General features: G+C 37.8%; 3 protein-coding genes, 2 long non-coding RNA genes and 1 other non-coding gene across 8 annotated transcripts; 3 read left to right on the forward strand and 3 right to left on the reverse strand.

Moving 5' to 3' along the window:
- Positions 1-38,819: 38,819 nt before the first annotated feature.
- Positions 38,820-38,925, forward strand: LOC116635351. Its single transcript, XR_004300140.1, has one exon. It is a non-coding gene; the product is annotated as a U6 spliceosomal RNA (small nuclear RNA).
- A 1,972-nt stretch (positions 38,926-40,897) lies between these two features.
- On the reverse strand, positions 40,898-191,538 carry LOC116634910. The gene is made up of 3 exons (XR_004300076.1): positions 191,502-191,538; positions 187,417-187,511; positions 40,898-41,699 (listed from the first exon to the last, which is right to left on the reverse strand). It is a non-coding gene; the product is annotated as an uncharacterized LOC116634910 (long non-coding RNA).
- GPR149 (G protein-coupled receptor 149) lies at positions 114,834-181,330 on the forward strand. The gene is made up of 4 exons (XM_032408404.1): positions 114,834-118,591; positions 119,526-119,718; positions 124,652-125,109; positions 179,845-181,330. The coding sequence occupies exons 1-4, from the start codon at positions 117,575-117,577 to the stop codon at positions 180,415-180,417; spliced, it is 2,241 nt and encodes a 746-aa protein (XP_032264295.1). The 5' UTR covers positions 114,834-117,574; the 3' UTR covers positions 180,418-181,330.
- Positions 191,539-191,571: 33 nt separating the features above from the next.
- On the reverse strand, positions 191,572-194,183 carry LOC116634912. The gene is made up of 3 exons (XR_004300077.1): positions 194,046-194,183; positions 192,893-192,985; positions 191,572-191,609 (listed from the first exon to the last, which is right to left on the reverse strand). It is a non-coding gene; the product is annotated as an uncharacterized LOC116634912 (long non-coding RNA).
- A 73-nt stretch (positions 194,184-194,256) lies between these two features.
- On the forward strand, positions 194,257-242,621 carry DHX36 (DEAH-box helicase 36). The gene is made up of 25 exons (XM_032408405.1): positions 194,257-194,594; positions 202,170-202,294; positions 203,034-203,265; positions 206,395-206,433; positions 207,779-207,949; positions 209,927-210,006; positions 210,717-210,791; positions 210,938-211,104; positions 212,522-212,603; positions 216,333-216,473; positions 216,733-216,835; positions 217,204-217,291; positions 220,390-220,445; positions 222,153-222,217; positions 222,901-223,044; positions 225,209-225,326; positions 225,958-226,056; positions 233,677-233,850; positions 234,013-234,099; positions 235,075-235,158; positions 237,494-237,593; positions 237,687-237,777; positions 239,329-239,449; positions 240,288-240,440; positions 240,845-242,621. Exons 1-25 carry the CDS (start codon positions 194,334-194,336, stop codon positions 241,028-241,030), a joined length of 3,042 nt encoding a protein of 1,013 aa, XP_032264296.1. The 5' UTR covers positions 194,257-194,333; the 3' UTR covers positions 241,031-242,621.
- A 7,849-nt stretch (positions 242,622-250,470) lies between these two features.
- Positions 250,471-368,856, reverse strand: ARHGEF26 (Rho guanine nucleotide exchange factor 26). 3 transcript variants are annotated; one of them, XM_032408408.1, is made up of 16 exons: positions 368,599-368,856; positions 367,043-368,174; positions 365,630-365,669; positions 362,010-362,155; positions 341,310-341,366; positions 337,898-338,058; positions 329,018-329,155; positions 303,603-303,755; positions 299,994-300,123; positions 296,081-296,155; positions 287,626-287,715; positions 281,143-281,297; positions 263,897-264,106; positions 252,869-252,936; positions 251,228-251,332; positions 250,471-250,637 (listed from the first exon to the last, which is right to left on the reverse strand). In XM_032408408.1, exons 2-16 carry the CDS (start codon positions 368,120-368,122, stop codon positions 250,495-250,497), a joined length of 2,751 nt encoding a protein of 916 aa, XP_032264299.1. In that variant the 5' UTR covers positions 368,123-368,174; positions 368,599-368,856; the 3' UTR covers positions 250,471-250,494. The 3 variants fall into 3 exon arrangements, with proteins under 3 accessions (XP_032264299.1, XP_032264298.1, XP_032264300.1); XM_032408407.1 differs by having other exon boundaries at positions 368,385-368,856; XM_032408409.1 differs by lacking the exon at positions 329,018-329,155 and having other exon boundaries at positions 367,043-368,854.
- Positions 368,857-576,716: the final 207,860 nt, after the last annotated feature.

The raw sequence follows: 576,716 nt of genomic DNA on the forward strand, positions 1-576,716 counted from the left end.
ATAAAACCAGGAGCTGGTTCTTTGAAAAGATTAACAAAATTGATAAACCTTTAGCCAGGCTCATAAAAACAAAAAAAGGAGGGAGAGAGGGACAGAGAGTGTGTGAGAAAGAGAGGACTCAAATAAATAAAATCAGAAATGAAAGAGAAGAAGTAACACTGGACACCACAGAAATACAAAGGATTAAAAAAGAATACTATGAAAAATTATATGCCAACAAATTGGACAACCTAGAAAAAATGGATAAATTCCTAGAAACATATAACCTCCCAAAAATGAATCAGGAAGAAATAAAAAAATTTGAACAGACTGATTACCAGCAATGAAATTGAATCAGTAAATCAAAAACTCCAAACAAAAGTCCAGGACTAGATGGCTTCACAGGAGAATTTTACCAAACATTTAAAGAAGAATTAATACCCATTCTTCTACAAAGTTATTGTATGAGGTCAGCATTATTACCCTGATACCAAAACCAGATAAAGACACTACAACAAGAGAACCACAGGCCAATATCTCTGATGAACATGGATGCAAAAATCCTCAACAAAGTATTAGCAAATCGAATCCAATAATACATTTAAAAAAATCATTCACCACGATCAAGTGGGATTTATTCCTTGGATACAATATTTGCATCCAATATTTGCTGTCCAATAGTTGCAAAGCAACCAGTGTGATACATCACATCAGTAAGAGAAAGGATAAAAACAATATGATCATTTCAATAGATGCAGAAAAAGCATTTGACAAAGTACAACATCCATTCATGCTAAAAACCCTCAACAAAGTAGGTTCAGAGGGAACATATCTCAACATAATAAAGGCCATATATTGAAAGCCATAAAAATCCTAGAAGAGAGCATAGCAATTTCTCTGACATTAGCCATAGCAACTTTTTCTAGATATGTCTCCTAAGGCAAGGAAAAGAAAAGCAAAACTAAACTATGGGATTACATCAAAATAAAAATCTTCTGCATAGCCAAGGAAACAATCAACAAAACAAAAGGACAACCTACTGAATGGGAGAACATATGTGCAAGTCATATATCTAAGGGGTTAGTATCCAAAATACATAGAGAATTTATACAACTGAACACCAAAAAGCCCAAATATTTCAATTAAAAATGGGTGGAAGATATGAACAGTCATTTCTTCACAGAAGACATGCAGATGGCCAACAGACACATGAAAAGATGCTCAACATGACTCCTCATCAGGGAAATGCAAATTAAAACCACAATGAGATATCACCTCACACCTGTAAGAATGGCTAAAATCAAAAACAAGAAACAGCAAGTGTTAGTGAGGATGTGGAGAAAAAGGAACCCTTGTGCACTGTTGGTGGGAATGCAAACTGGTGCAGCCACTGTAGAAAACAATATGGAGGTTCCTCAAAATATTAAAAATAGAATTACTATATGGTCCAACAATTTTATTACTGGGTATTTACCCAAAGAATACAAAAACACAAGTTCAAAAAGATATGTGCAGCATTATTTATAATAGCCAAGATATGGAAGCAACCAAGGGTCCATCGCTAGATGAATGGATAAAGAAAGGGTGATATATACACAGTGGAATATTACTTAGCCATAAAAAATGAAATCTTGTCATTTGTAACATAGATGGATCTAGAGGGTATAATGCTAAGTGAAATAAGTACAATCACAGAAAGACAAATACCAGATGATCTCATTCATTAGTGGAATTTAAGAAACAAAACAAATGAACAGAGAATAAAAGAGACAAACAAACAAAAAACCAGACTCTTAAATATAGAGAACAAACTGGTAGTTACCAGAGGAGATGTGAGTGGGAGAATGGGTAAAGTAGGTGAAGGTGATTAAGAGTATGCTTATCGTTATGAACACTGGGTAATTTATAAAGTTGTTGAATTTCTATGTTGTACACCTGAAATTAATATAACACTGTACACTAATTATACTGGAATTTAAAAAAAATAATGACATTATAAGGTGTCCCATTTTTATATAAATTCCAATATACAGTGCCACTGTCCAAATGATATCCCCTCTACATATGTAGATTAAAATACTTGAGACTTTTAAATGGTCTTAGATATCCCAGTGGGAATTATGTCAACTCCATTTCAAATAACTCCCCTTTTACTCTTTATCTCAGAACCCAGTTTATTTTTCATCATGACACCCATAACTACCTGACAGTATAGTATATATTTACTTATTTCTTTACTGTCAATCTCCCTCTCTATAATGTAAGCTTATTGAGGGCAGGGACTTTACTTTATTCACTGCTGTATGCCTCCATCAATAATAGTATCCAATGCATATTTATTTCTCAATAAATATATGCTAATCAACAAATGAACAAATATTAATTGTACAGAAATCACTAGGTTTCTTTACTCCAAATTCACTACCCTACTATGGTGGTTTACCGGTCTAAGCATTCTAAAACCCAGAATATTTATAAACATTTAGACACTGAATTAAATGTATGTCTTCTTTTGCTTTTTGGAGCATTCTCTGTGGTGGTGTGAAAAGAAAGCTCTCAGTATAAAAATAAAATTATCTCTGGGCATTTCACACAAAGGAAAGGAGGATGTAAAATAGCAGGAGAAAATAAAAACCTAGTCAATTGGTTAAGAAATTTTACTAATGAAATTTTTGTTTTTAAATATAAATCAGTTTTGATATTTTCCTTGCGCTTACCTTTGTCTCCATGTTGCTCTTCAACAAACTCTTAAAAGGATCCAGGTATACCATTTTAGAGTTTATCTTCTCTTCTTTGGCCTTCTCCATGCATAATATTAAGTATCTAAAATGTCTACATTTATTGTTTAATCTATTCTCTTAAAACCATCAGTCATTAGCAGTCATCAAAAGACTACTGTGTGTGTCATCACAGGTGTTGGCTTGTGGCAAAACAGTTTGTACCAGAAGCTCCCCACCATCCTGCAATGGCTGCCAGCTAAAGGGGACACAATTTGTCTGCTTGCCATCACAACTTCTTGTCTTAGAACCTCAAAGATCATGCCAGAAATCTGCGGTGAGATATGCAATTACTCTGATAGGACTTCTCTGACATTCTTCTTTTCTTCCTCTTGCCTTAAGACAACAGCTTGTATCACCTTATCTAGATCACCTTCCATATCACACCCCCACATAATAGTTATATATTTCTTCAAGATTACTGTGAGAGAGTTTTCCTTCTACCCATGATAGATGGTATTAAGTACCCACAAAGAGAAAAAATATTATTATTTTTATCTAGTCTCATCTATAAATTTTTACAGAATAGTTTCTTAAAAGAATTGAGATTTCAACCTTGGTTAAAATTTATTAGCTCCTATTTTTTAGCACTTAATGCATTTCAAAAAAGTTCATTTACTCATTAACTCAATATATATTTTTATGAATAATGTGTAGATTCTGGGGGTATAAAATGCCCAAGACCAAGATGGTTTGGAAGAAGTTAAGTTGACAGCCTGAAGACCAGTAAGAACAAAAATAAGTAGTCCATGAAAGAAATTCCAAGAGCCTGAGCTAAGGCAGAGATAGTCAGAACAAGGAAGATTTAAGCAGGAAAGTGACTTACACATGGGTTGGATAGGTGATAGAGATGATGTAGTTGAGCATGACTCCAGAGTTTCCAGGTAGGTAAGTGGTAGTTCTTTTCACTAAGATGAGAAGGGGAATGCAATAGAAGGTGCTCTATCCCTTTTCACTCCACAGACATCCTGGGATATCTTATCCACAATCATAGATTCACTTATCATCAACATGCTATTGATTTCAAAACCTGAATCTCTTGCCCATATTTGTATTTAAGGCTTTAGATACATATGTGGCTGCTAATGGGATAGCTCCATTTAGATACTCCACAGGAGTCTCAAACTCAACCTTTCCAAATAAACTCACCATCTTCTCCCAAAGGTACTCATCCTCCTGCATGCTGATCTTAAGGAATCCCTTTATCATTGAATAAGTAACTAAAAATCTATTATTTCTTCTTCCCACTCATGTTCTACTTTCACTTCATCATCAAATCATGTTAATTCCATCTACTATATCTTTTCAGTGCTTCCATTTTTCTCCATACTTTGTCTACCTTAGTTTACCTAAATCATGTTCTAATTTAGGATTATGCAACAACCTAATATCCCGTCCTTCCGGTATTGCCCTATTTCATTTGACATGCTATCCAGTCTTGCCAAGTTCATTCAAAATTATGTTTTTAAAATATGACTTTCCCTATTTAAACCTTTTATACAGCTCTCAATTGCTTTCAGGCTAAATTTGATCTCTTTAACATGATCTACTGATTTCTATAAGAGGTGGCCCTAGCCTTGTCTCTCAGCACTGCTCTTTTCCTAACTAAGCCACCTCCATTCATACATTGCCATTAGAACCCTCTGCATGGCAACCACAATGAATTACCCCTAACATCCCATATACTTTAAATGTTAAGTTAGATAAGAACTAAAAATTGTCTATGAATTTGGCAATTTATATTACCCAGAGCAATTTTAGATAATTAATGGAGGCAGAAAGCAAAATACAGTGGTTTCAGGTATCAGGCATCAGGAGTAATAAGAAGTGGTAACAGAAGAAGTAGGAACAACTCATCAAGTTATCAAGTATCAATTGAATTGACCAGGTACCAGTTACCAGCATATGACAAAATAAATGGGTGTATGACACCAAACCGATCCTTGAAATTTAGGTAAGAGTAAGCTAGAAGAAACTGTTAAGGGTATCCCAATCCAAATATGGCCAAATAGTATCACAAAAACAAAGTGCTGTAAGAAAAACTTCTGTTGACAAAGGAAGACAATTTCAAGAATCTTGTAATACTAGCACATAAAATAGGAGGATAGAAAATAATAAGAGATGAGACCCATAAATAGGAAAGAATCAGACCATAGAGGGTTTTGTTTATCATGTCATGTCCTTAGATCTGATTTTTTTAGCAGATAAAATGCCACTGAAAGTTTAAACAGGAAAATAAATTTCATTTCTGATTGATCATTCTATCTGCAGGATGGAGGTGAGCTTTCAGGGGAGTAAGAACTGGAGACAGGGAAGAAGACTAGCTATGACGGACAACAGAGAGACACTGACAGAGGAGAGACAGAATCAAGACTTTGATTAAATCCCTGAAACCACCTGGTGACCTAGATAGGCAGGCATTGTTATGCCACTTTTATAGGTCAGGAGGAAGAAAAGGAGAGATCAAGGTGATACAACTGGTTTCTAGCAAACCTGGAAACATAACACACATTCTTCATTTAGAGTCTAGTGTAATTGGAGCTGGAAACCTTGAAAAATCAATTAGAATAGTTTATAGTTTATATGATAATTAAGCCCATCAGGTGGTTGAGGTATCAGTATGAACTTGTGTTTAATAGATAAATACAGAAAGAATTATAGAAGTATGTATGCATGGGTTGGTATACATACATATATTTCCAAGCTTGTCCACTGAGAGGGCCTAGGAGCAAGGACATACACCTATCATCCTGATCTTGGTTTCTAAATACCATTCTCTAAAAAAGAAACCAGGGCTCTTTAAATGTGATTGGTAAAAAAAAAAGTGATTGGTACCAAGACTGAGGCAGGAAAGAACACAGAATGAGCCTGAAGTATCTTGTGGTTCCAGGAAGTAAAGAAGTGTGCTCAAAAAAGAATGAGGCAGGGGCACCTGGGTGGCTCAGTTGGTTAAGCGACTGCCTTCGGCTCAGGTCATGATCCTGGAGTCCCAGGATCGAGTCCCGCATCGGGCTCCCTGCTCAGCGGGGAGTCTGCTTCTCCCTCTGACCCTCCCCCTGCTCGTGCTCTCTCTCTATCTCATTCTCTCTCTCTCAAATAAATAAATAAAAAATCTTAAAAAAAAAAAAAAAAGAATGAGGGCAGATCAAAAGGACACAGGAGTTAACCTGAAGGAGCTCCCAATGGCCAAAGCTGCAATAACAGAAGAAATTAAATAAATAAATAAATAAATAAATAAATAAATAAATAATGATACTGGATTATAACTCATGGAATAAAATAAATATCCATGAGTCCATAGTGATAAATATAAGTAATTGAATAAATAAATAAATCTGGGGCAGGGCCACCTCTTCCCTACAGAAGAATTCTAATTAATAAATATAGAAGGAATGAGGGAAATACAAAGTCACCATGAAGCCGATACCACAGCAACCATTGTTTCAAACAACGCTTACCAACGGATACTAAAATTAGTGGATAAAAATTTCAGAAAAAACAGGATATTTGCATAGTTTCAGAGTGTTCTCTCGTATAAGATATTTATTAATTATAAAAGGAAAAAGTAACTACAGTGGAGAAAGTTAGTAGACATCACCTTAACTAAGTAATCAAAGTCAACATCACCAATAACAAGACAGTGACATTGAACACTTTCTTTTGGTAAAGATTTTATTTATTTATTTGAGGTGGGGAGGAGCAGAGGGAGAGGGAGAAGCAGACTTCCCGCTGAGCAGGGAGCCTGACTTGGGGCTCCATCCCAGGACCCTGAGATCATGACCTGAACCGAAGGCAGACGCTTAACCAACTGAGCCACCCAGGCGCCCCGACATTATGTACTCCTTGATGTGATTCACTGAGAAGGACATATCATCATTTTGGTGGTATTCTTGCCAAAGATACATCAATCTAACTATGAATAAACATTATATGAACCCTCATTGAAGGATATCCTACAAAAAGCTGACCAGTCCTCCTCTATAATGTCAAGATTATGAAAGACAAGGAAACACAAAAGAACTGCCACAGATTGGAGGAAACTGAGGAAACCCAACAACTAAATGCAATGTAGGAAGCAGGACTGGATTATGAAACAGGGAAGGAATGTTGTGGGGGAAACTGATGCATAACTAAAGTCTGGAGTTTACTTAGTAGTAATCAGCATTTTTAACTTACTGGTTTCAATCAATGTGCTATGGTCATGTGACATGTTAACGTGGGTGAGGAAATAAAGGAGCTTTGTGATTATTTTAAAGTTAAAATATTTTTTAAAAAGGGATGGCAGAAATATGTTTCTCAAAAAATTTCCAGACAACACTGAACTGTATCCAATAAACATAAATCATTTTTTTAAAAAAATCGTCAATGTATCAAGTTAGTTTTTGTTTTTGTTTTTCTCTGTTCATCTTTCTCTGCACCAGAGTCCAAATTCATCTAAATAGGAGGCAGCCTGGTGGTTCATGCATAGTTTAAATTAGCTTTGTGAGGCCATAAGAATTCTGAGAAGGCACACCAGAGCCCCTGGAATGGAGACAGGAGCTTTTAGAGATTAGGCTTCTTTATAGACAGGGATCTGGACTCAAAAGACAAACAAGTACATTTTAAAACCATTGAAAAAGTCAAATGACCAAAGACTTTTGCATTTGAAGGCCTATGTTTGAATATCAGTTCTTCCACTTATAGATGTGTAAACTGACCCACTTGGGGCCTCTGGTCTCTTATTGGTTAAATGGAGACACCGCACTCAAATACTGACTTCCTAGGATTGTTGTAAAGATTTTGTTTATATTTACTGTAAAATCACACTCTGTTCATACCAATTAGATGTTACTCATAAATGATGTAAAGGTCATATTTAAAATGCTCTTTGGGGGGCGCCTGGGTGGCTCAGTCGTTAAGCATCTGCCTTCAGCTCAGGTCATGATCCCAGGGTCCTGGGATCGAGCCCCACATCGGGCTCCCTGCTCAGCGGGAAGCCTGCTTCTCCCTCTCCCACTCCCCCTGCTTGTGTTCCCTCTCTAGCTGTGTCTCTCTCTGTCAAATAAATAAATAAAATCTTTTAAAAAATAAAATAAAATGCTCTTTGGGATGCCTGGGTGGCTCAGTCGGTTAAGTATCTGCCTTCGGCTCAGGTCATGATCTCAGGGTGCTGGGATCGAGTCCCACATCGGCTCCCTGCTCAGTGGGGAGTCTGCTTCTCCCTCTCCCACTCCCCGCCTGCTTCTTCTGTTCTCCCTCTCTGACAAATGAATAAATAAAATCTTGAAAAAAATAAAATGCTCTTTGAAATATAGATCTGAATGAAATATAGTCCTTTTTTAATTTTATTATTGTTGCTGTTTCTCCCTGCAGTTAAATGAACATTTGGGAAAGCAGAAATGCTGCTAGCTTTTCTGACTTGCACAGAGTACATGGTCATATTTCTATTTGGCAGCTAATGAAAACAACTGCTGGGATTTAGAAGCCTCCTACTTAAAAGGACTATGATAGATTGTTAAAACCAAATTTAAATGTTGTTAATAAGTGTCTGAAGAGAAATGTAAGGTGGTAATTAATTGCAGAGAGTCTCTGGAACTATGACATATTCACATTTATCATCACCACATTCCTGAAATAACAGGATGATGCTGATAGATTAGCCTCATTACCCATATAAACTCCAAGACATCTCTTAGAGAGTCTCCCATTAAGGAGGTTTGGTCCAATTCCCTTTCCCAAAATTACTATTGACCTATTGACAATTGACCAAGTAATAGAGATAACTTAGTGAATGCTATGTCTTTGCTTTGTTTTAAAAAGAAAACCACTACTTTATTTTCACCTAACACAAACATCAAAACACTTTTCTCCCCAGGCACATAAGTAACGAAGTGTAACATTTAGTTTTGGACTCACCTTCCAAAAAATCTCCTGCTTATACTCTCACCACTCATTCTAGTCTTCATTGCGGGTTATCTCTCTTCAACCCATCTCATAAATGTTATTTTCCAAAGAATTTCAGATCCTCTTCCCCTCAAATCCTACACATTGTCTAATGAGTAGACCTGTCCATAAACTGCCTCTACTTCCTATGGACACTATCATCTTTGCTTGAATTATTATAATAGCTTCCTAACTAGTTGCTATACTTGCAGTTTCTCTGTAATCCATTCTCTGCATGGCAGCCAAAAGTGATCTTTTTACAATACTAATCTATTCATGTTAATCCCCTGATTAGGCCCTAAGAGTTTCCCACTGCCCTCAAGATTAAGCACCAACTCTTAGTTGTCACCTTCATGATCTAACTCCTCTTAATCTATTAAGCTCTCCACTTCCAGATCTTAACCACTCCATCTGCTACCAATACATCCTACAGTCACGTGTATTTTTCTTTTCTCTTCTATTTCTCCTGAACTGGAAAGCTGTATCGCATTTATAGTCCCTAACACTGTTCTAGGCACATAAGTGTTCAATAAGTCATTGTTAAATGAACGAATGAGTGAGTGAAAATGTCCATCATTACTAACAAGGCAAGTCACTGCAAAAATTAACAACTTAAATCCAAATATACAAAAATAAATAATTGGGCAATGTAATTTTACAACAATAATAAAGAAAGGGAAATAAACATTAAAATGATCATCCTAGGGGTGCATGGCTGGCTCAGTGGGTAGAGTATACAGCTCTTGAACTCTGGGTCACGAGTTCAAGCCCCACATTAGGTATAGAACTTACTTACAAAAATAAAAATTAAAACAAATAGATAAATAAAATAGGTTTATTTTTTTTTTTTAGCCTCATTACCCATACAAACTTTTTGGAATACTTTTTTTAAAATAGGTTTAAAAATATAAAAAACAGCAATATATTCTTATTATCAATCTATTACTAAGAGAATGTGCAATTTCATTCTCTGTAAAACAAGCTTAAATGGTTTTAGGACAACTTAACTTATTTTGGCACCTAAAATATAAAATGTGTGTTACTGACATTTATAAAACTGCATAGTTGAAGAAACCCACTGCCTATTCAGTTTTATAGAGGAAAAAAGTTTTTTGCTTGCTTCATAAGAAATTTGAAGAAGTTACTGGCTCAAGAGATGAAAAACAGCCTCTTGCTGGAATACTAAGTACTTCCTGCACTATTGTACAGCATTTCTATAGAAATATGAGCAGATCCCATCAGCATTTCATGAATGTATATGGACATGTGAGAGTTTTCATTTGTTTCCCAGGAAAGTTTCTCATTACAAAAAGGCTACTGCCTAAGTTAACTGCCCTCTATTTTCTTCTTCAGACACAGGCAGCTGCCATCAAAATTCTTATCCAATGACCCTCTGATTTTAACTCATTCTAAACTAATGACTTCATTTTTGATATCATAACAAGAGATAAAAAAGGTAAGAAAATTGGGCAATTCAATATGTAGTTGTAGCCCTAGTAGGAATATGGAGTGGAAAATTTTGTTCCTACTACAACTATCCATTCTTTATTTCTTGATAAGCACTCATATCCAGGTCACTGAAGACATAAATCACATTCATAATTTCTCAATCATTATCACTTTAAATTTTAATCGGTAAATGCATGGGGTCCTATTCTTCCTGTGTGAATTATTTAAATGCACAGCCTACAACCTTAAACAATATGATGTTGTATAAATTGGACATAGGACATAGACAGAAACAGGTCAACCATAAAGTAAGAAGTCATTGAATTGACAAGTCCCCTCTTAAAACAGTCCTAGTCCCTATGTATGTACTTGAAGATTTAGAGGCTACTTCTGTTACAAACTGGTTTGCTAAAAGTATCCCAAAAAGTTCTATAGTCTAACCACCTCTCTGGTGTTATAACTGCTAGTCTTGAACTCTTTCCCTAGGCAAACTCCTGACACAATATGAAGTATAATCAGGCAACATTTCTGCATGTAATAAGCCAATCTTGCTACTATATTTGAATTTCTAATAACTGAAATGTAATTAATTTCAATGGAAAATTATTTGTATGTGAACAAAGAACACATGGTTCATCACCACAGCTACTCTAGTTATACCACAGTCTATCATGTTGTGTTTATTCTAGGCAAAGCACTTAAGAAGAAATTAACAAAAAGAGAAATCTCACTAAAGTGATAAAGAGGGGCACCTGGGTGGCTCAGGCGGTTAAGCGTCTGCCTTCAGCTCAGGCCCTGATCCTGGGGTCCTGGGATTGAGCCCCACATCCCTGTGAGCCTGCTCCTCCCTCTCCCTCTGCCCCTTCCTACCCCCCTCCGCTCCTGTGTGCTCTCTCTCTCTGCTTTCTCTCTCTCTCTCAAATAAATAAAAAAATCTTTAAAAAGAAAAGAAAAAAAGAAACAGAAAGAAGAAAGAAAGAAAGAAAGAAAGAAAAGAAAGGAAGGAAGAAAGAAAAAGTGATGAAGAGTATAAAAAGTTGTAATATAAGGAACTTTTAACTACTTGAATGTAAGTTCCATGAAGTCATGGTTTTATTTTTCACTGTAATGTACTCAACATGTAAAACATGGCTTGCACATAATAAGTGCTCAATAAATACATGTTGAATAAATTAACAAATGAATATGAATGAAGAGCTGGAAAAGATATACTTAACAAAACTACAAAAACTATCTTCAAAGATTTAAAAGCTATGAAGTGAAAAAGAAAATATTAGACATATCTTGCAGAACTTCAGACAGCAAAACTAGAAGCAACAGGTAAGAATTACAAAATAATTTCTAATAAATAAAGTTAGAATGATCTACCAAGAAAACCAGAAGTTTCTTTTTTTGACTAGGAGAGTTTAGATTATGTGACCTTTACTGTCCTGTCCAAATTTAACTCCATAAATACAAAAAAAAAAAATTTGTTTTCCAGTATTTTTTCAGCTGATTGCTAAACCTGCTGGTATAATTTTGTAAAGATGGCAATACTTGTGTAATTTTTTTATCTGTCACTTACAGATTACAAACTGTATATATTTGTTATGAGAGAAGTCCATCTAATAATATATATAGTATTCAAAATATTTGACCATTTTACCCAAATAGTAAGGGTTCCAATAATAATATAAATCACATATCAAGGGCTTGGTGATATATTTTCTCCAAATTAAAAAATATATACTACAGATTCAATGCAATTCTTATCAAAATTCCAATGACATTTTGCACAAAACTAGAACAAACAACCTTAAATTTGTATGGAACCACAAAAACCACCAAATATCCAAAGCAATCTTGGGCAAGAAGAACAAAGCTGGAGGCATCACACTTCCTGACTTCAAACTGTTAGTAAGCTATAGTAATCAAAACTGTATAGTATTGGCATAAAAATAGACACATAGATCAATGAAACAGAATTGAGAATCCAGATATAAACCTATACATAAATGGTCAATTAATATATGACAAAGGATGTAAGAATGCACAGTGGGAGAAAGGTAGTCTCTTCAATAAATGGTGTGGGGAAAATTGGACAGCCACATGCAACAAAACAAAACTAGATCTCTATCTTCCATCATACACAAAAATCAACTCAAAATGGATTAAAGGCTTGAAAATAAGACCTGAAACCATAAAATTCCTGGAAGAAAACATAGGGGTAAGCTTCTAGGCATCAGTCTTGGCAATGATATTTTTGGATTTGACACCAAAAGCAAAGGCAACAAAAGCAAAAATAAACAGATAGGACTATAAGAACTAAGAAGCTTCTGTGCAGCAAATAAAATCATCAACAAAATGAAAAAATCAATCTACCGAATAGGAGAAACTATTTGCAAATCATATAACTGATAAGGGGTTAATATCCAAAATACGTAAAGACATAAATACATACCACTCAACAGCAGAAAACAGAAACAAAAACAAAGCAGGCCATCTGATTAAAAAAATGGGCAAAGAAACTGAATAGATATTTTTCCAAAGAAAACATACAAATGGCCCACAGGTATAAAAAGGTACTCAACATCATTAACCACCAGGGAAATGCATATCAAAACCACAGTGAGGTATCACCTCATACCTGTTAGAATGGCTATTATCAAAAAGACAAGAAGCAATGATTGTTGTCAAAGATGTGGAGAAAAGGGGACCCTTGTGCACTGTTGGTGGGAATGTAAATTGGTGCAGCAACTATGGAAAATAGTATGGACTCTACTCAAAAAACTAAGAATAGAACTGCCATATGATACAGTATTTCCACTTCTGGGTATGTACTCAAAGGAAATGAAATCACTATCTCTAAATGAAATCACTACCACTATGTGCATCTCCATGTTGACTACATCATTATTTACAATAGCCATGATTAACTCATAGATACAGAGAAGAAATTGGTGGTTGCCAGAGGTAGGGGATGGTAAATGGTCAGGATGGGTGAAGGAGGTCAAAAGGTACAAACTTCCAGTTACAGGATAAATAAGTTCTGGGGATATAATGTACAGCATTGTGATTATAGTTAACACTACTGTACTGTAATTTGAAAAGTTGCTAAGAGAGTAGATCTTAAATGTTCTCATCACACACAAAAAAATTATAACTATGTGAGATGGTGGATGTTAACTAAACTTATTGTGGCAATTGTTTTGCAATATATACATATATCAAATCATTATGATGTACACCTTAAACTAATACAATGTTACATGTCAATTATATCTCAAGAAATCTGGGAGGTTGGGATATATAAATAGTTCTCTATTTGATGGGGAGGGCACACTATCAAAGCTAGAACTTATAAAGTCAAATAATGTGACATTTAATTACAAAAAAAAATTAAAACTGCATGGCAAAAAAACACATAAACAAAATTGAAAGAAAAACAACACATAGAATACATATTACAAAGCTTTGATATACTGAATTTATAATGCACTCCTACAAAGCAATATAGGAGGAACAATCTAGGGGCGCCTCGGTGGCTCAGTTGGTTAAGCATCCAACTCTTGATTTCATAGTCTCAGGGTTGCGGGATGGAGCCCCTGGGTGTGGAGTCTGCTTGAGATTCTCTCTCTCCCTCTCCCTCTGCCCCTCCCACCTCTAAAAAAAAAAAAACAGGAAAAATCTAATAGAAAATTGGGCAAATACAAATAGGCAAATTATGGATGATAAACGAATGAAAACTCCAAAAGATATTCAGGTTCTAATAATAAAGAAGTACAAATGAAAACAAAAGGGTGTCTGAGTGGTCCAGTCAGTTAAGCATCCGACTCTTGATTTCAGCTCAGGTCATGAGCTCAGAGTCCTGAGACTGTGGGGCTCTGCGCTGAGCACAGAGTCTGCTCGAAAGAGGGCATGTTCTCTCTCTTCCTAAGATAAATAAATCTTAAAAAAAAGACAAAAGGAGACTTTTTACCCTCACAATAGCAAAATGATATAAGCGATGTATGGGGTTTGATCAAAGAGGAAGAACCTCTATGAGAGTTATAAGGAATTTGTTACAAGGTGTTGGGTTTGATGTGATTGTGCAAGGTGGTTATAAACAGGTTAAGTAAGTTGCTGCTGAACCTGTTGCTGGGTCTGCGGTCAGCAGGGTTGGCAGTCAGAAAGAAAGAAGGACATGACAGCAAGGAAAAACTGGAATCTTGAAACTAGTAGGAACCCATGGATGGCTCTCTCTAGAACTGCAGAACCTCTGTCTCTCACTGCTTCCAAATCTCTAACTTTAATGATGGGGTGACAGCAGAAGCATTAGCACATTTCCTCAAGAAGCTAAACATGCACCTGGCACTTGGCCCAGGAATCTCAGAACAGGAGCTGGGGGTGGTGGTTAAGGGCAGGGCAGCCACCCTGCCTCAACAAGGTGAGGCAGCAGAGCCCTGGCAACGGGCATGCACAGCAACAGCCTCTGTCTAGAACAGAGCTGCTGCTTACTCTCCTCTTCCAAAGGGCAAGTAGATTTTCCTGTGGTCAAAAGAACCCACACTATGCATGGAAGGGATTCTGGAAATCATGATATCTCACTCAGCTGATACACTGCAAAGCCACCACAAATAACTATAATAATGATAATGATAAACATGTAGAGTGCTTTCTATGTGTCAAGCACAGGTTTAATTCTGGACAATTCTTTGAAGTAATTCCAGTGTTATCCTTGAAACTTTCAGATACAGAAAGTGAAGCACAGAAAGATCAATGTCTGAACCACGGCAGTCTGACTTCAGAGCTGTACTATTTACAACTACTCTATTATTATTAACCAGATTTGATGAGGGTGTGGTCACATTTGCATTTAATAGCGCCAGAAGCACTATTTATTTCCAGCAGGCACAAGGTGAAAATTAGACCTGAGAGCCACTGAGGTTTTTTCAACATCAAAGCAAAACAAAAACAAAAACAAAACAAACAACAAAACACACAATTTACATTGTGATGGATCACAGTTTCTTTTACAATTAAAATTTAAAAATTCATTTCCTACAACAAATCTATATCTAAAGATTTTAAAAGAGCACTACAATATTTTACAAGCTTTGGATATTCCTATCCTTTGTGATTGGAAAGCTGCATTTCTAGATGATTAGGAAAAAAAAAAAACACCTTTGTAGTTAAGCATTGAATATCCCACGATGAAATAACCAAAATCAGAATGAATCTGCTCTATAAGCATAGCAAGATAGAGAGAGATCTTGTATTAATTTAAATTCCATAAGGTCTTCCCAGTACCTGTTTTGTCTTGGAACAATGTTTTCATTTCACCCAGTTCCCTTGACCTAGGAGGCATTTGGAAATGTATGAAGTGTTTTCTTTGTCACAGTGTCCCTGCGGGGCACTTAATAGTCAGGAACTAGACTGATATATTCTTAAATGGCACAGATTAGTCCCCACAACACAAAAGAGTCCTGTCCAAAATGCCAATCACACCCCCAAGAGAAACCCCTAACCATTTCCTACTTGTCTAACTAAGAAGGACAATTCCAACTGCTCTACATTAAATCCACAAGGTTTCAATACTATTTTAGCTTAATATTTCAACTAAGATCAGTCTGTGAAATTATTTCTACTTCTACAATATATTAGTCAGCAAACAAAATTTTATATGACCTTTCTGGAGAAAAAAAACTTCTCTGTATTCCCAAATACAAAGTGAGCCTACATGCCTTTTGATGAATCAATTTCATATGTATAAATTTATCATAAGGAAAAACTAAACAAGTGCGTACAAAAAATGAAGCTGCACGAATTCATTGTAACATTGTTTATGAGAGCAAGTAGGTGGACACCTTTATATCCATTAACAAAATATCAGTTAAATCAATGATGGCATGATTGAGACATCATTATTTCATGTAGCACTAAGAAAGAAACAAAAAACTGCCAATTAAACTAACAATGACTTATCTCTTACAATTTTTATCCAAAGGGTTTCTTTAGATTTATGTAGGCATAAATTTCTATCATATATATATATATATATATATATATATATATACTCCTGAGCACACTTAAAAAGGATAAGAAAGTAAAGTAAGTAGGCTACAGTATTCTTTCAATTATCTTCATGATTGGTTTAACTCCTCTGAATCACTTTTCAACTCAGCATGATAGATGACTCTGTTTTTCCATCCAATACACCCTCTGTGCCACCATGAGCATGGGTGACGCAGCATGTCCTAGAAGATTGCCCTTCTGTCTTAAGAATTATCTTCCTAGACACTAACACCCATTTTGCAAGTTTTGATGTGGGTGCTTTTTTGATCTTGTAAGAAGACAATAAAAGGTTTCAGCCAACAACCAGGACACATGTCTCTTCCTTATTTGATCCTTAAGTTGTTTGCTGACTGAATCACTAATGGCTTGCAGCTGTCTAAGCATGACAGCAGGAACCAAGTTTGTGCATAGGCAGACAGTTAACTGTGTCACAAAACCTGCTTGGCTTGGCTTACTGCAATGACAAAATGCCATCAATTATAACACACATCTCTATTTCAGGAGTGGTAAAATGTAAACAAAAGTGCTACTTGTAATCAATGAAATGTAGCTTTGGTACCATCCTTTTATGGATAGGAAAGTAGGATGCTTAAATCTCTTATTGCCCATAAATCACATTGCCAGTAAGTCAACAAGCTAGGGCTTAAACCTAGGTCTCATAAAATACTGTGTTTCAGATCAGTAGATGTAACATTACGCTTTACTTCTTTTAATGTCAAGAATTCTTATAAGCTAGATTTGTGTGAATTATTCTTCTCTATCCCCCACTCCCAACCATGCCTTTGCTCCCTATCTTTCTACTAAAATTTAATGCCTCTTCAATAGACATATTTACTTTATATTTAGTACTTCTTTCTGCTGACTGAGAGAAGATATACAATCATGTACAAATAAGATTAGTGCTTTTAACTGGAATCACTATGTTAGCTTTAATGTATTGACTCTTGAGTTTTCTATGAGGTCCCTAAAGAAATTTTCTTTTAGTATCCTCCTCATCTCTAGCTATTTTCTACATGGCTATGGATGCCAAATGCACATCCTACACATAACTATAACAACCCTACAGCTATATACCTTTTTTTTGTTTCCAATTTTTTATGTATTTCATATGATCTTATAATTCTTTCCTAATTTAGTCTGTGCTATAATATTTCTCATATCTTGACTCATAAAAGGCTTACTGGTAACAACTACTATTGCTATGTTACAGGGGTACTTAATAATTTTAACCAGATAAGTTATCTATAATTTATGAGCTTCAAAAAAAACCCAGAATTATAAGAATCAGATTACTTCTATAATTGTCCAAGTAACCAAAAGAGGATATCATATATTATAGTAATTTTTAATCACTTGGCTTTCAATTTATTGCATATTTTCTCTTAGATAGATATAGATAGATAGATAGATAGATAGATAGATAGATAGATAGATGATAGACAGATAGATATTTTTTTTTTCACCACTAATGAATGCTCCCTTTTCCCTTTCCCCTGGAGTTGCTTAACAACTTATAACCTTAACAGGTTATAACAAAGCTTGTCACAACAGAAATCTGGGGTAAAGAAAGCTTACCAGGGTTTTTATTCATATTGAAGAAAAATATAAAGAAAAAGATGAAGAAGGTATTTATCTCAAATCCAGGTTTGGTCATATCTGTCTTATGCAGCAGAGAGATCTTTTCTAATTTACTGATGTAGTCCTGCTGAAATGGCATTTCTGCATTCATTTGCTAGCTAACTTCAGTTATCCAGATGGTTCCCCAGTCTTAAATTGTTTATTGGCTGCTTGCCTATTTTCCTATAGGTTATTTTCATCATTCTGAATGCATAGTTGGATTATTGGTGTGTCTCATGTAGCTTTTATTCTTCCCCTCTCAATGAAATGCTAATATGTTGAAAGCTGTGCCTGCTGTTAAATCTCAGAGTCTTATGTTTTGACAAAAGCCCCGGAGCCGCATAGTTTATAGAGAATGACTCTTATACACACACAGATATCTGACATGCTTGCCTTGACATTTATGTGCCAACAGATGGGGCTTCCCATTTAACAGTAAGGCGGAAAACCCCCAAGTCACATTGAGTGGTTTGCTTCTCTGCATAAAACACAAGAGTAAAGAAGAACACACTTCAATCATTCAGCAAGCACATCATAGATCTTTTATGCTGTCAACTGTATTGGTGTCCTTGAAACACAGAGAGCACCTCCTCATTTCTTCTGAGAATTTGTGCATTTACTGAAAGCTGTATGTAAAATTAAAGAACAGCCTTCCTGTCAAAGGCATAGATCTGGAACTCAAATAATGTGATTTCATCCTGTCCTAGCCTAACTTGAGGAGAGGGGCATTTATTCCAATATTAGGTTATTGTTTTCTGTTTCTTTTAATTTAGTATCTAAAACATCAATGCCCTCAACTTCTTTAGTCATCTTTTTGATAGGTGTATGTCACAAATCCCCTACCACATTTCTCTACCCCTAACCTTAGAGAAAGAGAATAACTTTAAAAAAAAAAATCTTTTAAACCTGCAGTTTGGTAACATTACCCATTTGTGATCTTCAGGCTGCAGGGAACCTTCAATAGTACATAGATATCTTGAAGAAATTGTTTATTACGGGTTGTTTCTTGTCTGTCACCTCTGAAGTCCAATCTATTCAGTATCCAATCCCCACTATTCCACTGCAATTGTTCTTACCAATCTAGCCATTACCTCTGATATATCCAATTCAATGGATAGTTTGCAGTTCTTATCTTTTTTTCTTTTTTTAAAGATTTTATTTATTTATTTGACAGAGACACAGCTAGAGAGGGAACACAAGCTGGGGGAGTGGGAGAGGAAGAAGCAAGCTTCCTGCGGAGCAGGGAGCCCGATGCAGGGCTCAATCCCAGGACCCTGGGATCATGACCTGAGCCGAAGGCAGACGCTTAACGACTGAGCCACCCAGGTGCCCCTGCAATTCTTAGCTTTTAACTCTATGAAATCACGTTTTCATTATAGTCTTCCTATCTCTTTAGTGACTCCTTTAAAGCCTGCTTTGCAAACTTCTATTCCTTTGCCCAACTCCTAAATGCTGGAGTCATCCAGGCTTCCTTCTCAGCACTCTTTTCTTCATACCCTCCCTCTCTTCTTTGGCCATTTCTTCCCCACGTTTGGGGACCCAAAACACCACCAAAATACTGATCATAATGTCACCTATATCTTCAGAAGCTAATCTTTTACCTCAAATTTTCTTTTGACTGTCAAATCCATGTTCCCAACTTCCTAAAAAACACCTCCACTGAATGTATCACTGGTATCTCAAACTCGGCATTTTCAATCTGAACTTGTCATCACTCCTATTAATTTGCTCTATTTCTTTGTTCCCTGTTTCAGAATATAGCTCATCATTTATCCAGTTGCCCAAGCAAGAAATCTGAACATCATCCTTATCTCCTTTCTTGCCATGATCCCCTACAACCAATTAGTCACTGAGTCCTAACTTTACTATTCTCTTAATACTTCTCAGACCTGCTCTCAAAGTTCCATTTCTATAGCTCAGTGTATGAGTTCAGCCATTGTGAGTTCTTGATGGAATCTCTACACAATGTCCTAGCTCCCTCTCCATCAGTCCTTCACATTTCTCCAGAGTGATATCCAAACGCACAAATTAGATCATACCATTCCACTGCTTAGATCTTTAATGGCTACCATTCAACTTCAGGAGGAAAGAAATATAATATCATACGGGATCTTTCAGTAGTGAAATCTTGTCTTTTGTGCAGTTGTATCACTCTACATACCTTCAATACCACATACACCATTTGTGGCCGAGCTCAAGCGCACTCTGAGCCCTCATGCTGAATTAGATACTCCCCAAGGCTGCAATCACACCTTAGGCAAGTATCTATAGAGGAGTCATTATATGTTATAATTATTTTTCTCTCTTCATTCTCAGTCCCTTAAAAGGAATAAATTTATTTCATTTCTGGACTCCACAACATCTGGTACATAATAAGAATTCAACAAGTCTTTGCTGAGTGTATGTCTGATTATAATTGTTTGTGAAAATACAAAAATTTTGTTTCTTCTTAGTATATTTAATACCTATTCTTTATTGAAAAACATGGCTTAAGGAAACACCTTCTGTTGCTAATTCAAATGAATTCAGAAGTTTGAATAATCACAATGGAAGAATAATAAAAAGGTCAAAGTGAAAATCAAAAGAAAGGTCGAATGATACCATAAACCAAAATTATGAATTACACAGTCTTTGAGAATAATTTTTTAATTCTAAAGATGCTATTAAATAGGTTTAATTGGCTTATACCTAGAGGGGATATTTGATTTTATATTTGAATTTAAAATGTTAAGAAAATAAGATCTGCTATGGTCAAGGCAAGAAAAGGGACAAATGTCACCTATTCCACCCAACAACCATTTTACAGCCTTCTAGATTTGCAAAAATCACTGTGAATTTTCAAAGACTTATATATAACAAAATTTGCCTCCAAATTTTGGATGGTCCAGTCAGACAAAGACAGAGCAAGAAATTCAATATACCTGAATTTCAATAGCATTAGTAATTTCTATTTCACTTTCCACAAACATCAACAAATAGAAAGGTCTGAAACTGTGACTCCCAGCTAAGGTCATGTATCATCTAAGTTGTACTTAAAATAAACCCGAGGGATGCCATAACATTTTTCTAAAAAATCTAAACTAGAAATTCACTTTCATGTTAAAAATGGATATCACCTTTTAGATTTTGTGTTGAGGATTGCCAAATCCAACAGTGATTTGGGAATATAACAGGCAGGAAACCTAGAGACTCACATTGAAAATACTGTATGAAATAATGAGACCTATTTGTAAATGAGAGGAATTTCATTGTTTGATTTCTTACAAATCACACTATATATTGATTTTAATGTTCTAGATGAGATATGAATAACCAAAACAACCACAAAATTTATAATTATGAATATACTTTAGTGATAGCTATTAATATAAATGCTTTGATATACAGAATAGCTCTAAGCTATTTCCACAGAGAAAAAGATCAGTATAGCACTAAAGAGTAAATTATACATTTCTTCCTTCTTAAATATGTGGATAAGAAATAAGATTCCTGGGGCACCTGGGTGGCTCAGTCGTTAAGCGTCTGCCTTCGGCTCAGGTCGTGATCCCAGAGTCCTGGGATCGAGCCCCGCATCGGGCTCCCTGCTTGGCGGGAAGCCTGCTTCTCCCTCTCCCACTCGCCCTGCTTGTGTTCCCCTCTCTCGCTGTGTCTCTCTCTGTCAAATAAATAAATAAAATCTTTAAAAAAAAAAAAAGAAATAAGATTCCTAATTAATTTATTCCTTGTAGATTAGAAAATAAAAACCAATGTATTAAACATTTTAATATGTTAGAAGAAATTAAAGATGCACTAAGTAATTATCACAGAAAAATCATGCACCTAAAAATGTATGATGGAAAATTAGAGAAATGGCTAAAGTCTCTTGAAGTAGGTTAACATATCCTGGAATTGACAGAGAAGACCGAAAATTAATTCACTATACAAATAGAGTGACAGATAAATAGAAAAGGAAACTACTTTTAGTTACAATGAAATAAGGAATCAAATGAGAAAAAATGTTATTGGAAGCAAGGAAAGTTTCTGGAGAGTAACTGAAATATATATTGCCTTATATAAAGTACATGCCTTTGAACACAGAAATTCACATCTAGGACTTGATCCTAATTAAATTTGGGGTAAAATATGCAAATGTGTTTGAAGAAGGATATTTACCATTTATAATGATGGAAACTGAAACCATACTTAGTTCCATCAATAGATGATTTATGCAACAAATTATAGTATATACACATAATGGAATGTTAATCTGTCATTAAAAGTTACTTCAAAGTGTATATTTATTTAAAATACATTTTCTACAATCAGTATGACTTAGACTTAACTCTTTATAAAGAGATAATCAATTTTTTAAAAATGTACCATGAAAGAAACAGGCCAAGGTTAAATTGGATTAATTAAGTAGGTAGAACCACATGAAATAAAAGCGAATAACAGATTTAGAGCTCAATAACATCTTAGATGTAATTAATGAATATAAATAACATAAGCTGTGCTGTAGTAGTAGAAGTAGTAATAGCCTACAAATCTGGTGAGTGATAAAAACATGATTCAAACCTAGGCAGCTCGGTTTTGGAGACTATATACTGAACTGCTTCCTATACATGCTGCTCCTCTGCAAATAGATATTCAATCAGTTTAGTAGGAAACAAAACCATGCACCTAAAATCATACAACTAGGGAAGAATTGAGAATTACTGGGGTGCCTGGGTGGCTCAGTCAGTTAGGTGTCCTACTCTTGGCTTCGGCTCAGGTCATGATCTCAGGGTTGGGAGACTGGGTCCCGAATCAGGCTTCACTGGGCATGAAGCCTGCTTAAGATTAAGATTCTCTCTCTCTCCCTCTGCCCCTCTCCCACTCTCTTTCTCTCAAAAAAAAAAAAGAATTGAGAATTATCAAGAGAAAAAAAGCTACTACATGAGTATACAGATGAGTATATAGGAAGTAGGCTTGGAAATTAAAGTAATAGTAGATTTAAGAAGTTGAAAGCAACTTTTGTAATTTATGAAAACACAGAAACTGAGAGTGATACAGGCCATATAGAGTCTAGTGGTAAACAAACAAACAAAACGAAACAAGCAAAAACAAAACAACAACAACAAAAAAACCTTATATCCCATGTAGGGATCTCTTCCCTAGGAATATTTGCGGTCAGCCAGCCCTCTCTCCTGGGTATTTTTGGTGAGTCAGTCCTATTTCCCATACTCTTCCAATTCTAGCTGTAGAGTTCTAATCTTTACAAGTTTCTTAAATTGAACAAAATCCCCTTTTCCAACTTCTACACATTAAACCCAGGAGTGTCTTAAAAGGAAACAAATGTTCTATCTCTTCTATATAATGGTACATAGTCATTGAAAATAACTATCTTGGGCATTTCATTTTAGCTTTTTCTTCTCACAAAATATCTTTAAGTTTCTTTCATAAATACACCTGTTCAATGAGTATATTCTGTCCTCTGGGCACTAAAGAAACAAAGACAAATAAGGAAGTTACTGTTCTTCAGTAACTTACACTCCAGAGTAGGAAAACATTGTATGAAAGAGTGACTAAAGATGCTCTTTGCTGCTAGGTCAGAACAGAGTATAGTGGGAGTATAAAAGATAGAGTAACTAGCCCTGACTCAGAGGGAACCAAAAAAGTTTCACTGTGAAGGTGAAATTTTAGCTGATGCTTAATTAATGAGCTTTTCTAGCAGACATGACACCAAGCACAGAGACTTCACCATGAAAGAGTTTGATTTGTTTACAGAACAGAAACTATTGTGCCTGGTGAATAGGTTGAAGTGATAGAAAAAAGCCAGATCATTGGGTCTTTTGGGCTGGAGCAAGGAATTTGCATCTTAGTCTATGAAGGGTCTGCGTGGGAAAAGGTGGTTTTCTGATGAAAATTTTTAAATGAGCGCTCTGCGGGAATGAATGGAAGTAGAGCAGGCAGTTAGAGGATAATGCAGTCATGCAGCTAGAAAGGACTGCAGCTTAGTCTAGGTTGGGGGCAAATGAAGTCTAAGAGAAGTAACTAAATTCAAAAACTGTTCTAGAGGTAAAATTGACAGGACTTGCCAATGCATAAGGAAAGAAAGTAAAAAATCAAGAATCATAAGAATTTGGCTTGAGCAATGGTGGTTATCTTTTACTGAGATGGGAAAAATGAGGGTGGTACAAGTTTAGAGAATAAAATCAAGACCCTGGTATTGAATATGCCTCTGTGTCTGTGTGTGTGTGTGTTTGTGTGTGTGTGTGTGTGTATGATGTCTATCAGACATCCAAGTGTGTGTGTGTGATGTCTGTCAGACATCCAATTGTGGGTGTCAGGCATTAGAATTCTCAGGGAAAAGTTCTTGGATAAAGATATGAATTAGAGAGTATTGGAAGCATCAAACCAGAAAGTATCATCTAGGGAACGGAAAAAGACCAAAGACAAAGCTCTGCTTCCTACAGTCTTTAGAAATCAATTAGAGAGGAGGCATTAGCCAAAGTGCGTGAGAAGAAATGGATGTTAAGTATGAAGAAAACTGAAAGTGTGAAGTGCCACAAAAGACAAGAAAGGAGAGTGTTTCGAGAAGGTGGAAATAATTGTGTCCAATACCACAAAGAAATAGAGAAATGGCTATTGGGTCCGTTAGGATGGGAGTTACTAGTAATCTTGACCAACTGGGGTAGAGTCAGGGAGTAAGGCAGACTCATGCCCATTTAAAATAGGTGGACCAGACAATGGAAATAAAGTGATGGAGACAGTGTGGATACCTCTGTGGGGAAATTTTGTAAATTCTTTCCTGAAACTAGAAATCTATTTTCTTTATAATCTCTTAATCTACTACATTATATAGACTATCTTGGGGAAAAAAGATGCTAAGTTTAATGTATTGCCTGGCACATACTTGCACTGGATATTCTTTGCCCTTTCATATCAGTCCTGCAGCCTTCTCTATCCTGCTCTGTGCTCTGGCTTCAGCCAGGGTCTATTACATTCAGCTTTCTACATGGATTTAGCAGATGGGAGACACCAATAGAAGGAGAGAGGGTAGAAGGGGGCAGAGAAGTCAGGGTATTTATTCTCTGCATTTTGCCTGGTGGTCCAAGGTTTGGCAGTAGTTTTTCTCTTCTACCTAAGGTCTCAGCACCTGTTGAGACCTTGTACATATGGTCACTCACTGGCTTCCAGTAACAGCTACCTTTCCTTGTCCTTTCAAGCATAAGGAGGATAATGGCTTCCTGCTATTTGCCAGCCTGTCCTTGGGTATTTCACTCTTCTTGATTGATTCCTGCAGCCCTACCTACACTTTGTAAACAGCCCCTCCACTCAAGTTTTTTCAATTGCCCTTTGGAATGTGCTCTTTCCCACTGGCATCCTGACTGATATAGCCTCAAAAAGGGTTTGTTGAAAGTATGTGGACTATATTTTTCTTAGAGAACACGTGCTTTATGATCATTGTCAAATATTTCAGCCTTTTCTGGAATAAGGCAGGGCAGTCAGGAATAATGGGAAAAGCAGAGAAGAAAGAAAGGGAGGGAAAGAGAGGAAGACCAGTTACCTTCCTAGCCATTAGAAGTTTTCACTCTGTCTTCAACTGAGTGAGCTATCTCAATTTTCTCCAAGTCAATCCTATTTTGGCACAAAAGCCAGCGTTTCAGGATGCAATCTTCAACATGTTAAACACATCTCTCTTTCTGGGATTTCAGATCCCTTTATTTTAAATAGAGTTAGATATATAATAGTGTGTTATATTCAGATAACGCATTAAAGAATAAAATTTCCTTGGGTCTCTAGGTTGATAATACAATATCTCAGCCCCCTGAGCCCGATGTATAATGCCAGGTATTTGCTTCCTGACAAGAGGTTTTATATCAAGACAAGTTCAGGGAAAATTTCCCTGACTGATTTAAATTCTGATGCTATAGCCACTGATCTCAGTCACAAAGATTTTGGGGGACATAATTTTTTCCTCAAGTTGTTGAATTAATTAAAAGGATACATGGACTCTTTGGGGTATTTCCTTTCAGTGAGAAACCATGCTTTGTAGATAAAAATATTTAATTTTTGTCAAGGAAATAGAAAGTGCATATTTTCTTTTGCATTTTATTTATCTTTTGTATTGAGTTATAACGTTTAATCTAAGTTTCTAGGGGAAAAAATCTATACTGAAAAAGCCTAAAATATATTAAAGTCCTTCTATGGTGGACATGTCACTTTTGCCAGTCACATCTAGTTTCCCCTTAACCTATGTTTCCTTTTCCAATCTCAACATAAAAGAAATGCAGTTTAACAACACTAGATTTTTTTTCCCCCAAAAAATACCCTTACATGAGCAACTCTTTAAAGGTACTATCCTAATTATCATAAAGCACCACAAAGCTTTGTGTCCATAGCCTAGGAAACTAATTTCTAAAAGAAACTTTCAATGAATGGGTTGGGGAAATAATCTCATCTATTATCTAGCTAGATATTGTTATCTAGCATTCAGTACGATGTTCCTTTGGAGTAAGCTTTCATCAGAGATGTTCTCAGCCAGTACCAGAAATAGAGCATTTTCATTTGGAGGCTCCAAAATTGGATTTAGTACTTTAGAAATAGATATAGACAGATGCATTTGCCAGCACATTGGTTTTCCAAATAAATTCTGAAGAAGCTTTCAGGCCTCGTACCCTATTATCCAACTTTTATTTAGACTTTGGGGGATATTTGGGAGAGCAGCAGCAATGTGGGGGCTAAAAACAAAAGAGGCATAGGAATTTTGCTTTGGTCATGATTAGGCTGCCAGCATTCTGGCCATGGGTTGTATGAATTGCTGAAGAGACTTATCAGGAATAAAACAAAAGGTAAGTTGGTTTTACCAGTAAGAGTTTTTCTTCTGGAGCTCCAGAAATAAGTGACTATACGGGCTTATCTAATTTTCCTACGAAGTGTTTCACAAATGCCTTAAATTTGTGTTTTTAATAAAAAGAAAACTACAAATGAGTAACATTTTTCATCACCTCCTCCACCCCAATTGCTTCCACAATTAATGATTACTGTTTGTCTTAGTTCATTCAGGCTGTTGTAGCAAAATACCCCAGACCAGATAGCTTTTAAACAACAGAAATTTATTTCTCACAGTTCTGGATGCTGGAAGTCCAAGACCAGAGTGTCAGCATGGTAACCTCTTCTGGGTTGTAGAATGCCAAACTTTGTAAAATCACGTAATAGAAGGGACCAGAGAGTTCTGTGGGGGACTCTATTATAAAAACACTAATCCCTTTGTGAGGCTCCACCTTCATGACCTACTCCCTTCCCAAAGACCCCACCTACTAATACCACCTCCCTTAGGGGTTAGGATTTCAACATATGAATTCTGTGTGTGTTGAGAGAGGGGGACACAAACATTCAGACCATAGCACTTGTTATTCTATGACAGTGGATTAGAAAGTGTATGTTGAACACATAGGGAAAGGAATGAATGAGAGACTAAGAAGGAAAAATCATTAACAGTTCACAATTAATAGTATTTAAATTACTCTACAAATATTTATGTATTTTTCTCTTCCACAGCCTCTCCTTCAAATGGTTGCCATGTAAACTGTGAGTTTTAGAAGACTGAAGCCCTTGAGATTCAGTGTTTACTGGTTAAGACTGTGCATTTTAGTCATTTGATTAAGGATAGTGCTAAACTCACTCAAATAGCCACTGGCAATTGTCCTTGGAGTCACTGTCCTTATAGTCACTAGTTAGAGAAGCCCGCAAATGTAAGCCTTGAAAAATTAGTAGGAGTAGACAATTCCTCAGCGATTATGGTGCAATAGTTACAATACTTTTTTTCTATATTTGAATGAAAGGATCATGATAAGTCAAGGATAAAATTTGAGTTTTGCACAGTTATCAAAACATGTTTGTGTGTTTGTGTGTACATACATATAAAAACAGAAAAAAAAAATCATTCCAGAAGTTTGGAATCAAAAGGAAGAGCTATAATGGGACAACACCATAAGGTTAAAATAAATTCTATTTTTTAATGTCTTGACAAATGAGGCTTTGGGCCTTATTTTATTCATTAACTGAGATTTAAAATGTGAATTATCTTTAATTCCACTACTATACTAATTTACAAGGGACAAATTCCTAAGTTATGTTATTTTCCTCCTTTACTTTGTGTAGACAGCCTCTGTCCAAGTTCTACTGCTTTGCAGATGGAGCATTCTCCAAAGCTACCAACCTTTCCTGCACAACCCACAGGCCTCTGCCTGAGTTGAAACTTTTATCACAGAATCAAGTATTCTTAGAATCTCAAGGACAAGAAATGGCATCTAAATCAACCCAGGGTAGAAATTCCTTGTAGATTAGAGCATCCCTGACTGACAGCCACCTTGTCTCAGCAGAAACAATTGTAACTAAAGGAATGAAAGAGCAAGATCTAGTTTATGTGTGGCCTGCTGGGATGACTATGAAATAATCACTTGATTATTTGTCAATGAAATATAAACCAATGCCCATTTACATAGACTTTTGTGTAAAAACTCTTTATAACCTCTAAAATACTATAAAATGTGCTATTATAATTCTTTATTATTTCACAGGTCAACCTATTCCATTTATATTTATCTCTGGTTATAAGTTTTCTTTTCTCCTTAAAAAGGGCCAAAGGTGTTTCCCTAAGGCTCCCCGTTGAACAACACAGACGAGTCTACTGGTGATGTTGTCCCTGAATGTCATGAGGAATAAATGGATAGTCATGTCAGTAAGGTCAGGCATAACTACAACATCAGTTACAATAAGAACACTGTCTATTAGATACTTACAAGCTGCTCAATTATTTCAAAATCTTGATGGAACATTATACCCTTTTACCAATACATATCTCTTAGTTTCTGAGTTCTTCCAGCCAAGGTCTACACCTTTAAGATTAAGTACACAAATCTGAGGTATGGAATAATAAAACTTCTGCTTTGAAAGGAACCCAGGGGCCACTGGGTGGCTCAGTCAGTTGAGTGTCTGACTCTTGATCTAAGCTCAGGTCTTGATCTCAGGGTGGTAAGTTCAGACCCCATGTTGGGCTCCATGCTAGGTGTGGAGCCTACTTAAAAATAAAAATTAAAATAACAAATAAATAAAAAGAGCCCAGGAAGCTAAATCTTGGACTGCTCTGTTGAGGGCTGCTCAAGCTCTCCAATATTCTATTTTTCATAATATTAGGACCCACATATGGTAGACACTTCTTTATGATCTCATATTCTTTATTGGCTGCAATAAACCAGTTTGGTAGACTTTTATTAGCAGACTGGTGGTAATTTTCTTACACCAAACTTCAAATCCTGGCACTCCAATTAGTAGCTTGTATACACACCTTCCTCCATAAGGCCTTCCCCATTCTACATCTCTATGTTCACCTCTCCCTGCACTCCCACACCAGGATTTTCATCTCTGTTACAGCACGGGCATTCTGTCTTACACTGTGGTAAGCCATTCTCTTGCCTGTCTTTCCTAATGAGTCATAAACTCCTTAGATGGCTGATAATGTGATAAATGGATGAGGTAAAGAATGAAGGAATCATTTTAATAAATGACAATAGAAAGAATACTCTGTTTTTCCCTCTGCTGTGTAATATTTTTAATATTGTCTGTGTTCTCTAATAGGATAATATTTCTTAGATTTCAAGAAATCTAAATTTATTATCAGTTAAAATTTTAATATATTTCAGAACAAGTTGAAAAGTTGAAAAGTGAGCATTGTTTCCAGAAATGGCCTATTGTTGAAGAGATATATCTTAGTGCCACAGTTATCAGTCAGAAGTTATAAAAACTCATAGGATAAATAAAATTAATATTCCCTGACTAATTTAAAGATTCAGAGAAAAAGATCATGTTTATAATCAAATAAATATGGGATATTATGTTTATAAATATGTTTGTATATAGTTTATAATAAAATAAAGATGGATAATAGGAAATTTCATATTTTTAAAATACAAAACATAAAAATATTGCAACTATGACAATCCCTTCAGACTAAGCTTCCAGCCCCTGGGGATCTTTGTTCATTCTGTGTTTTTAGGAGAACTTTGGTAGAAAACTGTAGTCTATAAAGGGAATGAAAACAGTTGTAAGAGCAAATGGATGACAAGTAACATGTACATCTAAGTAGGCTGATACACTATGTAATTACACAAAAGATTATCTTACTTGCCTTTCTTGTCAGTTTGTTGTCCTCCTGAATTTAAACCTGGGATTGATTTATTCCATAGACATGTTTTCCCTCACTATGATGCAGGCACTGACCAGGCAGTGGAAGTATGAAGACAAATGTGACACGGCTGCTTGCCTCAAGGAGCTTTCTGATGAGTACGTGGTAATGGACATTCATCCAGTGGCACAGGGGTTATGATACAATGAGGCCCAAGAAAGAGGCAATCAGAATAGTCTTCTGGAAGCAAATATCTATGCATTATACTTTGGGATTTTAAAATTGAGCAAATTAAAGAAAACATGAATTCTAAGGTAAGCCCCAGAGAAATCTTTTCTGAATTCCTAACATGTTCTGTGTATAAATATTCAACAGTTAATCTGTTGCAGATAGGATTCTGTAAATAAATTCAGACATGACCTTCATTTGCTTTGTGCTTGGCTAGAGTAACAAAGCTCCTATAACTACTGAGAGCCCCTGGTTTCATTATAACAACAATATGGAAAAGCCACAGACCACTGAAAAAAGATTTTGAATACGTTAATACTTCTTTTGAAGCCATGGCAACCATGAAACAGTTGTAGAAATAAAAAGTTTTGAATGCTTGACATATTTTTAAAAAGATTTTAGTGTTCTAGATTTGCACAATACTTAATATTATATAAGACATTATGAATCTGAAGTGGCCAAAGGCCCCTTTGTCCAGGATTCCCTGAATAATTTCAAGTTGAATAGGAATTTTTCAGTGCTTTGTCATTTTGAAAGTATTTACAATACTTTGCAAAAAACCATTAGCCATTCAGACATTGAGTAATGTCATGGGATTTTGTAGATTTTATTCCATACCTTAATATGAGCCAGGAGTAAGACAAATCACTACATTAGTGAATAGATTTTTATTTCACTGAAAATAATATCTGGATTTTTCAGACTTTAATTTTTACAGACCATGGCCAATGGCCTCAAAACAGCCCCTGGGTTACTGAATAACATTTCACTAACCTATTTAGAAGCATCAGTATTATGTTTTCATGATTGAAACTAAAAAAATGAAATAAATTTCCTTTTTGTACAACTTTTCTCCAGGATTTAATACCACAGTGTTTAATATTAGTTCAGTGACCTTTCTTGTTATATTTATTCACAACTGAAGGAGGGTAAGAGTGAATTCTTAGACTAAAAAGACAGAATTCATTTATCTTTAAGAAAAGAAAAACATATATTTGTCTTTATGTTTTCTTGTCACGAACAGCCAAAATGTGTGCATGTCATTTAACTCCATAATGAAATTATATATTGCTCAGACCACTCTGTACAAAGATTTTATTATTATTAATGATTTTGACATCACAAAGATTAATTTATTATTACTGAAAATCAATTGCTTAAAATAAGTTTTGAAAATGACTCAGTTGAAAGATAATTAAGTTGCATCTAAACAAAATGTTTCAGCACCAGTGAAGCATGAATCATAATTTTTAAGTAAAAATGTATGGTTTTACATTTTTCACATACTCTTTAATAAGATTTACATTAGAAATGAATGAGTGCAAGTTCCATCTCTATACCCAGCACTGACAAACACTGAGAAATTTAGATTTTTATGTCATCATGTTCATAGGAACTTTCCAAACCTTAACTGCAGCATCACCGTCAAACCTAGGCTTTTGCATCTGCTGATTTCCTTGGAAGCACAAGCCATTAGGGACATTGTTTTCAATAGACTGGTCAAACCATATCCACATATATGTTATTGCTCATGAACTAAATCTATCACAAAGCTTGAAAACAGAATCAATTCCAGATGGATGCCCTCCTGAATAGAGCCTCCTAAATCATGAATTCCTGGTACAGAGGATCAATGTTGCCTTCTTTGTTGAATCCTCAGTGCCTGGCACATAGTTTTGATGAATAGATGTTTGTAGAATAAAACTTCACGTACCATTGGTTAGCTACATCAACATGAAATACGAAGAATATCCCAAGTTCTAAACTTAAGGTAACTGCTGCCAATTGTCTGTCCTTCCTCTGAGTTTCTACAGCACTTGTCTACAAAGCACAGATGGAACTGCACTGCCTTAAATGAGATACTTTCTTCTTTCTTTTCTTCCCTTTCTTTTTAAATTTGATATATGCCATTCTTTAAACAGGATGTAAACACCCAGAGAGCAAGAACCCTGTCATATGTCTATTTCCAAACAATCTTGTAAAGCAAAAAGTTCAAGAAAAATTCAGATAAAAAATAACGTTCTATTTTCTTCATGAAATAGACTTACTCTTTTATGATCTTCATAGCTTTATCAATCTATTTGACAACTTACAATAAGGGCAATCTGTTAACTAAATGTACTGAATCCACATGTATTTTAAGATAAGATTAATCAAGTTCTGATCATTTTAAAGATACTTGGCATAGAAAGAGCATTTTCAAGAGCAAATTCTTATAACATAGTGACCTAAATAGAGTTCCCTCCCTCTCCCCATCCATTCTCTACTTTAAGCTATTTCTCTTTCCTGGCCAAATGCCTCCTGGAATCTATAGGTTTGGAGACTTTGAACTCATTCTGGCATAAGGAACTAGTGTGGGACTCTATCCAAGTGTCAGGCCAAGGACAAAGAATGGGAAGCAACAGGAACTGGCAAGATCTTGTCACTTAGAGTTTCCAAGGCAAAGTTGCCATCAGCATCTTATGAATGTGGAGAGTGTTCCTGACCCTGGAAAGACCAATAAAGAATGAATGGGAGAACAAAATTTTTCCTGCAGTTGAGGTTTGGAGAGCACAGGAACATAACAATCAAAGTGGATTTGCCAGATGCCTCAATAGGCAACTGACAGGCTGCCTGCCTCTATGACAGAAGGCCACAGAGATAGAAACCCCTCTTCCACATCCCACCACCACTGGAACTCCCACAGTTTCAAATACCGCACAGCCAGACCTGAGCTGTAATGAGCCAACAAGGAAAAATCACATCTACAAGAGGCCATCAGCCAAAAGAATCACAGAACAAATTTCCAATGAAACAGAATGGCTGTAGGAGAAAATGTAGCCTTGAATTAAAAAATAATAAGAACAACACTAACAGAAATTTCAGAATGTGACCCACTTCTCAATACCTCTACCACAGCTACAATATTTCATGCCACCACCCTCTCTTGTCAGTGTTATTACAGTACCTCCTATTGCTCTCCTTATTGTCTCTTCACACAGAAGACAGATTTTTCTATCAAAAAAAGCAAGTCAAAGAGGAGGTACTGTGGAAGATTTTGGCAGCGAGGACTTGGTTTATGAATCTCCCAAGACCTTTCATAAAAACAGACAGCAACTAGGAGAGCAAAAGCAAAGAGCCATGGATAACATCAATAACAAAACTAGGTGATAAGACATCCCCACAAATAAGGAGGTGATAAAAGCCACTAAAATCCATGTGGTATCATGGTGTATGGGAGGAAGTAGAGAGAAGGCACTTAGGCTTTAGCTAGCCCTGAGCATGGGAGAGCCCTAAAATCATGAATAAGTACCCTCTGGAAAGCACAGTGGACCAATCTAAAAGTCACAAGGAAACTTTCAATTCACAGTGAGTGAAGACTATTATGGACTATACTATAATCTGGGCTAGAGCAGTCTGGGTCTTATAAACTCCCGACACTAACAAATCAAAACTAACTTTCAAGCCAAAGCCCTACACTATAGAAAAATTGCTTTTAATTCTATATAAATTGAACAAGACAGGAAAATATGGACAAAGAAAGAGATGATCCATGTAACATTGGAGGAGGGAAAAAAAAGGAAGTAGATTGCAACTTTCTCAACCCAGAAAAAAAAAAAAAGGAAAAAGAAAGAAGAGCTTAACAAAAAATATAAATCACAAGCATAAAGGAATAAACCAAACAAATCAGGCATTACACTAAACGTGAACACTAAAATCTATCATTAATCAGACTGGGTTAAAACAATAACAACAAAAAAGCCATTAAGAGAGAAAATCCTAAGAGTTCTCATCACTGGGAGAATTTTTTTCTTTTCTTTTTATTGTATTTTTATGAGATAGATAATGGATGTCAACTAAACTGTGGTAATCATTTCACAATATATGATACATAATATATGTGGTAATCATTTCACAAACCATCATGTGATACACCTTAAACATATACTGGGATGTATATCAGTTATTTCTCAATAGAAAAAAAAAAGGCTATTTGTTGCTTCAAAGAAATACATTTATAATAAAGTTATGGTAGAAAATAACAAGTTAGAAAAAGAAAAAAAAAAATACCAGGCAAAGGCAAACAAAACTGAAGTCAGAAAAGCATATCAAGGAGTGAAATTTAAAGTTAAAAGCAATAAATAGGATACAAATAGATACTATATCAAAATAGAAGTTCTTCTACAACTTATGAAGAAAATACAATAATTATAAATATATACAAAACAATTAAGTAATTAATTATATAAAGCAAAACCATTCAAAATGGAATAAGAATTTGATACGTACCCTATTAAAATAAAAGCCTACAATAGGTTTATTTCAGAATGAGACAGATCTAGACAACAAAAAATATACAGCATATATTTACCAAATTGATGATTTGTCTGGCTATAAAGAAAACCTTGCTGTCAGAATAAAATCCAGTTAAGTTAGAAACAGAGTTTTTTTTTTTAATTGATTTATTCATTTTAGGGTGGGGAAAGGGCAGAGGGAGAGGGAGAGAGAAACTCCAAGCAGACTCCGCGCTGAGCACAGAGCCCGATTTGGGGCTGGATCTCACAACCCTGAGATCAGGACCTGAGCTGAAAACCAAGAGTTGGAGGCTTGACTGACTGCACCACCCAGCTGCCCCAGAAACAAAGTTTAAAAAAATAAAACCCTCAAGTACTCAGATATTAGGAAACGCTCTCCTTGAGAGCAGTTGCATCAAAGAAGATATAAATGTGAAACAATAAACTATATAGGAAGCAATGAAAACTGCCCCAGCTGCCCCAGAAACAAAGTTTAAAAAAATAAAACCCTCAAGTACTCAGATATTAGGAAACGCTCTCCTTGAGAGCAGTTGCATCAAAGAAGATATAAATGTGAAACAATAAACTATATAGGAAGCAATGAAAAGAGAACACTTTATAGCAGATAAAGTAGTATGCAAACTTTACTAGAATGTAAGCACCTTTATGGCAAGAATTTTGAGTTTATGTGTTCCTAAATCAGTGAACACAGTAAGTGTTCAATAAATATTTACTGAATACATTCCAAAACTAATGAGGCACAACAAAAACATTATTCAGATGAAAACTAGAATATTTGGTACTCACCATCAAAATTATAAAAAGAATAACAAATAGAAAAACATAAAATGAAATTAATAAGAGGAATCCCCAAGTTAATTTTTAATGAAAACAATAAATCCAAAGCTGGTTCTTTGAAAATATGAAGATTAGTGATTAATCTAATCAAAATAAACAGAAGAGGGGTGCCTGAGTGGCTCAGTTGGTTGAGTGTCGACTCTTGGTTTCAGCTCAGGTCATGATCTCTCATCATGAGATCCGTCCCATGGCGGGCTCTGTATTCAGCAGGGAGTCTGCTTAGGATTCTCTCTCTCCCTGTCCCTTTGCCCCTCCCCCTGCTCATGTTCTCGCTCTCTCTCTAAAATATATAAATAAATCTTAGAAAAAAAGAGGTAAACACACAAATGAGAATGGAACCATAGACAAAGGAAAATGAAAATAATTATCAGAAAATATTATATGTAACTCTATAATTTTATAGACCTCTCAAGAAGGATGATAAATTTATAAACCTCTCAAGAAGGATGATCTCCTAGCAAAAGAGAAAACTATTAAATTTGGCCTCAAGAAGAAATTGAAAATTTGAGTAAATACATTACACTAAAGAAACTACAAAGGTAAAAAAAAAAAAAAAAAACACTTGTATTATTAGAAATGCAATTGTATGAGGGGACTCAAAAGAGCATAGTTGTAATCATTGATTTGAAAAAATATATAACATTTTTGTGTTTGTATCTAAGTAGGCATCCCTCCATAAAACAGTCACAACTGCCAAGAAGAGAAACTTTCCCAGTATCTAGAAAAGTGGCCAATGGGCATACCCTAATACCTAACAACTCTTTAGAGAGGCTTTCCCACAAGAGCTTAAACAGCCATGATCAGGAATATCAACTTGTAATGGTGAAGATCTGAAGATAATCTAAATGTCCATGGGAGGGGGATAGATGAACATATTGTGATGCATTCAAACAAATGACTTTATGCAGCAGTTAAAATGGTTACAGCTCAAAAATATGTTGAGTGAAGAAAGCAAGTTGTAGAAAATTATTGGTATATGAAACCAGTTATGTAACTTTTTTAAATAAACAAGACAATGACTATGCATCTGTTTCAGACACATATGTCTGTAATGAAAGCATGGAAATGTGGACTGGATACATGGTAAGAATGGATTGCCTGCAGACAGAAGCAGTAGCACACACCCTAGAAAGGGAAAGATGGGAACCTCAACTTTAATTTTCACCATTTAAAATGAGATCTAAAATAAATACAACAAACTGTCAATATGCTTTAAAATTCTGGAAATATGCACAATTTTGTATAACTCTTAGTCAAAGTTTTAAATTTATATTGCCTCTCAAGAGCTCTTTTCTGCATTCCTTTTCTCCTGTATGTTCCTAGTTTCCTGAGAGACACCCAGTAATGTCTCTTTCCCCATACCAATTCTCCAAAAGCAAACCAATAGCTGCTGTTGGTATTTAGTGTAATTTAAAGCAGCTTATTACTCTCAGAGATATCTAACTATTAAATCTATATCTGTATGTTCTTTCCAAAAATTAAAATATCAGAACAGGTAGTTGCATCTTTGTAATTGTAGTGATGTTTTTCTGGGAAACGGTTTTCCCTGGGCTCCTGGAATCACATCTGCTAGGCAACCTTTTATATGCCTGTGTGTAATTCAAGTCCAGCTCAATGAAAGCAATTAACTTGAGCATTGTTTTATTATTACATTAATGCAAAAGACTTGCATAGGGACATTCTAGTATTCACAATACTGCAAATAATTGCATAAACACACTTCTCAGTTCCCTAGATGGATAGGGTGACCAAACACATGACAAATCTGTTTTACTTAGAGAGACAATAGTTTGCTAGTGAATATGTGTTTAGAGAAATATAGGTAAGGGACATGGTTGAGTTTGGAATTAGGCACTTGATACTCTCAAGGATGCTGTTTCTTCTCAAGGCTTCTTCTTCAAAGAGACCAGAAGGCTATTTCTCTATAATGTACAAGCTGCAGAGCAGGATACAGCTTTTTGGCCGTGCACATACAGGCAGATTGCCACTGGCTGGAACAGAAAGCTCAATAACTTGCCCATTAGCATTGGATTTAGACTTTTACTTCAGCTTGTTTTAAATAATTTTTAACATAATCCAAGATTCCTTTAATGAGTACAAACAACATACACTTTCTAATAAGTCTGGTAAATGTATTTAGATTTCTGTACCACTTAATATCAGGTAGTACACAACTTATTATATTAAATAACTAAAAGCTTGGTTTACTAGTTTTATTAGTTTTTTTTCTTAATTGGCCTATTATACCAACTTATAAAATCTGAACATTTCTTATAAGAATTAGAAACTTCTGTTTCTATTATACTGAAGTCAGATAAATGACTCATGAAAATGTTAGAATCATACTGATAATTTAAGTATATATACATATATATATATATATATACACAAGTATATATGCTTAATTTAAGTATATATATACACTTTATATATATAAACACATATATACACACACACACACACACACACACACACACATATATATATATATATATACACACACACACACAAATCAAATCTTTGATTACCTAAATTTAATTTTTGTTTTTGGTAATACTGCATTTAAATATATAATATGCCCATGCATTATTGGTTCTTAAATACCAATATCCATGCTTCATAGTAGAAAAATTGCTGGGACACCTGGGTGGCTCATTCGGTTAAGTGACTGCCTTCCACTCAGGTCATGATCCCAGGGTCCTGGGATCAAGCCCCACATCAGGCTCCCTGCTCAGTGGAGCCTGTTTCTCCCTCTGCCTGCCGCTCCCCCGCCTTGGGCTCGCTCTCTCTCTTTCTCTGACAAATAAATAAATAAATAAATAAATAAAATCTTTAAAAAAAAAGAAAAATTGCTTAAATAGTTCGGGAATAAAATTATATTATATACTCAGGGTCATTTGTATTAATATATGTGACTTTTTGGTTCGGAAATATACTTTTACAGGCTCAACTTTCAAAAATATTTTATATTCTGTGTTTAATATCAGGAAGCTTTAATTTTACAATATGTTAACACAAAAGACTTGATAGCTCTGCGAAAACTTTTGTAATACAGAGAAATTATACTAGTCACTCGCATTACAGTTAAAAAATTCAAATAGATACATTTATTACTATAATCAGTTACTACAGAATCATTGTTATTTGATATATAGTGGAAATAAAATATGAAATATTCCTCTGAAGGCAAAAGTATACAATCACATTTCCATAAGAGTGAGGAAGCAAAATAAAGCATTTACCTCTGAACTCTCCATATATTCCAAAGAATTTGCAAACTTTATGACTAAATCTAAAAGGGAATACTTATGAAATAAATTTATCTGAATATCCAATGTACTCCCAAAAATGTAACTCTTACTTAGACTAAAACTCTGATGGAATTCAGTAAAGGCATTTCTGTAGTTATTCAGAAAGATGAATGGCTACTAAATGAAACATTAATGACAATGGGCACTCTGGCTCTGAATAAACGTGATAATCCTTTTCCCTTAAAAAAAAAACAACGGAATTCTTCAAAAGCACAGTATGTTAGTGCTCACTTCAGTAGCACATATACTACAATAGGAACAATACAGAGAAGATTAGCATGGCCCTGTGCAAGGATGACATGTAAATTCTGAATGTAGTCCATATTTTTTAAGATATGGAAGCAACCCAAATGTCCATCAGTAGATGAATGGATAAAGAAGATGTGTACATATACATATATATATATATATATATACACACACATACATATATATATACACACACAGACGTACATATACATATATTTATATGTATATGTTTATATTATATATATATAATATATATATAATATATATATATTATATATATATATTTACTGGAATATTACTCAGCCACAAAAAGGATGAGATCTTGCCCTTTGTGACAACATGGATGGACCTAGAGGGTATTATGTTAAGTGAAATAAGTCAAATAGTTGAAAGACAAATACCATATGATTTCACTTACATGTGGAATCTAAAAAACAAATGAATAGACAAACAAAAAGCAGAACCAGCCTATAAATTCAGAGAACAAATTGATGGTTACTGGAGGGGAGAGGGGCAGCGGTATGGGCAGTATGGGTGAGGGCGAGTGGGAGATGCAGGCTTCTAATTGAGGAATAAATGGGCTACCAGAATGGAGGGTATAAAATAAGGAATGTAGTCAATGGCATTGTAATAGTATTGTATGGTGACAGATGGTGACTTGCACTTGTGGCAAGCATAGTACAAAGCATAGAGATGTTGAATCACTATGTTGTAAACCAGAAACTGGTGTGGCACGGTGTGTCAACTATGCTCAAAAAAAAAAAAAAGGACAGTGTATCATCAAAATTTAGATATGCTATAAATAAAAATTTGCCTTGTTCCCATAAAGATTTTAAAACAAATAGTTCTAAAATTCTTTAGAATAAATAAATATTTATTTATTTATTCATCAGAGAGAGAGAGAGAAGCAGGGGAAGCAGCAGGCAGAGGAAGAAGCAGGCTTCCCGCCGAGCAGGGAGCCGATGAGGGGCTCGATCCCAGGACCCTGGGATCATGACCTGAGCCGAAGGCAGACGCTTAACCGACTGAGCCACCCAGGTGCCCCTAGAATAAACATTTTAAAAGACTGATATCTTGACCTTGGTGGAGAGGGCATGGCCATGTCTCACAATGGCAGAGAAGTCACTGTGGTACTGTGTCAAAGCCTTCCAGAAATCTGCTGTCTAGGGTGTCAGAGAAAGCTAGTCACAGGGAGACATCAGCCCAGAGGCATTCTGTTACAGTATCAGCAGGAGAAGCTGCTGGCAGCTGAGCTCTGCTGACCACTGGCGCCGCAGGAGGTAAAAGATGGAGAAGCTGCAAGTGCCGCAGGAACCTGCTGAGTGAGCATACACTGGAACCAGGAAGCAAAGCCCTTTTCTCCTCCAAGCTCTCTCCATCATCTACTTGCAAAGCCTCGAAGCTTGGTGACAATGGAAAAGTACTTAGGGGCCCAAATCCATTTTCACGGAGTAATACAAAAGAGTGAACTTGGCTTTTTCTTCTGAGTGATTTTTCTGTCCTCTGCATGCAGTATTCAATGCTACAATGCTTGGTTATATCAAATCAGTCAAAGGAGAAAGATCATGAAGAATTTCATGAGAAAGGTTTCTAAGGGCAAGGTCTGGAAGTGGCATGTATTATTTCTATTTACGTGTCTTTGACAAGAACTCAGTCAGTCATATGCTCACACCTAACTGCCAAGACAGGATAGCAAATGTAGTTAAGCTGGTGCCCAGGAAGAAGAAACGTTTTTTGTTTTTTTGTGTTTTTTTGTTTGTTTTGTTTTTTTAAATTTATTTGAGAGAGAGAGTGAGAGAGATTGAGAGAATGAGTGTTGTGGGTGGGGGGGAGAGGCAGAGGGAGAAGCAGACTGCCTGTGGAGCCCTGATGTGGGACTGGATCCCAGGAGTCAAAAGCAGACGCTTAACTGACTGAGCCACCCAGGCGCCCGAAGAAATGGTTTTGGTGACTCGTTAGTCTCTGTCATAGATTATTTCTCTTAATTTATTATTTTATTTTTCCTGAAGGCAATGCATCTTACTGCTGGTCACCATTACCCCTCGCCTGGATGATAGTAATGTATGTATGTAATAACCTCAGATGTCAGCTGGGGCCCCTCCAGTCCACTAAAATCTGATGATGATGGTAATGTGTGTACATATAATTTGAGATGTCAGCTAAGATTCCTCTGCCCATTGAGTTCCAGATAAGATTTGCCCCAGTTTCATGCCCCCAGAGAGGTCTGCAAATTCCCAGAGTTCCTATATTCTTATAGACTTCTCCATGCCTAACTTCTGCTTTCATATACACTGCTGCCATTCCTCACTGCTCTGATCCAGATATGAAATCCAAATCTTTCATCGATTTCCACTCAAAACTACTTGCTTAACCACCACACTTGTGGGTATGGAAGACTTTACAGAGGAGGTTTAAATGATAGCGGGAGGAATAATTTCAAACTACATACTAGGCAGCCTCTCCTTTAGTACCGACTTCTGGGAAATTTCTGAGGCTCTTCACCTCATCTGGTTTACTTCTTCACATCACCTCGAGGCTCCCTTTCTCCCCAGAGTCTCTTTACCCCTCAAGAGGAAAACAGATCCCTTTTGCTTTGTCATACAGAACAATTTAACCATTTTTATTCGTTGTTTCTTAAGTTCCTACTGACACCAGTGTTCTTGGGAGCCTTATTTTCCATCCCCGAGGACTCTAAATGTACTTTAAGAGAAATCCATGTGCTGGTTGTTAAAGCCAAAATTTTCACATTATTTCATACAAAGTCAAATGACTTGATACCGACTGTGCTAAGTGAGTTCTACCAGATCAGCGTTCCCAACGTGCGTTCCACGGTGTACGAGTCCTGTGAGATCATCTGTAGACAAAAATAAATAAATAAGTAAGCGAGATCTATGATCAAGTAATTTTAAGGATCCTTGCATACTACATTCCTCTTCTTGGAAATTCACGATGCATATTAAGCATAATGAAAGCTGGGAAAAGTCATGTATCTGTTTAGCTGTGATAGTAAGTAGCTAACTTATTTGATGACATAACCTTTTTTTTTTCCCCACAAAATGCCCTCTAATGTACAGAATGTACAGAATGTAGAAAGTCCCTTCTAGCTATAATGTTCTGAAACACTGTAATTCTTAAGCACCTATATGACTAATGACAAAACATCCATAAAAGAAAGAAAGAAAGAAAAAAAACCCATCAGAGCAACAGCCTGGCCAGAATGGGAGCTGTCGCACACTTTCTCACTGTAAGAGCCCTCTTGGGTGACCACTGCCTCCACCCAGAGTTTTAAGCCATCTGGTTATTCTAAGAGAGTGAGGCAGAGCCTCTCAAAGATTAATCAGAAATGAACAGGAAAAAGAAAAAGCAAATTTCCCAGCTGGTGCTGAAAGCTCCGTTTCTACACTTTCACCTTCAACAAGGCTACTTGAGTCAGGGCTTTGTCTGTCTGCCTGACAAACATCCCCTCCCTCTTTCCTCTTTGTATTCATCCACTCTAGGATCCCTGTGTTCTCTTGAGATAAGCTGCTTCTGCTCCCTGCACTCCTCCCCAGTCCCCCACCCTCCCCCCATATTTAACCTTTCACTAATCTTGGTCTTAACTCTTGATCTTTTTGGCCAAAAGGACACTTGGTTGTAATGTAACCAAATTTTATAGCAAGTCAGCAGTCTAGACAGTAGATGACTTTTATTGCCCCTTCTAACCTCGACACTATGAAGTAGTTAGACCTTTGCTCTGGTAGAACACACTGACTACCAAATTTTTAAAAATATATCTTAAATGAGAAATATTGTTGGGTAGCACAATTCACTTGAATATTGTCACCAAGGCACAGGCCCACATTTTTATCAGATTGAAAGTGTCTTGAAAAACACATAGTGTGATATAAATACAGTAAATCACTAGTATTTCCTGTCACTTTCTTGAAGAAGTATTTATTTCTACTGTTTGAGTACTTCAGACTCTGAAATAAATGTACTGAAGTCTCCTTCTCCTTTCAGATAAATTAACTTTTTTTTTTAAAAAGGTAGAAGTCTTTATATTTACTGACTACAAGTTCTTTGCCTGATACATGTGTTTCAAGTATTATCACCCAGTTTAATGGCTTACCTTTCATTTTCTTAATGGAGGCTTTTAAATAGCAGAGTTTTAAAATTTTAAGTTCAATTTATCCATTTTCTTCCAGAATATTTATATTTTTAGCTTTTATGTTTAAGTCTATAATCCATCTCAAAAGAAAGTTCGTGTAGGATATAAGGTAGAGATCAAGGTTAATTATTTCTCATATATTTATCTGGTTGTTACAGCACCATTTGTTGAAAAAAATTTCCTTTCTCCAATGAAATTCTTACTGCCTTCATTAAAAATCTATTGACCATAAATGGTGGATCTATTTCTGACTCTTAAAGACTTTAATTAAATGCCTCAGTTTCTATGTTCTCTCCCTTGGCCTACTAACAAAACTTTAATGTTGTAAATTTTAACTTAATCTAGTCTTTTAATCTAGTAATTAATCCATGCTCAAATTCATATTAGAAGTTTATAAAAAGCATTTTAAGCTAGTCAAAAATATATTTGTAAGGCATAAAAACTGATTAATAAATCCAGCGTTGATGATATAAAATTTATACACTGCCACCTCAACATCTTTTAAATCCTGTAACTATCTTCTTTTCCTTTCCAAATCTCTAAAGTTCTTGTTCCCATACTTTTTCTTTTTCTCCCTAATATTTTTATTATTCTTAATGTCTTCCCACACAATGGTTATCTTATTCCTATATTAAAGGTAACTAGATTTTTCTTTTGTTGAATGAATCTTTATAAAAGAGGCCTCCTCTGGCCCACATCATCTTTTTCTTTTGGCTAAGCCCCTTGAGTGTCTTCATCAGGTACTCACTATACAAACTTTCCATATTAGTACATGCCCAGAACATAGAAGGGGTTTGGATAAATATTTTAAATGAATGAGTAAATGAATAGACATATAAATGAAATAAATCTGGGTTATATTCTCAACTTCCCCTAAATTCCCTAACATTAATAATTCAATAATTGTTTTTCAACCTAACCCTTGCTGAACATTTTCACTGCACTTGGTATCTCTGACTCCTTCCTCCTTCATATTTTTGTCTTTTTTTTTTTTTTTAAGATTTTATTTATTTATTTGACAGAGACACAGTGAGAGAGGGAACACAAGCAGGGGGAGTGGGAGAGGGAGAAGCAGGCTTCCCGCTGAGCAGGGAGCCCGATGCGGGGCTCGATCCCAGGACCCTGAGATCATGACCTGAGCCGAAGGCAGACGCGTAACGACTGAGCCACCCAGGCACCCCCAGCATATCTTTGTCTTGTATTTGTTTTAATCTCTTCTTTCTTTTCACATTATGTTTCCATCATATTATCCTGTTCCTTATCTTCCTCCCACTCACTTATATTGACCTAGTTCTTTTACTCTACACACATTTCTTAAGAGTTCATCCAATTTCCAGTTTAAATGGGTTTTATGGATCAGATTTGCTACTACCTCATAGAGTGCCAGTGTGAATGCAAAAAAAAGCAGACTTTCTGGGCACACACAGCTCTGTACATGCACAGATTGTGACTATAAGCCACTTTTGTACAAATTTGAAAGATCTGCACCTTCCTTGGACTCAGCCAGGTACACTATACACAGAAGTCCTGTGAATGGGTCCCACATTTCCAGCCAAAATACCACACCTGGATTATCTATAAAGTGTTCATATGAATACTCCTAGGTCATGTGGGATTTGACAGGTCAAAAAATCAAAATTAGTCCTTTCATCCAAATTTCCTATTCTTTCTAACTTCAAGATTTCATTAGTTTATCAATGACCAAGCCATTCTGACACATAGTTAACTTTTTTTTTTTTAAAGATTTTATTTATTTATTTGACAGAGAGAGAAAGTAGGAACACAAGCAGGGGGAGTGGGAGAAGGAGAAGCAGACTCCCCGCTGAGCAGGGAGCCCGATGTGGGGCTCCATCCCAGGACCCCAGGATCATGACCTGAGCAGAAGGCAGATGCTTAACGACTGAGCCACCCAGGCACCCCCACATACTTAACTTTATAATTTGTCTGTTTATTTTCTTTCAGAGACTACCACACTAAAACAAGATTCTACAATCTGATCATTTCACTATTCCAGTGGTCTCATGTTGGAGGTGTTTATCTTTCAGTCTATTTGATGACTTTTCATTGCACTCAGAATAAAATCCACTGAAAGCCCATAAGACTTGATTTGATTGCACTCACTTCCCTTCCCCAACCTTCATATTAGAATTAGCATCCTTGATATCTCATAAACCTGCATTTTCCCTTGACAGTTTATCATCATTTTAATTAAACAAACATTTGTAAAGTCATGTTTTATGTTTGTCTCCTTCAGACTCACATTCATCTAAGGATGTAAGGAGTTTATCAACTTATTCAATCTTTATTCCCAGAATCTAGTATAATACCTACCACATAATAGGCAATGTGTATTTGTGAGAGAATAAATGTAAGTATCAAAAGAGTATCATTTTAAAAATGGAAATGGTCTGGTTAAATATAGCCTATATTGAAAAAGCCAGGAATAATAGAGTTCAAACTCTGCCATGTAAACTGAAGATGAAGTAACCATTAATCATTCCCACAATTTTCAGAGGTCTTGATTCCTCCAAGAACACCATTAGTCATTGCTCCTGGAGCAGACCTTGTATGTATCTCAATATTTCACAAGGAGAATAGTCCCTAGTACTCACCATTTAACATTAACGTTTTAACTAGTCCATCTCACTTTATTAATGAGAGCGAGCACACTGACACAAACAGCTGGAAGAGTTGCTTAAAAATGAAGCATAATTTTTATTCATTTGTTTAGTATTTTAAAGGGAGAAATGGCAGAAAAGTAAATGGAAATACACATGAATAAAAAGTATAATAGTTTGTGCTTACCAATGGAAAAGGAAATGAGCACTGATTTATTTATTTCTCCCTAGGAATGTGAAACAGAAATGCCAGAGCTAAAACTCCCCTAGCCCACCTAGTCAGATGGTCCTCCACCACAGAACTTTTTGTATCCAACTTCTCTACTTACTGAATAAGGACATAATGACATACTTGTGCCTCATTTTGCTCATTTTAAGAGTGGGATAATACTAATATTTACCTGCTTATATATAATGAGATAGTGCACTTAAGATATTTATGACAGTGTTTAGCATATAGCAATGAATAAATAGCTTCTCATTATTATTAATATATAATATTTGTGCATGGAGATTTGATAAATTTCTTTGGCATTAAATTTCAGTGCCGGTCACCAGTTCTATCAGTTCTTTTTTTCAGTTAAACCTAAAAGTTTTTATCTACAATTCAAACTCATCTCAAACTATTTACAAAGCTATCATTTAGTCCCATTCACACCAGTCACAGCCCTTTTGTTTGCTGAGAAGATCTTGGCTCAATAGGCTGTCCAATTAACTGGCCTTTAGCCCTAGCCCACATTTTGCATCTTGGTTTTACAGGGTGCTATTTTAAGCCCTCCACTTTTGCAACCACCTCTCTGCTACTCATCACTCAGAGATGGCCAGCTTATACACATAATCACGACAAAAATACTTCTACTCTTCCACTCTTTTTGTATACAATGAAATTAATCCATATCCCAAGTCACTATGGGATGTAAATTCTATATTGAACATCCTATACCACAGTCATTTCCATCTTTGCTTCTTTGCCATTTTTCCCAACATCATGGACATCTGGCCAGTATCTAACAGAATTAAGGATTTTTTTCCCTTTGTTAAGAGAACCTCTGAAGCAGACTCCAGCACAGGAAGAGCCAAGTACCAAGAATATCTAGAAGAAATGATATCTGTCTCTCCAGACATTTATGTATTGCTCATCCATCCCATAAATCACAGCCCCACCCACTCTGGAGAATGTTTTTTGGTCCTATCTGACCAAAAGGACTGGCAACAACTCATGGAAGCTGTGTAGCCCTGCAGCACTTAAGCCAAAAGGCAGATGGGCAGAGCTGACTATCCCTAGAGTAGAAAGCCAGAACCAGGCACGAAACGTTCTTGTGTTATGCACATACAGGAGGGTTAATCCTTACCCAAGGCTCAGGGTAGCTCCTGGCCCCTCCCAACCAGAGAGCCTGTTAGGGAAACAGAGTAGCCTGAAGTGGTCCCTTTTCATCCCATGCAAGCAAGGGACCTGAGACATAGCCCCAGCCATTATGGATACTGTCTTTCAACCCCACCTGACCAGAAGGGTTGGGGACAACTCCTGGAAGCTGTGTAGTCCAGTGGCACTCAAGCCAAGAGGCAGGCAGGCAGAGCCAATAGCTTACAGAACAAAGCCAGTGGTCCTGTTTGGTCAGAGAATTTGGGGTTTGGGTCAGCTTGAGTTAAGATAATAAACAAGGAGCTTTAATGGCTTTAGAGCTGCTTTCCCGAAGCAGGGAATCTAATCTGTAGCCCCAGTCATCCTTGAAGACAGCCTTCAGCTTGTCCTACCAGGGAACCTAACCAGAGCACACAGGAAGCTACATAGCCCGTTCAACAGTCACATGTACAGTGGCACTTGAACAGAAAGCATGGGCCATGGCTTCCCCCATCTGCAGAGCAAAACCAGGGAATTCAGTGTACACTGGCCTGATATGGGTCCCCAAACTAGGGGCTATACCAACACTGGGCCCTGTCTTGCTGCCTTGTCAGGGGAAGAAAGCTAATTTGTAGCCTCATCTACTACTGAATGTAGTACCTAGTCCTGACCATCTAGTAAGCCTTACCAGAGAATCCAGGCAATCATGGAGCCCATCCTACAGTTTAACATGGGTAGAGAACCAAACCAGCAGTCCTATCCAACTATTCTAAGCCAGTGGCATATACTCCTATCCCCATCTTCAGAGCTCAAACAGTTGTCTCACCCAAAAATAGAGTATAAGATCAGGCTCCACCCACCTGCTCAAGGATATTGCCAGCAGACCACACCCAGAAACCCAAAATGAGCTGACTAGTAAAAAACTGTCTTTGCCAAAGAAAAACTGTAAAGTCTGAAAGAAGAGCCTGATTACTCAAATGCACAGATAACGACATATGAAAAGGAGGATCACAAAAAATCAGGTAAATATGACACCACCAAAGGAAACAAATAAAGCTCCAATAACAGACCCTAAAGAAATGGAGATCTATGAACTATGAACAAAGATTTCAGAATAATCTTAAGGAAGTTTACCGAACTACAGAAAAACACAGACAACTAAATGAAATTCAGAAAACAATGAATAAACAAAACAAGAAGTTCAACGAGGAAACAGCAACCATAAAGGAAAAAAAAAAAAAAAAACGACAACCAGGAATCCTTGCATTTAAAGATACAATAACTGAACTGAAGAACTCAATAGAGAGTTCAAAAGTAGACTCAACTGAAGAAGGAATACTGGAGGATAAAACATTGGAAATTAGAGTTGCAAAAAAGAATAAAAAATGAGAAAGATTAAAGAAAGTTTATGGGAATTACAGAACACAATGAAAAGAAACAATATGCACTTTATGGGATTTCCAGAAAAAGAGAAAGAGACAGAAAGTATATTTAAAGCAATAATGGCTGTAAACTTCCCAAACCTGCAGAGAGAAATGGACATCCAGATCCATGAGGCCCAAAGGAGCCCAAACAGGTTGAATCTGAATAGGGCTATACTGAGACACATTATAATTAAATTGCCAAAAGTCGAAGACAAACAATTACATGAGCAGCAAAGAAAAAAGACAAGTTACATACATCTTAAGCGAACCCCATAAGACTATCAGTGTATTTCTCAACAGAAACTTTTGAAGTCAGGAGAGAATGGGACAACATATTCAAAATATTAAAAGAAAATAACTGTCAACTGAGTAGTAATTACATAGAAGTCCTATAGTAATTAAGAAGAATACAATGAAGAAATCAAAGCATACTAACACCAAAAGACATCAAAACAGACACACACAAAAAAACAGCAGGATAAGAAACAAGGAACAACAGATCTATAGACCAGAAGAATGACAATAATAAGTCCTTACCTATCAGTAATCACTTTAAATGTAAACAGATTAATTCTCCAATTAAAAGACACAGAATGGCTGAAAGGATAAAAAACAAGACCCAACAATATGCTGCCTACAAGAGACTCACTTCGGCCTTATAGACATAGATAGGACTGAGAGTGCAGGGATGGAAAAGGACATTTCAAGCAAAGGATAACAACAACAACAACAAAAAGCAGGAGTAGCTATATTTATATCAGATAAAATAGACTTTAAACAAAACACAGTAAAAGGAAACAAAAAGGTCAATTATATAATGATAAAGGGTCAATACATTAAAAAGATAAAACCCAAAATTGGAGCACCTAAATATTTAACTAATAAAGCTAAAAAAAAAAATAAATAGTAATACGATAGTTGAGAACTTTAATACCCAGCTCTCAACAATGACTAGATCATTCAGACAGAGCATCAATAAGGACACAGAGGATTTGGACAACACTATAGACCAAATGGACCTAACAGACATATACAGAACATTGTACCCAACAGCAGAATACACATTATTCTCAAGTGCACATGGGCCATTTTCTAGAACAGATCTTATGTTAGGCCACAAGACAAGTCTTAGCAAGTTCAAGAAGACTAAAATCATACCAAGTATCTCCTCTGACCACAATGGCCTGAAATAGAAATTAATAACAAGACAAAAACTGGAAAATTCATGAACATGTGAAAATTAAGCAACACTCTCCTGAACAACCAATGGATCAAAGAAAAAATTAAAGGGAAAATAAAAAGGAAAGTTTTTTAAGACATATAAAAATAGAAACACATCATTCCAGAACTTGTAGGATACAGCAAAAGCAGTTCTAATAGGAAAGTTCATAACCATAAACACCTACATTAAGAAGCCAGAAAGATCCCAAATAGACAACCTAACTCTATGCCTTAAGGAACTAGAAAAAGAAGAACAAATTGAATCTTAAGTTAGCAGAAAAAAGGAAATAATAAAGATTAGAGCAAAAATAAATTAGAGAACAGAAAAACAATAGAGAGGACTAACCAAACTAAGAGTTGGTTCTTTGAAAAGACAAACAAAATTGACAAATATTTAGCTAGACTAACCAAGGGGAAAAAAGCACCCAAATCAAGAAAATTATAAATGAAAAAGGAGATATTATAACCGATGCCACAGAAATTCAAGAGATCATTAAGAAGCTATTATAACCAACTATACACCACAAACTGCTCAAACTAGAAGGAATGGAAAGATTCTTACAAATATACAACTTACCAAGATTGAATAAAAAAAAATAGAAAGTCTGAATAGACCAATTACTACTAAAGAGACTGAACCAGTAATCAAAAATCTCCTGATAAAGAAAAACCCAGGACAAGAGGGCTTCACTGGTGAATTTTACCGAATATTCAGAGAAAAATTAACACCAATCCTTCTCATTCTCTTCCAAAAAATCAAAAAGGAGAAAATACTCCCAAACTCATTTTACAAAGCCAGAATTTTCCTGATACCAAAGACAAAAAAGTATATTACTAGAAAAGAAAGTTACAGGTCAATATCCCTGATTAATATGGATGCAAAAATTCTCAATAAAATACTATCAAACTAAATCCTGCATCACATTAAAAGGATCATTTCAACATAATCAAGTGGGATTTATCCCTGGGATGCAAAGATGGCTCAACATATGCAAATCAATTACTGTGATATACATTAATAGAATGAAAGAAAAGAATCATGATCTCAATAGATGTAGAAAAAACATTTGACAAAATTCAACATCTGTCCCTGACAAAAACTCTTAACAAATTAGGCATAGAAGAAACATATCTCAACATAATAAAGGCTATATATAACAAGCCCATAGTTAACATTATACCCAATGGTAAAAGATTGAAAACCTTTCCTCTAAGATCAGGAATATGACAAGAGTGCCTATTCATATTCAACAAAGGAATAGAAGTCTTAACTAGAGCAATCAGGCAAGAAAAAAAAAGATATCAGAATTGGGAAGGAAGAAGTGAAAGTGTCTCTTTATATAGATGATAAGATTTTATATATAGAAAATCCTAAAGACTCATCCAAAAACTGTTAGTTCTAATTGATATATTCAGTAAATTTGCAAGATACAAATTAAGCATACAAAAAATCTATAGTATTTCTATACACTACTAATGTATTTTCCAAAAAAGAAATAAATTGATCCCATTTACAACAGCATCAAAAACAATAAAATATTTAGAAATAAATTTAACTAAGGAGGTGAAAGACCTCTACTGTGAGAACTACAAGACAACAAGACACAATTTTATCTGCTACTGATGGGTCCTTTGAGTCTTCTGGCCTACGAGGACTTCTAGTCCTACAGAGGCCTACAGAATCTGGGGAGAAGGCAGAAACAATTCTTATTATTCTTATTATCCACAGTATTTTTTTTCTTTTTTAGAGTTACTGAATCTGAAATTTTAGATTAACTGGCAATCATGCCAGGTAATCCACACTTTATTTTTTTCTCAGTTTTGTTAAGAAACAGTTGACATGTATTACTCTATAAGTTTAAGGTGTTAGAGCATGATGGTTTGATTTACATGTATTATGAAATGATTATCACAATAGGTTCAGCTAACAACCATCTTCTCATACAGATACAATAAAAAGAAAAGACACAAAAAAAGAAAAAAGAAGAAAAAATAATTGTTCTCCTCGTGATGAGAATTCAGAAGATTTACTGTCTTAACAACTTCCCTATATATCATACAGCAGCATTATCTTTACTCATCATGTTGTACATTATATCCCCAGTACTTTTATCTTATACCTGGAAATTTGCATCTTTTGAAATACAATTTCCCCTCCCCCCACCTTCCATCTAACCACAGCATGATCTCTTTTTCTAGGAGTTTTTTGTTGTTGTTGTTTTATGTTTTCTTTTTTATCATACATTATTTGTCTTTGTCAGACTTATTTCATTTAGCATAATGCTTTCAAGGTCCATCGATGTTGTCACAAATGGTAGGATAGCCTCATTTTTTATGGCTTAATAACATTCTAGTGTGTGTGTGTGTGTGTGTGTGTGTATCACAACTTCTTTATTCATTCAGCCATCAATGAACACTTAGGTTGTTTCGATGTCTTGGTTACTGTAAATAATGCTGCAATGAACGTGGGGAGTGCAGATATCTTTTTGAAGTAGTGCTTTCACTTCCTTTGAATATATACAATGGAATATTACTCACCCATAAAAAAGAATGAGCTCTTGCCATTTGTGACAACACTGATGGACCTAGAGGGTATTATACAAGTGAAATAGGTCAGTCATAGAAAGATAAATACCAGGAATCTAAAAACCAAATCAAAACAAACCAAAAACAAAAAAACAAAAAAAAAAACCCAAGAGGCTCATAAATACAGAGAGCAAACTGGTAGTTGCCAAAAGGGAGAGGATGAGACCATGGGCAAAATAGGTGAAGGAATTAAGAGGTACAAATTTCTGATTATAAAATAAATAAGTGATGGAGATGAAAATTAAAGCATAGGGAATATAGTCAATAATGTTATAATAACATTGTACGGTGACAGATGGTAACTACACTTGTGGTGAGTATTGTGTAATGTATAGAACTGTCCAATCACTATGCTGTGCATCTGAAACTAATATAACATTGTATATCAACTATACTTAAATAATAAAAACAATTTTTTAAAGAATTAAACCAAAACAATAAAGGGAACAAAGGATATATTTTCCTACTTTCTTATATTAATCTTTGAAAAAGACTTATGGCAATTATTGTCACTTATCAACCAATTCTCTTCAAATTAAATAGAGCTAAATCCTTATATAATTTTAATTTAAAAACAAATATACGTTTAAAAAAATGTTTTCTTCTGGACTTCCTAATCTCTTTATAGTCCTCTTTTTAATTTCTATAAAGTAAGACCTGCATATAACTTGGAGTCAAACAATTTCATAAGGCCTGTGGGCAGGGGCTGGGGATTGTCTTTCCCTGTTTCTTGCCCCACATAAGCAAGTATTTTCAACTCTCTGTGATAATTCTACTGCTAAATATCAAGCATATTTTTGTCTTTCTATTTTAGATATTTTTTCTATTGATTTATAAATAATTTTGAAGAAAGGTTCTACCTAACATAGTAACTAGAATATAACTTTTCTATTAGAAACTTTTCACAAATATTTATTTCCAACTTAGCATAGAGATGGAACTATATAAAGTAGAAATTAAAATATAATCCTAATTTAGGAAGCCAGGCAGAAAGAGGACATTAACTTTCTCACAGAAGGATTTTCAACCCTGGAGTGATAATTCTTTTTGGAGTCTTGAAAGATGGGCATTTGCTTCAAGAACCAGGTTCCATAAAGCTGTAAGATTTACTAATGTGTCCTTAAGAACTAACATGCAGAGTGCCAGCTGGCTGGGAAATGTGACTCCTGGTGTTTTGCTGGAAAACAAAAGCAAAAATAACTAAAAATATAACCTATTATTAAACAATACTTTGAATATATCTGATTCAAAATGCTTATGAAATTCAAGGTTTGTGTGTGAGTAGGAAGACTGTAGAAGGTGATGAGTCATTTCAAAGTTGGCAATTCTTCCTCATTGACAACAGAATGAAAGCCATCCAAAACTGTCAGGCAGCTGCCCTGCCTTGACATCCATAATATGAATGGCCTGCAGGCAGAAGAGATGAGTGATGATGAAGATGACAAGCACTGATATCATAATGCTTGTAAGGTAGAAAAGCCAGCCAAGAAGCTATCACTTAAACACAGCCATCAGATGGCAGATTTTGATAAAAATGATTTTGATCATTTTTAAAGTTTTTAAAATTTTTTTAGGTAGGAGGATGTTTTGCCTCTTAAATTTTTAAGAAATAGTTATAACTCCTATCACTATTGGCATCTAAAACCATTTTTCAACTTATTAATTAAAAAATGCACAATGCCATAAGTGATAACAGTAGTGACATTAAACAAGGACTATGGAAACATTTTTCCCAGAGTAAATACACAAACCATCTTAAGCCTCTGTGCTTTGCATATTTAGTTTTGTCTACCTAGGGTCCTCCTCCTCCTCCCCCAACACCTCCCTATTTTGTCACTGGCCAGTGAAGTGCATTTAAGAACCAGGCTCCAATAGTCTCCCCTCCTTTGGGTTTGCTAGAAGCTAATTCTCTGTCCAGCTGGCAGAAACTGTTCTACACCTTCTTTAGGCCTGTAGCATGCATGCTGTCCAAAAACTTGCCTGTGTTTCCATTCCCCAGCTGTCCTTGTTCACCGTTGTCCCAAGATCATTGTCCTAGTCTTAAAAAGCTCTTCCCACATCTTTGTGAATTTCTCTGAAAACCTCTTGATTGCAGCTGGACAGGACCTAACCCAGACACCTGATATAGGAGGCTCAGTGGGATATTCCTATTATACTCTGAGCTGAGAGAACCACCAAAGGCTATGTTATCCACCTCACTACAGGAGCTACTTAGAAGTGTCTAGTTCAAAGTCTATGTCCTAACACCAACCAGGACTCTACTCTCAGCACAAGACATTTTAAGGAGATATCTGAGAGAGAGAAGCTGTCCTTTTGGGTAATGCAGGGTTTTTTAAATGATTATTCCCATCATCTCACCCCCACCATCCCACAGTAGTAGAAATGGAGGGGGCTCCTTTCCCTTTCCAAAGCAAAGGAAGAGGAGTCCAGGAGCATTATTAATAATATAATTAGAAATATAGTGTACAATTTTATTTTCTTAATTTGGGTTCTCCTAGAAAGAAAACCTTAGGATAAGAATTCAAATGCAGAAGTCATTTACTTGAGAAGTGCAGGAAGTACTGGTAAGGAAGAGGGGAAAAAAGAAAGAAAGGGAGGGTAACAGGAGGTTAATTCTCCCAGGGAAATTCAGAGTCAGAGTCAAACACATGCCTAGAAGTTTTCCCTGAGGGGCAAAGGAACTGGAGTATGTATACCCCAACTCTAGTCAGGAATTTGTTGAAGGCTACTTGGGGAAGGGGTGATGGTGTTATTACTGACACTCTGAGCCTTCCTCAGGAGACACGGAGATTGCAAAGGGGACTCCGAGGCAAGAGAAAAGGCCCTCGGGTGGTTGATTATAGTCCTACTAAAGGTGTTAACCCAGTAACCAAACAGGAGTCCAAGTCTCCTATATTCTAGCAGTGCCTCACCTACACCAATTAAGTACTTTTAACTTTTCCATATCCATTGATTTCTTTTATTTCATTTAACCTCCTTCTACATATGGATTAACATTTCAGTCAAAGAGGAAACTGAATCATAGACTCATGAGTTTTTGAAGGAGTCAGAGCTAGTGGCAGTTTAACTTAATATCCAAGACTTCTAACTCTCAAATCAGTTCTCTTTACAACTGTGAACTTCTTGGGCTCTTCCTTGACTTTTTTTTTTTTAATTTAATTTAATTTTATTTTATTGTTATGTTAGTCACCATAAAATACATCATTAGTTTTTGATGTAGTGATCCATGATTCATTGTTTTCATATAACACCCAGTGCTCCATGCAGTATGTGTTCCATGCAGTAACACCCATCACTGGGCTAACCCATCCTCCCATCCCCCTCCCCTCTAAAACCCTCAGTTCGTTTCTCGGAGTCCATAGTCTCTCATGATTCATCTCCCCCTCCGATTTCCACCCCTTCATTTTTCCCTTCCTTCTCTTAATGTCCTCCATGCTATTCCTTATGTTCCACAAATAAGTGAAACCATATGATAATTGACTTTCTCTGCTAGACTTATTTCACTTAGCATAATCTCCTCCAGTCCCATCCATGCTGATGTAAAAGTTGGGTATTCATCCTTTCTGATGGCTGAGTAATATTCCATGGTATATATGGACTACATCTTCTTTATCCATTCACCTGTTGAAGGGCATCTCGGCTCTTTCCACAGTTTGGTCATTGTGGACATTGCTGCTATGAACATTGGGGTGCATATGGCCCTTCCTTTCACTACATCTCTGTCTTTGGGGTAAATACCTAGTAGTGAAATTGCTGGGTCATAGAGTAGCTCTATTTTTAATTTTTTGAGGCACCTCCACACTGTTTTCCAAAGTGGCTGTACCAACTTGCATTCCCACCAACAGTGTAAGAGGGTTCCCCTTTCTCCACAACCTCTCCAACATTTGTTGTTTCTTGCCTTGTCAATTTTTGCCATTCTAATTGGTATAAGGTGGTATTTCAGTGTGGTTTTGATTTGAATTTCCCTGATGGCTAATGATGATAAACATTTTTTCATGTGTCTGTTAGCCATTTGTATGTCTTCTTTGGAGAAGTGTCTGTTTTTGTCTTCTGCCCATTTTTTGACGTGATTACTTGTTTTTTGGGTGTTGAGTTTGAGAAGTTCTTTATAGATCTTGGAAATCAGCGCTTTGTCTGTAGTGTCATTTGCAAATATCTTCTCCCATTCTGTGGGTTGCCTCTTTGTTTTGTTGACTGTTTCCTTTGCTGTGCAGAAGCCTCTTATCTTGAAGAAGTCCCAAAAGTTCATTTTTGCTTTTGTTTCACTAGGCTTTGGAGATGTATCTTGAAAGAAGTTGCTGTGGCCGATGTTGAAGAGGTTCTCCTCTAGGATTTTAAAGGATTCCTGTCTCACATTGAGGTCTTTCATCCATTTTGAGTTTATCTTTGTGTATGGTGTTAGAGAATGGTCGAATTTCATTCTTCTGTATATAGCTGTCCAATTTTCCCAGCACCATTTATTGAAGAGACTGTCTTTTCTCCATTGCATATTTTTTCCTGCTTTGTTGAAGATTATTTGACCATAGAGTTGAGGGTCCATATCTGGGCTCTCTATTCTGTTCCATTGGTCTATATGTCTGCTTTTGTGCCAGTACTATGCTGTCTTGGTGATCACAGCTTTGTAATATAACTTGAAATCAGGCAACGTGATGCCCCCAGCTTTGTTTTTCTTTTTCAACATTTCCTTGGCGATTTGGGGTCTTTTCTGATTCCATACAAATTTTAGGATTGTTTGTTCCAGCACTTTGAAAAATGTCATTGGCATTTTGATCGGGATGGTGTTGAAGGTATAGATTGCTCTGGAAAGCATAGACATTTTAACAATGTTTATTGATCCATGAGCATGGAATGTTTTTCCATCTTTTTGTGTCTTCTTCAACTTCTTTCATGAGTGTTCTGTAGTTCCTAGAGTATAGATCCTTTACCTCTTTGGTTAGGTTTATTCCGCGGTATCTTACGGTTTTTGGTGCTATTGTAAATGGAATCGTTTCTCTAATTTCTCTTTCTACAGTTGCATTGTTAGAGTATAAGAAAGTAACTGATTTCTGTGCATTGATTTTGTATCCTGCCACATTACTGAATTGCTGTATGAGTTCTAGTAATTTGGGGGTGGGGTCTTTTGGATTCTCCACATAAAGTATCATGTCATCTGCGAAAAGAGAGCGTTTGACTTCTTCTTTGTCAGTTTGAATACCTTTTATTTCTTTTTGTTATCTGATTGCTGTTGCTAGGACTTCTAGTACTATGTTGAACAATAGTGGTGAGAGTGGGCATCCTTGACGTGTTCCTGATCTTGAGGGAAAGGCTCTCAGCTTTTTGTTTCTCCCTGGCCTACTCTTTTTCCTTCTTTTCAATGATATTCACTGTGGGTTTTTCATAGATGGATTTTATGAACTCGAGGAATGTTCCCTCTATCCCTATACTCTGACGAGTTTTAATCAGGAAAGGATGCTGTATTTTGTCAAATGCTTTTCCTGCATCAATTGAGAGGACCATATGGTTCTTCTCTCTCCTCTTATTAATGTGTTCTATCACACTGATTGATTTGTGAATGTTGAACCACCCTTGCATCCTGGGGATAAACCCCACTTGGTCATGGTGGATGATCCTTTTAATGTACTGTTGGATCCTATTAGCTAGGATTTTCTTGAGAATTTTAGAATCCATATTCATCAGGGATATTGGTCTGAAATTCTCCTTTTTGATGGGGTCTTTGCCTGGTTTGGGGATTAAGGTAATGCTGGTCTCATAGAATGAGTCTGGAAGCTTTCCTTCTGTTTCTATGTTTTGAAACAGCTTCAGGAGAATAGGTATTATTTCTTCTTTGAATGTTTGGTAGAATTCCTCAGGGAATCCATCAGGCCCTGGACTCTTGTTTTTTGGGAGGTTTTTGATCACTGCTTCAATCTCATTACTGGTTATTGGCCTATTCAGGTTGTCAATTCCTTCCTGTTTCAGTTTTGGCAGTTTATAGGTTTCCAGGAAGGCATCCATTTCTTCCAGGTTGCTTAATTTATTGGCATATAGTTGTTGATAATAATTTCTAATAATTGTTTCTATTTCCTTGGTGTTAGTTGTGATTTCTCCCCTTTCATTCATAATTTTATTAATTTGGGTCCTTTCTCTTTTCTTTTGGATAAGTCTGGCCAGTGGTTTCTCGATCTTATTAATTCTTTCAAAGAACCAGCTTTTAGTTTTGTTGATCTGATCTACTGTGATTCTGGTTTCTAATTCATTGATCTCTGCTCTAATCTTAATTATTTCTCTTCTAATGCATGGCTTAGGCATCATTTGTTGCTTTTTCTCTAGTTCTTTAAGGTGTAAAGTTAGTTGGTGAATTCGGGATTTTTCTATTTTTTTGAGTGATGGCTATGTATTTGAGTAGATGGCTATGTATTTTCCCCCTTAGGACTGTCTTTGCAGTATCCCACAGGTTTTGGACTGATGTGTTTTCGTTCTCATTGGTTTCCATGAATTGTTTAAGTTCTTCTTTGATTTCCCGGTTGACCCAAACATTCTTGAGCAGAGTGGTCTTTAGCTTCCAAGTGTTTGAATTTCTGCCAAATTTTTTCTTGTGAGTGAGTTCCAGTTTTAAAGCATTGTGGTCTGAGAATATGCAGGGAATAATCTCAGTCTTTTGGTATCGGTTGAGACCTGATTTGTGACCCAGTATGTGGTCTATTCTGGAGAAAGTTCCATGTGCGCTTGAGAAGAATGAGTATTCTGTTGTTTTAGGGTGGAATGTTCTGTATATATCTATGAGGTCCATCTGGTCCAGTGTGTCACTCAAAGCTCTTGTTTCTTTGTTGATTTTCTGTTTAGATGATCTGTCTATTGCTGAGAGTGGAGTATTGAGGTCTCCTACAATTAATGTATTATTATCAATATGACTCGTTATTTTGGTTAACAGTTGGCTTATGTAGTTGACTGCTCCCATGTTGGGGGCGTAGATATTTACAATTGTTAGATCTTCTTGTTGGATAGACCCTTTAAGAATGATATAGTGTCCTTCTGTGTCTCTAACTACAGTCTTTAGCTTAAAATCTAATTTGTCTGATATAAGAATTGCTACCCCAGCTTTCTTTTGAGGGCCGTTGGCATGGAAGATGGATCTCCATCCCTTCACTTTCAGTCTGGATGTATCTTTAGGTTCAAAATGAGTCTCTTGTAGGCAGCATATGGATGGGTCCTGTCTTTTTATCTGATCTGCACCCCTGTGACATTTTATGGGAGCATTTAGGCCATTCACGTTGAGAGTGATTATTGAAAGATATGAATTTATTGTTGCCTGTGAAGTCCTTGTTTCTATAGATTGTCTCTGTAAATTTCTGTTGTATATCACTCTTGGGGGTCTTTCTTCTTTTATAGAACTCCCCTTAATATTTCTTGGAGGGCCAGCTTAGTGGTCACATATTCTTTCAGTTTCTGCCAGTCGTGGAAGCTCTGCATCTCTCCATCCATTCTAAATGACAGCCTTGCCGGATAAAGTATTCTTGGCTGCATGTTCTTCTCATTTAGTACCCTGAATATGTTTTGCCAGCCCTTTCTCGCTTGCCAGGTCTCTGTGGATAGGTCTGACGTTATTCTGATGTTCCTCCCTCTGTATGTAAGGAATCTCTTCCCCCTAACTGCCCTTAAGATGGTTTCCTTGGTTCTAAGATTTGCGAGTTTTACTATTACATGCCGGGGTTTGGCCTGTTTTCCTTGATCTTGGGAGGGGTCCTCTCTGCCTCTAGGACACAAAAGTTTGTTTAGTTCCCCAGATTAGGGAAGTTCTCAGCTACAATTTGCTCAAATATATCTTCTAGTCCTCTCTCTCTCTCCACCCCCTCAAGGATCCCAGTAATTCTGACATTAGAACGTTTCATGGTGTCACTTATTTCTCTGATTCTGTTTTCATGGATTTTGAGTTTTTTCTCCCTGACCTCCTCTTTTTCCTTCTTTTCTATCAATTGGTCTTCTAGATCACTAATTCATTCTTCTGCCCCACTTACTCTAGCTGTTAGATTATCTAGATTAGATTGGATCTTATTGATAGCATTTTTAAGTTGTGCAGTTCAGCTTTCATTTCTGCCCTTAGAGACTCTATGTTGCCATTAATTGATTTCTCCATTCTAGCTATTGTCTTCACAACTACTACCCTGAATTTCATTTCCGACATCTTGGTTATATCTGTATCCATTTGTAAATCTGTGGCAGAAGTCACAGTCTCTGAGTCTGTCCTATTTTGGGGGTTCCTCCTCCTAGTCATTCTGTTGAGGGATGGTTGAGGGAATGTACAGGGTCCAATTATTGACCACAAAGCAAGATGCACCTGTTTTATAGGAACCTTAGGGTTGTTGGCCTCTTGTTCTCCCAGCCTGTCTCCTGGGGGAGGGGCCTGCCGCACCATTACTCAGGCAACCCTGTTTGGGCAGAGTTGTCCTGCCCCCTGTAGGGGGGCATGGGCTCAGTGAAAACCGGTTTTGGGGGGCTTTTGTTCTCTGGCGGCTTTCCCTGGTGGTTTTCCGCTTCTCTTCCGAGAGTTAGAGCAGAAGAGATTGTTTCCAACCCTCTGCCTCAGAGCAGAGAGATCACAGTCTGTTCTTCAGTGAGCTCTCCAGGCCACACTATCTCCGTTTCTGTCTGTGGTGCTATAAACTGCAGAGTCCTGGGTTGTGCACCCCTCAGCAGGGCTCCCAGTATTCGCTTCCAGGTTGGGGCACAGAGGCATGTCTCTACCCTTTGTGCTCCTAAAACTGCCAGCCATCCCCAGTTCGCAAGCATGGCCCTGCCACTCTGGGTTTCAGGCTGGGGGCTGCCCTAAAGTCCTCTCCCCACTGCTACCAGTTTGCAAGTCTGTGCCCTGTCCCCAGCATGGGAGGCTATCCCTCACCAGTGGTGTAGGATCCCCATGGGTCCCTCCTCCTTCCATTTACCTTCTGAAATTTCCCAGCAGAATCACGGCTCCCTGCTTCATACCTCGAAACCAACTGCCTGTGAAATTCTGTTTGTAGAGGTCCAGATATATCTTCTTACATCTCAGGCTGACTTCATGGGTGTTCAGAGTGGTCTGTTAGATATCCAGCTCAATTCAGGGACTGGTTGGAAGAGGGTCCCTTACTCCTCCGCCAACTTCTGCCCCCTTCCTTGACTTTTAATCTTTAAAATTCTTCAGAGCCCATGGACATGCTGACAACATTAACATCAATATATTGCTATTGTCTTGGATACGATGATACTGATTCTTTTGTCAAACTGATGTTCCATTGATGATATCTCTACTAAAACAAGACACCCATACAACCTCAGACATGTTAGGATGAACTGAAGGATCCACCTACTCAGATGAGTTGTGTACTAAGTTTCTTCAAAGTATGCAGTACCAACAGTATGCATTACATTTTCAGAGTGGGTTTTAGAGCCCTTGTTGGAAATTTAAAAGGTAATAAACTTTTTTTATTTTCTATATTCCCAGATTTTCCAATAGTGGGAAGAAATGCCATTGTGAAATGGATGGAAAAACACTGCCTATATTAAGAGCCATGTAAAAGTGAGCATGTAGGTGAGCTTCCTCTTGACCAGGCATTTTCCTATATTCCTGAAAAGGGGAATTCAGGGATGTGGAAAATGGAGGGAGAGGCCCAGAATATAACCCTGCTGTAGTCAGTAAAAGTTTCTCTTATGAGTAAAAGTTTTTCTTTGCAAAGAGCCAGCATAGAAGCTTTGAATGAATGGTTTCTTCATTCCCTCCCCTTCTAGTATCTTGGTTTTTATTTTTTATTTTTAGCTTTTTGGAGTTTTTCACCTTAGGAGTACCAAGGGCTCACATTGGCTTTCTGCCTGTAAACATTTGATTTCTTTTTGGTATTCCACTTAAACCAATATAATAATGACTGAGAGTTGTTTAGTAAGAATAGAACTCAAGAGAATGATTCATGGATGGCTATGTATTTTCAAGAGCTTCAATCATTATGCATCTGAAGGAAAGACAACAAGTACCACAGAGAGCTATGAGGCACATATATTAATGTACAAAGATTCTGCTTAATTTCTAGAAAGGAAATAAGACAATTTTTGGAAAGTGGTTATTACATCTATCAGAGATTTTCTTAAAACATTAGAACATAATCTCTCTCCATAAGAATGGGAGGAATGTGAGTTTTCCTATCCTTCAAAGTTGAAGCTGTTTTTTGTGGTTTGATTCAGAATAGTCTCCTAACCAAGACTGACTGGAGAGTGGCATCTCACCATGATGGCTACAGAGCATGAGTTTTTGGGGAACAACATGGTAAATCATTTATCCAACAAATACTGTTGAGAGGCACAAGGGACATAATGGTAAAAATTTCATAGTCTTTGACTTCTTGGAGCTGAGTTCAAATGTGGAAGGCAATTAACTGAATAGGCAAGTATAATGTAAAATAAGTACAAATTAGGGTGCTGTGGCAATATGGGAGGCACAGTCAACCCAGTCTTTGGGATTCAGGGCAGGTTAACAGTTGGCATTAGGGGACATGGAGAAGGGAAAAGTATATATTAGGCAAAAACACTGCTGCAGAGGCAAAGGAAAGTACAGCACCTTTGGGGAACTGGAGCTAGTTCCGTTGAACTGCATGGCAGTTGCTCATGAGGGCTGTAAACTGGTAACAAATGGGGCTGGAAAGGGAAAGGCCTTATAAGTCATGTTACAGAGCTGGAAATTTATCTAAATATAATAATTAATTAAGAAGGTTTAAAAAAGAAAGTATTATAATCTTGTGCACTTTTAAACAATTGTTCTGGCTGTACCATGGAGACTATTCTTAGAAAATGTAAGACCTGTAAGGCAGGAAAATCCATAAGGGTCCTCTAGCAATAATTCAGACAAAAGGCAGTGGCGGCCTGAACTATAGTAGTGAATGTAAGTATAGTGACAAATAGATTTGAGAGATATTTAAGAAGTGGACTTTGTAGGCCCTGGTGATTGTTTAGATGCCAGTAGAAAGAACAAGGAATAATCAGAACTTCTGGCTTGGGCAACTGAATAGGTCCTGCACCACTTACCAAAGATTGAAAACTGAGGGAAAGATGCAGTTGTTATGGGTATTAGCCACTCCCCAGAAATCGGTATTTTCATAGTAACATTTATAATTGTTTTAAATTACCTCACGGTCCTTTACTCTGCCACCAATTACAAATAATATACATTTTACAGGTGAAAAATTCAAGACTTAAAGAATTTAAATGACTTGCCCATGATCATATACATCTTAAGGGCAACATCAGGACTGGAGCAAGATCTTATGTTTCTAACACCATTGCTTATTGTACTCTGCCTCCCCCTTCCCTGGAAGCTGCAATAACTCTTAAGAACCACAGGGATACTATCTTTAGCAGTATTATCAGTGATTACTAAATGATGTTCTGATGACCTGAAAGAGATGATATTGCCTTCCAAGCTATTCAATCCACTCATCCAGCAAGGCAATTTCAGTCTCCCAGAGCTTTATGTCTTTACGGGATCTTATTTTTAAAAAGAACAAAGACTTGAAATAGTCTTCCTACCTTTCCCTTAAAAGTGTTCCACAACGATATGTTAGAAAGAGATACTTGTTTCAAAAGGAATAAACATTCAGAAGTACATCCTCATTAGATAATAAAATCATCATATTCTTATGATATTTACATGGCAAAAATATCATGGAGTCTATTTTCTGACTATAGGTAGATTATTTACCATGGCTGTTTTAATGTATTATTTTATTTTCTAAACTATTTCCCCTGTCTTATTGTCTTGGCTTCATAGAGGTTTTCTGAGACCAGTATCTACTAACAAAAGCTGCTCTGTTGCTACAAATAAAATAAAATGCAATTTTCTGAAGTTTTCAAAAAACTACTACTAATAAGTAATGAAAAGAATCTTCTCAACCTTAATTTTCTTCCATACATGTTTATTAAAATTTGGGACCTGCTACAAATTATCTATACCAAAATCTAGTGTAAGAAGATTCTGGAAAGATGTGACAGCAACAAGCCATGAATCGCAACATAAAAACAGACAGAAGAACCATACTAAATAAGCCATGGAAAATATTAGGTGACAGACTACCCTCATGAACCTCAAAATACAAAGCAGATGAAGACAAACTATAGCCACAGGCTTGATGGCATTAGCACTTGAGCAAGAGAAAGCAGAGGAAAGAAGCAGGGAATCTGATGGATCTAAGAATAAGAAAACCCCAAAAGAGCCAACAGCTAATTACTGGAAAGCACATCAAGCTGATTTAGAAACAAGAGTTAAAATCAGGAGAGGTTTTGCTCCATTCAATATTGGATGAATAAAAGGATTCCATGAGGGGAACTAAAAGGATTGAGAAGTTTAGACCCTAGAGCTTGGGTACTCTTGAAACCAACTTGCCATGGTTCTTTTTTAGGAGAGAGTCCACACTGAGGAGAAACTGCTGGAAGTAGTATCAAAATTAAGCAGGGTACGTGAAGCAGAGATGAAGGAAATAGAAGGTCTAGGTAAAAGTGGGGAAGGGGAAGAGAGCCAGGAAATCTCAGAAAGTAAGTTGCCATCTTTTGGAAAACTATGCAAAAACAAGAGATAAGAGAGAGCACTGTAAAAGGAGAAAAGCTACTTGAGCAAAGACGCCTTTAAAAATTGCAGGGAGACAAATTTCACATTAAAATGTGAATGATGAGACTGAAAAGCTTGTCCAACCATACAGTAAAGCTGTCAAAACTTGTAAGGTCATGTCAAAAGGACTCAGGGGCCCACTTGATCATTGAGCATTGAACATCTTCTAATATCACAGAAAAAGACATTAGCTGACATTACATGACTTCTGATGAAGGAATACGCCAGGACCTAGAGTCTTGCTAAAGGGATCCCAGTTACCATTTTACAAGGACAGAGGTGGGTGATGATGTTGACCATGAAAAGGAAATCAGCCAAATCCAGACAGTGGGAAACTCTACTAGTCAAATGTCCTGAGTTTTTCACTACATATGATGTAAGTGGGAGTTGGGGGGACATAAAATGAAAAAAATTGCAAATTAAAAGAGACTTTAAAAACATTTCAAGTAAAATTTTTAAAGAGGCAAGACTAAGCTACACTTTTTAGGAATTCACACTTGGGTAAGAAAACCATAAAGAAAAGAAGGAAATAGTTACTCTCAGAGTTGGGATAAATGTTTTCAAAGTCTCTTTTAATTTGCAGTTTTTTCATTTTATGTCCCCCCAACTCCCATTTACATTGTATGTAGTGAAAGACTCAGGACATTTGACTAGTAAAGTTGTGATCACTTTTGAGGGACTGCATACATGGAGGAACTTTTGGGGAAGCTGACAAAGTTCTGTTCCTTGACTTGCTCCTGATTACATGCTGCTCGCCTTAAATATATCAATAAACTATCCATCTGTTTGTGAAGAGTTTCTATATCTGTGTTTTACTTTTAAATAAAATGGTCTTGTAAAAATCCAGCATAACATGTTACTGATGTAGGAGAAAATAACAGATTTTGTTATTTAAATAACTTTTATAATGAAACCATGATTCATATGACCCACAGAGATCAGTGATTCAAATTTTGAGATAATTCATTATCTGACATTTGAGAACCATATTAATGAGCAAGCTTCCCCCACTGGTGATATCTTGCTTTGTGTTGACATCCCTACAACCTGGCATGTAGTAAATAGTCAATAATATTCACTGAAATAATTATGGCTGCTTTTCAAATTGCACATTTGGTTTTGAATTTTAAATCATCTTGAAATAGACACTTGTTCATTTGCCAGCCTCCATAAGACAACACAACTATGGTATCAGAAATCTAGCTCATTCTTTGTAATCTCACCATTAATCTGGGGACAATTCTAACATTTGAGAAATAAGTATTAATATTGTTTTCTTACATGAAAATTTTCATAAAAAAACATTAATTCATTTTAATATTTTAATCCCTTTAAAAATATAAATAAGTAGGTAAAGGAATGGTAGGTAGCACTATATAAATATAATGCCCATGATCCTGGACATTTAAAAATAATTTTTTTAGTTGGAGAATTGGGAGTACAATAGGAGTAATCTTCCAATTATCACCAGAAAAAAAGCACATCAAGATTTTATAAAGTAGGAAAAAATGATAACCAATATGAAACTTGTAAGAAAAATAATGTGTACATATGGTTAGTTTGTTGTTAAAACCTTAGAATCTGTGTCAGGTATAGATTTATTTTTAATTATGACCTGAGATCATCCTAGTAACTTTCATCATGGTTATTGAACTATTTTCTACACTTTTGTCTCTACTTTGTTCTTTCTCTTTAGAACTCTGATTTCATTTTTAAAAGTGCAAAATCTATCTTTACTTCCTGAATATGACACTTACATTTAGATCTTTTTTAAAGGAGAGCTATTTTGAGCTGTTGCATTTACTTTTCAAAATCATTACCTTTGTCATGGACAGAGTGACTTCAGAATAGCCAAAGTCTCTAAAAAGTAATTGTCCCTGAGTTTTTTTCCTTGGGAATTCAAAGCCATTTTTATCCTATGCCCTAGATAAAATATCTCCCTGATCAATTCTATTTTGCTGTTTCTGGCATTATTTGTTTCTGAGATTTGACAAATTTATATCATCCCTTCTAGAAACAGCTTGGCAAATTCCAAAAATAAAAAAAAATATATCTTAAAGTTTAGGTTTATAATCACAAGCTTTTCTAGTCCTAAGTGCTAATTTTGCCAGGCAAGATTTTTTTCATACCCTTATGTTTGTGACCCCAAAATATCACCCCAGCAGAACTCAGTAAATAGTGATCAGTTCAGAATAGGCAATAAATTTACTAAATTTGTAATTATTGGCATTAAAATTAAAGCTATTAATTTTACTCACCCACAAAAGCTTTAGGTAAATCTGGAACTTAGGAACGCACAAATGATATGTGTAGATAATATATTTACTTTGTTTTATTACTTGGCATCATATAAACACAGGTGATGGAAGGGAGTTAATTCTGTACAGCATTAGAACATATTCAATGGAAAAAATAACTCAGAAGTTCTAGTTTTCCCAATACAAATGTACAGAGCAATCAGAGAGGCAGAAGTCTATAGCCAACATTCACTTAAGGAGAGGATTTAGTACAATGGCACCCCTAACAATGACAGAGAAAGAGCATTTTTGAGTTCTCAATAAGACCCAGGGCTGCTTACTGGGGCCCTGCAAAATGTCTGACCAAAGAGGTAAAGAACGCTAAAAGCAATCCCATGCTCTACTTGCCAAGCCCCACACCCTTGCTTGGGACTGCTTACCCCAGTATGTATTCTGATAGATAAGTCATGCCTCCAAGCGACAGCATCCTCAGAGGGGGATCTTTTCCTACTGCCACAAAGGTAATGTACCTCTGCCCTAGAACCACTGAATTAAAATATATAGCAGTGGGGTTCTAGAGGGGAGGGGGGTGGGGGGGATGGGTTAGCCTGGGGATGGGTATTAAAGAGGGCACGTACTGAATGGAGCACTGGGTGTTATATGCAAACAATGAATTATGGAACACTACATCAAAAACAAATGATGTAATGTATGGTGATTAACATAACATAATAAAATTAAGAAAATTTAAAAAAATATATAGCAGTGGGCCCCCATCACTTTTTTTTAATTTAAATTCAATTAGCCAACATATAGTACATCTTTAGTTTCAGATGTAGAGTTCAGTAATTCATCAGTGACATATAACACCCAGTACTCATCACATCATGTGCCCTCCTTAATGCACATCACCCAGTTACCCCATGCCCTCCTTAATACCCATCACTCAGTTACCCCATCTCCCCACCCATCTCCCCTCCAGCAAACCTGTTTGTTTCCTATAATCAAGAGTCTCTCATGGTTTGTCTCTCTCTCTGATTTCTTGAGTCTCTTCAATAGCTCAGCTAGTAGAGCAGAGGACTGTAGGTGACTCCCCCAACACTTTTTATTTTTAAAATCTTCTGATAGGGGCACCTGGGTGTCTCAGTCACTTAAGCGACTGACTGTTGATGTCAGTTCAGGTCATGATCTCAGGGTCATGAGATCAAGCCCCATATTGGGCTCCATGCTCAGCAAGGAGTCTGCTTGAATTTCTCTCCTTCTCCCTCTGCCCCTCCTCCCTCTCCCTCTCTCTCTCTCTCAAATAAATAAATAAACATTAAATAAACTTTTTAAAAATCTCCTAATGATTCCTAAGGACTTCCCATAGCTAAGAGAAATTTTAGAAATAGCACTACTTCTTATATCACATCTTTTCAATACATTGGAATTAGTGCAGGGTGGAAACATGAATGAATGAATGAATATGTTCAGCTGAACCAGAAGTCTTGTATAAAGTGCTTTATCTTCATAATACATAGGTTAAATCTAGGCAGCAGAAAATCAACCCAATGACAGTTTAAAAATTTAGTCACTCTACAACATGCTAGATATATATATTATTAAACAGATAAGTTGATTTTCCCTCCATGGATTACATAACAAATTGGTCATTCTGACATTGTATAGGAACAACTTTAATCACAACTTACAGAAATTATAACACTGAGAATAATATAATGTAAGAGAGGAAAAGGAAGACACATAAATTTTGAATACTCTTAAGCAGAAGGACTTGGGGGAACATTTTATTTACATCGTCTCAAAACAGATTGCTGGCTCGAGGAAGATAGACAAGAAGGAAAAAAAAGAAAAAAATTAAGGCTCAGCTAATTTAATAAAACTATGGCAAAATTAAGTAAGATAAGAGCATGAACGCATTTCTCCAGGGAACCATCAACAATGACCATAGTTAGGCTTGTGAATAAGCATATCCTACAAATGGTGGTAAAACAAGAGTCCTGAACAAGGTAATAGCATGGAAAAATCAACAGTTTATAGTCAGACACTTTTTTTAAACTCCAGCTCCATCAGGTATACCTGTATTACATTAATCTTGTTAATTTCCTTCTTCAAGCTTCAGTTTACTCAACTATATGTCATAGGATTATGTGTGAAAGACACACAAAAAGTGCCTAATAGTACAGAGTACAGAACAAACACAAAGTAAATACTAAGGCTAAGCAATTGTCTTACTAATTTTCAAGATTGCTACTCCATAACAGCATCAGTCTCAGGAATACTGAGAGGAAAGACAACTTCCTCTCTTCAGGAAAATCAGAGGCAGAGAAGACAATGCATGGAGGATTAGGCATGGAATCTTCGGAAGCAGACAGTCAAGAAAAGAGGGCTTGATTTCAATGTCAAAATTTCAGTTGTAAGCTTACAAACCTCCCTAAAATATTCACTTGCTTCTCACTCCTTTAAACTATAATTTCTGTTAGTGTATTTAAGAACATTTTTTTCATTCTCTCTCAAATCTACCTCCTCTCTCTCTAGTTTATTTACTGCAGCGTCCCTCACTCTACAAATGCATCCACCTTGTGGAAACCTCCTATCCACTGACTTTACCACTGATCATAAACTCCTTTATGTTCTCACTTCTCTCTTTATCCAGCTGCGTATTGGGAATCCATCTCTGGTATCACTCTTTTATATAGGTCATTCATTTTCCTTGCTCCTCTCTCCCTTCACCCTACTCTTTTGGAAAATCCTAATTCTGTTTAATTCAACTCATGACTCCCTCTGCAGTGCTGGGAGTAAAGAGTTGGGTACTGTTCTGTTCTGTGCAGTTGAACAGAGCAGGTTAAAGATACACAATCGTGGTCTCCCTTGAAGTCTGAAAATACAAGTGGGCATTCAGCACTGCCCTGCAATCTAACTACATTCTCTTAGTAAATTAACTTTCTTCTTCTCTTGGAAAACTAATTCACACTTCCTTCCTATACTCAAATTTCCATTATCTCCTCCCTCCTTTCCCACTCTCTCTTGATGACCTTGACATCGGTATCACTCAGAAAATTAGAAGCAATAGCACAAAATCCTCTCCAGTGCCAAATATGCTCAACTCCCTACTTCTGTATCCATATACTCTGCCTTCCCTCCTGTTGCAATAGTATTCTTAACCATGTATGTCCATGTATGCATGTGTTTGTGTGCCTGTGCATGCGTGTGTGCACACATACATGCCATGAGACCCTTTAGCAGTCTGGTGAAGCCTATGGATTCTTTTCAGAGTAATGTTCTCAAATGCATAAAACACAATGCTTAGGAATACAAAGGAAACCAATTATATTAAAATTCAACTATCAAAATGTTAAAAAAACCTATGGTACCGTAATACATGTGTTTCCTTATTAATGCATTATACAAGATGATCTAGCAGGTACTCTAATAACTACCATATCTTAATATAGCGAGGAGAAAAATATTTAAGATATTTCCAACAGTTTTGTGATTTGAAAATATCTATATTGGCAGCCAACTCTGACTTGTTGATTCATTATTAAAGGAAACATTAAATTTCAGTTAGAGATCAATAAAAATAAAGATGTAGTTTTTTTGCCCATCTGAGCTCACAAACTTTCTGAATTCTTAACTGTGGGCTTCTTGGAAATCAGTGGATACCACATTTTAAATCCCAGACAAAGCCAAGTATTCCACTTATACAAAAATTGACCATATATTGGGTGAAAAGCAAATTTCGAGGAATTAAAATCTGACCTTAGTAAAGCTAAACCATAGAAATCAATAATAAAAAGATAACTCCCAAATATCTATATATTTGGAAATTAAGAAATACTAAATAACTCATGTGTCAAATAATGAATTAAAGTAAAACTTAGAAGAGTTTTAAATCTAAATTAAAATAAAATTATAACAAAAGATGAAATATCCAAATTTTTGTGATGTAGATAAAGAAATGTTACAGGACATTTATAGCCTTTAAATTTAAATGCATAAATCAGAAAGGAAGGGTTGAAAATTAATGAACCAAGTATCCACCTCAAGAAGTAAGAAAAAGAAAAACAAAATAAACTCAAAGAAAATGGAAGAATGGTAAGTGCAGAAATTAATGAAATAAACAAATATACATTTAGAGGGAATCAACAAAGCCACAGACTGATTCTTTGAAAAGATTAACCCATTGGTAAAACTCTTGGAAGAATAATCAAGAAAAACAAGAGACAACACATACCACCCAAGGAACATCACTATAGATCCTACAAACATTGAAAATATATATGAGCATGTTATAAGCAACGTTACACTGATAAAATATTGAAAATTTAAGTGGTATGAACACAATTCTAATAAAGAACATTTACAATATGAACAAAGAAGATATAAAAATGTGAATAGTCTTGTGATTATTAAGGAAATTAAGTCCATGATTAAAAACCTCTTAAAGAAAACTCCAGGCCAAGATGGCTTCCCTGGTGAATTTTTCCAAGCATTTAAGGAAGAGTTGTCCTCAATCTTACAAAAACCCTTAGAATATAAAGGGAAAAGTGAAAACTGTTTATCTTGTTTTGCTACCATAATCTTCATACCAAAATCTGACAAGGAAAGCACAAGGAAAGAAAATTAAGTCCAACCCCACCCATGCACATAGACACAAAAATCCTAAACAAGACGTTAGCTAATCATATCCAATAAATACAAAATAAATAAAATATAATAATCAAGATGATAATAATCAAGGTTGCTTTAATGCTTAAAAAATAATAATTCACCACATTAACAAAATGAAGAGGAAAAAAATGTGATCTCAGTAGATGCAGGAAAAAAGTTTCATAATATTTCACATCTATTTTAATAATTTAAAAATAGCAACTAGGAGTTTCTTTAATATGATTTTAAAAATGGACAACAAAAATATCTACAAAATAAAATTTATTTAAGTTAATGAATGTAAGATATTCATAAAAGACCTTTTTTTTTTTTCAGGATACCAGCAACAACAATGTAAAAATAACCTGTACAAAATAATATCACTCAAAATAGCATCAACAAATACCAAATAGGCACCTTTGTTCCCATTTTCCAGGTGAGGGGAAGCCTAAAGCACCCAAGGAGAAATGAGTAGGAGCAGACGGAGGTGGAGTAGGGATGGCATTTAAGGCAGGGGTGCAAGGGAGGTTGGAGCTCTTTGATAAGAAAGTGCCACAGACTGTTGAACCAAAATGAGGAAGGACAGCAGGTACTGCAAAGATGGTGGCAGCTACGGCAGCGCTTCTATCGACATTTTATGTTACATTTCAAACACTGGAAATAAAAATGGGTTCAAGTTTAGGAAATCAATTTGCAGGATCAGAATTATACACAGCTGCATGTTCTACAAAATCTCCCAGATCAGAAGAAGCATTTTTTAAAATAAATGTCAGGTTTATTTAGCTACAACATAGATACGGTAAAATTGATTCCTTCCTTTGTATATGAGTTTTGACAAACATATTCAGTCATGTAACCAAGACTACAACCAAGATAGAGACTATGGCTGTCACCCTCAAATTTCTCTTGTGCCACTTTCTGGTCAATCTCCTCTAGCCTTTGGCAAGGATTGGTATGTTTCATAGTTTTGTCTTTTACAGTGTCACATGCCTCTTTGCTTCCAGAAATATCTTTTAAAAGAATATAGGTACTGGGGCGCCTTAGTGGCTCAGTTGTTGAAGCGTCCAACTCTTGATTTCAGCTCACTTCATGATCTCAGGGTTGTGAGATCGAGCCTGGAGCCCATGCTGGGCCTGGAGCCTGCTTAAGATTCTCTCTCTCTCTCCCACCACCTCTGCCCCTCCTTCCACCCTCCCAGCTCCCACAAGTGCACGCATGGGCTCTCTCTATAAATTAAAAAAATATTTTTTTAAAGAATATAGCATTTAGGAGGACACGTGATGTGATGAGTACTGGGTGTTATACGCAACTAATGAATCATTGAACACTACATCAAAAACTAATGATGTACTATAGGTTAGCTAATTGAATTAAAAAAAAGAATATAGGTATTTCTAAAACACTCTGAAATTTTCTCACTACAACAGCATTTTACTATAGAAATTTCTGATAACTTCATATTCTAAGCAAAATTTTAAGTAAAAATCCTATGCACAGTATAGTCATGTGTATTAAAACAGACAAAACATTAAATACAGATGAAAATACAGTAGTCCCCCCCCTTATCTGTGGAGAATATGTTCCAAGACCCCCAGCAGATGCCTGAAACTGCAGATAGTACCAAAATATATATACTATGTTTTTTCCTATGCACACATACCTGACAAAGTTTAATTTATAAATTAGGCATAATGAGAGATGAACAGCAGTAACTACTGATAAAAACAGAACAATTATAACAGTATACTGTAATTAAAATTATGTGAATTCTCTCTCAAAATATCTTATAGTTCTGTACTCATGCTTCTTGTGATGACGTGAGCTGATAAAATGCCGATGTGATGAGATAAAGAGAGGTGAATGATGCAGGCAGTGTGATGTGGCGGTAGGTTACTACTGAACTTCTGACTATTCAATTCATCAGAAGGAGGATCATCCGCTTCCAGACCGTGACTGATTGCTGGTAACTGAAACTGCAGAAAACAAAACTACAGGTAAGTGGGGACTACTGTATATGAAAATAAGTTTAAGAGCATTTATATAGTCTCTTCTATGTGTCAGATACTTTTCCTAAATACGTGAACACGTATTAAACCATTTCATCCCCAACTACTTTTTAAGAAGATTTATTTATTTATTTTAGAGAGAGAGAGTGAGCAAGGGGTGGGGGAGGAGCAGAGGAAGAAGGAGAGAGAAAACCCCAAGCAGACTCCCGCTGAGCACGGAGCCTGAGGCAGGGCTCAACCTCAGGACACTGAGATCATGACTTGAGCCAAAATCAAGAGTCGGTTGCTTAACTGACTGAAATACCCAGGTGCCCCCATCCCCAACTATTATAAGTATTTTTACACATAATAACTCATTTAATCCAACAACACTATAAGGAAGCTATTGTAATCCAAATTTTATGGATGAAGAAATTAGGCCTCAGACAAAGAAATTTGCCTAGGCAAATTTACCAAATGGCTGGTAAGGGGCAGAACTGCTCGCTTGGCAGACAAGTTGGTTCTATAGCTAGTTTCTAAAAACAAACAAACAAAAAAAAGACAAAACAGAAAAAACAAAAACTGAAGAAAAGAGAATATAAAGTTCAACTAAAATAGATTGGGTCATAACACCCCAGAGTTTGAGGATGACCTAGTCATGCATCTCCGCATATACACTAGCAAATTAGATTAATCAAATCAGCACACTGTATAGGGAAAGGAACTTGCAGCCATCACATCAAATTTCCTCATTTTATCACTGGAGAAACTGAGGTCCAGAGACAAACAAAAATTTGTCCAGTATTAGTAGGCTAATTTATAGTTTACTTGGCAGTCAAATACAGGCATTCTCTACTACACTCTTTCAAAATATCCTTAATCACTTTGAAGTAGATACTCCATGCTAGTTGCCTGTCATGTACAGAGCCCTTTTCTGAAAACCCTCAAGGGTCTTCATTCTCACAAAAACCTTCTGAACGAAGTTAGATGAAATGTATTACACATAGATGATTATGGCTTATTCCACATGGCCTTGCTAGTCCAGGATCTTTGCATGACCAAAGGGGCCTGTGAGGTGTTTATTACGAGAGCTGAGCCCTATAAGGTTACTCTCTACTGAAGACTAACTGGAATATCTCGGAGAGGGGGACTTTAAATGAGAGAAACGGGTGCCTGGGTGGCTCAGTCGGTTAAGCGGCTGCCTTCGGCTCAGGTCATGATCCTGGGGTCCTGGGATCGAGCCCCACGTCTGGCTCCCTGCTCAGCGGAGAGCCTGCTTCTCCCTCTCCCTCTGCCTGCCATTCTGCCTACTTGTGCTCTCTCTCTCTGTCAAATAAATAAATAAAATCTTTAAAAAAAAAATAAAATAAATGAGAGAAACAGACATAGTTGACAGGTACAAATGCAGAGGGAAACAGAAAAAGCAGAAGTTTGGAGGCACTAGATTCTCTTGAGTAAACCAAGGACTTGAGATCCAAATAAAAACTGGTATCACAATAAAATGAAATAGGAATATGGAAGCAACATTGAAGGAACCAAGTCACTAGTCCTAGACTGCCCTACAGTCAACATAGTGACTTTTATAATACTAGGCCAGGGTGCTTAAAGTGCAGACCCAGTCTAGCAGCATCAGAATCACTTGAGAACTGGTTAGAAGTGCATCAGGGCCCACACAGATTTACTCAATCCAAAATGGGGTGGGGTCCAGCAAACTGTGTTTTTAATAAGCACCCCAGATGATTCTGATGTATCATAAAGTTCAAGAACCACAGCACTAGGTCAGCGACTATACCCTGAATGGTAGTCTGAATGACATTCCATTTCCTTACTTCCCTAAATCCTTTAAAACAAAATCCTGTGTCCTGCAGTCACCCTGCAGTTTTTGTTCCTTGCAGCAATCTAATTAACACTCAGCTTCAAGTGTTGGAGAACTGTATATAATTAATTTTAATGAATTGTATGAGCTTTAATTATTCAAATTATGCTACTCTTTTGCATATTAATTTCTTCTTTCATTCATTAATTCAGTAAATATTTATTGATTGCTTGCCATGCGGTAGACAGTACACAGCAGTGAATATACAAAAATTCCTGCCTTCATAGAACTTAGACTATGGGGAGAAGAAACAGAAAATAAACAGATAAATAAACCAAACAGATCAGATAAGCTATGGAAAAAATGAAGCAGTGATAAGGAAAACTGATAAGGAGTTTAGAGCAGGTTTTGTGATTTTAAAAAGGGTGGACAGAAGTTAGTAGGAAGGGATAAATGCAGGGGGGGAATCGGAGGGGGAGATGAACCATGAGAGACTATGGACTCTGAGAAACAAACTGAGGGTTCTAGAGGGGAGGGGGGTGGGGAGATGGGTTAGCCTGGTGATGGGTATTAAAGAGGGCATGTATTGAATGGAGCACTGGGTGTTATATGCAAGCAATGAATCACGGAACACTACAAAAAAAAAAAAAAGAAATGTTACGGTTTTGTAATTTAAAAAAAATAAAAAATAAAAAAAAATAAACAGGGTGGACAGGAGGACATCTCTAAGGTGACATTTGAGCAAACACCTGAAGGCTATATGGGAGTAAGCCTTGTGGGTAATTGAGGGAAGGCAGATTTTAGAGGCTTGTAGGAACAGCAAGGAGGCCAGCATGGCTGGAGCTAAAGGAGTGATGAGAGGCGCAGCAGACAGAAAACCAGAGAGACTAACAGGAGGCTGGATGGTTTAAGAGTTTATAAGAGATTGTAAAGATTTGGGGGTCATTCATTAGTTTTATAAGGCATGGATATTTTATTTCTCTAGTCACATAAACTTTGGGGTTCTTTATTTGATAGGAATAAACTGCCTCGCTTGTTAACCAACATGCGAAGTATGTTGGTGCCATTTGGGAAGGCCAGATTGACCTACTAGCTTTACGATCATAATTCCTAGCTGGCTCCGGAGAGAGTAATACCAACAGAGGGGTCTAAACCACTCTAAAAGGGAGAATCAAAAAATAAATCTCTTCTGGTGGTCTGGAGATAGATGAATTCTGTGCAGCATTTTGAATAAAGTGACCTTTTCTGAGGTGAAAATGACTCCACGGGGGAAACAATTCTCTTTGGGATAGTTCATCTTTAGGTTGGGAGGATGCATGTGGTACTTTGTGAAACCTTTTGTTGCCAAGCACATAGAAAGTTACATGAAAATGTTCAGCTTCACATAGCTGTAAGACCTAAATCCATTTGAACAGATGTACCTGGAGACAGGAGTGATTGTAAATAGCACATTCCTTCATTGTACATCTTCTGTATGTTGGGGGGTCAGCATTGAACACAACAGACCGCAGTTCTAGCCACATGGAGCTCACACTACAGGATAAGGAGGCAGAAAACAACACATAAACCGTAAGCAGGCAAATTTCAGGTAATCACAAGTGGTATGAAAAGGGAAGCAGGGCAAAGAGTGACTTGTAGAGGTTGTGGATTTCTACTTTAGATTAACTGGTCAGGGAAGCCCTTTCTGAAGAGATGACATTTAAATTAAAGCCTGAAGGGTGAAAAGCCAGCCTTGTAAAGGCTGGGGGCCAAGAACAATTGGAATGGTTTATGATCCACAATAATCCTTAACATTTATATTGTGATCTGTGGCTCTCGCTTGTTTCACCTACACTGTTTTGATTTTTTTATCCTCACAATATTACTGTAGACAATGTACAGTTGATATTATTTGCCCTATTTTGCAGATGAGAAACTAGGTTTCAGAGAGGTCTAAGGGCTTGCCAAAGGCAGGATCAGTTGATGGGCCTTGGCAGGCATTCCTTCCCGACCCAGTTTGTTGCTACTGTGATTCCAAAGAAAATGAATATTCTCAAGTTGAGTGACACCAATGTCACATAGAGGACAGAAAACAAGAACAAAATTACATTTAGGTGTCAGTTATTTGTAAAAGATAAAATATAAGTAATTTTTTAACTATAGTTTTTAATTGCTCCTTATTTTTCATTTAAGAGTTTTAGTTTTGGTCATCTAGGTTTGAGGGGTGATAGTGTTCTCTTAAACTGCCTGAATTTGGGGGTGCCTGGGTGGCTCAGTCAGTTAAGCATCTGCCTTCAGCTCAGGTCATAATCCCAGGGTCCTGGGATCAAGACCCATATCGGGCTCCCTGCTCAGTGGGGAGTCTGCTTCTCCCTCTCCCTCTAGGTGTGCTGTCTCTCTCTCTCACTCTCTCTTAAATGAATAAATAAAATCTTTTAAAAAAATAAACTGCCTTAATTTGCATTTCCTCCTAATTTAAACAATAGATACTTGAATATTATATACTGGATGCTGAAGGATTTAATAAGATTTAAAAAAACAAAGATATAACCTAAACAAATTTCTGCTACATTTTGACCTTACATATTCCTTACATGCATGGATTTTCAGAATAAATCCATGTACAATTTCCAAATGTAAGGTTACCAGGGCAAGAATATATTTGACCAAAGGAGACCTTAAAGTTAAAAAGTTTTGAAAAATATAAACTATCATACTCTATTACTGATATTTGTATTAAGATCTATGCAATGGTAAGCTTTTCTTCAATTCCTAGAGGCCTGAATCACAGGGAAGACTATATTTTTCCAAGGATTCTTTTGTTCCCTGGCATTCTGACATCAACAGTGTAAATAACAAGAAGATTTTTTTCTAGCTATTCTAGAAATGTGTAGTTCTCTTTGTCATTTTACAATGATAAATTTCAGGGAATAAATTTAAGAAATATTCTTGTCATCTTTTCGTGGGATGAGAAAGCCTTTCTTTGTCTCATGGATTTTAGAGGACTACAATTGTAAGTTCAGCTTCTACGCACCACAATTAAGTGAGAAGTATTTCTAACATTTACTGAAACATAATATTTTGAAATCACAGGATAAAATGTGATCTCATTTAACGTTAAAGCTGATTTTACCACAGTGCTCTCTATCAGTACATAATAAGAGCCTGTTTGAAAGTTACAGCACATGGCAGGAAGACAGAGGGATAAAGACAAACACTGGTAGTATTAAAGTCAAACAGCAGATGCAAGTTGTGGCAACAGCAGTATTACAGTAAGAGAGACTCTGTGCCAGCAGTGGCAGCACACCAGGTGCCAGGCTACGCACTCTACTTACTCTACCTTATGGGATCCTAACAACAATTCTATCACATAGGGACTTACAGAATCACTGCATCAGTTTTACATATGAAGAAACTGACTTGCAAAGATGAAGCGACTTGCCCAAGATCACATATTTATCGACTCGTAGAGCCAGATGCCATGCAGGGGAGCCTGGATCTGAAGCTGTCCCCTATTGTCATTGTATAGTAATTCTGTTAAGCATATATGGCTTATTTATATACTAGTGCAGCACTGGTATCCTACAAAATACTAGTGAAAGTAAATGGTATTTCTTATTAAAAAGATCCCATGGTCAAATGATCTTAAGAAACCCTGCATATTAAAATCTCTTCTTGCAGATTTACAATGCACATTATCAGATGGAGGCCCAAAGGATTCCTGCAGCAAATAATTCTGTTTAACCAGCATTTTCCAAATGTGTGTGAGAGTATGTATGAGTGTGTGTGTGTGTGTGTGTGCATGCGTGTGCATTGTAACATTTCATGAATTTCTAGTGGAATATAGTTTGGGAAACACAACACTCTTAGATTTTTTTTTTTTTTTTTGCCAATATTCCAGTACTTCAGATAGACTCAGGATAGGTATTAAAATCCAATTCAAAACTTGCCATTAAAAAAAAAAAACTATGGAAAATTTCCAATAGTTTTTCACCTATACCTATTGTCCCTACATCACCCATGTCCCATTTACCAGCATGCCAGACATATGAATGTATAATACTCTATAGGATGTCTGCAAAATTGGAAAACACAGGACAAACTTATTGTTAAACAATGTTAGTTTGATTTTCACATATATTTTGTTGTCAGATGTATACTTCTGAAATTAAAGATATGAGTCTAATTGTTCATCTAGTATTTACAGACTTTTGAATTCCCTATATTACTATTGTGTATCAGATTACGCTAAACTGAGAATTACTGTTAATCAAGAAAACATGGAAAATTAGCTTTATCAAAGCAAAACTTGCTCCAGTATGTAAAATGAGTTATTGTTTGTATTAGACATCTACCCATTGTGGGAAGTAGTCAAAAAAATGTTGACCTTCCTTGTTAGGCATGATATGGATATATGTACATCCTTCAACATCCCATACCTAACTTCAGAGCACATCTTTGTGCCCCACTCCCTTCCTCTCCCATGCATCCACTCTGCATCTGCCAGGAGTATCTTCATAGAATATCACATTAATTATAAACTTTCAGGCTCTGTGTTACCAAATCAACATCTCTCAAAGTGAACTCCACAGAGTATAAGCTCCTCAAAATGCACTTGCTATTTTAACAAAGAAAAAGATTCCATTCAAGAAAGAATTATCCTGGATTAAACAAAATTAAACTGGTTCCTTTACTGTAAAATTTGTGAATTATGAATCTATAAAAGGAGGACATATTGTGCAGAGTTTCTGGAATTTGCCTGACCATGAAGACCAGTTATCAAAGAGCATCTCATAGTCCCAGAATTTTTTAGAAGTCATTTGAAGAACTGCTGACCTGAAATAAGAGAAGCAAGTTCTCTGGGGCACCTGGGTGGCTCAGTCGTTAAGTGTCTGCCTTTGGCTCAGGGCATGGTCCCAGGGTCCTGGGATCGAGTCCCACATTGGGCTCCTTGCTCCACGGGAAGCCTGCTTCTCCCTCTCCCACTTCCCTTGCTTGTGTTCCCTCTCTCGCTGTCTCTCTCTCTCTCTCTGTCAAATAAATAAATAAAATCTTAAAAAAAAAAAAAAAAAAGCAAGTTCTTGGGCCTGGTTTCAAGGTCATTATTATTTGGCTGCATCCTATTCTGTTCAACGTTATTTCCCAACACTCTCCTTAATAAATCCTTCATTAAACTTCTCTCTTTACTCTATCCCAAATGTGCTACACTTACTACTGCTTTATTCATTCACTAAATATTTATTGAACATCTATTATATATTATGCACTATGAAACACAATCCCTGCCTTCCAGTGAGGGAGACAGACAAACAGGCAGGACTTGTGCATAAAAATGAGGGCTTTGCTGTTGGTGGCAATGTAAACTGGTACAGCCACTCTGGAAAACAGTATGAGGTTCCTCAAAAAGTTAAAAATAGAACCACCCTACGATCTGGCAATTGTTACTACTAGGTATTTATCCAAATGACACAAAAGTGCTGATTTGGAGGGGCACATGCACCCCAATGTTTATAGCAGCACTATCAACAATAGCCAAATTTTGGAAAGAGCCCAAATGTCCATCAACTGATGAAAGGATGAAGAAGAAGATGTGATATATATACACAAAGTGGAATATTACTCAGAAGCCATCAAAAAGAATGAAATCTTGCCATTTGCAACAACATGGATGGAACTATAGTGTATTATGCTAAGCAAAATAAGTCAGTCAGAGAAAGATAAATATATAATTTCACTCATATGTGAAATTTAAGAAACAAAACAGATACACATGGAGGGAAGGAAAAATAAAATAAGATGAAAACAGAGAGGGAAGCAAACCATAAGAGACTCTATAGTTAAGAGAACAAACTGAGGGTTGCTGGAGGTGAGAGGGTTAGGGGGATGGGCTAAATGGGTGATTAAAGAGGGCACTTGCTGGGATGAGCAATGGGTATTATATGTAAGTGATGAATTACTAAATTCTACTCCTGAAACCAATACTACACTATATGTTAACTAACTTGAATTTAAATTTTTTTTAAAAATGAGTGCTCTGATGGGGGGGAATACTGGATTCAAAAGCAAGCACAGGCAAACATCTAGCCCAGCCTTGAGAAAGCTTCTCAGAAGACGTATCATCAGAAATGAAGAAAGATGAGTGAGTGAGCAAGGTGGGGATAACAGGAAACATTGTAGGCAAAAAGCATATGCAGAGAAATGAGAAAGACCATGTAGGATTGGGTACCATCATACGGCAGTAATGTACTCTAAGGGGGTGGAGTGCAGAGCAATAGGTTGGACACACAGGCTGAAGGTAAATTTTGCTAGTCCCAGCATACCTTCCTAAAGAATTTAGAATTTATCCTATTGTATGGACAAAAGATTGGCAAAACCTTTTCTGTAAAGTATAAGAGTAAAAATTTTAGGTTTTGTGGGCCTTATGTTCTCTCAACTATTTAATGCCACCATTGTAGTATAAACGCAGTCATAGACAATAGGTAAACAAATGGATGAGCCTGTGTTCCAATAAAACTTTATTAAAAAGCAGATGGTTGGCTAGATTTGGTCGATGGGCTATAGTCTGCCTCACCCCCACCCCTCTATACTGAACCTTTTTTCTCAAAGTTTCATGTGAGGTCCAGCAGCAGCAGCAGCAAGAAACTTGTTAAAAATGCAGAATCTCAGACTCCACTGCACACCTACTGAATCATTTAATTGTATGTGCCCGTTCAAGTTTGAGAAGCACATCTGGTAAACACTGAATGGTTTTAAGCATAAAATGATACAATCAGCTTTGTTCCAGCTGCAATGTGAATCTTTGGTTTGGTCAATGTGAATATTCTCCATCCAATATTTTCCATATCTGCAAACCCTCAATATTGTTCAAGCCCCAGCGTGAATCTATCCCACCTATAAAACCATTTGCACCCAACCTGATATCTTAGAGCACAAAAACATGTTTTATCACTTCATTGTTTCTGTGAATTTTCATAGGTCATAATCGGCTCAAGAATAAGAACTATATCCATACATCTGTATTTCCCACAAAACCTAACAATAAAATTCATGGAGTAAAAAATGTATTCCAAAAGAATGTGCTAGTTTAGTAATTGGTGTTGATAATTTAGACTAGGGCTACAGAGTTGTTAACTGTGGCACTGGTATTGCCTTGGGGGGCATGGTTTCATATTCCACAGAAACCAGCTATCATTGGGCTGGGAGATTCTCTAAAAAGTATACCTCTAAGCCATGAGTACTCTTAGATGCAAGAAGCCTAGGTCAGAGGAACTGTATGATTCAGAACAAACTCATCAGAAGTTTTGGCAGGGGAAATCAACTCTGAACAAGAGCATCACTTGTGGATATTTCTTTAACTCTTAAAAGTCTGATCTTCAGAAATATCCATCAGAACTTTGTTTCACCATAGCAAGAGGCCTGTGCAATTCCAAATCAAGGCCCTAAAGTGTGGCTGTGTTCACTTGAGGCATTTATGGAATTTGTTATAATCTTGTAACCATCAGTCGAAGGTATCCAGGATTCCAGTGTTATCTCATTTTCTCCTGGTTGGTGAAGGGGTGTTGGTGGCTAAGTTGACCCTGAAACCCTCATTCACACAACCTTGGGTCTCTCTACATAAAAATGAACAATGAACTTTTAGTTCTTCAGGAAAATCTCTACACTGGAACACTCAAACTTAGGGCACTTGCTAACCTCCCTATTTCTGGACAGGTAAGATTACCCTCTGGGATAATTTACCAGAACCAAGGTTCTGGGGGCCAGGACTAGGGATGGAGTAGAATAATGCTGGTCCATGGGCTGTAGAACATAGAACCCAAGAGGACAAACTAAAAGAGAGATTATCTAAAGGTAAAACCAGAATCAGAATGACTCCTCTGTCCAGTACAAAAAATCCAGATAGTTACAGAAGAATGTGGAACCATATAGCAGAGCAAACACATGACTAAGGGAAAGTGGAAGGCAGAGCCAGGAATGATTCCCAGAGGTATGAGAATATAACTACAAGACTTTATGGAGTGCCAGAAACCTTTTTTTGTGAAAGAGAAACTGTTACAAACAAGCAGCCTTTTGGAACAATAGGAGTTTGGTCTAAGTTGAATGTAGTTCATCTACTTCTATAGATCAGAAGGTGGAGAAGAGGATAAATGTCACTCTACTTAACCCCATAGTTTCCTCTATATAATGAATATCACAATATTTTTAAAAACTTTTCATGAATGGTTTTGGGAAGATTTAGATTCATTAACTTTTAAAAGGAAACAGCTTTAAAATCCCTTTTCTGGCCCACTAAGACTTTCCTCAGGCTCATCTAGAATGAGGATTGGCCAATAGAAAAATCCCATCAGAACTGAGATCTGGCAGCCACAGTTCAATTTAATGACTAAATATTATCAGGTTTTCTTCAAAGAAATGCCATTAGGGAGGCATTAGAAAAGCAATGGTTTAGCATTTCAGAAACTGTCTATGAAGATGGTACCATAAATTATAGTAATGAAATAAAAATTAACTTCGAGCACTTACAATATACTAAACCTCAGCACTCCATACAGATGATATCATTGTTTTCTCACAGAACCCTTTTAAGTGACAATGTACTCCCCATTTTATAGATGAGGAAACTGAGGTACCAAGCGACAGGTTCACACAGAGCCAATCTGACCCCCTGCTTTTAGCCAACACATAGAGTGGCACCCCACCATGCTGTGTACTCAACAGCCTATAGAATCCTGTCTTCTTAAGTGATCATTTGTTCAATGTAAAAGAACATCATCAACAGTACAAAACGTTATTTGAGACATTCCCATTTTATGAATAGTTTCACTGAAATAAAATACTTTTAGTTAAATTTACAAACTTTCCAAATATCAATGAGCTTTTTTCTCACAAAATCAGCCTTAGTTCTGAAATTTATAAGGTGGTTTGTTTTTGTGTTTATAATGCAGATAGGCCTAAATGTTTCTCTAAATATAACATATTTTCATCAATTATCTTTAGATATCTTCCTGGAAAAAAGAAGCTAAAAGAGTCTAATAATACTGAATTTAATTAGAATGCAATGATTTACAGAACATTTCAGCATTTTATCCCACAGTTTCTATGTGAATGTTTAAGACTGGAATATGACAAACTTCAATGAAAAATAAAAATGAATGTACTGAAAATACAGCAACTAAATGATATAGACATGGTAAATATTAACTAAAGAAGCTCATTTTGAACAAAATGAAAATGTTTTATTCCCTATAGAAATCTATAGGGAAAATGGTTGAGAAAATATTTTATTTATTATTTATTTATTTTTTAAGATTTTATTTATTTGACAGAGACAGACAGCGCGAGAGGGAACACAAGCAGGGGGAGTGGGAGAGGGAGAAGCAGGCTTCCCGCTGAGCAGGGAGCCTGATGTGGGGCTCCATCCCAGGACCCTGGGATCATGACCTGAGCTGAAGGCAGACACTTAACCAACTGAGCCACCCAGGCACCCCAAGAAAATATATTATTTATTAAAGAAAGTGACTATTTTTAAAATTTATTTTTTTAGACGGGGGTGGGGTGGGCAAGAAGAAGAGAGAGAATCAAGCCAGCTCCATGCCCAACATGGAGCCTGACACAGGGTTCAATCTCACAACCCTGAATTCATGATCTGAGCCAAAATCAAGAGTCTGATGCTTAACCAACTGAGCCACCCAGGCATCCCAGAAAATGACTGTTTTTTAGCAGTATATATAAGTTTACTTAAGCTATCCTTAAGAAACATAGAAACTACAAAATTCTGTGTACCTATTCTGATTTACAGATCTTGCTTGGAATGAAAAAAATAAACCTACTTTATTTATTTTTTTTTTTTTAAGATTTTATTTATTTATTTAACAGAGAGAGAGATAGCGAGAGCAGGAACACAAGCAGAGGAATGGGAGAGGGAGAAGCAGGCTTCCCGCGGAGCAGGGAGCCCGATGCGGGGCTCGATCCCAGGACCTGGGATCATGACCTGAGCCGAAGGCAGACGCTTAACGACTGAGCCACCCAGGCGCCCCCAAAAAATAAACCTACTTTAAAACAGCTCATTTTCTTATTCCTTTCAAATCACTCTCCTTAATTGTATAATTCATCTTTTACAAACTGTTTTACTTCCATAAACACTGGATGTAAGAGAAATATGGATTACTTAATACTCTTACTATAAGTATGTATACAAAGTCCTTGGAATATTTTGAGCTTTCAAGATGAATAACTAAGTTATTGAGTATAAACTATGTCATTGGTATTTGTTCTTTTACACACATGATTAAAAACTGTGTGATACATATTGCTATCTCCATTTTATAGATGAGAAAGCCAAGTGATTTACTCAAGGTCACACAGCTAGTAAATAAAACTCAAATTACCATTTGATTATCCTTCTTCATATCCCAAATATACCTACATTCTTATTGACATCAAGAAGAAATCTTATATCAAATAGATCTACAAGAATCTAGAGTAAAATGAGAATAAAGTCAGGAGAAATGGTAATGATTATAATGATGTTGATGCTATTTAAAAGGTTATTATATCCCAGTCATGAGGTTAAGCATTTTATATGCATCATTTCATTTAATCTTAAGAATATTATATGAAATAAGTAGTTTGACTATCTCCATTTTATAAATAACAGACAAAAATGTTAAGAAACTTGTCTCACTCCAAAATTAAATATCTTAATCTCCCCAGAATCATGAAAATGTACAGGAAATGTACAGGAAGATTTGTCATGAAATGTACAGGAAGATTTGTCAAATTAATTTTATATAGTATATTATAAACCTATTAAATGTATGGTTATGAAGCCTAATAATGGAAAATGCTTGTGATAGAGTTGGAAGTAGAATATACATATCTAAATATACTACATTATTATAACTATATGAAAACAGACTTAATGAAGGACTAGAAGTAGAAACATATATTGTTGGAAGAATTCTAAAATGATCTCCAATGACCCATGCCCTTGGTGAAACTATGAATATGACAGAATTTCACTCTTATGATTGTATTATGTTATACGACAAAGGGATTTTTGTAAATGTAATTGAGGTTCCTGATCAGTTGAATTCATCAAAAGGAATATTATTCGAATTCATTATAATCAGATGAGCTCTTAAAAGCGGGTCTAGAGACAGAAGAGATTCTCCTGATGGCCTGGAAAAAGCAAACATCTGTTTGTGAACTGCCTGTGGAAGCCATGTGGCAAGAGCTGTGGGCAGCCTCCAGTAGCTGAGAATGGTTTCTGGATAACAGCTAGTAAGAAAACGGGAATCTTCATCACAGAGCCACAGGGAACTGAATTCTGACAGCAACCCTAAAGAGCTTGGAAGAGGACCTTGATCCCAAAATTAGAATTGCAGCCTGGGACAAAACCTTGATTATAGCTTTCTGAGACATGAACAGAGAGCAGCTAAATTGTCCCCAGACCCAAAACTGTACAGTTTTCTTCATCTGTAAATGGGGTTTAAAATAGTGTCCAACTCATAGTGTTGTAAGGATTAATTAGTTGATTGATGTGAATTGCTTGAAATAATGGGTTTGAATTATATATTGTCATATAGCAACATACACCCAAACTTAGTAGCTTAAAACAACTACTATTTATCATCTCACAGTTTCCAGGTGAGGAATCCATATGTAGTTATCTAGATCCTTTAGCTCAGGGTCTGTTTAAAGGCTGCAATCAAAGTGTTGGCCAGAGCTGGAGTAAAGGCTTGACTAGGGAAGAATCAGCTGTCAAGTTCGTTCATGTGGTTATTGGCAAGATTCAGTTCCTCTCAGATTGTTGAACTGAAGAACTTAGTTCATTCTGGCTGTTGGCTGGAGGCTACCCATAGTTCCTTGTCACATGAGCCTTTCCACAGAGCAACTCACAACATGGCAGCTTGCTTCATCAGAGAGAAGAAGCAACAGAGTGTGAACACAATGGAAGTCACATTCTCTTTGTAACCTAATCTCAGAAGTGACAGCCAAATACATTTGCTGTATGTTCTATTCATTAGAAGGATGTTAAAAAGTCCAACCCATAGTTAAAGGGGGGATTACACAGGACATGAATGCCAGCAGGCAGGAAACATTAAAAGGCATCTTGGAAGGCTGATGCCTGAAATAGTAGTTCTCAATAAATGGTAACTATTATTGGTATCATTACGTGCTTTTTAAGAATAAGCTAAACACAAAAATAATAATTGCAAGATAGCCTTAATGAATGTTTATTGAGTACTGTATGATAGACACTATTTTAAAAAGTAAGATACAAAGATAAAAGGGGCATGGACACTTATTTTTCACGGAGCTCACAGTCTAATGGGGGAGAAAAACTTCCATTTAATTTGATGGAAATAGGTATAAGATTCAGTGGGGTTACAAACAAAAGCGTAAATGGTCATCTTAAGGAATGAAGTGATGCTTGACTTAAGTCTTGAACAATAAGTAGGTGTTGACAAAATTGGGAAAGAGCATTCTAAGCAAGACAGATATGGATAAAGACAGGAAGGGGCAAAAGAGTATGGCACATTTGGGGAAATACTGGTTGCCAATATGACTGGAGAGTACCAATAAGTAAGTCTACAAGGAAAACATAGATTTCCAGATGACAATTCTTTCCAGATGAAAGAATTATGGTTTAGCTTTGAATGTGAAATATGAAGACTCAGAGGTGGGATGTCTAAGCATAGAAGCTGAGGAGGCACTCACATACAGGTTTCTAGTTGAAGAGGGATATATCTGAGCTGGAGAGGTAGACTTCAGTATCATCAGAAAGTAGGTGTTAATTGAAATCCTATGAATAGATTAAGTCACCTGGAGAAAGTTTATAGCATAATTAAAGAGTAAGCCTAAGAGGAACCTTAGGAAATCAATATTTAAGATGGAGGATAAGAGCACAAGAAAGAAAAAGAGTAGTCAGAGGGGTAGAGAACAATCAGGAAAGCATGATGTCTTAGCAGTTAAGAAAGTAAACATAGTCAAGTAATGGAAAGTGGTCAACAATGTCAAATGACACAGAGGGGTCAAATAAGAGTGACCAAGTAAAATGTGGATGGTCAAAAGAAATCCACTCAGTTGGCAAGAAGAAAAAGGTTTAATTAGAAAAGGTTTAATAAGAAAAAGGTAAAGAATTATCAATTCTTACACCCATCAACCCTCTATGATCACTTTTTTAAAAGACTTATTTATTTATTTTAGAGAGAGAGAGAGAGCCCTCGAGTGGGGGAGGGGAGAGGGAAAGGAAGAAGAAGCAGACTTCCTGCTGAGCATGGAGCCCAACGCAAAGCTCTATCTCACGACCCTGAGATCATGACCTGAGCCAAAATCAAGAGTCAGATGCTTAACCTACTGAGCCACCCAAGTGCCCCTATGATCACTATTTTTACCCTTAGTTTCCAAATGTATGCACTGAACTAGTAACTTGCCAAATATCACACAGCTAGTGGGTGGTGGAGCCAACACTTAATTCCACAGTTTACAGATCCCAAAGCCTGTTTTTGAACTCTAAACATAAAGTTTGGGTAAAGCTATTACAGTGGTGATGATGGCTCTCAAAATGATAGGTCTACATCCACACCCTTGGAACCTGTGAATATTGCCTTATTTGGAAAAAGCATCTTTGCAGATGTACTTAAGAATCTCAAAATGAGAACATTCTGGATTATCCAGTAGGCCTCAAATCCAATGACAACTGTTCTTAAAAGAAACACAAAGAGGAGAGAGACACAGGGAGTAGAGGCATCCATGAGAAGACAGAGGCAGAAGTTGGAGTGACTCAGTGACAAGACAAGGGATGACTAGGGACACCAGCATCCGGAAGAGACAAGGAAAGATGCTCTCCTAGAACCTTTAGCAGGGACCACAGCCCAGCCTACATTTTGATTTCATAGTTCTAGCCTCCCGAACTATGAGAATAAATTTCTGTTGTTTTAAACCACCAAGTTTGTGGCAATTTGTTATCGCAGCCTTAGGAAACTAATGTAGTTGGTATCTTAGCTTGGGCTGCTATAAAAAATACCAAAAACTTCGTTGGCTTATCCAAGAAGAGAAACTTACTTTCTGACAGTTCTGAAGGGTGGAAGTCTAAGATCATGGTGCCAGCATGGTCAGATTCTTGTGAGAGTCCTTTCTGAGGCAGTAGACAGCAAACTTCACCTTGTATCCTCACAGAAACAGTGTATCCTAGCAGAAACAGTGACGAGCTCCTTGAGGACTGTTTTACAAGGGCACTAATTCCATCAATCCAGCCTCTAATCTCATGATCTTATCACTTCCCAAGGCCCTACATCCTAATACTATCACACTTGGAGTAGGATTTTGACATATGTATTTTGTGAAGACATAAACATTCAGTTCAAAACAGTTGGTAATGGTGCTTTTTGTTTGGTTTTTGCTTTTGTGTTGTTTTGTTTTGGCCACATTTTAGAAGAAAGAATCATTCCCAGGAAAAAAGAATTCCACTAATCAAATGAACCATTTTAAAATAAAAACTTGATTATTGCTGTTTAAAAGACCATTACTATGCACATTCTTTAGAGAATCAAAGGTGCTTTTATCATTTGAACTCAATATCTATATCACTGGTGTAGCAAAACGTCCTAATAAATCATCAAAACATCAAAACAATAAGCTTTCAAATTAAAGCTTTTGATTATAATAACAAATGCTTCCAGAAAAGCAGAATATTTTTAAAAATATTTTAGTACTTTATAGGAATAATCAACTGTGTCTTCTTAAATCAGATTTAATCAAAATTTTTCCAGAAAAATTATTTTATTCAACAATATTGAGATATTCCAGCATCATGCAAAACTGACTTAGTTTGACTATTAGAAAGTATGTTGGTGATCTAAATTAAGAAGTAGTAAGTGGTGGTCCTCAACCAAAACTTTCCCAATGACTCAAACTCAAGATTTCTAGCATTTAATTTTTCAAGTTTATCACAACTTCTTTTTTCTGTGTCAATATATTTTCATTGGTTGGGCACCAAAGATACATTATCTTCTCCAAAGGTATTTTAAGAGTACCTCATTAGTACTCTTTTCACCAGATTCATAAAAGATAAATGATTTTACATTGTGTATGTGGCTTCATTCTCTTTTGCTATTTGACATTACGACAGATCTTGATTTTAAATACTATAATGCACTCAACATAATTATGCCCTATTTTATAGTTTGCTACATTATATTTGAAAAGTACATTATTCATTGTAGTCTGAAAACTTTTCATGGGATAAATGTGAATGTATTTATTTGGTTAACAATGCTTCAAGCAAAGTAAAGATAATATTAAAATTGATGTTTCCTCTGACTGCTAGAACACACACATTATGGCAAACATAAATGAAATTACTTATTCTGAAGTCATTACACTAATTTTATTAGTACATTATATTAATATACTATAGTATATTTGTATATTATGTTAATATACTATATTTATTAGTATATATACTAATTTTATTTAGTCATGTTATACTAATATCCAACAAGTATGAGACAAATATCAGAAGTCAGATTTTATTTTATTGCAACATAAAGTAAAAAGGAATAGGAGATGGGGTTAGTGCATGAAAAATAAGTACATTTTTACCCTCTTAAGGCAATTTCAAGACAGTGTAGTGTTAATGGAAAGACTATGAACCTTTTATTCAAGCAACTATGATTTTCAGTTTCTGTTCCATCACTAACTAGCTGAGTGATACAGCATTTGGTAATTAACTTCTGTGAGACTTTATTCTTATCTGCATAATGGGAGATTCCCTACCTTCTGGGCCACTGTGAAAATTAAATGCAGTAAATGAGTAAGGTATTAATAGTGACTGACAGTAAATAATCACTACATGATTGATATTGTTATTGTTGTTGTTGAATATACCTTTAAGATTTGAAGTGTTAAAAGGGGCAAAAGCACAATTTGTCAATCTTCCTAGATACGATATCATTTCGTTTCTTAACATCTCTTTTCAGATTCTTCTACCATCTCTTTGTAAATTCACCTCACTGCTTATATGTTCTACCACAGAGAATCACAACTTTGAGATATCTTATATAACTGACTGTATCATTATCATGTGGCTTCTTAATGTTTATTTATTTATTTATTTATTTTTATTTTGATGTAGTGTTCCATGATTCATTGTCTGCGGCTTCTTAATGTTTTTAGGCAACCAAGCTCACTAAGGAAACATGGAGTCCATAATGAATGAAGAATAACATACTTAGGAAATGCTTCCATAGATGTTTTCCTTTTACTTGATGTGAGGTAATGATAAGTTTTCTATACCTCCTTGTGTACAGTAAAGTATGCAAACATTGGAATACAATTCAAAGTCTCATTAGCAGAGTCAGATGTAGCACCTCTCCTTTAAAACAGATAAATAAGTAAGAGGTTTTAAGTTTGGGAGATTTCCTTCTTTTTTCTATAGTAAAAATTATTCTTGGGATGCCTGGGTGGCTCAGTTGGTTAAGTGTCCAACTCTTGGTTTTGGCTCATGATCTCAAGGTCGTGGGATGGAGCCCTGCATTGGGCTCTGCACTCAATGTGGAGTCTGCTTCAAATCCTCTCTCCCTCTCCCTCCTGCTCACTTTCTCTCTCTCTCTCTCAAATACATTTAAAAAATCTTAAATATATATATATTCTTTAAAAAAAAACTAATTACAGGCTTTGGTACAAGGTAGTATCTTTCTTCTCTCACAAAAAATAACTGGCAAACTCATATAATATCATCTTTTCAGGTGCACTATCTATTGTCATATTATAATGTTGACAAATATTCAAATTCCTCCATAAGAATAAGAGAGAATAGAAATCTACCTAGGCTGGGGTTCTGAGAGGCCAGCTTAAATGAGGAATAAGGTGGGGCCAAGCCCACCCTGTGTAGCAAGGAGCCTAGGCAGAGGTGGAGGCAAGGTTCCAGGGAGGAGGGCAGCTCAAGAGCCAAATAAAATACCCACAGAGATAACCAATCCCAAAGGACCAAGGCAGAGAAATGAAAAAAAAAAAAAAAAAAAAGGTTTCAGGGTACTAGGTCTGTAGATAGAGCTAAATATATAAAGAGGACAGATAAAAAGATGAGCATGATATATAGACCCAATAGGTAAAAACAGGGACTTTTTTTTCCAGTTATCTGTGGTCTTATCCGTTCACATGAATGGAGCCATTAAAGATGTCAAATCAGTCCAAAGAGTACAACCAGGAATGACCATCACTCCCTCAAAAGCTCACTTCCCAAATGGTGGTTTAAAAGGGGGCCTTCAGTTCTATCTTCACCAAATATTCTTTGAGCACTTGTATGGCAGGATCATCTATTAAGTGACTTTCATTAGTCACTTCAAGTTGACAATAAAATTTTCCTTTACTAAAAATAATAGTAGGGGCGCCTGGGTGGCTCAGTCGTTAAGCATCTGCCTTCAGCTCAGGTCATGGTCCAGGGGTCCTGGGATCGAGCCCCACATGGGGCTCCCTGCTCAGCGGGAAGCCTGCTTCTCCCTCTCCCACTCCCCCTGCTGGTGTTCCCTCTCTCGCTGTGTGTCTCTCTCTGTCAAAAAAATAAATAAAATCTTTAAAAAAATAAAAAATAAAAATAATAGTAATATTATTCATTGCTATATCTGGAGCAGAAAACATATAAATAAGCCTATAATATTACTTCTTATCCATATACCAATATGCTAGGAAACATCAAAGACTACTAGAGTGTGTGAAAAGGACTCAAGGGCCAACTTTAAGAGGTCACTAGCCGAAGAAGAAAAATTTGAGTATCAATAAAGAAAATTATAATTGACAGAAAAAATTAAAAATTTTTTATCCATAAGTTTATAATAATATATTTTTTTAAGATTTTATTTTTTATTTTTTTTAAGATTTTATTTATTTGACAGAGAGAGACACAGCGAGAGAAGGAACACAAGCAGGGGGAGTGGGAGAGGGAGAAGCAGGCTTCCTGCGGAGCAGGGAGCCTGATGAGGGACTCGATCCCAGGACCCTGGGACCATGACCTGAGCCGAAGGCAGATGCTTAACGACTGAGCCACCCGGGCGCCCCATAATAATATTTTAAATATAATAACAACTGGCCACCTTTAGAGGATCATAGGATACTAATTCATTATTTTGAAAATTGGTAAACAAAGGGAAAGAATCCAGAATTTTTTCTGCTGTTTTAAAACATACTATACCCCAGGATAATACAATAGTTGATGAGGGATTTTCTGTTTATAATTATCACAGCTAATAAATGAAGATGAACCGACAGATTTTTGTAACCTCTAGTGAATTAATGGATCTGAGAAGTGAGCATCAGTGCTAATGGCATTACAAAAGAGACACATCCCAATACTATGCATCTCCTGGTGGAAATACACATCAGCTATGCAGTATTTAAAAAAAAAAAAGGTGAACCTGAATCTTACCAAACCTCTAAATCTAACTACCAATTCACAGAGGACAGAAAAACTTATTTGACAGCATATGAAGCAATCTGATATACAAATTTTAGACTATGAAGAAGATCTACAAGACAAAAGATGTGTTTCTTCAACAAATAGACTTCAAGAACAGAAAAAAAGATTGAGGGAATATCTACGGATTAAGAGATATTTAAGAGGCATAGCAACTAACCTAAATGCATAGATCTTATTTGGATCCTGATCAAACAATCTGTTAAAAAGAAAGTAAAAATGGGGGGTGGGGAGAGAAAGTATTAGGCAATTGGAAAAATATAAATCCAATCTATGTACTCGATATGATAAAATTTCTTGTTAATATTTTTTATTTTAGATGTGATAATAGTATTGGGATTATGTTTTAAAAGCAGTCTTTAGGGGCACTTGGGTGGTGCAGTCGGTTGGGCATCCGACTCTTGGTTTTGGCTTGGGTCGTGATCTCAGAGTTGTGATCTCAGGGTCATGAGATCAAGCCCCAATTTGGGGTCCGCACTCAGCTGAGTCTCCTTGAGATTCTCTCCCTCTCCCTGTGCTCCTCCCACCTGTGCTCTCTCTCACTCTTTCTCTCTCTAAAATAAATAAATAAATCTCTTTTTTTAAAAGCAGTCTTTATTCTTGAGAGTTACATACTGAAATATTTACAGTTTTGCAAATCAGAGTTGTCCAATAAATAGTGGTTATTACTATTATTTGACCAAGGAAGCTTCCAAAATTAGTACTACAAAAAGGACAAAGCAGAATCTTCTTGGAAATGTGACAAATTGAGATTATACCAGAAGCATAATCACTGCATACAATAGAGAAGTAATTCCCCCCAAAAGGAAAAATTGGGGTATTTCACCATAGGTAGGAGAACAATGCTGGGTAGCAAAAAAACAAACATCTACCATACGGAGAAAATAGGAAACTTTTGTGTTAAGCCTAGTACGTGACTATATAAAATAAGATTCAGATAGAGTAATATTGCCTTTTATAAATTTCAGTTACATCCTAAATCACAACTAAATTTCTACCCATGCCTTAGCAAAGCATTAACCAGACACTCACGTACTTTGCCTTTTTATCCCCTGTATGCATGTGTGTATGATTTGGTTAACAGTGTAAAATTTACCCCAAAAGGAACATTGAATCAGGTAGTATCCTTTTAGCTTTGACAGTAAGCTTGTGTATATGGATTATTTATGTGTTGACAAAAATGAACATGTTGAGCTAACATTTTGATCTAATATGATCCATGTATTCAAGAAGAGAGAAATGTATCATTGTGTCACAAATTAACTCAAGTATTAATTTATTTAATGATCCTGAAGTATGGGAACCTAGATTTAGACTGACTCTGTGGCAGCTTAATAGCAAGAAACCAATGAATGAAGAAGATTTTCAAAATAATGGTCTTTATAATGGCCACCGTGTTCTTGGCTTATTTTCTTGAGATTATTATAGTCAAAAGTGTCACTTGGCTTCACATCTTGGTAAAGGGCTTTCTTCACTCTCATTATTCTTGAGGTATAATTCAGAGAAGAATGATAACCTATCTTTCTATACGGTTTTTATTATTACTCAACAATACAGAGGTTGCAACAAAGATCTAGTATAGTTACCTCTCAAGTGTTGAAAAACTATAGGGAATAAGTCCCCTTTAGAAGTAGTTGAAACGTTTATAATGATGAAACAAAATAATTTAAAAAATTTTTATATGCATCTGAATCACTCTGAGAACTTGTAATAGATGTAGATGCCTGTGCCCCACCCCCAAGAGATTCTGATATGTTGTGTTTGGGTGTGGGGCAACTTGTGAATTATTATAAGGTTCTCTGGTTGATTCTGATACACATAAAAGTTGGAAAATCACTTGAATAAAATATAAATCAACATGTGAAAAAACCCTAAATTTATACTCAAAGACAGAGTATATGTAATCATGATTAATTTTAGTCAGATCTCACAATTTAGAGTTTCAAGGTGAGCTCTTAAAAATATACATCATTGGGGCGCCTGGGTGGCTCAGTCATTAAGCGTCTGCCTTCGGCTCAGGTCATGATCCCAGGGTCCTGGGATCGAGCCCCGCATCGGGCTCCCTGTTAGCGGGAAGCCTGTTTCTCCCTCTCCCACTCCCCCTGCCTTGTGTTCCCTCTCTCACTGTGTCTCTCTCTGTCAAATAAATAAATAAAATCTTAAAAAAAATATATATATATACATCATTATCTTCTTTCTAATGTCAATTTGAGAATGTGTCAATTTCTCACAATTTATATAAACTGAATAAAATTTCACTGCCAAGATGAACCATGAGAGATGATGGACTCTGAAAAACAAACTGAGGGTTCTAGAGGGGAGAGGGTGGGAGGATGGGTTAGCCTGGTGATGGGTATTAAAGAGGGCACATTCTGCATGGAGCACTGGGTGTTATACGCAAATAATGAATCATGGAACACTGTATCAAAAACTAATGATGTAATGTATGGTGATTAACATAACATAATAATAAAAAAAAATTAAAAAAAAACTTCACTGCCAAAGTTACAGGATAATGTTTTGAATGGTATGCTTAATATCATAAATACATCCCATTAATGAAAGACCACAATTTACTCTGCTGTGCACATACAAAACGTATCTGACTATAATGAAGAAAAACAAAACTTAAATATTTTAAATTATGTTCATACAATGACTTACAACATTCTGTTCTGGAAAACATGTTCACTTTTTTTAGATGGTTAAGATCTCAAAAGCTCTCAGTTTCTTTCAGAAGGCAGTCTGTATTAGAAAACATCACTACAGGGGCACCTGGCTGGCTCAGTCAGAGGAGTGTGATGTGTTTGAGCCCCATGTTGGGTGTACAGATTACTAAAAATACATAAACTTTAAAAAAAGAAAAAAGAAAAGACCACCACAGTGATAATTACATTGGCAAGGATCAAGTGTAAGTTTCTATTTACTCAAAGCCTCATTAAAGAATTGTCCAAAAGGTATAGGAGAAACTTGGAGTAAATTAGTTTATAAATGCAACCCATTAATTCAGCAGATATTTATCAGACTCTTCCTTTCTCCAAGCACTGTTCTAAATCCTTGATATACAATGATGAATAACACACAATACTGTCCCCACTTATTACACAGTGGAGAAGGGAAGACTTCTGTCTAAATAATCACTGTATGGCATATGAATACTATGACAGAGGTACAGATCCAATGCTGTACAAGATGGAAAAGAGGTGCTAAGATTCTCCTGGAGGTCAGGAAGGAACCAAGAAAGTTGGCTAGAATATGGAATAAGTAGTAGAAATACAGTGGACTATAAAAGAGTCAATGGATTTCACACTTCAAACAATTCGAACCTACACATATTTTTAGAAAGATTATTCTGGCAGCAATGAGAAAATGAATTGGAATGGGTAAGACTGAAAACAGGAACCCAGGAAGAAAGCTATTTTAAGAGGGGAGAATTAGACCACAGACAAGTGAACGGAGAGGGAAGCTGGACATGAGGATATTTAGAAAGTAGAATTCAGGAAACTTTGTGAGTGATCAGAAAGGAGATTATGGAGTAAGAGAAGTAATTAGGCCAGTAGTTCTTAAAGCAGGGTACTTGGAACAGAAGCAAAGGCATCTCCTAGGAACTTTGTAGAAATATAAATTCTTTGACCTCACTCCAGACCTTCTAAATCAGAAACTCTGGATATGGGGCCCAGCAATCCGTGTTTAACAAGCCCTCTAGGGGATTCCAATGCATGCTAAAGTTTGAAAAGCACTTGAAGCTATTGGTTCCCAAATACAGCTGCATATTGGAATTGCCTGGGAAGCTTAGAAAAAGAAAATTCCCACCCCAGAGATTTTGGTTTGATTGGGCCAGACTCTCACCCACATATACCAGGATTTTTAAAAGTTTCCCCCCAGGTGACTTCAATGAGTGCCCAGTTATGGTAGACTCTTGGTTCTGGTTGGGGAGGCTGAGTGGATAGTGCTGATACTCACCAAGGAAAGGGGGAAGGTTTAAATGAAAATCTGATGCCATTTTCCCAGGCTGTTGTCTGTTGAATCTCAAAATAAGCACACCAGACCTTTATCTAACTAGCTTTTCTGTAGTTTACTGTAGGCAAACAGACCAGCATATCAAATCTTCACAAGTTCTCATAGCACCCTCTTCATTCTCTGAATCTTTTCTTAAACTAATTTCCAGAAGCTCTAATGTCCTTCTGTTCTCCTCCCCTTTTTATTACAAAAAATGGAATTCATCAGTGTTCCCTCTTCATTTAGTCTACATCCTTAATGTAGTGGTTAAGCACACAGGCTACCTGGGTTCAAATCCTAATTTCACCACTTACTAGCTCTGTGGCCTTATGCAATTTACTTAACTTCTCTGTGCCTGTTTCTTCATCTTTAAGTGGGAATAACCATAGAACCTACCTCTTAGGGTTGACTGAAGATTGAATGAATTACCAATTGTAAAGTTCTTTGAATAGTGCCTGGCACGGTGCTGTGTGTTTGTTAAGTATAAATTTTAAAAATTGGTATGGAATATTTGGTGTGAACCATGAGGCATTCAAGGGCTCCCTAGAAGGAGGGAGGTAATTTGCATCAGGTGAGCCTCACCTGGGCCTCCAGGAGACACATACAACATTATAACCCCTGTAACTAGAATGCCAAGTCCTTGAAGGCATGCATCATGATTACTCATTTTTGTATCCCCACTTCCTAGCACAATGTCTGGCCCACAGTAATTGCTCAATAAATATTTGTTGAATAAATAAACTAATGATGGATTATTCATTTCATTCATTGATTTTTACTCTATATAGAAAATAAGATCTCAAATGATATCTTCTAAGAACAATAAACAGTTTTGAGATGGTGGTTTAAGCCAAAGCATCCCTAGCTGGAGGCAGAAGATAAATAGGACTGACTACATTACACATCTTACCTCATTCAGATCTAGCCAGAAAATGAGGTGGGTCTGGGCCTGCAGAAAAATTTATTAGAGATGCTGGGAGGGGCAGAGGCAGGGAAATGAAGTTGGATGGACACTAGGAGTGGAAGAAGAAGAAAAAAAGACTTAGAGCACCAGACATTCATTTCTGAAGCAGTTCCCATTGGCCTAGCAGAAGAACTGGGAAATTTCAGAATCTTAAAAATGCTGCCAAAGAAATTAAAGCATTATTTAATTCTTGATGGACTTAGAATCAGGGCCAGCTCTACCGTTAGCTAGCTCCTGACCTTGGATGAGTCACTTGCCTCTCTGAGCCTCAGTTTCCAACTCTCCAAAATAAGGCATTGACTAATGATCCAAAAGGTCCTTTGCAGCTCTATAGTTCTTTGATTGTAACAGTAGATTGAGAATTTAAGCTCTTCCAAGGAAAAATAAAATACTTTTCTTTTTAATTCATGAAGCTATTACAGAGACCCTATACCTCTTTTCAGGGTATAATAATACTGTATACTCTTGAAATCCATTCATTCTGTCTTTTAGGCTTTTATTTATAATGATATGGACTGACACCCAGTTTAGGATAATTACCAAAAAATAGAGCTTAATGCACCAGACCAAATTTATTTTTAACTTTGAGTCACCCATCACAACTCTGTAATAGCAAAATGCTATGAAAATCCTAACAGTCTCTAAAGAGTCTTTGTAAAAACTAGCTTGAAAATATCATGATACCAGTTTAGTTCTTGAACAATTTATTGGTAAAACTTAAAAGGCTGTACCCATCATCTGGGTTATAGTTGCTCTCTAGACTTACAAAAAAACAATTCAACCACTAACTCTGGATAGGTAAGAAGAATGAGTCATGATTCTATGACTTTTATGCTTAGATGCAAATTGCACATAGCACATCTAGGGATTTGTGTCAAACTCAGGTTTAAATGGTGGAAACTGATTTATCTATTTACTTGGATTACAAAGTCTCAGTGCTTCTAGGCAATCAATCTTTTTGCAGAAAGACATCAGTTAGTTGAGACTTTTACCAAAAACCTACTATGCCCGCAATGTGCTATTCTGATTATTCTTAAATAAAATCAGGTTGGCAAAAAAGTTCACCATACTAGGGATCTTGATAGCTTCAGAGCAGTACTTCATTAGATTCTAAAGCACTCAAGCCATACCTCCAAAGCACAGACAAACCTCCAGAGTCTCCTTCCGAAATTACTCACAACCCAGCTACTACTGGGGCTATAAAACATACAGCCTAAGAACCAAAGAGTTAAGGAAGAAACCAGTTCTTTATTCTGCTAACTTCACAAGGAATATTTTCCATGTTATCAAGATCTCTAAAGCCCCATAAAATATCATGTTCCTGTCAACATCGACTTCAGATAAACACTCCAAACATGAAAGCAGTTCCTGGCAACTGAAAGTCAGTTCTTTCTTTGACACATAGCCAGGGCATGCCATTCCCAATGCAACATTCATCATGTTGAGTATTTCTAAGCTTCCAAAAGGTTCATGCCATGTATTAATTTATCAATAGTTTTGCCCAATATGTGCATGACAAGTCTTTTGTGTAAGAGTGAGACATTTAGCTAGTAAGTAAATCTAGCTGAACACACAGCATCTCAAACTCTACAAATTTTGTTGAAATCGATTTGTAATCACAGAAACATTGTTCTTTATTTAAAATGTTCTCTGAATGTGAAATGTTCATGATGGTGACTAACATGCAGAGAATCATTAGCTTCCCAAAAAAGAGATCATTCTTGACCAGAAAAAGAAAAAAAATCTATGAGGGAAATTATATGCCATAGTAATTTCTTGTACACACTGAAAATTTTGAAATGTAGCTACACATGTAAAAGGCAAAAGATAATGAACGCTGGTAAATATGTTAAATCAGCTATATTGCAGTAGGAGTAAAGACGATCACAATGTGGGTGAAATTGCTTAGTAAACTATAAATCATTTTACAAATAAAAATATTTAAAGTAATGTAAAGTACTAAGATGCATCATCTTTAAGGATGCTAGAGTGTAATAAAAGATACAAAGTCCATTTCTGTAATCCTTCTGAGTTCTAATTATATTTTGCCTCTATGCCATTTCTGTTTCCACAAGTTCCTAAAAGGAAATTCTGTGTTTGGAAGAATTACATGAGAAACAAGAAGAGAGAAACAGAAACAGAGACTGAGCAAGGGGGAGGGAAGGAGAGAGAAAAATTCTAAACTAAAGAGCTAGATTTATATTATTGCATGTATTTAATTGTGGATAAGTGGAACTATAAAAAGAATATTTTATAGTCTCATAGCATGCTTGTTGTCTTTTCAATAAACTAATGGGAGTTGTACATTGGTTATTGGCTATGTTAACAGTAGAGTAAAACTCTCTTCTGGGGCTATGTTTTAGAGGCAAATGTGTTTTATTGGTTTTATTAATCAAATACTAACTAGACTGCAATTTACTATTTTAATGTGTGTCCCAAAATCTTCTAGGATTAGTTTAAATTTGCTATAACTTCAACATTTCAATATCAAAAGCTTGTATTTTTATTTCTAAAAATTCACTACTTTCCTTGAAGAGATCCAAGAAATGGGTCCTAGAATCACAGATATTCAGAATTGGAATAGGCTTTCTAACCTTCAGTTGGAATTATGAATTATCTCTAAAATGTCCCAGGCCAGTAAGGACCCAGGTGCTCTTTGGACACTTCCCATGATAGGGAATCTCACTTCTTTGGGAGATCTTCATTTCAGTTGCAAAGAGTTCTGATGGGTTCCTTTTAAAATTCATATATTCACTTTATATCTGCCTCTAATTTCCACACTGTGGTCCTGATTTCCTCAGACGGAAAATCAAAGAATAAATCTAATCTCACTTCCATATGAAAACCCTATAAAATGTTCAGTGATGGCTATCATAAGTAAAGCATTTGGAAGAGACTCTAGCATGTAATATCCACTCAATAAATGCAAGGTATTATCACTTTTACCATCAAAACCCCCAAAATGTTTCTTGCTCAGACTTTTCCATACCCAGTTTCTTCAAGAGCCTCTTACTTGGACTATTTTAAAGACTCCTCTCAAACTCAACTTCAAGCCATGTTCAGGACACCCAAATTTTTTTCAGAGGTTGAGAACCTGACCTAAAATGATAAGGTGCTATGACTCTACCTTCATCTTTATTTCTTCACCATTGTTTGTTTGTTTATAAAGGCAGTTTAGTTCGACTCAATAAAACAAATACTTAGTGCTTACTCTATGTGTGACATAATACAATCTGAAATCTTCCTAGCAGGTGATTCTGAAAGAAGAGAAAATCATAATGCAGGGGTTTTTTTCTCTTTTGTAATTATTATTTATATAACTGTTTACCCATTATCAATACATATTAAAATCCATTTTTATTTACTTTTATTTATTTTTAAGATTTTATTTATTTGTCAGACAAAGGGAGGGAGAGAGAGAAAGAGAGAGAGAGAGAGAAAGTGTGCAAGCAGGGGGAGCTGCTGGCAGGGGGAGAAGCAGGCTCCCCACTGAGCAAGGAGCCCGATGCAGGACTTGGTCCCAGGAACTGAAGGCAGACACTTAACCGACTGAGCCACCTAGGCGTCCCTAAAATCCATTTTTATACTTAAGATTAATCAGTTCTCTCACCAACTGAGAGTATTCATTGGCTTTATTCGAGAAACTTGACTATAATATTTACATTAATATTATTATAAATATTTTAAAATGCAAATGTTGGGTTTTTTAATTGGCCAAATCCCATTATAACCAAACTCTATAAAAAGAAAGAAGAAAGAAAGAAAGAAAGAAAGAAAGAAAAATAGAAAGGAAGACATCAGGCTTCAATCTAACAATCCTCTAAGGAGATTCTAGGAATCAGAATCTTTAAGACAATAAAATTTTAGTATAAAGAGAGAATTGGAGGAGTACTGTGAAGTATTTTAAAGAATTTTTACTATTGAACATGAGTGCAACATAGGCTCTCTGCTTTCACCTGAAGCAAATGAATTCTTGAGTTCTATATGTTTAACTTGGGTTTCATTATCATTATTATCTTCAAATTTTACTTTAAAGTATTTATTAGGGGGATTTCCAAAGATAATAGTGAAAAGGTTTTTCTACTCAACTCTCCCCTATAAAACTAACCACCCCTCCGCCAAAAAGGGAGAATGAAAAATAGAGAATAAAACTCCATCTTTAATGAAGGTGTCCAAATCAGTAAATTTTGTATTGAAGGTGTTGGGAAGAGGACAAGGCAAACACATGTTTCCATTACTAAATTAATTAAATGAGGAGGCCATTAGATGGCGGTGGCTCTAAAGTAATCATGGCCCACATAAGCAAACCAAAATCTAAACCTGTAAATAGCTCTAGGCTTGGAAATGGAAACCTAAGGACAACCAATTACAAACAGCCAACTAGGCTTTAAGATATAGTCAATGGATCATTTCCTTTCTTTGCTTCCACACCTTCTCTGTATAAGTAGCTACCCTAGCTCCTCTCAGTGAAGCACTCTTAACCACTTCTGTTTTGGGGCTGCCCAACTCAAATCAATTTTTGCTAAAATAAAACTTTTAAAACTTTAAAAAAATTTATTATGCCTCAGTTTATCTTTTAACACTATAATTCAGAGCAGTTATACAAGTCTATGAAGTGCTGTATCTTAAAATAGAGAATATATCTTCTTTTTAAGTGCCCAAGGATCTTTCATAAAAATGAACTAAATATTATACAACCAAGAAAACCTAAATTCATTCTAAATTAATAAATAATGTGGGTCATTTTCTCTCATCCAATATAATACTACTAGAAGTATGTACAAAATATTTTTAAAAATCCATCCGGAAATTAAAATGAAAACTCTTTCAAATAATTTTGGATCTAAATGAAAAACAGCCCAAATTGCATATAATTTGTAAAATGATGATAATGAAAGTAATATGAATCCCTACATTCTCCTTTATCTCCTCTCCTGTGTTGCTCATTCTATGCAAATCTGCTGCCCATTCTATTAGGAGGCATTGAAGAAGACTCTAGTATTCACCACAGCCAGGGCAAAGCCCAAGGAAACAATCAAAACCCCAAACAGAAAGCTATTCATTTTCAAGCAGCAGATAAATCTTATTGAGATTAGTGGGACTTGTCATTGAAATTAGAATAAGAGTTTAATTTGGTAGTCATTCAATGAAATAAACATATCCACAAGGTTGGAAATGAAGGAACAAGATTAATTTGAGCTCAAAAGAGAAAATGCTACTTTACTCCAGAATTATTCTTCCATAGACAGCAAAATATTCACAATTGGAAAAAACATCTGGTTCCAGCACATACAAATACTTCTGTTCTCACTCCAAATCAGAACCTATGAGATTTAGCTATAACAAAGTATAGATTTTAAAAAATAATTTTATATATGTATATTTTTAAGCATTCACATTGCTAACCAAAAGCAAATGGAATTAACCAATTATTCAATCCAAGAAGTTAAAAAATACAAATAAAGTGATTTTTTTAAATTAATGAGTAAAAGAAGAAAAACAGTAAATTAGTAAATAAATCCAGAAGCTGGTTCTTTAAGTAAAGCAATAAAATAGATTACCTACTACAATCTAATCAAGAAAATAAAGTGCCAAAATAAAAAATATTCAAAATGAAGCTTAGAAGGAGAGAAATAGTCAAGATACGGGAAAGTCATAAAAATCATTGGAGAATGATTTGCTCAACTCATGCAAATATATTTGAAAACCCAAATGAAATAAATTCTTTTTCTTTTTGTCTTTTATTTCTATACCCCAATCCCACTTCCCTTACTCTTTAGGGATCCAATCTGTTTATTATTTACAATACGGTACTGTTAGCCATTTCAAAGAGATATATCTGAACTTTCATGTTCATTGAAGCAACATTCACAACAGCCAAGATGTGGAAACAACCTAAATGTGCCTTGGTAGATGAATAAAGAAAATGTGATCTAGGGCGTCTGGATGGCTCAGTCAGTTAATTGTCTGACTTTGGGTCAGATCAAGATGTCAGGGCCTTGGGATGAGCCCTGCAGCTGGCTCCTGGCTCAGCAGGGAGTCTGCTTGTCCCTCTGCCCCTCCCCTGCCGCCCCCCCCCCGCCCCCGCTCCTGCTTTCTCTTTCTCTCTCCCTCACATAGGTAAATAAAATCTTTTTTTAAAAAAATGTGATCTATACATATAAGGGGATATTATTCAGCCTTAAAAAAAGAAGGAAATTTACCAATATGTGACAATATGAATGAATCTTAAGGACATTATGCTACGTGAAATCAGCCAGTTACAGATGAAGCTACTACTTTTAATAGACATTAATCATCTTTTGTTTTTCTTTGGTTTTAGCAATTATAAAAATATTCTTTCCTTTTGTAATCTCTCTACAAACCTTGTCCAATGTATTTGTTTTTTTAGCAGAAATACTTAGTTCTTAATTTTAATGTAAAAAGCTTCATCTAAGTTTTCCCCTTTTGATTTGTATGTGTTCAATTTTAATTAGTAAGACCTTCACTGCTCTGGATTACAAAAGATCTTAATAGTTTGCCTTTTACATTTAACTCTTTCATTTATCCCAAGTCACCTTTAAATGTGGTACATGGTCAGGATCCATTTTTATTTTTCTCCATAAAATAAGCCATCACCTACTCTATAGCTCATCCTTCATGGGGACATGTTTGTAATATATGTTGTCAGATATGCACAGGCCCATCTCTGAACTCCCTGTTCTGTTGCATTGGTAGTTCATGTGTTCTTGTACTAATATCACGCCACCTTTAGAGCAATGGCTTCATTATTGTATGTATTATTTCTCTTTTATAACACTGACTTGCCTATTCATGGACCTCTATTCTTACAAATAAATTTTAAGTTATTTATTGAGTTCTTTAAAAAATTCCACTAGAATTTTGATTGGAAATGCATTGTACAGATAAATTTAGAAAGAATTTATATCGTTGTGATACTCGGTCACTTTACCCAGAATCGTGGGATATCTCCTCATTTATTTAAATCATCTTCTTTAGCCTTCTGTTAAAGTTTTAAAGTTTTTCCTAAGTAGAGCTTGAGTTTTATGGTTAAATTAATTCCTCAGACACTTCATGATTTTTAGTGCTTCAAGGGCTGAAATTATGAAAATAAGTATTTTATTACATTTTCTAGTTGGTCAGTGCTACTATTGATTTTTAAAAATTGATCTTTTGCCCAACAGATGAATTTTCTTTTTAGTTGTAATAATTTGTCTGTAAGTTCTTTTGCTTCCTAGGTTTATGATCATATCATTTACACATAATACTGATTTTCTTTCTTAACTTCCATCCCTTCCAAACTCTTGTTTGTATTCCTTTCCTCATAACATTGGTTAGGACCCCCAGAAATATGTTCAACAGTAATGTAATAGTGAGCATACTTGTTCTGTTCTTATTGGGAGACAATTAACCAGGCATATTTCATGTTTCCGATGTCTTACAAGTAGAGAACTAACTGCCTTTCTATATTCTCTTTTCAATGATGTTTGTATCTAAAGTAAAAGTCAGGTTTGCTTACAGCCTTGGAAGAAAAAATAGCGTCTCCCTCCAGAGTGAAGGGCAGGCATAGTTACTGACAGTGATAAACTATTTGTATTTCCTAAGCTAGTTCAGGGTTTCTCCCCTGTAACACAATCTCTATTGTGTGTGCAGGTGGTCATTTGGCCTTCTACATGTTACTCTGTGGAAAGTTGGACTTGGGAAGCTAACACAAGAAAATATTGATATTCTACTGCTATTGCTATAATAAAACTCTTTATTTCTGATCCAGGAATCCCCTGTATTTTGTCATGAAACTGTATTAAGCTAACTTATTAGCTTGCAAGTAGGGTAAAATCTACAAGTATTTGTTTATAATAGCCCCAAACTGACAACAACACTAACGTCCATGTCTGGTGTAATTGATAAATTATGGGATAAATATGGAGTATTATACAAAAGAAAAAGAACCACTATATTAAAAAACATGGATAAATCTCACAAACACGATGTTGAGCAAATGCAGCTAGATACACAAGATTGCATACTTTATCTTTCCAAGGAAAACTAGTTTATGATTATAGATTAAAAGTCAGGACATTGGTGACTCTTGGGGTAGGGGAGAGTAGCAACTGGAAGGGACACAAGGGGGCTTCTGACATTTTGGTAATGTATTTCTTCACCTAGGTGCTATTTATACAGATGAGCTTACTTTGTGAAAATTTATTGATTTGTACATTTATTATTTGCACACTTTTCATATGCATGCTATACTCCAATGGAATTTATTAAAAAATATTATTTCATTGGAAAGAAATCAACAGAAAATAATCTGTGAATAGAAAATTAGAGACATAATTCATATGGAAAATTATTATATCTGTATATTAAAAGTGTTATATGGAATCAGTTGGGAAAAGATAGATTATATGAAATTGTGTTGGAGCAACTGATTGGATACCCGTGAAATAAAAACCAAGCATAGTCCTTTTCTAAATCCTTGTACCAAATATATTCAATAAGTAAAAATATAAATGTAAAAAGTGCTTCCATAGTAGTACAAAAAAATGACAAAATTTATTTTATGCTTTTGATATGAAGTATTTTGTGTGACACAAATGAAAATATTAATAATTTGCCTTAAAAGTAAAAACTTCTTTAAAAAAACGTAAATAGATTAACAAGTACCCTTAAGAGACTATTTCTTAGATCCTGCTTCTCCCCACTCATGAAGTCTTTGATTACCTCTAAGTTGTTCAGTGACAAAATTTATTTTGAACAAAAGGGGAGTATGACAATGTTGAACTTTATTTGAGCCTTTTGCTCCAAGAAAACAGTAATGGTTAAGAGACTCCCACCCTTTATGTTCTGAAATAACTAAATACAAAAGGCCACCATGTTCTGGCATTTTTCCAGATAAGACCACCTCCAACTTTATCAGTAGTTCCTTTGTTTACTTGCCTCTATACAACCTAGGCTCTCTTCTTTGAATTGTTTCTCATTAATGAATGCTCTCCCAAGCTCAGTAGCCTAAATAAATAATCTTTTTAAAAAATAAAAATTAATCATCAAGATCAAAATGTAATTGACAAATTCAGAACAAATATCTGAACATATAAACTTTTTATTTCCTTCATACACAACAGGCACTTATAAATCCATATTTTTTAACCTAGTAGATTGACCCCCCCAAAATTTTTTTTTCATAATGCTCGGTATTGGTGAGAATGTGAGAAAAACAGGCAGTCTTAATAATATTTGGATTTATGCTACTGTTATTGGTGTAACTTCTTGGTAGGCACATAGTCAAATCTGTCAAAATTTAAAGTGACTTTGGCCTAGAAATTCCAGTGTTATGAATTTACTTTGCATATGTACTTATAAAAGATGCTTTGATATATGTACAAGGATGTTCATTCAATATTATTTTTAGAGCAAAACAATCAGAAAAAGAATTTACATGTTCTTTAATAAGGAACTAATTAATTATAGCTCATATAATCAAATACAAAACAGCTATGTATAGGAATGAAATGCTGGTATGACATGATCTCCAAGGTGGTTTGACCCATGACAAAAAAAAAGATGTAAGTATGATTACATATGTGTATAGATTCCATTTATGTGTACACATGAAACTGCTAATAGGAATTAACTTCTGAATAGTGAGAGCATAGTTTTCTTTTGTTTTATTTTGGGTTTTTCTGTCATCACTTTACAGTTATATCTAACCCATTTTCAAGCCTGACCTTGCTAGACTGGCCATATTCCTCCAATCCCAATACCTACCACCACCAGTACCACAATGTCTTGGCCCAGATACCTCAGGTCTACTATAAACCCCACCCCACCCCCAACACACACTCCTTTCCTCTTCTCTTTCATTGCACATTTGAATTTGAGCATCAAATGGGAAATGGTATAATGTGCACAGTGACTTTGTGGTTCTGATTATGTATCAGACATGGAAGGAAAGGAAGGAGATAAATGCTTCATCACAACTGTTTCCCCTTCATTGTCTACCAGAGAACCCAGAGCTGATGATGTTTTGAAGATAACTTTCAGTTATGAAGATTAACATACCAGAAACTCATCAGTATTTATTCTAAGCTCTTATGATGCTTTTCATCTGAACTTTTAAAGTTCTTCAGGATAGGTATTATTATCCTGTCTATGAAGATAGAGGAGCTGAGCCATAGACGAGATTAAGTGGCTTGTTGAAGGATTCAAGGCAAGCCTGATGAGAGTTAGAAATCACATCCAGGTTGTTGGATGTGACCAACAGTGACCAGAGAATCAGTATCACTTTTCACCTCTTTAGGACTATTATTTCTAAGCCCATACCATGTCTCTCTTTCATTCAAGGTTTTATATGTTCTTTATAAATAAATAAACTTTCTATTCAAATACACCCAAAACATAGCTCAGAGACACCTCTGTCCTTGTGAGTAAATAACAAAAGAGGAAAAGAAGGAAGGTCGATTTTTACCTTAGTCACTGAATTATAGCATCATCTTGAATACATGATTTTGCTTGCATGCTCTAACTTCTCAGCTGTAGAGTTTGAATAAAACTTCACTACTCCTTAGGGAAGTAAGGGCTACTGAGATAATTTCTTTAAAACCCTTGGAGCTCTAGGATACTAAATAAAAAGAAACAACAGGCAGCCATCTGCATCATCCTATTTACTGAGTTAGGACCTCAGAAAAGTGTGTTGCCTCAGACATTCTCTTCTCCAGCAATCCCTCTGATCTACTGAAGCTCCCAGGATGTTTGCAAAGGCAAGAAATCTAGAGAATAGGGCAGGAAAATAAAGCACATACAGTCCTGCCTCTATAAGCCAGGGTTCTGTCTCTGGATTACCTGGATTCAAAAACTAACCCCCTTTCACTTACCAGCAGTGTGACTTTAGGTGGTTTATTTATTCTCAGTGCCTCAGTTCCTTTCTTGGTCTGGAAAATGGGGCTAAAACTAATACATCATAGAATTGTGAAATTAATTAATACATGTAAATAACTTTGAAGAATGTCTAGCACATTATAAGAACTAAATAAATGTTAGCCATCGTTATTATTGTTATTGATATTATTACTAATTACATATAATTTACATATAAATATAATGTATAATTCATTATATAATGTAATATATATTATTATATATCTTAGAATACATAAGATATGGATGTGCTCTCACAAATGACCCAAACATTTCACCAATTTGAGATTACTTTGCATTAAAATGCTCCTCTTTCAGATAAACCAAGGATTAACAATTTTTTTTCTGTAAAGGGCCAAATAATACTTATTTTTGGTTTTGTGGATTGCACAGTCTCTGTCACAATTACTCAGGGTTCAACTCTGTTGTTGTAGCTTAAGAGTAACCATAAAAAGACTTAAATGAATGGGTGTTGCTACGTTCCCTTAAAACTACTTATAAAGACAGACCATAGTTTGCTAACCACTAAAATAAACCAAGAAATCTTTCAAAGTCATTCACTTTACTTAATGAAGTAACCTAGGACCTCAATAAGGAAAGTACTCTTCCTGCCCGAAGATATGAGATAAAACATATTTCCCATTTCCATGCCATAGATACCATCTCAAGGCAAGACAATGACACTCCTATAGGGCGGAGTGCCCAGGTGAGAAAGTAAAGCCACAGCACTGGGGCACAGCGGAGCCAATCCTAGGGAAACAAGTGGCATTCATTTCACAAAGGACTGGAAAGAGCAACTGTCTTTGAGAACATGACCAATGAAGTTTAGGTACTTAAAGCAAACCTTGAGCATTTATAGATGTAGAGACTGAAAAGTTCATCTGAAAATACTAAAAAAAGCTTTACTTAAGGAAGGTGTGTGTCCCCGCACACACTGGTGTGGAACAGGAATAATGGTGGGGAGAGGAAGGGGTTGTCACATAATAATTGAGGATCTGCATAACATTGACTAATTCAAGATGAAAAGAAATCTGAACCAGACCAGAACCAAGAACTAATCTCATAGCTACTTATGAGTTTTCATCAGCTCCCTAGTGATAAGAAACTAAAAATTAATATCAGATTCCTTTGTATATCACTTAGAGTTATAGTACTTAGCTCAGGATATTATTCCATCCTTGAGATACTAAATGTTGAAATAATTTCTTTGAAACCTTGTAGCTCAAATGGACCTTGGGAAAATAAGGTACAGGGGCCCCCTGCATTACTCCCTGCATTACCAATTTAAGGCTTGTTCAATTTGTTGTGCAGGAAGACCTTCTAATCCTAAGCATTAAATATTTATTGTATTGAATCTCTTGGAATGAAAGGTTAATCAGAGGGGAATTTAAGGAAGAAGATAATATGAAAAATGACTGGATCATAAGCTTCACAAGGGCAGAAAGCATAACACACACTATCTGGCCTTTAGACATCAAATAGATGTTAAATGAATGAATGAAAGTTTATAGTTACCATTATGTTAAGGGTAGCCAGATATTATTTGTATATATTTTTTAAGATTTATCTATTTATTTTAGAGAGAGAGTGTGCATGAATGAGTGGGGGGAGGGCAGAGGGAAAGAATTTCAAGCAGACTCCTCACTGAGTACAGAGCCCAAGGCAGGGCTGGGGCCGGGGGCCCAAATGTCCCTGCTCCTTCTCATGACACGTGAGATCACGACCTGAGCCAAAACCGAGAGTTCGACGCTTAACCAACTGAGCCAGCCAGGTGCCCCAGTATTTATATTTTTATTCTACAGAATGGGTTGTTATTCTCAATCTATTCAACAGCTTCACACAGTATTACATAAAAACTCTCCTCCAAATATTATCTTTATTATATGGCTAGCGGACCTTACATAACTATCATAGTCAAGGTCCTTGCCCAAAATGAGTAAACACTGAGTAAGAAGCAACCCTTAATAACAAACCTTATTTCTTTCTGTAGCTAATCTACATTAGCATATTACATATAGTAACTTTCATCATTCATATACTAACATACATTAACATACACACATACATACATACTACCAAATTTTGTCTCATCCAGGGAATAGGTTTCAAAAAATCATGCAATTTTCCATTTGAGAGACCTTTGAAACAATCCTCACAAATATTAAGGGGAATTTTTGGGTTGACAGTGTATTGAGCAGGTTTCTAAAGATTAGATTCATGAAGTTAGTCTCTGACTTAGAGCCACATTAAACTATGCCCTTACTTATAATTCTTAGATAATATTAAGTATAGTAGGTTTCTGACAAGACATTGAAAAAGAAGAAAATAAATCATAGCATTTGGGCTCTCCTATGATGCCAAATTGCTAGTCACATTTCTGGAAAACCATCAGCTAAAGCAGAATATGCATGTTTTTATAGAATTATATATACATATACACATAATAATATATATTATAAATTTATATATTTATTATATTTATAAAATTCAGATTTTATTTATATATTATATATGTGTATGCATATATATTGGATACTCTATGAGATCTTTCATTTGAGTTTTGATGATAAGTTAGTAAGAGTTTAAAGCTGGGCCGGTCTTCTAAAATGTTTTGCCTGCATAACACTGTATTTCTAGAAACAAAAATATATTATACCTTCATGATTAACTTTATTTATGATACTTTTTTAATTATCATAAAACAAAACTAAATGTTTCTATTTGGTCCCGTGGTTACTTTTTTATTCCTAAAACCCCATATAGTGAAGGATGTTACTCTGCCATATTCAACTAGAATTTGTTATGCTGTTTTCTACTCTGTCAGGATTTTCAGATACAAATAATGTGGACATTTAGAGAAATGAATTGCCTTCAGTGCTTTGCAAACGTATAATTACATCAAGGACTTCATAAACTAAAAGCCTAATGAAATTATTGCCATGTAATTCTCTGTAGGTTGTTTTATAGGCTGTAATGCTATATTCGGTATATGTTTCAAAGTAATCAAAGCAGTAATGGGACTACAATAAATAAGTCTTCACTTCAACTGTTCTGGTATAATCATAATTTCTATTTAAATCAATATAAATGTACATTATTTAGTAATTTAAAGACAGAATTTAATTTACATTTAATTACATTATTAAGTATTTTAAAGACATAAGACTTTATTGTAAGTGAGACAGAGGAAGGAGTTTCACTCACAGTAACTGAGTAAATTTTTTTAAGGCACAAAGGAGCCTCTTAGAACTCTTTCTTTCTGGTCTACTAAAAGTTATACTGGTTATTTGGGCACCTGGGCGGCTCAGTTGGTTAAGTGACTGCCTTCGGCTCAGGTCATGATCCTGGAGTCCCGGGATCGAGTCCCACATCAGGCTCCCTGCTCAGCAGGGAGTCTGCTTCTCCCTCTGACCCTCCTCCCTCTCATGTTCTCTGTCTCTCATTCTCTCTCTCACAAATAAATAAAATCTTAAAAAAAAAATTTTAAAAGTTATACTGGTTATTTGAAAGTACTGAGTGACTTTTTAATTTTTTTTAAGCTCAATAGAATATTGTAAAGAAAATGAGATTATGGGGGGCGCCTGGGTGGCTCAGTCGTTAGGCGGCTGCCTTCGGCTCAGGTCATGATCCCAGAGTCCTGGGATCGAGTCCCACATCAGGCTCCCTGCTCAGCAGGAAGCCTGCTTCTCCCTCTCCCACTCCCCCTGCTTGTGTTCCTGCTCTCGCTGTCTCTGTCAAATAAATAAATAAAATCTTTAAAAAATAAAAAAAATAAAAATAAAAATAAATTAAAATAAATTAAAAAAAAGAAAAAAAGAAAATGAGATTATGGCTAAGGGGAGGGCTTACAACTTTCAAGAAAGTCATATATATAATATATATGTATTATATGTATAGATGCATAACATATGCATATATAATATATATGTATTATAAAATATAATGCTTGGCAAAAGGTTGTTTATAAATTAACATTTTGAAAAATGAAACATTTCAAACATTCTGTTGTATATATATACAATGGAATATTATGCAGCCTTCAAAAAATGAAAACTTGCCATTTGCAACTACGTGGATGGAACTAGAGGGTATTATGCTAAGCAAAATAACTCAATCAGAGAAAGACAATTATCATATGATCTCACTTGATATGAGGAATTTGAAAAACAAGACAGGATCATAGGGGAAGGGAGAGAAAAATGAAACAAGATGAAACTAGAGAGGGAGGTAAACCATAGGAGACTCTTAATCTCAGGAAACAAACTGAGGGTTGCTGGAGTGGAGGGGGGTGGGAGGGATGGGGTGGCTGGGCGATGGACATTGGGGAGGGTATGTACAATGGTGAACGCTGTGAATTGTGTGAGACTGATGAATCACAGACCATACCCCTGAAACAAATAATGTATTATATGTTAATTTAAAAAAAGAAAAAAAAAAAGCAACTCTATGATAATCAACATCCACTGGAAGTGTTCCCAAGCATGAGGTGCTAAAAGGGATAATTAGAAAATGTATGTCTGTTGTAATTTAGAATGCAGAGCCAGATTATGATTTCTAAATCTGGTTCCACCACTTACTGTGTGGGGGGCAATAGTATACCTAAACATATTAGGATGAGCTAGGTTACCACCCAGTAAAACTTAGCCCCCCAAATCAGCTTACACAATAACTTTTACTTCTCACTCCTACAAAGCTTATATTGGTTCACTCAGATCTCCAGGGCAGCCATGATCCTTCAGTTGGCCCAAATTCAAGGCTGCTCAACTGATCCTTCAGTTGGCCCAATTAACTATTCAAATACCATCTTCACATTGGTAAGGGCCTCCATCCCATCATAGCAGGGGCAGAGAAAGCATGGTAAATCCAGGCATCAGGTCTTACAGGCTTCCCTCTTTTATTTTATGACAATATTGATTATTGTGAAGTAGGCAGAAAAGAAAATTAAGATAAAGTTAACCTGATTTTAAAACTGTATCTAATTTTAGAACTTGAAAGGGCCTAAAAATACTCCCATCAACCCCCCTTATTTTACAGATGTGGAAACAGACACAGAAACAGAAGAGAAAGTACAATAATTTTTGCCTGAGATTACAGAGCCAGCAATGGCAGGGTCTGAAGTTCACATTCAGAAATCCTTCCTAGCTCCCTACTGACTGCAATTCTACCACCAACCTTTGGAAGTGTGCTAACATTCTTGCCTCTTCTGTCATATCCTAGAAACCAGGGCAACAAAGTGGTTAGGTGTCTCTTTTCCAAATTTATATTGAATGGGAAACCCCAAACTGATGGTAATAATAGAGGAAATGTCTCCAGGCCTCAAATGATATTGCAACAGCTATTATCAATTTCTACTAATTGTATTTTAACAGTGTCATATTTATTGTCCAATTCAACTGAAAATCCAGGATTAAATAACATATTGAAAAGAATTTTTTTTTGCTTATAGGAGGAAAGAATAGGTCTCAGAAAAGACACAGAAGAGCATACCACAGAACTTCGAAAATGATTTTAAAAAGAAAGTCCCGTTTATCATTTTGTGCTTTCCGAAGCAACATTATTTTAACATGAATTTATCCCCAGACTCTTCTAACCCACACTGCACTGCAAGGTCTATTACTATCAGTAGGGAGAACTGGAGTGCTGAGCTAGCTGGAACAGGTGGGTTTGGTTTCCATTTGCTGAGCAAAGGGGAAATAAAACAACATGTCAAGATAAGCAAATTGCCTACTGTGTTTACTGATGGGTCTGGCTGGCAATGACTAATACAATCACTTTCCACATGAGCAGATTCAGGTTTAAAATGTAGCTTTAGTTACCTCTAAAATGAAAGGAATGATCAGGGTTCTATTACCACTTCCATTCACTTAGATCATTACCGTATCGATTTTCTCCTTTCCCTTCCCTGCTTTCCTTCAGACCCCAGCACTGTATGGGGAAAGGCACACTCAGCTCATGAGGCTGAGTTGAGGAGGAATGCTACCCTAAAGCATCCTGGGAAATGCCAGAATTGAGACAGGGACCATGGGAACAAGCCCCAAGTGAAAAACATTATGCACTTGGGACGCTTTCTGTTGGTTGTTATTGTTACAGTTTCTTTTACAGAGCAAAACTGGGATGCGCTCCATATACAAGCTGGATTTGAAACAGAGGACCCAGGCTCCTAAAAGCACGGAGGAGCTGTTTGAGTAGTCTGCCAATATCAACCAATCAGGATGAGTCTCCTCCAACCAATCAGGAAGAGGCCCTTATTTTTATTTTTTATTTTTTTCCTTTCCCTCATTAGTATATTGGTCTGGGTGGGAACTTGAGAGGTAACTTTCTCTAAGCTGGGCCTCTCCTACGTTGGGGAGGCTAGACTTAACTATTCTCTGTTGGTGGTGTGTCACCCCTCTGCTCCAGGCCCGAATAAAGCCTTGCCTGTGCCTTTTTTTGCGGGGGGTCTGGCCTTGTTTCTGTTGTCCGGCTCAAATATCTGACTCCGGTAACAGAACAACTGTTGTCTGTTACTTCTTTGCTAAGTATCTCATCTTGCAAAACTGACAATTTTTTAATGAGTTCAGAGATTCAGTTATTGTACGCAACACCCCAAATACTCTGGTTAAAAATGTTTTTGTGGGGTAAGCTCCCTATAGACCCTACATAATGTCATCTGACTTTAACAACTAGGAAACATTATTTATTCAAGTGGCAGCTTGCTCACTGGACGACATTGATAGGAAATAGTTACATGCCTAAAGCTAGTATGGCTCTGCTAAAAGATTCTGCAAAATTTTGTTTAGTGTAATGATGAAGACCATTATGACATTCTTATTAAGTACACTATATATTTAAAAAATAAACCTGGTACATCCTATTCTTTCAAAACTGGCACTGAGACTATTCTTCCTCTAAAGCCTTGTGAATCAGAGAGGTCTAGATAAGAATAAAAGCAATCTCTTAGTGGAGTAGCTTAGACCTCTCAAAGATGATATTTGTCATTCACATCAAGTCTGAGCAAGTATCTGGGCTAGTTTTATATGTCAAAACCACAAAGGAAGGCTTAGCAGGGACATTATTTCTTGCTTTGCATGAGGCAGGCTGAGAAGATGTACATCATTTTGCTCATACACTGAACTCCCCTCCCTTTTTGTTCCTGCTTCTCTCCTGCTTGGAGTTGACTCCTCCTTCCTGCAGCTCCGAGGATCACAGGCTGATTGAAGAACACAGCGGTTCGAGGGGGAGCTGTGCTCAGTCTCTCTCTCTCTCTCTCTCTGTGTGTGTGTGTCTCTCTCTCCTTTTTGCTTGTGTGTGTCTCTCTCTGAACCCGCAAAGCTGAAACCTACCTGATAATCTTTCCGCCTTTGAATCCAGCTCTGGAACCAAATGCATCGCTTTACTGCTCTTAAAAAGTGAATAGAGTTTGATTACCTCAAGCTACAAGAAGGACATAAAAGGAGCCAGACATCATTGTTTTTCAATCTACCTGAGGAGCTTTTTGCTTTTATGCCAGAAACTTAATGGTTTCAGGAGGAAGTTTTTGGTTTGTTTTTAACTGGAATGTTGAAAAGTTTCTTATTGATGCTTAAATGGAACCCAATTTTTAAATATGGGTTGAGTCAGATCTAAAGGAGACATGCCTGATCATTTTCTGCTGGACTGACGGGGGAACATCTAGAGGGAAACTTGGTGGGAGAGAATGAGATCCGATTTGCAACTAACAATCATGCTTTATTTTGAGAATATTTACAGACTCACTGAAAGGGAAATTAAATATTAACCAAAGACAATGTCTGGATTTTCCAGTAACTTATCAACAAATGACTCTAGCGTGTGGAAAGAAAATAATAATTCGACGAACCTTTTAAATTCGCCAAGAACTTCAAATATCTATCTTTTTTGCCTGACATGCTTAATGACTCTTGCAGCCCTGGTGGGCAGCATTTATTCATTAGTTTCCCTGCTGAAAATGCAGAACAGAACCGTTGTGTCCATGCTTGTGGCTTCCTGGTCTGGGGATGATCTCATGAGTGTCCTGTCGGTGACCATCTTCATGTTTTTGCAGTGGCCAAACGAGGACCCTGATTACTTTCAGTCTCTGTGTACCACCTCTGCCTTACTGTATTTATGCCAGGGCCTCTCAAGCAATTTGAAGGCGACTCTCCTAGTCTCCTACAACTTTTACTCGATGCACAGGGCTGTGGGGAGCCAGGCAGCCTCCAGAAGATCCCGCCAGGTGCTCGGCGTGGTGCTGACGGTGTGGGCAGCCAGTCTGCTGCTCTCCGCGCTCCCGCTGTGCGGCTGGGGCACCTTCGTGCGCACGCCTTGGGGTTGTCTGGCTGACTGCTCCAGCTCCTACGTGCTGCTCCTCTTCGTTGTGTACACTTTGGCTTTCGGACTCCTCGCCGGCCTCTCGGTTCCTCTCACTCACCAGTTATTGTGTTCGGAGGAGCCGCCGAGACTCCACGCCAACTACCAGGAAATTTCCCGCGGAGCTTCCACTCCTGGGACCCCTCCAAGCAGGGGGAGAGTGCTTTCCTTGTCCCCAGATGATGCTTCCGGCCCTGCGCTTCGGTGTTCTGGGGGATGCTCTCTGAGCTCCGACACTGTATTTGGACCGGGTCCACCAGTGAGGGCACGGCCCGAGCAGACGCCGGAACACGAGGCTGCCGCTGTGGTTGGAGCCCGCAGGCGTGAGAACCGGGGGACTCTCTATGGCACCAGGAGCTTCACCGTGAGCGTAGCGCAGAAGCGTTTCTCTTTGATCCTAGCGCTGACAAAAGTCATCCTTTGGCTGCCCATGATGGTAAAAGTGCAGTTGCTCAAGCGCGCGGGTGTGTGTACCAGACAGTGTGAATGCGTGTTGGGACTAGCGTCCCTGGTTGGGAGAGTCCCCAAGAGACGCGCAGTTAAGTCCGCTTCCAACTGTGGCTCGCTCGGTTTTAGAGACGCACTTGGGAGGAAGGTAGCTCACGGGTAGAGCTGGTTGGCTGCGAAGCCTTTGCTACTAAGTGCTTCTCGTTTCAAAATTGGGGAGGGGCGCAGGGAGCGCTTTTGGGCGCGGGAGACAGTATTCCTAGATCTATCGTGGCCAAGGGTGTTCTTGTCTCTTGTAGCAATATCTGGGAATATTCAGAAAAGAAGGGAGGTAGTAAAAGGGTTTCCTAACCACCCCCCCAATCCTCTGTCATCCCTTTCTCTCCACTCCATTTCTGCTGAGTAAGGACTCCGCCTATCCTCAGCAGGGAGAGAGATTGGAGAGGCACGATCAGAAGTAGAAAGAGAAGAGAGGGGGCCAAATAGGCTTTTTGTTCAAGCCTTCAAGTGGGAGGCCAGTTTTGACTTGGGAAGGTGGCGCCCTGCTGTGACAAGCAGACTGGGGGCAGGGGCCGGGGGTCCAGGGATGTGACAAAGGCCATCTGGAGTACCAGGTGCAGGTTTCCAGTTTGCCTGCCTGTTTTCCTGGTAGCATCCCCAGCATTTTAAATTGTGCTTCCAAAAGAGACCTGAGGTGGCAGGGGGCACAGACCAGGCACCCAGGAGTGGAAACCACCCTGTGGTCTAAATCATCAGGGCTCATCCCAAGGGATCTCAGTGGTGCACCACCAAAACAGGGCTTCTGGCTCTCAGGCAGGAAGGGAGCCTGGAGAAGGTGGGGTGGGGCCGCATGCTTGGGGGAAAGCCTTCACAAAGTGGACAATTTTATCCTGGGATAGGTCTGAAGCTCTTTGCCTTTGCAGATCCACATGATGGTTCAGCACGTGGTGGGGTTTCAGAGCCCTCCCTTCGAGACACTCAGCTTTCTACTAACCCTGCTGGCCACCACTGTAACCCCAGTGTTTGTCTTGTCCAAACGCTGGACCCACTTGCCCTGTGGGTGCATCATCAACTGTAAGCAGAACGCATATACGGTGGCATCTGATGGGGAAAAACGTAAGTCCTTGACAGTGTGGAGGTTGGGAGCAATAAGCATACAAACACAGAAAAGTGGTCTGTTGAGAAGTTGTCTGAGTAGGGAATGACGAATCCAAGGACAAATATAAATGGTAAATAAAGGGAAGAAATTATAATGTGAAACAATTCTTAGCACAGTGTTGGGGTAAGTTTTAAAGGAGGCAGGTTTAAAACAACTCTGTGAAGTGCTTGTACATTGAATAATTATTTTAGGGAAGAAAGGGATAGACAGAATTTATTCAACACAGCATGAAGTCAAAAAGGCCCTTAGATGCTTAGATATCCACCTTAGTTCTTAGCCCAGAGTAGAACATAAATTCCCTTCCCAAGTCTACATAAGAAGCCTGCATCTGAAAAGAGATTAACTCTTTGAAGAGTTAAAACACATTATATCAAAGCCCATTATTATTATTTTTTTATTATGTTATGTTAATCACCATACATTACATCATTAGTTTTTTATGTAGTGTTCCATGATTCATTGTTTGCGAGCCCATTATTATTTAATGGAGCAGAATTTTTATTATTTCCCTTCTTGTATACTTCCAGAGTTTTGGAAAGTTTTCAAAGTAGAGTGCCTGAAAACAGTTCAAAAACAAATTTTAAGGGGGGCCTGGCTGGCTTAGTTGGTAGAGCATGTGACTCTTGATCTCAGGGTCTTGAATTTGAGCTCCACATGGGGTGTAGAGATTACTTAAAAATAAAATCTTAAAAAAAAAAAAGACAAGAGGAAAACAAATTTTAAGTGCATGCCTGTACTTTCAGAAAACACAAAAAACTCTCGTTTCAGGAAGGGAAAAGGTGGAGAATTTGTCCATCTATGTTTATGTATGAATATAGCCATCCTAGTTACATTAAACAGACAACAATAACAACAAAAAACTATATTCTAAAGAGTATACCTAGAATGGGAGTGGGGTCAATTATAAAACTCTCTAGAGTGTGATTGTTCCCATACTGAGACAGGAAAAGTTGAGGAATGACCTTTGTATTTTGACTCTGCCAGGAAGAAAAAGGATATTAGTTTGTCATTCCAGAGAAAAGATAGGATGTTCTACCATTTAATGTCTAAAAATGCATTAGTGTATGCTGAATTAACTGTTTCATTAATTGTCCTTTGCTCAGAATAAGCAAGTATATTACTCTTCAATAGAGAAAAAAAGGTAAACAAAATAGTTCATCTCAGACTATTTCAGAAGTATAGAAACTGGAGAATATGAAAGTATATTCTGCAATCAATTCTACAACAGGGTTATTTTATAAACATCAATTAATCATGAACTCGTCATTTTCCATGTATTGATGACATTTAAAATGTAGTATGTCTAGGTATTTTTCAAATGATCAGGAGAGTTCTTTAGTTTTAAGGATGCCATAAAGTTTTATTGTTAAAATTCATCTATGTCTTTAAAATAAAATAACCATGGAACTTATATAACAATTATGTGCTTCTGGAGATTTAATATCTAGAACAACAGTGACACAGAAAATTAATAATAAATCCTTTGAGCCACATAGAACATATATAAAAATCATTAACAAGCCTGGAAGTTCTAACATTCTATCAAATGTTAACATTTTGCCACTGAATTAGTGAGCCAGAATTGTCTTATAGTATTTAAGACTGTGAGAGAGACAATGAAAGTCCAGTGTCAGAGAAAATGAAAAGTCTTAGTGAAGTGACATAGGGCAGTCATTTTTAAGAAGTAAAGGATACCTATTATCAGAGCTGAAAACAAAGCAATGCAACAGACCTATCACTGCAAATGGTCTAGGAAGTATTTTATCTTGTACTGCACAAGATGGAAGAGCCTACGGCAGGCTGACAGAATCAATAATTACATTAATATCTCACGTTTGAAGTTAAAATCACACCTTTCAAGATCAAAATAATATTTTTCCTCTAAAATTACCATCGCTCTTATTTGTATTTAAAATTTCAGGGAAGAAATTCCCTGAAAAACATAGGTTTATAAAAAGAGGCATGGCTTCAAAAATCAAACATTGTGAGCAATGTTTAAGTGTTTAAAATGCCTGTAGTCCAAATGGCTCCATTCTCTTTTATGATCCCAGGTTCTGCCATAGGGAAATTCTGAGAATAAGAATGATATATTTTCACTGTCTGAGAGAGAACACATCCTATATTTTCCTATTGCTAGGATGACACGAGAACAGAATTTCAAAATCCCAAAAATGTTCATCCTCAGGTAGGCAAGTGCCTTGATTCTTTGGGAATATGGCTTCAGTTTTACATTTAGGCTTTTTCTCTTTAACAAACTAAGATTCCCCCTTTTACATTCTTTGCAAGGGAACTCCAGAAACAAGGAAGCTTCCTAACTCATATCTGCCATAGGTTCATTTTGCAGATGTAAATATAATTCTACATCTCAGCCTTAGTGAATGGAAATGGAGAGACATGCAATCAAAAAATGCATGTCAGTAATGGGAAATAAATTGCAGATTAATAATTCTCTCCTGTTTCCAACATTAACCTGTATTACTAGTGTCTCAAAACAAAAGTATTTAAAATAAATGATTTCAACACAGAGGTCTCAGGTGGAAGACATATGGGAAGGATATGGTTTTCACACTTATTTTGTTTGCATGAGATGATGTTTTCTTTTTTAATTAAACAGTTAAAATATTTTCAATAAAATCAGATACTGTTTTTATTTTAAATAAAATCAAAGTATCTGCTAAGTGACGTATTACTCTGAAGAATTATTTATTTTTATAAGCTGATATAATTACTTATGTTTAAAATTGCAATTAGCAAGATGTGGTTAAAAGCAAAAGACTAAAGCTAATTCATGTTTCATCCACGGTTTAGCTTTTCAGAACAAATACATTACATTTATTTATTTATTTATTTTTGCAAGTATAGTATAGACTTCAAAAGATCCTGACTGTATTCTGACAGTCTTTAAGTTTCTGGTAAGTTATTAGTCAAACATTGTCAATTGTTACATTGTTATAACCTATTATCTCCATTAGTTACCATTTTCTAATCAGTAAACCAATTTCACATACAGGTTAGCAACTCGAATTCTGGAATCAGTTGGCTTTTAAGTTCAAATTTCTTTACCAGTTAAGTAATCTTAAGTAGGTTTCCTCTACCAGCCTCAGTTTTCTCAACTGTAAAATAGAATCAATACGCCTTTTATTATGTAGGGTTGTTGCTAGGTTAAATGACATGACCTATGTGCATAACTTAGCCCTGGAGTCCTCCTCTTCTCCATGATGTCCAACACAATTGCACTTCCTTCTCAGAGCCTACCTCAGACTACCTCTTGCACTTCATTACATGGAGGCAGATTCTCCATTGATAGTCTACACACTCCTTCAAAAACATTACTCACTTTTGCTTTACATATTTCATAATCATAATACACAGCTAATTAAATACATTGTCACAGACCTCAATTTTATTGTGTTATATGATAAAATTGGGATTTATGAGTTTTTGTTTGCTTACTGTCCTTGAATTGACAATTTGCCACTTTTTTAGTTCCTTTAGCTTTCACACCACTGAAGTAAGTTAAAAATCCCAACTTAATTTTACTGGACTACATTACTAGAAAAAGTAAATAGAACTATACATAAAAGTGTATAGAATATTAACATATGTTTCTACTTTTCCAATTTCTTTGGACAGAAATTCTTGTTTGTGTTCTGGCTCAAACAATGACTATTTTGGCTCAAATAATGAATGATACCTATAAATTCTATTTTCAGTCAGCAGAATTGCTTTGTAAATCTTCAGTTCTGGGAAAATTTCAGTAATAGAATCAGCATGTGAATGGCACTAGGATATATTGTAAAATGAATCAAATTTTATCTGTTGTTCCCATAGAAATTTTATAACTTTTCATAGATTTTTCCACCAAGGATAGCTAAATGTCTGGTATATGACATACAGCTATCCGAGAAGAAAAATACTTTGAAATGAGCCATGTTTTGAAAGATGAAAACCAAAACATTAAATCGCATTTTGTCTATCACCTTGATGTAACTTCATTCTTAATATATAAAATAATCTAGTATTTAATGACATTCACACATAAAAATTATATCATTTTCTTTCACATTCTCACTTGTTATTCTACTAAGACTTTGTATCATATCTACCAACTAGTAGTACTATATTAGCATTACAGTAGCATTGCATTTCGCTTGGCTTAAACCATAAAAAGTTTTATGCATTCCTGCTAAATTCATCTTGTAATTAATCAGGTTTAGAGACATGCTATAAAGTGCTTTAGATCACAGAAATATAAATCTATTCACTATTTTTTACAATTCATTCCAAATTTATTTGTATCAGAAATGAATATGTTATTTTAAGAAGTTTGAAAACTATTGCAACATTTTCTAATTATTAATGTATGCATTTATAAACATAAATGTCAGGAGTGGCATACATCAAAATATTTAACACAGTCATAACTGTTGGTGATATTGTCAGCTGTCAGCTGAATAACTTATATAATATTAAAACCTTCTTAATAACTTCTAGCAAAATAAAATTTATAAACAATATCTTTTATCCCCAAATAAAGAAATGTACAGATAACTGGTAGACTGAAAAAGCTAAAACTAAAATGAATATATGTGAGAATTTTTGAATTTATGGTTAAATTTTTGTTCATTAAACTGCTTAAAAGACTGCAGGGTTCTTGGAATTGTATGTATTTTAAGCCCCTCATTGTACAAGTGAGAAAAGTTAGGCCCAGAGTGATAAAACACCTTGAATTGATAAGGTATAATTGCTTTGCATAATTGACAGGAAATGAAGATAGTTTTTAAATTCTTAGTAATCAGTTTGACTGCACTTTCCTATTTTTATTCACCATATATATCCAATTGTTGTTTATATCTACTTTCCTAACCATGGAACTTTGTTTTTACTTAGCCAAGAGGAGAGGCTTTGAATTCAGTCTATCATTCCAACGGAGTTATGGGATTTATAAAATAGCACGTGAAGATTACTATGATGATGATGAAAATTCTACATCCTATCACAATCTCATGAATTCTGAATATAAAACTACAAAGGACTCTCAGAGAGACACTTGTAATATCTTCAATTCCATAAAGGTGGAAATCAGCACCGCACCCTCTCGGGACAGTTCCATACTGAAAGGGATCAACAAATACACGAATACTGATACTACAGAGGCCAAGCAGGAGTGCCACAGTGAAAAGGGCGTTGATCCACTGCTTTCTGAAAGAACAGGAGATGATATTACCTATGAAGAAACCGCCTTTTTGGAAGGGCCAGAAAGAAGACTTTCTCATGAGGAGAGTCAGAAACCAGACCTTTCAGACTGGGAATGGTGTAGAAGTAAATCAGAAAGAACCCCTCGTCAGGTACAGTAAAGGTTGTTCTTTCTGTGAAATTAAAAGTGAGACCAAATATGATAGGCATGAAAAAAATGATCAGATGTTTATTTCATTCAGTCAAGTCCAAGGTTAATTTCACTTGCTTTGATTTATTTCCATAATATTAAATTTTATTTCAAGGTGTTCTTTGAGGGACTTTAAAATTTTTTAAATTATACATTTTCATTCAAAATCTGTGTTTTGGGATTGACAGAGTTAAACAGGTTCTTTGAAAAGGCTGCAGCTTTCTAATTTAACGTCAAGTAATCTAAATTCAGACTAGACTCTCAGAAATTGTTTCAAATTAGTTAACTTGTAAGTTTTATTTTTCCCTCTCCCACCCAAAAAGTATTATCCCACACGTGCCCAAGGGAAGTTTTCTTTATAAAGGCAAATATTTATACAACTAGTGGTGGGGAGGGTAGTCCTGCTGCAACTATACTAGACAGCTTGCCTATTAATCTTGCTAGAACTAGTCCCTCCAGTACTCAGCAGGGACAAAAAAGAGTTATTCCAGAATATACCCAAGTGAGCCTTTGTAAACTCTGCTAAATGTCCTATCCTTTTTAAGGATAGAAGAATGGCTTTATGTTTTATAACACTGAAAGAATTTGCACCTTAATTTTGTCCCATTTTCTCCTAGGTTCCAGCCTGCCTAGAATGATGAGGGATACTTCTTATTTTGTTGAAACTGTAGTGTAATATTGATGTGAGATTGTTCTTTACTCCAAACTCTCATATCTGGCAATTAAAATTGCCCTTGCTTCCCACACTACTGATTTACTAGGGAGAGGAGCCTTTTTCTGCAAGATTCAATGGAAATCAAAGTCCACTTGTCAAAACGAAAACATAATTCCAAAAATATGTGCAAGGAATAATGCATTCATTAATCAAAACATGACCACATATCACCAAATATGAATATGGGCAGAATACTTTGAGACCTCCTTTATTCTCAGTGATAATTAAAGCTACTAGTCTTACTCTAATATCACCATTTAAAAAGTAAGTTGGATAGGGGCGCCTGGGTGGCTCAGTCAGTTAAGTGTCTGCCTTTGGCTCAGGTCATGATCTGAGGGTCCTGGGATTGAGCCCCACCCAAAATGGTACCCCAGCTAAGAGGAAAATCCCTACAGTTTCATCATCAATTTATTCCTGAATAATCTAAACCTCCTGGTTTTCTTGCACTTAAAAATTGTTAGGTAATATTCATGACAAAATGGTGTGTGTGTGTGTGTGTGTGTGTGTGTGTGTGTTTATGTATATATGCATCCCGATAACTTGCAACTACCTTGGTGTGCTATTTCTCTGTCCCATCCCCATGCTTACCTCTTAGGGATTACACCTATCCTGAATATTGCTCATGCTTTTTAATTGCTTTATCACAAGTGAGTGCATTTCTAACACAATATATTATTTAGTTTTGCTTATTTTGAACTTTCTAAAGATGGTGTCATACTGTACCTAATCTTCTGGGACTTGCTTTTTTCCCCACTCGACATTTTTTTAATGTATTTTGTCAAAACATTGGAAATTATCATCTAAAATACCACAACTTATAGCTCTCATTTAAAAGTTTGATTATAGTTTGGAGAGTATAATCAATTAACTACCCTAGAAACTTATGAAAGGATCAGACACTTCATACTGTATTATGAGCATAATCTATATATAGATTTTATAAATCAAAAAAGAAAATGATATATAGAAGGCACAAAATTTTGATCAATCCAAATCAAATACCAATCAATACCTTTCAACTACAAGGATTTGCTTAAGTATTAATATTTTAATATCTGTGAAGAACAAATAGTTCAGGAAATTGATCTAAAATGGTGCTTGTGAAAAAATGATTAGTAAAAAAATAGAGAACATTCGGGAAAGATAAAATTTCTATTTTCAGAGACTAACTGAAATTAAATGAAATACTATTATAAATTTTCAAACAGCAGTAAGAAATCCTTAAATTATAGGCTGGTGTTATTGATATGACTTGCCTTTAGCAAAACTGCCTCCAAACTTGAAGGTTAACACGTAACCCAAATACATTTAGGGTTGAAAAGCTTATGAAAACTCTTCCATGACCAAAGATAGGTTTTCATCTGTAACCTATCCTTCACCAGCAGATATTTCATGGGAGTAGATGGTGACTTAGAAAGCACTTTCATTTCATCCTTTTCTCCCAAGTACCTTTTTTGCTCTGAAAGCAATGTTAACTTATGTATCCTAAAGTGATACATTAAACTGCAGTGGACACTACGGTAAGTTTATAAAAATACTACCTCTTCTGATTTTCTATGGTTGTACTGTCAAATATTTAGGCTCTATCTATCAGTTCATATTTAATTGCCCTACAATTTATAGTGTGTATTCTTTGTTCTTAGGGTTAAAAAAAAGCAGGTTTGATTTAAAATAAATATAGTGAGCCTTATTTTGACAATACACGTTGCTTAATTTTTTATTAGAGTTTATGTTAGTAAACAAATTCTCAGTGTATTTTGTTGGAAATCCTGGAAGAAGTGAAAGCATCAGATCAAGGTTAAGGTGTAAAAAAGATGGTCATAGAATGGCTTCAGTAGTTTTAAATGTGATCCAATAAAATTTATCAGAGTTGCAAGTGGTTGTAAGACTGAAGTTTAGTGTTAAACTTAACCACACAATTACTTCATTTTGGATCCCTAGTAGGTAGAATCCTAAGAAGTTCACTTTTAAAATATTCATAAAAAATAGAAATGTCAGAGCTCTTCAGTTACAAAGTTTTAATATGGTAGCCGTAAGTGTGACTGTCCCTCAAATGAAATAAGGATTTTCCAGAACCTAAAAGTTTTGTCATCTATGAATAAAGAAAATTGGACTTATAAAATAATTTGGTGGCTTGTGGGTGATCACTCTAATTTTCTCTTCTAATATAAAGCCCATCAATGAATTCCATTTTCTTTTCTTTTAATGTGTTGTCTTAAAGCTCTAGAAACTCATTTGATATAATAAATCAGAAACAAAGATATGCTGTAACTATGCCACTTAATCCTTTTTATAATCCTATCATCAAAGCATCTGAAAGCTGAAAGGTCCTCCACCATGCCAGTAGAATACAGAAAAACAGAGTCTGAAACAATCCTTCTCAAATGAGAGACCAAGCAGGGGAAAGTGATGACATTTGAATTAGCTACACAAACCACTTAGCATAAGGATGAATAAATAAACAAGAACTAACTTTAAAGTCACCTGAGCATCAAAGAAATTTTATTCTCATTTTAAGAAAAATGTTTTAACTATTTAAAAATAGTTTTACAAAGCAAAGTTGTGTTTGCTAACAGAGTGAAGCAGCAACATTGGTTTCTATAACTTTTAAATATTATTATTTCTTTAAATAATTTTCATTAAAAGCTGTGGAAACCAAGTCAAACTAGATTATTTTGGGTTCTTTACATTAGAGCTTCTCAAATTTTAGTGTACAAATAAGTCAAATGGAGATCTTGTTAAAAGGTAGATTGTGACTGAGTAAATCTGAGGTGGGCTCCAAGATTCTGCATTTCTGACAAACTTCTAGCTGACTCTGATGAAAATGAAAAGTCCCATCCCAGACCTATAGAGTCAAAATCCCCAGTTGGTTCAAAAGCACATTAAAATTTAAGAAGTACTGCATTAGCATCTAATCCCTGGGAGATAAATACCAGTTTAAAGGGCAGGGCAAATTAATTCCTTCCATTTAATATATGCCTCGTAAAATAAAATAAGACTAGAAGAAAATACTCCAATACAATAGTCTCCCCTTATCTGTGGGGGATATGTTCCAAGACCCCCAGTGGATGCCTGAAACTGCAGATAGCACAGAACCCTACATATACTATGCTTTTTCCCCCATACAAACATACCTAGATACAGTCTAATTTATAAATGAGGCACAGTAAAAGATTAATAATAATAACTACAATGACAGTAATATACTGTAATAAAAGTTATGTGAATGTGGTCACGCTCTCAGTTTCAAAATATCTCATTGTACTATACTCCCTCTTATTGTGATGATGTGAGATGATAAAATGTTATATGATGAGATGAAGTGAGGTGAGTGACATAGGCAGTGTGATGCAGCATTAGGCTACCACTGACCTTCTGATGCTATCTCAGGAGAATTATCTGCTTCTAGACCGTCGTTGACTGTGGGTAACTGAAACCACAGAAAAGTGATACCTGGATAAGTGAGGGAGCTACCTGTACATATTATCTCTTACCCCTCCTAAAAACAGTGCCTCTTCTCTTTTCATTTTTAAAAAAGTAGACTATTAAAAATTAAATCAGGCATAAAATATTAGTGTTTCCTGTGACATTGTTAACTTAATAACTGTAAATGCTTAAACTTATTCTCTGAGTAATTTTTGACATTTTAACTGAAGTGACCATAGGAGAAAAATTCACTTATCACCTTCTATTTGTAGCCTGAAGGCAGTCATTCTAACACAAATGACTGTCTGGAGTATACATATTTTATATTTAGCTATATCTATTTGTTAGAGTGGTTAGTTCATTACTCACTGTTACACTGCTTTCTTTTTTAATAAACATTTATAATTTCTATTGTTTTGTGATTATAAAGTAATATAATTATTGTAGAAAATTTAGAAATTGTTGATACGCAAAGAAAAAACACCCAATTCCAACTACCCAAAGTTAACCACTATTTACATTTTATCACCTAAAACTTCAGGCTCTTTCCCATGCATATATTCTTATTTTTGACAAAAACAGGATCACATTGCATATACTCTTTTGGAATCCGCTTTTCTTTGTATAACAGTGTAATTTCCACCTGCTTTAAATTGTTCAAGCACTTTTTGAGATTATCTGGTACAGTTTAGAATGGCTGTTTGGAGTGCAGCTGAAAACTCATCCATAAATGTAAATTTGTTCTCAAGTACTTAAAGTCTTTATAGTTGAAGCTAAGGGGGTTTCCTTGTAAACTACTTCAAATATTCCATAACAAATTTGTAATCCTCACAGCATGTATCACTTGCTTAAATGAAGTAAAACTGAGCTGTTTAATTGTTGACTTTCTACAAATTCAAGGGGATTACCATTGGATCAAAGCTTATGTGGAATTTTATAATTCACATTTTAAGCTAAGAATTTTAACATTCTCAAAAACACCTCGTGGTTTAAGGAGACCTTAAAAGGCTATGTACTGGAACTTCCCATTTATGGCTTGAATCTCTTCTACAACCTCCTATTGAGTGGTTATCCCTTACTTGAACTCAAATGCCTGGAAATTCACTACACTTTTCAAACTTTTTATTGTGAACTAATTTTAGACTTACAAAACAGTTTCAAAAATGGTACAGAGAGTTTTAATGTATCCTTCATTCAGCTTCCACGAATGTTAACATGTTATATGACAATAATGTAATTATCAGGAAATTAATAATTGAGTTATAGACCTTATTTCAATTTTGCCAGTTGTCCTGCTTATGTTCTCTTTTTGGTCCAGAATCTAATCCCGGATCCCATATTGCATCTGTTGCTATTACTCCTCAGTCTCTTCCAATCTATAGCAGTTCTTCAGTCTTGTCTTCTATGACTTTGGCACTTTTGAACTGGCTAGTTTGTTTTGTTTCTGGAATATCCTTCAATCATGTTATGTTTTCTATTGATTCAATTCAAGTTATGCATTTTTGGCAAGAATACTATAGAAGTGATGCTTGCCCTTCCCAGCTCATCAGATCAAGAGGTACATGATGTTGATATGTCTTATGATGGTGATTTCGTAAAGGTGATGTGTTCCAGATTTCTCCATGTAAAGTTACTATTTTTTCCTTTGTAATTTGTAAGTATCTTATGGGGAGACATTATGAAACTATGCAAATATTCTGTTTCATGTCATACTTTTGCCCACTAATTTCAGCTTTAATTGATGAATCTTGCTTGCAACGATTATATGAAGGTAATTTTCTATTTCTATCATTTCTTCTATATTTATTATTGGAATTCTCCTGTAAGAAAAAGCTATTTCTTTTCCTTCACTTGCTTATTTATTTATATCAGTATGGGCTCAAAGATTTTGTTTTAATCTGTAAGTTATAAACCATACTATTATTCTTTATTTTGTTACTCCAGTTGTCATAAATTTGGCCATTGGAAGCTCTTTCAGGGTGATGCCTATATCCATCCAGTGGCTATCCTCATCTTTTTTAGCACTTCCTTATCTTCTAGCAGCACAAGATATTCTAGCCTCATCTTGTATTATTCCTGACCCATCCTTAGACTCAACCATTTTCCCAAAGAGTTCTGGTTCCTTTTATTGGAAAATGGTATTTAGAAACCAATATCGGGTGCTAGGTATACTCATTGCTACTGGAGTGTCTTGCTTTTAGACCTTATCATTAGACAGATCTAGGAAATGGATATATGTATACTCATGTACACATCTATATTTCTGTAACAGTTTCTCTGTATCAATAATTTAATACCATGAGTTTGCACTAATACCTCCAAGTCCAATCAAATACCATTGGATTCATTCATGCCTTTCCCTTTTCTTATTTGTTACTTATTTTTCTGGCAGTGAGACAATTGGCTCTCACTCTCCATAAATGTATTTACTTATTTGCTCAATCCTGGTATACATATAAAGTAGTTTTAGAATTGTGAACCTACACTCTTGTGGGGAAAAAAAAAGTATTGACTAGAGTATAATACTTGGGTATAGTTCTTTTCATCTTTAAACTTTTGGTTTATAGTTAAAATACGATCTTCCCCATTTACTTAGGTTAGTTATTTTCATTTTCATTCCCTTCATTTTATATTACATTTTGAGTTCCTCCCACTTTCTTTTTGATTTTGGTTATTTATGTTTGGGTATGTTAAACATTGCCATGATTATAAGAGTCAGAACTACATAAAATATATGCTTTCCTCCCTCTTCCTTCTTCCCTGTTCCCATTTTCCCCATTCTTTCCACCCTGTACCTACCTATCCCTTGTGTGTAATCAATCTCATAGTTTCTGGTTTAACGACCTTGTATTTCTTTTGCAAAATGAGCAGATACATGCATACCTTCTTATATGTCCTTCTTCCTTACATATACTCTTTTGCACTTTACTTTTTCCACTAAACAGTATATCATAGAAGTCACTCCCTATCAGTTCATAGAGATATTTTATTTTTTATAGCTGCAAAATTATACATAGTGTGGATACACCATAGTTAATTCAATCACTCTCTTATATGGGCCTTACAATGTTTCTAGTATTTTACAATTAAAAAATATTGCAGTAAATGTTACACATATGTATTTTCATATTGCTGGAGGTGTATCTTCAGAATAAATTCCTAGAATTAGGATTTTTGTGTCAAAGATAAGTGTAGTTCTGTTAGGAATTGCCAAATTCTCTCCCAGAAGAGTCATACCAATTTGCACTCCCATTAGCAATATGTAACAGAGGACTCTTTTCCTCACAACCTCAGTAACAGTATATTATGGTGTTTTTAAATTTTTGTCAGCCTGAGAGGAGACAATCTCAGAATTGTTTTAAATTATATTTATGTAATTATAAATGAGTTTGAATAGTTTCATATGTTTAAGAGCCCTTTTTGTCTTTTTACTTTTTGTGAATTGTCTGTTCTTATCTTTTCCTCATTTTTCTATCAGGTTTTTGTCCCTTTATCCTTTGATTTTTAAGAGTTCTTTATATAGGGGCGCCTGGGTGGCTCAGTTGGTTAAGTGACTGCCTTCGGCTCAGGTCATGATCCTGGAGTCCCGGGATCGAGCCCCGCATTGGGCTCCCCGCTCAGCGGGGAGTCTGCTTCTCCCTCTGACCCTCCCCCCTCTCATGTGCTCTCTCTCTCTCTATCTCTCATTCTTTCTCTTTCAAATAAATAAATAAAAAATCTTAAAAAAAAAAGAATGCTTTAAAAAAAAAAAGAGTTCTTTATATATTAGGTATATTAGTCCTTTGTCTGTGATGTATATTACAAAGATATTTTCCCAGTCTGTCAGTTATCTTCTGTTTATGGTGGTTTTTTTTTTTAAGAATGCATACTTTTAAAATTTGTTTACAGTAAAAATCATCAGTCTTTTATTTAATTGGCTCTGGATTTTGAGTCATCATTAGAAAACCAGTTCAAAATGGAATTCACCCATGTTTTCTTCTAGTACTTGTATGATTTCAGTTTTTACATTTGGATCCCAGATCCATTTGGAATTTATTTTTGTATTTGGTGTAAGGTATGAATATAATTGTCTTTTTTCTAAATGGTTACCCATCATTTAATAAAAAGTATAATTTATTTAAAAGTCCATCATTACTCACAGTGTTTTGAGATATCATTTTTATCTTATACTACATTTCCATACCTACTTGGGTCAATTTCTGGGTCTTCTATTCTATTCCACTATCTATTCATGCACTAGTATCTCACTGTTTAAATTGGAAAGGCTATTATAGTGAGTTTTAATGTCTGGTGGGGCTGGTTCCTCTCCCCCACCCCCAGTATTTTTTTCTTTTTCAGTATTTTTCATGCTATTCTTGAACTGCTTCATATCTAATTCACTTTCAACTCCATAAAAAAGCTTTATCAAGGTGTGTTAAATTTATAAATTAGTTCAGAGAGAACTGACATCTTTATAATGTTTTGTTGTCCTATCCAAGAACAGGGGATGTCTTTCCATTTCTTCTAGTCTACTCTTGTTATCTTTCTCCTGAAAGATTTTAAAGCTGTCTTCCTACAAGTTTTATACCTTTTCATTAAGTTTATTCCAAAATACTCAATCTTCTTTGTTTTCATTGTAAATGAGGTTCTTCTACCATTATGTTCTCTAACTGGTTCTTGTTTGTGTATTTTAAGGATATTGATTTCTGCTTGTTAATATTATTCTGCTACATTATCGAATTATTTTATTGTTTAAATAAAATCATTGATTATCTAGGGTTTTCTAGGTATACTATCATATCATCATCAAATAGAGATAGTTTTACTTTTTTATCAATTGTTATACCTGTTTTTAATTTCTCTTGTCTGGTTGCATTGGCTAATACCTCTAGAACAATTTTGAATAGTGGAAGAGACAGGGCATCCTTGCTTTATCCTTTATCTTAGTGAAAGGTTTCTGATGCTTTCTCATTAAAGAAGATATTGGCTCTCACTACTTTGTAAAGCAGGTAATTTAATATTTTGATGATGATAATATTATGATAACTAATATTTACTGAGCACTTGCTACGTACCACACACAGTTGTAAGCACTTTACATATAATTGCTCATTTAGTATTCACAAAGTCTATCTGGTAGATATTATCCAATGTTACAGACAGAAAAACTGAAGCACAGAAAAGTCTATTGGGGCCTAGGAGCAAACTCAGGCTCTGACTCCAGGGATAGTCCACATATGCACTATCATAACTGCTTCAGAGAGATAATTTTCATAGTTAGCAAATCATTTCTTACACTAACTCCTATCCATTCTCCTCACACAGGCAGATCAGTATCACCTAGGGAACCTTTAAAAATGTCCCACCCACAGAAATTCTGATTTAATTGGTATGCAGCAAGATTTGGGTAATGTTTTTAAAAACTCTCTGTGTGTAGATATTTACAAAATATATCATCAACAAAGGACTTGCATTTAGAGTATGTATTTTATAAAGAACACCAATAAATGAACATGAAAATGACAGAAAACCCAATAGTATATGACCAGAGATTTAAAGTCATACTTCACATAAGAGGAAATAAAAATAACCATACACATATATAAAGGTATATCACATCATTAATAATCTGGAAATCTCAATTAAAATAGCAATGAGACACCACTGCACACCCACAAGAATAGCCAAAATTAAGCCATCTAACAATGCCAAGAGTTGATGAGAAACAGTCTGGGAACATCTACAAAAGTTAAATATATACATGCCTCATACCCCAGCAATTCCACTCTTGGGCATACACCCTAGAATTGCACGGTTCAATACAATAGCCACTTCTCACATATATCTACTTAAATTTGAATTAATTAGGGGCACCTGGGTGGCTCAGTCAGTTAGGTGTCCAACTTGTATTTCAGCTCAGGTCACATTCTCATGGGTCGTGAGACAGAGCCCTGTGTAGGGCTCCACACTCAGCAGGGAATCTGCTTGGGATTCTCTCTCCCTCTCCCGCTGTCCCTTCTCTCTCTCTCTCAAATAAACATATCTTTTTAAAAAATTAATTAATTTTTTATTTAAAATTCAGTTCCTCAGTTGCACTATTCAGTTCTAGGGCTTAATATCCAAATATGACTAGCGGTTACTGTACTGGACAACAAAAATATAAAGCATTTCTATCACTGCAGTTCTATTGGACAGTGCTACCCTAGAACATGTTTATGTTTCTTTTTTTTTTCTTTAAAGATTTTATTTATTTATTTGTCAGAGAGAGAGAGCGAGACAGAACACAAGCAGGGGGAGAGGCAGGCAGAGGGAGAAGCAGGCTCCCCGCCGAGCAAGGAGCCCGATGTGGGACTCGATCCCAGGACCCTGGGATCATGACCTGAGCTGAAGGCAGCCGCTTAACCGACTGAGCCACCCAGGCGTCCCCACGTTTATGTTTCTGGAAGCTCTTTTTGTAATAGCCCCAACGCTTAGGGATAGACCAAAAGTCCATCAACATTAGAATGGATAAATTGTTGAATATGTTTACAACAGAATACCATGTGCAAAAGTGTATTTTACATGAAGCCAAATAAGCTTGCCTGATCTCTCCCAAGGCTGGGAGGGGCTTTAGCAATCATATGGACATAGGTTTTTGTAAAATTAACAAAAACAATATTTGTGTATTCCTTTTCTTAAAGAAGACAGGTAAGCCCCTCAATATCTGGTTCAACCCCTAACCAAAAAAACAATGAAATTTAAAAAACTAAAGCTACACAAAATGTGAATGAGTTTTGCAAATATATGAAAGAAACATAACAAAAGGAGCATATACTCTATGATTGTATTTAATGAAGTGTAAAAACAGACACAACTAAATTAAATGATTTAGGGATACATTCAAAAATGGTAAAACCATAAAGAAGAATTGGGAGGTAATTATCACAGAAGTCTAAGTAGTGTTTGTTTTTAGAAAGAAAGTACACAAGAAAGTACACATGTAGTCCCCTGGGGTGCTGGAAATCATCTTAGGGAGTGATTATATTCTCTTACACTGCATAGTTATCCTTAATACTGTCTTGGATGTGCGTTATGTTTTATAATTTTAAATTAGTTTAAAATAGTTTGCCCAGATGATTTCTCATGAGCATCCATTGCCCTAGGCCTCTCACCATGTCCTGCTTCTATCTCTTGGGACCATCTAGAACCATTCTCTTACCTCTGCCACTTGCTGTTAAGTTAATGGAATATGGTTATCCAATTCTTCATATTGCTGTCTTTTCTCATCCATGCTAACTAAATGTTGTTACTTACAACAACCTTTCTCATCATTAATTCACTTACAGAGCCCATAGTCCTTTAATTATGCAAAACCCAGAATCAGAATATTCAAGGTGTCTTTTCTCCTTTATGCTATGACTTATACATTTGACCCATGAACAATGCAGGGATTAAGAGAGCCAAAGCCCACCCAGAGTTGGAAATCCACATATAACTTTTGAGTCCCCAAGAATTTAACTAACAGTCTACTATTGAGCAGAAACCTTACCAATACCATAAACAGTCCATTAACACATATTTTGTGTATGTATTATACACTATATTCTTATAGTAGAGTAAGAAAGAGAAAAGAAAATATTATTGAGAAAATCATAAGGAAGAGAAAATACATTTACAGTGCTGTACTGTATTTTTTTTTAAATCTGCATATAAGTAGACCTGTGTGATTCAAACCCATATTGTTCAAGGGTCAACTGTACTTCTCTTAATGCATCTTAAGATCACATTCACTTATTAAGAAGTCATATTGCACTGCTGGTGTATTTAATATCAGCTAACACCCTTAATGCTCTTTTTTGCTCATGCTGCTGCTTAGCCATTTTGTACATTTGTAGTCTACTGTTTGGACTCAATTATATCTTATCTCTGTTCAATTTCATCTTGTTCCATTTAGCCCACTCTTCCATTACTTTTGGTAGCTTTTTGTAGTGCTATCATAAAATGCCTTGAGGGGATTCTAAGACCTGAATTCTATACTATCATTCCCAAATTTGAATCACCCATGGATTTAATAAGTCACCCTTCATATTTTTATTTAAACTGTTGATTAAAAATGTGGAGTGAGACAGGGCCAAACAGAGAGGTCTGCTGCACACTACCAGAAACAAGTCCCATTGTTCATTTTGGTTTATTTAGAAACACCTTTAGTGTTTAGGTTTTGGAGCCTGACAGATCTTTTTCTGGATGTGTTCTTTCCCATTTTACATGGCTAAATCCTGCTTGTCCTTCAGGTCTCCATTTAAATACCTTATACTCTGGGAAGTTTTTCCTAGGTTTCCAGTTAGACATTCATAATATACCCTCTACTTATTAAACACTCATTTATTTAACTTTTCTATGTTGGGAATTAACTTCACAATGACAGAGTGGATATTTCTTTTGTTAATTGCTTTATCTATCATCGGCACAAAGCATAGTGTCTGGAAACTAGTATGCATGCAATGATTAGCTGCTAAATGAATGAAAAGCAAGAAAGCAAGAAAGCAAGCAAGGAAGGAAGGAAGGAGGAAGGAAAAAAGAAAGAATAACAATATCAAATATGGTGTGTTTATTATGTGTTATACACTGAACTAAATATTTGATGTACATTATCTTATCTAATCTTCACAACAGCAGTTTCACTATTTCCCTATATTATAGATGAGGATACAGGGGTACAGAGGTAGAGGCAACATTGAACTCTGGCCTGCCTGTTTCTAAAGCCCATGCTCCATATGCAACGTTCCATAAGAGACTAGTCACTACTAGAGTGAAAATACATTATAATCCATGATTAAAACAAAGGGTATTACATATCATTTTATTTAGAATAAGGTTTGTTTCAAAATGAATGGTTGTCAGCGAAAGCAACTATGTTTCAAGCTGAAGTGTGGAGGTGACTGAGTTATCTTCCTGCTCTCTAGTAAAGAGAACTCAGTGTGTCAGATAACAAGGACTTCTTACTAATAGTGCCACAAAGATACCTCAGGCCATGCCTTCAAATACTTCTAAAACTCTTACCTGGGCAAATGGACCATCTATCTTTTTTGGGACAGAGGAAAGCGGCCAACAACTCTGAAAACACTTATGGGAATTTTGACTCTAACATGGAGTTCAGTTGCAGGAGGGATTTGGGTTCAAGATAGGATCCAGGGTGATGAGAAAGGAGTCTAAGACTAGTCTAAGGATAAAGGTGATATTTATTATACTAAATGACTTTGTCATTTTTAAAACATTTGTGGGAATCTTAAAATAGATACTACTCTTTATTGTAAATTCCACAGTCTTCATAGTTGCAACTGACAAATAGATGTAGTTCTATTATGAACATTGGCTATTATTCTCAAACATTAATAAGATGAAAGTGAAACAAGAAAGACATATGTTCTCTTTTGCAGTCAATGACATGTGACTTTTATTGAATCAGTTTTCAATTTTCCGTGCTCTTCACAACATAATAGCTATATGCAAGATACACTTTAATTTTAATTGCCATTACTTTCTTAAGTCCAGACAATTCATAAATAAAAAAAATAAAGCACTAATTTGTTGCATTTGCTGACTTCTACAGTATAAATACTCCCCCACCATGGCTGATTTCAAGCCACCAATGTAACATCATTGAATGCAGAATTAGGAAGAAATGTGCAGCAGCACATTATATAGTATTTCCAATATATATATATAATAGGTGAAAATAATTTTAAGAGCATATATAATAACAAAATGTAATAAAGTAAATGGGAAATGGTGAATTTTGAGTACTCGTTATCTTTCTAATATAATTTAGTTTAAGTTTATATAATTTACTTTTTAACAACTGGCTCTCAAGATTGCTGACATTTTTATGGGTCAGTATAAGCCAGTTTCAGTATTCCACTGGCATACATTATTCAACATAAAACACATGCAATAACACCCAGTGTCTGATCACATGAGCCATAGTGTCCAAGCCATCTGTCCTGCGCTCCTCCTTCCCTGCCTGCCTTTTTTTTTTATGTTTCACTCTATCTCTTCTTAGAATCTGATTCTTTCTCTGTTTTACCATTTATGAGGCACCTCACTCCAGAACTGATTTAGGCATTTGGTCTTCTTAGCTTGACTCTCAATTTTTCCCGAACAATAGGGATTGAATTTGCATCCATTTCAAATGCAATGTCTACATCATAAACACTTACTTCCCTCCCCCCTCACTATTCCCAATGGACATACAAAACAGTGGGAAATATGCAAACACCCCAGTTACATGGCTAACATTGTAAGCTTAAAACTCAAGGCTGTATCTTCTGGTTCAATGTTTAATGATCTTTTTAGAAACTATATTCCTTGAAATAAGAAGGAACTGACAGAAGAAATCATTCTCTCTCTCCCTCTCTCTCTCTTAAACTTGTCTCCTTCCCTACTGCAGACTGGTAGAAAGATTGATGAAGACTTAAAGGGTTAAAAAGACAAAGGGAAGAGAGAAAGAATCTCTATCCCCTACAAAGTCCTTACGTATATAATAAAAATCTGATCTTAATATTTATATTCCTAAAAATATTTTACTAGTGTTAAGCTTTCTTTGAAATTGTGTTTATAGAATCATATTTTATCCACCTTCAGACATAATTTAGATTTTAAACCATGTGAATATGACATCTTAACAAATTACATAATGGTCAATTTAGATGGATAGCTCCTACACTGAGCTGCAACAAGTTTTAGATTTAGGGAGCCTTTCAAGCAAAAGAGGAGTAATAAAATCAACCTATTATAGACAGAAACTTTTTTAAGCACCCATTATAGTTAAAAGTCACACACACACACACACACACACTATATATATATATAGAGAGAGAGAGAGAATATATAATTAAGAATGCTGTTTTTTTTCTAAAGATTTTATTTATTTATTTGAGAGAGAGAGAGAAAGAGCACAAGCAGAGGGAGCGGTAGGCAGAGAGAGAAGCAGACTCCCCACTGAGCAGGGAGCCCAATGTGGGACTCGATCCCAGGACCCTGGGATCATGACCTGAGCCAAAGGCAGACGCTTAACTGACTGAGCCACTTAGGCACCCAAGAATACTGTTTCTTTAGCTATATCTTGAAAATATAAATTCCTAAATACAGAAACCAATAACATGTGATCTCTACTATTCCTTGAGAATTATTTAACTGCTTAACTTTATCTCTTAGTGTCTAAGTTAATTCACTTATAAAATAGCAATAGTTATATTGATCCCATACTAAACAAAGATTCCCAAATAAGAAATGGAGGTTAATATGTAGAAAAAATTTAATTTAATTTATAAGTTGAAACTCATCTGGGCAACATTAAAAAAACAAAACAAAACAAAACTTGCTTGGAATGAAATCTTCCAGTGAGACTCTTACAAAATCCTAACCACTTTAGTACTATTTAGATTTAGGTTCAAAACTAGACACACATTAGCACCTTTATAATTCTTGATAGCTGCTGCCCCTATCTGAGCCCAAGGAATCAGGGAAAGTACAAATAGTCAAGAAACGTACCACTTTCATATATTAAATAAATATTCTGAATCCTCTGGCTGTGTTTTCCTATCAAGAAATTACTTTTACAGGATTTCCCACATCTGGGTTTTTTTGGCTGTTAAGGTTTGGAAAACATTACCTTTAACTGACAGAGTATATGACTTTTTTAGGCATTGATGGTTTTAGTCTTGGTCTAGAAATTATTGAACAACCTGATTTAAAAGATATTTTCCCAAATCTACCTCCTTACCTTTCTGTTCACATCCTAAGAATAAGAATACCTCTTAAGGGTATTATTTACTTGCTTTTTAAGGTCAGAATCTTCAGGCCTATTTAACTTCCTATTAGGTGAGTATCCCTGCACTCACTTTTCCTTCTAAAATATTCCAATTTTAAAAATTTCTTCCTCATTATAGTTTTTCATATATAAGAATTATAGACTTGCTGGATCTAAAACAATATATTTCAGACTTGTGATCTATAAGAAAGCAATTACTCTTCTTACAAAGCAAGAAGGGAGGACTCAACTTGAATGATTACTGGTAGACAGAATCTAATCATTGGGGAGTTGGAATGCTAGTCAGAAGACAATTATCATAAAGCCTCTGACAGCTGACTGGTTAATGCTAGTCAATGATCTTCTGCACATCTATATAATTGGAATGTTTATAATACTTAGATTTGGGCTTAAGCTTTATAGTACCCAAGACTTTTTCCCCATTGTACTGCACTGCCCAGTAATGTAGCCACCAGCCACATATAGCTAGACTTAAATTAAAATTAAAATTAAATAAAATTTAAAAATTATTTCCTCAGTATCCCTGACCACATTTCAAATGGTTGAAATGTGGCTAGTGGCATGTGGCTAGTGGCTACTTCATTGTAGTGTGAAGTCATAGAACATTTCTATCATTGCAGAAAGTTCTGTTGGATGGAGCTGCTCTATAGCATCTATGTTCTAAAGCTTCTTTAAATAGCTGAAGTGCATTTTTTTTCTTTGCATCCATTACTGCCAAAATCAGGTTATTATCAAGAAGAAATCAGAGACACTCAGGACTCAAATTCCATCCTACCCACTCCCAATCCAAGATTAGTGCCAACCCAAACCCAGGAGGCTTTAGTCTGCACTAAAACATCTATAAAACATTTGCTTTTCTATATGATGATCCCAGCAGACCCACTGTTTCCCCTGTTAGAAGGGAAGACTCAATGGAGATAAGGGCATTTCCAGAAATGATTTGGACCATTTCCCAGGTGACTTCAGTAAGTTTGGATGCACTCTACCCCTACCATAAGTGATTCTTTTTCCCTCTGTGCCTTTTTAAATACATCTCTCTCTCTCCCCTGTCTTTAAGTATATGTTTTTGTAATTATGTATTTGCCATCTTTACAATTGAATCTTTGTGTCTCCCAGAGTCTTGTATGGTGCCTGATGTGAACTTAGTACTCCATAATGATGAATAAAAGAATACATGATCTGGGGCTCAACCACTCTCTCCCAGATTCTCCTACAGGCCTTTCTGGGGAAAGGGGCAATGGCTATGTTTTCTGAATGTCGCTTCCAAGGTGCCAGAAAGTCATTCTTAAGTGAATCCTCAGGCAAATGCATAGTTGGAGACCCAAGTATTTAGAAACCCAGAAAATTTGAGAAATAAGAGCTTGTAGTGTGGTGGAAAATTGGGGAGAGACAGAGACAGAAAGAAGTTGTTTGAATTCTGATACACTCAGGAAAAACAAAAGGAAAATTGGACTCCAAATTAGTACTTTCCCCACAAATTACAATTCATAAGAATACATGTATTTTGGAATATTCCTCTTTACTCAGCAATTCACAATTATTTTGTGCCACAGTTCATTTTCATAGATGAGAAAAACTAAATGTAAATGTACTTCCAATGTAAGGTAACAGAGAATCATTGGGATTTTCCAAATAATTTATTAAGTGAAACATGATTTTTCAAAACCATCTGAAAAACCAGTGGTATTTTTTTAATGCACTTTATTAGAAACTATCTATAGCTCACATTTCAGCATCCTTTCCTCCAACTCAAAGTGGGCAAAAAATTATTATTTCTTTATTTTAAATACTTCTGCACACCCTGAAGCAAGTTACAAAAATCAGTGGTCCTCCACAAAAACAATACTTAGGCTTATTTTTTTTTCACATTTGTCTTTTCCTTTGCTTCATTCTTCTAGAATCATACCATGGGGGTTCACAGGATGTGTACTGTTTAATAATAGAAAACAGCACTGGTAGAATGAAAAATGTTTCCAGGTTGTTTTTTTCTTCTCAGTGTAGATTTTTCTGCACTCAGGAGAGCTTGCTTGATGTGATAATAATAATGTACTCTCTAATAAGAAACCCTGGTTCTTTAGATGTGGTCTTATTTATTTTCCACCATTCCCATGAGGTAGGAGAAGGTATAGTTTTTTGAAGTTTAATAAGACATCCAGAGATGGCAGATGATTGAACTAGGAAAATAACTTAGGCTCACTGACTCCTACTCTACCAAAATTAAAAGAGATGTGAGATCGGACCTATGCTTGGGTCCAGTCAGGTTTGAGTCACTGCATCTCAACCTTTAGGTAGTGTGGGGAGAATGTGAGGGTACCTGACTGTGCCTACATCATTCAATCAACAAACATTCATTCATTGAGCCCAGGGCTTAGGTACTAATATAATATTCAAAGGTAATAGGATAACTTGCTCTCAAGTTATTCAGAGACCAGGAAGGGCGGGAGGGTACAGATAATGACAACATTTCAAGAAAATTGATGACTGCAGTTTGTGCAAAAGTGCTACAGACACAGCTAATTCTGCCAAAGGGAGAGCGGAAATCATCACAACTTTCACTGTGAGCCGTGAAAGGAGTAAGAGTCCATCCTGCAGAAAGGGGTGGAAGGAAGAGAGCACATTCCAATACACAGAGGCATGAAAAGTCCAGGAACTTTCCACATTACATTTTGGTATAAAATTTTGGTTCAAAAATTGCAGTGATAAGTATTGTTTACATATCTATTCAGTTACACATTTTAAAATTTAACATGTGGTTAGCATAATCCTGAGATTCTCCTGGATATTTCTTTTAAAGGAGAAAAATACACTTCAGCTCCTTCTTCCGAAAGAGAAAAACTAAATTTATCCCAGATGATTAGGAGGGAAATACACAGATTATTATAATATTTTAAAAATATTGACTCTTATTCAGACATCCCCAACTTTATTAATTAGAAATGCCCTTGCAAGAAAAACTATAAATTAATGTTTTTTAAATAACCAAATCTTAGTGTCAGCTTCATGAGGATTAAATTGGCAGTGGCCATGTTTCTTTTTTGTCCCTAGTCCTGTATTTTCTTCAGCAACATCTTCCACAGGGATATCTTGCCCATATAGAATGCACAGACTCTCTAAGGCAAGTCCCCGTTGGAATCAAAGAGTGAGGGGTGTTCTCTACTGTGGAATGATGCACATTGCCTTAAGGAATTGGTTTATACCATAAAAGGCTCCCTGTGTAGTCAGAGAGATGAGTACAGGCTCCACTGGAACTCTAATATCTTAAAACATCTGTACAAATAGCACTTTCCTGTGACCATGGAGTTGCACCATGAGACAGCACCATCCTCCTCCCACAGGAGAGTATTCCTTTGAGGTCAGATCTGAATCATTTTGGTGGGAATTTGTCATGCTGAACCTATACTGTTACAAACAAAAATGGACTGGTATTCTTGGGTCTTCAGAAATGACATCTAGCTCTTTGTAGTTGTGTAGGTTGCAACTGTGGGTCTCGACTCAGAGCCATGTGCCTCAAAGCTGGCACTTTCTAGTTCTGATCCATAACTATTGTTCAACCTTTTTTGGACCCTCAGTCCCCTCAACTGAAAAGGGAGATAAAAATACTCACCTCACAAGGTATTGAGGTGAAACAAGCTAAAAGTATGAAGCATCTTTCAAATATTAGGTGTTTGTTGTTAATTAAATATGTATGTATTCATGAATTCATTCAACTAATATTTGTTATGAGCCATTAGTCATTCTGCTTATCTGAACCAGAGTCAGAAAGTTACAGAAATTTGTTACAGTTATTGCCTTGGAGATGCATAGGAGGTCTTCAGATTTATGCCTGTCTCTCAACCAGTTCATAAAGGGAGAATCTATACGTAGAATTTATGGTAAACAGACAGACAAAACAGGAGCTCCCCCCCCAAATCACACAGCTGGTAAACAGCCTAGTCAAGACTCTACCCAGAGTGTCAGACTCTAGGACTCACTTTTATCTCTCTTCTTGCCCTACTCACTCCCCCTACTATCTGTGAGAAGACCAGGCAGTAATTCACAAAGAGGACACTGTTTGGTTTATTGAAATTTTTACAGAGAATTTCCTGCCTATGTAAGAGTTCCTCTTCTGAGTTTTAAGGTTCCTAGTACTCAGCACCATTATAAAAAACATGAATGCCTACTCTGGATTTTCCATCTCCAAAGGATCCCCAAAGTGAGGGTACAAAAACCAAGTGAAATAACCTTTAAATTCATCATTCTTTCCCTGTCATATAGCAGACATACTGCAAGTTTCTTTCCAGCAAATAACTTCCCTACCTAACAACATCTTAACACCAAGGCCCCAGGCACAGAATGACCCATATATAACCCATAGCTCAGATACGTACTACACACTCACATCCTTTAAGAAATAGTATTTCTCAAAACACAAGCATGCACATGACCACACTCACAAAACAAATAATATGCATTCAAAACTGTAGTCTATTTACATGCCCATTTGGGGGAAGGTCATAGAAGAAGTTGGTAGGAGAGAAGGTGAAAAAGAGTCAGCAATGGCTTATATATCACCCTTTGCTGCCTATGAGAAGCAGTAAAAACTATTCCATAGTTATTCTATAGCCAAAAAGAGTCATCATCCTGATGATGGAGCTCCAATCATAGACCCTACATGACACAGAGTCATCATACATAAAGGCACATGAGAACCTTCGATAACTTTCTTGCTGCTGGGCAGAATTTGGACTCTAGCTCTGGTTCTGTGACTGATTACGTGACATTGAGCAGCCTCTTTGCCTTTGTTTTCTCATCTGAAGAATGAGAAATTTGAGGAAGAACTCAAGACTGGAACTAGGTAACCTCAGGTCTTTTCCAGCCCTAAAATGCTATGGTCTATAATTCTTTCATATATTGCACAGTCCCCAGATTTCACTTTAAAAAGGTTCTCTCTCTAGAGTAGTAGGGTTTTCCCTATTCCACTTATATAAGCCCAACTTTTGGACTTCCACGGCAACTCTGTAATTGCCTCAATTGGTATTTCTTTCTTTTTTTTTTAAAAGATTTTATTTATTTATTTGAGAGACAGAGAAAGTGGGAGACAGCACAAGTGGATGGGGAGGGGCAGAGGGAGAGGAAGAAGGGCAGAGGGAGAGGGAGGGGCAGAGACATAGGACTCCATCACAGGACCCAGGGATCATGACCTGAACCATAGGCAGATGCTTAACCGACTGAGCGCCACACAGGCACCCCTTCGGTTGGTATTTCTTACTGAAGTTGTTTATATCTACTATAAAGCTATGCACCTTCAGGCAGTATTGATGAGGCAAACGGAATTTGGTTTTGAATAATTCTTTTCTTTTTTTAATGTTGGAGGTGTTCCTAATTGTGTTATATAATTAGAGCCTGGAAATGTTTCCACAGGAGAAAATGGCTATGCCTTTGCTTTACTAGTAATAGTTATTTATAACTTTACTTCTTTCAAGTTGTTTACTAGAAATAAAATCACACTGAGGCTTTAGGGAAGTGCCTGGAGCTTTTTAATCTTCAAGAATTTCTAAACCTCCTTTGAATTTTCAGCCCTCTGAGTGCAGAAGGACATGGTTTCAATCAAGTACCTTGCAATGTAACTTTATTTCCTCCTCAAAGGTCAAAGTCTGACTGTAGTACCTCTGTTTCTCAAGCATATGCCTATGGAATATAGGATTCTGAGTACTGGGGAATTTGCCATATAAGCATAAATCAGAACTCTGCCATGGGAAGCCCTCAAATGACTTGACAAGAGTTTTCAAGAGTCCACATATTATTATATCAATGAGCATTTTTTTTTAACCTACTTCAGTGTGCCCAGTACTGTGCTCCATATTCACTGCCAGGGACTGAAGCAAAATAACTGCAAATACTGCTTCTTTTCAAGGAAAGAAATCTGTATAGAAGCAGGTGCTTGCAGCTTCAGCCAAATCCTACTTGCGTTGTCGCCTATCTTGGGATAACCCATGAGTTAGAGGAAGCAGAAATGATAGTGTGCAGTCCAAGATGGTTTAAATGTGGCCTGCTCAGTGGAATTTCTCAGCCCCATGCCTGTTTTCTGAGCTTCCACCTTCCCCAGTTCTCTCACAGCTGGGTCAACTCATTTCATCTTCTGCAAATCCAGCCTCACTATTTATTTTCAGAGCAATGTGGGTTTTAGTAGGCTATAAATGCCTCCATTCATCCAGGCTTATTATAGTATCCCTTTTCCTGCAGGCTGGCCCCAGACACAGGGCCTGGGCACTGTGTCCTGAGTTGCCCTTGCTACATTTTAAACTAGAGCCATTTTCTACTTTTTCCAGATCTTGACACACCCATTTCAGCCCTAATCCTACCTCCCAATTCCAGGTCACACAGAAGACAGAGCAACTCGCCAAAAGCCAATTCCCTGAAGGAGTTACTTTCTGAATAACTAATTCACTGAAATTAATAAATTTATCAATATATCAATAATTTGTTTTAAGTTATGAATTTGGAGATATTCTTATTCAGACTACATTCAAGAATATGTTTTACTTAAATACGATCAAGAATATATTCTTCTTGAATACATTAAATTCTACTTATGAAACTATTCTTCAAGAATATACTCATAAGAAAACTTAATGACCCATATGACCCTCAGCATTTAATGAGTTGAACATTGTTTAAAATACAGCTAGAGTAAAATTTATTAATTGAATATATTCAAGAGGACTATTTCTCAGGATCAGCACTTGATAACTGATAAATTTGATGAAATCATCACTTGATAAATTGATCTTTTAGTAATTGACTTCCTGCAAAATGATCTTTGGCAAAGGGATATGGAGCTTCCTGGGTGCTGTGTCTGTGCTTCCATAGACAGACCTCCTCTTCCAATGATCAACCTTCCTGGATTTCAGAGTATCTTCTACACCACCTACCCCTGGCTAAGCTCTGCTACATATGGCCCCTGGTGTTGACTGCAGAATGTCACTTCTTGAAGTAGCTGGGTCTTACTCATGCCTGAAATGCCACTGCTGACTATCTTATCTTACCCAAATAAAGCCATGTAGTAGAGACTCAACTCTTCCTACTCTTATTCAGCCTTATTGACAGATCTCAAAATAAAAAAGGGCCAGAGGCCTGTCTTCTTTTTCTTTCTAATACCCAGTTTTTAAATGTTTCCTTATCTCTCATAATAGCAGAGTTACAAGAAAACTTGAAAACCCGCAGGGAAATATGTTAACTCCCTATGTTGAAAAAATCTTACTAGCTTTTAGGAGAATAACTTCCATTGGAAGATTTCTTATTGTTTAGAGTATAATAGAAGTAGTTGGGCAGCAAAATGGGCAATTTTAACATCAATTTGACTCATTTAGGTTGAGAATAATATTTCTCTCTTGTAAAGACAAATGCATACTCTTAATAAGTTTGTGCTAGGAAGTAATCACATCTTTTAAAAGAAGTATAACTAATGGAACTCAAATAAAAACTTAAAAAATAAAAATAGTCACTCTCTTACCAAAAAAAAAAAAGTGTATATCACCAAATTCAATTTTCAATGCTATGATTTAACATATGACTTCACTGCTTTAGCATAAATAAACCTCAAGTCATTACCTTTATTTCTCCAGTTAGATATTAGTAAGTTGTTAGGTTAATTCCACACCATATATCTTAAAGTCTGTTTTATCTTGCAGCTCCCCACTCCCACCACCACCAAATATAATGATTTTATATTCAATATCTTAAAGCAATAGACATTTCTGGTATATTAGGGAACATTTTAAAATAGTTATTGGTTATAAGAAAAACTAAACCCTAAGTATTTGGAGACCAACAGAACTGAATTAACTTGAAAATATAGCAATTCAAACAGTAAAACCTTATTTTGTTGGCACTCAAGAATAATGCTAGCTGGAAAAGCTCAATTTCTCAAGTCTAAATGATATAACGACTGAAAAGTCATGTGAAAAGCAAGTACATGATGAGCAACATGAACACATCAATTTTTTCAGATTATTTTCTGTTAGATCATGGCAATGTGAATGAAACAGATAAGCTCAAATGAATAGCCACAGGTATCGAAGTCCAGGGAATGCACCTTGATTCTGTAGTAACCTTCTCCCAATGGCTTCCATGTTGTATTGAATATGTATTAACCCATTAAAAAAAATCTCACTTGTATCAGTCATGATATCACACTCAGCTGCCTTTTAGAGATTTTATTTAGAGCAATGGTCCTTAAACCTGACTATGCATTAGAATCACCCAATGATGCTCAGTCCCCAACTAGACTAATTAAATCAAAATTTCTGAGAGTGGAATCCTGGTATTTGTATTTTAAAAGTTTTCCTGAAGAGAGTCTGATGAATACCTAGACTTGGAAACTACTGGTTTAGAGCATAGTATCAGCTGGACCCCCAAAATACAACAACAGTAGGAATTTTCTTCCAACTTTTCCTGCCCCAGAGCTTAGTCATTGGCTTTAATGTTCCTACTTTAAAATCCTGTATCTGATATTGACTTAGCTCAGAAGATGTTGGATTTGGGTTTGCTTGAGACTTATTTGGACACACAGCCTAATAGCAGGTGGTTAAGCTAATGGACTTAAAAAAAGTCTATATGAATAATCTAGCCCTTAAATGCTTTTATAGAATTGGATATTGACAGTTTGGATTTAATTTACTTAGGCACAACAATTTTGAGCTTGAAATAATGAATTTATTATTAGTTAAGAATATTAAATTTGACAACTGTTAATTTCTTTTTTTTTTTAAGTGCTTTTTTTTTTTTTTTTTAAAGATTTTATTTATTTGAGAGAGAGAGAATGAGAGAGAAAGAACACATGAGAGGGGATAGGGTCAGAGGGCGAAGCAGACTCCCTGCCAAGCAGGGAGCCCGATGCGGGACTCGATCCTGGGACTCCAGGATCATGACCTGAGCCGAAGGCAGTCGCTTAACCAACTGAGCCACCCAGGCGCCCCGACAACTGTTAATTTCTGAAAGAAGGATAGGAAAAAGAGAAATTGATCTGGGGAGGCAGTAGAAGGATATTTGCAGAATAAAAGAGCCTATTTGCTGAATCACATGATGAAAGAGTGATCTCTATTTTTCTCAGCCATAGTAGGATTCTCATCAGTATAAATGTTTATTTCTATTTTTAATCTTTAATGAGCTATTATCTCCACATTTTAGTTAAAGTTCACAGAGAATCACAAAGTGCCTCAAGAAGATTCAGCAAATAGTTTTGTCTCCATTCTTTGAACAAACCTGATAATAATGAAGACAGCTATCTAGATAATAAAATCACTACATTTATGAGTTATCTTGTTATTCATGCTTTAATATTTTCATATTGTGAGAGAAGCACTATGTTCATGTTTGATCTCTTAACAGTAAACTGAACATGGCATATTGTATGTACATACTGGGGTGAGAGGTAGAGGAGAGCACAATAATTAAGACAAAGAGTGTATCATAATAATCTCTAAATTTTTTTTCATGTAAAGGGGAGTTTTAATGAACCCTTAGATGAAATAATATTGTTTTTGTTTTATTAACATACAGTGTTATATTAGTTTCAGGTGTACAATACGATTAAACAATTCTATACATTTCTCAGTGCTCATCAATCTACTCTCTGTTTCACCCATCCTCCCGCCCACGTCCCCTCTGGCAACTATCAGTTTGTTCTCTGTGTTTAAGAGTATGTTTTCTCGTTTGTCTCTTTTTTTCTTGGCTTGCTCATTTGTTTCTTAAATTCAACATACGAGTGAAATCATATAGTATCTTTCTCTGACTGACTTATTTCACTTAGCATTATGCTAGGTCCACTTAGCATATGCTAGGTCTATTATCCTTAGATTCATCCATGTTGTTGCAAATGGGAAGATTTCACTCATTTTTATGGCTGAGTAATATTCCATTGTGTGTGTTTGTGTGTGTATGTATCTACTTTATCTATTCATCTGTGGATGGTCAATTGGGTTGTTTCCATATCTTGGCTACTGTAAATAACGTTCCAAAAACATAGAGGTGCACATATCTTTTCAATATATGGTTTTATTAATATCAACATTAATTGTATTAATATTAATGTTGTTTTATTTCTATAAATCACATAAATAATTTAATGTAATCACATAAATATAGGAATAAATAGTATAGAAGTAGTTCCCTTGGAAAAAGGACAACTTTCCTGTTGACTTAATTTAATTTTGTCTTGTTCCTTATTTGCATTAAATGACTATGACAACAGAGGGGTTCTGGGGGGAATGGGCATCATTCAAATAGTAGAAAAATCTTTCCACCAAACAATAATTTTGCAATTAATTACTTGGGTTTCTGCAGTACAATTAAATGCATGCAGTTAATTCTCTGGAAGTAGACTGCCTGAATAAAAGTTCAGTTTCCTAGGAATTGCACACCATTGATGCTTACAGGTTTCACCAATAGTAAAACACACACACTTTATTAGAGGTGTTAGTAAAAAAGAACTAACTAGAGCGGGGGCGGAAATTGGAGGGAAAGACGAACCATGCGAGACTATGGACTCTGAGAAACAAACTGAGGGTTCTAGAGGGGAGGGGGCTGGGGGGATGGGTTAGCCTGGTGTTGGGTATTAAAGAGGGCATGTACTGAATGGAGCACTGGGTGTTATACGCAAATAATGAATCATGGAACACTATATCAAAAACTAATGATGTAACGTATGGTGATTAACATGACATAATAAAATAAAATTTAAAAAAAAAAAGAACTAACTGGGGGGCCTGGGTGGCCCAGTGGGTTAAGCAGTTAAGCATCTGCCTTTGGCTCAGGTCATGATCTCCAGGTCCTAGGATCCAGCCCTGCATTGGGCTTCCTGCTCAGCAGGGAGTCTGCTCCTCTCTCTCTCTCTCTCTCTCTCCCCCTCTGTCCCTTCCCACCACTGGTTCTCTCTCTCTCAAAAAAATAAATAAAATCTTTTTAAAAAAGAACTAACTAATGTAAACTATATACCCAAACAAAAACATTTATATTCATTTACCACTTATGCCTAATCTTTATTTTCTAATAGAAGAGGGTTGAGGGGTGTTTTGTTTTTTGCCACTTTGTTGTTATTGTTGATTTTGTTGTTGTTGGTCGATGGGGATAGTAAACTGTGGTAGTAAAATTTAGCTTTTAGTAAAAACTAAACAGAACACACACACACACACACCAGGATTGATTTTGTGTTTAAATCTTATACTTTTTAGGACGCCTGGGTGGTTCAGTTGTTAAGCGTCTGCCTTCAACTCAGGTCATGATCCCAGGGTCCTGGGATCGAGTCCCACATCGGGCTCCCTCCTCGGGGGGAAGCCTGCTTCTCTCCCACTCCCGCTGCTTGTGTTCCTGCTCTCGCTATCTCTGTCTCTGTCAAATAAATAAATAAAATCTTTAAAAAATAATCTTATACTTTTAAAAGTGTAAACAGTGCTATAAATAGCAGCACAAAAGGAAGAACAAGTTGGAGGTCTTGCACTTTCTGATTTCAAAACTTACTATAAAGACACAGTATTCAAGACAGTTTGGTACTGACATAATGATAGACATATAGATAAATGAAACAGAAATAAGAGTCCAGGAAAAAAAGTTACATTAATGGGCAACTGATTTTTGACAAGGCCAAACAATTCAATAGGTAAAGGATATAGACTTTTCAAAATATGGTGCTCACAATTAGGTATCAATATGCAAAAAATAAGAAGAAATTAGACCTTACTTGAGATCATACATAAAAGTTAACTCAAAATAGCTCAAAGGTATAAACACAAGAACTCAAGCCACAAAACTTGTAGAAGAGGGGCGCCTGGGTGGCTCAGTCGGTTAAGCGTCTGCCTTCAGCTCAGGTCATGATCTCAGGGTCCTGGGATCGAGTCCCGCATCAGGCTCTCTGCTCTGCGGAGAGCCTGTTTCTCCCTCTCCCCCTGCTCTTCTCTCTCTCTCTCTCTCTCTGTCAAATAAATAAATAAAATCTTAAAAAAAAAAAAACTTGTAGAAGAAAATGTGAGTTAGGCAAAGAGTTCTTAGATATGACACCAAAACAGAATTCATAAAAGAATAAATTGCTAAACTTGAACATCAAACTAAATAACTTTAATTTATAAAAGTAGGTAAGTAAATAACTTTTATGCTTCAAAAGATACCATTAAAAAAATTAATAAATAAGCCACAGACTGGGAAAAATATTTGCAAATCATACATCTGATAAAGGATTTGAATCCATAATATGTAAAGAATATTTACAAACAATTATGAGAAGAAAAAACAACCCAATTTTTAAAATGAGAATAATATTTGAACAGATAGTTAACCAAAGAAGATACAGAATGGTTAATAAGCACATGAAAAAGATCCTCAACATCATCAGAGAAACACAAGTTAAAACCATAAGGAGATACCACAACACACCCACTAGAACAACTACAATCAAAAAGATACACAGTAGTAAGTGTTGACAAGGATATAAAGAAACCTCAACATTCATACACTGCTAGTGGGAATGTAAAATTGTATGCACACTTTGGAAAAGAGTTTGGTGGTCTCCAAAAAAGTTAAACATAAACTTATACAGCACAGCAATTCCACTCCTAAGATTATACGCAAGAGATGAAAACATGTGTTCATACAAAGCCATGTATATGAATGTTTACAGCAGCACTATTCATAATAGCCAAAAACTACAAGCAATCCAAATGTCCACTGAGCACAGGATGGATAAAAGACATGGTATACCCACACAGTGGGATTCTATTCAGCAATAAAAAAGAGTGAACTACCAATACATACTACCACATGGAAAAACGTCAGAAACATTATGCAAAGGGAGAGAAGCCAGACTCAAAAGACTACGTATTGTAAAATTCCATATGGAATGTCCGTAAGATTTAAATTTATATAGACACAAAGCAGAGTAATGGTTTCCAGGGGCTGGAAGCCAGAACAGGGATTAACTAACTATAAATGGGCATGAGGAAGCTTTTTTCCAGGGGGATAATGGAAATGTTCTAAAACTGGATTGTGGCGATGGTTGCACAACTATATAAACTGACTAGAAATCATTGCACTCTACGTTTACAGTGAGTGAATTTAGCAGTATGTACATTATACCTTAATAAAACTGTTTGTAAAAAAAAAAAAACAATTGCAGAGCACAGCATGAACATGTTCTAGACTAGAGCATACTGCTCATACTGGCCTACAGATATGTTTTATAAATTTAAAACCAAAATATTCTTTACCTAAAATCTCTTTTAATACTTTTAATCTTGTTCAAGGGTCCTATTATCAAATATTAATTAAGTAATGATCCAACCTATTTTCTTCCCACTTACCTTAAAGTATGTTCCACTGCCAATTCACATCTTTTTACTTTTTTTCTTTTTTTCAAAGGACAGAGCACTAGAAAGAGAGAGGGAACACAAGCAGGGGGAGCGGCAGGCAGAGGGAGAGGCAGAAGCAGGCTCCCCGCTGAGCAGGGAGTCCCCGGGGCTCAATCCCAGGGTCCTGGAATCATGACCTGAGCAGAGCACAGACGCTTAACCGACTGAGCCACCCAGGCGCCCCAGATCTTTTTACTTTCTAAATACCTGTCACAATTTAGTACCCCTATCTACCCTATGTGTTTTACTGATTGTTATCTTCAATATGTATTTTTTTTTTAATTCAGGACTACCAATGTTTGGAGCTTACAATAATAATGTTTCTTGAAATGTATACTCTTCTGAATACATACCTATTTCTTGCTTGTAACTCTCAAAATAACCCTATAAAACAGGCATTATTGTTATCCCTATATTATGTTAAAGGAAATTGAGGCAAGGAGAAATTGCCCAAGGTCACCTATGTCTAAGATGGTAGAGCCAAAATATGATTTCTAAGCCCAACCTTTTAACCATTGAGCTGAACAGCTTCTCAGAAGCACTGCAAGAGAGTTTTGCATATTATCTTCCATTTTTATTACAATAGCCTTCTTGCCTTGTGTATTTTTAGATATAGTTCCTTAAAACAGGAATGCCCTGTTCAATATACTGCTCCTTCCCTCCAGCTTTCCTAAGACAAACCATGAAATATGTGCACACATTATATGAATTTGCTACCCATTTCTCCAAAATAACACTTGTTTGGTGTTAGTAATTGGGAAAAGTTATTAAAAACATATACAAACAATCTCAATGAACACATACATACACAACATAGACATACACATACTTAAACACTGTTTATTTTACTTCCTGATAGAACTCTGAATTTTTATCCCAATAACTAATCTCTTTATACACATGGCTTCATCCTGACCTGCATAATATATTTAAGGAGGAGCAATTTGAATAGACAGAATTGATTTATAAAAGCACAAAGCTACTATAGATGAATTTTTAGAAGCTTTGTAGCAGAGGAAATGAATCTCTAAGAAAATTGAAAATCACTATACCACATCTGTGTAAACAATGAGAATACCATTACGGGTTTTGTGAGCAATGCTTCTTCCAGCAACTAAAGGTTGAATTAAGGAGTAAACAATAAAAACAGGAAGGTTTTTATACTTTCCATAATCAGAGATATGAATATACACAAAATTCATAACTCATCTTTTACAATTTTTGTTTGGATTGCCTGCCACTATATGAGCAAATATAATTTGATTCATATTAGCTTTCAGATTAAGATCTGTTCAGCATTTTAAAAATTAACATTCTGGCACATCTAGTCCTCTGGTGAAAATAATGTCCTAGTTTCAAGTTGATAAAATAGCCTAAAGGTATTTTGTACAGGAATTTATACAGATTTAATACTGACAAAGATGTCCTGGGGTGAGCTTTGATGATGGCATTGAATAGAATTCAATGGGGAGGAAAAAAAAACTTTTAAAAAGATGAAAGTCATTTGAAAAAATACAATATTTACACAATGTCATATTTTGGCATGGAACTATTGAGGACAAATGTTCTCAAATCATTTAAGGTTTTTTCGAGGTAATGTTTCCTACTTAACACAAGAAAAATTGCATATTAACAGAGATAGTGTACCCTTACTAGGAAAAGGAAAGGAAGCAAGCAATATTAAAAAGTGACTCTTGGATGAATATTTGGATTAAAATTTCATACTGAATATTTCCTAAGGAGCATAGGATATTAGAATTTCTAGAAATAAACCTCTATCCAAAGCTGCTCTGCAGCTAGTTCTAACTATTCATCTTCAAACTGTATCACATCATGTAGACTTGGAAGGCTAGCCAGGGAGAACAAGGCTATTAAGTGGCTCTGTAATAACATTCTGTTAGAAAGGATGGGTGGGTTGTTGGAAGTGCCAGTAAGTTTGCTTGGCTCATTCCAAGAGTTTGAGGATTAAAACCTGCATCTCCAATGATGTTATCACAAAAGAAAGAGACCAGACCAACAGTCAACTGCTTTTCAATCTTTTCCTACTTCCTAAGATTTGCCAAGTTTCTTTTATTAAATCATGCCCCTGAGGTATATACACTAATTCAAACAAATTTGACATGTCTGTGTTCCTCTCCTTTGATATTTGACCAGACCTGGTTTGAGTCAGGAAAACCCTCTATTTCGGAGTATTGTGAAGGACTAGAGTCCTTGCCCCCAACACTTGCCATTTGGGGACTCTTGGAGAATGTTAAGACTTGTGTGAGCCACTTTAGATATGCAGTCAAGCTCTCAGAGAGTTCATATTTTTTTTGGAGGGGGGGCATAATTTTTTAAAACTGATCAGGTAAAAACTCTAATTAGGATATTTTCTGTAGTAGGTTCCCCCCCCCACTGTTCTATTAAACATAAATATTAAAATTGCTTCCTCTCTTTACTTTTCATTCATTCATTTGATAAATATTTACTTAGGGCCTACTAAGTGCCAGGCATTGTTTTAGGCACTGAGAAGGTAGCAATGAATAGACATCTACCTCTTTTCATGGCATATTATTGTTACTTAAAATCCCACACATCATACTGGTGCGGAAGAGTTAAAGTATAGATGCCTGAAAAAAGGAGTCCTGAGGGAAGCAGGAAAGGATATGGAATTGTGGAACCAAGCTATGTATCTTCTCTTTAGGCCTTTGGTATACAAGAAGGTGGAAGGCAGGATGAACTGTATCTCTTGTTCGCATATCTATTCCTAAAACATAAAGTGACCATATTTCCCTTGAACAGCAACAATAACAAAAAAATCTGATTACCACTTCTGACAAAAATAAACATGCATGGCAAGAAAGGCTTTTTCAAACTAAAACTGTCAGATAAAACCCAGCTATTTGATCAAAGCATTTGGCAATCAGTGTTGAAGGCTCATGGGCTTCTTTTAAAATTTTCTAGGGTCTTTTCACTGTGGCTTTCATCAGCCACTGTCCTTGTATTGGGCCCTGAGAGGAGAGAGCATATATGTGCATCTTTGCATTGATTCCATTTGTGATGGCTTGATTCTCCATCTTGTATTCCCTCCCTCTCCAGGCATCAATGAACTTTTCCGTCCTTAGCCTACCTGACATCTCAGTAACATGTGACACTGTTGTATCTCTCTTCTACTCTTCCCTTGGTTTCCATTACATTTTACATTTCTGATTATTCTCCTACCACTTTGGCTCACTCCCTGGACTCCTTTATTGTCTCCCCTATCTCTGCCCATTCCTTAAATGTTCATGTTCCTCAGGATCCTCTTCTCATTTCACACACTCTCCTGATTCAATTTCATCTCAAATATATACTCAAACATATACCCAAATACATATTCCAGGTCAAATCTCTCCTGAGCCCTATGCCCCAATACCTAACCTCCTGCTGAACTTCTCTAGTTGGACACACCACAGGCACCTCAATCTTAGCTTTCTAACACTGAACTCCTGATCTTCTCCTGATCCCCCAATCCCATTCCTCCAAACTTGCTTCTCTTCTGTGTTCCCTCTCTCTGGAAATAGCACCATCACTCATCCACTTGCCCAAGTCAGATACTTGGTCAACATCCCTGACTCCCTTTTTCTGTCACAACTCATATCAAATCAGTCACCAAATCCTATATCCTAAATATGTCTTGCTATTCCCATGTCTCATCATAGCCACTGTCTTTCTCAATTAAAATCACCATTCTCTCATCAAAAACTAATGATGTAATGTATGGTGATTAACATAACAATAAAAAAATTTTTAAAAATCACCATTCTCTCTTAATGGCCTCTTTACTGGTCCTCCTGCCTCTAGGTTTGAACCCTTCCAATCTATTTTACTGACTATAGTTTAGAATAAATTTGCAAAAATGCAATTTTTATCATATCAGACCCCTGTTTAGAACACTTTGGTGGCTTCTTTTTCACTCAAATCAGGGATGAAAATCCTTAATGTGGCCTAAGTGGTTGGTTCTTGTGGCTTCATTTCTCCTCAACCTCCCCTTGAAATCTTTGCTCCAGTCTTCTAGGTATTAACAATTTTACTTCCTTAATGATGCCATGCTTTTTTTCCCCACCAGAACTTTGAACCCTCTATTCAAGTCCCTCTTAGAGGATTCTTCAAAGATTATCCAGTACTGTGTATTATTAAGTGATCTCATGTCTAATGCTTCTCCAGTGGAATTTCTCTAAATAAGCCTGATATTCCTGCTGTGATTTCTTAATACTGACTGACCCTTGAGACAGGCATTCATACAGGTTATGTGGGACTTGAATATTATCTTTTGGAGGACACATCTTTTTTTTTAAAAAGTTACAAATCATGAATATAAAATTAGGTATGAAAATGAATATATATTTAGAGAAAGAAAAGACATCACAACAAATGTACTGATGCCTTAGAGACTGAGGTGTCTTTCTTTTGAGATCTCTTTAGGCCACTTCCCAGATACACTCACCTAGAAATGCTTTCTGATTGCAGCTTGGCTTCCTCACCCCTCCAGAACCCTACAGCTTCCAACAGTAATAAGCATTCAGGTTAGCCCATGCTTGTGGATGGCTCTGGAATTTTAGCTTCATGATAAATCTGTGTCTTCCTGTCTCCTGTTTTAATATTTTTAAGTAGTCTTTAGGTGTTCCACTTAGTACAAATTCCCATTTGACTTTTTTAGTTATAATTGGGAAATCAGAGAATATATGCATGTAACAAGATATTTCTTAATGCCCTTTTCTTTTTTTTTTTTAAGATTTTGTTTATTTATTTGATAGCGTGAGAGAGAGAGAGAGAGAGAGCACAAGCAGGGGGAGTGGCAGGCAGAGGGAGAGGGAGAAGCAGGCTCCCTGCTGAGCAAGGAGCCCGATGCAGGACTCGATCCCAGAACCCTGGCATCACGACCTGAGCCGAAGGCAGCCACTTAACCAAATGAGCCACCCAGGTGCCCCCTTAATGTCCTTTTCTTAATGTCTGTAAATTAACCAGGGAAATTATTTACTCTGTGTGACATCACAGCTCTCTATTTATTTTCTAGTATCTTCTTAAATCAATGGTTCCCAAATCTGGTTCTATATAAGCATCATCTGGAGAATCCTTTGCAAATATAAATTCTTGGTTCCAGTTCTAAACCTACTCAATTAGAATCTCCCATGGAGAGACCCAAAAATCTGTACTTTTAACAAGTTCTGCTGGTGATTCTTATGTGGTCAGTTCAGCACCAATCTCTGAGTGGCATTTGAGAACAGCTGGTCCCAAATAACTGAATAAGCCAGATTGTAGGCCTGATTCATTAAAGTGCAAATAGTCTCAATCCATGGATTTAATTTTCTTCAAACACTTTTAGGATATAAAGAATCATTGGATCTAAGAATCTGGATGGCCTATTGCAGATTCCTAGAACTGCCACATTAAGACAACCAACTTGTTCTGAAACATTAGTAATTACTGATAGACTGATAGGGAAGAGGAAGAAAAACACTATTTACTGCCCCAAATTAAAAAAAAAAAAAAAAAGACTGGAGCATCACCAGTTTTCATCCTGTGAAGTTAAAACATGTATTTGTGCATATGGTTGTCCCATCCACTACACAAATAACTAATGTGAATTAAAACCAAAATCCAGAAAAAATTAAATGTAATATCACAGTAATTCTATCAATTAAAAAACACTATCTTGCATGTTACAAACATGGCAATCTTATTAGGACAAAGACTTTTACCTATTCCTGATATTGTTATATATATGTATATTACCCTCTCCCCAGCAACAAGAAAGACTAGCCAGATATACTATTCTTACTTTCACTGGACTTATTTCCTCTGAAGGCAAGGGGTTAATTTCCAGAGTGTGCATATGGGTGATGTTCCATGAATAAATGCATCATTAACATTCTCCTTTTTGGAGACCCAATGATATCACTAAGGTTTCAGTTAATTTTTTCTAAAGAACCTTTGTAATAATGTTTTTAAAAAGAATTGCTTTAGTATTTGCTGTGTGGGATGGGAAGATTTTGGAGACCTTGCCTTCTAAATCAGTCTTAGAAAACAATTTCCATATGTCATGTTCTATTGCTTTGTAAGTAGTGAGAAGAAAGAAAATTTAAGTGAGAAGAAAGAATAGAGCAGTCTTTTTATACTCCTTTGAGCTTAAGATTTGAAATTTTATTTTGTATTTCTTCAAAACAGCAATGATTTGCATTAGGTTTTCTCTTAAGAATGACTTTATTGTTTTTATAAAAATAACATGCTCACTATTTTTCAAATTCAAGCAAGTACAGAAAAGAAGAGAGAGGCAATTAACTTATAATTGTACTACCCAGAAAGAACCATAGCTCTCTAGGCAAATATACAAAGAGAAGTATGATGGATGGATGGATGGATGGATGGATGGATGGATGGATGGAAGGATGGATGGATGGAAGGATGGATGGATGGAGGGATGGATGGAGGGGAGGAAGGAAGGAAGGAAGGAAGGTCATTTTATATCCCCAGTCCCTGGAATAGTGTCTGGATCATATTAGGTACTTAATAAAAAATATAGTGAATGCATGGATTATATAACTTTTTCTAGAGCTACACTGGCCAGATTAGAATCTCATTTCTACCATTTAGTATCTGTTTGACCTTAAAATAATTACGGAGGGGCACCTGGGTGACTCAGTTGGTTGAGCGTCCAACTCTTAATTTTGGCACAGGTCATGATCTCAGGGTTGTGAGATCAAGCCCCAAGTTGGTCTCTGCTATGCATGGAGTCTGCTTGAGATTCTCTCTCTCCCTCTGCTCCTCCCCCGCTTGCACAAGCACAAGCTCTCTCTCCCTCTCTCTAAAGCAAATAAATATTTTTAAAAAAGAAAAAGGTACTGAACATCTCTGCACTTCAGTCAACTCATCTATAAAGTCAGGACAATAACAATACTAACCTTCGCCAAGGACATTAAATAAAACTGCACTGTGTGTGTGTGTGTGTGTGTGTGTGTGTATGCATACACACACACACAGTGAGAAAACATACAATGTCTAGTAGAATTTGATGCCACTGCCTTGATTCACGTTAAACTGCCAGCAGTTTTATCATTGCTTTTGCACCATCAGTGAACATGTCAAAACAGTGAAAATGTCAAACAAAGCTTTAGTATTAGTATTACAATGAAAAATGCTTTGACTATATAGAATCCCTCACTTTGAGAACCTCTGCTTCAAACCACCTCTTGGCAAAATGGAGTCTATAGCCAGAATTCTCAGGATATTTTCAAGTCGTTTTCTTCCTGTACAGCTGCGTATAGAAGTGTGTCATCATTTGTTTCTTTTTGTGATCACTACCTTCAGAAGCTTACACATGAGGCTGAGTCTTTTATTTGGTTGCTGCTTGAATCTGTGGCTCTTCTTTTTTTCTTCATTTTATTATTAGATGAGATTCTGTGATTGGACTACATGCATTCTACCACCTTTATCCATAAGTATATTTGGGTTTTTAAATTAATTAAAAACCATTGTTTTTGTTTGTTTGTTTGTTTTGTTTTACTATTAAGCTTGAGATTTCTCTTCCATTGAATAGGACTTTGCATCAGTCAGGATTTAGTCAGGGGAGCAGAAGCACTATGAATTTTATGGAGTAAGAGACTTATTTAGAGTTGTGGGAAAAGCTGGGGAAGTAAAGGTCTGGAAGAGAAGCTGGAGAGTCAGAGATGGAGTCACCAATCAGTCATAGTTTGAGAAGCCAAGTATGTCTAGCCACCAATGTAGGAACATGAAGGGGGAATCTGTGTAGAGGTCTATGAAAAACTCTTGCCTATAAATAAACCATGACCTCAATGAGTCCACAACCAAGCACCTGGGGGTGAATCTGTGGCCACTGTTGGTCAACAATGCCAGTAGTCAGGAAGAAAAGCTAGATGTGGAACAGGAGAGGGAAATGACAAGCTGACACCTGCTAGGCACCTCTTCTGCTCGTCTCTGTATCTGCCTGTCAAAAGAGCTCCAGATGGTTATGGCCACTGCCTTGTTTCTACCTTCCAAATACTGAGCAAGTTCCTATCTTAGCCAATTCTAACCTGGAAACATACAAGGAAGGGGATTTTGGAAAATGTAATTCTCAGCTTACTACACTCACAGAGCACAAACCACCGGGGTCTAATGGTATGTATTGTGTTTTGTAAGGTGTAAATATTAGCCTTACCAAATGATCTTCCACATAAGAAATATAAAAACTTTCTATAGAATTTTCCTCTATTTTGCAAAAAAATAATATTGCAAAAATTAGAAGAAAATCCCTTTAATTTAGGTAACTCATAATATCCATACAGGCTATATAGAGTTGAATGATTCTTTTTTCAAAAGGATTAAAATTCTTGAAATTATAGTCACCTGGAAGTCATCCTTAATTCGCTGTAACCTAGGGACTGTTTGGTGCATATTCTTCAGATATAATTTCAATTATAAAAATAAGCTATAAAGTATTATTTTTATCATCAGAAAAAAACTGAAAGTTATTATACACACACATATAATACACACACACACAAACCCATATATTTATGTACATATAAACACACACACTCACATATGCAAAATTCTATGTGGTCTCTTACTATATTTCCTGTTCAGTAAATGTCTCCCATGATTGGAGATTTAAATCAGAACTATATAAGCATTGTTAAACCCTCCTTACAGGTTTCTTTCTAAACATTGGTTTATAAACTGCTTCACTTTCTTTCTTGTTATTTTATCTTCCTACAACAGACATTTCTATTGTACAGAGTGCACTGTGGCCTAAATTTCATATATTCTGAAAGCAAAGAAAATGTTCCATCAGCAACAGTGCTTGATTAATTTAAAAAGAGGGTCTTTTAGGGGTCTTGGATCTATAATTTCTTTTGGCAAATTTTTAAAGTAAATTTTGTGATCTTAATTTCTTTCAGAAGAGCATCCCTAATTAGGTATTTTTCAAGGAACAAAAGTGCTTTCTTTGAGGCTAACTTTGCCAAAATAGAGTCACAGAATATATAGAGAGTAGAGGACCACAAGGGAAGGGAGGGAAAACTGAATGGGAAGAAATCAGAGAGGGAGACAAACCATGAGAGACTCTGGACTCTGGGAAACAAACTGAGGGTTACAGAAGGGAGGGGTTGGGAGGATGGGGTGACCAGTGATGGGTATTAGGGAGGGCACATTTTGGGATGAGCACTGAGTGTTACACGCAACTAAACTACATCAAAAATTTATGATGTACTGTATGTTGACTAACTGAATATAATGAAAAATAAAAAAAGAAAAGAAAAGAATACTGAAATGAAAAGAGACAAGAGATACTTTGGTGTTCATCTGCCCAATTACCCCTTTATACAGATAATGAAATAAAGGCCTACAGTGAGTACACTATTTGTCTAGGGTCACACAGCTATTTATTTAGTGGCAGAACAACTGCTGTATTTCATGGTGTCCTGAATATCAGTCAGATGCTCTTTAAAAAAAAAAAACCTTTATTGAGGGATATTTTACATACCATATCATTCTTCCATTTCAGGTATATAATTGAATGATCTCTAGTAAATTTACCAAGTTGTGCAATCACCATAAATCGTTTTAGAATATTTTCATCACATCAGTTAGATTTCACATGCCCATTTACCCACAATCTATCACCATTCCCTGTGCCAGGATACCACTAATCTATGTCTACACAGATTTGTTTTTTGTTTATTTGTTTGATCTTTTTACTGTATTATGCTGTCTGATAAAAGCATTTTTGTCTTTTATACTTTTATGAATACCATCAACATGGATTTTAACACCTTTTCTAGAGTATAGTAATCTCACAAAAAACACTATTTATCCTTTGAAACTGTCTTTAAAATGAAAACATGTATCTTCTTTCTTGACCTAATTCTGGTCAATGAGGTGTAAGAAAATTTTTTCATGAAACCATTTTTAGTAGGATATTTCTAACTGACACAGCACCCAATTGAACGAATGCATATTAGTAAGATAACTATTTTATTTCTTAAGATTCATTTATTCCTGATAAAATTTTATTTCTTTTCTAAATAGAATCGTGTGCTTCCTTTCAAGCTACAGTTTATTCTTTAAACAGGAAGAATTGGAAACATGGAAATAAATTTGGACATATCAAATCTGAGTTGAAATGCCATCATTAGAGATGAGAGATTTTAGTTTGTTGGACCAGTGAATAGAAAAACCTATCCACTAATCTCAATAGCAACAACACATTTAAATTCAAAATTCTCACACGATTTCTTGTAGCCTGTGATGGTTGTGCTCATGGGCTCAGATAAAGCCAAAAAGTATAAACTGAAAATACGAGAATACCAATTTCCATAAATAAAAAATAAAATAATTTAAATGCAATGATATATTCATTTCAGAACCTTACATTATGGCTATACGATTAATGTAAAATGAAGACTGATGATGAAACGTGATCATTTTAAGTGCCCTTTGAATAAGGCATTAGAATATTTTAAAAGTATTCAAAAAGACAAAATTTTGTTTTTCTTTCTGTTCATCTATAAAGTTGGCTTTTGGGGGGTTTCTGTTATTCCTTTAACTGAAATTGAATTTTCTCCTCTAATTCTTTAAATTGCTAACATGATAACAAAATCTATTTACTCATGAAATCATGTAGTTTTAGAATTGTAAGGAGCCTTTTATATATTTTTCAAAATTTTTTATTTAAATTCAATTAATTAACATATATTATTGGTCTCAGAGGTAGAGGTCAGTGATTCATCAGTCTTATATAACACCCAGTGCTCCTTACATCACCTGCCCTCCTTAATGTCCATCACCCCACCCCCCATCCCTCTCCCCTCCAGCAATCCTCAGTTTGTTTCAAATGATTAAGAATCTCTTATGGTTTGTCTCGCTCTCTGATTTTGTCTTGCTTCATTGTAAGGAGCCTTACAGATTGTATGTCCTTTGCTACTCAAAAAGTATAGTCCATGGACCAGCAGCCTCAGCATCATCTAAGAGCTTTTACTAAGTGCAGAATTCAGAACACCACAGACCTACTGAATCTGAATCTGAACTTGCACAGAAGTTTTTAACTTTGATGAAGTCTAATTTATCAATTTTCCTTTTATGCATCATGTTTTTGGTATCAAGTCTAAGAACTCTTTTCTTAGCCTTAGATCTCAAAGATTTTCTCCTATGTTTTTAGTAAAAGTTTTACAGTTTTACATTTAAGACTGTGATCCATTTTGAGGTAATTTTTGAATAAAATATTTAACTTAGTTCTAGGTTTTTTGTTTGCTTATAGATGTCCAATTGCTCTAACACCATTTGTTGAAAAGGCTATCTTTCCTCTATTGAATTGTTTTTGCACATTTGTCTAAAAGCAGTTGGGCATATTTGTGTGGGTCTTCTATTCTAGGTTCTGTCATTATCTCTCCACCAACAGCATAGTCTTGATTAACATAGCTATATTGAAGTTAGGTAGACTGATTACTCCCATTATATTCATTTTTTCAAAATAAGTTTACTAGTATTCTAGTTCATTTGCCTTTTCATACAAATTTTTGAATAATCATGTCTATATCTGCAAAAAAAATCTTGATGGGATTTTAATAGGAATTACATTAAACCTATATATCAATTTAGAAAGAACTCACATCTTTACTATATGGAGTCTTCTAGTCCACATACATGTCTCTCCATTTATTTACATCTTTGGTTTCCTTCATGTAGATTTTAGCTTATACGTCCTATACAGGTCTTGTTACACTAACACCTAAGTATTTCACTTTTCTGAGCAATTGTAAATGGTACTGTATTTTTTTATTTTGATGTCCATATGTTCATTGCTACTATATAGAAATACAATGTTTAACTTGCAGGTAAACTTGATTAGTTCATTTGTTAGTTCTAGGAATTTTTGTATTTGAAAATTTCTACATAGGCCAATCATGTCACCTGCAGTTTTAGTTCTTCCTTTCTGATCTACTTTTGATTTCCTTTTCTTGACTATTGCACTGACTAGAAGTTCCAGCAATATTTTTTTTTTTTTAAGATTTTGTTTATTTATTTGACAGAGAGAGAGAGAACACAAGCAGTGGGAGCTGTAGGCAGAGGGAGAGGGAGGTAAGGCTTCCCGCTGAGCTGAGCAGGGAGCCTGATGTGGGGCTTCATCCCAGGACCCTGAGATCATGACCTGAGCCGAAGGCAGATGCTTAACCTATTGAACCAGTCAGGTGCCCCACAGCAATATGTTGAAAAGGAGTGGTAAGAACTGACATCCTAACCTTGTTCCTGATCTTAAGGGAAAGCAATCTCTCACCATTAAGTATAACGTTAGTTGGAGGGTTTTTAGAGATGCTTTTATTTATCAAATTGAGACATTTACTCTCTATTGCTACTTTTATCATGAATGGATGTTGAATTTTGTCAAGTCGTTTTTCTGTATCAATTGATATAATCATGTGATTTTTCTTCTTTAGCCTATTAATATGGTAGATCACATCAGCTTATTTCTGAATATTGAAATTAGCATTGCAGTTCTAGAATAAACCCCACTTAATCATGGAATACAATTCTTTTAATTGACTGACTGCTGAATTCCCTTTGCTAATGTTTGTTAAGGATATTTGCATCTAGGGGCGCTTGGGTGGCTCAGTCGGTTAAGTGTCTGCCTTCGGCTCAGGTCATGATCCCAGGGTCCTGGGATTGAGCCCCATGTCGGGCTCCCTGCTCAGCTCAGCGGGAAGCCTGCTTCTCCCTCTCCCTCTGCCTGCCACTCTCCCTGCTTGTGTTCTCTCTTTCTCTCTCTCTCTAATAAATAAATATTTTTTTTAAAAAAGGATATTTGCATCTATATTAAGTAATATAGATCTGTAGTGTTTCTGTTTGTTTGTTTTTTAAAGATTTTATTTATTTATTTGACAGAGAGAGAGAGATAGCGAGAGCATGAACACAAGCAGGGGGAGTGGGAGAGGGAGAAGCAGGCTTCCTGCCAAGCAGGGAGCCCGATGTGGGACTCGATCCCAGGAACCTGGGATCGTGACCTGAGCCGAAGGCAGACGCTTAACGACTGAGCCACCCAGGCGCCCTGTAGTGTTTTTTTTTTTGCCTTTATTTTTGTTTGTACTGTCTGTCTAGTTTTAGTAACAAGGCAAAACTACCTTCATTTGAGAAGTGTTGCATCTTTTATTTTCAGGAAGAGATTGTGTAGAATTTATATTAATTCTCCTTTATATGTTTGGCAGATTTCTCCAGTGAAACCATCTGGGCCTGGTGATTTCTTTTTGAGAATTTTAAAATTATGAGTTCAATTACCCTAATAGTTATAGGGCTATTCAAATTATTTATTTCATATTGGGTGTATTGTTAATAGTTCGTGTTTTATAAGGAATTGGTCCATTTCTTCTAAGTTGTCAAATTTAAATGTGTAAAGTTCTTTGTAGTATTCTGTTATCTTCTGCACAGACTGTGGTGATATCCCATTTCATTCCCAATATTGGTAATTTCTGTCTTCTTTTTTTCTTTGTCACTGTTGCTAGAGGTTTGCCAATTTTATTAATCTGTTAAAAAAAAAAAAAAAAACAGTTCTTTGCTTCACTGTTTTTCTCTATTGTTTTGTTTTCAATTCCATTGATTTCCGTTCTCATCCCGAGGATTTCTTCCCTTATTCTTGCTCGGATTTTATTTTGCTCTTATTTTTCTAGATTATTGAGGCAGGAGCTTACATTATTGACTTGAGACTATTCCTCTTTTCTAATGTGTGCACTTAGTGCCTTAAATTTCCCTTTCAGCATTGCTTTAGATGCATCTCACAAATTTTGATATGTTGTATTTTAATTTTCATTCAGTTCAACGTATTTTTTTTTCCCTTAAGACTTTCTGACTCATGGATTATTTAGAAGTGTCTTTACTTTTCAGAGGTTTGGAGATTTTCCTGTTATCTATTATTTATTTCTATCTTGAATCCACTGTGGCTAGAGAACACATTTTGTATAATTTTAATTCTTTTAAATTTATTGAGATTTATTTTATGTCCCAGATATGATCTATCTTGGTATATGTTCCATGGAAATAATCTGTATTCTGCTCTTGTTGGATGGTTTTCTATAAATAAAAGTATTTCTTTCTATAAAATTTTCTGTAAATGTTGATTCGATCATGTTAGTTGATGGTATTTTCCTATATCCTTGCTGAATTTCTGTTTAACTGTTCTAATAATTATTAAGGGTAGTAATGTCTCTAGTTGTAATTGTGAACTTGACTTTCTCTACTTTCAGTTCTATCAGTTTGCTTTACGTATTTTGCAACTCTGTTGTTTGGTGTATACACAGGATTGCTGTATCTTCTTGGTAGACTGATCTTCTTATCATTACTAAAATAATCCTCCCTGTCTCTTGTAATATTCTTTGCTCTGAAGTCTATTTTATCTGATATTAATATAGCCAGTTCTGCTTCCCTTTGATTGATATTTGCATGCTATATCTTTTTCAATCTTTCAACTTTCAGCCTGCCTATAACATTATATTCGGAGTGAGTTTCTCGTAGACAGTATGTAGTTGTCATGTTTTTAATCCATTCTGGTAATCTCTGGCTTTTATTTAGCATATTTAGACCATTAGGATAAAATACTGCAGAGGAATATACCACCTGCTTAGGAGATGAAGACTGCAAAAGTAGCATTACATTATGTACATCCTCCTAAGCTCTCTTTCTCAATTACTGGTACTAGATCCTAGCACTAGAAATTTCAAAGACATCGTGGATTTCTCCTCTCTTACTCACTTCCTAATAATACCTAATGGCTAATACTTATGGACCACTTTGTGTGAAACACTCAGTGAATCATTTTACATCCATTAACTCACTTATTCTTTAAATTTTAGAAATGAGAAACTGAGACTTAGAGAGTAAGGATTATAGCAATAGTGACTCAACTGAGTTCTACAGCAGGTGTATGTGATTCAACAGCAATGTTTTATCATGACCCTCTCCAGTCTCAAATTTTGCCTTTGCAACTCCCCTAGAGTCCATCCCACATTTCTCATTTCTATTACCAGTTTTGATACTCAGATTCCCTTTCCTTTTGCACACAATGATTTTAAAAACCTGCTAAAGTGTTTCCCTGACACCATGGTCCCCTTCCTCCAATCCATCTCCCCCATTATCTTCTTAGACTTTAAGTGGGATAGTGGAAAACATGTGGAATCTGAGCTAAGATCACAGTTCAAAACTTAACTTTGTTTGTAACCTAAGCAAGTTGGTTTACCTCTCCATACCTTAATCTGCTTATCTGTAAAATGGAAATAATTTTATCTCCCTTATAGATTATTGTATTAAATTAGATTTCACATGTAAAGTGCCAAGTGCACTGCCTGCACATAGAAGACTTCCATATATCTTAATTTCTTTCCTTTCCATAAATGTGAAAACAAAAATCATTTCACCCTTGCCTATGGAATATAATAAAAACTCATTACCCTGGTGTACAGGGTTCTTCGCCCCAGGCCCACCTCTATTTCTAGTCTCATTTCCTTGTACTATGTCATTCCCCCCAAATTCCATTTGCCTTTGCTCTTACTATTCCCTCGTTCTGGAATACATTTTTCTTATTTTCTGCCTACTGAAATTATCTTTTAGGACCCTATTTAGAAACCATTTTCTCAAGTATCTTCTCAAATTACTCCTTTCACTTCCTGGCATGAATGAATTAATCCCACCTCCCCTTGTTCCCACAGGACATAGTGGGTTCTAACAGGATTAGGAGAATGAGGTATTATTCATATTTTATCACAAACATCATGCCTTGAAGTAGCAGAATGGCTAAGAGCAGAGGGTTTGAGACAGATAATCCTGGATTTGGATTTGACTATGCCTTTACCTACTTATATGCTCATGACTCAATTATGTTATCTATAAAATTGGGATAATGAGTATCTCTATTTTATGAGGTTGATATGAAAATCAAGTAAGAAAATATATGTAAAGTGCTTAGTAAGAAGTCTGATATATGGCTTGTGTTTAGTAGAATCAGTAAATATTTGTTATGATGAATATTAATCCTAAATTTGTTACTCAGTTGTGAAACTTTTCATCATTTAAAAAAAAGCTTAATTTGCAGTTTGAAGATTTGTGAGGATTTAATGGGACATGTGTTAAAACACCTAGCACTTTCTATGATACATGGTGCTCTTTATAAAGGCCCTTATTTTCTTGCCCTTACTCTCTTTTCCTTGAGTAATTCATGTGTCCTCCTTATTCTAGTGTACCAAACATTTAAATAAAGGTGGCAAGATGACACAAGGAATATTTTAGATGTTGAATATATGAAAATATTGCAGTCTCACAGTTTTAAATAAGATTCCAAAAATATTATTAAAACTACAGTTTATTGTTTTTCTCACAAAGTTCTCATTCTCCCTGCTATTTTTGTTTGTTTTTAGTGTCTTTCTCTCTTCTCCCCTAAACCATCTTAGATGGTCTCTTTGACTTAATTTCTCAATGTCTGTACTTTTAGATGCCTAAAAGTCACCTAAATAAACTAAAGATCATCTATATGATTTTAATTTAGATTAAAATTGTCAGTCACTTGGGTTATTCATGAGTTAGTGATAGAATTCTAGCTTCCAGGGCGGAAAACCCATGATCTACTCCTGGATAAAGCAGATTTATTTTAAAGTTACAACATGGTACATTGGAAAAGAGCACTTAACTGGGCATTGAGACACCTGTCCTACTACTATTACTTGCGTGACCCCAGGAAAGTGGCTTCACCTCTCCCGCTGTCAATTCTCCCTTTATAAAATGAGAAATCAGAACTCTGTGGTTTCTGGTTAAGTGCTATGATTTTACATGTTATAATATGTCTTTCCTAAGTTGAATGATTCAGATAACACAATACCTCACCTTGTTAGGAGAGAAATTTGGAGCAACTCTTTTATATTATAATTTCACCCTGAATTCACCTAGAGGCTTATAGTGAGGAAATAAAAAGTTCAATATGCCCAAGGTCAGTAAGTCTGAATCAATTATCAGAGCGGATTATTTGTGCTAATGTGTTTACATGGCATGCTCTCTCCTCCTGAAGCATTTGTGAGGTTTAGAGACTGCTTTTCATTTTCAAATAAAAAAGCTCCCAGCCACCTACGCTCAGGAGTACAGCAATAATGGATTATCATTATTCCTGACAGCATATGCTAATTCACAGACTTTTAAATGGAAAGAAAGCAGAGACTATGAAATGACTAGTTTTATGCTCTCTGAATCTTACCATTTTTTTTTATCATGCGGTAAAAGTTCACATACAATTCGGTCCCATAGTATTCTATTTCATTTTTATAAAAAGGGTATGTTCTAATATCACCTTCTGATGCATTTGTAATTATCATCATTTATTGTATAGGGCTGTTAAATATAAAAAATTAATATTAAATAGCAATACTTTTGAAAGACGATCTTATTTTTTCTGCTTTAGGAAATTAAAATATGGAATCTAAAAAATCTACAAGGTCAATGTTGCATATTCATTCATTTATGCACACATTTATTCATTCAACAAGTATTTTTTGAGGGCCTACCATGTGTCAGGCGCTGGTGTAGATGGTAGAGAAAATAAAGACCCACAAGAAAATGTTCCTTTCCCTGGAGATTACATTCTATGTGGATTTGACAAAAATGCCATGCAGTTCCAGTCTCCAGAAGAAAATGGGCAGTTGCAGAGCTTTGCAAATGTTTCATTATGTGTTTGCACAAAACACTGTATTAATTTCCTAGGGCTGCTGTAACAAATTACTGCAAACTTAAGATAGTTTAAAACAACAGAAATCTATTGTCCCGTATTTCTGGAAGACAGAAGTTCAAAGTCAAGGTGTCAGCAGGGCTATCCTTTCTTGGTTTACAATAGAATAACTCTAAGTGCCGTCTCCTTCTTCACATGGCCATCTTCCATCTATGTGAGTCTGTATCCAAATTTCTCTTTTCTTAAAAGGATACCAGTCACTGGATTAGGGCCCACCCATATCCACTATGACCTCATATGAGTTTATGTTTGAAAAGACCCTATTTCCAAATAACATCATATTCATAAGGTACAGGTAGATACAAATTTTGGAGGGGACACACTAGTCAACCCAGTACAAAGATGAAGATAAATTAAATCAATAATAACGGGGGTTTTTTTGGTTTTATCTTCTCACAATTAATATTAATTTTCACTTAAGATTTAATGCCTTTTACTTTTAGTCTCATTTTGTAATTATTCTTCAACTTTTTGAATGGCTTTCAAATCTGTGGATTACATTGTAGTTTGTAACTCAAATTACATAATATTTTTTTTCTGAAGTGGGATTCTTTATTGGAACTTAATGTTTACATTGACAGATTGTTGGACTCAAATGTTTATAATAGTTTTTGCAGTAAAATTAGTGAGGAGAATCTGACTCATTACAGACCCTGGTCACTTTATTTTGTCTGCTTAGGACCAGATGATCCTTTTCCTTTCTGATAATTTAAAATATTTATTTTTCTTGTCAAAAGTGCCATTTGCTACTCCTTAAAAAATTCGAACAGAAAATAAACTATACCCCAATTGGGACTCTTATTCTAAACAATCAAACTATAAGGGCAAAATTTTGAGACAGTACCCTGCACCTACCTTGTTTCCTCACTTCTAACCTAAAAATAGCACAAACCCAAAATGCACTGTTGATTCACAAACCCCAAATGCAGCACAAACTCCAAAGTGACTACCAAACTGAACTCTGAGGATCATCATAGGCAACACACGCTTAGTACCCTACCCCACACCCTGGATGCCCTTCTAGTAATATTTTGCACTCTGCCTCCTCTATTACCTGATAAAACTTCCACAAGCAAAATCATCATCATCATTGAACAATTTAGATATATAAAACATAAACGTTGAAGTTCTCCCCCATCCACTTTCAGAGGAAATAATTGTTTGGAATGTAGCCTTTCAGATCTTTTCTGTGCCTAGAATATATATGTGTGCTGTGTGTCTATATATCTTTTATTCCTACACATTTATAATTTGCTGAGTCGTGTTCTGGGAGATCTTTTTCTACAAGAAAACTGGATCATACTTTACATATTGTTTTGTAACTTGCTATTATCACTCAAAGTGTATCGAAATTATTTTACCCAGGCAGAATTTATAGCTTTACTTCATTCTTTCAAGACAGTTTTCCAGTACATTTAGGTTATTTCTATTTGGGGACTTACAACAGTGCTGAAATAAACAATAGTATGTGTTGATATTTGGTGGTGGAACTGACTCACAGAAATAGGATTGCTGGTAAGTATATGTAGTTTTATTTTATAATCAAATATAATCAAAATGTACTCTAAAGATGGTATCTATCATTTTATTTCTTCATTTCTCTCTCTCTCTTTGTGGAGGGCAATCTGAGATGCTAAAAATGACCCAACTGTTTTTACTTACATATTTTTGATTATTGGTGAAATTGAATATGTTTCCACGTGTTTATTCTCCACTTGTAGTTCTTCATTTATATATTTATTTATGTATGTATTTATTTATTTAAAGATTTTATTTATTTATTTGGCAGAGAGAGCACAAGCAGGGGGAGTGGCAGGCAGAGGAAGAGGGAGAAGCAGGCTCCCCGCTGAGCAGGGAGCCTGATGCGGGGCTGGATCCCAGGACCCTGGGATCATGACCAGAGCCGAAGGCAGATGCTTAACCAACTGAGCCACCCAGGCGCCCCATGTAGTTCTCCCTCTAATTGCTTTGCCCACTTCCCTTTTTCTCCAGGGATGTTTATCTCATTGATTTGGAGAAACTCTCTATATTATAACTATTAAACTTTGCCCTATGTATTCTGCAACTATTTTCTCCTGGGATGCCATTTGTTTTTTACCTTTGCTTTCAGCATATATTTCTACATAGACATTTTCAATTTTTCTGCAATCAAATCTGTCCCTCTTTTAACATTTCTGATTTTCATTCCAGATTTGTAAAGGTCTTTTTCACACAGCATTTTAAAACCATTATTAAGACTCAAGAAATTATTTTTGCATATAACATGAAAAGGAATCTAATTTAACTTTGTAATGGAAAGCCATTTGATTCCTTTCTTATTTTGAAATGACATCTTTGTGATATACTATATTTTGTTTCTTGACTGCTTAATTTATTATGTCTTTCTATTAACAACCTGTATTAATTACTGTAGCATCATACTATGTTTATAAATCTACCTTATTAGTCTGTTTCCAAAATTTCTTGGTTATACATAAGCATTTATTCTTGCAGATAAATCTTAGGAGGAACTTTTCATGTTCTAAAATAAAATTCCATTGGTATTCTATTAAGTTTATTAAAATTGTATTAAATCAATAAAATAAAATAAAATTGCCAGGTTTACAATAGCGTTTTTCCATGTGGAGACACTGTTTCTTTTGTCTCCTATTTATTCAGGGTTTCTTTTATTATAGTGTTTTTTTCATATTGTTCTTACATATTTCTATAATTTTGTTACTATTTTGAGTGGGACCTTTTTAAAATATATTTTTTAATTGGTTACTGCTATTGATGTCTTAACATTTACCTATAATTTAGCAACCCTGCAAAACTCCCAAATTAGTCCTTTTTTAGAGTCCCTTTAGAATTTCTAAGTAGACAACATTTTCACATGAAAATGATAATTTTATTTCTTCCTGCTCAATATTTCTTTTTTTTTTTTAAGATTTTATTTATTTGACAGAGACACAGCGAGAGAGGGAACACAAGCAGGGGGAGTGGGAGAGGGAGAAGCAGGCTTCCCAGGGCAGGGAGCTTGATGTGGGGCTCGATCCCAGGACCCTGGGATCATGACCCGAGTGGAAGGCAGACGCTTAACGACTGAGCCACCCAGGTGTCCCCTGCTCAATATTTCTTGATATTGTCTAGCTAGGACCTCTAGAACAATGCTAAATAATAGCACTGATATCAAGCATTTCTTTTCATCTATAAAAATTGAATCTTGCCCAGGTCTCCTTTTCCTTCACTCTACCTAGGTTAAGTGCTTTTATTCCATATTCTTAAAATTCTCCAGCCTGGATCTATTGTAGCACGAGTCACATGGAAATGCAATTGTTTATGAGGTTGGTATTTGTGTATTCTATGAACTCAAGATATGACAGCCTCTTCATTCCATTGCTATAGACCTACCAGCTGACCCAGTCCTAATACATAATAGTGGTTCAGTTGGTCTGTTCTCTTGCTTCTCATCTCTCTCCATTTTAGTCTGCCCTCCATATCCTAAAAGAGGTGGAAATTCTGTTGATTTTACACAAATTGTTAGATGTCTCCCTGAATCTCTATCCCTTTACCTCTCCCTTCATTCACGCTCTCGTTTTCCCGCACCTGGAGGAATGTTTCTTTAACTTAAATAATAGGTCTCTCTGAAAGGAAAAAAAAAATCTATGAATCTTACTGTCAAATCAAATTTTTATGATTTTGCTTAAAGATATACAAACAATATTTGGTAAAACTCCTTACATTTATAGTTTCTTATACAAATCTAAAACCAAAACAAATTTATACATTAAATACTTTCATAACCAGTAACATTAAAATTGTTAAATTGGCTTAAAGTGACAGTACCATTTTGCTGAAATTAACATGTCAATTTTGAATAGTGCAAAGATGTACGCTCAGATCTGCTTCCATATAATCTGTTTCTGTGTTTTTACTTCTGTGACTGTCAAATGGAGACTATCCCTTTGAATAAGAATGTTACACAGTGTAATTTTTTTAAAAGATTTATTTATTTATTTGAGAGAGAGAGACAGCACAGACCCAGGTGCGTGCGAGAGTGGGGAGGAGAAGAGGGAGGAAATCTTTAAGCAGACACCCTGCTGAGCATGGAGCCCAACGTGGGACTCTAGGGCTTGATCTCACAACCCATGAGATCATGACCTGAGCCAAAACTGAGTCTGACATTTAACCGACTGAGCCACCCAGATGTCCCTCACAGTGTAATTTGGTAACTCAAGACTTTGTGTATTATTTCAGAATAACTGATTTCATACTTAGCTAAACTCTGGCACTATGCAATTCTCAAATGCCAATTTTAATGAGATGTCATTTGATAACTCAGTAAAGCTTGTTTGTACATTTAAGTAAAGTTAGCATGAGAGAGTTATTGAAATCTGCATTATGAGGATGTATAATATCAGATGCAAAAAATTCTTTATCACATTTTTTTTTAAGATTTTATTTATGTATTTGACAGAGAGAGACATAGCGAGAGCAGGAACACAAGCAGGGGGAGTGGGAGAGGGAGAAGCAGGCTCCCCACCGAGTAGGGAGCCCGATGAGGGGCTCGATCCCAGGGTCCTGGGATCATGACCTGAGCTAAAGACAGATGCTTAACGACTGAGCCACCCAGGTGCCCTATCATATTTGCTTTTATATTAGCTCCTCACCAGTGATGCGAGTTGGTACAGATAAAGACATGGTTATACTGTTGATGCTCTAGTGAAGGTTCTTTTAAGACAGACAAGCCAATACTGCTGAGTACTGTCTGATAACTCAGTTTTCTCATCCATTTTTTTCTTTTTTAAACTAGTATACGCCATCGGACTTTGTTTACACAGTATACTATGTCAAAGAGAAAATAATTTTTTAAGTACTGAGATGGGTTGTTTTTTCTTCTTGCAATAAAGTATAATGTAAGGAAGTCCAGCTTTTACATTACTAGTTCTCAGAATGAAGGAGGTTGTGTTTATAATTCACATTATTAAATGACAAATTTTCTGACTAAATATTTCAGTCCAATTTTATTTAAAAAAACAGAAATTTCTGTCTTTGATAAAATTTTTCTCAAGACGGGAAGTTTTTAATTTGGCTCTTCCACTCATGACTTACCACTCAGAAAGCAACGCTTTTAAAACTGTAAATCTTTTCTTAATTCTTAAGATCAGTTTCAAATGCCACCCCTGTATGAAATCTCTTTACCAAAAGTGGTCATTCCTGGACTCCGTAGAGCTTGCTTTCCTATCTCTACTAAAATAGTTGGAACTAAAATTTTATTTTCTTTCTTACATGCTTTTGTCACCCAATTATATCTGTGAGGTCTTTGAATGTAGACATAGTACACTTGTATACCCAATGCAAGTTCAGAATCTTGCACAAACAGTACTCACCCCTTATCCATGGGGGATATATTCCAAGACTCCCAATGGATGTCTGAAACTATTGTTAGTACCAAACCCAATACATACTATGTTTTTTCTATACAAACATACCTATGATAAAGTTTAATTTATAAATGAGGCACAGTAAGGGATGAACAGAAATAACTAATAATAAAATGGAACAATTATAATAGTATATAAAAGTTATGTGAATGTGTTCTGTCTCTCTCAAAACATCTTACTGTACTATATTCATTCCCTTCTTCTTGTGATGATAAAATGCCTACATGATGAGATGAAGTGAGGTGAAGGACATAAGCACTGTGATACAGTGTTAGGTTACTACTGACCTTCTAACCATAAGGCAGAAGGAGGATCCTGCTTTTAGACCAAAGTTGATTGCGGGTAAATGAAATTGTGAAAAGTGAAAATGTGGATAGGGAGGACTACTGTAATACTCAGCAAATGTTTAATGAATGGATAAATAAAAAATAAATGAAGGCCATTTCCCCTTTGCCAAAAAGTTGCTACCACTCAAACAATGCTTTGGTACAATAATGAACCTAAGTATTGTTCCTCTGTTTCTCCTGCTTCAGTCACACATGTGAAGTTGGTGAAGTTTTTTGCTTCAGCAGAAGAGTAAACTGAATTTTATAGTGTAAGTTTTCAAAGTTTTCAGCCCTTTAGGGTAAAAGGCCCTAAAGTTAGGTTCCCAGGACCCTTTACGGATAAAGAGGATTCAAGACTTCTCTGTAGCGAATAACTAGAAAAGACTGGTAACATGTCTTACACACCCTAGACTATATTTTTCATTGTCCGTAAATTCAAAGAATTGGGCATGAAGGCACCCGAATGAATCTCATGATAAATCCTCCCTTAAAATTTTCTCTTAGGAGAAGAGAATCCAAATTGTAGTCCTAGGCTTCCTCCAGCCACACTTAGGTCCAGATACAAAATGCCCAAGGCAAATAGGGTGACCAGCTATCCTGGTTTTTCTGGAACTGAGAGGTTTCCTGAGATGCAAGAATTTCAGTGCTAAAGCTGGCATAGTTATAGGCAAACAGGAAGGTTGATCATCCTAAATTGGCAAAATACCATGAGCCCTCATGCCAATTCCCCTGTAAAGACACATTTAAGGCAATCCAGTTAGTAACTCAGCTTTTTAGGTAATCGGCACACGTATAAAAAGTGTCTGTTAACCATTTTCCTTCCCCTTCTTTTTCTGGACTACAGTATTTCTTTAGTTAGGGATTGCAGACCTTATAATGCAACAGAATCACTTGGAGGGCTTGCTCAAATAGATTGCCCCAAAGTTTCTAATTCAGTAGGTCGAGGATAGGGCTCAAAAATCTGCATTTCTTACAAGTTATCAAATAATGCTGATGACACTAGTCTGGGGACCTAGCTTTGAGAGCATTGCTCCAGAAGTTTGGTATCTTCTGAGACTAACATGTAATCAAAAAAGAAAACAAGTCAACTGGAAGTATGAAGATATGAATCAGTAATATAAAATACAGGCTATAATAAGATTTAGTCTGTTTTCTTTCATTTCTTAAGCGCTTATCAGTGGTGAGTACAGATTTTAAAAAATCTTAACATACGAAGTTTTAAATAAAATATAAAAGGTTCTAACCTTCAAGAAAGTTTTTGCAGAGATGTGGGGGAGTTCTCTATTATTGGATTTACTTTAATGACTGTGATTTCTCCGTGGAAAAGTAAGCACAGTGTAGCACCGTTCTGGCGACATTTGGTTCCTCTTCTGAATGCTCAAACCTCACAGCTGAAATATACTTTATACTTAATCTGAATCATAGTTTCACAATTCATTCTCTGTGACATACTAAAAAGTGCATTTTGATAACACAGTCTGCATTTCTTTCAACCTATGCAAACTTTTTAATGTAACAAAACTATAAAAGCAATTCCAGATTATAAATATGCATTCGATTTTATGCCCATATTCTGCCTTTGGAAGCATCTACTGCTGCCCCCATCAGTACACAAAATTTGCCTTAAACTATGGGAATATGTCCTCTTTCTTCAAAAAAAGGTTCCTGATTGTCCTCATTTAGATGTTATATTTGACCTGGGAGAAACTGAGCTATAGTGCTTTGATGGCAGAATTTAAATCCCATTGATAAAGGTTTCTAGGGAAATGGGTCTGAAATAGAAAAAACTCTACCATATTGATGAGTAAAGTGAATTTCTAAATGCCTAATTTCAGAAACTAGTTTTCAATAATAACAATTTTGTTTTCGTCCCCAGCGTTCTGGTGGTGCCCTTTCCATTCCCTTGTGTGCATTCCAGGGGACGGTGTCTCTCCAAGCACCTACGGGGAAAACCCTATCTCTTTCTACCTATGAGGTAAGTGCAGAAGGACAAAAAATAACCCCAGCCTCTAAGAAAATAGAAGTCTATCGATCCAAAAGCGTTGGCCATGAACCGAACTCAGAAGATTCTCCCTCTACATTTGCGGACACCAGTGTGAAAATACACTTGGAAGTTCTTGAAATTTGTGATAATGAAGAAGCCTTGGACACTGTGTCAATCATTAGCAACATCAGCCAGTCCTCTACACAGGTCAGATCTCCATCCCTACGCTACTCACGGAAAGAAAACAGATTTGTTTCTTGTGATTTAGGGGAAACAGCCTCATACTCTCTCTTTTTACCCACGAGTAATCCCGATGGTGATATCAACATCTCCATTCCGGACACTGTTGAAGCACACAGGCAGAACAGTAAAAGGCAGCATCAAGAAAAGGATGGCTACCAGGAGGAAATCCAGTTGTTAAACAAAGCTTATAGAAAAAGAGAGGAAGAAAGCAAGGGTAACTAGTGATCATTTGGTCTAATAAGGCAAGAATGGGTCTGCAAGTTCAAACTGCTAAACTAACAATTTGGTTCTGAGGCTATTTGATTTCCTTACTTGTTGGTTTACATAAGCATTACAGATTTAGTAGTTAACTGTTTTTAGGGCAAGCAGCTGGAACTAGCATAAACACTTAAGTGCTTTTGATGTATTACCTGTAGATCACACACTGTGGTAATTAAAAGATTCGTTTCTTATCTGATTCCTAAAGCTGTTTTCTAGATTAAATATCAGCCTCATTTACTAATGTTTTTGCCTGTTGGTCACCCTCATAAATTCAATGAATATTTTGTTCACATCTCATGTTTCAACACATAACGCTGGCCTTTATCCTAAGGGGAAGAAGATATTTTGGGAATGGAAGAAATGTAGAAAAACTCTGAGTTGTATTTAAAGAGACTTGCCTACATGTGCCTAGCAAGACAAGCTTATTACGGTTACTGCTTTAGCTTTACATCCATGTCTAGGAAATATATTTTCATGTAAAATGGCAAACTAGCTAGCTTCCGACTTTGAAACATGCATGCCCATAGTCTGTAAATAGTTGTTTCCTTCATTTCTGTAAAGTACAAATTGCTTACTAAATGTTCTTCTTCCTTTCTCTCTTAAATGTAAGTATTCTCCTTTCATCTTTTCATTATGTCAAGACTTCCCTTGAGACAAAATATTGTGTTACAAGTGAATTAGTAATCCATAACTCAAACATTATTGGAAATGTTTTAAATGTACACATTATCATTTCTAGAATTGTTTTATTTGAATGGAAATTGGGGAAAAGCACTTCCAGATTAAGTTCTGTGAGGTATGTTCAATTAGATAACAAAGTTTTGGGTAAAGCAGAGGAAAATCCACTAAGTAAAAAAATAAAAGTATGTTTCTAAAGCTGCAGATTTGGCAAACTTTTTTTCTTTTTTTTTTAAGATTTTATTTATTTACTTGACAGAGAGAGAGAGAGAGTAGGAACACAAGCAGAGGGAGGGGGAGAGGGAGAAGCAGACTCCCTGATGAGCAGGGAGCCTGATGCGGGACTTGATCCCAGGACCCTGGGATCATGACCTGAGCCAAAGGCAGATGCTTAATGACTGAGCCACCCAGGTGCCCCTTGGCAAGCTTTCTTAGGCATTCTTGAAGTATAGAAAATTTTAGTAAAAATATTGTTCTAATTTTAGGTGCTTATTAGTTTTTTTGTCATAGGCATGTATAGCTCAAGCAAATTCAATATATTTTATTAAATGAGTGTAAGGTATACATTTCAACACTAATTTTAAAATGTGTTACATTGCAAAAATGCAGGAATCACCTTGTCAGAGTATCAGTAATGTATATTTCAAAAATTATAAAGTGATTTTACTTCAAAATGCTTTATTCTGATCTTTCTTTAAACATACATTAAATGTATTACTTAAATGTTTATTTTCCAAAGTTATTGAGTTGACATTTTACGTGGTATTTGACTTTGTGCACCGCCACACCTCACTCACATATCTTATTTACTATTTACAGACTGAGTGAATTATTTTTTTAAATGATTTATTTTGGTTTCTATTTTATTATACTGAATCAGAATTCTAAATTACTTGATATGGGCTTTCAGATTGTTTCATCTTCAGATCTTTTTTTTTTTTTTTGCCATCAAGAACTCATTTTCAAAGTAATTATCTCAATGGACTTTATCTCTCATTTAATCTCTCAATATCTCCTCTTCTAAGCTTGGGAAGCAAAGGTAATGCCATTAGTAAAGTTTGTAAAGCAAGCCTCAAATAATGCATAACATATAAATTCAAATTCAAATATGTTATCATTATAAATATATTTTATTTAAAAAGACTTTTTATATATCCCTAAAATTGAGGGCTATTTTATTTCTTTAAAAGATTCATTTATTAATTTTAGAAAGAGAGAGAGAGCGGGGGGACGGGTAGAGGGAGAGAGAGAATCCTGAAGGAGACTCCCCACTGAGCGCAGAGCCCAATACTCTGCTGTAAACTGGGCTCAATCCCAAGACCCTAAGATCATGACCTGAGCTGAAATCAAGAGCCAGCTCCTTAACAGACTGAGCCACCCAGGTGCCCCAAAATGGAAGGCTATTTTAACATAATGACAAATGGCCTGATCAATCAAATACTATAAATTAATGGCATTGAATGCCTGTTATAAAAGCAAAAGTTGAATATTCTAACAATGCTTTGTAAAAGGTAAGCTTTGATATATTAAATTTACATGTATAATTTTATGAAAGAGAAAGGTGATTTTGTTGCTTTAAAGTATAATCTTTGACAGCAAGGAAATTAGAAACAGAAACATAATAAAACTAAAGAAAATAATAAAGATTTCAATAGAAATAAATCCTTTATAACTGGCACAGCTCTTTAATGCAGAGGAGAAGATGATGTAAATCAAGATTTAAAGAGCACAAGAACTGGACTGGAAGACAGTAATACTCCTTTTTCCCTCTTGTGTACTATTTTCTTTTCACTGGACTTGGGCCTATGCTGGGAGAACTGGAAAAATAAAAAAACAAAACAAAACAAAAAAACTTAGGATATTTCCATTTAGTTTCTCTTGGCTATTGAATCAACTATACACTGGATACACTTAAAAGTTCTGCTGTATTAGGGACGCCTGGGTGGCTCAGTCGGTTAAGCATCTGCCTTCGGCTCAGGTCAGGTCCTGGGATCGAGCCCCGCGTTGTTGTTGTGTCGTCGTTGTCAGCCAAGCCAACTGCAGTTGAAGCTATAAGAAAAATCTACAGGGGCTATGATTAAGCATGAATGGCTCCTCCCAATCCTTGTTTAGAAAGAGTAAGGGTAAGTAAGCGACATCAATATAAAGTGTATTTACTCTTTAAATGGATTATGATTATAAAAATGTGTTTCTGGTATAGGAAATACCCTTATAGAAATCTTGTGCTATATTTAAATAGCTTACCCTGTTATATTTTATTAGTAGTAAGTACTATATTTCATATAGTTGATTTCTCTATAAACTGATGAATCTGAAGACAAAAATTACTTATTATCTAATAAAAATATCACCATCTGGTGGTGACTCCTACAAACTGAAAAGACATAATATCTATGACTCCCAGTTAATATAAACACATGTATAATCCCAAAGAGTTGTGACTGACAGAGGTAACCATTTTGAAGACCACAGCATTATTCAGAATATAATAAAAATCATTTGGTTATACATTACTTGGAAGCTTTTCTCAATATGGTTCTTTAGTATTGGATTTCATTAGATTTTCTCTTAGTTTCTTATTCTATTCAGCTACTTTCATTAATTTATTCATTATAACATTTAATGAATGCCTACTATATGCTAGAAATTATTCTAGGTACTTAGGATTATGACTGTGAACAAAATCAAAACACATACACACACATAAATGAGTTTGAGCAAACTGCAAATTTAGAGAACACAGTCTACACAAGACTTCCCTCACTTCTGACACCAACTGCAAGTTTAGGATATCTCCCAAACCACTATCAGTTTCCATAATTCCCTAGAAGGACCCACAGGACTTACAGAAAGCTGTATTGTCACAGTTATAGTGCATTACAGGTAAAGGATATAGATTAAAATCAGCCAAGAGGAGAAGCACATACAACAGAATCCAGACAAGGTCTAAATGTGGAGCCTCTGTTGTCTGCTCCCCATGGAGTCATGGACAGCATTACTTTCCCAGACATCAATGTAAGACAACATAGAAGGAGTATTGCCAAGAAGGAAAGCTCATTTGAATCTTGGTGTTCGTAGTCTTTGTTGAGACTCCATCATGGTAGGAGTACGGGTAAGCAAGGTTCACTGCTCACATGACTGATATCCAGCTCCTGAAGAAGTCAAGTTGATAAGGAATGACACCAAGCCCCTACCCTAAATCACACTGTTACTATTTGGCTGATCTACGGCCCCAGACTCTTATAAAGCGACATGTTTTGGGGGCTTAGAGGCAACCTCCCCCAAAGGGGAGAGGCCTCTTTTTGGATGGGGTTAAGGTCCACAATATACATTTACATACCATACATGTATACATGTATATATCTCAGGTAATGCTAAATAAATTGACAGAAAGTAGGTACCAGAGGTAATAAAAATGATAAGAAAAAAATGAAAATAATGGGACAATGACGGAAGGAGTGCTTTTTCAAACACTTTAGTTAGGAAAGGCTTCACTGATAAGGTAATATTTCATCAGTCAAATAAAGTGATAAAACATACTATGTATCTAGGGAAATCATAGTTCCAGCAAAGGGAACATCAAGTTCCCAGAAGTGGGAGTATGCCTTTTGTATTTTGTGAAACCATCCATTAGGTCAATGTAAATGCAGATGAGTGAGAAAGAGAAAAAGTGATTGGAAATAAAGACAGATAAGGGCAGGGAGACAGATCATTAGTGCCTTGCAGGCCAGGTAGGACTTTGAATCTTATTCTAAATGAGGTGGGAAGTGATTGGAAGGTTCTGAGCAAAGGAATGACACGTTTGAATACAAAATCCACTGTCTGTTGTCATCAAGGGGAAAAGACTACGCAAGTACAAATATGATTACAGAAGAAACAGGAGGCGATTTTAGTAGCCTGAGTTAGAGATGATATTTGCTAGGATTAGGGTGATAGCAGTGGAGATGGTGATATATTATATCTGACTCAATAAATAGGAAGGATTTCCTTGGTAACTAAATAAATTACATACTTCCTAATTGTTTTTCTATGGAGCCTGTAACTTGAGGAAAAAAATTACCTCTGGCATCTATTTTCTGTTAATACCTTGGAAAATCCCAATGCTTCTAATGTCTTCCATATATCACAGAGGCTAGAAGCCTGAAAACTATATTTTCCAGTCTCTCTTGCCAGCAAGTTCCAGGTTTAGCATCTGCCAGAGAGAGGCATTTGTGCAAGATTTGGAAGACAGAGTTGAAGAAAAGCAGCAGCAGTTAAATGAATGTTCCCTACCAGTTGAGACTTTCTCCTCCAAGATATGGTTCAGGGGTCTAGGCTCTTTCTATTTGGCAGTTCCACCTTTTCATTTTTTATGATCATTACCCTCATCTGTATTAAGCTGGCAGGAGGAGAAAGGGCATGGAGGATCCTGCAAGGACTGCTCCAGGCATGGCCTGGAAGAACAGCGCCTCAGCCACTGCAGCTTCTGCTACATTGGAGACATCTCAGTATACAGCCATCCCTAACTTCAAAAGAGATTGTGAAATATATCTATCTGTGCACATGAAGAAGACACCTAAATTTGGTAAACAGCTAGCTAGCCAGTCTCTGCCACATGCTATGATCCCAACTAGACAATCATATACCATACTATAATAGAACGCAAATAGTGCACCCTCCCTGGTGTCATGAGATGCAGAGATACTGCATACCATAATCCAAGAATGGTACATCTTCCCAAGTTTGAGTTATTTGGCCTTGACTCTAGACCAGACTATACTGCTCCAAACCTAGGTCAATTTGTTTATATGATCTCTTCTCCAGTTACAATACAAAGAAAATCATATTTGTATGTCTTTCCTACAGTGTTGGGATCTCAACTTCAAAATGCATGAAGAACACATGTACAAACACTCACATATACAAAAACACATGTTCTTCTCAAGAATAAGCAGGAACTTGCTGGCATTGGGCAGTCAAAATCCCAATACAAAATGACCACAATGACAATCTTTTGCAATATTATGCAGAAAAATTTAGATTCCTGGGTTCATATCATCCTGAAGCACTTTATTACAGAGGAAAATCTTTACCTTCATAATAGCATAGTCTCACTGAGTAATTTTTCCAGAAAAAAAAATATATCTCTGAAGCAAATTTTAGTTTCCACCACTTGGTGGGAATACAATTCCCAGAAGCTTTAAAATGTGAGGGTCAAAAAAATTAGGATTTGGACAAATCCATGGTCACCTGGTTACAGTAGTAAAGATACATAACTACTTGCTTAATAGAAGCCTTAAGATGTTGTATTTTCATTATTTAGAAGAAAATCCATTGATTAAAAATTTTTTTCTCAGTACTCACTCATAATATTTTTTTCCTAAATTCCCAGATTGTCTGCTTACATTAGACAGAGAAAAATCCAATTATGAGATTATGTAGTTTTCAAGGGAAACTATGTTATGCAAGACGAGAAGATCTTTAACATGGATCCTAGAACCCATTTTTTTTTCTTTTTTTTTCTTTTCATGAGAAACAGATGGAATTAGCAGACAGTGACAATAATTCATAGTTAGGATGACAAAATGTCTGGTTTGCCTGGGATAGTCCCAATTTACAATTGTTTTTCTGGCATAACAGTTAATAGCATCTGCTTTAACTTAGAGAATTAGTTAATTAATTAATTAAAAATTAAGTTAATAGAGAATTAAAAAAATTCTCTTTCAGTATTTTGAGTGAAATAAGAAAATTATGATTGGATATCATCAAGATCTATCCTGAAAGAAGGTACTAAAAGGAGGACAAGTATGTCATGGCTTCAGAAACTTAGCTTAAAGGTGAGGACACCCCCACTCCTACTGCTAACTGTAAAATACCCCAAATCACAAAGAAAGCAGTGCCTCTGGAGCTACTGAATGTTTGGACAATTAAATTCAAAGAGGAGGCTGAAAACAGATAATATCTGCATTTGGTAGAGAATAAAGGGACAGAAAATTCTCTGATTGATCTCTGCCTCTTACTGAAATATTTACAGTTCACTGCAACTAAAAGCATTAAAGTATGCTCTGGATACTGGTTATGTTAACTTTTCTCCTGCAAATTTCTCTACTCTTCTCCATCCTACTCTCTGCACCAAGTGATTGACTTGCACCAACCATGTAAACAGACAGAAGCAAATGCTCTCTGCTTCCCACTGGGTTTGGCCAATGCGGACTTCCAGCAAGAGATCAGAGACAAAGAAGGGAATGAGGTCAGGATATCTATTCCTCTTTCCCTGAAAAATCACCTTGGACTGGATCTTACCCTTTTTCAGCAGTCACTGCTTCTTACAGAAAGCTGACTCTGGCATTTTCTTTCAGGATGCTGGTACTCATTCCATTTCTTCATTCACCTTGGGCCTAGAAATAGTAACATCTCTGTTGCTACTAACTCCAGCTTAATGAAATCATTTACAGTCCCTTTAAAAGATCTTTTGTACTTGTATACATACTTTAACATGTATATATACAAATGTTCTCTGAATACTTTGTTTTAAGATTGCTATCTATTTTCTATAGAGACTCTAACTGACATATCCACAATCTATAACCTTTCAAGTGTGTAACTATCTTGGCTATACAGTGGGAAGAGCATTGGGCTAGGAATCAGAAGGCTTAGTTTCAACCTCTGATTCTGATTCTGACTCTACCACTGTTTGACCTACACTTACACTCTCTAGAGCTCAGTTATTCTTGAGTGGATGTTAGAAAGATTAGGGATGAGGAGAGCCCAGGCAGATAAGATTATCTGTAAAAACTTTTAGTCATACTATTATTTATAAAATTTTAAAATACTAAAAAAAGGTTAAGGATCTGCAACTTCTCTGTGTTATATGGAAACCCTACTATGATGAAGATATGATTCTCTTCTTCATTTAAGAAGAATACCCTTGATGGATCTAGGTAGAACACAGGTTTAATGTTCTTAGAAGATCAAGACACCTCAGTGTTTATCAATTTTAGAATGAAGACCAGGACAAAATCCTGACTTGTCTAAAAGATTCCGTAAAAGTCAGAGAAGCAAGGAAACTGGTGATAGGAGCTGACAAAATTGGCATAAAGGAGGACAGATCAATTTGAGATAATGACAAATCTCCCAGAATTCCAGGGGAATGCAGGGATTCAATAATTAATTTTTCTCTTTAGCACAAACACTGGATATACTAAAAACTATAACCAGAGATTTAAAAAAAAATTCAAAATATGGTGTGCTTTCAAAGCTGTAAGCAGGAAATGTGTTGAAAGCTGAGATGAAGGAGGGAGGTCAAAATTTAAACACATCTTTTCTTCCTTTCCACCACCCACCCATATTCTCTTACAATAGTAAGACTTCCTTCTTTTTTTACTTCCTATGTATCAGGGATTTTCATTCCTTCATATCATCTTTCTTAAGGCAGACTTCACACTCTCCCCTCTCTGGAGTTATAATTGTGAAATGTCTACTGGGGAACATGACTTATAGGGGAGGGGACTGAAAATATGTTCATTTAGTATTTCAAAAGTGTCTCTGATAAATAGATAAATGAGGTTTCAGTGACCGAAAATGGAAGCTTTTAAAGCAAGGAGGAATAAATAATGCTGCAGACACTTAGTTTTTTCTAACTTTCATATGACTACATTATTTCTCATGAAATATATCAGTGACAGTGGGATCCTTGCCTTGGGGAGGTCTCATTCTTTTTAGTCCTTCCATCCCTTGACTTTCTTACCCTAACTGTAATAAAATAGAGAAAAAAAATATGCCTCTTCATAGTACCTGACATATAATAAGCACTCAATAAATATCAGTATTTATTACAGTATTATCATTCTTTTTTCCTACTTCTAGTTGTCATATGGATAGCGGCAGATGTGTCTGGATTACAACCTGACAAGTCTGTAAAACTGTCAAAAGGGTGGTGCCACATGGTTTGAAAAGGATAGCACTTATAGCTGATTGTATATTCTGAAGATGGACTCAATATCTCCCATCCCACATGCTCCTCTTATAATTTGCCCTCCCATAGTGTGGTGAGTCCTAACTGCCTTTACCTGGGTAGACATCTATTACCATCTCAACTAGTAACTAGTTGCTATGTGACTTCTGAGGCTAGTTACTAAAAATGTCAGGTACTTCCACCTTGTTCTGTGACAATTGCTCTTGGAACCGGCTGCCATACTGTGAGGAGGCTAAAACTAGGCCACACGGAGAAACTAAATGGAGAGGCTATACGTAAGTGTTCCAGCCCATAGCCAGCTACAGTTCCAGGCAAAATCCAGGATCAATGGCCACCTCTTTCAATGAAGAGGTCTCCAAATGATTCCAGCCCCCAGCTATTAAGTCTTCCCATTAAGAGAGGGGGGAAGAAAGAGAGAAAAAAGCCTAATAGAAGAATTTCATAGTTACCTGAAATAAGGAAAATTAGCTAGCAATTTTAAGATGTTTCCACTATTGTTGCCTAGCAAGAAGGGAATTTAGACATTAGATCAGTAATAAATAATGATGATGATAATGATTAAACCCTACATTTTCTTGGTCCACCTGAGTTGTATTTTAAGTAAATTTATAATTTTAGTATAACTGTTATAGTCAGGAAATGTTCTCCACAAATTCTCTTTCAATGTAACTAAAATTTTCCCAATTTGAGTTCCAAAATTTTATGTGACAAGATACTCTATTGAGCTATTTAATAATTCTCCTGTGTTTTTCTTGATTTGAAAAGAGCCATTTTCTCCATGTCCCCTACCCTACCCCAAAACAGCCAGATCCCTATATATCTAGGATTACTCTTATCAGCATGCCTTCTCCCCACCACCAAGAAGAGGTAAGAGTCCATTAAGGATTCCATTTTCCAAGAGGAACACTAAAAAAAATTCCCACTCAGTCCCTCAGGAACATGAGATGCATGAAAAATTATGTTAGAGTTGTTGCACAGGGTTGGGGTAAAGAAAATGGAGAAGAAGAAATTCCTTAACACTGGGAAAACTGTGGTCGTTTCCCATAGTGGTGTGGTCTTTGTAGCTCACCCTTGCTGCATTTCAGAAGTGGCCAGATTGGGACACCCATGCCTGTGGGCCTAGATACCAAACGCTGTGGGTTTGAAAGCAATGGTTTTGCACTCTGTGCGCAGCCCATGATCAGTGGAGAGCACATATAAGAAAGACATCTTTTTAGCCTGCCCAGAGCACAGGACAAAGCAGAGAATCAGCAAGAGTAACAATGGCAATTATAATGGGCCAGTCACTCCTTTTGTCTTCTGGTATTAGGTAACCTAAGAATTCTTGCTGATTTCAAGCAAAGTAGGAAAACAAAACAAAACCCAAAGTACCAACTGATACTTTTCTTCCCACTAATATCTTTGTGGTCTTTCCTTAAAAATCTTCCTTTTGCACAGATTTTTACTACAGTGACATCTGTTCTAAAGTGTCTGCCTAAAGCAATAGCCTCAAGCAATATCATATTACTTCATGCTAAAGAAGTCAGGAAAAATTTGTAATTTTATTGTTTAGTTATTGATAACTAAGATTCTGCTTAGGATTAACAAACATGAGGTGAAGAGAAATAATAGAATTTATCAGGAAATAGAGATAGCACTACCTCTCTCTGGGGTTGTCATAAGGATTATGCGAAATATGGAATATCATATTACTTTTCTATTGGGGCCATAACAAATTACCAGAAACTCAAGAGTCTTAATTTTAACACAAATGTAGTACCCTACAATTCTGTAGCATAGATGCTTGGTAAGGGTCCTCACTAGGCTAAAATCTAGGGGTAGGTAGGGTGTGTTCCTTTCTGGAAGCTCTAAGGGGAAATTCATTTCCTTGTCCAGCACTAGATGTTGCCTGCACTCCATAACTTGAGACCCCCTTCCTCCATCTTCAAAGCCAGTAGCAGTTGCCTGAGTCCTCAAATCACATCACGATGAAATTCTCTTCTGCCTCTTTCTTCCACTTTGAAGGACGCTTTTAATTATATAGAGCTCATCCAGATAATCTAGGGAAATCTCCCCATTTTTAAGGTCAGCTGATTAGCAACCTTAATTTCCCTTGGCCATGTAATTTAACATATTCACAGTTCTAGGGACTAGGATGTGGACATCTATGGGGGTCATTATTCTGCTGACCACAAATGTGAACTGCCTAGCCCAATACTTAGCAAATGTTAGGCAACAAATAAATGCTAGTTTTCTTCTCCACTTACTATTAGTCTTATTACTCTATTAGTATGTTCAGGCTGCCTTAATAAAACACCACAGGTTTCAGTGGTATTAAACCACTTTATTGGTTTAATAAACACTATTTATAAATAAATAAGTGCCATATATTTATGGTATTTTCTGACTTAAACAACAGAAATTTATTTCTCACAGTTCTGGAGGCTGAAGTCCAAGATCAAAGTGCTGGCAGATTTGGTTCCTGGTGAAAGCACCCTTCCTGGCTTGTAGACAGCTTCTTTGTCCACACATGGCCTTTCCTCTGAGGAAAGAGAGAATGAGCTCTCTGGTATCTTTTCTTAAAAGGACACTAATCCTATAAGATTAGAGCCCCAACTTCATGACCTCATTTATTTGTTTCCTTAGAGGCCCCATCTCCAAATGCAGCTACCCTGGGGGTTAGGTCTTCAACATATAAATTTTGAGGAGACCCATTCAGTTCATAAACTCTCTCACCTAACAATCCACACTATTTCCTTCAAATTTTGCCCTGACCATCCCCAATATGCCTACCCAATCTTACCTACTGAATAATTCACATACTTGTCATAGCAGGTATGCCCAATGAATTCCAATACATTTATTGGAACTATTCATTCCTATAGTCTTAATCATATTTGCCAAGGACTACCAAAATGTATCTCAGTCTGCTCTCTCTGTGTTTTTAACTGATGTAACCAACCACTTTCTAGACATCTCAATTTGTATGTTTTATGGGCTCCTCAAACTCCACATGTATTATTTAAATGCATTAACTCAACCCTTCCCTCAGTCAAAAAAAAAAAAAAAAATCCTCCTCATCCCGTGTTCTTCATCTCAGGATATGGTATCTCTTTATTTGGTAGTTATTCAAATCTTAAACTCAAGAGTTATCTGACCCTTTCCTCTAATTGTCCACATCCAGTGAATCATCAAATCTGACATTTTTTATCTCCTAATATCCCTTAATTCCAGTCCTTTCCATATTCCATCTTGCCTCCCCTAAACCATAGCCTTTTAACTACCCTCTCCATATCCACTCTTGCCTCCTCCATTCCTTTCTTTTCAAAGCAGCCAAAAATAATCACTCTCCTACTTTAAGTTTACTGTTGTTCTCTATGTGGCATATAAGGTCCTCCATGATTAGGCTCCTTTCTACCTCTTTGGTCTTCTCTAACAGTCTTTAAGTTTAAGGGTAGACTCTTCTCACTCTCCAATATATATATTTTAAAGATTTTATTTATTTATTTGAGAGAGAGAGAGCAAGAGTGAGAGAGAGAACATGAGCAGGGGGAGGCAGAGGGAGAGGGAGAAGCAGACTCCCCGCTGAGCAGGGAGCCCGACATGGGACTCGATCCCAGGATCCTGAGATCATGACCTGAGCCAAAGGCAGATGCTTAACCAACTAAGCCACCCAGGCACCCCTCACTCTCCAACATTTTATCATCTCTCTTCACACATATTGTTCCCTCCACCTGTAACAATCTCTCGACTCCCCATTAGTCTGGCTAGTCTACTTATCTCAAAAGTCACTGCTTAACCTCTCATTCTTTAAAAAGCACTTACCTGACTCTAAAATTAAATTATTTTGCTGTAACATTTAATGGCTGTTGGGAAAGAAAATCTTTTCCTCTACTCTCTTAGGTTTATCCTGTGGGCCTAAAAATTAAAACAACAAAAGACAGATTAGCAAGAGAAGAGACAGATTTAATCACATACATGTGGGACTTCACATAAAAATGTGATTCAGGGAGAAGGTTAGAACTTGGGGCTTATATACTATCTTAATAGGGGAAGGGGAGGAGGAAAAACAGACTCATGGGAAAACAATTTCTAGGAAGGAAAAATGGGCTCTTATGAGAATAGATGGAATATATAATAGTCTTGTGACAATTCCTGCTTAAGTGTGATACTGATTTCTAGTCTCCAGTGATAAGAGTCAATTTTGTCAGTTTCTCTCCCAGGGGAAGGGATTTATGACAACTGAGTTCTTTTGAATTCTTTTGGGAGGCTCTGCTTTTAGGCAGTTAAAATATTTCAGGAACTTAAATGCCTCTGCTCAAAATAACTTTTATGCCAGAGGTGTAATCTGGACCCCTTCAGAGCATGCAACATTTTCCTTTCTTAACTCATTGCACAGCCATTTCTTTTGCCTTTCCAAGACTGTAAGCAAATGAAAGCTGATGCCACACTTGTCTTGTTCAGTACCCCAGGACCTTTAAATCAGTTAAAATATGTAAATGAACCAGATGTCCTCTGGTGAACATCCAGGCCTGTGTGGCCCAGTCACTTGACTTATTCAAAAGCAGCTGTGCTAGACACTAAGTGGCCTGGTTAATCAACAATAAATGGCTTCACATGAACATATGAATATTCAATTGCCTTTTTATTTAAATTGCCTAAGAGCATTTTTTTATTTTTGGCAGCCATGCTCCTTGTTATGCTGTTGGATAAAGGCAATAAATAATAACAATCCTTTAAGAGAGCCAGGGACAGTTTTATACTTATTTGAAACAGGTGTCAAGCTGTTTTTAAGATGTAGCTACTAAAAAAAAAAATGATGAACTCATTTCTTTCGAGACTTTTAGGAGAAAATGCCTCCATCCACAGGTTCTTTTATTGTGTCAATAGATGTCTACTCTCCAGGGTCTAATTGGAAGCAAACTTCGGATTTCACTACGGGTAATAAGAAAGTAAAAACCAAAACCCATTTCCTCACATGTTGGGCGTAGGTAAAGGAAACCTGCGAGGCTTTGCTCACTTTCCGTCCACAGGTACAAAGGTAGACAACAGGGCACATCAAAGAGGATTTCATCTGAGCCACCTTCCTGACCACCGAGGTCGTCCGCCCGTGACGTCACCGGAAGCAGCTGCTGTGACGCCCAAACGGCCCTCCCTCTCGCGCTGGGCGCCGGAAGCAAAACGGAAGGAGACGTGCACCCGCTTCCGGGCCCGGGCGCCATTTCTAGCGGTTGCAGGTTTTCACGAGTTGTAGTCCGCTGGGACAATGAGCTATGATTACCATCAGAACTGGGGCCGGGATGGCGGGCCCCGCAGCTCTGGCGGGGGCTACGGAGGAAGCTATGGGGGGGGCCATGGAGGAGGCCATGGAGGGAACCGAGGCTCCGGAGGCGGCGGCGGCGGCGGTGGCGGAGGAGGTGGTCGAGGCGGCCGCGGCCGACATCCCGGGCACCTGAAAGGCCGCGAAATCGGCTTGTGGTATGCGAAGAAACAGGGACAGAAGAACAAGGAAGCGGAGAGGCAGGAGGTAAATCTGAGACTCGATAGCGGGGAGGGATGAGACAGGACATTTTTCCAACTCTTCCGCCGCGGTCCCTAACCTTTTCGTTGCTTTTTTTTCTTAACTGGTGCATATGCTGTGTGAAGTGTGCAAAGGTATTCTGCTAAAACTTCCGGTAGCGGATATTTTGTCGTTTTTCGTTAGCCATGCTCATCTGACCCGAAGCAGTTAGGATTTATGCAAGCTGAATGTATATTTTGCTTTAAGGACGTGAGAACTGTGAACAAAACAGATGTTAAGTTCAGGTCCTATCCGAAATTAACTTTATTGGGGTGTCAGTGTCATAGTATCCCTGGCTACCCTTTCTATTAGAAAAATTATGGCCACTTTTATTTAAATTCTTGGCCTGAAGAGCTAGAAAACAGCGGCCTTCTTCATAACAGGTTTGCGCAGAATAAAAGCTGTCAAGCGCTATTTTGAATGTAGGTCGTTCAGAAGAATAGTCTAGCTTTCATTTTTAGTATTAAAATAACCATAGACCCAGGGTTTTGGTTTTGTTTTGTTTTGTTTTTATGTTGGGCTGGGGAGAGTTCTGTTGATTAGCAGCTCCTCTTTGAGAATGAAACTTAGGATCCTAGAAATAGAAGAAATTTCAAAAGATGATTTGATTTAGGCTCTTCAGGTTGATGATTGCCCGTTTGATTTGAATCTTGGAGATCTGTAGTAAGGGAAACATTAAAGTTCCCTTAGTGGGAACTTTAATTTTTTTAATCTTCTTTTTTTTTTTAAACAGAAGTTTTCTTACTGTAAGTCTGAGACATCTTTTTAGTAACTTTAAAAGCACCCTTCATATGAGATACAGAATGTAATTAAATCCTCATTTAGGCTTCTGTTTACAAATCTTTTTTTTTTTTAAAGACTTTATTTATTTATTTGAGACAGAATGAGAGAGAGAGAGAGAGAGAGCATGAGAGGGGGAGGGTCAGAGGGAGAAGCAGACTCCCTGCTGAGCAGGGAGCCCGATGCGGGACTCAATCCCAGGACCCCAGGATCATGACCTGAGCTGAAGGCAGTCACTTAACCAACTGAGCCACCCAGGCGCCCCTCCAAATCATTTTTATTTCTTTATTTTTCATTTATTCATGTCATTTTCATCAAAGTGTTTTTTGGCCATTATCCATTTATCTTCACACCTTACCACATTCTTCTCTTTTAATATATGTATATTTTATATATATATATTTGTCAGCCCAAAATTGTTCATTGAGCAAACTTTTTTCTTAAATGAAGGGTAGCTTATCTAAGTCATCTTAAAATTGTAAGAATAATAGGCTGATTGCTATAAAAGGATGTACACAGTAACTAGAAAGTTATTCTTCATTAAATTTTATTTAGCCTCTGTTTCCTACAAGGTGTTATGCATGTTGCCATGGGGATCTGAAGAAATATGATGTTGGGAAATATGATAATGGTTGGGAAAATAAGACGTAAACAGATGGAAAGTTTAATCAGAAAAGATTGTTCGTTATTATTTCCATCTGAAGCTAGTTGTGTGATGGATCATTGTAAATGGAACTCTGGATTTCTACCCCCTCCCCAAACTTTATTTTAGTAAATGTTACTACCATTTACTCACTTGCAAGGCCCAAACTGGATTTATCTTTGATATTTCTTTCATTTCAGCACATCTGTCTGCTCTGTCTTCTTAATATATCCCAAATCCAACCACTTGTCTCCACAGCAGTTATCCCACAGATCAAGCCACCATTTTGTTCAGTGTTCTTGGCCTCTTAACGAATCTTCTAGCTTCCACTCCTGCTTTCCACTGAGTCTATCCTTTGTAGAACCATTCATGGTGCTTTCAAAAGCAAAAATTAGATCATCTCATTCTCTAGCTCACATTTGGGATTGGAAGCCAGATCACCTCTGTCTGAGTTGAATACATTTCAGTTGCATCCTAACGTGCTTTACAGGAAATCTTGGTAATATAGCTTCAGTATACCAGGTTTCCTTCTGTGTACTGAGCCCATGTCCCCAATATGATGTAATTATAGCTTTTGTAAATATACTTCTATTTTTGTTTTGTCTTACAGGTCTCATACCATTCTCTCTGAAATTCATCTCCATTTTCTCAATCTAAATATGACCATTTTTCAGTGATTGGTTTATCCTACCTTTTTTTTTTTTTTTTGGACCACCTTCAGCCATATGTGATTGCTTCCCAGTCAATTTCCTTGGCTTTCAATTACTTTTTAAGTAATTCCTGTGTTTACCAAGTTATTGCATTCTAACAACGTGCTCTTTTTCTTTCAACTTTCTTTTTTTTTTTAATTGAGCATCTGAAACATTGAGACATTACCTTAAGCACTGTGTTAATAGAATATAATCACTGCCTTACAGAAATGGTGGTGTTAGGGGCTGTTAGAGGGATAGAATACAGTGTTAAAGTATTATAATGAGAATATGGGCTATCACCTAACTCAAACTAAGAAGATTCTAGGTTTTCCAGAAGAAGTAACCCTTAAGCTGAAAGTTGAAAGATAGCAAAGTGTGTGTGTGTGTGTGTGTGTGTGTGTGTGTGTGTGTGTGTTTGTGTTTGCAATTGGGGGATTTGGAAAGGGATTTTCAGGCAGAGGCAGCAGCATGTGCCACAATTTAGAGGTTAAGAGGAATGTGTTCAAGGAACTGAAAGAATAGAGCATAGGGTGTTTAGTGTGGTGAGATGAAGGTAGAGCGGTGGCTTTCAAACTTGTTGACCACTTCCCACAGAAAGGAATATATGTTACTTTGCACCCGGTACACACATATGTATAACTGAACAAAAAATGTCATAAAATAATATTTAATTATCTGTATATTGCTCTGGGTGTGTTGTTTTTGCTCTTTTTTTTTTTTAATTAATACGGGTCATGATCCTTTATAAGCAGCAATCTGAAAAGCCTAGGACTAGAAAAATAAGCAGGGCCTTGAAATTCATTGACTTTTCTGTAAGAACTTCTATAAGTCATTAAATCATTTGAAGCAAAAAAATGAAATGATTGAATTTGTGTTTAAATTCATTGTGGCAGGAGTATAGAGAATGAATTGAAAAGAGGCAGTCCTGGGACAGGGACCAGTTAAGTAGCCTTTGCAGTAATTAAAGTGAGAAATGATAGCTTGAATTAGGACATTGGGAGTGGAGATGGAGGAAAGTGACAGATTAAAGTGATTTAGGAGATAGATTCAAAAGTGCTTTTATCTGGAGGCAAGGGGAAAGCAAGTATTAATAAATGACATGTTTATGATTATGTAAGGAACAGGCTTGATGGAGGAGGATGATGGACTTAGCTTAAGGACAGAGTTTGATTTTGTTACAGGGCATAAAAGCGAGGATTTCGGGGTGCCGCCTGGGTGGCTCAGTTGGTTAAGTGTCTGACTTTTGATTTTGGCTCAGGTCATGAGCTCAGAGTCTGCTTGAGATTTTCTCTCTCTCTGCCCCCCCCATGTGTGTGCACACTTTCTCTCTCTAAAATAAATAAAATCTATGAAAAAAAGCGCAAGGATTTCAGGGAGGTAGAAGGCCATGTGGATCTGATGCCTAGAGAAGTCTAGACTGGCAGTTTATAGTTCTGTGGATTGTAGGAAGTGACTAGAGAAGATGAGGAGTGGGTGCAAGCCTAAATTCTATAGACCATTGTTTTCTTTTTCTTTTTCTTTTTTTAACTAAAAGGATGGTTTTTAATGGGAACCAGAGGTATGGTTACAATTACATAGTCCGACCCGTGGGTGATCAGGAGTTGGAAGGTTACAAAATAATGAGGGTAACACTGGGTACAAGAAGAAAAGCTATTGCAGAACCTCAGGAGCCAAGCTAATATGACCTCAGACCATTGTTTTCAAACTTAAGTGTGCCTAGGAATCAACTGGTACCTTGTTAAAATGTGGGACTGGAGTGGAGCCAGAGATTCTGTTTTCCTTACAGACTCCCAGATGGTGTCAGTGTTGCTAGCTTGTGGATCTAGCTAGGGTTGTTCAATGTATAAAAAGAAAATTTAAGGGATGGAGTAAGAGAAGATGCTTAGGTTCTTACCTAGGAAGGAGCAGCCAGAGAAGAGGAAAAATGAAGTGGGTGTTGTTTTGGAATCCAGGAGCAGTGTTTAAGGGAGCAAAGGGTATACAAAGAAGGGAAAGTAGTCAATAGTAGCGAATGTTACAGAGAGGTCAAGTAAGGTAAGAGCTCAGAATGTCTATTGGATTTAGCAACAAGGTCATTGGTAACCTTGATGAGAGCCCTTTCTGTGGAGCGGTGGAGGTAAAAGCCAGATGGCATTGGGGTGGCTAGCGAAGGAGAGAGGAAGTGGACTACTTTCAAGCAGTTTTACTGTGAAGAGGAGGAATAAAGGACAGTAGCTGTTTGGGTTGGGAGAATTCAAAAGAGGATTTTTTGTTTAAAAGTAAAGAGATTTAGGGAGGCTGGGTGGCTTAGTCGTTAAGCGTCTGCCTTCAGCTCAGGTCATGATCCCAGGGTCCTGGGATCGAGCCCCGCATCTGGCTCCCTGCTCGGCGGGAAGCCTGCTTCTCCCACCCCCCCTGCTTCTCCCACCCCCCTGCTTGTGTTCCCTTTCTCGCTGTCTCTCTCTCTGTCAAATAAATAAAAATCTTTTCTTAAAAAAAAAAAAAAAAGAGATTTGACTGTATTCTTGTTCATGTACTGGTGGTAAGGAGTCAGTGGAGAAGAACATATCGGTAGACTAAATTATGCTGCAGTAGTAAACAGTCCCCAAATCCTAATGGGTTATAACAACAAAGGTTGGTCTTTCTACTCACATTACTGGCCCATTGCTTGCGAGTTAGGTTGAGAGTCCTCCTGGCTCACAGAGCTCCACCCATCTGGAAAACAGCAGGTTTTGGTAGCAGTGGGAGGGAATATGGTAAATTGCCCTGATTCTTTGAGACTCCCATTCACATTTCTCTGGCCAGTAAGCCACATGTCCATGCTTAACTCATGGGTGTAAAAATGCAATTCTACCATATACTTAGAAAGAGGCAAACCAGAATATTGATCACCAGGCTAATGACTACCAGAGAGAGATTTAGGAAAGGAAGGTAAATCTCAATAGAAGAATTAGCCCTGAGGAGGTGAAAGGTAACCTTAAGCAGGAAAATGGACTCCACTTCCCTTTTAACAGGAAGGAAGAGAGCAAAAAGATTCTGATACTGGTGGGTTTAGGTTTGGTGGCAGGCAATTGAGGACTTTCTATGGTTTTTGTTTTCTTTGTGAAATACTGTGTGTGAAATGTTGAGGGTGAACTGAAAGGTGGTATTGGTTTAAAGTAACTGCAGATAACTAGAAGCTGATAAACATAGACAGTTTGCTGGAAATCATAGAGGGTCTCCTTTGCCAGGGATTTATGACTCGAAGCAGCAAGAATATTTAAGATGTCCAAAAAAGGGAAAAACAAAATAAATTAAATACCATGATAAAATAGACATGAACCACAAAACGTGACTGAGATTCTCCATGCTGGGGGCGAGGTAAAGTGAAGGTGATACAGCTAAAAGGCTAGGAGGAGGTAGCCTACCAAAAAAAAAAAAAAAGGCTAGATCCAGGTTTGGAATTTTGGCACTCTTAAATTCTCCACTGCCCGGAGCCTCTGGAGGCTCATCATGGGAAGAACCTTGTTAAAAATAACTTACAGAAAGTATAAATTATGTTTTCATTAAAAAGTATAAATTATGTTTTCAGGGGCTATTTCATTTTTTATTCATCCAGATTTTTGTGAATATCTAAAATTCATACAGCAAGGTAAGGAGAACTTTTGTTCTTCTAGTAGAGGCAAAAACTTCAAAATGTAAGATTTTGGTTGGTTGAAGTAATGATTTAGTGTGAATTTCAGTTGGACATAAATTGTTCCTCAGATAAAAAGTACTTAATCTTACCTTTCCCATTTTGAACGTGAATGGAAGAAACAGTGCCTTTGGGCCCTTGAGGTGTTTGGAAAAGCTAAGACTTTGCTTGATAATGACTTTATGTCCTGGGGCTTCCTTCCCCGTGTAGTCTGTAATCATTAAAGTGTTACTGTAGATTTTAACTGCCAGGAAAAAACTTAACTTGATAACCATCTCATGTAGGTACACAAAGCAATAAATGTTAGCAAGTGCTGAAGGCATTACGGAATTTAAAGTATAGGACAAAAATGTTCTAATAATAATCCTCTGTATTGGATGTCCCAAGACCACTCTCAGGTTCTGGTGTACTCACAGTAATGGTTTTTTTACAACAGATGATTACAAATTAAAATCATCAGAGGTAAAAAAGATTCGTAGGGCAGAATCTAGGAGAAACCAGGTATAAGCTCCTAGTCCTAGTGGAGTATATCCTATGCTATGAAGAAGAGATACGTTAGTCTGATACAGAAGCCATTTAAAAAGATTTTCATGCTGTAAGGCTAAAAAAAAAAAATGAGGGGGGCTTTAGTATCTGTCAATAAGCAGATTTTGCTGCAACCTGTAATTTCGTGAGGCTTTCCTATCAGCCAGAGTTGTACTATATTGGACTTTTAATTGTATGATAATGATGCTTTTTGTAAACTCTTCAATAAGTTGCAGAAGTTTTCCGGAATTCTTTTTGTGTATTTCTTTAAAGAGAAAAACGGTTTTAACACAAAAGTCACACATGCTCATTGTAAAAGATAAATTCAGCCATTCATCCATTTGACAAACTTCACCGCAGCATCTACCATGTGTCAGAAATCTGTCTGGAAGAAATACTGCAAAAATGTAGAACGTAAAGTCACTAACCTATTTTAATAATAATAATGAAAGTAAGATCCTGCTGCATATATTTTCTGCAACTGGCTTTTTTTCATTTAAGACCTTGATCATCTTTCCTGTCTGCACACTTAAAGAAAAATCTACCCTGTCTTAACTACTGGGTTTAAATTCAACTAATTATAATGTACAGCTATAAAAGAACAGTTTTAGAAATTCCTGTTTTTACTGTGTGTGGTGTAACTTCTATCTTCTCTGGTGTTTTATTTGTTTGTTTTATTCTCATTCTATGAAGCAACTGCATAATTGCCACATTGGACCATCTGCATGAGTGTTGATCAATTTTATTTATTCCTTCTCGACTCAGCCTTCTTACTTCCCCAAATATTCATCCTTTTGGTGTAAGAACTTTAAAATGCTCATTGCAACCAAAATATTTCCAGTTTTCAACTTGGCTTTTTTTTTTTTTTTAACCAAACATTTGCGTTTTAATAACTTTAATTATGAGTATCTTTGAAAATTTAAGATAGGGAAAAATTGATAATAATCAGTATGTGAGAGGGTAGAAGATAAGGAACCAAAGTTTTATTAATAAGGGAAATAAATGTACTTTCTTTGCCAGTCATGTTAGAGGTAATTTTATAGCTGCATAGCAGAAAAAGGTTTAGAAGGCTATATGCAAAAATGTTAACATTAGGTTTATGAAGTGAAATTGGATTAGAGGGCAAGTGTGGGGTAATTTAAATTTTATATATGTTTGTTGGACATGTATTTACCTTTTTGTTGTTATGAAATAATTTTGCACATGCTTTCTAACGTTGATCAGGATACTTTTTGCTTTGCACAAAATAGAGAGCTGTAGTACACATGGATGAACGGCGAGAAGAACAGATTGTGCAGCTGCTGCATTCAGTCCAAGCAAAGAATGGTAAAGACTCAGAAGCACAGATTTCCTGGTTTGCTCCTGAAGATCACGGGTAAAACAAAACATGTTCTTTGACAGAATGGACAGAGTAACACTTCTTCATAGCATTGGCTAGGGAAAGAATGATAATAAAAATAACATCTTTAGACTCGTCAGTAAGTGAAATTCAACTTTGAAGTAAGTTTTTTTTTCTTATGTAGACTGAGCATATTTGGTGAGAGGTTGAATAATATATGCATTACACAGAAAGCCAAATGGTAAGAATAGTCTATTTGGATATGAGATTTATTAAGTTATTATTTATTGTTTTCCTACTCATCATCTTTGTATTTCCAAAATTCTCCTGTGGGAGAGATCTGGAAGAAGTTGAATTGTTGCTGTTTTAGGATGATCACAGGAGCTGTATCATTTAGAGGAAAAATTAGTAGAGGTTTTTCTGGAACTGTGTAATGTAGCATCCCATTTATAGCACTCAGAAAGGGTAGCAGGGAGAAGATGAAGTTGTGAAATAAAGCTTGGAAAATCAGAAAAAAATACTGTAAGTCAATGCAATGGAGGGATGACTATTGTGTGAATTTTAATTTTTTTTAACTATCACAAGGAATAACTTATCTGGTAATACCTATTTACAGGGAGGGAAATCTTGAATTCATTGTAAGAATCTTTTTTCTTAATTGATCTAAGAAAAAACAGAGGCTGGTGATTTTGAAATAAATGGCATATTGTTTTGTTTCAGGGCTTGAGCGGCTCTTCATTTAGCCTTTTATCATTTTTTTATTTTGTCAAAATAGATATGGTACTGAAACTCCTGCTGAGAACAAACCCAGCTCAGAGAAGAAACTTGAGAACCAGGAAAAGAAATTGATAAGTCAAGAAAAGAGAACATTTAGAATCAGGGACAAATATATTGACCGAGATTCTGAATATCTCTTGCAAGAAAATGAACCAGATGTTACCTTAGACCAACAACTATTGGAAGATTTACAAAAGAAAAAAAGTGACCTTCGGTATATTGAAATGCAGGTAATGGAAAAGCAAGATGTGGAAAAAGTTTTTATTTGTCATTTCTTCTCACATTGGATAAAAATAGATTTATGTGTAGAGGTACTACATGGTATAGATCAGTGGTATTTCAGTAGACCATCCCCTGTGGGAATTCTTGTATACTAGAGAAGAGCAGTGGGAATGGAATTGCACTACGGTATAAACTAAGGTAGCCTGTCTCATCTACAGCAGCTTATATAGTGAGGAGAAGGAATTAGTTTAACTTTTCTAAGCCAGTTTAGTGAGATGTCGTAAGAAACAAGGTGGTTGGAATTGTAAGGTTTCTAGACCATTTTATCCAACTCCTTCCTTTTACAGATGATAAAATTAAATCCCCCGAAGTTATTATGTGCTTATGTTCAATATTTTAAAGATGGGACTGTGACAAGAGCAGGAATTCTGAGTTTTTCAGTATGTTCTTTCCATGTTAGGCAAGATATTTTAAGGTCCCTTCCTGTTAAAACATAAAATTTATGTTTTGTGGATATTCTAGAATAGATGTAATAAAATGTTCACATGTATTTCTTTTAAGAGAAAATACTGAGGAAATTTTGAGGGCCATACCTTTAATGTACACATATGTACTACCTTTGTGAGAAAGCCAGAATATCACATCTTTCACAGGAAAGAAAGGATCCATTGACTGTCGTTGATGATCAGGTTGGATATCCTGATTAGAACAGGTGAGGTGAGGTTGTCCAGGGGTGGAATTCTGTAGCTCTTAATGCCTATTTAGTGAAAACAAGATTCGAGGGCAGGAGATTTCAAGTTGAATTATTTCAGAATGTTGTGGTTGAGAGAAGAGCTTCTTTTATAGCCTTAGGAAGAAGGAGAGTTAGCTACTAGCTGCTTTGTATTGAGGACAGAACTCAAAGAAGATGAGTGAGTGAGCTAATTCAAAGGAAGTTAGGAGAAGAAATGTGCAAGACATAAAAATCATTAGTGATCTTCCCATTAGCTAGACACTTGCAGACACTTCACATGTCCTACATCATTTAACCCAACAGCCCTGTATAAGAGTTTACATGTCTGTTAAAGAGGAGGAAAAAGAATCTTAGGTTAAATGACCTATCTACAGTTGCACAGCTAGTAAAAGAATCAGGTCTAAAATTCAGATGTGTTTAAGAGCTCAGCTTTTTAATCCTTTTTGGTAATACGCCTTTTTTTTTTTTTTTGGTTATCATTCATTTAATAAACATTAATTTTCCACTTGCTAAATGCCTGTGATTGTGCTGTGTTTTCTGAAGACTAAGTTATTTCCTGCCCTCAGACAGCTTGTAATCTCATTATCTCTTATCTCAGGGTTACAGCCCAAAATTAGGAAATTAGAAATTAGGTTTGTTTGTCTTGAGAAAGAATATTGGGTTGTAACTGTTTTCATCAGCATTTACATATTTAAAAAGCAAAAGAGATTAATGCTAGTTTCAAGTTTAATGGGTTAGCTTATATATAACTTATATATTGAGATGGTTACATTTGAGTACATGAAGTACTTTTAGAAATCATTAAGTGATTTTAAATAATTTAAATATTATAATAAAAGAAAGTACTTAAGAAAATTGTGGCAGCTTGTTATTTCAAATTGCTAGAATTCATTTAAGTCATCATATTGAGTCTCATTTTTTATGGTGCTGATGAGAATTACCTCATTGGCCGTAACAAGCATGATGACTGTAGTTAATAATGCTGCATTGTATATTTGAAAGTTAGAGAGATCTTAAAAGTTCTCATCCGAAAGAAAAAAAATGGTAAATATGTGGTGATGAATATTAACTAGACTTATTGTGGTAATAATCACTTCACAGTATATAAAGATACTGAATCATTATATTGGTACACCTGAAAGTAATATAATGTTATATGTCAATTATATCTCAATAAAAGGGATTTTTTTCAGTCTCCTATTTTGACAAGTAGGCAAAAAATAAGGATGATGTTTCAAGAAATAAAAATTAGGGAAAAATATGATGGCAGTAATGTACTAGATTACCTAGGACAGTTCTAATTTTATGTGTTTTTTTTTTTCCTTTTCAATAACTGTGGTTTATTTTTTTATACCATTGAAGTTTTTTCATGTACATAGGTCATTGTAAACCATAGCACTCCTCTAAGTGTATGTCATTTTTATGTAGTGTAGGTTTGAGATTCCATAAAAGTTTTCAAAATTAGAAAGACGTTATCAAACAAGATACAGGACTTAATCATTTCCTCTTTTTAGTATTCCAGTTGCAATTCACCAAAAATTTGTTGAGTAGCTTTTGTGTGTCAGAAGCTGCTGCTTGCCTTTTTTATAAAGGTTTTTCATTCAGATTTCGTGGCAACCCTATGAGATAAAACCTTCGAGGGATTCAGGATCCAAGTTTGACTTAAGATCACAGTTCTTTTTTTTTTTTTTTTTTTTTTTTTTTTTTTTAAAGATTTTATTTATTTATTTGAGAGAGAGAGAATGAGAGAGAACACATGAGAGGGGGGAGGGTCAGAGGGAGAAGCAGACTCCCTGCCGAGCAGGGAGCCCGATGCGGGACTCGATCCAGGGACTCCAGGATCATGACCTGAGCCGAAGGCAGTCGCTTAACCAACTGAGCCACCCAGGCGCCCTTAAGATCACAGTTCTTAATGGCAGTACCAGATTTTCCTGTTTCAGATATTACTTGTTTTAAGTTTTCTTTTATTCTCAAAAGTGAGTACCCAGAAATAATCTGCTCCAGTGCCTAATGGATTAGTAAATGGTGGATCGACGGGTGGGAAAATGAATGTGACATGGAAAACAAGTCTAAGATGAATAAGTAAAATAAACAGAAAAAATGGTAAAAGTAACTTAGGGATTATAAGAATGCTATTAGAAGACAGATCAGATTTCATTTTACTGCCACTTTAAGATTCTGTTAAATAGAATTATTTTTCAGTGTTTCAAAAATAAAGGGGATTGCTAAGTATATTAGTTCTTTTTATAAAAATTCTTTTTTAAGCCTTGGTACTTGACATAAGCTGTAAGGTAATAAAAATATTTTGGGTTTCTAGCATATTTATGATATATTCTGATTACCATGATTATAATTTGATTACATTTCTTTTGTGAAAATTAAAAATAGTTTTTTTAATTTTCAGCATTTCAGGGAAAAGCTGCCTTCATATGGAATGCAAAAGGTAAAATGAATGTACACTATTTGATTTGCAAAGTATTTAAATACAATTTTTAAATCTCTGTATCAAGAGAAAATGTAAATGGACCTTCCCCTAAAGGGTATTAGTGAAAGTTCATTTTAGTCCTGAATTTTTGAAGGCCCAAAAGAAAAAAGTGGTCATGAAACAATTTTCCGTAACTTTTCTCATTTCTGTCTATAATTGAAATCTTTAGAACTTCAAAAATAGAATTTTTATATATAAGTTAGTTTGGGTAAATACCCTTGTTCTTAATTTGAGACCAAACATTTTAATTAAAATTGAGGCACTACTGAAAATAGTGCCTTAATTAATTTATTATCCTTTATTACGCAGTCACCTTAGAGAATAATAGAGTCCCCTATCCTTCTCTGTTCTCTCAGCCTCACTTTGTTTTGATTTTGGTTTGGTTTTCATAGCACTTAACTACCACCTGCCATAGTGTGTCTTTCCCTCCTAGGCCATTTTAAGTTCTTGAGGACGGAGTGTTCACAATGTATTAGTTGACTTGGTACAGTGCCTGACATTCTATCAAACCCCAGTAAATACTTATTGAATGAATAAATCCCATACTGCTTCTCTGTATTTACAAGCTATAATTTCAGTGTTCAGACTTGGAACTTGTTCTGATATATGTAGTGTGTTAGAGTAGAAAAGGTGGGTTTTCTAATTAAACTGTTTTGTAGATAAAAGTAACCTCTAATACCTCTTTGAAGTAGTAGGATGGTTTTATTAGTACAGTGACTATTACTAATAAAAATATTAGTGTTTATAATTTTTAAAAAAGAAGATCTTTCCCAAATAGGTTTTCCAGATAATTGAAGTTTACCAATTTGATTTAGGTATTTAAAAACTTTTTTGTAATTATCTGAAAGGAAATAATCTTAAGATAAATTACACTCTTTCTTGTTCTCTGAAACAGTATACAAAACTTGTTCTGCAGATAAAGCCATATCGTATGAGTTGTGATATAAGTCCTTAAGGTCCTTAGTGTTGTTTAGGTATTGGGATTTGTCTTGTACTCAGTAGCCTTACACATCAACATTCTTTTTAATTAATGTTCATTCTTACGTATAAAACTTATCCGTTGTCTCTTGTTGGTGTGTTTTTCTTTAACAGTGCCTGGCTTTGTTCTTTTTATAATTTGGTGCTGCTTTTCTCTTGGAACCTGGTGGATCCGATACTCAACCTGCCAGCATTGCATTTAACGAAATTTGAAAAGCATTAATAAGTTTGTTAAAAGCGATTACCTTCAGTTTGATAGAATTGTGATTACTGCCTTTTCGGACTTCATCACCATGTCCTTCACTTATTTTCCATTTTGAAATAGGAATTGGTAAATATGATTGATAACCATCAAGTAACAGTAATAAGTGGTGAAACTGGATGTGGAAAAACTACTCAAGTTACTCAGTTCATTTTGGATAACTACATTGAAAGAGGAAAAGGATCTGCATGCAGGATAGTTTGTACTCAGCCAAGAAGAATTAGTGCCATTTCAGTAAGTAATGTCTCACTTTTTAAAATTCCCCACTTTTTATTTTCCATTCTCCCAGTCTTGCTAGAAATAAACTGATTTTGAAGGTTTGTAGTGATTTCTTAATTAGGTTTAGGATATGTTGTTATGAAAGCAGATATTTGGTAGTAAACACCAAAAGCTCAAATGATCTCTTAGGTGTTTGAGTTTAAGATAAATTAGATCTAATAGGTGTTTGAGTTTAAGATAAATTAGAAATCCAGGCAAATTTTATTACAAAACTAGAAGAATAGAAAGCTGATAAATCTTTGTAAGATTATAAGTTCCCAAAAATGTCCATCCATATAGATGCTTTAAATTTTACAACTTAATTCATTCAGTATTATTTTTTGGTTCTCTCTTTTTTCAGTAAGTACACTGATGGTGAAAGCAGGAGACCTTGCAGTATTTTAAGCTGCATTTTTTAAATTTTTTAATGCAATTATTCAATAAGAGGGAATTTACCATAAAAAAATTAAGACATTGTTTTAAGTTTATCCTGTTAACAGTTGTAAGTACATGTTTAGTGCAAACAGCATTTTTGTTTGTTTAGTTAGATGACCTAGTTAAATGTATGGGTTATATGTTCTTTAAAGATGTTTGCGTTTCTGACAGTGTTTGATGTGTATAGTAAATTTATTTCCGTGTTAATGTAATTTTATATGTAAATTTCAATTATAAAGATTATGGTTGTATTTAGTTATATGATGGTGCTATTTATTATCTCTGAGTCATGTAATACAGAATGTGATTAGGAACTGCATTACCAATTATGGCAATATTTTGGAGGAAATATAGTATACATTTTAAACTGATTTCTGAGAAATACTGTTTAAAAAAGTACAGTAACAATCTTTCTGGTAGAATCATATTCCTAGGAATTACGTAAAATTACAGAAAAATAACCACTTTTGTCATAATACAATTATAGAGCTAGATTTAAGTAAGTTAAAAATATCATTTTCGTTAATATAGCATTACCATATATATTGACAGTAGAAAGATATGCTAACTAGGTTATTTTTTATTTTTCCAAGATCTGTTAGTACTTGAATGGGCAATTTAATAAGTAATAAAAAGTGAAATAATGGTCTTAAGTCTGTGAATACAGGATGTACTGATTGAAAAGTTTTACTTCTGAAGTATTGTTTCTTAATTATGCCATTTTCTGTTTCTAATCTCATAAATCACTGTTCTGTCAAAGATGACTGTTGGTTACTTTTAGTATTGGATTATAATAACATTTCATCAATTCCAAGTTCATCTTTGGCAGCCATAACTTTTAGAACACAACCGAGAACCAGGAATTAAGCAACACCAGTTTCTACCAAGAAGAAACAAACAAAAAACTGGAGAAAAAAAGTATCAACATGTATTTAACCTCAAATTACACACAGGTTTTATAAGTTTAGACCCATGATTTTAACTTTTTTTTTTTTTTGGATTTATTATTTATTTATTTGACAGAGAGAGAGAGAGCTAGCAAGAGAGGGAACACAAGCTGGGGGAGTGGGAGAAGCCAACTCCCCGCTAAGCAGGGAGCCCAATGCAGGGCTCGATCTCAGGACCCTGGGATTATGACCTGAGCTGAAGGCAGGTGCTTAACGACTGAGCCACCCAGGCCTCCCTAAGATTTTAACTCTTATGGAGAATTCAAAAGAAAGGTAGACTGAATAAGAGCATGCTACAGAAAGGCACTTTGAAAATAATGAGAGAGAATTTGGCCTTGGAGAGCTTTATAAGAGGAGGTGAAAAGTAAATTTAAGAAGCAAGGAGTCTGCAGATTTTAAGGGACAACACACAGTTTTAGATCCCTGGGATTTTAGAATCTGTCTCTCTTTTTTTAACTCAGGAAAAACTGATGAACATTTTTTCAACAATCCCAGATTTCATGGATGTTCCAGATGTTTTTCCTAAAGGAAATTATATTTTCTTTGAAAATGTCTTTTATTTTGATTAAAGGTTGCAGAGAGGGTGGCTGCAGAAAGGGCAGAATCTTGTGGCAATGGTAACAGTACTGGATACCAGATTCGTCTCCAGAGGTAAAGAATGTTCACCTGTTGTGTACAGGTAGATTTTAGTGAAACTTTGAAGTTAGAGATTCAAGAGAAAAATGTTCCCTGTTGTTATTGATTACTATTAAAATTAACATTTAAAATAACTACAGCATAGAAGGCTTGCAGTTCACTTTTTTAATCCAAACTCATGTTTGGATTGCCTTTTTAAAATGCACTTTACATTGTGAAATGGCTAGAGAAATAACTTTTTGCTAGACGTACATTAGTAGACCATCACTGCACGCGAAAGGAGTTGGTGTCTTTTATCTTGTGGTACCACCACCCTGACTATTGATTTTGGTATCTTTAACCCCCTATTCACTCCACTATATTTCTGTAGTCCTTTTCTGGAGCTCAAGATTACATTTACCGTGAACTGACTTTCCAGTCACTGAACAAAAGTTTAGGCCCCTGAGTATTAAGTTGTTTTCTGAACGTTAATGGTTATGCCTTTAAGAAGACATCGTTAATGTTGTATCATGACAGTGAAAATAATGTGTAGTGAACTTGAATGTAGTATTTCACATTACTCTGTTGCAGTAGGCAGTCCTATGACCAAAAAATTAACTGTGAAGATTTTCATTAAAACTGTAAGCAGTTTTTAAATTGGAGGTTTTCTTTTAAACTTTTGTGGTACTGAGTAATTTGTTAGTAAAGAAAACCAAAAACTGTTAACTCATGTCTTTCATTCACAGTCGGTTGCCAAGGAAGCAGGGTTCTATCTTATACTGTACAACAGGAATCATCCTGCAGTGGCTCCAGTCAGACTCGTGAGTATGTTTCACTTCAGGACAAACATTTAGTTAAACATTAACGTAAAATATAATTATTAAATTGGATTTTACTAATTGTTAAGGTAGAATGGTTCAGTTTTTATATTTTATACTAAGTTACATACTTCACACTTTTGCTGTAGGCATTTGTCCAGTGTTAGTCATATTGTGCTTGATGAAATCCATGAGAGAAATCTACAGTCAGATGTTTTAATGACGGTTATTAAAGATCTTCTCAATTTTCGACCTGACCTGAAAGTAATATTGATGAGTGCAACTTTAAATGCTGAGAAATTTTCAGAATATTTTGGTAAGTAAATTCTATGATTATTGCTTTAGAAAGTTATCACAGAGCCACTGAATTTAGAGTTAATTAAAGAAAAATCTAATACATTGCTGGGTACAAAGTAGTTAAAATGAGGGTTTAGCGATTCTTTTAAATATTCAGGAGAATATTTTAAGTTGTCTTAAATAGTTTAGACTACCCTTCTAGTTTCAACAGATTAGAGAAGTGAGCCTATTTTTAAAAGGCAGCATCATCTGTGTTATAGCAAAGATACAGATTTTTGGTGCTACCATCAGATAATTAAGGTGGCATCAGTGAAGTCAAGCCACAGCTTTGAATAATTTTTTGAACATTTTTTTGTGATTGTTCTGTGACATTTATGTACATCACAGGCTAGGGTGGCAGTTTGCTAATAATAATAGTACTGACCACTTACGGAACACCTTTAGTATGCCAGGTGTGCTTTATTTGGCACTTTGTCTTCATTGATCTTCGTAACACTTTGTGAGGTAAGTGCTGTTATTCCTATTTTTTAGATGTCTTTCCCAGTATGCCTTATAATGGTTGCACAATTAAGAGAGGGTTGTGAGGATTTGAAACTAAATTTGACTAGCTGTAGAATACATTTTTTAAAAATTATGCCTCTCTTGCCTTACAATCATGGGGGAAGGAGAGGAAAATGGCAGGGCGGGGGATTAAAATGGACTAGAGCAATATTTAAATATTCTTGTATGCAGTCCAGTTGACCTTCAAAGATCCATGAAATTAGTTGCTTGTATTATGTCTTTTATTTCGCGTGTGTGTGATGAGCTATCCAGAACGAACATTGAGTAACTTGCTCAAACTTGGGTGAGGCAGAGCTGTGGTACCACTTCAGATACTGTGATCTGTGATGCAGTGTTGGTCTTTGTTTACAATGTGTACTGCTTGTTTTGCTTGGTATGAAATATAAGTAACTTTGAAGTAACAGTACCAGGAGACAGTTATTTTAGAATAGTAGGTAACAATTTAATATTTGTTAGGTCTTCTTTTAACTATGTTTTCTCTTTTCCCGATTCTGGGTGCCATAGGAGTAGTGCTTCTTAAGTTGACTTCAGTAAAGCTTGGGTTTTGATGGTACCATCTTGGCTAATGATGGAGAGGAAATAGATCTCAAGTAATGAGTTTTGAGTCCAACTTAAAATGCTCTATTCTTTGATATTTTGGGTTACTTTGTAGAACTGTGAGGTATGTGTACAATTTGGTAGCAGTAAAGTGGTAGTGAGTGAAGAGTAGACTGCTAGTTCTCATTAAGCTCAGTATGAAAAAATAGGGTAGAACTATGAAAGTGCCAGGACCATTTTTGAACTTGATAGTTATTGGCCTCTTTAGAGTCTGTTGATTTTTTTTTTTTTTTTTTTGAACATTTGAGTACAGATTCATGTTTTGTCTGCCATGATAGGTAACTGTCCAATGGTACACATACCTGGTTTTACTTTTCCGGTTGTGGAGTATCTTTTGGAAGATATAATTGAAAAAATAAGGTAAGTAAATATTAGGAAATAAAAATATATTAAAAAATACTAATATGTCACCTTTTGTTCTGTCGAAATTTAGTCTCAGAAACTCTTTTAACCATTTCCTTCTAAGACATTGTTTTTCTTTAAATCGGTGATTCCCAAACTTGGTTGCACATTAAAATCACCTGGAGTCTTTTAAAATCCAGATGCTCCATTCACACTCCGTACCTTAATTACATTACAGAGTCTGGGCTGGTAGCCAGACATCAGAATTTTTTAAAGATCCCTGGGCAGCAGAGTTTGGGAACTTTTGTCCTTAGTGCTTAAACCTCTATTCTGGTTCTCCTACCTGGTTTTCATTCTTTGCTGGCTTTCATTGCCTGCCTTTTAAATAGGATTTCCCCTGAGGGTTCTTAATTAGCCTTTTCCCAGTCTTTTATGGTTTCACTGTGCAATCCTGTTTCCATGACCATAGTTCTATAGTTTCACAGCTTTCAGAACGGAAGCTCTTCCTGAACATTAAATTTGGACTCAACTCTATGCTCCGCAGCATTCTAGTACCTTAGATACCCTGAACCTCACATTTTTCCAACTAAAAATGTTGTCGTATATCCAAAGTTAAAACGAAATAATGTGTCTTACAGTGGTTACTGGTATGATCCTCCACCCAGTGTCTAAGCTGTAAACCAGAAGAGCTAATATCAAGCAGTTATGTACCAGGATATGTTAACTGCTTTACATGCTTAGTAACTAACTTAGTCTAAATCATTCTGTACTCCCACCTGCCCCACAATGCAAACCCTGAGAGCTTTCTTCTTGAACATGCCTTCTCATTTTTATTTCTTCTATTAAAGGTCCTCATTTTCTCTTCTGTGCTAATAGTTCTTCTTTTGGCACTATGATCTTCACTGTCACATATATGCGAGAGTGCCGTATAGTTTCCTACAAAATCTGGTTATGTGAGCATTCTCCCCCTAGTCAAGCCTCCTGAGATTTCTCTTTAAAAACTTGTTTAAGGACCTCTGTGCTTTGTCATGGCCTGTAGCAGAATACCTCAGCTGGTAAGCCCAAATTATTGATCCCTTCAATACTCAGGCCATTAGCTACTAGCAGCCTTCTCCAGGGGACTATACCAAATCATATTTGAATTTCTTGATGAGAGAAGGGCTGGGAAAACAGCCTGTAGGATCGGGTTCCAATTCCTTAGCTAGTCATCCCAAGGCTCTTTACAGTCTGGCCCCATCTTTTTCTTTCTAGCCTTATGCATCTCATGGCCTACCCTGCTAAATGCACCATTCCCTAATATGCCAGCCAGTGCCCTTTCATTCAAGCACTTTGTGCTTTATTACATACTGGGTTCTCTTTTTAGACTTACATATGCCACCTTCTTCTCCCTTTATATATATAAACTCAGTTATGTAAGAACAGATCCCAGCTTCACTGCCTGTTAAGCCTTCTCTTATCCCTCTCACAGAGTGAGTTGCTTTCTCATCTGGACTCCTGTATCACTTTTATCATATTGCCATGTAGTGTATCTTTATATTTGCTTGTACTAGACTGCAGATTTTTGGACGTCAAGGATTTTGTCCTGTTCATCTCTGTAACTAGTGCACAGTACAGTGCCTGGCCTGTAGTAAACATGTGAATAAATATATAGACAGATGTAGAAACACTTGTGATGAGATTTTTCAAGACCACAGCTTGTTAAGGAAAAAACCAGGAAGTGATAGTGGGAAGGTGAAAACAAAGATCCTACAGCATATTTTACATGGAGAAAAGCTGAATTTTGTGTGGACATTTATTTAACAGATCCTTATTAAACTTTATGCCTTGCACTGTGCACTAGGGTCTGAGCATAAACAAGGAAGGACTTGGTACATATCCTCAGAGCTTATATGTAGATAGAGAGACACATAAGCTGTCACATAAAGTATGATTGACCTATCCAGGGGAAGTAAAGAATGTACTGGAAATGAGATTATATAGCAGGGATAGACTGAGCAAGTCAGGAAAACAGTGAAACTCCGTAGGAAAGAGGGAAGTGTGTATGTCAGAGAAGGTAGAAAAAGTGTGAGAGAGAGTGTCTTGGTCTCCCATGCTCTGGTTTTGTCATCAGTAAGCTTTATTATGCATTCCTTTGATTCCAGCATTCGTCTCATTTCCTACTGTGGCACATTTACCAGTTGTTTTCTAATAGAGTAACAGGTGACAGCTTGACAGCAGTGAAAGTGAAGTTTCAGGAAACAGTACTCTAAAGTTATTTAATGATGAATTGTGTTCTTAAGCTCCCTAGAAGGCAGAGAATGTTCAGGGAACTGTAGCTAAAGGATCTTTTGAAGCAAAAAGATGGTGGCTGTGCGCTTGTCAGCCCTTAGTCAGCCCTAAAAGGGAAGTTGAAGGAGGGTAGTCCTTGAACAGAAGTTTTCAGGCAGAAGCCCCCAGCCCTCCCTTCCTAGAAAAGCAGCTGCACTACAGGGAAGTAAGAGGGAAGGAAGCAGGGTGAGATGATACAGAGGGTTGTCATCAGGCACTTGGGCTCTAGGGGTTTGAAGGTTACCTCTGTTTTTTTTGGAATTGCTGGGAAAGGAGACAACTGTGGGTCCATCCTGCTGACTAGGACTAATCTCTGTCTCAGGTTGCCCTACCTCAAGTTGATGTCTCTATATGTATCGAAGACTTAGGGGAATCCTGGGTCACAGGTACTGAATAGGGAAGGGGATTAATACTTTTTGGGTGTCTACTATGTGTCAGGCACTGTGCTTTATTTTATTGGATTTTTCTTTTATTCTCATGCCAATACAATTATAAGAGTGTTAATTTCTCAAATAAGCAAACCAAAAGGTAGAGGCTTATACCTTGTCTAAGGTCACACAGGTAGTCAGTGGCAGAGCAAGGACATCAGTTCAGCTCTGTCTAATTCTAAAGCTTATGCTACAAACCCCCCTATTGGATCTAGGTGCTCTTTCTTCCCTAGGCGAACTCTAAGGGGCTTTGGAGTTCAAGTGCAGTTAGTTTCTTTTTTTTTTGTCTCTTCCCACCCCCATGCCTCTTCAAACCCACTTAAATTAGGTGGCATTCTTAGGCAGATGCATCTGTTTTTAGCAGTCACTATGGTATGTTGGAGTCATGGCATAATACTGGACTGACACTTAAGAGTACTGATCCTGACTCCACCGTTTAGCTCTGACTGTAGGACTGAGCAGAATTAAATAGTTCTCAAGCATGGGTTTATAGGTCCATAGATAAATTATCTGAATTTCCTGGGGCACTAATTAAAATTCCTAGATTAGCAGACCCCAACCCGACCTGAATCCAAATTACAAGGGGTAGGATTCAGGATTCTGTATTTTATAAGCTCTCTCTGGGATTCTTATGTGCACTCAGGTTTGGAAACTCTGTATTCAAAATCTGAGTCTTCAGCTAGGCATTTACTATTATTTTGGATTTAATCTTAACTTTATAGAGCAAACTTAAAAGGTGAAAGTGACTCTACTGTTAATTTTTTTTTTTTTGACTGCTAATGATCTAGCGGGTTTTATATACTTTGGTAGAGGGTTTTATATACTTTGGTAGACATCTAAAATGTCAGATTTTATATGTTAATGAATAGTTGCAAATAAACATGTAATTAGCATTCACTAGAAAGCGTAATGAAAATGTTCTTTAGAATCCGAAAGTAAAAAGTCATGGATATTTGCTAAAACCAGAAGAGTTTCCAACAAGTGAAGCTATTTAAGAATGTTTTTATTTTAGATATGTTCCAGAACAAAAAGAACACAGGTCCCAGTTTAAGAGGGGTTTCATGCAAGGGCATGTAAATAGACAAGAAAAAGAAGAAAAAGAAGCAATCTATAAAGAACGCTGGCCAGATTATGTAAGGGAACTGCGCAAAAGGTAAGTGGGTTTTTTTTGTTGTTGTTGTTTCTTTGAGTTTGTTTGTTTTAATTGGAGAGCACAGAGGCTAAATAACTAAAACAGAAAAGCAGAGATTGTCTTTTTGAATTTGTTCATAACTGTTGTTATTCCAGTCATTCTTTCCTATATGTTAATTGGTTCCCCATTTGCCGATTGAGTTAATTTTAAGATTTTATAGCAACTTGAACCTTAGGAAACTTTATTAGGTATTTCATGATTTTCTCTTTAACTTTGATAGGTATTCTGCAAGTACTGTAGATGTTCTGGAAATGATGGATGATGATAAAGTTGATCTGAATTTGATTGCTGCCCTTATCCGACACATTGTTTTGGAAGAAGAGGTTAGTTTTTTGTTTCTTGGTGACATAATTTTAATTGTATTAATGTAACAAGACCCTGAGAAAAGAAGAATAATTTTCTTAAATGCTTTTTAAAAATAGCTTATGGAAGAAATTGCTTTGAAACCAGAAATAGGAATCTCAAAATACCAAGATTTAGGCATTTGATCTGTTTGAAGGAAAGACTAAATAAATGAAATATCTGGATTGTAAATCCTATTTTTAAAAAAGTGAGCTTGTATTCTTCAATTATAATCAGTAACTAAATTTCCTAAGCTAATAAAATTTTAATGAAGACTTAAATGTGCACAGAAGTTTACTTTGTGTTTTGTTATATGATTTTTTGTAATGGTTATTTCCCCGCCATACAGGATGGTGCAATATTGGTCTTTCTACCAGGCTGGGACAATATCAGCACTTTACATGATCTCTTGATGTCACAAGTGATGTTTAAATCAGGTATTATAGAAATGTATTTTATTGCAATTCTAAGAATAGTACTTAAATCATATGTAACATGGTTGTTTTCTTTTATTTCTAGAAGTATTGCTTTGAAGGCTACCTTACTATAGGAACTTGGTCGTCTTTACAGGCTGGGTTTTTTAAAAACTTGGCTCTCTCTCTTTCTTACAAATAAAGTTCTAGGTCACAAGATGAAGGTGTTAGGTATATGGTAAAGTTTTTTATTTGGTATTATGATAAGAATATTTTACCCCTTTTCCTAAATTTGCCTGATAATGTTGAGCCCTTAAAGTTAAGATGTTGGAGCTTGAGGTGTTTTTTCACTCACTGCTGCATTTAGTTGGGCAGAAAAGAAGGTTGAATTTATCCCTTAGCTCAGTGTTTTCTCAGCTCAGACTATGCAACTGAGTCACTAGTGGTGCTTCTTTAAAATTAGATACTCAGACCCCATCCTCAGCTCACATCTAAGAATGTGACTTGAACATCTGTAGTTTTTAAAAATTCCTCAGGTGATTCTGATGTTTTAATAGCATGTTTGAAAGACATAATCTCTTACGTCTTAGAGAAGTACATGGGGCAGTTTTTCTCTCAAAAAATTCAGCTAGAGCATTTTCAGGAATAATTGCTAACTTCAGATCAGTAAAATATAAAGCGAATTCTATTTAGCATTTGCTAGTTCTGATTATAAATATCTAACCTTAATCTTTTGAAGTGCTTTTGACACTTTTTACATGACACTAAAAATATTTTGACCTCATTGTATTGGCTGAAATAGTAAAGCTGTATTTTTTATTCTTTGTTAAATCCCACTATAGTAATGCCCTCCAGACATTATCTGTAATTAAAGTTATTTACTATTCTCTAGCTGGAAAATGTTTTTATTTGATTACCACGACTTCTCTGTAATGAAATACTGATTTCTCTTTTCCTGATCAGTGATAACCTTTCTCTGTAGAAAAAGTGTAGTCATGATTAAAACAGTGCAACTGAATTTTTTTTTTTTTAAACAACTGGAATTTTTTTTTTGGCTGAGCTTTTTAATGTTGGCCCCTCTTACCCCAAAAAATAAATGCTACTGTACGATCTACTTTTAATTTTAAAAAAATGTAAGTATATGTATGTATTTACCAAGAAAAATACAGGGAAGATATACCAAAATGTAATACTGTAATTTCTGAGGGAGTGTGGAAAGGGTGTGATATTAACAGTTTATTGTAATTGACTTTATTAACTTTCTAATTTAATTATTCTCAAGGAAGGAGGTATTAATTTATACTTTGACTACCAGCTCAATTCTTTTTAAAGAAGATCTTCCCAAAGTTTAACAAGAATTTTTTTTCTCGTTATATTTTTTAAAATTTAGGCTTAATAATCACTTACACTGTGTTAGCCATTGTGGAAGGGGCAAAAAATTGGTCTAACTCTATACCAACTGAAAGGTAAATCTTGAAACTCAATTTACCGAATGCTTACCAGCTTTCTTATTTCTTCAAAGAGTGTAGACTTTGTTCCCACAGACTACTATAGTTGCACAATATCAGCACTATAAACTATGTTTATCCCAGTTATAGTCTTCAACAGAATTATTTTTACTTTCATTGTTTTACCTGGCTGCTGATTTTTTAAACTTGTAATGAAACATTTTAAACTTACAGAAAAGTAGAGAATCACAATGCACATCATACTCCATTGACTTCTGTGCAATTATTTTTGTGATCTGATTTTTTTCCTTTTTAAAGTAAATTGCAGCTATCACGTTATCCCAAAAAATACATGCATCTCTAAAAATAAAGACAATTTTCTGTATAACCACAATTTTCTATATGAAAATACCTAACTCTTAAAACATCATCTCATAATCCAGTCTATAATCACATATTCCCTGGAAAGTATCTTTTATAGCTAGCTTGTTCACACTACAGAAAAATGGAAACCAGATAAATCTTTACCCTAGATAATCACTTTCATACCCTCTTCACTTTCCCCATGGTAATGACTTGTGGAAAAGACTAGGTCTACCTAGACTTTCTAGATTTGTCTGAATCTGAATCCTTATAGTGTCATTTCATTTGATCCTTTCTTACCTGTGCTTTTTGTAAACTGGAAGTTATATCTTAAGACTTAATCCAGTTTGAGAAATATTTTTGGCTTGAGTATTGATTGAGTTGATGTATTTCATATTGTGTCAGAGATAAGTAATTGAGAGCATTCTTTTTAGCAGTGTCACTTGCTTGGCCACTCTTTGCTACTTTTTAAAATTTGTAACCCTTATTCATAGGGTCCTAGAGTCTGGGGACATCGTATCTCCTTTGAATAACAGTAGTTTTTTTCTGGGGACATGTAGCTATCTTGAGTCATTTGGACACTTGCTAGAGATTTAAGTGAGGTTGCCTTTTTTTGGTAACCATAGCTAAACATGAAATCTACCCTTTCTTCTGTAACACTCCCTTATTTCCACCACTGATACTACACCAGACTTTCTCCCTATTTGCTAATAACCATGAATGGCCTGAGCTATTTCATTTTGAAACTTAAAAAAGTAGGAATATGATTCCTTACATTTCTATGAAATTATGTTTAAAAATGTTGGGTCACTTTTGGAATGTATTATATTTAACCAGTGCTGTTTCTATTATTTTTTTAGCATAAAAATGGACATGGTAATTTCATAAGTAATATGCTATAAAAAATGACATATTCTCTGTTAATTAAAATAGTGAGGATCACCCAGAGTCTACAAACTTATATTCATATTAAAGCAAAATTTTTTGGTCTTCAGTTAAGTGATGGGAATGGAGTTTTAGTGATGTTTTTCTAGCATAATTTGAAGATTGCTTCTAACTTTAAGCATTCTTTAGGAATTTAGGGAATATGCTTATCAATGTGCAATAAATGGACAGTAAAATGTGAGCAAGAACTTGCTGGAGCACTAAGGAAAGAAGAAAATAAAAAGAATAAAGTTGCTCTGATTATACATAGGAATATAAATTAAGAATTATGTGGCTTAGCATCTCAACTCATTGTTCCATGTCTGTCTGCTGGAGCTTTTCTGCAATAATTTATCTTAAAGTTTAATTTTCTTTTTAAATTTTCAGACAGGTTTCTTATTATACCCCTACATTCACTGATGCCTACAGTTAACCAGACACAGGTATGTTCTTAAATTTATTCCCTCTCTGTCTTTCAAATTGAGGCAAGCTTTAAGGGCTGCTTATTGTGTGTTTTATTTTCTTCTATTTTTTTGAAGGTGAATTTTCAAGTAGTAATCCATATATAAAAAAGTACTTCTTTGAGAACCTTTGCAAATGAGTCTTCAGGGGATAATTGCACAGAAACTTGAATAACTGAGGGTAATTAACAAATATTAGTTTTGTCAACATTAGGGAAAGTTTAAAGATTGGTTTCACCAATAACTTGTTTGGGTTTCAGTTATCTGTGACATACTACAGCTTGATGTTTGAGATTTTGATTTAACAATTAGTATATTTGTAGGTATGAGATTTCCTGTTTTATCAGTAATACGCTGTTACGATTTTGAATGTTTTGTCTTTGTCACATTCAGGGATATCCCTAGTTAGATGAACACTGCATTCTCAAAGGCAAGATAGTTTTCAGGACTGCAGTGTTTGTAGGCCCAGGTAGAATGAGATGGATCAGAAGAAAATCTGTCTTCCCTTCTACTTTTTCCACTTCTTTTCTAAGAATATATCAAGACAGGGGCAGCTGGGTTGCTCAGTCAGTTAGGCACCTGCCTCTTGATTTGGACTCAGGTCATGATCTTGGTGTTGTGAGATCAAGCCCCACGGCGGGTTCTGCCCTGAGCCTTGGGCTCTGCACTGAGCATAGAGGCTGCTTGAGATTCTCTCTCTCCCCTCTGTTGAGCACGTGCGTGCGTGCATGTGTGTGCGCACTCGCGTGCTCTCTCTCTCCCTCTCTTTCTCTCTCTCAAAAAAAAATGTAACAAGACGTTTTTATTGAGGCACTTTTAGTATCTTTTCTGCTGATACCATAGTCTAACTAAGGCTTAGCCAGTTTAATGAGATACAGAGTGCATACCTAAAAGAAGACAAGAGTAAAGAGAGAAGATTCTTAATTCCAAAGACCAGACATTCTCGCCTGCCAAAGACCAGACAGAAAAGTATCCAAAGTGGAAGTACTTCCTCTCTGACACTGTAATAGCAAATTATGTATTCTTTTGCTAGAGATTACATGACTAGATTGGAAAACATTTTCTCTTGAATATCATTTTTATAAATGAGGAGACAAATTTATGCTTTTCTTTGCATTAATAGCCAAGTGGTACTTGACTATATGTCTTCTACTTGGCTGGCTTTGTGAAGGGTGCTGTTTGTAGGATTCAGCATTTGAAGATTTATTTTTTTCAGTTCAGTTTAGCTTATATACAGTGGTACAACCAGACATGCATTCTGTTGAGTTTGGCATTTGCCTGGTTGTTTGGTGCCCTTACCCATATAGTTTTGGATAATTCGTAATTCTTATTGCTAAACTAAACTCTCTCTCAGAAGTTTGACTACACAAAAAGACATTTATACTTTTCAGCTTTTGTTAAAAAAAGATTCTCTAAATTCAAATAATCATGTTTCATTTGAAATCTTGTTTGTGATAAGGTTCCAAAATCTGGGAGAATTAGTTTGTTTTACCAAAAGGGAATTTTATAGTACTGAAAATGGTATGTACCTATAAAATATATCTACACATATTAGATGCAGATGTAAATGAATGAACACAGAATGCTAAAAATGAACAGTATCTGTAGGTAGAAGTAATTCTTCTAATTGCAAAAATGATGTATTAGAAATTAATTACTTTGGGGGTTTTAATTTATTTATTCTTACAGGTATTTAAAAGAACCCCTCCTGGTGTTCGGAAAATAGTAATTGCTACGAATATTGCAGAGACTAGGTAAATATCAACTACTTATGATTGTATTAGTTTTGAGCCCCATAAATTATTGACATACCTTACACTCTTTTCTCTCCAAAAGATACTTCATAATTTCTTTACATAAAGGTATTTTAATTTAGTCATGGCATTGAGCATAGGTTTTTGGTTTTGTTTTTTAATCCTATAATGGTTCAGCCCTCTTTACAAACAGCCTTTTTAGTGTCTTTTTTTTTAAAGCCTTAAGAAGCGTGGGAGTGAGGTCAATTTTGGTTTTGCCTTTTTCTGGTTGGGGGTCGTGTTGTTTGCTAATCAGTTGTGAATAGCCTTTAAAATTTCTTATATTCCCTTGGAGGTATTGATTTGTCTATACAGTCATTGAAACAGATTTTTCTGTGGAAGCTGATATTAAATCATGTCCCTGGGAGCCACAGAGCTGGGTACAAAAAGTCCTCAAGTAAGCTGTGAAGTTTGACTGTGGGCAAATAAATTCTTCACGTGGTCTGTAGAATTGGCTGCCACTGCAGCTCCTGGTGCTGTTTATACAATTAGATGCTCAATGCCGGCAGTGTTGGTAAATGTGGGAATAATGGTGCAGTTTGGTCAATAAAAAATTCTTTAAAATCCCTATCTGTAGGCCCTGTTAGACGTTTTATGTGCTTTTGATGTATTTTTAATATTTCATACATCTATTTTCCAAACAGCATTACCATAGATGATGTAGTTTATGTGATAGATGGAGGAAAAATAAAAGAAACACACTTTGACACACAAAACAACATCAGTACAATGTCTGCCGAGTGGGTTAGTAAAGCTAATGCCAAACAAAGGAAAGGTCGAGCTGGAAGGTAAGATGGAATCTTTGTCTGAAAGGTGTTTTAATCATAGTTTCTTTGGAAAAATACCTGCCCAATTTTCTATTTCATGATTTTTCTACTTTTAATTTCTTCAGTATAGTTAATTAAAATTAATATTCTTTATTCTTATTCTGTTATGTATAATTTTGTTCTTTTTTTAAAAGCACATATTACTAATAATTATGATAACTAGTAATAATATTTGAATGTCATGGTATCTTCTTAACACTTGATATGTATTAACTTGCTTAATCCTCACTACAAATGCAATGAGGTAGGGTATTGTCCCCATTTTAAGAGTATGGAAATTAAGGTCTAAAGAAATTAAAAGTCACACAGCTGTGTAAGTAGCAGATTCAAGATTTGAACCCAGACAATCTGGCTCCAGTCTGGGCTCCTAATCCTGTACTTTACAGCTATACTGGCTTTTCATTATTACCAGTGAAAACCCAAGTAACATACCTTTACCTCATTGATGTGGTGGTAGCATAAGAAATAAAAGCATCTCTTTTAATGGTAGGAAAAATGATTTGCCTTTAACACAAATAATTGCACTTATTGTTCATCTTAATGCATACTTCACAGTATTTTTATACCCTTATTCATATAAGTGGTAGAATCATGTCTGGAATTGTAGAAGAGAGTTTTTCTTTTGCCTCTTACAGGTATAACAAAAAGGTTTCCGCCAATCTTCAGCTGTTGACTTAAGTAAGGAAAGGAGAATTGAAAGAAAACTTTACAGATAATTTTATCAGTGCTTTGTTTTACATTTATACGTAGTAAAGCTCTGACTCACTTGCTGTAATCTTTGCAGATTATCCCATTATAGCTTGGAGACAGTTTATTAGATTATACAGTTGGTGCTCTTGATGCAAAGTCATGACTCATTCTAAGAATTGTACTCTTCTTATCAGCTATTGGGGGATAACTTGATTTCGGGATCCACCAAGACTAAGGTTTTCTCATGCAGGCTTACCACCACTGGATACTGATTCAAGAAGTATTCACCATTTGGTACACTTTTATATATGAATAGTAAACATACTACCCTTAGGTTTGATCCTTAAAACAATTAGAGAAATAAAGTAAACGAAGTATTATATTTCATCTAATTTTTCATTTCCCACTAGCTTGGTAGAAGTTAACTATAGAATTACAGTGTTTTAATTCAAATGGAAAATAATTCCTTGTAGGGTCTATAGATGTAGATTCCTTTAGCAAAGCCTGATCAGTAATTATTTTGAAGGCCAGGGCAAACTGTATTACAGGGCCATCAGTGGGGGCATTCTTAGTTTCTGCGGGCATGTTATATTAATAGATGATGGGTCTTTGTAGACTTGTGACAGAAATAGCTAAGATTTTTGGAATTTATTTTTATCCCTATAGGAAAAGAGCCTCCCCATTCTGTAGCAGCAAGATCCCATAGAAATATTTATTCTGCGTGAAAATGTATGAATACCTGCACCTCTGTACATCTGTCCTTAGCATCGTCCATTCACATCACTAAAGAAAAAATTAACAATTAAAAAATTTCCAGCATCCCTTTGAAAGTTCACTATATATAGCACATACTTAAAAGCTTTTTTTTTTTTTTAAGATTTTACTTATTTATTTGAGAGAGAGAATGAGATAGAGCATGAGAAGGGGGAGGGTCAGAGGGAGAAGCAGACTCCCTGCTGAGCAGGGAGGCCGATGCGGGACTTGATCCGGGGACTCCAGGATCATGACCTGAGCTGAAGGCAGTCGCTTAACCAACTGAGCCACCCAGGCACCCATTTAAAAGCTTTTTAAATAACATAGGTTAACATAATGCTAGGATTTGTTACATGGTCACAAGGCATATAGAGGTAAACCTAAGTAGACTGCTGTTACTAAGTATAGCAATCTGGCAGCTGTAAGTTAGAAACAGGGAACCAGATTATTGTTTGGGGAGGAAATCTTCTATTTCTTAAAACTAGTACATAGGGATAGTGGATCTAGGGTTATTCAAAAACAGATGTGGAGAAAGAATATATGATTAATAAAAAGGAAATAAGTTAGTGATGGTGTAGCTTACATGAAATAGATATTGGTTACTTTCCCTGGAGCTTCCTATTTTCTCTGGAGTTCTAAAAAGTCATTAGTAATGCTCTTTTTTATTTATTTATTTTTAAAGAGTTCAACCAGGTCATTGCTATCATCTGTATAATGGTCTTAGAGCAAGCCTTCTGGATGACTATCAACTGCCAGAAATTTTGAGAACTCCTTTGGAAGAACTTTGTTTACAGATAAAGGTAATTAGGTGGGAGAATTAAGGAAGTAAATGGAGGGTAGGGTTGTAATTTTCAACATTAGTATAGAAGAAAGTAGTGTATTAATCTATGAGGAAGAATTATTACCATGCATTTGTCTTTTTTGTGTTAGTAAACTGTTTTTAAACTTCCTTCAAATGTTTACTAACCACATTTTTATCATGTACGCTCTAGAGCCATACTGCCTATGTTTGAATCCCAGCTCCTCCCCTAACAAGCTAGTTCTGTTAGTTGGCAAGTTATTTAAATTAAGCTTTTATAAAATTCTGAGAACAGTGCCTGGCATATAGTAAGTGTTCAGTAAATGTTAGCTATATGTACTCTTACTACGTCATAAGGTGTTATCCTTCATCATAAACTACTCACCAGTTTTCACCATCTTCTATATATTTTGATACAGTTTACCTTCTTATTTGAAGATAATTGGTAATCAGCTTAATTGTTGAGATTTTAACCAGCTACTTTTCCCATCAATATAGAGTTGGTGAGTGATAGAAAGTAGTAACTTGAAAATAATGTGTGGGTTTGATGCTTTATTCAAGTGATTGACAGGCAGGACTAAACTGTTAATGTCAATATATATATATGTTTAATTATATTTGTCTTCCCCCAGATTTTAAGGCTAGGTGGAATTGCTTATTTTCTGAGTAGGTTAATGGATCCACCATCAGATGAAGCAGTGTCACTTTCCATAAAACACCTGATGGAACTGGTAAATTTTATTTTATTTTTAAAAATTCTAACGTAGATTTATAATCTTAGTGCACATACACCACCTGATTAAAAAATTTACTCTCGTTACTGCAAGGTAGACCAATGAATACATAATGCCAAATTTGATTTACTCTTTGGCTGTTCAGCTCAGTGTATGAAATGTGAATTAGATATAAAATGATACCTTTGTGATAGTTTTATCATTCTGGGCCCTTTCCACATAATTTTTTTTATTATAGGCTTGTTTTAAAATTACATAAAATCTTGAAATCTTTCGATTTACTGGTCTTTGTCTTCATTTGTATTCTTCAAATGAATTTGGTTGGTTTATTGACTCTTCTGATTAACCGTAATGTTTTTAGAGCTTTTGTCAAATTCAAGTAATTTAATGACAGTATGGACATCTTATAAAGGCAACTCTTGTATTTTTGAAAGAACATGAACAGGTGCCTTATATTCCCCTGCCTGTCGTTTTATTCTTAGAGTTTTTTTGTTTTGTCTTGTTTTAGTTTCTTTTTATGAAGTCAGTGTTTTGAGAAACTAGTTTCAGTGTCCTAGGCAAGTTACTGAGTTGGTAGCCATCCCTGCACAAGACTGTGTTGAGAAGAGTCACAGGACTGGCTGTGAGTTAGTGCCCAGAGTGAGGAGAAGGGCACTGTGAGGTAATGCTCAGAGTAGAGAGAAAGTGGTTCAAGCTGTGCTGTCCAGTAAGGTAGCCACTAGCCACATGTGACAATTTAAATTTTGAAGTAAATTACAAATTCAGTATCTCTAGTCATACTTGTACATTTCAGATGCTCAATAAGCACATGTGGCTGGTGGGTATCACATTGGACTGCACAGAAATAGAATATTTCAGTCATTGCTACAAGTTCTGTTGACTAGTACTGTGTTAGAGGTTGCTGAAGATGTACTTTACATATTTCAGTTTTATTTAAGCCATCCACAGTTAATTTTGAGAATTTGGGCCATATCAGAACATTGTAGTAGCTTTTGACATAATAAAGTTGTGTAAATAAAAAAGCATTGTAAATTATCTTGTTGGAATTTGTATTAGATTTAGTGAGGTTGTGAGTGCAGTTTTACCACTGTCTTCCCCTCCAGGCTTTTATCTAATAGGGCTTTGCTGCTTTTTTATCTAGTAGAATAGAGCTAGGTGGCAATCAGAGAATCAACTTAACTATTTATGGTAGAGATGGACAACCAGAGAGAGGATAGCTGGACTCTGAAGCCTGAGTAGATGACTTCCTCTCTCTGAGCTGAATTGAAGAGCCAGTCTCAGCCGTTTGCAGACAACAGAATCTCATATAGAGGCCAGCAAATCCTTGCCAACAGTAGGGTCTGAAGCCTGCATTTTGTTTTTAAGTTTTTAGTTAAATTCCAGTTAGTTAATATACAGTGTAATATTAGTTTCAGGTGTACAGTATAGTGATTCAGCACTTCCATACAACACCGATGCTCATCACAAGTGCACTCTAATCCCATTCACCTGTTTAACCCATCCCCGCACCCACCTCCCCTCTAGTAACCATCTGTTCTCTATAGTTAAGAGTCTGTTTCTTGGTTTGCCTCTCTCTTTTTCTGTACATTCTATGGTCTGTTTCTTAAATTCCACATATAAGTGAAATCCTATGGTACTTGTGTTTCTCTGACTTATTTCACTTAGCATAATACTTTCTAGCTCCATCCATGTTGCAAATGGCAAGATTTTGTTCTTTTTTTATGGCCGAGTAATATTCCATTCAATATATATACCATATCTTATTTATCCATTCATCAGTCAGTGGACACTTGGGCTGCTTTTGTATTTTGGCTATTGTAGATAGTGCTATAAACATTGGAGGGCAGTCCATGTATCCCTTTGAATTCATATTTTTGTATTTTGGGGTAAATATGTAGTAGTGCAGTGGCTGGATTGTAGGGTAGGTCTATTTTTAACTTCTTGAGGAACCTCCATACTGGTTTCCAGAGTGGCTGCACCATTTTGCATTCCCACCAACAGTGCATTGAGGGTTCCCCTTTCTCCACATGCTCACCAACACCTTTTGTTTCTTTTATTGTTGATTTTAGCCATTCTGACAGGTGTGAGGTGATAATGTCAATGTAGTTTTGATTTGTATTTTCCTGATGATGAGTGATGTTGAGCATCTTTGCATGTGTCTATTGGCCATCTGTATGTCTTCTTGGAAAAAAAAAATGTCTATTCATGTGTTTTGCCCATTTTTTAATTATTTTTGGGAGGGTGTTGTGTTTTATGTTGTTTATGTATTTTGGATACTAACCCTTTATCAGATATGTAATTTGCAAATATCTTTTCCCACTCCAAAGGTTTCCTTTTAGTTTTGTTGATTGTTTTCTTCGCTATGTAGAAGCTTTTTATTTTGATGAAGTCCCAATAGTTTATTTTTGCTTTTGTTTCCCTTGCCTCAAGAGACATATTTAGTAAGGAATTGCTACAGCTGATGTCCAAGGAGTTACTACCTGTGTTCTCATCTGGGATTTTTAAGGTTTCCTGTCTCACATTTAGGTCTTTAATCCATTTTGAATTTATTTTTGTGTATGGTGTAATAAAGTGGTCCAGTTTCATTCTTTTGCATGTGGCTGTCCAGTTTTCCCAACACAGTTTGTTGAAGAGACTTTTTCCCATTGGATATTCTTTTCTGCTTTGTCAAAGATCAGTTGACCATATAGTTGCGGGTTCATTTCTGGATTTTGTATTCTGTTCCCTTGATCAGTGTGTCTATTTTTATGCCAGTATCATACTGTCTTGATCACCACAGCTTTGTTTTATAGCTTGAAGTCTGGAATTGTGATGCCTCCAGCTTTGCTTTTCTTTTTCAAGATTGCTTTGGGTCTTTTGTGGTTCCCTACAAATTTTAGAATTGTTTGTTCTAGCTCTGTGCAAAATGCTCTTGTTATTTTGATAGGGATTGCATTAAATGTATAGATTGCTTTGGGTAATACAGATATTTTAACAATATTTTTTCTTCCAATCCATGAGCATGGAATATTTTTCCATTTCTTTGTGTCATCTTCAGTTTTTTTCATAAGCTTTTTATAGTTTTCAGAGTATAGATCTTTTACCTCTTTGGTTAGGTTTATTCCTAGGTATCTTATTTTTGGTGGAGTTGTAAATGGAATTGATTCCTTAATTTCTCTTTCTGCTGCTTCATTATTGGTGTATAGAAATGCAACAGATTTCTATATGTTGATTTTGTATCCTGCAGCTTTACTGAATTCATTTATCAGTTCTAGCAGTTTTTGGGTGGAGTCTTGGGTTTTCTATAAAGAGTATCATGTCATCTGCGAATAATGAAAGTTTGACTACTTCTTGCCGATTTGGATGCCTTTTATTTTTTGTTGTTGTCTGATTGCTGAGGCTAGGAATTCCAGTACTATGTTGAATAACAGTGGTGAAAGTGGACATTCCTGATTTGTTCCTGAAGGTAGAGGAAAAGCTCTGTTTTTCCCCTTTTAGGATATTAGCTGTGAGATTTTCGTATATGGCCTTTATTATGTTGAGGTATGTTCTCTCTTAACGCTACTTTGTTGAGGATTTTTATCATGATGTATTTTGTCAAGTGTTTTTTTCTGCATCTGTTGAAATGATCATATGGTTTTAAAATTCTTTTATTAATGTGGTGTATCATGTTGATTGATTTGCAAATATTGAACCACCTTGGCAACCCAGGAGTAAATCCTACTTGATCGTGGTGAATGATTCTTTGAAAGTATTGTTGAATTCGCTTTGCTAGTAATTTACTGAGAATTTTTGCATCCATGTTCATCAGGGATATTGTCCTTATAGTTCTCTTTTTTAGTGGAGTGTTTATCTGGCTTTGGTATCAGCGTAGTGCTGGTCTCATAGAATGAATTTGGTATTTTTCCTTTTCTATTTTTTGGAATAGTTTGAGAATAGGTATTAATTTTTTTTTAAATGTTTGGTAGAATTCGCCTGTGTAACCATCTGGGCCTGGACTTTGGTTTGTTGGGAGATTTCTTATTACTGATTCAGTTTCTTTGCAGATTATTGGTCTGTTAGAGTTTTCTGTTCCAGTTTTGGTAAATTTATATATTTCTAGGAATTTATCCATTTTTTTCCTGGTTGTCCAATCTGTTGACATATAGTTTTTCGTAATAACTTCTTACAGTAGTTTGTATTTCTATAATAGCAGTTGTTTCTCTTCTCTCATTTGTGACTTTATTTATTTGGGCCTTTTTTCTTTTTGATAAGCCTGGCTAGAAGTTTATCAATTTTATTAATTTTTTCAAAGAACCAGCTCCTGGTTTCATTGATCTGTTCTACTGGGTTTTTTTTAGTTTCTGTATCATTTATTTCTGTTCTAATCTTTATTTCCTTCTGCTGGTGTGAAGCCTACATTTTAAAGAAGTAAGAACATTCCCAATATCCTAAAAGGTCCCCATCCTACCCTTTCCCAGTCACTCCACTGTCCCTCAGTCCCAGAGATAACCTCTATCATGACCTTAATGGTAATCTCTTGCATGTTTTTCTTGATGGTTTTACCATATAAGTGTCCATTTCTATAAAGAGCTTAGTTTAATTTGGTCTATTTCATGAACTTTACATGAACTCACACAGGATATAAGGGATGTTTTTGAAGGGGGGAGCAGGGTTCTGGATTCTTTCACTTAATATTGTGAAATTCATCTGCATAATTGCTTTTAGCTGAAATTTATTCAATTTCAGTGCTTTACCATGTTTTATTATATGACTACTGAAAGACATTTTGCTTATTTCCAGTTTGAGGCTATTGCATATAATGCTGGTATGAGTAATCTTCAGTATTCACTTTCTTGGTGCACATATTTATATATTTTCATGGGCATATACTTAAGAGAGAATTCAGTGACTCTCAAGGTGTGTATTTATATATATATAAATATATATATCAACTTTGGTAGATAACAGTTTTCCAAAGTTGTTGAACCACTAAATTCTACCAGTGCCAGTGGTAGGTGAGAGTCCTCATTGCTCTGAAGCTGCACAGCCCTTGGGAATCTTTTATTCTGAGGATGCTGATAGGTTTGCAGTAGTTCTAATTTGTGGTAGTTCTAATTTGCATTATCATAATGAATTTGCGGACGGCTTTTCATAGGTTTATTGCCTATTTGAATAGCCTCTTTTATAAACTATTGATGCCTGTTTTTCTGTTAGGTTGTAAGGAATTCATTTTATACTTCTTGTGTACTCTTGATCTGAGCCTTTGACAGCTGTGTATTGCATGTGTCTATATTTTTACTTTTTAATAGTGCTTTGATAAATTTCTAATTTTAATGTAGTCACATACATTTTCTTATGTTAGTAAGTCCTTACCCCAGAGTCATAAAGATATATTTAACTTTATTGTTTAGTCTTTCACATTTAGATATTTAATCCATCTGCAATTAATTTGTATGTGTGTGTTTGGTAAGGTAGGATTCCAAATTTTTACATATGTAGATCACTTGACTAAATGCTATTTATGGAAAAGTTCATCCTTTTCTCTTTGTTCTACAGCTTTTGTCCTAGATCTAGTGTCTGTGGATTTGTAGACTCTGTTCTGCTTTAGTGCTCTTATATGTCTTTGTTGAACCAATTCCATGCTGCCTTAATTAAAAGTATTGAGTCTTACCAAACGGAAACATGATTTATCCCATTTGTTAAGGTATTTCATCTCTCTGGGTATTTTGGTATTTCTGTGTAAGGGTTTTATGAGAGCTTTTTAAAGATTCATTTCTCAGTGGTATTTTTGGATTCTACCATAACAGATTTTTCATTTTCTTATGACTCTGATACACAGAAATGAAACTGGTTTTTGTTTTGTTTTTAAAGATTTATTTATTTATTTATTTGAGAGAAAGAGTTCACGCATGCACACATAGAGGGAAGGGCAGAAGGAGAGGGAGAGAGAGAATCTCAAGCAGAGCCCAACGTGGGGCTTGATCTCACAACCCTGACTGAGATCATGACCTAGGCTGAAATCAAGAATTGGGCACTTAACCAACTGAGCCACGCAGGTGCCACTGAAATTGGTTTTTGAATGTTGATCTTGTATTCAATCACTAAAACCCACTTATTCTGATAATTATATGTAGATTTTTTTCTGCATACACAGTTACATCTATAAATACAGTTTGTTTTTAAGTAGGCTCCATTCCCAGCGTGGAACCCAATGCAGGGCTCAAACTCATGAGCCTGAGATTAAGACCTGAGCTGAGATCAACAGTTGGATGCTTAACCGACTGAGCCACCCAGGCGCCCCATAAATACAGTTTTATATATCCTTTTCCAATTATCTAGGACCCTTAGTACAGTGTTGAGCAGAAGTGGTATGATAGTGTGCATTCTTGTGTTCCTATTCTTAAAGGGAAAGCTGTCAACAGTTTCTTGAGCATGTTTATTGAAGATTTTTTTTGTGGAAATTATCAAAATAAGGAAGTTTCTTAATTTTTATCATGCATGGATAATTGATATTGTCAAATCCCTTTTCTGCCTCTGATTATGATATGATTTTTTTCTTGCTTAATTTGTAATGTATTGGGTTACATAGATTTTTCAAATGTTAAACCAATTTTCATTCCTCAAACAAATCTGACATGCTGGGATTCAGTTTGCCATTATTTTGCTTTGGTTTCTCATGCATAAGATTATTCAGTAGTGTTCCTTTCTCCAAATGTCCCTGTCACATTTGGTACCAAGATTATGCCAGGTACAAAAAAACAAGTTGGGAGCATTATATATTTTTTGTTTTTTCTATTCTCTGAAAGAGATTTTGTAAGATTAAGGTTATTTCTGCCATAAATGTTAAGTAGAAGTCTGTGTCTAATGGGATACCTAGTTCTTATTTTTTTATTTTTTGTTGATATCTTCTTGTATACCTAGTTGTTTTAATTGTATACTGGATGTTGTATTTACAGAATTTTGCAGTAGATACAAATTTGAAGCCTGGGATGGTGATAACTTTCTCCAGAGAGGATTTCTGTTGCTTCTGCCAGGAAAAGAAGCCCCAGTGCTGGGCTCACTTCCCTGGACTTCTTTTTTCCCCCAAATTCTAGATTTATAATTCTTGTACTTCTTTTTTTAACTCTTCAGTGTCTTCAAGCAGCTTTTCTAGCTATGCTCAGTGGGATGATTGGACCAAATTACCTAGGTAATCAGAGCAGTAGTCTACCCCCATTTTTCAGTGTTCTTGATATGCCCATTATTTCTTGCCTTCCTGTCTGATGTCTCTTAAACTACTAGAAACAAGGCTCTGCATTATATATTCCAAATATATAATAGTTGTCTCTTTTTTTGTTTTATTTTTTCCCACAAGTCTAGTGGGTGATTTTCTTTATTTGATTGAAGGTTTGCTAATGTGGTATTTCTCTTACTTCTCTCCTAACATTTAGAGTAAAGTGGGTTGTAGACTTTTTTTTTTTTTTTATCTGAGTGTCTAACCTTTGCTGACCTCAGAACTTATATTTTGATGAATAAAACAGTATTGAACAATATTAGGGCATTTGGGCCTAAGAGAGTGAGGATTCTCCTGCTGTTTATTTATTTTAAAGGAAACTGAAATAGCTTTGAATGTGATGCTTTATGATGTCTATTTAAACATAAATCCTTGCTTTACAGAATGCTTTGGATAAACAAGAAGAATTGACACCCCTTGGAGTCCATTTAGCACGATTACCAGTTGAGCCACACATTGGGAAAATGATTCTTTTCGGAGCTCTGTTCTGTTGTTTAGATCCAGTACTCACCATTGCTGCTAGTCTCAGCTTCAAAGATCCCTTTGTCATTCCACTGGTAAGAAAGTTACAAATAAAAGGCTAGGCATTTTTATATACACAGAATAGTTGTTGCTTAGATCATTTTTCATTAGCTTTTTATTAGAATGCCTTTCTGTGTTTACCATCAAGGCAATTTCAGTTGCCTTCATCTATTTTTTTTTTCCCCTCCTTTCTGAAGGGCAAAGAAAAGATTGCAGATGCAAGAAGAAAAGAATTGGCAAAAGATACTAAAAGTGACCACCTGACAGTTGTAAATGCATTTGAGGTAAAAAAATGACTTGTCCTAGATTGTGATAGTTCATTCAGGTAAAAAGCTGATAATAGAAGAGGAACATACTCACTTTTTAAAATCTGTTTTATTATAGGTATCAGGATTAAATTACTAAGTATTTAAAATTAGGTGAACATTCAAAAAAATTGTACATGATTTTTCAGTTTTCTGGTAGTTCATGAACATTTACCCTTTTGGGGAAAAAAGTCTGTTTTGATAACAACAGAACAAGTGAACAGTTGATCTCAGAAATCTGTTTGTATCTTTGTGTTATTGACTTTCATGAAAGATGGTCTCATTCTGTTTATTAGTAAACTATAACTATTTGGATTTAACATTTTGATAGAGTATCATAATCATGTACATTATTTAGAGAGACTGTTTCTCCTTCCAAAAGTCATGCTTATTTGAGGAAAATATTTATCACCCATCTTTGCAAAATTTAGATGTAATTTGGTTTTTAGAGATAACATCTTTTTACTGTAGTTCTAGATCCAGTTTTGTACTACATATTGTGTGAAAGTTAATATTTTTTTCCTTTGAGTTCATCTAGTAATAACTTTCCTTTTTCCCATCTTCTTTTCTCTATTTAAAAATATATATATATTTATTTGTTAAGTTAAAAATATACAATAGCATTGGAATTTGTCCGACAGAGTGTTCTTTTTGCTTATTATATACTACATATGTTGACATTTTGTATAAAATACACAGTATAATACTATAGAACTTATTTATATGAAGAAGGGTCTGGAAATTCACTGATAACTATCACTTCACAACTAGAATCATAGGGAGTTTGTGTTTTGTTCTTGTTTAGTTTATAAATTTCAAAATTCATTGAATTTTTTTTTACAAAGAAAATGAAATACCAAAAGATTAAATTATTACCAAAATAAAGACAAACCAGTAAGCATCTTTGCTTTGAGGAATAATATAGATAGTTTTCTTTATTTCTTTGCCCCATAGGGCTGGGAAGAAGCTAGGCGACGTGGTTTCAGATATGAAAAAGACTATTGCTGGGAATATTTTTTGTCTTCAAACACATTGCAGGTAATGGTGTATGTTTTGAAGTGATTCCCAAATATGTTAGAGTATATGTGTACCCATTTTGTGTAGTTAGATCTGTAGCAAAATGTTAATTGTGAGTTTGCCATATGAAGTTAAATGATTATACAAAGTAATCATTTTGTGTAATTGCCCCTACCCTCTAGTTGTTGTTTTGATGACTCAGCCTGAAAATTTTCATTAATACTTCTAGGATCTATTTTAAAATACCAAATAGTATCTTACATTTTAACATATTAAATATCTGTACCTTAACTTTTGGGTAGGTTATCTTTAACTGTTTTGTGTCATGAGAAAACAGTAGATAGGAGGTATTTGTGAAACAGAAGGTAATAAATAGGACAGATACACATCAGACTTAAGAGTCTACACTGAATTGGAGAAGTGTAAGAATAGGAATTCCTCACTTTGCCTTATTCATGTACATTCCAGCTCTGTGGCATGAGCCCTGGTACTGGACATTTAACAGATCTACTGGGGGGTAAAAGAATCAAGAATCTAGAGTGTCTAGCAAATCTAATCAAAACTGCTCAAACATTAACAAAATGAAGAGTTAGAAAATTCTGAAAGTGACTACAATCAAAGGGAAAAAAGAATGGAACACAACATACTTCACAAGAAAATACCTTACAACTCCTTCATAGTAAGGAACAGTTTAAGAAGAATCTGAATTCAGTAAAACAAAGATAAGAAAATAAACCAATAGAATGGATGACAAGACTGGTGACCTAAGAAGACATGATGATCAAAAGAATCACAAGGAGCAAAGTGGAAGTCCCTTTAAAGTATTGCATAGAAGAAAGGCTCTAGATAATCACAGTTTGTAGGTTCAGCTGCAAAAGAAAAAAATTTAAAGCAGTAAGTAAAAAGCTTGTAGACAGGAAGACAGGACTGATCCATCAGAGACAATAAATGTCTCTCTATAGGAAATTCAAGTGTGATCTATTCAGAGATATGTGTAAGAACATTTTCCTGAAAGAGAAAAAATAAAATGAACTACAAGTATGAAAAGATGGCTGAATCCAAGAGATTATATCCAGTCAGCATATTAATTCAACTATAAAGATAGGCCAGGCATTCAAGAAAGCACTTGAAATACTACACCCATGAACTGTTCTTGAAAAACTCACTGTCAGTGAAATGCTGCCTATTAAGAGATAAATCAAAAAGAATTTCAGGAATGGAGAGTACATGCTAAATAAGTGAGTGATGTGCATTGATACTGTTTAAATATAGAACGAATACAAAACAGTATTGGAATTATAGACACAGAATATAAAGGTTATGGTCTTGAAGAGTATAAAGTAATGATTAAAAAAAGGAGGTGGTCTAGAGAGTCAGTGTAAGAGAAATTAAGTAGGAAGCTTAAGATACAATTCATAAAAGGGATGTACAATTAAATAAGACCAACTTTATGTTTCATAATCTCTTAAATTTACAAGGATCCTTTATTATCTCGTGATTGTGAGAATTTAGGATTCATCAATTTAACTTATATTCCTATTTAACTTTCTTTTTTAAATTGAACTAAAATTACCCAGCACCCCCCAAAAATTGAACTAAAATTAATTTTAATACTTCTATTAAAACAGCTTTTATACTGTTATCCCATTGGTAGGATAGCATTTCTGTCCAGTTCTTCTGTCAATATGCGTAAGTGTCTTCAGTATTATTTACTTAGTTAATGATTACATTTAACAGTACTGACTTTAGAGAAATTTCATTTGTACTTTTCTGTATTATGTTCTTTATAATGAGCCATGCATCATTTGTATTCAAATTATGAATCTTCTTCAAAACAAAACAAAAAAGCAGACCTTAAGCCTTTGTGCCAGTATGTAACAGCAGTTAATTCTCAGCAGTAGAAATATGGATATTGGTTATTTAATTATGCTTTTCTGAATTTTTTTTTTTTTTTCAAAATATGGGGTGGAGAATAACTTAAAATTATATTAGTGAATCTTTTTTGCAAAATGGAGCAGTACTTAAACATCAGTGGTTATTCCCTATAGCAGGCAAACCTTTTCTGTAAAAAAAAAAAATCAGACAGTAAATATTTTAGGCTTATAGGCCATATGGTCTCTCACTTCTGCCTTTATAGTATAAAAGTAACCATAGATAATAGATGAGTGAGTGTGACTTTGTTCCCATAAAACTTAATTGACAAAAACAGGTTTTGGCAACCTCTGCTGTAAAAACATCACATTTTTGCCAGTGTTAAGCAAGGAAAACTTACAGCTATTGATGAGTATATGCTTTATAGCCCCTATAAATCTTTGTGAAAGGTATTCTAGTTCTGTTTGTTACCATTGCTCCCTAGATGCTGCATAACATGAAAGGACAATTTGCTGAGCATCTTCTTGGAGCTGGATTTGTAAGCAGTAGAAATCCTAAAGATCCAAAATCTAATATAAATTCAGGTAAAGCAGAAAATTGTGTAAAAATTAGCTTGCTGCCATTGTTTGTTATATCTGTATTTTACTTTTTTTTCTCTACCTTCCTACCCTCAATAGATAATGAGAAGATAATTAAAGCCGTCATCTGTGCTGGTTTATATCCCAAAGTTGCTAAAATCCGACTAAATTTGGGTAAAAAAAGAAAAATGTAAGCATTGAAGATTATTACGAATTACTTGATTCTCTCCTTAAGCTTTTCATATTCTTCTTTTGATCACTTAAGAGAAGGCAAACTGTTGAACACAGGCATCACTTTCCTTCACAGCACATTATCTGGCATCAGCTATTATTCACAAAAAATGTTAGCAAAATATAATACTAGGGTAAATATTAGGAAAGTAAGCCAACTATTAAAAATCAGTGGTGGATGGACATTACTTAGAGAAGACTTTTTAAGGATTTCTTTTCTTCTTCTAAGACACATAATTTTGTAATTTACCTCTTTTGATGAAAATTGTGGTGATTTGTCTATTTTGAAAAATAAGGTATAACTTTAAAATACACACACACACACAAATAATCAGTCTCAGTAGTAATTGCAGACTGTTAGGCATGGTTTTTGCCTACCAAGTGAGTTCATTCTACTGAGGAAACGGAGAAACTAAAAGTCTCAAATGACTGGTAGTATGTGAATTGGTACCATCCTTTTTTTATTTTTTATGTTAATCACCATACATTACATCATTAGTTTTTGATGTAGTGTTCCATGATTCATTGTTTGCATATAACACCCAGTGCTCCATTCAATACGTGCCCTCTTTAATACCCATCACCAGGTTAACCCATCCCCCCACCCCCCTCCCCTCTAGAACCCTCAGTTTGGTACCATCCTTTTAGAAGGCACCCTAGATTAGAATCAGTTATCAAGACATTCATTAAAATAGTGGCTCAGTGGATTCATAAGTGAATATATTAATTTGAGCACCGTGTACTAAGGAAGTAATTCTACACTTTTTTTAAAAGCTATATTGTAAAGAACATAGATGTCCAATAGCAGTGGGGAGATTATTTTATAATATCATATTATAATGGCATTTAAGCTCATAGGCTTATAAAACAGTTACTGTGGAGTAACAAAAATAATTCTAGCTGACATTAAATGAAAAAGTTTGGATACCCTATGATTATAAACATGACAAAGTACTAGATCTCAGGTAGACTAAGTGCAGACATTGTTTTAGGACAGTCATTTTGGGATGACTTTACTTGCTAAGGGACATTTTATTTGATTGTGTCTGGAGACATTTGTGGTAGTTACAGCTGGGGCAGTACTATTAGCATCTAGAAGATAGAGGCCAGAGATGCTATTAAACCTGATTTTATTCTGAATAATGACTCATGACCGTGATCCATGATTTTGGTTAGAAGCATTTATGAATTCCTAGAACTACAGAAAAGATGCTCTTAAAAATAAGCAAGAAGGATTAATGGATTACTAGCTTTTATGCTGTCATTTAATACAGGTAATTACCATTGACTATTTAAAGATAAACTATCAAACATCTCCCTGCTCAATTATATTAATTAAAGACTCCTAGAAATTGAGGTAAATTGTTTTGTTCTCAAATACAGATTTGTAAATTTGTATTACAAAAATAAACTGGCCTCATCTGTGGAATTTTTTTTTAGATTCTGGGATTGGTTTGGAATCTCCCAGAATTTTTTTTTTTTTTAAACCTGCATTTTAACTTTTTTAAAGGGTCAAAGTTTACACAAAAACTGATGGACTAGTTGCTATTCATCCTAAATCTGTTAATGTGGAGCAAACAGAATTTCACTACAACTGGCTTATCTATCATCTGAAGATGAGAACAAGTAGTGTAAGTGAATATTTAAAATAATTATGGATCTGAACATCAGTCTTGCTGTATTTTTACTGTTGTGTACTTTTCACAATTAAAAATAAAATTTATTCTGAAATTTTTTTTTTCTGACATGAATTGTAAGGTCTTTAAGCAAATCTATACTTTTAATGTGTAGCGTGTCTGTCATGATGGACTTTGTATTTTAATTAGTTGGGATGGTTATTTGATTTGCATAGTTTTCCTTCAGAACCTGGTTTCAAGAAATGCTGGCATTTTAGGGTATATAGGAGTTTACACCATACAGAGAATTTTGTGGACATGTCAGTATGCCTTATAAGTACTGGTCGGAACACTGAGATTCTGTTCATGTATAGATAAATAATTTCAGATACATTAGTGCTTTCTTTTTGTTACTCAGAAAATATTTTGTTTAAAGTATAGTGCTCTTGTTTGAATTGAAACGAGAATATAAAAACTCCTGTGTTCTCTGAATTAATGAAGACTGGCCAGTTTAAAATGGTATATCTTCGGGGCGCCTGGGCAGCTCAGTCGGTTAAGCGTCTGCCTTCGGCTCAGGTCATGATCCCAGGGTCCTGGGATCGAGCCCTGTGTTGGGCTCCCTGCTCAGCGGGGAGCCTGCTTCTCCCTCTCTCTCTCAAATAAATAAATAAAATCTTTTTAAAAAATAAGTGGTATGTCTTCAAAATTAGTCTCGGTAGTTACACTGGTAGGATAATACCTAATTTAGAAGGAAAGAATTAATAAATAGATCAATACTGGTGGTAGTGAATTAATGTGGCAATAATCCTTGCAGACTTGTGAATGTATTAATTTGCTTTAATTCTCATTACAGATATACCTATATGACTGCACAGAAGTTTCTCCATACTGTCTCTTATTCTTTGGAGGTGATATTTCCATCCAGAAGGATAACGATCAGGAGACTATAGCTGTAGATGAATGGATTGTCTTTCAGTCTCCAGCAAGAATTGCCTATCTTGTTAAGGTGACTGACTTTACATGATTGTCTTTGAATCTACACGCAAGTTAGCATGTGGTCTCGTGGTTTTTGTACGAAGTGTTACGTCTGTTGTATTAAACATTTCTTGCTCTATTTCAGCAGAGCAAACAGTGTTGAGAAATTTATGCATAGCTTTTCTAAATTGTTTTTTGAGGTTTATAGATCAGCCATTCTAAATGGCTCAGTGTGATTGAAGTTTGAATTTTTTTTAACTTTACTACACTTTAGTTGGCTACTCATAACCATACTTTAGTTGCTCACTAAATATTTCAGTCTTTTGTATAATAGCTTACGAAATTTTTTTGTAACAGCTAAAGTCACTTTTATGTATTACATTGCTTATTATTATATCTGCCTTTGTTTAACATACGTGATTTTTCCAACCTTAGGAATTGAGAAAGGAACTAGATATCCTTCTGCAAGAGAAGATCGAAAGTCCCCATCCTGTAGATTGGAAGGACACTAAATCCAGAGACTGTGCTGTACTGTCAGCTATTATAGACTTGATCAAAACACAGGAAAAAGCAAGTCCCAGGAACTTTCCACCACGATTCCAGGATGGATATTACAGCTGACAACTTTTCTTTGGTGGTCTGAAAATTTGACAGCCATTTTCCATCATAGTTTAATTTTTGGCTAGATGCCAAACCATGGGACATGAATAATTACTGTATGTAAGGTAGAAATCTTTAGTAGGTAGTAAAGACGTAATGTGCATGATTTAACAATGTTATCTATAGCTATTATAAATACACCATAAAAAGCAATATGTTCTCTGATCATATTTTCTGTTGTCATGTCCTCCACACTTTGGGAGGACTGCTCTTATATATATTGAGTGTTGTACCACTTGAGAAATTCCTTTGCTCTGTTATGAGAAGTTAATCTTTCTGCCCATAGTGACTGAGTATGGAAACCAGTAAAAGGGGAATGGTTAGGCAAAAAGCAGTGTCAAGTTAAGAATTTGAACACAACCACATTTTTAAATGAAACTTCCCTCAGAAGTAAATTAATTTGTTGTAATAAAGCCCAGTGTTTAATAAAATGTACAGTGTATAAATCTCAGCTAACTTTTTGGCTTGGTTTCTACATCTCTATCCTTTGGCTTGATTTTTTTTAAATCTTTCTAGAATATATTTGTACCCCTTTTACATTAGCGTAGTATAGCAATTGAGAAAGTGAGTCTAGACTTGACCACCTAAGTTCAAACTTCAGCTGTGACTTACCAGCTCCCTTGGGCAAGGTACATGGCTTCTCTCTTTATTTATCAGTAAAATGCAGGTAGCAGTTGTGAGGATTAAAAATGTTGATACATGTAAAGTGCATACACTAGTATCTGGCACATAGAATGTACTCACTAAATCTTAGTTTTTATTTGTCCCTGAATTTTATTTTTTTTTATAACAATCCATTATGTTACACTCATTTCCATGCTCTGAGTCCCATTTTACCCTCTCAGACAACGGAAGCTAGTGTGATTTTAGGGCTAGTGAGTGATAAGCTAGTGTTTTCAGCCTTATCAGACTAACAAATACCATTGAATGCTATCCCAACAGCCATTTGTCCCTCCCCATTTGCTTGATTGTTCAGGTGCTCCCCCTCTGTAGCCTGGTGCCCAGGGATATTGGACTCTTGCCCAAGGGTGAGTCAGATTGTTCTAAGCCAATCATGTATGGTCTTACTCTCCTTACAACTGATGAGCCGTCAGAATGTAAACCTGTGTTGTCAATTGCAACTGACGAGAGATCTGCAAGGGGACATCTGAGAAAGATTTTCTTCACTGGTAGTCTTGGAGGAGGAAGTTTTCTCCTTTGAACATTGTCTTGTCGGAATCTGGCACTGCTGTAGCCATTTTAGGATTACAGGGGATAATGACGTTGGCTCAGTGGAAAAATGTAAATCAGCAGAGTTTGTGATAATGCTAGTGAGCTGCTGAATTATCCAATTCTAGACCTGCCTTGCACATGCACTTATTTTGGTCAAATAAACCCTCCTTTATTGAGTTAGCCACTTTAGGGTAGTGTATTTTGTTTAACTTGGCAGAAAGCATATTAACTGAAACACACAGTCCGCATCAGTGAGTGTTTGCTGAGGCCTGTTTCTACCATTTTTTTTTTTTAAGATTTTATTTATTTATTTGACACATCACAAGCAGGGGGTGGGGGGAGGCCAAGGGGGAGAAGCAGGCTTCCCGCTGAGCAGGGAGCCTGATGCGGGGCTCCATCCCAGGACTCTGGGATCATGACCCGAGGCAAAGGCAGACGCTTAACTCCTGAGCCACCCAGGGGCCCCTCTACCATTTCTTTTGTGATCTAACAGTTTGACCCACATGTCTGACAAAAGGTGTAAGAGTAGTAGTCCTGAATATACTGCAAAAAGAAATGTAGGAAGAACATCTGCTGCATCCTTAAAAATAAACATTTTCTTGTGCCTTCCAATAAATGCAGAGAAACTGAAGGAAGAGTATCAAACAATGACTGGGATTTATTGATAGTGCTATGATGATCCGTGTAACATCACTGGTTCAGGTTCTGCTCCCATTTCTGGGAATGTATGTCAGCCTATCCTTGCCTTCTAAAGGTTTTGAATGTACTGTGTATCCTAACTCCATTCTCTTGGCTAGTCTCCCAAAAGTGATCTCTTACTGAATTCTTGTATTGAGTCATTATCACAATATTGTGGTTTTGTCCCTAAACTCAAGGTGACCATAAGGTTCTATTTGCTCTATAAGTGTGTTTATGTTTGTGTATATGTTTTCTTGCCTTTACTCTCCAGTTTAAATTCACAGCAGGCCAAACTGGTCTTAGAAGATAACATTTAAAGAATCTGTTAAAAAAAGGGAGAGGGGATTATTAGTTAATTGGTTCCATGTTCCCAAACCAATATTTAATCTCCATAAGAATGAGGAAAATGTTCCTGAAGAATTGTTTAAATGGATGAGCTATTGAAAGAGATTAAAGCAGTCACTGTCACCCCCAGTTTCTGTTCTTCTGTACAGCTGATCAGGATGGAAATCTTGATTGAAGGTGCTATTTGTGTTTTTTCTTTTGTTTACAAAATAGTGTATATACTGAGTGGAAAATTTATTCCAGGTCTAAGAACTATTTGTTATTTACAGTTTTAAGGAATAAGACATTAAAAAAAAAAACTGTTTGCCTCACCATTCTAGTGATACCTAGACTAACTCTTAAAAAAAAAAAACAAAAAAAAAACCCTGAAACAGAAATTTAAGAGGGGGAAAAACAGAGAAACCACTGAATAATCTTTAAAAAAGTGTCGTTGAAAAGTGAGTACATGTAGTGCTTCCTAATTCATTAACTTGGGCAAAAGCTCTAGATAAATTTATACCTGTTACGACAAATAGTTTTCTGTTCTTACTGTAGTTTTAAAACAAAGTCCACCCTGAAAGGTAGAGATTATTGAAAAGCTTTAGAAGGAATTTTAGTACCGCCTCACCCAAAGTAAATCGTAAATTTCCTTCCACTCTTTTAGCTGAGTTTGTGTATATTTTTAAGTAATTGTCAAGATCATGTGGTATAATCATATAATATGCTGATTGTTTAAATGACATTTTTCTGATTTTAAAACAATATACCCTCATTGTAGAATACTTGGGAATTGAACAAAGAAAAGCGTGTTACCACTGTTACATGTTTGATGTATTCCCATGCTTTTTCTTTTTAAGCTTTGAGGTTATTTTTTATATGTAGTAAAATTTGCCAATTTAAGTGTATAATTCAGCGAATTTTGTCAAATGTATAAAGTCATGTAATTGCTACCACCACAATCTTGATCTAGAACATTCCCATCATGTAAGTTTCCCTTGTTCCCCTTTGCAGCCAGTCCCCTGCTTCTACTTCTACCCATTGGCAACCATAGATCTGATTTTTGTCACTAGTTTTGCCTTTTCTAGAATTTCCAATAAATGGAGAATCATATTTAGGCTTTTGTCTCCAGTTTCTTTTACTTAATGCTTCAGAGATATTCATGTTCTTGCATATGTCCGTAGTTAGTTGCTTTTTTATCATTTAGTTGTATTGCCTTGTATGGTTATACCACAGTTTGTTTATTCATTGACTAATTGATGGACCTGTGAGTTATTTTCAGTTTTTTTATTATAAATAAAGCTGCTATGAACGTGTATACGAGGCTGTGTGTAGATAATGGTTTTCATTTCTTTTGGGAAGATATCTATGATTAAGATCATTGTATCATATGGTGAGTGTGTTTAACTTTATAAGAAACTGCCAAACTGATTTTCAAAGTGGGTGTGCTATTTTACATTCCCGCCAGCAACATTCCCGCCAGGAGGGGTTCCAAGTGTTTCAAATCTTTGCCAGGACTTTGTATTTTTAGTTATTTGGTGTGGTTTTGTTTAATATTAGCCTTCAGTGGGTGGAGTCATAGACATTGTGGTTTTAATTTGTATTTATTTCTATAATGATTAGTCAGGAATACTATAGTTTCCTTTTTGTGGGGTAATGCTGGCCTCATAAAATGGGAAGTATGCCTCTTCAAGTTTCTGGACGAGGTTGTATAGAATTGATGTAAATTCCTTAAATGTTTGGAAGAATATTCCTGTGAAACCATTTGCACCTGGACATTTTTTTTTTCAGAAGATTTTAGACAAATTCAATCTAGTAGTTATGGGACTAGTTAGAGCTTTGATACTTTGTGGTTTTCCATGAGTTGGCCCATTTTATCTAAGTTGTTGAATTTAGGAGTCCCAAGTTTTTTAAATAACCCCTTATCCTTTTAATGTCTAAGGAATCTAACGATAGCCCCTCTTTCATTCTTGACACTGGTAATTAGTCTTCTCTTTTTATTTAGTCTTGCTAAAAGGTGTCATCAGTTGTATTCATCTTTTCAAAGAACCCATTTTTTTTTTTTTTTTAAGATTTTATTTATTTAACAGACACAGTGAGAGAGGGAACACAAGCAGGGGGAGTGGGAGAGGGAGAAGCAGGCTTCCCGCCGAGCAGGGAGCCCAATGCGGGGCTCGATCCCAGGACCCTGGGATCATGACCTGAGCTGAAGGCAAACGGTTAACAACTGAGCCACCCAGGGGCCCCTCAAAGAACCCACTTTTTAAGAGAGTTTTGTTTTTTAAAGATTTTAAGTAATCTCCACACCCAACCTGGAGCTCGAACCCACAATCCCAAGACCATGAGTCTCATGCCCCCCCACTGATCAAGCCAGATGCCCCTAATTGAGTTGTTTTCTGATTGTTGAGAATTAAGAGTTCTTTGTGTATTTTGGATGCCAACCCTTTATCAGATACTTGCTTTGCAAAATTTCCTCTTACTCTCTGGATTATCTTTTCATTCTTCCGTCTTTCACAGCGCAGATATTTTTCATTTTAACAAAGTTCAATTTATCATTTTCTTTTTCTTTCATATATCATGCTTTTGGTGTTGTCAAAAAAAGTCATTGCCAAACCCAAGGTCACCTAGATTTTCTGTGTTACCTCCTAGGAGTTTTATAGTTTTGTATTTTACGTTTAGATCTAAGTTTCCAAGTATGTGGTTATTTTTGTTACTGATTTCTAACCTAAATGTAGTCATAGAACTCTGTGTAATTTCAGTCCTTTAAAATTTGTTGAAACTTGCTTTATGACCCGGGAAATGGTCAAATGTTTTAATATTCTGTGTGTTCTTGAAAAGAATGTATATGCTTAAATTGTTGCAGTGTCCTGTATATATTAAGCTGTTGTTCAGATCTTCCACACTTCCATAGATTTTTATCTACTTCTACACTTTCATGTAGCAAATGAGAGTTAAAGCGTCATGTGCTATGATTTTGGATTTATTTCTTCTATTTCTCCCAAATTTTGTTTTATATATATTGAGACCATATTATTGGGAGGGAATAGATATATGGAATTGTTACATCTTCCTGGTTCAATAAACCTTCCATCATTATCTAGGCTCTCTCTATCCCTAGTCATACCTTTTATCTTAAGGACTACTTTGTCGAATATTGACATAGCTCCATGTATTGACTATTGTGATGTTCTGCCCAGATCCTCCCTCAGGACTGAAAGGACGATTCCCTTAGCTGCCCCAAGTGCTGTCATATGACAGCCTTCACCTGTCAGCCCTCTGCAGGATTGTCCTCCACTGAAGAGAGCCACTTCACCCAAGGCCATTTCCCCTCCCCGGGGACAGCCTGCATCCTGCGACCAGTCAGAGCAGGTTACAAAGGTCCCCTTGCCAATGCTCCCTCCGCTCTCCTCTGGGACTCCCAACTGAACCTCGGCATTCTCCCTATCTCTGCTCTACACGCTTCCTTGTGGCTGTATCTTTTAGCCTCTCTTCCAGTTCACCAGCTATCTAACCTGTTCAACCTAGTTCCGTAATTCCTAGCGTTGATTTGTTTTTCCTCTGTTGCTTCTTACAGTTGTTAGTACTGTATTGCATTTTAAAGTTTGGCTTTATCTAAAAATGGTAATGATGATTGTTTGATGTAGCTAATGATTTCAATATCTAGAGTCCCTGTAAGTATCTGTTTTTTTCTGTATCACTGATGCTGTGTCTCAAAGTGTTTGCTAATTTGTGGAACCTTTTGAGAATTTGTGTTTGGAAATAATACAACTAAGATAATGCTACCTTCCTTCACAGTAAGGTTTAACTTCCTTTTGTCCGGTCCGTAGTGTGCTAGAAGCCCAAAGGGCAAAGCTTGAGGTCCTCCAAGCTCATATCCTCACTCCAAAGCAAGCCCTTCGGGGATTCAATCCACAAGGGTGATTACCAGAGGCACTAAACTCTGCCCTGCATTATTTAGTACTCATGTCCCCTCAAGTAGCTCTAGCTCTGCTGCTTTCTAAAGTCCAGGGAAAATGTAGCAGCAAAGAGGGGAATGTATCTTGCTAGTTCCAGAGAAGGTATGCTCATCTCCTTCCTCTTCCATCATTACCTTGAGCAAAAATCCAACAAAGATTGGTGTTTCCTACCACATGGCTGTATTTTAGTAAATACAAGACACAGGGAAACGAAGTTATCTAGCATTTTAAGGTTTACAGTAGTGTTGAGGGCAGAACTTTAAGATGATCCCCGTTATTGCCGCACCTCCCGGCCGGCCCAGTATTACACCTGTGATTATGTTATACTGCATGGTAAAGGAATTTTGTGGATCTAATTAAGGTCACAAATCAGTTGATTTTGAGTTAATCATAAGGGTGATTATCCTGTAGGCCTAATGTAATTACATGAGTTCCTTAAAAGCAGTTTTTTCTCCAGCTGGTAGCATAAGATGGAGTCAGATTCCAAGTGTGAGAAAGATTCAACATGCCCCTGGTGCCTTGAAGATGAAGGAACCCATGGCAAGGAATATGAACAGGTTCAAGAAGCTGTGAGCACCCCCACACCCCTGGCGGCCAGTAAGGAAGCAGAGACGTTGGTCCCACAACCACAAGGACCTGAATTCTGACAACAACAGGTGTGAGCATGAAAGAAGATACCACGCTCTGGCTGAGCAAGCAGCCAGCTAACACCTTGGTGTCAGCCTTATGAGACCGAGACTCTAAGCAGAGAACCCACTGCGCCATATTGGCCTTCTTCACCCGGAACTGTGAGATAATAAATGGATGTTGGTTTAAGCCATTAAGTTTGTGGTAATTTGTTAGGCAGTAAGAGAAAACTAACACAGGAGTTTTTGCCTTCCACCAAGATTCACAAGGTGGTGGAATTTCACAAGCACAAAGGTTCGGATACTACAGTTAGGGAACCACCAACTATTTAAGATAAGCTCTTCTGTCGTGCAGTTTTGTGGAAACTATAAGAAACATCAGGGCCCAGCTCTTAAAATTGCTCCAGCTTTCTAGGGCAGCTGATGCCAGCATGTACCCAACAAGGAAAGATCAGCGCCCTTTAACGTTAGCTGTAGATCCCTTCTGAGGAGAACTCCAAGTTGACCAAAAATTCACCAAGTTATATACTTAAGTGAATACACGCTATAGTGAATTAAATCACACAAATACAAAAGAGCAAGTATATACAAAAATCTTTATAAATTCACTTCACCAAAAGTATACAAGCAGTATCAATTTGTTGGGACAAAAAGGAGTATTTTTGTTCTCCACAGGTCACTGAAGTCATTGTACAGTTCTGAGAAGCTATTCGAGAAACTGTCCTATAAAAATGAAAATTCACGGTGGAAATGAAACTATGTTACACACCCGCTGTGTAACAACATGACCCGCTAACAGTACTAACCTGCTTGCTAAATGAGGCTTTGATTTATAAAATGCATGTATTTCCCAGACTTTAACATCTCTACTTATAAATTAATTCACAGGATTCATACAATTGCTTTTTAGCTTCAAATGGATATTAGCAAAAATAACACAAAATGATCCCTTTGCAAGCAACACATTTATGTTCCTTCCTAAATGCAAACATCACATGAGATTAGATTACAATTTCTTAACCTCTCCTCTAAAAGGCCTGTGACATGAAAGAGGAGATCAACGCCTTGTTTTACCAACCTGGAGAAATCCCCTGCTGCGTCCACTGCTATTACTTCATTGACTGGCCCAAAGCTCAAGGAACTCAGGGCCTGGCATGTCTTTGACACCCAGAAATGTCTGCATAAGTCAAGGAGAGTGAGCCAGGGACGAGAGGGCCCCGGGTGTACCACACTGGCTCACGGCTGAGTTGGCAGGACGCAGGGTGTGTGAGGCAAGCATACTGAGCTCCCACCCTGGGCTTCGGCTTTGCTCACTTCGCTCAGGATTTGGGTACCTGGTTGGCAGGCAGTAGGTGGGACATGTCACACACAGATCTGAGTCCTTGAATAATGCACGCTTTGCCAGGTCTTACCCCTCTGTCGAAGAAGACGGAATAGAGAGGAACCTAGCTGCCAGTACAAATCATTTCCCCCGCCCTGTCTTCCAAACCCACATTCCCTCTCTATGAAACGAACTACTTAAAATCCTTTCTCCTTGCCCCAGGGGAAGAAATGAAGTTCTGCAGGCACCCAGGGTTAAGAGATCCTCCAAATCCAGCAAGCAAGACCTTCAGTACATATCAAATGGATTCCCGTTAAGACCAAAATGTTATGTTTCGGTTAGGTGCCATGCTGGCATCTTGATACCAAGGTAGGGCCTAATTTTACCTTGAGAGTGTGTTTCAGCCAATTTCCTGTTTAGAAACAGGAGTAGGAATAGTCGAAAATCTTTATTAAAGAAATTATAAGAGGCGAGATTATTAAAGGCAAAGCAGCCTCATGTCAGTTTATCAGCTCATTTGGGAACATTAATCCTATGTTCAGGATTTTTTCACTTATGTGAACCACCTAAATTCTATCTTATTTGAGTAGCCTGAGTAGGGTTTTATTAGGCTCTACTTATCGGAGACCAATATCGGGTCAGATGGGTTTAAAAAGAAAATCTCTAAAGTAAGCGTCTCTCCTACTAATGAGGAAAGAGGTGGCAAAAATTCAAGTGTCAATTTCCCTTTCCCAGGAAGAGGTTCAGAATAACTCAGCAGCTCCCCTTCTGAGCTCTACCAGTTCCTTGTGAAATGCTCAAAGCATTAGAATCAGATCTAAAATGTAAGAGGCAGAAAAAATATTTACAAAACTGGGCATTCCTTAAACACAGAGACTCTTGCCAAGACCGGGAGAACCATACAGAGGAGAGGTTAAAAGGAGAGACAGTAACATTCTTGGCGAAGTAGGGAAGAGAAAACCAGGGTACAGTCCCCAACATCCATTTTCCATGCCAGAAAAGGGTGAGCCTGGCCGGCGCTTCGGCCGCCGGGGCCCCGCAGCAGACTCTCCGCGGGCCTCAAGAAGGCTGCAGGTGGACGGTGTGCACACACTGAGCCTTTCGAACTCACTGTACCCGGTAGCTGTTCTGCCGAGAGAGCAGAACCAGCTGGCAAGCATAAAGGTAAAGCGCTGTCACTCTGCCAATGAATCAGGCTGTGTTAAAATGAACAACAAAGCCGGCCCAGAACCAACCAGCCGGCCAGGATGTCGTGCAAATCTTGCGGTCGTGGAAGGCCATTGGGGCCGGGGGGGGGGGGGGGGGGGATGGCTACACGTTGGTTTCCAGTCCTAGCAAGCGTCCCATTCTCTCCACGTTCTTGTCAATTGTAGCCTGACAGGTTATCTCCTTGGCACATTCCATAGGAAACCAGCCCCTCTCTCCGTCTCGCAGCCGTTCCCCCTCATACCAGCCTGCAAGTGAGAGCAGAGTCCTCCTGAAGCAACAGGGGTGTGGAGGAACCGGGACCCTGCCTGGCTCCGGGGAGGATGTCAGCGAACTTCAGAGGCAGCATCCCACCCCAGCTTGTGCGTGATGGATGAGGGAAGGCGAGGAGACACGGGAACAGCAGGAATGGGCCTCAAGAAGGAATGGATGACACAGAGGAGGTGGGACACCAACTGGGGCCCTGAAGGGAGAAGGCTCAAAAGAGCCCGGGAGTTGGGCCAGGCTAGGGGAGGGGATGCTGTGCACAGACAGGGGCATCAGGAAACTGATTTTTTTTTTTTTAAGTAAAGAAGGAAGAACCTCTGAAGATTAGCACTAAGTCACTGGGGCACTAGGAAGGAAGGGAAACTATTCAAGGTTGCTTTTGAATAATATACCATCTGATTGCATTCTTATTCAAAAACATTAAAAGCAATACTGTTGACAGAGGAAAGGCAGGTGCATATGAAAAAACCAAAGGGATATGGAGGATGAGCACTAAAAACAAAATGAGGCTCCTCCATTCTATGGCGCCCCGAAGGCTGCACTGGGCGCGCCCCTGAAAACCCCCACTCACCATCGCTGACCCGCTGATAGATGAGAACCACATCCGCCACCTGCAGGGACAGTTCATCTGGCTGCTTGGCAGTGAACGATCTAATGATTTCCACCTGGGTCAGTGCTGCGAGGGACAGGGGGGGACACACTGAGCTCCCGGTAGCAGAGGAGAACAGAACAGGTACAAATCAAATACATTTACTCGGTCTTTCTGTGCAATTCAAGGCCGGCATTGACAGAAACAAGTTAAGCGTCTATCAAGCAGAAACTCTGTTCCAGGAACTGTCTTATTTGGCTAAGAGCTTTAGAACTTTAGAAGCTCGGGATCCAGAGAGGCCTTTTGTGATGCACGAATCCCCTCAAAAACAGCCGTGACAAGCTATACACAATAGAGCAGACAATAGCCATTGTGCATTGGGGAAACTGAGGCCAGACGGATCGGGTAACATGCCAAGGCCACACAACTGACGACAACATCCGCAGGACACCCATTCTCCCCGCTCCCATCCAGGGGGCCTCCCCAGCCCGCCCGCACACGAAAGCTGCCGAAGACGTTCGGAAATAAAAGGAGCTCCAACCAAAAGTTAGACAACATTTTAGAGTTCCCCCAAAATGCTGAATCATAACAAAAGGATTATAACTTCAGTGACTTGGTACTGACTGACTTGAGTTCCTAATTTGTTTTTTAATAATATAAAACTTGATTCTAGGAAACTTTCAAACCAATCACTTTAGCTTTGGCTCCAAGCTTAAAGCTATGATTTTTGAGTGCTCCAAGACAACCAGTTTTGCTGCCCTGGTTCTTTCGATTTGACCTTCCAGCTAGAAATACCCAGAGAAGCCTAACATCAAAGTTAAGGGGCTAATAAGCACAGGACACCACCCTTTACTGCACCATTCCTAATGCCCCAGAAGAATAAAATATATTTTCTTCATATTATCACTTTAATAAATAAGGTCAAAAGGAATGGTAAAGTAATTTTCTTTAAGGTTAAAAAATAACATTTCAGGGGCGCCTAGGTGGCTCAGTCATTGGGCGTCTGTCTGCCTTCGGCTCAGGTCATGGTCCCGGGGTCCTGGGATCGAGCCCCACATCGGGCTCCCTGCTCCACGGGAAGCCTGCTTCTCCCTCTCCCACTCCCCCTGCTTGTGTTCCCTCTCTCGCTGTGTCTCTCTCTCTCTGTCAAATAAATAAATAAAATCTTTAAAAAAAAAAAATAACATTTCAGCTGAGATTCACACTGTCCGTATGGAGAAGGCTTAAACATGCAATTCTTGCCCATTAGCAACAGCTGAAAATCTAAGAGCTTTACAGGACAAGCAGGGCTTTCAACATAGGCTGTTTAAGTTAATCCTGACAATAACCCCATATTGTATATAATGATGCAGCTGACTTACAGATGATTAAACAGGCTCAGGAAGGCTTTGCAATGATTTGCCACGTTTACACGACAAAGAACTGCACCTTGGATTTGAATCCAGAGCCCCTGGCTTCCAAAGCAGGGATCACAGGGTTCTGTGATGCAGGGCGACGGGAACGAACGCTTGGACAAGAAACACACGGAGCAGGGATTGTGGTGGATAACCATTAACAACCTAGCATCCAGCAGGGGGCATAGCCCCTCCACGGTCCAGCGCCGGCCGCCCTCCAGGTACTTACAGGTTCGGTCCAGAGGTTGCTTCCCGCTGCTGTGTCCCAGGGCGGTTATCCAGCGGGCCCGTTCACTCCTAAACACAGAGGGCAAATCCAACTGAGAGACTCAAGGTGCTGGGACAAAGCATGCAAAGCCGTTCCCAGAAAATGGGCGAGATTCCCTGGAGAGTTAGGGGGCTGGCCTTTTAGAACAGGGGGGTATGAGTTATTTGAAAAAGATAATCCGGGGAATCTAGGCTGAACGCTAGTTATTACTGTTAAAAAGATTGGGAATGAATTTGGCTAATTATTGATTAAATGGAATTTCTCAACAGGACAGTTTAACCTTTAATAAAGAGCTGATTACACCAACACATAATCACATAAAGATATTTAGTATACTCAATCTGATTTAACATTTCAAAAAAGCAAATTTCATTTTAAAAAATTCGAGTACATCAGTCTCTCTACATTCTCTCTTCCTCCCTCTACACTCAAACCATTTCAGAAAAGATGAATCTAGACATATTTCAAGTTGTTTAGTTCCTCTTACAGCTGAGATTGCCAAACATGAGCCTTACTGAAATAAACAGAAATTCTTTGAACTTTCTCAGACTGTTCCCAAATGATTAAAAGGACTTAATGAACAGAGCCAAAAAAATTTTTAAGGAAAAACACAACTGAGACTTTTTAAATATTATTAAGCTATAATTACATGAAACAGAATAATTATTTAACTAAAGGATCAGAAGTCTCAGATAAGCATTATTCCATAATACAGTTATCCCCAGTTTTTGATTTGGAAAGTCAAGTATCAGGATTGCAATTAATTAAATAAGGCACACACACACACACACACACACACACTTTAAAATCTCCTAAGGAGCACTGATTAAACCCATACTACAGGGGCGCCTTCGGCTCAGGTCATGATCCCAGAGTCCTGGGATGGAGTCCCACATCGGGCTCTCTGCTCAGCAAGGAGTCGGTTTCACCCTCTCCCTCTGCCCTACCCTCGCTCGTATTCTCTCTCTCTAATAAATAAATAAAATCTTTAAAAAAATAAATAAATCCATACTACATGGCAGATACAAGCACTTGACGTCCATTATTTCATGTCATTCTCCAAAAGCCCATTTAAAGGATGAGAAGGTTGCATGGAGGTCCTGAGGCAAGCTATCCAAACCAAGGTGAGTTTTGACTCTGCACTCCGCCTACTTAGGAAGGGACACCTTTATGCCCAGTGCTTGAAAAAATTTTTTTTTCTCCTGTAACAGCCTGTACCTAAAGGTGCTTCTCACTGTTGCCCCATCTTCACCGCCCCTCAGGTATCCTTCCATCTGGGCAGAGCAGACTGCTTGCCGGCCTGGGGCATGCCACGCTGTTCCACACCCTTCCCCGCCTGTTCTTCTCGCTCTCAAGTAGGACCTTCCCTCTGTTTCTACCCATTACGCTCGCTCACTCATCAACGAAGAACATACATAAAACACTGCGCTGATCTTAATGGTATACAGAGGTGTGAGTGGTTTCATAGGTACACCCAACACCTTCCGTCCCTTTCCCGTCAATAACCGCCCACAAAGGGAACCACCACCACCTGTCTTATGCTTTATGAAAATGGAATCCTATGGTATGTCCACTTTCGTTCAGCACGTCCACTCAATTCTGAAAACACAAGCCTCACCTCCTCCAGGTGGCCTCCCCGGATGCGGGAGCCCACACCCCCATCCCCAACCAGTCTGACAGTCCTGCTCCCATGCACCCCTCTGCACAGCACTATCACATTGCTGGCCGGCTGGAAGCCTGTGTTATCTCCAACACTGCCCGGCACGTAACGGAGGCCTGTAACCATCTGTCAACCTAAGGAATCGCTGTCACTCGTCACACACTGCCCCTCATGTCCTCACTCGTCTGTTTCTCCCACTAGGCCATAAACTTCAGGAGCGCAGGACCTGGGTCTTGTTCTAAATAGTTATGGAGCACTTACACGCCAGCTACGGTGCTTTTTTGTATTTTTCAAGTGCCATCGAATTTAATCTTTACAACAATCTTGGAAATTAAATAGTAACATTATTATTTCCATTGTATTGTTCAGAGGCCGAAGCTGAAGTTTGGAGGGTTAAGCAGCTGCTCCCGGTGGCAGGGCTAAGTGGTGGAGTCAGCAGATAAGCCAGGTAGTCTGCGGCCTAAAAGGCGGTGCTCCCTAGCAGGTGCTCACAAAATAACGAGGGAAGTCAGGGAGGGCGGAAACCGCAGTGTGCTGAAAGACAGACTTACTTCGGAAACCGAGGCTGGGCCCCAGGCACGCCGGAGTGTCAAGGAGTAAGTCGTGTGCACAACCGACGTACTCACGGATGGTACTGCCTGCTTTTAAAAACTCGACTACGGGACACAAGGGCTGTAGGGCGGTTTTATAAGGAGCGAGTACTTTATACCAAGCACAGCCTCCTTTAAAATGATCCTAAGCAAACACTTAAAGCTTTGATATCATCTCTTCATCGGATAAGATCTATTTTTTTCTCGGGCTCACGTGGAATTACCAAAGCACGAAGGCAGCTGAACACTAAGTAAGACCTGACAGATGGAAGAACCGCTCCGCAAGAGAAACCCACGAGGCCCGTGTGCGCCCCCGTGCGCCACAGCCAACCACGTCGGACTCCTCCTCGCCTCCCCGCGCATCTCCGCGTGGCCCTCACTGCCGTCCGCCGCCCTTCGCGTCACTTCTCAGGCACAGCCCGCCTCTGGCATCCGGTGGCCCGTTTCAGGGACAGCCTGACCCTGCGGCCAGTCTCCAGAAGTCCAGATGAAATCTCTCACTCCCGAGACACGCTGCCTGGATGCTAATGGCATCCCTGAGACACGGCGGCCCCTCACGGAGCCTCAAGAGGACAGAACAAGACACTCCTTGTTGCCCTCACTGAAAGGAGCCGCTTCTTGAAATGGCTTCAATTGAGCCGGTCCCCCCGCCCCCGCCCCCCTCACATGCCGTCAAAACCGCACAACTCCACCCACCACCACCCCCGGGGGGCCTCCGAGAGCCCTGCCAAGGAGCTCCTTCCCACTATGAAGCAGAAAGCACTGCATCCATCCCCGAAGCAGGGAGGAGACTCCCTCAACAGAAGAGGGAATTCTTTTTTTTTTTTTTTAATGTTTTATTTATTTATTCATGAGAGTCAGAGAGAGAGAGAGAGAGGCAGAGGCAGAGGGAGAAGCAGGCTCCCCGCCTAGCAGGGAGCCCGATGCGGGACTCGATCCCAGGACCCTGGGATCATGACCTGAGCCGAAGGCAGACACTTAACCATCTGAGCCACCCAGGCGCCCACAGAAGAGGGAATTCTAAGAACAAGAAAAACCCGGGCATAGACACACCCGTTATTAAACTGCGCTAGCAAGTGCGGGACTCCCTCGAAGACAGCGCTTTTCTCCGGGGACAGCAGGAAACAATCGACGTGAATTCACAGTCCGCCCCACCCCAGTTCATAGACTTTTCCCTTTGCCCAAATAAAGCGAGAGAATGAGAAACAGTGCCGCTTCCGTGGACCACCATCCACCGAGCACCCCCTGCCTCTGCACGAGCCCTGTGTTAGGATGGGGTTGCAAAGTGAATAAAACAGGGTCTCTTGCTCTCTGCAGCCTCCAGCGTGAAGGAGCAGAGAGGGAAGAAAACAAACACAAAATCCAACACAGCGTGCAACAGGCTACGTGCGATAGAACATTCTACTTCAAACACCTGGCACCCGGGGAGAGACAGAGAGGACTGAGACATTTAACATAAGTATCTGCACGTGAGCCCTCTCCTGAGCCCCACGTTCTCCACGCACGACATAAAATTACGCACACCCAGTTCCCTCCTCAGGAGTCAACTGCGGTCGCACCAGGGCTTGCCTCTTATGCAATTAAGCACAGTAGGCTTAAACTTAATTGCACAAAAAAGACACAAAGCTGGACTTCTCACTGAATATCAGGCATCTGCTAGAAAAGAAATGCGTACTGAGAGGGCGGAGAGTGGGCTCTGAAACGAAGATGCAGGGCCACAGACAGACTGGGTACTGAAGAGCCTGGGGAGCATCCATGGAGGACTTCACCACCGAAGCGGTCTTCCTGAGCTTTCAACAGGAGCCAGCAGACGGCAGCTCTTTTTTTTTATTTTCCCAAGATTTTATTTATTTATTTGAGAGAGAGCGAAAGCGATCACAGAGGGAGAGGGATGACAAAGGAAGAGGGTGAAGGGAGAAGCAGACTTGCTGCTGAGCAGGGAGCCCGATGAGGGACTCGATCCCAGGACCCCGGGATCATGACCTGAGCCGAAGGCAGACGCCCAACGACTGAGCCACCCAGGTGCCCCAGATGGTGGCTCTCTAACCTCCCTTGCAGCTCCCTTCCAGTGGCAGCCGGCCAACTACCTTCTGTGTTCCTTCCCACAGTCTACAAATTTACCTACGGTTCGTTTTTGAAACTCCTGTACCCATGGCCTTTGGGCAAAAGTCCTTCGAGCCTGTGTGAAGCCTGGGATTGTGAGCATGGTGGTGATTTTGGTTCATTCCCTCACACATTCAGTTCAACCAGATGAGCTGAATGAACAGATCCATGAAAGAAAACCCAAAGGGTGAAAATGATGCTATGCAACAATATTTAACAAAGCTGGACACACACTCAACTCACCGAATTTAAAAAAAAAAATCGAACCAAAGCAAAATAATTCCCGAGGCCCATGACAAGAGTTCTAAGATTAAGATTTTATGACGTGTTACATAACTAAAGTGACCATTTCTTGTGTGTCATATCAAATAGCTGACAAGACAGAGTCTGGCCTGGAATCTTGGAGTAACCGAAAGTGGGTCAATTCCCTTTTTCTTCGATGATAAAAGACCCAAACCATCGCCTGCCCTCCTGTTTCATCGGAGTTGGTGATGAGCATCACAAAAGACCAAGTACCCTGACGGGCACTATACGACATAAGAGATCATGCTTGGATGTGGATTCCAGATGCATCAAAGGGGACTACTACAGCCTATAATAAACACATTTCTTTTCCATATAAATTACCCTCACTTGTGGATTTTTGCTAGAGGATGAAGGGTAACAGTATGTCAGACATACTACTTAAAATTTTATTCCATCCCATTTACTTCCTGTTGTTAATTAAATCATTAACAGAAGCAAGAAGGCCACAAAAGACTCCCTGCAAACAATGCCCCTCTATCAGGAGGCCCTGGAACTGGTTGTCTGGACGGCTGACAAAGACCAACCACATCCGTAAGGCTTCTAGTTCTTTCAGTGAGGGAGAAATTGTGTGAACGATCTCAATTTTGATTGTGGTTTGAGGTGATTATATCCTATAGCTAAACATAAAGGGTAAAGAAAATGTGCGTTCATCCCTGTACACGTCTGGATGTCTCCCCACCCGCACACGCCGGGCCCAAACGCCACGCAAATTCCACCGTAGAACCCAGGAAGCCGGGCCCCCCACGCCTGTGTCAGCGGCAGCTGCCCCTGCTTCATCTTCATGAAGGCAGACAAAGGGGGCTCTCGGGCTCCCACATTCCTCTAGAAAGGCCCGGAGGGAGAAGAATGACAGTGGTAAAACATTCATCCTCTGTCCTTTTATAAAGGATATGCCTTGGTATTTTTCACAGACTGCTGTCTCGTGAACAACGTGACTTAAGATCTTTCACGGGCACACAGAGAGAACACAGTATACGTGGCTTAGATGTACATCCGACAGAAATGTTAACCACAATAGCAAATGTGGAAAAACAAGTGGAATTTAGAGAAAACTTGCTCGGGCAGCACAAAAGGGACAGTGAATATCCGGACAGAGAGCGACAGGGAAGCAGGATTTTCCTCCACGCGGCCACTATTCTACCTTGCCTGAGATGTAGGAGAGCTCACTACATTCACCGTGGGTCAATTCCAGAAATATGTACTGGGAACCTGCTATGTGCAAAGTGAGAAAAAGACACAGCTGAGCGTAGGGATTAGTCATAAAACCATGCAAAACTGAGAGAAGGGGAATGGTTAGGAGGACACTACAGGGTGGCTCAAAAGGTAAGTGACACAGAGGCTCCTGGGTGGCTCAGTCGGTTACGCGTCTGACTCTCGATCTCGGCTCAGGTCACGATCTCAGGGTGGTGGGATGGAGCCTCATGTCAGGCTCCATGCTCATCAGGGAGTCTGCCGGAGAGTCTCTCTCTCCCTCTCCTTCCACCCCTCCCCCTGCTAGCCTGCTCACTCTTGCTCTCTCTCTCCCTCATATAAATAAATTAATCTTTAAAAAAAAAGGTAAGTGATACGTGGGTTGTCCTCAGAAGGAGGCGGTGGCATGGAAACGAGGAGAGATGCAATGGACTTTTTGTACCAAAAGAATTGGCAGATGATAGATGTGTTCCGACCTGGAGCATCACAATGACACCAAGTCTCCAGACTGGATAAACGTGAAATGCTGCCAATGGTACCAGTTACAGAAATGTGCATTTAGGGAAAGCACTGGGTAGCTGACTGGTTCGGGAAAGCGAAGAGAAATGGTTAGAAATAGAAGGAAAGCTCCCCCCACTTGTGCGTGCTCTCTCTCTCAAATAAATAAATAAAATATTTTTTAAAAAGATGGAGGGAAAGCTAAGAGAACACAGATAACAGGTTAAAATTTCAAAAAGGGGGTCATGGTGAGAGAGCTGAACGGACAACAAAACGAAATGAGATGAAAGGTAAGGAAAAGATGACTGCCGGATGGGGTAACCAGGAAGCCGTTGCTCATCTTTCTACGGAGCAGCCTCATCAGGGCAGCGGAGGAAGAAGCCACACTGAAGACCGAGGAGGAGCAACTTAACATACGGTGTTAGCTGCTCAAGCCTAAAATCCAAAGCATCATCCATTCCTCTCTTTCACGCATGGCCACGCCAACTCATCCAACCCGTAAGTCCATCGCGTTGTCTCTGCCTCCAAAATAGCACGTTTCTATCTCCTCTCTCAGACCACGGCCCAGGCCGCACTCAGGACTCCCCGTGACTACTGCAACAGGACCCTGTTTGCTCTCCCTGCTGAAACTTCTGCCTTCATCCCAGTCTTCCCGGGAACTCCCTGCTATAGCTTACGAAGCTCTAGATGGTGGCTTCTCAAAACATGTGTGGTGAAGAACCAGTCCTCACCCCCCAACCCCCCACCCCATCCATTGTGGACCAAGTGTCCTTAGAAATACAACAGAAGTGAGTTACTGTTAATCACATGCTTTGATGCTGCCGACATGTCAAAATGCTGTAAGTTCTCAACTGCTTCCCCCGGGCCCAGGCGGAGATGGTGTGAGGACTGACAGCCCACACACCGCACTGGAACCGCTCTGCTCTGAAATGCTCCGGCCTCCGCTGGCCTCTTGACCGCCCACTCTCTCTCTGCTGCATCCTGATCTAGCCATCTTCATCATGTTCAAGCCAAGTTTGACAACATCAGACTTGTTTCCCTAGAAGTTCTGCACCTGCTGTTGCCTTCGCCTGGAACATTCTGGCCCTGCGTTTTCCCATGGGTTGACTCCTTGTCGCTCAGGGTTTGGTCCAAATGTCACCTCAGAGGAGTCTTCCTGCACCATCTATTCAGGATTTTATTATAAAATATTTCAAACAATGGGATGCCCTAAATTAACCAGCTGGGTTTCCACAAATTTTTTTTTTTCCCCTTTTTAGAGTCTATGAACTGAAGAAAACAATCCACGTTTTAGTAATTTTTCACATTTCATAGCAACTGGCTTCCTGGAGTTTTCCTTCCAGATAGATGTACAACAGGGCCAAATGGCAAGGGAGGGGTGAGCAGTCTTCTGAATGGCAGCTTAGTAAGATGATTAAAACTTGTTACCAGGAAGGACACTAGCTTCAGGGTCTGGTCCCGGCTTTGGCAATAACTCACCTCCTGTGTGACTTTAAGCAAATCACGTCACCTTTGTCTCATTTTACATCTGGGAGAAAAAACGAGGGAAGTAGAGCACAGACTAATAATTAGGTTCATCACAGATTTTACTGCCTAAACAAGACACTTTTGAGAGTCAAAGAGGGTGCTATTCTTAATTCTGCCAGAACCAAAGACGTAATGCTGATCCTGGGGAAACCAAGACGGGAAACCAGGATGTCACCTTACTTCGGCTCACAAGTGTATCCTTCTCTAGAAACATCTATGGGTGTTCACCTTCCTCATGTTCTATGGCTGACTCCACCTGGCGCATCCCAGGTGCTCCTTAAATGCTCACCCCATTTCCTTTTTGGGGAGCTTTTCTAATTCTTTATGTAATCAAAGCTATTGATCTGTTCTACCATTTCACCACCTTCTAATGACTGAACTGTCCTCGTGTCAAACAGCGATACCCCTCCTACTGACAATAGTTTTTCCAAGAAGGTAAATATTTAGGTATGAACCTCCTCCTTTTTCAAACCAAAGAATAAGTAGCCAAAAGACCTATGTGACTAAAGTTCTGCCATGTTATTAAAAGGCCAGAATGGGGTGAAAACCTTGTTTGCCCAACCAGTTTGCTAACAGACCATCTTAACCACATATAACATAAAAGAGAGGAAAACTTAAAACACACACATTCACCTATACATTTTGCAAATCTTAGAAGCAAAGACAACAGTCTACATAGACCAAAACTCTGATTGCCTGCCCAAAACCAGGTAAGCCCAGGGCTGACCTGCACTTACCCAAACATGGCATATAACAATTTGCTAGACTTTTAAACAGTCAGTTGTTTCTTCCTAAGGAAAGCACATCTTGGCTATAATAGATTTTCTTTCAGCACCAGTGCGATTCTATGCCTTAGGTGCTTAAAAGGGTCCATTTATTTACTTTTCAACTGTAACGGAGCTGGTGTTGGATGGGAGGGCAGTGGGGGAGTGAGTCCTGTACGCAAGAAGACCTCTGCCCCTTACGGAATGTTCTTTTGCCATTCATTAAAGAACTACAAATCTGAGTCAGACCCATGGCTCATATCATTTATGGGTGACACAACTCAATATTCTGAGAACATTTCTGATTGAGGAAACGAATATCCATTCAGCCCATGGCAAGATCAAAAGGAAAGGCGGTGAACAAATGCTACAGAACATCCCAGGAAAGGATCTAGCCTTGGTATACAAAGAACTGGACATGTTCGTTTACTTCCTATTCTCCGGGAACAATCTCAGGAACAAGTGGTGGAGGTTACATAAATTACAAAAGAGACAGGAAAAGCTCTGCTGAGATGTTGGCAGGACCTGAATAAAGAACAAACAATCCTTATAAACAGAGAGAAAAGGAAAACACAAAGCAAAACCAGTAACACTTTCACCATTACGAACAAAAACTAACGAGTGAAAATCTGTTTTGGAGATTTCTCTAGAATGTCTGGACAAGCACTCATCCCCAAAGCCTTTAAGACTTTTTCATCCTTAAAGTCATATAAGGGGGTGCCTGGGTGGCTCAGTCGGTTCAGCATCCGACTCTTGATCTCCGCTCAGGTTTTGATCTCAGGGTCCTGAGTTCAAGCCCTACATTGGACTCCATGCTGGGCATGCAGCCTACTATAAAAAAAAAAAAAGGTCATATAAGATCCAAAGCTCAGACATATGAAATTCTCTTTTTAAGAGAAGCTTCCCCAAACAGAGGAAGGCTAGATCTGCTTTCACTGGCCGAGGGGTTTAATCACTTTCAGAGTTGAAGAAATGCCTTCCTGAGTCAGGGTCTTGGGTATGTCTCCTGCTGGTCACCTGCACAGACCAGCTAGTACCACACCCACCCAGAGGAGCAAACACAGAGGGGCACGCCTGGAGTGTGGCTGGGCTCTTTAGCAATTTCATGGAAGAGCTCTGGGACCTTAGAAAAAGGCATTTCTTTGTTTTATAAACACACATAGGATGAAGCTCCTTTTCTTATTCCCTCTGCTAACTCAAGTTCATCTGGAATACTCCACTTTGGCTATTTTCAAATCTCAAATAGATTTTACATCAACCTGTCCCTCTTGGTCTTCTTTGAGAGCCTTTGAGAAGTTACTTCTTATGCCAAAAGATAGGAAATGATCATTTAAAATGCTTTACGTGGATATTTGATCATTTTAATCTTTTTCTGATGTCTCTCTTTAATGACCCAGGAAGCACTGTTAAAATACTCTTAAGAAGGAGAGATGCCTCCCTGGGTTTACTTTCGCTAAGCTTTTGCTACAGTCTTAGGGCTGTTATTCACCAGCTGCCGGTCCATTTTAATCGCACCACGTGGGATCCCGGGCAGACTCCAGTGGAAGGGATGTGGAGGATCCCTGAGGACAAAGACTGAGGGGTTTCCCCTCTTCCTCTACCGCTCCGCCCAACAGAACACCTGCCTGTCATGACCGTTTCAAGAGGACGTTTCCAGTTTCTGAACAAATAAATAGGCCAACGACCTCTAAATGGACCAAATCACGGGGGGTAGACTCGGAGGTGAAGCCCCCTGTCTTCATCCACTGTGAGGCTGGCCGGCCCCTTAGCCATCGGGGCTCCAGCAGCCACAAACAGCAGGGCTGTTTATTTAATTTAGCCTCTGCATCAACTCTGATGGGAAAGTAGATTCGTGAATGTTTCCCCAAACTGAGTATGTCTTTGGATAGAAATCATCAGGCTTTTTGCTGTTGCGTTGATGGTAGGTGATTGCAAAATGGCCTCAGCTCCCTCATCTAGGAAAACTTATGGCCTAGACTCAAACTACCAGGTGTCACCTACCCAGGGCTCATGGGTCATATCTTTATCAATGATTAAAATAAAGAGATTTTGAAACCACTCTCTAAATATAAAAGCACACTACCTAAAGGACAATGCATCCATTAGGAGTCATGAAAATGAAAATAATAATGTGCATCTCTCGAGACGTTGAGGGGATCACAGTGAAAAGATGAGCTTGAGCGAAGCACCTAGACCCAGTGCTTGGTGCATAGGAGGTCCTCAGCAAAAAATACACAGTGTTTATTCTGTGTTCTACCGTTCACTGTTTTTAGGGAGTCTTAGATCAGGGCAATGGCGTAGGGAAGACTGGGAGCAGACGTTCTGAAACCCCGTCCCCGCACACACTTACTGCGTCTCAGCCCCGAGCAGCATCTCCACTTTCTCACTCGCGTGGTTACTGAGGACCGTCAGAGTAAAGAGGTGGCTGGCAGAGCTCTGTCTTGAATAAAGCATTGTGGCACTGTTCTTCCCTGGAGAAGAATTAAGCTCTTCGTTGTCACAAGATTCCACCAATAGCTGATCTCTTAAGGAATAATCATTGACGTTGTAACTTTCTTCACTAAAAGGAAAAGGGAAAAGAACGTGTCAACAATTCAGTGGCCAGGACTGTGACACTCAGTTTCCACGTCACCTTTGGGGAGAAGGTGATGGGGAGGAAGGAAGGAAAGGGAGAGGATGATTTATTGTAAAACATGAGCTGGAATCTGAATTACATGTATACTGATTCTGAATCAATATACACTTCCCAAACTAGACCCGTTAATTACTATTTCTCTGTAATATGCTAAATTGTATCTCAGGTTTAAAAGCAGTATTAAACATAACTGTAAACGCTCTAGCTTTCATCTTACGTTATCCTGGAACTGTTATCAGAAGTGAGACACACATACATAGTGGTAATGCTCAGATGGGTACGCTTCCCCAGTCTTCCCTCCGTCCACAGAATAAAGAGGGAGTCCCAAACCTACCCTGGCTCTGGGTAACAAGGGCTCACTCCCAGCCTCCAAACCACTAGGCACAGGACAGAAGAAGAGCCTCAGAGGTCTGCCTGAGCCGTTCTTCTCTCCCAACACACACAGCCTCACCACCTGCTTCAGAAACCACCAGCACTGATTTCTCTATCCCCACTTCTGCCCAAGATCCCCAGTATTCCTCATTCCCCTGACTCTCATCCCCGTAGCACTGTGAACACGCCTAATCTGGCTCTACCCTCTGAGCTCCTCAGCTGGTCTCTAAACCCCTTCTACTGGGTCCTCCGGAAATAGGCCTCATGTAGGGAATCCAGCAAGATCTTATAAATCCTCAGCCTTGTCCCTGAACCCTCCTTTTACCTTCTTGCTTTAACAGAAATTTGGCTCTCCCTAGAAAATGTGGCCTCCCCGAAGGCTCTCTGCCAGCTTGCTTCTCGTTGCTGCTGCTAGAAAATGATCACTTCCTCCTCCTAAAAAGTCTTTAGCTTTGAAGCTCATGCTGTCCAGCTCTATCTCATAATCAAAGTCAGGGACAGACTCCTGGATGCGTTAGGAGCCATCTGCCCTTACGAGTTTAGTTGCTGGCTCACGGTCTCTCCCCAGCACGACTTTCCTGAATTTCCATGGAGGGGAGGCTTCCATTACCCTGGCTTCTCAGTTCCTTGACTTCCCCTTCCCCAACCATCTTATTCTCTCTCCTTCAGCTACCCCAACCATCGTCATACCCTAGGCCTTGTCATTGCCATCAACTGTAACCTCTCTGTAATCCCAATGTCAATCACCCTCTCCAACCACCTACCTCTCCAACTCCCTTCTTCTTCTAATCCTCAACCCCAATGATTCTTTAGCCCACCGACTCTACCACCTTTCCCCTGTCCTTAAACCCTTCATGTCCTCTCGTTCATGCTTATTAAATGACCCAGCTTGGGGTTCTTGGTATGTAGTTTTAATCACTCCGTGCATACATGCTCATCTCCTTGGCAAATCCCAACCCTGGTTAGATCCGGCTCTCCCTCTACTCTGCCTGCATCTATAACCCTTGCAGCTGAACATGGAAGAGTTCAAGAAAGAACTGCTGAATAAATGGATGATTATGCAATATATTCTAGGAACAAAATGGGCTATTTACCTAATTTAAAAATAAATGCAAATGTATGAACTCAGAGAAACTAAGAGAAAAGGAAACTCCTTGTGCCCAATTCTACTAGGAATTTCAGGATAGGCCATTTTGCTTAAGATTTCTTAGAATTTCTTTCATTCAGTGGTGGACATCTACCTATCAACCACTTCCTTGTAACTCTCCTTGGACAACTTTATAAAATCTTTTCCAAAATTTCGTTTGATAGATACCCCCCTCAAAACAGCAAATACAATTATCTATAAAAGCAAAATACTTCCTTCTGATCAGGTCTAACTTGTTGCTAAGGCAATATTCTGTATTAACTGAAAGTTCACATGGCAAGATCGTTTCCAAAGCTCTCCTGAAACTGCCTACAGACCAAGACAGCCATAGTCAGGATATATAAAATATTTCTCATTTCAAAATAAGGTTTATCAAAGTTCACACAACTTTTATAAAAAGAGAAAGCAGGATAATACACGGATAATACACTTTACAAATAAGGTTATATATATATAATATATATATATATATATTTAATTTATATGAGGATGAGAGAGAAAGCAGGAGGTGAGGGGCAGAGGGAAAATCTCAGGCAGACTCTCCGCTGAGCACAGGGTCCGACATGGACTTAATCCCACGACCCCGAGATCATGATCTGAGCTGAAATCGGGAGTTGGCCGCTTAATCGACTGAGCCACCCAGGCTCTCCAGGTTATATTTTTTAAAGGCCAGATTTACCAGAAACAAAGCAGTCAATTTTTGGCAGAGCAGGAAAAGTTTATAATGTTGTCTAGATATCTTAAACATCGATTTAACAGCTCAGGACTCAGGATAAACACCAAACCACAAAACACAAAAGCAAAAAACCAAAAGCAAAACCTCGACAACATCAAAAACAAGAGAAGGAACAAGATGAATGAGGGCTTCTTTGTTACCATGCTCCTTCTGTTCCTCTGAATCTTTTGGTCCAACTCACAAGTTAAACAAGATGACCTGTTAGTCAAAGACACCCATTTCCAGTTAAAAATAATTCCGTTTGCTCTAACAGAGAAATCCAAGCATCCTAACGTTGTGTACATGGGTATTTAGGTAGTGCCCTAACCAATGACATTGCACAGGTATTCTTCATAGTTCCAAAGAAATAAAAGGCAAAGGAATGTTTATGCCATAAAGCCATCATTCAAGATGACTCAAGTTCCAGCATAACATGGTTCTACCTATTTGGTAGTCCCCACTAGAATCCAAGACCAAGAGGCCACAGGAAGGCTACGTAAACTAGCATGAATAAACTAGTTCAGTCTTTCTTTTCCTCTTGATTTTCTGAGTTCCTCTTTTCCCCAGTGTTTGTATAAAAACAAACAATATCCGCCAGTGTGTTTCATTAACGCTCTGAATCTTTGTCTCCTGGGGGCAATTAAGGCCAGAAAAAGTAGAAAAATTAAGAGTGTTTTTTTTTTTTCATTGTTCTCTTAAGCAATGACAACCACAACACCATTAAGAGCTGGGGTGACTGGGCGCCTGGGTGGCTCAGTCGTTAAGCGTCTGCCTTCGGCTCAGGTCATGATCCCAGGGTCCTGGCATCGAGTCCCACATCAGGCTCCCTGCTCGGCAGGAAGCCTGCTTCTCCCTCTCCCACTCCCCCTGCTTGTGTTCCTGCTCTCGCTATCTCTCTCTCTCTGTCAAATAAATAAATAAAATCTTTAAAAAAAAAAAAAAGAGCTGGGGTGACTGTGGGTGACCCCATTTCTGCCTGTTGTCCTCTCAAATGTCCAGTGGGGAAGACGAACTGTGGCCACTTTATTTATAGCTCTGTGAGTTCACCTCAAGGTATCCGCTTCTATGCATCTGCACATCTGTGTCATTGACTATGGCCAAACAGAGAACTTGTCCCACTGTTTGGATTTCTGCATCCAAAACAGGACACAGGAAACATGTCTTTGTTGTTGTTTGTTTGTTTGTTTAACTGATTCAATAACAATCATCCAATACCATTATTTCATCTAGACCTGCAAACTTGTTCATTACACAATAATGTTTACAACTTCTTCACTTCTCTTTAAATAAACACCTTAATTTCATTTAACGGTAGTGAAATAAATTATTTATCCTCACCCTCTGCTGTTCAAACCCAACGGGACAAAAATGAAAAAGCAACTCCCTCTTTGCTAGCATGTTCGTCCTCTCCCACACACACACACTCACACACTCACCCTCATAAAGGTTCAAAATAATCCTATTTTCTCCTCTCCGAATCTGCTAAATACTGGATGAAATTCATTCTGCTGATGCCAGGCAGCACCTACTTGCTCATGTTAAAACCAAAGGATAACTCTGGGTTAAAATACGTGCCTCAGCAGAAGGAAGAGGGGAGAATCCACAGCCAGATGCAGCTACTTACAAACTATCCCCCTCCTCTGCTTACTCAGCCACGTCCCATAAGGATAACGCAGCCTCCGCCGGGCTTGGGAAAGAAACCCCTTTCCTGAGGGAAGCTGATGCTAATCAGACTTCCCCGTGTTTGTCTCTAGCATTTAACAAACATACGGTTTACATAGTCTCTGGAACAATTTGGACCATGTAATTAGGAAGTTAAATTGCTCAGAAAAAGGCAAATGGAAAAACCACCTTTCCTTGCATGGAGAAGTTTATACGTAGACTTCCTCTGATTGTCTTATATGTGCTCCAAGTTTGGCAGCTGTGCGTCAAGGCCGTCTGCTCTGTGCAGGCCGTGGGCCCGTCAGGTGCAGCAATCAGATCTATAGAAGCCTGTTGTTCTGTGGCGTAAACAGTGATGCTGCTGAAACCTACCTAAAGTCCTAGTAACCTCTGCTGAGATTCTTGTCTTTCTTTTTTTTTAACTGAGCTCGAGAACTCTCTGTAGAGAACAGGATATGGTGGTAAACACATACCTCAATTATTCTTCCCTGAGGAAGGCATTCTTTCGTTAGGCACTTCAGATAGCGTTTGATCCTACTCTAGGCAACCTCACGGCGTGGGTTAAAACATCATATACCTTACTGTGAATAGTGGCTTTCTTAAAAAGATTCTTCTGGATCACTTTTAACTTTCTGTCCCATCGATTTCTCTAAAGGTTGGAATTTTTCATAATGGGCAGATATTTATTACTTTTCAATCAGGACAGCATGTTACAACTGCGGACAACATGCACATATTTTTAGAACACCACAACCACATACATCCACGTGCATTAGTGAGTGCAGGACGTCAGACTCCAACCTCAGCGCGGGACTTACTCTGGGGAGGAGGAGGAGGAAGATGGGATGGAGACACCGCAGATCCGTCTGCAGTATTACACCAGGCTTTTTTGTCTAAGGAGGAATGATCTGACAGTAACATGCAAAAAGTTAGTTATCTGTTCAATCTGGATGATAGGTATCTTAGTGTTTGATAATTTTCTATATGTTTGAAGTACTTTACAAGCCAAGCCTGTAAAGAAAAACTTAAAGAATAATAGATGCATCGTGTGTGTGGATGTGTGAGGGTACAGCTGAAGTGACTATTGCACAGTGGAATTTTTTTTGCCCTACAAACAACTGGTTATTTGCAGATGACATCATTGTTTGAAAAGATATTACAAAGTGAGAGTGAATTCAACAAAGTGTTTGGGTTAAAAAAAAAAAAAGCTTTCCTATATATGAATGACACTTGGTTAGAAAATGTAATAGATGAAGTCATCTTATTTATAATAGCCACAAGACCCATACAATATTTAGGATTAAACCTAACAGGCTTCTGCAATATGAAAACAGCCTCCAGGTACTTCAGAAGAAGGCCTGAATGGATAGGAAAGTTTGATACTATAGAGGTATCAATTCTTACTGAATCAAAATCTAATTTTATCACAATCCCAAAGAAGTACGCACAGGGTTTTTTGGGATGTGGTGAAGAGGGGGAATAGTCAACTTGATTTCAAACCATACAAAAAATAAACATGTAAGCACAGTCAGAAGGATTATGAAAAAGAATGGAGTGATCCAGCCTTAGGCCATATTAAAAACATATTGTAAAACTACAGTAATTCCAAGACTGGGTCTGGGGCATGAGCTGACAGATGGATTAGTGAAATGAAACAGTGGGCTCACAAATTGGCCCAAACACATTTGGGAATTTAGGACATAGTATGGGTGACATTTCAAATCTGTGGGGAATGAACAGGTTAGTCACCAAATAATATTGGAACATCTGAAGAAGCATTTGAAAAATAAAGAAGTTTGGATCCCAATCTCATTCAGTAACCAGGATGTTTCCTTGGACCCAAGCTCTGGGTACATTAAGAGTCATGAAGAAGAGGTGGTGACAGAGCAGGTCTTTCTCCTGGGCACAGACCCATCAGGGCTTGCCTTGTGCCTTGTGGGGGGTGTGGGGGGGTACTTTTAAACATGCAAATACCTTCGGGAGAGTCCACCCTAACCCTTATTAGAAAACATATTACTTTAAGTACATAATAAGGATGACGACCAGGAATGGGAAATAGGCTAGTTGACCAAGATGGAGCCAGACATGGGAAAGGAAAGATGCGATGGGAGAGGTGAGGGGAAGGCTTGGATTGTGAAGGCCAGTTTTCCCACAACCCACTGCTCCTCAGCCTTAACTGTGAGTCGTCTCACATTCGACCATGGCGTTGTTCTGGAATTTTCTTTTATGGCCAAAATCTGACAGGTGGAAACCCAACCAGCACCTCCAATTCTTCCTTTCATAAAGAGTTAAATTTAGAAGAAAAGATGCTATCGAGAATTATCCAAAACAACATGATTTTCTGAATATATCAAAATAGTGATGTTTATTTTTTTACCTGTGCAGTAGCTCCCTTTCCAGAGACTTTGTTTAAAACATGAACTCAGGTTCCCTATTCTGAAAAACATTTACTTGGCCGGTGCCAAGACAAATGTCTCTTGAGCTAGCAGCTGCCTGCATTTTTTGTTTTTTTCAGACCCTGTCCCTACACGCTGGTGAAACTCATCCCCAAGGCCATCATGGCCCAGCACCCCACCAAATCCAATGACCTGAATTTCAGCACTATTCTCCTTAACATCTACAAAATTTGATGATGTTGAGCCCCTGTGACATCCTGAAACTCTATCTTCCTCTTCTAATGTCTCTGTGACATTTCTAAGTCATCCTTCTTTTGGGTCACTCTCCAAGATCCTCTCCTAGCCCCTTGCTTTTCCCTGAGGGATTTTTAATGGCTCCGCCATTCTCCCAGTGTGCTGATTCACAGGACCTGAGGAGGTTTTATAAGATCAAAAGAGATTCTACTTTCCTTCAAGACATGTATAAGAATTCTTCTTGTGCAGATTTCAATTTCTCTTCCCCTTCTGAAAACATGATTTTTAAATCCCCACATTTGATCTTGTGCTTAACGAGAATAAAGATACTCTAGTTAACATTTCTGGGATAAAGACTATTGGTCTGTATTGAAATTGATTTTGAGTTAAGAGGCTGAAACACTATGTCACACGACAGATGTTGATTTCAGTTTTAAAGGTTGGTTTTAGAATAATACAAACAAGTTTTTATTGAAGTGCTGTACAATTTTAAAGTAATGAAGTACAGTATAATACATAGGAGTAGAGACTTGATTTAGAATGTCTGGTAAGAATCCCAATTTTATCACTTACTCACTGTGATCTTGAGCAAGTTACTGACCCTCTCTGTGTTTTCTCATCTGTGAAATGGGAATAAAAATACCAATCTCCTTGGATTGTTGTGAGGGTTAAGTAAGATAACATATTTATTATTTTGTTGCATGGAAAGCTCTTACAATCATGCCTGGCTCACAACCAGTAAATGTTAGCTGTTATTTTTAATTTTCCTGACAGATCATGCATTCTGATTGCCTGATATTTTGTTAAAGGCTTGATAATTATAGGCACTTTGCAAATGGGCAAGTGGACTAAGCATGACTTAAGCTAAATACCTAGGTCAAGAAATTCGTAGTTTGGCAAGCACTCCAACAAAACAAAGCAAGATATTTATCCAGAAACTGATTTCAAACAGACTTACTTGTTCAGTTCCTCAAAATAATTCTGAAGCTAACACACACGCCGCAGGCTTCCTATTTCATTGTCAACAATATAACAAATAGTTATAAGGACCACATTTGTTGGTAAGATAAGGATCTGATGTGATTCACTGTCACCAAAAAATATGGCTAGTGACCCATCACAGGTCTAGAAAGGCCTCCTTCCTCTCATCAGATCTCCAGATTCTACAACCTGGGACCCGGGCTGCGCGTAGGATGCCCTGAACCTGTGGCCCTTGAAAAGGGGAGATGGGCAAGGCCGAGAGGCTGTTAGCACCTTACTGAAGCTTTCTCTCTGGCATAACCAGAACTAAACAAGCTCTGAAGAACAGGTAGGCAGCTTCTTAAGTTGGTAACAGGATTACTACAAATTACTAAGTAAACCTCACATTCAGGTTTCCTTCCACTGACTTCCTTGAATGAAAGGGAAAAATATGCTGAATTCACTTTTTTCAGCCACAAAGTCATACTGTCTCCTAATCAGTTGTAAGGGATGTTGCAAGAGAATCGCTACTACAAAAGCGTACACGTGATTCCCACCAACTTATAAAAGAACAAAAGTAGATCAATGGTTATCGCTCACTCACTTGCCGTCTGATATGGACGGAGAGGGAGAGGCATTGAGTTAAACACATTTATTCCTAAGGTCATATATCAGGGGCCATAAATCAGGTCTGACCCCAGAGTGCACCACAACCTTCAGATGTGTAGCGCTGACTAAAGGTTTCAAACCATTTTTTAAAACTATAAAATAAGCTAGAAGCAGAAGGGCAATAACTTGATTTGTGCCAAGATCTTTAAAGACAGAGAGATAATACCAGGAGTAATACTGATACTCAGCATGTATCAGTCACTTGGCAGGGACTATTCATTGTCTTAAGGGGTTTATGTGCATTATTTCATTTAATTCTCACAGAAATTCCATGAGGAAGATGAACTGTTAAACCCACTTTACAGATGAGACTACCGACGCTCTAAAAGATTAACAGTAACTTGCCCAAGATGACATGGTCAGGATTTGAGGCCAGTTCTACCTGACCCCAGACACGATATTGTGCGTCTCAGCCACCACAGCTTTCGGCGTTGAAAAGCAAGGTCAACTCTTCCTACGGACTAGAGGAACGGATACCCAAACTGCTCATGACATTAGAGGAATCAAGGGTATGTGCGGCAGCCCGAGAAAAAGAGGATGAGAAGAAAAGCAGTGGGGTTCTCATGGCTCTCCTACCCTATCTCACCATCTTGAATTTAGAAACTGATAACCACCAGTGGTCAGAAATAACCAAGGTTTATGTTCCAGGAATACAAGTGCTTTGAGTAAGAGAATCTTATGGCCTTTCCAAGATTCTCTTAAATTAATTTCCCAAGGAAGAAGTTTACCTTGCAGAGGAAGAGAGACAGTGTCAGGTGACTTCAGCTTTCTATAGTAGGAAAACCTTCAAAATGGAAAAACTCTAAATGGGATCAAGCCAGGCCATGACCCTTTCCAGGGAGCTGGTGCAGTTTTAAGCCACTGGACATTCAAACTACTTGGGAAAACTCAAGTTCTAACTTAAGTTCCTGAACTTATGATAATGATCCGGTAGTAATCTATTATAGAAAATCCTTTTTTAAAACCCTGAGGATTTGTAATGTGTCTTAGAGTTCAAGTTATGTCAGTCTATATAACATTTATGGAACGAGGAATCAGGAAGTGGCAATCTACGGCCTTAAATGTCTTCAGGAAGGAAATGTTATGAAAAGGAAACTCTTCCCTACACTCTGACGCTAGATTATCCAAAGGCAAGGAAAGCTCACAAGTGCAATTTGATACTGGTTCTAATTTTCTCCTACAATCAGTAAAGGTGTTTATCAAAACAAACAAAAAAGGTGCAAGTTTCTAGGCTATTTTTCCCAATGATATTACAGGGTGGGGGAAAGTTGAAAACAGTCTAAAAAAATGAAGTTAAAAAAGAACGAGCATAGGGGCGCCTGGGTGGCTCAGTCGGTTAAGCGTCTGCCTTCGGCTCAGGTCATGATCCCAGGGTCCTGGGACTGAGCCCCGCATCGGGCTCCCTGCTCAGCGGGGAGTCTGCTTCTCCCTCTCCCACTCCCCCTGCTTGTGTTCCCTCTCTTGTTGTGTCTCTCTCTGTCAAATAAATAAAATCTTTAAAAAAAAAAAAAAGAACAAGCATAAAGAAATTGTTTAGAGAGAGGGCTGTGGAGTCAGAAACTCAGATTAGAATCCTGGCTTTGCTGTGAGACCTCGAAAAAGAGACTCTCTCTCTCTGCGTCAGGGTCCTCAGCCACTAAATGGAAGTACTACGAGTACTAGGTTGCTACGACAACTCAATGGTATGTTGCATACGCACTCTGAGCACTGTCAATGGCACACTGTACGTGCTCCGTAATATAGGTTCTTATCACCACCATCACTATGCCTACTCATCTGCAGGGAATACCTGAAAACATCCTGGTTACATTGTTTGTGGGTGGAGAATTCAGCAGAAGAATGGGAAAAAACAAACCAGAACACGATACACTTACTGTTGCAGACAACAAGACTAGACTAGATTTCTGCATTCTTTCGGTATGATGCCCAACCCCCAGACCAGGCCCATGAATCTGGGTGCTCCAAACGTGCGGAAGGACACGTCTCGGCCGGCGGGAACAAAAACGCACTACCGACAAGACCCTCACGTGAACCACAGCTGGACGACTAGCGCCAGCCAAACAGAAGTAGGCTCTAAATCTCCAATCACTTCCGGCTTCTTTGAAACTAAGGCCCCACCCCCTTCCCCGCGGTCATCCTAAAGGCAAGCACAAGCTCCTTTACCGAGTTCTTTTGGTCTCCCAAACTACTTGTATGTTAATTAGTGCTCTGTGGAAAAGATGATTTCCTGGTCGTGGCAGGAACTGTCTGCAATCTAATCAGCTGTCAGGCTCCCCTGCTTCTGGTCTACCACGTCCCATTGTGTCCAGCCTCAGGGGATGCATCCCGGCTCAACCCAAACAATCCCGGCTCTCCTGTTCCCCTTGGTCACAAGCCAGCGCTCCCAGCCTCCCCCATAATGACAAGTCTTGGGACATAAGAAGTCTTCAGGGGATTGTCTGGGAAAGGCTTTCCTCTGCTGATAAAAAAAAAAAAAGAAAGAAAGAAAGAAAGAAAGGAAAAGAAAAGCCGCTTGCGGGAAGAGCCCCTTTGTCAGCCTCTCTTTCTCAGCCTTGCCTCCCTATGTCTTTGAATGAAACCATGATGCTTGGATCTGCAGAAGCCATCTGCGACCATGAAGCTATCTGCACGGGGGCAAAAAGCCGACAGAGCACACTGCAGCTGAAGAATGGACAAGGGCTGGGCTACTTGTGACCACGGGGCCCAGACTGCCCCCCCCTTCGTCACATCTTTGCAGAGAGAAGTAACTATCTGGAGGATTTGAGTCACTGTTATTTGGGAACTGTTACATACAGCCAAAAGCTTTCCTAAGTGATCCAACAGTGAATCTACCAAAGAGAAATGGAGATGGAGAGTTTCCCAAGCTCACCTGACTTCTTGTTTTGTGTGTGTGTGTGATGATTCACCAGTTTTATTGCTTAAACCCTTTAGTATGATGAGACTTTTACTTGCAGCTCAAAACATTAGTTGACAACAATAGGACAAAATAAAAGCAGGCCTAAAAATACTTCCTCTGTAGAGCAGAGTTTTTGCAAATATGGTCCTAAATGTTTTTGAAATTGAGGTTATGTGGCACTTATGGATAAGTTTATAGGTAAAACTCCGGAGATATGATAAGCCACATGATAAACAAAGGTCCAGATCTGTTTTTGCCAAAATTAATCCAAAATTAATATATAATGGAGCAGAATACAAAAATCACATCCTTTAAAAATAAAGGAGAATTCTAAGAAATTTTAGCTTGGGAGTAGAAGGAGGGGGTCTGCCCTTTGAGTAATGCATTCACTCAAACTGTTTATATTTCCACAATTGGTTCAAATTCAACAGACATTTATAAATGATCATTATGGGCCAGATCGCTGGGCTATGCACTAAGGATACAAAGGTCAACAAGACAGACATGAACACATAGTAACACAAATGTTATGGCAGAGAAAGTACAGGGTTTTATGGGACCATAAAGCAACAGAAATGAACCCACTACCGAGGACTGGATTAAGAACTCCCAGTGGGTGTGCCAATTCATCTAAGACCTCAAGAATAAAAAGGACTTTGGCTAGAAAAGGCTTGGGTGGACTGGGTCAGTGGGGAAGTGAGAGAATTCAGGCAAAGAATGATGTGTCGGGTCCTGGTGGCTAGAAAGGTGGTTCAGTGAGGCTAAGTACAAGGTAGGACCACGGAAGGGCCATTTGCAAGAGATGGCCTGAGTAAATGTGTCTTTTATTTATTTACTTATTTATTTAGATTTTTTAATTTATTTTTTGACAGAGACAGAGACAGTGAGAGAGGGAACACAACCAGGGGGAGTGGGAGAGGGAGAAGCAGAATTCCCGCTGAGCTGGGAGCCTGTCACCAGGCTCGATCCCTGGACCCCAGGATCATGAACTGAGCCGAAGGCAGACGCTTAATGACTAAACCACCCAGGCGCCCCTAAATGTGTCCTTTAAAAAGCATATTTTTACATTCTGCTGTGTAATGTCAAGTGGATGGAGGGGTGGTAGCATGACTCCAGTTAGGTGTCTCACAGATAAATTCAAGGTGGCTCCACAAGGGCCCTGGCAATGTAAGAGGAGAGAAGCAATTTCAGGGGCTGCCTAAGAGACCCGTGATTGGCTGGACAGGGGAGCGCAACGAGTACACAGAGCCAAAGTAGTCTTTCGGGTTTATTGTGGAACAACCAGATGCATGGAGGTGGCTTTAACAAAGGAGGGGAGAGACACTGGAGAAGGAACAGGTCTGAAGGAGAAGATACAGATGAAGGTAACCTATGAGCCCTCCAAATAGAGGTGTTCAAGTCACATGACCAAGATGACATTCCAAAATTATGAAAAATGGCATCAGTCAATGTTGATTAAAAAATGGTGTGTTCTACAACTGGCTTAAGACATTTTTCTTAAACACATTTATTCATTATGTGATCATAATCATAATTTAACAGTGGTGATGGGTTGGGGGAGGGTAGTGAGTTGAACTGTGTCCTCCAAAAGTCTGCTGAAGTCCTAACCCCTGGTACCTGTACAAGTGACCTTATTTAGAAATATGGTCTTTGCAGATGTAATCAAGTTAGGGTGAGATCATCCTGGGGTAGAGTAGGCCCTAAATCCAGTAACTGGTGTCCTTATAAGGAGAGAGAGATTTCGAGACACACTGAGACACGGAGAGAAGAATGCCATAGGAAGACAGGCAGAGATTGGAGTTATGCTACTTGAAGCCAAGGAATCCCAGGGGCCACAAGGAGCTGGAAGGAGTGAGGCAGGATTCTCTCCAGAGACTTCAGAGGGAGCATGGCCCTGCAAATACTTTTATTTTGGACCACTGCCTCCAGAACTGGGGCACAATCCGTTCCTATTGTCTTGAGCCACCCTGTTTGTGAGACTTTGCTATAGCAGCTGAAAAGAACTAACAGAGGGGGAACTGCTTTTTGCTTCAGAAGAAATTGGGAGGGAAGATTTAAGCCAGATCGAAGGCACTAAAGGAGAATAGGCGGTTGACTACCTTACAAAATAAGGCTTTTGAAAGTCTGAACCTATTTAGGTCTTGAATTCAGTTTTCACCTTTCAGAACTGGACACAACAGTACTTGGTCCTAAGGTTGGACATGGGGTATGGTCTGTGCACTGTAATGGATAATTATAAATAAGTTATTACTAGGCATAAATAAGTTACTATTCATTAATCTAGGAGTATAACGTGGCAGTCTGTTCCCCTATTACAATATTACTGTTAGTGCTGTGTCAGGTCTGATACATTTGCACATCCCCCCTATTCTGAAGGCAGTACTCATTAACAGTCTGACATCACTGTGGTGCAGTGGTTCTCAAATGGGGGCAATGTGCTCCTCCCCAAGGGACATACAACAATGTCTGGAGACATTTTTGTTTGTCCCAACTGAGAAGGAGAGGCTACTGGCAAATGGTGGGTAGAGACCAGGGATGCTGCTAAAACACCCTACAAAGCACAGGGCAGGCCCCACAACAAAGAACTGTCAGGCCTCAAGAATGCCAAGGTGAGGGGGGGCGCCTGGGTGGCTCAGTCGTTAAGTGTCTGCCTTTGGCTCAGGTCATGATCCCAGGGTCCTGGGATGGAGCCCCGCATCGGGCTCCCTGTTCTGCGGGAAGCCTGCTTCTCCCTCTGCCTCTTCCCCTCCCTCCCCCCTCCCCTGGCACTTGCTCTCTCTCTCTCAAATAAATAAATAAAATCTTAAAAAAAAAGAGTGCCGAGGCGAGAACTCTGCTCTAGAAGTACCCACCTAACCTGCTGTCAAAGCTTCAACTACCAAAGAATTCACTTTCTCATCCAGAAGAGTCTAACGGGTCACATATCCTTCAGAAATTTGATGGAAGAGACTATTAATGCAGCGACCCGAAACCAGCTCAGAGCTAACGGAGACTTGAAACTTCTTCTAATATTCTAAAAAAAGGGGGGAAATCCCTGCCCTAGAAGACAGCCCCACGGTCCCCACCAGCTCCGTAAGCACTTGCACTAACAGACGCGGCGCAGAGCCGAGGTGGCCACACACCCAACCATCTGTGGAACGTGCTCAGCATAAACCAGCTGCCAGACTGGGTCGGAGGAGGAAGAGTAACTGCCCTCCCAAGCAGTCTCCCCCAGTAGCCAGGAGCCTCCCTGAAGCTGAAACCCACCGCAGACCCAGCAGCTAAGCCCCTTGGCTGAACCCTGGAATTACAATTAGGCAGTGGGTGGCTGGATCGGCCCTCCAGAGTTGGCACAGGTAATTATCCTTTATCTGCACCTCGCAGCCAAGCCTAAATTACTGCCTTCTTCAAAGCTGGTGTATCTCCTTCGCTGCTGCCTCTGGCATGCGAAGCATTCGCAGTCGCCTCCTTGAAGCTACAGTGTAAATACGGCTGCGCATACTATACATTTTTAACCGAGCCTGTTTATCAAGTCTCTGTGGTCTGCTTGTCACCCTCACCATGTATTCAGGTCATAAACGACTTGAGCCTTCAATGCTATTCTCCTAGTCAAGAGCACCTTAGAAATATGATGAGCTCATTGGTAAGGGCAAAAAAAAAAAAAAATCCCAGTTTTGGTAAAGGCAAAGATAGGTACCAAGGTTGCCCTCTTCATTGGAGCTGTATATTTTCTTTTCTATCATTTACTAATAATACAAGTTCAAACATAGCCTGAGCAAATAAAAGTGGGAGAGCTAGGAAAGCAACACACATATAATGAGAAAATCTGCTGTGGAGGGCAAAGTACACGGCTAAGTAGAATAGCATATACCTTAATTCCCAAGTTCAAAAAGTCTGTAGTTATTGGGTAGTTCTATGCAAGTTCGAGGATAAAAGTTGTACTATACTGGTTTAAATACCCTTAATGTTTTCATGAACTCACCGAAGACATCCTAATCAAAGCTAGATTTATATTTAAAATTGGCTTCATCCTGTCAACATGTATTTTATCACAAAAATGAAAAGTTTAGTTACAGCCTTTGGTCCATTGAGACAGAACAAATATTTCAACAGCTGGAAGATGTTAAAAGTCCAGAGTAATGGCATTTGAAGAGTCATATATAATTACTTTCTCCTGAAACAAAACATCTCAAAGAAAGCCAAAGAAACATACTATCTCATAGGAAACCAAATAAATATAAAAATACAAAATTATAATCCCTCTCCAATTTTTATTTATCAAATTTACTTAGCTATTGGAACTACTGAAACTGTCTCAGGTAAGAGAAATAATTTCTTCTTGAAGTTATGACAACACTATTTTCCTAAGTATGAAAAACAGTAATCAGCATCTTTATGTATTTATCACAGTCGTATTATGGCTTTTCAGGGTAGACCATACATAATTTTCATTTCAGCTGGACAGCCAAGCAGCTGAAATAATTCATAATACGTATTGTCTGACTAAAAGGAGCAAAAAGAAAAGTTCATACTCTGTTTCAATTTAGCTTGAATTGTCAAGCTAAAATGTCAGCAACTCAGAAGTAGAATTTAAACTATCTCATGATAAATTTGTACATTTATTTTATACATTCATAAAGGCCTGTTACCTTGATTCTCTTCACCTTGTCTATCTAAACTGTACCCCATGAACTACCCTTACACCTATTTTATGCCAGCAATTCAGCCCACCATCATTGCCTTCCTATGTGGAAAAAAAACCAGATTTATGTTGTTTCTCTAAGTTCATATTCTAGAAAAGATTTGGAATATTTATGAAGGGCCAGTAAAAAAAATACTTGGCAATCCTACAAGCCACTGAGTACCCTTGATGAAGAATGTTCCCTAAGGAAAGACAGAGCTGGGGCGCCTGGGTGGCTCAGATGGTTAAGGGTCTGCCTTCGGCTCAGGTCATGATCTTGGGATCCTGGGATGGAGCCCCACATCGGGCTCCCTGCTCAGTGGGGGGCCTGCTTCTCCCTCTCCCACTGCCTGCTGATCCCCCCTACTGTGCTCTCTCTCTCTGTCTCAAATGAATAAATAAAATCTTTTAAAAAAAAAGAAAGAAAGAAAGAAAGAAAGAGCTGAGGGGAGCGTGTGTGTGGGTGTGCTCATGCATGCACGCATGTCTGTGTGTGAAACACTCTGCCAGATGATTGACTTTATCCCCTTCAGAAGGAAGTACTGGTGTACCGCTCTCATTCTGCAGTCACAGGGAGACCTTCAAGACCAGCAACCATTAAGAGCAGTGGGTTTTAGGGCGCCTGGGTGGCTCAGTTGGTTAAGCGACTGCCTTCGGCTCAGGTCATGATCCTGGAGTCCCTGGATCGAGTCCCGCGTCGGGCTCCCTGCTCGGCAGGGAGTCTGCTTCTCCCTCTGACCCTCCCCCCTCTCATGTGCTTGCTCTCTCTCATTCTCTCTCTCTCAAATAAATAAAAATAAAAAATCTTTAAAAAAAAAAAAAAAAAGAGCAGTGGGTTTTAAATTAAGTTACAAACACTCGAGTTGCATCCCAGCTTGTTCTCAACTGGAGCAACTTTTATCTGTTTTATATAAAAATTCTATGGCAGAAGTGTGAAAAATGCTGATGGGGAATAATACGAGCGCTACCTCCCCAGGGATGTCATGAGAATCCAATGATATACACGTGTAAAATGCTCAGAAGGGTGGCTTGTGCACTTTTAAGCTCGACAGAGGTTGGCTGGAATGATTTGAGTCTCAACTGGCTATGTAATTTAAAGAAAGTGAAACATGGATGCTACTACGATTCCACACGTGGAAACTACACGTCTAACATCACAAGCTTTTAGAGGATAATCAACCGTAAAAGACATCTGAATTACAGAGCTTTAAAACTGGATGTACAACCAGCAATATCACAAAATGGCTTACCTCTTCTTCTTGGTGATAATGAGCACGTCGTTAAAGAGAAAGAAGTAGACTTGCTGTTTAGATGTCCTTCTTGAGAAAAGCACGGTATCTTCCACATAGGCTGTCAACTCACCTCTTTTTACCAACCACCGGGAAGAGGAGACTAGAGGAAAAGGCTATCGAAGGAGAAAAACTCAGTGTACAAAGCCAAATGAAAGTCCTCTTAAGAGTATTGAAGGGAAAATTAAAACCCACATCTAAACAAACAACACATGTCATGGTATACATCATTATTTTATAAGTATATAACAGTGAAATATAGAGTACATTCTCCAAGAGAAAATGAAAAAAGAACAATTATTTTCCAATATAATAAACTATTAATTTGCCTATATGACAACGAAAACTCAATGAGAAAATATTATCGGGTCAGCCCAAAATTACTACCCTTCTGTAACTCTCAAAAGATGGACAGGGAGTCACTTAAAAAAGAAAAGCCTCAAAAGGAAATCTATCGGTATCAACTGCTGCTATTTTAAATATCACAAGATAGAACCCGATAATTGTAGTTAACAAGAAACAGAAAAGTCTGCATCCACTTTATCAACTAAAAAGATTTTATTCAACAGGAAAAACTCCCCACAAACTATGTTTTGTCTACTGATTATTTACTTAGCCATATTCTGGAGAACACCTGTTCTTAAGTTTGTAGCAGTTTTTCCTCATGGAAATTCATCCCTGAAAGCATCAGGCCACTTTCTGGCTGTGCAAACAACGCTCTTCCAAAATAATCCATCTTAACCTCATTTTAGAAAAGCCTGTATCCAAGGAATTACATAGTGTTTTTTCTTTATTCAGTGCCCAGTTTCCAACTGAAAAACTCTCAAAACCACAGAATAATCCTTATCCTTAGGAGTTCTTTTTTTTTTAAGTTATCAGAAATGCTTATTGCCAAAAATCTGATTTTAAAAACTGTATCCACAGAATAAGCAAAAGGTCTTGGACACACAAAAAATAGCTGTAATAGTACCAAAGGCCATCCTTTTCAGGGAACAGTGATTTAAAAATAGCTAGAGGAAACTGAGAATACTAGAGAGGAAATAAGAAAGCTAAGAAAGGATTTCACGCACACATATATATATATTTTAATTTTATAAAGTGACTTTTATTAGGAGGTTGCTCATCAGTTATAGACTATTTTCCTGAAGGTTTAAAAAGGAAGATGAAAAATTACGGCTGACCTCAAACTTTCAAAGCTGGCTATTAAGGGAGTTCATGGAGTTTCCAGCCCCCAAATCTCAAATCAAACGATTATCCAACTGGGATGGCTGAGACTTAAATGGCAGATGACAGAGAGAGAGAGATGCTTAGGTAAGTCGGGAGGACCCTACCATCCCACCCCAGAGGTCACCACAAGGGATTACGTGTCCGGTTTGGTTCTGCGGAAGGGCTACAATTAGAGAACACATTGCTATCTTGCTAGTGCTTGTCAGCCTAGGATAAACCAAGGGCAGTCTTGTGGCTAAGGTCCAGTGGACGTGCCACCCTACAACTGTTCTTGGTTTAGGAGATGGGGGGAAGAAGTCTTTTAAGCTTTTTTTTTTTTTTTAACTAGATCAATTTTTATGGATTCCTCATATGCCACAAAGCAAAAATAAATTTCTAATAGAAGATCTAAAATCGACAGCGGTTTTCAAGATGTCAATGCTTTTTTTGAAAGCAAAAATCTGGTATTCTAAATGTTTTTTGTTTCCAAATTTATTATTAGGAGATTAAACTCATTTCAATAGTTTTTTTTGTTTGTTTGTTTGTTTGTTTTTAAGAAGAAACTATTAAAATGACCAAAGAAAAGAATCCAAACAATCCACGGTGGAATAAATGAACTCCCCTAGTTAAGAAACTCTGACTAGAACCAACACTAGAAAAGAAATACATGAATAAAAATATATCCTTAAAAGTCCTGAAATAAGTCCTATGGAGAAAAGACTTTTCATTCTTTTTTGTGTTAAATAGCATCCTAGAAAACCAGTTGCAGCATAAAACTTAACTAATATTATAGGCCAGTGAGACAAAGAAGAGCTGCTGAAGAATAATTTTTTTAGTCAAGATAAAATTAATCATTTAACCATTTTAAAGTGTACATGTAATTTGGTAACTTTTAGTACATTCACAGTGCAGTGCAATGATCATCTCTACCTAACTCCAGGACATTTTCATTACCTGAACAGGAAGTCATCAGAGAGGGAAACAAACCAAGAGAGACTGTTAACTCTAGGAAACAAAGTGAGAGTTGCTGGAGGGGAGGTGGGTGGGGGGAGGGGGTAACTGAGTGATGGGCATTAAGGAGGGCATGTGATGTGATGAGCACTGGGTATTATAGGCAACTGATGAATTACTGAACTCTACATCTGAAACTAATGATGGTTAATTGAATTTAAATAAATAAATAAATAAATAAATAAATAAAAGAAACCCCATAAGCAGTAAGCAGTCACTCTCCATTCTGCCCTCCCCTCTCCCACCCAGGCCCTGGCAGCCAGTAATCTACCTTCTCACCCCATTAATCTGCCTATTCTGGACATTTCATATCAACAGAATTATATAATACAGGCCCCTCAAATGGTGGCATGTATCAGAACTTCAATCCTTTTTTATGGCTAAACACTACTTCACTGTATGAATGTAGCACATTTTATTTATCAATTCACCTATTTTCTTGATGGACATTGGGGTCGTTTCCACTTTTTTGGCAATTATGAATAATGCTGCCATGAACATTCACATACAACTTTTATTTGAATGACCAACTTCAATTCTCTTGAGTATATACCTAGAAGTGGAGTTGCTGGGTCATACGGTAATCCTATTAACTTTCTGAGAAGCCACCAAATTGTCTTCTACAATGCACAGACTTTTTAATACCTCAGAGTTCTGCATTTTGTCTGCTATATCTTAGACTTCTACTTATTAGCAAGGTCCCCAAATAATGACCAGGAAACCCATCCACCCACCACTACACCACCCCATTCCATTACACTTAATTTATGGCTCATGGTATAGCCCGGCAATCCTCAATTTCCCCATGTGCTTATTCATAAGGCCAAACTTTCCATTATAAAAAAAAAAAAATAATCCTCCCCAACTCTGTGCAGGCAACTTTTAGAGAAAGCTGGGGTCTAGTGGAAAAAACACTTGGATTTGAGGCACAAACTCGTGTCTGATCTTAGTTTGGTGACCAACTTTTTCTCCACAGCCCTCACTTCCTTCTTCCTGCCAAGGTTCTTGGATGAAAAGTCTAATCTGTTTAAACAGTTTCACATCCTATTAGCTCTTCATCCCTCTGCAACATGCCTACCAGGCCTATGAAACTATTCTGACAAAGAATCTGAAAGATACTTACTACTTGCTTACTATCAATCAGATCTGTTCCAAGTCCTTTAGGTCTAGTAATTAATTTAATCCTCACAATAACTCCCTGAGGGAAAGTACTATTATCAGTCCCATCTTAAGATTCAGACAACTAAGACATAAAGTAATGGCCAAGCTCATACAGCTAGTAGATGGTGGAGTTGATTTCTCATTTGCAATTTGCTAATGGTTTTTTTTCCTTAACTTTTTCTTATCTCTTTGAGCTTACACGTTGAAGATATTAACCTCTCGTCTATATGTGAGGTGCAAATACTTTCCCAGTTTGCTATTTCTCTTTTTACTTTTTTATCTTATTTTTCCCTTCTATAGAGAAATTTTTTAAAATTTTTCAAATAAATGAACTTACACTATTTTTTTAATGACTTCTGGATTTGGAATAAGTTCAAAAGGCCTTTCCCATTGCTAAAGTGTCGCTTCCCTGCTTAGAACTTTTCAGTGGCTCCCAAATGACCTTGCTCAGCGGCTCCTCTAGGACACAAGGCCCCCCACGTGAGCTGTTGTTTACTGCTTGGCTCTGCCTTGCTCCCCCTGCACCTCATGCCCGTCCACACTGGACACATACAGTTGCTGGGCTACAGCAGCTGAAGCCATGCCCTGTGCATTTGTTCCTACCTTTTACTTCTAGAAGACCCTTCCTAACTCACCTTTCAAGATTCAGCTCAAACATACCTCTGGTATGAAGCCTTACCTGACGGCTACGAGCTCCCCACCCCTGTATGCCTCACAGGTGGGGCTGACCACCCCTTCCCATGGAGAAGGTTCTCAAAAAAAAAAAAAAAAAAAAAAAAAAAAAAAAAGAGGAGGGTAGGAGGCAAACCATAAAATGGACTCTTAACTATAGAGAACAAACTGAGGGTTCCTGGAGCGGATGTGGGTAGGGGATGGGGTAAATGGGGGACGGGCATTAAGGAGGGCACATGTCGTGATGAGCACTGGGTGTTGTATGTAAGTGATGAATCACTAAATTCTAAAAAAAAAAAATTGAAAAAAAAGGGGAGAGTGTTCTCAATTGTCTTCCATCTACAGCGACAGCTGCAGATGCTGCCAACCCCTCGGTACTGCCCTGGTCTCCTCTTAGACTGTAAGTTCCCTGAGGGCAGGGATTAGGTTTTGGTTTTCTGGCTGCCTTCCACAGAGAAAGTGGTCACAAAATTAGTTGACACAACACATGTGCTAGGACAAAACATTTGACTTCTTCGAACATCTACCTTCTCGTCTTTAAAATGAACTGCATAAAAATGTCTACTGTTGTCCATAAAGTGTTATGGAAATGAGATCCTCAGATTTTATTAGTATTCCTAAGTAGTCTGAATTAAGTGCCTCATTGTACATCTAAACATAAAATATCTTCCTTTAGGCTTGCAAATATTTTAATCATTGAACCAAAAGAAAACAAAGAACCCGAAATTCATGAACCCAATTGATGTTAATCATTTCTTTTTAAGGACCCTTGGGGTAAGCATTTTTCAATTACAAATTAATTTGGGGTTCTAGAGAAATAGAGCTTAAAGATATCTTTTTTTTTTTTTTTTTTTAAAGATTTTATTTATTTATTTGAGAGAGAGAGAATGAGAGACAGAGAGCATGAGAGGGAGGAGGGTCAGAGGGAGAAGCAGACTCCCTGCCGAGCAGGGAGCCTGATGCGGGACTCGATCCCGGGACTCCAGGATCATGACCTGAGCCGAAGGCAGTCGCTTAACCAACTGAGCCACCCAGGCGTCCCGAGCTTAAAGATATCTTAAGCCAACTGATTTTCAGTGAAGAAAAAAAAAAGAAAAATGGTTAGGGAAGGGATTTATCATCTTTAAAAATCAAAGTGGTTAGGAATTTATAATCTTTAAAAAGGAGGAGATAAAAAACTTTTGATGTCTAGATATATTTTCTAAAATACTTAGAAACAAATTACAGAGAAGGACAAGTTTCTTTTTGAGGGATGGAGGAAAGATGGGTTTGGAAATTGCAATAAATTTCTGTAGAAAGCCATTATAACAAAGTGCATGTGTGTGTTTTTCACAAGTACACATCATCTTCTGTTCTAAGAATTATCTGTCACATTCCTGCATCTAAACTGTTGTAGTCAGGATGTTCTGGTGAAAGAGTTGACACTGATCTGCAAGTCAGGACATACGGGCCCTCGGCTTGATTCTACCACCACTAGCCCAGTGACCCTGTTAACAATTAAGTATTCTCTGGGCTTTATTTTCCTCACTTATAAAATAAAAGCACACAGCTATACTGTACCAGTGGTCTTCCAACTGCAACGGCAAGGCAGAGAATCTCCTCTCTGCATAAGACCATGAAATGCTGATCCACCACCGCACTGCATATCCACCACACAATTTAGGAGCACTTTTACTATGAAAAAAATACAACTAGTCCTTTAAGTTGCTTAATTAAATTTACAGGTTACAAAATAAAATAGAAGCACAATCGTGAGCACTCACTTCCATTAAGAACTCAGTTGTGAGCCAACGAAAGACTATGACCTAGATTTGCCATTCAGGGTCATTTTCTTCTTTATACATCCCGTCATCCACTCCTAAGCAGTATCATACAAGCAGTAAGAGGGAACACATATCCAAAAGAGAATTATGGAAGAAAAACAAATTTGAAAAGAAAACTCCACTAACAATCTTTTTTTTTGCAAACTGGAAGAGGAGTGTCTTTACTTAATTTAGGAGAACATGTGCTACAATTCATGGGATTTTGTTTCTGTTTTGCAGGACAATCTGAGAATAGTAAAGAAATCACCTTTCCATTCTAAAAATTCTATTTTTTTTTTTATTATCCTTTTCCCTAAATTTGGGGGTGGGGGTAGGGGAATGTGCTAGTTACATAAATCTAACCTTGTGGCCTGGAGAAAGGCAACTTTATCTGGTGACCATAAGCAAGAGCAGAGCCGCCTGGAACTTCTGCGACTGCCTCAGCAAGTCCAGTCCCCCTCCAATCAATTTATGGCCCTTCTCTGAAAAGCAAATTCCTATCTTCTTTGTTGCCCTCAACTATCTCTCTCTATTTACATAAGATTTAAGCACGAGCGGTAATAAATCTGTTCACGAAGAAATACGAGAATACCTTAATTTTAAATTCCAACTGGGAATTAATGGTGTACATCATTTCAGTCCTTTCCATCTTCCGAGCTCCTTCATTGCATAGTCGAACCAACTGAGAACACAGAATAATAAGGAGGGTTAAGAGGTCAAGGAGAGAAACCTCAATTTCAAATGCAGATCTCTCGCAGGAAATAATTTGCACTTGGGAAGCTCCAGAGACTCATTTCTGACAGCTAAAGAACTCACAGTTTTACACAGTTAAGACATTGTACCCAGCAGAAGATGGTGTCATTAAGATGTAAAGACAGAGGGGAAAAAAAGTCCTGAAAAGCCTCCGGGACACATGTCCTCTGAGGGCTCTCCCACAGTCTGGCCTCAGGCCTTTGGTTCTGTCCTCTGCCCCTCCTCCTCTCCTTCACCAGGGAAACCTCAGCCAGCCTCAGGGCAAGCTGCTCCTCTCTCCCCACTTCCAAATCCCCGTGGTTGGGGCCGACTACCAACTGCAAAGGCAAATTTTAAGCCCCGTGCTACCTGTTGGCATATGACCAATACACAGGATGCCAAAAGAGGGAAGCCTTTGGGTGGAACCTAATGGTCAATGATTTTTCAAGGATGGCCAAGCTAAGGGAAACTCAGTTTAACTAGAACTACTGAATTATCTACGAACTGAATGGATTCAAAGTCCCTTGATGAGGGCCTGTGATTTATAATAAAAAAAGATCTATTTGGTCTTGGCCCATAGTTCCCAGCACATAGTCCCTTCAGCCCTTGTAATTTCCTATATAAGAGCCATGGGGGCATCTTTAGTTATAATATTTAGTTTTGTTCCCAGTTCCTGGAAGCTCCAGAGTGTTAACGCCGAAATGGGTGTCTTCTTATTCCTAACAAGCCCCTTTCAACCACATCTGAGTTTATGTTAGTGAGGTAGCTTTTAGAAAGCGCCTAAGGATAGGGCTGGTTGCCAGGGGAGCCAATCAAGTGATTAGAGAGAGGGCTGTAACTTTCAGCCCCGTCAGACCCTCCCCCACCAGACTTTTGGGGAGAGGAGAGGGCTGGCGACTGACTTGACCACTAACGGCCAATCTCATCATGCCAATCAATATTGCCTACGGAATGAAGCCTCCGTAAAAATCCCCGTACTATGAAGTTCCGAGAGCTTCCAGGTTAGTGAACAAGAACACACCTATGTGCTGGCAGGGTGGTGAACCCCACACTCCATGCAGACAGAAGCTCCTGTGCTCGAGACCCTTTCAGACCACGTCTGGGCAGAGTGAACACCATGAGCAAAGGGCCTACGATAGCAAAGCGGCTGCAGTGCCCGAGAAAGCAAAAGATCCCGATACAAGGAAGATGGCACAAGATGAAGTGACAGAGGCCAGGGTCAAAGCACACAAGTTCTTAAAGCATCTGGATTGTATTCCAAGTGCAAAGAGAAAGCCTTACTAGCAGGCTTTCAGGAGGGGAATGATAGGATGCAATTTATGCTATGATCAGATGCTTTCCCCAACGTATTTATTCAATCCCCTATTGATGGACGCTTAAATGATTTCTGACTGCTTAATAGATTTCTAGATTTAGAGGGTACCCCCATCTTCAGTTACAGCTTATCTTTCAGTCTGAACCTAAAGAGTTCACCGATGCAGGGACTGATGGCTATACTTGATCACAACGAGGGGCAGAAAACACCCCGGCTAGGGTTAGGGGCAATCTGAAACTGCAATATCCTGAAAGGATTACGACATCTCAGAGTGAAATCTAACGAGGCAGCCATTGCTTCAGACATTTTTACAAATTCTCTTGAGGAGTATATTCACAGCTCCCAAATCTATGTTCCCGGATGTGGTCTGTCCCGGGCATAGTCATCCCGGACCTGGATCTACCTCCAACTACCTATATCGCCCACAGGCAGCTCAAACTCTAAAATGAGAATGACCAAACCTGAGCATCATCTTCATGACCCACTCCCTGCGGCTCCATGTCCTCCGCATCATCAGTGACTAGTTCCAGCATCATCCACCTTCCCAATCTGAAAACCCTGGCCCTCATTGCTCTCAGACGCCTCCCTCTCCTTTGTCCTCCATATCCAAGCAGTCATAACATTTCCTTAATGTTGCCGGTCCACGTCCCTCCCTTTGCCTTGTGCCGGAACTCAGGCTCAAACCCCCTCTCCCCTGGACTGACCTACCAATTCTCTGCCATCCATTGCTTCTATCCTACCCTTACACATCCTGGAGATAATGCTGTCAATCTTTGTAAGTTCAAACCTGATCATGAAACGCCTCGGCTTAAAATCCTTAGAAGGCTCCCTTGAGCTTTCAGAATTAGGTCTTGGCAAGACCATGATCTGGCAACTGCTCTCATCCTGGGCCTCAGCCCTACAAAATTTCTGGCCAAAGCACCACGTTCCATCTTGCCTTTGCCCTTCTGCATGTGTGTTTCCCTCTGCCCGAACACCCTTCAGCCCACTCTGACTTCTTCAGATCATCTTCTTCTTATCTAGATTTATAACCCCCTACCTGTCTTTCAGGACTTATCTGGGGCATTTCCTCTCTAAAGAGAATGGAAAGCAGAGATTGTGAAATTTTCATATTTGTCAGCCCAAATGCCCACAGCCCAGCACGTAAAAACACAAGAACACTCAGCAAATGTTTCTGTGTAAACTGCCTTCAGAGACTTTATAAGTCACTTAAAAAGAAAAGGCAGGGGGGTGGGGGGTGGGAGGGGAGGGGCAGTTCCTTTATAGTTACCCTGTTTTAAAATGAGAGGGGAAAATGGCATTATTAAGTCTGGGTTATCATCTTCTTTCCTAAACTTCCAAATATCGACTCAATCAGCAAAAGCCCGTGGAGTCAGCCACCACATCAGAAGACAATGTTTCAGAGAGCACATTAAAAACAAAAAAGTTCTCCAAATGTCTTAAGCAATGGTCTCATCAGTGGAGCCCATTTTAATGACTATTTCAAAGGGACAAGCACTAATTAGCATATGTGTGCTCTGGTGTTTTTATTAAAATCAGGCTCAGTATATTAAAATAATGCCTTCCTTCAGCAGGTGTCAAAGCTTTATTAAATTCAACTTGCTAACTTTTTTTAGGCCAAATTTATTAAAAAAAAAAAAAGCTCAAACCCTCTAACAAAGAAATATAAATTAAAAATAAAATATTTCTGGGGTGCCTGGGTGGCTCAGTCGTTAAGCGTCTGCCTTCTGCTCAGGTCATGATCCCAGGGTTCTGGGATCGAGCCCCACATAGGGCTCCCTGCTCCGTGGGAAGCCTGCTTCTCCCTCTCCCACTCCCCCTGCTTGTGTTCCCTCTCTTGCTGTCTCTCTCTCTGTCAAATAAATAAATAAAATCTTTAAAAAATAAAAAAAATAAAATAAAATATTTTCAATCTATCAAATTCACAAAGGTTAAAGGAATATTTGAAGCTGGGAAGTGTGCAGTAAGACAGACATTTACATTTCTTCTGGTGGCCAAGGACTTGGGAACAACCTTTTTTGAAGGCACTTGGGGCCTTTAAAAAATACCTACATTTTTGTTCCAATAAACCCACTTCTGGAAATTTATCTTTAGAAATAATCAGATGAGCACAATCATTTATGCAAGACAATGTTCCAGGCAGTACTAGTAGAATAGTAAGTGCAATGGGTACCATACGAATCCATTTTTCAGTGTATCTTTATACCATACATTGGTATTGGATTAGACATCCCATTGGAAGGATATGTAGTAGAATGACAACAGTCATTACATTTTTCTTTAAAGATTTTACTTATTTGAGAAAGAAAGAGAGAGAGAGCACAAGCAGGGGGAGCTGCAGACAGAGGGAGAAGCAGGCTTCCCACAGAGCAAGGAGCCGGATGTGGGACTCCATCCCAGGACCCTGGGATCATGACCCGAGCCAAAGGCAGACGCTTAACTGACTGAGCCACCCAGGCGCCCCAACAGTCATTACTTTTGATAAAATTACTGATACATTTTATTTTCTGTCTCTTACCTAAATTTTCCAAATTTTCTATAATGTACACTTATTAGTTTATTTTCAGAATATACCTTTGTAAACCTTAAATGCGTTCTTACAAAGCAGTACTTAGAGTGAAAACAGAAACCTTGTGAATCCTTCCCTTCCACACAGTTCCAAGTTTGATGTGCATGATTCTGGGACTATTTCTCTATACCGATAACATACATATGAGCATCAACACACTTTATTAGCTAGATGTCATTACACCATTTGTATTGCTCTGCAACTTAATGTTCCTCATGTAACAATATAGCTTAGGGGTCTTTCCAAGGTAATAGATATGTATGTCTACCTTTCTGCAAATGGCAGGAGCAATAAGTTATAGAAGAAGATTAAAGAGACTTGGCTATTTCACTACCGGGAGAAAGACTTATAACTTAACAGTATCTCCAAATAGGAGTAGCATTGTTATGAGGTGCGAGTGAAAGCAGTTATTCTCCTCAGGAGAGTAAATGCAAGAGAAGGGCAGGAAAGACTTCACTGGCATAAGAAACCACCTTCTGACCTCCACTCCTTGAACCCCAGACATCACTCTGCACCAGCTGAACTTTAAATTCCCTGGAAATCGCTCTCCCTGAAGCTCTAACCCACCATGCGAACAGAAAATCAGGAAGTAAACACATTTTTATTTAAGAGAAACATCTTTCTTGTTTTTGAGTTGTTCGATGAGGTCAATAAGTCTTTCCAAGGCCCCAAATTCAGTAAGCACTTACACTCATTTCAGCAACATGTATGAGGAATTTCAGTGACATATTATTCACACTATGCAAATAAATTTCATTAGCATTTTCATTACCAGAAAAGATATTACTCATTTTGTCCAAGAATGAATAACTATCTAGAGACACTTGCCCAAGGGCCTTAGGTAGAGTCTGCTTCTAAAAACTTGGACCATGATATACCAAGTTTCACTCTCTAGAATAAATATTGGAAACTCTACTTTCTTTTCTTTTCAGATAAAGCAAACAAGTGAAATTCTGCTTTTAATTTTGAACAATAAATGCTCTATTTACACACTGTTTTTGTTGAAAATACTGATACTGTTCTCCCAGAATCTGTAAACCCCAACAGCAACCTTGACAAATGAAAAAGAAGTTAATTCCTGAGCTGGCTATATTTAGTGGCCTTAGTTACCATATACCACTAGGAGACTCGGGAAATAATTCTGACATTCATAACCTGTGCTCAAGTGAGAGAAAGAAATGCAGAGAAAACAAGTCACTAGAATGGCATTTCTTCACAGAGAGCCTTTTATATGCTTATAGTATCAGATTAAGGCAATTCACTGATCCATTACATTTTTGCCTGTCTTTCCTACAAGTACCAGTGTCAAATCCAGTGAACAAGAGATGTCTGAAGGAATGTAGTGGTTTACTGCAACTGGGGTGTGAAATTCTTGAAAAACACTAAATATCATTCCTAGCTCAATTCAACAATAACTACAGCCTTCCTCTTTCTTCTTCTGTGTGAATTCTTCTTCAACTTCTCAGTAACAACCAAATAAAATTTGACAAAATTTCTTGCAAGTCCAATGCTAGACCTTCATTAGTAGCTTCTCCTAAAGGCCCTCCCCGCTACTGTCTCCAGGAAGGCAGCACTGGATGCGGGGTCCTGGAGGAGAGACCCACTGCTGGTGGGACCTTTGGTAACCTCACATTTCTCAGTCTGTTTCTTCACTTAGTGTTCCCCAAAGTGGGATGTGCAGACCACTGATGGGTCAAGTTGTGAATTTAAGTGGTTGACAGATTACTATGGTTTAATTTTTGTATCCTTCCAAATTCATATGATGAAATCCTAAACCCCAAAGATGATGGTATTGAGAAGTGGGGTTTTGGGGAGGTGCTTAAAAGTCATGAGGGTAGAGCCCTCACGATGGGATTAGTGCTCTTACAAAAGAGGCTCTACCAACCCCTTAGCCCCTTTTACTGTGTCAGGCTACAAGGAGAAACCTGCCACCCAGAAGAGGACCCTCACCCGACCAGATCTTGGACTCTTCAACTCCAGGACTAGAAAAAATAAACTTCTGTTGTTTATAAGCCTTCCAGTCTGTGGTATTTTGTTACAGCAGCCTGAATGAACTAAGAAACAGCTAAACTTACTTTTTTTTTTTTAAGATTTTATTTATTTATTTGACAGAGAGAGAGATAGCGAGAGCAGGAACACAAGCAGGGGGAGTGGGAGAGGGAGAAGCAGGCTTCCTGCTGAGCAGGGAGCCCAATGCGGGACTCGATCCCAGAACCCTGGGATCATGACCTGAGCCGAAGGCAGACGCTTAACGACTGAGCCACCCAGGCGCCCCTAAACTTACTTTTAATATAAAAATGTATATTAGAATAATAAACAACTAGCTCACAAAACCCATGATTTTGCAGGTACTATTGGCAAGGATGAGGATATGTAAAATAGAGTCAACTTAAAGTTGATTAAAAGAAACAGTACAGGGGCACCTGGGTGGCTCACTCGGTTAAGCAGCCAACTCTTGATTTCAGCTTGTGTCACGATCTCAGGGTCCTAGGGTTGAGCCCCGTGTCGGGCGCCATGCTCAGCAGGGAGTCTGCATGAGGATTCCCTCTCTCCCGCTACTCTGCCCCTCCCACTCACTTTCTCTCTCTGTCTCTCTAAAATAAATAAATAAATCTTAAAAAAAAAAAAAAAAAGGAAAGAAACCACCTCACAGTAAAGTGATGCAAAAATGTACCAAACTCAAAGGCAGTGTGGTGGCTGCAAGTGGTTTGGGAAGCTTCTGGCACTACCATTGTCTCTGTCTCCCTCTGCTTAGCTCATACAGTATCTTGACTGACTCCCCACACCTTCTACTGCTTTCTCTCAGCTCGATATTCCTATCGGCATTTAAATGTACCCACGTTTTTCTAATCTTTAAACAAACAAAGAGACGTTCCCACACATCCCTTTTAAGCTACAGCTCTCTCTCCATGGACAGCCCCAGAGTTGAAAGAGCCAGCTACACCTGCTGGCTCGCTGCAGCTCCACACCTCCTGCTCACTCCTCAACACACTGCAATCCAGCTTCCACGCCCACCACTGCGAGGACACCACCCACCCGATGATAAACCCCTGACTGCTTCACTCATTAGTCATTCTATCTTTCAGGAGCACTCAACCGGGCTCACTGACCTTCCACCAAATCATCTGACGTTTGCCAGGTCATTATGGTTTTCCTCCTTCTTTCGTATGTTTTGTTTTTTTAAAAAAGTCTTCTCTATGGGTACTTTTTCCCTAAACAAGATGAATGGTGGTGGTGTTCTTCACAGTCATGTCCCAGACTCACTACTCTTCTTACTCTACACGCTCTTTCTGGGTCATCTCATCCACTCTCCCAGCTTCAGAAATCATCATATGTCCATGATCCCCCAGTCTCTCCAGTGAGTTCCTGACCTGTTTATTCAGCCAACTTGAATATTCTGTAAGAACATCTAGTATCACATATCCAAAATGCAGCTCATCAGCTTCTCCCTATGTTTCTATTGTAAAGGTAAATAAGAGCATCCATCTAGTTGCCCAAGCCAGAGACCATATTCCTTGACTTTGATCTTAAACACACTCACCCAATCAATCTCTGTGCCTACCTCTCCAATATTATATATTGCTTCTCTACATCTTACTATACATCCATAAAGGCCACTGTCACCTCTAGCCTAATCAACTACAAAAGCCTCACAACTGGTCCCATCCCCATTGTCACCTTTACAACACATTTTTTTTTAAAGATTTTATTTATTTATTTGACAGAGAGAGAGACAGCGAGAGAGGGAACACAAGCAGCAGGAGTGGAAGAGGGAGAAGCAGGCTTCCCGCGGAGCAGGGAGCCCGATGTGGGGCTTGATCCCAGGACCCTGGGATCACGACCTGAGCAGAAGGCAGACGCTTAACGACTGAGCCACCCAGGCGCCCTGCCTTTGGGTTTCTACACGTACCTGAGACACTCTCTTCCCCCCGCCCCCAAGCTCTGGTTCAGAGCTCAGCTTGCTTTAGGTTTCAGCTTAAACATCACCATGTTCTTCACTACCATGTCACTCCCCATCCTTTATTGTAATTCTTGCTTAACACCTACCTTCCCCTTTATACAGCATGTTGCATGATGGCATTAACCACAACTGTCTTATGTCTGCATCATCATATTTTCAGGGGTTGGCATCATGCCTGGCACAGTTGTTGATACTCAGTAAATAGCTATTTAATGAAAGAATGAATAAACGACTATCCAGACACCAAGAGAAAATGAGATCTCTATTGGCCCTTACAGCAAGACTGCATAAAACAATAAAAATACTAATTTCATTTGAGTGCAGCAAACATTATTTTGTTTCTCAGCTACCTAAAGAATGCTGTGCGAATGGCTTTGAGAACTCCCAACGTTTAGCATCAAACCCAGATGTGTACTCTCCCGAGATGCTGAACAGTTTACTGTGTGATGAGCTAGCTATTCAACAGTTACCTTGCTCACTTCCTTTAGCGCTCTTTTGCAGACCTCATACTTCGGAGAGTCCTTTGGTGTTTTCTGACAGATAGTCTGCAGTGAAGTAAAAGAAAAACAAAAATCAATCAGTTTATTTATTTAGTAAAATAAAACCAAGACCCAGCCCCATCCTCTTACTCATAGCAAACTTAACAATGCTGAACACAACATTATGGATGAGTATGAAGATTACATTAAAATCCAATGACAAAACTAGGAAACAGTCTTTAAATGCACAGGATCCAAGTAAATCCAGGGAACGATTAAATAAGAGAATGGACTTCAGGGGTGGAGGAACCTGGTTTCAAATCCAAGTTCTGTCCCTTACTAGCTATTTGTCTGTGGGCAAGTCACCTACCCTGTCTCTATAAGCCTCAGTTTCCTCATCTGTAAAATGGGGATAAAGCCAACTATGTCACAAGGCTATTGTCAGGATTAAATGATAATACATGTACAGTTCTTTATGAGTGTCTGTCATACAGTACGCCCTCAATGAATGATAAAACTAATTATTACCATCATCATCATTACTCAAGGTAACTATGTTTGTAGATAATACCATTGAATAAAAAGATCAAGAAAAACAGGGGCGCCTGGGTGGTTCAGTCGTTAAGCGTCTGCCTTCGGTTCAGGTCATGATCCCAGGGTCCTGGGATCGAAAAGCCTGCTTCTCCCTCTCCCACTCCCCTGCTTGTGTTCCCTCTCTCGCTGTGTCTCTGTCAAATAAATAAATAAAATCTTTAAAAAAAGAAAAACAGGCTGCCGGATTTTCTCTTGATATAGTTACACCGCAATTTTTGTTAAAATGCTAAAATTGACTTCAAGGAGGGTCAATTCAAGGTAAATGGGGATACAAATAATTTTTGAAACCATGTCCATTCAAGGCCAATGGAATCATTTTAATTGTTAAAAATGTTCATCTCAATTGACAAGTTTAACTAACTCTCCAAATGAAGTAAAATTGAAGAGACTATGCTTTAAGTACATTTAGATTCTGCCAGGTGGCCAGATTCTCACATTTGGGAAACTGATCATGGCAATAGGCATCAAACAGAAGTGGAAGGTAAGCTGGGAACTGGTATCTTGAATGTAAGTGAGTACTAGGCCTACAAATCTGAAAGTCAGGTGTCAAGATTGTTGTATGTGCTATTTGAGAAGCAGAGTGTGTACCATCTGTGGGCTTTTGTTAATGGTTCTCAAATTTTTTACTATGGCCCACTGTAAGAAATCCATTTACGTTAGCATCCAGTACATGTGTACATAAAAATGAAAAAAGGTTTTTAAAAAATAATAACTAATCATATTATGAACTGTATACATATCACATACCACACATTCTATTCTATTATTTCACTTTTTAAAAAAAATATTTTATTTATTTATTTGAGAGAGAGAGACACAGATAGCAACAGAGATAGTGAGGGAGCTGAGCAGGGAGGAGAGGGAGAAGCAGGCTCCCTGCTGAGCTGAAGGCAGACGCTTAACCAACTGAGCCACCCGGGCACCCCTGTTGCACTTTTTTAATAAACGCTGCTTATGATTCAAAAATAATTTCATGACCCACTAATGTGTACAGAAGCAGTATGAAAAATACTGGTTTATGTCCCTGAAAGCAGACATCCTGAGTCCTGAGCTGTCTTTGCACACTTCAATTTTATGTAAAATTTTGTGCATACTGCATTTTCTAGAGAGAATGACTCTAGCTTTACTCAGAATTTCAAAAGGGTCTCTGACCCAAAAAAGTTTTGAGTCCACTGGCCATTCATGGCATTAACTCTCCAACATGGTACAACACAGTATGTTAGATTCTGTGAGTCCCAATGCATTCAAGCAATTTTCCCAAAATTAAACAGAGAAAATATAGAAGGCTGAGAGATCACAGCATATACAGAATCTAAAGAAATATGCCTAAAATACATTTTCAGTTGAAAAAGAACCCCGAAAATTCTTAACATTGCAAGAAATGTTGTATTTAGAAAGTACCCATTTCTTATTTTAAAAATATCAAAATTTGAAATATTTCTCTAGATCAAAGTTTCATATTTTTATGAAAGTGTTAGTAATCTTATAAACTCTTTTTAAATGACTTTTTACTATGGATAAAATCTTATGGAAGAAAGTACAGTAGCTGCTCCTCAGTATCTTTGAAAAATTCACAATGTTTACATAACTCAGGACAAGCCCGTATACTATATACACGAATTTAGTGAAAAAAACACTGAGTGCCTATTATTGTCAGGCTTAACATTTACTACTTCATTCGTTTTCATGTCAATCCTTCAAGTACATATTATACTTATGCTTCAGATGAAATTAGGCAATTTGTCCGGGATCATATTGTAAGTGGGAGAAGCAGATCTTACCCCAAAAGGCACAGGGCTCCAAGGACACCAAGTTTACCTATCAGAGTCCCTTCTCTCAAAGTGCTGTGGGTGTTCAGATGGGGAGGAAGATGTATCTGTTCAGGAGGGCACTGAGTAAGGCTTCATGAACGAAGGAGCATTAGAGCTAGTGCCTGAAAGACGTGCTTGTTTTAGTTGTAAAGCTGAGAAGTGACAGCCAACGACAATGTGAACAAAGATGCAGAGTAGGAGAGTCAGGGAAGAAGTGTGGATGGAACCTACAAATAAACCTTTTTTAAGCCATAATTTGGTTTTGATAACCTGGCTGCATTCTATCCTTAGACATGAGAAATGTTGATCTCAAAAAAAAAAAAAAATCAGAGTGCTAAAGTTTCAAAATTCTGCAAGTTTTCCAATATTCACAAGGAGAGAATCACAAGGGAAGCATATGAAGGTAGTAAATTGAGGTGAAGCTGGAGAGCAGCAGGGTGTTGGGAATTCTGAAACAATGACCAACCCCCTACCCCCCCAAACCAGCCAGCAGAGCCAACAAAGTGACTATGATCACAGGCTTTTACTCACTGCAAAATGTCAGTGCTTTTAGAAAATCTCTGTGAATTTGTAATGGAATATGGAAAATGGAATTTGTTTTGTAACCTTACTCAATCATAATTTTTTGGTGTATTTTTATCCTCTGTTTTGACATGCAAAAATCAAGTATGTTGAAACTGACATTTACATTATGATCCAATTTTAAAGTAAAACTACAGCAAAATATTTTAACTTGATCAAAAAGATACTATTTGGCCCACTAGCCGGTTGGGAGCTGTGCTGGGCCACCTGGTTCTTCTCTCGTAGTTGCTGCTGTGGTTCCAGCCCAGCTGATGAGCAGGGCCCCCCCCCCGACCCTGCCCACCCCCACCCACCTGCCTCACTGTCCTCCCAGCTGCACTTCAGACCAGACAGTCTCTGCTCACCGCCCCCAGTCATGGCCACCATTCAAAATCAAAACCCTTGTTTTCTTCGTGAACGTTCCCTAAAACAATAAGGACGCTGGCCTTTGTGCAATAGAAAATAAGGGCAAGCTCATGCCTTCTAATGCTGAAGAGTATCTCATCCCCATGTGCAGTAGAAGCACCACAGCCTCTTGGAACCCTCCAGGGAAGGGATCTTGGTGATTAATCTGAGGAAACTGAGGCTGAAGACATTAAGTGACCTGCCCAAGGTCACATGCCTAGTGGCTCAGCTGGAAATGGAATCCAAGCCTCTTGTCTTCAATAAGCCAATATTTTTCCCATTTCAAAAAGTGTTAAGCAAGTGATATAATCTGAAATCTTTGGAGTGCCCACACAAGCCTAAGTTGAAGGTAATTTCCAAAGATATTAAACACAGTGAGACTTCCCAACTGAACAGCACCTTTTCACTTAGTTGGAGGATTTTAAAGAAGAGATATAGCACATTGATTTAAGTGAAATAAGAATAATTTTCTTAACCAGATTGATAACAGCACAGCTACCCAAAGAGGAAAGAGCCATTAGATCATGTCTTACGTCCATTAGCAGGGGCAGGCGAGTCACCCTCTGCATGGGGAGAATGAGGAAAGAGATCATGGGTAAGTTCCTACAGTCTTCATGGGACTCAATTCGTGATAGTACTTCCTTAAAAGATGGGTTGGTGGCTCTGAGAAGAAACAAAGAAAGAAGAAATTCAAAATACGTCCTCCTCAAGTTAAGAAGTAAAAACATATCACAGGCATACCTCAGAGATATTGTGGGTTTGGTTCCAGACCACTACACTAAAGCAAATATTGCAATAAAGTGAATCAAAGGAATTTTTGGTTTCCCAGTATGTATAAAAGTCACGTTTACATCACACTGTGGTCTATTAAGTGTGCGAGAGCATTATGTCTTAAAAAAAAAAAAACGATGTACATACCTTAATTAAAACACACTTCGTGGCTAAAAAATGCTAACCATCATCTGAGCTCTCTGTGGGCCATCATCACTGACCACAGATCGCCGTAACAAATATAATAATAATGAAAATGTTTGAAATATTGTGAGAATTACTAAAATGTGACAGAGACACCAAGTGAGCAAACGCTGTTGGAAAAATGGCGGCGACAGACTAGCTCGATGCGGCGTTGCCACCAACCCTCTGTTAAAAGTGCGATAAAGTGAAGCACAATAAAACTAGGTATCCCTGTATAAAATGTGCTTTAAAATTCATATATTATGATTTTTAATATATAAAATGACAAAAATTACATAGACACAGATGGCTTGTCTGCCTTTTATAGTAACAACTGAATATAAGATAGGCGTTTAAGATAATATGAACAGTAAGAAATGTATGAGCTAGAAATTTATAGAAGTGGGAAGTAAACAAATGAAGGGGCAATGGTGTCAGAATGGTGAACGCTATCTGTGAACGGATCAATTATTAACCAGCGTACAGACTAGATCTCCTATCTGATAATCTATATGCATTCCATTAAAAAGATAACAAATGATGTTTTAAGTCACTTCTCTAGCCCCAGATGATAATCTAAGAAAGAAATATCAGACTGGATTTATTTACTAGGAGGCTTCTGGCCTTTTTCAAAGCTTCTGAGACAGAAAACTTTCTGACCATGCCAGCCAGAATATTTCTCCCCTCTCAGCGACATAAGAACAGTGATAATATTGCCACAACATTTTTATGGAACTTAGCAAGATGCACCCACAGATATGACCTCACATGGAAACACCCATACAACTTTTAATGAGGGCCAAGAGGGGATTCCCATAAGAACGGAGTCTCAGAAGGATCTTCCACTTGCCAAGTAACAGACCAGAGTCAGTCAAACCAAGGTCTTCTGACTTTCAGTGGGTGCCCTTACCCCCAGATCTCTTTCTCTCTCACCTCACTTCACCCACGAGGAGCTCTGAGGAGTTCCCTTATAACTTACAACAGGGAGGGGACAGGGGGATGGGACTGGATACTGTCATCCCATGACAGGGGGGCTGGATACTGTAATCCCATGTTGGGGAGCAGGGGGAGGGGACTGGATACTGTAATCCCATGTTGGGGAGCAGGGGGAGGGGACTGGATACTGTAATCCCATGTTGGGGAGCAGGGCGAGGGGACTGGATACTGTAATCCCATGTTGGGGAGCAGGGCAAGGGGACTGGATACTGTAATCCCATGTTGGAGAGCAGGGGGAGCCGGAGAAGCAGGGAAGTGGAAGTTGTGACCTTTTTAAAAAAATGTATTTTGAAAATTAAATGTTTTGGTTCATAAATCAGTAAATACCTAGAATAGCAAATTAAAAGAAATGACACAGCAATGTTTTATTTTCATTTTCTCAAATTGAGGAACTTTAAGTTTCCTTACCTGCTAGCTTTCAAAGGATTTTTAGTAGGTTAAAAAAAAAAAATCAAACTCCAAACCAGTTGCATATTTAAATCACTCAGGTCCTGGGACCCTCACCCCCAAAGATTCTGATTAAATAGTCTGGGATGGACCCTGGGCATCTATGGCATGTTTGCTTGTGTTCAAAGATGCTCAAGCATTTCCAGTGTGCAGCTAGTCACTGCCCTAAATGTAAATTCACAATACTTGCAACAAAACCCCTGAAAACACAACTACTATTTTCCATATGAAAGCTCAAATGATGGTATCATTAAGCTAATTCAGATAGAATTTTTATTTCTTTTTTAAAGATTTTATTTTTAAGTAATCTCTACACCCAACCTGGGGCTCAAACTACAACCCTGAGATCAAGAGTCCCATGCTCTACAGACTGAGCCAGCCAGGTGCCCCTAGAACCTTTATTTTTTGAGTTACAGGAGTACCTATTCACCTTTTATAAATCCTGCAAAATAAAATAAAACAAAATGAAATTTAGCTCTAATTCAAGGCTTTGCTTTCAAACACGTAACTTGCATCTTCTATCAGTTATCTGGGGTCCCAGGGCAGGTGGGGGATTAAGAAAAGCAAGGGGTGAGATCATGCCCCAAGAACATTTGGCAGTGTCTAGAAACATTTTTGGTTGTCACAACTGGAGTGAGGGGCATCTAGTGCACAGAGGCCAGGGATGCTCTAAAAACATGCCACAATGCACAGGACAGCACCCACAGCAAAGACTTATCTAGACCAAAATGTCAACAGTACCAACAAACCCGGCTCTGTACTTCAAAACCTCATCTGGGGTTGGTTTCCCACGCAGCCCACACAAGCGTTTCATGAGGGTGTGGAGGGAGAAGGGGCACAATCAGCCCTTCCCAGCGACTTGGGAGCTTCAGTGGACTGTTCCTCTCAGCACCAACCCCAATCCCTCCACAGGGGCTCACACATTGCACAGCAGCGGACCAGAGCTCCACGCTGTGGTCATAAATGCCACAACCCATGGAGGGGGTATGAGTAATAATAGCCGTCAGCCCCCAAACGGAGTTTATGGCAATTCACACTGCGCTGGAAAACAGATAGCTACGTGAGATAAACAGGGTCCCCCAACATAAAACAAGACATTACTGAACAATCGCTGACGTTTAAGGTTAAAGCCATACACATCACATCAAAACTCTAAGTAACCTAAATAGGACAAAGGGAAAAAGGTGAGGAGGGAAATTTAAAGCTTCATTCTTTTTTGTTGCACAATTAAAGCCTTTAAGAACATTTTTCTCTATTGCTTTCCTTCAGACTTTCCCTTCTCTCCTCACTTCTAACTACCCAGAAGGAGAAAATCAGCAATTCCTATAAAAACTTAATAGAGTTGTCACCTGAACGGAGGAAGATTAGAAGAGTAGAGAATCTGGATCCTAGGACTAGTTCAACTCAAATACTTGCTTGGCCTCAGGCAAACTACTCAATGGCCAGTTAATGGCTTAGAAAAATGGGAGTTTTAGAATGATGATCACTCCTGTGTCTTGCAGCAATTTAAAACAACAACAAGGAAAACAGTAACAGAAACCTGTAATTTCATAATCGCTTTAGAGAGAGAGTTGTCCACAGACTAGATTTTCTATTCAAACACCCTCACCCTGAAAGCAGTCCTGGGAAACAGCCCATCAGGAGGCATTTCTAAACATGATGTAAGAGATCAATTAATTTCAATCAGTGTAACCTAATTAAAGTGCGGTTAGGCTATTCACTTAACATTCAACAACATCTCTTACAACAATTTCTGTAGTGTGCGTTGTTGGTAGACTTCGTTTGTGCAGTATTTCACATATGGGTCAAATGTGGACGCTGTGTGCTTTTCCACAATGTCACTTATATCATCTATGAAGATATTATTCTGATGTCTTGCTTCCAACTCTGTAAAGAATCTGGAAAAACAAAGAAAAGCATTTACATTTTCTTACATACACTTGAAAAAAATCAAAGATTATTCTCATGTAATGTTACTATATACAGGATTTGGAAATATCAACAGTGCACAATACCAACTCAAAGAGATACAAGACAAAACTATAAAGATTGTCTAAATTCAAATCTATCATATTAACATCTTATTACTTCGAGTGTTCAACACTGATAACACAGGGCACTTCTGTGCATTCAGGTATATTTTAGAATGTACAGATTTCACTATTTTTCCAAGAATTCCCTAGATATTGGAGGGGGTGCAGTCATGTTTCCATATTTTATTGTATTGAAAAGCCTATGAGCAAAACATCTAAATAAGTACTTAAAAAACAAGTCTGAGGGGCGCCTGGGGGGCTCAGTCATTTAAGCGTCCAGTTTCGGTTCAGATCATGATCTCAGGGTCCTTAGATTGAGCCCTGTGTTTTAGAAACATAGCAAGTGATGGTCTTAAAAGCAGGACTGCTTTTATAAATTATAAAAAGCGAGGAGCCTGCTTAAGATTCTTTCCCTCCCTCTCCCGCTTCCCCTCCCCCACTTGCGTGCGCTCTCTCTCTCTCTCTCTCAAAAAAAGAAAGTCTGAAATAAACCTAATTCTGAGTCCTTTTTCTGAAAATAATCATATTATTTTAAATCTAATAATATGCATGACATTTAAATGTACTCAGAAATTATTAAAATTGCATTTTAGGGTTGCGATTTGGGGTGTGATTGTATGTATATGGTGTCCAGTTCAGTGAAAATTAAATTTCAGATAAATGAGTTATTTTGTAGTACAGGTAATGTGCAAAAATAGTGAATGGGACGTCTTGAGCATCCTGTATTTTATCTGGCAACCCTAGAGGGCAGCCAATATTAATAGCACATCAAAATCAGATATTTGAAACAGGTTTCTACCCAGAGCACTGCTGCTCAAAATGTAGTCCATAGACCAGGCATCTAAGAGCTTACTAGAAATGCAGAATCTCATCATCCACGTCCGTCCCCCCAGTCCGAACCTGCATTTTATCAAGATCTTCAGATGATTCGAATACACAGTAAAAGTTGAGACAGACCTCCCCTAGAGCACACTTACTGTCCGTGTTTGGAGGGATAGGAAAATCTGCTAGAAAGAACTGTCACTGTTTGGCCAAAGCATCTTCCAAAAAAAGTGTAATGAAGGTGAAACTAACAGTAATTTCTAATGTTGACCTCTGGAACAATCATACAAGAGAAATTTAGTTTTCTTTTTCTTTTAAAGATTTTTATTTATTTATCTGAGAGAGAGAGATAGAGAGAGTGCATGCACACAAGCAGCGGGGAGGGGCAGAGGGAGAAGCAGACTCCACTGAGCAGGGAGCCCGATGCAGGGCTGGATCCCAGGACCCTGGGATCATGACCTGAGCCGAAGGCAGACGCTTAACGACTGAGCCACCCAGGCGCCCCATGAGAAATTTAGTTTTCTTTTTTTTTTTTTTAAGATTTTATTTATTTATTTGACAGAGAGAGACATCGAGAGAGGGAACACAAGCAGGGGGAGTGGGAGAGGGAGAAGCAGGGAGCCTGTTGCGGGGCTCGATCCCAGTACCCTGGGATCATGACCTGAGCCGAAGGCAGACGCTTAATGACTGAGCCACCCAGGCGCCCCAGAAATTTAGTTTTCAATAACCTCTTTAACATTCATCACATCATCACTCCTAACTGGTTTGCTGGGTGGACTCCAAATACAAAATTCAAGGCTGACAGTGAATGAGACAACAGAAATTTACGCAAGATGATTAATAGTAAATATAAGCTAACATTTTCTCACATTTGCATCTCAGTTATTTTCAAAGAATACTCCGGCACTCAGCAATAAAACAATCCAGATTTTAAGAGGTTTTGACTTTACACATTTACATGTACATTAAGTGCATTGTAGTATATACTGTATTCGTTTGTCATCATTTACCGATTTTATTTTAAACGTTTCCATAGGACCTTAAAAGATGAAGAAATATACCTTAACTCCTAGAAGACTAAAATTACTTATGCTCAGAGAAAGCATAGAAAAATTTTTATTTCCTTTAAGGAGGATTTAGGGAAAATAATCAGTAGGATTCCAATCCATAGATGTAACTGGCCTAGTTATCCAAGCCTTTTGTTTAAAACAGCAAAAGAAAAAACTTAAAGCACACTTGGCTGGGCTATTTGCCTTTCCTTCCAAAGGTATCAGGGTTAATATGCACAATTCTTAAACAGTAGGTTAGAAATACCAAATTAGGGCGCCTGGGTGGCTCAGTTGGTTAAGCAACTGCCTTCGGCTCAGGTCATGATCCTGGAGTCCCTGGATCGAGTCCCGCATCGGGCTCCCTGCTCAGCAAGGAGCCTGCTTCTCCCTCTGACCCTCCCCCCTCTCATGTGCTCTCTCTCTCATTCTCTCTGTCTCAAATAAATAAATAAAAAATCTTTAAAAAAAAAAAAAAAAAAGAAATACCAAATTATGTTCCAAACTAGCTTCATATCACTTTGTCAAGACTGAGTCTATTAACATTTAAGTACAATATCAAACACCCTCCTAAAAGTTTCAGCAATTGCAAAAACAACCTACTCCAAACCCCTATGTTTGCTAAAGGATATTTAAAAGCCATTTCTTAAAAGATATTCTCTATATAGACTGGTCCCTGTATTCAAGAAATCCATGTTATATTGGGAAGGTAAGGCTGATAAACACAGACGATACAGAAAGAACATGTATGCACACAACCACATGTTGGAACATATGTGCCTAAGGGCGTGCTGTCAGTACCTTTTTTTTTAATTATATGAACTATGTATGTTTTTAATTGGGGTAAAATATATGTAACATAAAATTTGCCATTTTAATCGTTTTTAAGTGTACAATTCAACAGCATTAATTACATTCACGATGTTGTAAAATTTTCACCACTATTTCCAAAATACTTTCATCACCTCCAACAGAAATGTTATACGCATCACCTAATAATGCTCCATTCCCCCTCTCCCCAGCCCCTAATCACTTCTTTTGGGGGAGGGGGGTCTAAGGGGGAGGGAGAATGAGAATCTCAAGCAGGCTCCACACCCAGTGCAGAGCCCAACATGGGGCTCGATCTCACAACCCTGAGATCACGACCTGAGCTGAAATCAAGAGTCAGATGCTTAACCAACTGAGCCACCCAGGCATCCCCTTCTGATCACTCCTAATCTACTTTCAATCTCTATGAATTTGCCTATTTTTAATCTCATATAGGTGGAATCAAAATATTTGTGCTTTTTGTCTGGCTTATTTCACTTAGTGTAATGTTTTCTAGGTTAATCTATGCTGACACATGTAACAGAACTTTATTCCTCTTTATGGCTAAATAATATTCTATTGCATATATATATATATATCATATTACGCTTATCCATTCATCTGTTGATGGACACTTAGGCTGTTTCTACCCTTTGGCTATTGTGAATAAACGATACTGCTATGAACATTTGTGCCCAAGCATCTGTCTGAGTCCTTGTTTTCAAGTCTTTGGCGCTATATACCTAGGGATGGAACTTTAACCTCACTGACTCTGCCAAAAATAGTATATATCAAGAAGTCACAGTATAATACCAAGAACCAGTACAGAAGAAGCTGAGTTATATGCCAAGGAGAGATGACTTCATTAAATGAAAGTTGAACAGGAAATTATCCTTTCCTTCCCAACACCCATAGATGAGTAACCCATGGGAAGCATGGAACCCGTGAATACAAGACCTCTAACAGAGGCATGCAGTGAAAAGTCCAGAGGGCCAGTGACTGATAGTGAGGAAAGGCATGAGGAGAATGGCATTAATGGGAGCAGGGGGGCAGGGGAGACAACATAGCTATAGGCACGAATCGGGAAACTGGCACTCAGTGGGGCTGAGGTGTTGACCACAGGAGGACCAATGGCAGAGAATGAGGGTTGAAAAGCAGGTCAGGGCCAGACTGCAAAGGCTTGACTGTATGCTGAGGAGCTTGAGCTTCATCTGTGGACAATGAGAACCACTGGAGGTGATGAAGACAATCAATCATCCGATCAGAGAAAACTGGGGTAGAGAAGCGGTAGAGTACAAGTTGGGGAGAGGACAGACCGCAAGCAGGCCAGCGAAACGGCTAATGTGGGCATCAAGCCTGGCAGTGGGAAATCAAAAAGAGAGGACACAGAGTAGGGTAACAATTTGGAGGGAAAGTTCACAGAAAGAAAAAAAAAAAACTCATCAGATGGGAAGTCAAGGAAGATGCTGGGATGTCTATTCAAGATTTCCACCTGGGCAGCAAGGGGGGTGCCACTGAATTATTCACAAAGACAGGGATTTAGGAGGAGCAAGGGGAAGCAAGAAGGAGCAGTTTAATTTTGCCTTAGACACGTCAAAAGGACAGCTAAAAATACACGTCTGTGAGAATTCAGAGCCACAGGAGTTCTAGGTAGTATGTAGTCAGGACTAGTTCACTTTTAGCTGGTTTTCATATAAATGCAAAATATTTGTTCATTATTTTAACTCCACGTGTCTTTCAGGAAAATGTTCAAAGAAAACTGAAAAAATAAGAAACCATTCATAAGGTCATTATCATGTAAATCTAAGAAATAAATGTCTCAGAGGCAAATAGTTCTTACCATTTCTTGTCTTTAACTATTATAGTCTGAAGGAATGCAAGTACATAACCAAAAACAACAGTAACTTGGCTTTTCCCAATGAAAAGGAAAATTCATTTATTACAGTAAAAGCCTTGCCAAAGTACAAGATTAAAAACAAAGCACTAATGAAATATGTGTTTATGCTACTTACTTTAATATACTATAAACCAAGCCACCCATCTTTTATTTTGACATTAGCATAATTAAGACATAATTTAAAGCTTCCTATGTTAAATTATCTATTGGTTATTTTGGCAAATTTGCATATTTCACTAAGTGAGCTGAGCTACAGAAAAACAAGAAAGTTAATACTGAAGAATGAGATATTATTTCAATAACCAAAGATGCTGGAGATCCAAATCAAACCTGAAGCCAAACTAAAAGCATTCTGGTTCCCTCAATGAAATTTAAATGAGTTTGTGAAGTAATTTGGCTTATTTGAAGGACAACATTTTAATGGAAATGTATTTCAGCCCTGTGAATTTTTTCATCTCTGTAGTATTACCAAGATGATCATGTTTTATAAACAATCATGTTACACAACCTTTCTCTTTTTCTTTCTTTTTCCCACTAAAATTCTAATCTCATCGCTAAAGTCTAGGTTTTGAGAAACCTCTGATGGACCAGAACAGGCTTCCTGGAAACACTGCCTCCTACCAGAAACCCAAGTGAGCCCTGTTTGACTGTTGACTCACGGGCACCATCACGGCCATGCTTCAAATGATTGTGACCTGCCCAGGTGAGCTCCCCAGCTGTGCAGAGAATGGTCAGACCCCCAAGGACATCACGGTGGCCTCTCAGGAGTTGGGACTTCAAGATGACTTAAAGACAAGTCTATGGTAGAAAAGCTTAATCATGGCCTGTATCCTTTTTCCTCTAATACTTCCTAGAACTGTAACAACTACATATTCTCTAGGCTTTTAGTGGCTGCTTTAGCAAGTGATGGTCTTAAAAGCAGGACTGCATTGTGGGGTAAAAACAAAGTCAACAATGAGGTAGCTGTTTTTGATATACTCGGCACATGTCCTTTTGTTAGCTTCCCCTTCTCCCTTCTGTGATGGGTAGAAAAGACACAAATGTGAGCTATAAATATACCCATACCATACTAACAGCCTTCTTAATAGTCAATCAGTAATGTGACTGGCGTGTCAGACAGGAGTGTTCCTCATAGCTCTTGAGGACTGTAGGGTAAATCTACCAATCTATAGGGGAGATTAAAATGTATTTAATGTAGACAACAAAGGTGATTCAATCAGTCAACCAGCAAAATCTCCTCCCATGTGTCTAGCTCAAGGTGACAGGCTTTGGTAGATGTCAAGGAGCAAACAATTGATATATATGACCACCAAGCCCAGTGCTACGTGCTTCCCATATATACTGCCTCATTTAATTTAATCTCCAAGCCTACTTCTTGAGATGGCAATTAGACCCATTTTAGAGATGACAAAACCAAGGCTAAGAGAGCTCAAGCCAAAACTCAAAAACAACTGAGCCTCAGTTTGAACCAGAGTCACAGCTTTTCTGAGTCCAGCACCCGTGCTCAAAGCACCCCTACTGCTTCTGCCCACAGATGCCCGTTCAGCTTGCCTGTGAGCAACAGCCATCCTTCAATCTAGACATCCAGCAAAAAGACTAACAGCTGGAGCTGAGAAAGAACCGTAGTATTTTCCAAGAAGACCAGCTGTCGAATCATCTCAGCACGTAAATCACACATATCAACATAGTAAAGCCTCTCACCGTGGATTTATGCTGTGGCAAGATCCTCAGGGCAGCGGAAAAGCTGTCAGCCACCCCAGGGGCCGCCTCCAGGGGAGTCAGTCAGGAAGGCCACAGCTAGTGATGTGTTCTGGTCCTGGCTGATGCACCAGAAGCAAATGCTGGTTTACAGGTGCCCTGTGAAACTCAGTCATTCATTTTTTGCCCTCCTTGTACCCTGCTGCCCTCCACTTTGCCTACCAAACCCCGGCTCATCTCGGATTAAATTTCATCTCCTTCAAGAAGCTTTCCCTGACCCTCTGGGCTGGGTCATTTCATGTCTTTATAAACCCCTTATACTTCTCCTTTGGTTTCCCTACTATGGTCATAACTAATTATATTATGATTGTGTTTACGTTTGTCTTTTTTAGCAAGATCTAGAGGACAGGGACCATGTCTCCTTTGTTCAAGTATCTGATCCTAACCATAGTATGACCAAAAAACCTGGCCATAGTACCTGAAACAGATTAATCAAATATCTGATGTGAATAAATCAAATTTGTGTTTGAAATAGAAAATTAAAGATGAAACATGTTCAAGTAATTTTTTTTTTTTACTGGTATTTTACCAAACATGTAATACCCACAAATTGGTCAGTCTCTACTTTGCTTTACTCACTGATAAATCAAGTGAACATGTATTACTTTTTTTTACCACAGACTGGGTTCCCAGAACTATGCTAGGCACAGTGAGGGTCACCAACCGATAAAGACACAAAAGCCTTTTACAATCCTGTCAAGTAGGGTCACCAAAATGAGACCCAGTCCAGCCCAAGTCTCTTCAGTGCCAGCCACACTCTCTGAAAAACCTACCAGCCTTGCCCCTCCCCTACCCAATTTAGGGAGGATTCCAGCTGGGCTAAGAAGCATTCAGCGCTCTAGCTGGAGAAGCCCAGAAAGTAGGGCTCTGGTTATAATCACTGCTGTCCTGTGCCCTTCCTGGAATGGCACTCTTTCAAGGTACGTTTCCTTCATTAATATCCATCTGCCGAAAGCAAACTCAAATCATTCTTGGACTTCCTCCTCACTTGAATGAGCTGTCAATCGAAACAGCTGCAGCATCCCACCAGAGAGAGTCATATTCACTTACGCTGGAGAAATGCAACATACCAGGCAGGTTTCACATGTCTAAGTTGCTGTTATATAATAAAATATCTTCACTAAACAAAGAAATATTCCAGATAAGTGGCAGCAACTATTTGCTGCTAGAAATACTTTCCTAACAGAGCACCAACAGAACATTCTGTACTCTACCAAAAACGAATTTATATTCTGCTGTAGATAAGTGAGATCTGGGGCTTGTTTGTTTGGGGCTTTGTGTTGGTGGTCATGTCGACACTAAAGATCAGCATCAATTTCTTTTAAGACGACTCTGGATTGGGGAAAGCAGTGCAGGACAAGAGTACGCCCACTAACCCATGGCAGGCATCGCTAACCAACTGTGGCGCTCTGCCCAGATGCACAATCTGCTCTCCAAGCAGACATTCGAGATCAATCAAAATAGATGAATAAGATGAAGTTTCCCTACGAGTCCTTCACCAGACTTGCAATGATGGCAAATGTGTTAATCTGACAAAAATGGAGGGCTGTTGCTTCTCAGTCAGACTGCCCTACATCGTGACCGGGTAAAGGTCTCACAAGGTTTCCTCCTTAGCAGACTATATATCTTGTCATGCTCTATTTTAGCTTTTCCTTCTGAAATTTTATCTCTGAATGGATAAGGGATAAGGGTTGAAATTAAGAGTGGTTGGGAATGCGAGATAAAAAAAAATTCTAACCAAAAAATGTTCTGGTAGCCCTAACTCCCATTCTGATATGATACCTCCTGCTTGATCCTTAAAATCTCTAGGATGGTTTTTGTGAAGAGATTCTTATCATCCTATGAAAATCTCAAAGATCAGCCTAGGCATAGGACAGAAGAGACTGGGGTGAAAGAGAGAAACTAAGGGTTTTCTTACCCTCAATGCCCCACAACACAGAGCTTGCTTGGGTTTAAATCCTGCTCCCCCGGGTACCTTCAGTTCAAGTCACCTAGCAAATCCCAAAAAAGGAGGGTGGAGCTGGGGGCCAGGTAAGAGAAAGGCAAAGAGAGACTAGAGAGCTAAGTGCCCCCAAGACCCCTCCATATCACTTAAGGCTCCCCTTTAATTAGTTCTTCCTCTCACTGATAATGTGCATGTTTGAAGGAATAGAAACTGGACCATATCAAGATAGGAAAACCGTATTTTAAAAGTTCTTGCGGGCACCTGGGTGGCTCAGTTGGTTGAGCGACTGCCTTCGGCTCAGGTCATGATCCTGGAGTCCCTGGATCGAGTCCCGCATCAGGCTCCCTGCTCGGCAGGAAGCCTGCTTCTCCCTCTCCCACTCCCCGTTTGTGTTCCCTCTCTCACTGTGTCTTTCTCTGTCAAATAAATAAATAAAATCTTTAAAAAAAATAAAAATAAAAGTTCTTGCAATTTTAATGCCATTAGACTATTTTCACTTAAAAATGAGAATTTAAAGTATTTACCATCTGAATCTGCTTCACAAACATATATTGGAGGAAAAGGGGCTTGTTCCCATGGTAACTTACTGCGTGCTAGATTCTCTTGTTTCAGTGCTACTCTCATGCATTCAAGCATATTGTAATTCTCCCAGAATGAGGGTCACATGCTAATGAATGACAGAAAGCATGAGCCAGTCTTCTTATCAAAATGTCCTTAGAAGAGACGAATGCTGCTGTATGAATGAATGGGCCTGTGATGCCCTGGGTTATTATGGACAGTTTTACAGTTTTTAATTTTTGTTTTATTTGAGCACAACTATTAATTTCCACACAATGGAAAATCACTCCCCAATTTTATATATACATGACCATGGAGATGGAGACCAAGTATGCCTGGTTCATCACTTGATCTCCAGGACCTAGCAAAGAATAAGCACTCAATAAATGTGCTGAACGAATCAATACTAGATGCCTGTTCTTCCCCCTTGCCCCTCTGTTAAAGTGCCATCTTCCAAGGAGAGCAACAGTGAGTGATAATACGAAGCAAGTATCCACCAGGTGTGATTTAATAACTACATTAGATTACCAGGGTCCTCATGGCATGGGTGGGCTGGGGCCAGGTGGCTCTGAATACCTCTGCTGGTTGGCAAATACCGCACATGCGTGTTTATGCTCTTTACGCAGCATCTGAGATACTGGGTTTGTAACCTCAAGAATAATTCCGCTAATCCATTGCCTGGCAAAAATCTTCTGAAAACTCAAAACCTAGGCAAGATTTATGACTTCAGAGGAACTGTTTCCTTTTATTAGATGATAGTTACATAACCAATTCTCTGACCCGTTTACCTTGGCTACCTAGAAGAATACTACTGTGCTTAACCCTCACTCCTAGTAACACGAGCAGGAGAGGTAGCTGAGCACATGGGCTGTCCTCATCACTACCCGGTTTTCTATTTCCCACTTAAATGGCCACACTCATTTCCCACTCAAACATGTCATTTACCGTAAGTTGCCTTGAGCCTTTTGTGGATGCAGTTGGGAATATAAATTATCAATTATAAACAAACCAGGAAAATGTGGATTCTTGGTGGCTGCTGGGAAACAACACCAAGAATGAATTTATAGAATACTGGAACAAAGTCAAGTAAAACAAAACAGTCTTCATGCTGAGGCCCCCTTTCCTATTGTGGGTTGGTCATTCTGGAATAAAATCAGTACACAAAAGAACACGCTTCTCTTCAGGCACTATTTCCAGATCCTTTTAGGTGGTGCCCACAGTATTTCAATCAGAATTCAATCCGCAAAGAGGAATGACATTTAAAGTAAGCCCCAAATCTTTGCATCTCCATTTTTCTTTCTTAATCATGCCCCCAAAAGTTGTCTTCCTAAAGAAAGAAATGCTTCCTATGGCTCCCATCAATTTCATCAAAAAGAAAAAGGGACCAGGACACAATTTAGAAAAACTATAAAGGTCAGTTTCCTAAGGCATAACACTCTAGGAAAAATGATGCTTGTCTATGCAAGGGAAATAGAATTTCATACCCTCTCTGACATTTTTCAAACCCGCTCCAGTTTACGCAGCAGCTGGCTCCAGTCCCCACCCCACCCCCTTCGGACAGCCCTCTCCAGCTTTCATCAAGGACTTCTAAAATGCTTTCCTTTTAGAAGGTTATTAGCACTGGTTAGCGAAGTATCCAAAGAATAGGATCTATGGGATAAACAAATTCTCATCCTAGTAAGTGGATCTGAGATAATGATAAATTTCTGTTTCTTCATTTAGTAAAACAAAACGAACAACTGAATGGAGAAGAAGACTGGGTCAACCTTCGGTCCTGCCACACACAGTCATCAGCCCCAAAAAGACCACCAGCATCACAGCAAAGAGGGAAACACTCCGGGAAGAATGGAATAGAGCCCACAAGGCCAATGGGAGAGGAGCATGAAGGAACAAAAAGAGGGAAAGTGAGATCATTAGCCTCCAAATCACCTCCTCAATACCAAAGACCAGGGTTCCTGCTTCTTCTCTTTCTCCGTATTAGGGAAATGTAATCTCTTATCTCACAAGTAAACTCTATTATATAATAATAGCTGTAAGTGAATACACTTCCAGATAAAGTCAATTTCACATACACTGTAGCAAGGCCAAGTGTGTACCGTTACAATGCACCTCTGGAAAATGTGTGCAGGCTCAGGAGCCAAATGGCCTAGGTTCAAATGCCGGTCCTCTCTTTTATTAGCAATGTAACCTTAGGCAACTTGCCCAACATCAGCAAGTCCTATTTCCTCATTTGTAAAATGGGAATACTAATGGTATGACCTCATGTGGTTCTCATGATGACTGAATGAATTAAAATGTTAAGTGGTTAGAACATGGTCTGGCACATGGTACACGTTCATTAACATTAATTATCATTTAAAGTCCAACAAAAGCCTTTCTCTCCTATAGGAATTCACAGAATTCACAGATCTTGTAAATAATGCCAGTAAGCAGTCTTGCTTTTCCAGTCCACTCTGTTCAAGGACAGCAAGCCTAGTTCCTATATTTCCGTCAGTTAAGTCTGGGTGGGCGGGTATAATATAATCCTGCCATCCACCAAAAAGGCTCAGAATCTCAGGGATGCACGTTCTCAACAACTTTTTAAATTTCTTAATAGGTACTTATCAATGACAAAATTAGAGGAGGATCTAATCGGTCCTTTTGAGGTCCTAGGCTTTGGTACCTCTTCAGTGAGTTGCAAAGGGGAAAGCAACAAACTAGGGCAAACTAACCATTTTCTGCCGAGAAGTGGTAGAACATTACTTTACACTGTAAGCACTCATGTCACAATGAAGAGGCTTTAAGCTAAGCAAGGCATAGACACACTTGGCAAAAACACAAAAGGCACCGTGTTTCTGTGTAGGGCTCCCTGTGGCAGGCTGAATGAATCATGGCCCCCAAAGATGTCCATGTGCTGTGAATATGTTCTGTTACATGGTAAAAGTGACTTTGCAGATGTAATTAAGGATCTTGAGATGGGGAGGTCATCCTGGATTTATCCAGGCCCAGTGCAATGATAAGGGTCCCTCTAAGCAGAAGACAGGAAGATCAGGATCAGAGAGAAGAGGTAAGGATGGAAGCAGAAATCAGAAAGAAAAGAAAACACAATGCAGTTGGCTTTAGAGATGGAAGAGAGGGTCATACGCCAAGGAATGGGAATGCAGGGGACCTCGAGGAGCTGGGAAAGGCCCAGAAGCAGGTCACCGTCTAGAGCCTCCAGAAGGAACTAGCCCTGGTGATACCTCGGGTTCAGCCCAATGAAACGGACTTCAGACTTCTGACCTTCAGAATTGTAAGAGAAAAAAATGAGCTGTTGTTTTAAACCACTAAGTTTGGGGCGCCTGGGTGGCTCAGTCATTAAGCTTTTGGCTGAGGTCATGCTTTGAGCAGGCTCAAAAGTCTGCTTTTGGCTCAGGTCATGATCCCAGAGTCCTGGGATGGAGCCCCGCATCGGGCTCCCTGCTCGGCGGGAAGCCTGCTTCTCCCTCTCTCACTCCCCCTGCTTGTGTTCCCTCTCTCGCTGTCTCTCTCTCTCTGTCAAATAAGTAAATAAAATCTTTAAAAAAAAAAAATCTTTAAACCACTAAGTTTGCAGTAATTTGTTACAGCAGCAATAGGAAACTAGTAGATCCCCTTAATCCATTTTGGAATCTCTGTCTTCGAACCCCTGTTCCTTCTCCAATAGCTAATATCCAGTCTCTGCTTGGAGGCCCCTCCATTACTCATGGGCCTGACTTCAGAGCTTCATCAATTCCAGAAAGCGAAGGTCCGAGACTCAGCTCCCTCTCCTACTCATTCACTCAGTGACTGTTCACTGAACACCTACTATGTACCAGGCTCTATTTTAGGCACATAGCACACACAGCCCAGGGCAATTCCCATAAAAATCCCCTAGCTCCTAGGGAGATGAGCTCTCCTTGCTCTACTCCTTCAGGGCCTACTGGAGGACTGTACAAAAAAGTGTTAGCACCACTGATGAAAAACTGATGAACTGATGAACAAAACACTTTCTCTTTCAGGTCCCCCAAAAGACACTTCAAAAGGTAAGAGACTTTAGTATTAGGTAACTGCCGGAAAGGAGGAGGGAGATGGGAAAGTGAGGGAATGGATGGTATGAGCAAAGATGGGAACCCACAGCTCGTGCCCAGGGAAGGGGGTGGTGGGCCCGAGGGTTTGTGAATGGTAGACTTTTAAAGGAGTCCATGACGCAGAAAAGTTTAGGACCACCGGCTTTGTATAATGAAAACAGCTGATGCAGAAAGATCCTCAGAAACTGGGAAATTACTGGAAGATGAAATTATAAATGTAGCCCCGGGCCTAGACTGGGAAGAACCTGGAGTTCCCATGGTAAGCAGTTTCAGTGCCTTCCTTAAGTAATAGAGGACGACAGAGATTTCTTCTATTTTAGGAAAGTAAGCAGGAGGTAGCCGGGGAAGGAACAGGGTGTAGGGCTGAAGACTGAACTGTGGTGTAAAGAAGAAAGCAAGGAGGCCAGTCACAGTCTACGCCCATAATCCACATAGGAGAAGAGGAGTCTGGCAGTTCCTCAAAATGTTACCGTAAGACCCAGCAATCCCCCGCCTAGGTATATACCCAAGAGAAATGAAAACATGTTCACACAAAAACCTGCACGCAGATGTCCATGGCAGCATAATTTATAATGGCAAATAGAAGAAACAGTCCAATGTCCACCAACAATGAATGGATCAATAAAATGTGGTCTCTCCATACGATGGAATATTACTCCGCAACAGAAAATACTGGCACATGCTACAACATGGATGACCCCAGGATGAACCCATGGATGAACATGTTACATTAGGTGAAAGAAGCCAGTCACAGAGGACCATATATTATATGATTCCCTTAATATGCAGTATCCAGAAGAGTCAGATCCATAGAAACAGAAAGTGGACTGATGGTTGTCTAGAGATGGGAAGTTTGGGGGGAAAATGGGTGTTGGGAGCTAATGGATACAGCTTTCTTCCTGAGGTGATGAAAATGTAAAACTGATTGTGGTGATCTCTGTTCAGCCTGTGAATGTACTAAAACCCACCAAATTATACAACTTAAACAGATTATTTGTATGCTATATGAATTATTCTCTCAATAAAGCTCTTTAATAAAAAGTGCAACAGCTGGGAAATGGACAGAAGGGGTAAGAGCTATATCCATTAATTTCATTCATGTATAAAGCACTGCCTTTTCCTACTTTCCCAGAGAGTGCCTGTGTTATGTGTTTGGTCTCTTTTCAAGTGACTCTTCTGAAAAGTTCCGGGATTTAAACAATATAAGCGAGCTGTCCTGGTTGAGGCAGGTCAGGAGGCCCAGAGTCCAGTTGTTTGGCCTCCCTGACACCCCAACTGGCCAACCCTAACACGCCTTCAAGGGATTCCAGGCCCCATGGAACACAATCTGAAACCACTCCACAGATCCAAAGGGCTGAGAGATGTGGGAATGTTAAGCATCTCTGTAGGGTCATTGAGAGGGAATCTAGCCAAAATCTCCCTAGCCACACCAGGCAATCGGGCACAGTATATCCCCAGTATATCCACACCAAAGCAGCCCTGCCCCACTGCACGGGCCTTTGACCCAAGTAACAACTGTTAGCCTTCTGCTCCCTCACCAGACAGGATTCCTCAGTGAGAGGGGACAATGGTTTCATTTATGGAAAGCTAAGAAAGGTTTGCTTTTACACCCTCCCATAAGACTTTCAGAGAGGTCCAGTGATGGCAATTTAGTCCAGAAGAGTCCAAATGTTCCAAAAATTTTACCTAGTATTTGACCACAACCAAGATGCTTACTCTCTTTAATAATGCTAATTTGAGGATCATAAGGCACATTATCTATTCCTTTAGAGAAATTTCTATAGTATATGTACTTCTTAAATCTACATGTGCTGCTGCCAGGCAATAATTTATAAACTGTGAGCAGTCACATTTCACCAGTGTTTGTGTTCTCTTTTATGCATGCATCCCCTCCTCTTATTTCCCTACCTTAACGTTGGCCCCAAAACACACTTCTTCTGCAATGGTATTTTCTTCTTCATGATACCTCCCTTATCCCCCCCCCCGCTTTTTTCCCCCCCTGCTTCAATCCACTTTTAAGAACCTACCAAAATTCCTTCTAAAAACTCTGGTCCCGTCCTCCCCTTCTTCTAAACCACTGACGGAACTCAGCTGTCCAAACCAAATTTCTAACTGTTGGCTTCTAACCACACAACTCCCTCTAAGAAAGGCCCATGGATGCATACCTCTTCTTGGTTCCTTCCCAACCAGCTCTCTGAGCCACTTCTACAAAGCCAGTCTACATGCCTGCACCCACCTACATACTGTGGAAGGACAAGGTCACTGCAAAATCTTGCATTGCTTGTGAAGGATGTTCACACAAGATCACCACAACTAGGTCATTTGCCAGCATACGCAATGGCTGGACTATAGAGAGCTAACCCCTTACAGTTTGCAGGCAGTTTGTCATCCTCTAGCCTTCTTTCTTTTTTATTGACATCTTAATAGCTGTCGTGGAAACTCCTGCATAAAGCTTAATCTGGACTTTGGCCAATATACACATACACTTGCATTTGGTCACTTGTCCATCAAAGAGGAGCCCCCAACCACACTCTCCATCCTCCCTTCCTGCCACAGAAGCAGAGCCCGCTCTCAGCTAGTTGTAGAAATTTGAGAAAGACTAAAGAAACTGCCTTCTATAATTTACTCAAGGGAAAGCTGCACTGTGATCCCTTTGTAGGGGGATGGTCTCCACTTCAAAGGAATGCAAGAGGCTACCCCCATGGGAGGGAAGGGACGTGCTACTGCACAGCGGGACGGCAGGACCCAGGTCCTGCTGCGGCGCGCGGACCCACCGCTCAAGTTGTCAGCAGCTTCTCTAGTTTCTGTAATGCAGCCGAAACTGACGATGCCTTGGCACCTGTGTTAACAACGTGAATTTCAACTACAGAATTACCATCTGAGAGCTTAACTAGACCTTATAAGACCTTCCAAGTGGTCTTATTCTATTAAGCAGTTGTCCTTTTTTTCTAGGGGCTTTCCTTAGAACTCATTATAGTTATGCAAAATAAATACCCACCAGCTTCTTTCTAAAACAAAACTAAACAAAACATACGGTAGAAAAAAAAAATTATTTTTGGCAAACTAAAAAACCATACATTCGCCTATAGAGCATTGCTCCATGAGAAGTGGTCTCTGAAACAAAAAATCATTTGGAGGCTTTATTATTATTATCAATGGGCAATATATTCAATAAACCACACCAAATTTACTATGTTATCTCCAGGAATTTTAAAAGAACTCATGACTTTGGAAAAATATCATTTCATGAAGGCTTGCTTTTCTTTTACAAATGTTCAGGTTTCTGTATATTAATTCCTTACATGTTTTTGTTCTTGTTGTTGTTTAAGGTCAGCTTGAAGATAAACAACAGAAAAAGAAGACGGAAGTATTTTATTGCCCGGGACCATGAATGAATGCCTGTCCTCCCTCTCTAACAGGCGACATGGCCTTATGATCCACCGCTTTCCTACCCCAAGCTCTACATGCTGGGCCAAGTCAGACTCGAATGGTTTGATTTAAGTGTAGATGCAGGTGCAAGGACAGAGGTCAAAAATCTAACCATCACCTTTTCTAGAAACCTTTAAACCAAGGTGAAAGGGATGCCATCATGGTTTCTTAGACTTTCAAAACCTGAACTTTACCCTCTACTCTGTGATACGGGTAGTAAAATTCAATTCTTGAAAAAGTAGAGGCTGAAAGCATTCTAGGTAGGAGACACTTCACTGGTAGGTCGTGACCTGCACGCCGTGGGTATGTGCACTACATCTAGGACCTCCAGGGATTCAACACAACAACAGTCCCCATTACCAACTTCTTCTCTGGGCTCATACAAGGTCTATGTCTCTTATCTATGTATTTTCTAATTTTAAGCATTTCTCAGATTTCCGTAGTTGCCTTACCTTCTTATCAGACTAACACCTGGGAATCACCTCAAGTTTAACTTTTTAAATCAGACAAACAAACAAGACTCAATTGTGTGTGTTTGTGTGTGTGCACATACACATTTCCCTGTTCTTTTAAAAAGAAGGGCGATGGGCACTGTGTTTACTTCTACATTGATACCATAAAAAAGGCAAGTCTACCCGATCCGTTAGTCGTTCTGTTATCAAAAGTTTGACAAAGTTGTATTATTTAACCAAGCGTCCCTCTAATTTTAACAGATTGAAAAATAAAGATAAGCATGTGTGACTGAAAATTATACAAGTGTATTTTCTTAATGCTTCAAATTACATACTATTAGACAGAAACGTACTTGAAATTCTTTATGCTTAATCTCCCTAAGTCCTGGTGACAGCATGTACCCTAACACAGTAAAACATATTTCCCTTTCCTCTGTCCTCCAATGCTGCTAAATTTATAGAGAAGGTCTCTGGGGAACTCCAGGAGTGTGACTTTGTGCACGGGCACAAGGCCAGTTGATTTTACCAGGCTAATTTAGACCAACAAAACGTGTATCAGAGCTCTCAAACGGGTGGCCGATGGGCTGAAACTGCCCCACGCATGTGCATTTAAAAAATCAGAATTAGCTCGCAACATTTAAAACTCAACAGACTGCACCCACACATCCAGATTTCGCACTCTTCTTGAAATACCAGGTCACAACAGTGAGCTCAAATGCCCACAGCAGCCTCAGTGGCCGGGGCTGCACTCACACCCCTGTTTACGGACTCCACCACCGAGAACCATCTCACACCCATCCTGCTGTACTCAGCTCTGCGATCTGGCTGCCAAGGCAGGGATTTGAATTTCCCCCCTGTAGAGAGGGCTCTGGAATCAGATTTGGTCTGAATTCTGGCTTATCACTTAGTATCTGAGTACTTATCACTCTAGCAATTTACTTAACCTCTTTGTCATCTGCTAAAAAGGATATAATACTACCTGCCGCACAGAGGTAGTATACAGAAAGGACTTAGCACAGCACCTGGCATATGGGGTTGAATAAATGGTGGTTAGTGTTATCATCACCAAAGGACAAAGCATCCAAAGGATACTTGAGAAGATGCTAATTTCCATCCAGGTCAAAAAGGTTTCTGAAATCACTATTTCTATCTCCTCAAATTTATGTATGATTAGAAGCTGAGTTTTTAGGGACTTATTAAACTTCTCTTTCCATTTGTCAGGAACCTGTAGGTCCACATATGTAGAAAAAATAAAAACCTCTGCAACCTCTGGTTTTCATTCAATTCCTAAGAAAAGCAACATACTGTTCATCAGAAATAGTTTTATGGGGGGCACCTGGGTGGCTCAGTCAGTTAAGTGTCTGCCTTCTGCTCAGGTCATGATCCCGGCATCCTGGGATCAAGAGGCATCCTGGGATCGAGCCCTCGTGGGGCTCCCTGTTGGGCTCCCTTCTTCTCCCTCTGCCCCTCCCCAATTCATTCTCTCCTTCCCTTTCTCTCTCTTTTTCTCTCTCAAATAAATAAGTAAAATCTTGAAAAAATTAGTTTTATACATGTATGGATTATTCCCTATACCTGAAAAGTTTCTCCTATGAACATGAAAAGAAAGAAAACAAGCTTTTATTAACCCATAAAATGTTATTTAAACTATGAGGAAGAATTAATTGTTGCAATTAGCATCAAATTTTAACAAATATGTGGTTGTAAAATGTTTGTCCCTCATTATCAAAGCTTTGGAGTTTGCAAATTGCAGGAACTGATATCTCTATAAGAACTACAGTTAATTGGGAACTTTTACACTTCAATTACAGAAGGAAGAAAGGAAGAAAAATTATACTCAGCCATCTCTTCATAACCTTAATGCAATCTTGGTGAGCAAAAATCAGTAGAAAAGTCTTGTCAACTTAGATTCATAATCTGAGCCAGAAGAATGTAGATGAGAAGCTAAATCCAATTATTTATAGCATGCTGGCAAAAGTCCAAGGCAGGACCATAATGAATTTTTAGAGGGTCTGGGGAAGGAGGGAAAAGGAATCCATGGAAACTTTACTAATAAATTCTCTTGCGGTGCCATATTTAGGTATTAATACCACCTGGCTGAACACATGACATTCTCAGGGTAAGTAAACTGTGTTGTAAAGCCTTAACAATTTCTCAAATGTTGATTTTGGCTACTGTGTATGTGAAAATTGGTACAAACAAGGGCTAAACTATGATCCTTATGAGCACTTTACTTCAAAGTCAATAGGAGTAAAGCAGAGGCTATCCCTTACACAACAACACCTGAAGTTATAAAAACAGGTACCTTATTTCTGCAATAGATGTTTTTATAAAGCTAACATTTTTTTGTAAATCAAATCACTAACAAATGACCAAACACACAAAAAACCCTGGATGGCTTATTTTGTAAAAAGGCAATTTTGGGGTAGAAATGCTCCCACTTAGAAGATCTCTGTTCTCTATGTCCAGATCTTAGCTCAGCCTGTCTTTAAACACCTGTCTTTGCATTTAGAAAACAAATGAAACCCGGACAAAACACCTATGTCCGACTGTCCCAGTGAAACGTAGACGGCATCTTCCCATTTTGAATGAAGGGCTCAATCCCTCCTTTCTCCATTTGGCAGGAATGCCAATTACTTTGATAATCCTCCGAAGGCACAAAAGCCATGCTGAGACTAATGGGTTCTGAAGGTGCATCCTTTATACACTGCTCATACAGTGAAGTGACCTTATAGCAAGTGCTTCTGGTGCAGAACTTGGCAACTCACAGACACAGTACAAAATATGGATCCTCAAAAGGATGCCACAGGATTGAAGTCATTCTTAAGGTATGTTGATTTGTTTCCTTTATAAATATAGAAAGAAAAAAAAAAAAAAACAAGCTAGGTGCCACTTGGCTTCTAGAGCACACCATTCCCCTGGGTCTCCTTCTACCCCCACCGGCTGCTCCTTCTCGATCTCCTTTGCTGGCTCCTCTCCCATCTTCCCAGGCTCTTAGTTGGAAGGTCCCAGGGCTTGGTGCTCAGCATTCACCTGTCTATCTCTATCCTTTCCCTAGTAACGTCACCCAGACACCCTTGCCTGAAATTCCATCTAAATGCCAACCACTCCCAAATATGTTTCCAAGCATCAAACTGCCAAATCCAGACTTACACACCTCACCGCCCATTCAGCAGTGCCTCTCCAGGTCTTACAGCCATTTCAAAAGGTACAAGGCATGTGGGACAAGTAACCACTTAAAAACTCAACACTATGGTGAAAGGCAAACTATGGAGACAGTGAAAAGATCAGTGGTTGCCCGGGGCTTGGGGAGAGGGAGGGATGAACAGATACAACACAGGGGATTTCTGGGGCAGTGAAACTAACCTGTATGATATTATAATGGTGGATGCGTGTCCTTACACATTTGTCAAAACACACAGATTGTGCAACACCAAGAATGAACCCTAATGTAAACTACGATTTGGGGTGAAATGATGGGTCAGCAAGGGTTGGATGGTCACAAGTGTACCACTCTAGAGGAAGGTGCTGACGGTGAGGGAGGCTGGACTTGTGGGAGGTCAGGGAGTACCGGGGATATCTCTGTCCTTTCCACTCAATTTTGCTGTAACCAAAAATTGTTCTAAAAAATAAAGTATATTAAAACAACAGCAGTGAATGAGCCAAGTGAAAAGGGATACCTAAAAGCTTACCACTCAATCTCTGTTCCTGTGTATTGGTGTGTATTTACAGCATCCTAGCTAGAAAGGTATATAATGCTTTTTCTAAAGATCTCCAGAGGAAGGAGGGCCCTTGTCATCCTTCAGGAGCAGTGACATCAGCCATCAGTTTATACTCACTTCCATCAGTGGAGTCCATAGGCACCCTAATTCTTCTCATGTCGTTAAAAGTTAAGACGAGTTTTATGGGAGCTTCTTAACCAACCCTGATCTCTTAGATCCCTGGACTGGTAGTGTTTCCCACATGTCCTTCCTGGCTACCGGGGAAATAGCTGACCAGTAGGAAAGACATCACTCTCTAACCAGAACTAGACTCCAGGCTACTCTTTTTCATAGAGCAGGAAGCAAAATGAGTAAAAGTCACACCTTCCTGCCACACCTGAATACTCAACCTGTTCATCTTCAATTCCTCTCCCCCCAGCCGCCCTCCAAAACTAGGAGAAGGGAGTTTTCACCCTAGTTCTTGAAGAGAAAAAAAGAAAATAATCATCCCAGCTAGTATGTATAGAAGTAGCCGCTGATTAGGTATTATCTGATAATGAAGAATCACCCTCACAGCTGGCTGGCATCAACGCGTAATTTATCCTCCAAATTGAGATACCTTTTGAGAGTGAAATGGGTCAATTGATAATTACACCTGAACAACTGAAATTATCCTGGGCAGATGAGAATGTGCAATTATTCTAATAATTTAAAGAGCACTTAACTGAATACCAGCGACTATTCTAACTGCTTTTCATGTACTGACTAATTTAATTTCCATAACAACCCAAGGAAGCAAGTATCATTATCATCTCCATTTTATGTACGTGGTTCCTGAGGCACAACGACGTTAAAACGCTTGCACAAGGTCACACAGGACAAGAGGTAGAACAGGGATTGGAACCCCAGGCCAATGGATGACACTCTTGGTTAGTTACCATGCCATACTGTACGACAACTTTAGCGACATTCTAGAAGTCTCAATCTTTACAGTGTTTTAGAACAAGCAATTAAATCTTAATCACAGTTTTTCACAGTCCTGAATTACTTCATTACTGTGTAATTTCCTTTCTTTTACACCCAATTGAAATTACTCCTGATGTACCTTAGGGTAGAATCAGAAAAGATAAACTCGACTAGTGCTAGCAAGGAGCTGGACACTTGAGTTTTGCACTTATAGTCGATTCTCATTATTCATGGTAGTTATGTCCTATAGAGTTACTGTGAACACTGAATTAGTGGAAGCTGAACCATTGCTCCTAGTGGAAATATAGGGTTAGCTTCCTCTAAGCCTCTGGTCACCACATTTTCATCAATTGATCAATACCTAACCTTGTTTTACGTATGTCTCTGTTTAAAGACGTTTCATTTAATATTATTAATTCCCTAGCATTGAACTTGTGGCCAACAGCACCATAACTCATGCCTGACAAAGCTTATCTACCCTACCACATGCATTTTCTCCATAAGGTGCAGGAAGGCTTCTTGAACCTAGAAACTCCAGATAGCAATTCCGCACTATATCTCTAGTGCTGGGGGGGGCGGGGGGGGGGGTGCTGCTCTTAAACAGCAAGATCACCAATCAAAAGGCCCACAAAAATGTGAAGACTGTGACATTAAATAGACTGCATGTCTGAATGAGTGCAAGAGCACCGCAAGTATTAATTCTGGGTTACAAATACATTTTAGTGAGTAGTAGGCCAATTTGCCAATATGGAATCCACAAACAATGAGTATCAACCGTACATGTCCCTAACAACGGTATCAAGCTCCTGCAGCAGCAAGAGTACAGAGATTTCGGTACTAACAGGCAAATCTGAGTGCAAGTCCCCACTCAGACACCCACTGGTTGGGTGACTGGGGTAACCCACCTCCCTCTAAGCCTTCTTTTCTTATCTATAAAGTACTCATGCCCAAACTTTCTCTTCCTTGGGTCAAATAATGGTAATTTTAGTAACTTTTCATCTTCAGTTTTATTTTCCATTTCTAATAATTTTTCACTACATGGTCGTTACAGAGCTAAGCCCCCATATTTCTCATATGCTATAGAGTCAGGCTAAATATAGGAACCTGGTTCTGATCTAAGTGTAGCAAATGTAGTGGGATTGGTAGGTACACTGACTCTTCTCAGGGAGCCTAAATTTAAACCCCAATGAGAGAAAACAGGGTGCAGAATAGTATATACTGTCAATATGCTACCTCTTAGGAAAAGAGGGACAGCAAGAAACCATTCATATTTGCCTATACTTGCATGAAGAAATGCTGGCAGGAGAAACAAGACATCTTTCACGGCAAAAGAGGGGGAGAGGTAACAGGACAGGGGATAGGAGGGTGTGGAGGGCATCTCAGTACATAAGTCTATACCATTGACATTGCACTTTTAAGCCATGTACATATATAACTTATTAAAAACACAATGAAATATCCTCTCCTGTAAAAAAATGAGTCAAGCAAGGGTCAGAAGTCTGGGTTCTAGACTTAGCTCTGATTCTTATCAGCTGTGAGGCCTGGGAAACTGTAAGTTACAGACTGGGATAGATGGCCTCTAAGCTCTCCCTCAATCCTCAAAGACCATGGAAATCATTTATGAATCACAAAATAAAGTAAAAGTCTTAATCGAGCTCAGTGGTACCACAGCATTTACTATGAGACACAGATTAATAGCAAGTGGGCTAGATCTTAGTCAAGCTAATTATCTAACATGATTGGTAGGTTTTACAATTTCTATTTCCTATTTCAAATAAGTCATCTGGAAGTTTAAAAAACAAAACTGTAATCAAGAATTAGAGAAATTTTAACAAAACTAAACATTATCTAAGAACATGATATAAAAGGAGTTTCTAGTAAAGCATAAATCAGATGACTTTTCCTTAAGCTAGATAAACTCACAGTATCCAAATCCCCCAGATTTATAAATCACTCAGAAGTAAGGAAATTGAAGAATTATGTATTCAAACTAGGAGCATATTTAGTATTTTGAACTGTGACAGATACAACCCAGGCTCTGTTTTTCTTTAAATAAAAATCTTCATACTGTAGTTAAATGATCAATTTATAACATTACAGAAATGTTGGTTTAACAAGACCCATTCCATATATACCAGTTGCCCATTTAATGAAGTTACTTGCAAATACAAAATAATTAACAACATATAACTAGTATGGTATTTCTACATATAAAGACAAAATGGAATTATATGTGAATTAAAACATCTATTAACGATTATTAATCTTATGAGATTAATCTAATAAGGGAACATGAGGAAGAGTAACTGAGGGTTAGAAAAGTCACTTCCCTGGTTCCTGGGCCATCCTGAGTCCTGCTTTGAGGGGTTCTCAGGTTTCTATTTCTCAGGTACCTGTTCCATGTGTGTTTACTCCATCAGATCACCAGGACAGGAATTGTGCCTGTCCTATCCACTGTTACATTTCCAATGCCTAGCACAATGCCTGCTACATAGTAGGCGCTTTATAAATTATGCTGGGGGGGGAACCTCATCCTAAATACTTTGATAGAATATTTTATTAAAGAGGAAGATATAATGCCTAAAAATCTCATATTCACAGAAATGACTATTTCCCCAAGAAAATAAATTCCATAACTTATGGCGAACCATTCACTTAAAGTAGGAAAAAAAACAGAGGTAGCCCTGGCTTATTTGAGGAGTACAGGAAGAAGAAAAAAAAAACATACCTAGTGCTATTCTTCATTTAAGACTGGCTGTTTGACAAACTAAAAGAAAAGTAAATAGGTACTGGTGCATAATGGTGTGTGCAGTAAGCTATCATCCTATTAAAAAAATCATACTTGTACGTGCAAAGAACATTTCTGGAAGATACACAACAAACCCATTGGCAGAATTTGAATTTTTCACCATATATACATATTATTTTGGGTAGTGGTGGGTGGGACCTCTCACCCACTCTTTCTTGGATTATAACATCCTCCAAATGGATCCACATCTAGCCAGCCCTTCTCGAGGGCATACACAGCTCACAGGGAAAAAACAGTCATTTCAAATGGATCTAAGCAGTTCTAGACAAATTAAACTTTCACCTCATCACACTTTGCCTACAGTTGAATTCCAGGCTTGCTAAAAAGAAATACATCCACTAAGATAATCAAAATGTTATGCCACGTTTTCCTCAAATATGGTGTTCAACACTTTGCAGAGGAAAGGAAAGGCAGTTAGGCTTTGAGAGCCCTCTGCCCCATCTGTTTTTCATAGCTTGGATGTTGACTCTCAGAAAACCGTTTTCACACATTATCTTATTAGCAGGTTATTCACATCTTTACTTCTTCTAGCCAATCTTTCCCACATTAAAAAACAGAATACTGGCAATGTGTACAGCTACATTTTTTCATACCATCCCCAAAAGGCTTTTACCACATCCAGGCCCTAATGTAAGTCAGACTTCTGAGCCTAAGGGAATGTTTGCAAAGCCCACCCTCTTGAGACCAACTTTTCTGAATTCATACCATGAGGAAAATATACTGTCTAGCAAAAGCACTGTAGGAATAAGTAATTCTCCAAGTGTGAGTTGGTGATAACAGACTCCCAAGCGGCCGAGGACCTCAGGGCCCCAGTTTTAGATTCCTTAGTTAGTCTGATAAACATGAGCTCCATGCTGATGGAAAACTCACTTAGCAGCTGACATGTGGAAGGATGAAGTGATCTGCCTACAGATGAGATTAGCATTCCTTGCTCCGGTCTCAGGAGAGAGAAGTGTGATCAATAAGAACTGGTCTTCAAAATTAGGTATCAGTTCATGCCAAGAAAGTCTGCAATAAAACAGACAAAGGCAAGCCAAAATTTCTCCAGTTTGAACATCTGAGCTTCCAAACATAGGGGTCTTCAAAGAGTCCAGAGGAATATGTTTTATTCAAAAACATGCAGGGGAAGAGTGTTTTGAGTTTAAATAATTATACTTTCTCAGTTGGAAAGGATACTTAATAAGCAAAAAAGCAGAACCACCCCAGTGTATACCACTCAGAAATGTTAATAAAATGACATCCTGATCTCTGAATTTATTAATAAATTGGTTAACTGATATTCTGATATTCTAAATTAATCAAACTATATTCTGATAACAAAAATAGTTTCGTGTTAGTAAACTGGATATTGGCCAGGAAGACTGAAAAAAGAAAAATAAAGGGATGGGCAAGGGTCCAACTAAAGGCATTTTAATACAGCGATCCCCACGGATGGCACAAACATAAACAAAGCAACCCAAACTCTTCACTGATATTTAATATGGTCTAAAACCTGCAAAACATGAATTTTCAAATGACCCTACCAGATGCTCCAAAAATTAGACATGAGGCCGCTAAATCTGTGATAGAGATTTTTAAAAAACAGTCCTCCTAAGGATCTTTCATTTAATATTACTTACTAAAATCCTAGAGAATAATTTCATGGCCTAATCACTTCTGCTCTCTTTTCAATAGACCAGACCTCAAGTAAAATTTCAACTTATGAGAGTGGCTATCAAAGATGTCCTGGAAAACATCTTATTCTTAGCAGATTTTTCAAAGATATCTACGTACATACACAAATACATACAGAAATATGTATAACTAAGTGTTGTTCATCAAATACACACAAGATGCAAGAGAATCAGAAGTAGGAGCTCCAAAACAGGACAACTCCAGCAGATAAACACAAACACTGCTATTGTGCCCTGTTCTGGTCGTTCGTATCACTCTTCTCTGCTAGAAAAGAAATTCCAATGAACTCCCGATACAGAGACAGTTTTCTTGCTACAAAGGGACCTTTGTTTGAAACCCCCACAAGTGACAAGGTCAATCTTAGCCAATCTTGACATTTCTATGGAACCTTTCCACCAAATTTTTTTCTAAACTCAAATCATTTCCTGAAACCTTTTTGAAATCCAAAGAAAACACTGTATAGATAAAGTATCAGTTAGGTCCTTTAACAAATGCCATTCATGATACACATTTTCCTCAAGATATTTTTCTATAAATACACTTGTAAAATCTAAAATCGCAAGGGTTGTATGATTTAATCCACATCCTTAAAAAAAAATAGGCTAAGAGTATGGTAATAATACACTGAATTAATATTTAAAACAGTATTCACCTGCCTTCTTAGTATATAGAAAGCGATTTCAGATTTTTTAATAAAATCATATTTTCACAGCTTTTACACAGAGTTGACATTTTAAAAATTAAAATATTTTCCTGCAAGGTTGCTCAGTATTTATATTACCACCTAAGGGACAAAGAATTCTTTCATTTAAGTCTTAAGAAGGACTTGCAAACTCATTTTCTATGAAAGTCTACTTTGAAAACATTGGACTTTTCACAAAGCAGCAACTAATCTGAATTTATTTAGTTCTTTTCTTTAATCTCAATTTAGACAACACTTTCCAAACATGCATTTCATTTTCTTCCCCAAATCATTGCGAAAGTAGTTTAATGACATAAACAATTTGGATGTCTTTTTAATTTTATTGTATAGTTGCATGTTAGGGCTTCTGATAAGATATAAATTATAGGACACTTTCATAATCAATTAGCTTATACTGTCAACACTTCAACCATGGAGCCACATTCAGAGACTGTCTGTGGTAAAGATGCTGGACAGTATCTTTACTGGAACGATGACCACAGGGAAATGACAAGATGATGTCTATGATGTGCCATGCACTGAGCAGTGTCAGAAAACGAGATGTTCTTTGTTTTTAAAGTCTCTACATTCTAAAAGGTCAAAGACATTCAAATATTAGATAAGAGTCTAATCACGTTCTATGACTAGCTCCAAAGGTGATATACACCAAAAAGAATAAATCCTAATTATTTTCCAGACAGGCAATCCCTAGCAGAGGCTAAACTGAAATTTAGTTCTTTAGGCTGAAACCTCAACTGCACTTAAAGTATATGTGTAGTTTTGGAAAAATGGTCTTGGGGAATGCATTCTGAAGAATCAAAAAAAAAAAAAATCACTAGTTTCCATTCCATTTAAAAACGTGAATGACCTTAAACCAATTCACATAATTTGGGTCTCAATCTCCTTACCTGCTGCAGAGAAATGACGGTACTCCCCAGGACACTATAAAGGATTAAATCAGCTGAAATAAGAAAAGCCCTGGAAAAACATAAAATTGATGCCCAGGTGCTAATAATTAATGTTGCATTTAGGAAAAACATCCCACAATAAATGAGCAATCAGCAAGCTTAAAGGAGCTTGCTTTTGAAATTTAATTCATCAACCATCTTCCTCATGCTTAAATCAAGTGCTAGATTTAACTTGGCTAGATCACAAAGTTTACATTAAAATCTTTTCCATCGGCCAGAAGAACTGTGTGGTCCTGCTTGTTTAACTCACAACTGGCAGAGTCAAAAATCCATGTAATGGTTCAAAATCTCCAGCTGTAAATGCAATGCAGATGAAATACTGCAACTAAACCCCAGCCATTGTTTCTTTTTCCAAAGTTCTACCCTCTTTTAAGATTGATAACAGCTAATGACTAAACTTGGTAACACTTTCATCTGTCCCAACCAGGAGCATTGTCCAAGCTTAAATCTCCATGTGACAACTCAGAATCCACAGACTCTTGGAGCTTGCAAAAGCAATGCAAGAAGGCAAAAAAGCATGTAGTAGCCCCAAACATCTGCAAAAACTAACTAGGAGAATGGCCTAATTGGCAGCTGGAGCATGTCAGGGCCTGTTTGGAAGTACTGGTCCAAGGAATCTACTGTTTGCCAGGCAAACACCAGGCTGAGAGGAAGCAAACAGCTCAGATTTTAGTCCTAACCTAAGTCAGGACTAACATGCTTTATGATTAGGAAAGAATCCGTTTATGTGGACTTCATTCAATGTCAAAATGAAGGTGATTGTTAGAATGTTGTAAGACATGCCACAACCACCTTTAAAAACAAACCCGTGCAAAACACTGTGCTAGAGTCTATAAGACAAGACCTGTCCTTTAAACTCATCCTAGAACAATGCCAGCAGAGACAAATATAGAGAGGACATCATTCAAAAGTCATTACATAAAAAATCCAGACACATTTCAGAGTACCAGGCAGAGGTGATCAAAATCGCAGTAATATTATCAACAAAATCACTGCCGCTTGAAAGCTCACCTAGTGTAGTGCTAAGTATTATCTCCTTTAATTCTCATACCAACTCTATGAGGCTAGATAAGCTACGGTCCCTATTAGAGAGAGGGAGAACTAAGATTGAAAGATAGTATTTGCCTACCACGATGCTAAAACGATATATTTTTCAAAGTTTGAGGCTTTATGTATTTGTGCTGTCTTCAACTTGTTGCTTCCTACAACACTTAATAATGGTAATTATAGTAATAATGTATTTAAACACAAATATTGTTGATAAAAATTGTAAAACATTACTTAGCTCAAACTAACGCCAATTGCCATTTGACAAAAACAGAGTGAAGGGTACACATGCACCTGGTGACCAGTGTCCCAAAAGAAGAGTGGGGTTTCAAGGTATCAGCTGTCACCGTACCTGGTTTCCTGCGCTACAGTGCCTCCCTTACTTGGGCCTGGCTCTCTCAGTCCGGAGTCCATCTATTTTGCCCTGCTGCTGGGTGAAGCAGGGTATCATCCAGCTGTGTAGAGCTGAAGGGAGTGTGGGAGGGAGGGTCTGGGCTCTACTTCTCAAACTGGCTTTCACAAAAATCCCGTTTTTAGTCACGCCTTTACTCCAACTTCATCAATTCCTGCACCTTCCAGAGGTTCTAGAGTTTAAAACTAGTTCTTTCTTGACTTTCCTCACTACCGGCTTAGAGTTAACCTTCCCAGATTGCCTGAAATAGTTACTAAGAGTCCATCTGTTTTCAGGTTCCAAAATACGGCAGCTCTTGTCTCTTTTCTTGTTGTTGTTGTTATTGTTGTTGTTGTTGTTGCTGTTTAATCCTTGGGGGTTTGTGCTTTGACTATCCTATCATTTTTCATGGGATTTCAGAAGGGAATGAACTGAAGGGCATGTGTCTCAGCAGTCATCTTTAAATGGGTAGCATCAGTTACAAAGACTTTTTATAACAACTTCAGACCCACTGCTTTTCCACAGACTTACCTGAAAGGACTGGGACTGTTATTCAGACACCTGTAGTCTTTCTTCCCCTACTTGAAAGGATACTTAAATAATAACTACTTATTTCTTTTACTATTACTTCAGACACCGATTATTGATAAAAGCTGAACAATGTGGACTAAAATATTCATGAATTTCCAATCAACTTCTTCACTTATTTATCTCAGGACAAAGAAAAAGCCAAAGCATGTCATAAAAAGTGGCTTCTGAGTGTCACTGACTTTCAACTATCAGCTGAAGAAGTTTGGTTTTAAAAAAGTTTTTCTGTTACATGAAGAGAAATAGGGCAGTGAGGAAAAAGAATCTTCTGGGGGAACAAGTACTGGGTATTATTTTGTATGTTTATTATTTTTATAACTTACTCTTCCACACAAGGCAGAAACTGAAAAGTTTGGCATTAGCTGCTCATTATAGGTTGGGAATCAATTCAGTTCCTTAGGACACAAAACCACATTGATGGGTATTTTTATTTTACTCTGCAGAAACTGAAGCCAGCAGAGTTTTAGCTTTAAAATTACTTCCTAAAGAAATACCAATGTTTTAACTTTGCACTGGGAAAAAGAAAAGCAAGCATACTGCAAAGTTCTTTAGCACTGTCTACAGTCGACCAGGCAGACACCTGAGAGGCAAACAAAACTCCTCTTTCTCACCAAGTCCTCAAGACTCCATGCTCCAAATATCCCTCAAGTCCTTGCTCTTAGGCCCTCTCTCGGTTTCCCAACATGTGTGGCTATGTTACTGTCATGGCGTCAAATCTTTCACCACCTTCACCTCCTCTCTAATGCGAACAGCATGCTGTCGTGTCCCCGACCACCATGGCCATCCCCTACTGGATCGCTCAAGGTTTCCACACAGCCTTCAGGAAACCGTGAAAACGCCTCAGCAGAGCACAGAAAGGCCAACACCATCTGTTCTCACCCTCGCCTTCGATGATTCTCCCTGGGCTCCAGTGCGACCCATACCTGTGCATTTCAGTGACCCATACCTGCTCTAGGATTCCTCCGAGCACACACTGTGGATGTTTCACCAGCCGCCACTGACCCCTGAAGACCAACAGCCACCAAATGCTCTAGAACCCAGGCATCTTGCAGAATAGGAGGCTCCACAAGTGTGGGCTGAAGTGAGCAATTCTTTATAAAGAAAAGAACTTACTAGGGACACACCACTGATAAGCACTCACACCCAGCATCAGAATGATCTCGTCCCTGCCTGCTTGCCTATAATGTCTTCTTAGTGTTATTTATCAGCCTGAGTCACTATAAAGGGGACCAGATGTTGCACTGTTCAATCCACAAAGCTGAATATTGAGCATGTTCTGACCTCACCCTACACTAAATATCCCATCACCTCTGGCTACAATTTTTCATTAGGGAAAAGTACAATGAAGGTAGTCTTCATTATGCCACACTGAACAATGTCATGCTTCGTCAGTAATCACTGATTTAAACACCAGTCATTTGCTTTATTCAACATTTAGCATTTTCTTACAACTGGAAACTCTTTTTTGGGGCAGCACATTAAGTAGTTATCACTTTAGAGTCACTTGGAGACCAAATGCTAGAAGCTCAGCAAAGAGGCATTACATAATGAGATGAGCTTTGCAAATCTGAGCATTCTGAATTTTTATAAAACGCTATATCTAAAATGAGTGTTTCAAACTAAATTGAATAAACTTTTGTAATATGTTTCTATGATACAGACATTGGATTATCATGGAGAAGCTGAACATTCCTAGCTGAAATACATTATAACAGAGATCAAGTATCACATAGGTAGCTATCCAGATTACAACACTGCCTTTTAAGGCACCTGGATGGCTCAGTCAGTTAAGCATCTGACTCTTGATTTCGGCTCAGGTCATGATCTCAGGATTGTGAGATTAAGCCCTGTGTTGGGCTCCCTTCCTCTCCCTCTGCTCCTCCAACCACCCGCTCTCTCTCTCTCTCTGAAATAAATAAATAACATTTTGAAAAAGAAAAAACACTGCCTTTTAAATAAAAACAAAGTAAAAATATAAAAAATGTTTCTTTCTTTATCTTTTAATGGAGGTTAAGAATTTTGAGTTTTGTTTTAAAAATAAGAAATAAACAAAAATGTCCAGAATAGTGTCTTACTATAAGCCAGTATAGAAATGAAAACTTTTTAATAAAATCATAAAAGACTTAAATTTTGTAAAAGATTGAAATTAAAATCATAAAATTTTAATCTATAAATAAAATGAGTTATTCCAGGGTTAACCACATACAGATTTTTTTCAATCCCCATTTAATAAATAAATAATTGAGGGGGTGAGTTTTAGCAACCTGCTCAAGATTAACCAACTACCAAAAGGAGAATCAACTGTTCGACCCCAGGCCCCTTGTGAACCACGCTGATACACAAGTCATGCTGTCAGGGCTCAAAGACCATAAGGACCCAAAGCACATGCTTTGTGCATAAAAACACGCCACTGTGGTTTTCAGAAAACATACCCTCATTAAAATCATGACTTACATTTTATAGTTATCAAAACAGTAATAATTCTTGATAGCTGTGTATCTAATACAGAGCTATGTTTTTATATATCAACCCAAGTACAAGTTAAAATGAAAGAGACTCATTCTGAAATCTGAATACCTTTCAAAGAGGGACACATCATTGAAGGCTCTTGTTCTGAGCTCTTCACCGAAGGAGAAAAGAGATTTTCATTTATCTTACCGAAACTGGCAAGACTGGTACCAAAAGGACCAGTAGGCTGAACACAAGCAACAACCCAGCTTCTAAACAAGGATTTCCAAGTGGTGGTACATGCCACCACCCACACACCATGGCCCCAGTGTTCCCGAAGGCCCAGTGGGTCCTCTGAACATGTATTTTTTTTTTTTTTTTAAAGATTTTATTTATTTATTTGACAGAGAGAGACACAGCGAGAGAGGGAACACAAGCAGGGGGAGTGGGAGAGGGAGACGCAGGCTTCCCGCTGAGCAGAGAGCCCGATGTGGGGCTCGATCCCAGGACCCTGAGATCATGACCTGAGCTGAAGGCAGACGCTTAATGACTGAGCCACCCAGGCGCCCTGAACATGTATTTTTAAGTATCCATTTCAGTCTCAAGATTGACAGGATTCTTGGGGCATCTGGGCGGCTCAGTCGTTGAGCGTCTGCCTTCGGCTCAGGTCATGATCCCAGGGTCCTGGGATCGAGCCCCACATCAGGCTCCCTGCTCAGCGGGAAGTCTGCGTCTCCCTCTCCCACTCCCCGTGCTTGTGTTCCCTCTCTCGCTGTGTCTCTCTCTGTCAAATAAATAAATAAAATCTTTAAAAAAAAAAAAAAAATGACAGGATTCTTCCTGAGGCAGAATCTGGCTTCTGAAGTTGTGCCACTATCACGGAAATTTGAAGATCTCATTGATCTGACCACAAACTCCAGCTCTCGGAAGTAGCCCCAACTCACATGCTAACCTGTTCAGCATGAATGTTCCATCTTATAAGTTCAAAAGGAAGATCTACCTGCACACGGTGATGGAGCTAGCAGGCATGAACATGTTATCATTCCTGGCTGCTTGGCTCTGCCCTCATGTGACAAGTAAGCAAGGTCCAGATTTGCAAGATACATCCAGATACCCCCCCCAGGACAGATCCAATTTTTGTGGGCCCTAGAGCTTGTACAGTATGCAGGCCCACCAAGAAAGAAATTAGGCACAAAAGCAAATATTTAAGAGGTACCTTTGCAAGTGAGAAGCCTTGAAGCTTAGGCTTCATTAATTATACGGTAAAGCCACCTTTGACCCAACTGTATAAAATTGCCAAAATTCAACCATTTTGATCTACCAAAAGAGCAACTTAGGATGGCTCAATGTATCACACTGATGGCACAGGGCTCCTGCATGGGCTCTGTAGTTCACGCAGAAGAATGTAACAGGTCACTACTGGTATACGCTTATTAAAACTAATAAGGAAAATTCCCCTCTAATAGTGCTTATGGAATGTTAAGTAGGGAAAACCTAAGAAAACCATTATGGTCACTATGACTACATTTTCAAAATAATATTTACGTAGATGAACAAAAAATATGAAAATGTAAACAAAAATAATTTTTGTATTTGAATAGTACTACCATGAGTTATTTTCCCTCACAACTAAAGGTTGTTCTATTAACCGTATAATTTAAAAGGAAGAAGAAGAGGACACGTGTGAGGAGAGGAAGAGTCAGCGACACAGAAGGGAGGGAGAGACCTCAGATGTAACTGTCTGTGGTGACAATTTATTACACACTTGCCATCCGTCTAATACATCAACAACCCGAAACGTATCTTAAAATTTATTTCAAGGGATCAAGATAAAAGCCAACTGAATCAATGAGAGACCTCATACTTCTAAAGGTCTTCCCTCTGAGATCACATAGATGTTTGTTAGTAAGGAAGGTCTTGGCATGACCAAAGGCCAACTAAGGTGAACTTACTTTTTGCTTGCCTCACAGACATCTGTAATGTTGGAGAAAAGATGGTGACTCTCTGTTTTGGTCATTGTATCACTCAGTTCTTTAGAATTTTTAAACATTCGTATCAAGATCTCCAAACTGAGTAAATAGGAATGTTCAGAGGATATGACTTCAAAGATAGCCTGGTATGAAGGAAAAAGAAATGTATTATTAATTATTGTAATTGAAGAACTAAATAAAGTTTTCATAATTCTCCTATAAAAACAACATATCTTAAAAAGCACAGAAAGATAAGCATGAAGAAAAATGCATCACCAAACTACTGTCTTTTTTATCTAAGGCACATACACCCAAACCTCAGGAAGTAGAGTCAGTCACTGCCCACAGTGTAAAAATGAAAAAGTGAAAGCATTTAGATGACTTGAGATTGCATCCTGAGGTCATGCTTTGTCAAGGGGTAGAATCTATGGAAGGAAAGCTTAGGGCATGTCATAAAATCTCAGTGTGACATTAATTAACCTTTGGGGTCATCTCCTCCAGGCCTGTTTTCAAAGTCTGCTGCTCTGGGACACTAAGGATTTATAGACACCACTTGGGATTCCAAGAAAATTTCTTACAAATATATTTCTTTGCTCTCCTCTTACGCAGGCTCCTTCTCTCCCCATATTTTAATCCAACAAATTTGCAGTCAATTACAGCAAAGAGTCAGGGTATACTAGAAGACCATGACTGTATCTACCCTCAAAAGGTTCTCATCAGCCACAGGAATTCTTTTATATTAAACTCATACAACTGAAAGTAATTCTGTTCATTCAACAAGACACCCTTTCTGCTCCCGTCAGTTTCTCAAGAAAGAGTGAATCAGGACCCTCTGCAGAAATGCTTGGTGTCAAGGCACACAGTCGTTGACCTGATAAGTGTTCATTAATGATAAAAAGCCAACCCACATATGTGGGTAGGCACCAACGCCCTGTGTAAAGAATTCATCTAGCTCCTTAACAAAATCACCTTCAGATCCTCCAAGAATGGCAACACAGGGATTCCTCCTCAGGTCGGGGTGGTAAATATCCTCGCAGGCCTGAGATTCAGATCCTTCCTAGAGATCTCCCTGGTAACACTGCCATCATCACCTTGGCCTCCAGGCATGTCTCCTCAAGCCCTTGGCCCAAAAGGCCCAGAAGATTCTTGCCGTAAGTCCCTGTGCTATGGCTGAAGCTGGGTGAGAGCAGGCGGACACAGGCAAGTGGACGCCCAGCTGCTGGTAAGTGGACCATATTCTGTAGGTCAGGTTAATGGGGCTGGTCTCAATGTTCATCTCCCTTTTCAGCATCTATAAGCTTTAAAGGAAGTCTTACTTAAAGGTGCTGGTCTAGCCTCAGTTGTGTTCCAGGGACTTAAGTGATATAACCTTCTAATGAGTATGGAGTAAGAACATGAAGAGTCTCACTTGACCTGTATCTTGTATAATTCTATTCAATCGATACAATTATCCCTGGGAAATGTAGTGTAAACTGAAGAAAACTGTCGCTTCCTGACCAAAAATAGTGGATGTCATGTTGTTAATAGATATGGTACCCTGAATGACAAAATATTTTCAAAAGCAAAGGCTTTTGTAATCACATGCAAAATACTAAGATTTAAACAAAAAGATTACATGAACTATACAGAATAGATCACAGGAAAAGATGATTAAGTGGTAGTTTAATATAATAGGTTTAATGTAATAACTGTTAAAACATCCTACAATACAGCTATCAACTACTTAAAAGCAAACTGGGTTAAACTTTCTAAAAATAGCTATATAGGAATCAAAAGGAACCATAAAGTTAGATTTGCTGCTGTCATTAGTTTTTTTTATATCACAAATCTGAATATTTTCAAAATATAAAGGAAATAAATAGGTTCAAATAGAAAAGGTTTAAAAGAACACATATGTTCAAATGGGGTTAGGACCCTGGAGTAGCTCTTGAATTTGTCCACAAACATTATTTATGCTGCAATGTTAATAATAAAGAAAAAAACATATCACCTACTGTCCAAAATTTGGACAACAGATTTTTTTAAGCTGGTATTTATACAGTGGAATACTATATAGTGGTTTGAATGAATGACCTAGATTAATATACATTAACATGGATAAATCCCAAAAATAGTGCTGAATATCAAAAGTAAACAAAAAATATGTTCAGAATCATCACTTATCTACATTTTAACACTCACATATGCACACAAATATATGTACATAAATATATGTAATACATGATTTAAAAACACAGATTGAGGGGCGCCTGGGTGGCTCAGTCAGTTAAGTGTCTGCCTTCGGCTCAGGTCATGATCCCAGGGTCCTGGGATCAAGTCCCGCATCGGGGTCCCTGCTTAGCAGAGTCTGCTTCTCCCTCTGCTCCCCTCCCACCACTTGTGCATTCTTTCTCTCTCTGCGCACTCTCTCTCTCTCTCGCTCGCTCTCAAATAAATAAATAAATAAAATCTTAAGAAAAAAAACACAGATTGGATAGGCACACATCAATTCATAATTATAGCTGACTCTGGGGAGGAGAGGAAGGAAATGGCACCAAGGAGAGTGTAGGGATTCTACTTTATTGAAAGTCTTGTTTTCTTTAAAAAATATAAGGAAAAAATTATAAATGTAATACATTTGTTAATTTTCCGTGATGGGTACACCAATGTTATATACTATTCTGGTTTTTTTAAACTTAAAAAAAATGACACTATAATGTCCCCTTGTATTTTTGTGTTAGTTCATGCCAATAAAATAAAAATACAGTGCATATCCTTTGTGCAGTTTATATGCATGTATATACATAAACATAGTAATATGCATATAACAGGAGAAAAGTGTTGAGAACTTCACTATATTATTACAATGAGTAATTTCCTTAAACTGCATTTATTTAAATTTCAAGTTGTAAAATCCTATTACTATCTGTTTTACTTTTTATTAAGTAAACCTTTATTTTGGTATAATTTTAGATTTATAGGAATCTTGCAAAGAGGGTTTGGAGCTCCTGTGTTTCCTTCATCCAGCTTCCCCTAACCAGGGCACATGACATAACCACGGTCCATTACATTTTATCTGCAGACACATGTACGTACTTTACTCAGATTACACCAGTTTTCCCACTAATATCCTGTTTCAATCCAGGATCTAATATCTCTTTCATTTTTCAACATATTTCTTCCAGTTTAAATACCTCGACTAGGTGTTGTTTAAGCTAAAATGACATTAAGGTATTTTAAGTTTTCTTTCCTGGGTTCTTATGTGTAGTTTTATTTGACAATGAACACATACCTCTTACGCAAAAAGAACAAAATGAATACGTTTTCAAAGGAAAACACTGAACCAGTGCACACAGTAGGTGAAAGCACACACTCTCTTCAGAACTCTAAAGTATCTGCTCAGTAGAAAACATACCTCCTGTCTCTTTCTTTCCTCCTGGCTAACTGTCTGTGATAATCCATTTCTTTTCACCTAGAGGAAAAAGCAAAATAAAATTGAGCTCATTTACTTCAACAATTTATTATGTAAGGCATAACTCCATGCTCTTTGAGAAATGAATTTTAGGAAATTATGCAAAATGTGTGAATTCAGCACATATTAATTTTTGGGTCCCTCATAGAATATTTACTCACATTAATAAATTAGCATCAACACAAAAGAACTGCAAAGTGTGTGAATTCAGCACATATTAATTTTTGGGTCCCTCATAGAATATTTAATCACATTAATAAATTAGCATCCACACAAAAGAACTGCAAAGTGTCTAGAACACTATCCCATCAGGTTGTGCTAATCTATTCTAGTCTTAGGTCTAGATATTCCTAAAATGCTTATCAAATTAATTTCCCAAATCACAAATGAAGAAATCTAACAATAAAGAAAGTGAAGCCACCCATCTGAGAGTTTACTGCCCAGGATCCCACACTGAAAAAATAACTTTAATACTATTTTTCACCAACACTCCATGGAATACCCATGCTCTTCATAGAAACCCAATCAAGAAACAAAGAAAACAAAGTCTCCCCTGCCCCAATTTCAGCATTATTTTCAGCACATTGAAATTTGACAAAGAAGGGAATGCCTGGGTGGCTCAGTCCATTGAGCAGGGGAAGGACCCTTGATTTCTGCTCAGGTCATGATCTCAGGGTCCTGAGATAGAGCCCTGCATCAGACTCTGCGCTCAGCCGGGAGTCTACTTGAGATTCTCCCTCTCCCTTTCCCTCTGCCTCCCACCCTGGCTCACATGCTCTCTCTCGCTCTCTAAAAATTAATTAATTAATTAATTAATTAGACAAAGAAGGATATTAACCTGATATTCTTTGGAGAAGCAACAGTACCCACAAGAACCAAAGCACCAGTACTGTACTTGGAGTAATGCAGTTGCATTGTTAGCTAAATCACTGCAATCTCTACCTAAATTACCATGCACTTTTTATTTGATTACTGCAGTTTCTACCATGATTCATTCAGCTTCTTTTTTTTCTTAAGATTTTATTTATTTATTTGACAGAGAGAGAGAGACAGTGAGAGAGGGAACACAAGCAGGGGGAGTGGGAGAGGGAGAAGCAGACTCCCCGCTGAGCAGGGAGCCCGATGCAGGGCTCGATCCCAGGACCCTGGGATCATGACCTGAGCCAAGGCAGACGTCCAATCAACTGAGCCACCCAGGCGTCCCACAGGATTCAGCTTCTAACCCAGCTGAACCATGAACTCCGTGAACACAGGGCCCCGTGGTGGCTTCTGGTATACCTGGCACTGAGTCTGGCACGTGAAAGATACTCATGTTTTTCAGCTAAAGATTAAATTAGCAAAAGGTAAGGCATACATAAAATATTGACCAATTAAATTCTGTGCTTAACAGAAAGAACAGCAAGAAAGGAGAGTATCCTCCCTTTTTGTGAGAAACTAATAGCGATAAAATATAACACAAGTCTTCAAACATTTATAAAAAGCACAACGATTTGATATCCCCCATCCTCCATTTAAAAATAAATATGCTTCCCATAACAGCTGGAGATTATTCTTCTTTATCCTTAAAAATCACATTTCTATGTCAATTTTCCCCCAAAATTTCCTAACGTAATTCTGTGTGGTAGGGTATCTTATTAATCACCCTAGCATACTTTGATGCAAAAATACATTTTTCAATTTAATTTTCTAAAATTTCCTGTGACCATTGAGCTTTAAGTATAAAAGAGACTCTTCTGGATTATATAATCACCACAAATATCATTAATAACCTATGATCAAAATAACACAATAACTGCCAATTTTAATGCATTAGGCCCTAAAAGTAAAATTTACTGAGAATGCAATTCTTAGTAAGGTGGGGGGGTTATAGTGGCTTCATTAAAAGAGGCTTCACTGAAACCAATATTTTAAATTGACCCTCCGTATCTTGTACCCCAGTGGAATGACACCTTGGAACAAGGCACCACACTAAGATTTGAGATGGGTAAGAGGAACACCTTTCTTTAGTAAAATTGCAAAAAGGGCAACTGTGAGAGAGAAGATCGGAAAAAACCCTGGGGTAACATTAGCACACGTAGTCTCAATTTTAGAAAGGGGAGGATACCTGGAACATAAAGATCTAAAAAAATGGATCCTTAAAAGATCTAAAAAAAAGGGCACCTGGGTGGCTCAGTCGTTAAGCGTCTGCCTTCGGCTCAGGTCATGATCCCGGGGTCCCGGGATCGAGTCCCACATCGGGCTCCCTGCTCGGCGGGAAGCCTGCTTCTCCCTCTCCCACTCCCCCTGCTTGTGTTCCTGCTCTCGCTATCTCTCTCTCTGTCAAATAAATAAAATCTTTAAAAAAAAAAAATCTAAAAAAATGGATCCCTGTCCACTTCGCATGGTCTTCATGAATCCCCGGTGGTGTAAACCTTAGCGTGAAAACTGTGGGGGCATAGTCCGCTACATTGTGCTGTCACGGAAATGAAGACACATGTTATGGTCTCTAACCTGACTTTTGGAAAAGGATAGAAAGCAGTAGAGTAGTGTAGAAAGAGTCCTAAATCGGTGGTAAAATCAGCGATCACTTATGGAACATTCACTGTGTGCCTGGATGTGTCATAAGCATTTTATACCCCCTTTCCCATTGAATCCTCCTAAAAACTCAAGAAAGTCAATACTATCCTTATCTCCAATTCAGGTGGGGATAACAAGTGAGGCTTAACATCTAAGAGCACACAGCTAACAGGTAGCGAGGGCATAATCTGCATCCATGCCTGTCTAACTCCAGAGCTCATACTCTCTCTCTTTTATTTAAGATTTATTTATTTATTTTAGAGAGAGAGAGCAGAGACAGGGACAGAGGGAGAGGGAGAGAGAGTCCTAAGCAGACTCCACACTGAGCGCAGAACCCCATGCAGGGCCCAATCCCATGACCCTGAGACTATGACCTGAGCTGAAACCAGGAGTCGGACCCACAACCAGCTGCACCACTCAGGCGCCCCAGGTGACTGAGGGACCCCTGCTTTCTGTGAGAGGCAGCCCATTTCTAGGGTTGGGCAATCATCACTAAACTCCTTCTAATGCCAGGCCCGTATCAAGTCTCCATATGTTCTTTTTCATCCACCCATATTGTGGAATGTTCTTAGCCTTACCCACCATCCTGACCCGGGGTCAGCCTGTCAGCAAGAATTCATGGCTAAAAAGGCTTCTTCATCCATTTTAATAAGGGGGGAGACCGGCCAGAAGAATGAAACTGTTCAGCACTACTCCCGTATGGTTAACCCTGAGCAGGAATTTCACAGGATTTCCTTCCTGACACATAGTCCTGGCAGATCGATATCCAGGCGCCATGCCCACAATCTCCACAGGTGAGATCACCAGCAAGAATTTCCACGCACTGGCCTTGTCATCCAGAATTACTAGTAAGTTCAGACCCAGAAATCTTCAGGGAAAGAGAATGAACCATTTGGACTTAGAGACCTACACAGGTGACAGCTAGTTTACTGAGGGATTAAGAGTACTTTATCCCATTAAGAAGGAAAAAAAAAAAAATCCCCAGACAAAACAGTTTCTCTTTTGAGGGGGGAAAAAATGTAGTTTTGAAAAAGGCAAAGTGCTAGCTCCCAGAATTATCATATTTCATTAATACTAGTACAAACAATGATAAAATACTCCTTTAACCAAAAAGTCATCAGTAAGAAACCAGCAACCCATACAAAACTACTGAGACAGAAAAGAAAAAGATTCCAGGGAACATTCTTGGATCATAACTAAGAAACCTGAAGTGCAGCACACTGGAGGAGGCTGCAAGTTTGCTGCGGAGAGTTATGACAGATCAGCCCCTCCTGGCTGACGGCCAGGCCACGGCTCCAGGGCCCGTCCTTCTCTCTTGGCCCTTCTGTCCCCTGGACAGGGCAGGCTGGACAGCTTCTCCCTCCTGAGTCAAGAGGAATCATTATGTCCCCCTGAGACTTCTTTCCACATTCAACTCGAAATTAAGTAGTACCTGAGAGCAGGTGCCTGGATGGAGAAGGTCATGAACAGGCCAGATGCTTTCAGAGACTGAGCAGTTTGGAGAAATGAAACCAGAGAAAGAGAGGGCGAGAAGGATATCAAAGGAGGCCCCCATGGAGACTGGTGACAAGGCAGAGAACAGACTATTAGGGTAGAATGAACACACTGGAGCAAAATATCAAGCAGAAAGAAACGAGGAAGGAAAGGAGGGATGGAGGATGGAAAAGGAAGGAAAAAAAGGAGAATGTGCGCCAAGTTTTAAATAGCAAATACCTCTAAGGGCACCTGGGTGGCTTAGTTGGTTAAGCATCCGGCTCTTGATTTCGGCTCAGGTTGTGATCTCAGGGTCGTGAGATCCAGCTCCATGTTGGGCTACATGCTGAACTTGAAGCCTGCTTAAGATTCTCTCTCTGCCCCTCCTTCTCTCCCCCCCCCCACCCTCATCCCTGCTTGCAGGCTCACTCTCTCTCTCTCTCTCTCTCTCTCTCAAAAAATAAATAAATAAATAAATAAAGTAAATACCTCTTGAAATTTTCTAATTCAAAAACAGCAAACCTTATCAGTAAACTTAATTCACTGGAAGAATCAGGCTTTCCCCCCCCCCCCAAGAAAAAAAATGTGTGAAAAGCATATGTTTATACCTACAGTTTTAAAATTGACCTGCTTTTTGCAGTTTGCACATTTTTGCTAAGAGAGTCTGAAAGATTATCAAGTTTATCATGCTTCTTCAAGTGTTCCTCTTGTTTCTATGTGTGAAAAAGAAAAAAAAAAATAGTACAGCAGCTTCTAACACCTGATTCCTATTGCTACCCTAAATGAAAAAAATTAAAATTGTATAGGCTCCTTCTGTATTTTAATAACCTCTATTTCATATTGGAAGTTCTGGCTGAGTACAACTGGGAACAGACAGCCAAAGCAGCATGCCTCTAAAGTTCTCTTCTGACTTCACTTGAGCTTTCTTATTCCTCACTGATTTAAATTTTTTATTTAACTATGTCATCAGTAAATAGAACTGCAAAAGAAGTTTAATGAAACACTAAGAGCTGGATTATATTTGGGGTTCTTGATTTTGTATAATCTAACCAGTTCACAAAAGTGTTCAAATCCTACCATGGCAGATTCTAGCCTCTAAGGAGAAAGTACGATGCATGTCATTATCTTCAACATTTTAAGTGGATAAAAATTAATTCAAATAAAACAATAAAACTGAGCCCATATCTATAGTTTTAACATAAGTTAAAAATATAAACATATGTGGCTTATCAAGACAGTGAATGCAGAGAACTCGCTAATGTTACAATAGTTTTACATTCATCATTATAGATTATGTGTGTGTATATATATATATATATGTACTGCTGTAATCAGTATTGAAACTCTTCACTCACGATCTTTGTAATGGATGTATTTTGCATATTCAAATAGGATGGAAATTGACAACTGGCTAAAACTAATAAAGAACAGTACAAGATACTTCATCTATGGGTGTGATATTGTCTAGTTAGACCTAAAATTTTTTAAATTGCTAAAAGGGTAAACTCCCTAAAATATAAAGCCAAAAGTTAATTAGTAGCTACTCCAACTACAATTCATGAGTGGCTCCTCCTTGATACCTTGCAAGGCTGAGCTTCTTAGATGACTACCCTATGAGGGAACAAGCAGGCTTTTGGCACTGAATTCCATTCCTGCATTCAGCGCAGTTACAGGATTTTTCACCTTGCAGAGAATTGTGTCAGGAGATCCATAAACTTTGCACAGTTATTCCTTGGCCTTTGACTTCACTGACTGGAATAGGTTATGAGCCAGTCGGATTCTCTAGGCCCAAACAGAGCCCCGGTACTGACATTTCTACAGAACCTATCTACAGAATAGAGCCAGTCCTATATCTGTGAAGGGAGCTGACATTAATAACACCGTCTCTTGGCCGACCAGATGATCATTTTCCATGGGATATATTCTCAGGCCCTCTGTGAGTTGATACTCTTTCTAGATCAGATGGGTGGCACATTCCTTCCATGTTTCCCCACCAGCCAGGGAAACCAAAAAGGGAGGGCCCCGAAAGACTGACCGTCCGAAAAGGCTCAGAAATATAGCTAGTTAAAAATTAGATCAGATATTTGTAACCCAAGATCACTCTGGCTCCATAAAGCACTAATGTACATGGAATACTCAATTTGAGCTAAGACCTTTAAAATTGCTGGAGTTTACCCACTTGCTGAAAATCAGCTGGTTATTCATGCTTGTTGGTGATTCCCTATTCACAGGCTTTTGTTCTCAAGAGTTCAAAAGTGGTAAAGGAATGAATTGCCAAGTAAAATTATACCATGGGACACAATCACTCCCAGGTCCTTTCTATAGACTTAACACAACTCACATAGCCCCTGAATTACAAATAAGCTAGAGTTCTTTCACTGTAAATAACATGGGAACAGCTGCTCTCCAAGAGTATGTTTGAAGTCCCTAAAATGAAAAATCTGCCAGGATCCAGAAACAGTGTCCTTGTAACCAGGCCTGTAAGCTCTCTCCGGGCCCACTCATCCACGGTGAAAGATCCTGAGAGATCACTCCACCTAAGCTATGAGCTGCCATAGGACACGGCTCTAAAGGATCAGAGATTTGTGTAACCAATGATCAGATAAATGAGATCAAGAGGACAGTGTCACACTTTCAGGAAGGGGTGGGTAAATAGATAAAATACTGTTAAAAAAAACGGGAGAGGTAGAACACAATGGCCCCTTTAATAAAATCATTTTAAAAATATGTCAGCTAACGTGCCAGGGACCTCCTAATTTGTTTGTTCAAAAAACTGATCTCCTCTTTGATCTACAGTAATAATAATTCTGCAATCCTCACCAAAGTTCTTGGATCTTAAGAAGCAGCCAGCCCTCTCGGCCTCCTGGAGGTAACCTCAGGTCTGCGAAATCAATGGCAAACTCAGATAAGGCAGGCAGGGGCTTGAGGTTTTTGCTCCTCTCTGCCCTGCCATCACCTTCTACACACAGAGCCAGGATTCCTGAATGAACCCAAATTATTTCAATACAGATATGAGGCTGAAAGTGCAAACCACAAGCAGATAGGTAATTAAAAGTACAAGAATAAACTGTTGTCCTTTGTACAATTTAGGAGATAAGCATGCATTACTTTATCGCAACCAGCTCTCACTAGCTAGCTATTCATATTACTAGCCAATTCCTGATTCAAAGTTCTTGTCGGTTCTTTAATTATTTCTCAAACTACCGCTGCATCAAATGCTTACCATGCAGCAGAACCTTTTAACAACCCCACAAGGAAGTTGACACTATCCCTTGTTTTACAAATAAAACACAGAACCACAGAAAAGTTAGATCACATTAGCCCTACTAAGTAGTAAAACTGGGATTCAAACCCAGGCCTGCCTTCTCACCCACGCCACCCCTCCGGGCCGGAGGCTGTGAGCTCTTAACCATCCCAGCAGGACTGCCTTCTAACACTTGTGAATCCCTGGGAGTTGTGATCTGTAGCTATTCCCCCCCTAAACTGCAATCCTCCTCCTGAATGCCCCAAACACTTCTCCCACTGGGTTCCCAGCTTCTGAGGCAGTGAAAGCTAAGCTATCAGCAGGGTGCCCTCGCAATTTAACCCATTCATTAGCCCTGACATTACTCCTGCTAAACACATTCCTCCCTTTCACTTCTGGCTCTTACGGGCCTCGTTCCCCTGTAGGGCTACTGAGCCCAGACTCCAATGTACTCATCCTCTTGCTCCCAGATAAGCAAGAGAAACAGCTCTCTTTTATCTATCAACAATTAAGAGAAGAAAATGAAGTTAGCAAAGGCATGAAAAGCTAATGACACAGAGTAGAAAGGATGAAAAGGATGAAAAGGAAACTGGTTTTAGAAGAGACGGACAATCTCTACAAGTATTTAATAGAAGATGAGAAGTTTTAAAAAGTGAACACTTAATAAAATACTGAGGAGCAGTGGTTAATAGTGGTTAATAGGGGAAGAGATTGGGAATGGTGGTAAAATCAAAGCAGATTTCAGTCTTAACTGGTGTGTTTAGTGTTATAATAAGGAGATAATAATATAATATAATAATATAATAATCTGTAATTCAAAAAGATTGTTTTAAAGAACTTAATCACCTTTAAATTTTGAATTTTAAATTGTAAACTGAAGAACACACTAATGACTAACAACAGGGAGTTGGGTAAAAGAACCAAACATCCACTTATTTGATGAAATACAATTTGGGCTTTAGAAAGGTTCTTATGGAAGAAAGTTTAATGACATGAAAAGTCATTTCACAACATGGTAAGAGAAAAAAAAATGTACCACAAAACAGCAGGTTTAATGACATCAAAAGATATTTACAACATTGTTAAGAGGAAAATATGGATAACAAGATAATATTATTGAATTTTTGCTTAAAAAAAAACTCCATATGTACACACCCTCGGAGAAAATGTCTGAAAAGTTCTATACCAAAATGTCAACAGTGATGGGGAGAGGGAGAGATTTCAACTTTTATTGTTTAAGGATGCCAGTAATACCAGCATTTCTTTGTTGTTGCCCACAAGCAAAGCTAGAGACATGGCAGGTGACCACCAGCAGATAAAAGAAGTAAAGTAGCTAAGGAAAGGGAGGCAAGGAGAAAGCAAGATTTCAGTCAAGCCCAAACCACACAGTGGCTTCTGAGGCAGTGAGGAATGAGTGTGAGGCCGGACAGGTGTGCAAATGTGACAGCGATGAGGACTGGGCTAGAGCTGGGGTGACTGAGCATGGCACCCCTGACGCATAGTGAAGGCCTGAGTCGACAAGGGCTGACGAGGGCAGAACAGGGCTGAGGTGCCCCTCTTGCAGGAGAGGAGAACTCTTGTTTGTGAAGGTGGTGCCAACACCTCAGTGGCTATTTCATTTTCATTTGTTGTTTTTGTCAAGTGGCAGATGGAAAGGAACGATCAACTCCCAACCAGTCAGTTACTTAAAACAACACTGACAATAAAGTTAATTTCCTAGATTTGCAATAAAGATCTAACCTGAGCAAGACCTATTCTGGAAAGTTGGGTAAGAAAGCGAACTGATGTTTTCCACTAGATGTACAAAGCATGCAATGGTTTCATCGGACAGGGATTATCGTATCGTATGGAGGAGATCCGAGACACTGGCAAGACTTACCACTGTTGTTCTTCCATTGACCTATACATCAAACTTCACTCAGCCATATTTCATACTTCCCCTGCTTTTATTTCCTACTCTTCTGCCCACCTAGTTTTAGTCATCCTCGCTAGAGAAAGCTTCCCTGACCTTCACGGCTCTCTGTGATTTCTATCTATGTCATTCATTTTGGCACCGTGCCCTACATTCTTGGAGAAACACCATTTAGCGGTTTCATTTCTATTGTCTTCTGAACCAGCTTCTAAGTTCCTGCAGTGCAGGTACTGGGATTCAGACTTGCTTTGTTTGCTACACCCACTACGATGCATGTAATACCAATGACGTTTCAAATCAGACACCAGCGTTTTCCAAACTACAAGTGAATGACACAAAAAAGTCCGTGGATTTCTGGCCAACACCTATTTAAATGTAACAAAACAGAAAAGACAGAAATACCACAGTGTAATGCAAGTATTAAGGGTAACTTCTAACTTTTGTTTGAGATACACACACACACACACACACAAAGATTACAAGGTAAAATGTATTTTTCATTTGCTAAGCTTCTGATCTACACCGTGTTTGCAACATTGACTCCACCATGTGTAATTTTTTTTTTAAAGATTTTATTTATTTATTTATTTGAGAGAAAGAGAGAGAGAGAGAGCATGAGCTCGGAGAGCAGCAGAGGGAGAGGGAGAAGTAGGCTCCCCGCTGAGCAGGGAGCCCGATGCGGGGCTCGATACCAGGACCCTGGGATCATGACCTGAGCTGAAGGCAGACGCTTAACCCACTGAGCCACCCAGGTGCTCCAACCATCATGTGTAAATTTACACTAGATATGTCAGTCATGTTGCTAAACAGTCTCACAGACCCCTACGAGGAAAGTTGTTCTACTCAGGCCTCCACAAAATAAACAACCCAAGGTGGCCACATTTCGCACCATAATGCATCACGGAGGCCAAAACCGATTGGAATAGAGCTAGTTAGGCACCTGGCCAAACAACAAAAAATGGTTAAGTGGCCTATTAAGTGGGGGTAAAGTGCTGAGCTGCCCTGATTGGTTGGATTCTCTCTCAAGAAACTGAACTGGGTAGTTATATATGGAAGCTGACAGGAAAACAGGAGGTGGGGTAGGACCATGCTAGGTAACCGTCCCATAAGTCTAAGTTACAACTCAGAAATGGAGTGTGCAGGAGCTCTCCAGAGAAAAGACAGACACAGCAGAGGGAAAATAAGTTCATGACAAGAAAAGAGCCACCAGGCAGATAGTTGCTGAGACACATTTTCAGCCAAGTACCGGAGAGAAATATCGTTCCTGCTTTTCCAGAGCCCAAGGCTCCATTCTAGGTAATCTCAAAACCCTAACAGAAATAGTTGGAGAGTAACCATATTTAACATCTCATCGTCTCAGCTGCCTTGATACAAGGTAGAAAAATAGTACTGCCGTCGTGCTATTGTCCTGAGGACTACATAAATTGTAGTGAACTCACCTAGTACAACCCCTATGCACAGTAAGTCCTCTGCAAATATTTGGTCAATACTTTAACTGCATGTCAACAAATTAATATCATAATGATCCAATGGCAGGTCCCTGAGCTACAGCTATCCTGCAAGTCAGCCACTGCACTGTGTGCTCCTACTGAGACCTTGAACCCATGAGGATACAGGGGCTCCCTGTTGCTCAGTTGAGCGAACAACAATCCCACTCCTGTGCATATCACTACCTGAAGCAGTTTCCTGCCACTTCAAAATGGGAACCACTCCATTTCTGTGTTATTTCAGTTGGATGGGTGGCAAACCCATCACACCAAAGGGAAAATAATCTGCAATTTCCTTTCACTGGCAACACTACTGCTTCTACAAGAACTATCCGTTGGCTCTATAGTCTTTACCTCTTCAAATAATAGATATTCAGATAATGAATACCGTAATAATCTTAAGACATTAGAGCACAGACTAAAGTAGAAAATTGAGGCTATCAGTACTCTGGATAAATCAACAAAATTTGAGAAACAAATTTTTAAACACAAGTCCAGCATTTAAAGATTCAATAATAATTTTTACAGTGACGACTTCTCAAATCATCATGGAGACAAATCAGTCTGTGGATGTGGCCTTGAGGAACAGTTCCATCATTGGACTAAAGGAGGAGATGCCACAAGGGCACATCTTAAGATGGAGAGGGTAAATACAAGAATCTGATAGATGATTTCCACAATCCAAAGCTCAGTATTATACAGCCTTTTCACACAGTCATTCAGAACTCCTCAAAGTAACAGCCTTCCCTCCTTTTACCTAATTGCACTGTATTCCTACAGAATGCTATCATTCTCGAATGCTGTCCTATTTACCTCCCCAAAAGAAATACCAAGTGAAAAATTAGGTTGCCATTGAATTTGATTTCATAGTAGCCAATACCTACCATAGGCTAACAGTTTTTTTTTTTTTTTAAGATTTTATTTATTTATTTGACAGAGAGAGACACAGTGAGAGAGGGAACACAAGCAGGGGGAGTGGGAGAGGGAGAAGCAGGCTTCCCGCAGAGCAGAGAGCCCGATGCGGGGCTCGATCCCAGGACCCTGGGATCATGACCTGAGCCGAAGGCAGACGCTTAACGACTGAGCCACCCAGGCGCCCCCAGGCTAACAGTTTTAAACTATCACGATGCCAAGTTCCCCAACGTATCAAAGATGTGTATTAAATCCAGGAGGTAGCCAACCAATGGTCAAAAAAAATTTTTTTTAATAAAAATTTAAAACAGCCTCCAAATGGTCCCTAAATAGGAAACTTCCTTGCTGTTTTCACTGCTGAGTAACTTCCTACTATTTTCACTTATGGGATTAGATTTCTGCATGTATTCATTTATTTATACATTCATTAATAAACTCATCCAATAGTTCCTGCAAGTCTACTATAAGCCAGGCACTATTTCATGTGCTAGGGAAACAGCAGGAAACAAAATGGACAAAAACCTCTGCCTTTATGCAGCTTTTATTTCAGCAGAGTAGATGGACAATTAACCAAAAAAGTAAATCACACAGTATGGGAGAGAGGTAAATGCCATGAAGAGGATAAGAAATGTTAAAGGCAGGGCACCTGGGTGGCTCAGTCATTAAACATCTGCCTTCGGCTCAGGTCATGATCCCAGGGTCCTGGGATCAAGCCCTGCATCGGGCTCCCTGCTCAGCGGGAAGCCTGCTTCTCCCTCTCCCACTCCCTCTGCTTGTGTTCCCTCTCTCTGTCAAATAAATAAATAAAATCTTTTTAAAAAATGTTAAAGGGGTGCTAGGGAGAAGGTGAGAGAGAAAACCATGTGGCTCTCTGGAGGAAGAGCTACTATAAGCTGGGCAGACCACAAATGCAAAGGCCCTGGGGCAGAGTACACCTTGTATTCTGGGAACATCAGTGTGACTGAGCAATGCGGAAGATGGAGGAGGAAGCAGGAGATGAGTCCAGAAAGGGAATCAGGCCAGATCACACAGCCTCACTGGCCACTGTAAGGCTTGGCCTTTAGTCTAAGTGGAGGTGAGAACATCAGAAGGACCAGAACAAAGAGTACCTCAGCATGTTTTAACAGCATCACAGATAAACAATATAATTATATGCTGCTACATAGAGAGGAGATGTAAAGGGAACCCAGGAGATATAGGAGTTGAGCTGGGAAGCAGTGGGGATAATCCACTTCTGGAGCTAAAGGAAACAAACAGGCTTTACACCAAACTGGAATAGGTTATGGGAGAAAGAGAAGAGTGAGGAATGACTCCAAGGTTTTTGACCTTGGCAACTAGAAAGATGGAGTTGTTATTTGCTTAGAAAAAAATATATATATTGTGGGAAAAGCAGGTCTGGGTGGGAGAGAAGAGAATTAGCAGAAGTAAACTTTTGGACAGGTTAACTTTGAGATGCCAATTATATCAGAAAAGAATCTGGATATCCTTGTCTGAAAACTCAGGGAAAGGTCTAGTCTAGAGATAGAAACTTGGAAGTCATCAGAGTATATGATGCATTTAAATCCACAAGATTCGATGAGATCACCAAATGAGTACAGATAAGAGGCCCAGAGTCGGAGCCTAGGGAGCCTCCAGCATTTAGAGATGGGAGGAGTGAGGAAGTGCCCACCAAACAGAGCAAGAAGCTTCAGCTGAACCAATTTTATTTTAACTCTTCTTACCCACCATTACCCCAGAGGATCTACATACAGGACAGTTTCTTCGCCTGGGACTCCTCAATTCTGTCCCTGTCTCCCACCACCAATGTTGCCCGGACACCTGTCTTGACACGCCATTGATGGCGGCTCTTGTCTCTTCCTTTGCCACCATCTATCAGTTGGCAGCACCTTGCCCAGACAGGTGCCCTCCCCCGTAGGATCTCAGAGCAGCACGAACATGTCCTTCATGGCATTCATACAGTTGTAATTCTGTCATCTATCTGTGGGATTTTTTGATATTTGTCTCCCGATGAAGGGTGTCTGTAAGGAAATGAAAGCAAGGTGGAGTCTGTTTTGCTCTATCTCCGAGTGTCTAGCACAGAGCAGGCTGCCATAAAGACTAGATGAATGAAGGAATCACTCATCAATCTCTCTTGTTGGTTTTCTGCTCAATGAAATAATAAGACCCTCTTTGTATTGGGTCCCAAGTCTAGGTTTCTGATTGAAATATCTTTTTGTAGTTATGCCAATCAAAATTTAATATCCCTGTGCTCATCTTCTCCCACTTTCTTGGAGCACCTGTCTCTTGTGCTCTGCCTCCCTAGGGGTATGGTGCACACATACCCACATTTCATACCCTATTGTTCTCTCGGGAGAATTAAGAACATAAACATTGGTGTATCTACTATTCAATTGCCCTTTCATTACTCAGCTCCAGCTGGAACAGTTTTTTCTTATATATGTATATATAAGAAATATATATATACATATATATGTATATGTAGACATATGTATATATATTAGAATATAAGAATATATATATGTATATATATTCTTCGGAAAGGGTTATATAGCTGAAGTTCCAAGTCTGCTATAATTCAGAAAAAGGAAAACTTCTAAAGGTGATATGAACAACATGGAAACTATACTTAATACATAGATAGCTCCAAGGGCACCTGGGTGGCTCAGTCGGTTGAACATCCGGCTCTTGATTTCAGCTCAGGTCAGGATCTCAGGATCATGGGATATAGCCCTGCGTCAGGCTCTGCGCTCAGCGAGGAGTCTGCTTGTCCTTCTCCCTCTGCTCCTCCCCCCCCCTTTCTCCCTAATAAGTAAATAAAATCTTTAAAAAAAAAAATACATAGAGAGCTCCAGTAAGGTATTCCCAGTATTTGGAGATAAAGTGAAGAAAAAAAAAATATCCTCGGGACGCCTGGGTGGCTCAGTTGGTTAAGCCTCTGCCTTCGGCTCAGGTCATGATCTCAGGGTCCTGGGATCAAGTCCCACATCGGGCTCCCTGCTCAGGAGGGAGCCTGCTTCTCCCTCTGCCTGCCGCTCCCCCCCTGCTTGTGCTCTCTCTCTCTCTCTCTCTGATAAATAAATAAAATCTTTAAAAAAAAGAAAAAAAAGAAAAAAAAATATCCTCAAACTGAAATTAAAAAAAAACAGAAAAAATTATAAACAAATATTTACATATATACTCGTGTGTGCATTTTTCTAAAGATCCATGCCTCAAAGTTTTTATTATATTCTCAAAGCATGCATAACCTTTCAAAGGGAAAGAAGCAAAACAGATATCCATCCTACAGAATAATGCAGAAGCTAGAAAGAGCACTGAAGATCATCATGTATAGACATGAAATGATTTATAAGACACATGGTTCAGAAAAAAAGCAAACTGTAAAACCTGCAGAGTATATATTTAAATAAACACATGTAATCTTTATATTTCCCTTAAATGTATATGCGTGGATTTTGAGAAGAACATTACCAAATTGAGAACAGCATTTCTATAAAGAAGAGCAAAGAGATTGGGATTGCAGATATGACAAAAGAGATTTTAGTCTTACCTGAAATGCTCTTTTTTTTTTTACATGGAGAACGTATTAGGTGTTGCTTATATAAATCAAAATTAATTTTCAAAAATGTTAAAAGAACACCATAATCCAATTGTACTGAAATGGCAGGAACATATAGAGGCCAGTCTCTGGCTCAGTTCAGCAGGCTCCCAGTTCCAGCCCTCTTGGCTAGAATAGAATCTCTGGTGCGTCTCACGTGTAGGCACATGGATCTCTATTTCTGTTTATAAAGATACAAACATTCCAGGAGACCTACTGTCCAATTTAAAAGTGTAGACAAGTATATATCCAAAACCCTGACTGTTTCCACTATGAGTGCTAAAAGCAAACCAGGCATGAAAAATGAGCATTTTTTTTATATTTTTTAAACACAAAAGATAGATATGGTAAAAGGCATTAATCACCAACTAAGGTAAAAAATAATTTATGAGACTGCAATGTTGCAAAACATGAATGGAAAATTATATGACTGAAGAGATTATTTTAAGGAGCAAGTCACTGAACAACTGAAAATTAATTCAGACACGTGTGAAAGTTTAAGGAAAGAGAACGCATTTTTCTATGACCTCTAAATGCATTAGACATTTTTCTGCAAACAGGATAATATTCAGGTTTATTACATCTGTTGAGCTCTAGTTTTTAGTAGAAAACAGAAGATCTTTCACAATAAACACGGTGTAAATTCTAAAAGAATAAGTCCCGTCAGATCCAACTGCTAAGTCTCCAAAGTGTCTGTTATATAGTCAACTGGATGAAATTACATTTCTATAAAATCACCATTTTTCAAATCGCCCTTTCTCATTTGGCAGTTCCAGAAAGTCGTCCAGAGGCAAACGGTGTGAGCTTGAAGAGCGGAGCCAGGACTCAGAGACTGAGGTCCTAACATCAGATCTCCCGTTAAACCCTTAGCCCCACTCTGCACAGCTGAAGGAATGCTCTGATGGAAATAGAAAAATCCGTTCCTAACTAGAGAGTTTAAACTTTCTGAACAAACCGAAGAGATACTCAAAATGATTTAAGATGACTGATAAAGCCCCCTGTCAGCAAGTGCAAAGGAAGAGCACAGCAGAGCAGAGGATGACTATATTAGGTGCTCAATTCCAGTGGGAAGTTTGCGGGCGTGCTTGTTTTTGCCTCTGGAGCCTAAACACCCTTTTCAAAGGTACCTGGCATGTGAAGGTGGTGGAAATTACACAAACACACCCCATGGCAAATAAATGGGGTCAGGCCATGGCTGGTGAGTATGGCTTCGGTGCTGTCACTGATCTTGACAAAACAAACACTGGTTTCACAACCATCATTTTTCAGTACATGCTCAGTACGTCAACACGGGACAGGCAGGCGTGGTTATGAGGAAAAACAAAACGACTCTAGTCAAGATTTATCTTTTATTTTCTGTAATACTGCAAATGCTTCCAGAATCCCACTAAAGGATGAACTTTAGGAAATCCTGAAGCTCCCTTTGCATCCCGCACTCAATTGGCCACACACCTGGCAGTCACTGTAACAAGGACTTGGGTGTTCTATCCCCGACTAATAGTATCGATATTTTTCTGCAAATCCACAAGCTCGTCCCAGAGGTCCAAGAACTGTTGGCTTCATCCTCACGCTGCCATTTTAGGTGAGTCACTGGGCAACTGACCTGTGTGTGGCAGGTTCTTGGTCTCTGGGCACAGATCTCTAGAAGTCAAAAATGACTTTCCAAGCTCAAAGCCTCAAATCCGGGAACCATAATGATTTTAAATTATTTCTCATATATTAGGGTTCTCCCAGGCCTGAAAAGCAGCACAAAGTTATATTCCCTGGAATGAAGACATCCTACACCTACCTACCTACCTACTTTGTATTGACTCGAAGAGATCTACCTCCTTTGAAGATCAAGGGAATGAAGAGTAAACCTGTCACTATCTTATGATACACTAAGGAGCCCAGGTTGTGTTTCTGACTACGGGAGAACAGCCACCGCTGCATGGAGAACCTGTTGGCAGAGTCACCAGTGCTAAGTACATCCCCCATTCACTTACTTCAATCTGACTAGAGAAGTCTGTGGCAGCTAGATTCTCCCTTCTATTGAGGCCCAATTAAATGTCTCTCACACAGTTCTAATTCTCCCTTAATTGTTAGATAACCACAACACTACAGTTAAACCTGTCCCCGACAATGTAAGTGGGGACAATTGTCACCCGTGTGATTGTCCAATGGAACCAAAGGAGACATATAAACAAGCACGCTAACACATTCTATGTCAGACTGAAGGCTTAAAGACCCATGCAACCCCCATACATCACTGCAAACAGCCGCACTACTCAAGAGCCTTTTGCATACTGAATGTTCCCTACAGTCAACTGATAAGAAAAGTTTCATCATCACAGGAGGCAGGCAGGTGTTTGCAACAAGGAGATTTTAAGAAAATAAAACAACCAACAACAGCTAACGTGCATGTGTGCTCACACAAACCCTCACACTCAGAAAACCCCCTGTCCTACTCTCTTTCTGGGATGAAGGCCATACCCAAAGAAGAGTTTTCTGTTAAAGTGATATATGCACGATTAGATTGGGGCTACCCTATTAATTTGGCACACTAAAGGCAAGCATGGAAAGAGCAGATGTTTCTGAGACCCGCACTAACCGCTGCAGCCCCTCGACAAGGAAGGATTGGGGCATGAGGTCAGACAGAGAAATGGAGGTGCTGATCCCTATGGAGACATGCTGACATTGTTCAAAATTCACAAAGTTTCCTCTCTTTAGGGTCCTAACTGAAACTTAGACCTAACAACTGCTAGGCTTTTAAAAAAGCAATGATCACTTTTTGCGTTGAAATATCTACTTTCTTAAAAGCCAGAGCTGCTTGCATCGTTTTAGTGGATAGAAAACCCACGTGGGAAGTCCAGAAGAGAACTTCAGGACAGTGATTATTTTGGGAAAGCAGAAATGAGAGAAGTACTAGAGAGGAGGGTTGTTCACTGGATCTGCCTAAAAAGAGAGATCTGCAGTAAAGATGTTAAAATGTTAACATTTGTTCAACGTGGGTGGCAGGTACCCAGAAATCTCTTACACATACTCATTTTTTAGTTTTTCGGCATATTTGCAGTACTTTATAATAATAATTAAAAAAAAACAACTAAAGTAAACTGTTTTATTTATTTTTTTTTTTTTAAGATTTTATTTATTTATTTGAGAGAGAGAGAATGAGAGAGAGCACATGAGAGGGGGGAGGGTCAGAGGGAGAAGCAGACTCCCTGCCGAGCAGGGAGCCTGATGCGGGACTCGATCCAGGGACTCCAGGATCATGACCTGAGCCGAAGGCAGTCGCTTAACCAACTGAGCCACCCAGGCGCCCATAAAGTAAACTGTTTTAAATGTGAAAAGGAGACACAAAATGCAAAAAAGAAAATGCAGGCTGGTGTCTAAGCATGGGAGGTGGCAAAGTCCAATGCTGCTTTGATTAAATGTAATTGCCAAGCAACACAATAAATACACACAAGCCTCCTGGGAGCACTAAAACCCAAGATAACACACACTGAAGTTAGAACCCACTTTATAGTTTTACATTTTATCACCAGTCTTTTGATAGCAATTTTGTTAACAAAAGGCACATGGGTACATGTATCCTTTGCCAAATGAAATGCATGCCCATATTTGCAGTTGTACTGAAGGATGTGTAGTATTATCTTGATGTGCATTTGTTAATCTAGCTGAACGCCAAACTTTAGGAGGCCTAAGTATGGCAGCTTGCTTTTCAGCTCTCAAGCTAGGTAGGATCAGAGTGTAAGGGACACGGTAGTACACGTTGCTGTTTAGCGTGCAGAGAATAGCAGCAAGATTCAGGCCGGGGCTAACAAATGCGGCTGTTGCCACGGAGGAAGAACTCAAAAAATCCACAGCTTTCTTTTCAAGGATCCTCTACCAAATGGTCCACACCAACGACGGAATGACAGCCATTTAGAGCCAACATGGCCTCCGTGGGCCTTGTCACCAGTTTTTCCACATATGTGCTTGGGGATATACTATCATGAGATCATTAGATTAGGGTAGAAGGCTACCAATATGTCACTTCTTTGGATAGATATTACCACCTGACCACATGTAAAAATCAAAGAAATATCCCAGAAGTTCCAAACTGTCAGCACAGGAGACAAGACTGGCCCATAAATACTTTGTTGGCCTCACACATCATTTTCTAACACTTGAATTGGGATAATATTCATAAAAATCTGGACTGCTGCATTCTCTTTTCTAAATGTCAGAAGATCTGGCAACACTGGGCTGGTGTGAGCTAAGTGGCGGCTGCTGAGGTTACAACAGGCCTGTTCACCATAATCCCCACCAGGCCTCAACCTCCACACTCACCAGCATCCCCTTAACGCTGCTTGCCCTGCCCCTGTAGGCATTTCAGCCTGTGGCATATACTAAGGGTGCCACACCTTGGAGGCACTGGAAATGAATAAATCCTCCTTAGAATACAGTTAAGGGCTGGGAGGGATACAGGGAGAAAGGGCTTGGTTTCTAGAATTCTGAATTCCAACACAGGGTAGAAGAAGGGAGGAAGAACCTGACCAGAAGTCATTCCCATCATCACCATACATCCATCCCCATGGCCTGTTTATGAGCTCCAACATACACAACTCCTTTTCTTATGCCGGCGTGTCCCCTGAGTACATGAGATTCTAGATTCTGAACAATGCCCATTTCAGCTTAAGAGGGAATCGCTTCTGCTCCCATGTTGCCTAAGGGACTCACAGAGGTGCACTGGCTTGTTTTTGATGCCATGCTCCCACCACCCAAGCCATCCATGGGAATTCCTTTCTACTTGGTAATGCACCGGATGCCCACAGATGCTGTGCCCAAATTCATATCAAGTAAACTAAGCAGCACACTGTGACATTTGTTAAGCCAGGAGGAAGAGAAATTACAGCTATAAACAAAAGATGTTTGATGCAGAGAGGAGAAATTACTCATCAATACAACGTAAGTGTCAGACATGCTCACACAAAAGATGCACAGAAGGAAATGGAACAGAATGCCACTCATTAATCAACTGCAAGAACATACAAATGTGTCTATATCAAAGGAAATTTCCAAGGAAGAACTGTCATAAACTCCCTATTATGCACAGACACACACACACACACACACACACACACATTTGTATATATAGTCATAATCATGATAAAGTTCAGGATAGATTAAGTTACCTCTGCATATACACTATCTAAAAAATAAGAAAAGATACCGAGCAGGAAAAGCTTCCAGTGTATACTGTATCAGTGTCAAGGTACCTTATTTTATCGAAACCTAATTTTCCTGATCAGAAGTATCAAAATCAACATTCTCACTGGTGTCTGAAGAGTTTCAAGAAACATTTCACAATCTAAAAAGAAGAGTCTTTCTCTTTCAGGTTACAGGATCATTGGCAGAAAAAATTAAAACCATATCTAAACCTAATTTCCACAACTTGGTTTTTTCATGCCCACAGATCGGAAAGAAAAAGGTAAACACTTACCGCAGAGAGCTGGCTCCATGTGGACCTCAGTGGCTTGTGGTGAATCACAATTTTTTCATCTGACTTCTGTTCTTTGGGCTCCGACTCTTCATCAGAGTCAATATCAAGAGCCTTTTCCTTGTAGTTCTGATACAGGACAGCATTTTCTGCAAGAAATACAAACCCTGTATGTCACTAATTGCCCCTATCATTATGCTACTTGTTCCAAACAAACATCCAGATTTATACGATGTTTGGTCTCCAGTTTAATAAACAACAAAGAAGCAAATGGATTTTGTCACTGAAGAATAATTACCAAAAAGTGATTTTCTCACTCACACAGCTCTGTCCCAAATTCATGCAGGGGAAGGCGAGGGATCCATGCATGAAATACCCACTGAAGCAGTTTCCACATCTCTGTCCACCACTCATGCAGGATAGCCATGCCTGTTCAATCACTGGTTTTGTTTTTTTGGGGGGGGGGAAGTTTAAACCGAATTCATATCCTTCTTTTCCTTCAAAGTCCATCACCATTCATTTACCTATTTAACAAACATTTATTGTATATTTACAATATGCCAAGGGCTGGGAGTGAGCGGAAAATAAAAGACACTTCCTGTGTCCTCATGAGCTAAAAATAGGAAGAGAAAATAGTCCAAGTCACTCATTCATTTATTCATTCAACTGATATTTGGAAAATGCCTACTAGATGCCAACAACTGCTAGGCACTAGGGATATAATGATGAACAAAAAGGATAAAAATCTGAATCTTCATAGAGTGGACATCAGAGTGAGCAGAGAATGGCAATAAATAAACAAGTAACTTTTAGGGTATGTCAGATGCTGGTAAGTGTCATGGAGAAAAATAAAACAGGGGAGCGTTACAAGGGGAGTATGTATATTTTTAAATAGGGTGGTTTGGGGAGGCCTCACCAAGATGACATTTAAGCAAAGACCTAAAAGCGGTGAGAAAGCAAGCCACCTTACAGCTGGGGAAAGAACATACCATCAGAGGGAAGAGCAAGTACAAAGGTCCTGGGACAGGAGTCTGTTTTGTACATCTACATGTACAAAGATGAGCAAGAAGCCTGTATGCCTGAAATGGGGTGAGGAAAGGGAGAAAGCTTAAGAGAGGGGGGTTGGGGATGAATAGGAGGCAGATTATGTAGGCCCTTGACTCAGTGCCATTGAAAGTACTCTGGTTTTCACTCCAAGTGAGAAGGCAAGTCATTACTGGGTTGAGGACACAATAATCTTGTACATAAACATACCTATAAGCTGAACAATTTATATACAGGTGTTCTGAGAACAGACTCTCAGCAGGCGTGACCCAGTCTGGAGGTCAGACGGGCGTTACTAAGAAAAATCTAAGATCTGAAAGCTGAGAAGCTACAGAGATAAAGGAGAAAGCATATACAAAAGCCCCGAGGCAAGAAGAAACGTAATACCTTAGAAGAAGAAAGGAAAAGTCCACCTGTAGAGCACGGGTGTCTAGTGGACAAAGGTGCAAGGTGAGTTTAGGGAGATGAGCCAGACAGTCTCAATCAAGCAGAGGTTTGCAGGCAATGTTAAAGAACTAGATTTTTATCCCAAGTACAAAACGACTGAATTTCTTTCACACTGCGAAGACTGTATTTTATCCTGATTGCAGTGGGAATCCACGGAAAGGAAAGATTTGATTCTATTGTTGTAGCAAATCACTGAGTACGTAGGGGACTCAGTAGGATGCTATGGGAGAATGGACACTTGGGCTCCTGGGGACAGACTGGAGATGGGGGTCAGAGAAAGGGAGGCGGTAAGGATGTTTCCTAGGTCGGCAGGTCCCAACAACGGCACAGGACGAGATGGCAACACCCGAAGAGATTCAGCTTCAGAGGGAAAGACTTGGCATTTGGTTTGGGACACACTGAGCTTGCCATGCCTTTCCCACCTACCGAAGGGGGCAAACGTCTGCCTCCTTTCTCATCAACTGCTGCATGTTCTGTAGGCACCGTGACTAAAATAATCCTGGACTCAGTGCAAGATTTTACTGTTCTCTGATTGTCTGACATATGCATACACTGTTGATAAGATTCCTCATTCATTCTCACAACAAACCCAGGCAATAATAGTATTATTAGCCTCCTTTCATACATGATGAAACTAAGGCTTGGTGAGGCTAAGATGCTTGCTCAGTGTCACTCAACTGATGAACAGAAGCAGTAGGAGAAGAACAAGGTCCCTGACTCCACCATGAGAGGTTCTCACCACTCTACCACATCTCATCCTGAGTTACAATTCTTGTTAGTCATTAACTGTAAGAATTCTGTACTCCTCATGTACATATATGTGAGAACAATTTCTAGGACATCATATTTGAGAAGACACAAGAGAGTGCAAAGAAACAGCTCCATATAAAAGGAAACAACATAGAACTATAAAAAAGTTGTGTCCTCCGACTTGAAAAAAAAAGCTCAACAATTTCTAACCCTTTGAGACAGAGATCCCGGAATCAATGTGGTATCTGAGAAGATACAAAACATCTCTAAATACGTATTAGGTAGACGCTCTGTTCACTTCATGGTCATAAAGTGATACAAAGGAAGCAAACTGGACTAAGAACCAGTTATCTGTAGTACTGCTGTGTGACAATGCAGTGGGCATGGCACTGAACCTCTCCGAGCTCCCAGTTTCCTCAATTATAAAACCAGGGACATGAATTTATCCAAACCAGCTAAAATACTATATCTGGGTTTCTTCTCCATATACAGCAGTTTCCTAAGATTGGTGCAATGGAAACGTTTTTTTAAACTGGTCATGTTGAAATACTCCAAGGGAACTGATTTTTATAAGAAGTATATAGGGAAATAGTTTATAATCCCCTAAGATTATGTATTTTATAACTCTGGGTGATTTTACATTAGATTTACTTATAGAGAGGCATACCCTTCTTCATGACTCTTTAAAGGTCAGAAAATCTTAACAGTTCAAAGTATGACAGCAAGTAACTACCTCCACCATGCTCCCCCGACCTGCAAGGGCTGCAGGTGGGGCTGCTCACTCGCTCTGTGCCCTTCCAGTTGGTTGACACTTGACCCATCTGTTTACCAAAGTCCGCTAATCTGATTAGGGTTTGAACACCTGGCTGAAGCAGCTTTTCTATACGGGTTACAGATTCTTAGGAATATGTTTCTAGCAGCCAGGAGCGTTAGATTTCCCCAAAATTGAAACTTGATAAAGCAAACAGGAAATCAGAAGTGACACTAAAATGTGGAAAAGTGGGGGAAAGAATATTAAGTCAAAGGAAATATGACTTCAGATCTAAATGCCAAACTCAGAATTTTTAACTAAAAAGCCAGACTAGCTCTTACTCTTTCTCCATTTTTTGAGGGAGGTGAGGCTAGAGCCAGAGTAGATAAGAATTAAAAATCCAGGACATTGGCTGACAAAGTTATCAACTTACAAAGAATGCCATTAATTCCATTCACTGCTGGTATTACTGGATGAAAATTTAGCTTAGTGCAGAGCTTTGTACTGTATAATTTGGGAAGTTGGACATTTTTCTCATCTTAAGTGTTTTTGTTACTGCAGTTGGATTTCAACTTATAATTGATATTCCACATTGAAACAGCAATAAAAGTCTGGAAAATCAAATGCTTACCTTCCCCATCAAATGTTCCTTGTCCTTTCAGCATTTTTTTCTAAGAAACAAGAAAAGCAAAAAAGGAAAAAGCAAAGCAAACTATGTATGAATGAGCCAAGTACAAAATACAGCTATTTTAAGAAAAAGTACTACTTCTTGTTGTTACACTCATTAGATTTCCAAAAGCATGCAGCAGATGATCGATCCCCTGAGTAGTTCACTCATCTGACTACCACAATCCACTAAAATGGTGAAATAAAATGTACAATGTCCCACACACCCCAGCAAAACAGCTTGAGAATCCTCAAATGACCAGTAGTTCAGCTCATTTCACTACTCATGATTCACCATCACTGTTAAATTGAACTTTGCTATACTCGCAGAGTTGGGGGGGCGGGTACCTAAAATGTTAGGTAATTTCTTTAAGGCCATGAGATCAAAAATAAAATAACCTTCCTTGTATATTACATATTGACATTTATATAAACTGGTTCCAGTTCTCTGATTAATCAAGAAAAGTTGTGGCTGCCGAAATGAATTTCTGCTGAGATCTGTCTTGTTCCCAGAGAAAGCAGCATTTGTACACTCCAAAATATCCTTCTTTAGTTTTCCCCTATCTCTTTATGTCATGTTTGGCAATATTTTAACACATGCAACTCCCAGGCCTTTATCAGGAAGCAATACACACAATTCACTTGAACCTGAAGTTCTGGGCTACTCACTTGTTAGATGCATTCAAGTTCAAGAATAAATGAGCACAACATGGGAATAAAATACAACCACAGACAGTGGTGACAGAAACAAGCAACAACAGAGATGACACACTATTTGTATCTTCTGTAATTCTGACAATTATTTTTAAAATTCACATTTTACCTGAATGGTATTTAGTGTGTTATCACTACTCAAAAAAAAATTCTATAATTAATTAATGTAAATAAATTACTTCCAGTAACTAAAATAATCAATATGCTCAAAAGAAATCAGGAGTTTCCTGTATCAGCAGTGATGAATCAGCAACCCCTAACTGAGACCTCCAGACAAGCTCGAGACAGTTTGACCATATAGTCAAGAGTACCACGCCTGCTCTCCACCCCTCTGTTCAGCTTCCTGTATTAAAAGTGTTCAGGACCCAGTCAATACCCAATTTGCTGCATTTCTTTTTCACATTAGGTCCCCACATTTTGCCTGAGATGAAAAAGTTAAAACCGTGATAAGAGTTTTACTTCCTCCCACGAAGTTGCATTAACCTGGCTGTGACGGCCAGCAACGGCATGGCCAAGAGATAGATGTGCACAGGTCTGATCAACAAGAGAATTAAAAGAGAATAACTTCTGGTTTTCTCTGTGCCCCTCCTCCCCACCCCCAACACCTTCGCTTTTGGCTCGGTGAATGCCTGGCTTCGTGAGTGACACTCCTGCCCACTCTTACCTTCATCCTTCCCAGACTGGAAAACTTCTCCTTGTCTTCCATCACCGCTTTCAGAACGGGCTGGGACATTCTGTTCTTCTTCTTTGAAGTGGTAGGACTGTCAAAATCAAAGCCACTGACCACCGCCCTGCGATAGGACGTGGATCGCAAGCCTCTCCGCAGAGACCCTGGGCTGTCCACGTCGTTCTCCGCCTCGCCCTCATCCTCTGCGGGGCCCAGAGACGCTCCGAGGCCCTCCACCATGCTGCGCACCTTGAGGAGTCTCCTGTGGGGCTCCACATTCTGACTGTTGGATTTACTTATTTTAATTTCCGAGGCCAGGCTCTTCGGAATGATTTGCTGCTTCCCCACTTTGAGGGCGGCGGGGCTGTTTGTGCTCAAAACCACTGAAGGATTCTCTGGGAGCTCGTTCTCCTGTGAGGGCAGCCTTTGGAGGGGGAGTTTGTGCTCCAAAGACCTTTTCTGGGGCGCAGGAGAGAGTTTCGAGGGTCCCGGCTCAGGGTCCTTAGTCGTCTGGCCAGATCGCGAACCAGAGCCTGGGGTGTCGATTTTAGGGAAAAGCCCATTTGCAGCGGGTGAAGACAGGGGGCTGGTGGTCAGTCCGGTCAGGTCTACCTCCCGGCTGCAGCAGGCGGGCGAGTTGGGAGTCCGCTGCGGGCGCAGAGGCTGCGGTAGGGGGTACATCACAGTGCCATTCGCTGGGGATTTCGGGGAGCCCCCTAACACCGCTTTGGGAGCCTGGGGAGACTTCGGCCGTCGGAGGCGAGGAGAGACAGCTCTATATTCCGGGGAGATCGTCCTCCCATTCGTCACCACCCTCCTATGGGCACACAGAAGCAGGGGGTTCCCCTGGACGGTCCTGCCCTCAGAAGCGGTGGGTACCTGGGTGGGAGTCTGCACAGTGGGGAGCGTCCCTCGGTCTTCCACTGGGAAATCCGTGATCAGCAACCCGCTGGGGCTCTGGTAGGACTGGGGCCTCGGCTTGCTCCGGCCCAGCAACTGAGGCTGAGGAGTTGACCGCCTCCGCCACAAAGGGGTTAAGCTGTTGCTAGAAAAATCCACTTCACTCTCGCTGTCCATAGCGGAGACTCGGAGGTCAGCCCGGGAGGGAACAGCACCCAGTCAGTCTTGCCTAAAGAGGAAAGAAATCATGGAACTTTGCCTCCGGACAAGCAGGCACGCCTTGCAGACGCGCGCTCCGAGTGTGGCGGTCACCCGATTGCTGTGCGCGACACAACTGCGTGTCGACTACCCACCCCTTCTAGGGCAAAATCTGCGCCCACCGCAACGCGTGGTCCGGGACAGAAATCTGGGCTGTGCCCAGGCGGAATAATCCAATTACCTCCGCGTCCCTGCAGCGCCCAAAGACCACCCGCACGGAAAAAGCCCGCCACCAGTACGCAGGGTGCAAGCTGATGCACAGGAAACTTTGCGACGAGTTCAGCTTTCTGGAGAAACAACTTGCCGCGCGACGCTCCCCTCCGCCGCCATCCAGCTGCCCAGCCCCGTCGTTGGTCCCCTCTCGCTCAAGCCGCCTGGCTCCTAGGCGGATTTACCTTCGGGGCTTTACAGAGCCCAGGGCCAGCAAGCGCCCACCGCCCCTTGGGTGGCCCGGGTCTCAGACGGAATCGCAGCAGCCGGGGAGCTCTGGAGAGCACAGCGGCCGACCCGAGCCGTCGGCTCCGCCCTCAAGCTTGGTACAGCCCTCAGCCCTGGCCCCGCCCCAGTCATAGCCACTCTCTGACCCGCCTCTGTCGCAGCGAGAGCTGAGCCTCCCTTCCCGCCTTGGCGTACGTTCGATCCCCTCCCGTCTCGCTCGAAAACACTGGAGCACACGTGGGCTGGGTGCGGAACTCAAGGGTTCCGTGCCGGGAGCTGTGGGCGCGCTAGGTGGTTGCCAGGAACCAGCGTGAGAACGAGCGTGGGAGCCATGCAGAGCTGCAATTTAGAAAGCCCTGGGGCAGGGTTGGGGGCGGGGGGATGGGGTGGTTGGGGGGGGTAGTCGGGGCGAGGAGGGTTTGTGTAATGCGTGAGCTGGGATGCGTAGCTCTAAACGCTGAGAGCCAGTGCCCTCTCAGCGCTCGGGTGGTCTTAAAACACAAATCTGATGGCCTCGCTCCCCTGTTTAAAATATCTTATACATACAGAGACTGTTAGATACGCTTGCTTGTGCTTAGAGTATTTCCGGAGGGTTGCGTGCAGGCAGCTGGTCGGGGGGGTGGGGGAACTGGATGCCTAGGAAACTGGTGGGAGCGGGAGTTTTCTTTAAAAGATCTTGGATCTTTCCTGCTTTGTGTTTTTTTGTTTTGTTGTTGTTGTTGTTGTTGTTGTTGTTGTTGTTGTTAGAGAGGGGGAGGGGCAGAGAGAGAGAAAGAAAATCTTAAGCGGACTCCACCCCCAACGCCAGCCGCTGTGGGGCTGGATCTCAGGACCCTGAGGCCGTGACCTCTGAGGAAATCCTGAGTCCCAACCAACTGAACCACACAGGTGCCCAGAACGTTTTATGCTTTGAATCCTGAATTTTACCAATTAAAAAATAAATGTAATTTAAATTACAAATATATATATATATAGGTTTCTAAGCATACATAAAATAAAATTCAAATTCCGTAATTTACGAGGCCTTGCAGGACCTGCTTACCTCTGCAGCGGTCTTTTCTCCCAACATTTTTTCCGTCATTATTCTTAGGCCACAGCCACTTCAAGTTTGACCACCCCAGAACCTGCCCTTTTGTTCCTCCTTGACCTTCTGACTTGTTACTCCATCAGAAAAGACTTCCCTGACCCTTCCTGAATCAGACCATGCCTCTGCTTATTTTCCCAGCCACCTGTTCTCTTCCTTTTCTACATTTAATGACAGTTTACATATATACATTTATTTGTGTGTTTATGTTTATTATCTGTTTTGTCGTGTTTAGACTGTAAACTTCAAGAGGGCAGGAGCCATGTTGATGTATTGCCCCTCTGTATTCCAGGCACACAGTGGGCACTTAATGAGTATTTGTTGAATGAATTTGTGAGAGGAATGAAGTAACGACAGTGACCATCCTTCCAGAGTGCTCCTTTGCCAAATAGTAGAAAGTCCGCAGCATCCTGGCCAAGTTCCTGCTATGTGAGAAGAATAAGGCAAACTTGAGAGGACAAATGACCGTAAGATCTATGTAATTAATTCTGTCAGCAAGACACGTGGGCTGTTCTCCAAGTTCTCGTTCAGCAGTCAGGCATGCATTCAGCAGAGATACGGTGCATATCCACTGTGTGCAAGTTAAGCTACTCGTTTTTGCCCTACATACATTGAATGTAATGGCCAAAAATATTGAGAGGCAAGCTCTGGGTTGTGAGATGAAGCATGAGGTTTTTCATGTTTTATACTTTTCTGTATTACCAAATGCTATACACTGAATATATATTACTTTGATTGGAGATACTTCTGTAAGGAAAAAATGGCATCAAATTTTTTTTTTAATTTTAAGAAATTTAAAGAAAAAATACAGCCGATTACATACTCAAAAATACCGACTTTTTAACACAGAACCTTTTCCATACTAACATAATATTACTTGTATATTGGAAAATATAATTTAAATATATTTTTATAATTTAAAAATGCTTAACTAATGATAAATTTAAAAATGCTTAACTAATGATAAATTATATGCTTGATTCAGAATGCAATCTGTGACTTATGTTAAGAAGTTATAAATGGGGGCACCTGGGTGGCTCAGTTGGTTAAGCGACTACCTTCGGCTCAGGTCATGATCCCGGAGTCCTGAGATCGAGTCCTCCATTGGACTCCCAGCTCAGCAGGGAGCCTGCTTCTCCCTCTGACCCTCTCCCCTCTCATGCTGTTTCTCTCTCTCTCTCTCTTTCTCTCTCAAATAAATAAATAAATAAAATCTTTTTTAAAAAAGTTATAAATGGTGATAAGCGAAGCTAGCTTCTCTTCAACCTATGTTGGGTCTGCAAACAAGTGTAGCAGAGGGCTGTCAAAGAAATCACAGGATCTTCCTACCTCATTCCTAGGCAACTGCATCATATCCACCAAAACAACAACAGCAAGACACCAAGCTCTGTTCCTTCACTAGGGGAAGTCTGGAAATTCACAGACTTACTGCTGAGTTTAGCCTCCATTCAATTCATCATATCCAGATTGCAACCATCTTCAATTGAATGTGCCACCAAGATAGGAAAGAGTTGCCAATTAAACTACGACACAACATGTTGTCATACAGGATTTTTGTTTTCTACTTAATTAAAGAGCACTTTTAGACTTAGACATAGATTTTTTACAGTGATGTGCATATAGGGAAAAGGGAAATATAAGCAAAATAAATTGAGTAAAGAATTTCTAAAAATTCTGTACACTAAATCTAACTCTTCTGAATCCCTTTTCACACAAAGCATCACTACGTGTGTTTTTCTGCACAATATCGTTGATAGGGCAGCATTTCTTAAAAGAATATGCTAGTCTTATCTCTGGAATTTGCTTCCTAGCCACTAACAATCATGCTGCAAGTTTGATGCTGGTGCTATCCTATCTGATCAAAAGCGTAGATTTCTTGTTCAGCTGAATCATATGCCACTATAAGCCCTGCACTTCTCTGTTAATGGCCACAAAGAAGTTTCTGACAAATTAAATTCCATGCCTTAACTATAGTTATACATAACTATAACTGTACATAACTACAGTTATGACCATGTTCACAAATACAGAGGCAATGCCAACAATATCATGATTTCATTTGGCCAATGTCTATTTCTTAAGTAAGACATATCTCAGTTTCAGGTACATTAAAATGTGGGGCCAAAATACTTCTTAGAATTGGAGAAATGTGTATATTGAGTTAGTGAGGAATGACATATTCTAATAGTATATATATATTTTTTTAATTTTTAAAAATTAATATCCTTCCAGTTCTATTGAGTTATAATTGACATCCATTGTACTAGTTTAAGGTGTATAGCATAATGATTTGATATATGTATATGTATACATAAATATATGTATATATTTCAAAATGATTACAAGTTAGTTAACACACATTACCTCAGTTATAATTTTTGTGTGTGATGAGAACTTCCTTGATTTGCTCTTAGCAACTTTCAAATATACAATAAAGTATTAACTATAATCACCATGCTGTACTTTAGATCCTCAGAATAACTCCCAAATTTGCACCTTTGGCCACCTTCACTCCTTTCCCCCAATGCTATTAAAATATTCAATGGTATAAGATACCAGAGGCTGAGATAACAATTATTGCTATATTTACTAAACCAATTTTCATTGATCCCTAATTATATGCTTGGCATAATAATTAGGCTATTTTTGGGCACCTGGGTGGCTCAGTCGTTGAGTGTCTGCCTTCAGCTCAGGTCACGATCCCAGGGTCCTGGGATTGAGCCCCACGTCGGGCCCCCTGCTCCGCGGGAAGCCTGCTTCTCCCTCTCCCACTCCCCCTGCTTGTGTTCCCCCTCTTGCTGTGTCTCTCTCTGTCAAATAAATAAATAAAATCATAAAAAAAAAAAAGAAGTCTGGATAAAACTAGGCCAGAAGACTAGGGAAAATATTGTGCGGTGGAGAATAAGAGAAGTGTATCCCAGAAACATATTTTGCATACATGAGCAAAAACATGGGGGGATGACTGGAAAACATATTTATTTAGTGCCAACTATATGTCAAACATTGTCATTCATTACATATAATTCAAACTCTCATTAATCCTGTCTCCACTTAAATATGAAGTGCTGAGGTTCAAAAAGCTCTTCTCATACTGTTGGTGAGTGGTTGAGTCAGAATCCTAACTCAGGTCTGTCAGACTCAGACTTCAGAGCCCCCAAGCACCACACACCACAAACTAAACTCACAAGAACTGAGAGTTTGTAGTTAGAAGTTGTGGGAGATTCATGTGGCTAAATATGGTGAGAACAGAATGTGGTGTGTGGCATAAACTGAGGGACCTGCGGGGCGTCTGGGTGGCTCAGTTGGTTAATCCGCTGCCTTCAGCTCAGGTCATGATCCCAGGATCCTGGGATCGAGCCCCGCATCGGGCTCCCTGCTCATCAGGGAGTCTGCTTCTCCCTCTCCCTCTGCCTGCCGCTCTCCTTGCTTGTGCTCTCTCTGTGTCAAATACATAAATAAGATCTTAAAAAAAAAAAAAAAAAAAAAACTGAGGGACCTGGATTTTACCTGGATAGTATCTGACACTTTCTGAAAGTATGTAAGCTTCACTATTGTTTAAAACAATAAATCTGTCAACACCATTCTCAGAAATAAAAATAAAAAGATTTGTTTGTGGATTTTAAAAAAATCCACCTAAGCCCATAAAATCTGAGAGAAATCTTAGACAAAAATTAGAGAAAAATATTGATATATATGTACAGAATAGACAAAGCATTAATATCTGTATCACTCACAAATCAATAAGAAAAAGGTAACAATGGAAAAATGAGCAGAGTGAGAATGCAGGTTTTAGAGAAGACACAAATGCCCACTACACATGAAAATACATTCAGCCTCAACAGTAAAAATACAATTAAAACAGTAATGGGATCATAGGTCAACAAAGATTTTTTTTTTTAAACCCACTGTTGGTAAACGTGCAGGCAAAAGAGAAAGTTCTGACTCATTGATGGTAAGAATGTAAATTGGTACAACCTTTCTGGAGGGCAGTCAGATGATACATACTCAAAACCTTGAAAACAGACAAATGTTTGATATATTAATTCTATTATGCAGGATAAAATCCTGATGAGATAATCCTCGAGGTGTGCAAAGAAGTATGTTCAAAGATGTTCATCAAAGCATTTCTTACCATGGCAAAAAATTAGAAGTATACTAAGTGTTCGTCGATAGGAGACTCATTAATAAATCATGATGTACAATGCAACCACCAAAAATAATGGTGCAGATATAGAATTATTCATAAAAAATTCAAAATATGTAGAAAAAAATGCTTTTAAACACATCATACAGAATGTCCTACTTTGCGTTTTTAGAAATGCAAATAGCTATTTGTATAGACCACATCTGGATTTGGAATATTTAAAATATTGGCATGTCCACCTCTGGACAGCAAAATTTCTGTTATGCTTTGCTGTGAAACAAACCATCTTAGTGGCTTAAAAAGCAACTGTTATTATGGTTTCTCACCATCCTGTGGGCTGGTTCTTGGTTCTTCTGCTGGTCTCCCTGGGCTCTCGCATATTCCTGCAGCCAGCTGTGGGATGGGCTGGATCAGAAGGACACAGACAGCCTCACTCACATGCCTTCTGGTTGGTGCAGGCTGTTATCTGGGGCTCCTCAAGTCTCCCTTTCTTGGACCTTAAAACATCCTGGCTTGGCTTAGTGGCTGGTATGATGAAAAGATAAAGTCAAAATGACAAAGAAAAGTCTGGGAAGGATATGTGAAAAGGAAGTTTTGAGAACTAATTAGTTCTCACTGGGAAAAAAGTTCTTAAAAGGAGACTTTCTACAGCACTTACTACAATGATTTATATATTACCCTATGTGTTTTTTAAAACATTTTTTGAGCATTTAGGATACACCAGACCCTCTTTGAAGGGCTTCAAATGTATTAAATAACTTAATCCTCACAATAACTTTATGAATTAGAAAGTGTCACTATCTCCATTTTATAAATGAGGCAACTAGAGCACAGAGAGGCTAAGTACCCCTGGAGTCTGGCTCAAATCCGGTTCATAACTATTACACCGTTGTCATACTGTTTGTGACTCCATTATTCATTTATATCCACATTTTTCACAAATGTAAGCACTCCCAACATCAGACTGGTTCTCTCTCCATCTCCTATCGTTCTTCAGTAATGGACAGATTGATCAAGTGATGATAACATCCAGAGAAAGAGGAGGTAGAGCAAGAGGGCTGTTAGAAGGTGGAGGAGGGTCAGAAAAGTATTCTCCAGACTGAGAAATGAAGTTTGGGACTGAAAAACGAAGCAAGCCACTCCATACCATGTACAGAGTACTCAGGGTAACTTACCGACAGAAGGATCAAACAGACGGGGAATCCACGGCGCTACGCCCCATTCTCCACCCGCATTCAGACTTTCATCTACAGGTTTTCTAGAGCAAGGGGCATGGTGGTGAGGTCAAAGCACAGTTACCTAAAGTGGCACCATCCGCGCACCAGCGAGTCTACCAGTTAGCCAAAGGGGAGCTTTCTGTGTACCAGTCCTGTCTGCTAGTCATCTAAAGTGGTACCTTTAGTGCGCCCCTTTAGGGAAGATCAGAACAAGCCTTCCTGCATTCCAATCAGGACACACATCAATCTCCACGGAGCCTGGAACACGTAGCCCTGAGGGAGGTCATTGCGCACTCCTGGACAAGATGGAGGGCCCAAGATGGAGTCAGTGTGGTCAGCACACCGTCAAGGGATCATCCAATTAGGAAGACAAACACAAAAGCTTTAGAAAGGGAGAGTTTCCGCAACGGAAGTCAGATCAGCGGTCCTGGTCATTAACTAATATTTATTTGGCTCCTTGTTGATGCCAAGCCCTGGGCTGGCTATAGATACATACTATGAAGAAAGTCCCTGCCATAGTCCTGCTAACAGCCTACCAGGAAAGACCACAGGCACATAACTGCAAGTGTGGGAATTTTGACAGTAAAAGGGAGGAGGAAAAAAAGGGCAGTCACGTGGGTGAAAAGGAGAAATAAGGTTTCATTTCAAGACTGGGGATACTTGGCTGGAAGTCAGGAAGCTGGGTTTCAGTTTGTGCCTGCCACTTTCTTATTGTGGGAATAAGTACAAGTCACTTAATCTCTAAGCCCACAGTTTCTTCAACTATAAATTGAAGTTGTTCTTCCTCCTCAGTACAGTTTGGAAAACACTGGTACAGATAGAATAATTTGGATGTGGCCAGTCTAATGGTTGAGGGAAAGGGAGACACAGAGGTGCAGTGGGGATTGTAGGGGGACCCGGGCAGATAATTGTATAAAAACTAACTCCCAATTAACTTGCCCCTTATCTTGAACAGCAACTCATTAGAATAAAATTCTGTTATTCTAACTCTAGGGTTAAAAAAAAAAAAGATCATAATGAGAAAAGGGTTTCAACAAGTTTAGAACTTAGAGGACTCTTCTTGACAGGACCCAAGAAAATGGTAGGAAGACTTGCTCAAGAGAGAAAGAGCTTCTCTCCTGCTCCTAGACCTTGCAGGAAGCATCCAATCCGCTAATCCATGATTACAGTGAGAATGATTCAGATGTAATATATTGACCTTCCAGTGAGGGTCTTCATTTAACTAGAGAGATTGAGATTCCAGGTAAACCACAAGGTCAGTGTGGAGAGTGATTCTCAGAACTGGTCAGGCCCCAGGAGCTTTTGCTTTGTTCCTTGAATTGTAGGAATGAGATAAGCGATTGGGCAGCCACTTTCTTCAATGGGTTCTGTTCTGAGGTTACTGTATGGCTTGAACAGACCCTTCACTTCTTTATACAGTACTTTTCTTTGTGGTTTGGCTTTTTTTTTTTTCCCCTTCATCTTTAAAATTTGAATGTTTATGGGGCAAAAATTGCACAAAGTAAAAAGTTTCCCACTTGGCCTTCTAGAGGCATCCACTGTGACAAGTTTGTTGTATTTTATAAATTTTCATATTTATGGTGGGATGTAAACAAGCATATATACCCCCACATACAGTAGACACATACACACGAATATTCTGTAACAGCATTCTGTACTTTATAATTTACCTTAGATACCATTCCATACCATATCATTCCAGTCCTTAGAGAACTACCATGTATTTCTTATGTCTGCATAGCCTTAGGTAGAATCAAACGGAATTGTCATTTTTGTAAGTCAAAAGCATATACCAGCGATTTCATATGGTTCCACCTAATATTATATAATTGTTAAGCAAATTTTCTGTTGATAAATCTTTAAATCATTTCTTTGCAAAATCTGAGCACCAATAAGAAAAAAAAAGGTTCTTTCTAGCTCTAAATTTCCATAATTCTTTGCTTTGTTCCCACTCTTCAATGCCTGGAATAGGTAGGGTAGTATAAGAGAACACTATATTGAACAACGATGCAGGTATGGTTGAATTCTATTATGTGTAATTTGGAGTCTGCTCTTAGCACAATCTTAATGGCGAAATATGATGAACATGCTCTAAGCAGAGTCCTGTTCCTTTTTGGGGAAATTGGATGAAGGGTGCCATCATCACTATCACTGATTTCCTTAGGTGATAAGTTCCCAGTGTCTGTTTCCCTTTTCTGTCCTTTCCTGGATCCTGCTTTTTCTCTGGATCATCAAGACAGAATGTAGAATCACAACTCTTGTTTCTTAAAGTTTGTTAAGTAATTTGAACGAAGAGATATCTGAATAGGCCACACTGTTCCTTTTGTGTGAAGAAGCTGGTGTTTGCAAAAGAACTTGAGATTAAAAAAGAAAAATCTGTTGGGTACACTCCATTTTTCAGGTAAAACTGTATCAGGAATCATATGGGGACACTTAAAACTGGCTGATACTTTCAAGTTTTCTTCTGCCCAGATTTGTTTGGAAGAAATCCAGTCTTAACCTATCTCAAAAATTCAGCAGGAAAAAATAGCTGAAATAAATTAAGCCCATGATTACTAAATTCTGTGTTTACCTAGACATTCTGGCATTTGGTTCAAAAGGCAAAGCTTTTTAGAAGTGTTATTTAAACTCAGTTTTGCCATAGATTTTAAATTGGAGGAAAAATGGTAAACCAAACACATCTGGGCTCATTACCAAGCTCCTCTCACCAAGCAGTACTAATAGAATTTGAAAAATGCTTTCCAGAATTGAGATCTGCCGCCTAGCAACCACTTTGAAATGCTTCCTGCGCTGGCTCGAGACTACTCAAAATGCCCAATTTTGAAATTGGTGGGGTGTTTTGTTGTGCATAGGCCACAATAATTGAAGGGAGGATTAGAACTTTGTTTTTAGGGCAAAGACATGCAGATTAGAAAGACTATTTAACTTAACTGCTCAACTGGGTTTTGGAATAGGGTTGGCAGATTAAATACAGATTAAAGATCTCGTCAGGCATACTGATACTAAAAAATTATTTGTTAATTATCTGAAGTTCAAATTTAACTGGGCATCCTGTATACTTACTTGTTAAATCTGGTAACCCAATTTTGGGGAGACTTTTGTAGTGCAGAGCAGAGAAATTTCTATAAAATATACATCAGATATATTGACTTGATCTCAAGGCTGCCAACTTTATGGATCTAAAACATCTTTTCCAGGTCACTGGCTATTGGGCCTCCAAAGAAGCCTGAAGCACAGGTGTTGGCAGGGCAGGAGCTAACAGAAGGGAACCAGAAAATCACCCTAAGGTTGCACTCGGGAAAACTAAAAATAAGGGGAGGACAGGCAAAAGAAAGGGTTGATAGTGCAGGAGCAGGGATGTCCTGCAGAGTGTAGTCGTGTGTGGTGAAGAGAGGGAACTGTCTAGAAATCTGGGAGAAAGTAGAAATGGTATATCAGCATGCATTTTATTTTATTTTAATTTAATTTAATTTTATATTTTAATTGAAGTACAGTTGGTGTACAATATTACATTAGCTTCAAGTGTACAACCTAGTGATTCAACAAGTATATACACTATGAAATCCTGACCATGATAAGTGTAGTTATCGTCCGTCACCATAAAACGTTATTACAATATTATTGATTATATCCCTATGCTGTACTTTTCATCTCCGTGACTTATTTATTTTATAACCGGAAGTTTGTACCTCTTAATCCCCTTTATCTATTTCACCCATCCCCCTCCGCTCTGGCCAGACCAGTTTGCATTCATTTTGTTTCTAAGCGGAGGAAGGAGAGGAAGCAAAGCCATCTAAGTAAACGTGCACTCTGAAGCTTGGGCTGCGGTGGGAGGGGTGCAACCTGGGGATCCCACAGAGGGCACTTCCACCTCCAGACAGGCTGCTTGCAATAGCATGGAGAGCCAGCCTGGGACTGCAGAGGCTTCGTCCTGACCCTGCCCTTCCAACTTCACCTGGCCCAGTTTTGTTACTTGGATCATAGCCCCTCATGCCCACCCCAGAAATCTGCAGCCCCTGATTAACCTACCCCAGCAGTACAAAATAGTTAAAACAGAATGCATACATCATCCCTATGTGTTTGCACACGACTGAACATCTCCTGAAGGACACACAAGAGGCTGCTAACTGGGGAGGGGGGTTGTTGAAGAGGCTTGGAGTGGGCGGGTCCTGAATGGAGTAAGGTATACTTGCTCACATATCTTATGTACTCATTGGTTTATTTTTCAATGTATTACTAATCATTATATTTAAATAAATATTTAATAAAATAAAATAAAAATAAAAAATAATTAAATAAAAATTTAAATGACTATGACAAATTCAGTCCAGAATGTGACTTACGTTTAAATTTCTTGTATCTCTGATTTAAAATGTCTCATTATGGGTGCCTGGGTGTCAGTCAGTTAAGCATCTGACTCTTGATTTCAGCTCACAACATGATCTCAGGGTCCTGAGATTGAACCCAGCGTGGAACCTGCTTGAGATTCTCTCTCTCTCTCTCTCCCTCTAAAAAAATAATAAAATAAAATGGCTCATTACAATAAGGTGTTTGAAAATAAATTTCTTTATATTATGTTGCATAATCTGTATCTGTTAGAGAGGACTGGGATCTGACATTTCGGCATGACTTCTGAAAAATTAGCTGCTGAAATCAATGACAAATCAATGGCAACCCTTGACAAAAAGGCTTTGCCTGTATTTTTAAATGTCTACTCTGAGTTCTGTGCCATGTTGTTTTTATGTATAGGCATTTAAAAGCTCAAAATGAAAGTCTGAGAGAAACTAAATAAAAGTTTTATATATTTTTTAAATAAAAAATTTCCCTGTAAATTTACCTTGTAAGTTCCATTAGGCCAAGGGTCTTTGTCTCTTTTGTTCAGTAATGGATTTCTAGGACCTAAATTAGTTCTTGGCACATAGTATGTGCTCAATAAATTGAATGAAGTTGTACATGATCACCAGAAAAATTCAAATAATACAGAAAAATACAATACAGAATGTGTAATCTTCTCTAATCTCTTTCCTCTCAATAATCACTTATTTTAGTCTCTTAAAAGAAAAAAATTGTTTATTTCTTCAAGAGTGAAAGTTTCATTATAAATATGTTTTAGAAAAATAATTAGTTAAATGATACCATAAAGAATGAAAAGAACACAACAGAATGCAAGAAAATGTCTATTACCTGCACAACTGGCAAGGACTAGTATCTATGCTATGTAAAGAACTCATTCCAATCAATTAGAAAAACTGGCAAAATACTTGAACACACATTTTATATAAGGGTAACTCCTAATGATCAAAGTCATATGAAAAGTACTCTCATTTTGCCATGAGAGAAATGAAAATGAAAACTACACAGTCACCAGGTTGGAAAAAATGTTGAGGTGTCATAGTACTAAATGTTGGTTAGGATCCCGAGCAACAAGAACTCTCATATATTGTCTGTGAGTGAGAAAGCTGGTTAATCCAGTAGAGATCACTCCTTAGCATTACCTTTTAAAGCTAGAATACACAGCAATTCCACTCCTAGGTATTGATGAGAAATTCATTAACATAGCAGCAGTATTTGTAACATGCCCAAATTGGAAACTACCCAATTATCTACCAACAGAGGAATGGATTTAAAAATGTGGTATAGCCCCACTAACAGAATTCTACACAGCGATGAAAATGAAAAACAAAAAAACAAAAAAAACCCAGAATCTTCAGAATAAAACCCACCAACATATAGCTGCTGTAGAGTTTTGTTAGGATTTCCTTAGGGGATCACCAGGTCATTTCAGTGGACAGATTCTCCCAGCAATTCAGAGCTGTCCCAGCACCGGGATATTCCCATCTAGACAGCATGCTTCACCTGAGGTCTGCAGTGTCATGGGGATTGAGGGAAGAGGTACATATAGAGTCACTAAAGGGGTTTGTGGGTGAAGGGTAGACTGTGAAGCCAGGGAAACATTCAGACAACGGCATAAAGTAGATATCAGAGATCAGAAAGCAAGTCTTGGGCTGAGGCTACCAGAACCTCTGCTAGGATCTGTGTACTGAGGCTCCCAGGCTGGGCCATGGATCAAGACAGCTAGTTCTGCTATGGTGGGGATTCTCCAGCATCTAGGTAGAAAGGGGCGGCAGAAATCTGTGGCCCCTCAGACTGAGAAATCCATAGAGGCAGAGGTTCTGGGTGACATGCTTGGCTCCTAGCCTCTAGCCTGGGGTCCTTGTTGCTGTTCTTACGAGGGCTGTTGCTTCTACTGCTGCATGTCTTCGGCCCAGCTGTTCTTGAACCCCATCTGAACCTGAGCTCAACTCAGGCTGAGTGTTTCAGCCAGCACCTCCCTTTCTTTATAAGTTGGCTATCATCTTCTCAAAGTGCCTCTAACTCCTGTTGCCTTCTCTTGTTTTGAACCACCACGAGTTTGCTGTATAAACATGAAGAGGGGCGCCTGGGGGGCTCAGTCAGTTGAGCATCTGCTTTTGGCTTAGGTCATGATCCCGGGGTCCTGAGATCAAACCCCGAATGGGGCTCCCCTTCTCCCTCTCCCTCTGCCTGCCACTCCCCCTGCTTGTGCTCTCTCTGTGTCAAATAAATAAATAAAATATTTTTTTAAAAAGTTCATAAACATGAAGAAACGTGAATTTTAGGGGGGTTATGTAAGTGGGGGTGGAGCTGGAGTTTGCAGTTGTGAAAAGTTAATCAAATCAGAGCTCGACCATTTTCTAGGTGAGTCTTGAAGCAAGTGCGTACATCTCCCTGAACTTTATTTCCTTATTTTTAAGTGGGGCTGATGGCTCTGACAAGCCCCCAGATTGGGTATGAGCATGGAATTAGAAAGTGCTTAATGAAAAATACTCTAAACTCTACAAAACAAAGGTGGACATTTTATTATTGATTCACAGGGGCAAGGTTCTCAAAGCCAAGTGAACATAGGAATCACCTGAGAAGAATTTTCAACGCACTCAAGGTCAGCTTCTGCCTGGGCCACCTGGGTCCTCTGGAGATTCTCATTCTGCAGTCTGCAGGAGGACCCATGAATTTGCGTTTTATAAAGTGTCCAGGTGATTCTGATGCAGGTAACCCTTTGACCTCACTTTGAGAAAATATTGGTTTCATTTTGGGTAATATTAACTGTTTCGTATGCATATATTATTTGTTCAAAGAAATTCTTAGTATTTCCAGATGAATGGGGGGGTGTTTAATTTTGAGAAAAAAGGGATGCCAAAGGAGTTCTTTTAGAAGACTGGAGAACTTTCTTGAGGGCATGATAAATAGAATTTGGATAAGCAAAAAAAGATTTCCTGGCTCAAACTCTAACATGTGTATGTGTACATATACACATACATACATATTTCATCATTTTTATGTTGGGTGGTTGATCCTTTTCTTATTGAATTTGAACTCCTGGCATATCTAGAAAAATAGCCCTTTGCTGATTATATGTTTGCCAGTTTGCTGTCTTTTGACTATGTGTCCATTGCTATAAAAATCTAAATAAAATATTTCAGTATTTTCTTTTTTGTCAAACTTGGAAAGGCCTATCCCATTCTATGATTATAAAAAAACATAAAGCACGATTACTCATGTTTTCTTCTGGGACACTTACACGGCCAGAGTGGTGGTGATGCTGAGATCCAGATCTGGTTGAAAAGGATACTGCCCTGGCTCACTGGCTGGCAGAGAAGACATTGCACTACTGTGCTGGTGAATCTTGCTGGAAATCTGCCCTCCAGTGTGTCAGAAAAACTTTTCATAGGGAGGTGCCTTACTGGAGGCACTTTGCTACACAACTACCCAAGGGAGGTGCTAGGGCAAGCTTCTGGCCATGGGGTGCTGCTATTAATTGTATATTGCAGGAGCTGAGCATTGGAGAAGCTGAGAGTAATGCCCGAGCCTAGTGCTGGAGAAACTAACAGCATTGCCTGAGGCAGAAAAACTTGTAGGCACAAAACTTAGAAGGAAGAGTGCATGAGGGATGGGGTGGGGAGCTGCTGACCTCTGGGTGCTGCTGTTGTCACAATACTAGATTAGATCTGGGTGCTGTTGGCCTCCATGCACTGCAGAAGCTGAACCCTCAAGAAGCTATAAGTGCTGGGACGCCTGGGTGGCTCAGTCGGTTAAGCGTCTGCCTTCGGCTCAGGTCATGATCCCAGGGTCCTGGGATCGAGTCCCACATCGGGCTCCCTGCTCCGCGGGGAGCCTGCTTCTCCCTCTGCCTCTGTCTCTCATGAATAAATAAATAAAATCTTTAAAAAAAAAAAAAAAAAAGAAGCTATAAGTGCTGCAGGAGTCTGGTGCTGAAGAAAACCACCCACTACACGGAAGGAGCCTGCCTAACAAGAACCAGGAAGCAAATCCTTTCTTTCTGCAATGTCTCTCCAGTCCTCCACCGATAGATACAGTTGCAATGCCAGCTAGCAAAGGATATTTAAGGGGCTCAGGTCCATTTTCACAGAGCAGTCAAAAAGGATAAATTTGGAGATGAGGCAATAAATGGGTAACCAGCTCACAGAGATTCATTAATTCTTACTGAACAATAAGAGCATTTAAATATACATGTTTTGTTCTGAGTACAATTGTATGGGATTCTCATTAAATTTTGTGTTGCCATGTTTACATGTTACTGCTGTTTTCTAATTAGAATGTTATTGATACTTTCATTTTCTGTGACTCAATAGTTACATACATTCTATTCTTAGTTAATAAGTGGATTTTTATTTATTATTTATGTTTTCCTGCTGTACAAATATTTACTTATCACACTGCAATAAAAAATGTGCCTTTACTAGTTGTACTATTTGAGATTTATTAAGGTTTGCTTTACAACATTTTGTAAATGCTCCATGGGTTTTTGAAAAGAATATATGTCTATGTGTTAAAAAGCTCAATACATATACTAATTAAGCTTTAAAATTATATAATATATATTATTGTTAACTTGGTCTGTAGAAAACTGAGATTAATGTCTCTGATTTTTCAATTTGTTACTCTAATTTCTCATAAATTTTATTTTGTCTATTTTTTTAAAGATTTATTTATTTATTTATTTATTTATTTATTTATTTGAGAGAGAGAGTGTGCACGTGCACACACGTTAAGGGGGGGGACAGGGGCAGAGGGAGAGGGAGAGAAGCAGACTCCCCGCTGAGCAGGGAGCCAGATACAGGTATCAATCTCAGGAATCCGAGATCATGACTTGAGCCAAAATCAAGAGTCACGTGTTTAACTGACTGAGCCACCCAGGCGCCACTTGTATATTTTTATGCTATGTTGTTTGGCACATAGACACTCATTAATGTAGATGAGAAGAGCATATCCAATTTTTGTCATGGTATATTTGCCTAGAAACCTGGCACATAGCAGATAGTCAATAAACACTTATCTAATGATGGCCTTAAATTTAAAAAAAAATCATTTTTGAATGCTACTTGTTTATTAGCATAATATCATATCATTTATATTGCTTAGAATAAGCTTTAAAATATGTAAGCTAGCAAAAAGTATATGCAAGAGATGACAAGATTAGCAAAAAATGTTGACAATTACTGAAGTTGGATGATGACACATGAGAATAAATAGTGTTATTTTCTTTTTGTTGTTGCTTGAAATTTTTCATAGTAAAATGAGAGTTTCTTAAATAACCTTCTAAATCACTATGTTTTTTGCAATATCTAATAGATTTTTCATTACTGACACTGTATTTTAAAACTGGATGCCTGTTTTTGAATTATACAAGCTTTTTCTGCCATCAGATTGCATCCATACATATTTGCAAAACACATATCTGATAAAGGACTTGTATCTAGAATATATAAACTACTAATGTGTAAAGACATGAGCAAATGATATGAACAGATGCTTAACCAGAAAAAAAATGTACAGATGGCAAATATGCACATAAAAAGATGTTCTACACCATTAGCTATTAGGGAAATGCAAGTTAAAACCATGGCAAGATACTACTGTGCATCTACTGGAATGGCTAAAATTAAAAAGAATGACAATACCAAGTGCTGACAAGGTTGCAAGCAACTGAAATCCTCATAAATTGCTGATGGAATCAGTTTGGCAGTTTCTCATAAAGTTAAGTACATACTTGCCGTACGACCTAGCAATATTAGTCCTAAGTATTTAACCAAGAGAAATGAAAACATATGTTCCTGCAAAGACCTGTATATGAACATTTATAATAGCTTTACTCATAATAGCTGCAAATTGGAAACAATCCAAATTTCCATCAACCAGTGAATGAATAAACAAATTGTAGTGCATTCATACAATGAGGTAGAACAAACTACTTATACATGCAACAACATGGATGAATCTCAAAATCATTATATTCAGTGAAAGAAGCCAATTACAAAGGTCTATATACTGTGGAAAGGCAAATCTAGAGACAGAAAAAAGATCAGTTGTTTAATTAGAGGTATCAGTGTGAGGGCAAGAAGTAGACTACCAAGTCGCTGGAAGGAACTCTTCGGGGTGATGGAAATTTTCAATATCTTGATTGTGGTGGTGGTCACGTGACTGTATACATTTGTCAAAATTCACGAAGACTGTACACTTTTGAAAAGGGTGAATTTTATTGTGTAAATTATACTTATTATACTAATAAGCCTGACTTTGAAAACAGATACAGAAAATGTTTTTCCATCTGTTAAAACTTTTCCTGATCTCAAAATGTACTCAGAGAGACAATGTCTTTTTTGCCATTAAGGAGCTTATGAATTAGATTTGCTTTTAAATTTTGGATCCTTAGAGTATATATGCTTCCTAAAGAATATTTGTTATGATGCCTCAGGATAATCTCTTTCCTTTGAATGTTTGGTCCCTTTATTTGATTATTGTTTTTTTTTTTCTACTCATACTTAAGAGTCCCAGATTAGAATTTGCCAATGAAAAAAAAAAAGTTGTCTTATTAAATATCTTAGTTCATAATAGAGGGGAAGGTGGAATTTTTCATTTTTCTGTGCTAGATTGAGGATTCGGTTGACTCTGCAGATGGGGATTCTGGGAAGTAGCTCTTGACGAAGTAGTTACTTCTTAGCCACAATTTAGAGCATTTTCGCCATATGGAGTCCAGGGTCAGTACCAGGGTAAGCTCGATTATTACCATATTGAGAGCACCAGCATAGTGGGTGGGCAAGTTCATAACCAGGCTTTAACACAATGATAACAGATTAACAAGTCTACAGAGGCCAAAGAGTAACCTACCTGTACAAAATAGTCCACAGAGATCTGTGGAAACCTGGAAAATGCTTGCTTTGTCTAAAAGAACAGCTGCTACTCAGCCCCAGTCTATTATTGCCACGTGGGAATGTGGGCTCAGCACTGCCAAAGAGAGCTTCTGATTCAAGAGAAGCCAGAAATCCAGATTTCTTATGCAAATCTCCCAATTTTTTAAATGTTGGCAATTAATTCTAAATTTTAAAAATACTATGTGGACAGATATTGTGTGGTCCTAACAAAACCCATCTGTGGCCTACCAGTTTGTAACCTCTGCCCTAAGAGTTGTTCTAGAGGAGGCCAGACATTCAGAGAGGGTGGTGGTAAATTGAGGTTTACTCAACCACAGCCTAGAATAATTTAATGAAATGCTGAACAGCTTCATTGTCCATCACAGTGGTTATTTTGGGACACAACAGAGGTGGCTCTTAAAGGCACTGCATGGTCATAGAGACTGTGTCCTCAGTATCCATCTTGCCCCTCCCCTAACTCATAAAAACCAGGTGGTTTGGGTGGGCCAGACCCCACTCTCTCCTTCCAGCATAATATCCTCCTTGCCCACATCAACAGACATTAGCTCAGGCTGGGGCCAAACAGCAAACAGCATCTCCTAGACACAGGAACCAGACCACAGTGACTTTCCTGGAGGAGGTTTACAGAGTTTAGAGTAGAAGAGCTTAGAGCTCAACCAGTTCAGTCTACTTATTTCCAAACAAGTAAATGAAACCCTGACAGATGTGATTTGGTCAGGATGTATAACAGGTAGAGGTAGAACGGAGACCACAACCAGTCTCCTCATTCTACCCCCTTCTATTTAAATTCATTATGTTGTTACCTTTATAAACAACTTTCTTTGAGACATTTTGCATTGACCATTCTCTTGCAACTATTCCTATTTATATACTTTTATTACTCTACCTAATGTCTGCAATATCACCACCGTATGTCATTGCTGTATGATTCCCTTCTCTGAACTCAAGATACATGTTATCCCACTCATTTTACAACTGTGTCAATCAAGACTCTTTTAGTTACTAGAGGCAAAAAACAAAAAACAAAACAAAACAAAACAAAAAAACAAAAAAAACTAATCAAACTTGCCTTAGCCAAAACATTTTTCTTTTAAACCCAGAAGCCTACTGGTGGCACTGACTTTAGGCACTGTTGAATGCGGAGGCTCAGGTCTCTTGGTCTCTTGGGGTGCTGGCCTCTTTGTCTCCTGGACCTGACAAATTCCTCTTGCTACTTGGGAGGATGGCTGCCGGCAGCACCAGGCTTATCTAATCATAATTTAGTAAACACACGGAGAGAAGTACCTTCTCTTCAACTTTGTATAGCAGTCTTAGAGAGAGACTGTGATTGGCCCTTTGTGTCCTGTGTCTGTCCCTTGGACTTACTGTCCAGAAAAGTGTGCTACTGTTATCCAGGTCCAGATTGGATCTTGTTTCCACCCCTGCCAGGGGGAAGGATGAGTTACTGTGTTAAAAGCCCTCACTGGGACATGGAGTTGGGGAGGTGTTCCTTAAAAGAAACAAGTGGGAAAGGAGTAGGATGCTTTTAAAAGAAGAATAGGGATGGGCAAGAGTATTATTATTTGTTATTTACAGATAGCAGTTATAAGAGTCCACTAAGGTAATTAAGCAACCAATATTGTTGTACCCCAGTATGATTATGTTTGGGAAATAAAATAGGATCCTGCTCAGCTCCTGCGCATTCAGGAGATAAGCTGAGGTCCAGGTTGAGGAGGTACCCAGTGATGGCAGGAATGGTTATTGATGTAAAGAAACAGTACTCTAAGGAGAGACATAAGGCTGTGTCAGGGACAGGTACTACACAAGGGTGACGGGTGCTGGAGGTAAGGCATGGATGCTTTGATGGGCTTTCCACGAAACCAGGTTGGTTGGTCTTACCATGACAGCAGTGACTTGTCCCACAAATGAGTTTTTAAGTTATTAGAAAGCTCCTGACAAATAACACCCCATTTTTACAGATGCCAGATTAGAGAAATTGCTAGGAGAAAGTGTAAATTGGTTTAAACTTTCTGAAGTTTACAATGTGTATGACCTTTGACTTAGCCATTCCTCTTCTCAAGATTTGTCCCAAGGCAATATTTATATTTATACATGGAGATTGTGCTTTAAGCTGTTAACTGCTGTTATAAACAGCAAGAACATGTAAACAACCTCAATGTCTCACAATATAAGACTGGGGAAGCGAAGACATCATTACAATTAAAAACAAAGGAATGCAGTGCAGACATCTATAATGCTGTTGTAAAAGAGTATTTAAAGAAATGGAAATCCGTTCATAATGTAATGTTACATGAAAAAACAACTCCCCAAATGGTTGAATGTTAGCTAACTTTTATTATGCTCTACTATATACCAGCCAGGTGTATTATCTGATTTAATCCTTACAGTTCTATATGGGAGGCATTATCATTTTTCTCATATTACTTAACTTCTCTGAACTTCCTTTCCTTACCTATAAGTGCCATATGCTTGAGAGTCGGCGTAGTGGACATTTCTTATTTGGTGCCCACCCACATGTTTTCTCCCTACTACTGGTAGCAGCGCCCTGTATCCTTTAGCAACCCACCTATTTCTCTTTTAGTCCATATGGTTCTGGGGATTCTAGTCAGTCTCAACAACTTATCCCCCTGGCTAGAGCAGTTGGGTTCAACATGGAACATAATGTGAGTCAAAGAGAGCCAGGTCCAAGGCTTTTATTGGAACCTGACAGGAGAGACTTTCTCTTTCTCTTTCTTCCAAATGTGGAGCTTCACTTGCCAGAGGCCACTATTAAAGAAATACCTGCCTGAGAATGAAGCCAGTGTAATAAAGTATAACCAAAAGATAGGAAGAAAAAAAACAGTTTTCTGAGCACTTGGATCCAAAAGTACCTGAAGCTGGTAGATCTACTATTGAATCTTTTCCTGTGTGAGCCAATAAATTCTCTGTTCCTTTAGCCTGGTTTTGATTTTGTGTCACCTGTCACTGAAAGAGTTCTAATATCTCTGAAATTTGTCAGCCAATCCAGTCTTCTGACTCACTTCTTGTACTATTGCTTGCCTCCCTAGACCAAGTTTCCAGCTTCACTGCCATCATCGAGAGTTGAGCTTATTATGAAGTACAGAATAAACCCCACTGCTTTCTTGGATCTGTTATATTTATGGTAACTGTAGCAATTTGCCTTGTGCTTGTGGACTACTTCCACACTCTGAAGCATATGGTAAGATCCAAATAAGTTGCACCTCCCTCTACCCTCCTGCTTTTAAAGTTCAAAGCCAGACAGAGGGTCAGAAGTTCACGTGGAAAGACAGCAGGCCCCAGAAACCCACACAAAGTGAGTAGTCATAAGGGGCTAAAATGCAGGCACGAGGGGCGCGTGGGTGGCTCAGTCGGTTAAGCATCTGCCTTCAGCTCAGGTCATGATCCCCGGGTCCCGGGATCGAGTCCCACATCGGGCTCCCTGCTGAGCAGGGAGCCTCCTTCTCCCTCTCCCTTGGCCTGCTGCTCCCCACTGCTTGTACTCTCGTTCTCTGTCAAATAAATAAAATCTTAAAAAAAATTAATAAATAAAATGCAGGCACGAACCACAGACAAATGCTTGAACCGCAATAACAAAAAATTCAGGACGCCAGTAAAGCTTAGGTACTTCACCTGCCTGGTGTGTGCAGAGAAATCCAGTCAGGAGTACCCTCCTGAGACAAGGAAGAGACCTCGAGGGAGGGAGCTGCATTAAACTCATTAGTACTATTTCATTTAATTAAAAAACGATTGGTCCTCAGGCACCCCTGGGCTAGGTGGTAGTATGCAATATCCACAGGTGGTCGTATGCAGTATCCACACTGAGGAAACAAAGTTCACACAGCTGGAAAGGATGGAGTCAGTGTTTCAACACAGCTTTGCTTGCTCAAAGTCCACAAGCGTTACCTCTGCCTAAAATTTCCTCCCCATATTTTTCTGACCGGTGAATTCCCAATCACACTTAAGACTATTGAGACTTCTCATGCATCTCTGGGCTCTTATTACACTTAATTCACACCACCACTGCAGAGTCTTTTAACTCATGACTGTAATTAGTTGTTAATGGACCTGTAAGTGGTGCCTAAACTTTGTTGATCATGCACCCCTATTGCTCAAAACTCTGGGGGCAGCCTCTATGTGTATTTTTATTTATTTATACTTCTATATGTATAAGCATATACATATGTATATGCATATGTATATATGTGTACTTATAAGCATACTTATTACGTTTCTTTTTTTAATTATATCAGTCACCATACAGTATGTCATTAGTTTTTGATGTAGTGATCCATGATTCATTGTTTTCGTATAACACCCAGTGCTCCATGCAATACGTGCCCTCCTTAATACCCATCACCAGGCTAACCCATCCCCCTACCCCCTCCCCTCTAAAACCCTCAGTTTGATTCCCAGAGTCCATAGTCTCTCATGGTTCGTCTCTCCCTCCGATTTCCCCCCTTCATTTTTCCCTTCCATCTCCTAATGTCCTCCATGCTATTCCTTATGTTCCACAAATAAGTGAAACCATATGATAATTGACTTTCTCTGCTTGACTTATTTCACTTAGCATAATCTCCTCCGGTCCCATCCATGTTGATGTAAAAATTGGGTATTCATCCTTTCTGATGGCTGACTAATATTCCATTGTATATATGGACCACATCTTCTTTATCCATTCGTCTGTTGAAGGGCATCTTGGCTCTTTCCACAGTTTGGCTATTGCGGACATTGCTGCTATGAACACTGGGGTGCATATACCCCTTCTTTTCACTACATCTGTGTCTTTGGGGTAAATACCCAGTAGTGCAATTGCTGGGTCATAGGGTAGCTCTATTTTTAACATTTTGAGGAACCTCCACCCTGTTTTCCTAAAGTTAGCATTAACATCAGGCTCGAGCCCCTTGAAGGCATGGCTGTGCGTCCTCTTTATCCAGCTCTCTGCACAGTACCTGATACATGCTATGGCAACAGGATTCTTGGATGAAAAATTCTGAACATACACTTTCACACATGATGATGATATAATTGTCCTTTGTAGCTAGATCCTTGCTACATGTTATTCCAGAAAATGTAATCCTCATATTATTCTAGAAGGTTTACTTCTACTTTTTGCATTTTACAGATGAAGAATCTGAAGTTCAGAGAAATTAAGAGTGCCTGAAGTCTCACAATAGGTGGCAAAGCTCCCATTCTAATCCAGGTCTTCGGATCCCTCAATGTTGGTATAGCTGAATACTATGCTGAGATCTATTTTAGCACATGAAATGACAATGCATCAGAATATTGTAAGTCAATGCAGTTCTGGAAAATTTAGAATTAAACGATTAATATTAGATAGCCTTGTATTGCTGACATTTTTCCTAGCTTTATGCTTTGTCTTTCTAGCTAGATTGTCAGGTTTGGGTCCATGATTACTTTTTTCTATCCTTCCTTACCTCGCTCAGATGCTTAGCAAATGTTTTTGGCTGGGTTATGTTTGAGATGGAACAGGAAAAGGTGTGTGGGGGTGGTGGGGCTTTGGGATGTATGAGCGGGGTACATAGCATTAACAGGGAGCCTGTCCTCAGTCGGCTCTCCACACACCACACAGCATAGGCTGCTGAGCCTGGTACTAAGTAGCCATGGAGAAAACTCTTGTTCCCAATTGCTTGATTAACATACAGGAGTATCTAATTGAAAATAGAAGCTTCCACAGAATATTAGAGACTAGGATTTCAAAACTCTGTTACTCAGTAGTGAGAATGGTACAGAAGTGATCACTCTGAGTTACTGAGGAAGTCTTTAAAAAAACTTCTTCAAGATGAATTCCCAGTACAAAGTTGAAAGGTAAAATAAATGGAAAGATGTCAGCAAGGAGATGGTGTCTGCAGTGCTGACTAGAAGTTATGAAAAGCAAAGCGGCTTTCACAATGAAATAGAAATCACAGGTGAGTAGATATATTTCCTGTTTTAAATGCTACACATAACAGATAAGAGAACCAGAAAAAAAAAAAAAAAACTTAAATGACGTTAAAATCCAGAAATGAGAGAGTGTTTTAATTTTCTCAAAGCATGTTTTCCCCTGCCACTAAATCATCTGTATTAGACAAGCCACCTACTTGGAAATGAACTCATTTATCTACTGTGTTTCAAAGGTGAAGTGATAGTATAAACTCCTTTTAGATATAAAATTGAAGAAATTCCTTTGTATTCACATGCCTGAGAACAACCCAGCTGTGCCCTCTAGTGATCACGGGGTCCTGTTGCTTTATCAGGAGACTTGAAAAACACTGAAACAAATTTACTCTGGGAGCCTCTTCTATCTTAGAAATTAGCTTTCTGTAGGGGATGATTGCAACTCTGGAGATAAATGCTACTAGGAAACAGGTATAGTGAATATAAACCAAAAAGTTCTTTATTTTTGTCTCTGAAGCTCCATTTTTCTTCACTTGTAACTTCCTTTATAAATTTGGGTCATTAGTGAAAGTGCTTTCTTCAATCCCAGACTAGTCAGTTACCGGAGGATTGGATTTAAGCATAAAGAATTCCTCACAGATACAGTATTGCAAATAAGTTGGATCAAGATAGGGCAATCATTTTTTAAAAGGGGTATTAACCTTCCTTAATACATGTTGTGATACATGATTTGGAAAGCACTCTGTCAGGGTGGAGGAATTTTCAGTCAAATTTGACTCTAGGCTCAATTTAATTTTACCAGGAATATATGTGCAGGTGTCTCAACTTCTTTGCTCGGTTGTAAATTCCTTGTATATAGGTCTCATATCTTCTAGAACTTGGTATTTTGCACCATATCTCAAAGCATCCTTAAATGCAGAAGGTTTAAGACTGTTTCAGGAACAATCATAAACTTAAAGTAGCAAGCAGGGTTTTTGTTTTGTTTTGTTTTGTTTTGCTTTTTTCCCCTGGACCACTTAAGGGTAAGTTGCCAATATAATGCCTACTCTTCACTGAATATTTTAATGTGTATTCCCTACGAATAAAGACATTCTCCTACATAATGCCAATGCTATCAAAATAAAAAAAAAATTAACATTGATATATTACTAAACCAAACCTTAGAGCTCATTTAGGTTTTGCCAATTGTCCCAAGAAAGTCCTGTATAGCAAAAAGATCAATTTCAGGATCATGTGTTGCATTTAGATCATGTTGTTTCTCTTTGGTCTTCTTCATTCTGAAACAGTTTTTCAGCCTTTTTTCACTTTCATGATTTTGATAACTTTTGAAGATTAGCCAGCCAGTTATTTGGTAGAATGTCCCTCAGTTTGGGTTTGTCTGATGGTTCCTTAGGATTAGATTTCTGTTATAAATCACTGATGGGAATATCACAGAAGTGACGCTGTATTCTCACTGCATCCTGTCAGGTGACATGATTTCAGTTTGCCCTATTATTAATGATGTTCATTTTCATCACTTGATTAAAGTGATGCCTACCATGTTTCTCTGCCGCAAAGTTGCTCTTTTCACTTTGTAATTTATAAGTACTATATTGGGAGTTCTTTTAGACTATGGAAATATTCCATTTTTCATCAAACTTCCAACTTATTCATTTACATTTATGTTTTTAGATTCATCGTTTAGATTTAATTCAGTTGAACTCATTTTATTTGGTGGTCCTTTAATACCATTATTTATTTTGTTCAAAGTTTCCCTAATTTGGCCAATGGAAACACCTCCAAATTGACTTCTGTGGCCTTTTGACATGTTTCTGTTGAGTTTTTGATTATTTGTTTGTGTGTTTGTATTGATCATCTCATACTTACCCCAAAAACCAGCCCTGGAATCAATCATTTTCCAAGGAATTCTTGGAGTTTTTTAGTAGAGAATGGTATTCAGAAACCCATGTGGGCACTGGGCATTCTTGTTGCCCTCCCAGAAAACTGAGCTAAGGACTAAATGTATATACATGTAACACACACACACACCCATGTTTATTTCCATATTTATTCAAAACCATGATTTCATACTAATACCTCCAATTCCAGTCTGTCACAGTTCGATTTCTCTTTTTTCTTTGTTGTAATTCCCCTGAGAGTGAGAAACTTAGTTCTTGTCTTCCTCAATATATTTACTTAATCAATTTACCTGAAAGTTGCCAAGTTACATTTCCCTTGCCATCCCACTCAGGCTCTGACACTCTGTGTCTGCCTGCACCTATATGTTTGCTTTCCTAACCCCAGATCTGATACCCCATGTGGAATTGCCCCCATGTATGGATACCCTCTTCACCCAGTGACACTCTGATTTCCCATTTGGAGCTGTTCCCTCGAGTACAAGCACTGCTCACCTTGATCAGGCTCGGACACCTGTTCCAAACTCCCCCTCTCCCCCTATGCAGGGATGCCCTCCTCACACCAGCTGGGTTTCTATACCCTGTAGTTGTTAGGGGGATCAGTAATGGTCCCTAGAGCTTTAGGACTGAAATTTCAGGAAAGGAAAGGAAGGAAGAAGGGAAAGAGCTTTTCCCCCTTTTCTTTAAATGTGTTTGAGTAAATGAATGGTGTATTTGTTTCCTAGGACTGCAGTAACAAATTACCACAAGCAGGCTGGCTTAAAACTGCAGAAATTTATTGTCTCGCAGTTCTGGATGCTAAGGTGTTGGCAGGGCTGTGCTTTATCTGAAGGCTCTAGAGCTTGCCTCTTCCTAGCTTCTGATAGATGCTAGCAATCCTTGGTGCTGCTTGGCTCTCAGCTGCATAATTCTAACCTCTGCCCCTGTGTTCATGGTGTTCCTCCTGTGTGTGTGCATCTCTTCTCTTCTAAGGACACTGGTTGTATTGAATTAAGGGCCCACCCTACTTATTAACTTAAGAAATGAATGAATGAATGGTATTTAGAAACCAAGATCTTGGGCGCTAGGCATTCCTGTTGTTTGACCACTTTTAAGAAATGTCTCCTCTGCCCAACTTACAGACAGATGTTTTAGTTCCCTAGAGCTCTGTCCTAAGTCCGCTTGCCTCTTCACCTTCAAGTCTCTCAACTGTTCCCATGGTTTCATAGACCATCTCTGTAACAATTTCCAACACTAGGTTTCTATTGAGGTTTTTTTTTGGGGGGGGGGTTTCAAACTAGACCTCCCTTCTTGGGTTCAGATTTTATATCACATCCTACCTATAAACCTCCATTGTTGTTTCACCTATTCAAAACCAATTTTTAATCCTCCCACTTATCTATTTCCACCCCAAACTCACCTTCTTCCATCTCTTCCATCATAGGTAGGTAGCCCAACCCAAACCAGGCAGTCATACTTAATCTTCTTTTAAATATTTTTTCCAAACCATCACCACAAATTCTCCTATCTTCTGCTTACTGTTTCTGTCATCTTTCTACCTCATTTACTTTTCATCATCCTAGTCAAAACCTCCATTATCTCTCTCCTGGTTGTGTTGGCCCCTAAATTCTAGCCCCAATTTTTATATTGCCCCCTCTAACCTATTCTCTACAATATGATTCTTTACAAAGACAACTTTTTATTATAGATGATTTTAGCCATACATCAAAGGCTAGAAAAAACAGAATAATGACCCTCATGTACTCATCAGACAGGTTCAACAATTACCAGCGTATTGCCACACTTGTTTACTTGCTTAATCTTCCTTTCCTTCTTTCCATCCTCCCTCATTACTTTCCTCCCTCCCTCCTTCCTCCTTTCTTTCTTTCCTTCCTCCTTAACTCCCTTGCTTCTCTCTCTATATATTTTTGTGAACACATTTTTATTGGGAAATTCCTGATATTGTATAATTTCAACTAAATATTTCAGAAAACATCTAAAGAAATAAAGAATGTTTTCTTATATAGCCATAATTCCATTATCACAGCAAGCCAAATTAAACCAAATTAAAAATAATTTCTCAATATCATCTAATCCTCAGTCCATGTTCAAATTTGTCTCAAAAATGTCTTTTTACATTTTGTTTGCTTGTTATACTAATCATTTAAAAATATGGACCATGTTCAAGATGAGATAGCCCCATTCTTTCCAAGTCCTCCCTTTTACAACTAAAAAAAGCCCTGGAGATAACGAACCAAACAAGCATAGGAAGACTCCGAAAGGTGGAAAGAAGAAGGCAGATGGTCTAGGGACCTTGGGACTTGAGGAAGGACATGGTGATGAGTTCCCTGAGTTTCTTTCTTGCCTCTCATATGTTCCAGACAGGTTGTCACCTCCAACCTGGATCTGTCAATGGGCATAGACAGAAAAGCTCCAAGAAAAACCTGTTGCCATAACCAAAGGATCAGGAAAAGGATGGCCTCACAAGAGAAAATCTTTCTGGTAATCCCTGCCCTATTCCAATCAAACACCAACAGAAAAACTGCCTGTCTTCCTATAGTTTCAGTGGGGCCCAACAGGAAGCTGATCTTCCAACTCTCCTTTGTCCCTGCCATCCCCCCAGCCCCCCAAAACAGGTGGGGGTGCTCTGATTCTTCTACGGGGGTAAAGTCAAGCTAAAGTTGGTGAAACTGAGTGGGGAGATGATCTTCCATCTCCCACTCAGCAGAAGCAGTTGGTGCTCTGATTCCCCTGTCTGGGTAGTGTTGGCAGGACTCAACGAGGAGCTGATCTTTTCACCAGAAGCAGGCGTTGCTCCAACTCTCCTGCCAAGGTAGTATCAGGGAGGTCCAGGGGCAAGCTGAACTTCCACGCCCATTTGGCAAGAGACTGAATGAGTCAGTGCTTCATTATCCCCCACCCCTGAGTATCAGCAAGGCTTAGTGGGGGGCCAAGCTTCTGCTCAGATGCTGCAGCACAAAGCAGTGTGACTCAGTCCTCTGCTTTTCCCCTCCCTGCTATCAGCAGCAGCTCCTTAATAGGAGCTAAGCTTACATTCTCGCTCAGATGCAATGAGACAGAGCTCGTTGGCACCTTGCTTTCAATGCAAGGATGTCAGTGAGGCTGATGGGGGAGCTGAATTTCCTCCTCCCCATCTGCAACAAGGCAGTGTAAGTGGGTGCTCCACCTTTGTTGGGGTGCTGTTGGCAGGGCCCAGGAGAAAGCTAAGCATGCATAACCTCTGGATCGTTACACGACATCTCAACAGGGTGACTGCTGACTATAAAAGAGGATTAAATAGGATCATGAGTCTCATAATATAATACCCAAAATATCCAGGATATAATTGAAAATGAAAATCACTTGTCATACCAACAAATCACAACTTGAATGAGCAAAGAAAATTAACAGACACGTACACCGAGATGAGTTAGATGTTGGGATGATCTGACACAGATTTTAAAGCAGCCATCATAAAAATGTCTTGACAAACAATACCAAATTCTCTTGAAACAAATGAAAAATGGAAAATATCAACAAAGAAATATGTCCTAAAAAAAAAAGAACCAGATGGAAATTATTGATGGGAAAATACAATAACTGAAAAGAAAAACTCTGTGGATGGGCTCGATAGTAAATTGGAGATGGCAGAGGATAAAATCAGTGAGATTGAGGACAGTTAATAGAACTTACCCAATTTGAACATGAGAAAGAAAACAGACTGAAAAAAAATTAATGAACAGAGTATCAGAGACCTGTGGGATAATAACAAAAGAGCTAATATTTATATTACTGGAGTCCCAAAATGAGAGGAGAGAGAGAGAGTGGGACTGAAAATATCTAAAGAAATAATGGCTGAAAACTTTCCACAGTTGGCAAAAGATGTAAAAATGACTCAAGAAGGTGAGTCAAACGTAAATAGGATAAATGCAAAGAAACCTACTCCAAGACACATAATTAAACTTCTGAAAACTAAAGACAATGAAACAGTCTTCAGATATGGATCAGATGATGGCATGCTTCTGTTTCAAACCTCCAATGGCTTCCCAGTGCCCATGATCCAGAGCTAGGTTTTATGATGGTGATGTGGGACTCCTCCTCTTCAGTGCTCTGACGAATACCAGAGGTCCAGCCACAGAAATAGCCAGTGGCTTGGTTCAGTTCCCAGCCATAAGGCTGTGCCTCTGTTCTCTCAGCTCCCTGATCCCAGCTAAGCTATGATCTTAGGCAGCAGGACAACTTTCTTAAGCCTCCTTCTAAGAGTAAAGGGACCCCATGGGCGCCTGGGTGGCTCAGTTGGTTAAGCGACTGCCTTCGGCTCAGGTCATGATCCTGGAGTTCCGGGATCGAGTCCCGTATCAGGCTCCCTGCTCAGCAGGGAGTCTGCTTCTCCCTCTGACCCTCCTCCCTCTCATGCTCTCTGTCTCTCATTCTCTCTCTCGCAAATAAATAAAATCTTAAAAAAAAAAAATAAAGAGTAAAGGGACCCCATCCATGGCCCTCATTCAAGCAGCAAGCCTGGCTCTGGCTGGCTGCTGCATCCCCAACTCATCACTCACGTGAAACTTTTTAAGTCACCCTTATGTGGCAGAAGAAAAAGCAGGCAGTCACTGCCTGCTTCTGTCCCTGGCGTCCGACGGACCTTGAATCCACTCACTGCTGTTCATTTCTGCTTCGTTTCTGGTAGACGGTACAGATTCTTCATTTACTTCTGTATTCATTCACTCTGTGAGTAAATATTTAATGAGTACATAGAATGTGCTTACTTTTTGGGTGGGAAGAACACATAAGACCTAGGTTCTGCTTCATATTTGGGTGGGAAGAACCAGTTAGACATAGATTCTGCTCTGGAGACACTTAGAATCTGGTAGCAGAGATAACAAAGGTACATGCATAAATAACCAGCATTTTAGAGAGCTTGCTCTATGTGAAGCGCTTTACGGGGGCTAACTCAATCTGTAACAACGTTGTGAGGCTAGTGCTATCATTATACTCTGCCATTATTTTCGAGAATTATTTAGTTAGAGAAATCCTGAAGTAAAGTGACTAACTCACCCAATGCAAACAGCTTGTTCAAGGAGGAACCAGGAAGCAGGCCAGCAAAAGGCAATCAGTCTGAGGCTGGATGAGTGAATTACAGGCCGGTGCACTTGGGCTCTAATGCAGTGGGTGACAAGAACTTTTGAAGGACTTAGAGCAGGGGTGTGAGCAAATAGTAAGAAGGTCAGTGTGATTTTAGCAAACAGGCAGGGTGGATCGGATTAGGGGACACTTTAGTGAGGAGATTTTGCGGGCCCAGAAAGCATGGCAGCCATGAAAATGGACCAGAAAGTACAGAATAACAGCATTTAGTGACAGATTAGAAATAGATGTAAAAGTTTTCTGGATATGAGCTTTGTTAGAGTTTTGCTATTCAACTCATTGTGTGTGCCTTTGACGTAACATTTTTCTTCTTAATCCCGCTTTTTCCATTTTCAAATGAGATGTAATTAGATTGGATTAGAGCCTCTATAGTAGAAGCTAGCATCTTTTATTGTATTTTTTAAAAAAGAAACCAATAAAGCATTTTCTAAAAATGTGAATTAACTGTCAACATCTGAACATTGGGATTATCTGTATTTCTGGCTTTTCTTGAAAAACTAGAAGAACTAGTAAGACTAGGCTCCTGATCTCATATGACAGCAGTGTACTTCACCCTGAGTAACTTCTGTCCCTCCAGTGAGGTCAGCCGGATCTTGCCTCTCCAACCCTCCCATCATGGACATTCGCTTCAATCGTATCAATCATATTGCCTATCTGGGCCCTGTAGGCATTTGGATATTTTTAGCATTTGGATATTGGACTGTATGATTGTCCAGTTTCTTCCATTTGTAAATCTTGTGAATCTGTAACTCTCATACAGAGTTTGTAACAAGAATACATAGGTTTAGCAGCTTATTTTGTATACTATGTTCTAAATGCTTTATGTATATGATCTCACTTAGTCTTCAAAACAACTCTTTGACATAAAATTGTTTTTATCATTATCCCCATGTGACAAGTGAGAAACAAAAGCCTAAAGAGACTAATATGCCCAAGGTCATAGGTGACTAAGCGGTAAGTCAGGATTTGAACCCAACAGTCTGACCCTAGATCTATGCTTCTAACCATTAAGTTCGGCAATGAGAAGTTCAGTGAATTTTGGAAAAGGCCTTGTTTTTTCTTGGTGCACAGGAGAATGATTATCAGTGTACCATGGTCTTAAGGGGGATGAAGATGATCAATATACTTCCTACTCTGGGTAGAAAATGCTCAGCTGGGGTGCCTGGGTGGCTCCGTTGTTAAGCGTCTGCCTTTGGCTCAGGTCATGGTCCCAGGGTCCTGGAATTGAGCCCCACATCGGGCTCCCTGCTCGGTGGGAAGCCTGCTTCTCCCTTTCCCACTCCCCCTTCTTGTGTCCCCCCCACCCGCCCCCGCTGTGTCTCTCTCTGTCAAATAAATAAATAAAATCTTAAAAAAGAAAAGAAAATGTTCAGCCATTGTAATTCCCCGTGCCAACTGTTAAACCAGCAGGAGGGACCCAATGTAGTCCTAAGTGGTAATGAAGAATTAAGAGATGGGATGAGAAAGTCTTAGAAAAAGATTTAAGAATTAAGGGGGGAAGAGAAGCCAGAGTGACACCTTGAGGTGGGGGAAGAGTAGCATAGTAAAACTAGACAAGTGTTAGCACTTTTCTTCTAGAAGAAAGTTATGAGTACAAACTTAGGTTCTGTACTAGAGGTTGGGCAGGTGAGATATTGCTGTAAACCCATCAGATCAAGTTTACAACAAACAAGTTGTTTGTACAGAGTGCTACTGGGCAATGGAGTTCTAGGGAGGGCTTAATGACTATTTTAAATTGCTGGATATCTAAAATATAATGCATTTTAATAAAATATGGAAAAATATACATTAAGTCTTAAGGAACTTATGACCTATGAAAAAGCTTAAAAATAAAACCACAAGTGGCCTATTTTTCCTAAAACATATATGTAAGTATTTTCCTTCTTTATCAAAATTTTCCTTTTTTCTTTCATTTTTTATTCCTTTTGTGAAAAAAAGAGTACAGAAAATTATCTCAAAACTAATCATGAGGCAAATGGAGCATATGTTTAAATGGAAAGTATAGTCTTTTATAATACCTGGGCCGAGTGAAATATGGTTTAGAGAAGTGGCTTATCTGCTATATGTTTTTGGAAAATTTGATAATAAACTAAGTTCAGAACTCTATTTAATTTTTCCACTTAGGGAACATTTATTAAACAACTGCTGGGATTTGGGTGGGAGGCAGAGAGAAAAAGATGATGTGACTAAGATTCAGTGAAGGCTTCAAGGAATTTATAATTTTCTCCAGGTATCTGAGGCCTGGTGACAGCAACTGACATTTAGTTTGGCTGTTCTGAGGTGGATAACACCTACTCCAAAGTATGGATTGATCTACTGCCCCACAATATCTTCCCTTATTTACCTGAAACTATAGGCCATATGTCAGGGTGAAATTGGGCAGAATCCTGAGCTGGCATCAGATCTCCAGTCTGATACATTAAGCAGTATCTTTCACTCCCTTCTTTCAAAGTGTGCAAAATATGTGTAAGTTATAATATTAAATTTCTGTTTTTCTAATCAATTTATAAAATGGAAAATGGTTGAGCCAACTCTTCATAAACTGGCCATATTCACTACTTCTGTTAAAACTGCTTTTAAAAATAGAGTGTTTTTAGGGCAGTACTCATGGCTTCTGCTGACTGTTTTTTACTTCAGGAAAGGTTAAGACAACTGTGACCAGCATGGGGAAGGCAGGAATTTGTGAGAAAGTGAGACAAGATTTTAGATCATCTCCTATTGACCAAATACTACCAGTTTTGAAAAGTGCTATGATCAGTTGATGTATTCAAGGGGTGGCTTGGCCTGATTTCCATCATTGTCCCCAAAGCCACTGTAAATAAATTTTCTGGGAGATCTATGTAAAAACAGTGGGTTTGCTAGGCAAATACAGGTTTACAAAAAGCCCTACAATACCCCCTTCCAAGCAGAATGACTCCTCCAAGTGCCTCTTACATAAAAATTCTGGAGCAGCCACCACCTAAATTCATTTCACAGAAGTTTTAAAGCTGCTGCCCAGCCCTGACCCTGAACTGGTCCTGGTGCTATCATTAGAGTTGTTCTTCAGGGCTAACAAAACTCTTTTAACAAGCAAGCCCTCTAGAAGGGATCAAATCTATGATCTACAGTGAAGGATGGATTGGTTTAACCAATATGGTTAGGGAGGCTAGAAAAGAAAGGTGTTCTGATGGTGGAAAAGAAAGAATGTGAATCTTTGTGCACTTGGAAAAGCAGGCCTGCTTGGGTATGGGGCTGCATGAAAACACTCAGGGAAGAGTGGAATCAAGCCCCCAAGACACAGTTTTTTTTTTTTTTTTTCATTCCAGAATTTTGCCTTGGGTAAAGAGTAATAGGGAATCAAAGAGAGCTGGCTCTTAGAGGTTAGTTGGTCCTTCTCCTAAAACAGGTATGTGGTCCTTCATCCAGGCTCCTTCACTAATTTATATGTACACTTGGGCAAGTCACTCAATTCATACAAACGTTTATCTGACCAGAGTTTTGGTTTTTTTTAAAACCTTTTTTTTTAAAAAAGATTTTTTTTATTTATTTTGACAGAGAGGGAACACAAGCAGGGGGAGTGGGAGAGGGAGAAGCAGGCTTCCAGCTGAACAGAGACCCCGGTGTGGGGCTTGATCCCAGGACCCTGGGATCATGACCTGAGCCGAAGGTAGATGCTTAACGACTGAGCCACCCAGGTGCCCCTATCTCACCAGAGTTTTGTCCTCATTTGCAAACAAAGGGCCTGCATTTCTTGATCTCTATTGCTTCTTCCAGCTCTACAGGTATGTGTTTCTAGGTGGGAACTTTTGCAATTGACTGAGGCCCAGGGGAGGCCAGTGATGTCCAGACCAGATGTTTGGGATGGTTCTGTTCACTACAAATGACAAAGGGTCATGCTGATAGAAGAAAGGAGAGAAAAAAGAAAATGGCTTGGTGTTCCTAGCTTTGAGCAGACTACATTTCGGTGAACAAAGTGAGGTTCATTTGGTTTCGGGTGTTCAGAGTGGGTGTGGTTCTTTATTTTATCCAGTGCCTTCAACTACACAAAACTGGCTAAATTACAGTGGATTCACTGCAATAGTCGGAGAAAACATGGTTTAAGCCTTAAAGAGTTAAATAGGCTATAACAGAATAATCTGTTTCTTTTAGTTTGAGAGGAAAGCTAAACTTTGTCATTCTTAGAATATGTGTTCTTTAAAGTGTTCATATAAAAAATCTTTTTTAAAAAAATTTTGAGAAGTAAGACGTTTCGTACATAAAACCCTGAAGATTAATGTGACTAAAGCCCCATATTTATACATATCAAATATGTCTGTGCTATGTTGAATCAAGGATGTGTAACTAATATTGTGAGAATATGGCAAATGGGATGGAGAAGGAAATAGTTTATAAATTTTAGAGTCACTGTAATTAATAGAAGGAAATACATAAGCTATTTTCATGTAATCAAATACACATGAACAGTTTCCACTTGCATCATAGGCATGGATTCAAAGGCAACATGGAATAGGGAAGAAGCCAACTTTAAAGATGTTTATTTTTTTTGCCATATGAGGAACATGTGGAATTAACTATATAGAAATATACATCTGAAAGTTAAATAACTACATCAACAAGTTAATATTCAACTCCTTGAGGGCAGAGATGGTTTTATTCATTTTTCAATTCTTAGTTCTTCCAACAGTCCTTGCTACACAAAAGGCATTTGGTACATTTTGAGAGAAGAAGGAAAAGTTTTTCCTCATAAAACAGTTGGGAAAAGGCTTAACTGCTTGAATCTGTGGAAGAACTAATCATTTTAAAAAAGTGGTAAAAATCCACAAATATAAACCAGATCATTTTATTGAGCACAGTTGAAGTTACTCTTTTAACAAATGTTTATTCTTTGACTGGAAAGTGCTGGAGTGTACCAGGGCTAACACAGTTAAGAAGAGGAATAAGGCACTCTTTGCTCTTAGGGGATATTTGGTCAAATAAGGGAGATAAAATAGAAAATGGTGACAAAGATATAGAGTGTTGTGTAAATATATTAAAGGGAGATATTTTGGCTCATGGCATTTATTGAATACTTATTATGTGCTACGCATTAAAAAAAAATCATTTCTCTCACAAAGATGGGCATTATTATACCTACCTCACAGGTGGTGGAACTGAGGCTCAGAAGGGTTTGCATGTGTAGAACTCAGAGCTGTCACTCTGGGCTGGATACGTGGGGCTGGCTCTCTCTCTTTTTGCTGCAAAAAGCTTCGTTGTTTCCATTTGGTCTCCACGGCTTGGGAGAGGGCTCCAGGCTGCTGAGAAAGAGTGGCTGCAGGAGAGGCTCGGGCAGAAGCGCTGGCACCAGGGGGATGCCCGAGGGCCCCTCAAAGGCTGCTGGGCTGCGGAGGCTCCTAGTGGTGCTTGAAGGTGAGCCTTTCGAAGAGACACTGAAGAGACACTGGGTCCGCCGGCCAGGCGGCAGCCTGCGCACCTAGTCAGGCGGTCGCCATCTCCTTGAGAGTTTCGCCTCCTCCTCCAGGAAGCGGCTCTGCAGGAAGTCACAGAGCTGGCGTCTGAGCGGGGGACCGCAGGGCGTGCGGCGCCAGAATGGCCACGGCGGCTCCCGGGCATCCAGGGTTCTGCCCCACGACCTTGGGATGACTTCTGCGCGTCCTGGAAGAGGGCTCTGCACTGCGCTCGTTCTGCGCCTTCGTCTTCCAGAGCCGCTCAGCTCTCGCGCTGCTCCTCAGGCCACTGGTGGAAGAAGTGGCCCTCGATCTCCACCCACTGCCCGGCCACCGCGAGCTCCATCCTCGCAGAGAAACGGTGGCCCAGGGAGAGGTAGGGGTGGAGGCCGCAGATGCGTGTTGACCAGGCGGTTGTCGGGACTGACCTCGGTGGAATAGTTCTGGTGAATCTGGGAAGCCACGCTTGGTCGGCAATGAGGAGCTAAGCTCAAAATCCGGGGTTGGCTGGTCCCAGAGGCGGAGGATGGCTGAGAAGGGGTTTCCAAAGGCTGTGACTGGGAACGAGGTCGGAGGGTGGTGGGAGGCTGGAAAAAGGGGCATCCCTGGGTCTGTTCCACCCGAATACTGTTGAAGCTAGAGAGGGGACCTCCTGCATACTTTTGTGGGGCTCTTTTAATAACCACGTGGTGCCTTTCAGGATCAGAGGAGGCTCATGCAGGTAGTAATATTGGGGCTGAGCCTTACAGACTTTGTTCATAATACAGTCCTGCCCCATGAAGTTTCCTCTTGGTATCAGTCCTCTATGACCTTCCTTCCCTTCCCTTCTGACCCATCCTAAGTCAGGTCAACTGGAGTCCTCTTTTGAGAATTCTCAAAAGGAATTTTAAGGAACAGGAGCAATCACATTGGGTGTGTAGGAACCGTGGGAAATGTGTATTGGGAATTCTCAAACCCCATGGTCTTCTCCACATGGAGGAAGCTGGATCATAGAGAAAATTAAGCTGATACTGATATGCCAATTAGAGCCTAGATGAGAAAGAGAGAGGAAGAGGGGGAGGGGAAACAAAATGTTGGGGTGGATTTTGAAGGCAATATAAATTTAAGGGTTTTTTTAAAATTTAAATTCAATTAATTAACATATAATGTATTACTGGTTTCAGAGATACAGGTCTGTGATTCATCAGTCTTATATAATACCTAGTGCTCATTACAACACATACCCTCCCCAATGTCCATCACCCAGTTACCCCAGCCCCCTCCCCTCCAGCAATCCTCAGTTTGTTTCCTGAGATTAAGAGTCTCTTATGGTTTGTCTCCCTCTCTGGTTTCGTCTTGTTTCATTTTTTCCTCTCTTCCCCTGTGATCCTCTGCCTTGTTTCTTAAAATTCCACATTATCAGTGAGATCATATGATAATTGACATGGATGGAACTAGAGGGTATTATGCTAAGCGAAGTAAGTCAATCAGAGAAAGACAGTTATCATAAATTTAAGTTTAAAAAAAAAAAAGGAAGAAGGAAGTATGAATGAAAGAATCTCTCAGTCTGGGTTTCTGAGAAAGCAGAACCTGGGGCAGATGCCAACAGTATTACTATTTATTAGTGAAGTCCTAGGGGCAAGCATGAGAGAGGGAAGAGAGATAGGAGAGGAGAAGGACACAACAAGGATATGGTATTGAGCTGGCCACCACTTAATATTCAGTAACAATTATTTTTCTAACTTCCAAGAGGAATTTATCCACTGATTCCTATTTCCTTAATGTCAAAGTATGCCTGATGGGGCATTGATGCTCTGCTCCTCTGAGTTGCACCACATATTTGCTTAGAGAGTCCACAGCACCAGTAACCACAAGGAAGCCTTGGGTAGAAGAGAGGTGCATGGTCCAGGCACGAAGTGAGCCACTATTGAGTTGTGTCTGTGTGGAACTGGTCAGAGTCTATGCAGAGGGGGTAATAGTACCACCTACTTATCATGGTTGACATAAGAATTAAATGTTAATGTAAGTCAAGTACAGAGAACGGGGCAGGATAGCTAGTTAGCATTAGCATTAGTACATATTAACTATCGTTGTTGTTACTACTTCTACCACTACTACTAGAGGTTGTAGAAAGGAGTAATAGCATGCTAAGAGTACATAGGATGGGTTAGAATGAGAGAGAAAGTGGGGGTGGGGAGACCAGTTAGATCCAGGATCACACATTTGAATGTATTGAATTAATTAATCAAAAGGCTATTGAAATATTTCAGGTGAGCAGATAAATAAAGAAGATTGGTATATTTTTAAAAATCAGGTAGCCCTCTAGATCTATCTTTGGTTTTCTTTTTTTGGTTAAATGACAACAATAACAACAACAACAAAAACAAACCACATAGGTATAGAAAAATCTTTCAATACCAAAAGAGTATCAATGCAAGTATAAATGGCAACTGACTCTCAATCTTGGCATCAGGGAATAATAAGGAGCAGTAGGGATTGAGGGAAACTGGAGACTATACGCCCTGTAAAAGAATAAGTATTGCTCAGCAGCGGTTGATTAATGCCATATGAGAAATCAGGCCAAATGCTGCCAGGTTTTCTGATATTTGAAGAGTAGCTGAAATCCTGAGATTTGTATGAAATGATCCACATTTTAAAGTTGCCTCAAATTTTTCTCTTATGTGAGTCAAAGAAAACATATCTAAAGGCCTCTTGAAAGCCATGGTTGTTAATTTTCTATCTTTTGAGGACTGGGAGGGCACAGAGGCTAGATTATAAAGCTGTGATTTCCCAGAGCACAGAAACCATATCTTACTGATATCTGTATACTCAGTATTAATAGTACCTTACTGGCTCAGATACCAGTAAAATGGTCCTTCCCTTACAACCTGGATGAGAGACAGACACATGAGCATATAATTATAACACAGTGCAATAAATTCAATGATGGAGGTGTGTCCAAGATATCATGAGAGAACAGAAGTAAGGTAACTAATTAAGGGAGCCTATATCCGATAAGCCTTGGAGAAGGTGACACAGCTCTAAGCTAAGCAGTAATTGAAACAAAACAAAACAAAACAAAACCTAAGAAGGTCAGACACATAGTTTTCTTTTCAATATTTGCTCTGTCATTTCAAGTGGTTAAAGTAAATACTGAAATTTATAGAAACATACAGTAATTCTATACCTTATTCAGCTTCATGCTATGAAAAACAATAAATGCATTAATATTTCCACTTAGTAGTAAAAATGGGCAACCAGAAAAAGATTGTCAAACAGTGAAATATTTTATTTCCTTAGAAAATAACTGCATTATCTGACAGGAAAAATTATTTCAAAATAATAAGTACTTATTCACCAACGTTAAAGGGGATTGACATATTTATTTATTTTTTAAAATTTTATTTTATTGTGTTATGTTAGTCACCACAAAATACATCATTAGTTTTTGATGTAGTGTTCCATGATTCATTGTTTTCGTATAACACCCAGTGCTCCATGCAATACGTGCCCTCTTTAATACCCATCACCAGGCTAACCCATCCCCCCACCCTTCTCCCCTCTAGAACCCTCAGTTTGTTTCTCAGAGTCCGTAGTCTCTCATGGTTCGTCTCCCCCTCCGATTTCCCCCCCTTCATTTTTCCCTTCCTTCTTCTTATGTCCTCCATGCTATTCCCTATGTTCCACAAGTAAGTGAAACCATATGATAATTGACTTTCTCTGCTTGACTTATTTCACTTAGCATAATCTCCACCAGTCCCATCCATGTTGATGTAAAAGTTGGGTATTTATCCTTTCTGATGGCTGAGTAATATTCCATTGTATATATGGACCACATCTTTTTTATCCATTCATCTGTTGAAGGGCATCTTGGCTCTTTCCACAGTTTGGCTATTGCGGACATTGCTGCTATGAACATTGGGGTGCATATGGCCCTTCTTTTCACTACATCTGTGTCTTTGGGGTAAATATCCAGGAGTGCAATTGCTGGGTCATAGGGTAGCTCTATTTTTAAATTTTTGAGGAACCTCCACACTGTTTTCCAAAGTGGCTATACCAACTTGCATTCCCACCAACAGTGTAAGAGGGTTCCCCTTTCTCCACAACCTCTCCAACATTTGTTGTTTCTTGCCCTGTCAATTTTTGCCATTCTAACTGGTATCTCAGTGTGGTTTTAATTTGAATTTCCCTGATGGCTAAAGATGATGAACATTTTTTCATGTGTCTGTTAGCCATTTGAATGTCTTCTTCAGAGAAGTGTCTGCTCATGTCTTCTGCCCATTTTTTGACTTGATTATTTGTTTTTTGGGTGTTGAGTTTGAGTTCTTTATAGATCTTGGATACCAGCCCTTTATCTGTAGTGTCATTTGCAAATATCTTCTCCCATTCTGTGGGTTGCCTCTTTGTTTTGTTGACTGTTTCCTTTGCTGTGCAGAAGCTTTTTATCTTGATGAAGTCCCAAAAGTTCATTTTTGCTTTTGTTTCACTAGGTTTTGGAGATGTATCTTGAAAGAAGTTGCTGTGGCCGATGTTAAAGAGGTTACTGCCTATGTTTTCCTCAAGGATTTTGATGGATTCCTATCTCACATTGAGGTCTTTCATCCATTTTGAGTTTATCTTTGTGAATGGTGTTAGAGAATGGTCGAGTTTCGTTCTGCATGTGGCTGTCCAATTTTCCCAGCACCATTTATTGAAGAGACTGTCTTTTTTCCATTGCATATTTTTTCCTGCTTTGTTGAAGATTATTTGACTATAGAGTTGAGGGTCCATATCTGGGCTCTCTGTTCTGTTCCATTGGTCTAATATGTCTGTTTTTGTGCCAGTACCATGCTGTCTTGGTGATCACTGCTTTGTAATATAGCTTGAAATAAGACAACATGATGCCCCAGCTTTGTTTTTCTTTTTCAACATTTCCTTGGTGATTTGGGGTCTTTTCTGATTCCATACAAATTTTAGGATTGTTTGTTCCAGCATTTTGAAAAATGTCATTGGAATTTTGATGGCATTGAAGGTATAGATTGTTCTGGGTAGCATAGACATTTTAACAATGTTTATTCTTCCGATCCATGAGCATGGAATGTTTTTCCATCTTTTTGTGTCTTCTTCTATTTCTTTCATGAGTGTTCTGTAGTTCCTAGAGTATAGATCCTTTAGCTCTTTGGTTAGGTTCATTCTGAGGTATCTTATGGTTTTTGGTGCTATTGTAAATGGAATCGTTTCTCTAATTTCTCTTTCTACAGTTGCATTGTTAGTGTATAAGAAAGCAACTGATTTCTGTGCATTTGATTTTGTATCCTGTCATGTTACTGAATTGCTGTATGAGTTCTAGTAATTTGGGGGTGGAGTCTTTTGGGTTTTCCACATAAAGTATCATATCATCTGTGAAAAGAGAGAGTTTGACTTATTCTTTGCCAATTTGAGTACCTTTTAGTTCTTTTTGTTGTCTGATTGCTGTTGCTAGGACTTGTAGTACTATGTTGAACAATAGTGGCGAGAGTGGGCATCCTTGACGTGTTCCTGATCTTAAGGGAAATGCTCTCAGCTTTTCCCCACTGAGGATGATATTTGCTGTGGGTTTTTCATAGATGGATTTTATGAACTTGAGGAATGTTCCCTCTATCCCTATACTCTGAAGAGTTTTAATCAGGAAAGGATGCTGTATTTTGTCAAATGCTTTTTCTGCTTCAATTGAGAGGCCCATATGGTTCTTCTCTCTCCTCTTATTAATGTGTTCTATCACGTGGATTGATTTGCAAATGTTGAATCACCCTTGCATCCCGGGGATAAATCCTATTTGGTTGTGGTAGATGATCCTTTTAATGTACTGTTGGATCCTATCAGCTAGAATATTGTTGAGGATTTTGGAATCCATATTCATCAGGGATATTGGTCTGAAATTCTCCTTTTTGATGGGGTCTTTGCCTGGTTTGGGGATTAAGGTAATGCTGGCCTCATAGAATGAGTCTGGAAGGTTTCCTTCTGTTTCTGTGTTTTGAAACAGCTTCAGGAGAATAGGTATTATTTCTTCTTTGAATGTTTGGTAGAATTCCCCAGGGAATCCATTGGGCCCTGGACTTTTTTTTTTTATTTATTTGACAGAGGGAGAGACAGCGAGAGAGGGAACACAAGCTGGGGGAGTGGGAGAGGGAGAAGCAGGCTTCCCGCTGAGCAGGGAGTCCGATGTGGGGCTCGATCCCAGGACCCTGGGATCATGACCTGAGCCGAAGGCAGATGCTTAACGACTGAGCCACCCAGGCGCCCCCAGGCCCCGGACTCTTGTTTTTTGGGAGGTTTTTGATCACTGCTTCAATCTCATTACTGGTTATTGGCCTATTCAGGTTGTCAATTTCTTCCTGTTTCAGCCTTGGCAGTTTATAGGTTTCCAGGAAGGCATCTATTTCATCCCGATTGCTCAGTTTATTGGCATATAGTTATTGATAATAATGTCTAATAATTGTTTCTATTTCCTTGGTGTTAGTCGTGATCTCTTCCCTTCATTCATAATTTTATTAATTTGGGTCCTTTCTCTTTTCTTTTGGATAAGTCTGGCCAGTGGTTTATCAATCTTATTAATTCTTTCAAAGAACCAGCTTCTAGTTTCGTTGATCTGATCTGCTGTGTTTCTGGTTTCTAATTCATTGATCTCTGCTCTAATCTTAATTATTTCTCTTCTAATGCGTGGCTTCAGCATCGTTTGTTGCTTTTTCTCTAGTTCTTTAAGGTGTAGAGTTAGTTGGTGAATTTGGGATTTTTCTATATTTTTGAATGAGGCTTGGATGGCTATGTATTTCCCCCTTAGGACCGCCTTTGTAGTATACCATAGGTTTTGGACTGATGTGTTTTCATTCTCATTGGTTTCCATGAATTGTTTAACTTCTTCTTTGATTTCCTGGTTGACCCAAACATTCTTGAGCAGAGTGGTCTTTAGCTTCCAAGTGTTTGAATTTCTTCCAAATTTTTTCTTGTGAGTGAGTTCCAGTTTTAAAGCATTATGGTCTGAGAATATGCAGGGAATAATCTCAATCTTTTGGTATTGGTTGAGACCTGATTTGTGACCCAGTATGTGGTCTGTTCTGGAGAAAGTTCCATGTGCGCTTGAGAAGAATGAGTATTCTGTTGTTTTAGGGTGGAATGTTCTGTAAAGATCTTTGAGGTCCATCTGGTCCAGTGTGTCATTCAAAGCTCTTGTTTCCTTGTTGATTTTCTGCTTAGATGATCTGTCCATTGCTGACAGTGGAGTATTGAGGTCTCCTACAATTAACGTATTGTTATCAATATGACTCTTTATTTTGGTTAACAGTTGGCTTATGTAGATGGCTGCTCCCATGTTGGGGGCATAGATATTTATAATTGTTAGATCTTCTTGTTGGAGAGACCCTTTAAGAATGATATAGTATCCTTCTGTGTCTCTAACTACAGTCTTTAGTTTAAAATCTAATTTGTCTGATGTAAGAATTGCTACCCCAGTTTTCTTTTGAGGTCCGCTGGCATGGAAGATGGATCTCCATCCCTTCACTTTCAGTCTGGATGTATCTTTAGGTTCAAAATGAGTCTCTTGTAGACAGCATATGGATGGGTCCTGTCTTTTTATCCAATCTGCAGCCCTGTGCCGACACCGGCAGTGTTGGATCCCCATGGCCAGGCTCCCTCTCGCTGCCATTTATCCCTCCAATATCTGCCCGCGGAATCACGGCTCCCCGCTTTGTACCTCGAAACCAACTGCCTGCGATATTCTGTTTGTAGGGATCCAGATCTTCTTATATCTCAGGCTGATTTCGTGTGTGTTCAGAGTGGTTTGGTAGATATCCAGCTCAATTCTGGGGACCGGTTGGAACAGGGTCCCCTACTCCTCTGCCATCTTTTCCTCTCCCTCACATTAGTCCTTGAAAGCAGAGAAACTTCCCTGGCACTGGATAGCTGAGAAAGAAGACTGGCGGGGGGAGGAGATTCAATTCCTACCGACATATTTATTTTCTTATGTGCTCTCAGACTTGGAAAATATGGTGGACCTTTATCTGATCATCAGGTAATATTGCCTTTTCTTTAGTAAGAGACACAGATTTTATCCTCTGGAGACAATAGAGAACTTTTATATGCATATTTCAGCAGTGAAACAATTAAGTATTTTGGAAATACCCTTGAAAGTAGTTCAGATGGATGGTTGCATTTGAAAATTTTCAAGATCTTTTTGAAATCTGAAATTCTGTTTTCTTTTTTGTTTTTATGAAAAAGAGGCAATATTTTATTCTAGATACAGATATATCCCGTTAAAATGAAACCTGAATAAATGTGTAATCACAAACTTGCTAAATTTATTTACTTATTATTTTATCAATCACTAATGTGAATAGCACGGAGGATCTGAAATGGAAGGATCACATTGTTTTAAGTCATTTACTATAGTATATTATTTTAAATTCTGTTTATTTTTCTTTCCTTTGATAAAAGATCTAAGAGAGTGGCATTTTAGAAGGGAATATTTACCTTGAAGGGGAGAAACCATCTTTAGGACTGGTAAACCACCTTATTTGCTTTAGCCACTTACAGAATTAGTTCCTGGTACTGTAAAATGTTAGTAATTCTGGCTTTGGCTAATTAGCAGTTTATAATAAGCCAGATGTGACAGAGGGTAAAATTTGTTTTTGAACCATTTAAAAGATGGTGAAATGGTTTTAAAGCAGCTTACTATTAGAAATGAGTCTACAGATGAGATGCTTAAGATGATGAAAAAAGAACAAGCTGCTCTCAAACACTTTAGGAGTGTGGACTTAAACAGATGAGTCATGTGCAAATTATTTAAACCTATTTTAAATCCTGTCTTATTTGGAAGGAACATGAAAGATTATTTAGTGGCATTCTAGTTTCATTGACATAGTGCCCAGCTTCCACTCTCTTTTTTCCTACACAGTTTTCCTTTGGGAAGCCAGCCAGATGGTGAGCATGGAATTGACCCCACCCTGGTCCTGGGGTGAGCCCTGAACAGTTTAAGCCAAGAGGCATATTATCCATGACATGAGCTGGATCAATCATAGTGAACTTCTACTAAGACTGCTGGAACTCAGATCTACTCTACTCTCTTTGACACTGTTGCGGCCGGTTCTAGTATCATGAAGGGAGCCATATTGAAGAAAAAGCTGATACAAGCAGATGGGCAGAACTGGAAGTTGGCAGGGAAATGAAGACAAAACCCTCAGGATACAGTAAACCTTGAATCATTTGATGCCTAAAGACAGCATTATCCTGGTACCTTTTAGTTGCTTGGACCAAGGCATTCCTTTATTGTTGCAGTTATCTGGGTTCTTTCACTTGTGATTGATATCTGATACATTAGATGCTGACCAGGAGTAAAGAAGCCCAGTTGTTAGGAGATGATTCATGGTGGGCACCAAATCTCAGGAAGAAGACCAAAGTCTTCTTATGATTTGGGTGACTTGAAGTTAGAGGTGACCTGCTGTTGAATCCCAAAGTACTGGGCAAAAGCTATTTAAATGTCTTTTATTGAAGATTAGGATTGGTTCTAGAATTTCAAGTGAAAATTGAAGCTGTAGATGGCAACAGGTTTGATAGGACAGAGATGGGCTAAGAAGTAGTCTGGGCCTGAGTCCATTTATAGCACTTCTAAATTTGATTTTTTCTTGGAATTGGGGACAGAATTTTTTTTTTTTTTTTAAAGATTTTATTTATTTATTTGAGAGAGAGAATGAGAGAGAGAGAGCATGAGAGGGGAGAGGGTCAGAGGGAGAAGCAGACTCCCTGCCGAGCAGGGAGCCCAATGCGGGACTCGATCCCGGGACTCCAGGATCATGACCTGAGCCAAAGGCAGTCGCTTAACCAACTGAGCCACCCAGGCGCCCTGGGGACAGAATTTTTGAGTAGGACCTAAACTTTAATTTTATAATGTGTAGGGCAAAGGAAAACATAAATGCATATAAATATATTAATTAATTGAATACTTAAAAATAAATTTCTTTTATAGCCAATATCTATACCAATAAGTGAGACAAAGTTATTTAATTATTCTCTTTATTTTAATTGGCACCAAGAATGCACATGAGAATACTATGATGACAGTTATAGTTAGAGTATAAATTTCTTTGCTATCTTCTCCCAGAAAGACAATCCTTATCTTATTTATGGTTATATTCCCAGGATCCAGTACAGTTATTGTTTGGCAAATTGAATAGATAACCTGGTTGTCTACCTGTGGATTCCCTGAAAGCTGACCTTGATATAAGGACTTAGGGGGAGGTGGTGTATTTGGGATGTGAACTTAGGCAGCCAAGCAAAGGAATAGGAAAGTGAGCCAGGGAGAGGAGAAGAACCAAGAAAAGGTGTACTAATAAGCCAGCTATTATTGTAAGCAGCAGGAGTTCAGTCCCAGTAGGGACATTTCTGGGAAACCGTGTGGAATGTGCCTAAGAATTGTCTTCTGGGACAATGGGAAAGCTAGGACTTTACCTTCCATACCCCATTCTCCACTAGGTAAAGGTTGACTGCATGCTTAGAGGTTAACTTGCCAGTACTCTTTGTGTTGTGCCAGTCTGCAGTGGTACAAGCTCCCACAGTACGGAGAAAGCCCTTAGACACAAGAATGGGGAGAGCCAGGAACTTGAGATGGGGAGCTGCCAGTGTGTGCCAGATACCATCTATCATAGCTAGAGGTGAGCACAGAGGCGTGCCAAGAGGATATGGGGTGGACACCAACAGCATTTGCCACACTGATATTCAGGATATCTGTTTTTATCTGGCCAATATTTCTTACCCACTTCAAGTCATGGCATTTCCCCTTCATTTGGTAAATGAATGCTCCACCACTCCACACCTATCTGATGTCTGCCAATGGACAGCTGCTGGATTCCATCTTACTGCCCTATAATTTTATATGTGGACACTGAGAGGAACAGAAGATCTCTCTTTCCTCTGGGTTCATTGAGTGAATTATATAAACCTAGAATTGTCTATAGCCATGCTTCTCTTTTCCCTTGCTTCAAGGAGGAGGCTGTCTATAGTAGGAGAGAATGAAGCCAATACATACAGAGAGAAGCAAAATTAAGGAATGGAGAGAACCATTACAGACAAGGCTGATTTTTTTAGATGAAGTCATTCTATAAGGCTGATCTGCCTCTGTCAGGAACATACTCCTGACCTACCCAGGCTAGTGAGGAAATCAGTTTTCCACTCCACTCCCCTCCCCACTCAGTTTTTTTTCCTTGTATCTGCTAGATTGAATTAGTTTTCTCTCACAACCAAAATAGTATTAACCAATATACTTTATACTTTATAAATATTATACATATTTCTCTTTATACATTATTCTACAATGTGCTGAATAGTTGGTTGAAGTAGGGCAACCATTAGATTCTAGGAGGCTGAAAATCCTAAAATGAACCATACGTACCTCATCTACACTAACGGAAAAGTAACAGCTGGGGAGAAAATAATCTTATCTCTGCTCTAGAAATAGAAGAAAAATGACATGAATATTGTGGTCTACAGAAGAGCAAATCCCTTTAGAAGATTCTGGGTCTAGCACATAGAAAGGTGGGTTTTATACACAAGTTTTATTTAGGATGTCAAAGCACTCAGGGTTGGTGGCAGGAGTCCATTACAAAATGCTTTGTATCAGCAACGTGTCCTTGGTTTTGTGTGTTCTAAAGATTTTTTAAACAGTTGTTTTACTATGTATTTATCATCTTAAAATTATGATGTAATACTTCACAATGACATCTTAAGATAAACACTCCTGCTTTTTCCTCTTCTTTTTGCTTTAATTGACTATTGGGAACAAGTTTAAAAAGTAAACAGCTTAAGGATATTTATACCTACATTATGAGGCTTTTTTATTTTATTTTTTCTTGTGTTAAATAGAAAAATCCTGTACTTCTCTCAGTATGCTCCTATAAAACCCTCTTTATTTACTGCGTAATTTTCTATTTGACATTTTCATGATACTTATTCAAATTGAAAAACAGCTTCAAACTAATTTGTATTTATATATACAATCCAGGATATTTCATGTAAAAACAGCAAATCATTTGACAACAGCATAAGAAACTGACTTTATGTTAGATTCTGAAAGTATGGTGTTTAATGTAGTTTTACACACTTTTGAGTAATTTGTGTTGGCCAGAGATTGTGCTAGACCCAAAATAACAGGCTGCATATCCAGCTCTCATGTAGAGCATGGCAGATGATTCTTGTTATTGGAGAAGTAATACCAAGAAATTACTGTGAGACTCAGCTGTCTTTCCTGCAATGGAGTTTTGAGAAGGCAAATCTGAAACCTCAGGATTGACGACCTGATACTTCAGTCCCACTGCCAGGGACACATTTATCTCAGGTAAACCTTGCCCACGTATGGGTTGTGCCAAAGTAGGGGGAATAGGAGGAGTGTTTACGAGGAACAATGGAAGCACAAGTAATAGTTAAGGAGGAAAGGGAAGTCACAGTGGGGCTGAGCATCAGGTCTGAAGGAGCTTAGGGCAGTAAACAGGAAGTTGGATCAAGAGAGTGAGTGTTAACTGTGTAAATAGTAGGAGGATTAAAAGCCCACTTTTCTGGGATGCCAGCAGGAGTCAATCTGAGAGCTCAAAATTGCCATTCAGAGCCAAACCTTATCTACAAATCCAATAAGTGAAAACCAAAACAAGAAAGGCCGTCTAGGAGTTACTTACAACATGCCAAGTAATTTACTAGATTAAATTGTTTTTCCTAAAGTAGTTGTACCAATTTACATTCCTACCTGCAGTGTATGGGGATTCCAGTTTCTCCACATCCTCAGCAACAGCTGGTATCATGTCTTTTTTGTTTCAGGATTATCAATATTAAAAAAAAATTCATGTATCTCGTCAGGAGTAGGATTGAGAACCAATTCCCTATAATCTGAGAGGATCATACTAGATAGCTAAGAATAAGGACTGACGTTTGGAATAATCTTGTGGAGAAAATTACTTAACCTCTTTCTGTTATATAATCATTCATGAAATTATATAATACTTCATAAGGTTGTTGTAAGGATTTAAATGTGTTAAGACTTGCAAAGCACATTATGTTTGCAATGTTAACTATTATTATTATATCTTTGTCATAGAGTCTTCCAAATAGTGAACGAACATTCTTGGGTACATTCTTCCATGGGGCTGTGCTAGCCATCCCTAGATACTCCTGTATCATTCACCCATTCATCAGGCAGGAAGATCATAAAAAGCACTTTTTTAGTCATTATCTGACAATGCCAGACAAACAAATCCATGAGGAAAAAAAAAATGATTGGCTAGGAGGCAAGAGAAAATAAGGATGGGTTATCTTCTTTGTAATTTCCATTATTATAAATATCTTCTAAAAAATTATGAACAGCCAAAGATACTGATTTTCCTGCAAATTCAAAACGCTGGCTTAAGAAACATTTCTCTTAATTTTCTAAGAAATAAAATGGAGGAAATAAAATTTAAAAATCAATTAGGGTGCCTGGGTGGCTCAGTCAGTTAAGCATCTTACCTTCAAGCCCTGGGTTGGGCTCCCTGCTCAGTGGGGAATCTGCTTCTCCCTCTCTGTCTCTCTCTCACATGAAGAAATATAATCTTAAAAAAAAAAAATCGATTATTGTACACACACACATAAAATAATTTTTCTACCAATTTATGCAGTTTCAGATATAATTTCAGAAGTAAAAAGACATGGCAGTTGCTGTCAGTGGAATCAGTGTAGGCTGAATTTTTAGCCTTATGAAAGCAAATTACTTTTATATCAAATCAACACAAATCATCTGAAATATGAAATATGAATATTTTAATTAGAAGCAATATCTAAGAATCCACACAAAGTATGGCATTAAAGCAATTACACTTTTTAAAAAAGGTTTATTTATTTATTTATTTTTAGTAATCTCTACACCCAATGTTGGGCTTCACCTCAGGAGCCCAAGATCAAGAGTCATATGCTTTTCCAACCGAGCCAGCCAGGTGCCCCTATCAATTATTGTACTTTAAAGCAAAAAATAGCATACTTTGCTTGTGGTTATTCAGTACTCAGGAGCAAATAGATCGAGTTTACTTTACAGGCAACGCTGTGAATAAGCCAACAATTTTTATTTGCCACTGACTGCATAGCCAAAGTACATTTGGGTAGACTAGAGTCAGACATGCATTGTCATGTTATTTCATTTTAATTATTTAAATATTACTTTATAAATAATTCAAACAATATAGAATATTGTAATATAGACATAACCCGAAACCTTACCACCATTAATATTTGCACATCCTCACTTGAATGTTTGTTAAACTCTAAAAGTTTATCTCTCATTAGTATTCTCATTAGCTTATTGGGCTACCCAGTTTGATTCAGATATGATACCTTGGAATAGCCAGGATAGTGTGTTTATTTGTTGGTTGCTTCCTTCCATTCATTCCTCCCTTTTTTTGAAAAATACTCCAAATTTCCCATACCTCTGTGGGTTTTAGTGGCTCTAGGTCACCATAAACCAATCAGCCTATGAGCTCAGTTGGGTACTGGTGAGTGAGGCCAATTGGACCAAAACAAAACAAAACAAAACAAAACAAAACTATGTTCTGGGATACTAGTTGTAGAAAGCAGACTTGCTCTTTTCTGCTGAAAACATGGAGCCTGGAGACCTTCTTGAAACTTCAAGGGGAGTGCCTGCTGGGAATGGAACAACCACAAAGGAAACAGTGCTGAGGAATGAGAGGCAGAAACTACATTCCAGTCACGTTGTTTTCATCAATGGATTAAACTTCTTCTGAGACAAGACCTACTCTGGACTTTTCAATTATGTGAGCCAATATATTCCCTGTATTGTTTAATCCAGTTTGAGTTGGAACTTTAGTTACTTGCAACCAAAGTCATCCTGACAAATATTATATTGAGCTACAGGCAATTCCACTTTTTAAAAAGATTTTATTTTATTATTTTTTTTATTTAATTGAGAGAGAGCATGAGCAGGGGGAGGGGCAGATGGAGAAGCAGGCTCCTCGCTGAGCATAGGGCCCAACAGGGGCTTGATTCCACGACCCTGGGATCATGACCTGAGCTGAAGGCAGATGCTTAAGAGGCAGACACTTAACCAACTGAGCCACCCAGGTGCCCCAGGTAATTCCGTTTTTATATAACAGCTCCATGAGGTAACTGAAAGTGCTATAGGAGATCTATTCTTTTGTGTAATCTCAGCTCTTGCATGGAACTGCTACTTCTAGAATGTAGAATGCTAGATGGATAGATCATTGGGTTTGCTGTTAGGGAAGGTAAGTTTTAGTATTTGTTCTGATAATTTTTGATTAAGTTGATTGTGTAATTCACTTGACCTTAGTGTCCTTATCTACAAATGAGGAAGTGGGTTTTCACGTTTCTTTACCTATCTGTCTATCAAAGTAGAACCTTTTTTCTCAAAAGAAATTCTTTGTGGAACCCCAACAAATAAAATATACACTTGTGAGTTGCAAGAAAGTTAATTATTTTTCTCGTTTTTGTATCTGTAGCACTGCCATACATTTGGCAGAATGTATGTGTCCAGCAAATAGTTGCTGGTTAAATGAATAGAAGAACTTTTGTGTTGGAGGGATGCCGTGGAGTCTGCACCCCCCACTTGATTAGCCTTTCCCTCATCCTCCAGAGCTGCCCTTGAGGACCCACCAAGGAACTTAAGGGCTTGGCAGAGCACAGCCTGACAGCAATGACTAAATGATCTATGGGTACTGGTGAGTGAGGCCAATTGGACCAAAAAAAATGATCTATAAGGCCCTTCCAGTTCTAACATTGTGTAGTCCAACCTAGTAATTCTCAGCTGTACCAGTCTGATAGTGCATGTTGATAATAATGTCATCAGGACTATATTCTGAGATGTTTCAAATTATTTTTCCTACTCTACTGAGGTTTTTTTCTGTTGCATTAATCAATTAAGTACTATTAATTAGTCATGTACTAATTTAATTAATCACCACTTGATTAATATTACTTTTTAAAGAGCCTACCATGCCCAGGCATTGTGCCTGCTGGTAGAGCAGTGAACAAGATGGAATGGCAGATATGGTCCCGTTGTCTTAGAGCCTCCTTGGATGTACATTAGAATATTCCAGAGGGTTTTCAAAATTTGATGCTCCTGGGTCTCACTCTTAGAAAATCTGATTTAATTGGTTTAGAGCCATGGCTCAAAATAGAGGTGGGGTGATTTTGTTTCCTGGGGGTAAAATGTCTGGAGACATTTCTGATTCTCACAGCTGGGGAGAGGGGTGCTTCTGGCATCTAGTGGACAGAGGTCAGGGGTGCTGTTAAACAATCCACAGCACAGCTCCCCAACAAATAATTATCCAGTGAAAAACGGCCGCATTGCCAAAGCCGAGAAACCCTGCTCTAGGGTTTGGCCTGGCGATTCTAGTGTGCGGTTAAGGTTGCAAATCACTGTTCTAGAATCTCCCAGGAAAGAGTGTTATGGTGGAAGAGGGATCTGTAGCAGTCTGTGTGATTTGGAAAGAGCTTTGCGTGTGATCCTCTATACCTTTCCTCCAGCCAGGTTGAAATTCATGTTTTAAATATTTATGAACTCCCACCTATGTGCGATAAATTTGAAGGCTAAAAAGATAAATAGGATATGTTCTTAGGACTCAGGGGAATTATAATCTAGAAGATAAAAAAGCATTCACAAACTATTTTACAATGGAGAAAGATGTCTGGATTGCAGGAGATTTCTATTCTTTTTGCTTAGTTGTAGCTTCTAAAATGTCAATATATTTGTACTAAAGAAGTGAAGTGGTAAAAGTAAAAAATAATATAAATAAATAAAAATGATATAGATATAAAAAATAAAAGAGTATATAAACTATTGTTTTAAAATGAAAAGTATGATCTCACAATGGATATTGTTATTTGTTGAATGACAGCTAATTGGATAAATGAGCCCAAAAAGGCTCATTTGCAAAGCATTGACATCTCCATTCTGAGGTAGTCAAAGAGAGACAGGGCAACTATCTAGCCTCTCTCTCTCTTTCTCCCACCCTTCCTCCCCGCCCCCCCAACTCTGTCTGTATGTCTATCCATATATATATATGGATATCGACTGCATGTGTATGTATGTATTTCAGAGCCAGTCATGAGGAGCTGGTTTTATAAGTGAGCTTATCCTAAGTATGTGAAGTTAACACACACTCCCTCTTCATAGTACATTTTTCTTTGGGCTTTCAGGAGATAGTTTCATGACAATGAGGAGGTATAAGGGACAGAATTTTATTCTTCCTCCCATGATGCCTCTGAGTATGTGCATGTAGGAATGGCTACATATGTAGGAAACACAGGTCTGAAGAGAGTAAGGTCCTCAGTTTCTTGGCAGAAATGGATCTGGTAGGAGGTCACTGCACTTGAAGTACATGGAAGAGGAAACGTTTGAGGTGTTGGGATAGTGGAAATAGATGAAAGTTTGACAAGTGAAGCTTTTAAAACTAGCATTTTTGAGCCTAATCTAAGCCTGACCTGGGGTTGCAAATATGTCTATGTGATTGTGAAATTAAAAACACAACCAAACCAAACCCAGTCTTTCTCCTTGTCTTGAAGGATGGGAATCCAGAGTGCTTTCCAGAGTGCTTTCTGTTAGAACCAATTCTGATATTTAAATTTATTTTGGGAAAAAAAATGAATGACTGAATGAATGAATGAGAGAGAGAGAGAGACAGCGTGTCTGGCAGTCCTTGGAGATAAACATGAGAGTTTAAAGCTGCTTGCTATTTTCAAAATGCGTACTTTGATGATTGTTTCAGTGGAATTTTAGGCTGGGGGAGGGATTGTATGGTATTATGTGCATCTTGCTTCCATGCATTTACTCATTTAAGGCTCAGCTCAACCGACATTTTCTCCTAAGAAGTCTTCTTTGTTCATGTCAACACAGAGGACTTTGACTATTTTAAGACATGCAAAATAGTCACTGTTACATTATTTATTATTTTTAACAGTGAAGTTCTCCTTAATTGGCTGTGAACTCATGGAGGCAGGACTTTGTTCATATCTTCCCCAGCAGGCCAAACCCGATGCCTTGGCATCATAGGTCCTCGAAAAAGGTTTGTTGAAAGGGATAATTTTATTTTCTTTCCCTAACCCAATAATAAGAGATATGATGCAATCCTTCTTCATTCTGGCTCTGATTGTAAGAAGCAACCACAACAAATTTTTCTGTAAACCTCCTCATTTAGATGTAGAGTTCCAGTGTGCAACCGCTGCCACCAAACCAGGAAAGGACACTATATATTAATGTTAGAAATCCACAAATGCTTCGGTTTCAAATACTTTCCACTGTTTTTTTTTTTTTCCTTCTTTCTTTCACCAGATGAAATCTTTCCATGTTTTAGCTCTAAGAGAGATTAAGCACATTCAATCTAATTATGCAACCTACTGACAAAAGCAATCTAAATGTGAAACACTCTGCTGGTTGTATTTCACAGTTGCCATTGGAAACAGAGACAAGTTTGGAAAACTGTAAAGTCAAGTCTGAGCCTTGGCATTAGCATGCCTCTAAGGGAAGGCATTTCCTGGGTCTGTTCTTTCTTTCCTTCATTCTTTGTATGCATGCTGTGTGTGTCCAGTCAGGCTCTACAAATAACTGAAAAGACTGTATCAAAGTGGGAATACTGCATGTATTAAAAAATGGAGAAATGCTCTCAAAGTTAGACAAACGCCAAACAAACAAAACCCAACCTGCCGGGGAGTCTGAGACTTGATATTTTCTGAAGCTGGATAAAAACACTGTTTTTCTGATGTTGAAGAATACCAGTTGTCCTGGTATTTAAAAATTCCTAATTCCATACATCCTTGGTAACTCCTCAGGCTAACAATTCAGCCTTACGTATTACAGTTGTTAGCTGCAGATTTTGTTTCTCACCATGGTAGTATGTTATATTCAGGCACAAAGATATGCTCTTTCCAAAACAGGTTTCTTAAGTATTTTCATTCACTTTAGGTTAAACAATGAACAGTGTGTTTCTTTCCAAAAATAATTTTGCTGATTATTTTGAATTATAGGCTGGGTGTACATGACAGCTACAAAACATTTTGGAAGTGGAAAAAAAAGAGTGCTGGCATCAATGTGGGGAGCATCCAGATGCACGAAATGGTTTCCTTAAAATGAGAGTACTCAGCCATGTAAAGACAGCCGGTTTGACCAGACAGCCGGTCTGACCAGTTTCTTTTTCCCCTCAACTTTCCAGGCTCTCGTGTGTATTATCTGATTGGAAAGTGCCACTGACTGACAGGTATGGCAAACCCCTGCAGGACAGCTCTTTGTAGCAGAAACTGAGCTCCGTGTTCACCTCTCTGTCATCTCTGAGCACCCGAGTGTTAATCCAAGAAGCTTGAACTGTGTTCCTGAGCTTCTCACCTCACAGCAGGCCCTCCACTAATGTGTGCTGGAGGGAGGAGATTCTCTCAGGTCCTGGGTACCTCCCCTTGTCTTCTGGCCTGCAGTGCTGAGATCCCAGAATGCCTTGAGGCAGGGCCCACCCAAGGGATTGCTAAATAGACTTTCTAATTTCCACAGATCTTGAAATCATTAAAAATCCGGTTTCTACATTCTGTTTCATGTCTCAGACTTGTACTATTAGCCTCCACCCAAGACCTCCCAGCTGGACTCATAGTGCTTCCCAGCTGTAGGATTAGCATCTATTCGTTTATGTATTCACCCATCCAGTTATCTATCCATATCTTCGTTTAACCAATGTTATCTGTTAATCATTGCTACACACTCAATGTTTATATCACCCTAAAATTCATGTGTTGAAACCTAATTCCCAGTGTAGTGGTATTTGGGGATGGGCCTTTTGGGATTAGGTCATGAGGGCAGAACCCTCATAAATGGGATTAGTGTCCTTATAAAGAGACCCCAAAGAGCTCCTTAGCACTTTGTGCTGTGCGTGGACATAACAAAAAGTCTATGAAACAGGAAGAAGGCTTCCTTAGATATCAAATCTGCCAACACCTTAATCTTAGACTTCTCGCCTCCAGAACTATAAGAATTAAATATTTGTTGTTTATAAGCTACTCGGTCCATGGTATCCTGTTACAGCAGTTCAAACTGACTAAGGGGGTCTTGTCCCATATACTGGGCACAGTGCTGTGAATACAGTGGTAAGCAAAAGGAGAGACACAGTCCTGTTCACACAGATTTTATAGTCTACTGAGGGTAAGGGATAATCACTCCCAATCAATTAAACATGAGCTAAGTTCTATGGAGAAAAGGTAGAGGGTGCTATGATAGAGGATACCAGGTTGGGGAGTGGGGAGGATGGGCTGCAAGGCTTTCTCCCATAAAAATTCTGGCTTATCTAAGATGAGTTGGAGTTGTGTTGCCAAAGGAGTGAGGTGGGGGGTAAGGAGAGCGTTTCATACAGAGGGGGGCATGCACAAAGCTCCTCTGGCAGGAGGAGGGTCAACATTATCCAGGAACTGAGTTAAGGGCAGTATGACAAGAGCATGGAGAATGAGAGGGAACAGAGTGGGGAAGGATCTAAAGGAAGCCTTGTAGATCATGATTAAGAGAAATGAATGAAGGCTTTAAAGCCTGACAGCAGAAGGGCACCTGGCTGGCGCAGTCGGTGGAGCATGTGACTCTTGATCTTGGGGTCTTGATCTTTGAGCCCCATGTTGGGGGTAGAGATTGCTTAAAAAATTACAGCTTGACAGTGGAATGACCACAATTATGAATATTTTAAAAGATCCCTAGGTTATACTATATTGAAAATGGATTAGAGTAGAGGCAAGAGTGAGATGGATGATAGTAGTCTTGGTGTAGATGACGATTTCTGGGTCTTGTGATGGTGGATACAAATAGTAGTGGATAGACTTGAGAGACTTTCCAAGGAAAATCCTTTGGGCTTAGTAATATATTGCATATGGAATGTGAAGGAAAGGATTCTGGGGTTGTAGAACTTTCTCATTAGTGTAGTTACTCACAGAAAGGCAAAAAGAGAATATTAAAGCATTGGTGAGTCTTAAGGCCACTTATTGTGTGGCCTCCAAAGAAGAGTGGAGCCCTGTCAAATCACAGCACAGCAGATTGGCTTTAATGCTTCCATACGTGGAAAATGTCTTGTGTGTACTCTCTCTGCATCTCCTGTTTATTCTTCAGTCTACTCTAATCTAGCAATTTACCAACATTCTGCGTAAAGGAGAATAGTCATAGGAAAGTAGCTGGAGGTGAATATGGGCTCAAAGGAGAGTTAAAAAACACAACACAAAAATCCCTAATCAGGTCAAGAAGTATATTCATAGCTTCAGGATCAGCATTTGGTGGAGATTTGAATTAGTTTAGTTGCTGTAGTTCTGGTGTCTGGTGTGTAATGGGAGAGGTTTAGACATGTATCAGAATTACCTGAAACGTGTTGTGTTCTCCATTGCCCACCACGCTAGCCCAACATGTGTGATTAGGTGACTGCTTGCTTACCTTGTCTGGCTCTCTGGGCAGCAGTTCTCCACCGAAACAAAGAAGTGGGTCCATTTAGTCCTAATAATTATCTACACCAATGCTTAGAGGGTTCTTAACTGGCAACACTGTAGCAACAGAAAGCAGCATTTGAAAATGACCAAGCCTATGTTTTGGAATGAGAACTCTATGAAGTGTTCTGTAGAGTTAATGATAAAGCATGAATAATGAACTGATCCTGAAAATAATATTCCTATTTTTTAAAAAGTTACTGCTGAAACTTTTAACAAATGAAGTTACACATTTATCCTTGATCTTGTTTATTTTCTTGAGTTGTCTGTGTTGTTCTGACACACATCTCTTGTCTTGTGCCTGACTGTGCTAGGGAAGTTATGTTCCTGGGTCTGTGCCTTAATTACGGAGTACAGAAGGTTTTTTTTTTTTTTTTTTTTTTTTTAAGTATTATTACTTTGAATTTACTTTAAGTATAGAAATCCTATTAACTATTTTTAAAGAGGGTGGCTTCTATTCAGGGATTTCTGCTAAATGCCTTCTGCTAATTCTACTTATTCTCCTGAAAATGGCTTATTTTTTCATTTCCTGGATTGCAACTTTTGGCTTTTTGAATACTCTCTATTGCCTTTGTGTTCCACCTGCATGTTGCAGTATGAGATTTATTTCACTTATTTTGTGAGGGAAAAGTAATTTACAGTTTGAGTCTGAGCTGAAAAAATCCCCATTGGGCAAGAACCATAATGCCATGGTAATTCCAGTCTTAGTCTGTTAAACATCCTTCCTGGATGCAGAAGCTCAGGAATTTAACTTAGAACCAGTTTCGTGTGGGTTGTGTAGATGCCAAAATTTAGATACATACAAAGGAGTTTTAACAAGTAAGAGTGCAGAAGTGGAATTTAGAGCTGGATTAAAATTCAAACCTGGAAGATTTTAATTCCAAATTCTTCAGTTTCCTAGAAATTTTATACTTGGGGATAAAATAATCTTTTTATGCTGTCGGGGCGTTTTCTGATGGTGAAAACCTGTAGGCCTAAGGCCACCTATACAGCTTGGAAACAAAATAGTCTATAGATTTGGATCAGAAATTACCATCCTGGTTAACAGTCCTATTGTTGTTTACCCCATGGCCTGAACTCTAGACTCTGCCCAGGTGTCTTGCTTCCTGACTGTTCTGGATTAGCTGAAACTCACTGGATTCTAGCACTTGCCTACTCCAAATTCTGTCATGTCTCTGATTTATCAAACTTCCCAGTCTGGGCCTTTCATTGCAAATCCCGACCTTTGCCACATCCTGTGTGGCACCAGCAAGACCATATGACATCATGGAAAGTGACAGAGTTGGGACAAAATTCAGGGCACATTAGCACATTCAAACAAATAAAAATATTATTATTATTCATAATAGTCGACATATCCTACTATTCTCACCTATGTGCATAATGCCTATGAGCAGCTCGTAGGCAAATTTAACATAAGCCATTGTGTAAAATGTTCAGCCATGCTTGAAAAAATATCAAGTACAAGACTTAAGATACACTTTCAGCTTGTGAAAATGACCTCATTCTAAACATCATGAGCTACAAACATATGTTTGTTAAAATTCAGAAAAAGAGAGTAGATATGCCTTGGAAGATGTTATTATAACTAAGCCAATAACATTTTTGCAGCCATTTGGAGATTCTGGCAAATTGAAAATTTCTCTTCTTTAAATTTGAAGGTTTCGGAACTAGTATAGGATATATGTGTGTATTTTAGTATATTGTTTTAGCAGCAGGTTTTTTTAAAAGGAAATTCTATCTGGAAACCTAACATGGATGGGGCAGTTACTTTGGTCAACAGAGTGGGAGTCAGGTTGAGCTCTACCCACTTACCTTTCCCTCTTCCCCTTGAGGGGTTCCCAGGAACATGGTTTGGAAGCCACTGGACTAGTTGATCCCAAGATCCCTTCTACTTCTAATGTTCTATAATTCATGTAACAAGCTTATTTGGACACTGTCTGAGGCTCAATTTGCTTCAGAAGTTTACACAACTGGTAAGTGACAAAGGTGGGTTTTAATCCCAGATAGTCTGATTCCAAAGCCCACAGTCTTAACCACATACTGTTCTGACTCCAACAGTAGTACTGCTATTTTTTTCCTGTCTGTAAAATGCAGATATACTGAAGAACAAATGAGCTTCATCTATTTATGCTTGAGTGGTATTCCTTCGGGTGTGCCCATATAGACCTTGTTTATTTATTACCACATAACAAATTACCCCCAAATTCTGTGGCTTCAGACAATAATAATTTTTATATATTCATGTCTTTGCGGTTTGGGATTTAGGCAAGGTTTGGCTGGGTGATTCTTATGCTCCACATGGTGTTGACTGGGGTTACTCAGTGTTACACAGGGGGTTTGTGGTCTGGCCCAGAGGCTCTACTAACATGTCTGGGGCCTTAGTAATGGCCAGAAGGTGATGCCAGTTGAGTCCTTCTCCTTTTCAGTGTGGCCTCAGGTCTTTCCATTTGGTCACTTCATCAAGGCAATCAACTTTTTCACATAAAGTGCTCAGGGTGCCATATGTGAGTGTTCTAAGAGAGAAGTAGAAGCTGTTAGTCTCTTAGGACCTGGTCCCAGAAATGGTCACAGCAATATTCCTACCATATTTTATTTAATCAAAGCAATCACAGAACCTACCCACATTCAAGGGATGGGGACATAGATGCAATCTTTTGACAAAAAAATGTATCAGAGAATTTGAGGCCATCTTTAATATTCCACAGACTCAGCTGAGAAGTAGTCTGTCAGGGCACAGACAAGCAAGCACAAATGGGTTGCAGTCTAGATGTGTATTTTTCCCCTCTGGTTTCAGGAGTTTGGGAATTACAGTATGCTAGAGGATTTATGAGGCAATTCACTTCATCAACCAAGGGTGAACATTGTTCTTTATCTTTGAGAGGGAAAGTCTGATTATAGGAGATGCTAGAACCTACTTAAAGAAATCACTACTCCCAAGAAAAGTGGGATACCAGTTTGAATAAAATAACTATGGCAAGGTCAGAGGAGCAAGATAGATATCATTTTAGGGCAGAAAAAGTTGAGGGTTAAATACTCCTTTACTGTGGCTCAAGAAATCACTTAACTGTCAAGTAGTGAGCTCTTGGGATGGAGGAAGGCATATTTCAGTGTCTTCTTTAAAAGAAGGGCCTGTGGTAACCTCTAAGAAAAGAGAACTAGTTATGGAAATGCTCAGGATTTTCCAAGTAGGAAGAACTGGCCTATCTTTAGGAATGTAAAGTGGAAGGTACATTGAAACAACCAAGATGTTGACAGCTACCAAATGAATGAGAGGTGCTACTTGGGGCTTGAAAGGAAAGGGGGAAAAACAGTAGATTTAGCTCTAGGAATTAATACAAGTAAGTTCTAGATTTTGGAATGGATGTGGGGAAAAGTGAAGGTGGAATTGAATGTGAGATGTAGCAAGCATGTAAGCGGGCATCTCTTGCAGACAAAAGGAACCAGTGAAACTTAGCTTTCTGAATACAAAAGAAAAGCAAGAGGACAAAGACTTCAGAGGAACAGGTGGGCAGAAAGACCAGAATGAGGGAGGCCAACAGGACTGGGGCAGACAGAACGAAGTCTAGAAGCAGAAACACAACTGAAGAAAGTGAAAGAATAGGACAGAAGCTGAGGTTAACTGGAGGGGCAAAAGAGAAGACTAACGGTTATTATATTACAGCGTCCTTCCTGTTTTTATTGATGTGTTTATTGTTGTTATTGTTACTGCGTACTTTCCCATAGCAGTTACTTCAAACCTTTTCCACTCTCTAAGCTTCAATATTCTTCTCAGCCAGTGAGAGCATCTCCTGTTCTATTGTGAAGAGTGAGATAGTGAGATAACACCATTTACTTCCTTCAAGTTTATATCAGATTGTGGATCTAGTAATTGTCTCCCTTCTTTATTCTCATTATAAGATGTCCCTTCTTTTTCAGGGAACCCTTGATGCCACTCTCTCTCTCTTTTTTTAAAGATGTATTTGTTTATTTGAGAGAGAGAGAGAGAGAGAGAGCAGAGCAAGGAGAGAACAAGAGCAGGGGGAAGGGGCAAAGGGAGAGGGAGAGGCAGACTCCCCGCCGACCAGGGAGCCCCATGTGGGGCTCGATCCCAGAACCCTGGGATCATGACCTGAGCCGAAGGCAGACGCTTAACTGACTGAGCCACCCAGGCACCCTGATGCCACTCTCTCTTGCCTCCTATAACAATTGGTTCTTTATCCATTTCTTTTTCACATATTCAGGGCCTCCTACTCTTCTGACTTTTTTCCTTCTGAGGAGAAGCACTTTTGTGCCTGTCTTGTGCTGAAACTATCTTATCCCTCTCTTTGCTATTACAATTAACTATACATTTTTATTCTTTCATTTCTCTACTTAGCTTCTTGCAAAAGAAGTCTGAGTCTATTCCTTCCACAGGGTAAATATTTGAAGTTTTAAAGCAGGGAAGAAGAAAAAATGTAACAGTTCAAAAGTAAAGGAAATGATGCAGGAGCAAGTCTTTTTTAAAAATTAATTAATTAGGGGTGCCTGGGTGGCATAATTGGTTGAGTGTCCAACTCTTGGTTTCAGCTCAGGTCATGATCTCATAGCAGTTGTGGGATCGAGCCCTGCATGGGGCTCCACGCCCAGTGCCAAGTCTGCCTCAGATTCTCCCTCCCCTTCTCCCCCTCCCACTCACTCTCTTTCTCTCTCTCAAAGAAATAAATCTTTAAAAAAAAAAAAATTAATTAATTAAAATTTTAAAGACAGAGCAATTCTTATTGTGCCTTAGCCAAAGATGAAGACAGTGGAGCCAGTTATTGATGGTTCTTGGTAGGTGAAGGAGGTGGAGATAAAGGGTAGATAAAATGCATCTGCAAAGAGTTTGTAAAGATTTGATTCCAAATAAAGAGATAAAGGTAGACAGGAGAATTACAATTACGCTAAATCTGATACTGTGGAAAATGAAAAATATATAAAAAAGTAATACATGGGCGCCTGGGTGGCTCAGTCAGTTAAGTGTCTGCCTTTGGCTCAGGTCATGATCCCAGGGTCCTGGGATGGAGCCCCGCATGGGGCTCCCTGCTCAGCAGGGAAGTCTGCTTCTCCACCTGCTCATGTTCTTTCTCACTCTTTCTCTCTCTCTCTCTCTCTCAAAAAAAAAAGTAATATACACACATGTATGAAAGCAGAATAAGGGGAATGTGTGCATGTGTGTATGCATGTGTGTATATGCCTTTGGGTGGGTGTGCATATGTATTTTATAACAAAGTGTTAGATAATATTTTTTGAAATTTTGTCAGTTTGAAAGATAAGTTGTAAATATATACCATATATAGTAGGTATTAATCTTAAGTCACATAGTCAGAAATAATGCATTACTTTATCTCCTTTAAATAAACTTAGACCCTAACCTGGTTTCTCCATTCTGAGAAGCTGCCGAGGAATGCGGTATCAATCCTGATGGCGATTCTCTCCCCTTCCCAGGACTACCCAGAAGCCCAGAGGCTCATATAGGGCTTAGAAACAAAGGCAGGGTCTTGACCCTCTAATCCATTGTTGTTGCTGCTGATATCCTCATGACCCAAGCACCTGTGGACCCTTGAAATTCAGCAGTTCATTTCCATGCCTTGTGTTAAACAAAACTCATCTATGGGCTTGTCACTTGCCCTAGGGAGCAGGATGTAGTCTCTTTCCACACTACCCCTCCAAAATCCATGCCCCAACCTCCCCCCAGCACAGACACAGACTCACACTTCAAAGGGACTCCAGAAGAATTAGCCTAATATACCTGATGAGTGTAGACTTTCACAAACGATTGCCTTCAAGTAGCTTTTTCTTCTACAAATACCCCATGGAGTTGGCTTCAGGTTTAAGAAGAGGTGAGAACTACAATATGGACTCTGTTTACTCCTGAAGCAGAATAAAAGCAGAGTATAAACACATAAATACAAAGATATAAACGTATAGGTGTAGCTCTTCCCTGTCTCCCTTGTATCTAACAGTCATGCACAAAATCTCTGGGGTCTTGGCAATCCCTGAAAAGGGAAGTGGAAAAAGGGAAATGTCCACCAGGTGGGAGGTAGACTCACTGCCCTTTATATTTCCAGCCACATCAGCACCCTGAAATAACCTATTACCATAAAAGGCCATACTTCAGCTTCTCCAAGAAGCCATGTGAACCAGATAAAAAAATCTGGGTTCCAGGCCTCAAAATTGCTGCTTTACCAGCATGGGGACTCTCTCTCCTTATCTGAATTTCTCATTTAAGTCTGCGTAAAGACTTTCTGTGGGGAGGCCTGGCAGTGGCCACCACACTGAGGGAAGAATATTAAAAAAGAGATTGTCTACCTTCTTGGAAAGGGGGAAGGGAAAATACAGAAGAAAAAACACACATTCATGCAGCAATAACTTCTGCCAAACATTTATAAGTATTTTTTACTATGTAGGAGAGCAAATTAAAGTATGTATATGGAAATATTCTGATAAATGCACAGTTGCCTTCGGACATATTTGATTTCTGTTTTTCAAATTATAGTTTCCAAATATCCTGAGTAAGTTTTATGACAAAGACATAACTTCCATTTAGACGGTTGGATTTGTAGTAGTTTATTTTAATCTATTTTAGGAATTCATTTCTGGCATAATGAATAAGATAATGTCTTACTTGGAGCCAGAGTTTTGCTCACTGAAAGAAAAGTATTGTCAAAAACTGTAATTAACTGGAATTATGTACTAGGATATTGGCTACAATCATTGCTCAATTAGTATTGTGTGTTTTCTTTGAAAACAGCAAAGTCTGATTGATTAGATTTCTGTATCACCTTTACTCTGGAACATTTAAGGAAATAATAGAGATCAGTTTCCAAGCTCAAATGTTTATCTGCAAACTAGGCAATTATTTCTACTCTTCTTTTATAGTTAACATGCTTCTCTTCATTTATGATATAGCAACATAGTCCTTAATATGAAATGATTCTTAATGTACTTACCATTCTCAGTAAGGCATGGGCTTTGAGTTTTTCCTCAGATGGTATGGAAATGGCTTTATATTGGGAAATACATGTTTCCCTTCAGTATCTAACAAAGTGTTAGATAATATGTGACTAACCTTACATATCTATGAGTTGGCCGTTGGCCACAATGCTGTCCCTGAAAGCCTCTACTAAAAAAGGGACCAGAACACAGCAGTCTTTTGAACTAACTGGAAGTTAATGTTTCCCTCTGATGTAAGTCTCCTGAACGGCAGAGTATAAAGAACGAAAAAGAAGCACTATGTAAAAAGATGATGGTTGATAATCTCTTAGAGGTGATGAAATACACAAACCTACAGATTTAATAATTACAACAAATTCCAATCATAGTTGGATACATCACGGTGGAACTGCAGAAGTCTAAAAATAATGAGAAGATTTTTAAAACAGAACCACAAATGGCACAAAGAAATGACAATTATTCTAATAGTCTTCTCAACAATACTAACAGATTCAGAAAACGGTGGAATAATTTATTTAAACTTGAGAGAAAATAAATGTTCATCTAGAATTTTAACCTTTGCTAAATTTTAAAGAATGAATACAAATTAAAGACTCTTTCAGACATAAAAAAAAAAAAATGAAACAATTGCAACCATTAGGTATTAAAGGAAGATTTAGAAGATGTGTTTGGGAATATAGTATTCCTTTTGGCCTGGGGATTGATGGAAATGTTCTAAAGTTGATTGTGGTGGTGATTGCACAACTTTATTCTAAAAACCATTGTCTTATATTGTGTACAAATGGGTAAATTGTATTGTGTGTGTAGAGGATTGTTTAGTGTCTCCCCCAAATTCATGTCTACCTGGCACCTCAGAAGATGGCTATTTGGGAATAGGGTCTTTGCCAATGTAATTAAAGAGTTCAAGCTGAAACCATTCTGGATTTAAGGGAAGCCCCAAATTCAAAGACTGATGTCTTAATAAAAAGAGGAGAAGACAATAGAGACACAGAGAGAAGACCAGGAGGGAGATAATGAGTTACGTTGCCACAAGCCAAGGAATGCTGGAAGCCATCAGAAGCTGGAAGAAGTGAGCAAGGATTCTCCCCTTCTGCATTTGAAGGGAGTGCAGCCCTACCATTTTGACTTCAGACTTCTGGCCTCTGCAATTGTGAGAGAATAAATTTCTATTGTTTTAAGTCACTAAATTTGTGGTAATTTGTTATAGCAGCCCCTAGGAAACTAATCACGTCTGTGAATTAGAGCTCATTAAAGCTGATATATATGATGTTCTTGAAGAAGAAAGTAAATTGTCCTTGAAGGAATTCTGAGATATAAGAAGGACGGGTGGGCAAGGAACTTGGGAAATATATAGTAAATTAGAAAACATAACTTTAGGGGCGCCTGGTGGCTCAGTCGTTAAGCATCTGCCTTTGGCTCAGGTCATGATCCCGGGGTCCTGGGATCGAGCCCCGCATTGGGCTCCCTGCTCGGCGGGAAGCCTGCTTCTCCCTCTCCCACTCCCCCTGCTTGTGTTCCTGCTCTCACTATCTCTCTCTCTGTCAAATAAATAAATAAAATATTTAAAAAAAAAAGAAAACATAACTTATGGTATAAATATTAATACTTGATTTGGGTAGTTAAATTAAGGTAGAACATAAATATTCAGCAAAATTAACATGTAAGATGAGAGGGATGTGATAGTTAAATGTAAAATATTTGTGTTTGGGAGGTTTTAAATATTGAAAAAAATTTAGATGTTAAAATAAGTTTTCATGTTAAAATCTTAAGGTTAACAATTAAATTAATAGAAATAACATATATACTTTTCAAACCTGTGTAAAAATAGAATTAAAAAATTAAACTTACAAAAGAAGAGGTTAAATTTTCCATTAGAAGGCAGAGTTTGTCAAGTTGAGTTAAAAAAAGAAAAAGTCTAATATATGCTGTCTCCAAGGGGAATCTCAAAAGCCAAAAGTCACAAAAAAGTTCAAAATGAAAATATAGAAATGGCTATAAGGTGACAATTTTGGTTTGTACCAATCTTTATGGTTTTGTGTATGTTTGAAAATGTTCACAATAAAAAGGATAAATAAAAGAAAAAAAGGATATCATTGGAAGAAGGACAGATATTTAAAATATAGTAAAGAAGATTTCTGTGAATAAATCTATGCCAATGAATACAAAAAATTTCAGACAAAATGATTTTCTAGAAAACAAAATATAACTCAGCAAAACTCAATAATAATAAAACCTTAGTACATAACTATTCAAATATTGAAACAGTAGTTAAAAATAACCCCACAAAGAAAATACTAGACACCAACACTTTTACTAGTGAATTCTACCAAGCCTTCATGGAGGAGTTAATTACAATGCAATTTAAAACCTTTTTTTAAATGTAATTTAAATGCAATTTCAAACTTTTCTAGAGAATATGAAAAGAGTGAACACTCCTCAACTCATTTTATGAGCCTAGTAAACTCTAAAACTAAAACCAGACTAGGATGTTATAATGAAAGAAAATTATAGGACAATCTCATTCAAGAACACATGTTCAAAAACTCTTAAACAAACTCCAGCAAACAGAATCCAGCAAAGTGAAAAACAGTATAAAAATACAAGAACATGTTCAAGTTGGATATATCTTAAAAAATGTCATGTGCTAAAAATTGGGCTCCTGTAGTTTTTAATCTGTTGGAAGAGCTCCTGAGACCTTCGGACCTTTCCTGGTTTCCCTCTCAGCATCTTTGCTAGTAGAGTCTCCGCTTGAATCAGGCTTTGTTCTCAGCTTCTACCAGGATTTGGCAAAAGCCCCCAGAGCAGAAAATAACCAATGACCATGATCAACATCTCACCTAGGAAGGACTCTTCTGTTTTTGGAATTTTAGTTCATTCAATCCTAATTGTTATGCAATTCTCCATTTTCATTGTTTTTTTGGCATTCATCTGAATGAGTATATTACAACTTATTCATCCATTTACTGTTTATGGACTCGAGTTATTTTCAGTATTTGACTGTTATGAACAATGTTTCTATGAATGCTTGGCCCATGTCTCTTGAAGTACATGTAGGGGACATACCTAAGAGTGGAATTGCTAAGTGACAAGATTTATGTATGCTCAACTTAGATAATGTCAAGTGGTTTTTCAAATTGTTGATTGACTTATATTTCCATTGATGGAGTGTAAGAATTTTCATTGTTTTTATTCTAAACATTCTGATAAATATGTAGTGAGAACTTACTGTGTTTTTAATTCCCCTTTCTCTGATTACTTATGAGGTTGAGAACCTTTCTTCTACTTACTGGCCACTTGGTTGTCCTTTTTTAAACATTTAATTTAATTTACTTTTTGTTTATTTATTTATTTTTAAATTTTTGTTCAAGTCTCCTGTCAGTTTTTTTCAGTTGTGGTCCTCTCTCTTTCATATTGATTTGCAGAAGTTTTTAATGTATTCTGGATCTGAGTCCTTGGTTACAATCATGCATTTTCTATCATTCATAACTTGCATTTTCACTCTTTAATGGTGTTTTTTTAATTAACAGAAGTTCTTCATCTAATTTATCAATTTTATTCTTTTTATTCATTTCTCTTTTCTTATTTAACTTTGACTAGGTCACCCAAAATAATGTTAAATAGAAGCAGTGATAACAGATATCTTTTTCTTGTTCTCAATTTCAAGAAGAAAGTGTAAGTTCCACATGTAAGGAGCTTAAAGGTCACCACTCTGTCCTAACAAGTAAAAAGCTGAACAAACTGAAAAATTGACAACTGTTCTTAGATCTGTAAGAAAAGTAAAACCACAAGGCAAATGACTCTCCCCCAAATTGGAGAGACAGACAGAAGGATACAAAGAATCACAACATACCAGAACAGAAATCTCTATGGGAACCAGGGCTGTGGAAGGAAAACCTAAACTGTAACTGATGAGTTGCTGGTGGCTAGGTGTGGACAAATCTGAGAGTTAAAAACTCCAGGGGACTCAGTCATAGTTGAGGGGTATACTTTTGTGGTTTTATCTCCGGGAGCTCACACAGGTTTTCACAGTAAATATCAGAGAAAAATCTCCTCATGTTTCCAGCAGGGGGAGGAGGAATAGGACAGAGTACTGTGTTCTTGACATGGCCCCCTCTCCATTATGTACAGTGTTTTCTGTATGTGATGAAAGACATCATCTCCTATTTTTTTTTTTTAAAGTGCTTTTTTTTTTTTTTTTTTTTTTTAAAGATTTTATTTATTTGAGAGAGAGAGAATGAGAGAGAAAGAACACATGAGAAGGGATAGGGTCAGAGGGCAAAGCAGACTCCCTGCCGAGCAGGGAGCCCGATGCGGGACTCGATCCAGGGACTCCAGGATCATGATCTGAGCCGAAGACAGTCGCTTAACCAACTGAGCCACCCAGGCGCCCCATCATCATCTCCTATTTTTATTTTGCAAAGATTTTTTAAAAATTATGATTGGATAGTGAAGTTAATAAAAGAGTTTCTATCTTTTTTTTTTTTGGCAATGATTGAGATATTTGTATGGTTTTTAGCCTGCAGTTTTAAAGAAAAGCTTCACTAAACTTTAAATTATTGGTTAATAGCATTTTTCTCCAGCCCTTTGAATAGGTCATCCCAATGTCTTCTGACTTTCATGGTTTCTGAGAAGTCAGCTCTTAATCTTACTATTATTATTATCCTATTTAAGGGGTTGATTGTCTATGGTTGCTTTCAAGATTTCCTCTTTGTCTTTGACTTTCAGCTATTTGACTATGATGTATCTGGGAGTGGATTTCTTTGTGTTTTCTTGTGGAGTTTCTTAGATATGTAAATTAAAGCTTTTCATCAAATTTTCAAAGTTTTCAACCATTATTTCTTAAAATATATATATATTTTCTGCCTGTTTCTCTTTTCCTATGATTCCAACTACTCATGTGTTAATCTTGCTTTTTATTGCTCCACAAGTTCTTGTAATTCTGTTTACTTTAGTTCAGTCTTGTGTTTTCTATTTTTCAGATAGGGTAATTTCAATTGCTGTCTTTAGGTTCTCCTTGTTTTTCTGCCATCTCCAGTCTATTGTAGTGTCCAGTTAGGGATTTTATAACTTTTAATATTTATATTCTTCAGATTTAGAATTGGCATTTAAAAAATAATATTTTTGGTTGAGATTGCCTGTTTATTCATTGATACCATATTTTTCTTCAATTCTTTGAACATATTTATAGACATGATAAACCTCACTGTGATGAGCCTCATATATGCTTAAGTACTTGGCTCACTGCCAAGATTTTTTTACGTATGGGGGATACCCACAGAGGACCAGGTTTAAAAAAGCAGAACAAAGACATAAACACAGGGCAAAAAAGCAAGGGAGGCTTCTAAGGATACAAGTAATTACCTGCTGGTTTGTTTACTTTGGGCTCTGTATTCTGACCTTTAGGTTTTCTGCTACTTGATTTTCCCCCAGTTTGGAATGTACTCCTTTAAGAAGAGTATCAAATTCACATATCCAGCTCAGCATTACTCCTTTTTTCAAGAATAGATTTCTGTCTGCTTTCTACCTGCTTCTCTGTAGTGTCCCCTGAGGTCCAATAATACATAGTTTAGCTATCCGGCAGGACCTAGAGCAGTTTAGGTTCTGAATTGGGCTCTGTTGTTTTCATGCTGTGAATTCAAAATTCTTAGCCTTTCCAATATAAGTTTTTGAGTTTATTTGTATTTTTAGATATTTCTTAGGGAATTTAAATAGTTTTATTAATTTTTTTTTCCATATTTTATCATTGTTATCTGCTGTGGGTTTATGGGACCACTCTTTCTTCCACCATTATTGGAAGTTGATCTTGAATTAACTTTGAATACTGTCAGTTTTTTATTACCTGAAAATGCATTTATTTTACTTTGTTTTTAAAAAGCAATATTGCTGTGTATAAAATTCTACATTGGCGGTTATTTTTCTCTCAGTGTGTTAAAGATACTTTACTCTTTAAGCTTTCATTGTTTCTCTTGGGGAGTCAGTTGTTACTTTAAATTTTAAACTTTAAACATGGTTTCCCTCACATTTGATATACTGCCTATTACTGTAGTCTGTTTCATCTCTTTTCTTATCAAGTATCATTATCTAAACCATATATTTCATTTTAAAAAAGTCTTAATAGATGGCTCTCTTTCACCTAAAATGTAAGGTCCATGGAAGCAGGAATTTTTCTTTTTTTCTTTTTTCTTTCTTTATTTTTTTAAAAAGATTTTATTTATTCATTTGACAGAGAGAGAGAGAGAGAGTGCACAAGCAGGGGGAACAGCAGAGGGAGAGGGAGAAGCAGGCCTCCCACGGAGCAGGGAGCCCGATGTGGGGCTCGATCCCAGGACCTTGGGATCATGACCTGAGCTGAAGGCAGACGCTTAACGACTGAGCCACCCAGGCACCCCAAGCAGGAATTTTTCTATTGTGTTCTTTGTTCTACCCTCAACACAGAAAGTAGAGGTTGTCACATAATAAATAGTCAGTAAATATTTGTTGAGGGAATGATAGGGGAACTTCATCCATGTTCCTGAGAGAAGCTAGTCATAAGTTCAACTCTGTTTAAGGAATGTTTTTTTAATTTCCTTAAGAAACACAAGTCAAGGGGCGCCTGGGTGGCTCAGTCGTTAAGCGTCTGCCTTCGGCTCGGGTCATGATCCCAGGGTCCTGGGATCGAGCCCCACATCGGGCTCCCTGCTCAGCGGGAAGCCTGCTTCTCCCTCTCCCACTCCCCCCTGCTTGTGTTCCCTCTCTCGCTGTGTCTCTCTCTGTCAAATAAATAAAATCTTAAAAAAAAAACAAACACAAGTCAAGACTGATTATGTGTTGTTTTTATTAAGATTCAAGTATAAATGGAAAAAAGTGATCTATTGCAGCTGGTGGATATTATACTAGTAATTAATAAACAGTAAAGCAGAAGTTTTAAAAGTTTAGCTCTTTAAGAATTACCTGAGGATACTTAATAAAATAAAGGTTCCTGGTCAATGCCTTTCTTCATAGATTCTAAGTCACCGAGGATGAAGTGATACCCAGTAATATGCATTTTTCACTAACACCTCAAACTTGGAGAAACCTTGGTCTAAAGAATAACAATTTAGCTCCCTGAAGCATAGCACTGAGTAGTTAGTAGCTGAATATGGAAAACATTTTCCTCTTTGACCATTTTGATTATGCCCTGACTAGTGCATATTCTTCAGCATCCAGTTTCTAACCTCTGTAATAATTTACTAGAATTTCCAGAAAAAGCCCAACTCTTCATGCTTTAACTTTCTTCTCTGTGAATTAATTATGGACTCATACTTACTATTTCATGTTTACAAAGTGCAGAAAGTGTATTCCTGGAGCAGAATTGAATACATTAAAACATCTGATAATAAATAGATATTACATTGGAGGGGAGCTCATGGGATCATGCTTCATTCTCTTGGACTTGCAGTATTAACATGCTCACCATCTGTGTTCAATCAATATTTATTTCTTTTCACATTTGAATGTAGTCCCAACTTGGAGACAGAGGGCTAAGAAATACATTCTAAAACTGATCAGAGAGAAAATTAACTACCTAACCTCATGACTATTTCCTTTTGACCTGTTTTCTTCAGTCTCCATTTCAGTAATCCACAAATTCTTGCTACCACCTGATACTTGAATATAAAGCATTAAAGTGTTGATTGCAAATATTTTGTTTTTAGGGGTCAGAGAAGGATTAGGACATCCTGGGTCTGGATTTCATTCTTTTCTAGACTTCCTGTGTATTTTTATGCTTCTCCAACTGCATTCAGGGTCCTATTAGAATAAAGGAGATTTTTCAGTCACTCTCTTTGATTGGTATGTAACTATGTTTCTAACAGCAACTTCCCAGTAGAGGTGCAGGTGCTTTTGTGAAGAAAGATTATTCTACTGCATCTTGAATTTGGAATAATACATTTAGAAGAATAAGGTTTACACTTTCCACTCAGCAAACCCTCTTATTTTAATTTTAAAAGGTACAGGTCTTTTCCCAAAGCTGTTGTAAGATTTTCTCTACTGATCTACTGAATTGAGGGTTTATAAGGATGGTTGTTATAGTTTTTAGTTATATGGTAGTTTTCTCATGTGCCCCTTGCAATTTTATATAATAGACCCCTTCTTCAATCACTGTGATATTAGTAGGTAGGAATGAGACAGTCTTGTTTAATTGGAGCACCCATTCCCTTGGCTAATAGATTTGTTCAGAAAGTAACTTAATGACGTCAGACAACCAGTCAGACTCCTTGGTATATTTCTATTGGGACAAGGGTAGAAAATTGCCTCTTGCCTCTGTGGTCCCCTCGCTTGAAGGATATGAAGTTTAGACCACTGGCAACTATCCTGCTTATAATGTTGATGGAGTCTGCGAACGATAGGAGAGAATGAGGCTCCTGTCTCTTCAGGTGGAAGCAGAGTTAAGACATGTGAGAAGATATCTTGAAGACCCTGTCCTGGATATATTTATGCTTGCTGGAGCCACTCCTTCCCTCTCCAGGTATATGAGTCAATAATTTTTGTTTTTTTGTTTTTTTACCTGAAGCTAGTTGAATTGGGTTTCTTCTGTAACTGGAAATGTCCAGGCTAAAATAAGCAACAACAAACAGAAATGGGGATTTAAAAAAAAATGCAGCAGTTTAGTAATCCCTTGAATTATATAAATGAGTTTTTTGGATATGTTGCAGGCCTAGGCATTTTCTTTAATAAGTTGGTTTTCTGTCAGGACTCCATTAACTTCTCATGTATCTGACATTAATAAATTACTATATCTTGATTAGAGATATAGGGAACTCTTACAATATAACGTTTAGGAAGATCCCAGAAAAATAGCCTTCCCAAAGGCTTTCATAACCTGGCTACACTGTCACTGTAAGCTTATGAAGCCAAAAATCATTATGGTAGCAAGAATTTCTCTTTCTTAAGGGGTAAATTCCAGAGTGGCTGAACAGGTTTATTCTCTTGGGGCAGCCCAATGATTCCTAGCTCTAGTTTTTAATACTTTAGGGGGAATTTTGCATTTGCTATTGGAGATATTATTTCAGTGCTTACAAGTCAGATGAATTAAAGATAAGGTTAGCTTGTCATACATTCTGAGACACTTATTTTTTTTAAGATTTTATTTATTTATTAAAAGATTTTATTTATTTATTTGACAGAGACGCAGTGAGAGAGGGAACACAAGCAGGCGGAGTGGGAGAGGGAGAAGCAGACTTCCCGCTAAGCAGGGAGCCTGACACGGGGCTTGATCCCAGGACCCTGGGATCACGACCTGAACCGAAGGCAGTTGCCCAACGACTGAGCCACCCAGGTGCCCCAAGATTTTATCTACTTATATGAGAGAGAGCATGAGCAGGGGGAGGAGCAGAGGGAGAGGCAGAGGGAGAAGCAGGCTCCCTGCTGTGTAGGGAGCCTGACTCAGGGCTAGATCCCAGGACCCTGAGATCATGACCTGAGACAAAGGCATACGCTTAACTGACTGAGCCACCCAGGTGCCCCTCTGGGACACTTTTAAAAGTGAAAGGAGCTTCTATTAATAATTAGATCTGGAACAACAGATACACACCAAGAACATTTTGGGAAAAGAGGGGTATGTGATCATTCTAGTCCAAGATGATTGACTCTTTCTCTAGACTAGTAGTTTTCAAACTAGTTCCACATTGGATTTGTCTGGGAAAATTCAAACAAACAAATAAAAAAATAGAAGCCATGTCTTTCTACCCAGGGATCTTGATTGACTCAAAAGGCCAGGACTTGATCTCTCCTTTTCCATTAGCTAGGTGTGTGATCTTAGACAAGTAATTTTCTGGTGTTCAGTGGCTTCATCTATAGAAAGTGGGGCTTAGACTAGAAAAACTCTAAGATCTATTGAAGTCTAATAGTCTACAATCCTGATTCTGTTGAAGAATTCTTCTTTCAAGGGATTAAAAACTCTTGAAATCAGAACCTACTTTCCTCAGTCTTGGATCATGACAGAACATTACTCAGAGGAAGGATAAATCAAGTTCATGTTTTAAAAGCCAAGGATTTGTGGTATAAATGAAGTGATAGAACATACCCACATATTTCTTCCAGTGCTGTTTGACAGTGCTGAGCTGTTTTCATGCCAGCTAAAAGGATGAAAGCCCGGCAGCCCTCAGAGAGATTATGTAATCTTCGCAATCTAATCCAGTATAACATCCAGCAAGCAAAATGTGGAAGGACCGGGTTACTTTTCCCAGAAAGAATTTTCATGGTTTTATGTAATGAGGAGGCCCTGCACTGGGTGTGTCTTGTTAATGACCTAATTCAGTATGCTCTTCTGTCTATAAATGGAAACAAACTGAGGGATATACAACTTGTCTAAAATAGAAGGCCTAGTTCAAGGTGTGAGATGTATTTTGTTAAGTCATTTTTCAACTCAGCTTCTCATGCCCTTTAGCAACAAGATCCTTTAAGGTCTTAATACCAGCACTGAATTACTTAAGAAATATAACCCTGTAAAAACCGTCTCACCTCTGTCTGCTCCTTTTACCCTGTCTGGGTTAATGCATCAGGCAGGACATACTATACCTGTCCTTTTCCACAACACTCTGTTGCACCTTTTCCTCAAACTTGCCAACTTGGCAGTCCTCCTTTCCCTTAAATGTTCTTTCCCTTCTTGTATAGAATATTTCCTAATAAATATAAAAGAGAGGGACCATCTCAGCACTTAACATTTAACTCCTGAGTTACTCACATACAGGCTATTTGTCTAAAACGTGATTGATGGGGCGCCTGGGTGGCTCAGTTGGTTAAGCATCTGCCTTCGGCTCAGGTCATGATCTCTGGGTCCTGGGATCGAGCCCCACATCGGGCTCCCTGCTCAGCGGGGAGCCCGCTTCTCCCTCTCCCTCTGCCTCTCCTCCGGCTCATGCTCTCTCTCTCTCTCGTATAAATAAATACATCTTAAAAAAAAAATAAAACGTGATCAAATTCCTACTGGGTCTTCAGCAGACCCTTAAGATTTATATGGATCCAAGCTTTTTTCCTGCATCTCTGTATCTCGGCCTCTAAGACCCTCAAAAGTAATACATGTTGCAAAGTAGTGTTGTCCTTTATCTACATTTCATCCCCAAAGAAGAATTCTCCTTCCTGGCAGTGGCATCACCTAAGAATCAAGAGGAAAACAGATTTAATTAATTTACATTACTGTATAAATGACTCATTGATTATGTTGTTTCAACAGGACAATCACATTATGCATTCTATTTAGCTACTTATAATGCTTTTTTTCTTCATATTCTTTATAAAGAGTCTTAAGTATTTTTCCTATATTTATTAAAACAAGTTGAATTCATATCTTGGGGTACTTGGTGCGCATTTCCCCACGAAGTGGGGCTATAAAATAATAGCTGATCAACCAGTCCAAAAAAACCCCACTTAACTCTTCTTGTGCTGTATAAACAGGACTATGAATAAATATTGCATAAATGAATAACTGAATAGATACGAGGCAGAAAGGAGGGCTAGTCCACAGAGAGGATCTGAGGGTGATATTCAGTGCTGGAAGGCATTTTCTCTTCTTATCCTGGGCAAAACACTGACCCTAGGCAAAACTATAATGCTCATAAAATGTCTTTTGTATCGTACCTCACTATTTATACTACTTTTCAACCTCTCAGGACCTCTCTACAGTACCTTCCTAGGTTCTTAGCCCTAGTTTTTTTTTAATCTTATCTTTGTCATGGAAGGCCTCTTTGCTGCACTATTGACTATTTCTTCCCTACTCGGATTCTTTAAACCTCTCCAATAAAATCCATCTTTTCTGAAACTCCTCCTAAGCACATTTTAGTAGAACAGTAATCTGATTTAAATATAATACTCCAAGATTGTGCGTACTTTGAGGGAAGATATGTATTAACCTGCAAGTATTTCCAGTAGTGGAATTTAGGCAGACTGATGGACTATATTTTGGTCAAGGGGACAATCTACAGAATGCCTTGCCTGTACGCTTCTCTCCAGAACTACCTCCCCTGTCGTATATTCTCTTCATTCCTTTAAAAACAAGTCATGGATTTTATATACGCAGATCATTTATCTGGAAGATAAAAATTGCTTTAAAAGTATTTCAAAATTTATCTGTTATTGTGAATTTTTTTAAGTCAGTGTAAGTTGGTTTGCTGTTTGCTTCTGTGCAGCAGTAGCAGGTGTCATCCAGGAGGCTGAGAACCGTGCAGCAGGTGCTGTTGCCTTCAAGACATGGGTGTGATCTAGCGGATCGCCATGCATAGATCAAAGGTACTCTAAGAAGCCATTTTATGAAATAAGCGTGATTGATCATGAGCAGGAGGTATCCCAGTTGCAGAAGCTGAAAGAGAAATCTGCTAAGCAAAGGTGAGGAAGAGCAAATGGCTGGTGCTGCTGCATCTTTCCAAACCCTGCATCATCATTTTCATAGGCTTCTGCACGCGCTGTATTTATATTCCTGTAGTAAGTGATTCTGACACATTGTGTGTGCACATCAGCACACATTCCTCCCAAAGTACACGTTTTATGGAGCTTCAGTGACTGTGGGATTTTTTTTTTTTTTATGAGTGCCATTTTTTAGGAAGTGAGTGTTCTCTGCAAATTTTGATTTTTGTTGCAAAAATGATGAGTAAAATGCATTTGTTGTGGTTTAGCGAGTAAACATTTAGTGTTTTTCTTTTTTAATGGTAAACTTGAATGATTTCAATTGAGGCAAAACTATTCAAGAATCCTGTAACTCCCAACCCACTTTCACTCTTCTACCCCACTTACATCCATCACTACCATGAGAAAGGTGGGGGAACCCAGCAAAAGGGTTTGAATCTCTGCTTTCCAAAGAGTAGGGGCAGACAAAGAAATAGTTGTGGTCCAGAAGTTGAAGAGAAAAATATTTCTTTTTTCTTTTTGTTTTTTTGTTGTTGTTTTGATTTCCCCTTCCTTGGGTTCTGGCAAATGAAAGGCTCTTGCAGGTACAGAATTTGAGAGAACTGGAGAGGAGAGGGAGATGTGATGTTTTGCTGAGTGCTTAGAAATGGATCCCCTTTACTGTCTTTACAGAGGTTTAAGTAAGCAATAGAATTCCATTTAAGTCTCTTTTTGCAAGTTTGGACTGTGAATCTTGACAGATGCTGCTCTGGGGCTCACCCTCATGCATTACAACCCAACAGAGTTAGACTTCATCTCTTCTTCAGTTGATGGCATGAAATAATGGCATTAAGTAAAAAAGATGAAGACTGAAGACATAAATGCATTTAGTACTCATTTATTTCTTACCATGCCTTATATCCCTTAGTGCAACTCTGTTTAAAACTCTAAAATCTGTCCTCTTCCTCCCGATATTGATCTTTTATCTTAACTCCAAAATGTTGTGAACCTGGAGCAGTGTATATTCTCTGAGCATTCTTGAAAACAGAATTCCATTGTAAAAGCAATAATATCACATTGTAGAAAATTCAGAAAAAAAAAAGGGAAAAGGAAATCCTACCTACAATAGTAGTATCCTGATATAAATTGCTATAGACAAATATGATACTGTTTTGGCTATTTTGTCTCCATGTTTATGCTTAATAAAAACCTATTAATTTTTATTTTGAACACTTTACCTCAGATAAAACACTCAAATTCTCCTTTCACACTAACACAGTGGCTCTCAGGGCATTTGAGATCTAAGGTGAATGATTATTTAGTAGCTATTTTATATGCTTGAAGAGTTTATATGTCAGGTTGTCAAATAAATTCATGCTAATATCTGTTAAATTCTGAGAATTCAGAGTAAAAGTCTAAATTTATCCTTAGAAAAAAGGATAATCTTGAAAGTACTGAGTAAATATAATTTCTTAATGAGATACCATCATAATGTTCATGTTTTTTGTACATTTAACATTATATTTGCTTCTACTTTCTCATCTGAATAGCAAGATTGATGTGCCAAATTGCTTTGTCAAGACATCTCTACATAATGTAGTCAAAGATACTGGAGTAGGTGGAGAGACCCTCTTATTACCTTTTTTTGGACTCAGTTTTTTCATTTGTAATAATGGAACTGAATTATTGGAACCTTAGATCTCTAAGGTTCAGTCCTATTTTAGCAGTAGGTTATGTAGAGTTGAGAACTTGGAAGTTTTCTTGATTTAGTACAGTTCTTTTTATTTTTATTTATTTACTTATTTTTTTTTCACATATAAGTAAGAACTTTACTTGTCCCCACCAGGATTAAATCACTTAACAGAAACACTAACGACGGTGGGAAGTTGGTATACACAGCACCTCATTTACGTCATGGTCTTTAGGAGGCAGAGCATTAATCCCACCACTGCATCACCACCTCTACAAGCAACGTCACTCTCTCTTCGTCGTCCTTCTTTCAGTGTCTCTTGCACCGACAGCAGGCTGTGGGACCTGGCACACGGCAGCACTACTGTGCCCCAGGGTCTTCTTCCCCGTTACTGTCACAACACAGTGCCTGCCGTGTCTGAAAGCGTTTTTACATTCATCTGTTCATTTGGCCCTCACAACTCACCTGTGAGGTAGGTAGGGGAGTTACTCGCTTCTCCCTCTGTAAGTGAGGAACCTGAGTCACAGAATGGTAAAATGCCCTGCCAAAGGACAGGCAGGTACAGATGGCTGGGCCTAGAGCTTAGGCAGGATTTCTGAGCTTGTTCTCATTCATATGACCTCCCCTTGACAATATTTCACCTCTTTTTCTGTTTATTTCATTAAGAACTTCCCCTTTAATTTTATTCTCAGTTAAGGTTATTTTACCCAAAAGATTTTCACAATACTACCTCCCGAGTTTAACTCCACTTTTGTCCTTTAGCACGTCTCTTATCTCAAATAAATTCCTGCCTATGTACTTTGCTACCATTAAGAGGTTAATATAGTACAGGCCTAACTCTCCTTCAAGTACTTCCCTGTTTTTCCAGAAAGTCTATGTATCTACATTAGTGTTATCCAGTTATAAATGACACACATCCCTCCATATAAAGGCCTAAAACAATTGAGAAAATACACATATATAAATATATATCCATTTCACTGCCTTAATATATGTTTCTTTAAAACAGGGAACCTATGTATGGTGTGGTGCTTATTTAAGCTGAGTATATTAATAAATATTAATACCACAGAATGCTTCGTTAAAATACAATTGTTACCAGTAGTTCAAACACAGCATGTGGCTGTGACTGAAAACATTGCAATTAAAATTTGACTTTGCCTTTTTTTGTTATGCCACTTATCACAGAATTTTTTTTAGAACTGGAAGGTACTAGGGGCGCCTGGGTGGCTCAGTCATTAAGCATCTGCCTTCGGCTTAGGTCATGATCCCAGGGCCCTGGGATCTAGCCCCGCATCAGGCTCCCTGCTCAACGGGAAGCCTGCTTCTCCCTCTCCCGCTCTTCCTGCTTGTGTTCCTTCTCTTGCTGTCTCTCTCTCTGTCAAATAAATAAATAAAATCTTAAAAAAAAAAAAAAAGAACTGGAAGGTACTAGAAAAGTCATCTAGTACAAATCTCTCATTTTAAAGAAATTGAGGCACAAAAAGGTCAAGTCATCTGCCCGATGTAACAATAGTACAGTTATTTTTGGACAGAAATGCCTTTTGTGTTCTCAAGACGTGACACTAGTCTTCTAATATTTTTTCTCTTAAATATTTGCTGAAAAAATTTTTGAAAAACTACATATCCTCTTGCCCATCTAAATGTATATTTAAAATTTCTCATCATAATTATAAATAGTCACAAAAAGGGTATAATTTCCAGTATAATGTAAATATTGACCTTTAAAAACTTTTTAGAAAGCACTCAATATTACCTAAAAGCCACAACAGTGTGTTACTAACTATAATCCGTTAAAAAATTGGTGAATAGGAGCACCTGGCTGGCTTTGTCAGTTAAGTGTCTGACTCTTGATTTCAGCTTAGGTCATGATCTCAGGGTTGTGAGATCAAGCCACACACTGGGCTCTGTGCTGGGTGTGGAACCTGCTTAAGATTCTCTCTCCCCTTCTCCCTCTGCCCCTCCCCCACAAAGAACTGGTGAATAAACTTTTCAAACCAAAAACTTCACTTTTATTTTGCTTTGTACTTGTATTTCTATTCTATTCCTCAACAGAATTTTATCCTAAATTATATTTTTGTGCTTCAAAATCTTGTATTAATCATTAGATTACCTTTTAATAAAAGTATGTGTGCTACTTGGAAATATTTTTTTAAAAGATTTGTGTCCATAAGGGTCTATGAGAAACTTTTTTGAAGTGAGTTTTTATTACAGTTATCATTATATAATCAAACAAAACACAAATATATTATGAATTTTGACAAATAATTATTAAGGAAATACATTTCTTAGGGAGATTGATGGAAGTTTTTACAAATGACCATACATAGACATGGATGGTTATTACTTACTTCTAGAATGAGATAGGATTGAGTATTAATTCTGTTCTAATTTTTATATTTACAGATAGAAAGGTTATGTCTATTTAAATAGATAAGAATGGAAATTTTGTTATGGCAGTTCACTCAGTTTGATTCCATTAATTCTGGAGGACCCTGACTAATACAATCTCTTATCAAAAATATTTTTAATCATCTATCATTTGGCAGTTGGTTTAGTTTCTTCTTAAATTTTTTCAAGGCAAAGAATTGAATACTCATTGATTGCAAAAAAAAAAAAAAAAAAAAAGATTTTTTTATCCAGTTCTTAGCTTTCTCAATACCTACACCAGTATTTCAAATAGTGTCTTTGGTGCTCCAGAGGTTTTTACATCCTTAAGGCATGTTATTGTGAAGGAGAAGGGGAAAATCATGAGAGAAAACCATTTAATTTAATTTTTTTTGAGTATAGTTGACACACAATGTTATATTAGTTTCAGATGTACAACATAGTCATTCAACAGCTCTTTATGTTCTGCTATGCTCACAAGGGTAGCCACCATCTATCACCATACAATGCTCTTATAATACCACTGACTAAATTCCCTACATTGTACCTTTTATTTCTGTCACTTATTGATTCCCTAACTTGAAGTCTGTATCTCTCACTCCCCTTTACCCATTTTGACCATCCTCCCACCCCTCTCCCCTCTGGCAACCATCAGTTTGTTCTCTGTATTTATAGGTCTGATTCTGCTTTTTGTTTGTTTATTCATTTGTTTTGTTTTTTAGATTCCACATATGACTGAAATCATATGGTGTTGGTCTTTCTCTGTCTGACTTACTTCACTTAACATAATACTCTGTAGGTCTATCCATGTTATTGCAAATGGCAAGATCTTATGCTTTTTTATGGCTGAGTAATATTCTATTATGTGTGTATATGTGTGGGTGTGTATAACGTCTTCTTTATCCATTCATCTATCAGTGGATACTTGGGTTGCTTCCAAATCTTGTAATTGTAAATAATGTTCCAGTAAACATAGGGGTGCATTTATCTTTTCAAATTAGTGTTTTTGGGTTTTGTTTCGGGGGGGATAAATACCTAGTAGTGGAATTATTAGATCATATGGTATTTCTTTTTTTTTTAAAGATTTTATTCATTTATTTGACAGAGAGATAGTGAGAGCAGAAACACAAGCAAGGGGAGTAGGAGAGGGAGAAGCAGGCTTCCCGCCGAGCAGGGAGCCCGATGCGGGACTCGATCCCAGGACCCTGGGATCATGACCTGAGCCAAAGGCAGACACTTAACCGACTGAACCACCCACGCATCCCTCATTTGGTATTTCTATTTTTAACTTTTTGAGGAACCTCATAGTGTTTTCCACAGGCCTGTACCAATTTACATCCCCAACGTACATGCGGGTTCCTTTTTCTCCACATCCTTGCCAACACTGGTTATTTCTTGTCTTTTATTTTAGCCATTCTGATTTTAGCCATTCTTACACCTTTAGGTGTAAGGTGATAACTTATTGTGGTTTTGATTGCATTTCCCTGATGATTAGTGAGGTTGAACATTTTTTCATGTGTCTGTCGGCTATCTGTATGTCTTTGGAAAAATGTGTATTCAGGTCCTCTAACCATTTTTAAATTATTCATTTTTTTGGTGTTGGAGACCCATTTTAAATGGATTTCTATAAAACTATTTTTTGTTCTAATACTTCATAGGAAGGTATTGCCTCAGAGCTTCTATATCCTAGTCTGAAAACAGCTGATGTAAATCATCTGGCTATATATATATTCTTAAACATTTTTTCTACTGTTATTTATTTATGGATAGCATTTTGACTATAGTAGAAATAAAGTATACTAAAAATAATTAAGCTCAGAAGTAAGGAAAAAATCAATCAACTGCTCATTTGTTTGGAAACTGATATTTTAGAGATATCAATGATGTTATTGATATTAAGTTGAACATATACAAGCAAACCAGAGCTCTTTGGTCAAATTCCTTATGGTTCATTTGCAACTTCATTGTACATCTTTACATATTTATAGTTAATATATCAAGTAATTGATAATTGAGTAATTGACTCATCCATTTTATTACTAAGAGAACACAGTAAGTTATGCTTTGGAATTACTATTTAGTGCAATATTGAACCAAAAACTCTCTTTCAGGTCATATATCACAAAAAGGGATATGAACAATGTTTCATGACACCTAACCCAAGTTTTTTTGATGCTATAGCTATAGCCTAAGATTTCTCCCAGACTTAGCGTAACATTTGATACCTGGTAGGAGCTTATAAACATTTGATGAATTGATTAAAAGTGCAAAATAGATTCTCAAGTATTAAGTACTCAAAATTATGGTTGTGGGTGTTTGAAAAAAATCACTTTCATGAAAATAACTCTTTTTATAGATTGACATGAAAGGTGTTAGAACATGATGACAAACAAATTGAATAGAAGGGCCTACTGGTAGCAAAAGCTTGATACCTGTTACCTATAAGCTGTTTTATTTCATTTGGATAGTTAATAATGCCAGTACTGTGAAGTATTCTTATTGGTGAAACATAACCTTAATTCACTTTATAATCTAAAAACCCTTAAGTGAGTCAATATGTAAAAGTGTTTAGTGTTAGTTATCATTTATTGTGGTTATTACCCCCTAGGTTGTTTTGTTCTTTTCATTATTGTCCTAATGACCGAATTTCCATGGCTCTGTCAGTTGAATTGGCAATGCTGATTAATGTTTGAAGCATCATGTGAATTCCTTTCATTCTTAAAATTCTTTACTGTGATTTCTTTGGAGAGTTAATGTGAATAGAAAGAATTCTAAATGTGTGAGTGTGTGTGTGTGTGTGTATTTTTTGTTATAATGCATAAAATTAAATAGAGCAAAATTTACTGATGTTTGGAAAGTGATGTCTTATTTCAAAAATTTGAGTCGCAATTAGGTGATACAATAACTTAGGGAAAAAATGAGGCTTCATGCTCTCTAGTTTTCCAATTAAAAGGAGCCCATTTTGAGGTTGGGAGAAAATGTCAGTAAGATCATTTCTCCTATGTGAAAATCATACAAAGCTTTTCAGAGTCACATAGGCCAGGAGTCAGGAGTGCAGCTGAATGACTTCTCAGATCTATAAAAGCTGTTGTCTGCTTTAAAAGGAAAAGCTCTCAGCATGACTTTAATGTTGCATTTCTGCAATACAACTTGAAAAGCTCTTCTCAGGGCTGAAGAGAGCAGGAAGGTAATGGTTATTATCTACCTCACATTTTAAAAAATGAAGCAAACCAGCATAAAGACCTATTTATTGTCTTTAGGCTGTGCTTTAAAGAGCCCTTAAAATATTTCTTTAAAATCTGCTTTTATTCTGCGGTGTTACCTACTATGAGTTAATTTTTTTCTTGTGCTCTTATATTCAACCGTCTCTCTAATTGTTTAAAAGGAATGATATTTGTGCTGCAGAATTTTTGCGTAAGTAAAAATATAATTGAGTAAAATATCAAAGATAACATATACCCTAAACTACATACTCAGAATAGCAAGATACAGATACTGCCACCAATTGTTTCGATGGTTCAAAAGCATTTCCGTCTCCCTAGTGTGCTGGAACTGGCTTGCTCTGGCTTGTGAGACCTAATTGTTACATTTTCAGGAATCTGTGTAGCTTGACATTGATCATGAGGGAGTATTTATACCATGGAAACCAGCAAACATTACAAACCGAGACTTTTTTTTTTTTTTCCAGATAGGCCAGTTCTTAAACATTAACCAGCATACCATTACCTATATGTGTACTACACACACACACACACACACACACACACACACGCACACACACACACGTACACACACACACAGAATTTGTATGGTAGGGGTAAAAAATTCAATGATTAATATTCAACTGGCCATTACAATTCTCTGACAAATTGTGAATCGGATATACTATATTCTCCGGAGAAAAAGATGAAGACTGGACAAAAGATGAATGTCTCATAGAAAATTTATAAGTTAGTATTAGAACATACAGTTCTAGATTTTCTCTCCAATTAAAAACATGTTCAGTGAAAATGAATAACTGGTTTATTATGTTACACAAGGGCTCCATTTACAACCGAGCAGCTGTCTTTTTTTTCGGGGAAATTTCTTATAAGATTCTTCCTCTTGCCTCAAAAAGGAACCCAAACTAGACTCAATTCCCATTTAATGTGAGGCAATGTTTCTTGGAAAAGCAAGATAATTGTAGTGCTATTCTGCCAGTGTAGAATTAGCCTCAAGGCACTCTGTTCCAAATACTGTTGCTTACATTGTTCCCAGTTATAAGGACTTTTATTGTAGTAATGTACTACACACACAAGGAAAGTAAAGAGTCAATATTGGTCGTGATACTACGAGCTGAACCCATTTGCTGCCTGGACAGTTAGGTGCAACAAGACTGTGTGAATGAACTGACATTAGCATCTATTCTCCCTAAATAACCTTCAAAATGTACTACGGAGATTCCTCTCTTCTGACCCAGAGTTCCCACGTTAAAAGCTTCTGATTTTAGAGACTTCTAGTTTGATATGCAGACCAGTGCCGTCCAAGATTCTATCACCAGACTACTCTATTAAGAAAACTTGTAAGACTTAGGTCATTTTTCTATTCATTCAACATTATTTGTTTTTTCACACAGACTGCCTTGAGCAACAATAACTAGAGCTTGATCATGGTCTTGTATAATTTTATTCTTTAATAAACCAGATTGTAGTTATAGTAGAAAAAAAAACATGTAATTATTATGGTAATAAATTTTTCACTCATGATTGATACAGCCACCTATAATTATATGATAATTTGTCTTCTTATCTTTAGTAATGGGTTTTTAAATTTCATTTTACAGGATTTGAAATAAAATTATATAGTGTATAATTACATTTTGTAAATGTTCCATTTATTTTTGAATAAAATGCATATTTTCTATTTGACAGAGCTCATGTTAGGGTTTCCTCATATGATTATGGTCTCATCATTTTCTCTATTGACTTCTATATTTTGAAGATATACTTGACTGTTTTTACTTCTTGGTGAATTATTTCCTTTAAAGAGTTTGAAATATCAATGTCCTTTTTAATGTCTTAAAATCTCTTTTACTATTAAATATTAATATACCAGATTTCTTTCGTTAATATTTACCTGTTACAGACTTTTTTTTCATCTACTATCTCAAATCTTTTATGTCATTTTGCTTAAATGGGTCTTTTGTAAATCATATAAACTAGATTTAAAACTGAATTATAGGGATGCCTGGGTGGCTCAGTCAGTTAAGCGTCTGCTTTTGGCTCGGGTCATGATCCCAGGGTCCTGGGATCGAGTCCCACATCGGGCTCCTTGCTCAAAGGGGAGCCTGCTTCTCCCTCTGCCTGCCACTTCCCCTGCTTGTGCTCTCTCTGTCTCCCTGACAAATAAAATCTTTTAAAAAAACTTAAAAAAATAAAACAATTATATCTGAAAATTTCTTTTTTTAGATGTAAATTTAAACTACTCACATTTTTTTTTTTATTATTATTGTTAACTTTGGACTTATTTTTGACACATCATGTTTTGTACTCAATTTCCATGCTTTTTATTCCTTGGTGTTTCCTTTTCGACTTATTTTTGGGTTGATCAATTATTCTGTTCTCACTGCTATCCATAATTTGGAAGTTTTACATTTTAAAAAATAAGTTCTATTTTTTAGGGGCTCCCTAAAAATTCCTAAATTTTTGAAAATTTTATTGATTTTTTTAAAAGATTTTATTTATTTATTTGAGAGAGAGAGAGAGATAGCAAGAAAGAGCATGAGTGGGGAGGAGAAGGAGAAGCAGCTTCCCTGCTGAGCAGGGAGCCTGACATGGGACTCCATCCCAGGACCCTGGGATCATGACCTGAGCTGAAGGCAGACGTTTAACCAACTGAGCCACACAGATGCCCTGAAAATTTTATTGATTTTAAGGCAAGAAGTCCTAAACATACAACTTGGTGATTTTTTTGAAAGATAATTTTTTTTTAGACCAGTTTTAGGTTTACAACAAAATTGAATAGAAGGTATAGAGATTTTCCATATGGCTCCCATCTCACACATGGCCTTCTCCATTATTCACATCACTTACCAGAATAGGACATTTATTGCCAAGGATGAACCTACACTGCCACATCATAATCACCTAAAACCCATATTTTACTTTAGGCTTCACTCTTAGTGTTTTGCATTCTATGGGTTTGGACAATAGTATAATGACATATATCCATCCTTATAATATCATACAGAGTATTTTTACTGCCCTAAAACTCCTGTGCTCTGCCTATTGATACCCCCCACCTCTCAGCAACCACTGATTTTTTTATGGCTTCCATAGTTTTGCATTTCCCAGAATGTCATATACTTGGAATCGTATAGTATGTAGCCTTTTCAAATTGACTTCTTTTACATAGAATATGCAGTTAAGTTTCCTCCGTGTCTTTTCATGGCTTGATAGTTCATTGCTTTTTAGCACTGAATATTCCATTATCTGAATATAGAACAGTTTATGTATCCATTCACTTACTGAAGGATATCTTGATTGCTTCCAAGTTCTGCTAATTATGAATAAAGCTGCTATAAACATGCATGTGCAGGTTTTTGTGTGGGCATAAGTTTTCAACTTTTTAAAAAAAGATTTTACTTATTTGAGAGAGAGAGAGCGCACCTGCATGCATGCATGAGTTAGGGGAGGGGTAGAGGGACAAGCAGACTCCACGCTGAGCACAGGGCCTGATGCGGAACTCGATCCCAGGACCCTGAAATTACGACCTGAGCCAAAGTCAGATGCTTAACAGACTGAACCACTCAGGTGCCCCAGTTTTCAACTTCTTTGGGTAAATACCAAGAGATGTGATTGCTTAATCATATTTAAGGATGTGTTTAGTTTTGTAAGAAACCAACCTCCCAACTGGCTTCCAAAGTGCCTGTGGTACATTGTCTGGTTTTGGCCATTCTAATATGTGTGTTGTGGTATCTTGTTGTTTTGATTTGCAATTCACTAATGTCATATTATGTAGAGCATATTGTGTTTCAAATGATTATTTGCCATCTGTGTGAGGTATCTTAAGGTATTTGGCCCATTTTTCAATCGGATTGTTTTCTTATTGTTGAGTTTTAAGAGTTCTTCAACTTGATTTTTCACAGGCAGGGAAAGACGGAGCGCAGCCAGCATCCCAGTTTCCCTGAGCTTCTCTTGCATTTCCAATCCCCTTCCCAAGAATAACTACTATATTGACTTCTAACATATAGTTTTTTTTTTTTAAGATTTTATTTATTTATTTGAGAGAGAGAGAATGAGAGAGAGCACATGAGAGGGGGGAGGGTCAGAGGGAGAAGCAGACTCCCCACCGAGCAGGGAGCCCGATACGGGATTCGATCCAGGGACTCCAGGATCATGACCTGAGCGGAAGGCAGTTGTTTAACCAACTGAGCCACCCAGGCGCCCCAACATGTAGTTTTGCCTCTTTTTGAACTCCGTATAAATGGTATCATGCAGTATCTTTTTTTTTTTTTTTGCTAACATTAATGTTTGTGAGATTCATCCATATTATTGCATGTAGTTTTAGTTTGTACTTTATTGTATAGTACTTCGTTGTAGCATTATACCAAAATTTATTTTTCTATTCTACTGTTGATAGGCATTTGGGTAATTTCCAGTATTTGGTAATTAGATGCAATGCAGCCATGAATATTTTAGGACAAATCTTTTGATTTACGTTATTGCTCATTTCTGTTGGTTGTATTTCTATAAATGAAATTATTGGGTTGTACACTGTATGTATATTCAACTTTGGTAGACATGGCCAGTTTCCCAAAGTGACTGTACCAATTTGAACTGTCCTAATTGTTCCATCTCCTTGTCAACACTTGATATTGCATATCTTTTTTATTTAGTACTTATATTTTAAATCTTAAAATTTTAACACTTATTTAAACAGAGTTTTATAAATAATGTTGCATTATCCATAGCATCCAAATTTCTCCCCCTTTTTGTCTAAATGGAGATCATCAGGGATTTTAGTTACATATTTTTATTAATACTACTCCTTGTAAACAATACTTAACAATTACTCTTTCTGCCTTTGTTTCATTATTTTTTTCTTAAATTCCCTAGTTAATCTTTCAAGGTTTGTGAGTATTACATTTTAATAACTGAAACTATATTTATTTTGCCTTTTCATGTAAATGATATGAAATTCTAGACTCAACATTATTTCTCTTTTTTTTATTTCTCTTATTAAGGAGAGTTTGGTAAAAGGGTACACAGTTTCAGTAATAAGGTGAGTAAGGATGAGGACCTAAATGTATCACATAGTGTGACTATAGTTGATAATTCTGTATTCTATAATTGAAATTTGCTAAGAGAGTAGAACTTAAATGTTCTCACACACAAGAGGGGGGTAGGATAAATATGTGAGATGATAGGTGTGTTAATTAACTAGATGGAGCAATCATTTCACAATAGATATGGTTATCAAATCATCATTTTGTATACCTTAAATATCTTAAAATGTTATTTGTCAATTGAATCTCAATAAAGCTGAAATAAAGTATTTCTCTTGTAAATTATTGGAGATATTTTTACATTGCTGCGTATTCATTTTTACCAATGAGAAGTTATATGTCATTCTAGTTCTTACTCCTTAATAGGTATCCTTTTTCCTCTCTGAAGGTTTTTCAGATTTTTTTGATGTCCTGAAATTTCACCTTTATGTGTCTAGAGAATGGATCTTTTTCATTTATTCTACTATGCCCTTAAAAAATTCCTGCCTTTTTAAAATTCTGAATTAAAACAAAAATTGCAAACCTTTTTCCTTTTGGTCCTCCCGTTTGCATTTCCAGTGAGATTTTTGAAACTTCAGTCTTTCTTCTTTATGGCCCTTTTGTGCTGCATTCTAAGTAAAATACTAAAGTTGTGTGTGTGTTTGTGTATATGTGTGTTTTTGCATGTGTATAGTGAAGCCTTAAATATCTATCATTAATCTCAATAACTATCCACATTTTCCAGTTTGATCTATTCCTATGAATCGTCCATATATACATATATATTTTTATAATATATATTTATATATATATATAAAATATGTATTTTTTCTGAAGTATTTTAAAGCAAATTCAAGGCATCATATTATTTTATCAGTAAGTACTTAAATATTTCTTTTCTTCTCTTTTTCTTTTTAGAGAGAGAGCACGAGCATGGGGAGGGGCAAAGGGAGAGAGAGAGAGAGGGAATCTTAAGTAGGCTCTATGCCCAGCATGGAACCCAACTCAGGGCTTGATCTCATGACCCTGAGATCATGACCTGAGCCAAAATCAGGAGTTGGATGTTTAAATGACTGAATCACCAGGTGTCCCAGTAAGTACTTAAATATTTCTAATAGATTAGGACTTTTCTTTCCATTTAACTACAATACCATTATCACTCTTAAGAGAATTACCAATAATTCCTTAATACCACTTAACACCTAGTTCATGAACAGTTTTCTCTGAGTATCTGTATCAATTAGTTTACTCAAATGAGTCTACATACAGCATTTGGTTGATTTGTCTTTTAAGTCTCTTTATTTTTTAAAATTTTATTAAGTGTTTAATTTTAATTCCAGTATAGTTAACATACAGTGTTATATTAGTTTCAGGTGTATAAACCAGTGATTCAACAATTCTATATATTACTCAGTGCTTATCATGATAAGTGTATTCTTTATCCCCTTCACATATTTCATTCATCCCTCCACCTACCTACTCTCTGGTAACCATCAGTTTGTTCTCTGTAGATAAGAGCCTGTTTTTTTTTTTTTTTGGTTTTTTTTTTGCTTTCTCTCTCTCTCTCTTTTTTCCTTATTTGTTTTGTTTCTTAAATTCCACATGAGTGAAATCATATAGTATTTGTCTTTCTCTGTCTGACTTATTTCACTTTGCATTGTACTCTCTAGCTCCACCCATGTTGTTCCCAATGGAAAGATTTCATTCTTTTTTATGGCTGAATAATGTTCTATTATAAATATTATATATAATACATTTACATCATCATGTACATGGTATATGCATATATATATATATATATATATATATGCACACACACACACCACATCCTCTTTATCTATTCATCTATCAATGGACTCTTGGACTGCTTCCATAATTTGGCTATTATAAATAATGCTTTGATAAACATAGGGGTACATATATCCTTTCAAATTAGTGCTTTTTGTATTCTTTGGGTAAATACCCAGTAGTGTGATTACTAAATTGTAGGGTAGTTTTTAATTTTTTGAGGACCCTCCTTCTATAATGGCATATATAGTTTGCCTTCCCACCAATAGTGCAAGAGGGTTCTTTTTTTCTTCACATCCTCACCAGCACTTGTTTCCTATGTTTTTTATTTTAGCTATTCTGACAGGTGTGAGGTGATATCTTATTGTGGTTTTGACCTGCATCTCCCTAATGATGAGCTATGTTGAACATCTCTTCATCTGTCTGTTGGTTATCTGTATGTCTTCCCTGGAGAAATATCTCTTCATGACTTCTGCCCATTTTTAATTGGATTATTTGTTTTTTGGGTGTTGAGTTGTATCAGTTCTTTATATACTTTGGGTAATAACCCTTTATTGGATATGTCATTTGCAAATATCTTCTCCCATTTGATAGGTTGCCTTTTAGTTTTGTTGATTGTTTCCTTTGTTGTGCAGAAACTTTTTATCTTTGATTCAGGCCCAATAGTTTATTCTTGCTTTTATTTCCTTTGCCTCTGAAGACATATCTAGAAAAATGTTACTGTGGCTGATGTTAGAGAGATTATTGCCTGTCCTCTCTTCGGGGATGTTTATGGTTTCAAGTCTCACATTTAGGTCTTTAATGCATTTTGGGTTTATTTTTGTGTGTGGTAAAAGAAAATGGTCCAGTTTCATTCTTTTGCATGTTGCTGTCCAGTTTTCCCAACACCAATTTTTGAAGAGACTCTCTTTTTCCCATTGCATATTCTTTTCTGTTTTATAAAAAATTAATCGACCCTGTAATTGTGGGTTTATTTCTGGGTTTTCTGTTCTATTCTATTGACCTATATTCTATTTTTATGCCTGTACCATATACTATTTTAATTGCTAACACTTTGTAATATAACTTGAAGTCTGGAATTGTGATACTGCTAGTTTTATTTTTCTTTTTCAAGATTACTTTGGATATTCAAGGTCTTTTTTTGTTTCCATAAAAATTTTAAGATTGTTTGTTCTAGTTCTGTGAAAAATGGTGTTGGTATTTTGATAGGGACTGCATTAAATGTGTAGATTGCTTTGGGTAGTATAGACATTTAATTTAATTTTTTTAAAAGATTTTGTTTATTTGAGAGAGCGAGAGCAGAAGCAGGGGGAAGGGCAGAGGGAGAAGCAGACTCCCTGCTGAGCAGGGAGCCCAATGCAGGACTTGATCCCAGGACCTGAGATCAAGACCTGAGCCAAAGGCAGACGCTTAACTGACTGAGCCACCCAGGCACCCCAATCCTGGACTTCTGTTTGTTCAATTTTTTTTTTTTTTGATTACTGATTTCAGTTTCATTGCTAGTAATTGTACTGTTCAAATTTTCTGTTTCTTCCTGGTTTAGTTTTGATAGGTTATACGTTTCTAAGAATTGTATCCATTTCTTCCAGGTTGTCTGATTTATTGGCATGTAGGTTTTCATAATACTGTGTTGCAATTGCTTGTATTTCTGTGGTGTTGGTTGTATTTCTCCTTTTGCATTAGTGATTTTATTTATTTGGGTTCTCTCTCTCTCTGTCTCTTTTTATGAGTCTGGCTAGAGGTTTATCAATTTTGTTGATCTTTTTGAAGCACCAGCTCTTGGTTTCACTGATCTGTATTTATGTGTTATTTTTTTAGTATCAATATCATTTATTTCTGCTCTAATCTTTATTATTTTCTTCCTTTTGCTGTTTGTTCCTTGTCTAGCCCTTTAGGTGAGAGTTTAAGTTGTTTATTTGGGATTTTTCTTGCTTCTTGAGGTAGGCTTTTATTACTATAGACTTCCTTCGTAGAACCATTTTTTCTGCATCCCAAAGATTTTGGACTGTTGTGCTTTCATTTGTTTCCATGTAATCTTTGATTTCTTTTCATTTCTTAGTTGACCCATTCATTGTTTAGTAGCATGTTATTTAACCTCCATGTGTTTGTGGTCTTTCCAGGTTTTTTCTTGTGGTTGAGTTCTAATTTCATAGTGTTGTGGTTAGAAAAGATGCATGATATGACTTTGATTTTTTTTGAATTTGTTGAGACTTGTTTTGCGGCCCAATATGTGATCTATTCTGGAGAATATTCCATGTGCACTTGAAAAGAATATATGTACTACTGTTGTAGGATGCACTGTTCCAAATATGTCTGCTAATCCATCTGGTCCAGTTTGTTATTCAAAGCCTTGTTGATTTTCTATCTGAATGATCTGCCCCTTGATGCAAGTGGGGTGTTAAAGTCCCCTACTATAATATTACTATTGATCATTTCCCTTATGTTTGTTGTTAACTGTTTTATGTATTTGGGTCTCCCATGTTGGGTGCATAAATATTTATAATTATTATATCCCCTTGGTGGATTGTCCCCTTTATTATTATATAGTGTCATTCTTTGTCTCTTGTTACAGTCTTTGTTTTAAAGTCTATTTTCTCTGATAGAAGTATTCCTATCCCAACTTTCTTTTCACACCCATTTATATGATAAATGCTTCTTCATCCCTTCACTTTTAATCTGCATGTCATTAGGTCTGAAATGAGTCTCTTGTAGGCAGCATATAGATGGCTCTTGCTTTTTTTATCCATTCCATTGCCCTGTGTCTTTTAATTGGAGCATTTAGTCCATTTACATTCAAAGTAATTATTGATAAATCTATATTTATTGCCATTTTGTTCCTTATTTTATGGTTGTTTTTGTAGTTTTCCTCCATTCCTTTCTTTTCTTGTTCTCTCCTCTCACCATGAGTTGGCTTTTCTTAGAGATATACTTGGACTTTTTCTCTTTATTTTTTGCATATTTATGACTGGTTTTTGATTTGTGGCTAACACTTGGTTTATGTATAATATGTTCTGTATATAGCAGTCTATGTTAAGTTGATGGTCACTTAATTTTGAGCCCATTTTTTACTCTTCCCCTAATGTTTTAGGGACATAGTGTCATACTTTACATTTTTTTAATTTTGTGAATCCCTTGATTGATTTTTACAGAAATACTTATTTTTACTGCCTTTGGCTTCTTACTTTCCTTACTCCTGCTTATGGTCTTTTCTTTCCAGTCAGAAAGTCCTCTTTTTTTTTTTTTTTTTTTTTTAAAGATTTTATTTATTTATTTGACAGAGAAAGACACAGCGAGAGAGGGAACACAAGCAGGGGTAGTGGGGGAGGGAGAAGCAGGCTTCCCGCGGAGCAGGGAGCCCGATGCGGGGCTCGATCCCAGGACCCTGGGATCATGACCTGAGCCGAAGGCAGACGCTTAACGACTGAGCCACCCAGGCGCCCCAGAAAGTCCTCTTTAACATTTCTTATAGGACTGGCTTAATGGTCATAAATTCCTTTAACTTTTTTTTTTTTGGTATGGGAAACTCTTTATCTCTCTTTCTATTCTTAATGATAGCCTTGATGGAAAGAGTATTCTTGGTTGCAGATTTTTTTCCTTTCAGCACTTTGAATATATTATGCTACTCTCTTCTGGTCTGCAGCATTTCTATTGAAAGGTCAGCTCATGGCCTTATGGGGTTTCACTTGTATGTAACTGCTTTTTTTTCTCTTGCTGCTTTTAAAAAATTCTCTCTTTATCACTAGCTTTTACATCTTAATTACTATGTGTCTTGGTGTGGACTGCCTGGTTGATTTTTTGAGGAGGTTTTCTGTGCTTCCTGGATCTGGATTCCTGTTTCCTTCCCCAGATTTGGGAAGTTTTCAGCTATTACTGCTTCAGATAAATTTTCTTCCACCTTTTCTTTCTCTTCTCCTTCTGGGATGTCTATAATGCAAATGTTATTGTGCTTGATGGTGTTGCTGAGTTCCCTAAGTCTATTCTCATTCTGCATATATCTATTTTTTTCTCTCACTAGCTCAGCTTGATTAATTTTCCAGTAGTCTGTTCTCCAGGTGGCTGATTCATTCTTCTGCTTCATCTGGTTTATTATTTATTCCATCTATTGTATTTTAATTTCATTTATTGCATTCTTTATCTCTGATTTGTTCTCTTTTATTTCATTGTTTAGGGTCTCACAGATATCCTTCACTCTTTTCTCAAGTCCAGTGAGTATAGTTATGATCATTACTTTAAATTCTCTATCAGGTATATTACTTATCTCTGTTTCACTAGGGGTCTTGGCTGTGATTTTGTCCTGTTTTTCTTTTGGGACATAGTCCTCTGTCTTTTAATTTTGTCTCTCTGTGTCTATATCTGTGTGTTGGGAAAGACAGCTATGTCTCCTGTGTTTGAAAGTCATGACCTTATGAAGAAGAGATCCAGTAAAGTCCTGTTGTGCGGTGTCCCCTCTTCACCAGAACCTGGCACTTCAGGGATGTCTCCTATGTGTAATGTGTGTGCCCTGCTCTTGTGGCTGAGCTGCATTTTCCTTTAGTCTAGTCATCTGCAGTGGCTCTCTTTGCCTGGTGTGGACAGGGTTAGGTCCCTGTGGTGTTAGTGGGCCAGTCTGGGGATGCCTTGGGCTTGAGTTGAGTCAGGCCAGTAATTTGCCAGAGATGCAGTAGCGCCAAACTGCAGGGCACTTTTTCTGTGTCGTGCTCTGAGAAGCTTTCATTGGGGTGGGTGGAGCCTGCAGTCAGACCAGGTGTCTGTCCCTAGTGCGCTGCTAGGGCCTCTGTCTCACTGGTGTGTGTGGTTATCTTTCCCTCTCTCTGGGGTAGGAGTCACTTTGGAGTGGTGCTGGCCACTGTAGGGGCTACTTGCACGCTGCCAGGCCTATGGCACGGCCCTCTATGGACTGTGGCCAGAGCCTAGTGGAGAGGATGGATCTGCTGAAGCACAGTGGTGGGGCTGTTTGGTGGAGCAGGGGTGCTAGCAGGCTTTGCATACCACTGGTCCTGTGCTGGAGATGCTCTGCAGTGCCAGGATTGAGGCAGGCCATCTGGAGGGGTGGTGCCCTGGAAGCACAGTGCAGGGGGCAGTGCAGTGGGGTGGTAGTACTAGCAAGCTTTTCGTGCCACCGGTCTTCTGTGTGAGGGGCCCTGCAGCTCCTGGACTGAGGTGGGCTCTCCGGAAGGGTGGATTGGAGGAAACATAGGTGGACGGGGTGGGAGGGCAGCTGGGGGTGGGTGGATGGAGGGTGGGTGGAGGTGGCAGTGCTAGGTAGGTAGGAGTCCTGCAGGTTGCCACACTAAAGCTGGGGACTGGGGGAGAGGAATGGTGCCTGTCAATTCCTTTGTACCTGGAGGAGTTCCCCAGAGATTTCTGTCCCTCCAGGACATGCTCTGAGATTAATAAATAACTCTACCTCCAATATGCCCCAGGCACCTTTCAACCCCTGCTTCTATGCTGTATCTCCCTGGGCTGTTTGTTGTGCTGGGTGAGTGTTATATAGTTGTATCCATGGGAGGAGGGGAGCCTGGTGTTCTACTCCACCATATTTGGAAGTATCTTAGACTCTTTATTCTATAACAGTCCCCACTCATTTTAAAAATACTATTTTTTTTATTGAAGAAATGAAGTTGTCCTGTAGAACTTCCTATATTTTGGGTTTTGTGGATTGTATCTTTGTGGTATTAATATGTTTTTCTTTCACCTGAATTTCCTATAAACTAACATTTTGATATAGCTACTTGGTGAGATTTAGATTCAATTTTTGGCAAGATTAATACATAAGTCGTATTAGATATGTAATACAAAGATAGTGTGCTCTCTCTTAGTGATGTTAAAAGATCAGTCAGTGGGTTCAGGAATTGTCTGCCTGATCCATCCATTATAAATATCCTTAACAACATTTTACCTAATATTTTTAGCTGCCATTAATGAATGCCATTAACCATTATTAGGGGCAGAAAAATGTTGATTTTTCTAATAATAGAAATGATTATTCTACACAGGAGAACTTTCCATCATCAACTTTTAGTTACCTTGAAATAGTTTGTTCAGAAAAGATAAGATAAATGCTAAAATTATTTCATTTTATTTTTCAGCTTTAGAATTTAAAAAATGATGTCCTAACAAAGTTCAAAGTTTGTTAGGCATAGAATTTTGGAGTTTTATTATGAACGTATGGATTTTTATATATTTGATGTGTTTCTATCCATTGTAGTCATGATACTTTTTTTTTTTAAAGATTTTATTTGACAGAGATAGAGAGCACAAGTAGGCAGAGCAGCAGGGAGAGGGATTGAGTAGAAGCAGGCTCCTTGCTGAGCAGAGAGCCTGATGCAGGGCTGGATCCCAGGACCCTGGGATCATCACCTGAGCTGAAGGCCTAGCCACACAGGAGCCCATCATGATTCATCTTTGATATTCAAATTTCTATTCTTTAGCCAATGGCATTCAAAACTGGCTTTGTGTCTTTTTAAATGACAGGGAATCATCCCTGATAGCAGCCTTTCTTTCTAACACAGCAGGATGTCCCAGGCTTATGTAGTATATTTTCTGCCAAGGCTTATACTAGGCATTATTAAAGTAACCTTGGTTTCTTTTGGTGGGAAAAGGTCTAGTTCAGAGACCACAATCTGGTATTAGGAGTAGTCATTGTTACTGGTTTATTATTGCTTCCATGCCCATAAGTAGACAGAGCTAAAAAATATGTACCTACTGATATTTCCAGTTTAAAAGGGATTTTTACTGGATTTTTTTTTTAGCAGAATATTACAGAGTTTTTACTTACTTATTTAATTTAATTTTCTATTCCACTAAAATCTCAATTATTAATTCTATTAACCATAATTTCTTATTTGCTTTTCCTATCATGCATAATTCTGTATCCCCAAAATAGAAATATCATTAAATATGTATATTTTTATGTTATTTTGGAATAATTATGTTTTTATAATGAATGTTATTTTCTCATGGAAGTGGTATCATCTCATATTCATTTCAGAATATTATACTTCATTTAAATTTTTTCTTTTGTTTTATTAACTTTACTGCATCAGATACTATTTCTTCTACTTTTTTTTGGATGCCTCACTTTAATAGTTGATTTTCTTAAAAAAAAAAAAGCTTATCTTTGTACTTGAGATTCCTTTTTACCCTGTGAGTGTAAGTGCCATACTGCTTACAAAGTATCAGCCAAACTGGGCTCTTACCTGGAAGCTGTAAGGAGGAATCTGCTTCCAGATCATCCAAGTTATTGGCAGTATTTAGTTGCTTGTGACTATAGCACTGAGGTCCATATTGGCTTGGTGGCTGTCAGCTGGGGGCCACTCTCACTCCTGGGGGCCTTTCTCTGGACCTCGAATATGATCCTTTCCATATTCACAGCTAGCAGTGTTGCTTAAAATCCTTCTTGTGCTTTGAATCTCTCTGAATTCCTCTTCTACCACTACCAGACAAACCTCTCTACCTTTAAAGGTTTATAGGAGTAGATTAATAGGCCCATGTAGATCACCTCAGTTTTGATGAACTCAAAGTCAACTGACTAGTAACTTCAACTACTGCAAAATTCCTTTGCACATAAGATAACATAACAGCAGATATGATAGCTCATCGTATTGATAGGTGTGAAGATTAGGGCCAGCCATCCTCAGGAGCCATCCTAGAATCATGCCTATCATAGTCCTACTCATTTTTACTTCACTTTTGCCACCTTTAGGATGAGTTAGCTTTCAAAATCTCCTGAAACATAGGCACTCTCCCCCTCTGGCTTGAAAATTTGTCCATATGTATCAAGATTTCAAATTCTGCTGTAGTTGAGACATACACTTCATATATATGAAGATAGGTACATATTTCAAAAGAGCTTTTGAGTGTTAATATGATTCTCTCATGTAGAAGAATACATAAATCTTCCTGCATAACAACTTTTAGCTCTTTTTATAATATTGCATTTAAGGAGAAGACTGTCACTGAAAGAAATAAGCTCAAATGGTTACTGAGAGTCTTGAAGTATGCACAAAAATGTATTTCTAAATCTTTTCTTTTTTTTTTTTTTAATTTTTTTATTGTTATGTTAATCCCCATACATTACATCATTAGTTTTAGATATAGTGTTCCATGATTCATTGTTTGTGCATAACACCCAGTGCTCCATGCAGAACGTGCCCTCCTCAATACCCATCACCAGGCTAACCCATCCTCCCACCCCCCTCCCCTCTAGAACCCTCAGTTTGTTTTTCAGAGTCTATCGTCTCTCATGGTTCTTCTCCCCCTCCGATTTCCCCCCCTTCATTCTTCCCCTCCTTCTACATTCTTCTTCTTCTTTTTTTCTTTCTTAACATATATTGCATTATTTGTTTCAGAGGTACAGATCTGAGATTCATCTAAATCTTTTCAAAATGCCAACAGTTCTTTTTTTTTTTTTTAAAGATTTTATTTATTTATTTGACAGAGAGAGACACAGCGAGAGAGGGAACACAAGCAGGAGGAGTGGGAGAGGGAGAAGCAGGCTTCCCGCCAAGCAGGGAGCCCGATGCGGGGCTCGATCCCAGGACCCTGGGATCATGACCTGAGCTGAAGGCAGACGCTTAACGACTGAGCCACCCAGGTGCCCCAAAATGCCAACAGTTCTTGATAAATAAAAGGTCATGTTAATTCTTTTGGCATTTAAATCAGCACTTTTAACATGATTAATTGACTTGCCATTTAATACATGATTGTACTTGTGTTCTATTATTATATGGAAATACTGATTTGGATCCAGAAGAATATTAAACAGTTATTAATTGATTCTGATTGTGCTAATCTCTGCTTTTAATTCCCTCCCATTTGTTTAATGAAATGAAATAACTTTGCTTTTATAAAATGTAAACCACTTTGCATTTTAACTTACACTCATGAAAAATAAAGCTTCAGAAATAGTCTCATGATATAGATGTATTAGTGATACATTTCACATTTCCAATGTGAAAGTTATATGACCATTTGTGTCCAAAGGACAAAATTAAAAAAAAAAATAGTATTTTACTTTTCAAGGAAGAACAATTGCAGAAACTTAACTTGTTACCCTTTGCTCTCTAGAGATGGTTTATGCTAATTTAGAAAGTGGAAATTCTCTTATCTATTTTACTTCCTATCCATATTAGGAGGAATAAGGTAGATGGATTTGTTGAATAGACTGCAAGCTCTGTTTTGGCCCTGAATCTCTTTGTAATATTTATTTCCCCTTATTGGTGCCTTTTTCTTCCCAGGGAAATGGAAACTAGGACTTTGTAATTTCATCATTATGGTGAACATTTCTTGACTTTCCCCAACATGTATGGCCTGTTCCTCTCACAACAATTGTTAAATTTCCCTTGGGGAACTCTCTCACACCTCTTGCTAGTGCTTTAGTCTTCCTCTAGGCATTAGATGCTCTCTTTCTGGACAAAAACCAGTTGAGGCTGATTTATTCCTGGTCCTGATACTCTTAAGAAACAGCCTTATAATTACTACTGCTAAGATCCCTGGAGGCTCCCAGGTTCCTGCCTGAAGCCTTGTTCTTCAGCTTGTCCTTCAATTTGAGCTAACCCTATAGGCTTTCAGTATATTTCTTTCTTCACCCTTCAAGTTAGCAAGAGTTCCTTTCCTTTGCCTGCAAAGAGTCCTAATTGATTAACTCATTTAACTGTATAAAAACTAAATTCAATTCCATATCCACTAAAGTTATCCTATATTTATCATGTTGCTATCCTCAAAGGCCCCAGTGTCCCAAGGCAGTAAGAATTCAGCTGGACTTTGCCAAGTTTTTTTTCCCCCCTAGTACTTGTTTTGCTATAACTGATCAGTGCACAAATGCTAACACATTGGGAATACTCAATAAATTTTATTTTTTGTGTTAATGAAATCCCAGACAGTAGGTTTGACCATCAACAACAAAAAGACATGGAGGTCAACTCCGTGTTTTTTGTGTGTTAACTGTGTTTGGAAGGGAATTACTAAATTATCTGACATTTTGAAAAACTAGTATTGCATTTGAAAGTCCGAACTATTTGTCCAGTAGCTCAGGGCAAGCTAGTTCCAGGAAAGGGTGTTTGCAAAGGGGACAGGCAAGGATTTCATTATATTGTGGCATTTCTCAGATATTTCTCCATATTTGACTTGTATTTTCAGACATTCACACCACATTGGTGATTTCTTAAGATTGCTTTTAAGATACTCATTGTTCATTTGTGCTATAAATTGTACAAAAATTATGTGAAATTTCAGCTGGTTTTCAAAAGAACGTGTCTTTTCTTTAGTTACCATAAGTTAGTATGCCCTTTTTCTAACTTACCAAAGAAACAAGTTGTGCTATTTCAGTTTTACTTAAAAAAAAAATTAAATCCCACTGGATAAAGTATATATTTCAAGGCACAAACGGATATTTTTGTTGGAGGTTAACAGGACCAATGGCTACAAAAGGTGTGTTATGAAAGGAACGCCAATTCAAAGGGGTATAGATATAAAAAAAAAAAAGGGAAAGGAAGGCTATTAGAAAAGAAAGAGTAATGAAATGTTTTTGAAAAAGACACCCCCGAATAGCCTAGGGACCTAAAACATGTGGCCAGTGGGTCAAATTAAACCTCAGAATGTCATTGCCACTATTTGTTTGGATCCCTATCTCTGCAGGATTCTAAACATTTTCACTCAACCCCTTTCTTTCTCTGGCTTTCTTCCCATTATTGTAAACTGGAAGTAATGAATTCTAGGACAGTAACAATGGTCTGGTATCAGGTCAGTCCTGCTTCTTACTCTGTCCTGACTTGGTCTTTATTTCCACTAGCTGGACTCTTACTATTTGTTTCTTCCATATGTCCAATTCTAGAAACTGGGTCATTCTTTGGTTCTAGTATCGAGAATAATTTTGACTATGTATAACAGAAATTCTGAGTACCGTGGCTTAAAAATTAGGAGTTTGTATTAGATCTCACGTGCCTCACCTAACAAGAAACCCAGAGTAAGACAGTCTGGGACTGGCATGTTTGCTTAACAATGCCATTAGACATTTAGGCCTTTTCGGTCCTTTTGTTTGAGCACCTTTTGCATCTTTATGTATATACACTTGGTTGCAAGATGGCTGTCACACTTTCATATATTCAGTTTAAGTTTAGGGCAGGGAGGAAAGTAATGAGGTATTGCTGTTTTAGAAAAGCAAAAGCTTTCTCAGTGCCTCTCCTTCCCCTGCCTTCAGATATCAACATATGTCTCCCTGGTTAATGTATTGGTTTTTGGTACATAACAGATACAGAACCTTAATGGCATACAACAATGAATATATACACTTATATATCATGCTATGGGCTTCAGTGAATCAGGACTGCTGGGCTCATTTGGGTGATTCTGCTGAGTTTTGCTGAGCGCAGTATGCATCTGCAGGTTAGGTGGAGGCTGTGCTCTAGGCTTGACTAGACTGGGCTTGTTTGAAGCACATTAGCTGAGGCAGCTCAACATCACTGCTTTATTTTCCTCCTTTTGGAACTAGTGAACTATCACAGGGAGGACAGAAGTGTAAGAGTAAGAGTAAGCAAGCAAAAATGTTCAAGGGACTTTTGAGACCAAGGCTTAGAGTTGGCAAGGATCGTTTTACTGGCCAAAGTAAATCACGGGGTTGGAGGCTTTAATGAAATTTTCCACTGATAGAAAGATGCCACACTATTCCTAGCTAGAAGGGAAGCTGGACAATAAAAGCATTTAGCTGGATACATTGACATTGACACTTATTTCTTTCCTTCCTTTCTTTTTTCTTCTCTCTTTTTTCCCCTTCTCACTCTCTTCTTCTTTCCCCTCCTCTTCCTTCACTTTCCTCTTCTCTTTTCCCCCATTCTTCTTTTTGTAAGGAAAGTGGTACAAATGGATATTGAGTAGGTAGCCAACACTGACAATCATCATTCGTTATATTGTACTCTCGTATCTTTGGTGTAATAGCTGGTGGATCTCTCTGACGTCCTGTCTTTCTTGATTCCTGCCCATTCTGTTTCCTGCTACCAAAACTCTAATACTGAAATCTATCTCCTTTCCAGATTTCCCACTTGTTGCCTCCTGCCGTGCTCCCCGGTTCATCTCTTGCTCTCTGTTGGGAGTTTTCTGATTGCCTGGCCCCAGCTGGAGCAAACAGTTTATACATTCTAGTCATTTCTAATATCCCCATTTAATTTTGACCAATATTGAGTAAAAGAAAAATGTAATGGTATTTTTGTGGATGTTAAATACAGATTATCAAAATTATAATCTCATCTGGCTAAATGTGATAATCAAGAAATAAGATAGACGATAAAAGAGTAGATGAATTAAGACTGAAGATGTAAAGCTAAGGCAGAAATAAGAATCTCAAATCAATAGCTATTACCAAGAGCCTAATGTGGGCAGTTTCTTGAATGTGATAGTTATTGACTGAAATTGGCAGAGGAAGTGGAGTGGGAAGTACAGTGGGAAAGTGTGAAGGTTGATGTGGCTCAGGAAGGGTAAGTCAGGAAAAAAATGGTACAAAATCCCAGCTGGAATCAAGACTTGGTAAGCCAGGCTTGTTTCTGTCATTTTAGAGACAATTTTCGAAGCAACTTGGAAAAATTTTTAGTAAACTAGACTTTGACGTTGCTGCTTATGTTTTTCTTATAAAATCAAAGCTGCCTATCAAATCTTAAATAATATGTTCTTGTAATATTGGCTCCATGCTGTTCCCATTATTTTGGAGTATTTATAGAATTCAGATATCAGTATGATTATTAAAATCAAGGCAGATTTTTGGCTGTCAAAGGGAGCATTATGAAAATACACCTTAAAAGCTGTTTATCAACCTTATCAACCAAGTAGTTTCTTCCACTAATTCTCAAAATTTAAGATAAAGTTTCTTGGAATTCTGGCTACATCCAGTTAAGTAAGCATGTGTAAGTATATATCCTGATCAGAAAGTGTAGCATAAAACACAACAAAAACACTTATTGAAACATGGGAGACCTAAATTCAGCCACTGGCTCCAGTACTATTTGGACACGTGAATTTGTATAAGTCACTTAATGCCTCTGAGCCTCAGTTTACACATCTGTAAAGCTGATTGTAGAATAGTCATTCTATTACTTTATTTTAAGAAATGATATGATTATAGATTATTAAAATAAGCTCATCATAATAAACTCAAGTCGTACTAAAATTGCAAAGGTAAAATACTTGATTCTTATTCCCCAATTCTTACTTTTTAATCTCTTACCAGTAACTTGTAGACTTTCAGTAATATTACATGTATATACAAGTATGGGAATTCTTTGGCCCGGATGGAAATGAGAGCCGGCCCTGGTGCCTGGCTCCCAGCACAGAGCCTCACACATAGTGGGCCCTCAGTCAAGGGCTGTGAGATGACTGGTGCCTGAATGCCTTGAAACCTGGGCCCCCGGATCTGCCTCACAAACTGCCTGGTGTTCAATTTTTTCTTCTCCTGTGTCCCAGCTTTTTCTTGTCTCCCTTACTAGGGCTTTGAGCTGTGCCCTTGGATCTCAATCTGTGGCGAAGTGTCTGCTGACTCCTGATAGATTTTTTTCTGAAGTCAAGCACAGCTCCCCATCTGGTAACAGCCTGGTACCACTGGACACACCCAGCTCCTGTCTCAAACCAAGCAGTCTCCTCTTTGTAATATGGTCGACTTGTCAAGTGTGGTGACTGTGTCATAAGAAAACACATAACAGTATGAGTATTTTTAGGTCTGCAGTGATTTCTTTTGTGTCTGTTGTACCTTTGGACTGTAAATGGCGCCGGAGACCAGGGCAGTCATCTGGAGGCTGTGACGTAAGTACAGTGGGGCTGCAATTTATTGGCTCTCAGTTTTCCCAGCATGACCTCAAACTAGTACTTAGGTCTTTGTAAAAGCAAACAGACTGTTGGCTTCCTGCAGGTTCTAGCACAGATGCCTAAAGAAATGACATAAAATATGTTGCAAATTAACGGTCTAGAGGGAATACATGTGGAATTTGAAACCGTCAGAATACCCATGAGCTTTCTCAAAATAACTTTTCTGAAAGTGATGTATCTGTGTCAGCTAATCTACTTTTCTGACAGACTATTGTAATAAACACTCAGGGCCATGAAAATGCTCTCGGCATATTTGGTTAGAATTTAAGATTTCATTAAATATAAATGGTATTTTACTGAATACTATTCTTATGTAACTTGCTTCTTTCTCTCCACATTGTGTGATAGACATTTATTTATATTGATACATGTAGCTTTAGTTCATTCATTTAAACTGTCCCATACTAGGCTGTTCTATGAATATACTAACAGTTATCCATTCTCTCATTGAGCTGTGAGCATGAGGATAATTATTGTTTTATACCACTGGCTATTGGAGTGGTTTGTTATACAGCCTTAGGATACAATAGCTAACTAATACAAAAGGTACGTACACTAACTTTATTGCCAAATTGTTTCTCAAGGTGTTAGTACCAGTTTTACAGTCCTCTGACTGGTTCTCAACATACTTGCCAAACCTTGTTATTGGTAGATTGTTACATTTTTGTTAATTTAATCTGATGGATGGTTAACAAGCTTAGTTAATCTTACTGTTTTATTATTTTATTTTATTTTAGTGTTTTAAAGATTTTATTTATTTTTTGACAGAGAGAGAAACAGCGAGAGAGGGAACACAAGCAGGGGGAGTGGGAGAAGGAGAAGCAGGACTCCGCACTGGGCAGGGAGCCCGATGTGGGGCTTGATCGCAGGACCCTGGGATCATGACCTGAGCCCAAGGTAGACGCTTAATGACTGAGCCACCCAGACACCCCTAATCTTATTGTTTTAATTTGCATTCTCTGATTGTCAGTTTGATTATCTTTTCACATGTTTGTTGGCCATTTAGATTTCCTATTCTGTGACTAGTATCTGTTCTAATATTTTACCTGTTTTTAGGCTTGATTATTAATGTTATTTTTATTAATTTTTAGGAATTCTTGTATTTATTCTGGATACCAGTCTTTTTTCAGTTATATGTGTTGCAAATATCTTCTAGTTTTTAACCTTTGCTGTGTTGAAGTTTCTCTTAATGTCAAATTTATTCATAACTTCCTTTATGATTTGTGCAATTTATTTATTTATTAAAGATTTTATTTATTTATTTGAGAGAGAGAGAGCATGAGTGGGGGTGTGGAGAGGCAGAGGGAGAAGGAGAAGCAGACTCCCCACTGAGCAGGGAGCCCAATGTGGGGTTCTGATCCCAGGACCCTGGGATCATGACCTGAGCTGAAGGCAGATGCTTAACCGACTGAGCCACACAGGTACCCTTGATTTGTGCAATTTATGTCTTATTTAAGGAATACTTTCTTATAATACAGTCAGATAAATATTCTGTAGTCTCTTTCAAATGTTTAGAAGTTTTGTTTTTAATTTTTTGGTTTTTAATCTTTTGGAGTTTATTTTTGTATATGGTGTAGGGCAGTCATATGGTTTCATTTTTTCCCTTTGGATAACCAGTTGTTTTAGTCCCATTTATTGAATTATTTGCAATGCCACCTCTATTTCTATATCTGTTTCTAGATTATATTCTGTTCCTGGTCTGTTAGCTTTTCCCCGTGTTAATGCTCTTCTAACTTAAAGGATAAGACTTTAAAATAAATATCTGGGGGCACCTGGGTGGCTCAGTCATTATCTGCCTTCGGCTCAGGTCATGATCCCAGGGTCCTGGGATCGAGCCCCGCATTGGGCTCGCTGCTCGGCGGGAAACCTGCTTCTCCCTCTCCCACTCCCCCTGCTTGTGTTCCCTCTCTCACTGTGTCTCCCTCTGTCAAATAAAATCTATAAAAAAAAAATAAATATCTTAATATTAGCCCTTTACTCCTTATTCTTTAAAATTTTCTTTGTTATTCATCCTCCTTTGATTTTTTATATGATTTCAGGATCAGCTTGTTAAATAAAACCCTGTTGGGATTTAGATTGGAATTAGATTACATTTAAATGCTAATCTGGGGACACTTAACACTTTTTAGGTCTTCAGCCTTGGCACCCATAAATTCAGTATTGCTATTCTTTTATTCAGATATTTAATAATATCTTCCAATTTCTTCATAAAGATCTTGCACAATTTTTGTTAGTTTTATTTTTGGATACCTTTTAGATTTTCTTGCTATATTTCTGACTATACCCTGACTAATACATCAGGTTAGTAAAGTTCCAGCCTATTCTTATTTTTCTAATGGTTTTGTTTGCTCATTTTGTTTTGTCTTAATAACAAAGTGAGTTCAACTGACTGAGCCACCCAGGCACTCCTTCTCTTGGATTTTCTTTTCTTTCTTTCTTTTTTTAAAAAAATAATTTATTTATTAGAGAGAGAGAGAAAGTGAGAGAGAAAGAGAGAGCATGAGCACAAGCTGGGGGAGGTAGAGGGAGAAGCAGACTGAGCAGGGAGCCCGACGAGGGGCTCGATCCCAGGACCCTGGGATCATGACCTGAGCCGAGGGCAGACGCTTAACCTACTGAGCCACCCAGGTGTCCCTCTCTTGGATTTTCTATATAAATAATCATATTGTCAGCAGATAAGAACTGTTTTGTATACTACTTTCCTATTATTACCTTCTCAATTCTTTTTCTAGGTGTTTCAATAGGATGTTGAATAGAAGTGTTGGTGAGTGATTTCTTGTCTTGTGTCTGACATTAAGGGTTTTGACCTTGTTTAGGTTGTTGATACACATCCGATATGTTGGTCATTTGTGTCTGTTTTCAGATCTCTACTGCTTTCCTGTAAACTACATCTCCCAGATATTCCCAACTAGCATTTGGCTATTTTGGGCCAATAGAATGTACTGCCAGGAGACTGGAGTGGAAGGAAGAGAGAAGTCAGAGACTTTCTCCCCATTTCTTGGTGCCCTGGAGCTCCATCTACTCCATGTTATCATCTCCTACAAATAGTCTCTTCTTTTGTGGGGGCTAGTTTAGTTTCCATGTAGATCCAGCTGCTTGCTGCCCTTAGGTCTTGGACTCACACCACCTCTTCCTTTTGTTCCTCATCTAGGGATGTAATAACTTCCCACTTCATGAATTTCTGTCACCTTTTTGGCTTTCAGATCTCCCCACATCTTTGTAACTAGTTCTTTAGATTCCTTAAATAGGACTATATTTCTGACTGTACCCTGACTAATACATCAGGTTAGTAAAGTTCCAATCCATTCTTGTTTTTCTAATGGTTTTGTTTGCTTGTTTTGTTTTGTCTTAATAACAAAGTGAGCATTATGTTTACCAAATGCTTTTTGGTATTGAGTTGCTGTATGTGAGCAACTATTGAGAGGTGTATATGTTACTTGTTTTTTGTTCTGTTAATGTGGTGTATTAAATTTAATAGGCTTCTTGAAGGTAAACTGTCTTTTCATGCCCTTGGGTAAACTCTATTTGTTCATGATTTTTTTTTTTAAAAAAACACTGATGAATTCAATTGTTTGCTACATTTTAAAATGATTTTTGCATCTATATTCATGAGTATTATTGGTCTATAATTTTCTCTTTTTTTATATTGCTCTTATCTAGTATAGCAATGAAGTTTCTATACTCACTGTTAGTTTAATTCTTGTCCCATTTAAAAGAAATTTATTATTTGTTTTAGCTTTTAGGATTAATGCTTCATTAGTTAGTTGTATAATGAAAATAATTATTCATTAGTTAGAATAGTTTGGTGCTCTAATTATTTTAATTGGGACTTAAATTTTCCCCATGTAGATTATCTTTCTTTTTTAGAAAGTACAATAACCTTTAACAAAACATAGATTGGGTTTTATCTTTTTTACATAGAGTTAAGATATTCTTCTGCTAGTCTCTTAGTTGTGTCCAGGCATCATACCCTCTATTTAATCATCATTTAGAAAAATAGGAAATATTTCCTCAGATAGATCAAAGCGTTTTATTGATGTGGAAATTTTTTTTACTTTTAAAATGGCAATTTCATAAAGTATTTAAAAGTCTCTCATAATGATTATTATAGGGAGGCTGTAGGAAAGTGATAGTGTTATTTATTTTCACTTCTTTTCATCTCCAAAAATCTCTGAATACACATGTGTTAAAATATGGAAGGGGAGTTCCTCTTTTCACAGAACTGTTGCTAAACAATCAAGGCTGAAAATAATCGGCTGATTTGTACCACTCCCTATGGGCACATCCTAAGTGCCCATGTAGGAATGGAACTGTTTGAGGACCCTCTTTATCTGTTTTACTGCTCTATTTGTCTGTCTTTATACCAGCTGTGTTCAGGTGTGGATTTACTTTTATTTATGCTATGCTACTCAAGAGTCATTGTGTACATTATATGTAAGAATTACATTTTTCTGCAGTTCAGAAAATTATCAGCATTGTATTTTCAGCTGTTGCTTCTTACTCATTCTCACCGTTCTTCATGTCTGTAAACCTAATTAATCTCATGTTAGAGCATTTTAGTCTATCCTCTAGTACTCTTCAATCCTTTTCATTTTAAAAAAGCTCTTCTATAAGAATCTATCAAAATCCTAGAGGAGAACACAGGCAGCAACCTCTTTGACCTTGGCCACAGCAACTTCCTGCTAGACACGTCTCCAAAGGCAAGGGAAACAAAAGCAAAAATGACCTATTGGGACTTTATCAGGATAAAAAACTTTTGCACAGCAAAGGAACAGTCAACAAAATGAAAAGGCGACTTATGGAATGGGAGAAGATATTCACAAATGACATATCACAAAAAGAGCTAGTATCCAAAATAAAGAACTTATCAAACCCAACACCCAAAAACCAAAAATAATCCAGTCAAGAAATGGACAGAAGACATGAACAGACATTTCTCCAAAGAAGACATGCGGATGGCCGATAGACACATCAAAAAATGCTCAACATCACTCAGCATCAGGGAAATACAAATAAAAACCACAATGAGATACTACATCAGACCAGTCAGAATGGCTAAAATGAACAATTCAGGAAACAATGGATGTTGGCAAGGATGTGGAGAAAGGAGAACCCTCTTACGCTGTTGGTGGGAATGGAAGCTGGTAGAGGCACTCTGGAAGACAGTATGGAGGTCCCTCAGAAAGTTAAAAATAGAGCTACCTTATGACCCAGCAATTGCACTACTAGGTATTTATCCAAAGGATACAAAAAAGGGATTCAAAGGGGCACATATGCCCTGATGTTTATAGCAGCAATGTCGACAATAGCCAAAATATGGAGAGCAGAGAGCACAGATGTCCATCAACAGAGGAATGGATAAAGAAGAAATTACACACACACACACACACACACACACACACACACAGAGGAATATTACTCAGCCATCAAAAAGAATGAAATCTTGCCATTTGCAATAATGTGGATGGAACTAGACAGTATTATGCTAAGCGAAATAAGTCAGTCAGAGAAAGACAAATGCCATATGACTTCACTCATGTGATATTTAAGAAACAAAACAGATGAACATAGGGGAAGGGAGGGAAAAATAAAAAGAGAGAGGGAGGCAAACCATAAGTGACTCTTAAATATAGGAAACAAACTGAAGGTTGCTAGAGGGGAGGCGGGTGGGGGGATGGGCTAAATGGGTGATGGGTATTAAGGAGGACACTTGATATAATGAACACTAGGTGTTATATGCAACTGAGAAATCACTAAATTCTACCCCTGAGACTAATGATACACTATATGTTAACTAAATTGAATTTAAATTTAAAAAAAGCTTTTCATATCTTTGTACAACTTCTGGTTCATTTTTTCTGTACTGTCTTCCAATTTATTAGTACTGTCTTTGGCTAGGATTTATGTAATCTATTGATTTTAAGGATTTATGTAATCATTAAAAATAATGATTAAAATTTTAAGTTCTAGGATTTCTAAGTGCTGTTCCTCCTCTTTCATATTCTCTCTTCCCTTTCTTACTCCCTCCTGCTTTTTCAGAATCTCTGTTGTCCTCAGTGCATAGCCTCTTGTTGCATAGTTTTTATTTTAGCTTTTTCCAGGGGGCTGTTATTCCTTTAAAATTTTTTGAGGACTTAATTTTTCTAGAAGACTTTTCTGTTTTTGCATTTACTTAAATTTGAGTCTTCCCATTTATTTGATGATTTTAAATTATTTTAGTTACCCTTCAATTTATTCTCTTTATGTGCTCTAGAATTTTAGTTTGCAAGTTCCTCTTATGTAGACATTTGTTGTGTCTCCTCCACATAACCCCCTTCCCTGCCATTTTCCTGCTTCTTGGTATCTGGTAGATTCACAGTTGCTTCCACTGGTCTCAGCAAGATCCTCCAATGGTCTTACATTAGTGGATCAGGACTTTTGTGTGAATAGATATTACAAATCAACCCTCTGGGAAGTAAGAAATTTGGTCCAGGTCTTATTGCTCCTTCTTGACTACTCTAGGCAATGACTCCCTAACAGCCTCTACAGAGGAGATAACCTTGACTTTGGTCAGTGAATGGCAGGACAATCAGGATTGATGCAGTAGGTCTGTTTGCTCTGTTTCCCCACAATTACTGGGGACTTAAAGCCCAGCTACCACAGTAGAAGTAAAAATTTTCTGCCTATTTTGGGTCTCACAGCCACTGCTTACATCCTTGTATTTTTGTTCTATTTTTTTCCCCCTCCCTATGGAGCTATTTGTCTGTGAGGATGACTATATGTTTGTATATTTTCTTGTATTATGTCTTTGCTATTTTGGGGTGGAGGTGGGAGGTGGAAGGTTGGTTTTCCCTCTGAAATCACAGACCATCTTGACCAGAAGTCCAGATTTATATTTTAGAAAATTAAGTCTGGAATGAGTGTGTAGTGGATTAGAGGGCATTGAGGCTTGAGACACGAGTTTCATTCTGAGGGATTCCAGGAAAAAAAAGATAAAGAATGGTTTGTGACAGGAATAATAGGAGAGAGAGGGATAAATTACAGATATTTAGAAAACGGTGTCCAAGTAGAGATGGAACAGCCTTCTCAACAGAGCTATACTGCCGCCTAGGGGATATTTTGGAAATTGACGGTAGTATTTTTGGCGGTCACAGAAAATGAGGGAGAGCTTCTGATATTTAGTAGGTGGGAGACAGCTATGGTTAATATCCTGGAATATACAGAACAGTCTTGTACATTGAAGGACTATCATATGTCCTGAATGACTTTCAAATATCCCAGACATTCATGTGAGTGAAACACTTACTTAAAATTCTGTAAGTGAAGACCTTGTTTTATATGTTATTACTAAGTTTTTTCCACAAAATTGTATTATACACTGAATTTTCCAAGATACAACGGTCATGTTAATTTACAGAAACATACTTTATTTTGTTTGGAACTTAATCAAGAATTATTCACCATTTCAGAAAATCAAACTATTGACAACAGTGCTTATGCTACATAAATGTCCAAAATCAGAAATCTCGACCATTTTGTCATCTCCGACTTTCATGTGTAATAGAGAAAACAAGAAATTACTTTGAAAAGACTCAGAACTAAATATCATTTAACTAATGGAATCACATGAAATATGAGGATCTCACTAAATTTTACCAATAAACTGTTTCTTTAAAGAATTTCATAGCATTCCATATACTTTTATTTTTATGTGTGTGTAAAAATGATAAATATATATTTTGAAAATTACATAATGGAATTAGGTAGTATTTTTGGACTGCCGTTGCTTTTTAATGTTACTCTGATACTCTTTCCAGAGGTCCTGCATGCTAATTCTCTTTAGTCTTTTGTATGAAGTTCCTTTTTTAAAACCACAGTCTATTCTCCATCACCTTTCAAAGGTTATGACTTCTAGATAGTCTAGAAAATTGTAAATTCTGTACATTTCTGAATTCTGAGATTAAATGTATTCTTCAACGTTGGAGAGATTTCAGAAGAGGTTTTTGTGCTGTTTCATGCCATGTCATAACAAAATGATTATTTTAACAGCTCATTTGTGAGAATATCTTACTCATTTTTTCCACTTTGACAGTGTGATATTCATCTTGGCATTTATCCCTACTTCATCCAAGGTGCTATTTTCCTCTTTGCCTTATCTTGGACAAAAAAAATTCTGGTCCATTATTACATATCTTAATAGGTTTTACTCCAGTGTTAATCATGCCACTGCTCTTTTTTTTTCCCCATCTACTTGGTAGAATTGGCTTCTGATCATCTTACTTTTCTTAGATCTAAATGTTTTCATTACAAGTGGATGCAAGCGTCTGACTACTTCATTATATCTTCTATTACAGTGATGCTCAAGAATTTACACTTTGAAATACACATGATTTCATCATAAATTTCTTTCCTTGTATTTTCCTTTCATATTATAGTTAAGAAATGACACTGCTTATTTTTGATACTGTTATGGACTGAGATTGTGTCCCTTAAAATTTATATGTCGAAGTCCCAACCCCTGAGTACAACCTCACATGTGACTTTTTTTGGAGATAGGGGTTCAGAGAGCTTCCAGGTCGGTGCACATGTGGAGATGTGGGGAGAATGGTGCACCTGGAGAGGGCACTGAAGTTCTGCAACCTTTCTGCGTACTTTGCGCTTTGTATCTCTTCTACCTAACTGTTTCTGAGTTATGTCCTTTTATAACAAACTGGTGATCTAGTAAATAAAATGTTTCTGTGAGTTCTGTGAGCCTCTCTGGAAAATTAATCAAACCCATAGAGGGGGTCCTTGGAACCTCCCATCTATAGCCAGTTGGTTAGAAGCACAAGGTGGACTTGTGACCAATATCTGAAATGTGTGTAGGGGGAACAGTCTTGTAGGACTGAGCCCTTAACCTGTGGGGTCTGATGCTAGCTCCAGGTAGATAGGGTCAGAATTGAGTTGCTTGGGAGTGTGGAGATCTCCCCTATCCCCTGCCATTGGGATTGATTCCAACATCATTAGTTCGTGATCAGAAGTGGGATCAGACTCAGAATGTTACCTTATTAACCCAGCACCTTCAAGGTAGCAGTCACTACATTAAAAACAAACAAAAACCACCTCATGGGAATGAGAGAGAAAATAGATAAATATTGATGAAATCTCAAAAAGAACTGAAGTCGAGCATATCTTTTACATTTATTGGCCATTTGAATATCCTCTTCTGTATATTAGCTATTTATGTTTTTGCTCATTTTTCTTTTGGGGGTTTCATTCTTTTTAACTGATTTGTATATTGTAGATATTAATTTTTTGTTTCAATACGGGCTCAAAATATATCCCTCTGTCTCTCATTTGTTTTCAAACTTTGCTTATGTTGTCATTTTTTTTAAACATAAGAGTTTTAATTTTTTCATGTGGTTTAAATCTGTCAGTCTTTCACTTTATGGATCTTAAAATATCTTCTAAGTGTTCTTTTTTTATATATAAAAAACTTTTTTTTTCTGGTTTTATTGGGTTGGCTAGCCCTATAGAACAATGTCAGAATGACAATGATAACAGGCATCATTGTCTGGTTCCTGACTTTAATTGGAATATTTCTAAAGTTTCACCAAAAAATAGTATATTTACTCTAGAACAGATTTGCTTTGAGTATTGAATGGAGTCTTCAGTACATAAACTATAAATAATAGCTATTATTTATTATTTGTCAAACTACTTCTCTGCCAAATTCTCTGTTTCAAATCTCCCTATGTGTAAATAAGGGATTGGGGCTGGATAATCTCTGAGGTTCTTTCCACCACAGTTCATCTTGAAATTCCAAGATACATTTTCAGAAAGTCTCATGTTATCTTGGCAGCCTAGATAAAGAACAGTTTTCCATGTGAAATAGAACACAAAAGCATGAATACAAGGGAGCCCTTCAGCCATCTCAGTAATTCATGTTTAGGTATGTAAAGTAGTCTGAGGCAAAAACTGATCTTAATTTTGGTACATTTCCAGTTGGTTTTATAAAGCTGTTTGGCAACTTTCATTAAAGGGAGAAAAATAGGAAGTGGAGAGGAAATGAAAATGGAGCAATGATGGGGCGCCTGGGTGGCTCAGTCATTAAGCATCTGCCTTTGGCTCAGGTCGTGATCCCAGGGTCCTGGGATTGAGCCCCACATCGGGCTCCCTGCTCCGCGGGGAGCCTGCTTCTCCCTCTCCCACTCCCCCTGCTTGTGTTCCCTCTCTCGCTTTGTCTCTGTCAAATAAAGAAATAAAATCTTAAAAAAAAAAAAAGAAAGAAAATGGAGCAATGACTAGAAAATCATTGGTGAATATAGCAATACCTTACTTCCTTTTTTTTTTTTTTTAAAGATTTTATTTCTTTATTTGTCAGAGAGAGAGAGAGCAAAAGCAGGGGGAGGGGCAGAGAGAGAGAAGCAGTCTCCCCACTGAGCAGAGAGCCCGACGTGTGGCTTGATCCCAGGACCCTGAGGTCATGACCTGAGCCGAAGGCAGATGCTTAACTGACTAAGCCACCCAGGTGCCCCAATACCCTACTTTCAAAGCCAGTTATGATCCAGTCAGTCTTGGACTAAAAGCAAGTTTTAACATTATAATTTTTCCCCTTCAATGGGGTGGAGACTCAGTATCTGGGGGGTAGAAGGAGGGAGAATACCCAAAGTGGGAATAGAATGATTAATTCCCTATTTCCTATAAAGACACATGAAGCAGAAGGAGGAGGGAAGCCCTCCCTGGAAAAGCTATTGAAATTGCTAAAGAATGAGAAGGAAGAAGCAGCCAGAAAGTATGCTGAGCAGAGGAGCAGACAAAGATTGCAAGAAATTGGCAGGGAGTCACAATCGATGAAGCCAGAAAGGAACACAAAGGGCCTGGAGTGAGTCAGACATTGTGAAAAGAGTTGTAAGGGAGGAACAGGCAAGCATGCGTGTGGGCCCTGGGACAGGGGAGGGTGAGGAGAGGAAGGAAAGAGTCAGAACACAGCAGCTTCAAAAATACAAGTTCAAAGCTAGTTGGAGAAGCTGCCTAGAGACAAAGAACTGCTCAGCAGATTTCCAAGGAGCAGATTGTGGATGAAAAATGCCAGCAAATTAGACTACATGCCATCATCTAAACTCTAAGAGGCAGGGGAAACAGTCAGGTGAGATACAGTAGAGTTAACAGCAAAACCACGTTCACTGAACCAGACAAGACAAAGGCTATGATGGGAGGTGGGACGGGGTGAGGAGCAGGGTGAAAACACCTGGGGACTGGGGCAAGAGATGGAATGGAAGCCCACATACTGCATGCATAAATATTTTAAAACTTACAAATCAAGCTACTAAACTGTCAAATAAAATGCTCTATTCACCTACCTTGAAAAATATACCTTCTCAAAGACTTTGAAGGCCACTTCACATTTAGAATTCTTGGACTTGGAGTCAGCCAGCATGTGTCAGTATTTGGAGAGCTGACCCATGTACCCGGGGGGCTTTGGCCTATACTCCTCTCACCCAGCCACCCAGCCCTTCCATCCCTCACTCTGTCCTGGACCATAAGGGCCTGACATGCTAAGTTTGTGGACTTTCTAGCTCATATGCCCAAGCTCCATTCCCTACCCCCTTTCGGAAGGGAGCACCATTTGCTAGGTGCTCGTTGGGAAGAAAGAACAGATCTGAGGAAAGGCTTTTGTAGCTCTTGGAAGTGTGTTTGAGGCTCTTTGGAAAAGGAACTCCAGGTCCTGCGTACCCAGAGCATGGTCTATGGGCAGATGATTCCTTACCCCTCAGAGTAGGGATGACCAGAAGAGGGGAAAGTGGATGTCTTTATAGCATGGGGATCAGGACAGGGTGCCCTCTTGCCCAAGTCTAAAGGTAGTTGTTTCTAAATCCTGTAAAGTGAAACTAGGAATTCTTATAGTAAGAGGAAAAAAATAGTTTCTATCAGAGCAAAGTTCTTCTATGGAAAGCACAGGTATTTCATTTGTTGACTCACAAATTTTCTGGCCATGTTTGGCTTACATTGGGTTCCAAAGGCTTTTTTTCCCTTGGTTTCCACCTGCTGACCATCAGGTTGAATGATTGCTGTGCCCAGAGATGAGAAGGAGCCAAATATAAACAAATTGATCAGGCTTTATTTATTTTTTTTAAAGATTTTATTTATTTATTAGAGAGAGAGAGAGAGTGAAAGAGGGAACACAAGCAGGGGGAGTGGGAGAGGGAGAAGCAGGCTTCCCGCTGAGCAGGGAGCCCGATGCGGGGCTCAATCCCAGGACCCTGGGACCATGACCTGAGCTGAAGGCAGACACTTAATGACTGAGCCACCCAGGCGCCCCTGATCACGCTTTAAAGGAAATCTGTACTCAGACACAGATGAAGCCTGGGTTGCAGCATTCCTTAGTATGTTCAGATATAATTTGTGTAGCTGGATACACATTTTGTCATTCTCATCAGGTAAATGTGTATTTATATAATTTCCATTAAGACTTGTCTCATTCATTAGTTTTCACATCTCTTTCCCCCTTGAGAATACCGTCATTTTTGAAATGCTTCTCAGCTCAGGCCTGATTGATGCTTCTGGACACCTCACAGCAGGGGGATTATGAAAATAAGCTGATCTCAAGTGCCAGATTGAGAAATTAGGGTAATGGAGATGGCAGATACATGCAGACGTTTATCTTCAGCAACCATATCATAAAGTATCACATCCTACTACATGTCTTAGGGCGATGGCATTTTTATTTAATTTAATTAATTAATTTATTTTTTGTTATATTAGTCACCATATAGTGCTTCATTAGTTTTTGATGTAGTGTTCCGTGATTCACTGTTTGCATATAACACCCAGTGCGATGCGCATTTTTTAAATTTCCTTGAGAGTCTACGGGTGTGTGTATCTTTGTGAATCAAGAATTGGTATCAAACAATGTTTTGATCTTTCATACTTTTTGTGGAAAATTTAGGTTAGAATACCTGGTGCCCTTAGAACATAAATGGAATAGTTTATAGGTTTTTCAGTACTCGGCAGGGGAATATGAAATACATGATGAAGTAATTACACCTCTATTTGGCAGAGTTCTATTTTGAATTTCTTGGATACGTGAGCTTTTCATTTCTGAACAAAATCAGAATCTAGTAAAGACTCTGAACCCGTTTTCAACGGCTCAAGTTTAAATTTAGGTGCCCTGAAGAATGGGAGTGTCTACAGCCTGGCAAAGCATAAAACACTCCCACATAGATCAGTTAGCCTGGGTCTCGGCTGCTGATGGTTACAGCGGGGCCAGTTACCTGGAGCTCTGTGTTCCTCAACCTCGGCCCTAGGGACATTTTAGGCCAAATAGTTCTTTGTGGTGGGAGCTGTCTTGTGCATTGTAGGATGTTTAGCAGCATCCCTGGCCTCTACCATTAGATCTCATTATCTCGTGCCCCCTGTCCCCAGCTGTGACAATGAGAAATGCCTCTAGACATTGCCACATGTCCCCCAGTGGTCAAAATCATTCTCAATTGAGAACTACCCAGTAGCTGGTTCATTTTCTACTCTCGTCTCTGCATTTTAGGCAGGAAGGGGGAGAGAGAAACCTGTCGAAGGTAGAAGATAGTTGCTCTTGGCTTCTGAGACAAGAAGAGAGGGGAAGGTGGGGGAAGAGTATTTGTTGTGCACTAGATGCACTCTATTTGGACTTCCCAAGCCAGAGTGTGGGCCAGGGCTATGCTAAATCAGAAGTTAAACATTATAGTATCAATTTTCTTTGATGTAAATATTTAAAACATTTATTTTTATATTAAACAACATGCATAAAGAGTAGAATATAAAGTGTGTATAAAAAGTGAAATTAAAGTATGAAACCTCAAATAATTTTGCAGTCAGGTTGGTCCCTCAGGACTGCTCTGCCCCCAGGATCTCCACAGGCATGAATGCACTCTCAACTGCTATTGGGTTCTATGGATTATTCAATCTGAATTTGTGTCTCCTCAAATTTCCCATGTTCAAGACTAATCCTCAATGTGATGGTAGGTAGGGCCGTTGGGAGATAATTAGGTCATGAAGTTGGAGTCCTCATGAATGAGATTAGTGCCCTCATAAGAAGAGACATGAGAGAGCTTGCTTTTTCCCTTTCTGTTTTCTCCCATGTGAGGACATCCACAAACCAGGAAGGGGGCTCTCACCAGACACCAAATATGCCAGCACCCTGATCTTGGACTTTCTATTCTCTAGAACCAGGAGAAATAAATGTTTGTTTTTTAAGCCACCCAGGCTATGGTATTCTGATATAGCAGTCCAGACTAAGGTAAGTTCTTTGGTGAAAGCATGTGAGAAGCATGATGTATGCCAACTACTTTATACTTTAGTCTTTTGAATTTTGCTGTGAATCAGGTAGGTACACTTTTCTTATTTACTTTTTTCAGATAAACAGACCAAGGCTCGGAGAAGTTAAGTAATTTTTCCAAGCTCACTCTGCTGTTGTACAACCATGATCTCAACTTTTTAAAGTCTAACTTCAAATTTTATGTTCTTTTTGGGTGCCTGGGTGGCTCAGTTGGTTAAGTGTCTGCCTTCGGTTCAGGTTACGATCCCAGGGTCCTGGGATCGAGTCCCACATCAGGCTCCCTACTCAGTGGGGAGTCTGCTTCTCCCTCTCCCTCTGACCCTACCTCTGCTCATGCTCGCACTCTCTCTCTCAAAAAAATAAATAAAATCTTAAAAAAAATTTTATGTTCTTTTTATTATTTTCTGATGCTTTAATAGGCAGAATTAGCTCTGGGAAAAATTTTGAGGAAGGTTAAAATTTGTCTTTTCTTTCTCCCTCTCATTTCTGTGCCGTCTTTATTTTTCCCTCTTATAATTCCCTTTCCAGCAACCCAAATATCCAGTGCTCCTGCTCTAAGCATGAACACCTAACAGTACACTCGTTAACCATGCCAAGGCTGTTTATTAATAGCTGGGAGAAATGGCTGGCATTTCAGGCTAAATAGGGGCTCTGCTTGGTGGTGATGATGAGGGTGACAGTAGCAGGAAGTGCAGAAATTAGCTTCGAGGACTTTTTTTGTTTTTAAGTCCAGAAGTCTGGAGGTTGGAGGGTGCTACCATTGATGTGGCAGGGAAGTTCAAACTGTCTTGCATTTTCTAGGAACCCCCAGATGAGGCTAAACAAGAGAAAGTAGCTAGCAGTCACAAACTGTTCTTCCTTGATTCCTTGGTGGGACCCACCCTACCTTATTTCTTTTTTCCCCTCAACCCTGTGCTGCCACCAGAGAATGAGGGAGGCTCAGCTGCCTGGTCTTCTTTGGCAGGGTCTTAAAGCAGTTTTTTAGTCTGTCTTGTTATCCCTCTCTCCAGCCAACTCCAGAAATGCTTCATTTGGCTGTGTGAAAGTCATGCTAATTTCAGTCATTTACGTAATACTTTGCCATTTATGCGAAATTGCTGTGTAATGCTACAGTGATTATGCATATCATTACATATGTGTCATATTAGCCCTGTGATGGGTTTTATTCGATTATAACACTAAATTATGGGCAGGATTCTTAGACTTCATGGCTTTTTGCTTATATGATATGGTCATCATTTCATAACTTAAAAACTTAAGAGTATTGCCATTGAGGGGAAGTTTGATAGAATGTATGTATCTTCTCCTTTTAGCCTAAGTATGTAAAAATTGAAAACATGAGTATCATTGCCATTTTTGGGGTCTCTAAATTTACCTTTTTTGACTTCACAATGTGGACTGTCTATACAAGTTCATCCTTTTGATACATTTAAAAAATAATCTGTTTTAGAAGGGAGGTGGGTGGGGGATGGTTAAATGGGTGAAGTGGATTAGCCAATGTTTATAAGAAAAAGATCACCATTTTCTGAATGCCTTATGATGGAACCAGGAGCAAATAGCTGCTGTTCTTCCTTTTTTTTTTTTTTTCCATGTGATGCTCTATTCACATTCTGGAGGGCTTTGTGGAAACAGTTGTCAAAGTCAGGACACTTCAACTGCCACGAGGCAGCTCAGATCTGGCATGTGAAGGATGACAGGTTTTGAGTTACAGTTCAATTCCAGATTTCCATTAAAGGAGAAAGTGGGGAAAAAGGAGAGTGAAGATAAGAACAGGCTAAGGTGTAAACTTACGTTTTGGACAAAGTTATCTAAAAAGCACAATTTCACAAACAGGACTATTTTCCTTTTAAATTAAATTACTGAGCTGGGTTTTGCACCTGTACCTCTTAACTACTGAGAGAATCCCAAATGGAGATGACATGACTGATGGCTTTAAGCGTTTATCCATTGTGTCTCCTGAGCAGAGATAAAACAACCACCTCCTGTCAAGGTTGCTTGCCAAGTTTTAGACAGATTTTTAGAGTCTGACTTGAGTACTGTTCTTGACTTTGGCTGCAATGATCAAATCTGCCACTAGACAGAGCTGTTTGTCTTATTTTTGACCTTGCAGAGTTCAGGATTTGCAAGAGAATTGGAGTCAATGAAAAGAGAAAACTATAAATGATAATATCTTTTATGAGATAGACACTCAAAGTATATACTTTGTGCCCTTTTTCTGCTACTAGTACATCATTTCCAGATTGTTCAGTGTTATTATCACTCAGGAGGCTGCAACTCTCAGTCCTCACACTTCCACTTACCAGGAAGATTCAATAGCTAATAAAGAATAATCAGGATGTATTATTCAATTTACTCATTCTTTTGTTTTACAGTAGCTAAAGTCAGAGTGACATCCTAAATCCTGAACTTTTCCTGGAAATTTCTTGTTAATTTATTCTCTGTTCTTTTCTATGAAAACTCTATTTTACAAGCATAAATTTTGAAATTACAATAATGTGATATTGTTGTGTATTTGTATGTTTTATTTGCCCAGCAGTTTTCTACCAAGATGTGAAATATGTTGAAAATTTTAGGTCACTACCATCCAGAGTCAATTCTGAGCCCAGTCTACAAAGCACTGAATTCTGGGGTTTGGTTCAAGTCATGGCCTCAGGGGTTCTAAGAAAGAGTCTGGACAGAATACCCAGATCAGGTCATTCATCTTTATACACATGAGTCATCTTTACTCTTCAAGATATACAACCCCAGTCACCCTGAAACAAAAATTTGGTTTCTGGACAAGTAGCATCGGTAGCCCCTGGGGACGCATTAGAAGTGCAAATTCTTTGGCCCTACCCCAGACGTACTGAGTCAGAAACCCTGGGGATGGGACCCTGCAATCTGTGTTTTAATAAGCTTTTCAGATGATTCTGTGTAGGTTAATGTTTGAGATCTGCTGACATAGAGAAACGGCTTCCAAATGAAAGAGAGAAATCAAATTGTGAAAAAAAAAAGCTGGATGAAAAAGAAAGAATACAGGAAGCAGCAGAGAAAATCCAAGAAGCTATACTTAATGATCCCAAAGATGAAAGAGTATTCTGAAAGAGATTGAGAAAGAGCTCCTGGAAATTCAATATATAGCAAATGTCCGATTAGAATAATTAAATTAATTAAAACAAAATTGAATGTCAAATAGAAGAAAATCTAATTTTAAAAATTTGATAGGTTTAAAGATAAAGTTGAAAAAAGCAACTCTTTTTTTTTTTTAAAGATTTTATTTATTTATTCATTTGACAGAGAGAAGGAGCACAAACAGGAGGGAGCAGCAGGCAGAGGGAGAGGGAGAAGCAGGCTCCCTGCTGAGCAAGGAGCCTGATGCGGAACTTGATGTGGGGCTCAATCCCAGGACCCCAGGATTACAACCTGAGCCGAAGGCAGATTTTTAACCGACTGAGCCACCCAGGTGCCCTGAAAAAGCAACTTAAAAAAAAAAAAGACAAAGAGTTGGGAAATTGGAAAGAATAAGCAAGAAATTGAAAGGATTCATGCAAGACCTCTAAGATCTACTTAATAGGAGTTCCTTGGACACTTAGAGGAAATTATCAAGTAAACAGTATAAGAAAATGTCTCAGAGCTGAAAGATGTGAATCCCTCAAAAGAAATAGTCCACTCACGGCCCAGCCCATGAAAAAAGACTCATAAGACACATTAGTCTGAAAGTTCAGAACACCTGATGAAAGAGAAGATTCTAAGAGTTCAACAGAGAAAAGTCAAAAGTCACATAAAAAGGAAGGAGAAAATTACAATATCATCTGAATTCTCTTTAGCAACAATGGAAGTTAGAAAGCAATAAAGCACAGCCTTCAAAAATTAAAATGAAAAAATTTAGTCTAAAGATACTGTACCAGCTAATCAAAAATATAGAAATTTTCAGGTATGCAACAACACAAAATTTACCTCACCTATCTCCTTCCTTTTGATGCAGCTGGAGTATATGGTTCAACAATGTAAGCAAGTAAATCAAGAAATAGGAAGGCATGGGACTAGGAAATAGTGGATCCAACACAGGAAAATGATAAAGGAACTTCTAGGATAATGATTGTGCAGCAAGCCCAGTAAACTACCTGTCAGATTGGAACAGGAAGATGGAGTGGGGTCTCTAGGGAAAAAAAATTGTACTCTTTGGTTACCCAATGCATTTGATCATTTGGAAAATATTATCACTAAGTATTTGAAAGATCTATCACATTAGTGATAGGTCATAGAAAACTAAGCAAATTAAAAATGAGGCAATTACTAACTTTAAGAGAAAACAAAAGTCATATAAAGAGGAAACAATGCACATAATGCTTTGCTCAGCAATGAACAACATTTATCCAATCGTGTAATTGTAAATGCTCACTTATCCTTTAAGCAAAAATTAAAAGAAAAGAATGGCTGACAGACTATATTGTGAAAAATATCAGAATTAAGTTAAAGGTTAAGTTTTAAAAATAACTTGAATTGTTTTTATAACATTTAGTGATTCTGTATTCAGATATTTAATTCAACCAACTTCAGTTGGGAGTCATAGAGATACCAGTGGAAATGGTCAAACTGGTCACAAACTGGCTCAGGAAAGTCTTGTTGACCTATAATGGTTCTTCAAGTGTGGTCCCTAGACCAGCAGCATTTACATTACCTAGAAATTTGTTAGGAATGTAAATTCTTGGGGCCTACCCACGACCTACTGAATCAGAAATTTTGGCCTTGGTCACCAGCAATAACAAGCCTTATTAACAAAGTGATTCTTATGCATGCTATAGTTTGAGAAAACTTGTTCTCAGTTGAGCTGCAAAACACTAGCGTTGATTGGGGTTTCTAAATTGTTAAAGTTACAAAGGAAAACAGATTTACGTACCAAGAATTTAATTGCATCTTACTAGCATTTTCTTGTTATAAAACCCATATTATTCTCCATTCTCTATCTCTTATTTGATAACTGACTTGCAATTTGGGGAAAAAGTGTTAACCCTTGCTAGATGAAAAGTTGAGTAAATTACAACTGTATGTATGTCTATGATTATTTGCCAATCCTTTGTCTATTTATAGAAGACCTTAGATAGAATCCCTAAAACATACTTGTCTTTATTTTGAGTATCCACATCACTATATGCCTTGTGCCATACTGAACAGTGCAGGGATGCTGGCATCTTATTGATATATACTTGTCTTACTTGTGCCTGTAACATTGGTTGACTTTTAGGAGGTAGAGCAAGCTTGTAGGAGGGCAGTAGGAGGTGAAATCAGTGAGGCAGTGGTGCTCTAGTAGAGGTGTGTGTGGTATAGATTTTGTCAACCTTATAGCCCATAGTAAAGATGTTAGCTCTCATTTTGACCTGAGGAGTGACATCACCTGACTCATCTGTTGAGGAAGATTGCATTCTATCTCTTTCACCCCTATAGTCAATCACTATGGCTATCAATTCTATTTCCTCCCTATTTCTTAGATCTGTCCCCTCCCCCCCTCCCCCCATCATCATTGCTACCACACTAGTTCAGGAGACCTTAATTTTTGTTTGAGTCTTTTCTATAGCTTTTTATTTGTTTTTTTTTTAAAGATTTTTTTTTTTTTTTTTGAGAGAGAGAGAGGGACAGCTAGAGAGGGAACACAAGCAGGGGGAGTGGGTGAGGGAGAAGCAGGCTTCCTGCCGAGCAGGGAGCCCCATGAGGGGCGCGATCTCAGGACCCTGAGATCACGACCCGAGCCAAAGGCAAATGCCTAACGACTGAGCCACCCAGGTGCCCCTTCTATAGCTTTTTAATTGGTCCTCCTGCCTCCTGTTTGCTTCCTTCTAATTCACTGTCTACAGTGTTACTAATCACTCTGAAAAATCTGATAGATTTACACCTCTGGTTCAAGTCATCAATAACCTTTTTTTCCCCCTGAGAATAAATCCCAGACTCCTCAACATGACTTTCATGGTCTTTTTCCCAGTATGCAGCCTCATGTATCCCCTATCCTCCTAATTCACATGATATGCTCTGCCCATACTGAATATTTGTTCCTTGAATACATAATATTCTTTTTTGTTTCTGAGCCTTCACAGATCATTTAATCCAGGAATCCTTCCCTGATTTTAAAATCTGGATTTATTTACCTTCTTTCTGCTCCTTTTTAAAAATTAATTTAAGTTTTACTATTTTTTATTTGAGTCCAGTTGACAGACAATGTTACATTAGTTTCAGGTGTACAAATTAGTGATTTCACAAGTTTATTCATTATGCTCTGTTCACCACAAGTCTAGCTACCATCTGACTTATTACATCACTATTACAATATGATTGGCCATATTCCTTATGCTCTGCTTTTTATTCCTGTGACTTAATCATTCCATAACTGGAGGCCTGTATCTCCCTCTCCCCTTTCTCCTATTTGCCCAACCCCTCATACCCCTCCCTTCTGCCATCAATTTGTTCTCTGTATTTATAGTTCTAATTCTTCTGTTTCTTTATTCATTTTTTTAAGATTCCATTTATGAGTGGAGTCATATGGTGTTTGTCTTTCTCCATCTGACTTATTTTACTTAGCATAGTATTGTCTAGGTCCATCCATGTTTTCTCAAATGGCACAGTAATATCCTTTTTTATGGCTGTCTAATATTGCATTGTGTGTGAGTTTGTGTGTGTGTGTGTGTGTGTATACCACATCTTCCTTATCCATTTCTGTATTGATGGACCTTTAGGTTGCTGTCATATCTTGGCTATTGTAAATAATGCTGCAATAAACATAGGGGTGCATATATCTTTCTGAGTTAGTGTTTTCATTATCCTTGGGTAAATACTCAATAGTAGAATTATTGGATCATATGGCATTTCTATTTTTAATTTTTTGAGGAACTTCTATACTATTTCCCACTGTGGCTGTACCAATTTACATTCCCACCAACAGTGCATGAGGGTTCATTTTTCTTCACATCCTCACCAATACTTGTTATTTCTTGTCTTCTTGATTTTGGTGAACCTAACAGGTGTGAGGTTATATTTCATTGTGGTTTTGATTTGCATTTCCCTGATGATTAGTGATGTTGAGCATCTTTTCATGTGTCTGTTGGCCATTGTATGTCTTCTTTGGAAAAAATGTCTATTCAGGTCCTCTGCCCAGTTTTTAATTGGATTGTTTGGGGGGTTTTTTGGTGTTGAGTTATGTATGTTCTTTATATATTTTGGATATATATTTTTAAAGATTTTATTTATTTATTGAGAGAGAGAGCGAGCGAGCAAGCACGAGTGGGGGGAGGGGCAGAGGGACAGGGAGAGGGAGAGACAGAATCTCAAGCAGACTCCCTGCTGAGCACAGAGCCCTTGTGGGGCTCGATCTCAGGACCCTGAGATCACAACCTGAGTTGAAATCAAGAGTCGGACACTTAACCGACTGAGCCACCCGGGTACCTCTATTTTGGATAGTAACCCCTTATCAGATATATCATTTACAAATATCATCTCCCCTTCAGTAGATTGTCTTTTTGTTTTCTTGATGGTTTCCTTTGCTGTGAAGATGCTTTTTATTTTGATGTCCCAATAGTTTATTTTTGCTTTTTCTCCCCCTTGCCTTAGTTGATGTATCTAGAAAAATATTGCTATGGCTAATGTCAGAGAAAATACTGCCTGTGTCATCTTCTAGGATTTTTATGATTTCTGGTTTCACATTTAGGCCCTTAATCCATTTGAGTTTATTTTTGTGTATGGTGTTAGAAAGTAGTCTACTTTCATTTGTTTACATGTAGCTGTCCAGTTTTCTCAGCATCATTTATTGAAAAGACTGTCTTTCCCCCATTGTATATTTTTGCCTCTTTTGTTATAATTTAATTGACCACATAAATGTGGGTTTGTTTCTGGGGTCTCTGTGATGATCTGTGTGTCTTTTTTTGTGCTAGACCATACTGATTTGATTACTACAGCTTTGTAGTATATCTTGAAATCTGGAATTGTGATACCACCAGCTTCGTTCTTCTTTCTCAGGATTGCTTTGGCTATTCAGAGTTTTCTGTGGGTCCATACAAATTTTAGTATTATTTGTTCTACCTCTGTGAAAAATGCTATTGGTATTTTGATAGGGATTGCATTGAATCTGTAGATTGCTTTGGATAATATGGACATTTTGACAATATTATTTCTTCCGATCCATGAGTATAGACTGTCTTTCCATTTGTTTGTGTCCTCTTCAATTTCTTTCATCAGTGTTTTGTGGTTTTCAGAGTAGAAGTTTTTCACCTCTTTGGTTAAGTTTACTCCTAGGTATTTTATTCTTTTTGGTACAGTTGTAAATGGTATTATTTTCTTAAATTTATCTTTCTGTGACTTCATTGTCAGTATAAAGAAACACTACTGATTTCTGGGTATTAATTTTGTGTCCTGCCACTTTACTGAATTCATTTATTACTTCTAGTAGTTTTTTGGTAGAATCTTTAAAATTTTCTGTGTATAGTATCACATTGTTTGCAAATAATGACAGTTTAATTTCTTCTTTATCAATATCGATGTCTCTTATTTCTTTCTCTTGTCTGATTACTGTGACTAGGACTTCCAATACTATGTTGAATAAAAGTGGTGAAAGTGGACATCCTTGTGTTGTTCCTGGCCTTAGAGGGAAAGCTCTAATTTTTTTCACCATTGAGTATGGTGTTAGCTGTGGGTTTTTCATATATGGCTTTGATTATGTTGAAGTATGGTCCCTCTAGCCCCATTTTTATTGAGAGTTTTTATCATGAATGGATGTTGAAGCTTGTCAAATACTCTCTCTGCTTTGATTGGGATAATCATATGATTTTGATACTTTGTTTTGTTGATATGGTGTATGACATTGATTGATTTGTGCATCTTGAACCGCCCTTGCATACCAGGAATAAATCCCACCTGATCGTGGTGAACAATCTTTTTAATATACTGTTGTATGTGGTTTGCTAATATTTTGTTGAGGATTTTTGCATCTATATTCATCAGGGATATTGGCCTGTAGTTCTCTTTTTTTGTGGTGTCTTTGATTAATTTTGGTATCAAGGTAATGTTGGGCTCATAGGATATATTTGGAGGCTTTTCTTCCTCTTCTATTTTTTGGAATAGTTTGAGGATAGTAGGTATTAACTCTTCTTTAGATGTCTGGTAGGATTCACTTGTGAAACCATCTGATCTAGGATTTTTATTTTTTGGTAGTTTTTTGCTTATTAATTCAATTTTGTTACTTGTAATCCGTCTATTCAGATTTTCTGTATCTTTCTGGTTCAGTTTTGGAAGATTGTATGTTTCTAGGAGTTTATTCATTTCTTCTAGGTTGTTAAGTTTGTTGGCATATAATTTTTCATAGTATTGTCTTATAATTCTTTGTATTTCTGTGGTGTCAGTTGTTATTTATCTTCTCTTGTTTCTGATTTTATTTGGGTCCTTTCTCTTTTTCTTGATGAGTCTGGCTGTTTATCAGTTTTGTTTATATTCTCAAAGAATCAGCTCTTGGATTCACTGATCTTTCTTTCTTTCTTTCTTTCTTTCTTTCTTTCTTTCTTTCTTTCTTTCTTTCTTTCTTTCGTCTTTATGTTACTTATTTCTGCTCTGATCTTTATTATTTCCTTTTTTCTACACCCCTTGGGCTTTATGTTCTTCTTTTTCTAGTTCCTTTAGGTCTAAGGTTAGACTGAGGTTTTTCCTTGTTTCTCGAGGCAGGCCTGTATTGCTGTATACTTCTCTCTTAGAACTGCTTTCACTGTGTCCCCGAGATTTTGGATCATTGTGTTTTCATTTTTATTTGTCTCCATTTATTTTTTGAGTTCTTCTCTGATTGCTTCATTAACCCATTGGTTAGTATCATGTTGTTTAGTCTCCACGTGTTTGTGTTTTTTCCAGTTTTTTTCTTGTGATTTATTTCTAATTTCATATCATTGTGATCAGAAAAGATGCATGGTATGATTTTAACTTTTTAAAATTTATTGAGACTTGTTTTATGGCTTAATATGTGATCTGTTGTGGAGAATGTTCTATGTATGCTTGAGAAGAATATGTATTCCGTCATTTTGGATGGAATGTTTTGTATATACTATTATGCTTAGCTGGTGCAATGTGTCATTCAAAGATGCTGTTTCCTTATTGATTTTCTGTCTGGAGATCTATCCACTGGTATAAGTGGAATGTTAAAGTCCCCTACTATGATTGTATTACCATCAATTTCTTTCTTTATGCTCGTTAATATTTGCTTTATGTATTTAGATGCTCCAGTGTTGGCTGAATATAACAATTGTTATATCTTCTTGTTGGATTGATCTCTTTATCATTATGTAATGCCCTTCTTTATCTCTTGTTACAGTCTTAGTTTTAAAGTCTATTTTTCTGATATAAGTATTGCTACCCTGGCTCTTTTTTTTTTTTTTAACTTTTATTTGTATGGTGAATGTTTTTCCACCCCTTCATTTTCAGTCTTTGTGCATCTTTAGGTGTGAGGTCCTCTTTTTCTGCTGTTGCACTACCATCTACTCCTACATTGAATTTGTCATTCTATATTTCAGTTGTTTCATTATCTATTTCCCCATTCTGCTTTTAGGCTTGGTGAGGACTATCTAGTTTTTTGTTTTTGTTTTGTTTTTTTTTTCCATTTTATCTTCAGCGCTGCACTGCCTGTGACACATAGAAGGTGTTCAGTAAATATGGGGTTAATGGAGAATGGATGCCAAAACTACCGGATGGATACCAACACTTTAAGACCCTCCATGAATTCCTTTTTGTCGCAAGACACTCAAATATTTGTTGTATGCATGAAAAATGAAATCAATGAATAAAAATATCACTTTGATTCTTTGCATTCTGTTTATTTCCCTGATTGTCGAAATGCTCATCAATAATCCTTATTATTGACGTGTGGCCTCCCATTGGTCATATACATATGTGGAGCAGGTAATGGCTTACACAGTGTAACCTTGTAGTTTTTGAGGCATCTCTCACTGTGAATACTCCCTAACTTCAGCCCTGGAAGTAATGATATGAGCATCACTGATTTTGGTCAGCTTTCAACACATGATCAGCTACAGAAGGCTAAAACAGTGGTGACCTAAGTGGTGGGCAGCAAGGCTAGTGACTTTAGGGGAGGCCAATAGTTTCTACAGCTAAAGAAGAAGCTCGGCTCCAGTAACAGTGCCATTTCCTTCACTTAACGTTTAGCACAGCAAAAGCCTCAGAAGTGAGTGGATACTGAGAAAACTTTTCAAAATTAAATTCGAGACACACATCGTATCTTCTAGAAACGGGTACATAGTTTTGGAGAACTTGAAGTCCCTCAACTCAGACTAGATGGGCATATTTGGTTCCTGACTTAGCCACTAAGTATTTGTCAGAGAAATATTATTTCTTGAAAGTTTTATTCCCAGGTTGCTGTGACCTAGAGAAACATGGGTTATATCATCTTACATATAGTGCTGTTGGACTCCTCCCCAAATCACCAGTCGAACTATTAATAAAGCAAAGCTAAATTTGTTAGAACTCACTGCAGCAAGGTAGTCCACCATATCCCCAGTCCTAACAGTGTCTCAGAAGGACAAAGTCAGAAGTGGTATAATTTTAGGGCTTTTATGTCAGAGCTCAAATGATTTGAGGTAGGTCTTTCAAGATGATGAATTGATTTGAGTTGAGCAAGTTTGTGATATTATAGTTTGTGATTAATGGACCTTGTGATTGAGGGTCTTAAAATAAGCCCTGATAAATAAACTTGGTATGATAAGCAAGTGTTTGCCAAGGTGAGCAGATTCTTGTCTCTGACAATTGATCTGTGGGAATTTCCTGAAGCAAACAGCAAAGATTTTTTCTTCTTTTTCCCCCCTTATTGGTTTACAGCTTTATCTTTCCCAGGCAAAGTTTCCTGGAACAAACAACTAGTTTATGTTGACATAGCTAGTCTATATTCTTAATTAAGCCATGTTAACCGCCAGATGGTCTCAGCCCTCGTATCTTTTAATTGTTTTCATTCTTGAATACCTTGAGATGTTTATGTGTCTCAATGGTTTTCAAGAATAGGTTTTGAAAAAGAGAAAGGACAAAGGTATAAAGCCTGAAAAGGGAGAAGAAACACTGAATGAGGGAGCTATGGGCAGTATTGAGAAAATGAGAGTGACAATATTTTTTTTTACAATTTTGTTTGAAGTAAGGCTCCTGCTTTAGCCTAAAAAACAATCAAACACAGATTTCATCTTCCCTTCTAGAGGGATATTGCCTATAAAAACCTACCACTACTTTAAAAAAATAATTTTATTTTATTTTTTCATCATGATAAGTGTACTCTTTAATCCCCATCTCTATTTTCCCCATCCACCCCGCCCCCCAGCTCCACTCTGGTAACCATCTGTTTGTTCCCTATAAAGTTTGTTTCTTCGTTTCCCTCTCTCTCTCTTTTTCCTTTGCTCATTTGTTTTATTTCTTAAATTCCACATATGAATGAGATCATATGGTATTTGTCTTTCATGGACTGATTTATTTCACTTAGTATTATACTCTCTAACTCTATCCATGTTGTTGCAAATGGCAAGATTTCATTTTTTTTATGGCTGAATAATATACCATTATATGTGTATATGGTATATATACACACCACATCTTTGGTATCTGTTTATCAATTGATGGACACTTGGGCTGCTTTCATATCTTAGCTATTGTGAATAATTCTGTAATAAATACAGGGGTGCATACATCCCTTTGAATTAGTGTTTTTATATTTTTTGGGTAAATACCAGTAGTGCAATTCCTGGATTGTAGGGTAGTTCCATTTTTAATTTTTTAGGAGCTTCCATACTGTTTTCCACAATGGCTATACCAGTTTGCATTCCCACCAACAGTCCATAAGGATTCCTTTTTCTCCACATTCTGGTCAACACTTGTTGTTTCTTATGTTTTTGATTTTAGCCATTCTGACAGGTATGAGGTGATATATCATTGAGGTTTTGATTTGCATTTCCCTGATGATGAGTAATGTTGAGCATCTTTTCATGTGTCTGTTGACCGTCTGTATGTCTTCTTTGGAGAAATGTCTGTTCATATCTTCTGCCTGTTTTTTAATTGGATTATTTGGGTTTTGGGGTATTGAGTTGTATCAATTCTTTATATATTTTGAATAGTAATCCTTTATCAGCTATCTTGTTTGCAAATATCTCTCCCATTTGGTAGGTTGTCTTTTAGTTTTGTTGATGGTTTCCTTTGCTGTGCAGAAGCTTTTTATTTTGATGATATCCCAATAGTTTATTTTTGCTTTTGTTTTCCTTGTCTTGGGAGACAGATCTAGAAAAATATTGCTATGGCTGATGTCAGAGATTACCGCCTGTGCTCTCTCCAAGGACTTTTATGGTTTCAGGTGTCATATTTAAGTCTTTAATCCCTTTTGATTTTATTTTTGTATATAGTGAAAGAGAATGCTTCAGTTTCATGGGTTGTGCATGTGGCTATCCAATTTTCCCAACACCATTTGTTGAAGAGATTCTATTTTTCCCATTGTATATTCATTCCTCTTTGTTGAAGATTAATTGTAAGTTAATTTCTGGGTTTTCTATTGATCCATGTGTCTATTTTTATGCCAGCACTATACTGTTTTAATTACTACCACTTTGTAACATAACTTGAAATCTGGAATTGTGACACCTCCAGTTTCATTTTTCTTCTTCAAGATTGCTTTGGCTATTTGGGGTCTTTTTTGTTTCCATACAAATTTTAGGATTATTTGTTCTAGTTCTGTGAAAAATGCTGTTGGTATTTTGATAGGGATTGCATTTAATGTGTAGATTTCTTTGGGTAGTATAGACATTTTAACAGTATTTGTTTTTCCAACCCATGAATGTGGAATGTCTTTCCATTTCTTTGCATTGTCTTGAATTTCTTTCATCAGTTTTATAGTTTTTAGAGTATAGGTCTTTCACCTCTTTGGTTACATTTATTCCTAGATATTTATTGTTTTTGGTGGAATTGTAAATGGGATTGTTTTCTTAATTTCACTTTCTGCTGCTTCATTATTAGTGTATAGGAATGCAACAGATTTCTGTACATTGATTTTGTATCTTGTGACTTTACTGAATTCATTTATAAGTTCCAGTAGTTTTTCTTTTCCTTTCTTTCTTTCTTTCTTTCTTTCTTTCTTTCTTTCTTTCTTTCTTTCTTTCTTTCTTTTTTTTTTTTTTTTAAAGTCTTTAGGGTTTAAAAGCTCTCAGTTTTTCACCATTGGGTATGATGTTGGTTGTGAGTTTTTCCTATAAGGCCTTTATTATATTGAGATTATGTTCCCAACCACTGCTTTCAAGTAATTGAGATTGAAGTCTCCTGTCTCACTTCAGATGGATACAACCCATGGAAATAAACATTCCATGCATGATGGTGGTCTTTGTGATACTTTCTCACCTACTTGTCTTTCACAATGTGGACATTTGAGTGTTGTGTTGCTGAGTGAAGGAGTTAGCATGGAGAAATGATAATGTACTACTATGGTAAAAATAAAGATTTGTGTTCTGGTATTAAAATACTTGTGAATATTTGACTGATCTATGCTCAATGCTCTGAAACTATGCCTCTCATTAATAGTTTAGGTTGATACTGTCTTGTCTACTTATTTAACATGGCTTAATGTCTGGTGACAGTGGATATTTGCAAGGCTGTAGATTGTGGCAATTACTAATAGCTGAAGCTCTGGAGAGAGATGGAATTGGATATGAATCCTGACCCTAAAACTTTTTCATTTTATGATCTTAGGTTAGTTGCTACTTTGTTGCAACCTTAGTTTTTTTCATATATAAAATGGATATAATTAATAGCTACCTGTGAAGATTGTGGTAAATGACAGTAACAGCTATGTAAAACTTTCAGGCTAGTTCATAGTGTGAACTCAATAAATGTTAGTCATTGTCATTATTATTAAGTGTAAGGTATGATTTTGGGCTCATTTGAAGATGAAAGGCCTAGAAACAGATACAGAGAACAGTAGAGTCGGGTCAGATGTCCCAATCTAGCATCTTTGCTTTACAGGAGAGGAAGCTCAAGACGAAAGGGAGAAAATGATACCCAGGATGAAATAACTAGTTAGCGGAAAGGGAGGCATCACATTTCCATCACAGGCCAGTGTTTGTCTACACAGGACAGCTGTAGGAAATATGCCGCTGGGGTTCTGTTTGATAACCACTTGTACAGAGCCTTTTGTTCACTATACATGGTTAGAATTCTGTCTTATTGGCAGGTTTTCTGTGGAGAAGGGAAAGTGGTCAGAGAGAATTTGACTCTTGGAGCCCAGATCCTGTAGTATGTTGGACACAGTTTCATTGCTTGGCAATGACTGATATCTTTAGAGTGTGAAGTAAATATTTAAGATTTAAATAAGCCCTGTGTGAATGCTAAGCTCCTCATTTGTTGACATGTTCTTCTCGTACTCAGCAACTATTCCAGCAGCTTCTCTTGCCAATGAAATACCAAATATTTTTGAAAGAAAAAACAGCTGCAGATATTAAGAACCTGGCTTTTTAAGAGGATTCCAAAATAAATGGTTGAAAAACCTCAAAAGTGATTTTATTGTGATGTAAAACAAACCTTTAAGAAATTATATCTTCTTGTCTTAAATTAATAAACTATTATTGACCACTTACTTTGTATAAGGCACTGTAGGTGGTTTAAACACATGTTATTTTTGCCTTTGAGGTGCTAACAGTTTAGTAGGAAAGATGAAATGTAAGCAAATCCATCCAACGTTCCATAATAAAATGCAACTTAAATAACATTTGAGTATGAAAACCAGAGGCATTAGTAAGCAGAGCCTGATGAATTGTCAAATGAATGGTGCAGTAGACATTTGCCTATTATGCATTCCCCCTTCTTTCAGGACAGTGCTTGATTCTGGTTTTGGAATTATCATTTCCTTGCAGTTTTGGGGGGGTATAAATCAAGGTGCTGTGCATTTCTTTAGCCAGGGAGTGATCTTGGGAACCAGGGCATGTCCACTGGCCTGTCTTCCAGGGTGTGACTCAAGAATTGAAATTGCTGATGAAGTTGTTGACCCCTTTGGCTGAGTTGGTTGCTTTGTTTGACTTTGCTGGGTCATGAATCTCCAGACTTCTAGTCAATTCCTATGCTGTCAGCTTGGAATAAACTCCTTTTCTTCATGATTTTATTAGACCTGGTATATCTGGTAATGGCAGATAGAAGGAAAGGAGAGGGTACTTTGAACGTGGGTGTCAGGGAAGAGATGACATGACATTGAGGTGGGACTTGGAGAGGGGATGGAGGTAAATTGAGTGAAAAGACTTTCGATTTGTTGACATTGATTAATGTTAATTCTAGATTACTATTAGAACCATTTCTTAGTTTGTAAACTAATAAGAAAGCTTGTTCACAAATCCTGAGGATTTAATGCTTTGCCAAATGCAAACCCAGGGCAGTAGAGTTGGAAAATATTTCAGGTTCTTAGTTAGGTTAAAAAATAGAATAGGCTGTGAAAAGACAGGGCTATAGATGCAACTGCAGCTGAGATGAGGCTTAGGTACACCCTGAAAGTAGCTGTGGTGGTCTCTTCCCACTGTTTGAAGTCTTTTTTTATCTTAGCTCTGTGATAATCCATGTTTAATTGTAGGATAAACTCAATATTTAGTCTATCAGAACTCAGTAAAATCTAATCTACACTTTTGTCACTCAACAAGATAGAGTATTTGGAAATCATATTATCCCCATTCAGCAGTTCTTGTTAATATTTAAAACCACATATGGTGCTTGTGGTTTAAGCTCCCAGACATAGTGAATATAATTCCCCAAATTCACCTTGCATGAGAAACAGTTGTATTCCTTGATTAAATGATATGTGTTAAATTCTGTCTGGAGATACACATCCACTTCCTAAGCCAGTAAGAGATAAATACCAATATTCTGGGCTAGCATTTGGTCCAATCTGCACTCTAAAGAACAAATTTTACTATTGGCAAAAGGGAAATGTGCTGAAGAACTGGGAAAAGGAAAATGGGGAGATTAGCAAGGTCCATCCTCCCCCTTTTCTTTCTAACTGTTTTATTTTTCTAAACCGTGTTCTCCTTAAATTCCAGAAGAGGAAAATATTTTTTTCTTAATGTGATTTTTGAGGGGAAATAAGTGCCTTTCTGCTTTTGCTTGTGGCATTAAAACATTCCTTACCTTGATTTTTATAACAAACTGGTAATGCTCACATTTGAATTTCTGGCAAGCCTTAAAACATAACACTATACTTGTTTTGCATTTATTCCTCACTGGCTGGAAAATTTTTAAAACATGAGGTAAATCAAGTGGGAAGATTAAAATCAGATGGTTTTGCATAGACTGTCAGTAATGAGGATAAAACTGGCATTTTTCCATCTGCTTATTTGATTATACATTTTGTACTTATTTTTAAGACCAAACTGGAAGAGTTGGAAAGCGCTGTGGAAGTCCAAAATGGAAAGCATTTTTTAGTCATTCTTGTAACGAATTGTGAATTTTTAAAATGCTTATGTCCAGACTATGCTGGGACATGATCGAGGAGGTTTTTCTTTCCTCAAAGAGTTTATCCAAAAATATATTTGTGGCAGAGACTTCTCATTTAACCTATCTAAGGGAGATCTTTGGGAATTTTACCCTTGTCTGCTTGTGTTGCTATGGGAATGTCCATATTTGTATCTTCAGAGAGATACAGAATGGTAGAGAGGAGAGAACATGGGCCTTATAGGGAAGAAATAATGTATCTAGCTCTGATTCTCCAAGCCTAATTTTTATTTTTCAAATGACATTGAAGTACTTTTATTTCTGAAGGGTTACTAGGACCATTAGAAGTGATGAGTGTATCAGAAGACATTTAGTAAATGATAGTAATTTTTATATTGATGTGATTGTGAAAGGACATCTTAACACGTAAATATTTCCTGCCTGACACCCTGCTTGGATTTCTCTTAGAGAGCTTTCTGTTAGCTCTGTCTCTGCATCTCTTTGTGATATAAAATTAGAAAAATATAGTAGGAAAGGAGGTGAACTAAAGTGGAAGAAAAGAAAAAAAAGGTTGAAAGAGAGTGTTTGCCATTTCATTTCAAAGAGCTGAGGAAGTTTGGGGGTGCAGATGGCTACTTGGGTGGGTATCTGGAAGAGGCTGGTGGTTTATTGAGGTGAGGCCCTCAAGCAGTGTTTTCCAGTAGGACTTTCTGCGATTATGGAATTGTTCTGTTTCTGAAATGTTTGGGACTATTGAATATTTGAATATGGCTAGTGTGACTGCAGAATGCTAAATTTCACTGCATTTTAATTAATTTAAATTTAAAATAGCTAGATATGGCTAGTAGCTACCTTATTGGACAGCACTGTTCCCAAGAATCTAGGGTATATGAGAATCTGAGGGAAGGAAGAATAGAAGAGGAAGTTTTAACAGGTGTTGTCATGGATTGTGAATTAGATCCTCCCTGATATTTCTTGAGAGTTGCAACTAAAAAAATTGAAATTCATTTGAAATTAGTTTTGAGAGCTGGGTTTTATACATATATATAAAAATATATATGTATATATATACACAGTTCACAGCTAAGGACTCAAAGCTGACAGGACACAAGGGGCCCTGATTAATATGGTTACATCGATAATAATAAAAATTTACTTTCATTAGCATGATGATAATTGAGGAATTTTATGAACATAACACTCATAAGGGAAGAGGTAATTTATAACATTTTAAACATGCAGCCATACCCACACTCCTCATCTAGAACTCAACTTGATGTATAAATAAGTCTAAATATTTTATTTAGAAAATTAGAACTCATTCTCTGTAGGTTTTATATTGTGTAGCAGGATTCATTTTCTCAAACGATGGCAGCCACCACCAACAGGACCCATTTTTTTCTCTAGCAGTCAAACAGATGGGTCTTAAAGGCTCAAGAACCTTCAGAAATGAATAAAAAATGTTGCGTGTGTATATTTTTTTTCTGGGAAGAATCTACATTCATTAGAGATTTTGTATTGGATATTTATCCTTTAAATTTTGCTTTATCTGTCTTGGAACTCATAGCCTTGCTTACCTCCCATTACTGAACCCAAAAATATCGGACAAATGCTTTCCCACCCTCCGCTGCAGCTGGGATGTGAACACTTTGTCCCTTTCCCACTGTTTCTGAATTGGAATTGGAACTAGAGACACAGCATGGGGGGCAGGTGGGGAACTCTGATGGTTGTGGCTGTAACAAGAGTGAGTCCTGAGGCCATGGAAGGTGTCAGAGAGGGCAGCAGTGCCGTCCTCACTGATACCAATTCTGCAGAAAGATTTGGACTTAGTTGCTGCTTGCCTACCCCCAAAGCTAATTCTTCCACCATGACCAGCAATTCTGGAAACCACCAATATCCCTTCAGTGAGTCAATATTCCTCTTAAACTTGGCAGAATTGGCTTTTATTGCTTACAGATAGAACCCTGACTGATATACTCAAAGGGGTCTGTAACCGCCAAATGGTTAAGGACTATAGTATAAAATGTCATTTATTATGACAACGAGACCATCACAAATGGTGTAATTAAGACAGAAACACAAAAATCCAGAGCTGCAGAAAAGGGTGTATGCTTCAAGTGACAACTAGTTTTTGGTCAGTAGTATAAACTGCACTAAAATGTAGACAGAAAGAGAGAGCGGTGGTAAGGCTTACTTATGCATCCTTCCTTGGTTTGTAAAGGAGAATATCAGGATTCTGAGTTATCTCCATTATGGTGAACACCTTAATAGTGAAAGAACCTATTCCATCTAAAGGCTCATGATGCCAGGAGTCTGACACTTTCCTCTGCCCAAACACTTGAATCCAATCACACCCAGTATTCTCCATCTTTCACCCTGTCCCCCAAATTTGATATCAGTGATATTTCTAGTCAATACTATGACACCCTGTCTAAAAATTCCAAGTATTCAAACACATATTAACCTCAGTCTCCAGTTTGACCATGCCTCTAGATTTGTAGAAATTAGTATAAATATATAGTTAGAGGATTCATCCTTGGAAATTGATATGTAATAAGTAGGTTATGAAAGTGCAATTTCCCCTTGCATATTTTAATGGGAGTTTCAGTTAAAAAAGCAGATTGGGCTAGAATTTTAATGATATTAAATAGTTTCATCTTGGGGCTAGAAGTCTCAGATATAATCTCTTTTTCACAAATAGAATAATGGTGTTTTATTAAAGGAAATGTGTTCTTCCATCATTTACTCTGTGTTTATGCAACATTAGCATCACTGAATAGTTGACATATACATCAAGGAAGGAATAATGAGCGTTCCTTTCTTGTCACACAATGAAAGTTCTAATTTGCCACATACTTCTTATTTAATTATGAATAAATTCAGAGGTGTGTATTGTATTTATAATTGAACCATTCTGTACACATGTTCTCAAACACATTAGAAACTAAACTCTCCAATATTCCCATTCTTTCCCAAAATGGGAAAGAAAAACATCAGGAAATTTGGAAAATAATTTTTTCTTTAAACATTTATAATGAAAATTTTCAAATGTACAAAAAAGTAAAGCCAGTAGTCTTGTGAACCCCATACTGATTACACAGCTTTAGTGTCTGTCAGCATTCAGCTATATTTATTTCATCTCTTTTTTTCATTCCTGCCACCTCACCCCACCTTTTCTTCTCTTTGGCTGCACTAGTTTAAAATAAATATGAACCATCATGTCATTTCACTCTTAAATACTTTAACACGAATTTCCAAAAAATAAGGATATTTCCTAAAATTGCCACAATGGCAATATTACACTTAATAAAATTAATAAATAATTCTCCAATATTATTTAATACCCATTCTACATTCAAATTTCATTGATTTTTCTTAAAGATGTCTTTTATAGTTCATTTAAATTAGGATCTACAGGCACCTGGGTGGCTCAGTCGGTTAGGGGGTGAAGTGTCTGACTCTTATTTCAGCTCAGGTCATGATCTCAGGGTTCTGGGATCCAGCTAGCCTCCCCCACCATTGGGCTCTGTGCTCAGTACAGAGTCTGCTTGTCCCTCTCCCTCCCTCCCTACCTCTTTGTGCTTGCTCTCTCTCTCAAATAAATAAATAAATAAATCTTCTAAAAAATAAATTAGGATAAATTAGGATCCAAACAAAAATAGTTCACACGTTGTTTATGGTTGTTATTTATCTTAAGTCCACCCCCCTCCTTTCTCCCCACCACCTTATTTTTTCAAGCCTTGGCGTATTAAAAAAATCAGGTCCATTGATCTATACAGGGTCCCACTTCCTGGATTTGACTATTGCTTCTTTGTGGTGGAGTTTAACTTGCTTCTCTTATTGTATAGACTTGAAGTTAGATCTAAAGTCAGATTCCAATTTTTTTGGACAAAAATAATTCATAAATGGCATGTGTACTTCATTTTGTCCAATTGAGGCAGATAATGTCCTGCTTTTTGATACTAAGATTTATTCATGAGTTCAAGAGATAATACTCTGATCCTTCCACTATAAATTATTCTTTGGTGCCTAATAATTTTGGCATCTATTGATACTGTTGTCTGAATCAGATTTTTAGTTAGGGGTTATAAATTGTTGATTTTCCAACTCTCTTATTTCTTTTGCCTTTGCTAGTTTTGGGATTCTTTACAGAGAACTTCCCTCATCCATTAATTCTATGTGGTTGTTCTGCTAATTCATTCCAAAAGGGCAGGATAGGTACCTAATTCTTTTTTTAAAGTTTATTTTAATTCCAGTATAATTAACATACAGTGTTATATTAGTTTCAGGTTATAGTGATTCAACAATTCTATACGTTACTCAGTGCTCATCACGATAAGTGCACTCCCAATTCCTTTCACCTATTTCACTCATTTCCACTACTTGCCCCCCAACCATCAGTTTGTTCTCTATAGTTAAGAACCATCTGTTTTTTGGTTTGTCTCTTTTTTCATTTGTTCATTTGTTTGTTCCTTTGTTATTCTCTGACTGACCTATTTCACTATTTCAACCCTCTAGAGCCATCCATGTTTGTTGCAAATGGCAAGATTTCATTCTTTTTTATGACTGAATAATATTCCATTATATATGTGTGTGTGTGTGTGTGTGTGTGTGTATACATATGCCACTTTATCCATTCATCTATCAGTGGACACTTGGGCTGCTTTCACAATTTGACTATTCTGAATAATGCTGCAGTAAACATTGGGGTGCATATCTTTTCAAATTAGTGTTTTCATATTCTTTGGGTAAATACCCAGTAGTGTGATTACTGGATCATATGGTAATTCGATTTTTAATTTTTTGAGGAAACTCCACATTGTTTTCTACAATGGCTGTACAGTTTACATTCCCATCAACAGTGCATGAAGTTTCCTTTTTCTCCACATCCTCACCAGCACTTGTTATTTCTTGTGTTTTTATTTTAGCCATTCTGACAGGGGTGAGGTGATATCTCATTGTGGTTTTGATTTGCATTTCCCTGATGATGAATGATGTTGAACATCTTTTCATATGTCTGTTGGCCATCTGGCTGTCTTCTTTGGAGAAATGTCTGTTCATGTCTTCTGCCCATTTTTTAATTGAATTATTATTATTATTATTATTATTATTTCTTGATGTTGAGTTTTTTAAGGTCTTTATATATTTTGGATACTAGCCCCTTATTGGATATACTGTTTGCAAATATCTTCTCCCATTCTGTAGGTTGCCTTTTAGTTTTGTTGATTGTTTCCTTTGCTGTGCAGAAGTTTTTTATTTTGATGTAGTCCCAATAGTTTATTTTTGCTTTTGTTTCCCTTGCCTCAGGAGGCACATCTAGAAAAGTATTGCTATGGCTGATGTCAGAGAAATTACTGCCTGTGGTCTTTTCTAGGATTTTTAATTTTTCTCTTTAATGATCAATTTTCAGAAGAAAGAACTGGAATCAGAGTTGATTTGGGGTGGTACAACACCATTCTCCCTTCAGGATCAAGACATTCATTACCTGAGCTGTGGAGAAAGTTGGCTGCTGCCAGCTCACAGCTGAACCCTCCCTAGGAATATCCTCAACAGAAATAGCTATTTTACTCAAGGTTATGTACCACACTTCTCCCTGAGGACACCCAGACCCAATGACTGGTCACTAGGATTGGTGTGTGTGTGTGTGTGTGTGTGTGTGTGTGTGTGTATGGATAAATCTTGACCTGCTCTCCTTAAATTGTGACAAATCTGAAAAGCCATCCCAACTCCTACACACACAATACTTAAATATAAGAATAAACTAAACCCTTTTCATGTTGAAGAAAAGTTATGGTGATTCCAACAAATGTCTTATTTGGAATATCTTACAGTGCCAAACACACAATGGCATGTGTACTTATAATGCGTTATATTCTCCTGTATTGATTTGGTAATAGCAAGCGTGTGAGCAAAATCATAATTAAACTAGAAGGAAATTGATCTGCAGTACATAATTGATAAGATGAAGTAGTAAGAAAATAACCTCACATACAAAAAATACATATAATGCTGCGTTTGCAAAATAGTCGTTGTTTTTCAATGTGAAGTTTATTTGTGTTTCATTATCATATGCTCTAACATGGACATTTTTACTCTATTTGTTCACAGTATAGTATCCCCTTGGTAATTGTATGATGTTCTATTAAATGGAGTTCTCTATTGTCTAGCATTTCTACATCTTTAATAATAAACGTAAAATTCATGTTAGGAAAGATGTGAATCTGAATCTTCATAGAAAAATTAGCATTATTGCCATGTCATTTTAATTCCAAAAGCCCTCTACTTCTTGGTCCTTCCATGATCTTTGGCAATAATATATGTCAATTGTTTTTGAACTGCTTCACGGCAGCCACCCCCACGCCTGCTGATATCCACGATGGTGAAAGGTGGTGACAGAAACAAGTAAGAGGCAAAGTAGGTAGAACTGCTGCTTCAATCAGAGTAATTCCACTTTTTGCTTGTCTTTTATACTGGCATTCCTTGCAAGCTTTCATTTGCAAAAGATGTTCCTATGCTAATATCATTTTGAAAACCACCAATAATGGGTAGAGGTGCTACAGGAAATATTGAAATGAATAAATTATACCACTGAGTGACTCAGAAAGTAGTCACTAATTATTTTTAAAGAATTTATTTATTTATTTATTTATTTGGGGGTGGGGAGAGATCACTCACTTGCACACAAGTGGGGGAGGAGCAGAGGGACAAGCAGTATTCTGGGCTCTACTCGGGCCTTGAACCCAGGATCCCAGGATCATGACCTGAGCTGAAGTCAGATACTTAACCAACTGAGCCACTCAGGCACCCCTGAAAATAGTAACTATTTTAAAGAGTTTCTATCTCTCTACTTTTCATAATGCAGAAGCGCATGTGTATCTCATATTATTTGCTTGCTGGATCTCTGTTAGATTATACATTTTCCCCTTAGAAAATTCATAGCACTTTTTTTCTAGTCAAAAAATGGCTCTAAAATGTAATGCAATCATATTCAACTCTATTTTAAATGAAAATCAGTATTTTCATAAAATATATTCAAATAAACTAAGGTATTTTAAGATATAATAAAAGTATTTTATATAGCAATAAACTTATAGAATATACTAGATTGGAAAATCATGGCAAATGTGTGCCTATTATTGCTACCTCAGATTTTCTGATTGTATGTAAAGGACCTGTTAGCTTCAATTTTCCCCTTTCCCCTTTTTTCAAACAAAACTCTCTTTTTTTCATGTATCTTTCCCATCTGAAACCCTAGGGCTGGATCTTGATTAGTCTGAGTGAGGATGAGTACATAGAATATACCCAGTGGCTTTTATTGTGTCTTATTAGGTTTGCCCAATTTGACAGAATGAGCATTTTACAATCTCCAAATTGGGGGGAGATGTTTTCTTCACCCCCTGGTGTAATGTGATTAAGGAAACTTCCTGTTCTAGTTCCTGCTGGCTGTAGCCACAGCCTTGAGGTGGACTGGCCTCAGAGAGTAGGGAAAAACAAGGTCAGCAGACTAAAAAAATGGAAAGAGCTTGTATTCTTTTTTATTTTTTAAAGATTCATTTATTTATGAGAGAGAGAGTACCAGTGGGGGGAAAGGGGAGAGGGAGAAGGATAAGCAGACTCCCTGATGAGCGGTGAGCCAGAGGCGGGGCTCGATCCCAGGACCCTGGGATCATGCGGCCAGCAGAAGGCAGACGCTTAACGACTGTGCCACCCAGGCGCCCAAGAGCTTGTGTTCTGGTTAACATCACCAGGCTGCTGAATCAATCTCTAGACTTCCCTTTATGTAACATAAAAAAATTTCTTATTGCTTAACCCAGTCTTAATTAGCATTTCTGTTATTTTCAGCAAAAACCCCTAAAAGCACACCCCACTCCAAACAACAACAGTCACCCAACAGACAAAATGCATTATGGGTATAGATAGAGAAGGTGGTCTGTTATTTATTTATTTATTTATTTATTTTTCCAATTTTAGATTTGACAATAGAATTCTTTTATTTATTTATTTATTTATTTTTTTAAAATGTTTTATTTATTCATGAGAGTCAGAGAGAGGCAGCGGCAGAGGGAGAGGGAGAAGCAGGCTCCCCGCTGAGCAGGGAGCCCGATGCGGGACTTGATCCCAGGACCCTGGGATCGTGACCTGAGCCGAAGGCAGAGGCTTAACCATCTGAGCCACCCAGGCGCCCCGACAATAGAATTCTTTTAACCCCATTCTGGGGTTAAGCTTAGTTCTGAACAAACATGTTTTCTGGGAATTCCAGGGAGGCCATGGTTGTGGAATTTAGTGTTGACTGGGAGAAGCAGAAATTGACACAGGGCACTGAAGCCCAGCTTCTGCCAGCTTACTCTGTCATCGTGCCTGGGTTTCCTTTTATCTTGACTCACCTTGACTTCCCAGGCCCTGGCATCCGGCTTGCACCTTGCATTGGTCGCTCTCATTAAAACTGGTTCCATCAGTGAGCCTGCAACTCTATTGAATGCCAACTTTTCTTTTTTCATGTTTTACCTTATTTTGATGAGTCAGTGGTTTTAAGAATTGGTTATCTGTGTCAGAAGGAATACTAAAGACACTGGGGGAAATTTTAGATAATGCAGTAGGAAATAAATAAAGCAATAGGTAAGTACATTTGCTGTAGATTAAGTAAAACCAACAGTGGGAAAAACAATAAGGATCACTGAAGGGAAGAATAAAGTAATAGAGTGTACCTGTGGAGCTGAGAAAGAATTTCTTTTCCAGACAATTTATTCTTGTTCAGGCTAGAATAGTTTAAAGATATATACAACTTTTCTTGAGAAAAATCTATTAAGAAAATGTATTGGCATGAAATTATCCTCCCTGTTTCCTAGGCATATTGTTTAGCCATATCCCCAGTACTGGGGGAAAATATCATGATGTGCCCCCATTCCTCACCTTTTTTGCTTACTTTACATGTCCTCTGTGTGTGCTCTCAACCACTCTCATGACGTCAAGGGTCTTATTAAATGGAATTCTCTATTGACTAGTATTTCAAAATCTTTAATAATAAGATGTAAAATTAATGTTAGTGTGAACAAAATCATAATTAAACTAGAATTTGTGACTGCAAATCTTAGCTTTAGCCAAGATGTTTTCCCAGCTAATGATGTTTATTCAACTGTCTGTAGGATATTGCCCCCAGAATTTCTGTAGGCAACTCACTTTTGTCATATCCCCCAAACAGAATCCATTGTTTTCTCAGAAACCAGCTCCTTCATTCCTTTTCTAAGCAAACATTTACTGAATGTCTCATGTGTTCAGGCTTTGTCTTAAGAGAGCCAACCCTCCAGAAGTACAGAATAGTGAGGAAACAGATACATAAAACAAAAACTATAATGTTGTGGTTAGTGCAAGGCTTGTTATAGGAGGAGGATATGGGACATTTTGTATGACTTCTCTATGCCTTAGTTCCTTTATCTGTAAAATGGAGACAATAGGATCTCCTCATAGCATTAACGTGAGGATTAATTCAATCAGTATATATGAAGGGCACAGAATACACTAAGCATTCAATAATTATTAGCTGTTGTCATTATTATTATTAGTGATACTATGCAGAAATTGAAAATGAAGCTTTAATCATTATGTTTAGTGGTGAAGTATTAGAGCTGTTCTATCATCACTAATATTTAATATTTTTCTGGAAGTCCTTGCCAGTGCAATTAAATGAGAAAAATATGAGGTATGGAGATTGAAGGAAAGAGGCAAATGACAATTATTTTCAAATGATTTGACTATTGTCTTTGTCTTCTCAGACTACCACAACAAAATACACCACAAAATGAGTGGTCTAAACAAGAGAAATTTTCTCCTACTTCTAGAGCTGGAAGTCTAGGATCAGGGTGCTACCATGGTTGAGTTCTCTTCTTATAAGGGCACAATCTCATCATGAGGGCCATACCCTCATGACTTCATCTAAACCTAATTACTTCCCAAATGTCAGTCTCCAAATATCATCACATTGATGGGTAGGACTTCAGCGTATATATTTTGTGGGGATATAATTCAGTCCTAACAACCATATATAGAAACCCCAATTAATTAGCTGATGAAATAATAAAAGCAATAGACAAAAACTCCCTAAAGTAGCTGATTGCTATATTAATATGTAAAAAGCAATAGTTGTACAACATAAACCCAAAACATAATGGAACGATTACATTTATAGTAACAACCAGAGATATAAAATATCTATGAATAAACCTTACAGAATTTTGTAAAATCTTTGTGAAAATGACTTTAAATTGCTTCTAAGGCCCCCCAGGACAACTTGACCAAATATAATGATATATACCTTGTTCTTGGAGAGAAAGATATTATTGTAAAAATACCAATATTATATAAATTAATCTATAAGTTTAATATGAACCCAATAAAGATGAAACATATTAATCTTCAACTTTTTAAATTAAAGTTCACATGGAAAATAAACATAGAAGAACAGCCAGAAAATTACAGAAAAGAATACATAACAAAACAGCACATGGTTATAGATGTTAAGTTGTGTTTATTTAATAAATATTTGGTAACGTTTATTATGTGCTATACATGGTTATAAGTCCTTTATATATATTAAATATTATCCTGTAGTAATTCTTATAACAAACCTATTAAGAGGGTGTTATTATTATTGTCATTTTACAGATAAGAAAACCAAGGCACAGAGAGATCAAATAATTTACTCAAGATGTCACAGCTTGTAAGCAGAAGAACCAGGCTTCAAACCCAGGTATCAGGCTCCAGAATCTAATGCTCTTAACTAGTACACTATGCTGCAGTAAATAAAACAGTTGGCATAAGAATAAACATAGAGATTGATAAAATAAAACTGAATCAAAAAATAGACATGGAAATATATGAAAATGTAGTTTATAATAAAACATACATTTTAAGAAAGGGGAAATGATGGATTATTCAATAAATTGTGTTAGGAAAATTGGAAAAAATAAAGGTGGATCTTTACTAATTTTTACCACCAAATTTCATGTGGATCAAAATGTAAATGTAAAAACAAGTTGAAACCATAAAAATAAAATATAAGAAAATATATAGGAATTAAAAATAATCTTTAGGTGGTAAAACTTTCTAAACAGTGAACAAAATCCAGAAGCCATGAAAGAAAAATTTGATAAATTTCATTATATGAAATGAAACATTAATCTTCTAAGAGCACTTTACTTATCCAGGAAATTAATTATTGTCATGTCATACAAGCATGTTCAAATTTGTCATCTTTCTTTATGAAAATCAAAACAAGGTCAAAGGGAGTTTAATTTTCCATTTGATATTTGGAGTAATATTTCTAAGAATATGTCACTTAATGACTTAGGAAATAAGTACGCATTTAATAGTGTGGTGGGTTGGGGAGAGAAAACCAAAAGTATTTTATATTTGAAGTGAAATAAGCTATGGATAAGGTATTAGATCAGTGATTCCAATTAGATTTAGAAATGAATATCTAAAATAAAGATCAGAAAGGGTGCAAGTGTGTTTTCAAGAAAACTTCCAATTCATAACAACCTGACTCAGAGAAATTCCATTTATAGTATCTTCAAAAAACTAAAGTATGAAATAAATAGAATTAAAATACTGAAATGAATACAAAATATTGAAGAAAAGTTAGAAAATAATGAAAAGGAAAAGTGTTACTTAGAATCCTACTATAACATAACCACCACCATGATTTTGGCATATTTAACTGGGTCTTCTGCTCAGGGTCTCACAAGACTGCAATGGAAGTTCCAGTCAGGGCTGCAATCTCATCTGAGTCTCAGGATCCTCTCCCAAGGTCATTTAGATTGTTGGCAGAATTCAATTACTTGCAGTAGAAAGAGTGAGGTCCGTATTTTCTGGCAGGCTATTGGCTGGGACTGTTCTCAGTTCTAGAGGCTGTCAGGTCCTAGCCATGTGGCTATCTCACATGTCAGCTTACTTCTTCAAATCCAGCAGGAAAATCTCTCTCCAGTCTGTTACTAGTGAGTCATATAATTTGGCATAACCACAGGTAGTGGCTATCTAATCACCATTGCCATGTAGTGTAACCTGTAATCAAGGGAGGACTATTCCATCATATTCACAGGTCTTACATGGCAGGGGATTATACAGGCTATATATGCCAGGGTATGAGGGAATTATGCAGGGTATGCACTCAAGGGGAAGGGTCTTGGGAGCCATCTCAGAATTTTGCCTACCAGAGCTACTTTTAAGATTTTTTGTCTTGGGGCGCCTGGGTGGCTCAGTCGTTAAGCATCTGCCTTCGGCTCAGGTCATGATCCCAGGGTCCTGGGATCAAGCCCCGCGTCGGGCTCCCTGCTCGGCGGGAAGCCTGCTTCTCCCTCTCCCACTCCCCCTGCTTGTGTTCTCTCTCTCACTGTGTCTCTCTCTGTGTCAAATAAATAAATAAGATCTTAAAAAAAAAAAAAAAGATTTTTTATCTTTTTTTTTCATTGATCTCATTATGATATATCTGGATGTGAATTTTTAAATTTATCCACCTTGGAGTTCATTGGTCTTTAATCTGTGGGATAAACAGTTTCATTAGTTTTGAAAAATTCTTATGAATTATCTCTAAATATAGTACCTGATCCATTCATTTTTTTTTTAACTTTCCTTTTAAAATTCCAATTATTGTAGGTAATGTTTTCACTATATCCTTTATGTCTCTCAAGCACTTTTCTATGTTTTCCATTCTTTGCTTTATCATAGGTATTTTTTTTTAGCTATCTTCCAGTTCGCTAATTGTCTTTTCAGCTAAATGTGTTGAAACCAAACACTGAGTTCTTAATTTCTGTTATAATAATTTTTGGTTATGGAGCTCCCATTTTGTTCTTTTGCACATCAGCTATTTAATTTTTTACAGTTTTTAATTCTTGCCACAGTCTTTCTTATGCCCTCGAACATAGTAAGTGCAGTTATTTTAAAGTCTATGACTGATAATTCTTATGTATGGAGCCTCTGTGGATCTCTTTCTACTGTCTGTTGTTTTTACTGTTTTCTCATTCATGGTGTCTTCTCTTGTCCTGTATCTCTTCATCCATGGTGTATCCCAACTGATGGTCATTTGATGTGGTATTTGAAAACTTCTTTATAGAAATAGTTTAAATCCTAGGGTATTACCTTTGTAGAGAAAAAAAAAATGTTTTATCTGATTCTTCTAGACTCAGTTCAGTAGCAATCTCAGATACTTTTCAATTCAATTTCAAGGAATACATTTTCTGAGTTATCTGAATGATGCAAAGCTGAGCTGTGTTCCCTGCTAACTCTTCTTTATCTCTGGCTCTCCATGACTATTATGGTACAGCCCTTCCAGATTCCTACCTAAAGGGTGATGTTTAATCAAGACCTTCATCCTTGGCTATTGTACTTCAACGTTTGCTCCCTAACTTTATGAGACTTTCAAACTTAATCAGTCTTCCTGCTGCATCACCAAGGACAAAAGTGGCTTCAAATGACAGATTCACCTCTCTGTACTTCACTCTTTCTTGGATGTTAGACAGCCAATTATTCACTATATTTTAGCTTTTCCTAGCTTCCAAGTATATGAATTCAGCTTTTCTAGTTGTTCTCAGTAGGAGGGTTGGTGCAAATTGCCCAGCACATTGTTTTTGAAAGTGAAATCCCTCAACATTTATTTTATGAGATTTTTGTATGACTCTTAAATTTAGAAAGCATTTTCCTGTAGAGATTTGACAAATACTCAATTTTTAAAAAAATTTTGTTTCTGTATGCTTGATTTAATTTATATATTTATACCTATTTATATACAGATGTGTGTGTATTATTTCTTCAGTCCATTTCTAAGTAATATTTGGGTATATAATTCTCTGTTAATTACTCATATTTGACTAAGGGTAAACTACATTTATCATTCCATTAAAATCCCAAATATTCTTTATTTTTCTTTAATTAAATTTGAAATTACTTAAATAAAATGAGAATATGTTATTAGCTTAACTGAGGAATTACTACCAGAATATAATAAATATATGTACTCTAATAGCTAAGTTAGCTGTTTAACCTAGTGACTGCAAATTTATGCACATTTTTTTGTCCACATTTAAAAAAAATTCATGAAGAAATAACTTGCTAAAGAATATTGAACATGTTGTATTGTAACACTTCTAACAGACAATGGATACTGCTTTCAAAATTGATGATCCAGCAGTAAAAATAAGGATCATTCAGATTTTAGATCAGTATCCCGTTTAGTTGTTGTTGTTTTCATTAAATGAATGTCCTTTTTTTTTTAAACATATAAAGGCATCACATTCAATTCTCTTAAAAAGATTTGCATAAACAGAAAAATTATGTTTAAGCAAAACACTGTCTAACTTGCTTCTGGGTGAAAGCGCTTGGAGGGTATTTCTAAGACCGAAACTGAATACATACTCTTAAAAAGACTTTCTCTTGGGGCGCCTGGGTGGCTCAGTCATTAAGCGTCTGCCTTTGGCTCAGGTCATGATCCCAGGGTCCTGGGATCGAGCCCTGCATCGGGCTGCCCCCTCAGTGGGAGCCTGCTTCTCCCTCTCCCACTCCCCCTGCTTGTGTTCCCTCTCTTGCTGTGTCTCTCTCTGTCAAATAAATAAATAAAAATCTTTAAAAAAAAAAAAAAGACTTTCTCTTTTTCAGATAATCAGGTCTAGAAGAAAATACATTGTTCTTACCCTATGACTTTTGTTGGCCCTACTGAAATCATTTTTTAAAAAATAGGATTGCTGAATCATTATACTGTACACTTGAAACTAATATAACATTGTATGTTAATTATACTAGAATAAAAATGGTAAAAAAATTTCTAATTCTCTATTTATAGTCATATTGTATGTTTTTAATGATAAGCCACAGCAACAATTTCTTTAAATGAGTTAAAGGTTAAATAACATAATTGAATATATTCTCTTAACCCAAACTTAACCTATAACCTAAAACCTTTATTTTATTATTTTTTTTGTTGTGATGAGAACTAAGATCTACTCTCTTAGCAACTTTTTGCATATCCTTTTTTATAAGTTTTTTTATTCATTAAGACTCCCAGCTAAATACTGTCATTGTCCCCATGCTACAAATGGTAAAACTGAGGCATGAAGCAGCAAGAGGACCTGCTCCTGGTCACATGGGTTGAAAGTCAAATCTAAGTCCTCTGACTCCTATTTCTGTATTCCTTCTGTGTCACTATAATTTCTCTGTCTTTTTGATTCTTGTCCGTTGCTGCCTTAAGCAAAAATAACTTGAAGAGAAAAAAAATTTTGGTAATAAGAAAGTGTGTTAAATAGTTTCAGGCCAATAACTTTGTATGTGTGTGGCTGTCTCTCTAGGTATTTCTGTGGAAATTAAATGAAAAGTACCAATACCTCTATAAAAATCCAGTTTCAAACAATTAATCTTATTATGTAAGGGTTGCTTTACAAAAAATCATTTTGTAATGTAAGATAGAGTTACAGTAAGTAGATATCCTTGATCTAGAACTGTGTGTGTGTCCATGTGCCCTCATGAGTCTGCGCATACATTTATGTGGTGGCGTGTGGTGAGTGGAGCCTGTGGGAGTTGTGTTGGTAGAATATAGCTTAGGGGCCATATAGAGCTGGCGACATAAAATATTCTTCCTTGTTTATATGCAATTGAATAATTCATAATAATCCATAATATTCTTAACCAGAGATACCACTGAGATTTTCTCAAGTGACTGACTTTAACATTTGGGTTAATTTTATCTTCACTCCCCTGACCTCTGATTTGTGCAGAATAGATTGTCAGAGCTGGATTTCCATTCCAGCTCCACTGATTTCTGTTGAATGATCTTAGGAAAGTTATATAACCTCTCTGTGTCTGCTTTTCTTATTTGCAAAATGTCAATAATAATAGTACCTATGTCATAGGACTATTGGAGATAAAATAGATCAGATGCTAAGCAGAATACCTGGTCCCCATCCCTGTCAACAATTATTGTAATTACTTAATCTTATTTTTATTTTTTTTAAGATTTTTATTTATTTATTTGAGAGAGAATAAGAGAGAGATAGAGCATGAGAGGGGGAGGGTCAGAGGGGGAAACAGACTCCCCGCTGAGCAGGGAGCCCTATGCAGGACTTGATCCTGGGACTCCAGGATCATGACCTGAGCCAAAGGCAGTCGCTTAACCAACTGAGGCACCCAGGTGCCCTGTAATTATTTAATCTTAAAAATCAAACCTGGAAGGGAACTTTACAATGCGTTGGTCTAAACCTTTAGTTCTACAGAGTATAAAACTTAGTTACTGAGATAGTAAGATATATTTCAAAGATCATAGAACCATCCAGAGTAGAATTCAAACTTGGGGCTATTGGTATTTGGAAGAGAATGAATCAAGTTTTTTTAATAAGTAGTTCTGAAAGTTATTTATTTATTTATATTTTTTCTGAAAGTATTTTAGACTGTCATTACTGTGAATAGTTTAGATAAGGCTTTGTAACCATAGGACTATTTCTGTCTGTAGGAAAAAAAAGGAGCAAAAGGGAAGGTAGTATATAATAATTTCAATGCAAATTGTATGGTCACTCATAAAATAAGGCTGTATATGTCTGAAAAGTTGATAATCGTGATGGTATGCCCTGGATTTTCAAAAAATTTTTTGCAGAGACCCAAAAGAAAAGTAAGGACTGAGTGGTTCACTTAAATGAGCATCGAGTCAGACGTCCATTATAAGTGATATGCCAGTATTTCCCATTTTGAGAGCTAGATCATTACAGACTCATTGCTGCTGAGTTATGGCTTCAGCCATGTTTGTTTTTACTAGCATCAGTGGGATTTCATGATGTTAGATTGCTCCCCATCATTGTCACTGAGGTTGCCTCTAGGTCGTGCTCTCTTCTGGGCAGCTATGTAATGGCCAGAAAGGAGCATAGTGAAGGTAGGAAAAATTATGTTTTACAGTCTGCTTTGAGCATCTAACTTGGAGACCTTAGAGATGACTAGTTTTTGCATGAATCCATTCCCACAGAAATACAAACATTACTCTTCTACAGTCAGGTCATTGAAAAAATGCACAATAAAAAACCAGGCTGATGCACATTTAGGAAGAGGTCTTGTCCTGTGTCACCAGGGTGTCAAATGCCCAAGGATCTGTGTGATTGCTGTTTGTGGCAGATACCACAAAAGAAAATGTGTAGGCCCTGTGCCTGCCTCAGCAGCCTCATTTTCCTGAAGTCTACCTCTCAGAGATCCACCAGTCCCAAGTACAAAATAATTATGCCACACAGCAGATATGGCTTAAATTTATTCCTATAGTATGGATGTGTCTTAATGGTGGGCACTGTGCTAAATGTTAAGATGGGCAGAAAAGTGGTAACATGCCTCAGAAATTCTATAGAGGGGAGAGAGAAAATAATTTTACTGAATTTTATGTATAAATTGTAAAAGTTAAGACAGGGTGGTCTGTTTGTGTCTAAAAACAGAGTCAAGACTGTTGACTTCTCTCTCTCAGTAGGAGATAGATTCACCTCAGCACCTCCGTTCTATTGTTTCTTCAGTATGTTTGTCTATCCGTCGCTACGCTTATTCAGTCATTAACCAACATCTGTTGAAGACCTGCTACCAAGGCAGGCACTAGGCTGAACTCTAAGGAGATGGTGGAAGACAGCCATTAATCCCATATTCATAATACAAAATCAACTGTGATGTGTACTATATGGAAATAGAGTGTATTATAGGGACACTCAACTCCATCGAGGCCAAGTCGGGGAAAGCTTCTCTAAGGAAGTGATATTTGAGTTGAGATCTGAGAGGTGACTAGAAATTAATCAGAGTTGGGTGATTAGAGGCAGTTGGGGGAAGAGATGCAAAGTGATAGGAATGTTTCAGTTTGGGCAAACCTTAGGCTCTGTATCACTTAACAGAACAACCATGGTGCATAGGACACAATGCTAACCGTGACCCCATACCCTAGCACAGCAAAATATCCTCACCTGACACCATCAGCTTACCCATGCATATCATTTCCTATGGGCATTGCAGTATTTTTCCTCAGGTTCCTTTCAGGTATTTTAGGACTGTCTTGAAAATTTAATATACTATTCTTGCTGTGCCATCACTTTGTCTCCTGTCTCTTACCTCGACTCAAAATTCTTTTTCTTTTTTTAAACCACGGTTACAAGAGAGAGGGCAACAGAGGTTTAACTGAGCTACACAATCAAGGATTATTGGTATTTGGCAAGGATTCCATACCATTCAGCGTATTTGCATTTTGTAAGACGTAGAATTAAACCCTCTTCGATCACTGAGTCATTTGCACCAGAGATGCATATATTGTGACTTTCAAAACACTTGGTTTAGAAAACTGAACACTAAAATTGTTCCCATCCTCTGTTTTTTTTTTTTTTTTTTGTCAAGCAGCTCTTAAAAGCATGACCTAGAATTTCCTTCCCTGCTGTTTTTTTTCTCCTCATTTATTTTGTACATTTCAACAATTTCTAAGCTGGCTACAGACCTTGAACCAACAATTGGGAACACTTTTATAAGTCTCAGCTGAGAGCTTATAAACCATTATGTAGCTCAGCAAGAAAACGTGTGACAGAGATGTACAGTTACCTTTCCAGTGGAGTTCCATTTCTTTACTCCCTCCATCCAGCTGAAGGTAAAAAGGCTCTTGAGGCCACCGAGTAAAGAAATGTTCTGTTCGCAAAAGAAGAGGTACACATGTTCTAAGTAGACCAGTGTGTTCCCAATGAAAACATTTCCTGGTAAAAATGGCATGAAAATGTTGAAACCATGTTTCATTATTTTTGGTTCAGGTTCTGCCAAGACAGCATTCTTTTTCACAAGGCTGGGGAGGCAAGCATGTTGGAGCTAGAAAGGTGAGAACTCCTGCTGGAGTCACATGGAAAACCTGCCAGGTAATGATGCTGTTTCCCTTTTATTTCTGTTAGAGCTGCAAGAAAGCTGGTACTTTTGAAACACAAAGGCCAGGTTCCTGCTGTGACGTCCCAAACTGCTTCTTAAAATACTCATGTAGCAGCTGACCATACAGAAATGTACATGAATGTCTGGATGGCTTTTCAGAACCTTTCTGAAAGCATGCGCCCGTTTTCAGGTAGGTTCAGTATATGATGTTTTGCAGTCTGTTTCCCAAGAGTCATGATGTTCCCAAGTAGCTTGAAGTTGTGTTCTAGCCTGACTGGGTCCACAGGAAAATCCAGTGCTGACTTGGTCAGGTTTGCTTTCCTATCCTGGAGTTAATCAGGGAAGGCAGGTCGAGTCTGCAGAAACCATCATGAGTCCAGTGTTCTATCAATGCTCTGCTACTAGGCTGATGTTTAATGTAGGTCTTTTATTAGATGTAAGTTTCTTTCCTTTTTTTTTTTTTTAAGATTTTATTTATTTATTTATTTAACAGAGATAGAGAGCGTAAGTAGGCAGAGCGGCAGACAGAGGGAGAAGGAGAAGCAGGCTCTCCACCGAGCAGGGAGCCCGATGCGGGGCTCGATCCCAGGACCCTGGGATCATGACCCGAGCCGAAGGCAGCCGCTTAACCGACTGAGCCACCCAGGTGCCCCTAGATGTAAGTTTCTTTATCATAAAGGGAACACATGGAAGAAGACCAAGTATAGAAGAATAATGAAATCACAGTATAGTCCGCTGTAAACCCACCTGGTTGATGCCAGGGCCTTCTGGGCACCAGGAAGACTTTATTCAGGCCAAATTTCCATCAATGCCAATAACCTGAAGGAATCTTTCAATCAAAACTTTAAGAACACATCATATGGATTCACTGAGAATGAATGAGAACTCCGTGCATGTTACAATTCTATTAACATATAATTTTAGATTTCTGACACCTTGATGGTTTGAAAAACCATTTTCAGTTTTGTCTCTATAAAGAATTGATCTAAACGAAAATGTACTCCACTTTTTCCTGCTTTTCTCAAACTTAAGCCATTTTTGAGTTGCTAACATAAGCGTTATTCAAAACTATTCTGAAATGGGATAGCACATCTGGAGGTTTGCTTCTTTTTAAAAAAATTCTAACTGCTAATTATGAATAAAATTGTCAGATCCTATATTATTGCTCAAAAAAAAGAGAATTTATTTTTTAAAATATTTTATTTATTTATTTGAGAGAGAGAATGTGTGTGCATGCACACGAGGTGAGGAGGGGCAGAGGGAGAGGGAGAAGCAGACTCCCCACTGAGTGGGGAGCCTGATGACACTGGGCTCAGTCCCAGGACCCTGTGTCGGCTCCATCCTAGGACCCTGGGATCATAACCTGAGCTGAAGGCAGACACTTAACCGACTGAGCCACCCAGGCACCCCAACTATTTAACCTTTTAACACTGATTAACATGCAAGCAAAAAAGCACTTTAACAAAAGTCACTACAAATGTATATTACAGTAATTTTCAAAGTGGGGATGGACCCCACTCCATAGTTTCCATTCATGTGCTTCTCTTCAATTTGCTAATAACCAACCACTCAGAAGTTTTTGATAAACCCCTGAGTTAGAAATAGCCCCTGGGTTGAATCCCTGTAGCTAATGGGAGTGTGGGGCAGAAGGAGGTGGAGCACCCTTGTATGCAGCAAATCTTCCCATAACCCACCCTCAGCATGAAACACAGACCTTTACATAGCCTACAAGGACAGTCTGCTTATTCATTGGCATCTACGAACACAGTGTCCAGGCTCTAGGCTCTCTTTCAGAGCCTACAAAAATGTCTGTGACTAGAAAAAGCAATAATGGCCCCAAAATACAAAAGGGAAACTGCAAAATGGAAAATAATAAGTTTAAGTAAGTGTCTACACTGTAACAGGTCAGCCTTATTAATTTTTAAGTTTAGTATTCATAAACATTTTATTACATGTAGAGAACAAACTTGTGGTCACCAGAGGAGAGGGAGATGGGGGGAGAGGCAAAATAGGTGAAGGGGATTAACAGGTATAAACTTCCAGTTATAAATATGTCACAGGGATGAAAAGTTCATCATGGGGAATATAGTCAATAATATTGTAATAACTTCATATGGTGACAGATGACTACACTTATCATGGCAAACATCTTGTAATGTATCAACATTGTTGAATCACTATGTTGGATATCTGAAATTAATATGGTATTATACGTCAACTCTACTTAAATTAAAATTTTTTAAAAAATTTAAATAATTTCATCACATATAAAAATAATTTATGGGTTAGATTTTTTTCTTGGTGTGTAAAATGATTGCTTAGAAATCATAGCTCATTATAAATTAAATGACTTGATTATAGTCTCTAAGATCATCTTGCTTATTTTTTTCTCTTGCTTATCTGTCTCCTTCTACTAGGATATAAGCTCTATGGGAGCAGGAGCCTTGTCTTTCTTTTTTATTCTTGTATCTCCATTGCTTAAAATAGGTCTAACATATTTATAATACTCAGTAAATATTTGTTGATGAATGAAACCAACACACACACACACACACACACATGATCAGTTACTCTAAGGGATTTTATACTTAGGAGGTTGTATATGTCTTCCTAAAGAAGGTGGTGAGTAGGGTCTGAGGGAAGGAAGACCCTGAAGAGAATAGGGATGAGATGGGTCCATTCCTCATCCATCCCATTCCTATTCTCTATTTCAAGTTTGTTACTAAAAATACAATATAAAAATTTGATTTTGAATATCCTAGGGCAATCAGTTTGAGAAACTTAAATTAGAATTTGACAGATTTTGACATAAATTAAAAACTGAACTCAAGGTTTGGGAGAATTTAGTTCAAGTAATTACTAACTTAAATCTTTGAGGGGTAAAACTAGCTTAGAATTTAAGTAAAATGCAAAGAAATGTTCATTAGTTTAGATTTATCTGATTTTTTTTATCCTAAAAGATTTTATTTAGGTTTTTTTTTTTCCTATGCCAGATTATGTTTTTTGCTATGAGCTTTAATCAGATTTTTAGCTGAGAATAATTGTTATCCTTATTTAAGAACTAAATTTCTTGCTGGAAAAAAAATAGATGCCACTGAGATTAATTGTTCCATATGAATATAATTCTTTTTAAAATAGGAAATAATAATGGGAAAATTACTTCTGGGAAAAAGAAATTTAAGTGGTTTGTGGCTTAGAGGAATATTTTATGTAAATTAACTGAAGTTACCTCTGGGCAGGAAATAAAATTGGACAGTTGAAATTTTCCCAGAGGATCGGTGTGGAAAATTTTTTATAATGTCATTTCTAAAACCTAACAACTATGTGGATGGCTAATCACAAAACACATGTCTTGGTAACCACTTTAAAAATGATTCCAACTTTTAATGGGGGAGATTAGAGGGTTTGTTGGGATTTGGAGCTTTTAGCCTCTTAAAAGGCTTGCATGATTATTTGGTTATAATACTTCATGCCCTATCGCTTTGTATAAAATTATGCATTTTCAGTGTTCAAACCGCATCTTGGTCCATCAGGTCTTAAAATGGCAAGTGTCCTTTCCAACTTGATGAGCACACAGAATCTAATGATCTTTAAAAGAGAATCATATATGAAAAGGAGAGAACATAATTTATTACTTCTAAGACTGTTGGAAAGGAAGGTGGAATGAGCTAAGTGAGGCAAGATTGCTGATTTTAACCTTGGCCTTGTCAGCAATGCTGGGAAACATGGGAAGGGACCTCACCTCTCTGGGCTTCATCATAAAATGGGCATACTCCTTTTAACCTACCATATAGTGAAAACTAGGCACTATACATGGTGAAGGAAACCTAATATATGCCACTTTGACATATTGATTATTTTGAATTAAAGGCACTTAAGAAATAGCAGGTGCAAAAAAGACACTCTGACCCTCCATTTTCTTCCTGAAAGTAGGAGATAAAACTCTCCAGTGAAAGGTTCCCTCCCTGCACTGGGAGGAAGAAAAACACTCTTATCAGTGGAGATGGGGAATTTGGGGCTGAGAAATCTGTACAAATCAACCTTGTTAAGCTCTTACCTTCCCAGTCACTTCTTCATTTACTACCCCAACCCAAACACCTTTGTATTGTCAAATGTTCACAAATTTATTGTTTATTTGTCTAAAAGGTATAAAAAGCCTCCTACTCTGGTTACTTCTTTGGGTCTCATTCTCTTGTGAAAGTCCCCATGTACGTGTAAAAATTTAATGAAATTTTATGCTTTTCTCCTGTTAATCTGTCTTATGTCAGTCTAAACCTTAGGCCCAGCTGGAGACCTGAAGAGGGTAGAGAAGAATTTTTTCCTCCTCTAGAAGGAACATGTCTTGAAAAATAGAAATGCTATAAAACTAAATTAAGTTCTGAAGATGAATTACATGGGATTGCCACTTTTACATGTGACATAGGTCAAATAGAGGCAATTCTATAAATAAGGTTTTTGAGTCTATCAGAATGAGATACTATATTTTTGCTAGACTACATATGCATTAATATCTTAGAAAAAAATTGGAAAGCAGTATTGGGTAAAATATCATATTTAGGAATATGGTAAAATGTCTTCAAATGATGATGGAGCACTGATTTTGTGCTGGATACTGAGAATGCAAAATGAATGAGACACAGTTTCTGCCCTTAAGGAATCTGAATAAGTGTTACTATTAAAATATATCAGAAACTTCTTTTAGCCAAGTGAGAGATCGTTCTTTGAAAGATCTGAAGTTTTGGTATGAATTAAACTGATTTGATGTTTCACATTTAGCCTTTGTAGTAGCTCCCAGGAGACTCCTTCCACAGGACCGAGTGCAGAGGGAGCCAACAGGCAGTGGATTTGGACAGCTGAAGGGGCATCTTCCCAGAACAGGGCCCTCTACTGCTGAGCTATATCCAACTAGGGTGGCCCAGGCATTTCTCTCTGCATTATCACTCCTGGGGACTCCTGGCGCTACTCCCGGTTCTCTTTCCACAGCCCCTGGTAATACAGCCTGAATTCCGGTGTGGAACTAACCCAGGCATCGTGAATGACCCCAGGTTGCCTCATGCAATTGGTATAAGTGCCAACTCCAAGACGGCCAATTTATTTCCCTGAGTTTTTCCTGCCGGCATCAACAATGACTTGGATCAGGGCAGGCAGATCCTCCCAATCACTTCATCAGTCTTCAAGGGTGGGGGAAACTTGATATTGAATATTATATTACTGAAATGACTAATTGGAGAAATTTGCTGGTCAACTGTGTCAAAAAGTCAAAGAGCTAAATGTTCTCTCTTATATCCATCAGTGCCCATCAGTAAAGCCTCTATGAGGTTTAGGTGTCTGCTTGATGATGTGATTCTTATGTAGTTTTAAAAAGTAGTACTTGAGCATTTGCAAAAAGACTAACATATTTAATCATTTTGATTTATATCCACAAGTATATGTTAAGTGTCAGAAATCTAGATGATCTGACAAAAGAGATCTTTTTTATTTGCTTGTTTATACTAAGAGGCAGAGGTTTATAGCATTTGTTTTTGAATTCACCACAACGAGGCACTCTAGTAATTTCTATATCCATGGATGTTTCTGGTTGATGGAGATGCCTTCAAAATATTGGATTTCTGGCAGGAAATCTCTGCCTGAACATGTGAGTCAATCTCAAAGGTCTCTACTTATGAAGTCATGGAAGATCCAGTTAATTATGTATGTGGACTCCACTTCCAAGGGTGTTTTTCTCTACTTTGCTTAAAACAGAAAAATGAAAGCAAAATACATTTGCTTGATTTCTTAATCCTTATCTTCTCAGTTTCTTTCTTGAAGGCAATCAGGATTAAGAAAAATCAAAATCTTACTGTAACAACCATGGAAACAAACATAAACACACTAAGTGTGTGAATGTAGAGGTGTGGTATGGAGCAACCCTTTTTGTTCTGGAAGATATTAAAGTACACAGAGAAAAGAAAATTCATTTAAATGGAGAAAAATACAGCACTTTTACTCCAGGAATTTTGATGGATTCTCACCAGATAACTTGGTTTTCTGACATAGCCTTCAGGCTCAAAGTCCTGGCCTTTTCATCATCTGCAGGCTTGAGATCATGCATCACACCTTCTAGGGAGAAATTATAAGAGGCTGGGAAATGTCAACCTGCTTCTCCACCAAGACAGTATATGAAAGGGCTGCTTATTGGTACTTTGATTAAACCTAAAATGAAACCAATTGTGCATGTGTTGTGTTTTGATTCTAACTTAGAAAGAGAGAAGCCTAAAATTAAGACTAACCAACAGGAGCAAGTAGCCAACATGTCCCTTCCCTGACACAGTTACCTTCATTGCAAGGGGATTTCCCATCTTCCGTTTTATTTTTCTCCATCGTATTTATATGTATATAGAAAGGAAAGAGTAGGAAGAGAGAGAAATGGAGGAAGGAACTGAGAGAGGAAAATGTAGAATAAGTTTTTCTTAGCTTCTAGAATTTGGGCTTCATCTCCACTTGTAGTTAAACAGAATGAAACAGCTGGGATTTGCCAAACCAAGGACAATTACCAGGCATTTCCCACACACAGCAGTTGTAGGAGGTGCCCATTATGCAAGAACTAAAACAACAAAACAAAACACAGAAATCAAATAGGTATTTGCTTTTACAAATTGAAATGTAAAGGAATTGAATTTGAAAGACAGACCTTCCTGTCCACACCATTAGTAAGCCACCCTTCACATTTCACACTGTCTTCTTATACAGGAACCACAGATTCACTGAACCAGGCCTATTCCTTATTGCCATGAAACTGTGAGATATTCAGTAATATCCGGCATAGTCCTCTTGATTTATTGCCAAAGAGCTGTGACTAAAGGGAGGCCTGTGCTATATTTCCAACATCTGGTTTTAAAAGCTTGTAAAATTCCATGTATTTTGAGTATCCATATATGCAACTGTTCTCCACCATGTGAACATTTTCATTACTCGTGCTTTTTCCATCTTCAAGATTCTAAACTTTCACCCTAACTTCTCTCCTCTCATACTGCATCTGGTCTTCATAATGGGTATGGCCTTGGCTCCTTTATTTTCTAATTTATCTCCTGATGACATCTTCACTTCTATCCAGACTGGATCCAGTAAAGAGTTTGCTCTTAGACTGCTAGGCTCCTTTGACCTCCCGCCATGCTGGTTTTCCAGTCTCCAAGCCCAAGACCTCCTACTTTCCCCAGCAGAGTGTTATGGAAAGCTTGAACGTTTCCTGAAGTCAGGTAGACTTGAATCAAATTTCAACTCTATTACTAACTAGCTCTTTACTCTCAGAAAAATGGCTTAACTTTTCTGAACCTATAACGTACTCTAAAACTTGAAGATAGTGTGATACGTTCCCCACAGTGATTGTATGGTTTAAATGCGAAGGCCCATAAAAAAACACCCTCTTAATGATACGTGCTGTAGGCACTCAATGCTAGTCCTCCTCCTCTAACTTTACTCCAGATCTGATAGATGTTGCTGGAGAAAGTATAGATTTAAGCCCACTATAAATTCTTGTCATCTAATCATACATTAGACTGTTATTTATTTCTTATTTACTCTTGTTTTAGTCAGGGTTTCTGATTGCCAGCAACAGAATTCACTATAGCTAGTCTGCCTGCCTTCCTTCTCTCCTTCTTTCTTTCCTTCCCTTCTTTTGTTCTTTCCTCCCTTCCTTCCTCCCTCCCTTTCCTCTCCCACCCTCCCTCACTCTCTTCCTTTTTTTTTCTTTCTAAATTGAAGTATACTATAAATATAGCTCAATTAAATTCTACATATGTATACACTCTGTATTCAGCACCCCTGTGAAGACATAGAACATTTTCAGGAACTCAGAAGCCTTTTCTTGTGCCCCTTTCCCTTACATACCTCTGCTGACGTAACCACTATTCTGACTTCTATCACCAGAGATTAGTTTTAGTTTTGCCTGTTCTTCAACTTCATATGCATGGAATCATATAGTAAGTATTCTGGTTCCTTTTGCTCAGCAGTGTTAGTGAGATTCTTCCATATTGCTATGTGTGACAGTAGTTTTTCTTTTTTGGGGGCAGGGGATGTGGTATTCTACTATATGAATATATCGCAATTTATCCATTCTATTTTTTTAACTATTTTTTTTAAAGATTTTATCCATTTATTTGAGAGAGAGAGTGAGAGAGAGCACGACAGGGGGTAGGGTCAGGGGGAGAAGCAGACTCCCCACTGAGCAGGGAGCCCAATGTGGGACTCAATCCTGGGACTCCAGGATCATGACCTGAGCCGAAGGCAGTTGCTTAACCAACTGAGCCACCCAGGCGCCCCAATCCATTCTATTTTTGATGGACATTTTGGTTTTTAGTTATTATGAATAGAGCTGCTATAAATATTTTTATGTCTTTTGATATGTATGTATAAATGTATATGTATATATGTGTATATGTATATATATTCATACCTATTGTGTATATACTTAAGAGTGTATATACTTAAGAGTGAAATTGCTGGATCATAAGATAGGTACAGTGTAAGCTTTAGCAGATGCTCACCTTGAGCTAATATAACCAGAAAGGAATTTATTAAGGGATATCAGATAGTTCACGGATTCAATGGACAGCTTCTAAGTCTGAATTTTTAGGAAAGTATTCCAGGGCCACACTGTAGAGTTGGCCTGCGAAGGGCGTTGCTGACCCAGAATTATGTTGCCTCTGAGGCAATTGGAAGCTTCCTTCATTGCCACCAACCTTAGAAACCCCCAGCTAGGTTGAAAAGGAGGATCACTTTGCTGCACTGCACTGGTAGAGGGGACCTGAGTGGATAACTTCTTAAAAAAAAAAAGACTTTCAGCAAATCTTCCCTTTTTAGCCTCACCTCACATCTCATGCCTCTGAAGTACCTGGTATTTCGTATTCCTGAGATTTTCTGTGATGAAACAATATGGTGCCTCTCATTTTGACCACTACAAGCTTATGCTTCAGTTTTCTCAAGATTTCTGTCAGTTACCATCCACCCATCTGCTTACTAGCTTTCAAATTTTTCTAAAACCTCCGATCTCTTTATCCTCTACTTAGCTCTACTCTTGTAGGTTATTGCCTTCTTTTAATTGATTTATTGTCATTTGGAGGGGATTTAGGATGGGAATTTCCTGTGTATAGTTCACTATTTTTAGGCAGAAATCTTCTTAATTCCTCAACAGCTGCTCCAGACTTTTTCTATTCTTTCCAATCTCTGCCTCATCTTCCCCCTACCCCAAGTCTAACAGATGCTCTCAACTTCTACTATCCCAGTTTACCTCTTCTTTGTGTCAAAACTTCTCTGCATTGTTATAAATTTTACAGATGTGGGAAATTAGGAGGAATAATCTATCCTTTCCAATGCTAATTCTTTTGTTTGTACCCATTTCTTCCTTGGGCTCTTGTTCAGTCCCACACATGCATCTGTTACCTTGTAATATACATTTTTGGAAATGGGGGTACAACTAAATCCGTGCTATATGGAGTGTGTATGGTATAGTCTCTTTGAAAGTTGTTTCTAGAATTGTCCTTTGGCAGAATATCTTCTGTTTCCTTCAGATTCTTTGAAGTCATAACTGGTCTTCAGCCACATTTTCTTCTAGCTACAATTCATGTAATTGGTGCTCAGTCCCCTTAGGCTGCAATGAACTTTATGAAACCCTTCTTATAGGTCAGTGGCCTGCTCCAATGCTGTCTTGTCTGCTACTCATCACTTTCTGTTAACTTGACCATTTCCTTCATGGCATCTGGAACTGTTGCAGAACTTTTATGTTCACATCCAGCATGCTTTTCTTTGTTTTGTTGTGGTGGATCTAGCCTCAGCACACTTTTGTCAGATATTATCAGTTAAAACTGGGGGCTAGACATTTTGGTAACCTCTGTAATAGAATATAAATGTCAGAGAGGGAGGTTGTAGTAACCATAACTCAGAACGCTGCGCTAGCTGAGAAAACTTTATTTTTTTTTAAATTTGATTCCAGTATAGTTATAGTTTTAGTTATAATTATAGTTTTTTTAAAAAAAATTTGATTCCAGTATAGTTAACATACAGTGTTATATTAGGTGTACAATATAGTGATCCAACAATTGCATACATCACCCAGTGCTCGTCAGGACAAGTGCCCTCCTTAATCCCCTTTACCTATTTCACTAATCCCCCTACTCACCTCCCCTCCAGTAACCATCAGTTTGTTCTCTCTAGTTAAGAGTCTGCTTTTTGGTTTCCCTCTCACTTTGTTTTTCTTTGCTCATTTGTTTTATTTCTTAAATGCTACCTATGAGTGAAATCATATGGTATTTGTCTTTCTCTGACTGATTTATTTTGCTTAGCATTTTACTCTCAACAAAATTAAAAGACAACCTACTGAATGGGAGAAGATATTTGTAAATGATGTATCCTATAAAGGGTTAGTATCCAAAATATATAAAGAACTGATATGACTCAACACCCAAAAAACAAATAATCCAATTAAAAACAGGCAGAAGAAATGAACAGACATTTCTCCAAAGAAGACATACATATGGCTGATAGACACATAAAAAGATGCTCGACATCACTCATCATCAAGGAAATGCTAATTGAAACCACAATGAGATATCACCTCACACCTGTCAGAATGGCTAAAATAAAAAATGTTGGTGAGGATACGGAGAAAAAGGAACCCTCTTGCAATGTTGGTGGGAGACAACTTGAGTTTTGAAGCACTAAAACTCACTGGCTAAGAATCCACAATAGCTCTTAGAGCTGGAAAGATCTGAGTTTACTTCAGTTCTGTAATTAATTGTGTGTGTGTGTGTGTGTGTGTTATAAGTATACATGCATATTCTGTAATTTTTAAGTAAATTATTTCAGAGACACATCACAGTATAACCTTGAACCCTTTGGAATAAAGTATTCAGGAATTATCTTTCATCTTTTTCACTCCACTGGCTACTTTCTTTTTGCCCTCAAAAATGGTTAGATTCTCTTTATATATAAACAAATTTCTCATCTACTTTGATTCTTATCTTTCCCCTTTTTAAAATTCAAACATCTTAAAATAGAAGTTTGTTTTCAATTTGTATACCCCTTGCTTCTCCATTCCCTGGAATCTACTTTTCACCTCTTAGCACTTCACTTAAACCACCCTCACTAATGAACTGATGGCCCCCTAATCCTGGAATCCAATGCCATCTTTATAGTGTTGATTTCCTTCACCTTCCAGGAAACTTTGTCCTTTTATCCTTCCTCTCCTGCACAAAAATCTCTCTTCCCCCGTCATCATTATACTTTTGTATCCTAGTTTCCCCCTTTTTCTGAATCTTTAACAGTTTTATCTTTGTTTTTCTTTCCCCTTAAATATGTGTTTCTTAAATCCTCTATCTCCTCTTATATCCATTTCTTCCTGTCCTCACCCCCTAGTCTCTCTTCATATATTTAGTCATGCTCCACTCTTTTGTCTTCAGCTATTACTACTGTGTGAACATCAGCATCAGTTCTGACCCCTCTTGGAATCTGCATTTTGTCATGTCCAGCTACCAGGTGAATTTTCCCACACAAATGTCATGCCTTATCTATGTCTGAAACAAATCTCCTTTTGACCCTGAAAATGTTTCTCTTTTGACCTCTTTATTTGAGCACCCCATTCTCAGAAATTCTAACTTATCCCTGTCTCCTCTTTCTGGCTTTCCTATGTTTAGTCAGTGGTCAAGGCGCCATGGATTTTACTTTTTCAATGCCGCTTGCCGTCATTTTTTCCACCCCCATTGAAACCTCATATTCACCCTCATTGGCTTTACTTTAACAAATGGATATGTTTCTTTCTTTCTTTCTTTTCTTTTTTTTTAAAGATTTTATTTATTTATTTGGCAAAGAGCGATACAGCGAGAGAGGGAACACAAGCAGGGGGAGTGGGAGAGGGAGAAGCAGGCTTCTCACGGAGCAGGGAGCCCGATGCACGGGGCTCGATCCCAAGACCCTGGGATCATGACCTGAGCCGAAGGCAGACGCTTAACGACTGAGCCACTCAGGCGCCCCCAAATGGATATGTTTCTTAACTGGTCTTCTTACCTCCTACAATAGACGAGTTCTAGATAGCTCAGTCAGCTTCACTGCATTAAAACACAGATATGAAGTTAACTTTGCCTTGCTTAAGACTCCTATGTCTCAGTTAACATTACTTTAGCAATAGCAACCTTGATACAACTGCCATAAATAATGATGTTTGTCTCAAATAATCAGGTTAGGAGATAGAGTAATTTAAAGGCTGATTAATTTGGTTGTTCAGTGATGGACTCGAGAACCTATTTCCTTTTCATCTTTCACTCTAATGTCCTCAAGTTGGGGTCCCTACTGGTCACAGAATAGATGGCTATCCCAGTCCAGTCATATTGTATAAATACAACAACATCTAGCAGAGGAACTAAACACTCCTTTGCATTTGTCTTTTTTTTTTTTTTTTAAATGTGATGGAACTTTCAAAGATTCACCCCTGGTGTAGTTCTCACATTTTGCTGGCTAGAATGGCATCACATATGGCTGCCTAAATAGTTAATTGGCGAGGGCCATGAAATTACAACAACTGCCTTATCCCCAGATTCCTATGAAATGCCTCACTGTACAAACTTAGATTTTTGTTGAAAAGGAGGAACAGTGTGGTGGGTGTTGGATAGGAAACTACCAGGTTTGAGCTGCCACCTCCATGTTATTCCTTTTCTTCCCCTGCTCCTCCTCGCTCTTGTCCTTTTCTCCACCATCTCCATTATTTTTTTCTTTTTTTATTCTATTCTTAATAGTGCACATGTGGTCAAGTCCAGGTTTGATGAAATTTCTGATCTATGAAGAGTTCTAGGGAGACGAAGAATTCTTTTTCTATGATTCTATAACATATTTTGGTATTATGTATTAGCCAGTGCTACACCTTGTTGTCATCTATAATCTGCAAAGCTTTACTCTATTTACTGTTGGAGTATGACTCTCGTAAGGAGTATGACAAGGCTCTTTTTCTCCAAGAGTTTAAGATTGAAGTGGGGATATATGATCTTGACAGGTGAATGTATGAATTGTCAGTACACTTAGATGTCTACTTAATGGTGATATTCAATAGGAAAACATTGGCATATGAAATCTAAATGGACTGTAGCAACTTCTCCCCTTTTGTAGTGGCATTAAGTGATGGCAAAATTTGTATCAGTGAGATAATACATCTATGTCTCTAAATTTCTTAGGGATAAATGGACAGAAATTTTAAGGAATCTTCCAGAGAAAAAGAAATATTAATAGAGTTTTGAGGGAAGAAAAGGAGTCAAGCCACGTGGCAGGATTTTGAGCTGTGGAGAGAAAATGGGACTGTGAGATTCCCAGCAGCAGGAAGGCTAAAGGTGTTTTGAAACCAAGGAAATAGAACATTCACTGTTAAGTTGTTTGTGTTGCTGTAATTTAAACATCCTCCACCTCTTCAATCTGAGGTACAGTCTTTTTATGTACATGTTTTAGAGGAAAGCCAAGGAGTCCCATGTGAGGGTAGATATGGAGCAAAAACTACAGGTGAGGATGGAGAGACAAGAATGCATTGAAAGTTTGAGCAAAACCCACAAGTTGGAGTCAAGACATGGCATTGGAACTCCAAACCAGAACTATGCAGGAAAAAATACTGTCTTGGGACCATACTGTTCTTTCTGCAAGATGTGGGATAGAGAGTTCTGGCAATTTTTATTTATATCTCAAAGGGTGGAGTGACCTCAGCTGCCATCTGGATTATATGTATAAGCACCCAATTAATTGGAAAAAATTGGGACCAAGTTAGGACCTGTATAAAGTAAAGTATTCTATAAATGCCATTTCCTTCCTCTTTTACTTTAACCACTGAGGGGAATATGTTGAAATTAAAAATAAACAAAAGGTACTAGTTTCAGAATTAGGCTGAACTACCTTAGAGTCTTAGCTCTATCTGTTACTCAGTGTGTGGCCTTTGGTAAATTTCCTAACCATTCGGACTTTATTTTTCTTACCAGTTAACTGATCATAATAATATCTGCCTTGCAAGGTTAGGCAGAGCATAGCATTTGGCAGATAGTAAGTGCTTAATTAATTATGGCTGTTGTCATCGTTATTTCTACTAATAAAACAATTATCATGCACTTCATACATGGCGGGCACTGCTCCTAGCACTCTATTTGATTTCTCTCATTTAATACTTACAATGACCCCATAAAGCAAGTGAAATTGTCTCTACTTTACATGTGAGGAAGTGGAGACAAGCTGGTTGGCAACCTTCCCAAGGTCATATAAACTAGATGGAGCCTGTTCTCCTCGCTCATAAGCTATGGAAGACAGTAAGGGGTCTACAGCTCATCAGGGTGGACTTCCCTGATGAGGTGGGCCTCAGCTTGGCATGGAAGAATCCGGAAGGTTTGCTAAGTCATGCTTCATTCCTAAACAAACATGGTGAGGCAGGAATACCCGTGGTATGTCACAGTGAGAAGGGAAGACAAAAGAATAGGTGGAACTGCAGAGGTGAGTGTAAAGAGGTAGCGGGAGTGAGGTAGGAGAGAGAGCTGGGACTTCCAGCAAGAGGTTTGAAGGTGCTGTGGAAATGAGGTTGAAGAAAAGTACATTGTTTTGAACTTCTAGATTATTAACAGGCTCTGAGTATGTTTTGTGAACCAACTGACTTAAGTTAGCTGAAAAATGTTACATCTTCGACGACATGAAGCCAGATCTTAGTGGCTGGGTGATTCAGTCCTTAGGATGTGCAAACTGGACTTCATCAGAGAGATCACATGGGCAATTAGCTGGAACCAATCTCGAGCAAAGGCCAATGAATGCAAGTTTATCCTACCGACCCCTTAACAAGATCAGTTAAGTTCACATAATAACGGCAAGAAAACACAAGGAGGGGAGGGAGTGGGGAGGGGGAAGGGAGCCACTCATATTTTGGTCCTCTAGCATTTGCCTATGTACCCTTGACCAGCATTCTTTCTGCTCATGGCTGTTGTACTCTTCTGGACTGCACTGGGGCATCAGACCAAATTAATAATACTTTCCCCATGCTTTTTTGGTTGTATTCTTGGAAACATTAAGCATCAAGTTGCATACCACCTTTTGCTATTATTATTGAGGATGTAGAAGTTACGCATTTGAGCAAAATGTCATGGGCTAGTATGTGTCATTATTCCCATTTCCAGATGAGATTATGGGACACATCAAGGCGAGGGTTTTGACTTTGTGCCATTGTGATTGGAGCTGAAATGTCCTGAAATGGAACACTGTGCTTTTATGTTGCATTGTAGTTACCTGTTTATCTGACCATTTCTCCTATTTGTGCGCTATGGTCACAGAGCTCAGCATACTTGTGACTGACACAAAGAAGGGGCCCAGTAAATCCTTACTGAATGAGTGAAGACAATTATATTGAAAAGTAGCTGCATAAAAAGTGAATGGAAAGTGTTACAGGATGAAATGTTCAGCAATACTCCTGACATGACCCATCGGTTGTCTATATAAATTCGTACCATTGGTCTGTTAGGAGTATTTTCTTTCAGTTCTCTCCTCTCTTGAGTTCACTTACATACTTGACATTTCTTTCCATCAAATCTATGCCCTGGCTTTTACCACATCATTACACCAGCAAATGTTTGTAAACTTGGTATTGTGAACAGTTATAAAATGTAGCATTAATACCGTGGGGATAGAAGCTGACTTTTCAGAATATGTCCTATTTGTGAATCAGATTAATTATTTAACAAACCGTAAAAATAGCTACTATAATCATTAAAGCCTGATCTCTCTTCTTCCTTAAAAGAACTGTCTGAAAGAAGACTTCTAAGCACTCAGATATGTCCTACACTTGTAGCTGGAGGAGACCTTAGGGATAATTTAGTCTTATGATGACAAAGCTTATTTTTTCTCCTTAGTGTTAAATTCTACTCTGAATTAAAATTAGGAAGCTAATGTTAAGCCATTATTTCGTGAAAAAATAAGAGCTTACAGGGTTATAGAATGCATCAATAGTGCTACAGGATTAAGAGCCACATAGAGATTTTCCTTTCTCAAAAATTGCAGCTCTCTCTCAAACTGGTAGAGATGGCATACTTAAGTAGAAATTATTTTTCACCCAAATGTGTCTAACATAAAACTTTTAAACACTGAAATCTTCTTTGAAGTAATGATAGATGACATAATAGATTTGCAAATGTTCATTTTCTTTTTACTCTCTTCCCCAAATAATCTGATATATATGGCCCTACTGTCCAAAGAGAAAGCCGCAGACTCTAGTGGATGTGAAAGCTGGTGACCTGGAACAGATGCTTATGTGGGTAACATACCATCTCAGCCCTTAGAAGGCTCCATTCCTAGCTACTGCCTGCTGAGCCCCCAGATCACTTCTCAATCAGCTTATGGCATCTCTTTGTTTTTTCCAATGTCCCAAGGATTTCAGAGATTAAATTTTATCTTAATTCCTTCTTAAATCTGCTCTGAGTTTTCTCTTCCCTTCAAATATGCTTGTCAGGGAGGAGTCATAGTCTTTTCATCTCTTACCCTCTTTTCCATTTCCTTTTCTACCACACTATAAAATGCAGAGGATCTTCTTCATTTTAAGGATCTTACAGTTCATTATTAAAAGGAAAAAGATACAAGGCAAAAAAAGAAAAAAATCACAGACACACACACACAAATATTTCCCAGAATCATTGAGATAAAATATCACAAAGAGTAACTTGCAGGGCACCTGGACAAAAATAGGCCTTGATAAAATCCCAAAGGAATTGTTTTTATGCTTATGTTGTCCCATTTTAGACCTGAAAACCTTAAATCTAATAATCAGTCATTATATTTAGTATTTAATAACAATAATTGAAGGAATTTTTAAATTCTGGACTTGTAAAAGAAAAGGATTGCTGAGAATAACTAAATTCATACCTTGTAATAAGAATTATATTCTGTCTACTAATTATGGTCAGATTATGAATGGTCAAGGATATATATGATAATAATATCTATCATCTAATGAATCATTATTATTGCAGAAATTACACTAAGTGATAACTATCTTCCCCACAAATACCTTGCCCATACCTGTCCACTTCGTAGATGACTTTGCCACCTTCCTCACAGGGAAATAGAAATCACCTTGGTTTCCTACCACTGAACCATACATGTTTTCTTTATTCCTTCCCATTATAGTTGAGAAGGTGTCCCTCCTTTTGAGGCAAATCCAGCAGTGTTCTGATAAATGTTTAACAATCAGCTTTCTGGAAAAAAAAGTTTCGTTTCATAATATCTGTTGATATCTGTGTTGTAAATATTTCTACTCAGGCTGATTTCAGGCTACGAATATGATACCATGGAATGATGGGTGGAAAGAGATGTGCACACAGGCTCTTGTAAGACACCGCTGGGTCAATCCCTCCTGTCTTCTGAAGAAACAGTAGAGAATGATGGTCTGTGCACAGATACTATAGTCAGATTTGCCAGAGTGTGTGTTCTGGTTCTACCCATTAATATATCTATAGTTTTGGAAAAGTAGTAAGTTTTCTGTATCTTAGTTTCCTAATTGGTGAAATGATAGTTAATAAAAACATACCTTATGGGGTATAGCAATATTATCCTCCTAATCTATAACAGAAGGAGAAAAAATATCTTTGAGGCAGAGTACTATTATTAATCCTCATTTTACAAATGAGAACCTTGAGGAGATGTCTCCTCCAGCTGTTCCTCTAATTTCTTCCATTTATTTAGGCAAATTTTAATCTACTTATTCCTCTCCCACCTACTCTTCAGTGCATTCCCATCTAGCATCTGCACCCATTCTTAGGCTGGGTTTTCTGGACACAGACTTTTAGAGAAAGTTTTATATATGGGGTTTATTAGAGAGTGCTTTCAGGAATGACTATAAAGGAATGGGGGAGGCAGGATTGGGAAGAGGGTAAGATTGCATAACTGATGCATTTGCACCAGAAGCCTTACCCAGTCTAGTGAGAGCTCTGGAACTGAGATGATCCTTCAGAGCTGTTCTGAATTGAGGTGAGGGGGCAGGTTCTTTGCTTACTATACTAACTAGTCTTTATTTTTTTTAATTTTATTTTATTATGTTACATTAATCACCATACATTACATCATTAGTTTTTGATGTAGTGTTCCATGATTCATTGTTTGCGTATAACACCCAGTGCTCCATTCAATACGTGCTCTCTTTTATACCCATCACCAGGCTAACCCATTCTCCCACCCCCTTCCCCTCTAGAACCCTCAGTTTGTTTCTCAGAGTCCATAGTCTCTCATGGTTCGTCTCCCCCTCCGATGTCCCCCCCTTCATTTTTCCCCTCCTACTATCTTCTTCTTTTTTTAACAAATGTATTATTTGTTTCAGAGGTACAGGTCTGTGTTTTATCGATCTTACACAATTCACAGCGCTCACCATAGCACATACCCTCCCCAATGTCTATCACCTAGCCACCCCATTCCTCCCACCCCCCACCACTCCAGCAACCCTTGAGATTAAGAATTCCTCATATCAGTGAGATCATATGATACACGTCTTTCTCTGATTGACTTATTTCACTCAGCATAATACCCTCCAGTTCCATCCACGTCATTGCAAATGGCAAGATTTCATTCCTTTTGATGGCTGCATAATATTCCATTGTATACATATATACCACATCTTCTTTATCCATTCATCTATCGATTGAACCAGTCTTTAAAGGGGAATGGGAGAAATCTTGGATAAGGAGGTGCCTTTTGGCACTTCCTAAAGAGTATTACAGCTTTAAGGCCACAATAGCTAACAAACCCATCAGTTATCTGGGAGGTATGAATACCTCTAGAAAGGGGAGTCTTTATAGACCTATATCCTTTATGCTGCTCAGATCTGGTCAAGGAAATTTATGTTCCTTTCAGAGTAGATGGAGAGCAAAATACCTTGCCCTCACATTAGGGGATGGTGCTATATGTGGCTCAGTGTTGATTTCTGTTGTGGTCGGGTTAAACATTCAGTAGTAGGATAAGCTAGATTGTCCTTGGTGAGGCAAAATCCATACTGTTGGACCCACAGACAGTCTCTACCCCTACTACCATGGCTACTCCATTCGTGAGCCATCAAGCCAGCACTGGAGTGGTCACTGATAGAGGCTGGGTAACATTAATTGGCTGAGATATTCTGTCTACCTGGTTATTTGGTGTTACTTCCATGACTCCCTTGTGGGTATTAACATGTGATAGAGAAAGCTCACAGGAAGCAAACAGCCTTGAACACTCTTCTAGATCCCCCAGTAGGTGGAATAGAGTCAGATGGCAAACTCCAAATGTGGTTTGCAAAGGACCAACCCCAACATCACAAGACATAGAAACGGGTAGGTTTAGAGTTGAAAGATAGTTCCCAAAATAACTGGGGTAGATGATAAATATCATCTTTTAATTCTTTTTTTTTTTTTAAGATTTTATTTATTTATTTGACAGAGAGAGAGAGAGAGAGATCACAAGTAGGCAGACAGGCAGGCAGAGGGAGAGGGAGAAGCAGGCTCCCTGCTGAGCACAGAGCCCGATGTGGGGCTCGATCCCAGGACCCTGGGATCATGACCTGAGCCGAAGGCAGATGCTTAACCATCTGAGCCACCCAGGCGTCCCTCATCTTTTAATTCTTAAGGGGTGGTATTATCTCTGTCATTACCCACTGTGACATTATTTTTGATTAATGATCTTGTCCTGGGAGAAGATATCAGTTTCAGGGGTTTCCACATGTTCTTTGCGACTCTTAGAGCTCTTATCCCACATGTCAAGAAGTCAGCATGAGGTTTTTGCCAATTACCAAGTATGTCCATTTTGATTATACATTTAAATACTGGGGAAATGATCATGGACAGAGTGGACTTACTCTAATCCCTACCTAGGCCTGGACTTCATTTATTGATAGCTCCCGTGTACACTCATTCTAATTTGAGGTCAAGATAATACTTCAGGTCCCTAGATATCAGTATCAATTTAGACTCTTAGCAAAATTCTTGAAAGATCTGGCTGTTAGCTTCTCTGGTATGTGGGTATCTAAATAAATGGACTTAGATCCTTTGAGAAAGAACTAGAAAGAGTCCTTATTTTATATGCTTGCTGTGGTGTTAAAGGCTTCTTTCTTATGAGAACCCAACCGCTTTTTCAGTCAGTAGGCTCTAAGCCTAAGATCTGGCTTAGGTCTGAAAACTGGTAAGGAATTAGGACCTTGTTGGGCCATCTGCCCTCAACTCCCCCAATTCGCACATTTGATTTCTTAGGGTAATATAATTTTAAGCAACATTTTTTTGCTGGGTTTCCATTTCTCTTTCCCCTATAACATCACATTCCATTAAATATCTCCATAACTCTCTGCTGGTCAAGACCCCCTGGATGATTCTCTGCCTTTTCATTTATTCCAATAATTGTGCCTGGTTTTGATGGTCAAGCTCTGACAATTAGCTCCTATTCTGGGGTCCTATCATCATCAGTTATTATAACAGCATCTTGTACTTTCAGCCCTGGGTTCCACAGGACGGTCATTACTGAGCTTCTTGATAACACCAGTCCCTCTCACCAGCAGGCCCATTATTGCTTTGTTAACTGACCATCCTCTGGGCTGGGATCATAGTCAGCTGATGGGTTTTCTGGATTAAATAATAGAAACATTCTATCATGACCACTTTTCTGAGCTTCTTGTTCCCTTCTACCACTGACTGCTGTGGCAGTTCTGAGATTATTACCTCACTGTTTTAACACTATCTCTTGGAGTATTTGCCAGTGTGTTAAATTCTGTATCACAAGGGACAGCTGATTCCAATATTGATAAACTCTCCTTTATCCAATTTTATGTTCCATTCTCTCACCTCCACCTTGATCTAACACCCCCAGGATCCCATATACGCTCCCCTGACTCTTGCCACTTCATGTTGGTTAGGTCCTAGAGCTTTGTTGGCATATAATTCCTTTCATCCTTTACAGAACTTTCATTACAAAATATGTTGTGAACTAGCCCTAGTTATTGGCCTGAAGGTGGAGAGGTGGGGCTAAATCCTGATGGGCATACATACTGTCTTGTGTCATGGTCAGTTTTATGTGTCACCTTGGCTAGGCTGTAGTTTCCAGTTATACAAGAAAACTCTAATCAAGTCTTACTGTTGGAGGTACTTTATAATTGTGATTAAAGTCTATAATTGGTTTACTTTAAGTAAGGAAGATTCTACATGTGTGGACCCATTTCTGTAAGTTGAAAGTCCCTGAGAGCCAACTGAGACTTCTCAGAAAAAGAAATTCCACCTGCATATTGAAGCTTCAGCAACTGTCCGATAGTTCCAGCTTTTCCTTCCTGATGGCCTGCCCTATGGATTTTGGACTTGCCTAGGAACTCTGACTGATACATCTTTCAAGGCAGAAATGTTGCATCATCTTCAAGAAAGGAAGCATTATTTATAACCTTAAACAGAGACAACTGATCCAATTCTGCAGGTCCAGAGAGTTCAAGGACTTTGGGGATTCCAGATTTTTCTAGTGTATGTACCCAAATGTCCTCATTTCAAGTCTCAAAAATGGCCCTGACCTTAGTATAACATTCTTGAGGGGTTAGAGAATTCAACTTTCTCTGTAGTTTCTGCACATAATTAAGTCCTGGGTCTGATCATCAGTTTATTCAGCTCTCTAGCTGCAAAGGATGGGAAGTCTCTTTATATGCTACCTAAAGCATTCACATTTTGCCTTAAGTTAGTGATTTAAGCCTTTCTTCCTCAGCCTTTCATTGTTCAGTGTATTGTTCGGTGTATTGATAGCCCCCAGGAATAGCTATCCAAATCTATAGTCCTTATAATGATTACTTTATTTTCTCAAACACCTGAACTATTGCACTCAACAGTGCATTCTCTTCCATCCCAGTTCACCATAGCTAGCCATTTTAATAGTTGCAAAGCTGTAGCATGCTATGAATTGTCTAGTGTTCCACCAACCACCAGTGAGGGGATCTTCATTGACAGTTCTTATTTTAGAATCAAATTTCTAGGACTACTCTTAGCACTAAGTGCTTTAGGTTGGATTGGAAACAGACTCTGAGATAAGGTTTTGAGTGGAAAAAGTTTATTGGGGTGTGTTCTCAAGACCAGCAAAACCTGTAAGGGGGTGAGGGACAAAGAAATGGAAAGAAGAGGTTGAAAGGTAATGGTATTGTACCAGATTCAGTGGAAACTCTGGAGCTAGGTTGACCCTTCTAAGTTGTTCTTAATTGAGGCAAGTGTGTCAGTCCTTTGTTCCCTGGCATTAACCAATCATTGTATGTGGGCTGTTCACAAAGAAATACCTCCTTCCTGAAAGGGAGATCTGGATGGTACACTATGTCAACCACTATGCCTTCAGGGGAGATTTTCTACCAGTGACCAAAGCATTCTTTTCGATTGATTCTGTGATGTCATACTTTCCTGTTAGCCTCCTAACCCAATGTGAAATGTGAGAGTCCTTAAGGCTTTGTCCTGTGCTCCCTGCTCATACCATTTCATACTCTCTCCCTAAGTGTTCCGTTCATGCCCATGGCTCAGTTACTCTCCCTATTGTCTCTCATTGTGATGTCCTAAGGAAACTTCAACCTTGTCATATCCAAGAATAAACTTATCTTCCTCTCCAAACCTGATGTTCTTTTATTATTCCATGACTCTGTGAATGACTCTACCACCTACCCAATTCTAAAACCTAGAAACATGGATTATTTATTAGTTATTCTGGATAAATCCTCTCCTTCATTACCCTTACTGTATCAACTTCTGAGTCTAAGTATCATCGTCTCTGCTAAATACTGTTACAGGCTCCCAGCTGATCTGATCTACTCTGCACTCCAGTGCAGCCAGAGTGGTCTTCAAAAACCCCACCTCTAGGGGCACCTGGGTGGCTCAGTCAGTTAAGCCTCTGCCTTCAGCTCAGGTCTTTATCTCGGGGTCCTGGGATTGAGCTCTGCATTGGGCTCTTTGCTCAGTGCGGAGTCTGCTTCTCCCTCTCCTTCTGACTGCCACTCCCCCTGCTCGTGCTCTCTCTCTCAAATAAATAGATAAAATCTTCAGAAAAACCAAACCAAACCAAAACCCACCTCTGCTTATGTCATCCTCCTGCTTGAAACTCTTCTCTGGCTTCTAATGAATCTTCAGGTATTGATCAAAGGCCTTAACCTGGTCAAGGCCCTGTTGAGATCTCCTGTTTTATCTTGGCACGCATTACCCCTTGCTTCCTCTCTGTCAGCTATAGACTTATAGTTCTTTGAAAGTGCCATTCTTGCACCCATGACTAAGCCTTTATACATTCTGTGTTTTTTTCCTAGAACAATTGTCTCCACATATGACCCCTTCACTTAATACTTGTCTTATTTTACCAACATCACTACTTCATGGAAATGTTTTAATTAAGTGAATTGATAGAAGAGGCTAGGAAGGCCTTTAAGCATGAAGAATCTCTTCCTATTTGGAGTCAACTGAAAATTTGAAAATGGATCCCTCATTTGAAGAGCCCTGGCTCTTGCTTGGGTAGCATCATTGAACATCTCCAGGAAACTGTAGGGGTGGGCATTCCTAGTAAATCACTTTCTGATTACTAGCATGTGGATTACAAACACATCCTAAAGTGCTAGCCAAATACTAGTTCTTACTAGTTTTTATTTCACACAACAGAAGTCTGTGATTCTTACGTGGTTAAATATTTTAAGAACTCTCTTAAACCAAGAGAACTGGAATGAAATGGGAGTGGCTACTCTTGTTTTTACTGCTCTTCCTTTCCTGTAAACTGAGCTCTAATCAAGCATAAATATTTCATATCAGATTTCTATGCCTGATAAGACTCATGTTGTTTCCTGTGCCTGGAATGTCCCTCTCTTAGCCCCTTTCCTCTGTGCACCCATCCATCCCCAACTTGCACATATCTTGGGTTTTCAAATCCTATCCCTCACTTTTCCTGGAAAATGTTCTCCTTCTGTGTCCCAAGCTTCCTCTCATCCCAGTAATCCCTTTTATCTCAGAACTTATATTGTCTGCACTTCTCTTATTGTTTGTTCATATAACCTTTTTTATACTTCAGTCTTATGCGTGTAAGCTTTATTGTTACTGTACTGTGAGATCTTTGGAGCTATCTTTGTGTGATTTAAGAAAAAAAAAAATTCTCCCTGCACTCAAAGAGGGAAATCAATCAAAATTTGTTGAATAAATAATTCAATTTAATGAACAAAGGATTTTGGTGAGCAATCAGGAACCAAGGACCACACAGAAGTTGGAGATTGATTGATTAGACAAACAAGCAAACAAAAGAAGGCAATGGATTAAAAGCTAAGTAAAGGACCTAAGAGGAAGAGAACAGAGACAACCTTCTAAGAAAAGGAGATCTTGAGACTAAAGCTCAACATTAGATGAGTCCATTGAAATAGCTGAAATTGTAAGAATTCCAAAATCAGATGCAGGTTAGGTGACTAACTTTTCAAGTCATGAAACCTTTGTGTTTGAAAGAAAGGTGTTGGCTGGTTTTAATTATTACATTATTTTAGGTGGTTTTCCTTTTCTTATCAACAGTTAGAGGAGGAAAATGGTGTGGCCTTTGATTGGGCAGATGGCAGGGAAGATGTGAGGAGATACTTCAGCAGTGAAACCAATCTTGGGAAATAGAATGATAGAGTGAAAAGAAGAAACAAAGGCAGAGTAAGAATTTTGTCAAACTTCTCAAGGATAAATAAATGGGAATGTAGTCTCTCACGCAGAAACTTTGAATTCCCAAAGAAAGAGAGGGTACAAAGTAAAAAGATTCAGTGGAGTGGTATTAACTGGGAACCTAGTGAAGCAGAAACTGTAGGGACAACAAGAAATAAAACATAAAAGTTTTCTGTGAAGCTGTAGGATTTATATTTTGTTATCCTCCATTTGTATTTTTGGCATAATGTAGTAAGAAATTTCTGGTTGACTGAATTCAATTTTCGTCCTGATATTCTGATATTATGTAGGCACAGTTTAAAAATCCACTGAAAACAATACTAAATATATCTTTAAAAAGCACTGATTCTTCTGTGTTTTCTTTTGATTACAGTAGTCACTTTGGACAAAAGATATTAAAAGCTAGAAAAATTAAACTTCAGATGACTGTAATCACATCATTCAGTCTTGCAGTCCTTACACTCAAAGAGTCAAGGGAGATAAAGATCTTTATTTGACATCAAGGCATACCAATTTTCAATACCTCAGTTCACACTAATACATTTTATGCATGAACTCATCTCTTCTTTCATATTATATGCATTCCTTGGTGCTTGTAAAAGTTTCTAAACACAAGACTCATTGTATTCTATCACTCTTACATTCTAGAATGCCAGCACCCAAATAGTAATGATCTCATAGTTGATGAATCAAGTCTTAGATGTAATATGAAAAGGACAGATTATTGCTAGAAGAATTAGGGAACATGAAATGCAGTGGCATTTTGAATTATACATGCACAAACAAAAGAGAAGCTCAATTTTGTTCAATATCCATGGTCATACATAGGAATGTCTGTCCTTTTCTTTGAAGGCAGCCTTAATAGCATACATACTATTTACTTACCAAAGTAAAAATAAAAAGCATTAAGTATAAGATAAATAGCTGGAGCGATTATTGGAAAAAGTATTCTAAATTGCAAAGTATTTTTTTAGGGAACAAGAAAGCTTTGGTTATAGCTTGGCATTTAGTCTAGTTGTGTAGAATTCTTGTAAATTGTATGAATCTGTTAAATGTCAGGAAAGAATGAAAATAGCTCCAGCATGTACTTTCTTGGTCTATAATGTATATATTGTTTTTATATAGTATTTTAAAATTTCTTGTTATCTAGCATCAAAGAATTCTTATTTGTCTTTAATTTCAATAATTTTAGGATATGTCTTTTCTCTCTCTCTTTTTTTTTTTCCTTTTATGGACAGAGAAGTTAAACAGAAACATGAACTTATAGTGTCATTACAAATAAATAACTTTCAGCATATCTGAGACTTCTTGGAAAAATAATTCTCAGAATATTTCTCATATTGAAAGTCCCAAGGAATCAGTGAAACTTACCATTACTATATAATAACAAACGTTTTTCATTAGGATGCAAAGATCATGTGAATTGCCATTTGGGATAATTGTTCTTACTGAGGATTAATGGGAGAATTGAATGCACATGGGGCAGCACATTGTCCAGGCTGAACACTTTCTGAAATTACTTTTGTTTTATGAGTGGCTTTTATATTATGCCAGGCCCAAATTATTTTGTTTTTTGTTTTAATTTTATTTTTTGAAAATCATATATGCACATAATTAAGAGTCAAAGAGTTGTGTAAGGTTTGTTACCAAAACAGCAGTGTTGACTCCTTTTATTTTCCTCTTGCCCAGATGAAACCACTTTTATTTCCTTCAGCTAACTCTCTTGGAGTGTCTTGTGTCTAAGCAACATGCTTTTAATTGTTACTCTTGATTTTTTAGTTTTAGCTAATATCTGTTGCATTTCCCTTACGTATGGCAAAGATTGAGCTGTTTTCTCCCTGAGCCCTCACCATCCTCCCCAAACATTGTAATTGTGCTTAGCTGAATATTCAACATTTATGTTATTATAACTATAAAATGCAATCCACAGCTGCTATTTCTTCCTTTTCTACACAGCAATAGTTTTCACTGGAGTCAATTATCATTCCTTATCTTCCTTTTCTTTGTTTCTTAAGCACTTACTGCTAATTTAACCTCCAACCCTTTTGGCAAACTTTTTCCATAAAGACTATACATCTTTTAGGCTTTTAGTCCTTTAGACCTTGTGGTCTCTGTCACAACTACTCAACTCTGCTATTGTAAATTTGACCTACAGGCTGCAGTTTGCTGATCTCTGGTCGAACTCATACCTTGGGATGTTTAGTTGCCTCAGATAGTCCATCAGTTTTCTCTTTTCTCCAGAGAAGTTTCTTAATGAGGCTCCTAGCATACTCTCTACACCCATGTGATAGATGTCATCCTGGTGTCTCCTTTATCATCGTTCTGAGGATTTCCTTTGCCTCTTTTGTTGAATCTCCTGTTACCTGTATCCCATGTCTTTTCTTTTCTGTGGCCAACTCCCTTATTTTAGTGGAAAACCATTTCCAGAAGCATTTAGTGAAAGGGTGCAAAGCAGATAATGCAAATTCTCCCTTAACACCTAGGCTTCCAATTCATTGTGATGCAAGATGTTTTTGTTTGCTTTTAGCCACACTTACCATTGGATTTACCAGAATTTAACTAAGAAAAGCTAAATGAATTTTATGTGAAACATTTTATTTTGCATATTTTAAGTAAGATTAGGAAACAAAAAGTCAAACATATGTCTGGGACTTGTAACTAAAACACTCTACTGACTCATAGTTTTCATCTTCTTTGAGTAAAACCTTTTAGGAGGTAGAAAGGACATGCTGGAAAGGGATGTGAGGATGGCAGCACATTAAAAAATGGGATGGAATTAAATTAACAGAGATTTGTTCTTCCCTTAACCTTCTGAAAGCTCCAAAATGACCTTCACTATGAGTCCCGTTATAATGGTGGACTAAATGGTCCATACTATAATTGTGCTATGAATTTTCAGGAAATTAATATTGATGCTTCATACAAATGTTTCCCCTGAGCAGATGAGATTGGCTGTGCATTTTTGGGTCTTTCTGAGGTTTACCAACTTGAAATTTGTTGATAGCACTTAGAGTAATTATTGATTATAGTATTGAATATATTTTAAAGCAGTTGATTTTCTACAAATCAAATACTTCACATATATTAAACTGAAATATGTTAAAAGATAATTTTGTAACAATTAAATTGGAAATCAACAGGGGAACATATGGTATTCTTGATGCCAGTGAAGCCTAGTTTGTAATATGTTTTTGAGAGAGCACTGGTGTTCCCAGGAGATCTAAGAGACATTCACAGCAGGAATGGATTAGACAAGAGCTAGATATATTCCTGAGTTCTATTCTGTGTTGACATACTTTGTGGGTACTTTAAATACAGAACCAAATAAAAATATAGAGCTTCTGAGGATGATAGATACCTTCAACTTTGACCTTTGTGGCCCTGGTAAGTTTCTTTTTCCTTAATGTTATTTTTATGTCCTTTAATTTTAGGTGCAGTATGGGTGTAGATGTGTCATGTAATTATGGCTTTTCTATAGTAATTGCTTAACATAATAGTAATTACTAAACAAAGCTGTTGTGCATATAAGTTAGATCGATCTCTCATTAAAGATTTCGCCTGAACTATTTTTAATTTATGCATTTCTATATGGCTTGATTCTAGACTTAGCATCCATCTCTCTTCCTTCATCATGGCTAAGAAAGCTATGAAATTCATGAAAACCTTATTATTCAGGATGTGTTTTTCCACTTTTGATTCTATCTTTGAAAAACTCTGGAGAGATTATTTTTAATCCTATTCTTCATTTTAGATGTAAGTAATAAAACTCTGGCTGTATCATGCTCAGTAAACTAGGAGTATTTTTTAAAAATAATTGTTTTAACTACTTTTGGGTGAAAAATCACTTTTGTATTTGACAAATTATGGACAAAAATGGATTCTGTTTTTTGGGAAGATTCTGTTGACTTATGGAGGCTATCCAAAGAATCATATTAAAATATACTGATAAAAAGAGTCACAAATTTTAATAATATGGCTTATGAAAATGTAGCCTACTATTCAAATGAGAATAGGTAAGAGCTCTTTATTCAGAGTGTGCTATATAGCAAGAGAGTCAGCTACCATCATTTGTGTTTTGGCAGAAACTCAAAGGCAGGCAGAGGAGTGGGAAATCCGTATAATGGGGAAAAAGGGAAAGATTCAAGCATACCCCGATTGGAGACTATTGGCATGGGGAAGCTGGAGGCCAGCTACCCAGAAGTAGGACATCCTATGAGATTGGTTGGAAGAGCATATTTGCTTTTTTTCCCATTGGTCCCAAGTTGGAAGGAAGTAGGGACAAAAATTAGGGAAGCCTTCAGTTATTGATCAAGTCCTGACTTTTTGGGCTGATTGCTGCAGAGATTGTGGTGTACTGCAGGTTGTGGGTCAGAGTTCTGTTTAATATGGGGTCTGGCTATTGTCTGTCTGTATATTCATTCTCGTACAAGGAATCAGAAATATCTGTCATCATATAAAAATTACCAGTAATTACGAGAACTAACTTAAAATTCAGGGTAATTTTTCAATCATTACGTTGTTCTATGTATTTTTAGTTTTCTTATCAGTGAAGTAAAACAAAGTTGATTTGGTCCCTTTCTTCCAGTTAAGGAGGATTCTTGACAACTATGTCAAGTAGAAATCAATTTTCGATTCAGTAAAATCACGAATCAGTAAAATGACTTAATCATAAAAGACTTTTCCTTGCTTCTGAGTAAGGATGAGATGACATTCTCATCTATTTCAAGGTTTGTAAACACAGTGTGCTTTGAATTCCTTACAAGAAAATTTCTATGCTAGTGAATGGAACCAAGCAAAGGTCATTCTAAAAAACTTTCATCAATTTTTTCCTCAAATTTAATTTTATTAATCCTTTAAATGTAGAACTCTAAATGTCTACAAAGCCATTTGTATTTTTTTTTTTTAAGTGCAGTATAATTAACATACTGTTACAGTAGTGTCAGGTGTACAATATGATTCTATAATTCTGTAGTTGACTCAAGGTTACCATTATATTTCTTGCAAACCAGAGATATTTTCACTGTGCGATTTTAAAATGTCCCCAAATGCTACACTCTTGTCACTGGATCTGAAAATCTGTTTTGTTAGATATGGGTAAATAAGAAATAATACAAAAGAAGACAAAAATCAGGTGTAGAGGCAGAGTACACTAATGGTAGTTCTACTTTGTTGAAATAGATCACTCTGACATGATAGTTAGCTGTAATTAGTAAGTGATAAACAAAACAATAAAATGTCAGTCTGCAAGTAACCTTGCCAGACTCCTGATGCTGCTCTGACCTCTACTAATCAGTCAAGCTTATTAGGAGGATCAGACAGATCAGACAGCCGTTAATATCTTAATGCCTGTGAGACATACGGCACGTTCTGAATACTGTAGAGTTAAAGAGTCTGTGTTAAGGTGTGAATATCCCTTGAGCAGAAACCAACACTAAAGAAAATGCTTCTCCAGTTGTTTCCTCCTTTGGCTGCTCTTTGTACCTCTTTCAAATAATGTGCTATTCAGATTTTATCATATTAGTGGCTCAAGGAAAGCATTATGTATAAATACTACAATTACTCAATTGTTATCTTTTATACTGGAAGAATATGTTAAATGTGAGTCTCTTTCTACTTTCACAAATATTTAATATTTAGGTAGCTCTTAATTCTATACAACATTAATATCCACCTTACCTTTGTAGCCTCTCATTTTAACAACAAAGAATGTGTATGTCAGTTCCTAGCAATGAAAAATGATAAACTCGTTCTGCCTAGTACAATATGGATGATCAGTAATTAATAATTGGAAAATATAACTTTCCAGTGCATTTTTGAGACATTATTGGGCTGATGTCTTAGATAAAATCATTTCTATTTGAACGTGGCAAATTTACATTGAAGACAATGTGTTCTTGGCATTAGCTTCCAACTCTGAACCTTTGCAGTAAATAAGACAAGGTGTTAATTAAGAGAACTGCCAATCCAAATGAATAATGGAGTGCTGGAAATAGCATGGGTGAGGGCTTGACCTTCTGCCTCAAAGAGGTGCTCCAATGCTAAAGTCTCAATTTTGGAACTATGACTACGGAGTAATGAGAATATAGAAAGGAAAAACAAAGGATAGTGGGATCTCCATTAACTCATTTGCTATTCCTAATTAGTTTTCAAAAACTGTCAGGCAGTGTTTAATGAAAGGCCTTTCAGGAATAGGAAATGAATAAAGGTTATAATACAGTAGTCCCCCCTTACCTGCAGAGGATATGTTCCAAGACCCCCCGTGGATGCCTGAAACTGTGGGTAGTGCTGAACCCCACATATGCTCTCCTTTTAACTACACATATATACCTATGATAGAGTTTAATTTATAATTAGGCACAGTACAAGATGAACAACAATAACTGGTAATAAAATAGAACAGTTATAACAATATGCTGTAATAAAAGCTATATGAGTGTGCTCTCTCTCTCTCTCTAAATATCTTACCGTGCTGTCTTCACCTTTATCTTGTGACGAGGTGAGATAATAAAATGCCCCCATGATGAGATGAAGTAGGATGAATGATGCAGGTAGCGTGACGTAGCTTTTGGCTACTACTGACCTTCTGTCGCTCTGTCAAAAGGAGGATCATAAACTTCTGGACCATGAGTGATGGCAGAGAACTGAAACCACGGGAAGTAAAGCCACAGGTAAAGGAGGGCTACCGTACACACTGTGCATACTATTTCTTTAGCCCAAATGGGTGTTCACTAAATATTAAGCGGGAATGGGTACTTTGCAAGGGTCGTTCTTAAATACCCTGCATTAAGCAACAGCATAAATAGGCCGCTGCCCTCTTTCTGACACTCACCCAGGCCAAGTTAACTCAGCCCCCTCGGTCCAGGAGGAAGGGTGAGGTGGGAGGGCAGGGAGCGGAGGCATTCCTCTCAGGGAGGTGGTGTCCACAGACAACCCAAAGTCAGCCACCTCTGATTCGTACACATGGCTTGCAGAGAGACCTGAGAGTTCAGGACCATCCAAATCAGAAACATTTAATCAAGCAATTCTACTCGTGAGTCTAGCTTAGCAACTAAGGCAGCAAGTCCTTCTGGGCTGTGGGGCTGCTCTGACTTGTTGGAGGAGGTCATCAAGAGGATGTGACTGCTGGTTGATCCCAGAGCTAAACCCAGGCAATTGGAGGCACTTCATCCCTCCCCGCCCCGTTCTTGGAATGCGCAGTCTGCCAATTATCTGTCCGGTGGGAGCCATTTCAAGGACACAGTTTTGAGAGAGTAATGTGTTGTTGAGACCATCTGTACGGTATCATCTGAACAGGCCATTTGACTGAACCCAGTTAAAGCCTCTATATAAACCTAAGGCTTTGGTGGGCAGGTGCAGAGGTCTACTTGTCTTGCCGCTGCCCAAGACAGACTGGTATGTCTGCTTCCTTGCTTATTCAGACTACACCTACCAATCTGGAGTGGCTGGCCTCTTTCTTCAGTCTCTCTCTGCCCTTTGTGAGTACAGGGGCCAGCTTTTAAACCAACACCATTGGAAGGAGAGACCCAGTCTCTATTTAGTCAGGACACTGAATTATATACATCTCTAAGGTTTTTTTTTTTAAGATTTTATTTATTTATTTAACAGAGAGAGAGAGAGCACAAGCAGGGGGGAGCGACAGGCAGAGGAAGAGGGAGAAGCAGACTCCCCGCTGAGCAAGGAGCCCGACGCAGGGCTTGATCCCAGGACCCCGGGATCATAACCTGAGCCAAAGGCAGACGATTAACCGACTGAGCCACCCAGGCACCCCATCATCTCTAAGGTTTTTAAAATGTTCAAAAACCTAAACCATTGTGAATATTCTTCTGAAGCTATTAAATACCTCAGGCCATGAGAATAGAAAATGTTTCAGTGAGGCCAGTATGGCAAATGACTTTGTTACTCTAAGAAAGTTGCTTTGGACAATCTGCCTCCTTTTCTGGGAAAGCTCCAAGATGAACAGAGAATAAGACAATGAGACAATCTTATTGTGAAAATGAATGGCATTTATTATAGGCCTATTATGGACAGTTGCTGTTTTATCTTCATGACAACTTTATGAGGTAAGTGCCATTATTATACCCATTTCACAGATGAGTACGCTGAGGCATAAGATATAAAGTAATTTGCCCAGGAACACTAGTCTACTCAAGTGCCTGGTCTTAGGCGTGAGTTTTGGTGTCCAGGGTGTCACAGGGATACATTGTGGTCATTTGTTTTCACCTGGACTCCAGATGCTGTGGCTTTGGTTTTTCTAGGGTATTTGACTCAGTCTAAATCCTAGCCTACATCCAGACTCACAGGAACATCAGCTGTTTCCACTGCACCACACACTAGCATGGATAAACTGAGCAGTCACACACCCAGGTTCCCAAAGCAGAAGCATGTTTATTGCAATGAGGGAAGCAGCACCTTATCCCCATCTGTGCCCCTAGCGATTTTCCTAACTGAACATCCTCTTCCAAGTTAGTTGTGAATGGAAATTGAAGTTGTGGTCGTAATTGCTCTAGAACAACAGCTTGACCATTGCTAGGTCTTTGGCAAAGATTCATGTTCTTTTTCCTTTTTCTTTTCTTTTTGTTTTTTCCTGAGCCTTAACCAGTGACCAGGGTTTAGGAATTTTAGAATCAATTTTCCCTATTCCTGTGTTAAAATATTTGACTACTTAATTGTCCATTTTCCCCACGTTGCCCTATGTACTTTAAGACTCACTTCCCTATAATTTTTTAAAATATTTTTATCCAGAGTGTATTTTATATCTAGAGTAGAGTTAGCAGATAAAAAACACATGACACGTAAATTTAGCTTGCAGAGAATTTCAGAGAAACTCAAGTTTGAATGGGCATCATGTACTTTTGTATGTTGAATCTGGCAAGCGTATAGAGTAGCTTACTGGAAGTGAGGGGAGGGGCAAGCTACTTCTTACTAGATAAACCATCTTGTTCAGTGTAGATTAGTTTAATAACTTGAGAAGCTAAAGCATGTTTATGGTTAGCATCTTGGACAGAGACAAAGTTTTCTCTAAGTCATTATATTCAGGATCCAAACCTAAACATATTTAGTATGATTCCCACAGGTCATTTTCTCAGGGTAAGACAATCACCCTAACAATTTTTAGGAACTTTCCCCTGTCACTTGTGATTAAGGTGTCCCATAAAGATGCATTTTCTTAATACCAAAGACTTTTAAATTTTGATTTTTTCATAGAAATCTTTCTGAAGGGTATTTCACATTATTTCATCTACTTGAGGGTGATATAGTGAATGTAACTTCCTCTGAAAAAATCAGTGTTATCATCATTAATACAAGTTCTTTTGCCCTTTAGTACAGTGATATACTCCTAAAGCCTACTGGCGTGTGGAGGACTATAATTCCTGTCTACAGATAATCTCACGGTGATTGTCAGCACGCTGCTGTTTGCTCTCCTCTCTGTACACCACAGGGAGACCTACCTCATCACCACCAGCAGGCCTCCACTCCAGAGTTGTAGCCTTAATTTAAAAACAGTTGTGCGGGTGAAGAACTGAGGGAAGCTCGTATATAGACCCGAGTGCATTTGCTTTGTGCTAGCTATTTTTCTTGCAGTTTACTTCAGAGGGCTGCTTGTACTTCCAGATCTATGCTTTGTTCTTTATAGGTGAGCTTTGCTGGGTGTGTGAAATGCTCCTCTGTGTTTGTCATTATTACTTCCCAAGATAGGTTCTACAGGATACAAGTTCGAAAAAGTGTTACAAGGTGCCTCAAGAAAAACTTCTGTGGTTGAGTCTGAAGCCAGTGAACTAACCTAACTTAAACCTGTAAAAAGTTAAAGCTGTTTTTACAGAGATATTCATATGCTAATGGAGATTGAAAAGCACCAGGTGTCTGACATGGAAGATGACAAATCTTGATTTTATCTGCAATCCCTTTGGTGGAGGATCTTACTGGAAATATTGTGACATTTTGTCATGACTCATAGTTGCCAGGTTAGCATGGGAGTTATACACAGAAATAAAACTCTTATGCATGACTTAGAGGAGAAAGGAATGAAATGTGAAGTGATTTATAATGGGGATAAAATTAATATCCTTTATGTATTCAACTAATTATGTATTGGAGATAGTTCTTTGAAATTAATAGATAGCAAGTGTACAAATCTTCAGGACATTAATTAGAAGACAGGTTTCTCCTATAGAAGAAGTAAAGAGTTAAGTTTCTGAATGGTAATGTATTAAAAGGAAGTAATATGTCAGAGTTTAGGAGCCATAAAATATAATAACAGAACTCCTTTCTGCTCTCTGGACAAGTTCAATGAGAAGATAAAACTAAGGTTAAGTGGAATTCAGTGCTTCAAATAAAAACTTAAAAAAAAAAAAAAAGGCCATATAATAACCTTGTTTCTTTGTCTCCCTGGACTAGCACTACTTTCTTCCTCTGCTCTTAAGAATATATATTTTAGATTACTGTTATTGCTTTAATCAAGTGTTTTTGATATGATTTTTATCATTGCTTTTAGAAGTTATTATCCTAAGTGTTGAAGGAGAGGATTGCTTTGTTTTGTGAAGAGGAAAACACTGATATTTGGCTTAGTATGTATGCCATTTGTCCTTGCCTAAAGACACACACACACAAACATACAAATATATTTGTAATAATTATATGGTAAAACACCTAGTCGTGTATAGCAATGCCTTCTGTTCTCTGTTTTGTCTCATGTCAGAAATATATTTTAATGGCTTAGCATCAATGATAAATTGTAACTTGGATATTTAACCCATGTTGAGACAGCTGCTGCAAAGACAAATCCATGACTGCCTGCAATTATTTTTGGCACCTGCTGGACCCTGCATGTGAGGTGATCTGCGCAGAGAGGTTAATTTTAATAATAATAGCTAACACATCTATCAGCCTTGCTTCTTAATTGTTTTTCATGTATTATTTAATTTGCACAACAATGTGTTTATGATTTTCATTTTAAAGATGAGAAAATCAAGGCATCCTTGCCCAAGGTTAACAGTTAGTAAGTGGCGGAGCTGGAATATGCACGCAAGTAGTCTCATTCTGGATGCTGTTCTTAGAAACCATTAAAAACGGAAAGATGAGAATGATACTTAGGTTAGTCCATGAAACTGTAATCCTGAATTCCTCGAATGTTGTCATGTGTTTTCTTGAGGCAGTGTAACCACCAGACTGAGTCCTTACCTTCTTCACAAAGGTGAGAGGAATATATAAAGATTTCTTCACTGTGCTGGGCATAGCTGATGAGGTCTGACATTTCCATTGAAAATAATGAAGTGCTAATTTTCTCAGTAGTCAATGTTTTTACTTCCTGGAGTAAGAACATCGATTATCCCGAATTCTGGGAGAAGTGTGGGCTCTGTCTCATGCTTCTTTAATATCCTAACAATGCTAACTATAGAACTATAGAATGCAACTACTTCGTAGTTGTTTGACAAGAGCATTGTGAATGATCCTGACTTTATTGATGAAAATGAGGTCCAGAGAGCTGAAGACTTTGACTCAGTTCTCATAGTAAGTGGGAGAAATTCCTCTCGTGGAGGCCGGTCCACTTCATTTCTCACTCTACTACATTGACACTTGGTATTCATTTCTTAACAATTTATAGAAATGTTAAATCACTGGAATTATTGAAACTCATATTGATTTGTCAGGCTTGTCATGACTATATTAGAATATATACAGAAGTCTTCATTATATGACTGGAACTTACTGGTAATCAAGCTGATCTTTCTAGTGGTTGCTAGAAAAAATGGCTGTCTGTGTTTGGGCCATACTTCTAGCAGCACTCCTCGGCTTCCTCATAGACTGCCCTTATCTTAAAGCAGGCTGGGGGCACCTGGGGGGGCCCAGTCGGTTAAGCATCTGCCTTCATTTCAGTTCATGATCTCAGGGTCCTGGGATGAAGCCCCATGTCGGGCTCCCTGCTCAATGTGGAGAGTCTCCCTCTGCCCCTCTTTGCGCCACCCCCTACCCCCACTTGTGCTCTCTTTCACTCAAATAAATAAATAAAATCTTAAAAAAAAAAAAGCAGGCTGGGGCGCCTGGGTGGCTCAGTCGTTAAGCGTCTGCCTTCGGCTCAGGTCATGATCCCAGGGTCCTGGGATTGAGCCCTGCCTGGGGCTCCCTGCTCAGCGGGAAGCCTGCTTCTCCCTCTCCCACTCCCCCTGCTTGTGTTCCCTCTCTCGCTGTGTCTCTCTCTGTCAAATAAATAAAATCTTTAAAAAAAAATTAAAAATTAAAAAAAAAGCAGGCTGGACGAATCCTTTTCATACCATCACTAACAAAGTCTCAAGGGTGGCAAATTAATGCTTCTCTTATTTCCCCTGTGGAAAAACTAATGAATAATGATCAACTGTTCAGGGTTGATAGGCCCACACATACTATTCCCTTCCCTGACAATGCAATTTTCCAAGTCACTTTGAAAACATTTTTTTTTTTTCCTGAAATAAGAGCCACTTACATGGGAACCTGCTTATGTGTCTTATCAACCTGCATCTTGATGGGTCTCTTTGATTTCTCTTTTCTTTGCCCACTCACTATTACCAGTGTGTACATTTTCTTATATATATATATTTTTCCTTTTGACCAATTTTTAATAGGTGTCCATTCTTTCAGTGTGTTTGAGGCTTATCCATCCAGATATTAAGAAGGCCAAAAGTATAGTCATCAATACTTTCAAATATTCCATTATGCCTGCCTTTTTCTGTTTTCAGAGAAAATGTGTGCCCAATAATTTCATCAGATTTCTGAAACAGGCTATGTGTAATAGAGGGTTTTGGCATCAGACTACTTCTTTGTAGTCAGATTAAACTTGGATTAGAATTTTGGCTCTCATAATTACCATGTGACCTTGAACAAGTTACTTAGCTGTCTTACAGTTTCTTTATCTGTAAAATGGTGCTGATAATAAAATTTATCTCACAGGGCTATGAGCATTAACGGAGATAATGAGTGAAAAGTGTTCAGCATGGTACCAGCTTGTACTAAGCCTAAGTGTTAATTACTTACTTACATCTTCCACACTGACTGATATAGAGAGTAAGTCTTTTTAGGCCTCTCAAATGGCAAGTGTACTATGGGCCTGGAAGTAAGGCTGAAATATCACCAGTATAATAAGGAGAAATACGGAAAGGATAAATCTGTAAGAGCTTTGCAAGTATGTGAATAAATGTCAATGGCACTGGACAGCCAACTCAGTGTGATACATACACATGCACACACACACACAAAATAGAAGCAAAAGTTGGTATTTCATGAGTGCCTGGGTAGTGCAGTCGCTTGAGGGTCCGACTATTGGTTTCAGCTCAGGTTGTGATCTCAGGGTCGTGAGACTGAGCCCCACGTCAGGGGGGGCTCTGTGCTCAGCTTGGAGTTGACTTGGGACTGTCTCTCTCCATCTGCCCCTCCCACTCCCTAAAATAAATAAATAAATCTTAAAAAATTGGTATTTCGATAGTCAAAAATGCAAAAACAAAGAAAAATGATGTAAAATCTCTATTATATTTTGGGAACTAGTATCTTTATAATCATATATACTTAAATATGATTCATGCCTTTAGTTCCTCTTGCCACATTAAATGCCTGCCTTTTTGATTCTACTTGTAAACACCAATATAAAATCTATCTTTGTGACTGAAAGCACACATTCCTTTGTGAAACATCCCATGCCATAATTAAATTATGAAGGTAAGAAATGATTTTTATTTAGATAAGGAAAATGGCTTGGTGGTGGGCATATATTGTTTTGTTCTTTGTTCTTCTTGGAAGTGTAATAAACAATCTAAACTTGTAGGTGCTGCCTTGTTCTCCTCCCTCAACCCCCAGGCTTTTTTCAAAAACATATCCCATTTTATTTTACCAAGTTCATGAGCATATGCATGTTTATAGGTTTATTTCAGTACCAACACCTAAAAATCCATTTGGCAATTTTAGGTCTAAAAAAAATTAGATAGTGTAGACATTAAAGATCAAGGTCTTTTAGGAGAACTTCACTGCCCATCTCCTGATTTATTCCTTTTCTCAATTACTTTTTGGAGAAATCACTTTTCAAAGGGTCTAAAAACATCTGATCTTTTCTTCTAGATGTGTAGACCATACTATGTAACCAACAATGAGTAATTATGACTGAATAAAGATTTTGCTTCTGGGTTTTGAACAATCTCATAAGTGACACATTGGACACTTGAAATGCCCTCAGGATTTATGGGAGTGGTTTCCAAACTTATTTTGGGGAGTGATAGGGATCCAAAATGGACCACTGAACGTAGCACCAAGAGTAGAGGGGTTGAGTTGCTAAGTGGTCTGGGGCTTTAGGCCTCCCTTACAGTCTTCAATGAGAATAAATGAGTTTTTATTTGGTTTGCATATTGGGATTCCATTTTTTAACTTGAGATATAAGATTCACCATTTTAAAGTGTACAACTCAGTGGTTTCTAGTATATTAACAAGGTTGTATACCAATCACTATTACCTAATTGCAGAATATTTTAATCAACCCCCAAGCAAACTCTGTCTGTACCCATTAGAAGTCACTTCCCATTCTCCCCTCCCACTAGTCCCTGGCAGCCATAAATCTACTTTCTGTCCCTATGGATTTGCCTATTCTGGACATTTCATAAAATAAAATCATACCATATGTGGCCTTTTGTGTCTGGCTTCTTTCACTTAGCATAATTTTCAAGGCTCAGCCATGCTACAATATGCATCAGTTCTTCATTCTATGCATTTGGCCTTAAACATGCTACCCAATATTGATTGTTTTGTTCAGGAGTGTCCATGTTTTTTTTCTCCTAACTTGCAGAACATCACCACATGTAATAGTTCTTTTGCTTTCCCAAGGTATATGTTCTGGTATTGTGATTATTGTATGCTTAGTAAATACTCAGATGATGGGTCTTTTTTTTAAAAAAAAAAAAGATTCTTGAGAAGTGAACAGGGAATTACCATTTTTTTTTTTTTTTTGAGTACCTCTTATGTACTAGATTCTAAGCTAGGGGGTTATCAGTTAATCCTCATCATAACTCTATGAGCTGGCTATTTACATTTTTTCATTCACTGGGGAGTGATTGAAGAAGCTTAGAGAGCTTTCCTTCAAATTACACAGCCAGTAAATGACAGATAGGAGATTTGCATCCAGATCTGGTTCTACCATGTTATAAACCTTCATTAGGTTTTAAGTATTTGCCCCAAACTCTGCACTCAGCTTGGAGTCTGCTTGAGACTTTCTCTCCCTCTGCCCCTCACTTGTGCTCTCTTTCTCAAGTAAATAAATAAATCTTTTTAAAAAAAAGATTCCCTCCCCTGCAAAAAACCCTATTTAGAAAAATCCCTAGTAGATTCTTATATATCTGAAATATTTTAAATATAGGAATTCCTAGAAGCAGGGGGAAGAATACATATTTTTGAGACTCTTTGCAATCTTTGCCATCTAATTTTAACTGGTGATGCTAAATTCCTCTTTTTCTTAAACAGAAGGTACTTTTATAAGAGCTCTAGATTATTGGCTTAACTAAAGCTATCAAATAATTTTCTTGTTTTCTTTACAAGATATTAAAAATTTTGTTTCGTTGATTATAATAATCTAGCTAAAGGTATACTATAAAGCCTATCTACTGCAGGATAAATGCAGATTTCACAGTGCTCAAGGGTAATTTTCTTGTGTTTTTAAAAGTATATTTACACTCCTGTATTTATTTATTTATTTTTAAATTTTTTATTTAAATTCAATTAACCAGCATATAGTACATCATTAGTTTTTGTTGTGGCTTTCAATAATTTATCAGTTGCGTATAACACCGAGTTTACATATCACATTTGGTTTATAATCATGACTGCTGGAAGTCTTGACATGTGAATACAATTTATCAACATAATTCAATTATTTGTAATTTTGAAAAAACAAGGGAAGTACCCTGATGTAGTAGAAATAGCACTGTACTTGGAGGAAGGAGCCCTGGGCTTTGTCTTTGCCTTGTCACAGAGGGGGCTTATAGGTTTGGGTAATCCCTTCTCTCTTTCTGGAGCCCCGTCTCTTCAGTTATAAAATTATAGGGTTGGGCCAGGGGATCTACAGGGTCCTTCCCGTTTGAAGTTACGGATACCCATAATGAGGGACTCCTAGAGAACAAACACTACACTAAAGAGGTTTTGCACGCTCTGAGCTGCCTTTTAGAGAGTTGACAGTAGCCTTTAAATCAATCATAAACCAGAGGGCAGAGCTGCAGTGGGAGAATTGAAAAGCTTCTTGCTCTTAGTTTTTGGGTGCTTTTCTGACACTTCAGGGTGGTTTAAATGGCTCTGAGTGCCCTAATGCCACACAAAGCTCACGTCACTCTAATCATTATGAAACCGTCACAGATGTGCTCTGGAAAGATTTTCTGAGGAAGTTGGAAAAATGAGAGTGTAAATGCCTCCCAGCTGGCATGCCTAAATGTTCTTCATCTCATCAGAGGCATGTTCAGGTTAATTTCAGTGGATGACTGATAGCTTACCCAAATGTTACTCAAGAGAATGTGCAGCAATTATTCTCTCCTAGTGATGAACTCAGATAAGAGGGTGATTATTGAAAAAGAAAGTAACTAACACGTCTCAATTGAAAAAAAATGGTATCACTACAAAAACACAAAACTAAATCTTCTAAAACAAAAACACAAAACATCTTCTAAAAAGAAGAAAAAGACTCAAGGTCTGGACATAAAAAGCATAAGGCTAATTACACACATGCGTCTGGCATACATTCCAGTTAAGTACTGAGGGAGTTAACACCTTCATGCCCAGCTGGTTTAGGTCATGCCATTTACATCCTGCTGTTCACAATGACGATGATAAGAAATGGGCTGCCTGCTAGCACTAAGTGCTAGATACAGACCATATGGCAACAAGGCAACATGAAATAAAAAAAAAAAGAGGAAAAAACAACAGTTTTCTTGAGATTTAACATACTTTGATAGCTTCAGACATGCAATCTATCGCACATTTTCTTAATTCCTTTAAATTCCTGTTCTCGTCCCGGCATTGCTGCTGGCTGCATTTCAGCTGTGTAATGTGAATGTGAAAACAAGCAAAGAGCATGATTACAAAATGACATATTCTAGAATCTAAGTGTTTTACTTTGGATGATCTCCTTCTTTAAATGATAGCTACTCTCTTTATAGAAATAGTAGAATTCCAGAGGGAAAAACATAAAAAGGGATGACAAGCTATTCATATATATGCATATAGGCATATTCATACAATATGAAGTGATTTCTTAAAAGTAGAGATAAAAGTAACAGAATCATAGAATGTTAAAGCTGGAAGTGATCTCAGAGCTCTTTAGATTCACCCTTTTGCTTTACAGAAAAGGAAACCGAGGCAGAGCTGTTCAATCATTTGCCCAAAAGCACATGGGAGTTATTGACGGAAATGAATCTATAATTTAGCTCTACGGGCTTGCATTCCAGTGTTTTTGAAAAAATCTTTGTCCTATGTGGATAGAGCTAAAATAATAAGATTCCAAAGAATTAATCATGATGGTTTATTGGGAAATTGTTTTGGTGTGTAACAGATAAGCAGACCCAGGACTTCATAATTTTTTAATGGTGTATATTTTGAGGAAAAATGGAGAACTACTTCAATATGATTTTATTGGCTAATTGGATTAGTTGGCTGTCCTAACCACCTCATGCATCAAAATTTTTTGGTATTGATTTCATAGTCATTCCACAACTCTTCTTCTATACACAAGCTAAAAATAGCATATTTCACGTGGTCTGATGATTGATATCCTCTTTTCTAAAATGGCCCTACGTGAATTCATAGGTCCCTTTGAGCTCCTGCAGATTATGGTCCTAGGTACCTTGTTCACAATGAAGCATATCTTTTGAAGCTGTGGTCATCTAACTTCAAGGTAGATCAAGATTTAACCTTTGCCGATTTAAAAAAGGCACTATATACAGACAATTTTATAGTGATGTTTAAAAATACTTTTTTTAAAATTAAACACAGTTTTTTAAAAAAAGATTTATTTATTTATTTCAGAGGAAGAGGGAAAGTGTGCATGTATGCGCCATGGGGAGGGGCACAGGGAGAGGGAGAGAGAATTTTAAGCAGACTCTCTGCTGAGCGCTGAGCCTGACTTGGGCTTCCGTCTCACGACCCTGAGATCATGACCTGAGCTGAAATCAAGAGTCGGATGTTTAACCGACTGAGCCACCCAGGCGCCCCTGTTAAAGACAATTTTATAACTTCAAATTATACCTAGGTATTTTATAACATGTTCTCAAGATAAATGTTCAGAATTTTCTACCTACAGTTGATGGAAACATTACCCATTGGAGTTTTTCTGTAATTCACGCTTAAATGTATATAATAGGAGGCCCTTGAGACTATCTGTATCTGTGCAGAACTTTTTGTACTTTTTTATATGTGAGAGGCAGTGTATTTTTAAAGGAATTTAAAGGTAAAGTGTATTTATTATTGAGATTGCATTAGTCTTTTTATCTATGTTTTCATATTTAAACTCCATGATTAAAACCAATCTCAGATATCAGAGCATCAGGAGGACAGGTAATAAAAGTGAGGGGACTGCCATGGGTAACAGAACTTCTAGTTACAAAGCAGAGTGAAAAACTGAGCTTAGAAGTTTAAACTTAAAAGTAACTTAAGTGATTTATTGAAAAGTGTTTTGTTATTCAACTTGATTTGATTATAAACCACTCAAGGACTTCAAAAGATAAAGAGAAATGATTATGAGAGACCACAGCATGAATTATGATAAAAATCCTTCATTGAATTCCAGAAAATTTATTACTTTTTCTTATGTTGGACTTTTTTTTTTTTATTAAAGTGTAGCTGGCACACATTATTACATTAGTTTTAGGTGTACAACATAGTGATTCAACAAGTCTATACATTATGCTCTGTTCACCGTATGTATAGCTACAATCCATCGCCATATAACATTATCACAGCACCATTGACTATATTCCCTAAGCTGTACTTTTTATCCCTATGACTTTCATCCCATAAATTGGAAGCCTATATCTCCCCAGAAAAGTCATTCCTTATTTCAGTTTGTGTTAAGGCGTCTAGAGCATGGTGTTCCATTCATTCCAGTGCACATTTGGAAATACCACTGGCAAAATATGACAAAGATTCTGTATCATAAAAAAATGATTTTTGTTCTCTAACACCATTTTCCAGTAAAAGGAATCAGGGCTCTTTGGAAGAAATGGCTGATTCTAAGGCTGGAGCAATGAATGTGTAAGAAAAACCTAGAGTATCCTGTAATCCCAGAAAGAAAAAGAGTGTTCAAAAACCCAAAACCACGGTGTGGGGATAGTATGTCGGAGGGACACAGGAGCCAAACCAAAAGAACTCCCAGTAGCCAAAACTGGAACAATCTGAGCAAAAAAGTAAGTAACATAATACAGAATTGTAACTCAATATATGAAATATCCAGTCAATAGTAAAGAAACTTGGCAAACACTGTCTGGTGAATGTATTTGTAGTGGTTTATTAGTTGTGACAAATGTATGATACTAATATGTTAACAATAGGGAAAAGTGGGTGTGAGGTAGGTGGTAACTCTCTGTAATATCTTTGTAACTTTTCTGTAAATCTAAAACTATTCTAAAATAAAAAGTTTATTTAAGAGGAAAGGAATTTGATGATTTTGTTTTCTAATGTTGCCATAAGGTATGTTGCATGTTTTGACTGGCATTTTCTTTGTTTTTTTTTAAATTTTTTAATTAACATATACTGTATTCTTTATTTCAGGGGTACAGGTCTGTGATTCATCAGTCTTACACAATTCACAGCGCTTACCGTAGTACTTAACCCTTCCCAATGTCCATCGCCCAGCCACCCCATCCCTTCCACCCCCCTCCACTCCAGCAACCCTCAGTTTATTTCCTGAAATTAAGAGTCTGTTATGGTTTGTCTCCCTCTCTGGTTTCATCTTGTTTCATTTTTCCTTCCCTTCCCCTATGATCCTCTGTCTTGTTTCTCAAATTCCTCGTATCAGTGAGATCATATGATACATGTCTTTCTCTGATTGACTTATTTCGCTTAACATAATACCCTCTAGTTCCATCCACGTCATTGCAAATGGCAAGATTTCAATTTTTTGATGGCTGCATAATATTCCATTGCATATATATACCACATCTTCTTTATCCATTCATCTGTTGATGGACATCTAGGCTCTTTCCATGGTTGGCTATTGTGGACATGGCTGCTATAAACATTGGGGTGCAGGTGCCCCTTCTGATCACTACATTTGTATCTTTGGGGTAAATACCCAGTAGTGCAATTGCTGGGTCTTATGGTAGCTCTATTTTCGACTTTTTGAGGAACCTCCATACTGTTTTCCACAGTGGCTGCACCAGCTTGCATTCTCACCAACAGTGTAGGAGGGCTCCCCTTTCTCTGCATCCTTGCCAACATCTGTCATTTCCTGACTTCTTAATTTTAGCCATTCTGACTGGTGTGAGGTGGTATCTCATTGAGGTTTTGATTTGTATTTCCCTGATGCCGAGCGATGTTGAGCACTTTTTCATGTGTCTGTTGGCCATTTGGATGTTTTCTTTGCAGAAATGTCTGTTCATGTCTTCCGCCCATTTCTTAATTGGATAATTTGTTCTTTGGGTGTTGAGTTTGATAAGTTCTTTATAGATTTTGGATACTAGCCCTTTATCTGATATGTCATTTGCAAATATCTTCTCCCATTCTGTCAGTTGTCTTTTGGTTTTGTTGACTGTGTCCTTTGCTGTGCAAAAGCTTTTTATCTTGATGAAGTCTTGACTGGCATTTTCTATTCAATTAGGTCTTATTTACAAAGACTTTAGAATAAAAGACTTGCATGATGGCAACAGTTGATATGAGTGGCAGATAGAGAATGAATTGTGTTTCAAGTGATGTTCCCCTCTGCCACAAAGCTCAAAGCATTTTATAGAGTCATCACTCATTTCTAAAGTGATAAAACTTATGAAAGTATGTTGTAAATTGTAAAAGACTATAAAATGCATGCCATAATTAGTATCGCTTTACAATTTTATTATTATTCCCGAGAGCTCAATAATGTATTGGTTGCTAGAGGGAGTTTCTATAAGTTAGAGAATCCTTATCATCATAAAGTTAATGCAAAAAGAAAATGGTCCCATTTATTCCCGTAAAATAACACTTAATGTGATTTTAATTTTGTAGATGTGACCTTAAAATTAGACAAAATTGTTCAGTTTGGTTGGTTTCTCTTGCCTTGGTCAAACCAAGTGTTTCATATTCTAAGTGTCATATTTGATGAGCCACTTTAATAACGAAAGCCAAAAAAGCTGATAATATCTTTTATATGCATATGATTTGACCTTAAGCATATAGACACAGCCAGACTAACCTCAGCAAGGCAAAGACAGAGACAGTAAGGCAAACTTGCTGAATATTTATTTTCTTGGGAACATATTCTATGACTATGAGTGGGTGATAAAAAATTTTTAATGGGTTTGGACTTTAGCCATCTTTTGAAATAAATCAGTGGAAAAAGTGAGAAGAAAATGAAAGCTGAAATGCAAATACACTGGTGGGAATAGATTGGTGGTGTTGGGAAACTGCACTCCTGCTGTGAACTTTCCCTGTGGATTAAAAAAAAAAAAAGCTTTATTGAGGTGTAATTAAAATACAAATGCAACATACTGTACATATTTAAAGTGTACAGTTTGGTCATTTTTTGACATCTGTCTGCAACCGTGAAATAATCACCACAATCAAAATAATGAACATATCCACCATCCTCCAGAGTTTCCTTGTGTCCAGTCGTAATTTTTCCTTCTTACCCCTGCCTACATCACCTCTGTCCTTATGCTCAGGCAATCACTGGTCTGCTTTCTGTTATTCTAAATGAGTGTGCATACTTAAATAGAATCATACAGTACTCATCTTTTTGCTTGTGTATGTGTTTTTTAATCTGATTTTTTTCACACGGTATTCTTAGGAAATTCATCCATGTTGTGGCATGTATCAATACTTTGTTCCTTTTTATTCCATGTGCGGATATGGCAAAATGTGCATATTCATTACCTGTTTATGGCCATTTGGACTATTTTCCAGCTTTTTATTATTACAAGAAAAGCTGCTATGAACATCATTGTACGAGTCTTTATATGAACATTTCCTTCTTTTCTCTTGGGTAGACACCTAGGAGTGAAATGGCAAGACGGTATATTAGGGTGTATGTTTAACTTTTTAGTAAATGGATGAACTATTTTCCAAAATTGTTGTATCATTTGCATTCCTACTAGCAGTGTACAAGAGCTCCAATTTCTTTATATCCTTACCAATACTTACTTTAAAGTGCAGATATTCTTAAAGATGTATAGTGGTATCTCATTTTGATTTTAATATGCTTTCCCCTATCACCTAATGATGCTGAACATCTTTTCCTGTGTTTATTTGCTATCTATATATCTTTGGTGAAGTGTCTGTTCAAATTTGCATATTTTCATTATTGAATCGTTTGTTATGATTTTTAGGAATTCTTTATTCCTGATTCAAGTCCTTTGTCAGATACATGCTTTGCAATATTTTTCTCCCAATTTTTGTCCTGTCCTTTAATTCTCCTAATGATTTATTTGGAAAAACAAGTTTTAATTTTATTGAAGTCCAGCTTATTAATTTTCCTCTATTACAGTCATGATTTTAAAGTCATATGTAAGAAATCTTTGCCTAACTTAAGAAAGATTTTCTTCAAAAAGTTTCATTCTTTTAAGTTCACACTGTAGTCTATATAGCATTTCAAGTTAATTTTTATATATGGTATAAGGAGTGGAGGAAGTTCAATTTTTTGTATATGAATATATAATTGCTCTGGTAACAGTTATTATAAAGTCTATTTCTTTTTCTCAACTGAATTGCCTTTGTACTTTGTTAAAAACTGTTGTCCAGTGGGTACAGATCTACTTTTGAAATTTCTGTTCTGTTCCGTTGACCTATTTCTTTTCTCCTGACTCTAGCACCATATTGTCTTGATTGCTGTAACTTCACAAAAGCCTTGGAATCGAGTACTGTTAACTCCCTAACTGTTCTTTTTCAAAGATGTTTTAGGCTATTCTAGATTCTTTACATTTCCATATAATTTTACAATAAGTTTTTCTATTGCTACAAAAAATGTGTGCTGGGATAGATTAATTCAGGGAGAACTGACATCTTAAAACAGTTTTTGCACTGTGAGCAAGGTATCTCTGTTTTGGTTTTCTTTAATTTCTCCCAGCAGTGTTTTGCAGTTTTTGGTGTACAGGTCTTGCACATCTTTAGTCAGATAAATTTCTAAGTAGTTCAAATTCTTTGTTACTATTATAAATTATATTTTATAAATTTTTAATTTCTACTTGTTCTTTGTTAATTTCTATAAATAAAGTTAATTTTAATATGTTGATCTTTTATCCAGCAACCTTGTTAACATCACTTATTAGTTCTAGTAGTTTTGTCCTAGAATCCATTGGATTTTCTATGAATAATGACAGTTTTCCTTTTTCCTTTCCAGTGCGGATGACTTTTATTTACTTTTTTAAAAAAACCTTATTCAATGTCCAGAACCTCCAGTACAATGTTCAATAGAAGAGATAATAGTAGACAATCTTGTCTTGTTCCTGACGTTAGGGGCATTTGGTCTTTCACCATTAAGTATGATGTTAGCTGTTACGTTTTTCATACTTTCCTTTTTCAATGAGGAAGTTCTTTTTTATTACTAGTTTTCTCAGAGCTTTTAACACGAATGATGTTGAATTTTGTCAAAAGCTTTTTTATTCACCTATTGATATGGTCATATGGTTTATTTTTTAGTTTGGTAATATGGTAAATTACATTGTTTGATTTTTGAATAGTAAATTAACCTTGTATCTCACTTGGTTACAGTGTATTATTTTTTAAAATGTATTGTTGGATAAGATTTTTTAAAATGTCATTTAGTATTTTTGTATCTATATTCATAAGGAATATTGGTCTGTAGTATTTTTTTTTAACTTTTTATTTATTTATCTGAGAGAGAGAGAGAGAGAGAGAATGAGTTGGGGGGGAGGGGCCGAGGGAGAGGCAGACTGCCACTGAGCAGAGACCCTGATGTGGAGTTCGATGGGGAGTTCCATCCCAGGACCCTGAGATCATGGCCTGAGCAGAAGGCAGATGCTTAACCAATGAGCCACCCAGGAGCCCCTGTAGTATTCTTTTATCGTCTACATTGTAAAATGGTTACTACAGTCAAGTTAATTAGTACCTCAATCACCCCCGTACTTACCTCTTATTTATTTAATTTTGGTACGAATGCTTAAGACCTACTCTCTTACCAAATTGTAAGTGTGTATATATATCAACTCATCATGTTGTATACTTTAAATATATATAATTTTATTTGTCAGTTATACTTCAATAAAAAAAGAAGAAACAGGTAATCTGAATAGCCTTATATCCATTAAAGACATTGAATATGTCATTTGGAAACTTTCTCACAACAGGTGCCCATATGTCTTCATTGGTGAATTTTGCCAAAAATATAAGGGAAACATAATACTAATTTTCCACAAAGTCTTCAGGAAATTTTAGAGGAGAGAATATTCTCTGAGGCCAGGATTACCCATTTGTTTATTATTGCTTTTGTTGCTTATGCTTTTGGTTATATCAAAAAAATGATTGCCAAGACCAATGTCAAGGAGTTTTTCCCTATCTTTTCTTTTAGGAGTTTTGTGATTTCAGGTCTCACATTTAAATCTAATCTGTTTTAGGTTATTTTTTGTGAGTGGTAAGTGGAAATAGAGGTCCTTTTTCACAGTTTTGCATGTGACTATTTATAAATTGACTCTAGTGTCATTATGAAATGACCTTCTTTACCTAAATAATATTCTTTGTTCTGGAATCACCTTTTCTGATATTCATATAGACACTCTTTCTTTTTTAGTGTTAGCATGCTATATCTTTTTTATCCTTTTCCTTTAACCTATTTGAGTCTTTATATTGAAAGTGTACATTTCGTAAGCAACATATAATTTTATTCAGTCTGACAGTCTATACTTTTGATTTGGGTGTTGAGTTCATTTACATTAATGTGATTATTAATATTTAGTTTTCAATAGATAGGTTTAAATCTATCCTTTTTCTATGTGTTTTCTCCTTTTTCTGTATCTTCTTCTACATTTCTTATTCTGCTCTTATTTAGGATTAATTAAATATTTTTCAAGGATTCCTTTTATCTTCTTCTTTGTTCATTAGCTATAACTCTGTTTTGTTATTTCAGTGGTTGCTTTAGAGTTGATGGTATACATCTTTTCTTTTTTAAGATTTTATTTATTTGTCAGAGAGAGAGAGAACATGAGCAGGGGAGTGGGAGAGAGAGAAGCAGGCTTCTGCTGAGCAGGGAGCCCAAAGCGGGGCTCCATCCCAGGACCCTGGGATCATGACCCGAGCTGAAGGCAGACACTTAACGACTGAGCCACCCAGGCGTCCCTATGGTATACATCTTTAACTTATCACAGTCTATGTTTAGTAGTGGTTAGTAAAGTACAGCTGAGAGGCCAAATCCATCCCACCGCCCATTTTTTGTAAATGATTGCTAGTGCTTTCTTACTTAGGTGATGCTGCCGAGGTTACTAGTTGCCTGCCAAAATCTGTTCCCCAGTTCCTCCACAGTTTTAGAATTGTAGTTGGCACCTGGCTGCCCAACTGAGGATTACATTTTGGGTCCCCTTTGGAGTCACGTGTGTCTTGATGGCTAGCTCTCACTGTTGGGACTGTGAGCCCCGGGGGAAATGTGCCAGTTCCAATACTGGCCTTACATGAGCCCTTCTCCATGCTCTTTCTCCTTTCTATTACCCTGAATATGGGCCCAGCTTTAACTAGGTAGATGAGAACATGTCCCAAGGCAATAATTCTCAAACATTTAGGTTTCACAATCCCTTTACATTTTACAAACTAATGAGGACCCTACAAGTTTTGTTTATGTAGATTATAGCTACTGATATTTACCATATTAGAAATTAAAAGTGAATAAAATTTAAATATTTATAGTTCATTTTTAAATAATGATATAAACCTATTTAAATTTAATATGAAATACACATTTTTATGAAAATAACCATATTTTTCAAAATAAAAAGTTTGGGAAGAGTGACTTTTTTTTTTTTAAGATTTATTTATTTATTTGAGAGAGAGCAGGCAGAGGGGTAGGGGGCGAGGGAGACAAGCAGACTCCTTGCTGAGTGCCAGCCAACATGGGGCTCAATCCACGACCCTGAGATCATGAGCTGAGCTGAAATCAAGAGTCAGAGAAGTCAAGACGCCTAACTGAGCCACCGAGGTGCTCTGAGAAGAGTAACTTTTTAAAATATTTTTGCAAACTTCTTTTTTTTTCTTTAAATATTATTTATTTTTCAAGGTTTTTTTTTTTTATTTAAATTCAGTTAGCCAAGGTATAGTACATCATTGGTTTTTGATACAATGCAAACTTCTTTAGTATCTGACTTAATAGGAAGAATCTGTGTTCTCATGTTTGCTTCTAAACTCTATCCATTGTGAATGTTGTTTTGGTTGAAGTATGTGAAGACAGTCTAGGCTCATGCAAATATGCATTTGGAAAAGAGAAGGGTGTTTTATAGTCTTAGGATAATTGTGGATATTCTCTTTTTAATTTCCACCAAAGCTGAACAAGTGGTAATTTGTTAAAAGTTAGATTGTAGAATCCAAACCATGTCAATGGACTTTTCATACTTCCTTATGTTAAAATTCATTAGTCTATCTTGTACTTTTAGTGTATCCCTGCATGATGTTATAAAATAGGGTTGTAACGTAATCATTTGGAAAATACTGCCTCACTGAATTAGGTAGATCTCCAGATGCTGACATTTTTCATTAGATAATACAAAAAATAATGAAATTTATTAATATCACTACCAATTTCATCAGAAAAGTTTTTAAATACTGAGAAGTGACTACAATTATAATAGTGGATACGGATTTTCCAAAATTCTAATTTTTGCTTAAAAGCTTAAATTTTCTTATTGGCAATAAATGCTGTCAGTTGTTTTACTTAAAATGATAGACTACTTTGCTCATTTTCAAGGAAATGTTGACAGATATCCAAGTATGAATAACTATGGTTTGTCAACCCTTCTTCCTGTTAAATGCCATTCCATGAAAAAAGTGGCTAGTTTATCTTGCAACTCAAATAATCACAGAAGTGGTTTTGTTGTTTGTTTGTTTTTAATGAGACAGTCATTATATTTTGGGATGCAACAGAAGTGCTTTATGTGTACTTCCCATTTTGTCACCAAGAATATTAAAAAAAAAAAGACAACAGATACTTAATGCTGAAGATTTAATAAAATTAATAATATTTACTGCTTTATTAGGGGCATTCTTAATTAAGTAAAGTAAATGTGGGTATTTTTTTTTTTAACTGTTTGTATGTGGTTGTCGAGAATACAATGATTACTAGTGCAGTTTGTTGCCACTACTTTTTATTACACCATTAGAGCTAATGTCAGGACTGGGCAAAAGGCAAGGAATGCCTTATTATTAGCAGTATTATGAATAGCACTAGTAATATTAATTATTATCAACTAATTAATTTATATGAATTATTAATTACCAAGTAATCACTAATTTATACAAATTATTGATAATATTATAATTATGCAAATAGCTTTTACATCATAAATCCCCTGCAAGGTCTCCTATTCCCCATGGAGTCTATAGACCACATTGAGAACCACCTAAGTATTGCCAGAGAAACAAGATGGAAGGACCCAAGTCCCTGAATGATCACATGGGGTAGAGCGGTTCAGTGTCTGGGATGCTCACCTTGGACTGTTAAATCAAAGGGGAATACATTTCTGTCTTTTTAGACATCATCGAGTTATTTTTGGATCTCTTTGATGCAGGAGCCTAGACGTGCCTAAAATAATAGAAAAACCTTTGAGCAGAGAGGTCTTTATTTGGTGTGCTCATTTGGAATATTGGCCATTTTTGTTTTTCAGTTCTTATGGTCAATTCTCTTGAAGCACTTGGAACACGTCCCAGGGATAGTATCATAGAAAAAAACACTAAACATATCTTTATGGATGCTCTGACTTTTAGT

Source organism: Phoca vitulina, unplaced genomic scaffold, assembly GCF_004348235.1.
Source record: "Phoca vitulina isolate PV1807 unplaced genomic scaffold, GSC_HSeal_1.0 scaffold10, whole genome shotgun sequence".
Lineage (NCBI taxonomy): Eukaryota > Metazoa > Chordata > Mammalia > Carnivora > Phocidae > Phoca > Phoca vitulina.

Bases quoted from the DNA above. Each gene is read 5' to 3' on its own strand.
- ARHGEF26 (XM_032408408.1), bottom strand. From the start codon at position 368,122: ATGGACAGCGAGAGTGAAGTGGATTTTTCTAGCAACAGCTTAACCCCT. The intron at 338,059-341,309 runs GTATGTTTTCTA...CCTTCATACCAG, and splicing joins AGGAAAGAAAGAGACAGGAG to GCTATCTTTGAAGTCATATC. The intron at 281,298-287,625 runs GTATTCTCGTAT...CTCCTTCGATAG, and splicing joins AGTTGGAATTTAAAATTAAG to CCTTTTCCTCTAGTCTCCTC.
- DHX36 (XM_032408405.1), top strand. From the start codon at position 194,334: ATGAGCTATGATTACCATCAGAACTGGGGCCGGGATGGCGGGCCCCGC. The intron at 233,851-234,012 runs GTAAGAAAGTTA...TCCTTTCTGAAG, and splicing joins ATCCCTTTGTCATTCCACTG to GGCAAAGAAAAGATTGCAGA. The intron at 237,778-239,328 runs GTAAGCATTGAA...ACTTTTTTAAAG, and splicing joins TTGGGTAAAAAAAGAAAAAT to GGTCAAAGTTTACACAAAAA.
- GPR149 (XM_032408404.1), top strand. From the start codon at position 117,575: ATGTCTGGATTTTCCAGTAACTTATCAACAAATGACTCTAGCGTGTGG. The intron at 119,719-124,651 runs GTAAGTCCTTGA...GTTTTTACTTAG, and splicing joins GGCATCTGATGGGGAAAAAC to CCAAGAGGAGAGGCTTTGAA. The intron at 125,110-179,844 runs GTACAGTAAAGG...TTTCGTCCCCAG, and splicing joins CAGAAAGAACCCCTCGTCAG to CGTTCTGGTGGTGCCCTTTC.